Here is a 483156-nt window from a genome sequence, read left to right as displayed (position 1 = left end):
TGCATTAATGCTGAATTATGCCAGAGAGCCCTACTGACCACACACACCACACAGGCTTGTATTCAAAGTGATTTTTAAAGAGCAGTGTAGGCTATGAAGATGTTGCATCTCAACATGTGTTGATGCAGAGAGGACACACATTATTTATGGGAAAATGATCTGAAGGACAAGCTCACAATTTTTCTGTTTACACAAATGTTCACATGCTCATTTGACTTTGGGAGGGACATTGCAGTTTCACCATACTGGACAACTCCATCTTACTCTGTGTGACACATCTGAGGTTCAGCCAAAGCTAACATAGCCTGGGTTTCACAAAATCAGTAAGTGATATTAGTATTTTTTATGTTTTACAAGAAGAATTTTCCTATTTTGAGCCATGCAGCCTGTCTTTGTACCTATAGCATTGTTGGTCAGACAATAGCTGAAAAAGCTCAATAACCCGTTTGATTGATTGCCATGAAACTAGTGAGAGATGGCCTCCTCCTTAGAGGAGCGCCTTCAGTTCGTCTGTTTCTGGTGAGGCTCAGCTAAAGTGTAAATAAAAAGTTACCTCGCAGCTTCACTCTGGCTTACTCATGTCAGCAGCAAAAGTCTGAAAAAGTAACACATTTTCCATTAAGGAGTCATGAGTTCATCATGCATATATGAATAAAATGACTATAGAAATAAAATTAAAAGTAAAAATGCAAGTGACTGTTTGTTCAGCATATCAATACTTTTTGGTTATAACGACAAATTCATGCAGAAAATGGAAGCACTAATTGGCTGTCGAGAAACGCACCGCATCAAGCAGATTTAAAATCGAAAGTTATGATTAAGAAAAGATTGTTGCACTTGCATTAGTTATTTACTAGAGTGTAATAAATCGTAATCAGGTTACAGTTGATGGGAGGAGGGTCATTGCTGAATGCATTGGGCTCCAACTGCTCCGTTATCCCCTATGGTTATCCCTGCATACACCTGAAAAGCCAGCTGATGTGTGAATTGGTTAATACTTTCCTGACTACAAACATAAACAGGAACACTTAAGTCTTAAGCTCGAAGTAGCCTAGTTTTATTGTTTTGAAGAATAATGGCATGAAGAAATCATTATGCATTTCTCCACTGATAGTCACAAAGTTTAACGAACAGGACAAAAGTGCAAAACTGGAAATTATTTATTTTATAACAAAAAGATAAAAGGGCAGTGTTGGCAAAATAGACAAAATACGGCTTTTTTTCCTGAAAAAAATCCAACAAAAAAAATCACAAACAAAATCCACAGGGAGAGGCCACAAGGAGTAAATGAATACATGAACGCGGTAAGGTTTGCAGAAAGGAGGGAACACAGACTAGCAGAAAGTAATGAAACACTGGTTTGACAGACAAGACAAAGGTGATGAACTGATTGGGGCAATCATGACAGAGGGAAAACAGACAGACGGGAAGAAATAGACAAGAAACACTGGCGACAAGAACTACAAAATAAAACAGGAAACACTAAAGGTTAAACATGGAAGTAATACAATCAAATACACACAAGGGAAACGAGCAACACGCGAGAAGAACAAAATAAAACAGAAAATTATATGAAAACACTGAAATAAACAAAATAGTTTTGTAGTGTAGCTTTAAGTCTGCAAGATGTACTCTGGTATTTGGCTCCTTAATCATCCCTGTCTTCACCCTGGCATCTCTCAGGTTATCTTCATCCATCACTCTGTCTGATCCTGGCTCTGTTTGTGTCAGGTTGACTTCTTCATGTAATCATGCCTAAGTGGAAAAACAGCAGCTCAATGTTAATCACAACACAACAGCAGGGGCAGACACCTCCTGCCAGGCCACTGGTGTCCATTTACTCTGAAATGCTGATGTTACTGGTTGGAATATTATATCTGCCATGTTCAAAAAACACTCAGTGAGTCGAGGTGTATTTCAACAAAATATCTTTAATAGATATAAACTTTTTTTTTGTACACATCACAGCTCAATGGAAACAGATTCACATGCTGTCACACATGTTAAGAATGAAGGTGCAGGGGGTGATCTGCTGTGCTAGATGCCAGGGTCTCATTGGTCTGACTCTAGCTTGTGGTTTCTGTCCTGTCTTTTCCCCATGTTTCTCTCTCATATTGATCCTCTCCACTAGATCCGAGCCCGTTAGCAGAAATACATCAGAAGTTATCTTAAAAAATAAGAATGAAGGTGCAAATTCTGATGAATATCAAATTCTCCGTATATACAGTCGCACAGGCTCCAAGTACAAAAGGAAACGGTAATGAGGCTTAAATAAGGTTTTCATCTTGAAATATACACAGCAAATTTCCAGTTGGGCTTTATGAGCAGATTTACAGAAAAACTCTGTGGCTGGAATTTCCGGTTTCACACACTACCTTACTTTCATATAACAAACAGTACCGATATAATCTATGGAGAGAGTTTAGGATCAGATAAGGCCTCACAGCATGCCATGGGTGGAGAAGAGGGGGGAGGAGGGGGGGGGTCAGTTCCATGTAACATTTTACATGTTGTCAAAACTAGGTTGGGCTGTCAGTCAATCCTACACTGGAAACAGACTGTTAATTATTATTCTGGAACAAGAGCTAGCTTTCTGCTGTTGAAAGCTTTGTTTGCATTTAAAGGATAAACATATTCTCTCACACAAGGGGGTTGATCTTTATAAGTATATTTCTCAATGCATCTGCAGTCTTTTTTTTCTCTCCACCATTACCTTCATCATAAATACTCTTTATAATATACCAAGGGGCAAAAGTGAGAAAATAAATGCTAACATCAGATATTTACAATAATGCAGTGAATGCTCAGGCTCCATCCGTATGGCACCAATATTGTTCTATTTTTTTTTCACAATATATAATCTTTTCATCAGCTTGTAACCAGAAGTCCTTTTTTTAAGACTCACTTGCTTTTAACCCATAAGAAATTATACTTTGAAATCACGTGTACAATCTTATTACATAGGTTCTTCAGACAGACAACACAGTGTTTTATTTTAAGTTATGTGCTACACAAAGGGTCCATCTGTCTGCGTGTACCAACACAATCTGCTATGAGAAAAAAAGCACAGTGTCCTATGGAGGATGACATCATCTCAGGTAGCTTATTTTCATTTGATTAGAAAAAGAAGGAATATTTTTTTTCCTCTGCATTGGGATTATTGATGAATGTTTAAAGAAAAGTTAATAAACAACACAGTGTCACTCAGTTCTTAAAAAACTGTCTACCTCTTTAACAGGCATCACAGGACTGTTTTCACCATCTCTCGCATGGGACGAACACAATTCAATTTGTGTTGGAGGCTTTTAATTGTAAATCTGTTCTCTTGTAATAAGGTTAGCCGGGGAGATAAATGGGAACAATAACTTTGAATCCCTTTACGTTGGTTTCAACATCTTGCTCTCTCTGACATGCAGGGATCCCAACAACCCGCTGAATTAGACACTTTTTATTTTGTGAAATGTAAGGAAGGGAGTGCATGCTGATTTAAACACAGTCGCACCCTACTCTTTGTCTTTTATTACCCTTGTTGTGTTTTGTTTCATGGTGATCAAACCACAGGTCGACGAGGCTGAAGGAGGACGATGCTGTAAGTCCATGTTGGCACTGGTTTGTAGCTCCATAGGACAGTTAATGTTGTGTGAGTTTTCCTTAGTGATTCTGTTGACAGAGTTCCAGTTCAGTGTGAGTAGTGGTCAAACTCCCAATGCAGAGCAGTCTGCAGCCGCGTATGTCAGTTCATGTCAATGGTGTTAAAGACCCACTCTGTGAACTTCTTGAGCTTGGCCGAGGCGCTGTAGGACTCCTCCAGGAGGCGCTGGTTGTCCTCTCGTAAGCTCTGGATCTGAACCTGCAGCGACGCCTTTGCATCCTTCTCCTGGTAGTGACAAAGACATGAGTGAGCAATGTGATGCTTGATCTTGACATTAAAAAGAAATTGGAAAAGAAATTGGAGAATAAATCTGTTATATTACGTATTGTAGATCTAAATCTGTCTAAGTGGCATTTACGTTGCGTGTGATTCAATTTTTCCTCTTCCGATGCTCACTCTTATTGAAGCATAACTCACCTTCTTCAAGTCCTCCTGTAGTGTCATCACCATCGACTCGAGCTGGTTCACCTTCCCCATCAAGCAGGCTGGAATCTCTCTGAGAAAAAGGACATGTAGGACATTAGCTGGAACATAATTGATTCTTCAGAAAGAAGCTGTAGAGGTTTTTTATTACAGCCAAACTCTACAGATGCTGATTTGACTGGTAAGCATGCGGTCGACCACAGTGGAGGTTTAATTAGTGATATCAGCTGCAGTATTCCATAGTGCAGGACAGGACAACAGTGGATTAAAGCAAACACTGTCCACAGGCCATGACCTGATCGAGGCCTCTTACCCTGGGGACGGCAGTCTCAGCGGGGCTGCCTGAGGCTCAGCCTGCTGGGGGCTGGCAGCTGCAACACTCTCAGCCATGGAGCTCTCCTCCTGGGCGGCCAGGAAAACCAGCCTCTGCTCTGAATTTAAAAAACAAAACATTTAAAAAGACATTATTAAACCTAGAGAGAGAACATAATCAGACCAACAGTGCCATCTTCTGGTGAGTTTTTCCACACCTTCCACTGACAAGTAATCAACCTTCTGCTCCCCTGATTTGGAGGAGGAATTGAAAACAGCGTGTGCCTACCCTCAAACGCCTTAGCAGCATCTACCAGGTGGGCCCAGTCAAGAGGGGCATCTGCCCCTGAGTCAGGCAGGGGCATGAGGGCAGAGTCCTGAAGTTGCTGCCTCTTCCTCTCCTGCTCCAGCTCGGAGCTCTCTGGGGCCGACAAGTCTCCTGGGACAGAGAAACAGCAGAATAAATCACACTGGAGAGCTTTTGTATCCCTTTTCCCCTGACAGAAAAACAGATGACTACAGCTACACCGATCATGCTTCCTTTAAATTTATATTCAATGTCTTAGGTGATGATGTTACTGCTGTTTTTTTAGATTATCTTAAGACTTACTGTGTATCACATAATTCTGCTTCATTACAATTACAAAAACGAGTCAACAGGACAACATGCATCATAACCAATGAAAACCTTACACTCACCCAGGGATTTGTGTGATGCTCGGCGGCTTGCTCCATGGCGTGCAGTAGGTGAGCGTGGCATGGTGGAGCAGCTGAACAGAAGGTCAGTGGGCGTGTCTCGCTGTCCGCTGGAGGACGTCTCCCTCTGCCCGCTGTAAATACTCTCATCTGAGAGGGTCCTTTGCAGGGAGCGCCGTGTGGGCAGAGGTCCAGGAAACAATGGCTACAGATAGGGATCAAAACAAGACATAATTCAGGTGAGACAAGCAGATGATGTATTTATTATAGTTGAATTTATTATAGTTTAGATTTATTTAACAACTTGGAAGAGCAGAAGTGTGTTTCCACCACTGATCTGTTACTTACTTAACCATCAGATGATTAAATATTACTTTAGAGTAACTATTTTAAAAGTGTATCCCTTTGTCTGACTTACTCTTTTAACTGTTCAGCTATTAGTTTTAGATACAAGCATTTATTGGGGAACTTTATCAATCTACAAAACCCCTGGAAGTACCCCGCAGTTTGTTTTCATTGTGGGTTACTGCGTGCATGTGTTTGTATCAATGCAGGCAGCCAATAATGACACAGCATTTCTCAGTACCTTCTCTTCAATCGTAGTAGGTGGAGGGCTGTCAAGTGTGATGAGCTTTTTCAAGTCTTCCTCCAAGCTCGACTTGGCAGTGTGCCGCTGGGGGGACTGGGCGCCTCGGAGGTTGGCCCTGAGCTGTGGCTGACCACCCAGTAAACCATCACTCTGGTGCCGTCTGGAGATATAAGGGCTATAAGTTATAAGGTTATATGTTCAAATCTACCCTCCACCCTTTAGACCAAACAATGACACTATGCTGCTGGAAATAAATAATATGTTTAAACCACATGGTGGCAGTGTTGGACTGTTAAAAAAGCAGGACTACTAGGTGAGCTGTCCTCACTCAGTCATCTAAACATACAAATACTTCTAAACTGAACAATCATTTTCATAATATGCACTGCAGGAGACAGAGATTTAAACATCCACTGGTGTGAAGGAAGAACTATCCGGATCTTACTTGCGAGTGCTGCCAAAGTCCACAGAGTTGACGGTTCCCCCAGGCTTCCTCCAGCCAATCAGGTACTTAGAAGTGGCTCCTTGTCGAGGGTAGAAACTCTTGGTCCCAGGAGAGTCCTGGGATGTGGGCGAGGTGGCCCTTCCTGCTGCATCGTCTTGTGGGGACATCGGACTCCCTGATTGTCCGGAGCTGAGTGTGATGCAGAAAAGGGGAACGAGGTGAGAGAGATGTTTGTGACTTTTATATTCTTGATAAAATGTACACGTACTAAGAACAGATTCAAGGGCCGCAAAAGCAGCAGAAAAATAATCTGTATTTGTTGGTGGATTTATGGTTTCATTTGATATCAATCGCTGAATAATTAACATGTTTGATGAAGCATTACTATATTGAATTTGATGAAATGAATTCCACCAAATGGTTGCCTTTCTTCTAGTTCAAACTGAGTCACTCTCTAAAAACCATCAGTTAACCTGTTCTATCATGACTTCTCTTACTGTCCCTGCAGATGGGATCAATTGATATACATACAACATAGGACACTGTGTCCTTTCACTTGTTTGCCATTGTATTCAAATTCGACTTCTTCCAAACTTAACATAAGAGCTTAAAATTCAGAAAGTTTTGTGTCTGTGTTCGACCTCACCATGTGTGCACATACTTTAAAACAAAGTTGCCTATATACAGGTCTGGTGGAGCGGAGTTATTTTTGGCTGAGCGCAGAGGAGAGGGAGGAAAGCTTCAGTGGATTCAAAAGAAGTGGGATTTAGAAGAGGGGGGAAACAGTGCTGAGCTCACAGTCTGCATTACTCGAAACTTCAAGCTATGCCTCGCTTTCACGGGCACCCATGACGGGATCCATACAAATGCAAAACCACACACTCACACTCATGAGTTTTTTTTTGTTTTTTTTATCCTTCCTCTTTCCCTTTGTTGATGTCAAACCACAGACTTTTGGAGCCAGCCAAGTATATATCTGGTCTACAATGAATCACTGTCTGTTTAATGAAACATTGATGCAAGAGCAAACATTCCTGAGCTGCCTCCAGCTGACTGAAAAGAACATCAGCACACCTGCAGTGGGAGGCGGCGTCGCTCAGGCTGTAGGATCCACTATCAGGAACAAGAGCAGTCGGACTCTTTGCTGGGATCTCACTGCCGCCGATGGCGACCAGACTATCTGGTATTGGAGGTGGAGTGTCTATGGCCCTCTGACCGCCTGCGGGGTCGTCCTGCCAGGGAACTTTGTCTTTGGCCCTGAAGGCACCGGTGGAGGAAGCTGTGCTGCTTTGTGTGGCAGTGAAGGAGGTGGCATCAATGCCGCTGTCGGTGGAGGTGCCCTGAAGATAGCCGTTGAGATCGAGATCGCTGCGCACACCTGAACGTGAGCCAACTTCGTACCATTTTTCATCACTGTGGGCGGAGCTGGAGGCGTTGCTAGAGAGTGTGTTGCTGCTTGACTGGCTGGATGAATATGGACCATCCGACTATTGAGAAAGGAGAAATGTAATCATTATTTTAAAATTAGTTTTTATTTCTGTTTAAAGACTGAGAGATCCCTTGATTCGAACATCATCTTGCTATCATTACTTAAAGATATCCTATAGCTCTTAATTAAAAGCTGAGATCATTACCTGACATGACATAAGAGGAAGGACATCACATGCAGTGTTTTGCTTGATGACTTGGGCTAACCTTAGTGCCTTTGTTTGGAGATATGTGGCCGGTCTGCTCAGACAGCTGTAGACGAGGGATCACTGCCTTCGAAACGCCACCTTCTGTAAAAAAAAAGCAAAGACTTATGGGTAATGAGGTTTGCAGACATGTGATAGCAAAGCAATAGTCATAGCCCACAGGTTAAATAAAAGTGCTGAGCAGGTAAGATGTACTACCTATCCTCTACTGAATTCGATCAATAATTAATTAATTAATCAATAATAAAAGATATGAGTTCCTATTACCTTCATTTGTTTTGTCCCCGGATCTGCCTGCCGCTTCCCCCTCTCCAGTCCGGGACCATCCAACACCAGAGCATGCTTTAATCCCATTGGCCCCCTCGCCTGCCCCCTGCCTCACAGAGGACACAGGGGACTGGCAGTTGTTGTTATTGAACCTGGAGGGTAGATGAGGAAATTCATCTTTGTTGTCAGGTGGCGCAGCAGGTCAATTAAGCGCATGTTCACCCATAATGAGGTGCAGAAAAAAAAAACTTACCCATCAGGCATGGACTTCTGCCTCCAGTGGTTGGAGCTCATGGTGTCTGTGTAGGAGAGGGCGGCAGGGGAATTTGTGTTGTGCATTGTGCGTCCCATCACAATGGAGCAGGCCAGAGCATAGTTGTCATTCCCTGGGGAATATCTGTATCGATGCAAAAGTACATCATTAAAGACAAAGTGTACACAGCAGCCAAAACAGCTGTTAGTGCAGGGTGTCCACAAGGTAATAACAGCAGGATATTAACCTTTTGGGGTTGAGGGGTCGCCCGTCACTGGACACACTACGGGGCATAGCAGCAGAGTTGCGGTCGCTGAAGTCTGAAGGCGGGGCTTTAATAAGTGTCCCACCTGTGCCAGCAGCGCGGGTGTGAGGGCTGGATGAGGTGCGCGGCCACTTCGTGTTGTTGTTGGCAGGGCGGAAGGGGAACTTTAACTCGTAGGGCATACCTTCTTTGTGGTTCTTGTAATCCACCAGTGGCATGTGGTAGATTTCTGAGCAGCCTCTGTTGAGACACAACAGGGTAACAGACAGAATGCATTACAACATTTTCTTTTAAACGCTACAGAAGACTGCATTAAACAAACACACCATCGCATCTATTCATCATCACTCTACCTGCGAGGTGTGGAGTCTTCATGCGGTGGAATGATCACAACTTTCACAGTAACAGAGGTTCTGAGCAGGTCGATCATCTGCTCGTGAGACAGCGAGGCCACCGACACCTTGCAAATCTCAACCAATCGGCTGCCCTGCCTGAGCCCGGCCTGCCAAGCGTAACCGTACGGCTCCACCTCTGCAACAATGCCCTCAAAGTTGACATGGAAGCCCAGCTGGCCCAGGGCATTACGGCGCAGCGTCATCTCTGTGGTCTGACTTCCCTTGGTCAAAAGCTGAAGAACAAAAAGAAGAAAAAGAAACGCACTGAATATAAAACTTCAGTTGTCTGGTAAACTGCTTTCTATAGAGGCTGACACACTTATTTCAATCACAAAGTATAAAATGCTAAGCAATTTAATTTGAATTATTCTGCACACTCCCATGATAATTGGCAGCCATTAGGCAATCTCTCTAGCTCTTCCTCTCCCTTTGAGAAGTCAACAGTAAACAGTAGTTAGCACAGCCTGGGAGCAGAGTTCCAGGTAGCTACATTTTTGATGCTTCATTATGAAAACCACAATAGAACCACATTTGAACAGAAGAAAAAAACACATTTGAACAGAAGAGGAAGCAAGCAGTGGACAAAGTTGGTTATGTTTTCTACAGAACAATATGTCACAGGCTCCACTAAAAAGCCCAGCCTCACCTTCACCGCACTGCAAACACCAGTAATGATATCAAATCATCAAATGACTATGTACGCCAAGCATGATTTAGAATCATAGAGTGAAGAGAACAGCTGTGGCTTTTCGGTGACTGTATAATCAGTTGCTGGGCCCTTATGTTGTCTTTAATTACAGCAACATCACTTAGTTCTAATTTCTAAGTAACTTCTGTCAAGGAAGTGGACAGATGTTCACATTCATGGAGCTGGAAGTCACTGAAATAGGAGAAACTTTTGAAAGCACTTCTTTTTCAGATATTCTTCACTGGCCCTGATATTTTAAACTGTTAAAATGTTACTGGTTGTTTGATTTAGAAATATGTTTTCATTGTTTTCTGTATTAGTATTTGATTGCCAGATGTTAATCTAGAATGTAAATAATGAGAAAATAAATATGCATTAAGGTAGTCAGAGGCCCCACTGACCTCCAGTCTTTTGACCACCTCTCCAAAGTCTTCCGTGTTGTTATTGATGGAGCGCAGTGACACACTCTCACCACGCTCGTAGTAGATCTTCATGGAGGCGGGGCTCCCTGTCGACCATCCAATCACGTCTCGTGTGGCACAGTTGAAAACGACCGCTTTGGCCTCCTGATCTAACAGGATGATGAAATCGTTTGAAATGGCCAACAGGCATTCGCGTTCAGCACCGGCCACCTGATCTTCAGCGTGGACCTGCCAGGTCACCGCCCCGAGGCTCCGGAGCTCCGCCCCACTGTACGGACGCACCTTCTCCCGTCGCTTGTGAGCCAGAGAGATAAAGGGGAACTTTCCAGTGGGTTCTACAGGAGTGCTGGTCACATGACGTTCTGCCAAGTCCCTCAGATACTCCTGCCGTGTACGTGTCGCCATGGCACCGAACTTCTCTGACTTGTGTGCTGCGTTCTCGGCGTTGATGACTTTGCCCAGCAAGAAGTCCCTGAAGACAGTGGACTTCGGGAAGGTCACACCCTTGGGGATTGGCGGGCCGAAGGAGGGGACGTCCTGGGAACGTGTTACAGCCACACTGCAGGAGGAACAAATGAGGTTAATAGAGAACAAACATTACAGTCCATAGCGGTGAACACTTTTATTTTAGACCTTTGCAGAAAAACAATGAAGAAGTATTGTTCAGCTTGTACTTGACTCTGTGGCAATCAGATTGCTACTGTCTGGAATGTGCTTAATACATAAAATTAAAAGGCATCGCAAACCTGCTTAAAACTACAAACAAAATGTTGTGCGTCAATGCAGCCTGATAGAACATAAACAAAAAAAACAACAACATTTTGGCCTGGGATAAAAAAGGTTCATTCTAATGTCAATCAGCACATGAGTTTATAAAAAAGAATAGTAGAGACAGGTACTGTTGTCTGTTTCACTTGTGAGTATAAAAGAGGGCGTTAGAATTCCTGCAGGCGAGGCTCTCCTCTTGTTACCCTCTGCTGCTCTTATTCCCTCTGCACACAAAGGCCATCCTTGAGTTGGATTTCTATAAATTAGTGAACAGGTGCATGTGAGAGGTGAGAGGGTAATGCTGCCTCGTACCTTTTGTTTATAGGAGAAGGGACAGAAGTGTGCATTTAAACTGGATTAATTGGCCATTTCAGAAGATGCACTTGGATTGCAGAATCAGTTGGTAGCATGTCTATATCCTCAGTATGAAGATTATATAAAGGCTATAAGTTGATATACACACAGTCAGTAGCATATACATTAAAGCTGACAAGTTTGTGATAACTGAGACATGTCTTGTATAAGCTGAAGTGATAGTTTCGACAAGTCTCCATCCAGTCCATTTAACAGATAACACCACCATCGCCTGTAGCAGAAATGTTGCAAACCATGCCTGATTAAACACTGGCGTATAAATACTATACATCCAATCACAGCTGACAGGCCAGCTCCCAGTGCGGACACGCTGCCACTCTCTGCTACATCATGCTATGTGGAAGCAGCGCTGCAGCTAGAGCTAGCAACACAACAGCAACACAAACTGCCAGCGTTTCCGAAACAAAGGTTTAGTTATGCAATCTGCCTTGCTGGCCCCGTGTGACTTTGAGGCAGGGGTTGAAAGCAGCAGATTAGCACCCACTGGCCCCAGGCCACTCACTCCTCTAATGCTCTGGTCTGGCTCAATATGACCTGAGCATTATCCAAATCTCAGAAGCAGGCAAAATCAGGCTATTAATATCTTGATGACTCAACAAATCCTTACACACTTTTTATTAATAGAGATTAGGGAAGTACAGACAGTCCAGTATTGACATGGGTTTACACAAGATAAAAAAACACAGTTATATGACAGGGTGACAAATATCAAACAAATAGTAATCTCTCTGAGGAAATGTAAGTTTTAAGCCAATGTGTTTGCATGTAAGAATCTGTGCAAGTGCTTATGTCGAGTGTGTTTGCAAATACGTAATAAGTGATCCGCTGACTGAGTTGCAAAGTCAAATCCCTGAATTTAAACTCACCACAGCCTCCAAACACAATAACAAACACCCATTACTTACCTCCTAGTTTCACCAAAAAGTAACCATCCTCTTCAGAGTTGTGCTGCACAATATGCTGAATCTTTAATTCAATTAACAGCAATTAACAGTTTCCTAGATGAATGATGACTCGAGTCTGCTCTGTAGCTACAATCCGAGACTAAACTAAACACTCAGGATGGTGTTGCAAATCCTTGTATCCTTTCCTCTTGAAGTTTTTCCAAGCGACCAGTGAAAAGCATCCATGGAGAGATTTGTGACAAACAGTCAGGAGTTCAGTCTTGACATGTGGTGGCTTGAATACGAGAAGAAGCAAGACGTTGATAGTGTGTCTGTTTCTCTGGGTGGGGTTGCTGGATTGTCCTTAAGCATTCGGTGTCCCTCGCCTCTCCATTTCATCCATCAAGCAAACCAGGAGAACCAGCAAGTTTACCTCCATCTTTTCCAAGAGAGTAAACAAAAAGATGCCCCCTTTCAGCTACTTGAGAAATCTAAAGGAATGTGTCCACCAGTCGATGGGGGTGCAAGAGCTGGTCGAAAAAACGTGCAACAAAAAAAAAAAAAGGGGTCAAAATAAATTAGCCCAAAGTTGAGACGGGTGTGATATCGGAGACAGAAGCGTGGCCTGACCCGTCCGCTCCTGAGAGGGACTCTGTGAGCTCTGAGGGGACTCTGCTCTCAACAATCCTCCGCGCTCACATGCACGTCCGGGTGAAGAGAGCACTTCATGTGCATGCCGCTAACTCCTTCAGACCATTCCGGCTCACGCTGCCCAAAGGCAAAGTGGCAGGGAGGGGGGAGGAGAGGGGAGACGGGTGGGGGGGAGGCTTGTATTATAGCAGTGTGTGAAAGAGTGAGCCTTTGAGTGAGTTGGTGTGCACGAGAAAAGAGTGTGTGCATGTGTGTAACTGTGTGCAAGTGAGCATGAGAAAGAGGTAAAATGGAGACACGGGAGTATGAGGGTGAGAGGGAGCAACTATGCGTTTATAGTATCTGTGTATGCAGAGCGCACAAAGTGTGGATGTGTGTGGTGGGGCAGCCATGCAGAAGTGTGAACAACACAGAAATGCAGTCTGATCGTCACGAGGCCAAGAATAAGCCAGAGGAGGAGACGAGGAGGAGGTCGGCCATCATTATGACAGCTACTTCAGTGCTAAGCTAGTCTATTTGACTATAATCAAACAAATTCACACTTATGCAGATACACAAACACAAACATACAAAGTCTAGAAAGACAGGGCAGTCACACAAGAGGCTTTCATGTTTGACCCATGCCTTCCAGTCAATGCTTTTGTCTTAATGCTACTAAAGCTACCTGCATTAAATCCGTACCGCTAGTAGCACTAAAGACGTGGAGCTTTTAAGGGTCCTATAAAAAGAGTCCTGAAACGTGAATTGAAAATCTGATTTTTATTTTAAGTTGCTACAGGGTTTGGTTAGTCTGGCCCACTTAAAAATGTAATTAGTCTCCTAACTCTTAATATATAGTCGTATATAGCCATAGCTGGTGGGCTAACCTTAACCTCAGAGTCACTCACAGTTCCATATTCAGAAATCCTCTCGGGCGGTAAACTAGAAACCTCTCCGAGGCTTTTTGTGGGCTGTCAGATTTTTTCAAACCTGTATTTATCCAGGAAGAGGTTTTGTTCAGCACACATTTAGACACACTGAGTTTTTTCTTTGCTTCCTTTTTGATAACAAACACAAACCACAGAACAAGTATACATGTGTAATAACAAACAGGACCATGATTCCACCTGTACACATTTCAGTTTAGTGGGCTGTACTTATTGTTGGGCTTTTCTTTGATTCTGCTGCTCAAAGACTCACCTGTAGCATGTGTTGTCAGAGCAGGGATCGTGCACCCGTACGATGATGAAGACGTGCTGAAAGTGAGAGCGTATGGTCTTGGGAGTGAAGGGGTGAGCGCCCGGCTCTTGGAACACGATGGTCACTATGTCGTTTCCAATGTGGCGCTTCCTCAGCAGCTAATTGTTGGAAACAAGACAGTCATTATAAAAGGAGTATTGAGCTTGAATCTTAAGCTTTCATAAAATGATTTTCATGTAATGACAATAAATGCAAGAGGAAACAAGTTTCTGTAAAATGAAATCTGGATAGGATTCAAATCGGATACAACTTAAATCATGCAATCCTCCTCATGATACACCCTTCCTCCAAGGTTTTCTTTTCCAAACAAAGGGCTTTTCTACTAATGGTGTACAACAAAGGCTGTGCTCTCATTCCTTACCTGTTGTTTATTGTTGGGTGTGTAAGGCAGCAGAGTCGACACATGGAACATGATCTCATAGTCCTTGTACGTTGTGTACAGCGAGTGAGTACCTGTGGAATCCGCTGCAGGAGAAAAGCAAAACAATGTTGACACTCATTGTACAATAACTTGCCATCAATCTTTGTCACGTGTATTCTGTGGGCTCAAGGTTTTCTATTCAAGTGAGGATGCAGTTTCATTGTTGCCCAAACAACTCGACAGTTGAGGATCATCGTCAGATAGAATTTATTGACTGTAAACTGTCAGATTGTCAACCAATAGGTTGTCAGTTCGTTTGAGTTGAGTCCTTTCATTTCTTGTGACAATTTAATTCCCTTTTGGACAAAAAGAGCATAAACCCGACACCAGCAAAAAAGTATTCAGTATTTTAGCAAAGCCAATTTAAAAAAAATAATGTTTTGCACACAGTCTATTATTACTAAATGACTACTGTAGTTGAAACCCTAAAGAGAAAAAACCAGAGGGGGGAAAAAGAAAGAAAAAACTAAGTACAGCAGAAGTGTAACAAGGACAAGTATTGGAGAAAATGAGGTCCGGTTATAATGAATATTGATCAAAAGCAGGACAAATGTAGGAAAGAACATAGAGAAATGCTTACCATTATTTAATTGCTATAGCTTGTATAGCACTTTTCTAGTCTTCTTGCTACTCAAAAGGGCTTTACACCGCAGGTCACACCTACCCATTCACACACTGACGGCAGATGTTGCTATGTAAAGTGACTATCAGAAGTAACTAATCTCATTCATACACATTCATATGCTGACTAAGCAGCTGGTTAAGTGTCTTGCCGATTAAACCCTGACCTTCCGGTTAAGAGGTGACCAACAGGAATAAAGCCATCTAAAATAAATGTCTAATTGATAGGTGCTTCAACAGCTTGGAATATGACATTTAAAAGAACTCATTCTGTGCAACCTCGTAATCTTGCAATTTCCCCCAGCCTTTTCATTTTTGCTGCCTTTGTGAAGCACTTTGTAACTTTTTTGGTGCGGTATAAATAAATGTTTTTATCATGTTGTTGTGTGTTTTAGGAGTGTGTTTTAGGAGTGTGTTTTAGGAGTGGTTACTTTTGGTGTCCAGCTGGGCTCTGTACTTGGTGAAGCCCTTGAGGCGAATCTTCTCTCCCAACAGTTGGAGGAACTCTTCCAGGGCGGGACCAGCCATCTCATTGTTATACATCTCCTCCTCTGTGCTCTGACCTGCTCGGCAGTACATCACTCCCACCTTCACCTGAAAACTCAGCTGGGGAACAGGGTAGAGGAAAAACACAAAATATCTTCAACAGTTCATGTCAGGACAAATAACATCAATATTACTCTCAAGACAAAAGTTCTGACTGTAAATATGCAGGTAAAGAATTGAACATATCTGCAAAAAAGTGCTGATTCTGTAAAAAAAAAAGCTTTTTCTTTTTCCTACCCCCTGTTCATCCAGTTTCATGAGCTGCTCTGTGACTTTTGGTGTGTTGAGTGCCAGTCTGAGGCAGGACAGATCCAGCTCAGGGAGGAGGTACTCCAACACCTCCTTAATGGGCAGCCCTCGGGTGGTGCCATGCTTAGAGGTGGAAGGCACTGCGTCCTCGAGGATAGAGCCCCGCAGAGTTGTCAGCTGATTGTAAAGAAGATTACAGAGAGGAGTGTGAGAAGGCAAAGAATGTGTCTCAGGAATCCTTGCTGTGCTTCTAACATTTTCTTGTGAGATCGAACACACTGATTGCAAAATCCTGCCTGTCCAGACACAAGCCGCTGTGGTATTTAAAGTCACACCATCGTCTTACTTTACCCTTAAAAAAGCTAAAAGAAAAACAAAAAGAAAAGTCTCACTCAAGGCTTACAGTCTATGCTTTGAATACATAAAAAGTTGAACTGAGGAAGAAGAAGTGGGAGGGCTTGTCTTAGTATTCTGTGTACACAAAGTCTGTATTGTGCCTTGCTCTGGGAGTGAGTGACTATCATAAGCATCTGGAACAGGCTTAGACTCTCTCTCCTGCAAGTTTGAGGCTGTGCAGGGACTGTTTTCACAATGAGCCTGTGTTACCCATGTTTGGAAGACAGTAGAGGGAGCGAGGGTCCTTAAGCACTTTGGTCTTAAGTACGTGAGTTTAATCACATGCACCTGTCCTTCTCCAGTCCACAACAAACATCCCCACGCCGGTTACCCTCTGTCTGGGAATGTGCGTCAATGAAATAAAGCCCATAACCCAAAATTGAAAAACCCAAACCAAACACAGAGGACTGGGGGCCAACATTGCAACTAAATATGACAGTCTATTTTTACTGAGACACAGAGGCAAAGCGCTCCACACAGTGGTTTGAGGTTGCTGGGCACTGACAGGCCTTAGAGGCTGGAAGATGAGAGCACTTTCTGAAGTCTCTTCACACACTGCTAATATCTGCAGACAGCTGAATAGCCTCAGGGATTTATGCATAATAACAAATAAGGACCAAGAGTGGATCTACCTTGAGCTGCTCCTCATAGTATGTAGCAGGAAAAGTAGTAAATTAACTATAAAGTTTATCTTGGGACTTTGTGTGTGAGTAGCACGGCTCCCAATAACAGAGGATAAACCAGAATCTTCCCTCTGTGATTTATAAAGTATATAAAATAATAATAAAGACCTTCTATGCAGATAAAAAGGATTCAAGATCCAAACTAGCAGGTCTTACTGTTTGGTGATATTATTGGTGCATAACTTTGTGCAAACGAGGAAAAAGATCCAAAAACAGTTGAATAGATCCACAAATGTGTAAAAAGACTTGCAAATACTCACACAGATCAGTAAATATGTAGACCACTTTGTATATTATTGCAGATTTTTCTTAAGGCTGAAAAGTGTTTTTGCTTGAAGAGCTGAAATTACACTTAAGTAATCAGTTACGACTCAGCTGGGCCTCTTAAAGGGAGTGTTTGTTTATTATTTTAAGAACAGCTGTATGAGGTATCAATAATAAGTTAACTTCACACCAATGTCGGTGTAAATGCACGCTTCATTCAGAAAAAAATTCTAAATATAGTGTGATGCTTGTCATTAAGTATCCCATCATGCTTTGCACATTGAACCAGGATGGGAGCTTCACTTTTTTTTTTTACAGCTTTTCTCCCTTATTGTGCCATTATCTTGCATTTAGAGTAAACAGTGATAAACTATTTAGTCTAAAACTTTTTCGGGAGTGGTTTGACCGAAATTACTCAGGCTAACATGAGTTAGCCTGAGTTAGCCCCTGTAAGCCTGTGATCCTGAGCTCAGGGCAATCAAACCCTCGCGGCACACATTTGTGGATCTGAATGCAAATCTGTGTCACATATGTGGATTTATTTATGCATTTTTTGACCTATTAAAGATTCATGGATCTATTAATGCATTTAAAATTGATTGTGCAACAATAATATCTCCATTTAACTGTCTATAAAACAAAACCTCAACACATTCTCTCATAGTCAACCAGATTAACTTAGCTCTGTTACTTTCCCCAATTTATGAGTAAAACAGTAATGATGATGTTCATGTTAAAAGCTGTGGGCAGATTTCTTTCACAGTAGGAAGCATTAACGTGATGTGGTGCTGAGGGTTGAGGTTGGGGTGAATGAATGAAATCGTTTCTATGGGCTGACCTCGCTGGTTCTGAAGATGAGGCGGTAGTTATACTGCTGGCCATGCTCCTTCTCCTCCTCCAGCTTCTCCCTGCGCAAACTCACAGCCACCGGACCCAGCGCCTCATCTATCCCAAAGTAGTTCCAGTGTTCTAAGGAGGAGCAAAGAGACAGAGAAGGGGTCACAATAAAGTTTCTGCTTTAATAAATGTACATTATATTTGATAATGAGTTTAATAAATCTCACCCCTAAGATAGAAGAACTTCCTGTAGTAGTAGGCTCCCAGGTCCACATGCTCAACAATGTACTGTTTGCCCTTCTCACTCAGCGTGCTGGGCCCTTCCTTTGGCCCCTCCAACACTGCTACTCCAGCATTGGTGCAGTGTGTGCTCACAGATGTTTCGTACAAGTTACTTTCCCCACTCAGGGTCCCTGAGCAACCGTTACCTGCTCCGCCACCCAAAAGCCCATTATAACCTCCTCCACCTGCTCCCAACCTGAGCCTGCCAATCCCATCATCTCCAATCTCATTGCGGAAGCAGGGGCAGCTTAGCAGCATCTCATTGCTCTGTTCATCTCCTGCGTCCAAACCAGGACTGTCCCTGGAACTGAGCTCCTCCTGGCTGCCACTCGGGGAGCTGTAAGGCAGGCTATGCGTGGATGACAAGGTGGAGGTAGCCGAGGCTACCGCTGCGGCAGATGCCCCTGTGGTGATGTTTTTCCTCTTGCCGGCAGTCTGTCTCAGCTGAGTAACTTCATTGAGGTCAAACAGCATGCTTTGAGCATCGTAGTGGGCAAAGCCTTTCTGGCACACCCAGGGTTTAAGAGGGGGGCCCATGTCCTCTGTCCGGCTGTCCTCTATGTCAGACCCCGCCCTAGGGGAGTCTAACTCACCACGCACATTACGAAGTTTACGGAATATAGACTCACCCCCAGTCTCAGATTTGGTCCGTCTCTTTGGGGGTTTATCTCTGTCCTTAGCTTTGGGAGGCTGGCCATCCACAATGTCCTCCTGAAGATCAAGGACAGCCTGATTTGGCCCGATATTCAGCATGTCCTCCAGTTTGGCTGGAGCAGGGCTACGCTGGTCAACTTTGTCCCCTTGATAACCCTTAAGCATTTCAAAGAAGCTCTCTCCAGATGCTCCATGCTGATCAATTGAGGAGGTGCTACCGTACTCACGATGAAGAGGAGACCATTTGGCTCCTGTAGGTGAAGCCCAGTCTTCTCCACTGTCTCCACTGGCCTCCATTTCACTGATGGTCATGTCACTGTTGCTGCGCTGACGGATGCGTCTCTGTCGTGGGTTTCGATGTACTGGACCTCGGTAGTCTGGTGCTAGATAACGGGTGTCCAGGCTGTAGTTGTTAGCCTGGGTCTGGGTTCGATTCCTCAGAGTATTATGGATGTTACGCAGCATTGATGAGTCCTGAGGGCTCATCACAGAGCCTAACTTCATGTGACTTTTTCCAGCAGAGGGCACACCAGAGTTCTCAGCCTCCATAGCTGATTGCCACACAGCTCCTGAAAAGTCTTTCCTCGGGGGCCAGTCGGCCACCCGAGCACGTACACCCATTTTAGGCACTCCTGTAGTCACAGTGGAATGAATATTGTCTGTGCGTGTTGGCAAAACCCCTCCATTTGCCATACGGAGGTGGCGGGTGTAAAACTCATCGGTGGCGGGGATAGTTCCCCCAACAGGGCGTTCCATAGGTGGGTGCTTCAGGCTGGTCATGACACCAGTGCCAAAGGCGTAAGGTCACTTAGCAAGGAGACATGGCTGCCTCTGGGAGGAGAGGCTGCTCCCTGACTTCATGAGCAGGTGGATTGTTTGGATCAACAAGCAAAGACGCAAAAAAAGGAAAAGACAGCAGATGCCTTCAGCATGCAAGCTTCTTCCTCAACTGTGTCGACACTGGCACTTCGCTTTTTTCATACAATCCTGAAAAAGAAAAGGAAAAAAATGGTTAGTACATTTAAAGCCGATGATTACTAACAAATGTACACTAAAGACCTTATATCGGAAATAATTCAAACTGTGTTGAGTAGAAGATCTTAAATGAATAATTGGCAAAACAGATGGCTGTACACTCAATTGACTATGAACAGAGCCTTGTTACACTCTCCCTGTGAAGACAAAAAGACCAATAGTAATCACAATCTCACCTTTAAAAGCAACATCATGTGAGAATCTGTATTAGACTTGGCACACCTAAAGTTTTTAGACCACAACTCACTCTTATGCCAACAAGTACAACAAACCAACATGAGTAGAACCCATCGTGTTGCAATCTTGTCCCACCTCCTGCCCTGTCATCTTTCTCTCTTTATTGTCAACTAAGACTCCTTGCCTCTCCCATGTCTGGGCTGTGAATATACCTTATATAGGAGGTGATAGCCTTCAGGGCTTTCTGCCAGAGATCTATGTCATTCCGTTACACGGTGCAAGACCAGGCATTTGGGCATCGAGTGTAAATAAATGAGTAACAATTCTTTCTCATACAAATGATTTGATGCCGTCATTACAAGGTGAAAAGTTACATAAAGTTGCTCAAAGGTAAGAATGCATGTCATCTCTTTATGAATGCTATGAAAATAGTTCAGGACTTGAAAACCACAAACCTGCCTGCTTTATATCTACTGTTGGCCTTTTTTGAGGAAATGAAAAGTCCCTGACATTTCTGCAGTTTCAGATAAGGGGGCCTAGTTATGTTTTTTTTTTTACCTTTATTTTACTAAGAAGTCCCATTGAGATCTCTTTTCAAAGAGAGAGCACTGAGGAGGAAACATGAAAGCTCAGCCAAATGCAAATGAGTTCAACAATGTGTGTCGTTTATTTCCTTGGAACTCTGAACAAAATGATGCCTTTGCCATTAGTACCATCAGCATATGTACATTAAGGGTACAGACAGAGCTTTAAACTGGCAAATTAATCAAATCTATTTAGCACTGATGGCTACTGTTATGCTAAATTTACATATAAGGAAGAGAAAAATCATCTGGATTTACGAAAATGGGATCTCGGCTAACATTCCTCGATACCTCCCCATGTCACTGTTGGATTCTGACTTTTATAACGGTTCTTTGTGCGCGTCTTAGCGGCCTACATTAGTGAATTGTTATGCAGAGTTGCAGTTTTCTCAAACCAATATCCCAAGCTGCACATCAAAAAGCAAAGAGGCCCTTTGAAAGTCATCTGAGAAGTGAGTGATGATCCTCTGCCTGACAAATCGAGCCAATTTGGCAGTGAGACACTGGGGGAGATTAAGGCTCGGCTCTCCGTCAGCTCTGCCTGGCTGTGGCTGTGATCACATTAGCCACTAGCAATCAGAGCACTGTGACGGGCCTCCAGCACAACCACCTTCACACTGCATCCCAGCATCAGGACAAAGTCTGGGCTAACAATGACACATACATTTACTTAGAAAAAGAAGACAATCGCCTTTACTTTGACTAATAAGAATACAAGTGTGGATGATTATAAGTCAAGAAATGGCAAAGGATGCAGAATCATATGCGATCAAAAGCATTACCACAGAGCTAAATTCAAGTGAGAGTCGGGCTCCAATGTTCTCTATTCAATAATAATTTAATAATGCTCATAGTAGAAGAGTAAAAGAGTAAAATCTAAAGGCTCTACAGATGAATCAGTTCTCAGACTGCCAATGCCAAGGACCCATGGTCAGCCTTCAAAACATACGAGGTTTGATGTTTGTTTACAGCAAACCTCTAAAGCTTTGCTTATATACAGCATCTGCTAGACCAACATCAAACAAACAGATGCAGCTTCTAAAGTTAGACTGACAGGTACTGTTCAAGTTCAACAGTGCACCAGCACTCTGCGTTTTGTTGTATTTGTTTGATTAAGTTGTGCTTATATTTTTAAAGTTTGCAAACACAAAATATAGGAATAACTAGGGTTCTTAAACTAGAAATGCTTAATAGATGGTCAAACAGTAGATACAAAAGTAACTCTTCTCATGAATGGGCATTTGTGTAGAACAGATAAAAAAATCTCATCAATTAAAAAAAATCACTCATGTCCTACTAACACCCTTATTTCCCTGACATCAATAAGAGTGAAAATCGTCAGGGAATGTAAGTTAAACTGTGGGTCCAGTCCCAGAGGGTCGGGCCTCATTCCCTCATGCTGCTGAGTGTCCACAGGGACACACAAGAGAATAGAAGCAACACACACACACACACACAACACAAAAAACACACATTCATGTCCTAGAAACAGGGCCTTTAATCTCCTCGCTGATGGACACACAAAAAGTCAACTGGCTTTTAGCAGAGAGAGAGAGAGGGTCTGGGTTTGGGTTTGGGATTGAACTAAGGAGGAAACTAAGCAAAAATAAGAGTCATACAAAATTATTACGTTACCCCAGCCTTTATAGCGCTTCTCTTTTCATTGCCTGCAGAATTAAACTGAGAAATTCTTCACAAGTCTGTAGGTCATGTCCTTACAGCTTGAGCCTGTTTTCTAAATGAGGTCAACTTCTTGTAATTGAGACTCTGACCCCCACCAGATGCTCCGTCAGCCCCTAAAAGAGAGAAGCGAAGTGATTGTACTTATGTAACAAAGGACGACTGACATCACCTATGAGGTGCTACAAATAGTTGTTCATGTTGTAAAAACAAGTCTAGACACAGAAGACTTCTCTCCGATGTAGTAACATGCCTGTATGACGACTCAGCCTGCATGAACAATACACACACATAAAACCACATTACACGGAATACAAATTGGAAGCCAGACAGCAGCCAGTCAGCAGATGAGATGAATACTGTAGGGTGATGAATCAAAAACATGAAGCCAGAGTCTGAGACTTTTTAAATCTGACTCACAAATACCAGAGGAATCAGAAGAACAAGTCCTGAGTCATCATGAGACGTTCTCAAAGTCGGGCCTCGTGATGGGGACTCATTGGGGCTGTGCTTGCTCGACTTGCTGGTGTCCTGGAGATAAAGGACAACACACAAGTTGAAAGGCTCCTCGTCCTGAGACTCCAAACAGAGAGGTAATGAAGTTTCCCAATGAACTGGGCAAGTGTCTCCAAAGCGGAGACAAAAGAGCCCGAGGTTTGCCCTACAAGCTTGTAATTACTCCATGCTTCAATGGGGATAAGGAGCTGTTTGGCCAACACCATTGGCTTTCAAACAGGCACCCTACCATTTAGGCCACTGGCTCTCCCTGTCTCTTAATCTTTCCCTGCTCTAAAGGAGGCTGGGCTGTTGGGCAGCAGGCACAAAGGTCCCTCTGTCCTGGCTTGGGCAGCACTGGGGCCTCATTCCAACATAGTGAAGTCTTTGAAAATTTGCCTGGCACAGGAACCTCACAACAAGTGTGTATATGAGGCCTGCCAGAAAAACAAAATAAATTGGATGCAAGGGGAACCAAAGAGTTAAGAGATGAAGCAAACACTGAACCAGAATTTGGAAACAAGTGACACACAAACATGAAAGACGTAGAAGGATAAATCTGCAATGAGCGAAGGATTGCAGGAAATCAGCGGGAGATTTAGGAACAAAAACAAGATAGTTATCCGTGGTGAGCATGAGGGTACTTCATCTCTTTAAAACCCTCAGTAAATATAACCACAGGAGTGTAATTTTAAAAGTCTCCTATTATGGGTTAACCTGTCATACTGATGCTCATACATTGCTGCACCTGAAGATCAAAAGTTTAGATATTAGACAGAAAGAATTGCCAGTGACTTCTTGACTACTGACTTAAAGGGAGCGGCCTTCGGTTAAATTTGTTAAACTTAAACTTAAATGACATGGACTAACAGATTAAGAGAATGAAGGCTCTAATACTTTCTGTTGTCATAGAGTTCATCAGTAAGTCATAACCGAATAAACAATATAACCTGTAACTATTATTCTGAAACAGTCAAATATCCCTTTAGTTGAGAAAATAGCTTACAGTCTGAATCACTGCAAAGTCTGGTTTACTTGCAGATAACAGCTTCCCATTTAAGGTTGTGTCATGGGCATTTGAGATACTTGTTGTGGTATTGGACAACTAAAACCCACTCACTGGTGAAATAATTATTAACTGACTGACTGAGATGATTTTTAGAAAAAACATGAAGAACAAGTACACGTCTGTATAAATAACAATGAAAGCAACTATGTATCCAGACTTCATAACCTCAATCTCTTCCACAGAGAGAAAGCTTTCCCAAAAATGTATGAACCAGTCTGGTAGGAAAAAAAATCTGCAGTTACAATATTTCCTTTGACTCCTACACAACATCATCCTGAGGAGTGTGGGGTTAACTGAGGTCTCTACACATCCACAGAGGAACAGCCTTCCACAGCAGCCTGTAGGCACAACACATGCACAGGAAGTAAGAACGCATCTCGACCACTCCCCTGTCTCCATCTGTGCTGCTCTTTTTTATATTAACTCTCCTTCTGTGTGTTTGTCCTCTCGCGTGTGCATCTGGCAGAGAACCAGGCACTAACCTGCCTGTCTGATTGAGCAAACCTGAGAAGCTGACACTTCCGGAGGAAAACAGACAGGCCTGCTGGCAGACAAACGATACTCGCGTCACCCAACCGCGAGGCAAGATCCTGGAATTCCACCAATTTCAGCGCAGGATGTGGTGAGCGTGTGTGTGAGGTGGGGGGAGAGAAGTAAGGCATGTTCAGGCAAACTCTGCAAGTGTAGAGCAACACTGACTGTCCAAGTGATAGCCTGTTAAAACACTTTACAGCCTGCAAAGACTTAAAAACAACAGAACTGTCCTCTATAAAGCTTGAATCTATACAATAAAAGCCCTACTTGAAGATAGATAAAATCAAAACATGAACCGACAAATTGTTCAACTGTGCAGACATGCAAACATCTCATGTAGTTGGAGCACTTGAAAACCAGTGGCGGTGTATCGACACTCATCATCATCACCGTTGTTCTGTGATGTGGCGCTGCTCTGCACTAACGCTGGGCCCCACGCTATCACTGCAGCACAGTTCACTAAGTAAATGGGCAGAGCTAACTACTGGCAGAGTGAATTTCCCTCAAAGAAGACAGTTCTGGAGGAGCGCCAGGATATATTCTCTTCCATTATCTCCTGCAGGGTGTCCTCGATTCTTCCTCCTTTCTTATCCAGAAAATGCTCCAGCAGGGATTTACACTTTACATGGGAGAGACGGCGGGATAAATACACACTTGAAGCACTTGACATAGTTTAAAGTTAGCCATGCCTATTTCCAATGTCATTATCTGGGTTGGTGAGGGGTTTTCACAATGACAGCCTTTGTCAAACTCCTTGAGAGCAATTTACCTTTAAAAAAAAAAAACTAAAAAAAAAAAACTAATTACACTGCTTACAGCTTAGGAGGTCTGCTTTGTCCGGAGTAAAGAACGGTAACTACTCAGACTCTAATCTATTAGCTGCCCCTTCAAAATAAAAGATGGAGAAAGTCTACAGTCTTGTACCAGCCGTCTAGTCAACGTATGTAGCTCCATCAACAGAAGTCTGAACAGAACTTTTACTGCTCCATAAATGCATTAATCTACAGAGGCTGAGCAAGAGTTGGTTTCGTGTCCCATATTTGACGGGAGGCAATATAGATGACTTGTCTTTATTGAAAAAGCTTGGATTTAAGCTTGTCAGCTTTTAAAAGTGGTGCGTTATAAAGACCAATGGGGAGGAAGAGTGTGTTGCTGCCTGAAGAGGAATGTAAAAAATTATAATGAGGCGGCTGCCTGGCTCCTGAACTGCAGCCGTCGGGATCTGAGGCTTAAAAGTTGAAGTCTGCTTTGGGCTGCACTTTCCCTCTCCCTGCACCCTCTCCACCCGCTGCCTCCAACCCGAGGACTCCATTAGAGAGCGGTAGGCTCCTGATGTGTATGGACAGGTACACGCAGAGACAAAAGCTCTCATACACACACATGCATGACAAAGAACAGAACAGACGCCGTCAGTTGATTTAAGAATAAACTCTGGAAACTCATGGGACAAAATCTATTTTGGTAAAAGACGAACCAAACAACTTTTTGTTTCTGCAAACATCAACCACAGCACTTTTGTGTTCCCCATAAGACCAATGAAATACCATTTGTAAAAAACCTGTCCCAAACCAAAGTCACCTTCTTTTGGAAAACAAATTCAGGTTATCAGCGTTGTCCAGTAAAAAAGGGCCAGTGCCATTTGTCTCCTTAATCTATTCTTAATAAAAATGGAACATTACATGAAAAGTGGACTCAAACAAACATTGGAGTCTTGCTTATGTACAGTATTTTATAGCTAACATTCAATCACAACTACAGTATGTCAGATGCTCTGCAGCAGTCCTTCCTACTTGGTTGGGTGCCAAATTGCTAGGTGCTAAAGGGATTCTTTTGGCCTTAAAGTCAGTACTGGGATTTGTAACATTTTTAACCAATAAATGTTTTTCTTAATCTTTTTAAGGTGATGAAGGTGTATTCAGTAAATGTGTATGTTCAGTATATCTATCCTCTATTTCAGCAACAACTACTTTATTTCACATGTGATTGTTGGTGAAGGATCATTTCACTGCCAAAGCAGTCTCACATTCACAATCAAAGGCTAAATAGCCGATATATAGTTTTTGTAGAACCATAAAGCTGAGAGTAGTTAACTTTAGCACTAGTGCTGGTGCCAAGAGCTGGTGATACAGTGCAAAGTGCAAACTCTCAACTGTCACTCAGACTCTCACTGCATGTGCTTCATAAACACTCATATAAATCAACCGGCAATTATCTCTGGTAATGTATTATTCCAAACCTGGTTTGCTACTTCGTGACTGAAACAGAGAAGTCAGTGTCCTCAGCTGCCAAGAGTTTCAACACCAAAGAAATGTGCTTAAAAATGTGATACAAATATTCCACTTCAATCCTGACCCCACGTAGCAAACACAACATCATTTTCATTTCCACACAGGCACACTGCCAAACTACACACCTGCTTCACTATTTCCTCTAGATGACGATGTTTTGTGGAGCATTTCGTTTGCTGGGACTTCAGTTGGGAGAAAACCTTGGATTTTCAAATACTGAGCACAATCCTGAAGTCTCTTTCACCTCCTGTTTCTAATGACAACTCCTAAAGGCCTTAAGGAGTCGTCGTCGTCCCCCCCCCCTTGGGTGTTATGTATTTAGCATTACAATCTGAAGGTTTATTGCTTATAATTGTATTATTAAGTTGGAGGACTTCCACTTACATTCTAGTAAATGCAGGCATTATTTTGGTTTGACACATTTTGCCTTGCTGAACTCAGCAAGCAAGCTGCTAAGATTAACCCCACTGCAATGGGTGCATTTCCCAGCAGTGTGCCTTGTTCAATAGGGAAGTGTGGGCAGGGGCAGAGAGGCGTTTATTGGGGCATAGTATTCTTAACTCGCCGAAAAAAGGTAAATATGCTCATTTAAGTATCTGAAAAGCAGATGTGTTACAGGAGAAATATTCCCGGCCCAGCATGGGGTTGGCAAGCGCCAGTGTCTGGGTGTGCATGTTTGTGCTTTAGTTTGTTTGTGTATTTGCATGGAGCACTTTCCATCAGTTGAGGATTAAAATAGAAGGGATGTGAGAGTAGCAGCGGCATAATTAACAGTGTTGATGCAAGGGGGAGGGCTGAGTGAATAGTTTGTGTTTGCCATCTATAATTCAGCCTCTCCACGTGCCAGGAGCCGGGGGATGGGGCTGAGCCAAGGGGGGGGGGGATACTTCCAAACCTGCTATTACTTCATTCTGGGATCACAGACACCCACTAGCAAAACAAATCAGAGTTAGCCGACAGCGCTGCTCACGCATCTTATGTATGAAGCATGTTCAAATTTACTTTGACCGCTCCAATGGATTGGATGACACATCTCTGTAGCAGCAGAAGAGTTGTTGAGCTGTAGGAAAGTTTTTAAAACAGATCAACAGAGTGGTCATGCGACATCAATGAAAAAGTCAACTAGATCATCGTATTTGATTGTGCAAAAGGCTGGTGCTTTAGTGTGTAGCGTGCACCAGTGGCCGCTACAGGGTGGGGGCATCCAGTGGTCACACACTCAGCATGCCTGAGAGCCATGCTGTGTGCATGAGTGCTCCCATCACTGAGGATTGGTCACTTGCCCAGTGCAAGCCCAAGCTGGGCCCGGGCCAATACAGCCATTTATTCCTGTGGCCCGTGGCTACTTACAGTGGAAATAAAACGCTGACAGTCGATAATATTCCTGAAAATCCTCATGCTTATAGACAAAGCATGCATGACACATAAATACATCTTTACTGGAGTACTAATCCCGTGGACGCACTGTTCCTGCTGGGAACAAACATATTGATTGCTTAACATTAGTCCTATTATTGAGAGCTTAAGAGTTAGCAGACGATAAAGTTGGTCAAGGGGAAAAGGGCAATATAGCCTTTAGGGGCCACTAGTTGGAATTATGGTTTATCCTTGTCTATTTGATACCTTTAATAAAGATATGTTGTTTTTGGATAGGCCTGCATTATATGAGTTGAATGTTCAGAAACATTTCCATGTTAATTATTTTTAACATGACATGTAAACAATACAAAAGTATGCGTATTAGCTACAGTGCAATAGTTCCTTTGTACAGAATACTGAAACTGTGTTTGTAACACGCCTCTCCTGAATTCAATTAATTCATGCCAAGGTGCAACCTGGCCTCGCAGTACCCACCAAAGGTTTCAAAATAGTCTGAGAGTTACTGACGGCTAGCTGATGCTTCATCTGATTAGCCAAACAGAGTTAATGAAGCACATTTATCTAAAGCTCAACCTGATATGTCACATGTCCGCTTGCTAATCGGGAATGTACTTTGTGTCAGTAAAATGTGTTTCTATTAATTTCATACAACTGTGCAAGTTTGTTTAAGAACCATCTAAGACATGATGATTTATATTACTACCGTGTGTTTGGTGCGCAAGGCCCAAGGAAGAACCCAGTCCTGACTCCTGAACAAACACTGCCAGATTCAAGAGATTATTGCCAGACATATAGTGTCCTTCGCAGATCTGAATGTCACAGAAGATCGGACTGTCGGCCTGAGGTGTGCCTTCTTCTTTACCACACTTTTCATCCATAAAGTGTGAGCATGCTAATCCTGAAAGTTTCATTTAAAAATATTTATTGCTGCAAAATAAAACTACAAAATATGAATGATATTGGTTTTAAGGGCACGCTCAAATATTGTAGTGTGGGTATGGAGCAAGGCAGGGCAAGGGTGACAGCAGTTCGATCTTCGTGTACAACTGCGAGTGAGCAGCAAGGTCAGTCGACAGCAATCTGACAGATTCTCACAGCGGAGGTGTCGATGTGACAGATGTCTGTGATGTTTGGAAGTCATCCACCGCCCCCCCGTCCCTCACATCCTCTGACTCATTACACAGGTAGCACACAAGCCAAATCACGGCAGACGACCAAGGAAGAATCTTGAAAAGACCACTCTCGGCACATTCAAGTAAATCACATTTTTAGTAATCACAAACATTGAAATAATTCACAAACAGTGAAATAGTGTTCCCATGCAGAGACTTTTTGTGCCCATGAATCAACAACACTGTATCTGATTCTAATAAAAAGACAATAACTGAAAGCTCAGATCAGATAACACCTTAGCAGGAAAAAAAGAATGAAAACACTGGTAGCTACAAAGAAATAGAAAGATCTCAGTGCACATCATGAAACCCACAATAAGCACTCATATTGTGGCTGAATCATTTTAAAGAATGAAACACTTTGGGAATTACATGTTGGTCTGTTCATCATGGTGAGGGTGGATGTCTGGACACGTTGTGGAGAGGTTATGTTATGGAGGAGAAGCAGCTGATTGGGTTAGGACTCTGCTAAGCAGACATGAGAAACATGAGCTTCATTGCAGCAGCAGCAGCATCATTGACCACAGGGTGTTTAAACCACCCCAGAGGATACCAACAAATCTATCATTAGATGCTCTACATCTCCTTTTGAGTGCACTTTCATTAGTCAATTATCAATCGATCAGCTGCTTAGCTTACAAATAAGCAGCTGGAAAGCGAAACACATCTTTTGATTGCTCAGATGAATAGCCATAATGCGATGTGTTACAACTGTACAAGGATTCCCCACAGACAAACATCAGACAGAGGAGCACAGCAGCGCTGCTAGAAACAATTAAATCCTTAGCTGAGAGAGCAGCAGTCAAAGGTAAACACAGTGAGTCATCCTGAAAGGCTAAAGTCAAGGTGAAAGCTTGATTAATATCCCCTTACATTGGCCAAATAGCTGCTGTGCTGCCACCAGACATTAATCGTCTTTATGGTGCAGAGGACATTCTGTACAATTTAGTAATGAACCCTTTTTAGTTTGCAAGGATAGAGGAAGGAAAGCAATACTAGGATCTTGCCAGGTAAGCAAATTAAAAAGGTAACAGCATTTGCTGCAGTGCTGGGGACAAGGGGGAAAGCTTCAGTGAGAGTTGACATAAGGGCCAGTGCAGAGAAAAAAAGGGGGGGGGGGGGGCTACAAAGGCAGGTGCTTGTTATCCTTGCTGAAATCCTCAGGGGGATTCTCTGCCATGTCTCTGGAGAAGCCAGGCTGACTGTGCTGTCCCTTACAGCTCAGAGGACAGCCTAATTCCAAGTAAGGACTCAGTGGAAAGCTCTGGCGTGCCACAGTGATCAGAAATATTTGACAGACATGCCAAGTGGATTCTAAATGTACAGATCTGACTGCAGAGAGTACTGATGAGAACACAAAATCCACTACAACAGAGTGGCAAAATTATGCACTCAAACCGTTTCTCCATCATTGATTTTGGCACATGGCCAGTACATAGCACAGTGCACTTCCAGTCCAATTATAAACAGTCAGGCCGTAGAGTTAATCAATTCATACAGAGTCATTTGGACTGCGATAAGCCAGCTAGTATTGCATAACAGGGGTGCCTTGCTAAATCACAGTCTGTGCCAGAAAATCACAGGGCAAACCTGCACAGCGTGCTGCTGTTGCCCTGCACTGCACTGCAATCATTGGGACACTCCAGCCTGCTCTACAACTGATGTTTATGCTGCTGCAGAGCCAGATGCATGCAAGCCACTGAAGCCCAAGGTGCAGTGTTTTTTAAACCTTTTCTTTTTCAATTAAACACAGCTGATTCTAAAACATATGACGTAAACGGACAGCATATTAGGATGAGCTTCATTAATCAGACAACATCAGACAGCTGTCTGAGTTATTTATTTATTTATTTATTTATTTTTTCTGGCTTCATGGATACAGAGCAAAGCTGACAGAAATTACAGGAACAGCCCACTCCCCCCAACGTCACCCTTCCTCCCCTAATTATCAGGATGTAGCATCCCCACAAGTCACAGAGGAGGGAAAGTTTTGACTGTGAGCCGACCATCTACATTTTGTGTCCCTAACATGTGCTGCATATTTTAACACCTGATTTAGATTTCTAAGATCTGTTCAAATTGAGGCGTAGTAGAGTCTAGAGTGTGGACATGCAGGCCAGCGAACTGGCAAACTAGGATGCCTGCAGGTGCAGGTTTTTCTTTTTTTGGCATCAGCATTCAAGTCAAGTATGAGAACCATGTAAACACAGGCAGAGCAACAACAACCCTCTCAACACCTCCAAGGCACCAACAATAATGACAAACTAAACAGCTGAACGAAGCACTAGTTCGAAAGAGAGTGATAAGAAATATGATTAAATACTAGAAGATACAGTATTTGTTCAAAATCTCATATCAGTATTCCACTGCAGAGCTAGAGATTCTACCTTTGACCATGGCCAAATCTGACCCGTGCATTAAAAGTAAATCTGTGGCAACAACACATTAGCCACTGTCCTATTCTGCATGCCTTTATAAATATATATACACACACACACACACACACACACACACACACACACACACACACACACACACACACACACACACACACACACACACACACACACACACACACACACACACACACACACACACACACACACACACACACACATATTTTTAATCAATGAGCGTAATGTAATGGTTTAGGAATGCTCTGTTAATGTGCTTAACTGTAAAGTGAGCTTAAATTTTGAGCACCAAAAATGTACACATCAAAGTTAGGAGCTTGGTGGCCATTATTGCCAGTGCCTCAAAACATTGGTGTCCTATCCCTGGAAATGCATGTAGTCTATGTGTCCATCATGACATTAACATAACAGCTTAAAGTTTCAAATGTGTTTCTCCTGTAACAGTGCTGTAGGCCAAGTATACAGGAACACATCAATGAAATGTACAGGAAACAGGCAGTGAGAGAGGAAAGGCAGGGAATGCAGTCATGTTTGTTATTAGCTCAGCCCTATCTGCCCCTGGCACCTGGAGCAACATGGAAAAATACCATGTCTTAATTCATCAAACAAAGTACTGTTATTTATTGTATACCACCACGACTACACAATATGAAGTTATTTCTGAGACTGGGGTAATAACACAGAACTCCTGCATGAACAGTCACAGGGAGATGTTTCCTATACACTCTATCTCTGTCCACCAACAACTTCTATTTGTTAATAAGAAAACATCTGAATCTATCAAAAGAAACCTTGAGCTCACAGTGGACTCATTCTTCCCTCTCAGCTTTCAGGAAGAGGCAGGATGGATTCCCTGGTCCCTTAGCAAAGGATGTGGAATTTAGGAGCAATATAAGGAAGGAATTTTTTTTGACTTTCAGTACAGGAAACCAAGCGCAATGCAGACTACAGCAAGAATGCTTTCACTATTCTAAAGAATGTGCAGGAGAAAACCCCACACAGTGTTGTGTTTTGCCAACATTCACTTTTTCTCTACACATCATAGTAAGACAAAAAGCTCCTGAAAGTAACAAAAACAGTTGTAAGCATGAGCAGGAATGAGGACCAGCTGAACAGACCTGTCTATGCATCGATATCTGTTTAGAGCTCAGCCATGACCAAGCCCTCACACATTCCTGCCTGCCTCTCAGATTTCTGTCCACAGGAGGGACAACAGCATAAACCTCAGTGCTTTTTTTTTCTTCTTCTTGGATGTGGAATTAGTTTCCACCCCTGCCCACATAAGCTCGGCATGGGGCACGGGGGCCTGTAGCTCCACTTGGTGTTTTGATTCTTCCCCGAGCAGAGAGTTCTGTAATCCGCTCCAGGGAGAGAACGCAGGCCAAACAGAGAGACAGTGTAGCAACTGGCAGACATGTCGAGACAATACCGAGCACGTCATGAGTGTGTGGCAGTGGAGAGATAGCCTGCAGCAACACATCATCAGCACAATCCCAGATTTCATGGTGGAAATTTTTTTTTTTTTTTTTACTGAAGTGGTTGTTAGTCAAAGTGTTTTCACTTTTTCTTCATCATCGCAGAACCTCTGCGCTGTGTCCCTACTTTTGTATTGGCTTGTATGAGGTTGGGTCAGAGCAGAAAGGGGGAATTTCAGAGTGTCTGATCTCTACATGACTGTGGGTTTTGGTTAAGAGTTCAAAAGTTGGCTGCAGGATGACAGGACTCAATCATAGAGATGTTGTTTAAGTTCTTGAGCATGTGTGACCTCTGAAATGAGACCCAACTGTCAATCGGGCTATTCCAGATTAGAATAAACAGCCACACTTTTACCCTCCAACTTTAACTTCCTCAGTGTCTGTAAACTCCACAGAATCTCTCAGAAGATAATTACAGGGTCATAACTCCAAGGTCAAAATTCCCCAAACTTTGTGGCAGGTGGGGTGAAGCAGAGGGGGATTTTCCTTTTGTCTGCAGGCATTTACTCTGTGGCACTGCTCTGTAAAGGATTACATCACCGCCATTGTAGCTTCCGAGCCGTCTGCCTTCGTCCATAGCCTGGTATAAAGCGGCCCGTCCGATCCACACAAAGAAAGAGCATTCCAACAGTTTAGCAAGCAGGAAACGTAGAGCAGTATTCACACCTCATTACAGTCAAACTCATCGACCCCGTCAGTGAGCGGCGAAAAAGACAGTCGCATGGAAAAGACACTGGAGGGCAAATTATCATCAAGTCATTTGACTTCCGACTATGAGCTGACTAATACTGGACAGACACACACTCATTTTAAACCTGACGGAGCTTCCTGTTTTTATTGTGTCAAACCTCATAAACACATAACTCACTTTGCGTCTGTAGTACAACTAACGGGCATGGAGAAATTGGCCTTGTATCCAACATTGGGCATGTTGGTCGCTCCAGATCACCCAGGGACATATCTGAAGGTCTGTTTAGTTTGTCCTCTAGTCCGTCATCAGGGACAAGAAGTTGTGTGTGAAAGGGGTGTGTGCTTAACAGCCAGTAAGCCAGTATAGCTGTAAATGTCTAAAAAGAGCAATCAATAGCTAGGATGGAAGATCATGTCAAAATCATGAAACTTTGTCATGGTCAGAGCAGAGGCGCTGCTTGTCAACAAGCAAGGCAGGCAGCGGCTTGGGGCTCCAGGCCACTTGGGGGCACCTGAGGGCTGACAAACTTTAAACCACAGTTGTAGCTCAAAATGTGAAAATTTTGCAATGACAGTAAGAAACCTCCCTAATGGGGGCTCCATCTGACAGCACTCAATCTCACTGCCCTGCTTAACAACTCAAGCCAAAGTCAAAGTTTGTCAATGAAAATCACTGAAGGAATATGAAGAGGAATTGTCTGCCTGGGAATAAAGAAAGAAAGAGGAAGTGCGCCAGGACACTGGTAAATATTAAAGTGATTAGAGGGCCCCCCCCCCCAATTAATTTTTGCCTAGGGCCCCAACAGACTCTAGATTCGCCACTGGTCAAGGTAACAAAGAAGTAGCACTCGAAACTGTAAAGAGCCTGCCCATAGCCTTCTTTAGACACCAAGGCCATTAAAGAACCAACAACAATAAATATAAATCTCATTTGTCATTAAACATGTAAACAGTTAATTTAGGCATTCAGTGATGGCCACTTAGCATAATTACAGCCGACACATTCCAGAGCGGCAAATTATGAAGCAGTACAATGCTCCGCTTGTTGTCGTCTTTTATCTTTGCTCCAGCTATTCCCTGCGAGCCAGCCCACAAGAAACAATAGAAGCATATGCTCAACTTAGCAACAGGAAGCGTCTCTATGTCACTGTGTGGGCACCTTTAAAAGAGTCCACGACGAACGACAGTAAAAACAACTGGTATTGTTCAAAGAGATGATGCAAAGAGGTGGAAATGGAAACACTGTTCTTCAGTAATAAAGCATGGGGAGGACTGTTAATGGCGATGAGAAACGTGAGAAGCATTTCTTCTTTTGGAACGATCATGTTAAAGTTGCATGAAAATGCAGAATAAAAAAACGAATATTTGCACTTCATCTTGCAAACTTACAAGTGTCACAGAGTGGTTTTCCTTGACTATTTTTCTTTTCCTGTAACACTAGTTTTGCTGCAGCATACATCACAGACTTGTTGGCCCACTGTGGCGGATTATAACAGAATGGATGCTTTCCCAGATAGTGATATAAACCTGCTGATTTTGCATGAGATTAATCCAATCAAAGAAAGCAAGATGCATTCCAGTTTGAGTAATAGCAACGATTTAGAGACAAAGCTGAGATTAGACTCACTTGGTAAAAAATTTTTTTTTAAAGAAATGGCAGTGCGGCTCTATGATCAGTCATGCCAGGTCAGCTAAGCCTATCAAGAATGCTACAAATCCTTGATCTCTGTCCAAAGCCGAACTCAAAGCTTCCTATTAATTCACCTGACTCATGCCAAGTTATCCAATAAGCACTGCTACAGGAGCAGGTTGCTAGGAGCTAGGGGGGGGGGGGGGGGGGGGGGCCTGGTTTGATACATGATATTATGTAAATATGCCAGTCTAGCACACAATCCTGCATATGTTTGTACTTTGGACAGGTTGGCACAGTTTATGCTTGATCCTTGCTATCTAAACACATCTCTGTTTGCATATTGCCCGTGCTTTGCCAGATCATCTTTTATCAAAGTGCCATGATTGTTGTTATGAGTAGCCTATTCCTGTACCGGTCTGATTGAGGGTGAGGGTTTTAGCTGGCTGAATATTAGGGGTACAATGGATAGACATCTTGTTGCAGAACAATATTTTAAATTGCAATATTGATTAGGCTAAACATACAATAGGCTTGACTTGATCTGCTAAAAGGCAATGAACAACACCAGGCAATGGACAAACCATTATAGCTTTTCAGGGCTCAGGCAGATGTGGCACGAGGAAATCACCTGTCCGTGATCTCCCCTCGAGTAGCAGGCAACACCATAGCCTGGTGAAATAAGGGTTTTTTCCCTATGGCTTCACAAGGTGACATCTACACATTTGAAGTTACATGTCGTAGGGTTTAGTGCACGATACCACCTGTGAAACGTCTTCCTAAAGCAGTGCTGTGAACAATGCCCTTGACATATAGCTACAACGACGCAGCGTTTACATGCATTTTGACAGCCCCACTGAATGTCGAGTAGAGACATTTTTTCGTCTACCACCAACCCCATTAGTTTAAAAAAAACAAAAAAAACAGTGGCTCTCACTGCCTGCTGGCTCAACACTGCACCTTCACATGGCACAATGACATGCTTTGTCCACAGACAGCCGACAGATGTTGTGTAAAGACACCTTGTACCACGAACTATTCCCTGCACAGCGTTAACGACTCACCTTTTCTACTTTCTATCTCAAGCTTTTTAGGTGTCACACAATACGAAGCGGGTTTTCCTCCTTTTGTTTCAACTCAAGTCTTAATCGCTAACTCCGATACACAAACTGCGCAGCGCTTTTTGTTTTTATCCCTTACCTCCGCGGGGATACGAGTCCGCTCCGTTTCAAACCCGAAAATGCTCCGGGTGTCCTCCTCCGAAAGGCAACTTGGAAGTTTGATAGAAAGTTACGTGTTTGCCTCGCTGCGCTATGCAGCTGCAGGAGAGATGAGATCATTCAGGCAGTCTCCCCACTCTTTGCTCACTCTCTCTCTCTCTCTCTTTCACTCTGCCCCGGAGTCTCGCGAGAGAAGGGCAAACGTGGGGAAAGCAAACGTTTCCGTGGCAACAGTGCTCACCTGTAGTGTGTTTTACGGCTGTGAGGGCAGACGAAGAGCTCTCACTCTGTGTTGAAAACATGGGTTGTGAATTATGTACGCTAATAGACTTACTTTTTACTATGTTCAAGTCTGTTCAAATTTGACCACAACTTACTGATTTTCTTTTTTTAAAATGTTCTTATTTAGGCTATCTGTATTTTTTATTTATTTAGGACAAGCCTACTACACTGCCCTACAAAGGCAAAAGACCTTAACTCGCCAGAGTGTAGAACTAAGAAAAATTACTTTAAAGTCTTTTTGTTGTCCAGCCAAATGAGTTGCAGGCAGAATATTGGAAATGTGGCAATTCTTTGTCTTTTTTAATGAGGTTATTAATGTTCATAAAAATCTTTAGCTCAAACATGACCCTTGACCCTTATTTGGAAGTTAAGGTACTCTGCCTTTGCATTGCCTGTACAATAATAACGGGTCATGCCAAGGACAAAGGCATTAACTTCCATTTGATACTGTATTTCACTTGGTTGCATTGTTAAAATAACACAACCAAACACTATTTCTTTGCAACACTTTAGTCAAGCTACTGTGTGTGTCAGAAGTGCTTGATGACAGATATTAAAACAAAGGCAGAAGACCTTAACTCAGTTTGAGCATTCTGGAATGCTGCAATACAAAGGCAAAGACCCTTAAAAGTGAAGTTACAGGACTCTGCCTTGGTTTCTCGAGGGCTTTTGGAAGTTAAGGCAAATACAACCTACTATTTTCTCAAAAAAAACCAAAAACACAATTGACTCAAGATATCTGTCCACATAATAAAGTACATCTGTAATGTTCCAAAACTGACAAAAACTAATTTTTGAAAAAATTGAAGTTACTGCCTTTTGCCTTTGTAGGGCAGTACACATATAATTTGTTACAGCTAGATATCAAAGACAGATAGTGCAGGTACAAAGAAGTCATTAAGAAAGATTGCAGAAACAACATGGTGCTCAGAAAAACATTCAAATATTAACAAAATATAGCCTTTCGTTTAAGGAGGGGGGTAGTTCTTCGCTTCTGACTGCCGTGATGTTGTTTTGAAGGCAGAATACACATTTATAGACTTGCTGTATAATACTGAATTTTAATTAAGTTTTAGTAAACACTTAATGACAATTCTGTTTTGTGTTATACTGCATTATTGTATTAAAGTGTGGTTAGTTGAGTTTATTTTATCTTCAATTTGATCAACAGCCTGCATTATTATAAAGCATTTGATCGAGTAATTCATTACACCAACATAAGGATCTTTGGAGGTAATTTTTCCACAAACTGTGAGTAGAGGAGCAGTGGAGGGGTGGAGGAGAGGTCCCTGAAAGTCCTCCTCTTGTATTTGCTGCTTCTTATAAGCAATAATACTTACCTGACTGTCAACCACAGACCAGCAATCCTTTAAGATATATATTAATCAAGTGCCCTTGTGTCGTAACAACACATATCTGTAAATATGAAATGCAAAGTGTGACTCAGGGTTTCTACATGTAGACGTAAGAGAGTCTGGTGGCAGGTTGTTTCAATGTTGTCCCTGCAGCAACCTGCTAAACATACCAGGGCACTGCCTGTGGCTATGACATCATCAGCCGCTGATGTGAATAGGAGCGGATGTGCAGAAAATCCACTGCTTATCTGCAGACCTTGCAAGCAAGGCAAACTGTGCATAGGAAATTAAAGCTGGATGAGAGCTCATTAAAAGTTGCCAACATTCCTGCAATATTTGGCAACTTGTATCAGCAACTCTTACACAGAGATGCTGATAAAATAAACACTAACGGTGAATCAGCAGGCTGGGGGATGCATTATGCAGAGGGGTGCCTTATAAGTTATTGAAGTAAGAGTTTAAGTATGTAATGATACTATGCATCATAATTCCATACCTTTCAAATGTATTTCAAGCCACATTACTATGCTCACACAGACCTGTTCCAGACACAACATATATATATTAGTCAACCTTGTACAAGAGGCACAAGTCTTTATAGTAGCTCAATATACACGGTTCCATTAAATCACACAGTGCGAAAGAATTGTTGTTTTTAGGGTTTTATTCCAGTGCAAACATTGTGTGAGTCTCTCTGTGTGTGTGTGTGTGTCTGTGTGTGTGTGTGAGAGGAATGTTAATTTGTTAATGCATGATAGAAGGTACACATGTTTAATCAAGTCAGCAGCGCCATCTGCTGGTCACTGACAGGAACAAAAGGATATTCAAAAGGAAGTAACCTCCTAAAAGTGGTAATTTCTATTAAGTATACCCACGTTCAAACTTTCATATCACAATAAAATTCCGGTCACATATTTTGAATTCATTCCTCCACTACTCTTAAGCACTTATACAGCATCAGATAACATTCATAGCTTTTAGAATATCACCATCATTTAATAAGGCTTAAAAGTGTGGAGGACAGCATATCAGTTTTGAGCGTGATGGAAGAGAAGTCGTAAAGAGGTATAGGCTATTCTTAGGTCTTGGTTAATCTCAGCAGTCTTTGAATGTCAGGCTCTACGTCAATGGTGGGGAACTTTTTGCTGTATCTTTTAAAGGGCTCGCCTTCTGGCCCAATGAGGAACTTCTCAAAGTTCCAGGAGACATCCGTCCTGCTGATGGGACTCCAAACCAGAAACTTTGGGTCCTGCACGAGGGACTTTGGGTCGTCATCAGGATAGGGGAGCTTGTCTTTGAGATAGGCAAACACTGGGTGTGTGTTTGTGCCGTTGACGTCACACTTCTCAAAGATGGTGAAGTTGGGCTGATAGCCGCCGCCGGGACGCACATGCTGCAGGGAATTCAGAATCTCGCCATTGGAGCAGTTCTCCTGCAAAAACGCAAGAGTTCATACACATTTTTATTTCCAGCTCCACAGAAATATTGTCAATAAGGTTCATAGTCCGCTTCTCAATTTCAATATAACAGAAATGACAAAACAGAAACAATATCTGCCTCTATAAAGTGTCAGGCAGATCATTTAAATCCAAGTATAACAGCTCAAATAGCCTCTACAGCTTTGCATCAAGCTGCTCGGTGGCAAATACAAGAAGACTCATTCTTATCAATAAGCAAAGACTATAAAGGTCCAAGGCTCAACACCCTATTTTTAAAGTATAATATAATGGATATAATAAGCCAAGTCAAACCAGATATAACAAGCTCTTACCAGATTGTGTATATACTTTATGGTGTTTAACTAACCTGATATCCAAACTGGTTACAGGGAAAACCCAGAACCACCAGCCTATGAGGGTACTTGCTTTGCAGCAGGTTGAGCTCGCTGAAGTCCCGGGTGGTGGTGCCTCAGAGCGAGGCCACATTCTCAATCAGGACGACCCGGCCCCTGAACACGTTGAAATCCACGGAGTCTCCCTCCAGCGTGGTGGCCCTCAAGTCGTAAAAGGTCTTCGCGATGAACGTCATCTCGACTCCTTTGCTTGCGACACTTTGGAGGCAGACAGGATCTCAACGTGTGACTGTATCAAACAGCTTGGTCATGTGACCCGCTTCAGAAGAAGAAAGCTGCCTTTCAGGGGTGTCAAATGGCCCTGAAAGAAACTGATCTGCGCCTGAAATACAATACTCTTCGCACCTTTCAGAGAGCTTGGTAAAACCACAAGTAGGGCGAACATAACTTTTTTTCTATTGAATGGAGGTGTGTTGTCCTATACTTCTTAAACTTTGAGGTGTTTGAACTCTTTTTTACTGATCTGAATTTAAGTGGTTTATTGACGGAATTCTTCTCAAATAAAACTTTAATCCTGAGTATAAATCACATGTATTATAGCATGTATTTCACTTCACGGTATCTCTCTATCACATGTATCAGGTTTCTCTAATCAATGAAGATCTAACATAGGCTCACCTGTCTTTCACAGTGGGTGATAAAAAATTTACGAACCAACAGTTTGAACTCACTAAGGACTTCACTTCACTCTCCATTCAAATGTAGAGACTCTTCAAGGCTCGGACACCCAATACACGATTTGTAAACACCACAATTTATTAACTTATCCATGGCTTGATTTGAACATCCTTGAGTTGAAGTTAAAATTACACATTTAAGGCACTTTGGCAGAAACCTGGCACATTAATCTAAGCTGCAGTTAGACTGCTCGAATGCATAGGATACAAGAAGCAATGACAAGTCACAGTCATTAAGAGGAAAGCTGTACATATACATTCAGGATGAAAAATAAATATGCACTCCATTCAGAAAGGTCACTGAACAAGGCACTGTCTCGTTTGAGGAAATAAGTCTGTTGTGTAAATGAATCCACCCGTGCTCGGTTTGAGTTTCGAGGTGTAAATAATTCAACACCATCAACAGGCAACTGTGTTTTAGCATCCGTCTTTTTGCAGCTTCTGAGCTGTTGTTTCAATATAGATCTGTATGTTTTCAATGAACCTGTGTGTAAAGAATATGTTTTAGATTTTAAAATGTAACAGTTTACCATATATTGTGGAATATAGTAAAGTTATAGATTGAAGTGCATTCCAACAAGGAAAATGACGAAAATATTAAAACTTGTCAAAGTTATAAATGAGTGCAGGGATACTGTCTTGCTATGTTGATAAAATCTTCACTCTTCAAATGGTTAAGTGACCAAGTAACAGAAATGGCCCTCTGCTGGTTGTTGCTGCTAACTGCATCTACCAGTATGTTACTGTATCAACCGACAAAAGGGAACCAGTCGAGCACCTTCCCAGTCAGCAGGTCATGGTACGTTTGAGGAAGGAGATGGAGAGCTAAGTCTGTCTCTCTAAGTGGAAATTGTTTTTAGCATGAGCCATGGTGCTGTGGTGGCTCTTCTTCTTTTTTTTTTTTCAACAGGCGCAGCTCTTCCGAGTGTTTTCATTGGTGTCTTGATTGTCTTTCTCTGCATCCAGAGCAGCCTGATCCAGGTAATCATCCAGAGATCCCAGCAAGTCGTCCACATCTCGCATGTGAGCCTGCAGCACCAGTTCTGTCGCTCGTGTGAAGGCCTGAGGGAAGAGGAAAAACAAACAGATAATAAAATCAAATGCAGCAGGGAGTTCCCCAACATGTTTATTTTGAAATGCCTACCTCAATGATGTTAGTACTTGTGGAGGCACTGGTCTCAAAGAAGTCCATCCCATAATTTTCTGCTAGCTGCATGACCCAGGTAGATATGATAGAACATAGAACAGAGGCATTTTCAGGTTAGGTAAGTTTTTATTACAACTAAATGAACTGAGGGGTAAGAAGACCCCATGTTCAACTTAACGACAGAAAAACAGAGACCTTCCCCATACACACTTTGTCTCTACTTTAAATGGAAAAACAAGACGATTCAGACAAAAATACAAGTGAAGACAATATTAACTTGTTAAAATTATATTAAATTGTCCTTGTTGTCCCCATGAAGTGAAAAATACACGTTCCTGGTTTTAATCCAGAGTCCTGTGTTAAATGTTCAATTTCTGCCAAACATATTTCAATAAAGCATTCCCTGAGTGATTTTACATCCTGTACTTCCTGTAAAATGTTTCAATGTCTGGTGACTCATCCTGCACTCCTGAGCGTTTACTAATCTTTTGACCAATTAAAAACCAAGCAAACAATATGATCATCCCAAAGCTATGTCCCGCCTTATTTCTTGTGATTGGTTCTATCCTGTTTCAGTTGGAAATACTACACGACACAGCAGTTAGATACTCTCTTGGTTCTGTTTCATGGTGACTTGCATTATGCTGAGGGTTTTTGCTTCAACCAAAATGCTTCTATTGTTTACTTTGTATATTAAAGCAGAAATGTCAGTAGGGACATTTTTTTCAGAGCTGCTCTGTTCCGATCCGATTCTATTTTGATCATAATTGATTGTGTTATTGATGCTGTTGGTATTACGTGCAAGACTTTACAAAGCTGTACTAAATTGCCAGAATTGCATTGCATTGTGCTGGCTTCACATACAAACAGGAAGCAGCAACAACTGAAAGGTTTTCAAATGAAATATTTCAAAGTGACGTGTAAGGAATTGAGCCGTTCCATCTCTTCCTAACGTTGTCATGGAGACGATTTGTGCAGTTCAGTCTGAATGTCTTCAAAGCCAGACCGTGCGAGTTGAGAATGTTTAAAGTGCCCAAAGATCTTCCTTGAGCGGTGGTGTGGCTCGGCGCCGTCAGATGATGTCCGATATGTGGGGCACCGTACTGTATTGTATACTGTCTGTGATGTTTGTTGTGTGTTTGAATTGACCAGGTGGCAAATGAGTTTCCCCGCTGTGGATCAATAACATTTTCTAATCTAACCTAACCTAGGCTAGGGGTCAGTGTGCGTGCCCCATGTATGGAGGCTCCAAGCGAGGACCTGGGTTACTGACTCTATCCACTGTCCTATCTCCAAATAACGGCATAAAAAGCCCAAAAATCATTATCAGGATGTACCTCCACATGATTTGGGATGGTGTTAAAGTAAAGTTAAAGCCCAACATGTGTCTTTTTATGGACATTATTTAATAATTGCTTTAGAGGATATTAAACAAAACAAAAATATACCTAAATACAAAACTACATCTTTTTTCAAGAGAACATAAAATAGACTAAAGTAGACCAAAATAAAAAAAATTAACCGCTCAAACCAACCTTGCTTCCTTGGTCCTTTGACACCTGCCTACTGGGCTCATCATCTGCTTTGTTTCCAACCAATATCCTCTGCACCTTCACTGGAGCAAACTACAAACACAAAAAAAGAACAGAGGACATGACAGACAGCACCCAGATAAAAGGCCTCATCATGTCACTCATTCGAAAACCATAAAACTCAACAGTGATGAGAGGTTATACAAATACTGGATGACTTTGAAGAGTTACAAGTGCAAGAGGGCTTAACAAGGGTGCTTATTGTCTTACTTCATCCACATCGCTGGCCCACATGGCCAGGTGCTGAAAGGACAGCCTGTTTGTGATGTCGTAGACGAAGACGATGCCCTGGATGACGATTCAAAAAAAGAGCAACATTTAAAGAATGAATGTATCAGTGACTGAATGTAACATGACTCCTATATCATGACTCATTTAAAGGGATCACCTGTGCTCTCCTGTAGTACTGTTTGGTAATGGTTTTATAACGCTCCTGACCAGCTGTGTCCCTGCTCAGAAGAAGTGACAAAAATGCATCAGCAGAGGAGGATCATTCATTCATTTGTACATTAGCATACTGTTAATGTAATCAAATATACATAAATCACTTTACCTACCATATCTGAACTCGCACCTTGACTCCATCTATGTCTAGTGTTTTCATTTTAAAGTCAACTCCTACACAAAATAAAAGAAGAAAGGTCAACCACACTGAAAACGCCGTCATGGAAACCAAGTGTTTGTGGGGCCTTCAATGAGTGTTGTTCACAGACACTATGAGCCTTAATTAATCTCACTCACTGCATAGTGCTGACTCTAAAATGATAATGTATCCTTATGTTAACCAAAGTGATGTTTTTACCTGTTTGTTACCCGACAAGAGAGCTAACTTGACTGTCAACAACAGGAATTAATCACTTTCGATCCGTTCATCAGTTTCTATGTAAGAAAAGACAAGATACTGTGTACCATCGTCAATCAATTACCTACCATATTCTGTTTATCGTACATGTAAGATGTGTGAAAGGTCTACAGGGACGTTTCTCTCCTATGTTTAAAGTAATAAGTCCTAAACATATTGTACTATAGAATAAAGGGCAGAGCATTTACAAAGAGTAATCTCTACTGACCATGTCACAGAGATTTGACTTACAATAGTTCAACAAGAACATGCCGTGATAACATTAACAATGGCTCTGTTCCGTTCAAGGGTCCCATTTAGCTATGACAGTGTGACAGCAACATATTGGTTTATATTGTTAATGCTGAATACTGTAAATAAAAGATGCTTTAAATCTCTGTCCTGTTGTATTGTACTTTTTTTAAAAGACTTGTTTTTTTTTAATGCCTTTATTTAGAGATAGACAGTGGATAGAGTCGGAAATGAGAGACAAAGAGAGAGAGAGAGAGAATAGGGAATGTGGGAGAAGAGCCATAGGTCGGATTTGAACCCGGGCCGGCACTCGACCTCTGAACATGGGACGCATGCCCTCAACCACTCGGACACAAGCGCCCCCGTATTATTATTTTTTGAATGTTATTTACCCTACAAGCTATTTTAATGAACCATAAATTCTATATTATATGATAAAATGATGAATCCACTGATTTTATTTCAGCCGTAGTTGAAAAGCACGTGTGCTAATAACGACATCATCAATGGCTCTGTCCCATTAAAACACGACCATGTAACAGTGAGACATTCATTTATATTCTTCATGCTATTTGCTGCAAACAGATAACACATTTTTATAATGTATTATTCTTTACTTTAGTTGTTTATCCAAAACAGTTTATGACTATACACTACCTATTATGTTCCCAGGGATGTGAATTTGTCATATTAGAAGTGTGGACAACAGGAACGCAAGGAATACAAAGGAGAAATCCTGCCTGCATATTATCACATCTACTCTTTTGTAAAGCGCCTAGAGATAGCACTTGGCGTGATACAAATAATAATTGATTTATTGATAATAACATTAACAACAGCTCTGTTCTGTTAAACTGTCCCAATCAGACATGACCATGTGACAGTGTGACAAGTCATTTATATTCTTCATGCTGTGTATATTCTAAACAACACATGTTTAGACTGAAGTATCCTACTCTTTAAAGCTAGATATTCGTCATTATACTAAACAACACAAATAATATTTGCTATATTATTCCCAAGAGGTTTCACGATTTGAAGTCGTAGCATATAAGCGCATACTGTATAGGCTCGTAACTTTAACAACAGCTCTGCCATGACAGTGTAACAGTGAACTGAAAGAGGGCCTATAGTCAATAATAAATGCATCAACTGATCATTTACGCTCCACAACACAATGCTCTGCACCTACACTTGTACTTCCTTTTGAGCACAAAGCATGCAGTTGGTCAGGTGACACCATGAAAGGTGAATGACTCCATTAAAAACCTAAGTTTTAACAATTATCATTATTGATTTGGAAGTAGGGCTCCCAGTGAATCAGAAAAAGTTCCTCTTGTAATGATCTCACAGTATTTCTTATTCTAATGCTGCTGGTTTTCTCCATCGCTGCAGCCTGTGGGAGAAACACGGATGTGAAATAAGCATCCCTGTTGAGGGACTAATTGATGATGCAAGACTGGAGGAGCCAGTCTAATGTTCTCATACCACAACACAATGGATCTAGTAGAAAATCAGATGAATAAGCACATGGTCAAATAACTTTGATTAATTCCATAAAGCTTTCCCACAATCCAGCTTCACCTCAAACACCGTCTAACCTGAATAAAGCTCCCCTCTAAACTCCAGTCACAACAAACTGTATGCTGCCTAACATGGCGGCATGTGGTGATTGTTTTCTGTGTTGAAGAGGAAGAGAATTCTTCTTGTTTCATTTCAAGCAGCCTCACAATTCATTCCTCCAAGTCATCGGTCGACCACAAAGTCAGGAAAAGAGGCAGCACTGAGGTGAAGCACTGAGCGAACAGATGGATCCACAAAGTGTCACTACTGTGATAAACAAAGGGATAAAATAACAAACAATATGATGGCACAGAAATGAAAATGTCAGAATTGTTGTTTTTATGTGTCGTTTTTTTAACTATTAGACTTCCTTAACATTGTTTTTGTTGCACATCTATCAGACCTGCTGTCTCAGACCTCTCACACGTCATAAGTTTAGATATATATCTTTATTAAAATCGTAATTGTGTTAGCATGGTCTCTATTTGTATAGCTGACTTTCCACTGACAGGTTCTCCTGTTAGTTTCAGGGCTGTTATGGCCTGGGGCACTTTGCACTAATCCTACTTGCAAAATAGGCCTGCTTCAAAAACTTTCAACAAAAGGAAACTACAATAAAAAATGTCCCAGCTACGACGTTTATTCAGCCAAACTTGAGGCAGAGTAACGGATTAAAGGAGGGGACTAACACAGCCCTATAATGATTCTTCACAAACGTCAGTGAAAAGCAGGTGAAACCTTGTTGAATGACTTACCGATGGTGGAAATGTGTGTAGGGTTAAATTCACTATCCGTGAACCTGCGCAGCATACAGGTCTTCCCAACACCCGAATCTCCGAGCATGAGCAACCTGACCAACACGTCGTACTGTTTAGCCATGACCAAAAGTTAAAACCCTGAGAGAAGCATGACTCTCCCATGTAGCTGTGCTCGGTGATGTTCTCAGCTTCTCACGCGCACCGTTGCTGTATGCTGCTTTCAGAGTCCCACGGAAAATCCTGCTCCTGAAAAAAGAAACATTGTTAAAAGAAAAAAAAAAACTCTACTCTAACAACTCTAATGATTTTGCAAAAGCAGTTTAATAAAGGCAATATTCTAAGTAATAAATTTGTTATTTTTTGCGGCTCGCTGGCATATTTGAGCAAGCAAACAAACAGATAGCTTACTTATGTTAAATGTTCAAGGTATAATAGGCATCCCAATTATTGTTTTTGGTTTTTTTTCTCATGCCATCATCCTTTCTACTGTGCAGTTTATACACTGCATCAATAATGCCAACAGTAAATTAGGCTATATCAACAAGGCTGCATCATGTTGCAATGTGCAGTGAAATATCCCACGGCTCCAGAATGCAGCATCAAACCTGCATCCTTGAAGAGGCTGCTTCATGGAGTGGGAGTGACAGCTGGGACACATCAATGAGCTGATTCCAAATTCAATATTTGAACAATACGAGGCAGAGCAGTAACCAGGTTATGAAGACTGAGATAATAAGTCTAAATTAATCCCAAAAAGAACCCCACCCACTTTACAACTTTTCGATTAACCCCTAAAGGCTCAAATCCCTTGTACATTCAAATATGGATCATCTGTTCACATTTTGTGTTTTAACTGGTCCTAAACACCAGGGGTTCCCAAACATTTCAGCCCGGGACCCCCACTATGCCTATTTTAGTAATTTATTGTCAGAAAGGCTACTGCAGAACACAAGTAATCTCCATGTATAAACTGTAACACTGAGTATACATACACAATTGAATAAACAGACACACAGGTGATGTCTGTGTGTATTTTTTTCATAGACAGCAACAAACATTATTGCAGTTATGTGCAAACCTATAATCAGTATTTACAGGCTATGGTGCAAACTCACATTTAAAGGATTTTTTACATTTCACTTTAATTTCAGCCTAAATCTCACAAGCCCAACTTTGGGAACCACTGCTCTACAGTGCCAGCGGGTGTTTTTGGTTTAAATAATTGTTTTATACGTGTAGGCATAAAATGATCATAAAATATGTTAAACTATCCAAGTCATACATTAAAACCCTGTCCAATGTGTAATACCCCTCAAATGTAACTCTCCCACAGGCCAAAATGTCCTCTATGCATTGTGTCCTGGTGGTTACCTAAATGAAAAAACACGTCTCCACATACTTTTTAAGTACTTACTTTTATAACCGTAAAGCACATTAAGATTGTTTAACAAAACATAACTCAAATTAAGTGATGTAGATAGATTTGTAAACCATTATACTGAAACAAATCAGGTGCAACAAAATACTAAACTCTGCTACACGAGTACTGACAAAGACCAGAAGAAGAGTCCACATTACACCTGTTTTAAAATCTTGACACTGACCTGCCTGTTAATTTTCGTATTGATTTTATAATTATTTTATACGTTTATAAATGACTACATGGCCTTGCACCAGATAACCTCTCTTAAGGTGATTTTAGGTTATTAACACTTCCAGAGGATCTGAGAGGAGCCGAGAACATTGACATTTATGAGCTCAATTATTCAGTCTGGCTTTTTGGTAGTGCTTTATTATGCCTATTATTTATTTACTTCATATTTTTATATGAACATCTTACTGTTGAATTTGTTTTTAAATTATTTCTTTTTATTTATTATCAAAGTGATTATTTTATTTATCTTACTTAAACTGTAATTTTTAGAATCTTATTTTTAATGTGTATTTTTACTTTGTTATTGTCTTTTTATTTTACAATTTTAAATGTTTGTATGTAATACATTTTATTATCTTTTTTGTCTTGTCTTTTTATTAATTTTTTTATCTTTATTTTATTTTATTAAATTCTTATTGGTGTGCATTAGTCTAAATGATTTTTCAAACTACTTTTCGTCATTCACTTTAGTGAATGTTAATTTGTATTATAGGTGCTATATAAAGACATAATTTGTTTGATTAATTCAATAATATAACTTCAATGACTAAAGTTAGAAGCTGCTTTTTTTTTAACACATTGTATTGGGACTGAGTTCATTACATCACTCGTGTTTCCCTCTAAACAAATTCAAACATTTATGATGTGATTTTATTAAAAACAGGTTGAGTCAAAAATACATCCCAAAAGGATAAAATATTTTTATTTATAGTTTCATAATAAAGGTATGCCTCAACTTGCAAGACAACCGTTGGCAGTATGTACAACATACCTGTAATTTCCACGGAATGGAACAAACAAATATTGATTACATACACACTAACTTTACCTCTGAAAAAAGGAAAAAAAGAAAGATTAACATTCCCAGCACAGGCAAATATTTCAAGGGAAGGCTTTTCTTTGCAGAGCTGACACCATGTAAGAGTATACAGTGTTATATACAACACACTGAGAAGGACTTCCATTAACAAAAATAAAAGGTCACTATCCGTGAACTGCATTGCGTAACATTCAGCATCCATTAGGGGATTTTTTTATTTCATTTTTTTTTTACACCCACATTTAATCTGGTGATCATAAAAATAGAGGACAATAAACTGCTGGACCCGTGTTAAAGCCACTCAAACAGCAGGTCAACTTCTTCATCCTCCAGTGTCCTCTGGAGAATCTTAGGCCAAACAGAAGGAGATCAGACATCACGGTTAGAAACCAATTCTGGTGCATCACTATAAATAGAAGGGTTCATTTGATTACACAAACATTTTCAAGGACAAAAACTTGAGCCACCTACAACGAATGAGGAGGGGTGCATTTTGCATTACAGACATTTTTCAAAAACGCAACTTCACATTCTTTCCTGGAAAAGTACGAATATTATAAAGGTCAACTATCCCTAATTGAAGTTTTTGTCAAAGGTAGTAAAGTCTCACAACTGCAACAAAGAAAAGAAACTTTTCATTGTATGTAGCTTTACTAAAGCCTCATTACACGTCATCTCCTCATTTGATTATGAAAGGTTACCATGAGGTTTGAAAAGCGTAAAGTCCTTCAAAACTGCAGAGCTGCCTCACTGTGGGGGGGTCTTAGAGATGTTGCTGGGCCACACAAAGGAGTGGCAGGGATGCTTGCCAGGAGGAAAAGGGAAGGTAGAAGCGTTTATTTGTACATAAGAGCACCTCTCTCACACTGCCTCCACCTCACCTCCTGGATTGGCGTAAGATGGCAGAACTGAGTAGGTAGGAGGAGTCAGGGAGGCGGGGGGGTTGGGAAGAGCTGGTGGGGCCAAAAAAGAGTCTGTTTGGAGAACCAGACCGAGTCTAGCTGGGATCCACGCGCAGCTTCTTTCTGTTGGGCGGCTCGTCTGGCTCTGATTCGGAGCTGGAGTCAGACCCGCCGTCAAAGGCGGACACCGCGCTCCCTTTGCGGTTTGTGTACAAGCTGCTGTCAGAAGAGTAGTTTGTCTGGAGCTGAGTGTTCCCCTTGGCCTTCTCGAGTGCACGAACTACAAAAATACCATAAATAGAGTAGTAAACACTACCACAAAAAAAACTAAAAAGAAAAAAAAAAAAAGTTTGAAAAGTTCCTCTTACCCTGCTGCTCCAATAGTGCATTCTGCTTCTTAAGGTCGTCGATGTCTTTCTGGTGGGTGTGATTTTTTCGCCTCATGTACTGGATGTACTCGGTAGCTTTGTCTAGAATCTGTGCTCGGGAAGCCTGTTTGACAGAACTCTGTCAGCAGAAAGTTCAGAAAGCACAAGTTGGGAAAAAGCTGCAGTATCTTTCTGTCCAGTTGGAACAAGTCATTCAGTGATCACAGTGTTACAAGTCTATGGGCCCTATTTTGACGGCGTAAAGCACGAGGCGCACAGCGATTTGGGGCGTGTCCGACTATATTTTGGTTTTCAAGCGGTGCACAATCTGGACGCAGAGCGCAAAGAGGTTGGATTAAGTCCCTTGGTTAGACATACTGTAGGTGTGCTGTGGGTGTAACATGGTCCAAACGAATCAGTGTTCCCCCTCATCCCCTTTAAGAACCCGCAGGCTGGCGGGTTACAGTTACTCTTAATTAGACCGACCTCAGGCCGGCTCATTGAACTTCTCTCCTTTCATCGTGTCCCTGAACACACAGGACACTGTGTGAAATACATTGAAGGCAGATTGAAGTTATATTTCACTGAATTATTCCCACAATCAGAAACGATCAGAAAGACAAGGTGAATATTTCTGCATGAAGCACAAAACATATCCTCATTAATTGTTCAAACCTCCGCACACACCGACAAGATCGCAAAGGATTTTTGTGAACTAATGTTCTGTGTTTTAAATATCAAATAAAAGGTAGACTGTAAACATTTATTTCCGGATTTTTCTCTGTTCGAATACTCGTCTGTATTATCTAATGCGCGCATATTTGACACCAGACAGTCTGTATTCATATCTGTGGGCTCAATTATCAGTGGCGTTATCAGTATGCGAGTGTGTGTACTTCTGCATGTGTTGGTATTGGAGCGAGCGTGCACGGAGGAGTACTTGGAAACAAGTACCTCTTCAGCTTTAAACAAGGAGAGCACCGGGTGTTAAGATGACAACAGCGTCAGGCTGAGCTTTGCGCCGTGTACGATAGGGCCCCAATATGTTACCATTACATTCTTAATCAGGATTATAAGCAAAAAAAAAAAAACAATTCTTAAACACACATGCTTGAAATGACATATGAGTGAATAACTGCTGGTACATGCTTTACCTGTATCAAACCTTGAAATGATTCCGTTCTCTTTTTTTTTGCTTTCCAATGCTGTTCTGTTCTGTAACCTGAGTAAAGTCCGCCTCTTATCATAATTGCTGGCACTTTGCTGACCATGATCAACATTACACTCTGCTCAATTCTCGCACGGTGACTTGTTGATCATAATCGTCTCATGAACCCGTTTTTTATGGGCACGGTAATTAAGTGTAATAACTGATAGCAATAATAGTATCACTAAATGTAAGCCTCAGGTCACACATGTCACTGCCTGTAAAACGTTTTTATTAAATTTAAATGATTTACTGACTAATTACTGGCAGTTTCCACAGGACCTGTGTGCGTTGCGTTCCCTCTGCACAGCGGACTCCGGAGCTGATCGCTTCCTCTCTACTCGATGCTAGTGTTATCAATTCACAAGCCGCGGTCGGTCTCTGTCGCGTATCGGCGTCACTCCGCTATCTTCCACTGCAAACACACACAGAGTCAATTTTTCGGCCTGATCCCACACTGCAGGCACACGTCACGCTGAACTTAGCAGCTCGACCCGGACAGGAAGTCAGACAAGTGAACGCACAAAGAATCCCGTCAATGTTCAAACGCCTGAGCGATCGCATATCTCATCACTTTATCAACACTACGTTAAAACAGGCACCAAATTTACAGCAAATCAACTTGTCGAAAGACAAAGAAACCTGTTGTTTGCAGGTTGTCCCCGTGTGATCTTGTGAACCCGCGAGTCGAGCTGCTCCACTACACTTACGCTCCAGAAGTGAGCCAGTGGGGTAGGACATGTGGCACCGGACGCAGCAAAACCCCCATCAGAGACGATACACTGAGCACACAGATCCTGTGGAAACCGCCACTTAAAGATGAACTGTAGTTACAAACATTCGCTCTCTATTCAGCAGTGAGGTTGCTAAGCTGCTAAAAGGTGTTAAAGGTGTAGGAGCCATAATGTGTATTTTACCTCTGTTGATTATTTATTATTATTTCTCGCTCCTTAAATGCGTTTGATATCATTTCTGGTAATGTGCAGTGGCCGTGGTTTTACCTGTTCAGCTGTGTGGTGAGTGAGTTTGAATATTGTCTGTTGGCCGTCATCGTCATGGTAATCATTATTGTCATCAATCATTATCCTCTTTTGGACTTTTGTTTAGAATTATTTTTTCACTCTTTTGTTTAAGAAATCAACAAACTTAACAAAATATCTTTGAATTTGATTTTTTTTTTTTTTTTTTATAAGAAAGAGTGACAGTAACAGGCCCACTCAGTCTCTGTGCAGCATTCTTCAACCTCAGCCGCCACATCAATAGAGCTGCATTTCATTGACTTTGAAAGATATCCAGCCAGTGTAAGTTTCACTATGATGCATATGTAATTTTTTTTTTTTACTTTTATGATTCCTAGATATTATGGAGAAAATCAACATTTTAGATTCACACATGAACATTATGCAGCTGAATTATATTTGGAATATACTCATCAGGAGAAGAAATGCTAATGTTACTCCGACAATGTTCATGTGAGAAATTAGCTAAGTCATGACAACAGCGTTCACTTAAAAAAGACTGGTAGAGATATCACAAGTCAATCCTCACCTTCTCTCCTTGTAAAGCAGGCACAGAGTCTCGTAAACCATGGAAGCTGTCTTTGATGTGGTCCCTGCGTTTGCGCTCCAGCGCGTTGTGATGTGCTCGCTTGTCTGCCTGCAAAGGGACCAGCAATGATTAGAAGGAAAACACAGAACATGATGAAACCCACGTTTACTTGACTCAAAGATGAGTTCAGCAGGTGAAGGAGATCCGTCTTAAGCTGCAATCTGCAACCACTTTATATTGCAAGCATACATAATACGTAGTGGTATGAACATTGTTAACATCTTGATGTCATTTTGCCGATAGAATAAAAGAGAAATGGAACTATTGTAGAAACTGTTAGCGTTTACATGTGACTTGTTCAGCACATGCTGTGGCTTTGCAAAAGTCAAAATAGAAAAAAAAAACGAGCCACATCCATTTCGTAAGACAAGTGCGTAGGAGAGCAACGTGTCCATCAAAGACTTAAGAGGTAAACTTCTGCACACTGTCTCTAACGTGCAAACAAACATTTATTAGTCAGAGACAGCGTGCAGGAGTTTACCTCTAAACTTTTGCAGAAGTCACTCAGTTCAGCCTAAAGCTAGATGCTGTTTGAGGTGGGCACCTCATACAGACGAGGAGTAGGATCAGAAAAAAAACACAGTCCAAGTTAAAGACTGGAAGACAGGAAGAATTCCAGACTGGAGGGAAAATGTTCCAAACGCCATTGTTAAATTTCAAACTGGAGCAACAACAGTGTTCCGTCAAACTGAACACAACGTGGACAGAAGCTTCAGATACCAGATTTGTGTAATTTATGCCAAACATACAAAAAATATGCATTTGGGTGTTAGCAATTATGTTATGTCAAGCAATTGCTGCATGTCAAGAAAACTATATTTTATGTTCTTTTACTGTTTGTTTAACTATCCTGTTATATCAGTCCATAAATGTAGGGTAAACAGGCCTGACAGTACACAGTATGTTTCCAAAGCTCCAAAGCTGGAGATCTCAGCTTAATCAAATTGGGGGAGGGGAATCCATAGCTGACAAATATGTGACCAGCTCGAAGATCTGACACAATTTCATGTGAAAAGTGTTTTAACACACTGGTCTTTTAAATGCAGCTGAGTTGTAAACCACGGAGAATACTTATTACCACGGACAGACCATAAGGTTTCACTTTAAAAGATATGTATCACATGTTATGTGAGGTACTGCAGCACCGCTTGGTTCCCGTTGTAGGAGAACGTTTTTTCCAAAAGGACTCGCAAGGAAAGAGCAGACGAACATGGCAGGAACCTAATCGGGGAAAACATGAAATAAAAACCCTAACGCAGCCGTTTCTAGTGTTTCTATTTTGACTGTACGGCCAAGTGAGACGTCGATTTGGTTGCTGGCGCTTTTATTTGTGCAATTACGGCACTGGTACCCGGAGTGGCCAAAATGGACGTTTAAAGTCTCGGGCTTAATATTTGTGCCTGATTTACTGCGCACACATGACACACAAAAACACTAAGAACGTGTCTTGTTTAAAATATTGTCAGATAAAAAAAAAAATAATTTAAAAACGACTTATGTGTCATAATGGAAGCAGATTGCATTAAAACATTTTAAAATGTGCAGTAAAATGAGTGTATACTCCATTTCTAATTAAATTAATATCACCATTGCAGTATAATGAGATATTATATTATTGTAATATTTGAACCATCTGAAGAAAAAAAAACCCCCGATGTTTAAGAGTTCAAATATGAAGCAAGTATTTGTCGCAAGTTACATGTTGGATTCGTGCTCACTTTCTTTATACTTTCTTATTTTGATTGTACCACGAAATGACTCAAGAATCAATATAATTATTGTTTTAGAAAAAGAAAAGTGCAGGTAGTTTGACAAAAAAAAAAAAAAAGCAAGTAGGCAACTATTTTGCCTACGATTACGCTCGAGAGTAGTCAAAGCGGAAATTCACTAGGATTCGCAATAAACCCATTATGCAACCAGTTTTCTGATTGCTAAATAAAAATGGTGATTTCCTGTTTTCTATCTGCAAAGGTGAATCAATTTCATTCCGTGTTACATAACTGGACACATTAGGCAGTTCAAATTAGTATCTTTTAAGTAATAATTTGCTAGTAGATATGTCTTTTAGGTCTTTACGCGATTAATAATCCATCATTTTTTTTGGCTGCTGTCAGCTCCCGTAACGTAATTGCGCGAACAGCTGCGCAACACGAATCTAAACGGAGTCTTGCTCCAACATGTTTCCTGTAAACCACATCTTACAATTTTCTACGAAGTAAAACGACATGTCTCTTTCACCAGACTAATGTACTCAACTTCCATTATAAAAAGCCAGCGTGGAAACAGTCTTTAACAACACTTCTAACAGCTCACTTCCTTATGTGTCTGCTATGTTAGCCAAAAAAATAGGACCCTGCAAAGCTAACTAGCCCAATCTGATAGCGCAGGTTGGCATGAATGTTAAAGTTGCTGTTGGCTTAACATTTTGCCTAGCTAATTCTAGAGGAAACTAAACCACGTACATCGCTGTCGACTTCGATGTCATCGTTTTCACTCATTCTTCGGTAAAAAAAAAAAGCTCTGAGGGAGGGGGAAGAGGAAAAAAACAAGCAGCTGTCAAAACAAAGTGCAGCGACAACTGAGGGCAAATAAAATGTAGCACGGAGCTTCGCTACAGCAGAGACATGACGAGCGACGGCTTCTCCACACGTGATTCGCCTACACATGGACGGGAAAACATTAACAGCGCAGGCGTAACAGAATGAGTCCTTATGGGTAATGGAGTCACTTTCAAGATTCCAAACGCTTTCGACCCGGTGATGCGCCTTCTTTGTTTGAACTACATTTCCCACAAAGCATGCTGATTTTGGAAGCGCCCACCTATAGACACCGTTATCGCCTACAAGTTGCAAACACAGCATCCACAGCAACCTTCGGTGTTTTGAATGTGGAGTTGCGGAAATGTGTTGTGTTGTACACAGTAGTTCATTATGCGTGAAACAATCAGAAATAGATATTTTACATGCGTGTATTTGATGTGACATTCTCTGCAGATAATTCTTCCATGTAAATGTGATTCTGTTTGAGGTCCATGTTGCTCTGTGCTGGAAGCTTGTTGTTTGTGTGGTCTCTGGCATCCGGGTAGTGACCTTCAATAACCGAGTCTCTTCTTCTCTCAGCATATGATTATGAGGCCATATGGTGGCCTAGCTCACTTTGGCTGCCCTCCCCCACTCACCATCAATGGCTGTACACTTGCCTCCACAGGGCCTTTAAATAGCTTCTGCAGCAAGCTATCACTGCTTATAAACTGAGTACAGGTTGTGCTATAAAGATTCAAGGCTACTTTATGATCAGGAATTGCATTTGCCTTCAACTGTATGTTACACAAAACTGAGCATTGGCTATTTTACGTTCCAAAATACGTCCTATATGAGTGCACAATTTATCATCTCATATTTCATTTCATTTATATGCTTAACAAGAGGGTTTCAAGAGAAACACCATACCAGCACATACAATCTTCATTATCTCCAGTCCCACAAAAGAAGACGAAAAAAAAGCCACACAAAGAAAAATTCCAACAAGGGCAAAAATGTAAACACCAAACTTAGACCGAAAAAACTGCTCGGTGTGTGATACAAATCAAGATACTTTGTCTGTCTTGAAGAAGTAGTTCAGCCCTGGAGAAAAACATTTTTTAAGGGGTCATAGTGCTGACATCGCTATTTAAAAGCACACAGTGATACTGTAACTGGCACAATGCTTGACTTGTCCTCAGTCAGTTATTTTTTCTTTTTTCTTTTTGATTCTCCAGTCTTTTATTCTTCTCATACTTACAGTGTACAATCTTAGTTTTAGTGACAAATTGAAAAATATCATAAAATACATGAAATTATCTCCAAATTAAGGCGTCACATCATGGCATTCACTTTTCTCTGACTGGTTCATTTTAGTTTCTTCTACTTTCTTTCTTTCTTTTGTTTTACTTTGCTATTTGAAAAAGGTTTCTTATGCATTTGTATCCACTCCTGCATAACTGTATTAATAATGCTTTTATGTTACTTTTTACTGAGGCTTATGTAGAAGCAGCAGATTACAGAATGCTTTTTCCTGTTTAAGATTCCACTGAATGTCAGCATGTGACATGCATTTAAGTTATCCCATCCATGCTTTTAAAATAACAGCAACAACTTTCGAGCCTTGTCTAACATCTGATCTATTATGCGACTTGTAAATAAAACTACTCGCTTTACAAAGCAGCCTCACAGAAAAAAAAGGCCCCTTTCTGAAAGGACTGACAACTCTGCCTGGCAAACTGCACCCTCTGCCCGGTTGCATAATTTTAATTGAAGGCTCTGTTTACACATGCAAGTGAGCCCTAATGAATAAAGTGCCTCTTTAGGGGTACAGAGGCAGTTACATTCTTTCCACACTATACCAGCCCACCGATACCCAGCTTTCCCACGGTGCCCTGAAAAACAGAAACCATGCGAGCATCTCACAATGGATCGGGGTCGAGGATGACTTCCTGTAAAGCTGCAGGATTCCCAATAATACTGAGCCCCACATGGAGAAGAAGATATGTTGTGTAAGGAGTTCCAGAACATGGTTTCAGGGGTTTGTGTCAGGGGAAGAGTGCTGTGTTTACACCTTCAGTGTTGTCATGAGCCCATGTGACAAAGTGGGGAGGGCACAGTGGTCCACAGAGAAAAGGAGTGAGACACAAGAATGTGAGGAGAGAATGAAAGAAGTTTGTGAGTGAAAACAGTGAAGCTGCAGAAGTTGGTCTCAAATCAAGGTAAGAAACTTATTTTATGACTTTGTCTATCATTTCAATATGCATATTATTCATTCTTTTAATATCATCAGCAATTTCCAAAAAATGAACTTAAAAGAAACTCAGTATCATCTTTTATGTAGGCTTGGCTTGCTTATCCCCATCAAGTAGAACTTCCATGTACTCTAAAAACATAAAGAAACAGGCCATTTTTGTTTGATTAATTCATGCACAAGCGTGAACGTTTCCAATGACGTTGCCTTATTTGTCCTAAAATCTCTTCTAAAATGCAATCAAGTGTGTTCAAAGAAAAGTTCCAGTCACCTATTTTTAATCCATTAGGCATATGCAGATACTTAAAAGCCCTCAATTTAAGGCTGCAGCAAATACAATTATTTTAATAGTATAATAGAGAGTCAGATACTTAAGTACAAATGCAAACAGTTTATTCAAATATCAATGGTTGAGTAACGAGAATATGTCTTAATCTGCAGGTTTTAACCGCTGCTTCTGTGACTTTATTTGTCAATCAATGGTGTTAGAAAACTGATAGCTCTGTGACCACCAGCTAGTGCAGTATTTACCAATCAGTACTGATCAATGATATCATTCATTTTGCTAGAAATGTAGCAGGGAGTCAGGAACAGTTAAAAGGTGTATCTGTGGAAACAAACTGTAGTTTGAAGTACAGCTAGTTTTTTTTTTTTATCTGACTGTTAAACATTATACAGTTTTCCCTCACAGATATTGAAACTACAGAATTCTGACTTAAGTCACCATTGATTGACAAATAAAGTCACAGAAGCAGCGGTTAAAACCTACAGATTAAGACATATTCTTGTTACTCAACCATTGATATTTGAATAAACTGTTTGCATTTGTACTTAAGTATCTGACTCTCTATTATACTATGAAAATAATTGTATTTGCTGCAGCCTTAAATTGAGGGCTTTTAAGTATCTGCATATGCCTAATGGATTAAAAAAAAAGGTGACTGGAACTTTTCTTTGAACACACTTGAAGAGCTTTTTTTAGAAGAGATTTTAGGACAAATAAGGCAACGTCATTGGAAACGTTCACGCTTGCGCATGAATTAATCAAACAAAAATGGCCTGTTGACTTAAGTCAGAATTCTGAGAATAAAGTCAGAACTCTATTTTATATTTACGCGTGGCCCTAATCCTCTTCCATATGAAACAACCTGTTCAAGGTGAAATAATAAATTAAGCGAACATCGAGATCATTCAGTAACATATTATTTAAAAAAAAAACAGTGAAGGAAGAAGTATGACGTGGTCCTCACATTCTTTGAGGGAATAATGTGATAAGATAAGATAAGATAATCCTTTATCTATCCCACAATGAGGCAATTTTTTATTGTTACAGCAGCAAAGAGCAAAGACTGCAAACAAAAAGTGAACACAGTACAATTTCAATAAAAAAATAAATAAAATAAATGTTGAGCTGAAAAGATGAGCTGCATTTCATTTTTTTTCCTGTGTTGAACTAATCCATGCTGGCTTTAGCTACTGTGTAACTATAAAACAACACATCAGAGAAGACATGTAGATCAGTTATTGAACTTTGATGAAACATTTTCAGGAAAGGACTGACACACTGACGCTTTAGTTGGCAATAGCAATGCTTTTTATATGACCTCCAAACGCGAACAAGCCCATCAGTGCCAAGATAGGTCATTAATAGTCATCAACCTAATGACTAAATAAACACTATGCTGCATTTCAATAGACTGAAACTGGGGATTGAGACTAATAATTATTTAGAAAAAAACGTCTGCTTAGGATTGAACTGAAGAGTAGGATAATTACCTCATCTAGTTCTATACCATCTCATATCGTATTGCAACCACAGGAGACACCACCTGCTTGCCCTTAGAAAGAATCCAGGTTCTTCTGCACAAGCCTCAGTGTGGAAACCAGAGGCCATGTATGTACACTTTTTATACCGTCCAAGTGCCAACAACCATCATTGGATGTGTCATAATTGACGCTTTACTTTCAAAACACTGACATGAAACAAAAAAAAGCCAAAACTAATGTTTGAAAAGTGCTTAAATGACCTCAGAACACCTAAACTTTTGGATATGCATGTACTTATTTTGCTTTGTGTGACAGGTGAAAGCTGCCGCACAGTGAACACTGTGCTGAGATGAGTGCCATGATGAACATGACTTCGGTCTTTAATGGATCAGCCAATTTCTCTTACGAGGCAAATGTCACTGGCAATGTCAGATTTGCTTTCCTGTACAAACCCGGCTTGTTTAACAGCATCATCAATATCTTAACCGTGGCCGTCCTCTTCATCACCATGGTATCCCTCGGCTGTACGATGGAGATTTCCAAAATAAAAGCCCATTGCCTCAAGCCAAAAGGAGTAGTCATTGCAATGCTGGCACAGTTTGGCATCATGCCCCTAACTGCCTTCTGTTTAGCCAAAATGCTGCAGTTGGATTCTTCCAAGGCTGTGACTGTACTCATCTGTGGCTGCTGCCCGGGGGGGTCCTTATCAAACATTTTTACCCTGGCTGTAGAGGGAGACATGAACCTCAGGTGAACCATTATTGATGCATTATTGCCTGTCTCGTTGTGGAATTCCAAATGTCTACAACAGTTGGATTTCATACCGCTGATTTTTAACATGTTCCTATGAAACAAAGACTTTTTTTTTTTTTGCATGCAGCTTTTGAAAAAAAATCATTTTTGGTACATCAGTCTAATAATCTTTCTTATCACCCTGTTAGCATCACGATGACGACTTTCTCCAGTATTGCTGCCCTGGGTATGATGCCCCTGCTGCTCTTTATCTATAGTAAAGGCTTCCCCAGCCTGAAATCTACTGTACCCTACATCGGCATCATCACTGCTCTGGTGTTGACACTGGTGCCCTGTTCCATTGGCATCGCCATTAATCACTACAAACCAAAGTACACACCCATCGTCAAAAAAGTGAGACTCCTGAAATCTTACCTAGATCTTTTTCTTCCAGCAGAAATTGGCATGTTTAACTGTTACTTGGCTCAAATCTGTATATTTAAGTGTCCCAGTGATAATTATGTTATCAAGAAAGGCCAATTGGACATCCATTATCCTTGAATACATCCAGATGATGTCTGCTACATTTATAAGTAGAAAAGCAGTGTGAAGTGTCATATCTTGATACTGATATATATGTTACATTGGAGTAGATAAGTTGTTACATTTAAATTTGTTTCACTTCCTTGACAGGGTGGCTTGACCTTGCTGGTGATCTGTGGCATCATAATAATCCCAATGTCTGCTTTTACCGTCAAAGACATTCTGTGGATGATCGTCACACCTGATATTATGACTGTGGCTGTGGTGATGCCCATGACTGGCTTTATAATGGGATATGGCATGTCTGTCATATGTAGACAAAGTCCTCAGTAAGTGAACTAGATACACCTTATCTTTGAACTGACGAATAAAGCCAGTCCATTGCTGTGTCCCAGGAACTTCTTATAAAATGTAGAAGATGGTCTTCTCTGCTCTAGTTTACCCAGTTGTATGGTTTAGTAAAAGTAGTATGGTATGGTAACGAAAAGATAAAAGCGAAAGCTTTGTAGCTGCTTGGCAACCCTGTGCAACCCCAAAAGCCCAAACAATGATTGGCAATTTGCCTGGTCAAATGCGGGCTTTTGTGAAACAACTATTTTGGCTGTGTTGCAACATGGCTTCTATGGTAACTTTCTTTGCATTTAAAGTTAGCACATTTCCTTTTGTCGGTACTTTTAATTTTGACTTTGGAAATCTTTTTGAGTCCCCAAGGAATTATGTTCAGAAGATTCATATGTTGACACATAACTTCTGTATAAATCTTTAATGTACGTATGTAAAGTATATGTGATTGCTGAAGACAGAAAGGGTAAAGGCTTTACAAGTTTGTGTGCACACACTAACTTCAAGCCAGCCATGCACTTCGAAACACAACGGAGTGCCAAAATAGATAAAGCGGCTGTCTTTTTTTCTTTTTATTTAAGATTTATTTTTGGGCATTTTGTGCCTTTAATGAAGAGATAGGACAGTGGATAGAGCTGGAAATCAGGGAGAGAGAGTAGGGAATGACATGCGGGAAAGGAGCCACAGGCTGGACTTGAACCTGAGGACCACGGCCTCCATACATGGGGCGCGTGCACCAACCACTGCACCACCAGCGCCCCAAAGCTGCTGTCTTTTAAGAATGAGCTGCATCCTTTTACAAAAATAAGGCAATTTAATAAAACTCAGGTCTCTGATCAGGCAGATATCCAATCATAGTTAAGGGTAATGGTGTTGGGGCCCTGCCCATTCACTGGACAAGCCCCTATCATAGCACTATGAGTTGAGTACTTCAACTTTTTGTATTGTAAATATGTTTGGATGGGGTACCGGTGGCGTGGTGGTTGGTTGGCACGCCCCATGTGCGGAGATTATAGTCCTCCAAGCGGGCGGCCCCGGTTCGAATCCGACCTGTGGCTCTTTTCCTCCATGTCATTTCCAACACTCTCAATCCCTGATTTCAGACTCTATCCATTTTCCTATCTCTGTAATAGAGGCCCAAAAAGCCCATAAATACAGTTTAAAATAAATAAATATGTTTGGATAGAAATATAAAAATTTTTACATTGAATTTTCAAAAGAATGTGTTTTTATATTGATTAACTTGGTTACTGCATAACTAAGGGACGCTTATTCTTCCTCCACAAATGTCCCGTAATAATATCACAAAGCACATTTTTAAAGAATTCTTGTGGAATTTATGAAAGACTAAAACTAAAAGTTATTCCCCCCCCTTTTTAGATTATGCAGGACCATCGCCATGGAAACAGGATGTCAAAACATCCAGCTGTGCCTTGCCATCCTAAGGGTGACATTTTCCCCGCAGACCATTGGAGCCTTGTTTCTCTTCCCTCTGATATACTATATACTGCAGGTCACCGAGGGCATTCTGCTGATGCTGTGCTTCAGATGTTACCGAAGATTCAAGCCACCAGCGAAGGGTAAATGTCACAGCTGCATGTGTGTTTGTGTAGAGAGAGGCTGGGAGGGAGGGGTGAGACACACATGTGCACTCTCTCTACACATTTGTAGCTGTTGGTTTTAAATTTAGATCAAAGAGAGTCTAATGTTGACATTCTTCTTCCCACACAGAAACCCTCACATATGAAGACTCAAAGAATGAGTGTCATTTGCCGTTGAGAAGTCCCCATCTGAGCCCTAACGCACCTAATGATATCACAATGGGACAGCATTAAGCATTCACACACTTACCGGAACACCTCTCAAAATCTCTGAGTATGTGAGTGTCAAGTTTGGTGTTCAGCCTAAGTAGTAATGTCTGACCTAATATCTCATCATCTTCAGTTTTATCAGTCAAACTAATCTCTCAGTTCATTTTTGCCTTAAAAAATGTAAATAAAGATTGTTTCGTCAATCGCCACCTCTGACACACACTCTGTGGCAGTGATTTCAGGCATTAAAAACTACACTAAAGAAACTATAAATACTGTCGCTGATGTTCTTGTTTGCTTTTGTAGGACATCAGTACTCATTTCTGTCTGTTTCCTAACCAATCAAAAACACCTTACAGGAGCTTTAACACAGGGGAGACAATCAACCAAGAGAGCATCACAGAAGACGAACCAGTGCTGAAGATGAGACCAAGAAGAGCTGAATCCTACCTTTGAAGATGCAGCACCTCACTGTCTTTATGTCTTTATGTATAAATATCAACGTCACACCCTGATCACTCAGGCCTGGGGTACTGCAGGAAAGATTAATAGAGCATGATTAATAGAGCATGTGCAAACAGTAGTTCTAATTGACTTTATTAATCCTAGACAATGTAAAGTAGGGTATAATGAAGTAATAAGTTAATGATTTAAAGTAATAACGATGTGTATATTTTTTCTACTGAGTATATGTGATATAAGGCTATATTCATTAATTTTCAGAATAATGTTCTTTGATGTATAAATTAATAATTTAATTAAATAAATTCCATTGACATGTCATGTGCTCTTGAGACTGGAGAGTTGTTTTGTTGTTGACTAAATACATGAAAACGTATTTAAAGGCAGACATTTGCAACATTTGACACAATAATTCAGGAGAAATCAAGTACATCCTCTGTAAATATCTCTCTGAGTCAGGTCAGTCTACTATGAGAGAAAAGTGCGAGACTCGGACGTGACGGCATTGTGTATAAATCTGTTTTAGTCAAGGACTAGGTCATTCTGTGTCAATTTAAGTGCAATATGAAGCTATGAGTTAACTAACGTGTGCTAACATTAGCCTGCTAACACAACAATGCAGACCACAGGTAATTGCAGCTCGAGCAAAGGACAATTTTGTTCACTACTTGCGGTTAGTGCTTGATTATGGTGCGTTCTAATTACTAACTCCTTTATGCGGTCGCGAGTGGAGAGGGGTTGGAGGTGTGTCGCTGGAGGAGAGCGGAGGCTTCAGAATAGCCGAGGTGTCACCTAACAGCAGTTTGTTGTTTGTTTGGGTTTAATGTTGGTGCTCAGGGGCAACATCTCCTGGATCAAAAAGTCGCACATTCTTCAGATTCAAAGGCTATGAGGATCTAAAGAAAAAAGGCAATCTGAACACGTCAAATAATATTTAATCAAAATCACAGGATGGTATATACAGAGTAAACTTAAATTAGAACTTTGTACATACATTAAAATAACAGCTATTAAAATAAATCCCTTCCTCAGTCCAAAAGTGAATTCAATGGACAGTCAAACAAAGTGAACACCGACTTTACATTTATATCTACACTTACTCATTTTGTGTTGGCTCTTTCCATTCATGTTTACAGTGCCACATAGAACGTGTCTGCAGAATGATCAGAACTAAAGCGACAGAGAAAGAAGAAAGACCCCCCCCCCCGACCACCAAGAGCTGTGGAAGCATCAAAAGAAGTCATGGCTGATCAACAGCACTCCGGACACAAATAAATTAAACATACATTATCCAAGCAGCCTGCATAAATTAAGAGAATAATATTTCCCATTGTACAAGTGACGTGTCTGACAAAGCCACACATGGAATCACTAAGCAGTGGAGGCATTGAACTGACATTCATTTTGAAAACTTCTCATTTCACGTGTTATAGATCCTTGTGCATAGAAGTGGAAAGCTAAGGCCATAGGGAGCAGGTGTGTGTTTGAAGATAATACTTCTAGACTTTTTGAAAGGAGAAAATGTGTTGAATGCAGGTGTGAAACAATAAGTCTCCTAAAAAATAAAAGTTTGCCCACAATTACATAAAAAAAGGGTTAATGCTTGGATGGACAAACAGCTTTTAACTGTACAGTGGCATGTGACATGATGCGAGTCATGGTTGAAATCATCTTAAATATAATTTATAATCACAAAAATCTTTGAAAGTGTACATGACTTTATGCATCTTTGCAAATGTGTCTTAAATGGTGTGATATGTGGTTTATTAAAAGTTACAGTTATCAAGACACTGGTGAGATTATAAGCTCCCACAAATCAGTTTGCAGCTTCGCCCGCACCGTTTTTTTCATTCCAAACTCTTTCAGTGATGCTGATTCTTTTATGTTTATGTTCTACATTTCAAATCCAGCTCCAGACATTAGACATACATAGTGTAGGAAGTCCTGTAAAAAATGTAAGCATGTATGTACATGTGAATCTCTTCTCTTTTTTCCTTTGGGATGGGACTTGAAGCTTCACTCAGAGCCTCTTACTGTATGTCGGACTCTTCTGTGTCGACAGCTGTGTTGACAAGAATCTCACAAGGCCTCCCCCCTCAGGTTAGAAGCATTGCTGGTTGTCTCTGTGAAGTTCAAAGGCTGCAGCATTTTTCAGGCCTCCTTCAACAATGGCATCTCTGTAGACAGCAGACAACATTAGCATCAGTACTAAGTAGAAATTGTAAATACACTACAAATGAATCTGAAGAGGGTTTTACCATCAGAGTAGTCCATCTCAGAGTCCAGAGACAGGCTGTGTTGCTCGCTGCCTGCAGAGCGCCTTCTTTGTGATGAAGAAGGAGCAGCAGCACCTACTTGCTCCAGTACCCAGGTGGAGGATGAGGGGGAGGGTGATGGGGAAGAAGAGGAGGAGGAGGGTGGTATAGGATGGACAACAGCCATCTCTGACTGCTGCTGTTTCAGGGAAGAAGGCCGAGAGGGGCCAGCCTCTGGCGCGGTGGCATGCTGACCCTCGGACAACACGATCTGGACTCGAGACTCGGAGCTGAGAGTTGATGCTGAGGCTCCGCCGCCGCACACAGCCTCCTCGTATGAGGGCAGAGTCACCTGGACTCCTTCCACCATGATGGATATGGGTTGGCCCGTCACACCAGGATCACGTCTGGTTGCAGAGAATTAAAATCCCTTAACCTTTAGCATTCATGAATAGAGTGCTCAATGTAAAGAACCTATAATAGCTCTATGTTATATTTGTATATTGCCTTGTGTAAACAAAGAGTTGTTCAGGCCACAGCTTTGATGTTGATTATTTCCCCCCATCAGAAGAGGGCAAATGTGGCAGCGTGCTGAGAGGAAAACACAGAGCCCTTAGTTTGAAGGACTAATCTGCAGAAAATGCTGAAAGCTTCTAATTGAAACTCTCTGTATTTAAGAAAGGCCCTGAAGTTGTCACAGTTGCTCTTTTACACACATCCATTTACATAAAGTAAGACTAATCATTCCTTTTAACCGCTAAATGTAAGGGATGCTTTTTATGGCTGTGTCCATCTATCCTGAGGTGTACGATATGTCAGACAAAAATGATCGCAAGAGAGAAAAGAAACCATTCTTTAATAACAGGGCAATAATAATCCCTGTCTTTTGTTTTCGATCATACAAAACCAGTTGTCAATACGTAACTATCAAAGAAACAAAAACTCAAGTGATAAAACAAAATGCTTTTGTTATTCTCTCAAAGTGCAAGCTCCTTTTCCAAACACTTCCAGGAGTCCTTCTGGTGATTCTCTGACTGAAAAGAACCCTATGTGGACACAAGCCCGGGACTCAAAGTAAAAAGATTGATATGAGAGATTGATATGAGGCTAGACTCACCGATGGAGGGATTTGAGTTTTGGCTGCAGAAGTACAAAAAGCACAACCAGCAGCAGGATTAGAGCCACTGAGCTGGCTGTGGATGCAACTATGGACAAGGCGGGCATCCCCAGTGGTAGAGTAGGATCGCTGTCTGTGAGGAAATAAAGAAATAATTATAAAACTTGTAATTTCTCATCAAAAGTACCCTTGTTTTACCAATATATATATATATATATATATATATTTTTTTTTTTTTTTTTTTTTTTTACCTTGCTCCATGAGGCAACTGAGTTTCATTTGGCTGTCCCATTCCCCATACTGACAGGTCAGGTATTTATAGTCTCCTTTCAGAATGTAACCTTCATCACAGAAATATTCAACCACAGTGCCGTGAGAGAGTCTTCCACATGTGGAGGGGTGGCAAGAGTAGCCCCCGTTCTCTGGTTGATATGGAGGCTGGCACACTGTTCAACAAGGCACACAAAAAAACACATCAACTGCAATGCTAAGGAACAAACATTTTTCACCTACATAAAGCAAGACAGTCAACGTTTATCTATTTTACAGTACAGGTCGACAATAGGTGTAAAAGTGTTTATGATGCACACATGCAGAGTGCAAAATGCGAAGAGTAGTAGAAGGAGGTTTGTCTTTACCATCACTGCGTACACAGCGAGGAGGCTGAGAGGACCAGTGTCCCAGTGTGGTGCAGGTGAGGATGTTGGCTCCATCTGCCAGGTAACCCGGATCACAGCTGTACTCCAGGACTGTGCCCACAGGGAACGAGCTCTTGTTGGTTTCTGTCAGATTAGTAGAGCCATGCTGTACTGTAGACGGTCTGATACAACCTAAAAAAACAACAATCAAAATACAGTGAGTACCCATGCCGCTCTGCATGAAGTGCTTAGTCTTTTAAAATATACTGTATATAGACATTTGTTTAAACAGTAAAAAGTTACTGAAAATAGACTTGAAATGTCACTTCATGACTCAACTCCTTTCTAACAACAAATCAATTATTAAATTGAAATGCAAAGAAGCTGGAAAAGAAATACTGAACAAAAACAATATTAATTGAAGTGAAAATAAAGATCATGATGTAAAAAGGGTGAGGCTGTGATAGACTTCGATAATCATTTAAAACTTGTGTCCGCATATGTGCCTTGACCTCGTCATAACGTGCCTATATTTGTTAACACAGCTGCTGAGTGTCAACTAAAGAACCAAAATGTGTCTCTTAACTCTAGTGGAGCACGATTGTTTTGAAATGCTGCACTGTAATGTACTGTGCTATGTTGAACAGTATTGTATTTTGATGCTTTTGAATTGTTGCTAATCTGTCATGCACTTGACCGTCGCTCTATCTTGGTCTGACTCTACCCCTGACCATCTTTACATTTAGGGACATAGAAATCATCATTTGCACTGAATTGGACTCATACTTCTTTTCTTTACGAAAGGTGGTAGTTTGACTATTATGTTGTTGTTGTTGTGTTTATTTGTTTCTGGCCGTAGTCTTGTGATGTAAAAATCCAAAATGTTCATAAATTAAAATGATTAATACAGTGAGTGCTGTGCAGGGTTTTGTCTTTACCATCACTGTGTACACAGCGAGGAGGTTCAGAGGACCAGCGTCCCAGTGAAGTGCAGGTGAGGATGCTGGGTCCGTCGGGCAGGTAACCCGCATCACAGCTGTACTGCAGGACTGTGCCAACAGGGAACAAGTTCCTGTTGGTGTCTGTCAAATTAGTCGAGCCATGCTGCACTGTAGACGGTCTGATACAACCTGAAAAAGAGATTAAAATGAAATTTAAATAAATGTTAATTGCTTAACATTAACATTTTCATGAGGAAGCTGCGGATGTTGGTGCTAACTTGTTCACACAATTAATAGCTTGATAACTCACTCTTGGACTAATTTATCAAAAAAAGGCAAAACAGTTTGGCTTTATTAAGCTCACAGGCAGACATTACACATTTTAACATGAACCTATTCGATAGATCTTGGTTTGTGGCCTGACCAACCTTGGCTCACACAGCTGATTTGCATGGGGCCGTCCCACTGTCCATCCAGACATGTCAGGTAGTAGTAGTCCCCGGTGAGAATGAAGCCCTCATCACAAAAGAACTCAATCACAGTGCCATGGGAAAACATACGACAAGGGGTTGGGTGGCAGGTATAGCCCCCATTCTCAGGTTTGGAGAGGGGTAGACATGCTGATAGTGAAAAAAACAACACAAAACATTTACAGATAAGCAAAACAGGCACAAAAGCATCAGAGATCAAAGTGTAGAATGTTTAAAAATACAAATACGTTAACGTAAAGAGGCTTTAGTAATTTGTAAATAACACCAGATACCCACAGCACCGTCACTTCTCAGTACTTAAAGCAGCTAGTGGTGGACAGCATAACTTACCTCCACTGCGTATACAGTGAGGAGGGTCAGACGTCCAGAGTCCCAGTGTGGTGCAGGTGAGGATGCTGGGTCCGTCTGGCAGGTAACCAGGGTCACAGCTGTACTGCAGGACTGTGCCCACAGGGAACGAGCCCCTGTTGGTTTCTGTGAGGTTTACCCAGCTATTCTGGACCATGTATGGTCTCACACATCCTGGGAAGAAAAGACAGAAGAAGAGAACAATCTGTGAAACAGTTGAATTAAAACACAAATATTTGAGCCTGGTTTTGAACGGTATCCTGTGAAGCCACGAGTAGCAGGGACACAGGCTGACCTACGGTAACTTTTTGTACCAGAAAGACTTAGGGGGAGAACATAATAACAAGTAAATGTTGTACTTTAAATCAATAGCTCAAGAGCATCATCTTCCATTGCAATGCTAGTATTGTTTCTGTAAGAAGCAAAAGTGACTTTGCTTTTCTTTAGCAAAGTGTTTAAACAGTGAAAACGTCAATTTCACTGAACTGACGTATTTAATTAGGGCCGTAACCCTCAACTCTGAACTGCTGTAAAAAGGAAATTAAATAATATAGTATGCAAGTCAATAACACAAATCAAAACAAATGATTCTGCATGGAACATTTTACAGCATTAGTTTTTAGCCATCACATTGTTGGGAGTGAACTGGATTCAACTTTGGTTTCAATCTAAAACCATTGGATGTTTGATTGACTTAAATTGCTACATAGTCTCATTTAAGATTAATCATATGCCAGATGATTCAGTTCACTTGACTGTGATATTTTAACCAGTAAATCATCCTCTCAACAAATGTGTTCTTATGACAAATCTGATTCAACAATGTTTCTTTAGCAGTTAAAAGCAGGGTTAATACATCACAGACACCTTACATCTTTGCACTGTTTGACTTACCTGACCCTTGTCCAGTGGACACTGCAGTTAAAACCAACAACAACAAGGAGGACTGTACAGTGGCTGAGGTGGGGGCCAAAAAGGCTTTTGATGTTGACTCTATCATTCCATTGCACATCTTCCCCTGTAGAGTCAACTCAACCTGGCATGATCAGAAAAAAAAACATTTTTATTAGTGTACATATAAAATAAATCATGCTTAAAAGGCAATTCCCCGAAGCTTTGACCATTAGGGACACCTGTCTGATGAAGGTATTCCGCAGAGCCTGGACGGCTGCCAGAGAAATGGGCGTGATTGTGGGACATTGCTACAATGACAAGACTATGAGATAGAGATACAGGAAGCTAGCAGTTATAAAAAACCAGTAGAAATCCCCCCTTTAAACCTGTTTATAATCAATAATAGCGAATCAATTACGTTTTCTCATTACATCTCATCTCACAAATCAAACGTAACCCCTGTGAAATGTCCCACCTGAAGCTACTTATTATAACGTTACTCGCACAGTTAGATTCCTTATTAGCTCTTGTGGCTAACAAGAGAACAAGGCCAAAACAGAAGACAATGCGTTTACATGCTACGTATGTGATGTTGACGACAACCAGACAGTAATTATGCTACCACTTCACGTTAAGAAACCCGATATAGATCAGATAACTTCATATTTTATTGTTAGTTTCGCTGGGTTACCCAACCTATCCAAAATAGCTTTTTTAGGCTACTAGACGTTACGCTAACTACACATTAAAAGGGACATTTGGTAAATTACCTGCCACAAAAGCACGGCCTTTAACCCTCCACCTTTGCTTTGTCACACTGTAGACATTTATCAATTATATATTCGCTTTCCCGAGGACATTTGAATTCGCTATGGTATCAAATATCTGATTTAACGAGCCGAGGAGTCCTAGCTTGCTATCCGCTTGCTAGGCTAGCTAGGCGCATCGATTGCCTGTATCTGACATCAACTACGCCGCCTCGCTTTCGTCCAGTAGCCGTGGTAACAAATGAATATTTCCATAGTTACAACATCCGGGAGTGTTTGCGTCCATAGATACCAAAAAAGAATGGGCAGAAAAATGCTCGCAAGTTTCTTTGTTGACAAGAATTTGACAAGAAACAAAACAACAGCAATGTAAGTGCAAAAGTGTTGTTGTTTTTTTTTTTTTTATCGCTGTAATCCTTGAAGTCGCAGAATGGAAATAATCAGAGGAAGTTTAGAGGATATTTCCCGACCTGCTTCGAGTGAACAAACAGGTAGCCGTGTTTCCAGCGTGTCTTTACCTCATCATGACAGAATTTGTCCAACAACTCCGTTTTCCCTTGTTGTTTTGACCAACGATGCGTCTGATATTCAGGTAATTAAGTCAGATTATTGGCATAAAAAATAATAAGTCTGACAACACTGGATTTTTTTTTTCCTGTAACGTGTAATATACAGTATGTCCCTTTAAGATCCAAAGCAGCTCTGAAGAAACTGTTGTCAACTCTTCAGCCAAAGGCCCTGACAAAGGTAAGCCTGCGGTTTTTTGTTTTGTTTTTTTGTACAGTCTGTGGTTTGTACCATTACTATTATGCCTCAGTTTTTAGAGGTAAGCAGACATTGTAATATTTGTGCATCTTTTAGGTCATGCAAATTTCACTGATGAAGAGAAAGAAGATTACAAGCTACAGAGAGCCATTGAGGAAATGAGACTCCTTGATGAAATGTTGTCTGAAAAGATCTGCAGAGAAAAAGAAGTCAGGCGTCAAAGGAAGGATCTTCAGGCAAGACTCTGGCAAGAGCTCCTGGTAAACACACTCTTTGAATTCACTCTAACATTACCATTTGTATTTTTTTTTACTTAACCTGGGTGAAAGTGATACATAAACGGTATTGTTTTGCAGCAGAGTAAGCCTGAAGGTCATTCTGAATGTGTTCATGAGGCTCTGAACACAAGGTTGTTTCTGGCGCTTGAGGCACCCACTGGTAAGTGAAGGCAACAGTGTACAGATCAAAACAGTGTTTATTAGTCTAGTGTTTGAGTTCATTGTGAGCCATATTAAATGTGTTTTTTGTTTTTTTCTTAAAGGGACAGATGAGGAGGAAATCTTTATGTCTGTGTTTGAAACTCAAGTTCCTGACTGTGAGCACACCACAGACAGCAAATACATGGAACAAAGTGAGTTAGTGAAATGCAGCATTTCAAAACATACTCTTAAAACACATGCTCTCATTTGTACTGCCTAGATTGTGCACTTGATGGCGCCACAAGCTTACAACTACCAAAGCAACCACTGTGTTTTTCCCTGTCCCGGAAGGCTGGTGCAGACATCGTTACCAGTTACCCAGACATTTAAGCACTTTCAGAGAAGTGAATGCATCACAGTTCAGTCAATATGTAACCCATGAACAATTTTCTAATCAAGACCTTGTGGCTTTTTAAGAAGTCAATCTCCTTCAGAAAGAAATGTGGATTAGTTGACAGAATAAGAGCACACTGTTGACATCACCAGAAACTATTTAATTTGTTAGCACACTTGGCTTAGTGTTATCATTAGAGCATTGTCACACTTAAAAAAATGTTCTCTCTTGGAATCTTAATTGTGTTTTACCTGACAGGTGAAAAGATGCCAGACAGCATGACAGAATCATTTGAAGTAGGCCATGAGGAGAGTGGGGAATTTGAAAGCAGCCACTGTGGAGCTTCCAAAGGCGAGAAAAAACAGAAGGACTTTGTCAAGAGAAACATTGAGGTATGTCAAAGTTCACGTCAGGCCAAAATGCAGTGCTGAGGTATATCGCATGACTGGGAGCAAGTCTCTTGAATGTTTGTTTTTCCAGTGAGGAAATATTTGTCTCAAGCTCAAGAAAAATACATATTTTAAGCCCACTAGGCCACCACTGAAGATGAGTACAAATGTAAATAGTGATTTTCACCCCCCCCCCCCCCCCCCCCACCAAATGAATCAGCTAATAAGTGGTGAAGGGTCCGAGGTGGTTTTGACCCAGGCAGAGAGAGAGCGGCTGGCAGAGCTCCTGCAAGAAGTAGACGAAGCGGAAGAAGACAACGCCAGAGGGGCAGACAATGAGGTAGGCCGACATGAAGCTCTAACAGACAACATATGCTTATGATGTGTGTCTCTTTCAATTTCCTTGATACTTTCTCTTCTCCAGTGTTGTTATGGGGACATCATTTTAGCAGATGATCCTATTTACTGCTTCTTTTACTGACATTTTTCACCTGATATGAACTGCATTTAATCCATAGTATGTCAGGAAATTTATAGTGTGCAGATATTGTTTCCAGACAACTGTTAAACACAATTTGCTTTCCATACAATGCTGCCTCTTTTTGTATAACTTCTAATAATATGTGTCAATATGTCAAATTTAGTCTTTTATTGATTTATTAAATGCATTGTGTTACTTCAGGACAACCCGTAGAGTAACACTGGTCACATATCCATGTTTTGAGAATGCTTGGCAGCTGAGACGGCCTCTGGCCAGAAGTCTCCTCAAAGCAGTTCAGATTATGAACCAGATGTGTGTGGAACGCTGCATGTTTTATTCACTTTATTAGCACGTTTTCATAACGATTCCCTCTGAGGTGTTTCTGTGAAGCCGAAAAAATTCCCGGATCTTTCATATCGCCCTGCTATTATCGCCTGATGGCTCAGTGAGGCTGTGAGTGTGGAGCTTAAAGACACAATATTGAGGCGTCTTTTTGTTTTTCCTTTTTGCATGATGTGTTAAGAACCGCTTTCTCTGCTGTCAACCTACCTACAGCATCCTAGCTTAAGATGTTGTTACTGTCAGTTTTGATCCGCTTTTGTAGCCAGTTATGCAGTCGGGAAGCCAGTCTGAAGTCAGATTGGATGTTGTGAAGAAAGAGGGAACTCACTTTTCACATGCGATTGCGTTTAGCTTGACCCCGACAGCTCTGCATCAGTAGGATAAGCCGTTAGGTTGTTTTTTTTTTGTCTTGCTGCTCTATATATGATGTTTGCCTTGACTTTTTTGAACAATAGCTTCATAATTGTGGTGGCAGATACCAAACTCTGGGGAGTGCAGATCCTATAGGGTTTCTTTACTGGCTGGAGGAAGATTTCCTGTTATTGCGAAGCATGCTATTATGAATGGTCATAACATAGCACGCCCATTATTTATGTCACCAGAACTTTGGCAGTGATGAGTCTCTAAGTTTTGAAGACTTCACCTCGGTCTTGGCAGCATCCCCAAAGACACATCAATCACAAGTTGCTACTTATCTTTTTGCGTCACACTGGCTTTATTTTATTACGACCGCTTGTCCTAACAAGCTCCCTTTTCCCCTTCATGTAACCCAAACTCGTATATCATCAGCCCTAAGTAATCGTAGAAAATTTTTGATCCTGCAGTATCTCCTTTACTGACATTTACCTTTGATCTATGGCCAAAGATTCATACAAAATTCCTTGAACAGCAGTAGTAGTCATTATCAGGATCTAAGAACATCTGTATGATGATTCTTTCAATAATGTGTGCATAGTAATATTTCTATTTGCTTTCTGTCAAGTCTCTTGTCAGAGACTCTAAGATTATTAATACAACTTTTACAGATAAGTGATAGCCAACAATGTAACTGTTAGCCTAGCTTAGCATAAATACTTTTGAGTTGGATAAAAAGGTCGAAACAATTGTGGCATGTGAAATGTAAAGCTACAGTCAGAAAAGAATTAGCTTACAGTAGTAAGTAACTCTGAAACTCAACTATTTCCAAGTTCTATTTTGTTTATTTAGTTTGTACTAAAAACAAAGAGTGAAATATGTCATAGCTTGACTTACAGGGCCATGCAACTGCTTTTATATGCTAAGCTAAGCTAAGCTAAGCTTTAGCTTCATATTTACCTTCCAAAAGAGTTTTATAATTTGCAAATGTATGTTTTCTTCACCTAGTTGTCAGACCTCTTGTTATTGGTGATGTCTTTGCGCCTTTTTTATGCATTCTTTGCACTGTTGTGATCTTCTTTACTCTTCAAAATGTGAGCTCACCACCCTCCAGTTGTTTCCTGTGGGACACTTCGAAGAGTATACTATAACATAGACTATATAGTTTGCATGCAGCACAGGAGTAGTGATCGACACCTTGCTTGAAGTAAAGACTGAAGTCAGACTTGTAGCTCTCTCCTGTTTCAGGTCACAAATATGCTAAATAAGCAACAGATTAATAATCAGTATTAGATATCATAATTAGGTAGTAAATAATCATAATTAGATTACTGACATTAACCACGGTGGATATTATTTGATTTGTCGATGGCTCTCCTCCAGGAGGACATGTATGCTGTGTCAGTCGCCACAGGCCAGGGCTACACCCCGGAGCCCTCCGACCTCGAGCAGCTGAATACCATTGAGTCCAAAATTCGCCTTTACCTCCCTGCGGAAGAATCTCTCTCAGTGCAAAGCTCATACACAAACCTTGGAAGCATGTCCCAGGTATGTACCTTACTGTCTACACTCTACCAAGAAAAAGGTTTATATGGACCGCTGTTAATATCCTCCAGGCCTGCTCTGAGATGATCTGTTCTTGTATTACCTCATATTGCAAGATCAGCGCAGAAGGGTAAAGATGGTAGGATCTTGTAAAACCTTTTGTTATTGACCATCAGGGAGACACACTCCTTCTAGTAAGCAGGGGAAAATACTATTATGTATGCTGCTGTAATTTGGAACTGAAGTTTGCCTCACTTTCCATCCTTTTTTTTTTTCCATGTTTCCATATGAAGGCCTGATCTAAAGCTTCATGTGCCTGATTTGCAGCTAGTAAACTTTATGTAAGAAATTAGCTTCGACTATTGTTTCCGTATTAAAATTACTTTTCTCTTTCCAATTTTAATAATTGTTTATTGTATAATGCTGAGATTTTCGCTCAGGAAGCCCATATGTCTACTTCCCTCGGCATTGCAAAAGACATTTTTGAGTAAGATGTTTGTATTTTGTGATTCCTTAAAGACTGTCCATTCCTCGAGTGTTTAGCATAAACAAAAAAATATCTTTACTACATTTAGGACTTTCAGACCAAACATCAAAAATCACCCTTTAAACACTGTACACGACAAACTTTACAGACTGATCCGTCCATCATTATCACAGCAGATAGCACGCGACCAGTTTCACAAACATTTACTACATTGAGGTTTTTACACGCCTTACTTCCTGGCTTTGGGTTCTCTCCTAGACGTTAGCTCAGCGAGTTATCTCAGGAGCTTATCTCACTACATTTTAAAGGCCAGATGGCATGCTCATTATTTGCATAACCTGTCTTTGGAAAATTATGTTTTTTTTAAACTCGTAAAAAAAAAAACTTTACGCAACAGTTTTTTTTTCTCGAGTCGACGGTACCATTTTTTACTATCACTGGATGTAGACAAAGGAAAATCTGCAGTACCAGATCCCAGTGCTGGAATAGATCATGATCTATGTCATAATGTTTGGACTGAGAATTTCTCTTTCTGGTTTGATAATTTCCTATTGTAAATGTATTCAGTCATCCATCTAATTTTATAAGGAAATGTAAAAAAAAAAAAAAAAGAGATAGACATTTGAAGTCGAGGTTCCAAGGTCATTTATGTTTCATGTACTGGATTTAGCTGATAAGGAATCCCTAAACGACTAAACTGCTGTCTTGATCAGCTAATAGCTTGACAAATCAAATCATATAAATTAATTGGCAGATTTATCAACATAATTTATTTAGCTAATATGACAAGTTATACCAGCATCTCCAATCACCACACCAGGCCTGCAAGAGATGAGAAAAATGTATGATTGTACAATATCATGATAACGATATGAAGTGTAATATATACACGTGATTGTTGAAGAGTGCTTGTTAGCTTTAACTCAGTTTAGGTTAATATTTTACACAATACCAGTGTTTGCAACATGTTCCCCCTGTAATCCAAAACAGTTTTTTACGTCACCTCTGAATTAGTAAGGGCAGAGTTCAGCAGAGTCTAATGAGCAGTCCAGGTGGGTACATCAGTTTCACAAAGCAAACACATCCAAAAAAGGAATCAAGCAAAAGGCAACTGTCAAAAATCCAGTTTTGCAGTAATCTGCCATTGGAGCCAGATTGGAGCGCCAGGCCAACAGCCTGCAAGGAAAAGAGAAGGTGGCGCCGAGGTTACTTCACTGTCTCTCACCTATCCGTGTCTGACTGCAACAGATGCTCAAGGGGCAAGTTGTTGGTATCCGCAGATCTGTGAAAGAGAACGTTCTTGCTGTGGCAGTAAAAAGCGTACACAAGAAAAATCCACAAGAAGAAAGGACTGGCAACATGAGGGAACGACACACAGGGTTTAAATACACAGACAATCAGGGGATGACCAGATGCATGTTAATAAAATCAGAGCGTAAGGGGCTCAAGGATCTAGATCTAGAGACAAGGGTGATTACAAAATAAAACAGGAAATGACAATACTGAAACTATAAACAGAAACTTAAAACATGACCTGATTTAACATGACGGACCGTGTCAATGCTGGGTGAAAAAGAACTGTTGTTTACATATAGAATCATTTTATTATTTATTGTGATGAATCCATACTTGCTTATGTGTTGATTGTAAGTGCTCAATTAGTGATAACAATGAAATTGTGATAAATTGAGCAGCCCTGCACGACACTGAGCTTTAATAGTGCCCAATCAGATGTGTGCATGATCACTATAGGTGAGGACTGTTCAGATGTAAACATGACTAAGTAATACCTGAAACTCTCAAAATTAACCATCCAACTTTGACAATGATGTCAGGATTGTTCTATTGTGAGTGAACACAAAACTGTCATTCCTTAATAAATATGACTCACGTAATACTCTTTCAAAATAACGCAATCCTCTCTTATTGTCCTCCAGAGTGGATCTCTGGCCAAGAGTATAAAGCTGGGATACAACTGGGCAACTGAATGCGTGACTTTATATTGCCTATGTCATTTCTCTTCCCACCCTTTAATCATCTTGACTGGTCAAAGAGTTTTTTAGGAGAGAAAAAAAAATCCCCATCATCCATCATCTGCTCCCCATTAGTGCTGAAACGGCTAATGCATGCACTTCTTTTCAGATGATGGAAAATATGAATTAAACAGTGAAACAAAACCTCTTGTCTCTCAAGTATTAGTTGATGATTTACCCTCAGATTATTAAAAGTCTGTGTCTAAGTGTTTTCATTCAGTTAATAGAATACAGAGTGAAATAATGTAAATGCAGAATCTGTATGGTTAAAGGTAGCCATTTCTTCCCTAATCCCTTCTCACTGTTGTGACACGCATTAAAGGTAGCCTGCCCTGACAATAAATCTCTTTCAGAGCCAGTCATTCATTCCACATAAGGGCCCGTAAATCTTGAAGTTGGTCATAAAAGTAAATATGCTTTTGTTTTGCGGTTAGCTTTCTTCTCGGCGGTAGCTCGCACCAGTCTCTCCTAACTGAAACCATTTGTACGGCGGAGCAGGAACCTGCTTGTTTGCTCGCTTCTTCAAGTGCACACTCTAAAGTACACAAACGAGGTCATCATATCTCCGTTTCAACACCTCTTAAAACTGTTTTTATCCTCCTGATACTTGATCAAAGCCAACATTTCAGCATTTGCTTTTGTCTCGCGCTTTCTCTCGATGTCAGATTGATCATCTGTCAGGTTTTCACATGGAGAGGAGAGTTTTTTTCACCTCTACCCAGTGAGCACTTGCTCATAAAGCATCAGTCGGGGCTTGAATCTGTGACCTCAGAGCTTGGCGGCATCCTTTCCCAATAAGTCATGATTGATATTCTGAAGAGAAAGCAGATCTTTGCATTCCTTTTCAGACACCTGATGAGTAGCTTCATCTGGCTTAGTTGGTTCTTCTCTTGAGCCTGTGAGGGTGGATACAGTCTGTGAGGCCTGGCACCGACTGAGGTCACTGCCACAGAGGAGTGTCAACCCCCCCCCCCCACACATCAGAGCATAATTACAGAGCTGGTGGAGGTAGAGGAGTGCCAGCTCCAGAAAAGGAACAAGGCTCTCCCTTTCATTTGGAAATATTAACACATGCAAAGGCCGTACCACCACTGCAGTTATGACCAATGTGCACTGGGGAAAACCAAAAGTCCACCTATTGCAACCGTTTTCTCTCAGAAATATGTTTAAAAATGTAGAATGGGCGCTTTGTGCATTTTTGAGCAATTTAAAAAATCTTGGATAAAGGTGGTCATATGTGGACTCTTATTACTCTCTCTGCACTTTCACCTGTAGTTTGGGCTGCCCACTTTGATCAGATCACCAAAGATGCATGTTACTGCTCAGTGGAAAAGAGGCCTAATTGCTAAGCGATAATACCAGATCAATGTCCATGGACAGTCTTCTTGTCTGGAAAGTTTTTTTGTCTGCTCTCAGTGTAGTTGAGTAGCTAACTGACTAAATGTTAGGCAGCTGTGGCTCAGTAGTCGGTTGTCTCTCATCAGGAAGGTTGGGAGTTCGATCCTCAGCTCCTGCAGCCACTTGTCCGATGTGTCCTTGGACAAGACACTTAACTCTAATTTGCTCCTGCTGCTTCGTCTGCGGTGTATAAGGGTGTGTAAATGGGATTTGCTAATACTGATGGCCACTTTACTTAGCAATCTCTGCTAGGTGCTACCTGTGGTGTAAAAGCGGTTTGAGTAGTCAGAACACAAGACTAGAAAATAGCTCAAGTCCATTTCCCATTGAAATGCCTCTAAGCCCCATTAAGAGTTTTTGGTTGAATCATTATGACTAATAATGATTATGGTTGGGACCAGATATGATCAATATAAATGTTGGGAATCCCTAAAAAATCATATTGAAGGAGAGGAGGGGGTTGAGATGCTTGATTGTATGTAAGGCCTACGTAAGGGTTTTTGTTTCCAAGTTTTAATGAGGGTGTTTGGGTCCACTCACCTCAAGCTCAACTACCTAATTTTAAGGAAAATGGTCTGATTCATGGTTTGCTCCTAATGATGCAGAAAACACAGAGGCACAGATTGTTGCGTAATGACTTGCCAGAATACAGGAAATTAAGTGTTTGATGCTCCAACTTTTGGCCTTGGTCAAAAAAATGTGGCCGCCTGGTGAGTCATTGGGAAAGCACTGATAAAAAGCTCCTTTCTCTTTACCTCTGGCTGCCTCTTGGTCATTTTTTGATGTTAGGAAACAGGTCAGGCAGCTTCAAACCCTACTTTAATTATCTTGATTGAATGGAATCAAAACATCCCTTTGAACAGTGTTTCCCTTGGATGCTGCTGATATTAGTCTAATGACAGCATTGCTCCTTTTGCTTTCTTCCTTTTTTTCCCCTTTTCTCAGGCTTCATCTGGAGTGGCCTTTGTGTCTTTAGAAACACGTGTTGGTATATAGGATTAATGTACATCACACCCCTCCTCTTGTACCACTGTGTGGTATAACGCCTACACCACCCACAGCTTGAAGCCAGAGAAGGAGCGCTGTGTCATGAGAATAAAGCTGCTGTTGGGTGTTTGGTGACATGGGTGTGTAAGTGTTTGTGTGTAATCAGAATGACGTGTGCTTTTCTATCATATATGCGACTTTTAACATTGTGGTTATGATAAAAAAATAATGAGTGTTATCATTGTTTTCAGTTGCTGTCCCAGTGTTGGATTGCATCAAATCCCTCCTGTCATCATCAGGGCTTCAAATCCTTTTTTTGTTTGCTTAGTAACTCCAGCTGTGTTTTTGTTTGTATCAGTTGGCTGTATTTTGATGTAGGACGATGAGGTCACTTTAGTCTCATTGTGTGGTTGCTGATGAGCACCCATAATTTTAACTAGCTCGTGTTAAGTGAAAGAGCAGAGTTTTGGGGCGGACAACGCCCTTTTGACCGACATAAAGTGGTCAGCAGCTACTTTACAAAATGTATCTTTTTTGGTCTGTCACATAAAAAAAACAGCTTTGGAAAAGCTTTAGTCATTTAATATTCATCTAAACTATAGGTTAGTTCCTATTTATATCATCAAGTTTGAACACTTTAAGATAGAAAAATGACTGTAACCTTTTCATTAAACTCTCATGCTAACTATTCTATAGCTGAATGGTAAGTGCTATATGGTAAGAAGCTTTTCCTTCTAACCAGGTAAAGGGTTTCTTAATGCCAAATTCAACCTTTTGTTCATACAGGTGTGAGAGGTGCTGGTGTTTGTGTGTTTGTGTGTGTGTGTGTGTGTGTGTGTGTGTGTGCGTGCGTGCGTGTGTGTAGATAAAATAATGGAAGGGTAAGTAAAAGTAAAATAAAAAGAATATAAGATTCTTTGTTTCACACACTAAAATAAGTCAGGGTATAAAGAACACACTGCCGACTCCACTGCTCAGGTACAGCATCATTCTGTGTGAAAGACTGCTGCCGTTATTATAAAATAGAGAAATATGATTTCGATACTATCCATGTTGTCTGCTTGTGCCTTGATGTCAAATGACACCAGAACTAAGAGCTATGTGATTGCCAGTACAATTTCATGGAACTATCTATTTATAGCAATGACAGCAGGAATACATCTTTGTAAAGGAACAAACTGTCCCATCTGGTGTAATATAGCCTGTAACCTTCAAACTAATTTCGCAATGCCAATAAGTTTGGCATGTCATAGGTCTTCACTATTTTCAAGTGCTGTTATCAATCAGCTCAAAATCCAAAATGTGAAATTCAAAATCCAGTTCATGTGGCTTCTAGTTAACAATGATAGATGTTTGTCATTACCTGCTTAAGAAACCCACTCGTGGCCTTTGTGCATAATTTTCCGGTTTGTTTAATACTTACACGATAACAGACTCAAAGTGTTCCACATCAGTGGCAGCCATCTTGGCTTTAATGCCTCAATGACCCTTAAACCTGCCCCGTATTAGATAAACGTTTGTGATTGTCCTGACCTGAATCAGGCCAGATGGAAATCTGATAGATTGGGAGAGGGACCAGACACATGCATCTGCTAAAGCAAATGCAACACGAACTGGCAGATTTGTCTGGTTTCCAGGGTACAATGTTCTTTTCTCTTTTGAAGTATTGAAACTATGCTAATTCATAGCAGAAAAGGATGTGACTTAGTTTTGTCTCTTAGAGATTTGACTGAATCGAACACTCTGCCCCTATTCAGCAGTGAACGGCTGTTTCTCAAAAGGTGGAAATGTATCCACTTTATTTGTAATTCTATGCTGATATGAAAAATCTAATGTCATCTTTATTGCCTTTGTAGCTTAAAAAATCTGCATGATGAGAACTGAGATGTCAGGTTTCACATGTGGCATGCTCTGTGTTTTTCACATGGTTTACTTGGCGAAAAAGAATAGCCTCCCCACCCTTCCCCACCCTATAATTGCCATGGGACCCAGTTTATTGTCTTCCTATAAATGCCTCTCCCACTGGTGTTATCCACAGCAGCAGCACTTGTGTTAAGCGGTTCAGAGAGGCTTTTCCCTGCCTTGGTTGAGCTCTAACTTTTGACTTTTCCACTTATTATGACACCTCTCAGAGGATTCATCTGCTAGCAATAAAACAATCCTAAATATCCCCTGACTCATGTCTCCATGATCCTTATTAAGTAATATTAGAGTTTTACTGCAAAAAAACATCTTTAATTCTGTTTCTTAAAATTAAGAATCAAAATTCAACACCACTCTCATATTGGGTAGTTACTAGGTGTTTAGCTTAAGTTAGCATACCGCATTGACGGAAAAATGGACTAAACATCTATTTCTGCTCTGTCAAATTCTAAAGAAATCTGTCCTCCAATTGTGTGATGAAAATAAATGTAGCACTTGAAACAATGAAAAGAGCTAGCTAGCCATGAAGCTAGCTTATTGGAGATGAATTTTAGAGTAGCCAGGCAAAATGTACTTCTCGGTCAGTTTGAAAACACATTTTAGTTCATTAGGTAATGTTTAATTTGTTCAATTTGTACAAAACAGTGTAGCCTAAAGCAGGGTACACACTTCAGAATAATCTGGCAAATTTTGTGTTGATTACCCTTCCAACCAAAGTCAGCAAAGGCTAAATTATCTAAAGTTTATATCTTGCCAGATTGTTCTGTGGGAAGACAATCGAGGCTGTCCCGATTGAATTAATTCGTCCTTATGTCATTATTCTCAGAAACAGCCGTGCACACACTCTGTGTAATGTCACTTGGAACGGAACATAAGCTAATCAGGATGCAAGCTGACTGAAGCAGGAAGTACATCAAACACAGCCATGCCGAGGACAGCAAATCACGAGTCAGATTGATGACAGAAATGGAGGACCAACTTGTCTTTACAGTCTTCAAAAACCACCATCGTCAATTCTTCCTGCTCGTCATCCACGTGATTTCGGACACACCAGTTGCTAGCTGGTGAACGCTTCTTTGAAGTACCGCGCTGACAGTGTTGGGAGCCCTGTTTAATCTCTCACTGTTGAAAAAGTACCAGCTCATTGTAAACCTTTTAGCAGCTGAAATCTAGGTCAGATACTGAGCCTGACAATACACAGCAGCATGTGTCGGAGGGGACAAGACGTGCAAAAAGATGCTTGGATCTATTTTCCCTCCAGATGCTTTGGATAAATATCCTAATAGTCTGCTTTCAAGCTCTTTGTTTGGATTCATTCTGCGTGTGTCATTATTTGGCAAACACTAAAATGACTTGATATTAGCAGCTTTGCACATTGATGCACATTGGAGAGTCTTTTTAAACCACAGTCAAAGCCAGACTGTGTTTACAACGGTCTGGAGGTATCTCAAGACAAGATCGTCTTCCATAACAAGAACTGTTGAACCTTCAGATGAAATATTTTTCAACCACTGACGGCTTGTTGGATTATGCAGAGATGCTGAGAAGACACAGGTGGTGTGAATATTTTAACCCAGTATCACATTCAACATGCTTCTTTGATTGAACGAGGCAGCAGGAGGTTTTGATCTGTGCAATAGTTATTGCTCCAGACCACCCTCAGTTTGGAGGGGAAAAAAATGCATGTATAAAGTCCAGATGACCTAAAAGTAAATCTTCTAATTAATCAGGAATGTATGGCAATCATCAAGTCATTTACCCCAGATTCAAACTTGGATCAAAACAAATCTCATATCTGGGACATATCTTGAAGACCATGATACACAAATGCTGACGTACCCTCTTCTGCTGTCGTATTAGATTGATTTGTGTTCTACGTTCACAGAATAAGAAGGGGAAAGAAAAGCTGGTGTCAAGAGCTAGATTGTGCCTTTGAACATAGAGGAGTGCATGATCAAAAATGTTTGTAAGCATTACCTGGCTTAAGTCTCAGCATGCAGGCAGGTTTTTAACATGCATGCCACATCTGCATTATAGCACCTTTTCCTCATAACGTGGCACATAGCAAGGAAAATATCAGTCTGAGAGAAGGAGATTGAAGAAGCCGTTGCCTCCATACTGTTTGCTCCTGAGCTCTCACAGAGAGTGCTCGTGGCAAGGCATGTGGATGGATCCTGGCAGGTAGCCTGGGTCCACGTGGCACAGCCAGAGCTCGTACTATACTTCAGATTTGTTGAGAGAGAAGGGAAAGAAAACAAAAAGTGTGAGAGAGAGAGAGAGAGAGAGAGAGAGAGAGCGAGAGGAGAGACTCCTGTTCTGAACATCAGCTACCTCTCTCTGGGTGAGTCAGCATTGCTGGCTCTCTTTTACCAAACAACAATTTCCCTTGCCTGATATTCCTTGATAAACAGACTGTCACAGTGTATTATGAGGAATTACAAAGAGACACTTTCTCTGATGTAGAGTCTGTTGCATACTACCTCACCCTACACTTCAAAAGCACCAAAGTATGTGATAGGTTTGAATAACAATCTATTCTAATTTTCATAAAAGACATGAATTATTGCACGCCTGTTGTGGTAGACTGCATTGGTTTCCCAATAAAACTGGCAACGGGATAAGAAACAAGCTGTTTTTATTATGTTCGTAGCCTGTTTTCTAACAACAGAGTGACTCAATCTGGCCTGCATACATTTTTGATATTACAAAAGGCCCCTAGAGTTGAGGCCAATGAACTGTTTTGTGGCTAGTTCATGCTAAAACAAACTGTAAGGTTGGCCAGTGTCCACATCACATAAGGGTTGTTCAAGGAGAAACCCATTGAGGTGATTTTCCTATGTCTTTGCATCAAGATAAAAGATTTTTTCTGAAAAAAACTCAGAAGTCTATATGTTCCTCCTTGGACGTATAGCTTCTGGAGCCATTTTTGATTTCAGCTGGTTTGAATTCAGAACTTGATTGAATAGGTCACAAGTTGCACTCATTAGTTTGTTTGAAATTTGCAGTAGAAGTTTTAGTTTCACTTTCATTGACACGTCCTTGGATTAGCAAGCTGCCTCTTGTGCATGTTGTCCATAATGAGCTTGAGGATGTGAACAAGGTCATCAAGCTTCCTCCAGCGGCTCTTCATCCGGCTCCAGATAGTCCTAAACATGAAACGTAAGAAAAGTATAAGAAGAGAGAGAAAGCAAACAGTCATCTCTATAACCTCTTGCCCTCTGTTTTATAGCAGTGGCATACAGGAGAACTTTCATCTATATGGAGAAGAAGTCACCATTAGGTTTAAGGCAGGTTTGTCATGTGGCATGCTTGGTGTTTTTGTTTCGTCGTTGCTGTTTGGAGTTGTTTCTGCGAATGCATCTGCATGAGAGGATCCAGCTGTTAGATTTGGCAAATCTCATCCACAGATGTAATCCAGAAAAGAGGCTCCAGGCTAACAATCTCAATGGCTCACAAAACGTGTGATATGATTGAGGTCATATAATTACATGACTTTGAAATTGAACTTCATGATTGAGCATGCTCAGTACGGTTCAGATTTGGGCATTCCGTGATTTGTTTTTAATCACAAACATATTATAAGCTTTAAAATGTTTCCTATTTTGTCACTTTGGTTACAGGCGGAAACACTGCAGATGTTTTTCACTGAAACCCCATGACAACTTTAGGATGGAATGCATTGCTTTTATTTGGACTCATTAGCTGATTATCAATGACCGCCACATGAAGACATTGCTTCAAGACTTCTGAAAGTCATACAAATGAGCTACTAATGATGGTTTTGCTTCTAGGAATGGCAAACAACTCCTCACTTTGTGAGAAAACAAAACGGGAAGCACAGGGTAAGACAAGGACAGCTTCTCAGGAGATGTCATAACATGCACGGATGAGCTTTTCATTTTTTTAATAACTTTGATTCTGTATTCAGAAAGGGCACTTGGCAGTCAATGTCATACATACAATGCTGCACTTTATATTAACTCTTGACACTAATGCAGCATTGAATTCAAAGGCATTCATTTTATATGTCATCAATAGGCTGACATACTTTCCTCCTGAAAGATAATTATGTTTGACATGTTTTTCATTCTTAAAGAAAACAGAGTCTGACTCTTCGTGGCCTCCCAGCGCTCTTGTGACCCAAATAGTTGATGTGATTATTGGACATCTTCAACAATATGTCAATTGGCTACATCATGGAGAGCCAGTTACCAGCATTTTGCTGATGTTCAGATAAGCTGAACTCTGATCTCTCTTTCTCACCTGCTTTGTTTGAGAGTCACACAGCCTAACCGAACATAGAGGTAAAACTTGCACACATTCCTGAAGAAGCATAAATACCGTAATGTATGAGAACAATCGCTGGAGTCGATCAAGGTCAAGAAACACTATTCCCTTCTCCAAGAAGTGAATCATCTATACTTTGACACAGACAAGAGACTAATTTTCTGTTTAGTTCTCCCAATACATTGGAAAACGATCCAAACTGGTTGAATTCAGTTATTAGTACTGCTTAATCGATTGTTCCTGTAGAAACACTGGCTACCACATGCTGCAAATAATAGTCTGCAAATAATAGTCTTTTATGGAGCAGAAAACGAACCATGTCTGCTTAACACTTACATTCTCATAATCCTTTCAATTGTCTCTGCTAAAAGCCAATACATAATCATAAACAGTTTTTACAACATTATCAAAACCTGCTTGATCACAGGCATTTAATTTCATGCATTAGAATCAAATCAGAGCAGATTGACCTTTCATGACGGACACAGATAAAACTGGTGTTTTGATGTGATTTTTTGTGAGTCTGTGCTTGGTACAAACTGAAAGCTGTGATATTTTCTTCTCCAACATTCATGGTACACAAAACGGAATTCAATTCAAAATGTTCTGGGTCATCTAAGGTGTTTTGGTTGTCCCCTAGCTTTCCAATGAGGCCAAGAGCAGTTCAAGGTTGCTATCCTGTAAAGCATCTTTTTAATCTACTTGAAGGATTGGCACTACATTTTTGTTGAGAGATTTTCCTTATTTCTACAAGGTGAGGCCTACTGATATTGGCGAACCCTGCGTTTTGTCTGAAACCAATCTAAGGTTGTGTTTTTTTGTATAAGATATTTGAGTTGTTGAATGGATTGCCAAGAAATTTGGCACACACATCAATGTTTTGTGCAGGATTTACCACAGTTAATTGAGAAATCTTGCACTGTGTCATCTGTTGCCATCATCATATCAAAATGTTCTTTGGTGTAACACAAAACACCTGATAAAGTAATTCCAACCAGCCTCAAGTATGCTTTGTTTTCAGTGCTTATTAGCACATGTTAGGATGCTTACTTCATAAAGTGGGGTAAGGTGGTTTACAACTGCTAAACATTAGCATGTTAACATGGCCATTGTGAGCATTTATGAAAGAACACAATGAGTTTTTTAAGATGTATTATTGAGTTTTCTGTGCCTTTATTGGAGAGATAGGACAGTGGATAGAGTTGGAGATCAAGGGGAGAGAGAGAGTGGGGAATGACTTGCGGGAAAGGAGCCATAGGTCGGATTCAAACCTGGGCCACCCAGGACTAAAGCATTCGTACATGGGGCACACGCACTAACCACTGTGCACCAGTACCCCGACTTCCGAGTTTTTATATTAAATGTCCTTCATTGTACTAAAGCTTGTTCAATGTTATGTATTTAAATATCAGATTAAGTCACAGATACAGTTATAACAGACTTGTCTGGCAAACAAGTATAATTCTGAGACCATCTCTCTAAGCTGTAATAAGGTTAAAATCATTCATGTTTATATAGAGAGACTGTGGGCTTTCGCTTGATAACCGCCAGGATTCATTGGGTGCTAATTTAGCCACAAACAAATGGTTAACTATTAAATATGTGACACACATGCCAAATTCATTCAAACTTTGCTGAGTGATAGCTTTATCACCGCATAGCCTGGCAGCCAATTTCAGAGTTTTTGGTGTAAAGTTCTTGAAAAGTAGTGCAGCTGTTTTTTTTTTCAAATTAAATAAACTAGTTCTCCCCAAAGATTTGGGCTTTTTTGGAAACATGCATTTAGTGGTGTGAGGACGGTGGTAAAGCTAGACTCTGATTTTTATTTTCCCTGCTTAGGATGCTGCGTTTCTCACTCTGGTGCCTGACAGGAGTCTGATCCCATTCTGGTCCTGGCTTTTGTACTCTGGATGAGGTAGCCTTAACTCAAGGGCTCAAGTAACGGCCGCTTCAAAGAGGCTTCAGATAGAAGCTGTCATTATAATCCTATTGGGAGACAGGGGGCAATGCTAGGTGAAGCGGCCACACACTTGAGAGGAGGAAATTCTTCGAAGATTTAAACGTAAAGTCTAGTCACACTGCCATCTTTCAGTCTCCTTAAATCTGTGTATGTGTAATATGTGATATTAGTCAAGTGGGCAAAGCTTTAATTATTCTTTTAAACATACTGAACTCCCCTCTGTGTTTAACTGAGATCCCATCCTATCATAGATGTCATAATAGATTTAGTAACTCAGTGTTTAGCTTCATATTTCTGCTTGATCCCGCTGTCTCCAGTAACCTACCATTTCCCTGTGTGCACGTCTCTTTTGAGACGTCGACGTTTTATGAAGTATCCATCAATTTCAACATTATTAGATCATACATATGCCGGCCTGGCAACTAGACTAACCAGGAGAGATGGAGATTTCAACCACAAGGCGCTGGACTGACACTCTAAAACAGGCCTGCGGTTGGCAACATCCTCTCTCAGACCAAACCATTTTTCAACCTTGCTGCTGCTTTTTTTTAAAGTAGCTGTGTTGACTAGGCAGTCCAAATATGGCCCTACCACAGGTCATTCACTGGTCAGTCTCTACAGTACAATTCCATTTTCTATTTTTAAAAATCTTTAATTATCAGGAAAGTAATTTTAAGTGGGTGGGGATGGATACAGTTTGACCTACCCTTTCAGATTTGCCACAAATAGTAAAGCGAATGAGTTCCATTCATCTAGCCACATCTGCTGAAGCTTATCCTTCATTGTTGCTTAGCTTCTCAGCATCAGTGAGGTATGTGACAGACTTGTTTAACATTTGAATGACAGCAGACTAGATGTCTTGTTTTATTTAGTATCTCATACATTTTAAATCCCAGTGGCAGTCTTTTTGTAAGTATTCTTTATGACGTCTAAGAGCTTGTTGTTTCCTGGAAAACACTTTAAAAATCTGGCGGCTGTGTCTCAATGGTAGAGCTGGTTGTCTCAAAACTGGAAGGTCAAGGGTTTTGATCCCCAGCTCCTGCTGTCAGATGTCGAGGTCTACTGGAAGGCACTGAACTCCAAATGGCTTGTGCTGCTACGTCAATGACTTAGTTAGAGCTGATGGACTTTACATAGCCACCTCTGCCATCAGTGTGTGGGAATTTGGTGTGAATGGGTCCATTTACCATTTACAGTTTATTGTGCACTGAGGGGCATTTATACACGGTTCACTTAAGAAAGATTTTTGGAGTATATATGACACACAGTTTCTTTGAATTCTTCCAGGGATTCAGCAGTATTCAAGCTAGTAAGCCATTTAGCATATTCTTGCTAACCATTTTGATTTTTATACCACTTTATCTCACTGCATCTGGAGTTTATCTTCTAAAAATACAAGCCATAGTATTATAATGCTTGTGATGTTTTTTTTCCCTTCCCAAACAATATACTTTTTCCAGTTATTTGTCAGATGAGATGAGCGAGATCAGCTCTTGTTTGATTAAAAAAAAAGAGTAGCTCAGCAGAATCGCTTCACTACTATAATTCTCCATGATTCAACACACTTTCAGCATGACTGGCATGGTGTATGGTAGCGTTTTCACCTTCCATCTACAGTTACTGCTATTGGCTGCTGTAAACGCCAATCAATATCTATCAGTATCTCCCTAGCATTCTTATTTTTTTGTTTCTTGTTTTTTTCTTTACAGGTAACACACTAACATGTGGACTCCAATCGCACCCTGCTAGCCTTTTCATGATACTTTCTGTAATTTAATTTTATCTTATTTATGATTTCAGTAATTCTCAATCACTAAGACACGCCTCTTATCAGCAGTGTAGATGGTCCTCAAGGCATGACTTTCACACTTCCTCCTGACCACTTTTCAAAGTTTGCTTTTAAAGCAGACATTTGGTTCAGTGTGTCGCACCAGTGCACATTGATACATTGAATGTATTGACGACACTGTATGGACTGTGGTTAAGGACTAAGGCTTTCTATGGCCTCATAGTGTTTACATGGTTTATGTTGGCTGTCTGTAAAAGGAAGGAAGAACATGTGGTGTTGATTGCCACATCTTTAAGACATACTACAATGGTGACATTTTACTCAAAAGCAAACTGTAACTAAAAGTCATTGAAGAATGGAAACATTTCACATAAATGATGAACTGTTATATGGTTTTGATCCCTGTTTAAATGTTTCTGAGTGTCAGCCATAAGCTAGCAGAGCACCCAAGCTTGTCCACATGTGAGATGAGTCGTTTGCTCCCTATTAGAACCAGTTGTATCTGCTGTGTATCAGGGCAGCGGCTCACAGGTTGGCTGGACGTGCGATGGGGACCCACAACCAGGAGAAGAGGTCCTGCAGGATATAAAGGAGAGAAGAGGGCAGGACCGGCGGCTCCAAGAGATCCAACAGCAGCTGGAGCTCCTGGGTCAGAGCCAGGAGATTACTGTGAGTTCAAAGCTATGTTCATTCTCGTACGCACAGACATTACCGAGAACATGCTCAAACTTACACAAGACTCACACAAGATATCAACACAATCTGTGTTTTGCGTTATTATCCTCCTCTGCATTTTTTATCTGTAGACACGTGTGTGACAAATTATTACAAGCACAGAGCTCACCCTCAATCATTCTCAGAAGGGGACGATGAGATCAGATGTAATATTCGAGTCTCCGCAGGCCCATATTTCTTCGTCTTCTTACCAAGTTTACTTCACTCCCTTTGTGCAATCACACAGTCACTTTAAAGTTCGCAGTTTTGTGCAAATAGTACGTTTTGACTGATTTACTTTTGGTTACTATAAGGAGTCTTCTATGTCTGTACACAGGTTTGATTTTAGGGACAGGGCGGTCGTTTACTCCACTGATAGCCTTTTGTCCGCCACCATGTTTCATTGCTTTCTAGCATTCTTCGTTCAGACTCGATCTCCATGTCCACAGTGTTACCTAGAAACGGTCGTGCCATGTCTGCTTTTAGGAGCCCCAGTAGAGTTACAACCACATCAGTGTCACTCTTTGACCAAACCCTGTAGCCAAAGACCCAACGTAAGAATGTTCGGAGAACAAAGGTGGATAGCTTTGATTTCTGCTTATGTTTAATTGTGTAGCTTTTCCCAGTCTTGCGTAACAAACTGCCTCTTTGCTTCTTCACAGTAGTGCTGTCAATTGGAACTCAAAAAACTCTTTCCCAACTCTTGTGTTCTCACCCTGATGAACCACAACATAATGTATATATGCTTAATATAAACATAAAAGATGCCATTTTGCACACATAAAGTGAGCTCATAAAAGATGAAGTGGCAGCCACACCCTTACTTCAAGCAGGACACCATGCCGTGATACTCAAATCTATTCCTGGCCTAATTAAGAAGACACAATTGGAATTTTTTTTCCTAATGAAGCCTAACTCCGTTTGAGGAAACTGTTCTCTCATTATGATCAGAAAACATCAAAACCACCAGACTCTTAATTACTGGTGTGAGCTAGACACTCTTTGCATTTAGCAGTGTGTCACTACATTTTATATTCTGTGACTAAATGATTGAACCCTGTGAGCGCCTGCAATGTAAATAGCACACTCACTGTGTATAATCTTAGTGCCATCGGGCTTGTTTTGTGGCTTGAAAAGATTTATTTGTGTGGAATTTGTCTGGGAGGGCATTCTTAAACAGCTTCTCACAGCTCCAGTGTACTCATAAAGTTGATTTATATCACATCCGCAGCCCAGATCACTTCTCACAGTCACTCTGCACCTGAAGGGTGCACAGACTTTGCAGAAGTTTCTAGTGTATTTAAGATCAGTGATTATAATTAGATTTTTGGGTTCGTTGTTTAAACAAATTTGTGAAACGTCAGAGCAATACAATAGAAGTAAAAAAATATAAAAGTTGTACAAATCTTCATACCTTGAGGGCAAGATGAGAAGAAAAATAACACTCTGTCTCTGTGGTAAATATGAAATGAGAGTCAAAGGGTGATTAGCTTAGCTTAGTATTTAGAATGGAAGCAAAGGGTAAACAGCTGGCTTGAATTCCTCCAAAGCTTAGAATTATTACTACCATGGTTTTCCACCAAATGAAAACAAATACGTATTTGTTTATCAAACATAAATATAAAATTTAGATAATTTTGGTTTATTTTAATGAAGTGTAATGCTTAATCTTTGTAAAGTGGGGCCTGACGGATATGAGATTTTTGGGGCCGATACTGATATTGAGAAAATCCAATTCCGATCTATCGTCCAATATCTTTCTTAGATTTATCTTAGAGCTTTGGAGATAAGTAGATATATATAAACAAACAAATTTTTTTGCGTTAATCCCTCAAATGCTGTTATTAAACACTTACAGTTAAACAAAAGCCTTTATCGGCCAAAATAACAACGGTGCACTGGAACACAATTTTTTACTCATAAATGAACAATTATACAAATAAACTTTATAAAATTAACAAAAACTTAAGTAAGAGTAACATCGGCACATTTCGGAGATTAAATTAGCCGATACTGATAGTCGCGAGATAAGATAATATCGGCCGGTCGATTAATTGGTCGGCTCCAAGTTAAATAGAACAATGGTTAATTTGTCTGCCCAGTACCTCCATGCATCAGCTCAACTTAAACTTAGCATGGTAATATAAATTTGGGAAGTCAATGTGTTACAAAGTATTTCATAGCATGTGATGACCTGAAAACCATACAAATGAGTTTGTAAATGTCTTCTACATTGTGGCAGTGACTACAGAGTCTCTGTTCCTCTTCAGTGTAATTGACTCAAGTGTTTGATGTTAAGAATTGAAGTGTTCAGACGGATATCTACCTGATTTACCTCTCTGCCGTGATGAATTTTAACAAAAGCTTTGCCATGTTGGATTCAGATCTGACACTTGGGTTTGTGCGTCATCCCTGCTCTACTTTCTCTCAGTTCAAACAACACTTTTGCCAAAGATTCACTTCTCTCACCTTCGATTTCGCAAACGTTCTGGCTATTAAAAGGAGAGGTCAGTTTGCTCGCTGAAGGAAACATTTATTTTGAACTACAGTAAAAAACAACAACACAGTACCAGAGAGAAGAGATAACATAAAGTCCTGCAGGGTTATTTGTAACAGTTAAAGCTAAATCTGTGATACTCAACAGTTCATCCGCTAGTTTTCCTGATACCTCATGTGGCTTTATTCCAAGACCAACTGCAAAAGGAAGAACAACCTCTACTTCAACAGTGAGGCAGGATGGGAACTCTTGACATTGTTAATCATACAGCCTTTTTCTGTTTAGCTAGGATTCCCAAATGCAATTTTACACAAGAGATTCCTTCCACAGAGGGCCAGTTAGGTTCCAAGAAATGAGAAGCCATCACCCTCCTCTATTTCAATCCATCCATGGCTACTGGCTGTTAGCCTTTGGCTTGTCACGCTGTCTGCTCTTGTTTTCCCTCTTTATGATCTCATGAAATAGAGACGATTCAAGAAAAAGGGTTCCCCACAATCATCTCTACTGTTCCTCTGCCACTGCTTTTAATGAGTGGCAGACAATCTCATGGCATTTGTTTCAGGAGTGTAAAATTAGTTTGCCATAAGCTTTAGGTGGGAGATTTAGATTGGACCCAGAAAAAATCCATTTTGGACATATGTTTAGGTTTCATCACAGTAGCAATTGACTAGACTTATATTTAATCAAGAAATAACAAAACTAGCAGCGCTTTCAACTTCCCCGGTCTTCTTCTTCATAGCTTTCTTTAGCTGCCACCCCCCACCCCCCATTTCCATTGTCCTATCTCTCTGATTTCACTTGTAGTTGGAAGCTAGTAAGCTGGTCGATCAGATACATTTAACTGCAAACTAATCATTCTAGCTATCCCCAGCAAGCATTGCTTAAGCTAGCAAGTCAGGTTATACCATTAGCTCATTCTTTAGCGCTCAAGCTTCAAGTGTTAATACACCATGAAATGATCAGCTGTATTTCTCATTTAGGGGGATTTTAAGGATCAGTCACAACAACCAGAGCTAACTGAAGGTCATGCCTACAAGTATATGATTTTTTATGTATACGGTGCACGTGCAAGAAGCCATGCAAAAAGTGACGGGGTAAAATGAGGATACTGGGATTCAGCCAGGAGTCCCTGACATTAACAAGGTATGCCAAAGTCTCCCTGGAGCAAATAATCTAAATTATCTCAATGATCTGACATTCAACAAATTAACTTTTTCCTCTAACTTCAATGCTTCCAATTGATGTCATCTGTGTACTATAGCCAAAAATCAGCATAGTGATCAGCCTCGTCATTTGGATGGGAGCACATAGTGTGTAATGAATAGAATTCCTTCCTATATTAGAGGCAAACTGGCCCTCTGGGTCTGTGGATGATAAAGCTGAGGTATGTGTCTGAAGTCAGTGACCTTGAAAGCTGAGCAGCCCACGCTTGTGGTGAACCGGTCTTGCACCCTGTGTGTACAGGAGCCAACAACGAGCTGTGCAGAGGTGGTGGCCCATCGCAGGACAGATAGCTTGGGGCTAAAGAGTTCTGGCTTTGTCAGATTTATCTCCGATTTGGAAAATGATACAAAATACTGACAATGATCTTATATCAAAGGTTGGGGGTCCACCCACCTCACCACTGTTTGCAATTAAGGAATTTGAGTCCACTGTCTAGAGGGCATAAAACACTCTAAACCCACGGACACAATTGATGCTATTGAAATCCATAAGGAAGGGGAGTGAAGTGACGAATGACAGTGCAGGATTAGACTGTATAGAGCTGCTAAACAGAACAGTGTCAGTAGGTTTCCTTTACACTTTCCCTGCACAGTCCCTTTATGTAGCTACAGGCAAGACAGAGACAGATGCAATAAGCTTGCTGCTCTGGATCACAGGTGGGGAAGCAAATTAAACTGCCAATCTTACATTAACATACATAAAAGATGCAAACTTTGCATTTAAAAAAGACTCAAATGTGCCAAGAGCAAATGCTTTTTTAAATCAATTTAAGCACTCATTGATTCATGAGATAATCGATGATTTGTCGGATTTATGAGCAGCCGAATCAAAGCTATTTCCTTCATGATGTGCTAGGATACAGTCAAGGAAAAACTCGGATTTTCTAACAAAAAAATAATAAGTGAACAGAACACCATGTTTTCTAAGCCTCTGATCTAATAAATAGGAAGTCCTTTGTCTTTTTCTCCTCCAATATTTAAGTCAAAGTACTGTAAATAGGACAGAAGCGAGTGTCTTTCCATAAACCTGCCAAAGCCTCTAATTTCGTCGGCTGTAAGTGAGTCTATAGATTTTCCATCTACAGCTTGTATTTCACATGTTTATGCCACAGGATGTATGCCAAGGAAAATCTCCAAAACCAGCCTCACACAGCTGCATACATCCTTTGACTTGGCAATAGTCATCAAAAAATAAACACTAAATAATTTAAGTACTTCTTTTACAAAAGATGCCTGCACAAAAGATTCTCATGGCAGCTATAAAACAAAAGATTGTCCAGTTCTGACAAAAGGTTTTATCACCTTTCACTTGATCCGTCCGTTTCCTTTTAGATTCAGAATAATAAAAAACATTGTGTTTAAAAACTTTCAATCAGGCTCAGCACTGCTGTTCCTGTTTCGGTGATAACCCCAACGGAAGAAAGGAACTCCCTGGAAACATCTCAATCAAACATAATGTGTATTCTCTTTGACAGCTTTCCTAAATTCACAGCTCTTCTGTTTACAAGATGAATGTGATGTACGAAGGACTGGACTGTAAGAGCTGATGAAGCTGTAACACTTTAGTTTAACTGGCTCAGTCAGAGTGTCGGAGAGGAAAACACACATCAGTAGCCCACATACACCCTCGGCCTCCAGAGCATTAAGGTCACCTGAGGTCAACCAGCTTTAAAGGGTCGCAGCATTTTGCCACAGCAATAAAAAACACTCTTTATTCCATCTCTTTTCTTTTCTCTCTGTAGGAAAGGCTAACTTAAGTTTCAGTCCAGCTGGCTGGTGCTGGTTAAAGGCATTTCTGGCCATTAATGCTGCTGCCGGTGGGACACTTCTTCTTTATTACCCCAATCATGAACACGGCAACACTCACATGACTCTAATTGACCACTGCTTTTTTATGTCTTCGATTCTTTTCATGCACAATATTTCTCAAGGTGCTGTAATGGCTCATATTTGTGCACATTTATGGTAAAATTGCTGCTATACAAAGCAAATATATATATTTTTGCAGGTAGGATCTAAATGATAGTTTTTAAAACTTACTTTAGAATAATATGAAAGGGAAGATACCTATCCTTGTTTTTCCATATGGTTAGATGGATTTGCCAAAATGAAGTCAATCCACAAAAACAGGCCTGGTTCATCTTTCTTCACTATACAAAGGTGCTTGCTACATGCATGTCAAAGGACAAAAGCATGCAGCACTGCAGGGGGTTGCAGGCTGGAATGTGATAAATAGATAGATAGATAGAGAGATACTTAAGGTCATTGCATGTCAAATACACTGAAATTTAGTTTTCAGCAATCCAATCCATAGCATTATAACATTAGGTTAACACTATAAGATGTGCAGTTTCTGGATAATTGCAGGAGGTCAGAAATGAGTAACATGGGCCAACCTGCCATGACCTCAGGGTGGTCATTACATGCTGCATGACTTTGAACATGGACAGGATTGTCTGGTAGAGATCTATATCAGCAGCTTGGGCCCTGTCAACAGGCTGAGGAGTTTCAGAGGGGGGTCTGGTCAGCGGAGGAATATAAATGATCGATGAAGAGTATTAGCCTCAGCTAGTGGGGATAGATGAGACACTGGAATGTGATTTTGTCCTGAGTGAGTCAGCGGGAGGCAGAGAAGAGTTGAAAACAAACTGCAAGGGAAAAATATCATCTCGGTTTGAGAAAAAAAGTAACATGAGCCTAAATTGGTACAGGTTTTTAATATGTTTCCATGTGGCTGCTAAATGAATTTAATTTGATGTCAAACTGAACTTAGTATCTGGGAAAGACACTTAGGGAAAATATTCTTGTTAGCTTTCTTGCCAGGAATAAGATGTGTCAATTCCACTCACAGCAGCTAGCATGTAGTAGCTCTACGACTAGGACTGCAAGGCGATTGAAGAGCTAGCATGGTTGTGTCCAAATGTAAAAAATAATAATTGAAAAATCCTCCTGCCAGCACCTATTAGCTCAACATCTACCTCCTTAAACCTTGTCTATTTAGTGTGTACGAAATAAAAGTTTAAAACTGCCCATCTTCCCATCGTTATCAACTAGGCTTGACACAGCACACTTGATTTTTTGACCTTGTTCCCCAAATGGCAAAAAGAACAATGAACACTTTGAATACTGACCACACCTCTCATCAGGATAATGGACGGAATAAATGGGTCAGGACATCCCATCTCTAACATCATGGACAGTTCAGCGTAGATAACAGCTAGAAATCTGAGTTACACTCTGACTCACAGGAAGAATGAAGACAGTGATTACTTTACAACGCAGACATGTAAGGTCTAGTGTTCCTGCACACGTTTTTGGCTTTATGCTCGTGTTATGAAAGGTAATGAGTTGATATCACTGGAACAAACTGACTGTTCAGTTGCAGCTGTCTAAATAAAGTTCTATATTCTCACACGAAAGAGGCCATTGTGTATGAGCACTCTTGCAGAGAGTAAATTAGTCATGTCTCACCTTATTAATGGAACGATAAGGGAATTAAAGATTTAAGTGGCCAAAAAATTTGGTATTAGAAATTGCTCTTGCACTTGCCAGATATCCCATCACTCTCATGAATAGATATTGACATTTATTTAGATGTGTTTCCTCATAACCTAGTTTCAGAAGGTTGGCGTCTTCCATTGAACTCACATGCACTCCCAGAGCGGGTTAGACTCTACTTATCAGTACAAAAACAACAGCAACATCCAACTGGAAGGGTTTTTTTTTTTTTCCCGGACAGCTTCCAACTAGGCACAGGGAGTGAAGTATATTATTATGAACTGCCACTGTTATCACAGGTCGTGTGTTAATACAATATGTTGTCTGCAGTTGTCAAGAATAAGACCAGTTAAGGATGTTCATAATGGAAACAAATGTAGAGAAGGTGTCAGGGAAACATCAGACGTCAAGCTAAAAAATATTCTGTCTTCACTTTTGCAATTATACAAACATATCACCTCAACCAAGTTGTCAGATGTTTATTGTGCATGTTTGAAATGTTGTAAAAGAGTTGGTTGTTTGACTTAACTTAGTAAATGCATTCAACCCAACAGTGTAAAAACTAGCTTTAATCCTAGATCATACGTTTTTGTTTTCCTGCAGAGTGAGTCACCGGACCTCACAGAGGAGCAGTTACTTAGTCTGCTGGATGAATGTGAACTAACAAAGGCCTGGGCCCAAGATCTTCAGACACCGTGTCCCAGTTGAACCGCTGCTTTCAGAATGCGTACCAAAAGATGCTGTATCACTGTGATGTAGCCAGAGAACAATAACTGGATCTAAAGATGTTCAAATAAGAGACACAATCATTATCAGAAGAGATTTTCACCTACGATAATAATTGTTCTGTACAGCTTTTAATGGATGTAGATGTAACAACATTTTTCTCTATGTCTACAGTAATATAACTAATAATTAACATGTTTCACAATTGTAAGGATTGGATAAATTATAGCTCTAACCTTTGGTATATGGCTAAACCTTGGATAAAACTGTTATTTTGATCCTAATCTGTCTCCGTTTTTATTATACAGCTGGATTGCATCCTGTTGTTTTTATTTGTGTAAATGGCTCTGCATGAGGAAGCTAAGCAGCGGGGCCACCCTTTGTATTAACCTGAGTATCATAATATGAGAACAGAAAATTGCTGTCATTAAGTGTAATAACAGGGTACGGTGGCCACAGAATGTTCTACTGCACACAAATATGCTCAGCTGACAGCAGCGGGTCTGTTTAGAGAAGTCTGAAAATCCTTATTGTAATAACTTTCTCCTCTTCTTTGAATTGTGACATGTCTCAGTTAGTAATGGGAGTCTGCGCCACTGAGTGATAGATCCAGCTCAGCTCCAAGCATTCCTTTCATTCCTTCCTCTATAGGTGATCTGCTTCAGAGTGGGTCAGATTAGAAGGATCCACTGAAATCGGACCCTTCGTGACCACTCAAATTTTCATTTAATAAAACAAGAACCCACCGTCAAAAGACGACCCGCTTTGAGATTTATGCTTTTTAGTTTGTTTAGGAGAGTTGTGTAGCTGTCGACACGACTCCTCTTTGCTCCTGCTTGCACAGTGTGAGTAACTAGTCTGCACCTGGCTGACCCCGGCCCAGAGGTCCTACCTGTCCTTTCTCTCATGGCACTGCACACCTACAGGTCTGTTCGTCTCACTCTTCACCCCACCGCATGCTGCTGACCCTGTGTAAACGGCAGGAATTATCTCTCATTCCTCTGGACTGAAAACACGTTGGCCAGGTGAGCCTTTAAGGTCAAACCCCCCCAAACCAGAGCCCTGCTTTCAGGTAGCCGTGCTGCACTATCTGTCAGGGAATCTAAACAGACACCTCAGAGCAAGGCCAAGAGCACATGCAAACTGTTTCAAGACAGACTTTATTTTTTCACTCATAACAATCCCTTGATTTTTGTGCAGCATATGTAGCATACCCAAGTTACTAATCCCATCTGTGCAATTGACAGTGTAATTTCAGTATGGTAGATATACCACTCATATGGGGATAATGGAAACTTGGTGAGCTCAGTGTGGTAAGAATGAGGTCACTTCTAATGTAAGGAGACCTGTGGCATACTGAGACTGTCTGGCTTTTTCTGGCAGAATGCCTCATTGGTGCCTGAGATTTCAGCTCTTTCTGGTCCATGTGAAATATCTCAGTTAGCAGTCTGAATTCTGTTTACTGGTGATATACTGGGTAAGGTCTTTCTTTGTAGTCCGTCGATGATTCATCCACTTTGACAAGTTTTATTGAGACATTTTTATGAAAACTTTGGAATTTTAATTCACAGTCCTGCTGGTGAGAGTGGACTGCAGCTATAACTTACGTTCTCTCCCCCAGCCTGGTGCAAAAAAATCCTTCTGTCTGCCTCTCACGTGGAGGGCTGTCGTTTGAAGGTGTAAGGAGATGCCTGTGTAATATGTAATCAGATCTCGATGTGCTGTTTAAGTGGGTTATACTTCATGTTGAGTTTCCCTTCTATTGAGTCCCAAGGATACTCCCTTTCTCCAAGGCTTCAGTAGACTCAACTAATGGATTCCAGTTGCCTGACACAGCATGGCTCGGCTCCGTTGCTTTTCTAAAGAGAAGACCTCAATCCAAGAAGATGTCTAAAAAAACAATGGCTGAGAAGGAACTTTAGGTCTTGAGCTATTCAACTTTTAAACTCTTTGAAAAAAAAGTCACCAAAAACTGAGACGTATTTTATTTCCTGAAGTGTTTATTGTTCACTTGACATTACAACATATCAGGAAGGAGTATAAACAGCACTTTGGGTAGAAACTATAGTACAAAGTTTATAGAAAAGTTTCACCAATTATTAAAAAAAACACATACAAAAAACAAAATAAAGGCATCCTCATGTCAGTGTGCAAATAAGTTTATACAGACAAGAAACGCTTCCATATAAGGCTACGCTTCTAGATAAATTATTTAAATAGCATATATCTACACAAATGAAATAAACTCAACATGAAACAAACAATAATTTATCAAAAAAAAAGCACAGGAAATACATATAGCACAGCACAGTCAAGACATAATTTCTTTTAAATCCTTTACGTTCCTGTTCGGGCTTCTTTCACTACAAAAATATCTTATATACAGCATATAAATGATTACAAAGTCTTGCGTACAAAAAGAAGCCAACCAATTTATACTCTATTGCTAAGACAATTGATTCTTGTGTATTGCTGGCCTCAATACAAAAGAGAATCAATGAGGTAATATTTGTACATAAAGGGATTTCTTTTAATTTTCCCTCGTCAGAAAATGTACACACAAGCTCAGGCACACTAGTCATACACACTGCAGAAGCAGAATATTTAGAGTTACTGTAAGTAATGCCTATAGTTTCACTTTTTTTTACTGTTTCGGTAAAATATAATGCCATATCTTACCATAGGGGGATACATGTAATAGATTGCTAACAACATTTTAAGCTGGCAAGATACTGAGATGCACAACAATTAAAGTCTCTATGATGAGTACGTAAATACAGACAGCCATACTAACATAGGTTTACTCATGGCAGGAAATAGACTGGCCCATGCTCTTTACGTCCCTTGAAGCTGTCCCGTCATGATTGGAGATATGTACATAATATTTGCTAAGAATTACTATTTCAAAGCAGTATTCAGTGTTCACTGCTTTGGGCCCCTGTGCTGTCCTGAATTTGTGCTCTCCTTGTTTCCTTTAGTGCTCTTTTCCTGAGAAGACGAATGTTCTGGGCCAGCCCTAAGCCTTGGCTAAGTACAGGACCTTGTATTTCCAGGTCTGCACTGAAGTAGGGTGAGCAGTATTTTTAAAGAAACCAAATTAAAAAAAAAAAAAAAAATTGACATGGTTGGCTTCATAAAAATGCTTGTTGGGTGGCACACATGCGCATACACACAAACTCATTCACTCTCTTTGATAGTAACAGTCAGTCCATACATGGTCCCTCAACAGTTCCTTCAAAGGGTATAATTACCCTGCCTATAAAAGTTCTCCCATACCTTCTTCATACTGACACAAGTATCTTTGAGTCCACAGCAGATGTATATTAATGCTCAAAAATAGGAATAGAAAAAAAAAACATGGAACACTCTTTCCTTTTGTCCCTCATCCATAGAGGAATCCCAACAACAGTTCAGGTGTGCAAAGCAATACAATTTGGCCCCTTTTCAATGCATTTCAGAACGGCAACGTGAGAGGGCCACGTTCTTCTGAGCAGAGCTGCACTCACTATTTGAATTTGGTGCAGTGGTGCAGAATCATCATTTGGCTTTCAAAGTCCAGAGGTCAGCTCTCCTGCTCATCATTCCTCCAATGTGCATTTTTTCAACAGAAAAAGTTAAAGAGATATTGGTCCAGTTCCTTTTATTAAATACTCATACTGACAGGCAGATTCTGTCTGGAAGTCTCTGTGGTCCATTTATGTATCTGAAAGAATTCAAGAAAGAGGTTTTACAAATATAGTCTTGCATGGTAAAACCAACATTCTTTGAATTTTCAAACCAACACTATTGTGCTTACCTCTGCATTCATATTTGAGGTCTGAGAAGTAAACCATCTCCTGAGAGAAGACGTACAAGCCAAGTCGTCCACCTGCATATGTTTTGTCAAAGATGTTTCCAGAATCGGCCATGATTCTCTTGCCTTCATACATGACCACTCTATAAGAGAAAATTTAATCACATTAGCTCATTTCAACAATAGCTTAAAACTAGCAGATATGAAATTGAATGCAAGGTAATACTTGGTCGGTTTTAAGCTCACCTAATCAGTCCAGTTTTAGGTCTGTGGATTAGATGCCATCTGTAGGCAGTAAAGTCCTTCCAGCCAATCTTCTTAGGGTCATACCACAGAGTGCGTACCTGAAAAGGATGAAATGTGAAGGTTAGAATTTGTCAAACATTAAATTTAAGTATTACTTGAATCCTGAGTTACTGAATCTCCTCTCACCTGTCCTGCTGTGTCTCCGGTATGCCACAGGGCATTTCTCAGGTGCTCGCCAGGCCCAGTGGTGGAGTTGACCACTTTGATTGACAGGCCAGAGTAGCCCTGAGCTTTTGTGGGTGTGTGAGACCAGTAAGTTTGTGTGACTTGTTTCCACATGACTGTGTAGAAGCGTGAGCTGGACTGGTAGCCAAACACAAATCCGGCATAGTCGTCATCTCTGTCCGTGTTGATGAAGAATGTCCCACTGAAATCGACTGCGCTGAACTCGTCATAACCTGAATTAAGACAGAGGTGGTTTAGAATCGGTTTCCTGTCTACTTGCAGTGTACTTGCAGTGAGCGTCTGTCTATTGTAATACATACCAACAGCAATGCCAGGATCACAGTTGACAGTCTGTACCAACTCCTTGCCCTGATGCCTCACCACCCAGTTGGGGTCAATTTGGGAGGTGCCCTTGGGGTCCAGAGGAACCATTTGGAATCTGCGGAAGTCTGTTTCACTGATGGCAAAGTTCTCGGGACACACATCATAGATGTCAAGAACGTTGTCTTGGTCAAAATCGTCTTTGCACACATCACCACGGCCATCACCTGAGAGGACAATATAAATGTGGAAATTAAAAAGATGGAAACCATGGATGAGGACAAATCAAACCACTGAGGATATCCAAAAAACTCAGACTGTATATGTAAGTTAAATGACCACACATGACACAACATTAAAAGAATGACTTACCATCAGAGTCCACTTGATCTGGGTTAAAGGCCAGTCTACAGTTGTCTTTGTCGTCAGGAATGCCGTCGTTGTCATCATCATGGTCACAGGCGTCACCCTTGCCATCTTTGTCATGGTCAGCCTGGTTGGCGTTGGGGATGTAAGGGCAATTGTCCAAGTTGTTCTGGTGACCGTCCTCGTCAATGTCCTGGTTGTTGTCACACTTGTCTCCAATGAGATCTGAGTCTGAGTCAACCTGTAAAAAATTGTTGTATGATGAGACTTTCCAAAGACAGGCTCTTACACTGTTAGACTCCTGCTTACTTTAAATTACTCTCCTTGTTTTTCTCCAGCCTCAGTATGAAAGGTGCTACTCAGGATGAGATTGATATGTTGGGCCTATTTTTCAGGCATGCAAGTATTGTCCTATTAAACAAGGTATCTTTTACCATAGAAAAATTACCAATTCATTTATTTTTCAAAGGGGGAGTAAAGAGGGAAAATTACATTCTTTATTCTCAAATTCATGTCATATTCCATGTTTCATTAAAGCAGGTGCATTTTTTGGCACCGATGCTATGGGTTAGGGTTATTTATTTTGACAGGTGAAATGAGTTCTAATGTTACCTGATCAGGGTTGTGCTCCAGAGGGCAGTTGTCACAATGGTCGCCCACACCATCCCTGTCAGTGTCCCTCTGGTCCACATTGTAAACATATGGACAGTTGTCGTTTTCGTTCAGAATGCCTGTTGGGAAAAAAATATACTTTTCTTAGATATCAGGGCTTTGCAAGTGATTTTTAAGGATAAAGAAAGGCATTAAAGACAACCTGTAAAGAGTCATGAGAAAACACTCACCATCCCCATCAATGTCCACAGCACAGGCATCTCCCTCTCCATTGTTGTCAGTGTCAGTTTGGTCTGGGTTCACCTCATACACACAGTTATCACAGCGGTCGCCAACATCATCCCTGTCTGTGTCATACTGGGCAGGGTTGTACACTCTTGGGCAGTTGTCCTACGATTTGAGAATCATAAGCAGGGTTACATTTCTGAAATTGGCTATTACTCAAAGAAGTGATATTTTTAGGAACAAAGCTCTTCTGTTAAAGGCTTATTTTTCCTCGAGCTTTTGCTGGAATGTGATATTCCACTGGAAGCAAGCTGGTAATTTTTACCACAGCATTTTTCTTTCCCAACTTTCCAAATCCACACTAAGAATTATGGGCAACACGCCACCTTGTCTTCAATTCTGCCTTATTTTGGAATCAAACTAGAATATTCCTATGCTACTTGCTTTCCACTTTCACTCTATGGTGGAAGCACACAAACAGGGGGAATTGACATTCCTAGTGCCCAAAGGAAGGATGGCTGCTCCTGATTGCTATGTCTGGTCTTTGGAGAAGCACAGTTTGGGACTAAAATGAAGTGCTGTGATGACTCACCCTATCATCGGGGATCCCATCATTGTCATCATCACTGTCACATTCATCACCCAGGCCATCTTTGTCATGGTCTTCCTGGCCAGAGTTGGGAAGGTTGGGGCAGTTATCCTATGAGGGGACAAAAGAGTGGTTAAGCAGACAATCATCACAATAATATAGTCCAGATGGATAATAATGGCCTTTGGTAACTCTATCCATGTGGGGTCTGGCTACCTTTTTGCAGTGGTAGGTGGCGTTCTCCACACACACCAGGTTAGTGTTTGGCCATCCGTCAAGATCAGTGTCCTCTCCGCAAATACGGCCATTCCCAGCATAACCTGGCTTGCACTCACAGCGGAACATGGACTCAGAGTAGACGCCCAAGTAGATACAGTTTGCATTCTTATGGCAGTCGTGGCTACCATCCTGGCAAGGGTTACGGGGTTTACAAACCTAGAGAAAATGACAGAGAATTAAAAAGACTGCAAGCGGTAAGCCTACAAGCCTCAAGCACAGCATGTAAGAAAAGACTCAAACCTGTTTTTTAGCAGTTGCCTGTTCCACTCCTCTGCCAAAAGGCTGAGGGCCGGAGAAACGCGCAGGGCAGGGCAAACAGTTGTAACCGGGCTCTGTGTTCTCACAACGATGGACTCCATTGTGTGTATGGCAAGCATCAAGGACCTCTGTGCACTCATCAATGTCTTTGCAAGTGATGCCATTTCCAGTGTATCCAAGTGGACACTTGCCACACCTGAAAGAGCCATCTGGGAAGCTTGTGCATCTTGTGCCAAGGAAGCATGGGCTGGAGAGACAACCATCTATAGAGAAAATAAAATTGTACTTTTAAAAGGATATTCTGTTGTGGATCATAACTTATTTTTTAATATTTTGTTTACTTATTTACTTACCAATAGGGCAGTCCTGCTTGTTGCACACTTGAGACACATTTGCATCACCAACACAATCTTTTCCTCCATATTTGGGAACAGGGTCTGAACAGAGACGTGTGCGGGTCTGGATTCCACCACCACAGGTAACAGTGCAGCTGTCCCAGGGTGACCAGGGTCCCCAACCTCCATTGACTAAAAGGCATCAGAAAAACAACATTTAGTATGTTCCATTGATCTAATTAATGAAGTGTTCATTATATGTTGCTGAAATGAACTCACTAGGACAAGGCGACTTTTGGCAGATTTCAGTTTGACGTCCCTGTCCTTGGCAGTCCATACCACCCATTTGGGGTGTTGGAGAGTTGCAGAGGCGTATCCGGGTGATGACCCCCTCACCGCAGGTCACAGAGCATGATGACCATGGAGACCAGTGGCTCCAACCACCATCCTGTTTGACTGTGAGCAACACATTCACAATTAATTTCTGAATCTCACATTTTGAGAACACTTATCATCACAATGGTTGTATGAAAAATGCTGAGTGACTTACAGCGTTTGTCGCATTCCTGGGGGTAGCAGTCACGGGTCTGGACAGAGGTGCCCTCACAGTTGCTGTTGATGCGGTCACAAGAACGTCCACGCTGCTGGATGCCACGACCACATGTCACAGAACAAGGGGTCCATTCAGACCAAGGGGACCAGCCATCCTCTGCATAATCACTCGCTGTAGGGGGGGGGGGCGAAGAAACAGGGATCATTACCTTCTTAAAAGCTATTAAGAAAGAAATAAAGAAAATGGTGCAGGATGTTAAAAGAGAAGCTTACGTGTTCCACAGCGAGGGCAGCATTCTCCATCAGGCACGGTGGCATTAGCACACGGGATCAGAGGGCAGGAGATTTTGCGACACACAGTAGCAGAGTTCTGGAGAAAGGAACAGTCAAATTAGTACAAGAATAATGAGCAAGCTGACTGGTTGACTGGCTACTGGTAATGTTCCAAGCCTAATTGCTATATTTCCCAATTGAGAGAACTTTATCAGGGACATTACTCTCCTGCTGAAATGGAAAAATAAAACATCCTCCCAAACAGGTGGGACCACCTAACTAATTACACATCCTGTGAGCAACCTCCACTGGATGTTGCTTTTGGGAAAGGACCCCATGCTGGTTTGATAGTGGTTAAGAAGAAGTGTTGATGGCTTTCAGACAGGAGCTGAGTGCTTTTAAAGGGTGGTGCAAGCATCAACATTATTATCACTTTATTAAACAGGAATACAGGAAACACTTTGACATCTTCCCTGAGCTTATTTCTGCCTTAGGTTGAAGGTTGTATTCCAGAAGGTGTCATACTTACTTGGCAGGTGCACTCGGTGCAGCCGTCCACGGTCCACTCATCTTGGTCTTTGTGCACTATGCCGTTGTGAATGCAGATGCCATTGTAGACATTCATTTGATTTTTCAGCAGAGTACTGTCCTCAGACTGGGGGAGAGAGAGGGGGTGAGAGAGAGGGAAAAGGATGCTCAGAATGGAAAACTTTCTTTTTGCCAAAGTTCCAATACAAATGAATCACTGACTGACACCATGATTAAGATATTGCTTGACTCTAGCAAAGCAGTGCAAATGTGACCGACAGCCAAACATATTTGTGTATTCACATGGCACTCATTAAGGACTTGGCCAGGGGTTGCCATTACAGTGACTAGTGACAGCACTGAGAATGTGGATGCAGAGGGAAAGCTGGAGAGAACAGGAAAAAGAGCGGGTGAATGATGACATATAGCAGACCCTGGTGGCCCTTGGAGCTTACCACTTTGCGCAGCTCATTGGACAGCTTTTTAACAACCACACCGAGTCCCTTGAGCTCTTTAAACATGCCGGCGAGGTCCTCACAAGAGAAGCCGCAGACAGACTGCAGATCTGAATGGAGGAGAGAAGTGTCAAATGAATTAGTTAACATCCTAAAGTTTACAGCTGAGCAGTAGCAGGGAGTCGAGACCTGTGTCTTTAGGAAGGAGAGTCTCACCTTTGGTTTTGTGGCCGGTGTAATCAGTCCTAATGGCAGGACTGGAGCCATTGACTGGGTTGTCAAGGGTCATGACATCAGTTAAGGCAGCTGCATGGGGGGAGAAGACAGAAAACAAATGAATTTCTCTTCACAGATACTCAATTAAATATTTGCATCTTAATTAGCACTTCTGTATTTTGCAGCAGATTAAAATCCCCCTAGGGCAATCAATATATTTAATTTATTTATACAGCTAAACATGACGATATACTATATATTTCAGACATACCTCCACTCTGGCATCCCTTATTTCTCAGTATGGCGTCAAGGGTTGTCCCAAATACAAAGCGCACATTTTGAAGAACCCCCTACAGGACATAAAAAATAGATAGGCTTTATATTTTTCATAATAATACAGTGTTTTTACACATCTGAGTTAAATGTTTTTTAAAAACTTACCATGAATTTGTCCTTTGTTGCTCCTTTTCCAATCCTGAGCCTGGCAATGTCAGCCACCTCCTGAGACAGCACTCTTTGGATTGGCACATCAAGCTCAGACACATTGATCTCCTCACAGCCGACATAAAGTTGCACTCGGTCGTCCTGAACGAACAAAGTGATGTTCTTCCAGTGCCCTGAGGCCAAATCCGCATCCTCAATGGACACCAGCTGCTGCTGGTCAGAGGTGGAGAAGAAGACATCCAGAGTGTTCGCCTTCCCGTTGGAAATTATCTCGAAAATTGGTCCAGATCCGTCATTTTTCTCGATGGTCAAAAGACTGCCCCTGGTTTTCTTGAACTGCTTCAGGTTGACGAGGAGGAGAAAGCCCCTCTCAGTCTGGATAGAGTCAAGGAGGTCCCGGAGGGAGCTGTCGGGGACCGGGGGGATCAGGTCTGCGTTCAGGACTTTGTATGCAGGGCTGTAAGGATCTGCGCCTTTGACCAGACTCACTCCATGATGTCTCTTGTTTACCCGGGCCAGATCGAATAAGTCATAAACACTGTTATCATCCCGACTCTCTGCGGTCACAGGAAAGAAAAGAGTAACCATGTTAAGTCCTTTTTCTACCATAATGACAATGTGCGTAAAAACGCACAACAACGGGGAATCTCCAACGGTTGCACGCACATAGGATAGGACTATACAAGAGCGTGCAAATATTCAAGAGTAAGGCAATACCGTACAATAAATTAGTGTAGTTTTTTAAAGTCCAGCGTTAAAAGTTAGTAGCCTAAATACAAAAAAAAGACTATCACCAGACATTTTCCATTCTCACCTGCCAACCTCGCGCTCTCACAACTCCAAAGCATCAACAGCAAAACGATGCCACACAGCATCATCTTGAAATCTCAAGTGATCCCTATTAGAACCAAAGAATGTGAAAACACACCGTTAGGGACCACATTAAAGCGATATTTTGTCATCATTATTATTAATTTTTAAAAAAAATCTACAAACCTTTAAAAATGAAATTCTCTCTGTAAATATATTTTTTTTTTTTAAAAAGCAGAAAAAGTCACTTCTTCTCCCAGTATTTCTCCCGTTTCTTTTCCTCTTGTTTTTTTCAGTAGCTCGTGAGGTTTGGGGTATAAAGTTGCAAAATCACTTTAAGACCCTGTCCGGGATATATTCCGGTGATTTGAATTTTTCTTCTGACTTATCCTATCGATACTAGAGCTATTTAAACAGTTCGAAGACATTCCAGAGCTCTGGACCGGACCAATAGGATTGCAGCAGCAGAGAGGGACGGCCTTGTTGTCTTACCTCACAGCCAGTCAGAGGAATATCCGCGACGCACACACCGAGGAGGAAAATGCATTCCTGAGCTGAATTTCCATCACCAGACAAATATTTCATACACGCTCCTGTGCCAAGACGTGGTCGTTTCCGGTCTAATAAAAGTTTAATTGTTCGGCAAATAGTCTTAATTTTATAAAGCAGTCACCTCCCCAAAAAATATAGATTTATTTTTCATATGATCCGACATAATCAGGCCAATTAATTCAGTAGACTGGTAATATAAAACTAGTTATGAGAGGATATAAAAGTCATACAAAACATTAAGTTATATTCCATACTTCGCACTGGTATATTATTTTCAGTTCATATTTCTAACAAACAGCAGGTTATTGGATGGTTTCTGGAGTACTGCTCATTTTGCCTTTACTTGTCTGGCCACCAGGGGACTCATTGAGTAATAAATGGAAGTTTTATGTTCAGGCTGAATGAGAGGTGTGATTGAAGGATACTTTTAATTTGGATTTCTTTATAACGTATGAGTTGTTCTAGGATTGTATAAGGTCCACTTTAGGCATGGATTCAAGCTTGAGAGTTAAAACATAGATCTATTGTGAGGTAAAGGGAGCATGCTTAATTTTAAATCTTAACTCTGAATCCACAACCATGATAGATTAACAAAAGCCACAAATAAAGCATGAACAAAGTGCCTTTATGAAAAAATGATTTGCTTTAATTTAAATTGTGTGTGTAATAGTTTTCAAATGTTGCCATATTTATAGATAACTATATTAATTATGATAACATATTTAACACTAAAACCATGCATGTATGATGAAAGAACATATCGGATGAACTTAAATAAAATAACCTGTATACATGTAAAAATGCAGCACACATTAAAAGGAGGACTCTTGTATTAAAAGTAAAGAAGAACAAATTGATGTACTTTTTTCACAGTAATGCCTCACTAATGTATAGGCCTGAAATACACGCATAAACAGTATCCTGTAGACATGCATTAAAGGAGAGATGTCACAGTGAGGGGGCTGCACACAGAAAGCACCCTCAGCAGTTGGGGGCTCTGTGGCTTGCTAAAGGGCAGCTCTGGAGTGCTCAGGGAGGTAACTGGCATCTCTCCAGCAACCAGTCCTAATTGTCCAAAATTTGTCTATTAGACAAATAGTGACCCCCCTGTTCCTGAGCAAGGTCAGCCAAGTCAGACTGAGCTACTGCTGCCCCAAAAGTAAAAGTACATCATTATCTTTTGGTAAAATTCCCTAAAAAAATCAAAAGTAGCCTTAGAATAAAATGGCCCCTGCAACATTGTTGATTTATTGATGCATCAATGTTTAAGCTGTAACTGATAGGTTGAAGTGGAACAAAATTTGACTTCTTATTTTGTCCACTGCTCCCCAACCTAAAGGTCTGCCCTCTACAAAGGGTGACATGAAACATCTGAGGGGTTGCCATGGTGAATTGGGTTGTTGAAAATGAAAACTAAGTGCTGATGCAATATAAAACTCTAACCATGTTAAGACAGAATCCTCATGGCAGACTTGTTTCAGCACAGCCAAGAGAAATTAGTCTAGTTTCATTGCAGATCTCAGTTTCTTTAATTTTATTGATCATGCTGTGCAGACTTGTGATTATAGGAAACTTCAGGAAGAAGAGAGAGTGTGTGACAGAGATGAAAGAGTTCTGGAAATGCTGGGCCACAAAGTGACGCCTTTGTGATGCATGTAGAGTAGTGATGACTAAAACTCTAAACTAGAGAAGCAGTCCAAAAATAGATTAGATGTATGGTCTTCTGAGTTACAACATCTGGATACCTTTTTCTTCATTTGGTGTATACAGCATTCAAAGGGTCTTGTGACACATGGGATTTACAACCTGTAGTATTCATCTTGTTGAAACATCAGCCTGCAGCAAGGCAGTGACGAGCCTTCACATGTCCTGCGCAATCTTTCATTCAACTGGAAAATGGCAAGACTGTGAAATGGGACCGAAGTGGGATAAGAGTCTCTGGTTTCATGGGAAACATTTTGGAGATATCATAGGCAGGTGTGACTAGGCACATCGATGTGGGTGTGACCGTGAGCTCACAGCGTGGGAGGTGCGACTGACAGGACTGTGTTGGAGGTAGAGAGTAGCGCCAATCTCTGATGAATAGCCACTAAAGTAAGCCAAAACTACAACGGAAACAGCCTTTAGATAGTGAGTGTTTACTCCCAGTCAATCCCTAGAGATATCTTTCCAACGGGGGTGCACGCATACGCCCTTCAGAGGGTGGGAAAGTTAATTTGTTTTACCATTCAGAATTTCACTGCTCTTTGTCTGTTACATATAACACAAAAATAACCTCATAAAAATTAGCCTGATTATTTCCCTGTATGAAAATCCTATGTCCCAGAATATGTCTGCAATCATTTATGTGACAATTAAAAGATACGTTTCTCTTAAGCAGCTCTGTTTTGTAGCATTTTATGACATAAAAAACAAAGGGTAAAACCCATATCCAGTTCACAAAGTTATTTAATTTAAACTTTAAAACACCCAGTGTTATGAAAGTCTGCGTGTATGTTAAATTAATGGCAATTAGGCCTACCCTTAAAGCAAGTCACTGTTGTTTATTACATGCTATTGTAATCATGTAAGTCTGATAAAAATGTAAAACAAAGTTAGGCCTACATAGCTGTGCACCTGCTGAAAAAAGGCTCGTTCATAACTTTAAAGATCTAATAACATGTTGGGAAAGTTAGTTGAGAAGGGTGATACTACTTTTACTACTTTTTTATGTTCCAAAGATATAGCCAGTGGCTGGTTAGCTTAATTTAGCTCACCTCAAAGACAGGAAAAGACTTGTGAACTTTGGTTAGATCAAGGCTAGTTGTTTCACCCTGTTTCAGTCATTGTGCTATGCTATAGCTTAGCTTACTGGATAAATATGGGGCAACAGCCAGCAGTCGTTAGGTCGGCTTTTTTATTTTTTATTTTATTTTTATAAATTAGAGACCTTTGATCAAAGCAGGGCTAGCTCTTTCACCTTGCTGTAGTCGTTGTGTGCTTAGATAAGCTATGCTAACTTAATAAATACAATGCTATAGCCAGCACTCGTTATATTCAAGCTGCAAACTCCAGTGTTGTAGGGGAAAAAAAGTGCAGTTCAAGGTTGAAGGAGGCCTGTCATGTTGGCGTCATGGCGTTGAAAGTAAGCAATCATAAATGGGCCATTTCCATCCAAGGTCAAAGGTCAATGTGTCAAAAGTCAAGTTGATTCAAGTGAGCTTGCAGAAATTATCATTTGAGAGTGGTAATTTGTGCACGAGTGAAATAGTATAATACGCTTGCAATCATGACTTATCATGCTCATGAGATGTTACATAAATATAACACTATATTTCCTTTATGGCGTCGTTCATCTTTGGGCTCCATAACAGTTCTTCAGAAACCCATGGGTGATGTCACTGAGACTACAACCATGTTTTATACAGTCTGTGATTGGATTATCTTAGAACAAAATATCGTGTATTCATTAGTGAACTTCAGTCAGAGCTAGGCCTGCTGTTTTGACCTTTTCTAATATTTGTGTAAAGCTAATCTGATAGTTACAGCTATTAGCAAAACTTAGCAGACATATTATAAACACAGTTAAATGACTAGCATAGCTTTTCCTAAGGTGCTGTATCCGTACATTTAAAAAAAAAAAAAAAGATGAAATCATGCTTAAGCCCTGTCTCTCTGATGTCAATCAATATTGAATAGACTTATCTGTAGATAGCATTCAGCTAGCAACAGGTAGGCCTAAAGTCAAAACAAACACTGAAAAGAAATCCAGAGGAATGTTCCAGGCAGTCAAGATATCATTAAAGAACAAACTCTATGGCAACATAGACAATTTTAAAAACAACATTGAGAGCTACACTTTGTTGTTGGCGTGATGACTAATTGCATGCGTCTCAGCGGGCACGTGAAAGGATCAGATAATAACAATAAAAAGTATAACTGCCCTGTATTTAGTGAGGTTACGACAGCCTTGGGCTTAGGCTGGTTAAAGAGCTACATGAAAGACAGAGGTATTATCCATAAAAATATTATTTTGTGGCTCTAAGAAGACTGCTTAAAAGACTCGGGTATGCAGGTGAAAACTTGTCCATGCCATCTGTGCATGTGTCAGAGGTGAGCCATTGATTAAGGAGTGAAGAATTTACTAACACCACACTTTAATTACATTCTGTGGTTAGGGCTGTAGCTAATTTTGAATAAATACTGAGCATATTACAGTTGTGGTGTGCATTATCTTAGTGAGAAGAGCAAATCACATTTAAAAAGATATATTGCTGAACTGAGATTACATGGAGGATTTTGAAGAGTTTAAATAAATGTAGGCTATAAGATGCAAATTTGACTACATTCACTCTTAGTTCAGTATTTTAAGCTGCACAAGTTGAGTGTTTACAAAAGCATAGAAAGAGCACACTGGACTGACATTTGAGGTTGGGCAGTTGAGGATTGATTATAGGTACATATGACGCAGTGTCATTGTACAGACACGTTTAGGCTTTCTCCTTCACATCATTCTTATAATATAAGTCATCAAGCATTTCAAGTCCATACTACCTTTAACCTGGAGAGGTTCCATTGCATTGTCCCCTGCAGCTGTAGTTTTATACAGACGACTGAGAAGATGTCTTTTTTATAAGAAGGTGTGTAAGAAAAACTAGCGTGCATTAACAAATTTTATTTGGCAAGCCTGCCCTGCTTTAGCCCATCATTCTTATCCGACATAAAACATGCCCCCAAGGAGAAAGCTTACGTACGGACTGAGAAAAAAATGACAAGATGTTGAGAATAAAAAAGTGAGTAAGAGTTCTTACTAAACACAGAACGACATGAGTCACTGATAAAATATTAGAAAACATGGACACTAGCAAGGGCATTATTGGTCATTTATTTTTAAGTGTTACTTCAATTGTGGTTAAAGCACTCACAGTGGTCCTTAATTCTTCTCTTTTCAGGTTTTATTGAACTTTGCATGCATTATTTCAGCAGGCCGAACAGTAACTGGCCACTTACGATCACAAAGGCGCTAAAGGCTTTTCCAAGAAAGCTTTGGGTTCAAAAGATAACCTTTGGGAAAGGAGCTGAAGGCAGTGTGCTGCCAGACCAAACTTATTTTTTATCCTTTCAGCTGTTTGGCCTCTAGCAAATGGCAGAAACCTAAAATGGCTTGGACCCTTTGGCAGTTGTAAATCATTGATCATAATCTGAGCTTGGCCTCGGCGGGATACAAGTGGGAAATATGGATATTACTGGTGGCTTTGGAGCTGGTCTATCTTGGCAAAATACATGACCTGTGAAACAGCATGAAAAAAACCTGGTCAGTCTGTGGCAAAATAATATCTTTAAAAATATTCTGTGTAAATGGTCTTCCATTATTTTCCCCTTGTAAATGCAACATTGATTACAATGGTAAATGTCTCGACCAGTGGTTCTCAACTGGTGGTTTGGGACCCAAAAGTGGGTCTTGGAGCTGTTTTCATTGGGTCGTGAATGTGCCTGGAAAAAATTAATGATTCGCTTTTCAAACACGTTTGATTGTTCTATTTTTTGTTCTTCCACATGTTGTGTCCCATCTGAGGTCCAAACTGCACCATTTGTCGTTTAAATATTGGTGGTGGGTCCTCGGGCTAATTGTTGGAAATCAATGGTCTAGCAACCGTCTAGACGTAGCCTCATATTAGAAAATAGTGTGTTTTTTTGCTAAAAACTATCACTGCATAAAATGAGAGCTGTATTGGATCGCCTTGTGGTGGCATTCAGATTGTTTATCCCTGGATGTATGCATGGAAGAAAATGATTAATTGGTTGCAGCAAGTCTGCTCAATTCCGGCAAGTGATGTCAGAGAGTGATTATGTTGGACGACTCTCTGAAAGCTTGTCTTCTCTCTTACTGTTTACAGACAGACACCAAGTCATCCGTGATGATCCCCTCGCATGCCAGTTGAACAAGCTTTGGTTTGGGTAGTGATGGAGCTAAATGCTCGCTGCTGTTCTCTGACTTCTCTGCAGCTAAGTGCAAATCTTTGACTAATGAGCTGAGAGACCACATGTCACTCAGCTGTAAGAAGTAAACTGTACGCAGGAATGTTAAAGGTCTTTTGAAAGAAGCATGAGCAAGTGTTTGGTTTGTAGAAGAACTGAGGCTCATAATCACACAAAAGTTTCTGATGACCACACAAGTGGATAATGGATTTTAAAGACTAGATATAGTCTCAGATCACAAGAGTGATTCTCGGCTTTAAGATTTGTTGTGGCTTAAGTATCACTGAGCAAATAATTACTTCCAATCGAATCATCACACAAAGTGATTAATGCTGTATTTGGGGTGATGTTGCTGACCACCAGAGAAATAATTAGTATGCACTGCTTTTTAAGGTCCTTTTTATTTACTGTATAACTGCTAATGCTGGCTAGCTAGATAGCTATAAACTTCGAGGCTATTTGGAAACTTTGTGCTAGTGTAGCCTATGCTAGATTTGTCGTTTGTCATATCATGGACAAATAAGCATCAGTGTTCATGTTTCTGACCACCTGACAAATGCAGGATTGGTGTTCACTTTCCTTTAAACTGCCTTTCCAGTCACTCATCACTAACTTCCACTAGCTAGAAAACTATCAACTTCAACTGGCTAGTAGCTAACCTTGTGCCATATCATATGCTTATCAAAGTTTACAGTATCATGTCATGGACAAAATAACATAAGTCCTTATTTGGATGTTGCTGGTCACTGGACAAATGCATGGTATGTCTAGCTCCACTTTATCCATGGCTAAATGCTAACTTAAGCTAGCATAATATAGTTATCAACCTTCACTAGCTAGTAGCTTCAGTGTTTCATAGTGTTAGGGTAACAATAGTTGTTTTCCAAAGACCTCTTAACTGTCTGTTTTCCTTCTGTTTCAATACTGTGACAGTTGGCTTAAAGTCTGCCTTTATTGTGCAGAGCTCTGTGAAAGAAGCATTAATCTTGTTCCTGTACTTTCCCCTAAAACACATAAAGTGGTGGGTGTAAATGCCAAAAGGTTTATCTCAACTCTTATGTAAGACAACATTCAGAAAAAGGCATCATTATGTAACTTTTAATACATTGCAAAACAAAACTTTCTGATTTAAAAATGAAAATACTCCATTGCTATAGTCAGCAGGTTACCTTTTTAAACTTGGTGCATTGGCTGCTTTGACTCTTTCAGGTTGAATTATCTCGGGGACATTCAGATTCACAGAAAATGATGGTGTCTGTACAGTTGTAAATTGTTTTTAGCCTCTTATAACTGCACTCTACTACAGCAGGAAAAAAATGGTGTGGTTATGAAGAAATCCCAGACAAAGCCTTCCAACAGAGCACCATCAGAGCCTGTTGCTCCCACAATTCCTCAGTAGGAAATAGTTGCTTAAGGAGAGCAGCTGATAATATTGTGCATTCAGCTGTACAAAACAGACTTAAATTTAATGACACTATTTCATCCTCCCACATACACACAGTTCATTTTGCTATGTGACTTTGCTTGTCTTGGCCTTCTGTTAAAATTCTACACCGATTTTTTGGAATTGTACTCTTGCCATGTCGACTCTGAAGGATATTAAAGTCGTAGTGAAACACACTTCAGTGCTGGCAGTCAGGTGAAACCACACTTCTCTATGCTTCCTCTTCTTCAGGCACTCAACAGCCATGTAAATCCAAGCACCCCAAGTTCAGTGTGTCACTTGTATATTTCCCATGACACTATCAGCCTTGAAAGTAACTATATGGACTAATATGCACTGTTGATACAAGGCCATGGGGAGCCCTGCCGCTCCTCCAGTTCCTAAGCTCTTTACAAAAGCACAGAGTTTATACAAACTAAAATGAGTAACTCTTTACCCACCGCAAAAGTGTAGCTGATAAGTTGCTGCAAACACCCCAGTTGAATATTATCAATTTGATTTAAAATAGTTGTTTCCTGGTACACAACCAATAGACATGGAACTACATTATTTTTATTTGCAGTCAGCTCTGTTTTCGTTCTTCACCAACTCGAGTGAAATAAGTATCGGCTCAACTCCCTTCTTTCTTCACAAGCTATAGTTGCTAACCCTTGTTTTGGTACTGGGCAGATTAGTACACAGCAGATTCTGGAGCTTTTCACTCAAAACATTTGCTTGTCGATGCTGGAAATGGTTTGCAAAATGTCAGAAATGAATCGAGAAAAGAAGCCGCTAGTGAAACAAACTAAAATCTCCAAAAAATAAAAACAATGTAGGATTGAAGGAAAGTTCATTATCAGTGCATTCATTTATACAAGTGATCTTTTTTATAGAGTATCAGCATGTAGTATTTTTTTTTTGCATTGTTTACAAAAAATATTGATTAGTTTTAATGCAACACAGGTGAAGAAAATAGTTAAAGGGATTAAAATTGTTTTTTTTCAGGCTCTAACTTCTTCGGCAGGAACTAAGAACTTTAGAGCAAACAGTTGATCCTTCATGCAATAACTCTGTAAAGTTGCACGTTTAACATGTAACATTCCTGGGTACCTGTGGGTAGGAATCCGTTTTAATTTCAGGTTATTGGACTCACTTACAATGTGCTTGGAGATAACATGGTGTGAAAATCAAGTTGAGAACATGCTTGGAAAACATCATTACTCATGTAGGATGAACATTCTTGTCTATTTAGGTGAGAAGATCAGAGACAATCCCCCACTGGGGCACGTTTGGGACATGAATCTGCCTCGCCTCACCCCTCAATGCACTCTGGGACTTTTAGAAGTAAATGTGTCAATCAGGTTCTTTTTTTTTTTTCTTCTTAACAAACCATGGCACGTGACCGACCTCCAACAACAAAAAAGAAGTCAGTAGTGCTTTGAAGTTATGTGATGTAGGTGCAAGGAACAAAAACATTCAAAGAGGAGAAAAAAATCCAAGGCACTCTTCTAGCAATGACTGACCTACTTTGAAGCCCACTAAGAAGAATACAGCTTTGAAGGCTTCCATTTTCATATTTGACCTCAATTAATAAAACTATAAAAGTACAGTACTGTCATCCCCTTACATATATGGGGTTCTCTGCATCAACCACACTGCAGAAAAACACAGTTTGTGCATCCAAGCTATTGATTAAAACCTGGTTTACTATGCTAAAGCTCCCCTATCTTTAGAATTCCTTACATTCTTTCACATGTTTCTGCTGAGTAGAACCAGGTGGGAATTTAATATTTTCCAGTAGCTTTATTGCACACATTTGCCTTAAGCTATAGGTTAGACACCTCAGCACGAGCTGCCCTGGAATTCCCTGCTCAGACTGCACGTGAGCATGTTTGTCTTTCACTGCATGACCAGATTGGTAATGTGTACAACTTTCATCCCTATCTAAATACATTTTTTTTTATTACCATCAAACTGGCTATTTGCAAGTTAGACATTTGCATCTAAGGGATAATTGCATGCAAGTTTAGAATTCTCTGACAGTTATGCATTTATTTACTTTTTTGCATGACTTTTAAGGTCTTTAAATGAATCATTCAGTATTTATCCCTTATACAAAACAGTATTCTGTGCAAAGTAAGTGTCCACTGTGTTGTGGGGAATGCGCCATCTAAAGCAATTCCTCTGTGCCTCTGCTGGAAACTAATCAACAGAGTCTGTCAGGAGGCAATTAATGGCAGCAGTTTCTTTTATTATCGTCTTTGTGATTGAAAAAGACAAATTTTATTTACAGCTGTTAGTGCTGCTTCTTCCAGTCAGTGGCAAACATGTCAGCCAAGTCTCACAGGAAAACGATCGGGTCAACTTCAACTAAAAAAGGTTTCTTCTGGGGTGCAGATGGCCATAGCAGTTCAGAGGCTATAGTCCTCCAAGCGAACAGGCCAGGGTTTGTGTCTGGTCTTCCGCTCCTTTCCTGCATGTCATTCCCCACTCTTTCTCCCTGGTTTCCTATTCTATCCACTATCCTATCCAATAAAGGCAAAATGCCCAAAAATAAATCAGAAAAAAAAAAAAAAAACTAGGCTTCTTCTTACAAACACAACATACGTACGTACATAGATTATTTCCAGGACCCTGAGTGGATGTTTGCACAACATGATTACCTGATCAAAAAAGTCCCCTATTCCTTTCCATTTCCCCTTTCATTCTTTCCATCAGTCACCTATTTGGACAATCTTTTAATTGCGTTTTGGATAAACTTGGAAAAGCGAGCACAGTCTCCAAGCGTCACTGAAGCCACTGTTGGTGTCTGGGAATGCAGCCTAAGAATGTACCCAAACACAGATATTGTCTTGGCTTTCTTCCCTCAATTGAATCTGTTACTGTTCAGTCTGTGAATGCCTCTTACAGCTTGGAGAGCACTTAACTAGCGCTGACTACTGTTTGTAGTCCCTACATCTTGAAAATCTATCAGTGCATCTCCCTCCGTGTTCCTCCTTCAGCTGCAGCTGCAGAGGGTTTGTTGAGAGCGGAGGGTTCTCATCCACAGGCCAAACATATACATTAACATGACTTGTTACTTCTCTTGGAAAGGTATCATTTAAGTAATTGTAGTTTGGTGCACAAAGCCCAGTTTGGTTGAGCTTATTTCATGGTATAACACAGATGAGAGAGACACACTTTGCAGGCAATTCAACACGACTTAAACACCACATTGACCGCTTTTAAACATTACAACATTGTTATTAAAGCTCTAGTCAGTATGTGTGGGATTTATTGTAATGCCAGGCCCAACTGTTCACATACAATAACTCATCCAAACGTGAGTCCAGTTCAGCAGCACAGGCTGAGCCATGTGTCGTCTTGGTAACTCAGGGGGGCACTTAAACAGAGGCCGTCTGATTATTTTTCTTATAGTTCAACATCAGTGAACCAACACTTTGTGTTGAAAATACAGCAGGGCTATAAATACGAGCTGGGCATGGCTATTGGGCAATTCTTCTTGTGAAATACATTCGTACAAAGTTTCAGACATGCATGAGGACAGTAATATATTTGGATTTAAACTTAGAGAATACAAAAGATTGATTCACCAGAGTCAATATTTATTTAGATTCATAGAATATACAGCAGGTCTTAACTTGTAGCAAAACATTGTTTGACTTTTCATGTCGAAGAATCTCTTTGAATTGTTTTGCTCTGACTGATCTCGATCCCATGTCCATAAAAGTACATTAATTGTCGGTTGTAGTTTAACACACATGACTCAAGTATTGGCGGAAATCTGGGCAACTTGCATGTTATGCAAACAGATTCATTCCCAGGTCAACAAAGTTTGTGCAGGCCTCAGAGGGACTCTGCATCACTTCCAATCATTCGTAATACTGGACACGCCAGCACATGCAGATGTTCACTGGAAGGCTTTCAGCTGTGATTTATGTGCATCATGTAATAAATATCACAGACTAATGTTTCTTTAAAAAAAAAGAAAGAAAAAAGTGATATACTTTCTCATTTTTTGGCCAAACAGTTCAACATCTCCCTCTGAAAAAAACATCACAACAGTTTGTTTAATTCAATATTTCAAGCTTCCTTCTGATCATATGGCTTCAAAGAGTTTTCTTCTTTTTAAAGAATATTTTTGGGCTTTTTATAACCTTATTTTGGAGACGCTCACTTGCGTACTTGTGTAGAGGTGTATAATTCTCACTCCATGTGTTTGCCATATGTGTGATAAATTCCTCCATTAATCAGTCAATAAATGTTTTTACCAGCATTTCAATTAAAATAGTCAGGAGAGTGTTTGAACTCAAACATGACACCTCAGTGTGCTATAAAAAGAAAAGAGAACAGAAGAACATGCTGAACAGACAACCACGTTTACTAGAACAAGCAGGAATCTGAGGAATTTTTCCACACATTTTCTGGGGCTTTCTGACAAAGAAGGAAAAAAATGGAGATTTCTCCGAAAAGAGGATGGAATATCGGGTCATTACCCTTTAAAGAGTGCCGGGAACCCCTTTCCCCTCTTAACCCACGCTTCTTTCAGATCTTTCCATGCCCCCACAATTTGGAGGTTCCCCTCCGCGGGAGGAGTTATAACTTTTGCTGTCATGTCTGAGTATTTACGGTAAAGATGAAGCATGCTCGAGCTATGTCTCTAGGGACAAATGGGAGACTCCTTGTTCTTGTACAGCTGTATAAGGGGAGGTCTGTGCGGTAATCCATATGAATACCTCTGGACAAAAAGGCTTTTCCTGATGATTAAAGAAGGACAAGTGTTGTATCTGCAATGCCGAAGAAGCTGCAAGTCTATGCACCATAACAAGTACAACTAATAGAAAAGCTTTACCTTTACAAACTCTGTTGAGCAGGAAGTGGGAATGTACTCCTTATGACAATGTTTCTGCAGAGATCTGAACTTGGACCATGGGAGATTCTACAGGCAGATCTTCAGATCCCCTCTTAAAACCTGCCAAATGCTAAGAACCATATTTTACAACGTGACTTGTTCTGCTCATGCGGAGCGCTGAGACAAATCACCAGACAGCTGTATTCAACATTTTCCTATTGGTACAGGCTCTTAAACAGCAAAAGCATTTATGCACTTTAAAGTCCATGAACAGAATAAAGAGTTCCAGGTGAATTCCATTAAATAAGATGCAGGCTGGCATCACATGGCCATCAATGTAGAGCAGCAGGAATCACTTTAATTTCTTGTCTTCTTTTTGTGGAAAAACAAAAACACATGCTATGACACTTTCCAGCATTTGCACCCTAAATTTGAGCTGTTTTTAAAGGCTTATTCAATGTGATGATTTGGGCTCATTAGGCTAAAATATGCATTAGTATGCTTCCTGTACTGCATTACCTTGTTGGTTTATGGCCCATGTCAGATCATGTTTCTGTTTTAGTAAAGGCTCTTGTTTTAGTCCTAAAAGTTGCTGACTGAGGCTAAAGCAAGGTTTCTGAAGACGATGATCTGAAAGGCAGAAGAGAAGAGGAAACTCTATCTCTAGCGTTGAATATTAGTAAGGGGTGAGTTCCAAATCAACAGAAAGGTCAAGGGCTCTTTCATCAAACTCCTTCAACTGCTGATGAAGACAAACTGGTGAATCATTCAGAGACTGAACCTTGTTGCACCCCTGAACTGAAGCCCTTATGTTTCCCTGACAACTTTATTCAGGCAGCGCTGATTGGATGAGAAATGTGCCAGGAAACATCTTAAATTCCCATTTCACTTACTCAGGATATTTGCTCCGGAATGTCTGTCTAATTTTCATACTCTAATCAAATGGCTTGAGGTTTTCCACACGACGCACCAGAACCACCATGTCAGCTCTGGGATAACCCTGACGTGTCTAGTAGAGCCATGCGCAGGACATTTTCCTTAAACCTCCTGCCCTCTCTCGCTGTATTTATCAACATTACTGTCCGCTCCTGAAATGTGTGGTCATCCATTCCCGCTCGCTCGCACAAGGCCGCAACATGTCTGTCCATTCAAACCTCCAGTGGTGAAAATAAAGCCAATGTGGAAGTGCAAAATCCTACAGTTCGTCGAGTGTCCGCTTGGGGCTGGCTGCACTGGAATCACACACACACATTCAAATAAGCCTAACAGCAGAAATTAACATGTTTACAGCCTTGTTCAAAAACGAATTTTGTGTGATTAGCTCATGTCTGGATCAGATAAGTGTTATTCACAATAAGTTCCGTAGCTGACGAACCTCCTGCTTTTGCATTTCACCCACATACATGCACTACTATTATCTTTATTTGAATACAGAGCTGGGCCCTCTGATAATATTTTGTGAAGGAAATATGGCACATGCCAACAGAGACAGCTGATGGATAAGTCTTTTAAAATGACACGACACAGATGGAGCCTAACCTACCGACACATTAATTTCCAGCTACCATATCCCTACTCTCTGCATTGTTTGTAATACTACACTCGGGGGTCCCCCACAGTGGACTTGCGCCCTTGGCAATGTACTGTGTCAGGGAAAGTGGAGAAACAGAAGCTTAAGTGTTTTGCTTCCCTGTAGTTGCAGATGCCAAAGTCTTGTGACTGACACTTTCTGGTCCCCAGCAGGGGGTAAAATACAGGGGGGGGGGGGGCTGCCTGCTGGCCTGCAGCAATGAGAAGCAGCATCTACTGGGGCCCCTTGCAGGGATATATGTTTTCCAGACCCCATCAGGAGGCCGAATCTTAGCCAAGAAAAGCTGCTGTAAGAGCTCGGATGCCCTGCAGTGTTAGAAAAAGGCCCATGTTATCCACTGCCATCAATTAGTTTGTAATTCTACAGTATGTATGTATAAGAATAACATCATTAATATTGCTTGTTAAAGATTATTATAAAGTTTATGAGGGAATATCTTGGACTCTGATTTGAATTCAAATGTTTTATCATTGACATAATAATGTATCATATTCAGTGGAAATGGGCTAGAGGGTGCAATGCAAGCATTGCAAATTTAATGTACTCCATTACTGACTCCTGAAGAAAAATTCTAATTGTCACTGCAAATTCAGAAGGCCTCAGTTGTCACCTCTCTGTCCTAACTCATAAGCACACTGACCAAGTTGTGTTCCAAAAGTCAATGAATCAAGAAGAATTAGCCCATAATAACATTAATCCTGGTAATGACAACAAAGCCCAATTAGTTTCCATTAATCACTCTAATCTCATTACAACTTTTCACAATATTTTATCAAAGTTTTTCTTGGCTGGTTCATCCATGGAACCCTGTAATTAAAACGGACTATTTGAGTGCCACTGGGGAATGTGGAAGTGATCATTTAACGGGTGGCCACCGCTAGGACAAACCAGTCAACTGTGGCCTGAATACATGTGAACTAAAAAATGTCCATCGAAAGAACACTAAGCTCAGACTTCAGACAGGACCCTGTGGTTACTTTCTCACCACCTAAGCTCATTTAACTGACAACAGGATGTAAATAGATGACAATGACAAGAGGTATATATTCTCAGGAAATGGGACCAAACAGAAGAGAGGAAGAAGCCACCGTCTTCTAAAGATTAAGGGTTGCAATGCTGTAATTTGATCTCGCCACTTGAGAAGGTGGCATTGATATTTGAAGTGTTGGAAAACCCAAAACAGCTAAAGCTCCAAGTCTGTCTCTTGTGGACCTGTCTAATACGAAAATCAGGCCCTACTTGTTGGAAAACATCAGTAGGATTAACTTGCAGTTTTGTCAGCAGCCTCTTCTTGTTTCTCTTGAATGCTTCAATACTTGCTGGGAGGAAAAAGCTTAATGGTGTTTAAACATGTTCCACTCTGTGCTTTTTCCAAAAAACTGAGATCATATCACTCACAGCTCATTAATCTCACAACATGGACTGTTCTTTTTTTTTTTTTTTTTTTTAGCAAATCTGCAAAGAAACAGACATGAACCACTGGTCACAGCAGCATAAAAAGTTAATTTTCAGTAAATGTAATTCATTTGAATGGGATGGAATTTGAATTGAATTTATTTTAAACAATTTGGACGATCATTTTCTGCAGCTGGAATAACTATTTTTTGTGCCATTATTTCAGAGATAGTTAACCCATTTTTCTAGCTCTAACACAGTGGGGGACTACCTGGCTTCCTGGAAGTCAAAGGATGGATTTTAAAATCTTAGTCCTTGGGTATAAAACACGAAATAGTCTTTGGCAAAAATACCAATCAGATCTTGTATGGTGCATCCAGACCCAGCTCAGGGTCTCTGGGACAGGTTAACACACTGTTCCCAAAATCTGATCCAAGCAGGGGGAAGCAGCTTTCAGTTTCTTTGCTCCTCACTTTTTAAACAAACTACCAGAGAACCTGAGTCTTTCTCAAGCTGTAAACTCTTAATGGGACATTTCTATTTAATGTTGCTTTCCCAGCATTTTGTAAGACGTATAATGCTCTGAGCATTACAACACTTAAAGGTATGCAGAGCAGATAACATCATTACATTCCAAATTTAAAATATATATTTTTGCTTGCTTTCATATATATTTCATCTCTTTTGGATCTTTTTTTTTTTTTTTACATTTTTATATTTCATTTTCTCTGTGATTTTTAATGGTTTGTTTTAGGGATTATTAAAAGTCTCCTTTCAATGTTTCTTTTTCCCTTTGTCATGATGCCTCTGATGTCTTGTGTGAAGCACTTTGAATGACCTTGTTGCTGAGATTTTCTGTATAAATAAACTCGCCTTGCCTCGCCTGCCTTACCCAACCCAAATCAACTCATGAGCAATGCATTAAATTCCTACAGCAGTACCGCTAAAACGTTGAAATTGTGCATGTCCTTTCACAAAATGATCTAATTGAAGAGGGAAAAAACTAATAAACAACAATAGCCTTTTATCACATGACATTTAAAAACGATTCTCTTTGCCAAAATGGTGCATTTACAGTGCCTAAACAAATAACAACTTTAATTCCCCCTTGCACTTTTGCTCTTAGAAAAGCACCCGCAGTAAAGATGTTGACAATTAAATCACTCACAATGCTTAGTACGAAGACAAGCCATGACAGCTGAGTGTTTTTAATGGAGGGCAGTTTTTATAGGGCTTTCTCTTCCCAGTCTGAAGGTTTTATTAGAATCCCATTTTCCTCCTCATGTGTCCCAGACAACGGCACAACCTCTGTTGTCTGCACAGGACTGCTGCTCTCAGCGACAGTCTGTTTCAGCAACACAAACAACCACAACCTCAGTGAGTGTGTCTCATATAATGTGTATGATGAGTGTTTGCTTCCGAGTTTTCAGTTGCACGGCAAGAGTTAGGAAGTAGGTGAGGATATGCTCGTTATATGCTCGATACTTGTAAAAAGTTAAGCTGTTGTTTAAACTGTTAAGTTTAACAAGTCAATAAAGATTAACCTTTGAATTCAGGGTCTATCAGAAGAGTTATATTATCTCTACATCTTTTACACTTACTAATAACAAGAGTGATGAGAGTATTCACATTAAGAGTATATAAGAATATGTAAGTAAATATTTACTTTATATTAAACATTTTGTTATTTAGAATTACATAAAAGCTATTTGAATATATTTAGGGGACTATCGTAACATGCTGTTCAAACATTTACACACTGAAGATTAATTTTAGCAGCTGCGGTCTGAGTAACACACTGAGCATTCTGGCAGACTTGGTGTCAACACCTCCTTTGTTGCAAAAGTTCACTGAGTCACCTCTGCGTAATGCAGTATCACTGATTTTAAAAGGGAGTCTGTGTAAAGATATACTTGTGGGCTGTCTTAATCCTTTGTTGACTGCTTGAATAGCATGCAGTCTGTCTGAGTTAATGCTTTAGAAAATTAATGCTTGACAGAACTTCTAACTGACTGGATGTGTGATGGCAGTAGATAACATGTCGGCTCTCCCAGTGTGGCCCACCATGGAGGCTGAGTCGGTCAGATTCATCTCCAGCTGGTGAACACACATCCCTGACTTTGAGTGAATACAGCAGGGTTGTTATCTTGATCATTGGTACCTTGCCCTCCTACTTGGGTTTTGCTATTTAAACTTAAAAACATGTGTTTGTCTTATCTTGCCTGCTTGTATTCACTGTAAGAAAACACATTCATACAGTTGAAATAGTCAAAAAAAGCGCTCAAAATGTATGGTTTATCTCATCCTAATTGCTTCCTTTTTATTATTCTCACCATCATTAAGAATAGATTTTAAAATGTGTAATAACATTCAGTAAAAGTTTGAGGTTATGCAGATTTGATAATTATAATTTTCTGATAAAAACCACTGGAAAGAATTTCAACACATGGTAGCATGTTCAAACAGAACCATGCACATACAAGACTGAGTCATCTGCATAAAAAGAGATAGAAGTGGATGTCAGAGTTTTTTCAGCTGGTAGAACATTTTTTGAAGGATTGTATAGCCATGCTTATAAACTCCTGAATGTAATATAATTGGTTAATTGATATAATTTGCTATTTTTCACAACTGAAAACATATTCAAACCACATTCCAGTTTTTGCTAAAGTTTGACCGTTATTTGTTACAGTCAGTTACAACAGTGGTTTATCATCTCAGCAGTTAGACCATCAAGATATTTGCAAGTTTTCAAGACCCTGTAATTTGTCCGAAGTTTTTAGCTTGAGTATACAGTTGAGTCATTTCAAAATAAACAGTGTCAAGTATGTTTAAAAAGTGCCCGACAGTACTAGAACACGCTGGGACTATCTCAGGTTCTTTAACTTTAATCTGCAAACAAAATGATTCTGCAGAGTAACCGTGTGTGGGAGTTGTGTAAGCACACAGATCATGTCTGACTGATCCTGGATCCACGAGACAGTCAGGAATCTCAGCTATCCAGCAGGAAAGAGACCTGATGAAGGCATCACACTGCAGACAGTAACAAAGGACAAATAAATGTCCTTTTACATCCGTACACGAGCAAATAAATCACATAAACATCTGTTGGTGCGACCTTTCAGACAAGAAAGGTTATTTTACCTCTCCCTGCTTCCACTTTCTGACCAGCTTTCTTTCAACACCAAGCAACACATCCCACAGATGTGTTAGTTTTGAATATGCTTTTCCTGGGGTTGATGAGTTTGACAAGGTCTGCTTTAGCAAATAAACTGAGCTAGATTGATATCTGCCAAAATAAAACATAACCAAACAACTCCTATTAGAAAACAGTTAAAATTGCATTGATGTGTAAAGAGAACTTTAGCAGCTCTGTGATTTGATTTTGACAAAATAAATAGACCTTTAGTGAGTGTTAATGGAAAATATAATTTTAATATTCATTTATTCAAAGACGGGGCAATATATTGCTTAGTTCCCATCATAATATTGTTTTAAGCCCAGTTAGGGATTGTGGTCAAGAGTGAGTGATATTTTTATGCAATTGCAGAAATATGAGGATGTGATTTGATTTGGCTTTAGTCCTTCAGTTTTTCCAAAGTGGGAATTATCTGAGTAATGGACATTCCAGTGTTGATGACAGTAAATGAAAGCTGGACAGTAGACTTAAGTGCCACTCAGGATAGCAATCACAAAATTAGGAATAACAAATAGTTTTAATGAAAAATCCAAAAAGACACGCACATCCCTCAGTAGGTGCTGGATCAAAAACATGAAAAATAAAGAAAGGCAAATTCAAAGATCTTCACCCGTTTTAATGATTTTTTCCAAGCCTTTGTTGGCTTGAAACATCACATGAATAAATCCTTCCAATGGGAGCTTCTTGGTGTGTGGATCTTGTTTGCTTTTCTTTACAAATAATCTTAGAAATTCTATATTCTGCTGACAGAAAAGATGAGAAAGAAAACAGTACTTCTTTGTTTATTAACACTGACTTGATCCTACCAACACGCAGTGCCTGTTTAGCCAAAGCAATAGACTGAAAAAACATGGACATCTTGTTTCAGTGCCATCCCCCATTGGTTTCTGAAGAGGCATTATAAGGCCAAACAATGGGGGTCACCATATTGCAATTGCTATTTCAAACTTACTTTAAGTTCATCAATCAAGAAATAGGCAAATAGGTAGAGCTTAGCAGGCCTTAAACCTCCTGGAAAGACGCTACGTTTACCTATAAGGCATATCAGCCATGCCCCAGATTTTGAAAATTTAAGAATAACTTTTTTGCTTAACAAAATCAAAAGTGATTAGTTTAAAAAATCCAATAAAGTACCAATAAATAAATAATCAGTTGTTATAAAATGATTTTACTTTGAACCAGGCTGTAAACATGCTCGTTTCTACCCTAGAAATTGGCATTTTAATATGGGACCTAATGGGGACTCATTGGCTTTGGCAGCCAGCCTCAAGTGGACACTTAAGGAACTGCAGTTTATTTGCACATCTGCATTAGCTTTATTTTTAAACAATTGAGATTGCCACTGTTTTTTTTACTCCTCTCTGAAACACAGCTTCTCCATTGTAACTAAAATGTCATCTATAAGTCAAATTATTTGAGTGTTTCTTTAGTTCAATGAACACAGATTTAGTCAATCTTACTTACGAGTCCAGAAACAATAATTCCTGTGCTAAAACAGATCCCACTTAGACTTTTTCTGATGTTTGTGTCTCCTTGATTTACAAATACAGTATCCAGCTGTTACAAGAATAGCCCCTTTTTAGATCAAAAACAAAATCCAAAATATCCATGTAAATGCAACAGAAGAAAAATACATACAGAAGGATTTGGAGGAAAGGATTTTAGAAAAATAAATACACATGGGAACGTGTTAAATCACATGACAGGAGCCAGGATGGCATACTCGGGGCATGCATTAGGAGAATTCCTTCAAGGGGATAATTGAAGCATTTTGGTCATTGCATATGGAAGCATTAACCAAACACACACTCACTTTCCGATATTATTGCCAAACACCTCTCTGTAGCTTTAATTCATTCTGATCTACACATCTCACTGTGTTATGTAAACTCTGCCATGGTTTAAAGATATTTCAGTATTGAAGCAGCTTTTATCTTTTTCTTGCAGGAACTCACAGAGCAATGGGAAAACAGAGACCCTGTACATCTTTCTACATTTACAAGCAATTTGACAAGTCAAAAACAAGTTGTTTCCAAGCTGGAAATTCTCTCCCTTATGGGAATGCTTTTAATCTGGAATCCAGATCTAAAACTGTTGACACAGCACGAGTTTTACAGCTACACATAGTTGTGTTTTATTTTGAAAGACCTGTCCATTGGAAAATGTAAATCTATTGTCCACCTGATGGGATATGTTTTATCAATCATACAAGCTCAAGTTTGGACAAAGAAGGTATTGGAAAAACATGCTGAGAAGTGTAAGCAGAAGTTTTTTTTATCCATGTATTTTTCCATGTATTTTTCCATGTATTTTTTCAAACTGAATTTGGGTTCAAATTGGTGCATTTTCTGCAACAAATCCAGCCTCTCATGATCTACAAGAAATTCCATGGTGTGACTTCTGACCATCTGCTCTGACCAGTTGAAGCCACAGCATGCCTCTGGCCCGAGGGATCAGTGAGGAGATTGACCTCTTCGACTGAAGGGTATGCTTTAAACACACAAGAGAACTTGACCTGTGAGCATCAGCTGTCACTTAACAAATGCTGACACTGCTCCGGGGGGGAATTTATCTGCTGAGAAACAGCATTGCGATCTTCAGCTGTAAAAAAAGTTTAATACTGGGGAGGCCAAGCTGGAAACAGATGAAGGCATTATTAACTTTTGGATGTATACTTGCAGAGCTTGTCAACTACTGTAAATCAAAGCTGGGATCCCTGGACTGAGATTTGTTTGATTTAGTTTGACCTCCAGATGATTACATAAAATCAGCCATTCGTTCTGGATCACAAAAATGTGTCAGTTCCATCTTAAACTACTTAGTACAGCAAACATGGGGGAAAAGGAGGAATGGGTGACAAATTACATTAAGAAAAGACACAAACAGAAAAACAACACTGAAACAGCACTGGTACAATAATCTGCACAATAAAACAGATCATTCACAGTAAGGATAGTGTGAAGAGGATATATACGTTTTTAACTGTTTTATGAAAGATTCATTAGAGTCAATAGAACATAATGGACATGGTCGGAGAGTTCCAAAGGTTTGGTGCTATGGCCTCAGAAGTATGATCATTGGTGTCTTGAGTGTGAACTAGTGCAGTAAAGATGAAGGCACTTCTGGAGGGATGACCCAGGCCCACTGCCAAAGTTACATACTGCAGTAAACAACTAATCAAGTCGCACTGTGGACATGGGAGAGAAGCCATTCTCCCTGTTGAAAGTTACAGTGCTATTAAATCAACGGTGGAAAAGTAACATATTGTTGCTTTAAGTCCCTCTACAGCACCCCAGGAAAAGGGTCTCTCCAGTCTGACCAGCCCCCTCCAGTACAGCTTGACACAGTTCCAAACCCCAGATGAGAAAAAGGGTCAAACGAGTCCAGACTCTATCGCCACATGAACTCTCAAGTCTGTGATGGCGACTTGATGGCAAAGGGCTATTTTGGGTCGATGAGGGATGGAGGGAGGGAATAGTTGCCTGACAGCCAGAACAAAGATAAAGGTGGCAATGGACTGAGTAAAAGACACATTACAGCAAGTTTCACATCATCAGGCCAGGGAGAAAAACTGATTTTATTTTCTCAAAGTATTGTGTGCTACTAGTGAACTGAGAGGCATTTTATTGACTGGGGTGCTTGGAACATTTGCCAACAAAGTATTTATCTGCAGTAACAGCTGGAAATTTCTATGTTTTTAGGCTGCTGATAGGAGACTGAAACAAGACTCTGCTGCCCTGTTCTGACATGTAATAAAGCTTAGTTATTACAGTAATAGTTACAATTATCCCTTATGAACCTTTGATCGAAGTGACAGTGAAGTGCTGCACCAATGTAACTGTAGCAATGTCCTGTATGAAGGATGCAAAAACAGTAAGTGCTTTATGAACTACACAAAAAAACTTTTCTAAAAATCCACTTAACACCTTCTGCCCAGCATCAAAGAGCAGACAGAAAGTGACTAGCATTTTGTGCAGAACAGAGTAAATATAAGTCTTTGACTGAAAACATATCTCTAAATGAATGCTAAAGCTGCTCCATGTCTACTGAATGACTGTAGGTAATAAAGAGCCCATATTATGCCCTTTTTGGGGTTTGTATATTTAATCTATGTACCGTATTTTCCGCACTATAAGGCGCACCGGATTATAAGGCGCACCTTCAATGAACGGCCTATTTTAGAACTGTTTTCATATATAGGGCGCACCGGATTATAAGGCGCATAGAATAGAACGTGTTTACAACTGAACAAGGCTGGGAGATATTGTGAATATATAAATATAAATACGTATAAAACTACGTTTTATACGTATTTATTTTTAAAACTACGTTTTATACGTAGTGCATTCACAATAACTCAACGTTGTTCAAACGTTAATGTGCATATTCACAATATCTCCCAGCCTTGTTCAGTTGTAAACACGTAAAAGAAACACAGTCTGATACCGCTAATTCAAACGTTAGTGCATAACTCAACATTGTTCAGTTACGTATAACACGTAAAGCTCACTTTTTCAGTTCATTCCCCGTCCACGAATCCCTCGAATTCTTCTTCTTCAGTGTCCGAATTGAACAGTTGGGCGAGTACGACATCCAACATGCCCGGCTCCCTCTCATCATTATCCGAGTCAGTGTCGCTGAGCGCCGTGTACAACCAGTATGGATCAACCAATTAACCAATTGATCCATATATAAGGCGCTCCGGATTATAAGGTGCACTGTCGTTTTTTGAGAAAATTAAAGGCTTTTAAGTGCGCCTTATAGTGCGGAAAATACGGTACCTACTTTTATACGTCCACAATAGCTAAAGTCCGAAAAAAGTGTCTGTTTTCATGTACTTCTCCTCCTTACTCCCTCTACGCTCTGAGTCCGTCAGCTGCACTCTGTTGAGCCCACACTGTTAGACCCCACGTGGGCCAAGTCTGCTCTGATTGGTCTGCCGATCCGCTCTGTCGTTATTGGTCAGTTGCTCAGCACGGTTCTCGGAAATTTCAACATGAGCTGCAGGGCTTACCACAACGAGCCAATGGGCTTAGATCAGTGATCTCACACTGACAATGACGCCGCACTGACAAATTTTTATCGAGGGGGGCTAGAACCGAGCGTTACGTGCAGCTAATGCTACAGCTAACAGGAGGAGGTAGGAGAAGCCGTGTTTCCACGGACTTTGAATTTTTGCACATAGATGTGCCTAAACATGCACAGGAGACTTGGAAAACACACTAAAGGGCATATAAAACCAGAAAAAGCATAATATGGGCCCTTTAAGCTCACACGTCCCGCATATGAACTTTAACAGTGATCTTTAGTCTGTTTCTTATCGCTTGTCTTTGACAGGGATCTGCTTCAACAAATGGGAGGTTACAAAAATAATTCAAAAGAGTTTCAAATTTCAGGGGAACATACATTTTAAAAAGTCAAATTTGCTGTTGCTCTGCCTCATTGTGATTCTACAAGCCAAACTCGTGTTGCTTCGAGTTTACACCACAAAAGGTGTATCCCACACTTGGGAATAGAATTGGAAAGGGACTCAGAGGTCAGATTAACGCTCAATCAGAACATTATCTTTAGGTTTCATCAGTGAAAAAACACTCAAAAGAAAGACAACTTCTTGATTGTTTTGGTAAATATACATGTGGTGTAATTTGCATCCTCTGACAAAGACTTAATTTACTCTCCTGATCCCCTCTATGACACTACACAAACATATACTCGTTTAAACTGTCCTTGACAAATGTTTCACAGTCCTGTAAAAAATCATGCAACTTATTCATAAAATATATATATAACCTGTTATATGTATTACTTAGACAGTCTGCAATGTCAACAGAGATAATAGTCCAGATGATATGTGTTAATGCAATGAGCATATGCAGTTATAAGAAATAAAGGCTAATGTGAATAGAATTTAGCTGTGGTTGCTGTTGAGAGTCGGTGGTCTCTCAACAGGAAGGTCGGGGGTTTGATCCCCAGCTCTTGCAGTAACATATAGATATGTCTTGCTGCAATGTGTGTGAATGGTTAATAGTGATTGACATTTTACATAGAAACCTCTGCCATCAGAGTGTGAATGGATGTGAATGGGTAGGGGTGACCTGCAGTGTAGCTCAAATCCATTTACCATCAGCAGATCAATGTAAAATCATACATCCCATCAAACTGCAGTCAAACATCCAAGTGAAGCTCAAAAAAACAAAAACCCCATAAAATGTTCTTGAGTAGAGGGGGGCTATAAATAAACCTGCTGGGGGTCTTTAAAGATCTATGACCCCTTTTGCACACGTCTGCTGTTCAAACTGCCCTGTCTCCATCTTGTTTAATTCAGTTCAGACGCTGGGCAAGGGCCGCTCATATCTGATGCATGTTTGTTCAACTTCTCACAACTCAGCAGTTGCAGTTTACACGTGGAAACGTACAAGGGATGAAGGAAAGAACACATTGAGGGGATGTGATGCTCATCACACAGCGCCAGCAGACAAGCAAAGACATGGTTGTTTCTTTGATTTAAATTGTACATCAAAAGCAGATGTCTCGCTAAGATATACGCTCACTTCCTCCACAGAGAGCTGTAATTTCTCAAACGTCTACAAGTGACAATCCATCAAAAATCTACAAATGACAATCCTCTGGATGCCACTTCAATAATCAATGTTATGAAAGATGTCAACAACAGCCATTAAATTAATCCTTGATGATCTGCTGCCTTCAGTTTTATTTCTACCAAACAGCTTCAGATGTGTAAAGCTGTGAAATAATAAAAAAAACATCATTATTAAAATTAGACCAGACAGTCTACTGTCAGAGCTCCAACAATAATATTGTTAAATTATGACCATTCTTTTTAAACTTCATCTTTTAACAATAACACAAGACTGCATGGATTGAAATGATGTTGATGCCAGTCACATTTATAGCTCTTGTGGACTGACTGGGAAAAGACTGGTAGCTTATAGGTCTTAAACAGCTGGACATATGTCTGTATTGAAAGCAGATGTGGGCTGGAATCTCCACCACATGGAAAAGCTGATTGTGCCATATATATATACCGCCATAGTAATAACTGACCTCACAGCCTAAAGTCTACAACTGAGCTGAACAAAAAGAAAAAAACATCTGGAAAGTTGTGGGAATAGACACACCACGTCCAGCTCTATCCTGCGGTTGTTGGTCAACCTTCAGGGTCCTTCTAAGCATGATTTTGTAAATAGAAGGAAAGCGTTTCACATAAAGTCCAAACATGAAACAGCAAGAATTTACTGTCACGTTTGCTTCTGCGGTTGTGTCAGGATCATAGCCCCACAAATGCTATTCCACATGGTGTCTGTCTGCATGCGCTGCAAATTATCTACAGCAAAAAGAATTTCAGGAGTGCTATGAGCCGTATTTGCACCTCATTTCAGTCTTTATTCCGATGATATCATTTACCGTACGTCCGAGTTTATGACACAGTTCTTATATGGTGAGGAAAGTGTTCTGTATTTTAACATGAGAACATGGAGAAAGGAAGGGCAATAAACAGACGTATAAACTCAAGAAGAATTCACCTATTTCCTCACAGGAGTCCAAAAACAGTTCTTTTACATTCAAGGCTGCACTGTTGGTGAACTTTCCTGCAGACTGGATATAACATAAATATGCATTTGGAAGGTATGTGTGTCAAAGACGTGCAAAACACTTTTGTGTTGTTCTATGAGGCTAAAGGTCACGCAGAAAGGACATTGAAATGATGTTGTGGCATATCTCTCCTAAAGACGGTCTGACATTTGACCTGAGGATTTAAAATGTTCTGGAAATCACAAAACCAACTTCAGAGCCAGCTACAAAGCTCAAACACTGAAACATTTGTCAACTTGTTGAGTTCCAACTTGAAACATTTTTAAACAGAACAATATTCTTGAAAGAACTAACCTTGTGACTTTTTGGGAGACGCTAAGACATTAAACCTTTCACTGTTTAATAAAGTGGTAACCCTGAGTGTTGCAAAATGGAACCAATATGGAAAACTGAATTTCCTCGAGTTTCAAACAAACCCCATCGGGCCAAATATTAAAATGCCAAACTCTGCAGCAGAATAAACATGTCAGAGCCCGTTTCAAAAATATATATATTTTTTTTTTTTCAAGATTTATTTTTGGGCCTTTTTTGTTCCTTTATTGTAGCGATAGGACAGTGGATAGAGTCAGAAATCAGGGAGAGAGAGAGAGTGGGGAATGACATGTGGGAAAGGAGCCACGGGTCGGATTTGAACCCGGAGCGCCCGGCTGGAGGACCACAGCCTCCACACATGGGGCGCGCGCACTAACCCATGCGCCACCAGCGCCCCCAAAAAGATTTTTGTTTAAAGCTTATTTCTCTATTATGAAAACAAGGCGTAAGGGGAGTGCATTTCCCTGTAATTTACCATTTAAAATATTTTAAGCCTAAATCTGCATTATTAAGATACATGGTCACTTGATTTTTTGGGATTCATCATTGAAAAATTATCTGTCTTTCTGTGTGATTTATAGCTCTAACTGGGCATCCAATAAGTCTTTGGTTGAATATTATGGTATTGAGTTTTTTGCCTGGCTTGTTTGTTCAGCCTGTAGATTTGTTTATTCCTCAGACAGAGCGCTGGGGTCAGGAGTGTTGTTGGCTTTTCCCTAGAGGGATTACGTTCTCCCATCCGCGATCCACAAACCGAAAGGTGATGTCATGGTGGCTATGTCCATACTTTTGACATATTATGATTTCTCCTCACTGAAGGTGAGGTGAAAGTTGGTCTTAAATACACAATTTACAGGACAATGAGGTAATCTCCTGTTAAGACCTTAAATATATAATACATATGGATTCTCTGAGCTCTGCAGCCAGAGGACACACATCCCCTCTAGTGGTGTTAGCCGTGAGCACCACTGCAGGTATTTTACACTCCAACCACGTCGCCAGGGTCTCTAAATGGCAAATACATCTGGTAGGACCACTGAACATTTTACCTCAGCCTCAAAAGCTCAACAGAGAGGAATATTTATTGTGATTTGAACATGCAATCATGGAAAACTTGTGAGCATACCTCTGCACAAACCTCTCTGCAGACATTAGACAACCCATTTCCTTCTGCTAAATCATTTAGCGCTCCAATAGTTTCACTGCCTTTGTGTTGATCTCGCTCTTGAGACGCACAGAAAGAGATATCCATACCACAAGCGCTGGGTACCGGACTGTTAATGGTTCTGCCTCACCATATTTTTCCAACACAACTTCCTCTGCAGGCCAGAAAAACTCACAAAATGTGACCACTGCCTCGCTCTCTAATACTCAGAGTCTAGTACGATGATTAACATCTGTGACAATAGCATCTTAGATGACACTGCAAAGTGATCTGCAGGCTGAGCAGCAAACAGTAAAGCTGTAATCTGACAGGCTTTAGAAGTTTGTTGAATTAGATCACATCTTTCTGAGCATCCAACAACTTAACTGTGGTGAGTCTGAGGAGCTCATTAATAAACATTTGAAGCCCTGGTCGTCTTACACACGTCATGTCTGAGGTTCACAGATTACTTCACAGTGGCTGTTGGTGAGTTTTTCTTGAAGTCAACATTAATCACATCATATGAATCCATGCCTTCCTGCTATTTCTTCTTTTTTTTCATTTTGGAGTTCCTACAAAAGAGTCTCAATAAAAGACAACACACGTGAATGGAATCAGGCATGACCAGTTCTCCATCTGTATTCTCAATAAAATGCAGAGAGGCAAAAGGTAAAAGCATTTCAATACATGCACTGCTTCCAGATCACAGACTGATAGCTTGTCCTTATCAGTCATTCCATTCCTCATAAAAAAACAGAAGATTATAATTTCTATCTACACCTAAACAAGCATAAATGATTTGTATTAACCCTGCGATACACTTATTTTCTGTCTTAAAGCTACACTTTGTAAATATTTCTTTAAATAAAAAAAGGATGAAACAAACACATGTGGTTATTCATTTTGATTTCGGCGCTCCGTGCTGTGTTCTTTGGTAGAGTACTTTTAGGTAATATCAGGGGGAACACAAAAAAACGTACCTTTCACCTGTTATCCAGCGGTGGTTAGTACCTTTAAATGTTTATCAGATTGCACAGATGTCTATTTTGGCCCTGTGGTTAAAAAATGTTTGTCCTGTGTTGAACTTTGTTGAAATTTAAGTGGAATATTTCCACAAACTCAGCCGAGCACTACTGAGATGTATGTTCCAGACAGTAGAAAAGCAAAGCAATTAGATTATAAACATCGGTTTCATCGGGGCAATAAAAAAAAAAAAAAAACATTTGCGAGATCACCAAATTAGCTCAAGACAAAGTCCACTGCTTCATAATAGGTAAACAAAAATCCTGTTTATACTTTTCCCCTAAGACTGGAGGAAAGTACGTTACGCAACGGATTTACAGAGTAAGGTTCAGAGCGCTGAGGTAACAAATGGGACTAATGTGGAAGGCACCGCAAGGCGAACGATCACTGATATCATCAGATTTGATTGGCTCCCTGGAGCATTTAAGCCTCTTCCAGCTTGTTTTTTTGGTTTCTCAGCTTTCAACGCACTGATATAGTTCAGTCTCACTGATATTATTAAGACCGGTTTTTATCAGTAGTAGCCTTAAAACTCAGCAGATTATACTTATACGTGCAGCGTCATGTAGCTTTTAGCTGCTATGGTGCTATGGAGGAGTGACGGACAAAACAGAAAGAGTGTAAAAAAAATCCACTTTACTGACTGTGGGGACCAAAAGACAGACTCATTATTACGAGCAGTTACAAATACTTTACCATTGAGCTGTGAGACACTAGCAGTGAGCAAAAGAGCTAGAGCTTAAAAGAGACCCCCACACAAAAAAAAAAGCGATAACATCATGAATGTTTCAATCCAGAGAGACTTAATTAAGAATGAACAATTATTTATTTAACAATTACAAAATAAATGTGCACCGTCTTTGGGGATTAGACTCCATCATGGTGACTTCATGAGGGGTAATGAGGCAGACAGCAGGATAGGATACCCCCCCTGCTGGAGTCTAGACACTGGTTATGATGGTGGAGAAGAATGCAGGATGTGATGAGGAGTGGGTTTCAGAGCCTGGATCTGAACTCTGCTGAGCTGGAATGGAGGTGACCATGGGGCGGAGGAAGAGGGTCACAGCGGTTACACTGAAAAGACAGACTGACTGCAGAAAAGAGAGAGAACAGAGTTTGAAATGTGAAAGCAGCGGGATGATAAATTTAGAGAGGTTGTGTCAGAATCTGATTGTTTGATTACTTAAATAATAAACGCCCATGATCAGCTGATCACCAGAGCAGGGAGACGGAGGAAGTGATAGAAACACTTTGAAACAAGTGAATGTGTAAATAGTTGGGTATGCAACAGTTAGCAAATGAATCACTATTAGCAAATTCATTATGAGTATAGTAGGCTATAGCCTGATAAACTGTTATGTTAGCCTTATAATGCCCTCAAATAACAAACTCGTGAGCGACTGCTTTTTTATTCTCTCTGCTCAACCTTTATTGTGAAGCAAGTGTGTGATGTCTGTTCTTGAAAGGTGCTATATAAATAAACTTTAGATAGACATAAATAAAGATTAAATAGATGAATAAATTTACTTAATTACTTAAGTTTCTTCCCTGAGTGGCCAATTAAAGCTTCTTCAAAACTCTGTTTGAAAGTATTTCAGGTTCATGTCTCATAGTGTCAAGCTTTAAAACAAATGTGTAAAAAAAGGTGTTGTAAAATATTTCTCTGGACAGAACTTATTGTGTACATGCTCCTGGTAGAAATACATGAGATTACATGGGAAAGCATTTCTGAAGCTGTAACAGAAATATAAACTACTATACAATTGTTAATCATGTTATCCAGTCAGAAAAATTCTTTAGATTTGTGTTTTACATGTGGAAAGGTTTGAGTGTGTGCATGAACAGACATATAGTCTGGAATTTTGGCTCGGATGATGACTGCATTCATCACATTAACAATGAGAGGAAGAGAGGAGCACCATAAACACATCACAATGTGATCAAATGTTCCACTCATCAACACTCAAAGTATTCACTGTCTATTTAGAAGACCTCATTGTAAACAGACACAACAGGAGACGTCAATAAGAGACAACCACAGAAGCTCATTATCCTCCTTTACAGGCAGATTTTCCATGAAATTGAACTCAGTTTATCATGAAAAGGCCCCTGGTGCACATTTCGTCTATCAAGAGAGAAGACGTATACAGAGCAGCTTCTGAATTGGATCTAATTAGATGTCTGGAGCAGCATACATAAAAATTACAATAAAGTGGAGCGTTTAGGGTACAAGGAACTGGCAGAGAGTAACATGATGGATGGTTGATTGCCGCAGAAAAAGCTATTAAGGTAGTATTTAAACATGTCAGGAAATAATAAATACTTATTTTTAACCCCCTTTTAGTAAAACCTCAATTTGCTCATGTGATAAAATGTAGGTAAGGAGGATAAAACTCTCGTGTCCGACAACTAAATAAGCAGCCAAAAATAGAAACATTATACCTGTTTTTTAAATGCAAACAAAAACTAAAGAATGAGAATTCACCATTTTATAGGGGGTAACATGCCAGACCATTTATTCTTAAACAGCTGGTGGAAACTCCTAGAAATAACTTCTCCCAGCCAAGAAATAATCTAGAGCGTGTAACCCCTCTGTTCTTTCCACTTTGGATTTTGTCTGGATGAAATAAACAAGGAGGAACATAAGCTTCACCATAAGCTTCCACTAAAGTTTAGAGAAACTGTATATATTATTTATGGCTTTCAAACCCACTTTACTTACATAAAGCACCATGATAAATAAAACAAAAACATGATTATGTATCTTTTTCTATGTTGAGAGTGCAATTTCCTGCAAATGTTTTAGTATTCTGCAATGAGTTTTTCTTAACCATCTGAAACATCAAAAACACTGAATCAAAATCCTGATGAGCAACTGTTTTATTCTTTTTGGACTGAGTATGACAAGAACAGAGATATGAAAAAGACTATAACTGATTTAAATATCAACATTTCTGATCTACATTATAGCATTCATTGCACAATACATCTATGTATACTGAAGCAATATAGGAGCTTGTATTCTACTGTGAACCTGTCAATAAATATGTATGTCAACCAGTTTGTGTCCAGACAGATACATCCAAACAACTGTCAGAAAATATGAATGGTTGTCATAAGCAAGAGACAAATAATATTCTGGTCTTGTTTTTAGCGTTTTTAAGTGTTTTTACTCCACAGGTCACAACTACCCATTCACACACTGATGGCACAGGCTGCTATGTAAAATGTCCATCAGTTTTAAACTAATCCATTCACACTCTGACAATGCAGCAGGGTTAGGGTTAGGGCTGTTAGGGAAATTTGGGGTTCAATATGTTATGCTGAAGAGGCCTGACTGAGTCTTGGTTTCTCAAGTGACCTGAGGAACTTTTGCAGGACCCTGCTGGATCTGCTTTGATGTTCATCAGATTGAGCTGCCCTTCAAGCTGGACAGCTTGCATTGGTCATGAACAACAGCGGCCATCATAGAAGAGAGCAGGGACTGTCCTTCACAGGGATTGTAAGACCTCTACTGTGAGTGTCTAAATGTCATCGCCCCTTCTGAATTTTAGTTCAGAAGATGTAATAAGTGAACACATTTTTCTAGCTCTTCTCATAAACGGTCCTTGAGTCTCAGCTGGTTTCAGCCAATGTATTGTATTTCATCCAGCTCACAGCTCTTAAAAACAGATGTTAATCAGGTCTAAACGCTTTATCGAGTGTAGTATGATTAAAAAGAGGGGTTGTTTGTAAAACCAATGTTCGGATGATGAGTTAATGACCCATAAGGTCCGTCTTTCCTGAAGTCAGGTACGAGTTCACTGTGAGGATTGTCCCTTTGCACTCATAGTGTCTGTCCCTTGTGTAAAAAAAACTGTACTGACTGGTAAGCTCTTCTTTCCTAATTGAAGCCATGATGTGTGTGCCTCCATCCATTGTTGATGTAGTGAAAAAGTAAACAAGAACATTTTTTCTGGCAGGCTGGACATGTTAAATGACCACTAGTTCAGTTTCCCTTAGTTCACTCCTTGCATAAAAATGGAAAAGGAAAGAAGGAGGTTCTTTTTCAATATACATAAATAACTGTGAATATATTCTTATAACACATTGGCTTAGAGACAGCACATCCTCTTTGACATTTATTAGCTCGCCACACACCAGGAATTGAACCTGCGCCATCTTTAAAGTCAAGGCGTATCACACCGGCAGGATTTATTTTTCCTAAAATGTTCTCTTTATGGAGCATATTTATAGAATTCATATTTCAAAAATCCATCATAAAAAACCTACATTTCCATGTGGAAAAAGAAAGGTGTTGTGGACTGTAACTATTGCTCATAGTTAATCACATTAGTGAAATTTACAAGGACTCAATATTCTGACTCAATTTAAGAATAAACTGTTTTTCAACTCTGCAGGATTTCTTGGGTGGCTGAATGGTAGAGTCATCTGGATGAATGGAATCATTATTTTGGGTGTCTGTCTGCTCCTGCGGCCTGTGCATAGGAGCAGGTATGACTAAAATGGTATCTGTGTCAGGAATGCTGCGGCTAACCACAGCTATGGATGGAGAGAAGCTTCACACAAATACAGTCGCCTTGTTTGAATCCAGCCTTTACACAAGATGGCTTTAACATTGTATATATCATGTCAGGTTTCCCACTGGGCTTTGAGTCAACTGTCTGACTTTCTAAAGTTCACAGAAGGACCCACAGCTACACACAAAACAAAAAAACAACCTCTTCATTTGGCTTTTAATTGAATTTCGATTTTTTTTTTTACTCAATCATCTCGGGTTGTACCATACCTTAAGTACACTGTGTGAACACATCACCACAACGCATGGGGGTGAAAATAGTACCACCAATCTTGAAGGACCCACCAGAGTGAAGAAGTGAGTTACAGCGCTTCTCGCTTATTTATTACAGGTTGAGGTTTAAGCGTCAGCCGGAGAGACTGAAGCCAGGATTCTTCTCAAAAGAAACGCTCTGCCAACAAGAACAGCCACAGCTGGAGAGGAAACTAAAGCCTCTTTCTTCAACGAGAAATTTGCTGTCTTGACTTGTTGTAATTGACTTGGTGTGAGTTTTTGCTGCTTTTATCCGTAAAACATGGGCACCTAGCTCTCTGGAGTCCATGCACAATGTCACGTCCCGCACTGAAAGCTTCGATTTAACAGTATAAATGGCAAATAGACACTTAATTGAACTCCAGTGTAAACCTGCATAAAAGACTGTGTGTTACACCAAAACTCATATTTGTTACATGTGGCCATTATCGCTTATTCATACGTACATTATGGAACATTAAACTGAATTTGATACCAATAAACTGCTGTAATATGTGAGCAGCAGTCAATTATACACATTTTAAACGTCAAGTTATAAAAATAAAGTAATAAAGTATTAAAAAGTCAAGTAATAAAACAAAAAAAATAATTCTTGGAGTTGTTACTGTAAGGGGAAATAAGCTAAATAGGGCAAGTGAGCACATTTATGATCTGATGTTCAATTATTTGTTGTTGAATAGTCAATATTGAAGCAAAATATTTTGTACAAAAAGAATTAAAAATACATTATCAGGCAGATTTTGATGACTGAATCTTCCTCAAATTCTGAGTTGATATGGCAGAGTTTTCAACCAAGTTCCTGCACCAGACCCTCGAGGTATTTCAATCAGGACAGACTTAAGTAAGAGTATACTTTTATTTATTTGACCGTAATGGAAAAGATAAATATGTCTTTGGCGATTCGACTCCGTCATGATGACTTAATGCACTCAGAGGGGTAGCGAGGCCCACAGCAGGATGGGACAGCACTCCAATGGAGTCTAGACACTGGTGGTGATAGAAGAATGCAAGATGTGATGAGGAGTGGGTTTCTGAGGCTGTATCTGAACTCTGCTAAGCTGGAATAGAGGTGACTGGGGCGGAGGAGGAGGGTCGCAGCAATCCCACTGAAATGAAAAACCGACTGCGGAAGACAGAGAACAGGTTTAAAAATTGGACAGCAGGATGATTGGTTAAAAAAGGTTGTGTCAAAGGAAGAGAGAGAGAGTGGTTAAGTTGAATGAAGAAAATGGAATGAATGTGTGAGAGAATATATCCAGTCTTCCTGCTTGAACTTACGTTGAGCTCCATAATGGATGTTCATTACTTTTATGTTACTGAGGCAGAGGCAACTTTTGTCTTGGTGCTGGGCAGGTGAAAGGATGATTAAGCAGCTTTTTGCTGCTATATTGGAAACATGCATATAGGAGTGCATAAAGTCATGGATGAGAAAATCAAAACAATAAGCTAAAATAAACTAAAATACTCAATAGAGTTGAGGAAAACTGCAAAGCCTCAGCTGGTACAGTAAAGCTGCAGTAAAGCTGTACAAGTCAACATTTGGTCTTACTCTGGTTTTAGTATTTTTAAAGGAAAATCCTAAAATATGATTTACTGCTTGGAAGTGTTTGAATTTGAAATAGTTATCTTAGTATCTATATTGGATCATATAAGTTAATGAAGTATCATTTTTAGGATAATCATCATATTCAGAAAACAAGTTCAGTTTTTTCACCTATTCATTCCCATATGCATCAATGCGATGATACGTCTCCTGATGATGCTGATAATGAAAAAACAAAACTTTTACTGACCCCTCACACGCGCAGCAGTGTTTATCAAGTCACTGCACTTCCAGTAATCACTAAAATGATGACAAAAAGCCATGGCATGCTCTCTTTCATCAATCATCCGCACGTCTTTTGGCAAATTCCAATAACAGAGTGATGTCCAAAAGAAAGATGGAAACAAGTTTTTACCGAAACATGCCGCTGTGAAACATCGCATCCTGACCGGGAAAGTGCAATTACCATAACTTCTTTGAACCGCTGGCTTTGTATTGGTCATTGATTCTATTATATTCCATGTCCAGTCACTGTTGGACAGCCCACTTTGTCTTCCAGTTATACACAAGCAGAATTGGAGTGCAACATGCTTTTTGTTCTGCATCTTTTTTTTCTTTTTTAATGTCATCTATTTTTCTTTCATCTAATATTCTCTTTTTAAATTAGTTTTAAGTGAATTTAAAAGTAAGATTTTGTCTACATGTCTTGCTATTGGTTCATAATGCATTATATTAGTGGGTATTCTATAAATGCAGGTCATTGTAAAGAAGCTGAATCTGATGTATGTCTCCGTAAATACATAGATACCTGAATAGCTGGAACAGCAGCTGCTACGTTTTTTTAAAGAGTTTCTTCAGTTTCCCTCAGTTCATAGCAACCATGTTTACTCATGCCTATCAACACAGACTCCCAAAGGCCTTGTGTTACAAGGAATCTGTGTTACTCCTTTTGGCTGTGTTCTCATATTGCTAACATGTTGCAGATGTGTGATAAGAAATTTAATTGTGCAGTGAAAAAACATATCAGACATTCTTTTCTCAGTTACTAAGCAATAAAACTTTCTATAAAAGCACAGTAACAACGTCTTGAATCGTCATGTGTCATTTTTTGAAATCGTCACATTCAGTTTGACGTGATTTATCATAAATGACTGTCGACCTGTCACTCCAGATGTTCTTCCACACGGCGTTCGTCAATCAGGTGTAATGCACTGACGAGCACTCGACAAAATAACACATTATGAAAACCAGCCGTTTTCATTATTGAACAACGTCTGACTCATATCGCTTTCGGTAAAAGCAACATCAGATAATCTGCGTTCAAAAGGGCCTCTCGGACATTACAGACAGAGTGGAAAAGTTTGATTTCAACGTCGTCTGAGAAGAAGATGTGACGTCTTTGTTGACTGATTGTTGGTGTCAGTGTCTGAGCGCGCAGTTGGCATGTTTACTTAAAAAAAAAACTAATTTGTTTGATATGGTTATGTAGTTTTATTCACTCCATTTGGACCACAATAACAGCCTGTTTGTCCTGTGCTGGATTAACAAACAACAGACTGTTCTGATTTTGTACGCCGGAGGTATCACCAGCCATACCAGACATTCCAGCCACCTCCATTGACAAATCCTGCATGGCTCAAAGTCTAATCCCTAATCATACATGTGTTGTCCCTTGCCAGGTCTGTTATGTAATTGAACTCTGCTGTTTCTGAGACTTTGACAGTGGCTTTCAGTCTCAGCTGGACACAGTGGAAGGACATAAGCTTCCATATAAGGGCAAAGCTAGCGTGTCATTGCAGAGCTTCCCATCATCTCTGAAGAACCCACTTCCAGACATAAATGGTATGTACTTAGAGAAAATGATTTCCACCTTTCAGCTGTTTTTAACATCTGTGCTAGTGTGTGTGTCTATTTGTCCGTTTTGCATCTACTTTTTAAAAATAATTTGCATTGGTTTCCCTGAGGAACCGCTATAACTGTATGTTGTCATGTGAAGTTTCATGTTGAGTTCGTCCCTGAGACTTTGAGGATTTGGAGCCTGCAACTTGTTTATCTTCAGAGGTTCTTTCCAGTGCAGTCACAGCTGATGTCATGAGGTTTTTGCTTATAAAATGCTCTGATTGATTGTTGCTCAAATGGAGTCATATTCACTGCTGTAACTCCAGACATGCTACTGAGCCGCAGGAACATTTCTTTGTATTGTCTAATGATGAATAAGGCAGAGTGGTTCAGACGGATTTAAGCCCAAGAAGTGGGAAGAGTTCAGTCAAATGTGACGTGTATGTGTAATCAAACTGTCACGTTATTTATGGTGGGTAAAGATGCTTAGGGGCCAGGAAGTCAAGACTGTTATCAGTTGAATTCATCTTCAAAGATGACCACGCACACACTCCCTTGTTTGGTACTTCAAAAATGTGCTCTTTCCTCTAAGTTAAAACAAAGAGAAATCTGTGTTAAATTTGTGGTGTTGAACAGTGTGTTCATCAGAGGGATTTTTGAGTTTAGCCTTTTCCTAGATGTGCCAGAGTTCCAGCCGTTGATTGTGTTCAGCTGCTGTCAACAACGACACGCACTAAATTGAGAACTGAGTTGCCTTTGAGAAGCCAGAGGTAAATCTGTCATTATACAACACAAGCTCCAGCACCCTTGTTGCTGTAATCGAATAAAAGATCAACTAAATTACTTTAGTCCAAGACAAGAATAATGCAGTAGTAAAGAGTGTAGAGACCTTTGACTTTTCTAAGCCTGTAGTGCACAAATGTAATTAAAAACACTGATGGCTGCATTCCATTTCAAAGAGTCATTTCCTGGTATTGTCCAAGCTTTGTCACTGGAACGGCTTACTAGGACATTTTGTGGAAAAAAGCCATCATTATTGTTATAAGTAAATCCTCTTCTTTCCATTTTATGACGAGTCAAAAAAGTCTGCCTGCAGTGGTAAAGTTGTTTTTTTGGTTCCTTGCGGGAAGCATTACAAGCTCAATATTAAAACATCATAGCTGACAATTAACAAGCAGAACAGCCTTCACATTTAGCAGATACAGAGCAACTGAAACATTCATTTGGAGTTGTGTTTTAGATGATTTTTTCAAATTAAAAACCCACTCCTCTTTTCCCTCTTGCCAACAAACATCCGCATACCGGCTAACACTAGTTTTATAACCATGTCAGGCTTCCATTTGTGGAGGCATGAAAAGAATAATAAAGTGGGATTTGAGCTTTTCTATGAACAAATAAACACACACAATGACCACAACAAGGTTGAGGAGTGCATATCAGGTTCCATGGTGATATATCTAATACATAAAAATGTTCGTATAAACCTCTCTATTTCAGCCCTGCTCAGAACAGACTGTGTCTATGGCTTTAAATGCAAATGAGCTGTGTGACCACGCCCCTCCAGGAAGGGCTTGGGCTTTCTTGCTCCATGTCCTATTGTTTACAGCATGAGGGCAGACTCAGAGGGTAGAACAAACGCAAAGCTGTAGGAGTGTCACCCACCTGAGGGAGGGGTTACTGCCCTTTGTGATGTCACAGAGGGAAAATCTCCAAACAGCCAGTTTGAGGACGGAGGATGGACCTTTCTCATAATTGGGTGGTTTGTAGACAGACTAGGGAAACATACCTGTGTAAGAATTTTTTTTTAATGGTATTTTTAGCTTTATGTATTTCTTTTTTTGTGTAGGAAAGTACAAAAGTATACTCCTTTTTTTACATTAAGCAGCTTGTATACTTGTATACACTTGTATACACAGAAATATGACTATTTATTTTACCCAAAGCAGAGTTATTCTATGAACTTTATGAACAATATTTAAAAAATGAATGTCTCTCTATGATCTGAGTAATTTCACATCTGCTCTAATAGTTTGCAACTTCTTTTCTTTCTGGCCATGAATCTAAATCCTGACTGCCAGGACTGGGAACTACTGCTCCATATGCATCCGTCAGAAGAATATTAAATTATTGCTAATGCCAATATCTAGACACAACACAGGCCTGCACACAAAAATGTATGGAGGGAAACAGGGACAGCAAAGGGGGAACACATATTTAGGTTGCTGTCATTTAGTCACAAAAATAAAGGCTACACGAAAAACCCCTAACAAATTTCAGCTTCCAGTTATCCCACAGTAATTACTGAAATAACCAAAAGATGAATATTTTTCCGATGACATTTTCACCATATCTTGTTTATAAACCAAATGATTACATTGCAACACGATCCAAGTGCGGTGCCAAGTTAATATGAACGGTACAAACTGATTTAGCAGACTTTAGATTGTGTGGCCCATCTCTTTTTGGGAGCTGGCTGTGCCTGTTCTTTGTCTGGGTGAGAGCTGCTGCTCTGCCATTTCCTTCTCTCCTTCCCTTCTCCCTGCTGAGGTAAAAATGAGTCACTGAGTCAGCAGCTGGTCTCCGTCATCCCCAGTATCGCCCAGGAATCCACAGAAGACCAGCTGCTGAATCGTTACACTCTGACAAAATCACTTCCCCTTTGCCCTTGTATGGTTATGTTCACTGCCGACAAAAAGGCCTGATAAGATCTATGATGGTTAGATCTTTGATCATGCATGTCAATGGTAACATGTAAAAAAAAAAAAAAAAAAAAAAAAAAATTGTCCAGCCTTGGAAAGCACAATTGTCCAAACTTATTTTACTGCTGCTTTTTTAAGAGTTTGTTTCCCTATAGATATTGAAGCAGTTAAAGGTGACACTTTTCTTTCCAAGGCCACCTACATGAACAGGGAACAGGCCCCGACAGTAGAGCAGGAATTTAAAATAACACACACTCATTAGATGCATAAGCCTCCATGACCATTCCAGGGCCTTCATACATTATTGCATCTTTAAATGATTTTGATTTTGACATTATTTGACTTCAGTAACTGAAAGTCATTTTCAGAAATCCAATTTGGAAATTATCCCCCCAAAAGATCTTTTGTATTCACAATAAAAAACAGATGTTCTAAAGTTTCAATTTCATCATCACAAAATATTTTTTTTCAGTATTAAATCTTTCTCTAAGAAACACATTGCAGGCAAAATACCAGGGATGATGTTCAGCATCACCAACTTTGTTTTTGTTTGTTGCCATACTTACATTATACAAATTAGCACTAAGCTCAACATAAAGCTGAAAGCTATATATATATATATATATATATATATATATATATATATATATACAACATTCTCTGATAAGCATTCAAGTCTGCACAAATTTCCATGATAAGCAATAATACACTCCAGTCAGGGTCAAAGTCGTCGACCGTCAATACCATACCTTTGCAGCCATGATGCTTTAGGCATGTGCAAGCAGCTTTAGGCTATACTCTGTTTTCAGGAAGGACAACATGCATGTGGTCAACCTTATTTTGGCTCTTTTTACCCTTAGAGTTGGAACTCAAAGCAAATACTTGTCCTTTTTTATTTCAACAGCAGAGAACTGTAATGAATCATAAAAACAAAAGCGGAGGTCTCCATTTTTGTCAGTGCTGTTGACTACAGATGAGTGGAATCCATCATTGAATGTTTAAACCAGGGTGTTTAGTTTTCCCATTCCACTGGCTGACAGGACAGGCAGGTCTCTGTCTCGCTCCATCTCATCTTCCTTCCCGTTATACTGTGAAGGGAGGTGTCTTGCCGCGTGCTGCTTATTTAAGGAGTCTCTATGGAATCTCCTGTCCCTTCTGTTATGACCATGCAGAAGGCGGTGGAGAAGAGATCTGGATCTGTCACTGCCCACTGACAGCTCACTCTCAGACAGCCTATTCTGCTTCATGTTTATCCACGGGAGCTTGCTGGAAAATACAGCCTGAATTATTGGAGACATGTGGATCTCTCTCCATCCTCTCACCTGTTTTGCTTTCCAGGTGGAGTGGGCTACTTTTGGACCTAACGGGGGCCCTTTCTCCACTTCTTCATCGACAGTTTATCGCTCCACCTCATCTTTCCTCAGCTTTTGAAAAAAAAAGAGCAATGGAAACAACTGGGTGTGTTTCTTCTTCTTGAGAAAGGGAGATAAAATCACATCACACATTAATTGTTGCTTGGAGCCTCTTGTCCAACTTTGAAAGGAAATCTAGTTGAATTTGGCAAGCAGACAATGTTTTAGCATCTGAGCACAGTGCACCATTGTTTTTGGGCTCAATAGAGTTGCCTGAAGCTAAGATACTCAATGATTCAAAACATTAACTTTAAGGATGATTGGGCACGGTTTACTTGCAGAATTAACTGCCAGCAGGAAAAATAAATCTGTTACAGCAGAAGCATTCTCATCCAAAGAGAAAGCATTGGTCCTTAAAATAAAAGGAATAAAATTAAAGCATGAAAGTCTCATTACTTAAAACTTTCTCTCTTTCTTCATTCTTACACATGCAGTTGGTATTACTTTTGGATTCAACTTTGACTGAACTTAGGATGACACATGATTTTGTTTTCAGACTAAAAGCAGTACAGCAAGCTGTAAACAAAACATCAGCATTAAGCGCACCTTATATTAACATCTCCACAGCCGTTTGTCTTTAGCCTACTTGAAGAAGGAAATTGAACCGAATATAGGCAGATGCTAAACTAGTAGTGCAACACAAAAATTTCTAGAGGAGGAAAAGGCAAGGTACTTTTGGGAGTTGGAATGTGACCACTGGTGAGGAACATGAAGATAGACTGTGATGACAGATAACGAGCAAGCTAACAGCTAACATTTGTATGTTGGTGCATTGGCTCTTTAGCACTATGGCTCACATAGAGTAGTCACAAATGTTTTGCTAGGACATGGCTAACATCTGTGCAGTTGGTAAATTGACTCCTTAATGTAGTATCTCAAATTGTCTATGGCCACATTGTGCTTCGCTAGTAAGCCACCCAGCTACAGCTAAAAAGTGCTTTTTTTTTTTGCTAGCTAGCTAACATCTGGACGGCTGGCTCTTGCCTCCGCCAATGGTCTACCGACAGTTGCACTATTTACTTAAAGGCAGAATGTAACTTCTCTTTCTGTCTGAGAACTATCTGACATAAACAGTGTAAGGTAAAAGACTAACACTAAAACTTGTCAATCAGATAGCAATCTCTGTTTCCTGTGCCAGGACAACCTTGGCTGTATCTGCTCCTCCAAGCAAGGAAAGCTCCACCTTCAGTTTCAACTAATGATATCTTTTTATCAAATTGATTTCTGCAACAGGAGCCTACTTCTTGGGCACATTTCCAACATCACCTTAATCAAATAGCCCAAGGAGCAATTTAATCTGCACAAAACCAATACAATTAAAAGCATTTCAATGTTTGAGATAAAATCTTTTGGCTGTCATGTATAATTGAAGCAACAAGGTTAAATCTATCTGAGTTATATAACCAGAAATGTTGACCAGGTGTGGTCTGAGTAGCAGCTGGAGACTCAAAGGAAATTTTATTCCTGCAAAGGCAAACTGAGAACAAATATGAAAACACAGGTGCTGCTGAACTACTCACTGACATGCAAGACTGAGGTTAACCACACTGTATGGCACGTGCTCTCGCACAGCTTTGGTATTTACACACAGCCGGTTTGGTGTTTTTATGACCAAATGATAAAAGTAAAAAAAACCTCTGTGTTGAGGTAACAATTAGGCTAACATTAAAGAGATTTGCAGTGAAAATGTTGGCGTTATGAACATTTTGTGATCTGAGGTAAATAACCACAGTTTTAATTTAGAACAATAAGCCATGTGAGGCTGAACATGCAACATATTTGACGCTAAACAACCTCTAAAAATTGTAGTCTCATATTAAGATGCCATTAAGGAATAACATCTCAGCACACAGGATTTATTTTTGTGATTGTTGCAGTCTTTAAGATCAGATTATTTTTACAAGGCCCCTGTGCATTACCATCCAAATGCACAAAGAAGAATCAACACATTATTTGTTACTTTTACGCTGTTCTACTTTTTATTTTAAGGTGCAGCACTGGTATAAATTCACTGATGAGGGACAGGTGATAACGTTGTTCTTGAACAAACACTCTGGGATCATCGATGGCTCACAGAGCCTTTGGTTAGAAAAATGTTGATAGGTGAAAAAAAAAATTTTGGTGGTGATTTGAAAAGTCCTGGAAGCACTGTCAAGGATTCAAACTTTAAAGAAATATCTTACATAATTAGAAAGACAATGATTCTACTTCTGGCAAATATTTTAACAAGAAGATTATATAACCATCATTCTACATAATTTTGACAGTTACACTCATGGCAGAATCTCTTACACTCTTTACTTTAGTTCTTTAATTGGACCGAAAACAATCCAGGCCCAAACTAATCAACAGTATGTTGAGACTTACTCTAAAGGCAAAGTCAGTAGCTTTTTTAAAAGAAAAATATATATAGACTTATACTTAAGTAATGCAGCTCATTCATCACTTATGGGCCTCTATACATGTGTGGTGGTAACTGTCTTTAGATACACTACTCTGCCTGTATTTTAATGTTTTGTTTTACATTCTGTGTGGGGAGCTAGTGTGTTTCCCCCAGCCAATGACAGCACGCAGGTGAGTTTAGGAGTGGATACAATTCAGCGATTAGACGCGATTCAGTTGGCGAATGTGATGGACATGGATGTAGCGGCAAAGAAGAGAACATATAATGTGAAGAAACAGGACACGCAGTTAAAGTTTGTTCAAAAACAAGGGTTAACCCTGTAGTTGGCTTGTGTTTACAAGTTGCAACGGACATTTCTACTGACTCTACCTTTAACAATGACTACATCTCTCAATTTAAGTGATGTTAAACAACATTTAAACCTCCTCAGAGGACCTCAAAAAGACATTTGTGTCTATTACTGAATCAATTCAAAGCTTTGCCATGCTGTCAGTGATGCTGAATGTTCTCAAACATTATTGCTCCATTAACACAAATAGTCACTTATGTGTATTGTTTTTACTCCTGGTGGTTGATTGTGTCTAGACCTACATAAACAACACTTACTGATAGTTAATGTATTCTTGTTGGATGTTGACTACCAATACAGATTTTATTGTTATGTGGGCTATAACTAATTTTTTTAGGGGATTTTTAAGGTCTCGAGGGACACGGAGACTGGACACCCCTCCCTGTATGTGAGCTCCTCTGTAGTGTTTGGCTCTCCGGCCAACATGACACCATGCCTCTGTACACCAGCCAGAAAAACTTTCCCTCTGCTTTGACCTCAGAGACTGTTTTTTTACGATAGTCTTGGATTCTATTTTGCACAGTCCTGGTGAGAAAGTGAAGAAATTAGTTTGAGGAAGAGAGGAACAGGAAAGCCTTTTTTACAACATCCTCTAGATGGAAAGTGTCACACTGGAAACACTTGGAGCTAAATCTCAGCCTCTGGGTTCTGAGGTTATTCTGTTTTAACCTCATCTCACCCTGGTTCTGTTTTGTCAAGGGGATCACTTCACACTCCATTTCAAACAGCTGCAGTGGCAAGCCCACTGAGGTCAGTGGTCGAGCTGTGGAGTTGATCTTGCCTATTGCTTGATCTTAATCGATATGAACACAAATAAGATCTCAGGACAGTAGATCAAGTCTAAACAGCTGCAGCTCTGCTCCTCTCTTCCCATCCAGAAAATATGACTATGTGAAACCCCATGGCTGAAAACACCTTCACCTCATCATCTGGTCCTATTTAACACCCAGCAGTAGATCCTCTTGCATGGGCTCAGTCTTAGTATGATACTTCAGCTGGACGTGGTAACTTGTCGTTTTTTCTTCATTGTTGGACCAATTTAATGGATTTTTTTTTGCTGACTGCCACCTCATGAAAGAGTCAATTCTTCACTTTCCAAAGGCAACAATCTGCACATGTTGATTCTCACCAGAGCTGACAGTGTTGTGCCTGTATCAGATTGATTCAGGGCCTCTTTTGGTTCATTATTGATGAAGATGGAGGCAATATGTAGAAAAGGGAAATCAATCATTTCATTTGGAAAACATGCAAATCAGCCCACTTCTACAGCCATCTGTTTGCCATTTTTGCATGTGTATGCCTAAAAGTGTATGTCCACAAACTGTTGCTATGCAGAAATGCGGTATATGAGCCTACAGTGGGACATTAGGGGGCGTACATCTAATTCGGACGCAAGTTGAATCGCACGCTTGTGTCCAGGGAGGACAGTTGGAGTGAGAGGAGGACAAGAGGAGGCAGTGAAGAGGTCTTTTAGTCATGCAGCTCAAAGGAGTGAATCACGCCTCTCTACAGGCGCGGGGTGACTGACTGACTGGTGTTTGGATCCGTCACAGCTGTGGAAATGGGAGGAATCCGAGCCATGAGTGGAAAGACGCTCCACATGTGTATACTTGACAGGAGTGTGCCCTGATGAGCCCACACACTCGTAACATCAAAAATCGCAGATGCACCTACACACAAATGCACAAATAACAGATCAAAGGTTATTGACCATTACATGATCTTCTTGAAAAGAAAAGGTTGTGCAAGGGAATTATGAAAATGAAAGCTTTCTAAATTGAATCCTTATTGAAAAGAATTTTTGAGGACTACTTGCAATGACTATTTACTTTTTTACATGTTTTTGACCCTTTAAAACTAAAGCAAGTGTTTATAGAGGTACAGAACACTATGTTCTCTTATTCTATAGCTGTGTCCCATTCTGGGGTAGCGTCCTGTGAAGGATCCAGACTCTAAAGGACCTAGCCTTTCCTAGAATGCTCAGACTGAACTGAAATGAGACAGTCTGGTATATAGGTAAGATGTTTCTGAACCAGCTGCTCCCACCCTTTCATGAAGCGCCGCCCCTGTTGCATAGCCCCATCACCCGCTTACTTAAGTAACCTCACGTAAACTAACTTATTATTTTAATATGATTTGAAGTTTTGAGGGCCTGTTGTGTTCTTAATAGATTTGCTCCTGATGTGATTTAGTTGAAATCAGTTACTTACATTTAAAATGGTAAGACTCAGCCACTTGAGGGTCCGCCATCTTGCTTGAATGGGCGCACAATGTATATCGGGTTATATTTGGCCTTGAAGGATGCACCGGATGGATCCTTTGTTGCCAGAGGAAAGGAGAATGCATTTGTCGTTTACTACATCTAAAGGAGAATCCGAAATTGGACAGCATTCGCTCTGTCGCTGTGACGTAATCTGTCTTCAAATGCGCCCTGCCAAGGATGCAGCCCCTGAACTGCAGCTCATGATGGATTACATACCACAGAGGAAACAAATTATGTGGACACACAGAGCAAATACAGGAAGTTCTAAACTAAACACAAGGAGGACTATATCACCTTAATGTGAAACCTGTTGCTGACCTAAAGCCAGCTTCAGTTCAGAGCAACAGAAAGCTAAAATTAGAGATTGAGAGGATATGGACGGTCTGTGTGAGATAAATAAAAAATATCTACTGACTGTTTGTCTGGCCCTCTCACAGAAAATGTGTGTTTCGAGTTATGTTGTCTGAAGAAGGTGCTCTCTCCTCACTGCTCCTCCTCATGTCTGGTCTTCATGTGGATCCAATATGATGAGTCGTATCATTCAAGGCAGCAAAAGAAAAACCTGTTTCAGATGCCCACAACTCAAAACAGACATCATATTATTCAAACTTCTCATGGAAAGGTATTTTTTGACCAAAGCAGGGGTCGAACTGTTAGGAGACTGCTGAGTTTGGGAGCAACACAAAACAGATCTTTGCGATCAAAGTTTCATCACGTTTACCTTTACGGTTTTCTATTGGAGACGATAGCACTCACCACAGCAGGAAAGGACAACCGGTGTCTTACTCCAAAAGTATTTTTAATCTTGTTCTCCTGTAGGCTGGAATGTGGAGGATCGCCTTTTTTGTCACGACTGGGAAGTCTTAAATTACCAACAGAATCTTGTTGATATTTTGCAGACTCATGCTTTCTCCTTCATAGTCCCATCAGTGTTTTACTCAAGTCAAATCTGTGAGAAGTTCATTTCAGTTAATTGTATTTTGACTATTTTCACAATTGCAATACTCTGAACTGAACAGATACAGTTACAAGTGGATTGACCTGTCAACTAGTGATTATTATTTCTGTTGTGAATTATTGAAGACTAAATTTAAACTGGATTTTGGATGTTAGTGAGCAGGAGTCTTTTTTATCCTGCACTTACACAATTCATACAGTTCACCAAGGATACGTTTTGCAAATATAGTAAAAGTCTGACTGTCAGTATACTCTTAAGATTAAGATTTAGTTTATTGATCCCCGCAAGGGGAAATTTCTGTTTTTACACATGTACAAACAGGATCCTATGGACATGCACTAATGGAGAGATGTTAGAGTGAGGGAGCTGCCCATGACAGGCACTCCTGAGCTGATGATGGTGGTGGTGGGGGGGTCTTTGCCTTGCTCAAGGGCACCTAGGCAGTGCTCAGGAAGTGATCTGGCTCTGACCAGCCTCTCCAGCTACCAGACCAACTTCCAGACTTGGCCGCACCGGGACTTGGACCAGAGACCCTCCGGTTCACAGCCCAAGTCCCTACAGACTGAGCTACTGCCACCCCTACTACCTACACGTTACATCCTGAACATTATCTGCTTAATAGTACCATCCCACAGTAATAAACCATGACTGTGCTTATTAAGAACGAAGACATCTTCATTTTCCTTATCTTGTCAAGAATCTTTTGGACTGACAACACAATTGTAAAATACCTTCTCTTATTCAATTATTTGTTTTAGTAATAATACAGAGTCAGCCAGTACACATAGTACACAGTACGGCTTATTCTGATCCTCAGAGTGTTTGATATATGGAGCCTCTCCTTTGCTTTGGTCTGGGCCAAGTTAGAGGGATCAAAAAGTAGCAGCAGACCGAGTCTGTATCAGATAAAGAGGCTCAAAGTCCCGAGGAGATTCAACATGCATGTGGTATCCTCTGCAGGGCTAAAGCCAGGGAAAGGGTCAAAGAAAACAGTTACCCAGAATATCATGAGCCGAAATATATAAACAGTAAACAGTGTCTGCAAAAATCAATTTATTATGTTTTTTTGGGGAGGAATTTAAATATGTGGTATTACTCTAGATTGCAAAAGTTTGAACTTATTTTACTTTATGAAACCGATATTTCTTTTAGTTCCAGAAATTACTTGAACAAAATGTTCAGAAGTCGCTTCTGTGCATCTGAACCGCCTTTCCTGCTACTGTGTTCTCTACATGTGTGAGGCCTGTGCTGCTCTGCACGTGTTAAGCACGTGCAATTTGCACATGGGTTTCAGAGAATTAATTCCTTCAGTAACATTTTATCAAAAATATGTGTAATATTATTTAGGATGCAATCCAAAACTCACCACTACCTTACAAAAACACAAACCTACTTTTAAGTGAGAGCTGTTCTCTGTCCACATACTGAAGTTGAATTGAGATGACATTTGAGCAAACGACAGAACACGTATGAGGTGGCAATAAAAACACAGCAGGCCGCCATGGGACTGTATATCCTGTATTCTGTTGGTTTAGGTTTGGTGGGAGAACAAATATTGAAGTCAGATTTAAAAATGAATATCTTGCACCTCTTTTCTCTGGAGCTTACATAAAGAGACAGAGACCACAGCAACTCTCCTTTTCTCTCTGCAGCTGCAGGACTCGTGTGTTAGCCACAGCGCTCAGGCCTCCCTAGATATCTCGAATGACTGCTGTCAGCATGCTCATTACCTCTTTCAGTCTGCGCCTGTTCAAACAAACTCCTCTGGAGGCCACTGGCCACACAAAACCTTTTCCCAGCCTCATCATGACGTGCTTCTCTCTGCCCAAATTCATGCCTTGGTCCATTTAATGGGTGGTCAAACATACTTACTGTAAGGAAGAACAAACACTGGAAGTCATCTTTTTTTTTTCTTCACTTCTACGGCTGCTTGCAATGAAAGGGGTACAAAAACTACAACCACCTGTTTCTGTTATCACCTAAGAATAATGTAACATGCTGTCAATGTGTGGCGAACATTTGTTTCTGTGGATTCACTGAGAAATCCAAATCCTTAAATAATTTGTGATTCATGTCTCAGAGTTAACAGGTAAACTAGTTGGTTACATGCTGACATTCATAGTATGTAGATATTGCTAACAGGTAGAAAATGTAATGTCAGTGCTCAACATGTAAGTATAGCTAACATGCTTACACTTTCTGTTAGAATTAACTTCGTATTACAACTGATGGTGATAGGAGTACTTTAAGCTTTGCAGGTATTTGGTTGTCAACCAAAATAAAAGACAATTATAATCACTGATTGGTTGAAGTAAAAATTATTACCTGATAGTAACGCTGGAGGAGAGATCAGGAACTCACCAAGTCAGTCATCCCAATCTCCTCTCCTCAAGACAATGAAACTTTGTCCAAAAGTTTAATTCAACCAATATTTTTGAGATATTGTATAGTCATTGTGAGGAACTTTTAGTTTGTGTTATTTTTGGCTATTGCTAAATTGGTGGATTAATCGATGGACAAACACTGCCTTGCCTGTTGCTGTTGGCAGGGCAAAATGATATATTTGTTATCCAATCCAATCCAATTAAGCTGTAAGTACAAAAAAAGACTGCAGTTCTTTCAGTGTCACCTCGAGGCTAGTTGGAAAAACAGAGGAATCCCCATTAGAGCCCATACTAAAATTCCCATTTTACAGCAGAAATAAAAATGGTACAAAAAAACATTTTGTTTTCTAATCGCTAATTAGGGGCATGGCCTAGTTGTCTGACAGAATTGTGCGTTGTAGTTATTTGCCAACAGCTACAAGGCTGCCTCAACTCCACCTCTTCGCGTTTCTTATGTGGCGACCGCCATTGACTGGCTTCAGAGACCAACTGATGATGTCAAACTCTATGGTCTAAGCTGGGAACGAAGCTGTCCTTCTGAGTCAAACTGTACCATAACATTAGGCCAAGGACACAAATGACCTTTAATGGCAAAATCACCTGCTAGTACTGCATAGATTCTCTGAATATTTTCTTGTCTGGGATTTGAGACATCTGTGTTTTTGTACACTCTAACTAACACTAAAGAATGGTAAAGAGATATACATTATTTTTTTCATGGTGCACTGGAGATTAACCATTCATTGGGATCCCTCCATAAAAATGTAAACCCACTTAACTGTCCATATGACAGTCTCGTATGATCATAGTCTTTAAAAAAAACAATACTGGATACCGTCTCCCTGGGATGATGACCTTTTCTGACTGAAATGTGGATTTAAGGACATAGAAATCTTTAATGCTGCCGGTCATCGCTTTCTTTTTTAATCCCTGGTTCAGTTTAAAGCTCCCCTCCTGATAAACACAAATACATTTACCTTCTTGACCTCTCTTTAGCCGAGGCCAGGGCCAGCATAGAGCACTGCTCACTGCTGCTATGTGAACCCAGGAAGGTCTTTGTATACATAAACTTCAATGAATGGACACTTATAAATTCCAGACTTACGGAAGGTGCTTTGACATTGCTGTCTCTTTTCGCTGAGTGCTGAAAGATCCATTAGTTCTTGATGCCCTGCGAGTTCCTTAAAAAAGATCCAGCATGAGACCCCCCATGGGAGATTAGGTGTTGACATCTCATGTCGAGAGTCGGGGTATGCCCTTGTCATAACACTCTTATGGGGCTAAATCATTTCCTGTGGGCACTGCTGGGTTTGCTTTCTGCTGGGTGATTGTCGTGTCAGATAGAAGCAGGCAGTGCTTAACGTGCTCAAAAGGACTTGCGGTTTCCTTCCCTGCACTTGTTTTCCAATGTGAGGAGTGTGAAGTACAGCCTCTGCACGTGCATGGAAGGTTTAGAACACTCACCAAGTCTTCAAGCTCTCTTTGTGACATTTTTAAGGAGGCAGGAGTTTAGAGTTTTGTGTCATTTATCACCTCATTCCTATCTAAATGGTCTAAAAGAAAACACAGCGAGTTCTTCAGTTTCCATTCCAGTAAAACACTGGACAGGTACTGTAAACAAGTTGCAGACCATTCCTCTGCTAGAGCTCAGATCTCAAATGTTGATAGAGGGATGGCTTTGTACCCAGAAAGACAAAGGTGGGCTATTCACCTCAACACAGCATGTGCACAGTTATGCGGATCAGACAGCAAACAAGGGAACAACAAGAACATTATATTTTTGGGAAATTCCAACAATGCAGGCATCCTTGATATTTGGAGCCAAGTGTGAGAACGCAACAGTGACACAAGTTGAAGTACGCAGACAGACTGCCAGGCATGCGCAACATTTAGGACACAGGACAGCCAATAATGAGCCTGGCATTGTTCTCAAAAGCATGCTGCGTTCTGTGAGAGCATTTTGTCAGCAGTGCCACGCTGTGAGAGCAGACAGCTCTTCCGTGCAATTTGTCTCAACCAGGCGGGCATGACGGAGCCCTGAGAGAATTAGTGGTGGTTAAATTAGTTGGATCCTTGTGGCCTGGCTTAGAGAAAAGGTGTAAATGTCTTCAGGAGTGGTTCCAGTCCATAATAGGTAACATGTTTCTGCTAGTTGAAGAATACCACAAAGAAAAGACCTGATGAAAGCAACTGATTGTATAATATAATTAATGTATTCTGCATTATCTTGCTTATGTCAGTGTAGTAAGGTTTTCTTTACATTCATTCACCAGCAAGAAGGCTGACGTCATTCTGTGGACACTTCAGATTTAGCTAATTTAGCTTCCCACATTAGGAAGGCTGCTGGAGGAGGCTTTTTTTTTGGGACTCAACAGACCCAAGCATGGACTTTGTGAACCGAGTGACATACCCCAACTCTGCTTGCCAACAGCAGCCTGTGTGGTAGTACACCCCTGTTATCACACAGCTCTCAAGGCCCCTCAAGTGTTGAGGCTCAGAGTTAATGAGTTGAATCGCTGCACCAACCCTTTTAGCTCAGATAGCTGAGGGGTCTTTTTCTATTAAATCAATCTTTTACTTAAATTAGTTGAACTGCTCTCTCTCTTTCAGTTATTTTCAGCAGGGTGATCTGGTCTGCAGGTAATCCTGGTTGGGGATCATGACTTAAATTCAGCTGAGGTTAAAAGTTAGCATGGCAGGTTGACTACGTTCAGTGGACACTCCCACATGGTGACCTGAACCGTATTGGGGCCTTTTGGTTACAACTTACAGTACATGTGTTTATGGTAATTGATTGTAACTGTGCTGATTTTTAAAGTAGACACGTGTCTCCCTGTAATGTTGATGTGATTTACATCCCTATGGGCTTCGTGAAGACAGCGCACATGCTGCTCGACTCCCTATAGCGGTTCTTCCATGAGGATCTCTAGCTTTACTTTTAGTGTTATTTTGACCCAGGCAGTCCGCTTTCCATATCTCCAAAAATAATATTCTGCTTTCATCAAGCGCCCTGTCTGATCTGTCTCAGTTTATGTTGTTTCTAATGGAAAAAACGTGTTTTGCATTGCCCTCACACACTTTGTGCAAAAGTACAAAAACAAAACCCTGCATGTTTCAGTGGTGGCACTGTCGTGTTTACCTCAGATTTACTGTGGCAATATAGTGTATTCACAAGCACATACTGTGGTCCTCTAGATGCCATATTCTGAAGCCCTGTGGTGTTGACGTTGAGAGTGTAATTACTGCATAAAGTTTGCCGGGATGTGCTGGGGCAGGCTGTACTCTGCTTGTTTGTTTAGGTGGTGGTCTGAGGCCGCTTAATAGTGGCGCTTTGGGGTCTGGAAGAACACCGAGCTGCTGGATTGGTGAAAAATCCCAGAGATCTAGCATCTGAGGGCCTTGAATTCATTACACATGTTCCCAGTCTCCACAGTTTAGCCCTGTGATTAAGTGCCGCCCCTTGATCACCCGGGGAGAGAAAATACCACACAGAAGCTGCCTACTGTCTCCTCAGGGAGTTTGTTTTTTTGACTTCTTAGAACAACTAGGACCTTTAGAAAATAGATAAATAGCGTTGGTAGACCGCAGACTTTAACCAAAGGGGATTCTTAGAGTCTAATAAAGATGATTCTAAATAAAGATGCTTCATGGCTGTTTGCTGGAGATAAAGAGACATCTGCATCCTAATCTTGCCCCGTGGTCTTCCGAGAGTTCATAACTGTCAGGGTCAACTAAGCTGTAAGCTAGGGAAGGATAAATAGCTGTTGATTTGTCGTTAGAAATGAGCCTGCTACAAAGCGGTTAACCTAATGGGAAGGCTGTGTGGTCATGTTAAGGTCTTAGAAAGTTTAGTGGTCTCACCAAACAGTAAATGTTTTTTTATTAGTTCATCAACTGGGAAGGACATAGCAAGTTCCAACTGAGCTAACTGGTGAACACAACCAGGAAGAAACAGGTTATCTTACACAGTTATCAGTCTGCTTCCTGTCTCAAGTTGTGAATACAATTCTTCAAAGTACGCTTTGTCATAATAAGCTTATGAATCAGATTTCTGACCCGCCAAAGCCGCTTTTTCAGAAAAATAAATTGGCTAACATGTAGCTGTTAAGGAAGTGCTATAAAATCTGCTCCCCTATTAAAAGCAAGAATCCATTTCTGTCAACAAAGGCCTTCAACCACACGTCCAAAAACCCTGCAGTTCCTCTATCATAAGCAGTAATAAGCACATCATATTTCAGCAATAGGCATGCGATCTGATGTGACATGTTATTTTCTCTCTGCCCTTCTTTTTCCTGGATTGTGATCAATGTTTTTTCTTCTGGATTTAAAGAAAACTCACATGAACTAAACGATGAGGAACGTGCGCGCCACATGACATCCTCGTTTCTCAAGGCAAGAACTTTCCATCTATCGGTTTTTGCATCATACATTGTACATAGATGACTAACAGGAAAACAACCAACCTTTATAGGACTATAAATGTGGTTGCTAACAATTGTAAACAAATGCAATGATGCAATCTGCTCGACGGTCTGGCAGAACTCTTCTCTCCGGACCCCCCCCCCCCCCCCCCCCCGCAGTCTGCATCTCTTCACATCACCTCTTCTTCCTGTGTCTCACTCAGTTGGAGACAACACTGTACCAAGTGTAGCATGACTATGTCAAAGGTTAGGCACGCTGTGGTGCGAGGCCTTCTCTCTACAGAGATACTTTAACATTCATAAGGCTGTGTTTGAGTGACAGCTAGCAGTGGGTAAGCACACCAAGAGCATGTGAGTATGAGGTGTGATCGTTGTACGTTTGTGTCTCTTTTGTCTGCCAGACACCGCAGCGCAGCGGGGCGCCGACATCAGAGAGAAGTTCAACAAATCCTTGGATAGATTTACACACATGCTCCTGACGCCTGACTATTATGACATGTCTTGACCAAGTGAAAAGCTGCTTTAATATTTTGTCCTCTTAGCGTAAGTGATCCTTTATTCAGATGATAAATGGCACGTTTTTTTTTTTTTTTTTTGCACTGTTTCCATCAGTGATTACATATATTCTCTCACAGTTTACATGTGCTTCTGATAAAAATGTCTGCCAAGGAACGTGCTGTAGGTTAAAGCGCATGTGTGCAGTGTTAATGATTCATTGATTTGTATATGTAGTGGATTTTGTGTCAACATAATTATACAGATACATGATTAAACTCTGGCGCTAAATGAAAACTCAAAACACAGACGCATGCTAATACGTGTTGCTCGTCTGCCAGTAATCATCTGCGGCAGCATGCTGTTATTAGGAATTAACGCCAGCATAGTGGTGAGAGTCATGGCATAAACATCCTTCTGGGGAATCAGCCTCCTCTCACTCTGCATGTGCCCAAGCCACAAGCATCCCTGAGTTACATAACCGCCCTTTTATGCAGACGTCGAAATCCATGTGTCTTTTTGTTTTAAGGCCCTGAAGGCCACACAGATGGACAGTGAAATGAGGTTCCAATATCCTGATGCGATTAGCCAGGGGAGAATCTGTCATCTAGAAAGAGCGATAGAAAGGAGAATCTGATGTGTGCAAGTGCATTCTCCAGGTTTTTGAAATGAAAAATGTGCTTTGAGGGGAACGGGGCCTGGTGTCTGCCAGATTCTCACTATGAGAAGTGAAACTAAAAAAACAAATAGTTGGACTACAGTGATGAACAACGGGGATTTTTGGAGGAAGGACCAGCCAGAGATCCATAGAAAATCAGACTTTATTAAAACTATTCATTTCTGGTACTCTGTCTACAAAACATTGTTTAATAGAGCACCTGACAGCAAATTCATTTACAGTAGATCATCATAAAGCGGTCCTAATTTAATATGCTGAATTAGGAATTAATTGTGTAACTGTATTCATTAGAGCATACCTTGTTTGCTTGTTTTAGGTTTAAAGTGCATTTCCTTAGTAGATTAAAAAAAAAAAAAATGATAGCACTCTTCAGAACCAGGAAGAGTAACCGTGCTTTTCCTTCACCACCCAAATGCTGTCAATCACTTTCCCATACTGGAACACACAAAGAAGTCAATGTTAACTTTTTTGGGCCTTTAAATAAACCCTCTCCACTTGCTATAAATGTGTACATGTGTGCTCACCTGGTCATCAGAGACCTGCTCCAGGTACAGGTGAGTGCTGTTCACCACGTGCATGCGGGTGTAGCCGTAGTCTGTGCTGCGGAAGGCGCTCCACTCTTTGGGGTTTGGGTTGAACCTGTCAGTCTTCTCTCTGCAGCCCTGCAGAGGAATTAGCGGGGTTTAAAGTAGATCTGTTGTTGATGAGCTGCCCGCCCCCCACTCCAGCTCTATCCACAAAAACCCTGTGACATTTACAACTGTGGCTGCGCCTCGGCGTGAGTCTGGCTGCAGTTTGATATGCTGATGACTAATCCCTCTGCGGTTAGGTGACGAGGCAAGTCCTGCACTGCTCTCCACCACATCAAAAAAGACTTAACCATAGAAACAGCTGGCTCTGAACCATGTGGCATACCAACTGCTGCACAGAAGGGACTTCGAACAATGCAACTTTGTTTTTGTTGATGCTGCTGTCAATTTATGATTTGACATTGGTGGAAAAATTCTGATGCAGTGATGTAAAATTACTTACAGCAGAGCCTGTGATGATGTGAACGGGAGCTTTTGGGTTCACATAAGGCTGCTCTTTGCTCCCATTGAACACCTTCAAGAGAAAAAACACACAAGTCTCGCTCACTGATCCAAAACAAAGACTACAGAAATAAGAATACGGTGAGGAGCTGACCTTGTCACCGTAGACGGGCCACAGCCTCTCGTATGTGTGCTCATGCGCCCACAGCTCCACATCCACCCCTGTGAAAGAGATTTGATGATAATCGGCATCTTCAGTAGAAAAATAACCAGCTCAACGTCTCAATTTAAAACATTTAGCTGTGAAATCTCAAGTTTCTCAGATCCATTGCCCGTTTAATTCTGAGCTTTTCTCCGCAATGACCAAAATCTTCACATCAGAGCAACCAAAACCTCCTAAGTTCCACAACAAGTTCGGTAATTAAATGCAACAAACAGAAGTGTGAGACATGTAATACAAGGCAAACATTAACAAATGGGGCTCTTGGGACCAAAGGCTTGTTTTTTATAAAGGATGTTAGAATTGCTCTGCTCTCAGTAACTTTTAGGATATATGTTTGTCCTAACCGATTGAGTGTGTAAATACCATAGCGGTAGAATAGATCCTCTAGACCCGGAGCTGTTGGTTTGGTGTCATTCCTTCCCCGTCTGACCTGAGATATAACAGAGAGGAATAATAACAGCAAGAACTGGCACCAGTGTCTGAAACTTTACCTGCTACCTGAAATACAACCTGGTAAGGCTCCACTTCACCCATGCCAGCCTCAGTCCAAACTGTGCCAAGTGCTGAGACAAGAAAAGTCTAAGTGGAAACTATTTAATCCAAATTAAAGTGATTATGACAGCAGGCTGTGCTGAATGTGCTTACGGGCTATGATGAGGACTGGCCAGCTTGCAGTAAATGTGACACGTCTACTACCAGGTGTGATTGAAATTTCAGGCAACATAACAAATATGAATCCTACGAAAAACTTTATGTGATTACACAAAAAAACGCTGTACCATAGACATGTGATACTCTTTGCATAAAACCGATGAGATGAATAATAAACACTTTGGTGATCTTTTGCTAAATGTTTGTATGTTCATGGTCTGATGTATTTTGCTCAGCAGAATCAAATAAACCCATTTAATAGACACATATGCATACACAATGCATAACTTAGGACATCTGTGTAAAAAAGTGTATGACTTTACTGACAGGATTCAGTGGTTTACATACATAGGAGTCAAACGTGGTGCAGTCGTCCTGGTCGTCATCAGAGCAGTACATGGGTCTGTGTCCCATGGTGATGATCCAGGGACGTACTGCACGGTTCTCCGGCTTGTTGGCCTCCTGGGTTTAGACAATTTTATTTTGAAAAGAAAGAGAAATCATTGCATTCGAAGTAGAGCAAAAGGAAAATGGAACAAAATCAACATAGTGTTAGAGGCAGAGAGGCGAGTGTGGGAACAAAACCAGAGCACTTTGCCATCATCAACACATGTAAACGGTGCGGCCATTAACCTCCAGGTCTTTCCTCAACCACTCGTACTGCTTGAAGAGGAGCTCCAGGCCGAACTGGAGATAGAAATAAACCTCGGTGGAGAGGGAGATGATGTGCGCTGACCCCAGGTTCCAGCTGCGGACACAGATCGTTAAATTGATACACAGCCTGACCCAGTGGAGGAAGCATGCTGAAAATGAGCAGTTAAGCGAGAACAGACCTCGCTGTTCACTCAAGATAGTGTGAAAAGTACTCCAAAAGTCTGTCTCTGACATTTTGCTGTTGAATGCGATGCCAGATCCACTTTACAGACTCTTTCTTTGCTTTGTGTGCTTTCATGTTCTGATGCAGGCTTGATGGAAAAGCATATGTTCTCTACATGTGTAGCGCATGTTATAAACTGAAAAAGTTTCCAGAAGCAGTCCTGTGGTTTGATTGTTCCTCCAGTTTTCATAACCATGCACATGGAGCCATGGCTCTCAGCCAGCAGGCCTGGCTGCGTCTAGACCCTGGGACTGAGGAGTGGGCAGCTGGTCTATGATCTAGTCTGGTTTTATCTTTCTGTCTGAGGAGGTCTGCAGTGAGCTATGAGTCACCCAGTAGGATGTATAGTCCCATTGTGTAGTCCTCCCTGGTCCCTGAGATAGGAGAGGCAAACTAAACTAAGAGAAGGGCACTCTGCACTCCTCTGCTGCCAACTCCTCTGGGCGGCCTCTTGCAGCTCATTAATGCTGACTGAAATACAGTAGCAGGCTTGCTAAACCTAAATATGATACTTCACATGGGGCCTCTGTTGGAAAATAAATTATTTCTCTTGCTCTGCGTGATTCCAGCATCCTCTTCTTGATCTATCTGCTGTAGACACACGATTTAAGCAAGTCGACGACCACCTTAACTAATGCAAAAACTGGCTGTATTATTTCTCCCAGGATCTGCAAGTCCACCTTTTTTCCTTTTCCTCACCTGTACCACAGGCTCTCGGTCTTGCCTGGCATGCTGAACCGATTCCTGTAGTTGGAGAAGTTACTGCAAACAACAAAGATAAAAGCTGGTTCAATGGACTGATCATGCAATTCAAGTTATTTGAAGACCGCAGACTTTAAGATAGATAAACTTGATTTCGACACAACTTGTCACAAACACTAAACACATAGCTTACATTTAAAACACAAAGTGCAGCAACTGATAAAAACAGGTGTTGTGCAGTGTGCCGTTTAGAGTTCAGGGTTCAGGGTGTGCTCTTTCTTACTTTGTGGTGCCTATGCCAGAGCTGTCACAAAAACAAACAGGGAATCTGCACATCATTACTCTCAAGAGAATTCTCAGCTTTGCTTTGAAACCAGCATTTCTTTAAAATGACCGCCTCATTCTGCTGCAATCATTTTTTGTTTCGTGCCGCACTTAAATAAAACTCTCAAATATATATATTAGAGGTTGAGCATGACCATTAAACTGTTGTGCTGACATCTGTGTCAAACGTTAAATACATGTCTCTAATTTTAGAAATTCAAAGAAACCGTACACTTTGCTGTAGCTGGACTATCAGTGGCTAGCTCTTCAAAATTAAAGGCTTGAAAACGTGATCTCAGCCTCTGTGACATCCCTCTACTAGTTTATGATAGCATGTCATTGAGTTTAAGATCATGGTCTTTTCTTTTTTTTTTTTGGAGCCAGATGATCAAATTTAGGGCCCAGTGTGGAAGCTTGGGTGGAGCTGAGATGGAGAGAGCGAGCCGTGATGCATCCGTCAATCAGGGGGGAAAAAAGGCCGGTAAATATACCCCTCTGAAAACCATGACATCTTCCCTAAAGAGCCCCATAATTTGAAATGTAGCATCCATTATAGGAATTAAATCGTATGTGACTTCCACAATAATTTAACCGCTGAGTTGTGGTGCTTCATGCTTGATCCTGACTAAGTAGGATGCTTTAAATGCTCAATCCATGACTTAAACCTTTCCCTCACTGCTACCCGAGTCCATGCCACTAAAGACCAGCAAATGATTCACAAACAAGTTCTTTTAGACAAGAAATATTCAAAAACAAACATCCAAGAGTGCACCGTTATTTACATTCTCTCCACTACAATGTGTACTGAACTCCTTCATGGACTTCTCTCCCTGACGACAAATCGCCAGTCTCTTTTCACGGTTTTTAATTTCAGCCTGAGCTAGCGTACCTGAGCTAGATCCTAGCTCAGGTAAGGATCTGATCTTACCTGAGGATGGCTGGAGGAACCAAGAGACCTCCAGCCATGCTGAGTAAGTCTTCAATAATGAGAGCAGAAGTTTAAGTGGACACTAAGGTCAGTGTTAAATGGGCAAGGCTTCAGTGTGAGCTGTGATCCTTCAGTTTAAAGGAGAAAACCATCTGACTCAGCATCTCTTTTCATCCTTTTAGTGTCTATCCTAATACTATCCACCCAATTCAGAATCAGCCTTTTTGATAAGAAGCTCAGACTTCCTACAAGTCACAAAAAAGAAAGCTAAAATAGACAGAAGTGTCTGTAGAGGAACTGAAGCGGGAACAGTCCTTTACATGTGTTCATGCTGCCATCTTGTGGCCGGGGCCAGTATTTAGCAAAAATGCAGGGAGATCTGGGAAGGTCCCATGTAGTTAAGAGAAATAAACGATTATATTTTCAGTCAGTAAAATAATACACGTTCTCTCTAGTAATACAAACAGAGTGATGTAACTTGGCATGCCCTGAGGGAGAGGCTTATAGCTGCCGTAAAAAAAACAAAAAACTGCAGACTTAGTTTTAAGTCTTTTGTTTTCTGGTTCAGAGAGAGGGAAATCTGATTGGCTACAAATATGATAAGCCTATATTTGCCTTATTAATCTTCACTGTGGGAGACCTACTTAGAGTGTGAGTCACCCTCTGTAACCCAAAGCGTGTGTGTTTTGGTTTCTCGTTAAAATGTTATGGAGATAAAAATCTGGTCGCTGTCTAATTCAATGTGGACATCCTGGTTCTTAAACTGACCCAACAAGTCTCATCAAGCCTCCCCTTTCATCATCTGATGAGCTTAATCCCGGCCGTTAGAGGGATGAAAGGGAGCAGTTGTAGTCTTCAGGAGGCATATCACTGACGGCCATCACAGGACATTGTTTTAGGCAGCGACGGTTATATCTCGGTCCCTCGGAGGGCCTGATGAACCTTATTGTGCTTCTGGGAACAAAGACAGTCTTGATTGGGGCCTTAGCATCTTCTGTGGATCCTCTGTTCTCATCCCGCTGGAATGCTGACTGAAAACGTTTGTGGTCTGTCCTGTTTCAATTTTCTCTCTACCCATGAGCTCTTGAGGTCGGAAAGAGAGGAACAGAGGAGTATAGAGAGAGAGAGAGAGAGAGAGAGAGAGAGAGGGAGAAAAGCAGGAGCAAGCTGCTGGGAATATTTTGATTCTTCAAAACACCGCAGAGCAAAACACAAATTAAGGTATAGGAGCTGGATTTCTGGTTATGTAACACAGCGAGCAAGTTTGTTCTCGATATCAAGTTCTCATGTCGGGATGCGGCGCCAAGAAAAAGAGACTACTGTTAGCAGCTCCTTAATAAGAACCAGACAGACGTCACATCACACATGGCAGGGCCAGGCGAGAACCGTCTCCCTATCGGAGCAGCAAGTCAATATTATGTTGCAAGATCAGGCACCTAAAAAAGGTTTTAAAAAAGCACAAACAAACAACCGAACTCAGCAAATGTGCTTGGAATTAAAGGGGCGCATAAGTTGCTGATGTGTGGTATTAAAAGCATCTGAGGTCACTTAAGTTTTGCTGTCTCAACATTATAAGAGTCTTTAATCATCTTCAACTCAATTCCATTTCGCTGAACTTGAAAATGTACCCTAAAGGCCCTGACACACCAAGGAGATTGTTGGCCGTTGGAAAGGAGCCACAGGTCGGATCCGAGCCCTGAGCTTGTATAGCGCTTTTCTAGTCTTTTAACTACTCAAAGCGCTTTTACACCACAGGTCACACCCACCCATTCACACGCTGATGGCAGAGGTTGCTATGTAAAGTGTCTGTCAGTCCATCAAATCCAACCTTCACAACATGGCCCTAAGACTCTAACTAGACTTTTCTTCTTTGTCGCCCCCCAGTGGTGGAACGAACTTCCTAACTCCATCCGATCGGCACCGATTTGCACCTTTAAGAAAAAGCTAAAGACCCAGCCTGTGCATCCGATGGGGAGCGTGAAGCTGATCATTTGCACTTACTGACATTGTTTCCTCAGCTCTAGATCCTTGCTTGTGTTGTACTTTCTCTCTGATTTACGTCGCTTTGGATACATCTGATAAATAAATTGTAGAATTGTAGAATCAGTATTAACTAATCACATTCATACGCATTCATACGCCGCAGACGAGGCAGCAGGAGAACCTTGGGGTAGTGTCTTGTCTAATGACACATCGGACATGTGGCAGCAGGAACTGGGGATCGAACTGACTCCACCAACTGAGCCGCAGCAGCTCCAAGTGGCAAGGCTGCTTTGTTGTGTTTTTCTGCAGTTTTAAAAATTAACATAGTTTATATTTGAGCTGTTGCAAAATAGAGAACAATTGTCTGCCATAGATTCACAGTTGCATATTTTGTCTGAATAAGAATCCATAGCGAAAAGGTAATAAATTAACATTCCTGCAAGAAAAGATAAAAAATGTCCACATCCAAGAAGCTGTAACCAGGACATGTTGAGACATTTGGCTTGAATAACAACAATTATTCAATAGGTTGTTCAGTCCAGAACGTTTCTCTGACTCAATTGTGATCAACACATTCAGGGGAGATGAGTGAAAACTCAGACAGAGTTCCCTTCACCACTGGACCGTCTGACTCTCTGTGAGCTGAGAAACAGATAGTGAAATCTGATCATTCCCAGTCAGATAAATGTGTGTTTTGGAGAGCGCTGCCTTGTTTAGATGTTGGTGGTTTCTGACACCGCTCCAGCCTTTGGCGACCAAAATAGCTCCCATCTGTTCAAATGGTACAATGAGGAGTTTTTCTGCAGGCCACAGTTTGTTCTTTATGAGGGAAGAACGGCAGCAGACCAGAGAGAGGGGGAGTCGGTTATTCTCCTTCAAAAATCCTGCACGCAAACTTTGCATTTACAGTAGCCAGTTCTGAGAGTCATTTGTCATGTGGAGTCTTGCACGTCTCTCTCACCACTTTGTAATTCAGCTCGTATCAATGTTTTTACCCCAAACCACAACAGCTATGTGCCCCCCTGTTCTGAGCATGAACGCTTCCATGTGCACTCAAAGGTTACTTAGGATTGTCAGGATACCAGAAACTTAGAAAAAAAAAATCAAACATAAGCAATACCTCTTTCTATAGCAAGGAGACAAAACTAGAAGTCCTAATCACCCAATAGAGAATTGTCTTGTTTTTAAATGACCAAACATGGCAGGCAAACTCCTGCACTCTGTCTAAACTGAACAGAACATTGGCACTGATTCGGGACTGGAACGTTGCCAATGTGTTTAGACAGTTAAGACAGTGTCACCTCTTCTGCTTTCCGTCAGATTGTGAGAGACATGAATGTAACTTTAAAGCCAAAAGTTGTTGAAAACCTCAGAGAGAACTTCTATGTCTTGCGGCAGCTTTAGGTTAAAATAACACTGAAGATATGTGTTTTTTTTTTTTTAAGTTCAGTACTTTCAGATATTATCAAACTTTTAAAAAATAAGGACATCATATAATTTTAAAACACATGCTATCGAATAAATATCTACAATTTTGACAACCTCACTGGCTCTGTTTAAATTTCCCAGTCACAATAAAGAGATGTACTTTATATCATGTGTGTCTGAGCTTATTTTTAAAGACAATACACACTAAATGGATGGGCATATATTAAATGACACTTACTATGTTGCTTCGTGGTTGCCTGGACAGGTCATGTAGGGCACGTAGGCAGCTATGGACTCGACCTGCCTCATGAACTCGTCTCCAATCCTGGCATTGTCCTGTTAAAAAGGGACATTCAGCCATTACACGAGGCCAAAGATCAGAGAACAATATTACGCCATATTCATTTGAATGAGCATGTGAGTCTATTTCTCTCACAGCGTCAGGAAGGAAAAAGAAAGATGAGTCTTCAAAACAAAACGCTTTGTCCCTTAAAAATCTCACTTTGGTTCATACTGCACTGATGGATTCTACCTGCCACAGTCATTCATTCCCTTCCTCTGTCTGTTTTTGTAGTCAGTTTATCAGTGAAGCCACAGGATGTGCTCACACATTCCAGCTTGGCTGAATTATGGTTATTCTTTTTTTTTTTTAGTAGTCTGCTGATTGCATTTCGCATTTTTCCATATTTGAAAAAAACAAAACATGAAGTATTCATGAACTAGAAAGAATTATATTAACATCCAAGACAGGGTTACGTTTGCTTAATATGAGTGATGACAGTTGGGAGGTTTGTAAGGTGAGCAACATTGATGTCAGGACTTCATATTTGGGGTTATGAATGGTGCAATTTTTTTTCCAAGAAATCCTGTGGTGACATCACCGCATATCTTTAGCAGCAGGTTGAAGCATCCACAGAGTGAGTAAACACGAGATGTGTGTCTCAACCGCAGCTGAGGGACTTTGTATTCACGGATCATACACAGCGGTGAAATGGCTTTCTGACAAATAGGTTATTGATGAAGAACAATTGATGCCAATGATAGAAGTGAAACTGTGTGTGATCAGAGTTCACGATATTGAAGAGACAGAAGAGAAATGAATACCTCATGCATGTCGTAGGCAAAGTCCCCTAGGAAACAAACGTACAAAATTCACAAATTAGAACCGATCCTAAAGTTTTCAATACAATTTAATGAAATCATTCTGTCATCAAACACAGCTTTACCTACAGTACAGGGAGGATGCACTTAAGGAGATAGTTAAACATCAGATCACTTTTATTTGCAGAAAGATCAGAAGATTGATTCCATCCTCACGTTAAATGTTCAATGTGAAAGTAGAACCAGGGGGCTGATAATTAGCTTAACATAACATCTGCTGGGGCGCAATGGTTAGGGCGCGCGCCCCATGTATGGAGGCTGTCGTCTCAAGCGGGCGGCCCGGGCTCGCATCCCGCCTGTGGCCTCCCTCCCGCATGTCGTTCCCCACTCTCTCTCCCTGGTTTCCGATTCTATCCACTGTCCTATCTCTCCATTAAAAGGCACAAAAAGCCCAAAAATAAATCTTTAAAAAAAAAAAAAAAACATAACATCTGCTCCCTCTAAAAGTAAACTCCTCTGGATTACCCTCAACTATAAACCTCACTAAACAAGAATGTTGAATCTTGTTTTTTTAAATCAGCATAAAAAACAAAATGTCTACATGACTTTTGAAGGTTTTAATTTGCTGGCTGATTCCTTCTGCTTCTTGTATTTATGCTCAGCTAAATTAAGTTTAGCTAATCTGCTGCTTTACGGTATTAAACTTCTCATCCAACTGTGATTAGGAAAACAGTGAATCTTATTTCTAAATATTGTTATGTACAAACTATATCATATTGACCAGTGGACAATTGTTAGTCTCACTGAGAAGTCTGATCTGGATTCATGAGGAACACAGTTTTGTATTTCAGCTCTGAGATCTCGTTAATAGATTCACTTAGCGATTCATTTGACGAGCCAGGAAAAGAAGAAGAAAAACATGTCTGTTTCTTCAATCGCTGGCATGAAAGTGAGACAGAGGGTACAATAGACAGAGAAGCAGACTAATTTTCAGGGGAACACATTTCGGTTCAACACATAAACATTTTCCTTTAAATATCAACCTCTTAAATGTGCCAGCAAGTGACCATACAGTAATGCTCCAGAGCCAGAATCTCAACGGAGGCATGGGTACTGTTATATTGAATACAGTTACTACCTGATGTATGATACATTACTTCTTTATTAGACTTTTTTCTGTTGGACCCCATTTAAATGAATGCTTACATCATTTGTCCTAAGCTAAGTCCTGCTGAATGTTGACTTTGGCGTCAGACAACAGATAAAACTGAACACCTCGTCGCTGCTTTAACAGTTCAAATAATACTGATATTAATAATTCAAGTGTAGTGTGGAGGTTACCTATGTGCAGGATAGCATCGTACATGCTCAGCTGCGTCTCCTTCTGCAGTCGAGCCAGAGACTGAGGGTTCTCATTGCCAAGGTCACCGTACAGAGCAAACCTGGGGCTGAAACGTGTGCTGTCATTCAGAGCAGTGAAGAAGAACACGTCGCTCCAGCCGTCGTTGCTCCCACAGTGGTAGACTGTCGTTAAGGGAAGGAGAAAAAAAACTCTTGAAGATGTATGTGTGGGAAAACACTCTGACAAGGCAAAGGTCAAAGTCAGTGATGTAAAATCTCCACCCACCATATGTAGAGGCAGCTTTGAGGCCTGTGAGAGTGACTCTGTGGATGAACATCTTCCTCTTCTCCTCTCCAGAGTCGACAAACAAAGTAGCGTCACCTGTGGCCGTCATCTCAAAGAGCCGACCCCCCAGAAGGCCGTACTCCACCTTGCTCTCTGTTTTATTAAAGGTGGTCCAGGTCACCAGCATAGACCCCGGCTCTCCTGTGAATGAAGCCACTGTTCACTGGAGTTGAGGTGCAAATTGATCAGACAAAATTATAGGATTCATGTACTCATGCATTTATAGAAGCTGTGCAAATGAGGAGGCTGACTTTGATCTTGCAGATAGTCAGACGCACCAGAAAGCTGAGTGAAGTACTCATTTCATCAAGACGTCGACTCATTAAGTGACAACCTTCACCATAAAGTAAAAGAAAATGAATGCTGCAAAGCCTCTGAGGAACAAGAGTGATATTAGCTGTATTGAAACAAATTGAATGACTGGGTTTCTTTAAACAATACCACTCTAAATATAACATGTCAGCTGTTGCATGTAATAAACCTTAATAATTCATCAATGCCTTCAGTTATTTATTCAGCTTCATAAAATAAATCACACTGACTTTTTTGATTTCAACATATCTAGAGGTGAATCAGACTTCAGTCAGACCTTAAAAAACAAGCAGAGCTTTCCAATTATATATCAGGGTTTGTATCCATTATTGTATCTGTTTATTTTTTCCCAGTAAAAAACATCTGTACATTTGCAAACCATTCGGCTTAGAAACTAGTTTGTCGTGTGTAGTTCAGTGTTTTTGGAGAGTAAAACTGTATCCCTCAGCAAATGGAAACAGTTCAAACACCTACCTGGATAAGAGAGGTGGACCTGCTCTGGTTGGGTCCAAATTGGAGGAACACCAAGCACGAACAGGGGTGCAAGGCTGAGCAAAGCCCAGGCAGCACGAACAGGTCCCATTTTAAAACTGGACAGAAGGAGCAAACTGGCTGACAACAAAACCATAACTTTTATATCACTGTAATCACATGATGCTTACAGTTGTCATTCAAACATCACATGACACAGCGTCCTGATATAAAACCAAAGCAATCAATGTGTGTCTTTGGTACTATGGCACAATTCTGCTTTAAAATATCTTACCTGAACTTAGCGCCTGTTAACATAAGACCTCACTGGAAGCCTCACACACACACACACAGCCCATGTTTTGTCCTCTGGTGAGAACGTCTACATCAGTGAACCCGAATGATGAAACTGCAGAAGTAAAACATCAAGAGTCAGCTAGAACCGCACGGAAACAGATGATGTGTCAATAAAAGCAGCTGATGTTGTTTGCCTTTGTGCATTCAGTGGAGTTATTGCTGCCGATGTGAGCTCAAGTACAGCACAGGGGATTAGCCCACAAGCCACAGCTCTCCCCAGATCAATGAAGTGCTAACATAAACAGCTGATAGGCCTGCAATGATCAGGAGAAGGGTCACAGCTCATGCAGGCAAAAGCATCAAAGATTCATTTTAGCCTGCCCATAAAAACAGTACAAGCAGATTCATCATTCATCAGCTGTGATAACTGTCTTTCCTAGTTCAGACAGACAGGCCTGGTGTGATCAGCTGACTTAAAAACCACGAGTGTAAACAACTTCTTCAACCGAGGATTGGGTTTGAAATTTGCACCATTGATATTGAATTAGTCGCTAGAGGGTGCACATCACACAAACTGCGTTATAAAAAAGGAGGCTTTATTCTCTAATCATGGGCGGGACTCGCAGTTAAAATTGCATGGCAGTTTGTTAGTCGTCAAAGGAAACTCAAACTCTGTTAGGAAACGAAAACAAGGTGAGTATCCTACACCACATAACGAGTTTAAAGTCAGTGGTTTCACGCTCTTGTAAGGCATTTAAAGAGTTGCCATAAGGAACAATGTAGTCTATATTTTCATCACCACTGTCTGATCGCGACGTTGAACTGGGTTTGACCCGGGGATGTTTTCCTATTCTTTCACCAAAGGGCGAATTCGTACTTCTGTTATGAACAACTACAAAGCGTGGGGATATCGTTACGCCAAATCTAACTATTTCTTTATCTTAAACTAATAACACTTACAGTCTGAGTTATGAGCTGGCTGTCCAAAAGTAACACTATGAAAAAGATAGAAGAAGATAGCTTAATGTTAAATTAGCTCCTAAAAAGACTCAGTGTTCAGCTGTTCGGCTTGGAAACACTTCCTGGTTGCGTAAAAGAACAACAATGCCCACGTGGATTGTGGGAAATTGTGTTTTTGGTATGTTTTGCCTGGGATTTTTTTTTTTAGTTTTTTTTTTCTTGTTTGCTTGTTTGTTTTATTTTTGTATTTTGGCTGGCTGAGCATGTTTTGCCATCTCTAAGCCCATAACAAATTGCTGAATGAATTCTGTCAATAAATTAAGATACAACTTTTTTTTTTAAATTGCTGACCTGACTAGAATGGGGATGAGCTGTGTGTTTTATTGTATTTAATGATGTCTCACAATTATTTATAACTAAGTAAACAGGTTTGGTCTGTTTCCCTAGGTATAATGGACTCCAACAGTGAAGATGGAGAGTACCAAAACCTTGACCATGCCTTACAACGTGATGAAACCCCGTACAGAGTGACATATACTCATGGAAGAAACACTAAACATGTGAGCAGCATGACACACACATCATTTTAAACTGCTGTAATTCTGTATACTGGACCTTTTTTTCTATTTAGAGTTGTGAGATTTATCTCCATGCAAAATGTTATTTTTAAATGCAGGAGGACTACAATAAAAATGAAGAGCTCCCCAAAAAGAGGTAGGTCATGCGTGTTTTGTGGCTATATTTCAGCGTGTGAGTGTGTCGTGTGATTTAGTTTTCAGCAGAATGTTTTCTGCCTGCCCAGGAATCCAGTGAGTCGCTCTGGCAGTGGCAGATTGAAGCGGGTGGTGTCATGTAAGAGGAAATCTTATCATCTGTCGGTGGCTCGGAGGAAGCAGCTGGGGAGCGGAAGGACTTATGATGCTGCAAACAAGGAGAATGAGATGAACTGCATGCAGGACATGCATCAGGAGATATTTGACATGGACCCTTGGGAGTTTCCTCTAAGTGTCAACAATAACCACAAGACTGGTAGAACTGGTTCTGAACAAGCAGACTACAGTATGCTCACTGAGGTCAGACATACTGCACGGCTGTGACTTCACTTCTGTTTCTTGTGTTGTTGAGTTTTTTGAGCAATAACAGTGTAACTGATATGCAGATTATATCTGAACCTGACCATGTTTTTCAGCTTACAAAGGATCACAGCACAATGATTGATGTGCTTTTCGGGAGAAACCTGAGGCTTAAAGTATCTTTAACACTCTGGCAGAGAAATGTTGGAGAGCTGCTGACATACATTCTGAGGTAGGTACACACTGTATGTTGTTGCTCTTAAGAATGAGACATACAGCATGATTGCATGAATTCAAAAGTATTTTAAATGTACTTCCTTTGTACAGAATCCAAGACATCGGCGTGTTAGTTGATTTTCTCCCAATGATAAGCAAAAGGTGAGTGTCTAAAATGTTCCAAAGGTCTGAGTGATTACAGGTGGAGTAAACATGACTTAGAATCAAATTTTTGGTTGCAGCATTGACGAGGATTCTCCAAGGATCACTATAGGCTGTTGTGTTGACCTCTTTCCATTAGTAAAGAAAGTCCTCACCAATCCATATGAAGAGTGAGTATTCCTGCTGTCATGAACTTTAACTGACAGTTAAATGCAGGATAATTCATGTGCAGAAATGCAAACGTCTAACGGCTGTCTTGAATTCTCACAGGTATATTACGGTTGGTTTAAAGTGGATCAATTCAGTTTTGATAAACTGGTGGGAGGAACTTAGAGCAACTGGCTACAGTGGGTCGACTTCAGATAAGTGAGTGTTGTACTGTTTATCACAATGTACTTAGAGTAAGATTTCTATGCAGAACATTTGATTGAGCCATTTTGATTTGACACGCGTCATACTAGTTAAGTAGCAAAACACTCTGCGCACTAAAAACAAAATAATGCTATACTATCATCATTTTATCTTACTCTATTACAGAAATTTCCAGCTTTTTAATCAGCAATTATTGGAATTGTGGCATCAGCAACCTTCACTGAAATCTGTCCCAGGAACTGCTGGAGACATTGCAAAGGTCAGTGTCACATGTATAAATAAATCATTTCCACTGTTGGCTTTGAATTTTCATACAAAATGTCCTTATCTTGTGAATGTCATTCTTACCCCTTAGGTGATTGATTCCTTCCTGTCCCAGCTCACCTGATGACAGAAGAGGCTGATCAGTGTTTGTTCTCTGCTGGCACAGCACAGATTGAAGGAAATCCTTGAATATGCAGTTTTTTCCACACAAGAAATGCCTATAAAAAGTTCCTAACTGCCCTGATGTGATGACTGTAAAACTTCTTTATTGAAGTTATAAACTCTTTATTTCTTTTTGTATTTATTGTCTGTCAGAGCAACTTGAAAATAAGTTTAGAAAAAGTGCAATTGAAGTTCTAATGTGTTGTAAAGGCAATTTAATTTGACCAGAAGGATGTTGTAAATATGACCACATTGTGAGTTTCAGTGTCACACAGAAAGTAAGACTTGTTCTTTGACATGTTGTGTGTCTGTTCCAATGAATTCTCAAACTGGTAATTAATAAATGTATCATTTAAAATTGTATGTAGTAGGTTTTTTTGTGGTGTGTAACCACCTTCTCTAGTGTGAGATAATCTTACTCTAAGTACATTGTGATATTTTTGCAAAACACACACTGCAGTAGAACCGTATGTTCTGTACTCTAACACAACACTGTACTCAACCTATGTTGGATGAAATATCAGGAAGGAAAAAAAGCTACCAGATCACCACACACATTCTAGCACAATGCAATCTCACCTGGACTTCAGCCTCATTCAGTCCTGATGGGATTTAAGTCAAGCTGAGATATGGGTTTAAAATGCTCATATCTCTCCGTTTACATGTGGCTTTATCTTACTTGACACAGATAAGTGGAGGGCTGATGTCATTGTGATGTGAACCCAAGGCTGAAGTCCAGTTGTGACTGGGCAGGCTGGCAGGCGTTGTGCGAGGATTTCGGTAAACTCTTACTGTAAACTCTGCTGTCGAAAGCACTGTTTGCATTCAGTCAGTGAAGACTAATACAGCAAAGATTTTATGTACTGGTAAATGATCTGAAGGTAAGCACACTGATATTACATTTTACATTCCTTCCTCTTCTTAAGTGTTTTTCACTAAGTTCTTCTAATTCAGTAAGACATTTGCAGTACTGTATCAATAACGAGAAACTATTGATTTGAAAGCTGAGTGAAGAAAAGGATGAAGAGTTTGAGATACTGGCTGCCAGTGGGGGCCATGCTGCTTCTTAGTGTGGCTGGAGTCGACATGAAGCATCTCCAAGCTGAGAATCTAAATCTCATCCCCCCAGATCAGCATAACTTGGTCTTGAACCCCGGAATGAGAGGTAATGTAGACTTTCACTTTCAGTTTGACTTTTGTTTAACTAGGTTTACCTGTAAAACATTGATAAACAGTGCTGGTGAACAGTTGTCATCAATCTAATGACAAATTCATGGCATTAATGTTTAGCACAGAGTAGCTTTGTCACATAAATTACTAATGATGGGAATTATGCAGAGTGGTTCAAAAGAAATAGTTCAAGATTTTAGGATCATCCATTGTGTTTCTTGCCAAGAGTTAGATCAAAAGATTGATACCACATATGTACAGCAAATATGATGCTACAGGCCTGTTAGCTTAGCTTAGCACAAAGACTGAAGAGGGTTAAAAGCTGTCTTGGAGGAAGTAACTGCGCCGAGCCTGGTCATAGTGTAACATAACCCCCCTGTCATTATATCACATTTTCCTATGAGCAGGTGCTTTTAGCAGTTGAAATATTCCCACTATTTGCAGTGTTTGTGCTATCTCTTAATTCAATCAAAATTTTGTTGTATTTGTATAATGAAACATACATACATGTCAGAAGATATATATACAATCCCCATTGTAGTGCTTAAAAACTTAGAGTTTGAAAGTTTCCCTGTAACCCACTGCCATTCTTTGCTAGTTTTGGCGTCTGTCAGCTAATCTTTTAGCATCAAATAAATCTGATGTGTTAGCTTTTAATACATGCTTATGAGGGATATTTTTATTTGCCCAACAGTGCTGCCCAGAGACTGCTATGAAATGCTCATGACGTCTTCAGGTACGGCCAGAGATGGCGTGTACCTGATCCAACCAGGCGATTCCTCCATTGTGGCTTACTGTGCCATGCAGGAGGGGGGCTGGACTGTGGTGCAGCACATCACCGTCAACAGCAGTGTGAGTTTCGATCAAACCTGGGCTGAGTACAAGCAGGGTTTTGGGGATGTAACTGGCGATCACTGGCTTGGAAATGAATACCTCCATCAGCTCACCAATGGCCCCGGACGCTATAAACTGGGAGTAAAACTAGTCGACCGAGACGCCGTCACTAAGCTGGGGGAGTATGACCCGGTTCTGGTAGAGGATGAATCATCAGGGTACAGACTAAGGCTGGGGTTGTTTCAGGGCACAGCTGTAGATGCACTGACCCTGGACACAGAGAACTACCTGCATGACAACCAAAGATTTACCACTAAAGACAGAGACAATGACAACTATTTCCAAAATTGTGCAAAGCTGGAGTTTCAGGGGGTTCCAGGAGGAGGTTGGTGGTACGACGCCTGTGCTGGTGCCAACCTCAATCGCAGAAATGTCATCTACTGGCAAAAAGACTGCAACAAGGAGCGACTGTGCAAGTATGCTTGGATGATGGTGAGACCTTCAGACACAGTTAAACTAATTCACAGTGGAGACTGTAAGAAAGATGAACTGTGAGTAAGACACTCACAGGATATATGATGCTGCATCACACCGGGTATGAAGGCTATCGAGTGTGAATGTTTTTCGATATTTTTGAAAGGTTTTCTTCGCATACGAACATTCAATTCACCACATTTTATTCAGAAATGCATGGACATGATCACAAAGTACTGACACAAACAAAACATAAGTCACAAGCTCTGAACACAGTATAAAAATGCACAATGGTTTAGCTCAAGCTTCGTTTCCATCTTCACAATATATTAAGCAAAGCATCTTTTCATTACCCAAATCACAAGTGCAGAATTCTGGTTTATCACAGTTACAAAAATGTGCTTTATGACATTTTAGCTTATGACACATGTAAAACACCTTTTATATTTCAACTCTCATCATATGCTTACAGAACATTTCACAAACAGCATTTTTTTTGCCACAGTACACAACAATTTGTCCAGAAATGCCATCAAAATCAGATGATTTAGTTACAGTAAATGAGAGAAAAACAAATACTGTAACTCAAAGCTCGTAAAAAAAAAAAGAAAATATCCTGAGGATGAAGAATAATAAACAGATCATAATCAATAGTGTTTGCCATTCCCATTGTAAACACTGACATTTTTTTGCAAGTTTGTATTGTAGCTAATTTAAAAGGACTAAAAAGCCTTTGTAGGGTTGGACTGCACAGATTGGGATTGAATTAGTTTCAGTGTGGGGGTTATTTATTAATTTTTGTGAAATGATTTTACGTTATACCACTGAGATTTTGCAGGATATCAAATATTTGTGAGAACAATAAAGCTGAGTCTATATTCATTCCTCTGACACATGGCACTGGCAACATATGAGAAGGCTTTGATTATCATCAAGTTACAATCTTGACTTCGCAAGCAGATTCTGACATCAGGACGACACTCATTAGCCCTTCCAAAGAAAGTAGCAATTCAAAAAAGTGAATTTCCAATACAAACACAATACAGTACCTACAAAATGAAATTTTTTTTTGTTTTTGGATGTAAGAGCATTAACTTCAGGGACACTGGCATTTTGTCATGTTTTTAGAACTCAAATAAAGTTTAAATTATTATTTTGAAGCAATTTTTCATGTTCTTTTCATACCAGACTGTTTAAGTTGAATAAACTGTGCAATTAAATATGATCTGTGTGTCAATAATATCTTAGAGTTTATTATAAATATCACTGATTTCAGTAGATTGGGACGGTTTCATTATGTTCTTCCATTACCAAAGTTTGAGCTGTATTTAGCCAAAACTAGCAGACCTACTGATTAATGAGCAACACTTTAAACTGTACCAGCCCCATTAGTATGTTTTATCAAGTAATTAATACAAACAGCCACAGTCATACATCATCTCAACATAAATAGTTCATGTAAGTTTAGCGCCGACCACAGGGTTTTGTCCGTACCAGTACAGCTTCTCCTCGATCCTTTTCTTCTTCCACTGGCAGAGTAAGAGCATGCGGAAGGTCTTCTGGAAAGTCTTGTTACAGAGGGCATAGCACATGGGGTTGACGGTGCTGTTGACGTAGCACAACCAGTAGCCCAGGTGCCAGAGCGAGACTGGTATGCAGTCCGAGCAGAACGTGGAAATAAGCACCATGATGTTATACGGCGTCCATGTCAGGATGAAGGCCAGCAAGATGGCGCTTAGAGTCTGAGCCGCTTTCCTCTCCTTAATCAGCACCATCCTCTTCCTCTTGGTGATCTGGTTCTTCAAAGAGCCATCTATGGGCTTAGATGTGGATGAAGTGGATGGAGCGCTCATGGATTCAGCAGAGGAAAATGTCGAAGATGCAATTTTGGTGTCTCCGTTCTTACTATTGTTCTCCACATGAGCGTCTTTGGACACAGGCTTGAACTTGTATGACACACCCTTGCTGCTTTTCTGAGAGTTGCTTTTGGGCGGTGTTTGGAAGAAGCTATCCTCTTCATAGCTGCTGAGCTGCTCGCTCTCACAGCCCACCCCACCCTTGATGGTCTCACAGGCCTGGTTCCTGAAGGAGGTCTGGAATCCACCTGGAGAGACGGGCCTTTCATCATCCTCAGAGGAGGCATAACTGTTGAAGGTTGTCAGCTGACCAGCTTTGGACCACTCATCGTTAGTGGTGGCTACTGATTTTGCTGCATTGCTTCTGCTAGAAGATGACCAAGAGGCTTGAGTCCTGTCATTTGAAGCTGACCTTAATTTGCAGCTAAAACAGGATCTGATAACGGTCTTCTGAGGCTGGGTGACCCCTGGGTCAGTTGGAAAGGTAATCCCCTGCAGCTCTGCCAGATCTTTGGTCCTTTTCTCTGTCTCCTTGTAGATCCGACAGTAGAGGATTGTCATGACTGAGACAGGGATATAAAAGGCAGCAATGGCTGTCCCAAAAGTTATCACAGGCTCAGAGAAAAACTGGATCTGACATTGCCTCTCGGGAACGGTCCTTTTTCCTACAAAGTACTGCCAGCAGAGAATAGGTGGGGCCCACAGAACAAGAGATACCAGCCATGCCAAGCCGATCATGATCCCGGCCCGTTTGGGAGTCCGTTTGACCCTGTAGGTCAGAGGTCTAGTGATCGAGAAATATCTGTCAAAACTGATCACCAATAAGTTCATGACAGAGGCGTTACTGGCAACATAGTCCAGTGCCAACCACAGGTCACAGGCGAGGTTTCCTAAGGCCCAGTATCCCATCAGGATGTAAGAGGTGTACAGGTTCATGGAGAACACACCTATGATGAGGTCAGCAGCTGCCAGACTCAGCAGGTAGTAGTTATTAACAGTCTTAAGCTGACTGTTCACTTTAAAGGAGAGCATCACCAAAACATTCCCCACTATGGTTATGAGGCTGACAATAGCAGAAACAGTTGCTATGGTGATCACCTCCCAGAGACTGTGAGTGACCAGATGGATATCCATTGTACTTGTATTCACAGAGGAGTTCAGTATGCCCTCTGCATCCATGGTCTTCTTGTGTTTATAAGCATCCAACCACAATGAAAGTGTCAGGAATTGTCATTTTTTGGAAGACCTCCTGGAAGGCAAAAGAAAAAAAAATGTTATAATTGTATTGCTTCATAAGAATCCCATTTATTTCCACTAGATGGCATTAATATAGCATGTTGAGCATTAGACATTTACAGTATACTTGGCTTAAAACTACAGAGGAGGTGAAAAAAATCCTCTCACAAACAAAGAATTATTATGTTGACAATGATAATGATAATGATGATGATGATATTAGTAATTTAAGGTTATTAAAGGATCATATCTATAGTGTGTATGACTTCAGGAGTTTGTTCTTTTCAGTGAGTGAAAGTGTGATTAATTGAAGATACTATGTGAAGTTCCAGTGTAGCATTTTTGCAGAATAAATTCAATAGGTAGCAATCAGTGCATTGAGGGGTGCTAAACATACTTCCATGAACGGCCTCTGAAATTCCCCTGGCGATTAAAAATTCTGAGCTTCATTTTCTCTTTAACGTAAAATATTTTAGCACTGTTTTTATGGAGAATAAGTCAGTAATCGTATTTCTAAGATCTAATCAATACCATATGGAACTACATGCCCTTTACCAGCAGAGGGCAACACACACCCTCCTTCACACATGGTGCCCTCACTCTCAGGGTTAGAGCAGTGGTGTGCATGCACATTTTCATCTCTAAATGCTGCATCAATCAATAGCTTTCGCCAAACAAGCCTTCAGGAAATTACTGCTTTGCCTTTCATGACCTACAAATCCATGACAGTGCCATGTGGTCTTTTTCTTGCCTCGAAGGTTTTGATAGAAATTTATTGAAGCAGCCTTCAATTTCCCCCGAGGTATTGCTTAGTACCTGGATGGATAAATGAGTACACCGGGGAAACAAAGTATTATTTTGTATCTATTCTGACTATACTGCATCGACTATTAGGCTTGTCTCATAGACTGTTCCATACTTACAGTTAAGATAACAAGTGTCACTCTTTTCAGAGACTACACTCTTCTGTCAGGAATCAACCAAGCCAACTGGGCATGACGCCATTGGTATTTTCAGCCGTGCCACTCACTCAGTTTAACATTAGAGAATTTCAGTGCCAAGTCACAACTGATTTGTACCAACTCCCCTAGCTCCAAATGGTAACATTTTCCAGAATAATTCTTAAACGTAATGAATGACTTCAGAACTGATGTAAAAAAATCCATGATCAAGGAGAAAACTGTTAAACAATTATCTTTTGGGCGAATCACCTCCAAAGAGAAAATCCCTCATGTGGACTTGAAGCTTTTGAACGTTCAGGCTCTCAGCCACTGCTGGAAAATGGGTGTGGAGATGTTGGCACTCATGGGCAGAGAAACAGTTTTAGATGGCGGGATATCAAACAGAAAACTGCAGGTTACAAAATGCAATTCTGGCTCGGTTATAGCCTTATGATGTATTAATTCTGCATACTCTTTAGAGAATTAGACAGGAATAAAGTTGGCTTAAAAAGCTAAAACCAGATTTTTTGTGCTGCATTAATTGATACATATATCCCAAACTGCCTTATTTGTAGTGTATTGTATTCTGCTCCCTTCTCTAGTTTTACTTCTCCTCCTTATGTTTCAATGTAACTTCTGCCAACATTGAAATACTTTGGACAGAGTCTGCACTCCATTCTTGAGAAATGACTTCCCCTCTCATTGGCATTCCTTTGAGAGTGGAAGGTAAGCGGGAGTGCCAGCGGCAGCCTGAGGCCCACACAAATAACATTCTTGTCACTGAGGGGGTCCCCTGCATGACTTGGATTGCCCCTTATCTTGTTATATAGCGACATTTCATATCACATCACTCAAATCCTCACATCATTCCACCATTAAGCTTAAGAGATGCTAATCTGTCCTCAGAATGTTCTACAATTTTCAGGTGTCCACAAACCTTTTATATTATATTATTCTTAACCTGAGAATGAACCCTCATGATAAGTAACAATATCACTCTGCTTTTTATGCATATGTTTTTCTCCTTGTGCACCATTTGCTAGAGGTGTGGCTGTGGAAATGGTGTGGCTGGTATACTTAGTGTTTTTATATTTATTGGGAAACCCACTAAAAGTGACTTGAAATTACACTGACGATCCACTGACTTGTTTTATAACACCATCATTATCAAGAATATTGGTTTATAAGCAAACGTCTTTAAAACAATTTGCATCAGCTCCAGTATATTTTATGTGTTGTGGTTACTGGTAGGTCTTTTAGCTTGCTTACAAGATTAACTTCCATTTTTTAAATTATAGTCTGTATAAAAATTGGAAATTGGCTTCTGTGAAATCAACCATAGGTTTGTTGACTGCCTTTTTGTGAGGCCTGAAGTTCAGCATTTGGATGTTGCCATCTTGGTTTTGGCCAGAGGTTAAAATATTCAGCAAAGCTTCAATGGTTAACAGTCCACACCCTATTAATTCATTAGCTGGCAAATAATAAAACTTAGCAGATTGATTTTCTATTTGTGGTCGTTGTTGACTGGAGCTGTTTCTAAGTGGACATGAGAGGAACAGCAGTTTTATTTTTTCTACTTCTGCATTGGCTTCATTTCCCAGCCCTGGACATTGTCACTTGGTTTAAATCCTAAAAACATCATGTTAGCTGTGTAAACCCATTTTAACCAGAAAAAAATCTGTTTATTATTAATAATGAGTGTTAGCAAAGACTTTAGGCTAACAACATGCTAAACATTCTCCTGATAAAGCTTACCTCTTAGCATTATAACTGTTAGCATGTCAGAGTATTTATGTTAGCTTGTAGATTGAAGCACTTCTGTTGCTGAAGAACAGCCTGGCTACATGTAGTCTCATAATATTTTGGTGTTAGTATTTTGTCATGCTCTTTGATAGTAACTGTAGGCAGACTCTCTATAGAGCCAGTGAAATTGGAATTAACCAAAAACATCAGGCAAGGGGTGTCAGTTTAGTTAAGTGGTAAGAGCATGCGCCCCAAGTATAGAGGTTCCTCATCCCAGTGGTGAAGGTTTGGCTCTTTACTGTATATCTCCCCTCTCTCCACCGGACATTTTCTTGTCCCCTCTTCAGCTGTCCTATCTAATAAGGGAAAAAGTGGCAAAAAAAAAAAGAAAATCACTAAGAATCCCCGCCCCAGGCTCAATACATTTTTCAGTGTTGTTTTTTTATTTTCAGAACAAAAAGTGGATTGCTGAACTATCCATGATAATCTTAGATGACACCCCAACCCCCCCCACATTAAATAATGATGACGAAAACGATGTTTAAGAAATGAATTATTCCTGACTCACCAATGACTGTTGCGCTGCTGGACACACACAAATACACACACAGTATGGACTTGTTCTACCTCTGACCTCAACCGGTGGAGCAAGTCAAGCCTGCTAATAGCTTCTAAATCGAAGCAGGAAGTGTTTTACTGGTACACTCAGAACTTAGAGTGTGGGGTAAACACGAGCCTGCATCACTATAAATAGTGAATATGGTCCGCTGTGGCCTCTGTTTCTGGACTTGCAGTTTTGGTATAAAATGTGACGCATGGTGGGGAAGAGCTAGGCTACATGACGCTGTCGGGTCAGAAAGACAAGATAAAAATAGGAAGCTGCAGAATTTGTGGTCTGCCTGTATTTATAACCTGTTAAACAGTGTCAACTTATGGTGCTAAGAGATCTTGCTTTCTCCACAAAAACGAATAAAATCAATCACTACATAAACATCCTTAGAGTATCCAACTGCCTCCTGAATTATTGGGTTAGTTGTGCATGTGTAAGTAACGTTCGTAGATTCAGGGATTATAAACTGTGTGTGAGGAGAGACCAGGTAGCTCAAATCTGTCCTGAGTCGTCCGCACTGAGTGTAGAGGCGGACATGTTGCCAAGCGGCTTCCTGCAGGTCCTCTTGCCATCAGAGCTTCTGTGCAGCAGCTCCATACACTGATACCCCCCCCCCCCCCCCCCCCCAACAAGGCCTCCCAGTCATACGTAACCTTTTTCTGCACTCTCCTTTGGTTGCCGCACATCTGCTCTGCACAGCAGAAACGTGAAAGCGAATAGCGGCAGTGTGTGTGTGAGTGTGGCATTTGTGGGCGAAAGAAGAAGAGAAGATGAGAGAGACCAACAGAAGAAGAAGAAGAAGAAGCAGAGAGAGCATAAAAGAAACAGTCAAGTCAAAGGATGGAAAGGACACTGTGTGTGTGTGGGTGTGAGTGTGTGTGTGCGTGTGTGTAGGTGTAGGTGTGTGTGTATGCGTCTGTGTGTGTAGGTGTGTGTGTGTATGTGTCTGTGTGTGGGTGCTTGGTGAGTATGTATGATATGCAAATCAGCCCTGAGCTTTTTGGCACAATGGTTCGAGCGTCCTATCAGACCACTGACCCATGGGGATCTGATTCCTGCATATGTGATGATTTTAAGAAAGGCTTAAGAGACAATTGAATCATTCTGTGCATCGCGTATTTGACGTGAAAGACCTGAATCCAAAACATGCATGAAATATTTATGTGTCTCATCTGTTGGTGGCCAAATTTGGAATACAACCAAATCCATGTATGAGGTAATTTATATTTATACTCTAATTCTTTGTCTATTCTATCTGTTTCTGTTCTTTCTCTGTGAACTGATTTTAATCTCTTTTCAAATTGGTGAATATAATCATTACATTAATATTATGATCGGCTTATGAACACCCAAGTGGTTTGTGTAGCTGCTCAAGAGACCATAACAATCATTCTTGAGGTCTCCAGTAGTTTTTTTTTTTTTTTTACGAGAAACATTTCATTAAAAACTCATCATTTGGATAATGATACTGCTTCAAACTCATCTGTGTTCTTGCATGAAGAGTTTTCATAGTTTCGTGCTTGTAGGTTGTCTGATGTTTGTTCTAAACTCAGAACATCCCCATTTGACTCCATGCTGATGTTATGGATGTTTGCAGAAACACAGGTGGAGATTTCAACGGCCTCTATGCTGGTTAAATTTTATTTTCCTGTTAATGGGGAAAGCTAAATAAATATGCTCAAGTTTGCACAAAACACATGAAGCCTTGATATCAGTTTTTTAATATGTATAACATAAATCCTTTTTGGATATATGATAAGAGCAAAATGAGAGGTGAGTACATTACTGCTGGGCAACTCCCAAACCCCCACTATAGCAAAGTCACAAAATTGTCGCTTAACGTTAAAAATGCATGCATTAAAAACAGTCAAGTCTCCTCTACAGTGTGGTCAGGATTTTTCCTAACCCACCAGACCATTAATGTCTTATGGGAACTCTGTTTCCGGGGTTTATAAGCGCCAGCACCTTCACACAATTGTTGCAACACCTCACAAGATCTGTGGGGACTGGGTGGACTCGTTAAAATCACGGTTCACTGCTTGATCCTTCCTTGTTTTGTCATTTCTACTTAATCATAGAGAGGAGGGGAAAAGGAAGACTAAGAGCCCTTGTGCCTCAGCTTCTGAAAAAAACATATTGATTGGAGGAAATTTAGAGGGGGAAATTACTTCTACATTTTAGTAAGATGCAATTGACATCATGATACAACTTTCCTTTTTGAATAGTGTTATCAGATATTCCACAGACAAGACTTAAAGAGGAATGTGTGGATACTGGTGATAGAAAATTGGACCGAGGTATAGAATAAGGTCTGCTTCTGAAAAGACAAGAGTGTTCATTGAAATATTTGGAATATGGATGAAAGTTTAGCAGCAGACATTCATTCTAAAATGAAGACTCACAGAGACAGACAATAGAGAGCAATAAATCAATATGCCACTTTGTTAAGAAGCATGTTTAATATTTTCTCCTTATTCATTCCACAATAACAACTAGGCTTTAAATTCTACCACATGCGTGACTTAATAAATGCTTATCCAGTCTAATGTATGGCACTTTTCCATTCAGCTAGTCTTCTAGAACAGATGCACATACATCTCCGTGGGAGAAACCTCCTCCGTTGCATTCATTAAGGTAAAAGGCTACATTAAAAATACATGCAGGGACCTCTCAGACATGCACTTGTGCACACATGATGCTATTTCCCCTTGAATCCAGGTCACGCCTTTTAGCATCAATCAAAAAGTGCACATTTAATCACTTATAATTCTTCCAGGAATGCAAAACAATTTGTTGACGTAATAATGACAAATTACTCACAATTGACTTTTTTTCGGATCTCATTTTCTTCTGCGCAAAGACGAACTGCGTCTCCTGGTGGGAACAAAGTTCATCGTTAATCCCTTTGTTTTGCCTTCAGGTCAAGTGCGGTGCTGAGGAACAGGATTGCAGCCCAGTCAGAGGGAGGATTGAGGTGGATGAGAAATCCTGCTGACTTGACCCTCGCATGCCAGAGTAAAAACAGGATGGAGAGATGAAGAAGAAGAAGAAGGAGAAGAAGGAGAAGGCTTCGATCATCCCCAAAGGCAGCATCACGTACCCCTCATCCATTCAACGCAGCCTTCGTGTCTCCAGATGAAAAAAGTATCCTTAAGTTCCAAGAGCATCCTTTCCTCAGTCGTTCATAGATAAGTAGAATCAAAGGGAAAAGGAAGAGGAGAAGAGAGAACTTTTCCTCCCCGTGCGAGCTCGGGCTGAATGAACTGTGCTGCCTCTCAGTTAAGTTGAAGCGGAATGAGCCAAAGTGAAGTCACTGCCACCTCCACACTGCTGCTGCTGCATCCACTCTGGCTGGCAGACACAGATGTAGCTGACGCGAGCTTGCTGGGAGGAGAAATTCCCATAGGGCTGAATGGTTCATCATGTTTCGGGACAGTGAGCATGCAGTTCAGACCTCAGAGTGTGTGTGTGAGGGAGGGAGGAGCGAGGAGGAGGGGGGGGGGGGGGGGGGATTACGGAGAGGAGGTGGCCTCGATGGCTTCAAGGGATTCATTTTTGGAAGGTGGGGAGGCTGGAGGCAGTGTGTGTTGTAAATCCTTCTTTTTTTTATGAGTCAGATACACTATTAATTGTCTTCTATTGTGCCTCAAAAAGCAAGAAGAGGCATTGACAGCAGGGTTATCAGCTGTCCAGGCTCTCTCCGTGTTTGATCAGCGTTGCGGCTGAAGCTGTGTGGTTATCAGGAAACTCATCTGAAGAAACATAAAACACCACAGCTGCCTTTGTGCTCACATGGCAGAGCACTGACATGGCTGGAGCAGATAAGCAGACTACTGAAGTGACAGATGTTTTTCATTCAGACCTTTATGTGTGTGTGTGTGTGTGTGTGTGTGTGTGTGTGTGTGTGTGTGTATGTGTGTGTGTGTGTGTGTGTGTGTGTGTGTGTGTATGCATGTCATTGTGCTGATTGGGGAATTATTCCCTTGGCATTATGCGACTGTCCTGGATGCTCGTAAAGACCTTATATGCTTTAATCCAGATGATGGGCTTCTGATCTGTCCCATGAGTTCCCAACAAATCACCATAGAGAACCATTAATAAATCTAGACGCTGTCCAAACATAATACTCGTTACTGTAGAGTATAATGTGGCTATTTTTCCTCATTTAATGTATTGAACTGGCTCATATTCACAAGGTCACGAGACAAAAATGCCTGCAGACGTGGTTCTCATTCATTGCAGGGGATTATATCCCATCATCATGGCAAGGCAGTCTAACGTCTTAGTGGGATTATTTTGAAGGACCTCAGTCATCACCACATTCAGCTTCTGCCTTCAGGACATTTTTTTTAATAAAAATTATTTGTCCCAGTAGACGTCAAATATCTTAATCAATCTTATTTCAGCCTTGTTTTTGTATTCCAATTGAACACCCCTGTCAATATTCACTATACTAAGAACCTGATGCCCTCCTTTAATGTTCTTCTTCTTTGGTTTTATTATTGTTGTGTTTTAAGCGAGTGTGAAGGTTCTTTTCTTATAAAGTGGTTTTCAACCTCCTGGTCAAGAGCGCTAAACTTTAGGGACTTTTAGCCTCAGGAGCCACCTCAAACTTCTTAATAAGAAATTTCTAATATTTTTCAACCAGTCAGATTTGTTTAATAAAAATGCGTGCACTTTAGACCTCAGACATTAACAAATGTGACAGAACAGAGAAACAAACAAAAAAATATATGTTGAAAAAGGGCATACAACATTTTTTCCAGGCACACATTAGCGACCCACTGAAAGTGGCACCGTGACCCACTTTTGGGTCCCGACCCACCAGTTGAGAAACACTGCCCTAAAGGTACTGTAAGCCACTTTTGAAATCAGGAACAATCTAGGAAACAAGACCCCCCCCAAATAAGTTTGTTTCATAAATGATTTCTATTTCATGCATCTTTTATTATAATAATTTTTCCAGGCATGTTGAGATAATTGATGTGAAAAATGTAGATTTGTTGAAATGTTTGTGTAGAATTTACTACAGCGGTAATGAGTTATTATGAGGGGTTTTTCTCTCCAATATGTGGTGCCAAGCGGTTTTTATTAAAAAAGGGTTTTAAATTCTACTTTAGATTTGACTCTAGGCCACTTCAGAGAAATGACTATTAGAGAATTATCTATTCTTATTCTTCTCTGTGAACATACAGCAGCATTTTGGGCCAGCGGAAGTTAGTCATCTTGATAAAAAAAAACAACAGATGATATAATAATCTGGATTTGCAATGATAATAAGACGGGGTTGTTGACAGGACCTCTGTGTTGACACACGCAGAATAAAGAGCTGCACTCTTCCCCGTGCAGCAGATGACGCTTCTTAGTGACACACCCTCCTATACTTCACTCTGACATTTGTCATAATGCAGCTCTCACGCTGAAATAATTTCGCTACTAGGTCAGACCTGTATATGCCGATGACATGATTGATGTGTTTCATGAAAATCCTGCTACGTCTGTTCCACAGAGCGCTGTGTTTCCCCTCACAGCCTGACACTCTAATCTAATGCTGATTTCCGGGCAGAGGGCCAGAGGACAGACACCTGGCTCATCATTATGGCTGATTCGCTGACCGACACAAAGTTTAGAGCGTGGTCATATTTTTTCATGCAATACTGCACATTAACACGCACACTGCACGAGCAGGCGTGCAACACCAATGTGCTCTTGTCTTACAAGCTTGTTTCTATTGATTCTATTTGCAGGACATGTCTTATTGATTAAATTACAAAAGTCTTAATGACAAACATATGCATTATTAACCTTAGTAATTAAATTGGCAGTTGGAAACAGATAATAGATCAGTCACAGAAATTAAGCGTATGACCTTTTACCTCGAAGGACAAAAACTAATGTGTAACCAATAAACCTACTGAACCTAGAACCTTCAAATATCCTTTGGTTTTAACTCACCCTCTTTGAAAAAAAATACCCACAATGCTTCTAATAAAAGCAAATGAGAGCAGATGTCAGGAAAGCACCGAGGCAATCCTCGTCTCTACTCATCTGCATCCTAAAGACGTGACAGTTTTTTTCCACAGGTCACTGTCTGATCACTGCACGCCTGTGTGAGAGACAAGATGGGGTATAGGACATCAACACAGCCAGATATGGATTGCATCTGTCCACAGTTACCAGGGAGCTTGCTTATCTCCTGACCCAATTGTGCACCCATATGCTTAGGAGAAAAGAGCTGTTCTGATACACTTTCATTTGTGTTAATATAAAAGTGTTTTTGCTTGGGCTGTGTCTGTTAAATTAACTTAATTTAAACGGCTGATTCTTGATTTCTTAGTCGCTAAATTGTAGCTAAGCCCTGATCATTATTAACGATAAATGTCCTGCAGTATATCCTAGCTGACACGATCAATGGCTCACTTTAGAGCCCCTTTAATCTAGTTGATCCCTGGTGTGCGTGTCTCTCCACGCTGGCTGAAAGAATCGACTCCTCTTATGTCCTTTGATGTGCAACAAATGTTAGTCTGCTATTTTTTTTTTCTATCTCTCTCCGTCCAGACCTGAACAACAACTCCTGTTTGACTTAATGATTTTCCAATACCTTGAACTGCTAGGATTTACAAGTCCCCCCTCCTGCTGTGGAGCTCGCTTTTATCGCTGTGCAAAAACGAAGGCTGTTTGTTTGTTTTTCTTCTGAGCTCTTAGATGGCAGGAAACACAGCAACTTCATATTTTGAGAAAATTGATGCATGAAAATCTTGTTAAAAATGTCTTGGTGATTCTTTGGTATTTAAGAATTAAGAAGGTATCCAATATTTGATCTAAACATCTGAATGGGAGCTATTTGTAGAGTCATTAATACATAAGTGTTAACTGAAATTAGCTGCAGCATTCAGGTCAATGACAAAGAGTAAATGAGCCAACTCCCAGCTTCTTTATTTACCAATGAGCTGAGGCTGGATGGCACATGAGCTCTCCCTCTGTAAATGCAACTTTAATGTTGGCCTGACAGAGGAGATTAGGTGCCAGGGTGCTCTGATTGAGCTGTTATTGTGGACCTGTGGTTTGCACTCCTTTTCAGGACATCCAACACCGACTCGTCGCACACGCCTGCGTCAGCAACCATGACCTTGTCTGAACGTGAGCTGGGATGACCTGCACTATCACCTGTGTAAGCGTGTGTATAAAAGGGTTGAGTTATATTGGTGCATCTGCAGACAGCAGCCCATAAATGTAATGATTACATCACCGCAGGGGACAAATGCCAGCTTGGAAAAAGGCTGAATACTTACACTACCAGTTCTGGATAGCCAAATGTACCATGATTTGCTTCTATTTTCACATGATTTTAAATTGAAGTGCCGCTCTCATGCGCCTGTATTTATCAAAAACTCTGCTTTTACGGCCCTCTGAGGTCCATAATGACACTGCTATGCATTTCAAAGCTGTTAAACGCCTGCTCTGTAAAGTGCTCCAGTGAGGTACGTACTGTAGTGTTGCTTTTACACCATGAACAAAACAACCAAAAAATGCAGTTTTTCTAATTGAGTTAACCTGTAGCATTATGAACCCATCCCTTTGTTTTCATAGCAAAAGTGGTAAAAGTTTCTGGAAGCAAACTGTAGCTAAACCCAAACAAAGATATACACTGATGGAAGCAACCCAACATTGCTAGTCTGTAGATTTGTGTCGTCTTTATGAATACTATAGTATTCTGATTTTGTGGAGTGATGATACATTTGCACAAGAATATTGTTATTACTAATAATAAGCACCTTTCTTTTCTGGAAGCAAACAAGAATGAGTCATTATTAGAGTATTATCAACATGACGTTTTTTGATTCTCTACATACTGTAGGTATTTTTTCCAATGTTGTTTCTTTACTGGTTGTGTGTTTGACTTTAGAGGAAACACATTGATTAGTGAGCTTCAGAGCTTTTTATATGCTCATTCTGGATCTTTGAACAAAGCATTAAAAAACTCAATATAATAACACATTCCCATCTGACATAACACAAAAGAACAGAAGTGCGCACATTGCACGCTCAGTATACGTCTTCAAGCACAGTTAAGTCGAGCTGCTGTAAATGCTGGATAAGGTCATTTAATTGGACTACTGTTCTTGTCCCTCAAGCTCGAGGAAGAATCCATTTTTTGACAGAAGCATGTCCGACTCCACTACTGTAGGAAGCGATATGCTACTTTTCAGCTAGTAACTGTTGGACCTACTTCCAGTTGACCTAGCTAACAAGTTAGCAAATGGTTGTAAGCCTAAATGTGAAAACATGGACAACTTTTTTCTCAGTACATTTGCTGAATGTTCTATGCTTTACTTTTGGTACAAATGCGTCACACTATCCCTTTAGCTTATGGTAATATCTGAAGGCAGATGACAACGCGACTTTTGCTATGCTACGTATTTATGCTGATAGACACCCTGGTCAAAGCCTGGCACAAGAACTGTGGAGCTATTGCAGAAAACCTAGTCCAGTTAAGGTTCCATCAAGGCGTATACATGCAAGACGAAATCAATCCCCAACTGCATTATCTAGGTGTGTTCGTCTGATTTTTAAACTTCGACTTGTTACATTTTCAGTAGGACCAACATGTTTACATGCATTTGTAAAGTCCAGTTTCAACTACATGTAAACGTAGCCTACTGTACAAACTGCATCAATCCTGAAACTGCTGGACCAATTACATACTCATATCCAGATTTCAAGCCATTAGGGAATACCTGACCAAAAATCATACATCAGGGAAAGGCATTTTGGTGGCATCATGCCGATTGATGCATAGCAAATAAGTAAATAGAAGAGCAAAGATAAGGAAGTAATAAAAAATGAACATGCCGCACCCACAGAATCTCTTTTTATCCAAAGAGAAAATAATAAGTAAGAAGACGTCTTCCATGAATGGCGTCACTGTGTCTCCTTTTTTTCTTGCTTATGCAGGTGTGTGATATGGGAATGCAGTAGTGCACAATGATGCAGATCCTGCGTATTTCTGCAAGTAGTCCACCCCCTCTTCAGTTACCATCTTTCTGAGTTATCAGTTGACAAAAAGAGTATCAAGGCTTCAATGAGATCAGCCAGTGTCACTGAGAGGGACACAAATTAAACAGATTTCTAACAAAGCTTGCCCCAGTAAGACCCCAGACAAAAAGATAAATGATGAATTGCATTCAAAATCTGATCCCTTGCTCTCTGTGACTGATATTCTGTTCAGACACCAGCCTGCTCTTATTTCGGGCGACTCTGCGGGCCTCTCTGTGTCTTTTTAATTACAGTAATTCAGGCCCACCTGCTGGATGCCTCCATCTGCCTCTCTCTGAGGTGAAAGATTGGAAAGGCCACAGTGAGAAACAAAAGCCAGTGTTGTAATGTCCAACCTTCCAAACAGTGATGAAATTGTTCCATCATGTTAGCTCACATCTTCAATCAACAACAAGAAATATAAAATCTTCTGCACTGTCGCTCCATACAGTAGCAACTTAGAAACTGTCATAACTGGAATAAAGTCTGATTTACTTTAACAAAGGAAAATGTGTGGTGTGATTTAGGGAAAGGGAAACTGAGAATGATCATGTTAACAACACAAAATACTAACACATGGGAGTGGTATCAATCTTATTACAGCTATTATTACTCAAACATTGCTAGCTGTAACCTAAGCTAACAGCATTCTGGCTCCAGCACCATCTTGAAAAGGCACATGGGAGTGGTACCAGTCTATTTCAGCTAATTTTTTGCAGACTTTGATCTGTTGGTCAGAAATATCCCCACAATCTCTGACCTGGTTAATAAACTAACAACTTTTCCCTTGTGTTCTGGAGATTTTTACTTGTATCTGTGCTCCAGTCTTACAATTGAATCAAAAGCCTGCATGTGGACTTCAAAAAGTAGTTGCACTCAAAGCAATGACAAAATTGTCAAACAAATGTCCCTGGTTAAAATTATATAAATTATTGCTTGGAAGATAGAGCCCATCCTGGCTCTGAAGTACAGCACGCACAGAACATCAAAGCACCACATTTGCAACTTGTTGAAGTCAAAGACTTTTGTTCAACTAATGTTGAACAGAGAGAAGTTTGCACACAGCAGTCTCTGCTTTCTCAGAGATAAAATGCTTTCATTTGAACATTCACACTCCAAAATGTGTTCAGGGTCCAAATGACACTATTAGCTCCTCGACCAAAACAGCATGACCCAGTTAAAAAATGTGGGTTTGAACAACTGACAGAGTTTTCTGCCTCTAACAAGGCTGTTGACCCACAGGCCTATTTTCTATTTCGTACTGAAAAATAACTCTTTGCATTGTCAGTCATTCACAAGAAAACATCTGCAAGTATAGCCCTTGTTTTACAGAGTTGTAAGGTTTGTTTAACTTGTGTTACATTTGTAAGATAGTGAAGAGAAACAAATCAGAGGTGTTGCTCCATTCACCTGTAATTATTCTTGTTTTGACGCCACACTTGACTTGAAAGAAGGAGCATCAGAGGGACAGCTCTTACCTGTTCATACAATCTGACAGGGCAGACAGGAAGTGCATGACAAACAGATGTCTCACTGACCTGTATGAGACACAGTTTGAAAGTCAAAAGATACCTGGGCAGGAGGTTCCATAAATTACATTGTTAATAGACATTTTACAGTATAAGGAATTGTGAAATACCATAACCATTTATGTTTGTGCTGTAGTTTGTGTCTACAAACATTAATATTCTATTTTTTAGAGGCTTCCATTTGTCAGATAAACTACCAACTGCCTTTTCAGTATTTTTGAACCTTCATTAAAGCCTCACACTGTTCTCTCATTTGAATGAAGGCTTGTTTGTTCGGTATATTTAGTTGTCCCACTCATGAAAACACCCACCATCCTTTGTCTTTCATGCAAAAGCAAACCCTCAGACAGTGCTGCACATCACACAATTTGATTCACTTCAGAAGCCTTTATTGTCATGACATTTGACATGTGTTGCCAGAGCATGACAGAGTGAAGGCATGGTGACATATATAAAAATGAAGAAATATCATTTAAGTAAAAAACATAATGTAAACCACTGATTGCAGTTCAGAAAGACTAGAAAAAGTAAAATACCACCAATATTTGAACGTTCGATTGGCATGGTAGTTTATCCAGATATTAAAAATGGCATGGACTTCACTTCACTGTTGTAAAGCCATGTTGAATAAATGATTTTTTTAACTACAAAACAAGTTTCGAAGATTACAAATTTACAATTTCCAGTTAGTTTTTTAAATACTCGCTGATTACCCTGCAATAGTGAGAATAAAATGATGGTGAGACCAATTTCTTTGAGGACATAGCTTCTTCTGTTATACACAGTGCACGTATAATAAATTGCATTGTCAACCCCCTATAAGGGTTATATGAAGAACAAAACCCAATGGACATATATAATAGAGGTACGGCTTACATATAAATGAAATGATTAATGTCCTGACGAGGTATGGTAATAAAATGGAGGAGAAAAACCAGTCCCTGCAGAGTATAACACATAAAGCAACAAACAGCAGAAATAAAATGACCGGAGTGACAGACTAAGCTCTTCAGATTGCAAGGAACTATCTTATTATTAGGATTTAACGTGATTGGGAAGTGTTCAATGTGATAGGTAATCAAAGAGTCAGCTGATACTTAACTGCACTGCAAGATCTAATGGGATTCTCCATTCATCATTGTCATTTGTAATCAATGGGAATGAATATATGCAGACCTCAGGGTGCCAAGAGATCAACACATTTCTCCTTACCTTTATCCCTGGACATCACTCTTAAATAGAGTTTTTATTTAGGACACATTTATTTCCCATCCATTAGTGTTTTAGCTATCAGCAAACATCCCACAACAACAACAACAAGCATACAAACAGCCAAGAGCTTCGGGATGTTCGAAGCCATTTAAATGAAAAAATGCAATCTTATTCAAATTTTTATTTAAAGCCACTGCAGTGGAATTGATCCCGAGATTGCTTTTTGCAGCAGTTTCAATTAGTTGAAATTGACGGTCAGATCATTTTAATAAGAGGCTCTTTCACTGTAAAATATTCATCACTCTGAGTAAATGAGTACTGAACATCGTGGAAGATTGTTCATCTCCTTTGTTTACTGTGTTGTTGCCCTTTTGGGTACTTACTTGAAACATGGCTTGATTGATATTTTATGCTTCATCCATACAGTTACTTTAGAATAGGGCCTGTTGGCTCCAATTCTTCTTGTTATCCACCTTGTTCCTTTGTATTTCCTCTCATTACTTTCTCCCTGTTACATGATTCTTCTCATTCCATACCAGCTTTTGCTCCATACCCGTACACTTACTGCGTTTTAATGGAAATGTTCTACATATGTTGTGAAATATATATTAGAGAAAAATTCTATTTGCTTGGCCAAACTGAGGATTACATTTTAAAACAGCTCCTGGTTTTCAGGCCCATGCTGGGATGATAAATAATATATATTTTTTAAATCAGTGTCTATACTTTCATAAAGCAAGTCAGTTTAAGTTATCCAATGAGAAATTATTTTTTAAACGTAAACCTGATATAAAAAAACAGAAGAAAAAAAAAACCTGATGCCGATGCCAAGCTCTGACATTTAGGTGGATATTAAGCATCAGCAGCAGTCATGGGACAACTCTGAATGCCTGTGCTGAATGTCCAATTCACAGAAGGCTTATCATTGCACTGCTGTGCTAAATGGTCTCGTCACACTCTTTGGCTCCCCACACCTCACATTTTCACATCAAGATTAATCTTCATAAATTGAGTGACATCTCTCAAAAAAAAAAAAACAGCTTCAATGGACAAAATGCGAGCTGTATCAGGGCAAAAATCACATCACACAGTCTGCAAATAGAAAAACAAATTGTTAAACTACATTGTACATTAATGACTGTGACTCATGGCCACGAGAACAAAAGAATATGTTTGTGTCCTGCATGGTGACTCATTCACTTTTCCCGCCTCCTTTCCTTGGTTCTGTCGCTTTAGTTCTGCATCTCTCTGCCTCTCTTCATATCTCTGTCCACATTCCCTGGAAAGCATTTCATGCCTGAGCAAAGTGCATCTGCTTATCTGCACCAAGAGCCCATTTCCCTCCTGATGGCCTGAGGTCCACAAGCTTTGAATTTTCCGGTGATGGAACCACTAAGGCTTAACCTCTGTCCATGCTGAAGCATCTAGGGAGCAATGTGTTGATGGCTACATGCTTAAGAGTGCAGACAGTGCTGAAGTATGCAGTCAAATCTCTAACATGCACAACTCCCCAAGCCTTGATGAACCTGCTAGATGGTCCAACATATTCACATGTTAAACATGTAGAAATCTGTCACAACCATACACAGATATGAAAGATGACAGACACATATACACTCGAGCCCATAAACCACAGCCCAAACGACTGCCTCTCCCTCTTTTCTGTACATATGCTCTCTGGCTGCACATATTTGTTGTCCAGCAATGTTGGAGCAGAGCTGTCAGAGCACATCTCATCTCGCTACTGTCACACACACGCCATCAATCCCCTGTGACTCCATACAGCTCAGTGACAAAATGCCTGTGGAGGAGAGACAAGAGGACAAAATATTTAATCACTGAATGCCTACATCAATCTTTGCTTCAGGTCAATTTGTATAAATAATATAATTATCGTTAGATTTATTCTGATGTATTGTTGTTGTTCTTGCATATTCATGTCCATGCGTATGTGAAAAATACCTCTTCAACGTGACTTTGTCCAAGGCATTTCATGGAGCATAATTATAGATTATGATATTTAGAAATGCAACTGCATTGGAATCATTGGTAGCTCTAGTTAACAAAGGTGATTTTTCAATGGGGGGTTTAGTTCTGTCATCTGGCTTTGTAATGAGTTTTTTGACATGTGTTCCTTGACTGTTGTTAATGATTTATTATGATTTTAATGCAACAGATTATTTTTAGGCAAGAAATTAAAAATCATTGTAAATAAACTTCAGCGCTTGAGGCCTTGGGTTCATTCTATAGTATGTTATTTTTACGATGGGTTATAAATAAAGCTAAAATGCATTGCTCTACAATCAGAAGGTTATTGGTTTCAAGTGGTTCAATCCCTCTGGTCTACATCTGAAACCCTCAGTAGCCCCTGAAGGCATAGCCCTTGTTGTATTAATAATTAGTTGATCATTTACCAGCGTGAGGGAAGAAACGTGATTTTAAGATGCCATGACCCACAGCAGAAAGCGTAAACAAGACTGTTTAGTTCAGTCATGGAAGATGAGGTTGTTTTGTTTGAATTAGTGTTTTTCTGTCTTGAGTTTATGGCGCTGTGATTTACTTTTTTTTGTCTGTATATTCATTACTTATCTCCTGGACTGTTGTCATCTTGGTGTTGTTCATGTTCACTTGATGATGTGATTGGACTGTGCTGTTTTATTTTGGTTGACTTTCAGTAAAATTTAATAATTCATGTTACTGACTAGATAAAGAAATAAATACAAAAATAAAACAATTCCTTCATTCAGTGGTACACCCTATAGCTGAACAAGTATGGTCGTTCTTTGAGCTACATGTTAATGCTAATGACTGGAGCCTGATTTCCAAAAGCAGCACAAATCTTTACCAAATCTGTAATAGTCTGAATATGTGTTTCTAGTAAGGACATGGGTCATTGGGTTATACCTTTGCAGTGCAAAAAAGAGGGGTGCGTCAATGCAAAGCTTCAGTCTAAAACTGAAACAGCAGATAACATGAACATAGCATTTGTTCTTGGTTGATGTTTGTTACTCATGAGGTGCAGATTTCTTGGACCCAAAAGCAGAAAACAGAAGGTAACAGCTAAGATGGTGAGGTTGAAGGAAGAGTTAGGATATCTTAAAAAAAAAAAACAGTCGGAGCCTACAGGTAGGTGGGTGATGGGGTGAAGGTGGGGCTGAGCAAATGTGCAGGACAGGTGCAGGTCAGAGCTGGCAATGAAAGAACAGAGGGAGGGACCGGAAATCTTGCAGCTTAAATAGACCTGCAATTGTAAGGAGGTGTTAACAGGTGATTGAGGATAATGACGGGTGGCGAGTGTGAAATCAGTGCAGCTCAAGTTATCTGAACTAGCTTTCAGGCTTCGCCTCATTTTTGGCGGAGCTGTGCAGCAGCAGGAACCGAGAGCTCGGCTAAATGAAGCAAGCGGACTTAGCTCCTTGATGAATGATGAACCTGAGACACAGGCGCATCGAGAATTTGTCACAGACAAAAACATGAAATAAAACCCACAGCATGAGTAAATGTGGCTGCAGCACTGTACAACATGGGCAGACTTGTTTTAAGTGTAGCATCGCGGTTTACACCACAGGAGCTTATAAGTGGATTGTCCCAGGAGGGCAATCAGATTGGCAGCAGAAAACCACACACCGGATAACAATGCACACAAGGAGAAAACATCTAAAACACTAGCAATGAGGACACGTTTAGTCTTTGAGTTTAAACTTTTATGGACAACTTAGTCAACATCCTAATGTAGACCTTTGTTTATGTATTCATTCTGGTTTCATTCACTTTGATGCCTTTAAAATAGCAAAAGATGTATCACCTCAACCTTAAATCGTGACTTTTTGGGGTTTATATCAAGCATTATTGTTTTCTTTAATTGGAATGTTGCCATACTAAAGTTTTCTTTGTCATCTCTGCCATGTTGACTGTCTTAGTTAACCCCTGACCTGATGATTAAAATGGATGAAAAGTCTGGAGGTCACAAAACTCTCCTCAGATGTAAAATATGTGTGTGACAAATTTAATTGCAATTCCACCAATAGTTGCTGAATTTTTTTCAGTCTGGACCAAATTGGAAGACCAACTAATTGATATTGCCTTTTCTGAATCTACACACCTTTTTTTATAAACCACAGTCCTTTCAGTGGTCTCCGCCACCTTGACACATAAAACTAAAAGCCCATTTCTGTTCTTCTATTTGTCCTTTAAAATATATATATATGAAAGAAAGATTAATTATTTCCCAAAGCGGACATTCAGCTGCCTTGAGGTGCCAGACGACAGCAAGAAGGAGCAGAGGAGGAGGAGGGCTCTTTTGTGTGACTTTAATATTGTGGCATTAGTGCTGTGGTCCAAAGCATGTGTGCAGAGGCGAACTATAGGCCGCGTGGAGGCTTTTGATGTCAGGCTCTTTTGTGAGCCAGCCTCATGGCTTTTAATGAGGCAAACCTGCCTCATTATCAGAGCTGTGCGAGGCCCTGACACAGCCACATGGTGGGACTAACTGTACTCACTCTTCTGAAGCCACAAATTACAGCAGCTTAGCCCCTCACTGGGACTGGAGGCCAACCTAGTCGCTTCCTCTAATGGCACCCAAGGGACACAGAATTGTACGTACACATAAGTTTGGCCAATACCAGCTTTGTAGGCGCATTCTTTGTCGTCCCCTTTAGACTGAAAGTTTGAGATGAAAGCTGAGAATTTGGTTTGTTGTCCTCATTGAGTGAGTGGAAATGTTTGGTAAATTGTGGAACAAAAGGCAGCTGTTTTGGGACTTTCCGCACAGCCTGTGTTGTGACTTAAATCTCATTGTGTTTGGCAATATGTCGCCTTCACAGTAAGCTGGAAAGAAAGGTTCCTCCACATCATGCCAAGACTGTGGCCTCACTTGAAATTCACCTGGGGACAGTTTAAAAACAGCACAGCAAGAAGGGAGGGAAATATCATCAGCAGAATCAAATCCGTACGCTTCACAAGCTGTTTAATTCAGACTCACAGTATTTAATCACCTGTTCTGCATGTTTCCATGAATTGGCTGTTTTAATTGTGAATAAATTGTGAAATGTAAATATCAGTGTGTTTTGAGACAGATTTGTTCCCCCAAGCTCTTTATACAGACACCCTAATTAACAGCCCAATTATTTAATTAGCAAGAATTTATTCAGCTAGAAATAATGTTTCATTCAGAAGCTTATTATAAAAGAATTATGCATGTTTTTTCAATCCTGTGTTCCTCTTTTATGTTCCTCTTTTTTTTCTCTCCCTGCCTGTTTCTTATGAACGCACTGACTTTGTTTTATTTAATAAAATGAGAATTAAAGAGCAGCCTAATGAGTGCAGAAAAGGAAGAAATGATAAAGCGTGGGGATTTCAAGTCAGGGAAAAGAATAATAAACAAAACAGGCTGGATAGAGGTTGTATTGAGGCACATATGAGTTTGCACTGTGGGGCAACTTACTCCTTCCTTTTTCTTTCTTCTCCTGCCCTCGTCCCCTCAGATCATAAGAGTGGACCTGCTTTATCCATTTATAACAAATTGCATTTTGTACCTTACAGCGGAGCATTTCAAAAATACAAGTTGTATTGACTTGAATGTTTAGACAGATCGTTTGTCACAGAGATTCATACGCCAAATTCTTTTTCCATCTCGAGGTAATGCAGTGCAGCCAGGAACTAACTTACTTACAGATGCTTTTACAGACAATCCGTCATACAAGAGCACATCAGTCGAGGGTCAACGGTATAGAAAGATCAAGTGAGGTAATCTCACAAAGAGTGAGGACCCAGACTCAGAATGCGATTCAACAGAAAGGCGAAAAACAAAACGCCTTCCAATCAGAGTCCAAAGGTAACATGGTAGAAAATATCCAGAGGAAAAAAACAACAATGTCCAGCAAAAGGTGCAAAAACAAGTACAGCCACAAAGAAACAAAATGCAAGGAGCCGGGTTGAAAAACGGTGCCCAAAATAACACACTTTTACCTACTTCCTTCTCCTAACCACCTCATAGGGAGTTCTCTGTAGTGGGCTAAATATTGAACTCATTGTCCCAATAGAAAAAAACAATATTTCAGATGCTACTTGCTTTCTTGCCAGCCGTCAATAATCGTCTCACAGCTAAAACGCCAGCCTGGAATCAATAGTAGCAGTAAATAACAGCTTGGGGTTAAATGCTTTCATTTTAGAGATAGGACAGTGGATAGAATCAGAAATCGAGGGGAGAGAGAGAGAGTGGAGAATGAAATGTGGATGAGGAGCTACCAGCGCCCAGGTGACGCTCCTCATGTATCAGAGAAGACCAAAGCTTTGCACAACAATGCATGATGGTATATATGCTAATGCTTGGTTAGTGACCATCGACTGTACACTACTTTTCACATTCTTTATATATAGCTCTGTTTTGGTTTAAACCTTAACCAACACCAGATAGAGAAACAGGCTGCATTTTCACACATTCTTTGGAAGGCTGACAATGTGACAGAAGCCTGTCAGAATCTGCTTCAACCACATGCACTAAGATTGTCTTTAAAGCACCCTAAAAATATCATGACTGAGGCACTTTCAACTTGATACAAGAATACTGTCTTTTATTTACAGATTAAATGAATCACAGAATACACAGTCTGTGTTCTTAGGCATATTAAAAAGTTGCAGATTTTGTTGTGTCAACACAATAACCCAAAACTGAGCGTCTGTGTGAGTGTTTTTTTCTGTTGTTTTCGAGGCCACGTCTGGACTCGGGAACTTTGATCTATACTTAGCCTCACCCTGCTTGTTGTTGATGAAATTTGCACAACATGAAAAATAGCATTTGTTGCCCAAAGCTGTAGGCAAGGTGCCGAATGCTAATTTGGTGAGATGTCTGTCAGGAGTTCTTATAGCTGTGGGCTGATTACCCAGAAACACCCCCAACTCTCTGGTAAGGTGTTTGTTTTGGGCGAACAGCCACGGCTCATCATGAGGTCCCTCATCTTCCATGCAGGGAATTTATCAGGCAGGCAAATTACTTGAACCCACATACACACACACACAGCCACATGAATTTGGCATTAAAAAGCTCTGGTGAATTCCTCATTTGAGTAAAGCACGCTGTGTTTGGCTTGAAGGAAGACTTTTCATCGTTTTTTTTTAGCTTAACCATTTTGTATCATATGCTAATGAGTTCGGCATGTACGAGTCAGGAGCTCTATCGTGTATTAGCATGCTAGCATATATAAACCATTAAGTACAGTATAAAAGGTTACTTGTTGTTCATCAGTGAGATGGGCCCTTGAATAATTAATTGACACATATAAGATAAAGTGTATCCTCGAAGAGAGATGAGAGAATCAGTCTTAATGGAAAATAAACACAGATGGCCTCCCCGACTGCTGTGATCTCCTGACGGATCTGCTGTCTGAAGTGTGGCCTCATACAGAGGGGCCATAGAGGAAATATTAAAAGTGACATCTCTTCCAAAGTTTGAGGAGGATTCAAGGCTAATTCATGAAGTTCACTTTGATGGTTTTGAAGTGCTGCACTTGTCTTTTCAGGAGACTGACTCATCAATCTTTCATTTGCATCCTAAATAATGTGCCATGCTTTATTGATGAGCTTCACTTTCCTGTGGAGCTGCATGCTAATTGGTCCAAGTTGCACTAAGCTCTTAAGGGGAGTGACAAGAAATTAAAGACAAGGTAGCTACTTTAGATAACTTTCACAGTCTTGATCTTCTGAAGCTCTTGCATGGTGTTGCGTAATAACTTACAAGTGTAACAAGCTTGGTCAGACTTGTCAGAAGTAGTTTACATTAAGGTTTCACATCTACAGTTAATAAATGGTACTTTATGACTGGCTGTTTGTCCTACAGTATGCACAAGTTCTGCCTTTGTTTTTCATTGAGCTGTGTTATATTGTCAGCTTGGCATGGCTTTAAAATATCTAAGCCCAATAAATATTAAACACAAATTGATTGTTACACACAGTTTTACACACCACAACTTCATGAAATTCAATCACTGCATTAAACATATCCTAAGCATTAGAAGAAAAATGGCTCTTGGTAGACTTTTACAACACCAGAGGACCAGAGAAAATTACATTTTGGGTAAAAAAAAAAACCCAAAAAACTACCAAAAGCAAGAAGGAAATTAAACTTCTAAATGAAAAGGCCTAGCTGAGTCTCATATCTTCTTCCACAACACTTGGGACTTCTAAGGAGGAAGATGAACAATTTCAAAGGCAGTATTTATTTGCAGAGTTTGATAGAAATTAACTTCACAGGTCCAGTTACTTTCATTTAACCTTGCAGTACTTTGTTGTTTGCTGGTGACTTATGACTCATCTGGTGTAGTAAGAAGACTTTGGATTGATGCCACAATGCTGAGAAAACTGTATTCACCTGCTGAAGTCAGCCTGATGTTTCTGGCTTGGGTCCTATTCCTGATGTTGCTGATTCCAGTCCACTCAACCAATGTTTTTTTGTACCTGTTTACAGCTCAAATCTGTTGGCTTATCCTCAAAGAGCTTCCCTTCCTTTTCCATTAATGTTCCAAGAGTTTTAAATATATTGTTCACTCATTGAACATTGCTTCATTGAGTTCAGCTCTATTTAAACATTGTCAATAGATTGATTAAAATACAACTGATGAACACGATACGCACAATCTCAGAACCCATTGTCTGACAATGACAAAGCCTCTGGGAGTGACAGTGACATTTTCTGGCATTTCTGTGTAGTCAACAGTTGGCGATAAAAGACTTCCTTTTTGCACGTGTTCCGAAAAAAGCTAAGTGAAATTGGTCTCTCCAGGTATATGTCTGAAAAATAAACCCTGCAGTTTCTTTCGTTCATTACATCCCCCGGAGGAGCCTCCCTTCAACTCTTAGTGATATAGGTCTTATTTTAATTGGGAATGTAAATACTGATTGGCTTTTGCAATACAGCGTCGATCAAATTCGTCAATTTAATGGAGTGTTAGCTGCACTTGCATACAGTTGTCTGTGTATAGAGATAAATAAAACATCCTCAGGTTATTACCTAACCCTAACCCTACCCCTACCCTGCTTTGCTGTCTACATAGACTAATCTTTTCCTGCATACAACAAAGCCTGCTGAGACACAATTGGTCAATTTTACTCAGATGACAAATGTACTGCAAAAAACTATGCAAACTAAAATCGAAGCGTTTTTCTACATTTTAATGTATAATCTCTAATTAAGGAATACAATATATGTTACATGGGATTCAATAAGGTTTTGATATCTGTTAAATACAATCGGATTGTTTATATAACCTATGGAGATGAAAAGTTAATAAGTGAAACCCTTTAAAAAAGGATATTTCTAAAGCTCCTAATGAAACCCTCAGAATAAAAAGGAGTCCTTGGAGTCCTCTAGAATGGGTCTACTGTAGTTCTGAATAATAAGCCTGTTAGTATGATAAGCTAGGCTAGCTAAGCAAGAGCTGCAACCCTGAGATTGATTGAGACACGTACAAACAAATCAGTATTGATCCTTGACTCGTAGTGCATTAGTGATGTTTCTCTATGTAACAGCCTTGGCAACAACAATGATTGGTATATATATATAGACAAATCAGTGTTGCAAGCATGATGTATTATTTTGGTTGGTTCAGACCGGGACAGGGACTGTTCAAAATCCGAACATATTAGTGTTCTGTTGCTATTTGTGGGGACTCAAGACAAGGAGCTTGAGAACGACACGTTCAAGGTCAAATTAGGACGTATGGTCAACCTATGAAACATCAGTGAGTGCTATTTAGCTAAAATTAGCTAGTTAGTAACAGCATCACTGTTATTCGGCTCAAGCCAATAGGAGGGGGAGTGACGTTTGCACGGTGCATAGACTGTATACACGAGACCACTACGATCTCCGTGGACGTAATTAAACGGCTGCATTACGTTTTCTGTTCCCCAGTATGTTCTGTCATCTTTCATTTAAAAAATAAAAAAAATGAAATTGATATAACATATAGGTGGTAACTAAGAACTTCTTCATAGCTTAGAGCGGTAGGAAACCGTTCTTGCCTGTCAGGTCGATGGTTCCTGTAGTCCCACTGAAGTCTAATACATTCATTAAAAAAAATAGTTTGTTTTTGCCATTATTGAATAAAACCATTGCATTTAAATGTTGTATATTTATTAAATGTTATTTAAAAGACCCTATGATTGATAGATTGAAGCACTCATGATATTAAAAAGCCTTACCATTACACGTCTCTTGTGGAGCTGCTTGTACTGTTGGGAACACTGAACACTTCACTGAGCCTGAAGATACTGGGGTGAGAAACAAGGTGTGAACTATGTGTACCTAATGAGTGTGTTCTTTGGGTGAAAGTCTCAGGTGTAGTAGATATTTTTGTCTGTGATGAAACCCAGTTGATGCTAGTACATGTATATGCTGGTTCTTGGGGGTAATCATCAGAATAGAATGCTCAAACAGTGCAAGTTATATTTAGTTTGTGTACCAACAGTTCGACAAATGACAAAAAATAATAATTGAAATCGCCCTTCATGGGGTCACAAATGGCCAGCTGGTTGTTTTCAGCAATCTGGATGAAAGGGCACTCATTCGCACACTTCATGTCTCACTCCATGTACAGGTGGAGGAGACAGGATGTCAAAATCAGGAGCTGCAGCAGACCAAAAAAAGCCGTCATTATAAGCTGCAGTCTGCAGTCTTTCATCAACTGCAGCGATGTAGAGGCCCATCTCTAATAGCTATTGCAGCTTCCTGTTTGTCTTTTTATAACAATGCAGATCAGAAACCCAAATGAAACCATTTACAATGTAGATAAAAGTTATGAGGGTATCTTTAATCAAAAAAAACTTATCGTTCCACTTATCTCTTTCCAGAGTTAATCGTCGTAACATAAAAACCATTTCCGATAACAACAAACACTAAAAGATGGCTTTGGACTGGGCTGACAACTGCCTGCATTGTTTTTATTGCACAATAACCTAAAGCTGTCTAAGCTTACAGTCAAGTCCTGGGGCACAGAATTTAATAAAGCGGAGTGAAAAACAACAGTAAATTGCTTTTATAAGCTGGTGTCACATCGAAATTACCCAAGGAACGCACTGGAGGCTTCCACACAGGATCAAATGAAATCATTGTATCTGTTTTCCTTTTTCAGTGCTGTCTAGAGCAAAATTATACAATCACATGCATCTTTATTAACCTCAGGGCAATAAAGATATACAGGGCTACTTGTGTCAAGTGCTGTAGCTGTACCACTCCATGTTCATGGTGCCACATACAACAGTCTCTACTCAGGCATCACTCAATGAAAATGCCTCAGAGCTGCAACAACTCTCTGAAATATTTTTTACAGATTTTCATGTTGGTTAGTAAACATGCTTTCAGACAGTAAGCAGCACTAACCGTCCGGTAAAATCAGTGCATTTTGAATTTTTGGAGCAGGGCAAAACCTGGCTCCTGGCTACCGTAGATACCAGCCTGTGTATTAGAGCCCTTTGCAGAGGGCCATACACCTAGTCATGCCTCATGATGTAGCTTCAAAAGGTTTTCAGGTTTTAGCTTCTTATTGCTTATCTGACCAAATAGATTTAATCAAGTTTTGCTGACTCTCATAAACATTGTAGTTTACAGTGACAGTCTCACTAATTGTCATTGTTGCACTGTTAGCTCGTCGCCAGAAAAAAAAAGTAGCGGGGCTGTCAGTTCACAACTGTAATGCAAAGCAGGCTAAACACATCAACCATTAGTTAAACTGGGAAAGACTTTTGTAAAATCTTGCATTAAGCCAAAAGATGACCTAGGACTTTGGTGATCCCCTTACCCAACATTTAGCACCAGCACTTCAGTTTTAGTGACACATCTTTGCAGCTAGCTTATGGTGACAGGAGGATGATGGCAAAACTTTCATCTCTGACGGAGAATGTTCCCTACCCCCTGCATGGTACTGTAACAGCACTGAGCAGCTAACTTCAGCTACAGGCTTTGTCACCCACAGTGTGAAGGAGAGATACCACAAGTCCTTCATTCCTGCTGCTGTCATACTGTTCAACCAAGCCTGCTTCCAATAGATCACAAAACATGCACACAAGCTGAACACAGTTCACTCCAACCACTCCTGCAATATTTTAGTATCATAATATCTATCATATTGTAATATCCTCTTGTACTTATGTGCAATTAAATACAGAACTTACTTGGTGCAATAACTTGACATGATAGTGTTCTATTTCATTTCTTAACACTGGATTATATTTGTCTTGTGCACGCGCAGGTCAAGTATTTAATATCAACAAAGTCACATGTGACCTGGGATGACGCCTGACGTAGCTTAAAGAGCCCATATTATGCCCTTTTTGGGGTTCATATATTTAATCTATGTACCTACTAAAGTATGTTCACAATAGCAAAAGTTCGAAAAAAGTGTCTGTTTTCATGTACTGCCGCTCCATGCACCGGCTCACTTCTGACTCTCTCTCTAAGGCTCTGAAGTGCCCACGTTCAGAGTCCCCATGTCTGCCAAGTCTGATCCGATTGGTCGGCCTGTCAGCTCTGCCCTAATTGGTCAGTCGCTCAGCCACTCTGGCTCTGAGGACCGGGGAGCAAAAACATTAGCACCTTAGCACTACTGTGCTACCGCAGGCTACAGCATATCGTGGGCGTGCTAAAGAAGTTAACGGGCCTGCAACATGAGCTGCTGGGCTTGCCACAACGAGCCAATAGGCTTAGATCAGTGATCTCACACTGACAAGACTTCACGCTGACAAATCTTTATCGAGGGGGGCTAGAACCGAGCGTTACATGCAGCTAATGCTACAGCTAACAGGAGGACGTAGGAGAAGCCGCATTTCCGCAGACTTTGAATTTTTGCACATAGATGTGCCTAAACATGCACAGGACACTTGGAAAACACACTAAAGAGCATATAAAACCAGAAAAAGCAGAATATGGGCCCTTTAAATAGCCCGCGTCTTCACGTGAGACGCCCCTTGTATCTTCTTGCAGGTATCCGCGATGCAGGCTGTTTACAGAAGGAAGCCGAAAAACGTTTTGCTTGGAGCTCTGTAACCACGGTTGAAGCTACGGAATTTCGTCCTCCAAGGGCTGCGATTAGTCACAACGCCTACATTGTTTCACCGTACCGAGCTGTCTGACCGGTGTTTCCGCTGAGGCTCTCAGCGCATTACGGACTGGCTAATGATAGCTTGAAGTTGGACCGCTGAGGTAAGTTTTATCCCTTCATTAGCTGTACAGTGATTTTATTTTTAGAAGAGCCTGGCTTCGGGTTTTTTTGGTTGTTTTTTCCAAGGTGAGAAGTGTCTGCGCTTTCACCGCGAGGCTGATGGTATCACGGTGTTTCACAGCTGATTGTAGTTGACTGCTCTGCAAGTGGTTTCGCTCATCAAGGCGTGACATTTATTTTTTAAATTTGGCCCCCTGAACAATAGAGTTGAATATCCCTGGCTTATGCTAACCAAAATTGAACCCCTTTATCTGCTTTCAAATAAACTTTCATATTTTGTTTAGGTATATGCACCAAAAGTACACAGTTAAAGGTAAGATAGCATTTCAGTGTAATTGCCCCTGTAAACATTTGAGCGCTGTGATGTTAAAGATGTCTTCTTGTTTGGCCCTACCCTTGGACTGATTTAAATGTATATATGGAAAAGAAAAAGACAACTTGTTCTGCTCTCTCCATTACCTGTTCCACCATTATAAGAAGTAGTAGCCAGAGGGCAGACATTGTTTTATCCTTTGCTATGCACAGAGATACAGCCTGGGACAGAAGGTCCACAGAGACTGCTTCAGTCGTTCAAGACACTCACTGTTCAGATTCTCCAAATGACAGGCTGACTGTGGCTAACATCCAAGGAGGAGTAAATGGGCCATGAAGAGGAAACTCAAAACTATTCAGAAGAATGAAGGGAGTTCCTAGAAAAGCTTTTGAGAGGACCTACCTCTGTGTCCTTTTGTGACTTGCATTAGTCAGCATCAGTGTCAACACCATTATTACTCTTCAGTGATCACAGCATTTATTATTCAGTGATGGGAAGAGCAAGCCAGAATGTCTTTGTATTCCTTTGCGTATGCATATTAAGCATATTTTGTTTTTGTTTTTTTGTCACTAGTCTACGAGGTCTGCTAGATCTAAGTGTGATCAAATTGTGTGATCCTCCTTGGTTGTGTCCTGCTTTGAAAAACTATTCAGGAAGCTTACAACACTTTGAATGATCAGAAAAAAAGCCTAATTACTGTACAGTCACTGTATCAGTGACAATCTTGACTTGATAGCCTTGATTAAAGCCACCCATGTGTTTGTGTGCCACACAGAGGATGACTAGCATGTTTCCTTGTTCCTAATCAGAACAAAACATTTAACTTTTCAATTGTTTCCTGTGTTGCAGGAATCTTCACTATCTTCACTGAAAAAACACCAGACTGACTTGGTGTGAGGGGAAATTAGACAAAATCTGATGATATCCTTGTTATGTTTCCAACACTGACTTGTTTATTCTCTTCTTTGAGCTCAAATTAGAATGCTCGAGGGTTTAAGCTGCCATTTCTTTGCATCTTATCTGATCTTATCTTGTTTAGTATCAGGGTTATGGAAAAGATGTTTATTTTAGGTTGACATTTTGGGAAACATTGTTTTTACTTTCTCGCTGAGTGAAAATAATTCTGCTACCATCTGTACATTAAAAATGGAGATAACGCATGTCCATGCTGGATAAACTAGTCAGTTGGTGACAGTCCAGCATAGCCATGCAGGTTTAAATGTTACAGATGGTTTTTGGAGTCAACAATAACAGATGAGGCAACACTGATCAAGTGAAATATACAGTATGTTTATGTGTTGTTTTTGAGCAGCTTTATTTTGTAAATGTTGAGCTACAATATAAGGAAAACAATTAAATTATATTTTATTAACAAAATTCTCTATTAGAAAACGTACCATTACCATGTAATTCAGCTATGTTTCAGAATAAACTACAAAACTGTAAACTATAAATAAAGTTTTTTTCAATGCTTGTCATTGCCGTTAGCAAGCCACTTTGTTTGAGCACTTCTTTGGTGCACCACATTAATTTTCCCTGCAGCTCACTTGGTCTCTAGTGAACGTGTCAACTTGGTTTTTGCCAAACATACTGATAGTTAAATTGTGGATTCTAATATTACTGCATCCCAGTTCGAGGTCATTTTAAGCAACAGATGCTTCACGATTGTTATGCTGATACAGCACATTAATGGCTGAAGAGTTTATTCAGCTCAGTTTTCCTCCTCATTAGTATGTTGAAGAGGTGAAAACATCCAGCAGACCATGATCTTGAGTTTCCATTCAGCTTTCCTGGTTTTTCAGATTCAATTGTCAAAATATTGTTTTGCTGACGGTAAACTCAAGCGTTTGGTAAATTTCAATTTTTTCACTGTTATTTCTAGGTTGATTTTTTATTGATTTGCTAAATTACATGGTCCAACTGGTTTCTTAAATAAGGTGCTGAGCTGACTGACATCTTCTGTGGATAATGATCTTACCAACTGACAAGTTCCTCATAAAACCCAACTTCAAAGAATCCAAACTTTCCCATTTAAGAAACCCAACAGACAAAAAAAAAAAGTAATTTATCAAAATGAACACCTTTAGATCTAAGGCCCACGATACAGACTTTACAAATTCTGTCACAAAAGTCGTTCTAGTCCACTCCTTTTCTCCTCTGGCCTCTCCAGGTATGTTTGGCCCTGTGTCAGAACGGGAAATGCACTTGACTTGTCCCCTGCCGTATCAGCGCAATAGAACACCCGTGGACTAGGAAGCAGCCTGTCTCTTTAGCCCTCGCTCAGCACCGCTCACCTCACATCACTGTCTGTCTGCACTTCTGGCCCTGCAGCATTCAGTTACTCAACAACCTCAGGCTAAAATGGCTTAGTCTGACCTTGGACATGTAATAGATCCCCTGCACATGAACTTAAGACCTATAGTTCACTGCAGAAATCTAAGAAAAAGAGAGCCCATTACACCAAAGATAATGTTCAGGGATGCTGTTAATAGATTTTGGATTGTATGGATAAGGATTTCTGTATGACAAGAAAGTGTGTGGTGTCATTTCCTTGTAGAACATTGTTTTGGCAGTAACAACATTCCAAGGGATGTTCAAGCGTGTTAAAAAAAAGTTTGATCTTTTAGGGTCATCTGCATCTATCTGATGAAGATGAATTAAAAAGGATTTGACAGACTTTCCTCCTTGAGATAAAAATGAGTGAAGGGTTTCCCACTCGTGCTTTCACTAGCACAATAACAGCGCCCCAGTCCAGCATTGTGTCCTAGAAAAACAACAAAAGAAACTTCAACAACTGCCAGAGTTTGTTTTTTTTGTTTTTTTTTAATGCCTGGAGACTTTGTCAAATCACAAAACCTGAATCTATCAATTCTGTCATCTCATTGCTAGAGGAAGCTCTCAGACACTGAAGACACAAAACATTGTGATTGACATGTCATTCAAACTATACTATAAAGAGGACTGTAGTGTACACATAAGGAAGGACATACAATCTGACTGTAAAAAAGGTAAGCGACAAGAAACAACTCTCAATTTAACTGATATCTTATCCAATTTCTGTCATGACAACAAGAGGGAAGGAAGACTATGGGTGCGTTCGAATTGTCCCTCCTATCTCCTTTCACTATCCACTTTACCTTAACCCCGGAAGCATTTAAGTGCCAGCCATGATAAGAGCGGTTCGAATTCTCTAAAAGTTAAGGAAAGGTGGGTCAATGCTTCCTTTATAACCTCCTTTAGCATAGGATACACTGGACCATCCTTTACCAAAGGAGATGAGATATGACGCCCCACAATTCCTTGCGGCCGCAACATTTAATGCGACTCGCGCATCCGACCGTTCACGGACATTAACGATGACAGAAAAGGGACAGAGATCACAAGTTACAATTGCAATAATATGCCTTGAACAACTTTCAACAATCTTTAACCCGTAGGCGAACTATGAACGTTATGCTGATGTTGTAAAACGATCAAAGTGAGTTGAACTTTTATTGCAGCCTATGCTCAGTTTGCATTCGTTATTTATCCACTTTGAGTGTTTTGGCAGCCGTAAGCAATATCATAAATAACGTTAAACTTTCCTTCAGTCACAGATGCTGAAACCCTTGCCTTGATTAAGGTTCTTGAGATATTATGCAAAGCCATATAATCAGATTATAATCACCATAAAAAACATCACCCTGTCTTTCAGGTAAAAAGGGATCAGAGACATTTTTATCCAGATGATGTTTTATTCAACATATTTCATTCAATTCAGAATGTGTGCATTTCTTCAGTTGTACATTCTTGTCTTGCATACATGTAACAATTAATTTCATATTTATTTTGATTTCTGAGTGGACAGGAAGCTGATGGTTTCACTTTTGTTACTCGTAGTCTGGTAATCTATAGTGCTTTTATTTCAATCCCAACCTTGTGGTGATTAGGATTATTTCACCGGTAAGAAGGCGCAGGGGAAAGTTTTTTAGATGTGCTTTTTGTAGTCCATTATCTGAACATTGTAGTTTTAACACGGCAGACCCATGTCATTAACCTCCACCGGCCCGTCGCATTTTATGACGTCGCCTAGTGGAAATGTGGTCGGATTGTCAGAGCAACGAGATCGCCTTTCCCTAAGTCCTTTATGAATTCTCCTAACATCTATCCTTAACCTCGTAGTTTTCCCCAGGGTTAAGGTAAAGTGGATAGTGAAAGGAGATAGGAGGGACAATTCGAACGCACCCTGAGACTAAATAGACGCGAGGTAATCAGACACAGGTGAGACTAACGACACAGGTGAAGACAATCAGTGCAATCAACACTGGAGAGAAAGACACACAGGCAGGAATTAAAGACAAGAAACACTGAGGACAACTACAATATAAGAGAGGAAACCCTGAAGACACACAGAGAACTCAAGAATGTAACAAAACACACTAGAACATAGAGAGACACAAGGATACGAAGTCACAAAATAAAACAGGAAACACTTAAGACTAGGAAACACAAGGGAAACAAGCAACACGAGGATCGGCAATTACCAAGTAAGACAGAAAATGACAACTCAGCAACTCTAGGGAAGAATGAGAAATGAAAACAAGAAAATCGAAAAAGTCAAAATACCCGAAATAAAAAACTAAACCAGACCAAATCATGACAATTTCCCTTTAGGCAGCAATCTAGTTCAGTCAGGTGTTATGGGTTTACAAACAGATGACATAATTTAAAGGTTTAAAAAGAAAAGGGGGTCAGGGAACGCTAACTTAAAGGTTTTAATATTTTATCTCTGTCTGTCACAGCAGCTGCGGGCTTTCTAAAATCACACTAATAGTTTGCTTTTTGCCATAATTGTCAGTATTCTTGCTTTAACTCTCTCTCTCTTTCTCGCTCTCTCTCACACACACACACACACACGCACGCACGCAGACACACGCACACTTTTTAAACTGCACATAAACTCCATTGATGTACTGTAGAATGGGCTTCAGGGGGGAACACATCTGTCAGAGAATTCAATGCCAGCAGTGCAGTGTGTGAACTGAGGACAGAGGCTTTTATTTTACCGTAGTTCTTACTGAATATATACACACAGACACAAAACACACACTCGCCACCACACTCATAAAGCCACTAGTTTTACACACTGTAGGTAAAAGTACTCTCCCATTTTTTCAGAGTTAATCTCACCTCCATGTTTCCATCTGCTCATGGTTTTTCCAGCACAGATTAAGCCTCTTTTTACAGAAAGGACATGAACATCACAAAATTATTTTGTACAATGAAATTGAACAATATCGGTGTAGAAACTATAGTCACTTGTTAGATTAGCTCAACATGAATTAAACATTTTGAATAACTCCTGACGAGATGCTCAATAAGAGTCTTTCTGAATTGAAATATTCAATATTACCAACAGTTCCTCAGCGATGCCTACAGCTTGAAATGTTGAGCTGCAAATATTTATTATACATTTTAGTCTGTGTTCTACCCGTAGACTGTATAAAAAGATGGACTTAAATACAACTTCCTCAAAGTGAAGTCAAAAGGTTAGGAGCTCCTCCTACTGACTGGCTACGTTAGTCATAAACCCCGCCCCCCTTCAAGTCAACATATCTGACATGGGTGACATGTAACTAAAATACACCTCAAATATATTTTTCTCAAAACAGGAATCTCTCAGGATGTCAAGTTATTATTACGAAGATTTATGAAGAAAGTGTTGTTTGTCAGAACATTTGTTTTTTATTACCTATTTGATGCAAAAGTGAGTGGATGTGACGTACTAATAAATGCTGCCCCTGCAGTGTTCTTTACCGGATTAGCAGCAGTAGATAAGGCACATCAAGAGAAATTGCAAACAAACTAAACATGGTGGTCATTAGACTTCCGATAAGCTTGAGTGCCTACTTCAAATCAACAAAAAAAAAAAAGATTCCACAGCTTCACCAGTCAGATCTCTACTACTGCGTTGTGTTGGCTTTAACTGACGTCAATAGTGCTATACAGGTGTATCAGCACCTGTTGTAGGATTATTTCGGCTTCAGTTTTGGAAATGGAGACGTAGCATCCATTTTTAGATACAGTAAGTGGTACTGGTTCACCAACCCACCTGCTTGTTTCTCTTAAGAGGCTCCACATGCCTCCTCAAGACCAGTTGCACACTACTTATCTCTTGTCTTGCCATGCTTAACTTCTACAATGGCACAGGCTACAAAAACTGAGAAACCTTATCTACTGTGTTCTCCACGTACATAAATAGGTCCAATGCTCAGGAAAGAGCTGCCGTAAAGTGAATATAAATTGGGTTTGTTTTTTTCATCTTTCTTGCTATATTTGCTTCTTAACTTGTTAAATTTGACTTTTATTATGAGTCGATTATTAATCTGAACATCATCTTTTATGTGGATGACACAGTGTTGTTCTTTCATGCCACACAGAGACAGGTTATCAATTGAAAGTTCTGTACGTGGTTTAGCAGTAGAGGTGTTGTTTGTTGTGTGATGTTTTGTAATAGGCTCAAACCCTGACAGGATGCGTCAACAGAACCATATGCAGACTCTTGTCACCAGTTGGAGGTTTCTCTGCAGGTTGCCAGCTGCAGGTGACAGCACAAATTGTGACTCAAGCTGCTCTCTTTTTTTTTTTTCCTTCTCACCGTATCTGTCAGTCCACAGCACCATGCACCATACGGGGTCCAGGATGACAGGCGGCCAGATACTTCAGCTGCATTACATCAGCAACACTCTATTTGTGTGAATCAGAGAAAGAGGAGAACAGGTGTTAGGCAATTAACCAAGCCAATCTTTTAGAATTAGCAAGATTACACTGGCACCTAAATGCAACACAGATAGGGGGCTAATATCTCCAAATCAGCAACCCAAGTTGAATGTAATAGTCATTTTAAAGCACAGCTGTTTACTGAAACTAAACGAAACACTCTAATGTTGATGAAGTTTTAGAGTGATATACTCCTTTACAGACTGTCATCCACCTGAAGAGTGTTTGGGTGAAGTGTGAAACTTCCCCTTGTTTGTGTCATTCCACCTTATGCCTCCAGCTATGTGTGTTTTATCATTGTTGTGTTTTGGACATCAAGCCTCTGGAGACAAAGTGAGAATTAAGCTGCTCAGTAAATGCACCCCTCCACCGTCCTGTTACATCTGTTACACATACAGATATGGAACGGAGCCTTCTGTCCATACTCTGCGTTCATTTCGTCCGTATTTCTGCACTTTTTCCGGAAGCTTACAGGTATTATCCAAGCGACTGGAAATCACGGGTCAGTTTGTAGCACAACAATTAAAGCCATACCAGCAAAACACAGCAAAGAAGCTTATTTTGGAAAATGGTTGAACTTTTTGAGGAAAGATTGTGTGAGTTGGTTAATGTTGCCAGATGTACCATAACTATCATATTGGTACGATAATTTTGCCTTCTGTACGTTCAATAATTGCAGAGAAGGCAAAATGTATGTCCCCACAATATCCACAACCAAACATTGTTTGTGGTTTCAGAGCAACAAATCACATCAGCATGACTGAGGAGGCCATCACTTCAGCACCATTCAGCACCTGACCGATACACACCCTCAGCTCTGCTGCCAGGCTCTACCTGCCAATCAAATCGTGACCTCATGTCCTGCTCACACCCGCAGGACAACGCTCATCATCTTGAGATGCATCTAACTTACTGTAGCTGCCAAAATGTTTCAGTGGCAGGCGGCGGAGCAGTCTGCAAACTATTAACACTTGAATAGTTTGTGGCTTTGTTTGTTAATTTCTTAATTAAGTGAGGGATTTCATTCAGTTAATGTTCAGTGCAGCTAAGCATTAGTCAGAATTATGGAAGATCAGCCAGCCAAGAATGTAAAGAGCCTGGCAGCAAGGCCTCGTATACTTTCAGTACGGCAGCACTGGGAATTGTAAACATATTCATGACGTTATCGCACATGCACCGGGAAAGAAAACACAACAGCTGGGTGGAGATTGGATAAAAATGAAAGTCAGTTGGATGACAACGAAGGAGAAGTAGAGGTTCATGTGAGATCACAGCCTCTAAAACATTTGACAGGAGATGGGGCAGCTGTTTTCCACTTTATCAAGTCTCGAGCTTGATTAAGTTAGCTACATCCTAGCATTGGATTTAATGAGCACGGTTAATTATTTCATCCAACTCATGGCATTTCAAACGGCTTCAATGAAAGTAGATAGATGAGGATCTTAATTTTGTTATATATTTATGATACAACATGATGAAGCAGCTAAACACATTTCAGATTAGACAGTTCTGCCTTCACAACACAAAACAAGATTATGCATTCATTTTCTGTGCATTAAATTTACACTTTTCTTTTTTTTTTTTCGACCCAATTAAATTAAAAAAACATTACAATTGAAACCATGAAAAGGCCAGCTTTGATATTTGCTGTAACATTAGTAAGGATGTGCAAAAATGCCCACCACACAGGTAATTTAAGAAGAAAATAAAAGACTCATCCTTATTATGCCTCGGCCAAGCATAACGGGGGGAAATGGAAACAGGAATTTAATAGGTGTAATTTGTCTCCAGTTATTTAATGGCTTAGTTGTTGATATTTTATGTCGAGAACGGCTTCCCACAGCTTTCATTATATCAGATTATTGAGAATAATTGTATCAGTAATTTCACACCTGTTCTCTCATTGCAGTAATGGCCACATAATGTGCAAAACACACAGGACCCCCTCTGCTTGTGAGAGTATGGAATATAAAGTGTGAAACTTGAGATGAGTTTCTTCTGATATTCCTTTTGCTTCAGTGCACTCAAAACAAGATCTACTAAATATGTACTTTACTAAACTGTGACAGCATCAGCTTTATTAAACAACTAGGGGTGTATTCAACCTTTTAGTTGTGAAGTTAATACCCATTATTTGATGTCAACATGTCACTCTTTAATTAAAAAACTACAATTTCCTCGTTGTGTTGGTCGTATAAAATGACGGCATCGTGCTGGTGCTGTTTCAGGAGCGGGTTAAGGAGGCAGAGTGGCTTTCAGCAGCCGGCTGCAGCACTGCATGGTGCCTGATGTGTAGTGACATGATGTGAGCTGACAGGTGGCACCATGGGTAACAGGGCTAAAACTCCCCATCAGGCAGCCTGCTGAGGTCCGGTCTTACCTCTCTGACCAACTTTAAGTGCTCCTCTTCTCAGCCACCACCTCAAAGCTGCTGGATGGTCACAGTTATGATACTGCTTTGAGGTTTGGTTGAGCCAAATGGCCAAGGGCTGTTTGCGCACAGTAGGTATCTTATTTTGAAAGGATTAAGAGTAGCCAACAAGACAGGTGCTGCATCTTGCTGATTTTGGACATAAATTACAAAAAGTTTCTTAGCTTTTGTAGTAAAACTTTTGAAGTAAAATTAAAACATTTTTGGAGCTTCTTTCGAATATCGGACGTTACAAATCCGTCACAAAAACCAGGAATAATTCTTGCATTGTTTTCTTTATTTTTTCCCATCAAAAGAAATGCACGGATCAGCAAAGCTACTACATACAAATGGCCATACAATAGCAATTTAATTTGTCTTTTTGTTGGAAGGTTTTCAGTCAAGTCTGCGGTATCATTTTTACACTTGGTACCTTGAACAGTTGCAATTATGCTGCATTCAACTGAAATATCAATCAAATCAAACCAATGCTGTTCTTCCATATTCAAATAAAAAAGTTCTGCCACAAACTACGTATCTGGACAGCTACTTGTTACTGCTCCAGGAAATTGACTGTACTTACCTACAATAAAGAAAAAACTAAAGTTTTGCATAGCTCCATTGTAATGTAGATACAGTTCTGTAAGGCACTTCATGGACCAATTTAGGCATTATTTTTTTAAATCCTACATAATAAACCTTTCTGTCACTTCACTGTAAATCATCTTAGTATTTTTAGGTTACAACATCTGAAAAAACAACAACGTCTCATCATATTTTTGCGCACTATGTAAATCTGCTGTACTCCTCCTCGTTCTTTTGGCATTAAGTCTCGAGTTAAACATTCTCAAAATATTGAAGTTGGGTTCTTGTGCATAATATGACGGACACATTGTCCCATAACCCCACACAACCCAGTGTTTCAAAAAAGACCAAAAAAAAAAAGTTGTGCAATGATTTGGGGTTATGTGGAGTAGAAGGCAACGCGCTGTCAAAAAACGAGTCCCAAAACTTAAAAGAAACAAAATGTCCAGGTATTGGTCGTTTTTTTTCATAGACTGGCACTGTATCCACATAAAAAAAGAACTTTCTCTTTTTTTTTTCTTTTTTTTTTTCTTATAAAAAAGTAGTTTCGTCCTTCCTTAGGCCAGTCCAAAACAATTTGAACAGATGACTCTTTTGGTGTTGCAGTCCAGCAGCTTTGTGTAGGACTAAATGTAAATGTTGTCGTGTTCCATCCGTCTCCTCAGTATGGATAAAGGTGAAGCATCTGCTCTATCCAAGCTGGTCTTCATACTGTTTGCGGAAGCAGTCACCAGCTGGGAAGAAATCCCAACAGCGCTCCTGGTACATCTTCCACACATATGACTCCTGGAGATAGATACATGTCAGATCAGTCAGTTGCTCTACAGATGGTTCTGGTTCTGTGGTAATGCTGGTCGAGTCATATTCTTATTCTCAGTAAAATGACACACTTCCCTTTAAATTATTCTGTCCCAGCAGAGACGCACAATATCTCTGACAATGACAGGATTAGAATTGTTTTGGTTGTTTTTGATTCCTCAGAGAAAGGATACTAATGTAGAGTTATGTATGCTGTACCTGGCCGGTGTGCTCTGTCTCATCTTTGTTGATAAGGTACATCAGGAAAAACCTTTAGAAAAAAAAAGGCGAGTGAGTCAAAAACAAAAATGTCAGATGGAAAGCTATGACAAGCTTTTGCTTTGTCCTACCTGAAAATCTCACAACTCTCAACAGTGTTGACAGAAAAAAGGCTTGGCTGAGTCACATTCAACTTTTTCAACACTTTATAAACGGGAAATGTCACATTTCGGGGGTTGCTAGGAAACAGCTTCTGATGCAAACAAAGTAACACCACCCCATCTCTGTCACAAAATCACCTGATGTTCCCCAAATCAAGTTTAAATGGCAATGGGCCGCTGTATCTCTGTGGGCATCGCAGCATGCCAAATGGTGATGAATACTGTATGAGAGCACGCTATCAAAACCTATTTTCCAATAAAGTTCAAGGCATTAAATAGTAATGAAGCAACATAATGAGGTCGCTCTCATATCCTCCGGCCAGCTGACTGTGAGCGCAAATGGACTGAGACTTGCTATTGTCCCGGGCTCTGTGGAGAAACAGCGGACGAGCGGAGAGTGCAGGGAAACACAGAGACAGATGGGAAGAATACCTGAAGGGAGCTAGTGTTCTGGATCACTGCGGCAATTAGCGACTTTGGCCCTGATGCTGCAGTAATGTGCTACATCTATCAATCATGTGGTTAAATTACAGAGCAGAGGCAACACATGGGGGTGACAATAACAAGAAGACATTTGCATTTTAAGATGATTAAAAAAAAAAGAAAAACACTTGATACTTACAGGTAGTTTGCCAAATTGTGCTCTTGTAAGGTGTGAGTCTCAAAGCCGTGAGGTGTTGTGTCAAAGTAGTCATTGCCAATCCCACATATGAAACATTTGGTCTGCGGACAGAAAATGGAATCATAAGTAGACAACATGCTCTCTCTGTCTTCATCGTTCTTCATACTATCCTTGTATACATGTAAACGGTTTGATGTCGCCTGAGCTCTCTGACAAATGAAACCTCATGATATCTGGTTGAGTTTAAATCAGGACATAAGTAACTCCCCATATTTCTCCCAGCATTTTCTTCTCATTCTCTGGGAGTCCCAGTTTCCCAAATTCTGAAGTGTTTTTACCAAAGTTGGATTTATCATATTTTGAACTAAATGTTTCTATTACAAACTGACCTAGCGTGTGTGCACTAACCTTTTTTTTTTGGCCTGACTGATGCTTTCAAGACTGAACAGAGATGGAGCGCTCCAAAAAACAAAAGTAGGCCACATGCCTTCAGTCACTCAAGATGTCCTGAGGCAACCTTTTCTAACAGGAATATTCAAGCTGAGGAGTTCACTTTCTGTAAAATATTCAAGACTGCCTAGAATAATATGGAAATGCAAGACATATTTATGTATTTCTTTTCTCTGAGTGATGATTTGTTCCCACTCATGACCCTTCACTGCCCTACAGGTCTGACAGTATAAACTAGAATTGTATCCGCACTCACCTCCATGTCCTCTTTGACTTGTTCCTGCTGGTCTCTCAGCTCGCCAAAAGCATCGATGATCAAACCTGTAGCCACAAAGGAATTTCTCTGATCACTACATGTGTACTGTGCAGTCAAAAGACTCGTTAGAAACCTCTGTGTCTTTGAATCTGTGACGTGTGAGTTCATCTGGAGTTTTACCCTGGATGATGGCCAGGAGGATGACGATGACGAAGAAGAAGAAGGTGATGTCAAACAGGATGCGGTACAGCTCATAGGGGTCACCGGCTGGGTCCTCGATCTCATCCCCAATTCCCCCGCCTGCCCTCACCCCGACGTACATGTGGAAGAGGTAACACTGCGAAACACACAGTGGAGGGGGGGAGGGGAGGTGATTACATGAACATTAAAAGTCAGAGTACTGGTGTGTTTGGAAATACAGGCAAGTAACACTCACAGTCATCATGTCGTCACACTTCATATCGGGCTCGTCCTCGTCCCCGCTCTTGTTGTAGAACTTCCTGAAGAAGTTGAAGGCCACCACAGTGTAGAGGTAGACCACAACCGCCAGCAGGCCCACTGTCAACACCAGCTGCAGAGACACAGACAGCAGTCAGAAGGGTGTCTTTACATACTTCCCATCTGTTTACGCTTTTGGGGAATCAAACAGAAGACACAGCAAGGGCAAAGCTGCAAGTTGTGTTTGGTTTTGTACACACACAAAAAACTATCAAAGCACAATAAACATAAAGGAAGATAATAAATGGAGAGAATGTCAGCGTAGTTACCAGTTTACAGTTGATTAACTATGTGAACATGAACAGCGACATTGCATTTAGACCGCTGCGTGATTGATCCGCCTGCAGGCAGCCGAGTGTGGCAGGTGTCACCGATTCCTTGCGGCCATGCCATTTAGGTACACTTCCACCCATGGAGATCAATGTGACATTCAATTTTCATTTGTGCCTCTGGTCAGCTGCCATGAGAGATCTGACAGTCAGAGTTGGGATTTAAATGAGGCAGCTGAACCGTCTGACCTCAGTGGAAAAATGTCAAATGATACTGGGTGCATCTTAATTCCGATTCATGCATCCTCACTTCCTCCTTGTCAAACTTCTCTGTCTCTCTAGTTGTTACAGTTTCAGGGAGAGAGATGCAAATGTTGAGTTTTAAGCATACAGGGCTTGATCTAACGCGATGATCTTGCTTAACTAAGAATCATTTTAAAATTCACGATCAATGACAGCATGGTTTAAGCAATCAATCATTATTTGTAAAGTGCCAATTCATGACAAGTAATATCTCGAGACGCTTTACAAAAGAGCATATGGGATAATATGCAGGAAGGATTTCTCCTTTGTATTCGCGTTCCTGTTGTCCACACTTCCTTGCCGTTGAGGTGGAGGTCGGAGCAGGCCGTGCATGAATGAGGACGGCGGTGGCTGTGGGGACGACACAGTCCGATGGTGGTGGTAGAACTGTAAGAAAGAAGGCTGTACTGCTTTGTGGTCTCTCTGTAATATGCATAAAGCAGCCTTCAGCCTACATACTTCTGTTCAGTTTTTAGTTTCTGTCAACATGTAAATTATTTGTACAAACTTTTTGCCACCATTTTTGGCAGATTTCATGATAGGCTCCACACGAATAAAAACCCAGGATGCCATCAGTGGAACAGGAAAATGGAAAATGTGATAAAACTGGCTTGTGGTGTCACAACAGGGAGTAAACAGGATTTATGAATAACCCAACCCCTGACTCTGCAGTGACCCCTGCTGCCTGAAAGAGAGACTGCACCCTCATCAACTTCTCACCTGTTTGCCGTTATGTGTGACAGAGGAGAGGATGGTCCGGAGGGTCTTGAAGCCCATGGCGATATCCAGCAGATGAGCAGCGAAGAAGAAGTTGTTGTAGTGGCCCAGAATAGACATGGTGGTGTACCACACCAGGTACAGGAATGACTGTGAAGGGAACAAAGGAATGTGTCTGTCATAGTCACAATATCATCAATCAACCCCTTCACGCATCAATCCATACATCAGGTCATTCACTGAGCCGACAGCGCTATTAATCATCCTGACCTGTACTCAAACTCACATTGTCTGTAAACACCACTCCCAGTTTCCACACATGGTACTTTGTATCGATTGAGCTCAACCTGGAAAAAAAAAAGAGAGAGAGAAAAGTTGATTTTTTCTGTTTGACCTCTTTTTTTTTCCCTCTGTGAGGCGTTCAGCCTGCCCGCTCTCTCACCATGACACCAGTGAAGCCTCCTTGGCCACAGTTTCCTCTGTAGGGTTGAAATCCAGGGCACTTTTATCCAACCCAAGCAGCTCTGCTATCCTCTCTGCTCCATACAGGTCGCCATACTTTTTAATCACCTACAGATTACAGCAATGCAGAAACAGAGGAGACATATAGGTTACGGCGATAGATTGGGTTGTTTGAACAAACAGTAGTAGCGTAACAGATGAACACATGAATGAGCTAAGCCACTTACTTTGCGTTTTACAAATTTATCCCAGTAGTTGTTTGGGAAGGAACTGGGGGAAAAGGGAAAAAAAAGAATTAGAAATTAGCAATAAATCTTCATTTGTACAAGATTTTGGCTTTAAAAAACTGTAGTGTAGCTGACTCACGGAGTATTGATGACCAGTCTGTCCCACTGTCCTTTGATATCATCGTCCGACGGCTGCTCTGTGATGTAAAGGCCGGCAAACTCCAACTTCCTGGCTATCTCCTTCTCACGTTTGAACACCACCAGCGGCACCTTGGAGACAGAAGAGAATTCAGCTTGAGCGCTAACAAATAACACAGCGGTGACGTATACAGGAAGTGTATGACTGTGGCTGTATACAAAGTATTTTTTCTCATTTGTGGATGTTTGACATATGAATGAAGTTAATTTTGGCTATTACTATAACATTTTCAATTAAAGGCCAAAAGTGTGTCATTTTAAAGGCAGCGTATGTGATTCTTTGTTCCAGCAGATGTCGCCCTTGAGCACCAGCATGAAACCAAAACAACTCGCGCTGAATTGTTGTGTTAGCATGCTAATGCTAGCAAACTTTATTATGCTCGTATCTTCACACTGCATGTAAATTTACCCGAAATGACCGTGATCTAGAAACACAGTTAAGCAGTGAGTACAGTATGTTATTCTTCTTTTCTCTAGTCCCTCAATTAAGCAACTTTTATACGCCGGGGGATGAGCTGGCCGGCCATCCCGGCGATGTAAACAAAGTAAAGATAGGACTCGGAAAGCTCGGAAAGCATCACAGACAGTGGGACTCGGGTGTTACACCCATTGTAGACAGTCATGACTCACAGAGTTATTTTCAGAGGATATACTTGATTTCTGCTACATTTAAGTGTGAAAAATCGCATATTCTGCCTTTAAGAAAAATCATTGTGTTTTTTGTTAGTTGCTAAGATACCATATGATACACTTTATTGTCCCCTTGGGGACATTTGTCTTGGACTCAGTGCTGCCAAACATTCAGCCATTTCAAAACAAACAAAACAGGCAGAAAGCAGCAGCATGGGAGTCCTTTCCTTACCTTAAGGTAGTAGTATCCCACTACACACAGGAAAGATATGATTGTGTGCAGAATAGCCAGGCAGCGAAGTGTTGGGGCCATGTAGCCTGTGCTCTCCTGCAGCACAAAATACTCCAGTGCACCCTCATCTTCCTCTTCCCCAGTTTTACCACGACCGTTCCAAGGGTCTTCATCGTCGGAGTAATCTCCTGTCACCTGAAAGGCAATTGAATATTTAAGGGTAACTCACAATTACTGTATGTTCAATCTTCATATATTACAATGTTTTCACTTCAAGCTTACTTTGTAGAAGAGCAGAATGAAATTGATAGCAAAAGCAACAAAGAGAGCCAGGAAGCGGAGGTTGTAGAAGTTTCTGGCCAGGTAATTCTGTGGGGGGAAAAAATGTTTAAAGGTGAGTATACACAACCACCTGTTTTATACTCTCTAAACATGCTCAAGATGATGGTTTGAATTTCTAAGAAAGCTGTGAGGGAAATATCTGACCAGCATCTTAGTTTGATAGATCTCCAAGCCAGCTAAGAAGCTGGCCGTGAAGGCTTCTGGGGGTTCTTTCTTCATGCCCAGCCTCTTCTTCGGCGCCTTTTTCGCCTCCAACGAGGACTGGGAAGGGACTTCATCTTTGGCTTTATCGTGGTCCTTCTTCTCACCGTCCTCTGAACTGTAACAATCATTGGTAACAAAAAATATACTCACTGCTGCACAATTACATATTCAAATACAATATCTATTTGTCCAATGGAGTGAACAAAACCACAGAAAAAGATCAAATCTTTGCCTCACAAAATCTTTAACTGAGGACAATTTCACATGGTCGACAGTAGCTTAGGACAACTCTCCCTAAGAATGGTTTGCGGCTGTGAATAGCTCCAAAAATTGCTCCCACTATCTGCTCCATCTCAACTTCTAATTCACAATGCCTGTAGTACAAATGATATTCAAGAGTTTGAGCAGTTGCCTCTTGTTTAACGTCTGAATGTGGAGAAAAAGCTGCTCTGTGTGAGTCTGCACTCTCATGCTGACAGAGCATATTTTTGTGGGAACAGTAATAGAAGTTTTACTGTTTAAAACAAAGCTTCATCTCTGAATGGAACTAATAAGAGCAAACTCGAACACAACACGCACACAAAAAAACGTGCATCTTGACAAAGAACCTGACATCTCTCATACTGTGACCCAGTTATCACCTGGACCCAACATACAGTTTTTGCTCCACTCTAACTGTGTGTGGCTATTAGCACCAGTGTTTGTGAATTGGACGCTTTTTTTGCAATAAGAATCACCAGTTCAAGTCCCCGTACGGACCAAGTGTGTAATTTGGGACTGGTTGCTGGAGAGGTGCCAGTTTTCCTACTTAGTGCGGAGTAGGGCTGCGTGCTAATGGCAAAAATCATAATCACAATTATTTTAATGGATATTGAGATCATGATTATTAAACATGTGGAATAAGTGAAAATAATATAAATATTTTATAATATATCATGATAATCAATAAGTACAAATAAATGAACTATGTTTTTTATAGATAGTGTTAATGTACTTTTGTGGCCAAAATATAACAACAAACACTTTGAAACATTTACTAAGCACAACAAAACCTGTGGGCAAATTATCGTTTAATCTGTGGCTCAATGGTAGAGTCGGTCATCTCTTAACCAGAAGAGCTGTCTTGGACAGATCCCTCTTGTTAAAGAGATTTTTAATCTCAATGAGACTTTTCCTGGTTAAATAAAGGTTAGATAAAAAAATAAAAAAGAAGGTCGTAGGTTCGATCCCCCAGCTCCAGTAAGTGTCCATGGGCAAGACACTGAACCCGAAAATGCTTCCACTGCTGAGTCAGCGTAGTATGTGTATGTATGAATGGGATTAGTTAATACTGTTGAACACTTTACACAGCAGCCTCTACCATCAGTGTGTGAATGGGTAGGTGTGACCTGCGTTGTAAAAGTGCTTTGAGTAGTCAGAAGACTGGAAAAGGTCTGTACAAGCTCAAGTACATTTACAATTTAATCTCCATGATCTTGTTGTCATGATAGCGGGAAGCCAAAAGTGTAATTGAAATAGAACTTGTTTTATTGCCCAGCATGGTGACAGTCCCTGTGCTGCCCCCTCGCTCTGACATCTCTCTATTGTTGCATATCTTTAAGTCCTGTTTGTGTTAGAGTATATTTCAGGCCTGTGTGTGTGTGTGTGTGTGTGTGTGTGTGTGTGTGTGTGTGTGTGTGTGTGTGTGTGTGTGTGTGTGTGTGTGTGTGTGTGTGTGTGTATGCGTGTGCGTGTCTCACAACAACAAAGTAAAAAGTTCAATTTCAATCAGGATTTTAAAAAAGCTAAATAAAAAAATGTAAATAACAGTTACATTTGGAAGGACAATAATTTAATAGAAACACTCACTCTCCCTTCTCAGAGTCAGATTTGTAGTCTCCAGGTGATGCACTCTTTTTTGCAGCAATCTAAAATAAAAAATAAAATCTTTGATTAGTTATTTGAACACTTTCTGTCTTGTAATGTAAAAACATGTGTTTCAGTCATTGAGAATACTAATGTGTCCTCAATCTCTATTAGCTTAGACATGCTAGGAAATAGGAGTTGCTATAAACATTGACCTGTGCCTTCTTCTGTTTCACGGCACTTGCAATGGACGGAGCGTCCCCCACCACCACCTCAGACACATCCCCCAAACCTGGCTCCGCCCCATGCTTCCCCTCTTTCTTGGGCTGTATGTTCAGCAGCTCAGCCATCAGGTCCCCCTCTGCTGCATCCCCCTGAGCCATCTGACCCATCTCTGCCAAAGCTGACCCCTCGTTCGCCTCCATCTTCTCCATCTCTAACACATCCCCATGGATCCCAAATTGGGTGGGGTCTGGCATGTTCCCTAAAATGTCTGTCACCTTTATGTTTTTAGCCCCTTCAACAAGGCCGCCTCCGAACATGGTGGTCCACAAGATATGGAAGAAACCCCAAACAAGGCTATAGACAAAGTGGAAGAGGCCTGTGATGATCATCCAGAAGAAAGAGAAGAAGCCTCGCACCAGCTCCCGAACACTCATCTTTCTGAATTTCCTGTACTGCCGCCTCATGCTCTTCAGAGTCAGCATCTGGCGGAAGTGGCTGAGGCTTTTTCTCATTGAGATGCAGGCGATCGTAAAGGCCGAGGAGGACTCCAACATCACGATCTCCTCCTCTTCCTCTTCCTGGTTTAAAGCTACACTCTGGTTGTCGTCCTCATCTTCCTCCGGACGCTCCACTGGGTCCGGCTCTGAAATCTGCGAGGCGAGCTGCATCTCGAAGATGGTGTCCTCACAGAAGTTGACAAACAGTTCCATCTTCTCGCTCTCCCCGCCTTCATTGACCACGTCAAAGATGAACTGCCGCTTTGACTCCTTCACTTGAGGCTTCTCCCACTGGGTACGACTGGACTCGCTGATCTCGAAGTAGACTCTCTCTATGCGCTTGGCTCCGCCCATGATCTCGATGCGACCCAAAAAAGGCTCAAAGTAGCTGAGGACGCTCTCGGCCAGGTCGAGAAACGTTGAGAGGCGAGCATCATGAGGCATGTGCTCAGAGAGATTGGTCAGCAGCACAGCTACATTAAAGCCGATGTCTTTGGCGGGCTCGTGAAATCTCTCCACAAACTGCTCGTAGTTAAACATGTCGTTCTCATCGGCCTCCGCACAGGAAAGAAGAAACTCGATCTCAGACTGCGAGTACTGCTTCTGGTTCTCCATGGACTTTTGGAAATCTTTCTTAGAGATGACCCCTTTGCTCTCCGGGTCATATTCCCTAAAGCTGTCAGAGGTCGTCAGGTCCTTCAACTTGAGGAACATGTCGAAGAATTTCAGGATCATCTCCACGTTGCTGGAAGATTCCACTAGGGTGTCCACCATTTGTTTGCCAATGGTACCATTGACAACATTACCTGCAATGTCAAAAAGGTCAGGGTAAGGTTCATACTCACAATAAGAAACTCTTAACAACATTCAAGTCAGCAAATCTGTGTGAAAAAAAGTGTTTAATGAAAGAGCATTATGTAGATGTTCAAAAAGTAAACCTTCAAGTAGAGAGAGCATCATGACGATCATGTCCTTCTGCAGGTCCAGCAGCTCCTTCAATAACTCAATCTGACTGGAGTCCTGTTAGTGGGAAACAAAAAGGGGGAAACCTTGTGACTCACACTTCACTATATCACACAGACTGTTGTTAGCCTCCCTGTAAGGGTACAACAACCCTGTCTAATATCCTTGTGGGATCAAGGCTGCCTCACTTTGCTGGGACCCACAATGGTCCTGCTGAGGCCCAGAAGGGCCGTCTAGATAACATCCATCCATCAGCACCAGGGTTAATGCTATTCTTCTGTCTGGGAGCAGATGGCAGGGTCAGTCTGACTCATTTAAGGTCTCTATGGAATCTGTATTCGGCATGCAATAAATCTGAGGCCAACTTTGATGTGCTACATTCAAAGCCCTCCACCTGTGCTTTCTTCATCCCTCTACTGTCAGAGTCAGCTCTTTCTGATGACCTTGAGATAAGGTTAGGTGGTTGGATTTTATCCATATACTGGCATCTTGGGGAAAGAGAAAAATATCACAGATTGAGCCATGCATCATGTAGCTGGGTGGAATGGCAAATGTAATTGTACTGCAGCAGCCTGAGGATATCCTTGAGCCTGGAGAGACCTCTAGTGGCCAAACTTATATTAAAGGAGCAGCTGGCTGACAGAGACAGAGGACTAAGAAGAGTCACATGCAGTAAGTGATTTAAAAGCATCACTACTTTTAAAATGACGGCAGACACAATTCAAATTGGAGTATTGCATTTTTCCTATGTCACCTAATCTTCACGTAGTGCGGCCTTTGACATGTATTGTAATTTATTGGATAATGAAAGATGTTTTGATGTGTCAGCAACAGACATATGGGAGCTGCTACAGATGAAACACCTTGCTGTAAGGCATCACCAACAATACATTCCCCTGATTTAATCAAATTGGCATCTCTGCAGTTAAACCTCACTCTGTCCTTGTTGTATACCGCTCTCTAACTTTAATGTAAAACTGTCTGCACGAATGCCAGATGGTCATTTTTCAGAAATCATATTTTGTAGTTCATCTCAAAGGGGCAAATTTAAACAACTTACCTAAATATTTTATACTGTATAATACTGATAAGAAGATCATGTGTTTTATTTGTTAAGACTGCCAGCAGTCATGAAGCTCTCCTTCATAGTCAAAGTCATGCTAAGCCATTTATCACCATCCCCTCTGTGATGTAATTTAGTCATATACAAAGTGGAACGAAATGGATAAACCTTGAAAGCAAATACAAAACAATGACACTAGTTTACTGCAGACGAAAGTACAAACCTGGGACAACTTCATCTGCATGTTGGCAAAAACATGCAGAAAACCCACCACTGCGTCCCACAGCCTGCTGTGAGCCAGACTCTGCTGGTTCCCAATACATGGACCCTGCATCACACAGCGTGAAAGAGGCAGAGAGAGAGGAGAGGGATAATCACAGAAACATCAAAGTTAGACTTTTTAACTCAGGGTTTAATGTGTTCTTGTAGCGGCGCAGTGTGTTGTGATGGAGTTACCTGTATATACTCAGTTAAAGAGTTGAAGACCTGCTTGGCCACTGCGAGTGCTCTGGAGAAATTCCTCTGACCGGCTTCGTCTATTACATCCTTACCGGAGTAGTACCAGTAAAAGTCGCTGATGGATTCCTTATAGAAGTAAACAAAAAGACATGCTTCATTAAACAACATATACAGAACAAAGACAAGACATTATCCTAGATCTATCTGTAACAGTATCATACCTGAAGTCTTAGCAGGTAGTCTACAGTACTAATAATGATGTTGACTGTAGTTGTGTTTCCTGTTTGAGTCCTCAGAAAGTTCTGGAAATCTAAAACAGATGACAAAAAAGTAAATAACTGGAGGTAGTGGAATCTTTTCCCCTCACAGGGTCTATTTCAAAACATCATTTGGACACATGCAGCACAAGGTAGCATCTTCTTCAACTTTACATTTTGAGAAAATGTCCACCTACCATTGTTGTGGCCCTCACAGAGAAGCTGCAGAAACCTAAAGAGATCCTTAGTGAACTCATCATTCTGCAGCACTTTGGAACCTGGGGACAGAAAAGGAGATTAACCGTCCCATTCGGCCATAAGAAGGTCGGGAACTCATTATTTTTTACGTCAGTTCAGGCATCAGGGCTTGCATAGCTTTCACTTCCTCATAAAGCTGCTGCCTAGTTGTCAAATGCCATTAAATAATGTGCACTATACTCGGGGTTCAGAACACAAGGACAGGGAATATAGTGCATCATTTCATAGATTAAAAACAGGGTTTATAGTCGGAATAAAACGGAGCTTTGTTGTTTAACACCAGCAAAGCTTTGTTGTGTCTGACAATCAAAGCTTTAGGAGATTTATTTCTTATAAATTAAAGTTTGTTAGTATAATAAAAGTTAGTAAATGACAAGCAATGGCTTCTTATAAAAAAAAAGGAAGGAAAAAAGTGGAGAGATTTGAGTCAGTTTTCGGGCATCCAACCCTGGACTGAACAATCTATCCGGATGTCAGAGGAGCATGCATGCGTTCCTTCAGTCCAAGGTACAAAGAAGGTGGTTGTTTTGCATTCAGGGTGAGGGGAGGAGGAGGGGATCGGGGGAAGGAGGATTGGAAGGAAATAAGGAGAGGGAGGGAGGAGTTTAACGGAGAGCAATCAAGATGTCGGCATTGCATAGGATGAGTAGAATCTAAACCATGTATTTACCCTGCTCACTCACGTTGACTGCGACCGATGACATAAAAAAAATGATCAGAAGAAAACAAACAAACAAAACAAAAGCAGACATAAGCAAAGGAGAATACATTTATATTCAATCAGAAGAAGTAGGAACAGGAGAGAATGATAGCGCTATAGGAGTATCTTTACATACACTGATTTGCGACAGACATGCGGTACGTTTAACGAGGTTTGTAGGGACGGTCTGCTCTGTAGGCAGGTGTTTGAATCACTAAATATCAGTGTAACAGTTACCATCACTTATGCCTGAGCTTTATGAGGTGAAAATGAGCTGGAATATGTATGAGGAAATAATATTTGTATACTGTATGCTACCCATCGGGTCAAAATTAAAGCAGATTTTCATGTATGTAGATGTCGTTTTTAGTGGCAGACAAGGCCCAGACAGGACTTAGACATACAGTAGCACAGGTTCACCTGCCTGATGGTGACATACAACATGACACACGAGACACACATGGCATGGAGAATGGGTGTGTACGACAGCAAACTAAAGAGCAGAGATGTTTGGATTAAGCTACTCCTGTTTAATTTGTCTATCAGCTACTAAAGAGTCTGACTAAAGACACATAACGTCATGGGCCTGTATGAGACACACGGAGAGTTCAACACCAAGCCTCATTGATATTATTAAAAGGCTATGAGCCATATGTGTGGCACTTCAGCTCACAGTTAGGACGGTAGAACTCTGTTTACCATTTGTACATGTATCTTCTTCACTTACTTGATCCTTCTTCAGTTACCATCCCCAGACCTTCAGCTTTATTTTGCCTTTCAAAGGCATTCAAGTCCAGGACGCTGTAGGGGATAAAAGACAAAGTCTGACCTATGATTCAATGAATTTCTATATTCAGTATTTCTGTAATATGGATGTCAGAGGGCTACTCCATCATTTCAGTATTGTGTTTCCTTTAAGTTGGTGCACTGAACAGGATAGTATTAGGTTGAATAATGTAATGATATTCAGATTTGAGTCCCTTATATATAGGTCAAACTCCAAATACAAAACATCCAACCTTTCTTACAATGCAAACAATAGTATCATTTCACTGAGGCTTCCCTGACCGATGACATCTAGGTTGTTGACAAAATCTAAATGGAACCATAAGTCATTGTACAACTATTGTTGCAGGCTTGGTAAGTTCTTTCTGTGACTGGTGAACTGACAGTGCAGTGCACAATTTGCAGAGTTGGCCTATGTTAGAGCTATTAAAACATGAGAGTGTAGTAGATACATTATGTGTTCTTCAGCGTTTGATCCCCTCACACTAGTGCAGCATGCTTAATCGAAGGCAATTAAGATTGCAGTCAACCCTGGCTGCTGATTGGTTGAAGCTTACAGCATGCTCCCAGTGCTGGCTTGTTTGTTTGATTGGAGGCTGTGAATATATTTTTAAACAGAGGTTTTCCTCCTCCGTTTAAAAAAACTAATCCCATCCACACACGCTCAGTTTTTAAAAACATCCACATGAAAACGCACTGTTATGACTGTCATGAGCATGCCAAGTCAAAATCGATGTCATTGACACGCTTACATTTTCTCGCCATTCCTCTGCAACCAATGACCATTTTACAAAGTTGTCCATTCAGGCGCCTCTGCCCGACAACATAGTGGGAGCACTAGTTTGGTAACGTGTGCTGTCGCACTAATCTCATGTACACAAAAGTTCCAGCGTCGCATAATGACGTCAAAATGGAGGAGAAACCAGCGCACAGTGTGACATTACAAGCCCCAAACTCCGTTTTCCCCGTCAACACAGAAACACCTTAAACAGAGTTTCTGAAAATCTTCACCTTGGAAGGAGTTTTCCCAAAAGATGTGTTTTCAGTGACCTGGAGGAATGTTTGCGTGTGTACAAAAGGCCAAAAAGCACCAATTTTAAAAAATACGCCTACGTGTGGACTTAGCCTCAGTTTGTTTGTGGTTTTTTATATTTTTTTTTGTATCTGTAATGACAAGAAAAACTTTCAGTAAAGTATTGAAATGAAGAGCCTGGACTGGAGTTTTTTTATGAAGCATGCGTCAGATATGTTTCCAGCTCTGCAGTTTGTGTGTGTGCAAGACGGAGCCACACTAACACCCTATAAGTTGAAGTTGAGAAATAAAACACAAAGTATGCTTTCCATTTTGTGTGTAATAATTATTTGAAGATTTGTTACCTGCACGACATCATCAGTCCAGACAAACTTTTAAAAAAGCCAACATCTCTTTTTTCCTTCAGGTAGTCCAGCATTTTCTGTGTCAAGATAAAAGTACCATCAACAGAGGGCTGTGCCTTTGAATGACACATAGTCTACCTGCAATCTACTGTGTGCATACCTGCTGGACCAGTATGTTTCCCCCGTTGAGGATAGAGATTCCTAGTTTGAGGGTGAAAGTCACCATAGCAGCAAGTCGACCTGATGATCACAAATGATACATCATGTAGACACTAGATGGCAGCTATAAGACGGCAAGAGGGTGAACTTGTCTTTTCCCACCTTTGCTGGCACTGATCATCTGAAGCACCATCTCTGCTGCTCCTCGATCATGAAGCCTCGCCTGCTGGTACAGCATTTTTTGCTTCTCCATTTCCTTTTCCTGTACAAAATCAATAACACAGTAGCAATCACACATCAATATAAATCCAAAACAAACAGAAATAGAAAAAGATTATTCCTGAGAAATCAATAGTACACCTCAAATGTTTTCTCTTTTCCTTCTTCCTCTTCTTCTTCTTCACCTTCAGCACAGCTCTAAGAGAGAGAGGAGAGATTGTGAAACCTGCAAAGCTTTTGTTGAACTGTTTAAAACTGAGCAGAGAAGAGAATTAGGTACCTTTGCCATCATATCTGCATATGCAATATACAAGGGATCCTCTTCTAAAGAACTAACAAGAAAGGAAAATACATATCTGATGTTAAAACCTTACAGAATACACAATCACATCACATCATTCGCTTCTCTTTATTAGATAAAGAGCAGGCCAAAACTGTTCTATAGCACAGATGGAGCAACGTGTGTGTGTGCCAGGTGAACAGGTGTGTTTACCTGCACTCGGTCAGAGCGTTATGGCTGAAATGCAGAATGAGCTGGTGAAGAGGGTCTGGCTGCTTTCTGATCTCCTCCTCCTCCTCTTCCTCCACTTTCGGCTGCGTTTTCTGAATAAACCCACACAAAGTAAGTCTCAGGCTTGTACGTAGCCTATATGCCATAGAATATACGTGTCTACTTACCTAATCAGGTACAATAATAAAAAAGACCCACAGTAGTACGGTACACTGATGGCATGCAGACGATAAACAAGCACAGTCACAGACTTGATGGCAGGCACACACACCAAGGAAGATGATCAGCAGGGTTAAATTGATGAGATTGAAGTTAAGCGTGACTCTCCATTAGCCTCACTTTTACACTTTATCATAGACTTCCTATGATAAACCGTCCATGGTAACAGACACGTTTCTGAAGGGCGTGTCTCTTGGTTGGTTGGATCATAAAGTTCTTCATCGGTCACATTCTTTTGATTAGAAATACTTTAGAATGAGATGTGATTCCTAAAAATGTCTAAAAGAATATTAGATTACCATAACTGTTATTCATTCAATTTGAATGTTCATTATTGAATACAAAAACCAGCAGCAGTTGGCACAGTACGGCATATCCAGATCCAGCATGTCCCCATGTTACTATCCATTATCTCTATTAAATACTTGAGGCTTTTTTTCTATCCATTCCCTCTATGCAAATGGTGCTGTAATGAGGAACAAAGTGCTCGATATTATTTGCACTTCTGTGAAGTTGTGGAGAAAGAAATGTCTACTTCTTCCTCAAAAAGCGCAATGAAAGTGTTTGTTTTTTTTTTTAATTCCTGAAAGATACAGCATCTTTCAGCAATGTCTTTTCTAAGTCCAAGCATCACAGCTGATGATGTTTGTCTTAGAAGGGACGCAGTGGTTGAAAAAACCATGACATCACTGGTGATGTCATGCTTGCTATAAATGGGCGCCCGGTTTTGAGACAGCTTATGGATGACTAAGTGTGACAAAGTGGTACCTGGTGGACCGATTTCAAGCACTTTGAACACTGAGACATAAAAAGGAGAAGGACTACGAGGGGGAACGCGGTGGGGCGGCACAAGTACTTACTGCAAGGTCCTGCACTAGCTTCTCCTCAAAAGAGTATTCCTCTGTTTCTATCCATATTCTCTGATAGGCCAGGAGGAAGAGGTTAATAGAGCGATGCCTGAGGAAGGTTGAGAGGAGATTAGGCGGGGTTAGAGAGAAGCAGGGCAAAGGAAGGAGACGTCCCCTTTGGAGGAGGTTAGTACTGGTTAGCTTAGGGTGCTGGGCATGTCCAACTGGTCACCTTAGAGAAAACTGTCATGTTATTTATAAAAACAGGGGAGTAGATGTTCTTTGATGAACTGTTGATCTAGGAGAGATCAGCAGGCAGAAATAGCAGTTTTAAGCTAGATTATTGAGTTTTTTCATATATGTAAACATTAACAACAATGAAGGGGATTTTTTTTTTTTCATTTAAGTTAAAACAAAAAGAATCTTTCCAAGACAAAATATACATGAGAAGATGAAGACCACTCTAAAGTCTGTTTCCGTATTACAACTCCACAAACAATTAGCTTAGCTTTGCACAAATCTTTGGCTCTTTAAACTTTTGTTAAAAGCTTCTGTGAAAAGTTTTTAGTTGATCGTGAAACAGACTGAAATTATTATTGATGCCTCTATGTGACCAATGAAAGCAAATGAGACCAAAGTTATTTTCTGTTTAGTTGTGTTTTATCGTCTCTAAATGCAGCTGCCGGCGCGAGGTGTCAGAGGATGCCTTCAATAACAGGCATCAGAGCGGCCATTGTTTAACATTGACACATACAGTACCAAAGCTCCCCTTACAGAAGCTTTACACATATTCAAGGCTAGCTTTTACCACCTGCTTCCAGCATTTGTGCTAAGCAAGACTGTTTCTCTGCTTACTTCACATTTAGCTTACAGACACAACACTTAATGCATCTCTGCATCCTGCTCTTTACCAGTATGTAATGTAAAGCATTTCTTAAATCAGGACCAGTAAAAACAATAAACAGCATGCACATCAGAAGGGGAGTCAAACCTGCAGCACAAACTGTAGCAGTAGGAAAAGCTGTGGGTAGTTAAGTAAGGAATGTAATGCAAGGTCATACAGTAGCAGTATTGGATCAGCACTACATTACCGTCAGCATGGAGAGCAGACTGTCATAGCCTGTGTTCTCATGCATTATCTCCAGCCAAATATGTCGGTAGGCTTTCAGGAAGTAATTATTATTTTTGTGCCTGAGGGAATGAGGTACAATAGAGTGTGACACTGAGAGGAGAACAAAAGGCTGAACAGAGAGACAAAAGAGAAAAGACGACGTCTGAATGCGTACAACTCAGGGGGGGGGGGGAAGAGTCGACAATATCCAGAAGTTTGACATCCAACCAGTAAATCAGATCAATCACTGCAAACAAGAAGCATAAAAGTGTGTCTGCATTGTAAATACGGTCTAACAATTAGAAGCTATGTTCTGTCATATTTCACTGCCAACAACTCTGAATAAATGAGTCATGCTGTCAGGCGGGCGGGACTGAAGATGGCCACCCATAGGTTGGTCCTCATAATTGTTTTCTTCCCTACTGTAGCTCTCTGCCTGACTACTTGTGATTGAGTTACAGAGCAGCAGGGCATGAAATTGCCAGTGTCCCTTTTTCTACTCCTTGATAACAGCTGCAGGCCAGACATTTGTCCTTACAAACGCAGGGAGGGAGGCTGTGCATTAATGCAGGGTCAGAACCCACAGAGAAAGAAAAATGAGAGTCCCGAGTGAGAAAGAAATACGTGTGGTGGTATTTGTCCATTAGAGGTGACATCACAACATGCTGTACTGTTTGCCTTCCACTGGGACCAACCAATGCAACTGTCATCTTTGAATGATTAAAAGGAATTACTTGAGTCTAAAATCAGAGCAGGAAAGAAGCAGACGCTGTAGGTGTGAGGTCAATAGTCATACCTTGGTAGGTTATAAAGTGGAGCCATGCGGAAACAGGCGACAACCGCTCGCTTCCTCTGTTTGGACAGCAGCTTCTGCCATACACATTTCTTTGATCTCAGTGGCTGTTCAACCTAATGGGTGTCGAAGAAATAAGTGTAAAGAAAACATGATTAATCAGAACAGTCGACCAGCATTTTCTACAAGGTAACTAAAGGGAATAAACATCGACTAGCATCAGATTTTTCCTCAGCGCTGGAGTTTAGTATTTTGGTGATTCATCATCAACTTTACTGAGAGGAAAAGCAGTGGCTGAATCAGACAGATTACAAAAAAATGATAAGTAGAACGTGTGGATTTTTCTTGATTTTACAATATATGGTTAATCATTAAGTGCTACGATGAAGCCACATCCTAAACAGATGATCAGGACCTGTGGAAGCAAAAGTTCTCTAAGGACCCTAAAATAAATCAAACTATGTATAATTAGCAAACTAACCTTAAGTACCATTAGCTGTGTATTTGATGATGTCATTATTTACCCCCAATGGGGAATCAATAAAGTCGATCTTATCTTATCTTATTATAATATTATTATAGCACCATTTTCCCTAAGGAGCTTTTCATCAGAACACACAAACTCAATTAACCGAGTCATGTTCTCCATGCTTTACACAAGTGAGCCATTTTCACATCACGATATGTTTGGGTGAGTATGAATGCTCGAGCAGAGACCTGCTCCAGGTTGAAGACAGCAGCAGAGATCCTCTGGATCCGGTCCACAACCCTGTCAGGATCTGGAGGCCCCTCGATCCTCATCGCTATGTCCTTGTATAGGTTCAGCTGCCACCTCACAGCGGGGTCCTCTGACTGAAGAGTTACACAGGAGGATGTTAGAAAACAACAAACAGTACACAAAAGTGGGAGGGGACGGGTATAATAACTTCATATTGATTTGGACATATTCACCTTTACTCGAAGATGCATATTCTGTCGAATGTGGTCTTTGACCTCTTCATCTGTGTCTCTCTTTTGAACAAAGAAGGAATAGTAAAGATAATCTATTACAGGGAACTGTTACTGTTTTCATGTTGAAGGGAAAAGGATCATGTTTGATCTCATATGACCAATGTATAATGTGTCGCTGGTGCATGGTCATATAGAAGTTGTCTCACCAGAAGGTAGCGCATCTTGGCCAGGGAGATGAGCTCTTGGTCTCCTGGGGTACACATGTTGAGGCCGATAGGAAGCATCTTCTTCAGAGCGGCCACGATCAGCGAGGTCTGAATGGAGTAGAACTCACCACGTCTTTTTTTGTGTCTCCTTTCCTGGTCTTGTCCTCCAGACTAGAAGAATTACAGGGTTAATCTTAAATAACACAACGTGGTGAATAAAAAAGATCGGCCAGCGTAAAATGATTAATTAGCTTATTAGCTGGTCTTTTAGCGAAAAACATACAACCCCAATCACACGGTTGGGACATTGTGTAAAATGTAAATAAAAAGAGAAGCTGATCATTTGAATAAACATTGAAACGACATGCTTGTTTGAAAATATCACAAAGACAACATGTCTGAAATATTCTTTGATTTTGGAAAATTATATGCTCTCTTTAAATTTGAGGTCAACAACACGCTTCGACCCCACTGTGCATGGACTGAGGAACAATTAGAAAATCATCGTCTGCAATAACAGTTCATCGCTGCATTCACAAATACTAGCTGAAACTCTACCATGCAAAGAGGAAAACATTTTTAAATCAGATGCTGAAACGCTGCCTTCTCTGGGTCCAGGCCCAAGGTTATGTGGTTCACACGTCTCAAGAGTCAAAACTCTTTCTGTTTGGAAATTCTGTAATCCACGTTCTCTGGGCTGAAGAGGAGAGGGACCACCCGGATTATTGTAAGCGGACAGTTCAAAAGGCAGCACCTGTGATGGTATGGGATGCATGAGTGCACATGACATCGTTAATCTGCACAAGTGTAAATGCACCATTAATGCTGATCCACAGAAACAGGTTTTGGAGCAACATGTGCTGCCAATAAGACAACTTCTTATTTTCAGGAAAGTCCAGGCTAATTTCAGCAAGACAATGCCAAACTACATTCTGCATGTATTACAACAGCGTGGCTCTGTAGGGAAAGAGTCGGGGTGATAAACTGACCTTCCTGCAGTTCCAACCTGTCAGCCATTGAAAATGTTTGGAGCATTATGGATCAAAAATATGACAAATGAGAACTACATTTAAATACATACTTTTCTGAAACGTTTTACTGGCCTCAAATTCAAAATATGCATATCATTTTCAAAAATCAATTACATTTAAACATTTGATTTGTTGTCTTTGAGTTGCTTTTAATTGATTTTTTTTTTTTTTTAATGATTTGCAAATGATCACATTCTGTTTTTATTTACATTTTACCGAATGATCCAACTTTGTCGAAACTGGGGTTGTTCTATTTAAGGAATACCTTCACTTCAGTTTTATCTGGAGGTGACTGATTTACATATTCTTCAGCCCTGACAGAAACTGTCACCAGACTGACTCTGAAGCATGACAAAGCTTCACTCCTCAGCAAAAAAATCTAGCAGAACTGATGCTGATGGTAGCATAAAGAGAAGCCTGCACCTTTGAGTCAATTTGAAAACATAATTTCCATATTAATGCATACACACAGACACACATGTACACACACAGTTATCACACGTCAACCACGACATCACATGAAATAGCCTCGGGAAACTTTTGGTCAAACACACGAAGAAAAAACACACACAATTCATCAACTGCAAACACACCAGTCACATGATGCTCAACAGAAGGGGCGGGGCTTCATTACTCCAGATGAGCTCTGCCCATGAGGGAATGAGGGAATGATGAAAATAACCATGTCACACATGATGAATGGAGACCACAAATAATAAGGGACATGATTTATATATTGAACTACACTATAGACTCAGCACAGCAGCACAAGCTATTGGCTTTTCTGCACGGCGACTGCAGCATCTAAGCCAATAAGCTGGCAGGTCAACGGCTCATGCACTGCATCACTCTACCTTTTCCTTAAAGGACTGTTTGAGACAGAGAGAAGGACAGAAAGAGAAAAGGGAGATAGAGGAAAAAGATGAAGGCGTGGTTAATGGAGGCACGCAGTCCTCGCATGGACGTGAACGTCAATGAAAAGCATTTGTTTGCCTTCAAACAGCTCACCAGGCAGACAAGAAATAAATGTTCTGACCCCCTTAATGCATGTATGGAGGAATATTACTTTACTGAGGGATGAGTGTTAGTCTTTTGTAATGTACTGTTAAATCATGCATGCGTAAGTTCACACACACAATCATAAGTCAAGGTCAGACACGATCCTGCTTATTCTGGATCCTTTTCAGCTTTGTCATATAAACATTGGCACATGTTTTAAAGGTCGAATGCATCCTTAAAATGCCTGAAAGACTTTGAATCTGCTTTCCTAGCAAGAACTTGAAGCAGTTGAGAACACAAAACCTACCTTAGCCATCTTGGTTTTATTATCTCCGGTCAAGAAGGAGAGGTTGTTGATTTCATTCTGGACCACAAAGTTCTGCTCCTCTCTTTTGAAGTTCTGAAGAAAGACAAATGTCAATGGAAGATATTTATGTTTCATCAGTGTTGGATTACTTAAAGGGCTGCTGTTTTTTTTTGGCGCTGGATATGAGACAACTTACATGTGACTTGCACCAGAGTATGAAAATCTCAGCGACCATCCTGAAGAGCTCATTGGAGTCAGCATCTGGTTCTTTCAGCCACCTGGATCTGCAGAAGAAGAAGACATAGATTTATTCATCCACTCTATCTTATCTGCAAGCACTAACATCCACCTGAACTATTCCTAAATAACCCCTTTTAAAAAAAAAACAACTTCATCATGCAGCTGTCAGTGAGCTAACCTGTTGTTATCCACATAGCGGATGAGCATGGGGTAAAAGGCGTACAGGTCCCTGCAGAGTACAGCGAACTCGTCCAGGATGAGCAGCTCCGCCTCCTGCGTGTCTCCTTTACTGTCGGCTTTCAGCAGCTCTTCCTCAGACACCACCTTCACCGTCTTCTTCTTCAGCTTCTCCAGCGTAGGCAGGAAGTGGCTCTTCAGCAGGTCTGCACGGGCCTTGCTGATGATAGGTTGCACGTACACTTAAAACGGTGAAAGAGAGAGAAAATGTCACTCTGTAACAGACGATCACATGAACGTAAAGACAGTCATTTCAAAACCCTATAGAAACAATCAGTGTGCTCTCTTGTGGTTGTGTTTTCTTTAGTAGCTCATACGGAGGCATCAGTATCAATTTCAGTCTGTTTCATAATCAGCTTAAAACTCCTCACAGCAGGAGCTATAAAACGTATAGGGGAATAAAGATTACTTGAAATATATATATATTTTTTCTGTTCTAGTGTAAAGAGAATAAAATAAAAACAACAAGTGGTAGGCTTTAAAACATAAAAAGGAAAAAGGAAGGCAATCATGTGTGGCCTCATGATGTCAATCTCCATTGTATTTACGCACCTGCAATCCTCTTCATCCAGGAGGCTTCGTCGATGCCCAGGTTGTTGTTGAGGATCTTGAGGATGTTGCCCAGGATGAGGCTGAGGTGCTCCGAGGTGACAGTGGTGCAGCAGATGCTGCCCCCGCTGGCCGGCTGGTTCTCCGGTCCCCTCTCCCACCAGTAAGAAAGGTAGTTACACAGCATGGGCAGCACCACCTCGATAACGTGAGGCATCTCGGTGTACCTTGCTCCAGACTCAGCCATGTCGTTGATGTCCTTCATCAGACCGTCCAGCCGCGGCATGCCGGGACACATCTCTACCACTGAGTCTGGTATGCCTAGGACTGAGACACCACAGGGGATACACATTACAACATTATTTACATAATCAAATTAAAGTTTTATTCTAAAGAGGAGGGTCACTCAAATATACAAACATAATGTGCAAAAAGTACGAAAGGAACAAAATACACATCAGATTATTTGAGCTGTCAAACATAAAGAACATCTCAAAATAATGAGATGATTTTAAAAGTCAGACACTTGCTTTAACCATAAAAATAGCTTTTTGATTTGACACTCTGGTCCGCCCCTGGTAATGACCTCGTCTATTTTAGAATAATTACATATGACTCACTGGCTCGCTCTCTGGCACTCTTTGTGTTAAAGACAGAGAAGGGGTTGTACGTGTTTAACAGCGGCTCCAGGAAGGCCACAGGCATGGCTCCAGCCAGGGTGGCCAGACAATGGCCGAGAGCTGGGAGCTGTCTTGAGGGACGAGGAGAAGATGTGAGGTCGTAAAAAGATGCTTTTAATATCAATATTGAGTCGAAATCAACACAAAGCTGTAGTTGAGATACCTTTCCACATAGATGTTTTTCCCAGTGCCCAGTGCATATAGACTGGTGAGGATTCGATAGCAGGACACCTGGACATCATCCACTGGAGAAAAAGAAAGAAAATGATAACAAGACAAATTGTAGTATGATAATAAAAGCAGGTTATTGGTTCTGCACTTCTGAGCTAAATGTTAACACGCCTGCTACTACGCTTACAGATGTTGACGTTTGACTGATGTCATGTTTTTGTGCAACATGTTGTTCAGCATTATAGTTTAGCTTGTTAGCATGAAACCCTAAAAGCTGATTTTACTTAAAGCAGGTTTTGTAGCTATTTCTAAATGAAATCAAATTTTAAACATAGCTTACTTTAACATATTATTCTGTCTCCACTGAGATTAACTCTGCATTGTGAAGGCCTGTGTAAATGTCCCTTGTTAATTTGCTAACTCATATTTATATGGGGGAATTTTAATATACTTTTGTGAGGGTAAGCAATACAAATGTTCCAGGATATAAAGCATGTCATCGCTGCATTACATCAGACTTAACACCGACACTTGACTGCAGTTCTTAAGACTCCTCTTGCACAACATTTTGATCATTCCTGTGCTGTCAGGACTCACAAAGCAGGTCGACTCCAAAGTGGTGTTGAGTGATGTGCTCAAACAGAGCTGTTAAAATGGGGAGCAGTGCTACAGTGGTGTAGTTGATGTTCTGCGACACCCCTTTCATCTGCGAGCGAGAGTGAGTGAACTTCCCCAGCTTCAGGTTCTCAAACGTCTTCTCCAAGTCCTCAGCTGCGTTCTCAAAGAACGTCCTGAGCCCCACCCTCACGGGCTCGGAGCCAGACTTCATCACCGTCCTGGTGGAGGGAAAGAGAGCGTGATAAACGACTGGCAATGTGCGAGGGCAGGGCTAAAATAAAGCTCAGGATACCCCTTAGTACGCAAAGGACAACACTGTTTACTCAAGGCAGGACACACTCATATATGCAATTATCTAATTCTCACAGTCAGAGAAGGTTTTTAGTCATGAAATATGAGGCATGAGTGTCAACCTTGACCTCCCTTACACTGAAACATAGATGATTTGATTTAATGAATCAGGTGGATATTTAAATCTAAGGTGAGCTTGCCAATATTACTCTGAAACAGCACACTGCATTAATTTGATTAGTCTGTCTATTTTCAGCATTTCACAGTTCATAACATTGCTGAATAAATTAGTCTTTGTCGCTCCTTGATCTGTCCCACAGGAAGGAGAAATAAAAGACAGAGAGTATGTGGGCATCAGCTGCAGCTCTTCGACACAAGTGCAGATTGAGCCTCATTATGTGAGAGCTGCATTTACAAACAGAACATTTTCTCGTTAGAACACAATAAGCTTTAGGCAACATGTGGCACATGAAATTTAATTTGCTCATTTAAATGCCACAAGATTCTCTTCCTTAATGCCAGTGCCTCCAGAAAGACAGCCAAATACTTACTGTTAGAAATAAAATGCCCTTTATTTAGCAAATGCCCTCCTCTTGGGCGTCAGAGGTTAGATTATAACTCATGGTTTACGTGGGGACAACTTCATTGGTTTCTCAAACAGTTATTGTTTAGGCTCAATAATAACCTGTCACAGGGCTGTTGTCTACATTCAAACAACTTTAATGGTGATTTTTATTTCAATTTTGTTTTTCAAGGAGGAGACTCAAAAGTGCCAGTCTCCTTTTGAGTCTCCACTGTTGCCTAAAATGTCCTCACCTGGTGTCCAGGGTGTGAGCCAGAATATGCAGACAGCTGACGATAGTAGTGGAGTCACTCCCTATAAGAACACAATCATCAGCCATCAGTATGATGTAAACACACACACACACACACACAGTCTACCATGCTATGTCTGTTTATTTAGAATGCCACACAAACTCTAAACAAACAGGGTTTAATGGATTTCTGCTCTATTTGATAAGGTTAGAGGATCTTTATCTAGTTCACGGCCACACTGTGATGTATTATATGCACTGTGGTTATGACACAAGCGTTTAAATATTGAACTCGGTGGTTGAGTTGATTGAATAAAGCCTCAAATCGAAATAATCCATCATCTCTTCCGTGGGCATGGCTTGAGAACCTTTGTTTTTTAAAAGCTCATTATTGTGGTGAAAAGGAAGACTGTTCATTGCATGTTGCTGGGCATTACATGAGACGATTGACACCATCCTTATTTCTGACAAATGAATATAAAGCTACACCATGTGTGGGTGAATTTAGAAAAGCATTTAGAGCGGAAAGCCAGTCAAAAAATAAATCATAGCTCTCTACAAAGTAGGAAAAAAGAACAGCCTGCATACTGTTTAGCTCACTGGTTAATGTAATACATCTTGTTTGTTTAACACGTGACAGAAAAAGTGTTACAGATTAGTACTGCAGTATGAAAAATAGAGCTAAGAGCTAGAAACCAAGAGAATCCCTTTTAGACATGATAAAACCTCACTTACTTTTTTCACCACACGCTGTCATACATACACACACACACACACACACACACACACACACACACACACACACACACACACACACACACACACATTGCTGACCAGTCAAGGCAACCAGCTTACCAAAGAGAGAAATCCTATGTCTGACAAGAGCTGCCAGTTTACAAAAAAGGCTGGAGGTGTGAAGGACAGAAAAGGGAGTTCAAATTAGTTAAACTAAGTGGAGAGAAGATTAGTCATCAAGAGTTAAGATTTTAAATAAAGATGGTGAAGAATTGTGTTTCTCATGCTTCATTGTTGCAGCGTAAAGAATTGTTTCATTTTGTACCTGGTTACCATCTCCTTCTCCTTGTTGGAGGCGTAGCCGCTACTGCTCAGGTTTTTATTGGGGGAGGAGAGGAAGTAGAGGGAGTGGTTCTTAAAGTACTGATCAATGAGCGGAAGAAGAACCTGAGGGAAGATATCACAAAAGACAAGACCAGATCATATAAATAGACATTTAATATAAAAGACCTATCTGTGTGGACAATAGTTGTAATTACATAGACACTTACTTTGGCAAAAAACTTGATTTCTTGTTCATGAGGGGACCTGTCTGTTTTTCCACTAGCGGCCATGGCCTCTGGATGGATATGGAATGACACATTTAATAGAAAGAAACAATACTTCCTGAAGTTCTAGCAGTCAGGTTTTATGTAACATGAACTTACCCAGGTGAGCAATGAACTCCTGAGCTGAGTCAACATACTTGAGCAGCTTCTTGAGAAACTTATAAGCAAACCTCTTCTCCATGGATGAGGAATCCTGCTCCAAGTCCTTCAAACCTCTGCAAAAGAAAAAAAGAGTGTTAAGATATTTGCAATAAATCACGTTAGAAATCACAGGATTCTGAAGTAATCCATATGATAGCGTTTGAGGGGGATTCTAAAATGACTGACCTTGTGATGATATAGCCATTAATCTGCAGGAAGCGGAAAAGGTCCTGAGCCTTCTCTCGATCGCGGGCCTTTTCCTTGGCTGTCAGTGTTTCATAAGGCACCAACAGAGGGTGTGTCCCCCCACCTGAAACCAAACAAAGACCTGTTTTAGGGCAGATGGTTCACATTAAGTGGACATTCTGCTTAAATTAACAAATTCAGTCCAGATGAGCAAGGCAGAAACATGCACACGCTCTTAGACAAATACAGAAACAACCAAATGGCAATCTTCATCCACCTAAGCACACACACACACACACACACACACACACACACACACACACACACACTCAGGCACATGGTCTGATTCCTTTCTGTTTGGCAGGTATGTGTGTGCTGTAATATATGCTTCTATGATTGACTTTAAGATGAAATCACCTCTGCTTCCAAGGTCGCTCTTTTTCTTCTTGGCCCAGATGTTATGATAATTTTCAGATAACACCTCCACCATCCCCTTGGAACAAAATAAATAACAGTACATCTTAGTGTGGCGCATTTCCCACCCACGTTACTCACTCACATTCAGAAATAATTGCTTTTCATCTCATGTTCAGACTGATAGATTGTTTGATGTGTACAAAGCACAGCAAAACATAATATGTAAGGTCGCTCACCTGCAGCTCTCTGGATAGAATCACGTTGGTTGTGTCTATTGGGCTCGGATTGAAGCCGTTTGCCTAGAGTTTAAGAAGATGCAGATTTACAGTCAGGCATTGAATATAAACAGCTTTAAAAAACACTTTGATTAAACAAGATTTCAGCTTTAATAGCATTTGTTAAAGGATTAATCGATGTCTTGAGGCTTTGGGTCTATTGTGCTATGAGATTAGCAACTAAAATTAGCTTAGTGTCCACTGGAAAATACAACTAGATCTGAATATCTGAAGATGCATATAGCCTATTCACTTCTCACTCTCTTTATCAGTCTCCAGTTTTCCACCAGATCTCAAAGAATTACTAACACAATAATTCAATGTTATAATGAGCCAATGTAGATGATGAATCTTCTTCAGTCATACAGGACCGCTGGCTTTGTTTAAATTGTGTTTTTGAAGTTTCTTTGTTTGACCTGCCTTTGATACCTATCTTCCTGCCATGCCTGCCTTATCTTAAATAAATGTGCCTGTAAGTTTTCAGTTTGCATTTTATCTTACTGGCTGTGTTAAGAAATATTCCTCATTCACTCCAAACCATGAAAGTTTAAAGTCCCTGTTGGCCTAGATGATTAGCGTGTTCAAATCATATTTAAGGGGATTGCTAAAATAGACTAAAAAAAGAAACACCTTAATGATTATATTACTCATAAAGGAGTAGGATTACATTTTCAGGCATTCAAAATATAAGGTCATGCGTTAATTGTAATTCCAGAGACAAACAACATTGTTAGGATAATTGGCATATTTTTCCATTCTTCTCATAATATCCCCTTCCCTTTTTGGAGATCCTGCATAGTTTGTGTTTATTTGTCATATTCTCAGTACTTCACCTGCGAAGACTGAGAGATCTTCCTCATTTTCTCCGTCTCCCTCAGAGACATGCTTTCACAATCCTTGGTCCTGTCGATGCTCCAGCCCATTGCCAGCATACTCTTCAGGGACTCTCTAATAGGCCATCTGTAAATCTCTTTCTCCTGAAGCCCACAGACAGAAATTGGGGGGAAAGAAAGCCAACACTCTCAATATTCATGATATTTCATCAGTTTGAATCTTCTTAACAAATCTCATATTCAACATTTTGTACCTTCTCTGTGAGGGCTTTGTAGGTCCTGAGCTGAGGGTGAATCTTTGCCTTCTCATCCACACAATCTCCATATTTCCATCCCAGCAGCACCTGAGGAGCAAAGCACAGAGGGACGCCCATGGGTCAAAGGAATCTTCATTGCCGTCACAGTCCCCGGAGGATGTGATTTATTACTCGAAAGACTGGTTAAGAGATTAACTGTGCATCACACGTTAGGGAGCCACAGTACATTCAGTTCCTGCTGTCCTCAGCTTTTGTTAACTTTTTCTGACGAATGCAACAATTCAGACTAGGCAGTTGGCAAGAAAAAGAACACAGGGGCCTGCTACACAGAGACTGGCACAATTATTGTCAGCGTACCCAAAGTATCCCCTACAGAAATTGCTATTAGAAAACATAATCAAAGGAAAAAAATGAAATGAAACAAAATAGAGGCACTCATTTGAATTTGTTTTTCCACTTACATATGGCTGAAATACTTTCTCACTGATTTTGCATGCAGTAACTGTATTCTCCTCATTTTCTTACTGCACTCAAGACTTGTTCCTGGTCGAATACTGAACACTTCTCTGTCCATTTTTTCCAAAGGTTTTCTATTTGGCATTACCTTCTCTGCCGACCACTTCTCATGGGAATGCTCTGCGTATCTGTTGGCAAAGTACTCAAGCTTCTCTGGAAGAGCAATGCTGGAAGAGGACAAGAAAAAGGAGTCAGCTCGTGTATGCAAATGCATGTTAACTCTAAGTCTTGTAAAGTCACACACTGTGCATATAATCACAACGTATGATACAATCAGTCAGGCTGAAACCAAAAAGTCTTATCGATGTCTGTCTCCAACTTGGCTTACTTAGCAGTATTGATGGGTTTGGGGTCAAAGTTGCCCTGAGCGTCTACAGAAACAGGCTTCTCCAAAGCGGTACAGATAGAGGCGTCCACGTAGTCCGGGGGCAAAGCTCCAGCTATGGCACTAAGGCAAGGCATGGCCATCTTGAAAAGCTCTGCGTCGTATTTCTGCACGGCCAGAGGAAGAAATCAAGAGGTTAGAGCAAAGGCCGGCTCTTTATTTTATGTTACTTGTGAAACATTATTTAAAGAATACATGTAATGTGGTTAGCTCTTTTAAAGTGGTACTTAAATAGAGCTACACAGCTCCTTCAGCAGGGGGGAGGCAGAGCTAATGAAGAATTATTCTAAAAGCTAAGGAACCCAATTGCAAGAAGCTTCGGATCAATGATGGCTGTCAAGATATTGATGTTTTCGGGCCAGCCCTTTTGCACAGCCTCTTTTCATGAGTGTGCATTTAGCGAGATGTGCTGAGTGCAGCCATCTGCATCTGGAACACATCTCATGAAATTGCGGCCAATGAGTCCCTCACATGCAAACATGTTAATCTAGACTGTGATGAATGAGGTGACTTTATTCAACAGTTTATCACTCTAGAAAGGTGTTGTGCTAAAACAACAAATGGCTTTTTAAAGAAGAAGGAGATGTCAGTCTTGTTCACATTAATGAATGTTGCTTAGAAAAATGATGAAGTCTTGCAGAGAAGAAGGACCCTGATAAAAAAAATCTTTCCTCACCCTCTGGGACAGAGAATCAAACACTCCCCAGAAGATTTTCTTAGTGAGCTGCAGTTCATCTTCTGATGCTGTGCCGTAGCTGCCCCAGCCTGATGGGAGGCAGTAGTACTTCCAGTTCTGCTCATAGTGGTTGGTTAGCAGCTGGAGGACATGCACACACAGAGCAAAAAGTCAAGAAAGAAGATTGTGACACATAAAACAGAAATGAGAAAACAAGATAGTTGTCTATGTTTTTACGTGATCGGCTCTGGGACATGCAGGAATAACACCTCAAAGGAAATCATCTACCCACGCTCGGATCAAATGAAATTCAAATGTGCACATGAGAGTATAGAACAAGTGTCTGCAATTTCACAGACTGATCACAATCTATTACATCTGCAGTATTTTCTCTCTTGTGGCCAGATGGATGGAGTAGAGTAGTGGAGCCAACAAGCCTGTAATCACACACTCCAATACTTCACCCCCCTTGTTTTCCCTCCTGTAGCTGCCCACTACCTCCACACCCGATGATTAACACCCTGGGTGTATTAGAATGTGCACCTTGGAGAGGGTATGTGTGTAAGACTGAGAGTGAAAGGTGAACACCACTACTTTAAAGGCACAATAGAGTTGGTGGAAATAAGTTGGTGTTATCTTTCCACAGAGCTGACAGTCGACTGAATAAAGGTAAAGCAGGGCCACAAAGCAGGCAACACGAGGACACAACTTCAGTTTGCTTATGTTTCAAAGAGAAAAAGGAGGAAACAAGAAGGAGAGCAACAGTCACAATGGGCTTTAAAATAGTGAGAAAAGTAAAGAAATTGTCGCCCACCCTCAGAGGCATCTTGCAGTAATCAGAAAGCAAGGGCACATCAAAGACGAGGCGGCGCAAGAGCTGCTGCAGCATGGAGGGGCGAAGGTGCCTGCAGACAAAGGTTAGAGAGAGAGAAAGGGGGGGGATAGAGAGAGAGATAAGAGCTCTGCTGCCCTGGGCTGTCTAAAACCAGGACATCTTCAAAATCTGACACATTTTGTCTCAGTAATTTAGAAGGAATTCTTCAAGCCTTGCACTGTTTGAGTTTGATTTAAAGGCAGATAAAATGTGTGGTTGATCTTTTCTGTTCCTTCAAACTGAGAGTTAAACTGATTATTAATTGAAAAAAAAAAACTTTTGACTCTACAGATAGATCGTTTTAGATGTGTCTCACTTGCAAACAGCCAACAGGCACTCCTCTATAGCATCTCTCTGGGCCTTGGTGAGTGAGCGGCCCTTGGACAGGCGGTAGATGGTGTGCAGCGTTGAGTCGATGAGGGTGGCATAGTGCTCCGTGCCAGCAAAGAGAGGAGCACAGCGGGTGAGCAGGGGAAGTAAGGCTGAGCCGATGTAGCGGTTCATGGCAAGGGCCGTCTCTGTGGTGCACAGACCCTCCTGTAGGAAGAAAGTCAAGTTTCTTTATACAGAGACGTCTATATTTAGTACAATCAGAGTGCTTTACCTTAAGTTAAAACAAAACATTCAAAAGATTCGGAGTATAAAAGTAACAAGTCACAAAAATAGGACATTAAAATACTAGATATGTTAAAATGAAAAATCAGAAAAACAGAAAGAAAGACATCAGGCAATAATAAGACATTTAAAGGCATTCTCACTTTAGCACCAGTCTAAGACCAAAACTAAACTTTCACTTGGCCAAACCTCTTCTGTCCTTCAGCGCCCTGCCTCCCCGCCTCCCCTCCTATCCCTCTCTTGATGATTTGACCGAGTGCAGCTGTTTGTAGGACTGATATCCATTCTGATATGCAGCTCAAAGATGATTTTAGACCAAACAAAGTATTTTGTTTGGTCTCCTTCAGTTGTTCTCTTTACGATAGCGCCATAAAGCATCATAATGCCTCGACAAACAGCGCCCTGTCACTGAGTGGTAGTGGCTGCCTCTCTTTCCCAAAGTGGTTGTGCAGGAATAACTGTTAAAGAGGGAGTGGTTCGATTAAAAAAGCCTCTGAGTAACACATAATTAAGCTCATGGAGGTGTTGTTCCATCAGTGTGAACACGGGGCTGAGAAAAACAAAACCCAAAAGGACTTTGACTTCATTTTTTTTTTTTAAAGACATTACTCAACGATATATTTAGATAGGATATATTTGATATCTACTATATTAATGTTTAAAATAGCGCATTAATACATTAAAAAAGTTCAAAAGTAAAACAATATGTGACAGTGGTAAAATACATTTATTTTTATGGACTCTTACAAAAGAAAAGTTTGATGTTGCTAGTGGTTTTGCAATTTCTGCCTTATATGGTATAATATAGCTAGCGTATGATGGCTAATGCTAGCAAATGTTAGCTGTCGAATAAGTCCAATCCATCAATTTGTTCCCTTGTTGCTGTATTTCAAATTAACTTTTAATATAGTATGTGATGAGTAATACATTTCATGAACACATTCGTTTATATATAAACATATAAATGCCATATAGTGAAATGCATTATGTATACAGAATATTTCATAGATACTATTAGACCCAAGCTTTGACCCGATGTACTTTAAAGCATATAGTTGAGGGAGCCATGTTCATGTTGCTCCACTTGTCTTCATCCACTTATAACTCCAAAAACCTTTAATTGATAATTAAGAGTTAAAAGTATTACATCAATTATCCAAGGAGAAACTAACTAGACTTAATAAGAAGCACCTCTTTTAAACCTCATCAGTGTAAAAGGTTGCCCGATACTATTGATCCTGAAAAAACCCTGATGAAGTTAATGTTACAGAGGCTGTCCATTCATCACTTCTTGCTTGCATTGTTATCGGTGTTACCTACCGTGTCCAGGGATGTAGCTGCCCTCAGGTCAGGAAGGAAGCCCACCTCGAGCAGGTGAAGCAGAAAGCTCTGGTCCTCTATCCCATACACCCTGTCCAAGAAGAGCACCATGGGGGCCTTGTGATCCGGACAGAAGCCGGCCGACATGTCTGGCTCTGTAACTGACCCGTCTGAGACGGATTAGGAAAGGGAAGGCACAACACGACAGAGTAAACCACACAGATGTGGAGCGACAATATGCTCGGGGAACAGGCTACAGTAAATAATGAAAAGTCTTTTCTGATTAGGGGACTCGTGTGTATTCATTAGGCAGCGTACAGCAGCACGCAGATGCAAGTTTTCTGGTGCTGAAGCTCGTCGTCTTCACTCTTGGCCTCCTGACAGAGCCTGTGCAGCAGTGCTCAGGGCAGCAAATTTAAGAGGTGAGCCTTGCCATGCTTACGCCGATCAATCAATAGAGCATGATAGCTTGCTATAGAAATGATTTGGCTTACTCAGAGCTATGGGGGTGTGCAGTAAAGCGCTGTGCTGATTAAAAAGGCATGAGGGGTGAAATATAATCAATAACTTTCTGCCTTGAACTAATTGTACAGACTTTGGTAACCATTGTACTTTCACATGAGCCGCTCATCCTGTAGTAGGATGCAGATGAAAAGCACGGAAGTGTAAAGGGGATTTGTACAGAATGCTGATAATGTGTTTTTAACTCTGAGCGTCCTGACCTTTGTTGGTGACGGGCATTTTGAGAGGTATGCTGATAATTCCCACCAGGTCTTCTGTAGGCACCAGAGAGCGCAGAATGGCACGGATACGGAGGGCTTCACCTTTGCCCTTGTTGATGAGCTGAGGTGCAGTAAAACAGAGTGTAAATAAAGAAGACTTATCCCCAAAAATATTTTCAAAAAGTCACTGTTCCTTCACACTTACATGCATCTCTGGGGCACATCGTCCCAGCAGATCGATGAGCGCAGAGTAGAAGGACATGATTGCGTTTCCCATGTGCACCACCTCCTCCTCGTCGTCACCATCAGCAGACCTAACAGGCGCAAGAGTGAAGAGCAAACACTGAAGGCGAGGGGGGGATAGAAAGGGGTAAGTCCTCTGCATTGATTTGATAAGCTTTGCTTGATCTTAAAAGGCTTACACGTCCGAGCTGATTCCATGCACAGATCCCGGCAGGTCCAACGCCGGTGTCTCAGAGATCTTGATGGCTTCCTTCATGGCGGCCAGGAGACCGTTCCCTCCTTCTCCCCTCAGAGCGGGTCCAAAACACTCCGGACGTCTGATAAGCAGCTTGACTACAACGCTGGAGTTCTCCTCCACACTCTCACCTTCAACACAAATACAGAATCTAGTAAGTTTAGGCATAGAAGATAAAGCAGAACATACAACACACACACTCTGATTTAAAGTAAACACATCACTGTCCCTACAGCATCAGGCACAACTTAAACATTTCCTAAGCATCTGAATAAAGCCCTTTGAAACTCAATTGGAGATATATGGAAAGAAGTGGGGAGACAGAAAGAGAGGGTGAGCAGATGGTTATTGTGGTCGTACCATTGACAAAGACAGCGAACCGCAAGAAGGAAAGGTAACGCTCCCCTTCTATCGGGTTCCAGCCGATGTCTGGATAACCTTTAGCCAGGAGCATCGGACAACTCTGGAGACCGCAGCCAGCGAGGTAGGTGACCACCTACAGGGACGGCACAAAGACAACATCATATTCAGATGAATGAATTAAGTCTTTATTGCCTCTAGGGGAATTTGTCTGTCACCAAGAGCATGATAACATAAAAGAGTCAAAAGACATCAACAGCTGTGCCATTTAAATAATATTTACATAAAAACATGAACAAAAAGCCTCGCTTGATCACATGTAAGGGGTGTCAAGTAGCAGGTTCAGTAGAGTGTCACGTTCAGTATAATCAGAGTTTATTAAGCAGCTGAATGCTGCGCGGTAAAGAGGAAGTCTCTTTTAGTCCTCATCTTGGGCATTCTGTACCTGCGCCATGAGGTCAAGAGGTCATACTCAGACCAAAGAGGGTGCAGTCGGTCTGCTAGGATCATATTTGATAGATTCAGTGTATACGGTCTGTCAGGTAAGAAATGCTGCACATTTGATTCCCAGTTATCTTGCTGCTTAGTCTAAGCCCCAGCACTGAACACAGAAGGTTAATACACTTACAATGAAGCAATCTCAGCATGGTGCTGTCAACATCTAAGACTTTGCAGAGTTACTTTCTGCCATACTGCAGTAGTATGAAGTTTCACCTTGTCCAGATCAGGTTCTTCCAGAGCCAGAGCCAGGCCGTTGTTATCCATCACGGAGGACGCAGCCACATCCAATGGAGTCGAGCCTCTCATAGCTGGTGACGCTACAAAACAAAGCACAGATATAGAGACAAATGTTTAGCTCTATTTGATATAGCCTGCGTCTTCACATATCTATACAGTGATACATAGACAGCAGGGGGCGGTGTTTCCACTCCTCTAAAGTTATGAATATCAGCCGATCTGCCAATAGCAGCTCAACATCAGTGTAACATATCCCCCCAAACACTCTCACAGAGCCTTTTATTTATTTATTAATACAGGATATATTTATGTACTTTATTTATAGGACTTATATTAAGGGTTCACATAACTTGTTGTCACCTGTTTAATGAGCAGTCTGTGAGGTGTGTGTGTGTTTGTGTGTGTGTGTGCATGTATACGACTTGTGTGTATGCACCCTGTAGAGACACTCTCTCGCCCCAGCAGGGTGCTCTCTGAGACTGTGGCACTGCCGTCTTCTAACAGAATGAGAGATGAGTCGCTCTCGCAGATAGATTTTCAGCACTCAGACTAACAGTTACACACACACACACACACACACACACACACACACACACACACACACACACACACACACACACACACACACACACACACACACGTCTCCTATACGTGAGCTCAGAGGCTCAGACTAAGTCCTGTGATGGAAAAGTAGAAAGTGTGAGACATATGAACAAGAATACTGTCTAGTTTTATCAACTAGCCTTTCAGATTCTTTTACATGTATGCAAGATTCATGTCTGGTCTTCATAAATAACATCACACAGATTACAGTCTGGACCTGCTCTATTTAGAACGTTTCCTGAGACTTTTTGTTATGACTTCTCATGGTGGATTATGGGAAAGTTGGTATCTACACAAGAGAGACAAAGATGTGTACCCACCCAGGCCCACACTGCTGTTCTCCAGCAGGTAGCTGAGGTGGTCGAACATGGCCTTCTGGTTCTGGCGGCTGATCCGGCAGAAGTAACACAGGAAGCGACAGCAGCTGGCCACCATCTTGGGAAAGGCGATTTCCTGTGGAAGGGCATATACAGACCAAGTGGGGTCAAATATATTTTTCTCGTTGGATTTTAAAACAATACGATTTGAGCAAAAACACAGCTAAAACTGCTTCACATTTGAAAAGAGTTCACGAGGACACATACATCTATTTGACTTGTCTTTATGTGTGGACAAAATTGTCACTCTAAAACAAAACAAAAAGTATCAGTAAAAAAAAAAATGCATCTTCTGGGGTAACGTGCTTGTTGTAATGACTTCCTCCTGTCTTGTTTCTGTGAAGCTCCCGGTATGTTTGGTGTCTAATTAATGTCTAAAAGGCCCGGCACCTTCACACACTAGCAGCCAACCAGCCAACCACAGACTGCCCTTCCTGCCCTCCCTCCCAGACTCCACTGCTGTCAGCCTGACGAGAAAGCCCACCTACTGGGACCACGTCTTCATTAACGCATGCTCACCCTGCGCCCAGAATTCACACACAATTGATAACAAGCAAAACTGGACTGAAACACAAACTTTTTAAATGAGCAACATTACTTCTGTTGAGGTGGAGCACTAAACCTCGAGGGTGCCTCTTTAGAAGCCTTAATAAAAAATAGTACAAATACAGAGGTTAGAAGTTGTTAAACCTGGGATTTGTCTCCTCCGAGCACATTGACCATGACCTCCATGACGGTCTCATGCATGCCCAGTATTCTCATTAGGTTGGGGTGCTGGTAGAACACTTTGTTGTTCATGATGTCGCTGTAAAGGAGGGGAAAAAAAACATGCATGAAACCTGAAAAAATATATGATTTTTAAAATCTTGAAACATTTAGACGACAACTCAAACATTTCAAACACAACCTACCCAAGCCCATCAATCATGAGCTTCTCCTCCTCTTTCCCCATACGCACAGACAGCAGAGATCGGATCTGGCCGAGGGAGGCCAGGAGGTTGATGGTGTCTTGGACCGAGACAGCGCTGATGGTGTAAGTCTTCCTCATCGCGCGGAGCAGTTCCCCGATGCTGTCGTACTGCCGCCTCAGCAGGCTGAACATCTTCCGGACCAGCTCAGGGTCCTGGATGAGACACTCCTGGGCCCAGCTCACCATCGTCTGGGAGATCAGCTCCTTCAGGTTGGCTGTCAAGACAGGTTGTTAAAGATTGTAAGATAACTCAATGATGTCCTTTAATAAAATGTCTTTTTTACTTCCTAAATATTCTATTAAGCACTTTAAGTTTAACCCTTATACACTTTATAGTTTATATCACTCTTATATTTGATGATCTGTTGGTGCTCTTCATTTTTATTCTTATTTAAACAACCTGACTCTCAATTTTTTGGGAATTAGAAAAGTTATACCTGAGCTTGTCTTCAATTCTTTTTAACCAAAAAGTGACTGAAACTAAACACTAATTCAAAAATAAAACAAAGGAAAACTTCTCTAACTGCAAATTGTCACAAACTTTCTGTTTAATACAACATATGTGCTTTAACCCTGGAAATGAACACATCGGCTTATATGTTGTATTGATTTAAATGTTTGAACAGGGTACATTATTATGACAGATTTTAATATTAAATTAGGTCTCAATGTGAGATTTGACCTTTCTTCAATTACATATTTATTAGAATTCCTAACGTTGCTTGTAAAAGAGTTGAGCCAGCGTGCACGGTTCATCTGCACATGTACAAAGTAGGGAAGGTACCACAGAACCTTCCCTGTCACAGAAACGCAAATAATAAAGACGGGTTTTAGTGTAAAAATGTTGGGCTTTGGGGCGCCTGTAGCCTAGTGGTTAGTGTGCACCCCCCACGTACGGAGGCCAGCATCCTCAAAGCGAGCGGCCCGGGTTCGAATCTGACCTGTGGCTCCTTTCACCCATACCACTTCCCACTCTCTTTCCCCACCATATCTGATCCTCTCCATTGTTCAGAAATAAATCTTTTTCTTTTTTCTTATTTTCAACAACCAATTAGATTTTCCTTAAAAACAGTAAATGGTAGAAGTAGAAACACACAAACAAACATACATACACACCTCACTCGCACGCACGCACGCACGCACGCACGCACGCACGCACGCACGCACACACACAGACATGTCTATTAGATTGATGTTAAAATGGGACAACAGTTGACCGGGTGCTTCAATTTTTCTTCAGTTCAAAAGATGCATTTCTGAGTCTTTCTGAGCATTTCTGATTTGTAAGTGGCTCAGTGATGCAAATAAAACCTTGGGCACACAAAAAACACAGACAACGCCTTCAAACTCTTTCAGTTGGTTTAATGCTTTTATGCTTTCCACCACCTTAACACGCCCGAGCTACTAAAGAGGAGGTAAAAAGCTGTGATTCAACAAGGAGTTATTCTCTACGTAAGAGAAAACACAGCATGCAGGTTCATTCATAAAAGACACATATTTTCAGCAGATCAGAAAAGAAAGTCCTGTTATGAAACAAATTAGTGAAGGGGAGTGGACACAGTATTAACTGTTCTGTACAGTATTCTTCTTCTTCTGTGGTTTGATTTGAGACATTTGTTTGGACAGCTCGTGGGAAGGGTACCCTGAAGGCTTCATTAAATCTGGATCAATAGGATGTGAGTTATTTGTGAGTCTGTTCTTTGGGGTCTGAATGCACAAAGGAGAGAAAGACATCAATTAAACAACTCAGAAGCATAAAAGATGGAGCCATTTATGTGCAATTGATTTCCTTACAAGAATTGCAATTAGCTGATTGCATTTTTAAGACCCTTGTGTCTGTTTAGTGATTGGATCTGTTGGTTTTTCAAAGACTGTATGACACCAAGCTGTCAAGCGTTTTTTTTTTTTGTGTGTGTGTGAGAGGTGGAAGGGAGGCAGCAGAATGTCACAGTCAACCGTAACCAAGCTTTCCCTCGTGCAGAGTTGCGTGGGCGTCGGAGAAAGGGCACGAGTGTCAGCTTGTTCCAAAATGAGAAACAGCGCTTCTTCCTTTCAGCCAAGAGGCTTCACCTGACTCTCATTCTGTCACACTATCAAACACACTTGTTTGTTCCCTTTCTGTCGGTTCCACTCTTGAACACACCCTTCCAATGCTCTCCCCCTCGCTATCACACCCCCCCCCCCACCCCACCCCCCAAACCCATCAAATCTGACCGGTCCACAGCTTCATTGACTGGGAGCTGAATTATTCTAATATGACAGTTCCCACTTTGCTGTCTCACACATATTTCATCACCTCTGAGCATGAAATGCTGCTGGTGGATAAATGATTCATCACAGGAGAAGAGGATTCTTTCCTCCCTTCCTTTTCCTTCTTCCTGTGAAATAATAACTGAGACACAGGCCTTTTAGCATCTCCAGCGTTTCACTGAGAGAGGGATGATGGGGGAAGAAATTACAGCTGGAGTAATGGTGCAGGATACATCATGCCATTGACACTCAAGTGACTCTCCTGCATCCTTGAAAACCCTCCTCTTTTCAACTTTGCAACAGATACTGAGCCAAAACTAACACAAGCAAGTGAACTCACACATAATGGCTTTAATATAAGGATAGGAATGTCAGGCCACAACTTGGGTCCAAACTGAAGTTTCTCTTTTCAAGCTCTTTCACAACATTTTTCACACGATTTAATTTCTCCCTTACTATCAACAGTAAACTCTATATCGAGCTGATCCATCTGTTTTATCATTTCTATATGTCCAATACTTCTGGTAATGACCAGATATTTGCTTCTCAGCTGTACTTTGTGTTAAGTGCTAATTAGCATTGGTTAGCATGCTAGCATGTAAATCCTAAATGGTGAACGACTTCTAAGATAAAGTCAACACTGCGTGCTAAGGATAAACTGTTTAGCATTGGTAATCTGAGGGTACAAGGACACTAATGTTAGCATTAAGTTAGTGGCACCGCATCACAGAGCTGCTGCCCTGGCTGTGGGTTGCTTTCTTATTATACGTGTTTGTTGTTGTTGAATGTGAAACACTGAGGCTGAATTTTAAACTGCTATGCAAAAGTCATAGAAAGGAAAACACCCTTCTTCTGGAAAAAAGACAAACAACTATGGCTCCCAAAAGCACTAGCACCAAAGTCTTTATAGAAACAAAAATATTTTTAGCAGATAAAAGAATTTGGCGGTTTAGATTTTTCTATCGTTCAACTCGTTCCCCTTGCTTTCCAACACTTGCAGCTGTTTCAGAAGTCAATGTGATGCTCCCCTGAACTGCAGCTGCCACCACCAACCAGCCTTCTAATCAATCAGCATTCACACATCACCCTGCAGGGACCAGTGGCACCACCACCACCACCACCACCACCCAGAGCACTATATAATACATACTCCTCTATTTTCATCTGGCCTGACTCCTGTGGTGTCTTATATGCTCCACATCAGGGTCACAACGAATCCCAGCAGGCGGATTGCCTTTCTGCACCTGCATTCCCCGACAAATATTTCAGCCCAGTTCTGTCCATGGGCGATTAGACCACAGTTCTGCTGTCAGTATTGCTACTGAGATTGATCAAAAGGAATAAAATACCGATGAAGGAAGACATATGAGTATTGTGTTATTGCCAGAAGAGGAACATTTTCAATCATACCTAGAGTAAATGAAAAATTGCAGCCATATATGGAGACGTACGCTTAGAAAGAAAACTGAAAACATCAAACAGTGAGACGCAGATTCACATAACACATAACACACTAAACTGAAAGCAAACAGAATCAAGAAAATATATTTTAAACCAGTAAAGTAATAACTTCCAATCAGCATCTTGATTGGCGTTCTCTTACACAGAATGTTACAAGAAAATGATCATTTACACTACAGTTACACCCCAGTCAGTGATTGCTGTGAATGCAATGGTTTAAGCTTTGTTTGTGTGTGCTCATCATTTTGTGCTGTGCAGGTATGTGTCTATGAGTTTCATCAGTTGAAGGATTTGGTTTTATAACCATTTTTTTTCTTCTCTCGTCTCTTTTTTTCCTCATCTCCCAGAGCCGCTGACGGAAGACACTCTCCACTCTAGAGCCTCTCCGCCACCCGGCTCCATATATTACCATAATAGAATTGAAAAGAAATTGAAATGGAAATGACTGCCACCCGATGACACAGTCCACATGACATGAGCAGACAAATAGACGCGAGCCTGAGGATGCTGGAGGTGCAAAAGAGGGGGCGCCTGTTTTCTAATCATCTCTTTAAGAGACAAACACGAATACAGAGCTTGTACAAAACGAGGTGAAGAGACCGTAAACAAGCAGAATGTAGTCATACATAAAGAGATAACGTGCAAACGCAACATTTGCTACTTCATGCAAAGTATTAAATGTTGTACAAGGCGTATAGAAAGAAACTTAACGTATTGCTAAGGGGCGATTATTTTGGAAGTTTAGACATTTTGACCTCGAGGTAGAACCTTATCAAGAAAAAAAGAGTAGGGCCTACATCTTTGACAGAGTTTTAACTGCTCTTGTGTTGTCAGTATGTTGCTATGATAACAAGGGCATATTGGATAAACAGTTTTTCTTAAAATGAACCTACACTGTAATAAATTCCTGTAAATGTGCAGTTGATTCCCCTCAGTATCCTCCTGTTTGTGAAAATAACTGTTGAAAATTCAGCGTTGGGAGCGCCGATTAACCAAGCGGTTTATGTCGCGACCCCATTCACTAAGTCTAAAATCCTCGTCCAAGCGGCTGTGGGTTAAGATCCCAAGATGCTGCATGTCATCCCCACTCTCTCCTCCTAACATTTCCTGTCTCTCTTCAGCTGTCCTATCCAATAAAGGCCCAAAAATTAACGTTGGCATGTAGAACAAAATAAACATTAAATACTGTCAGTTAACAATTACACTAGATATCTTCATGTACTGTATAAGACATACTCCATTATGTCCATTACCATCTTTCCTTTGATGAAGGTTTATATCTATGGAATGATGATAGCTCAGTTTTCAGGAATGAAACTGCTCACAGTCGTCATTTCGAGTGACAGGACAGACTTTCCTGAACCTGGCTTTGGAGAGTTCAACAACATTTTACAGGTGTCTTACATTGTTGGTGTTTTTCTGCATAATTAAATGAAAACTTCCACATGATGATGATGATAAGACCTGGCTGCTTAAAGTGGCAAGGAAAGCCGTTGACCAAACACAGAAACAGATCAACAAGCCTTAGTTATGTGAGCTAACATCATAGAACAGCCACTTCTGCTAATTAAATAAGGGAACATTGAACTCAACTGAAGCTAGCAAAACTAACTAATGGCTAGATTTGAAATTAAACGTGATCACGTAAGCTTTAAAAAGCTTTCATCTACATCCTCGTGTCAATCAGAAAACAGCATCTAAATATGAGATGTCCCAAACCCAGGATTTATAAGCCTGTTCACTACTCATAGATATGATAAGAATAATAAGTTGAATTATAATAAACAGTGACTTTCTCACATGGTGCAGCTTGCTCCTTCTCTGTGGGCTCCTCTGCCTTGTGAGCCTGGCCTTTGATCTTGTTCACTAGCATTAAGAGGCGCCCTCTGATGGATGTAGCTTGCTCGTCCTCGTCTTCCTCCATAGGGATTCCTATACAGTACAAAAACAGATAAACATACTATATAAACATTGATATCAAAACTTATTAAAGCCATAACTCTGCCGAGCGTGGCTCCCTGTGGGGTTAGCAGTCACGTCATGTATATAAAGTGAGCAGTATGGAAGGGTACACTATCCTGCGTGTTATTGCGCTCTGTGTGGCGGGGGGCCATGACAGGTCGGGGCTTTGTGGCGCAGCTGAAACTGCCATTAGATCTGTTGTACCTCAGACAATTGGGTGATTCAATTATTTATCATAGCATCAACATGTCAGAGCAATCTGAGAGGCAGTGAACTGTAACTGCTATGCAGACACAGAGTGATGCAGAGGGGGAAAGAAAGACACCATTCAGAGCAATTACTGTTAGCAATGTTTACAGAACGGTTTGAAAAGACAAAATTAATAAATATTTCATTTTCTGTATATTTGCCATTTGATATCTGCCACAATATCCGTTACATACTGCACATTCAGCACGATAAGATAATTGGATCAAGTTTGATATGATTATGCATGTTCATTATTAAGATGTAGTTCCTTCATCTCACCACAGTGGAGCTGCAGCTGGGTGTGGAAGTCGTACAGTTCCTCCTGGATGTCTGTGGGACACGGACAGTCCTCGCCTGTACTAAATGTCAGCAGCATGTTGATCTAAAATGAAATAAAACATTTGAAATCAGACACTAAACCTGTTCCTGGTAATTACGTCCATCTTTAGTTTAATAGCAATCTCAGCTTGATGTGATCCAATTGCAGGATTATTGGAGTAAAAAAACAGCTTAATTCTGCCTCAGTGCTCACAGGCTGAAAGATGTTCTGACAAGTCATTAAAGTAGCAGTGAAGCGCTGAACTCCATCTCCTGCTGTGACCCTTAAGGGACACTGTATGTGTGTGTGGTTGAGCGTGCACTCTCACTGGAGCAATGACACCAAAGACAAGAAGGATGACTCGGCCTTGAAGCTTTGAACAACTCACATACAGACAGAACGAGTGCTTTCCGGGATAAGGACATGCTCTCGTTCACTCTGAAACCAAAACCAGGAAAATTCAGCAACACAGAAGCTTAAAAAAGGGAACCTGAGGTTGAGGAGAGAAACTGGCCATGTATGTGGGAAATTACTGAAGTTATATAACATCTCCCAATGAATGATCTAGTTACATGCATCATTTGAAGCATTGAGCCTGAAGGCTCTCTGTGTGGTCACATGTAATATATTTTGGGATTCATCACTGCTAATAGATTCGCTTCCTGGCATTTTCCACCATGGCTGATTTGCATTTTATTTTAAGTAACATGAGCATCAGCGAGGTCACATGCAAGACATATGAGAGATAGTCAGAGTTGCATGAACGGAGGTGTGAGATGTTGTGAAGCTGCCGGGTTAAGATGTCACAGCTGCGATGTAAGTGAGTGAAAAAAGGTACTTCCATGTGACCCACAACAATCTGTGTCAAATCAATATTAAACCTGTTGGGAGTTTTATTTTAACTGGTTTTCAAATGGTGCTTTGTCTGTAGCTAATCGTCAAAAACGTAAAATAATACCTATTCTCTGTCTTTACAAACATTAACACATTAATGTTTCTGTGCAGATTTTTATAGATTTTTTTCACATAATGATCCTAAAGTAAAGAATTAAATTTAAAGACCCTTTCAAACCATCACACAGGAGAATTGACTTGTGTTGAATAAGGTTCTTCTCAGGAGTGAGTGTGTTAGCTTCTTTGCAGCTGCCAGGTTCTTACAAATACCATTTCCATTTCTATCATTCCTCCTCACTCGTTCGTGTTTGAAGTCAAGCATCCCCCCTCCCCCCCCAAACTGAGTACTTGTAATCCTCCAAAACAAGGGAAATCACCTGTTTGAACGTGAAGGGCTTTCAAGTGTGAAAACAGTAATGAGTTTACAATTTTTTTTAACAAGAAAGCCAATCTCAGGATCCATTTGTGTATGTTACCTAAATTAAAATATGTTCAAAGCTTGATTTCCTCTTTTATTTACCGTATTGGCCTGAATAAAAGACAGGTTTTTTTTCCTTGAAATACACCTAAAAAGAAGTGAGATTGTATTATATTCAGGGTCTAGATGTTTTAATGTCACGACAATTTCACAACTGGACCACTTAACTGTAAAGTAAGTGTGTCTGTGTATACCGATCAAGAATGAGGCCAGCCGTCACTCACAGCTGCTTTACCAGGGAGAGACACGGGGATCCTTTGGAGCAAAGCATGCTATAGGTCAAGTTAACTGACAACTGAGGCGGAGTTATGATACCAATATGAAGATAATGATTATCAATGCAGCATCTGAGATCGATTAACTAGTGGACGATCAGCACTCGCTCTCTACCATGCAGACACATGCTGCGCTGGTCTAGGCAGTCAGAGAGAGAAAGACGCCCGCTGATAAGTCTCTCGTTAAAATGCAAGGAATATTGTGCAACAGAATCGTGAGTGAAACTGCCACGCTGCTGTGTTTATGTGTTTAGCCTATTAAAGAGAGGAGAGGTGCTTGTGTGTGAATATGAGAACTGCAGGGAAGGAAGGATAGCAAATTAAGGTAATTTGAGGGGCATTAAAATCAAGTTAGAGTTTAAAGCACAATTAACTTGATGTATAACCTTACCTTATCTAAAAAGCATCATGTCTTTATGTATTTCTTGACATATTTTCAATGGATGACCCCCTCCCCCATCAACGCTGTCCAGATTTACAGCCATTCTGTGCTAAATGCTCATATGTGACAACTGAATAAAAATGATTTTAAAAAATGTTATTTGTGTAAATCACCAACCTAGCTATTTTTTTCAGTATTTTTTTTTATTATCATTATTTGCAAATCAAGTTGTTTTCCTTACAAACACAACATTTGCACTTCTTAAAGTATTTTTCTAAACATGTATCTTGAAAAGGGGGGCTCTCTTGTCTTATGTTCGCACCAATACGGTATTTCCTAAACAAAATGAAAAAGTACTTTTAGATGACTCATACATTTGTTGCTTGATTTAAATGTTTACGTATGATGCAGTACAGAACAGTATTTCAATAAATGTAGTGACAGTAACTATAGCATTTTTTTAGGGTGTCGTAAAAAAGGTCAATATATTAATGTGCGCTGAAAAGTGTAAACAAGGTTTTGAGAAAATGATTATACCACGACTGGCTAAGGTGCTGGAAATAATAGGTACCCAATGGTAGATTTCAGTGGCTGGCACAACGATAAACGAGCTCATCAGGTTATACAATGTTTCTGACCTTTCTGATATCCTTCCCAGCAGCCCTGCAGTGACTGCAGCCTCGTCTCACCTGTTCTTGAGGGGGCGATCTGAACTCTTTGGTCTTCTTTGCGGTGACAGCAGCAGACATGTTGAGGGCCAGCATTAGCTCGTTGTAACGGAACTTCTGGTTGTACTGCAGCTTGGAGACGAAGTTGTCGGAGAAGGACACTATGGCCTCGATACGGTGCTTCAGCTCACAGTCACAGAAATAGTGAAGCAGCTCGCACATCTGGGGAGCAGACGAGGGAAAGAATCAAAAGACAGATACTTTAAAATCTCAGTGATGAGACTAGCAGCCGTATGGCTTCACGATGTCCGGCTCATTATAGAGACATTTTAAAAAGGCGATCATGTGTTTAATATGAGACGCAACCATTTTATATGTGACTGATTTCTGAATAGGTCTTTAGCATCAGATCAGTTGGGAAAATGTTCATTGATTCTACATTCACCTTCTGTGGTTTACACACAGATGAATCCAGTTGGTGCATACTGTAAGTGCTCATAGTTACCTGTCTTTTAACAGGCTCAGGTAACCTCTTCTCTAGCAGCCCCTTCATTGGTTGTTTTGCCTCTTTGGCTGCTTCCTCCTCTCCAGCCTCCACTGCCTTCTCCTCCGCCCCTGTGAGTCCTTCTTTGTCCGTGGCCCCTGTGGGCCCCACCTCACGTGTCTCTCTGAAAACATTTGGGTCAATGAGCAGCAAGATTTTATGGACGTCCTCACTACCCAACACGCCCATAGTCAGCAAAGTGCTGATGAGTTTCAGGATTGGCACAAACTGGTACTCCACACCTCCTCCTACAGGGTCTCGGATATGGTGCCCCCCACCCTGAACAGCCTCCGTCAACATTATGATCGCTTTCTCCTTCAGAGCGTCTAGTGGGATTTGCGGACTAAAGAGATGCTGTTCCTGTTTGGTGCTGATGAAACAGGGTGGGGCAAAGTTGAGGCGGGGTTTGAGGGAGGTGCTTAGCCCCACCCCTGGCGGGAGGTGCTTCTTGGAAGCGTCCGAAAAAAGCCGAATGGATCGTGTCTCAGGCGTGACAGGGATGATGAACTCATCTTTCATCATGAGCCGCGCCTCTTTGGCCGTCTCCAGGTGAGTGCTGATCAGGACGCTGTAGAAGCCCTCGCGTAACATCCCAGATAGGTACTGATTGTCGATGGTGTATAGCAGCTGCGATTGGTCGAGGTGGCTGCAGAGGGCATGGGCTACGCGGGTGTTTCCCAGAGCGCAGAGGGCGCAGTAGAGCTTCAGGGTGTGGTAGTGGAACTTCTTCATGTCCTCCTGCTCGGACAGCTCCATGATGTCGACACACCTAGGGAAGGAGACGCGAGAGAGGTTTAGCAAATTCCACTCTGGATGCTTAAAAACCACACAGGATGTATAAAGTGTAAAAAAGACAAGTTGTGCTTGTATTTGTTTTTTAGAGTGTAGGAATATGATTTTAGACATATGAAGAGGTAAAGAGAAGTGAAAGAAATTCATAGTTTTTTTTTTGCAAAACTAAGCAGTGTTAATGTGAAACAGTTGCAGGGAAAGAAGCCCATATGTTTTTGAATAAATATGCAAAACTGTTAGCTGAAATATCCTATATGTTTATAGAATTGAATAATTTGAATTGGCATTTCCTTAAAAAGTCTATAAGATGCAATGATTTGTAAGTGACTAGAGTATTTTAATGATGCATGAATGAAGTTTAAAGATTTTTCCATAACTGCTTGTTTCCCATGTGTGGGTAAAGACATCAAAGAAACAGTCAAAGTGCAACTACCTATTCAAGACTAGGGCTTGGGCCAACTGGGCCGAATTAGAATTGAGCCTTTATACTACACTGGGCGGCTGTAGCATAGTTGTAAAGCGTATCGTCTTCTAATTGAAAGGTTGCCGGTTCGATCCCAGCTTCTACACTCTACGGGTCAAAGTGTTCCAGCCAAGACACCTCTACTGAAGTCATATTGTGTGTGTGTAGTCTATGGTATGAATGAGGTTAGTTAGATCATAATGGGTGAATTGGCACTGTGCATAGCAGCCTCTGTCATCAGTATGTGTGTCAATGTTGGATGTGACATAAAGTATAATGAGCTTTGAGTGTTCTGAAGATTACAAACACAATGCAAGTGAAGTCCATTTTACTATTTCAATTAAGCTCATAACCTCCTGATGGTGTTTCTTGTGAGGCAAGAAAGCAATCTAAATAATTTTTCCTTAAAGTGTTGTGTTTAAAATCAGCTTAGAGCCACTGAATAGATGATAGATGGATCATATAAGCCCAGAAAGCCATGTAAAGCACCTGTTCTCCTCAGGTATATGCACAGCCAACATCTGCAGGGGCTCCACACACTGCACCATCCAGCCGTGCCTCTCGCTGACTCTGGCTGTTTCCACTTTGAGGAAGGTGTTCGGCATGCGGCTCCACAGCACGGCGTTGATGGTCTGGACATCTAGACGGGGCGGACACTGAGGCACGGGGTTCTTATGCTCACTCTTGAAGATGGCTGACGACAAAGGCATGGCGATCTGGAGAGGTCACACACAGATGGATATCACAATTTTGCCTCCACACTCTTACATTTTGTCACAGGGTCAAAGACGCATCTTTTCCTACTCTTAAAGAGACAGTCATTTTGAGTAGCATGAACAGATGATACTAGAATGCTTCAATATTAGCCTTGCAGATGTAGCTGGAGGGGTTTGCTACATAATCCTGTGTGAGGGCTGGATCATTGAACACAGTGTAAGTTTAAAATAAGCTACTGAGAAAAGATTCAAATGAAAAAGAGCATGCTGTGAGCGGCAGAAATTACATTTCCTCTTACCATTATTGTGTGCGTTTGCAGGATTTTATTGTTATTGCATTGCAGACATCATACTACGAACAGGGTTGCTGTAACCAGACAATAAGAGGACTCTACCTTTATTTTAGCCAACTCAAATTGGAAGAGGTTAGGGCTTGTTGGCTGCACAAACACGGCAGGGAATAGCTTGGTGTTTGGTTCCACCTGGAGCAGAAAAAAAAGAAGTACACATCAAAGCTTGAGGAGCAGTGAGAAAGCATGACTTGCGGAAAGCAGCTTAATGATGCATCATGAAACTCCACCACAGTGCTTATCGTGTGCCTATAGTGTGTGTGCATGATCATTGGAGGGTGTCAGCTGGCAGGATGACTAAGCACTGGGTGAAGCGTCACAGAGTTTCAAGTGAGGGAGAACATAAGAAGATTATAACCTTTCAAAGGTTCTGTCAGATTTAGCTCTCAGAGTAAATCTTTAAAGAGGAAAGTCTGACGTTCAACAATTCAGACGTCACAACTCCTGTTCAGGAAAATATGCAAAAGGGAAGATGGATTTTCTGTGTTAAATCCTTAAGTAATTCTGTACCTGATAGGACGTGGATATCTCCTTCCCGTTGACAGTGAACGTCAGCATGCCAGTGGCCAGGTCTATCAGACAGCCGATCTCCAGGTCCACGTTGGTGCGACTTGAGGCGTGAGCAGCATTTGTCACATCACCACCCCACACCATGTAGCAGTTACTCCTCCTCACACTGTCAGAGAGTGAAAAACAGTGATTCATCTTGTCTTAACATACATTTTGATTGAAATAAAGGCTGCATCTAGCTTTCAAAAGCATAACTTCCACATTAAATGAGAGGGTTTTAACACTCTATAAATGTAACAACCCTGTTGTAAGTTGTGCAAATAAGCCACTCAGGCAAACTATCATCCTTTCACTGCTTCTTAAAAAATTAGAAACTGAGAAGCAACTGGAGAATGATGAAAAAAAACAGCTAGCACTCAACCACCTTAAAACTAATGAGTTAACTAGAAATGTATTATTCCTATTAACACTGCAAATGTATGTCTCTCTTATTGTATTGTGTTACACAACCAAAGAGCAATGTTAGCTTCCAGCTAACTCCTAGCTAATGCTAATATTAGGCAATGCTAATGTTAGGAGATGCTTTGTTAGCTGTTTGACAGCAGCTAATCAGTTTTACAATCTCAAATGACATTTTTGACTTTTCCTTACTAATTCAGAAGCAGTAAGAGGACAAATGTTTTGTCAGATAATGTAAGTTTATAAAACCTACAACCATACACCTACATTAGTAGTATGACAGTCGGCTATAGCAGCATTTAAGTTTCCAACTTGTCACATTACATCAAAGGAAAATGGCCGCTGCATGAAAATGGTTAAATACTCACCTCTCATGGACTCGTCCTCGCTCGTCCCCCAGGGTTACAGTGACTGTTCGGTTTTTACTGAGGTTGAAGTTGTTGCTGAAGTAATGGTAGTCGGGGGTAACCCATCCTACCCACACGCCAGCAGGGTCTTGACCAGCAAAGACCCTTACCGAGTGGTAGTACTGTAATAACACATGCAAAAGTTAGCAAATACTGAAGGTGATGCACCCAAAGGCTACTTTAAAAAAAACTGTTATTCATTACCATAGTGATGCTGCCATAGTCCACTCGTCTGCTTTCCTCACTGTGCCTCACAGATCTCAAAGGATATCTATGAGGTAACACATGATAGGGTCAACAGGTGATCAAGTACATACAAAATGTTCATACATTTTTTCAGCTTGACTGGCTGAGTTTAGACCAAAGCCAAAATAAAGCATCTGAACAACCGAACATCTTGACCTGCATTATCATTATTAAAAATGTATTTGTTTTGCTAAATGAAACTGAAATTCAATGTCAATTATCCAATATGGGAACAGCTAATACACATGGTGGATATTATGATAAGGAAGCAGTTGCTTTCCATGTGGCTTTAATTTATAATTCTGAGGATATGAGTACCTGTGTTTGACTTTAAGTGTATCTTCCTCGTGGACTCCGTTCATGTCCACAACAGGATTTGTTTTGAAGACAGAGTGGAACTCTACAGGCATGCTTAGACGACAGAACACCATATCTGCGTTACTGTTCTGGGTGCCAAAAGACTTGTGGGTGACTTTTAGACATGGTGGGCTGTCGACAGTTCCATCAATCCTGGTCACCTGCAAATCAGAGGAAAATCTTTGCCTCAAAGCAATGTCCAACTTTGACAGTTTTTTTTTTAGAGCAACAAATCATTTCTCTGCTTTTGTTCTTACTGCTATGTGGTTGTGGTCCTTTGGCACGTTGACAAAAGTAGGCAGACGCTTGCTGAACCACATGGTGACCTCTCGGTTCATGTTGACAGCGAACGGTTCGAACCCTTCCTGGAGGCCGCACATTGTGTAGTACTTAAAGGTGCTGGCATCTTTCCCCAGATTCATACGCCCCACCTGAGCGAGCCCGAGGCTGCACACTGGAATGAAGCCTGAAGGACAGCCAGATGAAGAGAAGGAGTGAATAAGAAGGCTCTTAGAGTGCACACACACAGCAGGACTCGGGGGGAGAGGGGGGGGAAATCAATCCAGCTTTTTCAAAAAGCCAATCTACGAGTGTCACATTTAATAAGGGTGATTTTGTTACAGGGGGCCACTTATTTTTCGCTTATATCTCCAGTGTGGTCATTCTGGGTTACTGCTCCCTGCTCTGTCTGTGAAGACTTTATTAAAAGATGAGTGACCAACAACTCTTTCTACAATCACCTTATCAGTGTCACACTCCCTGACCCTAAGCATCTGGCTCTGTTAGCACAAAATGATGTATCTACATTTGCACACTGAACGCTTTCTCACCATCTTCGGTTTCAAAGTCTGTAAAGCAGAGTTCAGATCCCTTGGTGGTGATGAGGATCTCTCCGTTTAGGGTGAAGATCATAGACTTGTCCTCCATGTTGATCATACAGCCCACCACGTCGCCTGCATGCCAGCACCGCCCGAACAAACGGCTGCCCATGTTCAGACAGTGACCCTGTATTTAGAACATGTACAATGATGAAATAAAGAGCAGCTCATAAAATGCATTATTTGGAGAAAAAAAAATTCATGTTGCTCTCGTAATCTTTTGTCTTGATACGATACTTTTCCTGAAATCTTTCCAAAACACTTTTCATCTGTTTTAAGAACCTCATTCATACAGAAAGGTAAAGGGTAAACAGCACACTCACATTGAGTTGAGAAATAAATCTAGATTTAAGGTTAGGTAAACAGCTTACCCTGTATCCATCAAACACAAAAGCAAGCTCATCCGTGCCGAGCTCCACATCCGGCTTACATCCAGGCCTGGCCCAGCCCACTCTCATGTCCCCCCCAGTCACGGCCTCAAATTCAAAGTACCATTTCCCGGTCTTCACGGCATATGTCCTCTCCACTCTGAAAAAGCGGATCTTGTCAATGCTGAGCCGCTCGACCACTTGTCCTAATGGATGGAAGGGACAGCAAACACATCAGTATGTAGACTGTTGATCAAAACCATTAAAACCCCTCCAACAAGACAAAAAGTCACTGGGGCGAGGTTGAATACAATCACTTAATACCATCATTCCTCTGCACAGCAGCCTACAGGGAGGTGTAGTACAGAATCCCTTTTCTTCATTAAAATATGTCACACTTTTCAAGAAGTGTTTCCCCCATTGTTTTGTGACAAATATTCAATTATTATCTCTATAATTTTTTATGTCCGTGCGTTTCGTACTCACCACCTTCCTGGTCCGAGGGCTCAATGTTATATCCGTAGCCAATCAGAGTGCGAATAGCCTCCCGCAAGCTGTCCCTGTTTGACTTCTTGGTCCGCTCGTCAAGTAGCACGTAGGGAACCAGACGAGGGTTACGTTTACTTTTTAGATCCTGCAGGGAGGAGAGGCGGCCAGAGAACATTTCATGAAGCCCCTTTGCAGTAAACATGCTGAAACCATCTCCGGTTTTCTCTAAATTGTAAGCCGGCTTAATCGAGCCATTTCAATGCAGAACTGTTGTGTTTGTAATAACTGTGCTGTCGGTCTCTGTAATTGAGATGTTAATTGGCTATTTAAATTCTATTGGACTAAGGCTGACTATTACTTCCTCCATCGTCACTGTGTCATTTCCCGTAGCAGTATACTTATTAATACCACTTAAGCTCATTTGTGGAGCTTAATTTGAAATCGTGTGCTGGTTATGCGAGATCAAAGGCTGTTAATTTGGTTTGACATAACAGCTTCCCCTGACGTTTCTACGAGGCATAATTCACAACCATGTGGCATTGTCCCAAAATGCTGGTCGGTTACCTGTAGAGCTCATGTTATCAACTACACCTCATGCTCTGCAAGTGTGTACTTGTGCACACTGCGTCCAGGTGTAACTTTATATGCAATGTTTTAAACTGCAGTGCAAGGACAAATAGAAAAAAAGTTTACTTAATCAAAGAGGCAACCTCCCCTGTTGAAATATTAAGCCAAAGCTGAAGTGCAAAAGACAGCCGGTCCATGAGTGAAATAGCTAACCACAGTCCTTACTTTAGCCACCTGATGAGGAGGTGTTACAGCCGCACACTTTTGATAAAGCATTCACAGAGATATCGACTTCAATAACTGAAGCATAATTTATTATCAAATAAAACACAATCAAACATATCATTTTGTCTGATTGACCAGAGATGGGACAGCGGTGTTCAAATCCATGGACTGAATGAAATGAAAAGTGATTGTTACATATCACTCTGTGGTGAGAGCATTCCACAAGTCTGTAGTAACAGCCATTTTGTCAAAACGTTGCAAATCAGCCATAGATTTTGCAGCGCTTCCCTTGAATATCTTTTCCACTCTCATACATGTAGCTGTTGTTTGCAATGATGGTGACTGTTACTGAACTCAAACAGTTAGCTATGTTGGTGTTGTTTTTTTTAGCTAGCCAGACAAGCTAGATGGGTTTAAATCAGCAACAAAGATATTCATTCAGCCCTCCTCAACTCCACCTCCTTGACTGCTTCTCGATTGGTTGGAATCCACATCAATGGGCTTCATAACCCCTCTTTACAAACAAATGGGTGGCATCACAGAGACAACGTCCCTGTTTTATAGTCTATGTTCACAACTTTTACTTTTCCTTATCTCGACCCATACATATGTTCACAGATCAACGTTTATATAAAAATGTCCCCTACACAATTTAAGCAAAACTGGGCCAAATGAATAAGCCTTGGCTCACTTTATGGAGGAAGATTTGTTACAATTCGGGACAATTTTGCAGGATGCATCAAAGTTTTTCCATCAATGTCTCGAAAACAAAAACCATAAAAACATCCATCCTTTTATAAATCTATCCACCTCTCGACTATCTGTGACTTGTCCCGTCTTTACAGGATTAATCTCATAATGCACTGACATGGCATCAGTACCGATATATGCCAACGCCTGAGTAACACGAACAGTCAGAGTGCGCAGTTTTACAACTTGTTCTTTCATCTGATGTAAAGAGACATTGTGTATCCAGTGTGTTCCGTACAATATGTTCTTTGTCGTGTTGCCCTTTAGTGCAGAACGTCTTGCTGCATATTGACTGAAGGCAGACAGCTAAGAAATGTCAGGCCAAACAAACTGTCCCACATGTGCACAGGAAGAGTATAGACTGTATGAGGAGGTGCATTAATGAAGCATGAAGGAGAAAAAGAGCATATGAAAAATACAAGAGGAAAGTTGGAAACAAAGAAAGAACACATCGCTTCTTTTTCTCTGTATCGTACAAAAACTAAGTTTTTTTTTGAGAAGTTAAGTTAAGAATGCCAGGCACTTTTGGAGGTTTTTTTTGCAACAAATGAATTGTTTTACGCCCAGCATACCATACATGAACACATTCTGTCTACCTGCTGAATGCCATAGGTCCAGCCCTGTTTGATGCGGTCCTTGGCCCACACATTGTGTGCATTCTCTGCCAGTTTGTCCACCAGCAGCTCCTGACTGGGAGTCAGTTTGATATCAGACAGGTCCAGAGGACACGGCTTGTAACCATTGGACATCATGAAGCTTCAGATAAAGAAAAAAAAAGTTATTTCTGTTATGCAAGAAGTAAAGGGTTAATCTACCAGTAATGTAGATCTTAATATAACTCTTTACTGTACATCCTGTTTGTTAAGACTGGATTTCCAATAGACAGCTTTCCAACAAACAGTGTGAAATTAACTACTTTTAAACTAGTACGTTTGTTCTAATGAAACGTCTGCATGCACACTTACTTTTTGGGGAGCTTGATTTTTTTGAGGGAGCTCTCAGCATTTGGATTGACCTGAACTACCCGACATCCCAATGCCAGCAGGGTCCTGTACGAGGAAAACAACACACAATAAGTATAAAAATAGACAGCATGTCTTCCTCACAGTGACATTATAGTTGATTGGACAGTACATGTAACAGAGGGGTTTTTGTGTGTTCAAATGGAGCAGTGCTAGGTTAAATTGTGCATGTCCTGATCCATTAGGAGAAACCAGGCCAAGAATATCCAGAGGAAAGCGTCGGCTGTGAAGTGCCTTTGACACATTTTTTCCACACCTTCTGAGCAGACAAAGTGGCAGAAAAAAAACAAGCTTGATGTCACTCAGAGAGACATCAGCGTCACACAGATGTTTCTGTTACACCCTCACATCAAGATTAATCACAGCAGACCTCCACTCTGTCCTCTACCATTTAAGCAAAGCAGTGACGTAAAGCCTTTATAAAGACTTTCACTGGGACCTTGATAAACAAGAGAACATTGTGATGAGCTCTGACGAGAAGAAGAAATGAACTTGGTTGGAGCAGCATATGAAAAGGAAAAATTCTTAATCAAGAACTCAGGGGCATGTCTTTTCTTCACAAGTTTGTGCTCCTTTAAATAGACAGGAGCTTTTGGTGTGTCCTTTGTTGGATTAGAATTCAACAACATTTTCACTGATTCAAACTCAAAGGTGAGGAAGGGAACCTTTTTCACTGCTTGGCTTTGGCAACAGAAATGTACATCTTGTTTAAGGAGGTTAAAACTATCCAGTTAATTATTTTGTATTTTTATAATAAACGTTTTACTGATTACTTACGTACAACAACAACAACAACTAGTGTGCTCTGTTATTTGTCCTGCCGCTAATGCAGATAAAAAGAGATATGTGTAAGACCGACTGAACGGTTCTCATGTTCTCCTCCCCGTGCATGCATGGGTTCTCTTCGGGTACTCCGCCCTCCTCCCACAGACATGCTCCTTAAGGTTAATTGGTGACTCTAAATTCCAGTAGGTGTGAATATGAGTGTTGCTGGCTGTCTTTCTCTAGTCAGCCCTGTGATTGACTGGCGACCAGTCCAGGGTGTACCCCGCCCCTAGCCACATGACAGCTGGGATCGGCTCCCCCTCGCAACCCCAAACGGGAAAAGAGGTATAGATAATGGATTGATAGTGCATTCATATTTTAATTTTCCAGCTTTGGACCCATGCATTAGTAATTTTAACTGATGATTTTCACAACAAATGCACTGAACGGTACATAAATATTTGGTAATATAACCAAACTGTGGGTTCACATGTTAGTTCTTACTGTTCTTCTGTGTAAGTAAAACATATGGGCCTTGCTAATGCTCTTACAGGCTACAGCAAACACAACAAAACCAATCTTTTCTTGTCAATTTTCTTTGTACTGAATCCGTCTGTGTCTCCTCTGGGCTCAGTCACACGAGCTCCCTTTCTTCTTCTTTTCCAAAAACTACAGCATAGTGGAGAAAATAATCCCAAAGCACGGAAACCTACTTAAGAGTTTCTGTTGACATCTGCAGGTTGTAGTTCTTTTCAGTTTCTGGCAGCTTGGAGAAATCGACCAGGCAGGGGTGCTGCCGCTTATTATCATCCCTTATCTAGAAAGAAGAAAGAAGAGCCACAGGAACAATATTTCAACTTTCCTTTGTTGCCCGCAACTTTGCTCCACAACAGTGTTATACTGTATGCATGTGGGAAAGTTGACTAAATATAATGCAGAATGAAATACACAGCCTTGTAAATCAGTGTCATTGTGCCCCATCAAGGAGGGGGGGGGGGGGAATGTGCTGTAAATACAGGCTGCAGTGATAAGACAGTCTACTCTAGTGAACATGTTATGAAAGAGGAAAAAGGGAGCATGTTTTCTTGGGGGAGACGGAAAGGTGCACAACAGGAATACCAAGTGAGAGGTGTGACTCCTCTCTCAAGGCTGCACCTTAGGCCAAATAATCCCTTTGGCTATGCTGCTCAGGGGAGGGCGGCATGGCAATGGGGGATGTTTACCAAGAAAACATGCAGGGGCTGTGTACTGATATGCAGCTGTGTGTGTGTGTGTGTGTGCGTGTGTGTGTGTGTGTGTGTGTGTGTGTGTGTGTGTGTGTGTGTGTGTGTGTGTGTGTGTGTGTGTGTGCACGTGTGTGTGCACGTGTGTGTTGTGTGTGTTGTGTGTGTTGTGTGTGTAGGTTCAATGAACACAAGCCAGCTCTTTTGTGAATAGTACAAGAACTCTACAGGAAATCTATTTCTCTGGCAGTTCCTTGTCCAACGGATTTACATTTGTGGAACACACAGCAAATAAATAAAAAAGATATTTTTATGCATCGACTTATCCAGAACAAATATTGCTGTGCTTTTCCTGAATGACACCTACTTTGAATGCTGCTGTAATTGATAGCAATAAATGACAATAAAAACAGCACAGACCGAGCTGCTGTCTGAAAATGTACAGAGCGGCTAAATATGACACAGTGAAAGAGCCTTTGATTCCCTGAGTTAAATCAGGGAAAACTTTTAAACAATTAAAATTACGGCTCTGCATAAAGTTCAGCAGTTTGCGGTCATAAAATCTTAGATACAAATGTTTGTATTATAGACATAAGAGCTGCGTTCCAAAGTGTTTGCTATGTAATCTGTTCCTTTAAGGGCAAGACAGTCATGTTTGTGTCATCCTTTAGCTAATGCAGCGTGCAATAAACCAGATGTTTGCAAGGGGGAAAAAAAGGTCTAATGAGCAGTATTTCTTAACATATAACAGAAGGTGTAATCTGAATCAGATATACTTTATCTCCGGGGGAAATTCTATGTAAATAAAACATACAGATGAAAGATTTATATGCGTGAGTAAGCCTGGGGGATAAAACAATAACAATAATTATCACAATATAAATGATTATCGCAATATAATATGATATTTTCGACCTATTAAAAGAGCCAGGATAGCTATTTTTCACTGCTTCAAGTCTCTGTGGTAAACGAAGCTAAGCTAAGAGAGTGTTAATGATCTTCTCTTAGAACACTCTGAAAGAAAATCAACAAGCATTTTCCCCAAAATCTCAGGCTACTACTGGAGTTCTCTAAAAAGTGACTCAGTTAAATGTCCTTTAAAAGCAGAACAAACTAAACGCAGACTATTAAAACGCATGCTTTCCACCTGGTTTATTGCCACACTTTTATTGCTCAAACACGCTGCTCTGCCCTTTAACGAAACAATACTTTGTAATTCATGACATATATCAAAGACACAGACACAATGACTCCGCTACCTACAAACAGCCTAGAATGAAGCGTCTAATTGAATGGCATGAAAAGCTTCAAACATGGAGAAATGAGAGTGTTCTTTCCACTTACCCTCTTTTTGGTGTGAACCGCAAATTATAAAAGAGAAAGCAAGATGACGTACAGGCTTTGGATGGTTAAATTTGAATACTGCTAACAACTAACGCATTTCAAGCTGCTTTTAACTCAGATCTCTTCAGACAGTGTGTTAACTACGATGTTTATCTCTCTACAAAAATGGCAAAATGTATGGATTATGCTTTTTGATTCATTTTTTTTGTATCGTCTAATAAGGAAAGAGAAATTGAGCACATTTCTCACCTTGCCGTACGACCAGCCAAGCTCAATTTTATTCATGCCCCACAGTTCATGGATGTTTTCAGCCAGCTTGTCTCTGACTTTTTCTAAATGATGTGGCATAACAATCTGAGGAAGCAGGCATGAAAAAGTCAGTCAGAAGGTTATCAACAACCTACAGTAGTGTTAGGAGTCGGCTCTCTATTCTCCTCCTGTTTGTTTACCTGGCTGGTTTCAACAGGTGTTGGGATGAAGGACGCCTGCGATAAAAACTGTGCGGTACCCAGCAGATCTCTGACTCCATTCACATCCCTTTTGTACTCCTTCACTGGCTCCACCTTCATCTTCTCTTTGGGCAGCAGAGCTTCGTAACAAGGAGCGTAACTGGATGGAGGCAGGAACTTAAAGTCGCCATGCCGACCGCCCAACAGGAAACGCACTCTGAAGAGACAAAGTGTTGATTATGAGTTGGCTTATAATGTTATTCTAAGCACATAAGACCTTGGAGAAAAGGTTAATTAAGTGTGTGTAAATATAAACAGTTTATTTGATCATGAGTGATAATCAGACAGTTATTAATGAGTGAAGCAGACAGTCAATTTGAAAGCATCCATGCAGCCAAGAGTAACTTGCTTTTCCGCCTCCTCAATCAGTTCCAGCCTCTGCACTAACAGGGACAAGTTTAGTTCTGAGACTGAAATAAAAAATAAAAAAAACCCGTCTCAGGCCATCACTGTGAAGAGGCTCTCCTGAGGCAGCCCAAAATAGCTGCTCAAGTAGTAGTGATGACGCAACCCGGGCCTGTTCTGACTGCAGCCCTCAATTATTGAGAAGTCAAGATGTGTGTGGCTGTCATCTTCTGGCAAGTTTAAATCCACTGGGATGTTCACCCTGTTCAGTGGGTCAGATTCGAGAACAAGCTGCGAGGTGTCGAAACCCAAACGACAGTCTTCACACGGGGTCACTCTGTTTGATTGCATATTGTTAACTGCATGACATGATTAAACACACAGCACCCGTCTTGTAGCTTGGGTTTAGGTATTTTACATTTTCTGGACTACATACAACAAAGCTTATGATAAAATAATGAAATATATTTTTAATTTCAACTCTTGAATTTTAGAAAGAAGCATCTGGACTCCACATCTGTACCATAGGAGAATCACGGTTAACACATCCTCTGAGTGAAAGGCGGAATTTACAGGGACAGAGATGGCACTGCAGGGGAACTTTAAGAACAGAAGAAGTGTATGGAAAGCTTAAAGTGCAACTCTTCACCAACATTTCTCAGCCATTTACATGAAAGACTGTTTTAATTGGAAAAACGCCACACTTTTAGAGCTGACTGGTCACTCTTGTGGCTACTACGCTAACAGTACTCCACTTTAAAAAAAAAAACGAACTATCCCTTTAAGAAATAGGGACTTAACGCTAAGCAGTTTTATATACTCATTCCAACACCTTGGAAATCAAAGGTTTTTGGACTCTTTTAATAAGCCTGTATCATATGTTTTAGTTACAAAAGACTCTTATAACAGCCTGTCCTAACAGCATGGAGTGTCAGCGACAAATCAGCCTGATTCTATAGTTTCCTATTGGAGAATCCTAACTGCTAGCAAGTGAACTAGCTTGAAGCAGCTCTAAGCGGTGCTACCTTTTTCCCCCCTGACCCTGCCCTGCTTTGACTTGTGTCAGCAATAGCCTCTGAAAGTTGGGTTTTGAGTCAACAACTAAAATTCACAGAGATAAGAATTACATATTTAACGGATGTTACGTAGACAGCCAGCATACGATCATGCGCGACGCGACGCTATATATAAAGCTTGTGTGCTGTTAGGACACAGTGAAAAAGGAAAAAGTTTATTGGTCATGGTCTGATCGGTAGACTATACTAATAACTTGTTACTTTTCAACAACCTCCTGCAAATATAAATTTACTACACTAGCCTGAGAAACAATCAAACAATATACATGGTTAGCATCAGTCCATTAGCATTGTTATTGTGGGCACATTAGCATTTAGCTTGCCTCAGTTCTCACACCTACAGAAGAATAACTAATATATTTGATAGAAAATTACACGTTGCTGTCACACTTTTGAGTTCACCCTGACTCCTTTAAAAAATAACATTTCTTGAATCACTTATTGCTCCCAGCTCCCACTACAGTTCTCATAGCCCATCAGGTATGACAGTGCTTTTCGAGAATTCATTCTCATCAGGAAATGAAGGCTGAATACACTTTCAAAGAGCAAACATGACTGAATAAAATCAGGCTCCTGCGTCAAGTGTCTCTGGGCTTCAAAAAGTAAAAGCTGTTAATGCAAAACACAGCTTTGCTCTACAAAGTCGAGTCAATCATGAAATCATGGAAAAGCTGCTGGAGCTTGAAATTCCATTTTGAAGTCTTGTCAATCACACTATCTGCGGTCACCATGGCAACAGAGCAAAGTAAAAAGCCAGCCTATTTCACCTGTGTCCAATCCCAGGGCCTTGAGAATAAATGAATTTGGACCAGAATGAGGAGGCGGATTAGATTGATTTCATGCCGACCATGTTTGTGTAGGTGTTCAGCATATATGTGTGTTTATTAAATATGGCTGTCTCATTTTTCTGTGCTCGCTCATACATCACGAAGGAATTTTCTCTCAGACAACACCGAGTAGTAACAAATCAACACTCACTTGACCCCTGCGGAGAAGCTGACGACGGGGAAGAAGAGCCCGTCTGGGTTGAAGTTTTCAAACATGCCCTGGACCGGCTGTCCGTTAATCCTGAAAGAGATGCTTGGAGCTCCAAGGTCCAGACAACAGCTCACCACATCCTCGGAAGTCAGGACGTGCTGGTTCATGGATGCAACAGACCGTGGGACACGACCTAAGCCAGAAAAAACACACACATACAGCTCTGTGAAATATGAGCCTGTGAGTGAGGAGATAATTTCTCTAACACATAGGACTGAAAACACAAATTTGTACACACAAACACACACATTCTGGGCAAGGAGCTAGTGCCTGCTGGGTGCTGATTCTGTCTAGACACAACCTGGCTATAGCCCAGGGTTACCACTTATCTTTATTACATTAGTTTAATATGAAATGAGCCGGGTAACACACACAAACACTGATTTTTTTTTTTCTCCTCAAACTGACCTGACCAGAGGTGTAGCCCATCAAAACCAAACGAGTAGAGGTCATCTCCCACTCCGTTCCCCCCCCACCCTTCTCCTCCTCCGGGGTAGGGAGCATAGCCTTTAGTGTTGGCCCAGCCCACTCTCAGGTGCGTCGGCTCGCTGGTTACAAAGTGGTCCACCTGGTCGATCATAAGCTCAAAGTACCACTTCTTATACTGAGCCGAGCCCTCGCTCACCCCCAGGAAGATGTTGGGTCTCATACTAACAACGAAGTAGGACATGAAATCATTAGTTATCATTCATGTGAAGATGTCAGGTTGTGATTTGTTTATTCTCTGCCCTTAGGACATGCAGACCTATGTACCATGCACACTTTTCTACAGAGGAGCTGATGGCACTCTGAGGAACGTTACTGCTACAGTAGCTGCTTTTAAGTTACAACCAAGACTAGTTTTTAGAAAAGATTTACAAATAACTACATTAAATTATTATCAAAATCAATAATTACTTAGAATTTACTAATAAGCTAACAGCTAACTAGCTGACATAGCTAATGTTAGCTAGCATAGTACTTAAGCTCCTGTGAGGAACTTATGGGCTTGGTCAATTTTGACAACTGCTGTGGACAAAAGCAGGACGATGTTTCTCCTTGCCGAATTATTTATAATTTTCACAGAAAGAAATCATAGTTTTTTAAAAGACATCAGCATGAGTTATTTTGTCAGTAAACATGACTAACACATGTCCAGGATATGATCAGCAGAGGGATAAGCTTTACTGTTTTGTCCACAAGGATCGCTAAAATTTGACTCAACAAGTACGTTCCTCACAAGAGCATTACTGTGAAAAAAAACAAAAAAAACATAAAATGTCCTGAGAGTCTAATGATGAAACAAAGTGTGGCGCTCAGACGTCTTTCTGACCTCTGGACGTCGTTGACCAGCTGAGTTTGCAGCAGTAGGTCTCTCTTTGGTAGCAAGTGATCACAGATCAGGTTCTGGTTGGTTCTCACAGCTACACCGTTACACACACAGAGCGAGCAGAGCACATCCAGAATCTAAAGGAGAACGAGGAGGTGACAGCAGTGAAAATTTGAGACTACATGTAGAAAACGAGATGTGATGACAAGTCTACAACAACTGATTACACATCCACCTCATTGTCCCTATTAAACCCTGAATATGGATCCACATACCTTCCAGTAATGACTTATTATCTTTGTCTAGGTTGATGCTCGCGGGACAGACTCTTTCATGCAATCACTGCATACTTACACAAAGATGCTTATTGGGGGCAAAATATGTCCAATAAATACCCTTTGATGCTCCAAAAAGAAGTGGAATTAAATGGGCCAGGAAGCTTTGCCAAAGGTGACATTCCAGAGTAGCCGTGCTTTATGGTCGGCCCTTTTTTTCTCCTGCTTCCATAGCAAATGATACATTCAGGCTGATTTATGACCCGGTCCAGCTGACTGCCCGCTCCTAATCTGCTTTCACTGTTAAACTGATTGATTCGTGATGGGGACAACACTGCAGCCAAACCCGCAGGAACCCCCTTTTTTTTTTGTCAAAGAAGGAAGTTTGTATGCTGGTAGAAGGTAAACACGATGAATTAGGAGCTCAACAGAGGAAGTGTTGACAAAGAAGCCCAAAGGGAACTGTTATGGAAATGAATGTGCACCCAGTGAAGCATTTTGGTGAGCCTAATGAGAAGAGAGCTGGAGATGACTGCAACAGAACGAGACACTTTCAGTTGAGTTCCTTTCACTTCCAGGTTGCTGTGGGGGTGTTTCTGCTTGAATACATGTTTCTTTTGTTATTTTTTGTGCATCTCTAACACTTAGGCTATGTACGTTCATGTCTATAGTTAACTGAGAAAAGTGATACTCACATAGAGGTAGCCACTGTTTAGCTTGCGTTAGCTTAAATCAAAAAAATGCTCCCAAAATAATTTGAAAAAAATCAACCTACCAATATCGCTAAAGCTCACTAAACACCTTTTAATATCTGATTAGCTCAATCCTTGTAGAACCAAAGTGGATAAATGACAAATTGCCATTCAAACAGGAGCCACTTGGCCAGATGCTGTTGCCAGGCAACTAGTGGAGACTCCTGGAAGTTTTCACAAAAATTGCAGCGGGTACTTTTAGAAAGTTTTGTTACATACGGAGCCGGGCAAACAGTTTCCCTCTCTTACCATGATTTATGTCAAGCTAATTGGCTTCTGGCTCCAGCTATGGATGTAACTTATGAACATGTTAATGATATATACATTTTTATCTTCTACTCAGCAAGTCAGCAAATATGTATCAAATGTACCTTCAGAATGATGTATTTTTCAGATGAAGGAGATTCTGTATTGATCAACTGCATGAAGAAGGCTTGGGAAAGGGAAATCAATGCTGTGTTGCCTGATAGACGATGGAGGACTCCACTCTCTCATATACATGGTTGTTCAATAAATAGCAGACATCGGTTATTTCAGATGAAAGTGGTTAAACTTTTCATTATCCTTAAGTCTTTTACATTAATGTTACCCCTCTGTGTGTCTAATTTGTCATCATTGTAAATCAAATGATATTGACATTAGGTGCATGTATTTTGGGACTGTCAGTTCTGGTCAATCCTCTTTTTCTTTTGTTTCTGGGTCTTTTCAAAGAACTGTCTCTTCTGACAGACACATGGCTCTTTTTGGATCCTGAGAGGACTCTTCACTTCTCCCTTCACACATTCAAACCGCTCTGTTGTTGGGCATAATACTAGCTAAAACGTATTCTCGAAGTCTGAAAGACAAACTCCACTGTGCTTCAGAAACTGGCTGCATGAATTGTTTGTTTTTGTTTTTTTAACACAAGGAGAAATTGAACACTCATCATTAACATGTCAAGATTATTGGGGAGAATCTTGGGGCCCCTTTTATGTAACATTAGGATTAATTTTAACAGCATTTGTTTTAGGTATTAATATAGGATTGTTTTGTTTTTTCATGTCCCACCCATGTAAGTTACTAACCACATTTGTATGAATATCCAAGTGTATAAGTGTGTACCTTTATATGATGTCATCAAAAATGTGTGAAAAAAAATGTTTTTGTTTGGTTTATGACTGTTATAATTTTGAAGTCTACGCTCATTGCACTTAATGTTTACTGCACGGTTTCTTTTCACAGATATCGTGGACTGTCCGCCCTTTGACATGTCATTTTTTCCTTGCATGTGAATTTCTTTCAAACACAAAAAGGAGCCCATATGAGTCATTATCTTATATCAAAGTACAGATAGTGCCACTCATGAGCTCAGGTATCCTGGCTGCTCACCTTGTGGTTGCGTCCATGCTTGTAGAGCAGCGATATGATTGACTTGATGTGTCCTCTCTGGATGATGTTCAGGGCCTCGGGGCTCTCAATTAAAATGCAGTGCAGAACTTCCAGGATGCCTGCACAGATTCATAAATTAGTTAACACCCATCGAAGAAAAAAAATAAAAATAAAGATGCGCACACTGGGGACACTCGTCAAAGAGACATCCAGTCCTGTATAGATCAACAGAGAACACTGAGTGCTGCTGCTAGAATGGTTACCATACTGTACATTTGATACATACAATGTTAAAGCAAGCACAGTTGTCTTTTTGCATCTTTTACAGATCATAGACTGTTGAGGAAAGCCATTAAAGGACTTAGATGTCTCTTTGACGGAGAGATTGTTTTATTTGTGTATATGTGTGAGGATGATAATGAGCGCACCTGAAGAAGACTCCAGTCTCTCCAGCTTGCTAACCAGCCAGTCCAAGTTGTTAGAAAACTGGGTGCAGTTATTTCTGTTCCCTCTTATCAACGCAGCTACAGATCACAGAACAAAACAGTGTTAATGATAATAATCTTTTTTGTTCAGAATGGTGCGATGGATCCCGTCAGGTACAAAATGTCAAATACACCTTATGTGCACACATGTAGCAAAGTGAGGAAAGACGTTCTGCCTGGACACACTGATTCAGATTAATTCAAAAGATGCCTAAAGATTGAAGGAGGGGATGAGCAAAGACATGAACACACCCACATATGTCCTAGCGAAAAAAAAAAAAAAAAAAAAAAGACAGGGTCAAAAAACAGCGACAAGACGGGGATGAAAGGAGGGAGGAATCCTAAATCCACTTAGCGCTGCGCCGGAGCAGGAGCAGGTGGGTGGAGGCGGGAACGAGGGAGGAGAGAGAGACGTGTGTGGAACGCTAATATAAGCCAGGAGGTGAAATCAGTGTGAAGGAGAAACTTGGAGGGCAGAGGGGCTTCAATAGGAGGGGGGGGGGGGGGGGGGTAGAATGAGAGATAACCTTTACATATGGAGTATGACAGGAAGAAAATCGGACAATTTTCAGCTCCCGAATGCAATCTCTTACATCACAACAAACATTTTATTCAGCAGATACAGCAGAGAGAAGAGGGCAGCAGGATTGCAGACAGAGAGGGAAAGTAAAAAAAATAAATAAAATTTAAAAAAAAGTATACATTCTCCTTGACAGATCCTCTCAGTGAGATGTGTTCATATCTGACAGAGCATATGGTAACCGAGCGAAAGGTTAAAATGATATTGCAAACGGAGGACTGATGACACTGAGCTTTAGGAGCATGAAGAGCAATAAGCACAGCTCAAGTGAAAAAAACATGGAGTGATGAGAAGTGACAGTCATCTGCCTGGAAAAAAAAAGACATCTGCCCAATAGGAAACAGCCAAAAATGTGTGTGTTTGTGTGTGAAAGGCAGGGAGGGGCTCACGTGTGTGTATTAGTGGTTGTATTAATTGTGTTTTTGTGGTGTGTTTCTGTTTACATGTAAAGCTGTCTGAAATCTTTGAACTTTAGAATTCAGCTCTTAATGATGAGCTACTTCATGTCTCGTTAAATTTCAACCCCCATTTCATTTTCAAACAGAAAACATTCCTCTATGTTTTAGGATTACACTGTAAAAGTGGGTGTGTGTGTGTGTGTGTGTGTGTGTGTGTGTGTGTGTGTGTGTGTGTGTGTGTTCATCAACATGTGTGTCCGTGTGAGTGTGTGTTGAAACAGCGTCTTACCCAGCAGCTCGTACAGCAGGTTCAGGATGTCTTTCCAGGCCGCTCCTGCCTCTGATCCGGCACACTCGCCAAAGTGTGCAGCACTGTTGTAGACGTTCAGGCGGTCGATGCAGTTGGACACCAGAATCAGCATGCCCTAAGAAATACCCGATGATACAACTCAGCAACTCAATTTAACTTCATTCCGCTATATTAGCAAATTCACCTTCAAACACATCCATAACAAGCTCAAATTAGTTTGACAACTTAATCTGGTAAACTCTTTCCAAAGACTTCAGTAAGGAGACAGCCCTGAACACGGCCCTGTGGTGCTTGTGTCATGGTGATGTATTCTATGGAGGAATATCTATGGTGAACTGATATGCTAAATAGAGAGCGTTAAGAGACAAAACAGAAATTGCTGATGATTTATAATGCCGGGAAAACGCCTGAGTCAGCTGCCTGTAGTGACAAATTGACCTTCTGCATGAAATATATTAGAGGCGGGACAGATATGGGCTATTTGGGTATAATAACACAGAAATCCAGGTTAATAAAATGAAAGATGGAAAGATGAAGAATGCATATTTTCACCACCAGATACACACTTGTTTTTGCTTGAGTTCATTTACACTCATGTAGGTTGGCTTGTATGACCGTGCACATTGTTGCAGCCTGTTGCAGGAAAGAGGAATTCTAATAGTTGACATCAAAGGCTCACTCAGTGAGGCAAGTGACATTTTGTAATTGATGAAAGCAATTTTAGGTCCCAGAGGCTTCGCAGAAAGCTTCAGTGCACTGGTGCCAGCCTCGGGGAAACTTATAACACCAAAACTGCTGACGCCTCAAAAGGCAATGCCTCCAAACACAAGATGGCATTGAAACACACCACAAAGAATCAATTCCTTTAGCCTTTATACTTTGTCTTCTGCAATTTTTTTTTCCACAGCTCTCTGCTCTCTCATACGTGAAGTCACTTACTAAAATTGCCCCCAATCACAAGTCGAAACTTTACTCGGATTGAGTGTTGGGTTGGGGTGGTGTTATGCAGCGCTGGCAGAGCAGCTCTTATTAAAATGCTTAATTTGCCTCCGTCTTTGGTGAAACTCACTTCTTGTTTGAAAAGGTTCTGTCGATTCTTGAGGGAGCGCAGCTTGATCTGCCTCTCTTCGTGTTCCAGCTCAGCATCAGGGAGCTGGAAATACGCGATGAGGTCATTGAGGGTTTGGAGCACCTCCTCGACAGGCAGCGCAACCAGTGCTCTATTCTTAACTCCCAAACAATCCAGGTCTCTGTGGGGGTGGGGTGGGGGGGGGGGGGGGGGAGAGCACAGTTAATACCAAAAAAAAAAAGAAAATCCTCATTCAGAAAGAAAGCAGTCCTGGTTCATTTTGTGACGCTCTGGTTCATTTTAGTTTCAAATGACTCCCATTCATCACAAACGCAACAACCACCTGGTGAAGATTCTCTAATAGGGCAGCTGAGCAGCCTTAAGGAGAGGCTGTGATGACTAACATAATGTTTAGCCCACAGGTTCATCCATGCTGAAGTGCCGATTTCCGCTGGAGTGCTAAAAATAGCTCCTGTCGTAAGCATGGGAGGGATGCGGGGGGGAGATGTGGGTTGTCACAGCCGCAGGGGAGGCAGACAGACACTCACATGTTCCCAGTGTGGTTGGCCCAGAGCCCGACCCAGAGGGACAGCAAGCCGTTTGATAATAAATAAGGGTAGTGGATGCATCCACCTACGTTTTTTTTTTTTTTTTTTTTTTTTTTTAAAGCTGGCCTTGCGTAGCCATGAGAGCGCAATGTTTGCTGTTTTGGAAACGCATGAGTGGATCACTGAGTGAGCTGTCTGGGGCTTTGGCACCCCATTCAGTCAAAACTCACAGCCCGGAAGCTGAACTCTCTACTGAGTACGCTCTCAATCCGGAGGGACGTTACATCACGATTGTGTGAACCATGTGACAGTCCACAAGGCTTTAAAATGTTCAGCTTCATCTCTAATTTGTTGATATGGTGCATTTAGGGACTCTTTTGTTTTATCATTGCTATTAATTATGCTCTAAAAACATCATTGTAGCTCTTACATAACACTTGGATTGCCCTTTAAAAGTGCTCAAGACAAACACGGACGCTAATTCCGTTTAATTGGGCTATTTGAGCGATCATGTCATTTATTTTTGCCTCCTTATCGAGGAATGGCGGTATTAGTGCTGATATATTTTTTGCAAACCTGATGAAGCTGTTAAAGAGTAATGTGGTGTTGCGGATGATTCGTGCGGCGCGGGATTCCTCGTGTTGACAGCGCTGCAGGGTCAAGCCGTCATCCATGTGACCTTCAGAGTGCAGGCACGCCTTGAGAGGACAGGAAGGGAAAGACAGTGAGACATAAACTTTGGGTGTTCTTTTTAAAAGAGAGGAAAACGGAGAAGAAGAAAAAAAGAAAGAAGAAGCAACGTTTCATGGAGAGATCATAAGTGCAGTGGTCGACAGAGGGGCAAGAAGAGAAAGAGGCTACAAATTCAGATACCATGTAAATTTGGAAACACAGGCAAAAGTCTAAAAACAGATAAAATGATGGAAATACCATGTAAATGAATAAACGTGATGCAAAAGCCAAGACAACGCGCTGCAAATGCTACAAATGGCTGTGTGTGTTTTTAGACATGTAATTTTCTGCACGATTGCTGTTAATGCATTTGTTTCAGCTTTGCGTGACGTTCATTCATTCATAGTGTGTTTCTGTCATTGTATTAGTATTTGACTTTTTTTTTTTTTTTTTTTTTAAGATTAATTTTTGGCTTTTTCTGCCTTTAATTGAGAGATAGGACAGTGGATAGAGTGAGAAATCATGGAGAGAGAGAGAGTGGGGAATGACATGCGGGAAAGGAGGGGAAACTTGTTTTGCAGCCAGGTGAAAATAAGGAACAATGTCTGGAACACTGGTGCTCACTCTACAGGCTATCTGGCTGTGTTAACATGCAGGACACATCTCCACACTCACACACACACGTCTATCACGTCAGTAGCCCAGGGACTAGGTTTATATTTAGTGGAGAAAGAGATACAAACTAATAGACAATCATCTTAACGCAATCAACTCAGTACCCTCAAAGTAATTAACTGCTCCGAGGAATATCTGTCATTTATTACATTTACCTGTTTCTCTATATGGTGTCGTCTGAAGATAAAACTGTGTGTGTGTGTGTGTGCGCTTGTGTTTGTCTGCACTCACTCGTCTCTTGAGGGGACCCAGACGGGCAGATTTGACATCGGGTGCCTGGTAGGAGAGCCACAGCCCCGTGGCCACGTGCATGATAAAGCAGAGCGAGTCCCCGTATTTAATCTCGGCCACCCCCATGCCCTCGATGTCCCGCTTGGGGCTCTGCTCCAGCTTCTCCTGCACGGAGGAAGGAGAAAAAAATGAAGACGTCAAAGCTGTCAGCGTGACACACATCAGTATGCGCTATGAAAGCAATGTGCACATTAATGCAGACTTGTTCTTAATCAACCGCACAACCAAATGTCAGATGCTTTTCTATACATGGCTCCATCCATCACACTGAGATGATTGTATTTGTTTAGCTCTTAAAATCAGCCCTCTGCACTGATAAATGACCTCATTTATATTGAATAATAAATAGCTTTAAATCCACATTGGAAGGGTCACTAACTGGCTTACAATCACTAACCATATCTAGAAACTCTGTTATGTATAGTCAGAGTCTGAATGTTCAGCTAAATTAACCTCTATGGTGGTGTTGCTTTCACTGCGTCAATAATTCTTGTAATTTCCATTGTCCTTGAGCAAATGGTGATTTTCCAGTCCGAGGGGAGTGTGGGCGCTTCATTTGTAAAGGTTTAAAGGTGGTCCTATGTGAACGCCTTCCAGCAGTGCTTAATGACTGTGTGTGGTGTTATCCCATGTGACACAGGTCACCTTGAAGACCAGCAGGGAGCCGGGAGCGTCCATTTAGTCGCCGTCGTATCAGTGTTTGTAGCTAACCTTGGAGGCTCTGAAGCAGAAGGCTGTGGCAACGGTGTCCGACCGCTCCCTGTCCTGCAGCACCAACCCCCTGTCCTCCGTCAGGGCCAAGTAGTGACCTGTGGTCAGGTGCCGCAGCCTAAAGGGTTGCCCCCAGCGGATGTGGCTCCCGCTCCAGCTGTCAAGGTCAGATATCACACATTAGAATCGAGCAAACGTGGAGAAAAACGTTTCCTTCTATGAGGCCTGGAAGCCTTAATATCTGCTAATGACTTGATCTAAAAATTGCTGCCAGCTGTCATTTATCCTTGTGCCATGCCGTGGAATAATTAGCCGAGTACATCTCTCTAATTATGCACTTTGTTTCTGTTCAGAGGAGTCAAAAAAAAACAAACCAGGGTCAAACACGCAGAAGATGTGACAAAACATCACAATTGACACGAGTGAAATAGAAAACACTGAAAAGGCTGCGTCCCTGTGGGGCTGGGAAAAAGCCCCAAAGACAAAGAAGGAGGGAGGGAATGAGTAAAGAGACGGAGGGGCCATAGTGCATATGAAAGGAGAGGATGAATGAAGCAAAGAGGAGAAATAGAAAGCGGAAGAACAGAATACAAAGAAACAGGTGGATTGGAAATAATAAAAGGAAGTAAGGAACAGAAAAGACTGGAGTTGAGTGTCTGAAACACAACCCACCTGATTCGGAGTGGTTCCAGCCTCCACAAGGACCTGGCCTTGGCGCCGGCTTTACCTGTCTCATAGTTGACTATCCTGAAAAGAAAAAAAGAATGAGTGGGTGTTCTGACTGTGGGTGCTTTAAATGTCTAGCCGAGACAGATGCTGTCAAGGTCATTCATCCTGGCTGAGGAGAACAGCACCTCTTCACTCTCATCCTTCTGATATTCTCTGGGAGGGTGGTAGACTCAGACAACACACACACACACACACACACACACACACACTCACACACAAACTGAAGCTTGGGATTTGTATTTACTCTGCCGACTACAGCGCCGCATCGTTCAAACGGAGACATGTGCGCCCTGATAACCCACAGCTACACTGTCTATCAGAGATATGGGTGACTGGGTCCAATGATAAAAGAAATCGCTCATCTTCCCCCCTGCTGACAGCTTGGAGTGTGTTTGATCTGCCTCAGACAAATTATGGACCTCTAAAAAAAAAAAATCATCCTCCATCCGTTGAATTTCAAGGACAACAGTAGGAGGAAAAGCTGGAAATAAATCCCACCCCTATGTCTGCTGTGCTCTGTTCTAAAAATAGACACCATGTGTGTACGTGTGTTTGTGCCAAGGAGGAAGACACATCTCCTGGCACATGGCTGAGTGTGAATGGACCTTGCCCGCTGTATTGACCCACTTCACTCCTGTGTGTGCCATTTTTCCACGGCAGGTCTTAGCTGTGTTGGCCCCACGCTGCTACACTGGAGTTAAAAATAACACAGCAGCCATTTTGACTCCCTGGAGAGCCAAGGTGTCACATCGATCGGAGGAATTTTTTTTTATGACTTCAGGTGGGAGCTAACACACAGGTCAGTTAGTTTCTCATGTGCCACACAACACCGCCTTAAGGTATGTCCTGTGATGCTGCAGCGTAGTTTGTATTTTTTGTTCGACACTCGCTGTGTTTTCGCACCTCTGCTGCTCTGCACTCTGGTCGGATCCCGGGATAGCTACTACCTCATCATGCCCGTGGAACAACCGCATCACATGACCACCCAACAGGTAGCCTATAGGAAGAGAAGGGACAGAAGATTCAGATGTTATAACTTTTCATTTTTACTTTCAATTTTGTTGCTGCTTTTGCCTCAGCTGTGCGTGAACTTCTTTTCTTGAGTAATACAGGAAAACTACAACCTAAAACCAATTCTCATTCTTTGACCACCAACTCCTGCTCTTTTGTTAATGTGTTGTTTTCTTTCTTTCTAAAAAAAAATGCACCAAAGTTATGCATTCTGAGGTTTGGGGTTTTGAGCGTCTACCTTCTTCAATGTTGCTACCGGAGCAGATGGGATGGACATTCCACAGGGTTTGCATGAAGGAAGCATCCACCTGGATGTTGCCATTGGAGATCGATAAATGCTGCGGGAAAGAAGGAAAGAATGCACAGAGAATTCATTCGTTTTGTACACCCACACCAATCGCACTGTAAGGGCTGCGAGACCGCTGGTAGGAAAAGGTGATTTTGATTTTAGTCGTTAGAAGTAAGCAGCTTCACGAGCTAACTTTTTTCCTTCTACTCTACCAGAATAAATTGCAATGAACATGTCAGAGAAAGCTTTGGATAAATGTTTTCTATTTGTAAACACATTTCCAGAGGATAACCAGAGAGCTAAAACAAATGTGCGTTCAATTGGAAAATCAATGCTGAATTTCTGATTAATAACAACCAAACATTCATCATTTGACATAATGTGACTTTTCAGACGGTGCAGTCGAGGTTGGAGACTGTCACTGTGATACAGAAGAAGTCAGTTTTTCACTGAGTGTTGAAGGAATCATAAAACTGACAGCTGCCTATGGAGTCTGGGGGATTTATACCGTCTGGAGGGGCGCTGATGTGTGTATGTGTGTGGCTATGTTTCACACAGCTTCTGTGTGTCAGACTCTGAAAAACAGCCTTTAGGTGCTGTCCCCAGATACCACTGTGTTGGTGACTGTGGTGGTCACTGTGAGGGGACAGCGGTCATCTGGCTGTGGCCATTCATCCAGGGGTTGGGGGATTTGGGGGGTGGGGGGGTTAAAGACCACCTGGCTGCTGTCACATAACTTCATGGATCACTGCGGAGATGTTTCTCAGGGTTAACATGGCAAAATGCTATGAGGCTGTGACAGCAACAAAATGATTATCATTGTAAGGATGTGATTTCTTGAGCAGATCGAATTTTGCATAATGTAATTGTTCGTAGTGATGAAGTCATCCAAAAGGGAAGAGCATGTCACTTTTAACGCTAAGCCTCCTGCAGGAGAGAGGTCACGTAGAGAGCGCAGCATGTGGTAACCGGATTGGGATAATCTGAAATTTTGTCACATCAGGAGAAGCAGAGTTGATGCTCTCTTTACTAAGACCTCTGTATTTGCACACACACAAACACACACATTCACACACCAGCTTCAAGGATCAAATTCCAAACATTAAACTTACAAGGTATCGCTCAGAGGACAAGCTGACCAGGATGAGGTCATCACCAATCCGCACCTTCTCTCCTTCCGATCTCTGCTTCGAGGCCGGGTGGATGGTCCACCAACAGGCCTCACCTTCAAAGAACCCCAAACACACACATAAACATGCCAACTCCATGCCTTAATTCGAGCAAACTAGTGAAGTGTTCACAGCCTGACAGCGTGCGCTTACACTGCTGCGACCCACTATTTGTAGCGATAAAGAGGCAGAGGAGGCAGAAGTAAAAAACAAGTGTGGATGCACCATGGCAACAATCTTCTGCTGCATGATGGAAATTAAAGAAGCAAATAAGAAAAAGACCAAGGTTGCAGAATAACCAAACATAACTATTAAATATGCAGCACAGAGATGATCAGCGTTGATAAAAGAACCCACACTGAGTGTCTACATCACTCCACAGGGATTATTAAATGCAAAGCTGGGGGGAAAAAAAGCTGGAAATTTTGCTCATGAATAAATACAGCGGACGAAGAAAGAGATAAGAGAAGAAGTGTTTTGAGACAGCAGCGAGAGACAGAGGGAACAAAAACACAGACAGACAGGAAAAGACAGAGCCAAACGAGATGGATGAAAGCAAACTGTGTCAAAGGTTTTTTTCTGTACCTGTTGAATCCTCCTGCAGGCCGACATCAAAGGACAGCTTATCTGTCTGTGACCTCGACGTCTTCAAACAGGCCAGGTACTGTGGTCAACACACACACACACACAGATGCAGAGCTGTCACACACATAGACCTCATGGAGAAAGCTTCCATCACATGCTTTCAAATTGCTGACAGTGGATATTGTCTTTGTGGCGATTGTGTCTCTTACCATAGAGCTGAAGGAGTGCCGCAGGAGGATGGCATGTCCATACAGTAGAGTCTTGTGCCCGCCGCTCTGCGCTGCCTGCACAGAAGGTTCACACACAGAGAAAGCACAAAAACACAACAGTTACATGTCTGCCTGATCTCCTGACAGTCCCAGCGGCCTCTTTCCAATGACTTCAATCTACAGGCGACCTCTCGCAGTCAACGTTGACCTCAGCCGCGACCTCCTCGCCGCTGATGTAACCCCAAAGCCCGAGGGAACACATCTCCTGGGGAGGGCTTTTTTGTCACCCTGTTTCCTGGATGAAGACATGCAATCTGACTCGCTACAGGAGATGGTGATTCTGGCTTCTGTATCCATAAGCGACAAGGATACAAGCTCATCTTTCCAGCACTCCTACTGGAGGAATGTGGGAAGGATGCACAACTACTGTCAGTCTCCAATGCGAATGTTGGCACATTAGCGGGAAATGACTCCACTGCTTATGTGGCTTTAGGGGTTAAGATGCAGAAGGGGAACAGATCTCTACAGGTACTGTAGAGATGCAAGGGGTATAAAAGGTTTTTGTGGTTTTTTCTATGGCAAGCAACCCCAATGTTACTCACCTTTCTTATGAGCCTCTAGGAAGCATTAAGGTAAGAAAAAGGGTAATTATTCGGAAAGAATCATTGTTTTCCATAGCCTTTTCTGCTTTCCTTTGCCTTCTTTTAATGGATCTATATGATGTCCATCAAAAAAATAATTACTCAAACAACGCTAGCAAATACAAAAATGACCATTACACGGATACTTCAAACTGCAGGACATTAACGTTCTGTAGCTACATCTTTGTTGAGACTGGAGGTCTCTGCCTATAAGAGACATACATGAATCATGGCAGTGTTTCATGAAAACATCCTACCATGCAAAGCCCTCTCTTTCGTTCCTTTTTACTGGCTCCTCCTCCTCCTCCTCCTGGCTCCCCCCCCCCACCCCTCCATGAGCTACTGGGACGATTGCTGGCCTGTGATTTGATGCAGTTGTGTCGTGCAGACTGCAGCACTGGCTTCTGGGCTTCTTCTGTGCTCCTGGCTACTGCTATATGCTGGCTGAGGTACTGAGCTTAATGCAGCGAGGCACATCCAGCTGCAATCTCCACAAGCGATAAACCCAAGCCTTCCGCTCACTTCCTTATCCTGCGGCTGGGTGGTGAGTTATACAGATACAGCTGTGGTGCTAAATAGTGGCTTATATCAGCGAAAAAAAAAAAAATCTCTACTTGAAATACACCTTAAGCGATTGAAGAAAGTAAAACTGTATTACCCTCAGCTCATTGAAGCACAAAAAAAGAGACTACCGCATCAAGGAGGTATAAGAGTACTGAACTGTTTCTCCTGTCCAGCTGTTGACCACAAGTGTCAGATCATATTTAATGACATTTAGCTGGATGCAGCCGCCTGGTGTGTGTGTGCCCTGCAGCAGATTACATGTGTGAGCCACTGCAAGATAACACTAAGGACATATAAAAAGAGGCGGCGGAACGTATGAAAACAAACAAAAGCATGCCCGACGTCATCAGATCGGCTCGCTCTTTTTGACTGACTTATCTCATTACTTGCCGTTCTGACCGGTGACCCACACAGTCAAACAGGTCAGTGCCTTTAAGGTGTTATATCAGCCAATTCTCTAGAGTTACTGCGGGTGGATGCAGAGCTAATTGTGGCGTGGCATTTACAAGCTTTTCTTTGCAGCCTCGTCGGTCCCCTCAGTGTCTCCAAGCCTTCCGCCTAAAGCAGCCCGCATCACCAATTTGCTCCAGCCACTGTCTATTGATAAGCCCATCTGTTCAAAGAAGTATTGATTTCAGAGCCTCAGCCGAGACGAATTCAACCTCCATTTCCCCTTTAATGGCGCTTCCTTTAGTGACATTTCAGTGCAGGCGAGGGATGATGAATAGCTGGACAATATCGAAAACAGATAAATGAGAGTGCAGAGAAAATACAGTGGAAATAACCCTAACCCAATTCAAGAAGGCATTTTAAACCACCCTGGGGTATTTGATGCAATTGCATAAAGTATTAAAGGTTAAAAAAGACATTCCTGGAATGAGTAACTCAAACTGAAATCTGAAAACCACCTGACAAAATAAAAGTCAAGTAAAAATATTATGAATCATCACTTTGTGCTGGAAAATGCTTCTTCATGAATGTGAAGATATTTAATTGAATGTTTTCATCATTGTCACCATGTAACATTATGTTTAGGGGTGCTGGTGGGGCAGTGCTTAACACGCCCCCACGGAGGCTATAGTCCTCCAAGGGGGGCGGCCCAGGTTCAAATCCGATCCTATGTCTCCTTTTTCGCATGTCAGTGCCCACTCTCTCCGGCTCCACTGTCCTCAATACATCTCAATAAAGGCATAAAAAGCCCAAAAATAAATCTTAACATTAGGTCTTCTTTGTACACTGCCAGTTGCAATTTGCATTATTTTATTAACTTGCTCACTACTTTCACTTTTTCTATGCATTAAAGCCCTTAACATTTTATGTTCTATATTTCACTTCTATTTAATCATAGGTTGTGTAGTTGTGTATTTTGCCTCACTAACATTTTGGAGCAATTCTAGCCTTAAATATATGTTGGGATCATAAAGTTTTTATTTTATCTTTTTATCTTTTATATTATGAAAAGGGAGAAAAGGGTCTTCAGGGATCAGCTGTTGGAGGGGCGTGTCAATGCCTGCTTTTGATTGACAGCAGCCGGCAGGTTGAGCTCTGGCATTGGAATAAGAGACAAACTTGTGCTGAAGTGACATTTGAAAGTACGTTTTTTTAGTGTTCAGTGTGCGGGGGCTAACTAGCTAGCCTGAAAACTGTTGTTAGCAGTGCAGTCCATATTCGTACACTGTTCAACGACAGGTGATGTCCGGCAACAAAAAAAAAGACAGGGGTATCTTTTTATCTGTTTGTTTTAAAGATATGCATTATCACTGATTTAACTTCAGCGGGAATGTTAGTGTCATGCTAAGGTTTTTAAAAAGGTGCTGATGCAGGAAGAACAAGGATGTACTAGCAGTTAAAAACATCCATCTGAGCTTTAATTTAGCATTTAATGTTATGAGCACCCTCTTTCTCTGTTTCTCTGCTCAAAATTCCCTGACAGCCAGCCAGCTTTTTCCTCTCCCCACAGGCACAGTGGAACCAATGCTCTTAACTTCTGCTGCAAAAACAGTCCACTGTAGCCTCAAAACTCTCGCCCTGAAACATCATCTAATCTCTGGAGTCAAGTCAGGGAATATGAGCCTCAAGAACTCAAGATTTATGGACTTTTTTCACCGTCATTTGCCACATAACAAAAATCACTTAAGATCCTGTTTTGTCTCCCAGCAGAAATCTGGGCCTCAGCTGTTTATTAAATTCAGTTAAGGTTGGGTGAGTACAAGACGATACTGTGACAAATGAGAGCTCAACCCATGTGGGGAGTTGCTTGAAGAAAATGACACTGCAATGAACGTACATCTGAATGCCCCCAAGGACAGGGCTAATGCTAATCTGATGCTAATCCAGAATCGGTGCTGCTCTAGTTCTTTAGTAGAGGAATGTGTGAGAGCTGATGTTCACTGAGAACGTTATTGGGAAGTCTTTACAAAACCACATTTGTCTCCGCCAGCACAATAGGAGCTCAGACACAATCTTCTCACCCAGTGCACACACAAAAAAAAATCCATATGATCATCAGTTACTGTATTTCAATGGATGGATTCTGAATAAATGTAAAGACAAATGTTGAGAGATGAGTGACACCGAAGAGACGCTGAATCAACCAAATGGAGGGGAGAATAAGAGCACAAATTGTGTGTTGTGACTTATCTACTGAGTCATGCATTACGGAGGACAGAGGGGAATGATGTGAGTGGTAAACATACCAATCGATCCAGGCCGCGAGTCTATCATGCAGAAGATGGAGATTATACACAAAAAAATAGAAGATAAAGGTTGGGAGAAATTACACATCTGTATAGCAGCAATGAGAAAGAGAAGCAAACACACTTGCAAGAAGACAACAGAAACTGTAACAGAAAAAAAATGTCAGCCACATTGTATTGCTTAGACATGTGCAAATTCCCTCCAGTAGAGACTTGATTTTATTTCTACAACACTGGATATTCTTGAAAAAACAGAAATGTGCTTAGGTGATCCCTTTGCTTGAAGAGTGCAAAAATATGAGCTCACACTATATATATATGCAAAAATAAAATATGTAGCTAAAGGAAGCCATTTTCTTGTTTGGTGTTAATCAAATGGGCAAAAGTGCACGCAGCACTTGAGGAAAAGCTGCAGTAATGCCGGGCATCTTCATTAATATTCATGGAAGCCTGGACCTCTCTGCAGTCTGGGTCCCCAGGCCACTGTAATGGGCCTATTTGCCCATTAATCTCTTAATAGTGACTGAACAAGTTAAGAGTATTCAACTGAGCTGACTGCATTCATTATAATTAACTGTTTAACAGCCTCTTCTTCTGAACATCTACTGGAAAGAGACAAACAGTACACGACTCAGGGATGGCGTATGAGGAGTTGAAGTATGGATTGTCAGCGTGTGTGTGTGTGTGTGTGTGTGTGTGTGTGTGTGTGTGTTTGCTAATATCACTCACCCCTTCACTGTTCTGTCCACTCTTAGCCAGCATCTCCTGCAGGGCCCGCACTGACAGAGACTGCTCCAGTACAAAGGTGCAGATACACAGGTCTGGAGGAACAAACTGCAAACACATAGAAAGCGGTTGAAAAGTTATCACAGTTCACAATTCTCACAAAAGCAATTTCACTCACTTCACATACAGTAGATGTATTTCCTATTCATTCCTCTCACATGCCTTGTCATTTGAAAAAGTTTTCCAGTGGCTTAAAACGGATGTTTACGGCCTCTAAAAACCCAGATGTCCTCTTAAGCTAAATTACAAAGTGAAGAATACCTCAACGACAGCTCATTCCCACAGACACAGAAATACAAATCAGAAATCAGAAATACTTTATTAAGGGGGAAATTCTGTTGCTACAGTTGCTCTTAAACACAAAACAGAACAGGAGCAACTGTAAAATACTTCTGGTCATTAACAGCTGCACTCAGGTAGTTGAAAGCTTTGTTTGTCTACTATTCAGAGTTCGTATCATGGTTTTCTTAAAGCTGAAAACAGCTTCCTGTTGCCTGATGAAAGGTTGCTAATGAGAGTGGGGAGCCTCAACCAAAACTGTTCTTACTGATAGCATCAAGTAAAGAAAATGATTATGATTGGTGGAAAAGCACTGGTTGCAGTCAGACTCTGTGCCAGTCAATGCAAGCGGCCTGCCTGCTGCTACCTCCACAAACGGACCCTACAGTCATTTGTTAAGACATTTCCCCTCCGGTTGTCATTTGGTGATGGAATGAGTTACCAAACTCCATTTAATCTGCAGAGAACCTGTCCACCTTAAAAGACCCAGCTCTTTGTGAACACCTGCACACTTAATGATATAGATGAGACTGATGATGATGATGATGATGATGATGAAGATGATGATGATGATGATGCTGATGACAGTAGTGATGATGAAGCTCTTGATGTTATGCTGATGATGATTTTAAAAAAGCATCCTAATTCCTGAGTTAGACTTTATTGGAGGCTCGCAACGAAATGACCTGAACTACTAGTTACTTTTTTTTGGAACCAATTGGCAACCTCCGGTGTTGAAAAATGAAGCTGATGTGAAAGTGCAAAATCCTGGGGGTGGGGGGGGGTTAGGTTGAGAGAATTTCCAGCAGGCAATAGCCATCAGTGAGCTTCCAAAGCCCCTGAAGTAAAAGATGGGTAACGTCCCTCAGGCTTTGTCCATTCATATTTACAGTCCATGTTTGTAACACATACATATAACAGAAAATAAGTCATGTTCCCATTTTGTTCATCTGTTCTTAAAGTCTGTGGAATGATAGACTTGACCTGTCAGTGCTGATGTAAAATAACACAAGGTATCGTCGCCTACATCAACAGAACACTGTGTCCTGTATTGGTCCTCATATAGTGTGAGCTCAAAAGTTAAGACGGCTGTACTGTAAAAGCAGCAGCAGTACCCTTCTCCGTCCATAACAATTATTAAATTGTTATTATAGCCCCCTGTCCTGTCTCCCTTCAACACTGATTTTGATAAAGTACTTAAAGAACTTTTTTGCTCCATAAGCAAAACATCTACATACAGCCAAATGAAAACTGCATCCTGAATCTACAGGGATATTCTGATTAGATGCCCATAAAATCTGCTTACTGCAGCATTTCTGCCTCACATGCACTATGTTTGTCTTAATCAAGAAACCTGATATTCATTAAAAGGTACTTAAAAAAGGGATTAAGTGCTCTCGGGTCAGCTTATGCTCAGATAAGCCAGGTCTTGGACAGAACATGAGTTGGCAAACGAAGGAGAAGCCAAATCGCATCCTGAACCAGGGCAGCATCGAGGTGATTGGCCGACAGAATGAGGAAGTCAGGGACGGAGATATTGTGGAGTGCGGCAACAAGATTAATTATGCTATACTTTTACACTCTCCCTGGCCTCCTTGTTAAGTCTCAACTACTACTAAAGTGGTTCAGTCACATATATCTAACCTCATTTGCAAACTTTACACAACCCAGTTTCAGGGTAAAGTCACAACAAATTAAGACTAAAAATACAACTCCTGTGCACAGCCATAGCAATCTGATCATTAAAATCTAAGCCATGTTGAAGTACCCAGTTCCAAAGAGAAAACAAACAGAGATGATTGGATTTAAAGAGACACATGCCAGTGTATGGTCATCCAAAGCCAGAGTTTAAAGACTGTTTGAGCAGCAGAATGAAGACACTCTCCACAAAAGGGGAAATCATTTACAAAGAATCTTAAATGAGTTGTTTGATTCTGAGGGAAGGTTTTTATTTTTATTAGAATTGTTGCATTGATTTCACAACATTAAACATTCAACACTCCAATAAATGCACTAAAAGGATTAGTTTGGTAAATCTGTTCCCTGTGTAAAAAAATAGTTGGATGACATTTGGACAAGATGCAACTCTCATATCTGCCAGTTATCTAATATTCCAGAGGTGGAAAGTTACAAATTACATTTACTCACATTACTGTGATTGAGTAGCCTATTGTGTGCTTCTACTTTTTTAAATAGTTTTTTTTAATTTAGTGATTTTACTTTTACTTAAATGTTGAGTCAGTAGCATTGTTCGTTGCAGCTTGTAAACACAACTTGTTGAGACTTATTTAAACTTGTTGAAAAGGTTTATAATATGTGACTTTTAAGAAAATGAGTCAGTGTGTCTGAATACAATGTTGAAATCATTTGTTTCACTGTTAAAGTTTGAGACTTAAACAATGAAGTCGTCATGTTAGAAAATGCCAAAGTGATCACAGCCTTCTCATTGAATCGATGCATTATGAAACTGTCAGGACACAGTTCGAGATGTCTCTGCCCTAGTAATCCTTATCTCTGGGAATGTAAACTATAGCAAAATCATAATAAAGTAGTCTGCTGGGAGGCGATTCAGCCCCGCCCTCATCCCTCTGGGTGACTAACAGCTGACCTTTGCTCTCTCTCCAGGCATAGGTCCGCAGCATTGAGTGGAAAGTCGACGTCCATTAGAGGGAAAGACAGTGAAATGAAGGTCTAGAAGACCCGGAGGGGGTGATGAGTGTCCGGCCCTGTCAGGATGTCTTCTCACAAGGCGGAGCACGGAGACAGCTTTACGGTGGCTTGGACATGCCCTGACGTTTGCTTTATGACCAATAGGGTAATGAGGGGAAGAGCGTAGCTAGATGGTGGGAGAGGGTAGATCACATATTTGTTTCAGTCTGCAGGGAGTTGGGTTGAAAAGGGCTAAAGCTAATTCATCACAGCACGTGACCTCGTATTCTGCCATTTATTTCCAGGTTAATTGATGGGGCTGCTGTACCTGTTTACTGAATGGTTAAGGAAAGGAAGCATACAGGCTATTTTGAAAATAGCAATCGACCAGAGATGGTTTTGCAAAACAATAAATCTACATTACATCTACATTATTTTCTCCAGTGGTCTTAAAATTCAGTTGCTGACAAGCGAAATATGCCGGTTGCATTTCCCTGTCATCCGGCTTCTCATTGGCTGATTGATGCTGCCATTTAAACAGTGCACACTTTAAATCAACCTCAACCTGTCGTCTTGGATCGTTGCCCCTTCTCTAAACTAGCTCACCAAATGAAAGGAAGTATCCAGACCCAGTTCCAAGTTGCCACCTTTGGTTTTCTCACCTCCCTGTCATTGATCCCAAAGGTGGGGTGTTGCCTATTTTCTATTAAAAAAAAAAAAAAAAGGCAGGCAATTTGGACAAAGTGCCAGATAGGGTGAACATCCATCACACCTGTCAGCTGTAATTACCATCCAATATGGAGTGAAAGCTTCAACCCGCTGTGCACACAATAACCCCCCCGCAACACATTCACACTCTTTGTGAGGGCAGGAGGAGGCAGAAGAGGAGAGAGAAGTTACTACATTTCAAGGTGAAGGTTTGACATTTTTTTCTCTTCCTGCCATCTCGTATTGTCCCTTTAATCCGCTGAAAATCATCCTTATGCATCTTAAGTGCTCACGCTGTAAAAGCCTGGTGTCCTAAGCTTGTGAGAAATTAATCTCGGACGATACTAATGGATTATTATTAAGAGGCAATCAATGTGGAAAAAGCCAATTAGGCGTGCAGTTAACAGGCTGTCTGTGTTTGGAAACAGTAATGCAAGGTAAGCAGCTGTGCATCAGGGGCCAGTGTGAGGTGAGAATTAATCAGGATTCCTAGAATTATCTCAAACAGCCAATCATCATTGAGATATTTCTGCCTTGTAGCTTGATCCCTTGTTGAGCAACATGTTTTAAAAAAAAAAAGCCTGAGGATTTGCGTCGTAATTTACATTATTTGTTGAACAAAAACGTAATAAGGTGGCAGCCTGCTGATTACAAAGGCAAACAAATACATTAGACTCAACTCTTGTAATTAAAACTTTGCACTTAGTTGCACAAACCAGCAAATGTGTCAGCAAGTACAACAGTGCTGCTCAGCTGCTATAAAGCTGTAGGCAATTAAAGCCGACACTGGCGCAGTTTATGAAACAATCCATCAAACGGTCCAGGGGCATAATTTAAGGGAATTATCATCTGACTGCAGGCCCACATAGATGCGACGTGGTCCCCCGAGCTACAGAAAGGAAAGCTCATCAAGGAGAGTGCGTGGATATGAGATGCTGTTCCTGCTTTGATGGCGGGCTGAGCTGCATCTCTTTGCATCTCCGCTCGGCTTCTCTGAATTTGTTGGACCTAAACAAGGGTGAACTAAATGTGCGACTGGTTTCCATGGAGCTCTTGCCTTGGTGAACGCATCCTTTTATATGCTTCACTTTTCTGCATTGCATCTTCAAACATTTTATCATTAAGTTAAAGTCTGGATGTGCCTGTGTGTGTCTGAACAGAGTTAAACACACACTATATCAAATGAAGTAGATGATGATGAAGGAAACATCCAACACAAATTGAATGCATCCCAGTGGTAAACTGGAGGTTTTTTCAGATCGGAGAGCAGTCCAAAGAGGAAGTCCTTGTTCCTACCTTAGCCTCAGACGTGGGCTCCAGGTTACACAGGCGGTTTCCGAGCCCCTCGGCAGCCAGGCAGAACTTGCGGTTCTCCTTCTGGATGCAAGCCACGCACTGGAGCACCACTTCATCATCCTGTCAAGACAAAGCGGATTTTAGTTTGTGTGTCTATGCATGTGAATGTGGTTTTAAGGATCAGATTTTAAGGATCAGTTCCCGAGAGAGCACCAATTCAACCTCACACATGCCTTCTGTAGTACTCTGAGCTGGGGAGGCTCTGTGACACAAGAGGTCATTCTCTTACTGTGATAGAGGAACAGGACAAAGATGAGCATGCTTTAAGATGAACAACACAGCTAACTGTGCTAGAGCCAGTGTTTGTCACTGTAGTGGTCACTTCTACTATTTATTCGGGCAAAATTCAAAATACAAGAAGGGAACTGTAGAACAAGGCCTCTGCGATTAAACAATTACGATAAATATCAAATGCAATTTTTCTCAATACAAATACAACAAATGTTTGTTAAAATTTGACAGATTTAACCTGTAATTACATCACCCAAACACTAATGTGCCTTGAATGCTCGTTGCCACCCGACACTGAAGAGAAGAAGAAATGAAAGTCATTTAACTGTCTGACTTCCCCCTAGGCAAGACATAGTTGATCACATGAAATTTTAATCAGAGGCTCAAAAAGCTGTCTTTTGTGGGGCGCTGATGGCGCAGTGGTTAATGCGCGCACCCCATGTATGGAGGCTGTCGTCTCAAGCGGGCGGCCCGGGTTCGCTTCCCACCTGTGGCTTCTTTCCCGCATGTCATGTCATATTTCTGGACAAATGTATTCAAGACATGTTGTCTACGACTCCAAGAACTCAGATTCAGGTCTCTGACAAGTCCACTATGTGAAGACATATTAGCATTGCTTGCATCAGCATAAATGCCTACTGATGGTTATAATATTTCCTTAAAGACATAACAGCAATTTCCCCAATACGTGTTGTTCTGGGAGCGAACCGGCTGAAAACAAACATCTGATGCTGCTGTTGTGTAAATGGGATGATTGTGTTTATAGTGTTGGCCCTGTAAATGCTGAATTGGTCATAGTTACTCTCTGTGATAGCAGAGCATCGGAAATCTGCTGATATGGGCTGCTACGGAATGCAGGGGGCTCCTGCACAATGGCCAGCTGCATTATTTAATGTACGGGGGGGAATGTGCTGAGAGCAGAGTGCAGCAGTGTAGTAGTAGTAACAGTTAAGCACTCCATTACAGTGCAGCATCATGCACGAGAGAGAGAGAGAGAGAGAGAGAGAGAGAGCGAGAGAGAGAGAGAGAGAGAGGAATTAAGATGTGTAGTCTCTGTGTGTCTCTGAGTGCATATGCTGTAAGTATAAAGCTTTTAGTTACATTCCTGTGTTTAGAAGCACTGCGTGAAAGTCAATATGACAGGCCTCAGGGCGCACAAACACAGGCATGACACAGTTTCATTTTCCAGTTGTTGCTCACGTGTGCTTCAAATGTAGTCCAGGGCAAATTCAGATGCTGAGTACATTGTGATGTTGTGTTTGTGAAGATACAGGGCTGATATCACAAAAGATGTTTGTGTCATATGAAAATAATTACAATGTATAAGGAGTGTATTGACCTGAACATCATGACAGTGCCAATAAGACTTACTAAAAGATCAAATAGTTCAGGAACAGTTTCAAACCGGTAAGTTTCCCTTGGATTATTTATTCCTGTACAACTGTCAGGTAATGTTTAGGTAAGGACGTACATTGTGTTTTATTAATGCATTGCAGTGATGATTGTTTGAGGTTATATGTTGTACTCAGAATAAGGGGCAACTTGATTCAAATACAATTGTTCCCATCTTTTGTATAGCATTTTGGACAACTTCTGAGTTGTATTTAGTACTCTAGTAAAAAAGAAAAAACTCTGCCACAGTATTTGGAACTAAGCTTTAATTAAATGGATGTGCCGAAAAAATTATAATAAAACAAATATAAATGCGTCAGCGTTGGTCGATATGTTAACAGTAAATTGGAAGTGCATGATGATTAAATCCTGACAAGTCCAACCTGAAAATCTGACACACACACAATGGTCTTGATGACATGACACCCACAGGGTGTAATAATGAAAATCTCTTTGTCTCAGCCATTGTTTGAATTATGACGTCATGGGTACAGAATTCAGGATATTAATTCAGATTAAAAAGTAGACTGAATTTGATTATGTGGAAGCTGTTTGCTTTTCATAAACTGAAGTTATACTGGAGGGTGCTAGCCATCGACTGGACATACCACCTCAAATCTATGCATGCAGATTCCACCTAGAGTTCAGCAAACAAAGACCTAAAATAGAAAGATAAAAAGTACAAACCAACCAGCAAATAGCTAGCTCCAACCTTAAGCAAGTTCAGGGGAAAAATATTTTTTAAAGAAACGATAAGGCAGTTGCCTGTGAGAGAATCGTCGACAGATATGACACTTCAGCTAAGCTAGGCTAAGATTTAGCATAAGCAACTAGCTTGTTAGCTTTAAGCATGCACTTGTGCCCTTTTTCTTTAAGTTCTTTAAGGTTTGTTTGAATATCAGTAACATTCATCATAAAGTCCTGTTAAAAACATACTTGTATATTTGGGACTATAACAAAAACATGCTAAACCACATGGTTAAATGTTTAAGTCGCTAACCCCTTATGTGTATTATCAACAATAAATACGGTCCATCAACAATATATCATTAATTTGGACTGTTTGAAAAGTAGGAAGTTACTAATTGAGACAGTACTGACTGCTGGAATGAATTGTACCATTCATGGGACTGTTATAGGAAAGACTTTGGATAATGCTAACAGTCTTGGATCGATCTGAAAAGGTTATTCAACTCAGATGCAGATTGAAATGAATAGCTCTTGAATCAACACTTGGCCGTGCTGGAACATGAAATCAGTCTCCCTGTTTAGTGAGCGGGCAGAGGGTTGACTTTAGGCCATATAAGGACAGTATCGATCCATATACTGCATTCATGTCTGTCTGGGTGCCAAGATGCTCACATTGACACACAGGTGGGTTGCGCACATACACACACACACACACTCTCGCACGTGGTCGTGACTTTAATCAGAGAGGCTAACTCCCATGTCTCTGTCTCTGTCTACCTCTGTCTTACCTTGCCTTACCCCTGTGCTGAGGTAAGAATGTGACGTTGAATCTCGCTCTCTATTCCCCAGCTCTCTTACTCACTCATCCCCTATCGCATGTGACTGCTACAGAGGAGGAGGAGAAGGAGGAGGCACTCTCTGGTATCAATCATTCATAAAGCAAAGCACTAAGCCATGTCGGCCAGACTGGAGGGAAAGAGGAATGCTCTGCTCTATTTAGGGAGGCTCAGTTTACGAAACCTGAAGAAAACATCAGACTTTAGGGAATTCTGTGACTTTTGGCTGACTCTTTGCAAAGATGCCTAAGGCAAGATTTGAAAGGTCGAGAAAAATTTAAGTGCTGTGCAGAGAACTTTTTAGTCCTACAATTAAAAGTTTGAAAGTTAACACAGAGGAGAGCACTAATCGTTGTTTAATTTAGCAAATGTTGCTTTTAATACACGCCACCTTATCAAGACAATGCTAAAAACAGAAGTAATCTGTGCTGGCAGCGCAGTAAGGTTGCATTGGGCACGCTGTCCATGCGCTCATTCATAACATAAAAAGGTCTTGCTAACATGCTAATGTTTAATTTAATATTTAATCTTATTTTTCACATTTATCCATGTAAGTTTAGCTTGTAAGCATGATAAGAATGTTTCTCATAACCTTGTGCTTAAAACTGAGCAGCTGATGTTATTACATTTTTTCATCAAAATGGAAAATTAGATGGAACCCAAATGGCACCAGAGGAAAATTCAGGGGATCATATGTGATTGCAATTCATCCTCTGGGGAACCTGAACATGTGTTCCGCTTTTTTTTTTTTAATTGCCATCTTTACAACAATTAAGACATTCTAACCTTTAACAGAATTATAGCATCAGGTAAAAAAAAAACAGTAGATAATAAAACACTTTCTGTAGACATCCTCTGAGGAATCAGAAACCCTAAACCTAACCCATCAGCTAGCGCGACTATGACATCACTGCTTTAGTTCTCTATAGATTCAAAGACACCAATAATTCATTCAACTGTTCCTAAGTATTGCGGGAAGTGAGCTGAGTCTCCAAGGGCACCTTGGGATTGAATTCCACTTCATCATAATACTCCCTCTCTCATGCTCCCTCACTGCTTTGTTCTGTGTAAATCCATGCATTTGTCATCTCCACTGTGTATTTATGTGTGTGTATACGTGCCTCTGTGTGCACAACAATAGCATGAAACTCCTGCGAGACTTGTGGGAGTAACACTGAGGCATATCAATGAGCGGGCCATGCTGACGTCACAGCTTATTTTCTTGGGTCAGCCAATCAGGCTGCTCCTGATGCACAGGGGAATAATGACAGTGGTTGAAATTTTTTGCATAGTGACAGGTAGGCGTACCAAAAGGTCCTCTTCTGGCTGCAGGGAGCCAATCACTGCTATGGACTACATTATAGCTCATATGAATGACATGTTTAAACAGCCAGGACCTGCCAGCACTGACCTTCAGCTTTGACCTTGTAGTATCGCAGACATGTGCTGCACTTAACCACAGACAACAGTGATTCACAATGAATCATTATTGATGATAGTAAGGAGAGATTACACAATTAAGAGTCAGGTAATGGCTTGTAATGGCTTGTGAACAAATATAAAAAGCATAATGGCCCTTGTAGATTTGCAATTAAAAGAGCACCTGCTTTCCTCTCCTCTAGTGTGAGTACGTTTCTGCATATTATTTTTCATTCTATGCTCGCAGACAACAAAGATGAGAAGATTTAACAGAGTCTAACTTTATGATATTCTGCTGCAAGCTCACTCTTAAGTACTGGAATAAAATAGAAGCGACCTGATCCAAAAAGCTTTCAGGAGCCTGGAGTATCTAAGCCCGAGTTGAAAAGCTGTAAACAGATGTTTACAGCATTTCAGCAGGTAGTGAAGTGTAGTGCAGTGCAGTGGGTACCGTCCCCTCGTGGAAAAGAGACTCCTCCACCTTATCGCTCACTTTGCAGAGCTGCAGTGCTTTGGCAATGTGTTCATAAGTTCATCCTTGAGGCTCTACAATAACTACTGTAAAGCTTGAGTCACAAAATGTCTTACAGACACACAAAAAAAGAAGCAGGAGCAGAGAGAGTGAAGTACCTCTGTGCAGGAGAAACATAATGTTTGTGAGCCCTGCCAGTTGGGGTGGGCTGGCAAGTGAATTGCTTCAGTATTTCATGTGTTGCTCCTAAGCCTCCCAAAAGGCTTGAATTTCCACAGCTTGCACCATGTTGCACCGAGAAGTCTATGCCCGGGACTTAATCATGGCTCATCTTTCATGTGAGATATTTACCATACATTAAGATTAAGGCATCAATGCGACAGAGACAAGCACAAACAAATTGGGATTAGTAATAATGTGACAAATTGTTCCATCAATAATGGCAAATTAAGCGATGCATCCATGAAAAAATAAAACATATCATCTCTTTAGAATGTTGTAAAGCTTGCATCTAATTACAAAAAGAGCATTGACTCAAACTACCAATTGTCTGTGTATGTACAAAAGGGTGGGTCAAAACCTTAGGGAGCTCATAAGAGAAAAGGCAAATTACACCTCCCGTTAAGATGAAATTGCCATTGCTAAGTGTACCCAATCAGAGCAGAGACTTGTGGCGATAAAATCCAGACTGGGCTCCTGCAGCTGCTGCAGCTCTCTGTTCTCTGCATTGCTCTTTGAGGTCAGATTTGCTCGGTCTTCTTCAGCTTGATCCCGTGCCAAAAAAACAGGTGATTCAACAGCAAATTGATCCGAGGGTGGCACCGAAAGGCCCTCTGGGAGAAAGTTGAAGGGTATAGCAATACAGGCAGGAGAAGAGGGGAAGAGTTTCGAGGAGAGGAAAAAGGAAATGAAAGAAGTATGCAGAGTGTCAATGGAAAAGAGCCGCAAACAAAGCCGATTTCCCCCACAGAGTACTTGCCTCCACTTGCCTTTGTCCCTGTGTGACACCTTTCTACAGTGTTCTGTGTAATGAGTCTCCATCATCACCAGGAGCCTGCTGCTGCCAGTCAGCACTGTACACAGGCTGGCTCACACACACACACTTTGTTCTGAACAGATTGATACAGCTGGCCGAGCAACGCAGAACAAAATGCAGGGTTTGCACCCCCTAAAAGCTTTCTCCTTCTCACCGAAACTTTCTCCAGGACACACACTCACACAGCGCAGGTACAGGTACAAGACAAGGAGTTTCCCAGGACTATTAGAAAGCCCTTCAAGCAGTTATTTGAGAAGGACGGCAGTCTGATCCATCTGTATGAATGGGATTAGTTCCTTCTTGTGGCCACTTTACAAATCAACCTCTGCCATCAGTGTGTGAATGGGTGAGAATGGGTAGGTGTGACATGCAGTGTAAAAAGCACTTTGAGTAGTCAGAAGACTAGAAAAGCGCTATAAGCTCAAATCCATTTACAATGTCAGTAATAGCGGTAAGAGTATGTGTCATGTTAGCAGTAACAACTAAGTGATGATAGCCTGATCAGTCTAATATTAACATTAGCAACCGTAATGATGATGAAACAGGCAGGACTGATTATGTTTATTATAGAAGTAGAGAAGCTCTAAGAGTCACTTTAATATTCATAATAATGATAATGGAGGTAAAGCTGATATTAATAGTTTTAGCTCTAAGAGTCACTTTAATATTTATAAAAAAATAATAATAGATGTAAGGCTAACATTATTAATTGTTATAGCAGTTGGAGATAACTGTTTTATTGAAGGGCTGTTCAGATGTTTTTTTCACACTTTTAATATCTTTACCAGCAATGACAATTCTTAAATTGTAATGGTACTACCTTATCTTGAAAAAAAAACCACTTGTTTTTATATGATTGATAAATGGATTATCTGTTATACTGTGTCTGACAACAAGGCTCAAATCCAGTCACTTTATGGTTGGAATGAAACTATTTGCGTGGCAATAACTCTGTGACACGTGCGTCCATTTCCCATCTTTACTCTTTCCTCCAGTAGCAGAGAAATCATTGAAACATGAGAGATGTTTGCTTCAGAATATACTGGTGGAGATTACACTTTCGCTTTCTGCTAGCTTGCCGTTCCAGTGATTCAGAGACTTGCAGCTTTAGCCCTCTCTCACATTGTGCTGTGACACCAGCAAAGACGGAAGAGGAACAAGAAAAAAAAACAGTTGGATTAGAGGAGCCGGGCTTGTCTCTCATGACTCAGTGCTGCTGCGTAAATGGGAGTGCTAATGCGCGTCTCGAGGCACAGTGCTGAACGTGCTGCCCCCTCGGAGCACAGACAGAGTGATACAGACAGAGAGCGGGACAGAAAGAAAGGCAAATGGAGCTACAGAGAGTATGAAGACCTCTCTCTCACACACACACACACACACACACACACACACACACAAAAACACACACTAACTCACATCATTAAAATCCCTGGGTCAGAGTGACACCATAAATGATATTTGACATACGCTTAAATTTCAGCCTCTTTAAAGGCTTTCCCAAGGGTGCTGAGGATGACAGCTTTACAGCTTGTTATTGAACAGTGTCTGTGGCCAGCCCTGGCACATAATGAAAGCAGCACTGGCTACGATGCAGTATGTTGTTTGGAGCATCGTGGCACATATTTCAATTCATTTTAAACTTTGAATTTGCCATATCAGCTCCAGTCAGTGCAGTTAATATGAATAAATGTCTTCGCAGCGTCTCGTGAGATATTACAGGACTACATCAGCAAGAAGCTTCTGAACTGGTCCTTTTAAATTCACAAAGATCTACAGCAATTTTTAGTGTACAGATTTTTGCATCCAGAAATAAGACACACGGAAAAACACGTCAGCTTAACTTGTATTTTATCTTTTTATTTCAGCTTATGAAATTGGCTTCAAGCTCTGTTAATGCTCAGTGGTCTTTCTAAGAATAAACAAACAAAGAAAATACAACAACGGCATCTGAAGATAATCTAATCTGTGGTGGTTCAATAGTCCCCCCCATCCATTTTTGATCCTCTCAGGTTCTGTGTGTGTGTGTGTGTGTGTGTGTGTGTGTGTGTGTGTGTGTGTGTGTGTGTGTGTGTGTGTGTGTGTGTGTGTGTGTCTGTGTGTGTGTCTGTGTGTGTGTCTGTGTGTGTGTGTGTGTGTGGCACCCTCATCTGGCACATATTTCGCTTCAGACCTACACCGTCTAATCACTGCAGGCAATCTAATTACCCAATCACCATACAGTCTCCATATACAGCTGGAAACAGCAGCGGCCATATGGACCGAGGCAATCCATCTCAGAGATTGGACAGGTACGGCCATCACTGCGAAGCAAATAGCCTGTTGAGGGAAATTAATACACCTTAAACGGTTCGGAATGTTTGTTGCTGCTGTAAGTTTTGAAATGTAAGAGTATATCACAGCGCTGATATGAGGAAAAAGTCACAGTTATGGTCCACCAAAAATGAGGGCTGCCATGGGTTGTATCAGGGGAAAGTTCATAAACCAAGTGTTACTAAGTGACATCAAACCCCCTCCCATGTCTGGAGGTGTAACGTCTGTCTGCATGCTTCAGTACGGGAGGAGAGAGGCAGTAAAGTGTTTCATTGCACCTTGCAGCACTGCATCTTCTCCCAAGCGGTGGTTTTAGTGTGAGAGGCTAAGTAAGCATTTTCATCACTTCCTTGCTTTCTGTCAATGCTGTACTGAAAAAAAATAAAAAATAAATAAATAAGGAAAAAGCTGGCAATGAAACAGCTCGGTAATGTCTTGGGTGTTTTGTGATGATGCAATACAAAGAGTGTGGAAGAAATTGGAGTGCATTTTCCCCTGACTACATGACAGCATCGAAGATGCTTGGGGGCAAAATGTGACAGCACTATAGCCAGGGCAAGAACATTCACAGACTATAACACCTCTCATTCCCTCTGCTTCCTCTCCTCACGGAAGACTCCTCCGCTGAGGGAATTGAGACTTTTTTCATTTATTGCAGCATGTGTTGTATTTTTAGAGGAAGACAAGCTTTCCTGGAGATCCAAAAGGAGAGCAGCGCTAACAGGTGCATTTGTAACCAGCCTGCGTCCAGGAGGCCAGGCATGAATTCTGACTCACCGTTTTAATACTGTGGTGCTAGAAAAAGACGGAAGTGGTGAGGAAATGGAAATGCACTTTGCTTTCAGGTCAAGAAAGTGGAAGTACTGTGCATGTGACCTACTATATCAAGCGTATGAGTGTTTCTCAAGGGCCAGCATCATGTAATATGCTTCATATGAAAGTACAGTTTTTCTTTTGGGGAAAAAACACTTATTTGCATTCATGTTAAGAATTCGACGAGATGATTGATACCATTATTTTGTCTGTCAAGCACAAATTAGAAACAGAGGAACAGCTAGCCTTGCTTTAAAAATACTACAGACACTGGACGGTTCTTAGCCCTCCGAAGAGCTTAGCTATTTGTTTACCCACACAGGCACTGCCTCAGTACCTGATTTTTCACTCTCCACTCAATCAGGTGGTATTTACCATGCACCCGAGGTCCCTATAAAACCCCCATGCGAACATTTCTCGTCTCCTTTTTGGATTTCTGCAATGTGTCTGAAAGAGGAAGGCAGCTGTGCCTGCAGTCAGAGGGCTAAACACAGACCCACAGAAGTGAAGTTCGCCCAGTGTGTTACGCCCAGGCTTTTCTATAAGTTAACGTGAGAAGGGAAAGCCGTTAGGGATGAATGTACTCCCAGCTGGGCCCATGATTGGCTAGCTAAATTAATACACCCCTATGCCCCAAAACCTGGGTACTGACAACCAAGGTTTCCAGGCTCGGACCGTTTTGTTGGGCAAAAACAAACTTGTCCCTCAACGAACTCAGCTGGTTCATCAAGTACAGAGTCAGACACTGAACTAGTGGTCAGAAATGGATTACCAGGACTCCTTAAAAGAGCAAATGAAGCCTCAACCACCAGACCTTGGGTTGAAACGGTGGATACGATTGCAAGACAACTGGTACTGGGACAACCTACTATCAGCCCCGGGCTCCAACAATGTTTCTTGGTGGCTTGACAATGAACAGTGACTACAGCCTTCTTCTGTAGAACCAGGTCAGTGGAGAGGGAGCCGGGACCTCTGTGAACCAGTGTTGGTGTTGCGACACAGGCAGGGCAGGAGTCTTTGATGGCCTGGTGGTGTCAGCCGAGGCAACAGAAACACCAGTTGTGGGTGTCCAAGGACGCCAGCGGCAAGGCACAGGTCTTGCAGGTCTTGGAGATGTCATGGTCTACAACACCAGCAGGTGACTGAACTTGTAGAGTGAAACGATGTTGTCTTCAGGATGGCTGAGAGAAAAAGGGAGACTAGCAATGTGCACATTTATGAAGTGTCAGAAGGAAAGATGTTCATCAAAAACTCAGACAGTGTGAGGGAGTTTACCTTGTAAATCAAGTTTTTGATGGACATTTTACTTGCCTTTTCCATCTGTCCTATGAAACAGATGTTGTGAAGGATTTATTCTATTTAAAGAAGGGAAGATGTTACATTTTAAATAGTGAGCTTTAGAGCTTTTTGGAAGAGGCTCTTTTTACTGTTTTAAAGAGTAACTGTTTCCTGTTTAGAAGCTAATTCCTCATGCTAAGATACATGTGAAGCATTATTTTGCATTATGTTTTTATTGTGCAGACGTGAGAGCAGTTGTGACCTCCTTATCTTACTCTTGGCAGAATCATATAATGTCAAACTATTTTATCAGCCCGACTCAGAAGTGTTCATATTAAGGTATATCTTCCTTACGTGATCACAGTGTCAGCTTCTCAAAGATAAAAATATCCTTTGTCCTTCATGACCTGACCTAACTAAAATTCTGCGGAGTGCTCATCCACATGCTCATGAGTAAAGCTTCACTGGGCGACACCCTGCGGTAACAGAAGAAGTGGAAGATTGAACTGCAGCTGAGACACTCCCCCATGACAAACTCTATTTGCTCAGGGACTGGTGATGACGCCCAGTTGAGGGGTTTTGATGTCAATGCCAAAGCACAGCTGACACTCAGAAAGAAAGTCAGATGGAAGTAAAAAGGATGCTGCAATAATCTGTTTCAGTGAAAATTTCCAAATTTAGGGAAATACATGTCACTGCCAGCAACATGTCATGCGACACTGGATGAATACAGCTGTAGGGTGCTTAAAAACAGACACCTCAACTCCTCCAGGTTGTTAGTCATTAGACAGGCGCTAGTAGAGCAATTTTTTCCTGCTCCATATATCAACCTGCAGCTCCCTTATTTGTCATACATTACAGGAGGAGGCCATTAACAGCTTGGTGGGGGACTTCTGAAGTGTCAGCTTGTCAGCTATACTGCCAAAGAAACACTTCTCCGATAAAGTTAGGAGGTAATGTGCACGGGCCTGAGGAAAACTAAGTCAGCAATGCTGCAGAGGTAGTCGGCCTAGTAAGGGTATAAAAAAAAATGCCCCTCTGTATCTCAGCGTTCCCTCACCTGCAGCGCTATAGACCTACCTACAAACTCTGCCTCTCCTCAGAAACACTGCAGAATCCCAGATTAAAGAAGAAACAGTACAAAAGCTACAGAAGGAAATAAAAGTGCAAATATGTCGACCCCTTATGAGAGAAATGGGTTTGCTGTTACGAGGATCCTTACGGCCTCCATGGATCTCTAAACCTGCTTGCTGGCAAGGCAGGATAGTATACTTTTTTATATCACACATCGTTGACTCTGCAGCAACAAGGCTCAATAAAAAGGGGGATATCGCCTCGTCTGTGCTGGTGTGGTGCGACGCAGAGATTGTTAAAGGGGTATGAATCTTTTATGAGGTGGGAAACGCCACCGTATCGGAGGCCGAGACTTTGGCGTCAGCCTGGAGGGGGTAACATCGTAGATTCTTCCGAGCACAGCAATTGCTGTAGCATCCTGCAAATTACACCATTACACACCTTCAGTAAAGTCCATTTGATTCTTCACAAACGTGCACTGGTTGCACTGGGAGAACCCTTGGCTGCGGCATAATGATCCGGCATTGCAGTTTCAGATGACTGTCAAGGTTTTATTTTAAACTCTGTAAACTCGGAGGAGGGGCACTCAACTTTCTCCTATAAAGTGAAGCACAACAGCAGACGATTGCAGCAGTGAACACTCCTCTAAATGGCTTATTAGGTTCACAGTGGGGAGACAGAACATTGGACGTAATTACGGCAGATGCCAGAGCTGCTTCATGTAGGAGGAGAATGATTCACAAACAGTAAAGTAGTGAGGCTTTTAATGGTTTTTATCCATGGTAATATGCTGGAATCAATTGGTTTCTGTGGTAACAGATGCACAGGTATAGAGAAAATGGTTTCTGAAAGTTTTAGACATGAACTAGATATAATACCTATTCTTTGCCTAACAGCCACCCTTGTTGCTTACATGTGTAAATGTGTCAAATGATGTAACTTTTAGTTCCATTAAAAGAGAATCACTTACATCAAATACGTTATTTAAATTCATCTTCACTAAACCCTGCTCACTCTGAAGCCAAGGCTACAGATTCAGATTAGACTCAGAAAGTTAAAATGAGCCAAACGTCCCTCACTGGATGGATTTGGTGCCACCCAAGTGGCTAATTAGAAAAGAGACAGTGAATCTCTGGTTTGTTTTGGGTAATGTGCTAGCTAAGGGTGACATCAAGGAAAGCGAGATAATTAATCCAGTGCAGCCTGACTGACAGTTTCACAATTTATCTTCAAATAAGTGAAAAAAAAAGAAGATAAAACTGAGAAAGCCTGACAACAATGATGGTCTCACTAAGAAACAAGCCTGTGGTATTTAGTCTGAACAATTAAGACAACTCAAAAGTCTTTCAAGTAGCTTTGTTTTCTCTATTTTATCAACTTCCGCTGTTGGGCAACCACATTCCTGATTGTAGAAAAACTAGTATCTCTCAAACATTTAGGGAAATTCTAATTTTCATTCTTCAGGAGTTTATAACAAAACACATATTGTCTCTTTTCCTTTGTCTGCTGAGTAAGTAACTAGAGCTAGTAGGTGTTACTTAAGCTAGGCACTACAAAAAAACAAAAGTTACAGTTCTCAGCTCTCAGTCAAGAAAAAAACTAGACCCTTAAAACCTCACTTATTATTATATAACCTTATTTTCTAACATTTTAAGTTTTATGCTAAACTTAGCTGACTTTAAAGACATGAGATTGGTATCAATCAAAACCGCAACTCAGGCTTTTCCTACACCAGCTACTTGCCACTTTCTGGTCTATTAAAAGCATTAAAAAAAAAAGTGGGACTGCGTTATTTTGCAATTAAATAGGATCATTTTAGAGATAAAACTAAGTGAATAAAAAATAATGAAATGTAGGCTACTGCTTGTTCTACAACCTGCTGTGACTAATGAATAACCACAAAAAGAGTCAACAAATACAGTCTTGAGTTATTCAGTCGACATTTACAGCCAAGAAGCAATATGAAAGAGAGGCAGAGAGTTCTATCAAGGCTAACGGTGGCTGCTGGTGAGAAAAAAATCTATTTGGCAACTTAAAGTGTTCACTTACTGTTCAACCATCGACCCTGGTGAAATACATTTCTGGAATATTGGAGCCCTGCAGTGTCTTTGTTGCAAGTGTTCACTGAGCCATATGGTGTCTAAGTATTTTGTGGGTTTATAGTTAAACAAGATTGTTTGATTTAACCCACACAGACGCAGTGCCAATGTTCTGCAGGACACCTATGGCTAACAGGCGGAGACAAAAGTCAAGTGTAGGTTACTGTGCTAAATATTTGTTACAAGTATGAATTCAAGCTAACAACTTGCATATATCTGATAAAATGCCAACAGACTGAGAAAATAAGGGGTGCGTAGGAATCTCATGTTTGCATGTTTTCTGTTGGCTGTCAGTGGAGCTTGCAGGATTAATTGCCCTGCATTGTTGTAGGTCCAATGCAGCTAGCCATGGATATCAGGAGCTGGTCATAGCACAAAAGAAGCTACAGAAAGAAGTCAATAACATATGCACTCTTTGTTAATGTAAGAAAGAAAAATCATTTAGTTTCTGAGTAAAAGTGAAACGTACCAACAAAAGATTGTTCTGGCTACGTGGCTATGTGGTCCCTGCTGTGAATAACAACAGACTTAATACAAACAAAGATAACAATGAGGGGATCAAGGAGGCAGGTTTGATTTGATTTGAATAAAATAATAAATACAGGAAGCAGTTAAACAGATATGATAGTCAAGATTTAATGTTTTTGAGAAAATGCAAAAAATGGAATTCTTAAACGTTTGTGTTGGAAAGAAGTGTGAACGTTTGTTGAGAAGTGATGCAAAGGGTTTTGAGAAGTAGTGAAATCACTCATTTAATTTAGACATGAACAATTCATCAGTTCCCTGCAGTGAATTTTTCTTTTTTTGGTTTTGGTCGTTATTTATTAAACACAGGAAAAAAATTAAGTTAAACTCACTGATACTTTGAAACAGTAGATGTGTCAAACACAGTAAGACAGTGTACTCTGCATATACACTGATGATTTTATTCTCTTCAATAATACTGCCCTCTTAATAAAAGTGTCTTGAATTTTATCCAGCCTTTATATAGTTGCCCATATAGCCATAGTTGTTGAGTGGACATTTTTATTTTACCATATATAGAAAAGGTGAATAATTTGTTGTTTTGTGCGTTTGTCAAGGATTTTCTTATAGATTCATTGTCAACAAATTTACCCAGAGATAATTGAGATCAGCTTATCCTTGATGTCGCTCTCTCTCTCTCATTATTTTAAAGATTTATTTGTGGGCTTTTTATGTCTTTATTTTGAGTCAGTATAACTATAGAGTCTTAAAACTGGGAGAGACCATTGGGCAGTACCTGTGTTTTTGAATTGTAATCTGTCATCATTGCACCTTATCTGCAAACCAATTTGCACATTGTAATTGTTGTTTCCTCTTAACTTATTGTTTGTAAACTGTTTCCTAATCATATAATGTTTATTATAATGCGTGCTGCTGCCCTCTTGGCCAGGTGACACTTGTAAAACAGATCATGATCTCAATGGGTTAATTACCTGGTTAAATAAAGGTTAATTACCTGGTTAAATAAAGGTTAAAATAAATAACCTTAATTTATTAAAAAAAATAAAAAAATAAATAAGAGAGAGGGACAGAGAGTGGGGAGTGACATGACGGATGGAAAGGAGTCACGGATCCAATTTGAACCAGCGCCTCCACCAACGTCCATGGGACGCGGACTAACCACTAGGCCACAGTGCAATAACATTTTGGGATTTCTGAAATATTAAAGATATTTGTCAACAGAAAAAAAAAAACTTGTTGCAGCCGAAACGTACAATATTCACCAAAACTCTTGAGTACATCCTTCTTAGCATACTCTATGGCCGCTTCAAACTGTTAGTAAGCACAAGAGAAAAAAACGCCTCATTGGTCATTCCTTTCATATACTTGCTACCCGTTGTTTCTATAGTTTAAAACATAAAAGTCAAACATGTTGAAAACCAAAAAGAAAACAACAACATCGTCTTCTTTAGGTGGAAGCGTCCTACCCTGCCTGATTAAATATTCATGCTTTGAAACTACAGATCAATCAGACCCGCTTACTGCATGCCACTGACATTACTGAAGAAATTTCTTCATTTGGTGGCGCGATCAATAGCTCATTACAGCAGCTTTGCACTGGGTTGTCCGTGGGCCGGCCGGCCGGGCTTAATTCCCTGTAACTCACAGGCCTATCTCATCTGTCCATCTTCATCATGCTACACAGAGAAACAGCCTCCTGCTTAAGAACATCACTGCACATTGAAGCTCGTTCAGACTTACTTTTGTGCAAGTGCAATATTGGGAAGTATGAATGAGATTAAGCTAATAATAAAAGATATGAGGGAATCAATAGTGCAGCCGTTTATATCGTGGAAGTATATATGTGTGTGTGTGCGGTGTGGAGGTAGAGCCAAGATCAATACTGTGCTTTAGACATGATTTAACTTTGCAGTTTGGAGTTTGGAGTTTAAATACACCCCGTCCAGGAAAAGATTCCAAATCAAATCGTTTTCAAACTCAGCCAAGAAAGAAATTCTAAATTAAATAAATCAAACAGATATGAGGAAAGTCAAGCGACCACTCGCAGCTTTATTTTTCTAAATCAACAGCTGGTAAAAAAGGAATGCCAACAAACACTAGACGAAGCAATGTTCCAAGTAACAGTGTGAGGGAAAAGAAGAAGTTTCCCTGTTTAATGAAATTATTTGTCATTTCAGGGTGAATCTAAACCGTTATTCTCAATAAATGACATTTGGTTGCTTAAGAAACTGAGCCATTCCTTTTTGAATCCAACCATGAAATGACAGCAGAACCTCATCATAATGACATTAAAGCTCTCCTCCTTAGTGTCAAGAGGAATGTGATGAAGTGCTGGAGTGAACTCCCATCAGTGGGAATAATTTCATGGTAATCTCAGACAATTATACACAGGGCAAGTGACAGAGTTCTGAGGAGGGGGGGTATGAAGTGAGTTTGGCGTACTTGTAACGCTTACATAAAAATAAACAAGTTAGACATAAGGAAGAAAAAGAATAATTATTCTGTTGGAATGTGCATGGAAAGGTCAGCAGTAAACCTGGAAAACTCTCCTTCAAGATGCTTCCATAGAGTTTCATAGTCAGGACAATATATCCCAGACTGAACACTGGACACCTTTGGCTGACTCTGGGCGATTGTGGAGTAGCAGTTAGTTGCACCCTTCCACCCTCAAAGTTAGAGCCCGATCGATTAATCTTCCAGCCGATAATATCGTCCGATTAATCTTCCAGCCGATAATATCGTCCGATTAATCTTCCAGCCGAAAATATCGTCCGATTAATCGTCCAGCCGATAATATTGACCGATTAATCGTCCAGCCAATAATATCGGCCGATATCATCTTATCCAGTGCCTATCGGTAATGGCCAATTTTACTGCAGGTATGTACCAATATTTCTAGATTTATTTACCAGTCAAATAGCATTTCATTTGAGCATCATTGTTATACACTAGCAGTTCTCTGTCACCAGCAGAGTGTGCTACATGGATTTCATCAAGCATTGTCACTTTCCAGAGTATCAAGCGTTGATGCACGTACATGTGCAGTTACTCTCCAGTTCAGTGACCATCTTGTCTTAATCTTAAATCTTTTTTCACAGGTGTTTGATCCACATTTGAGCATTTAACGGAATACATGTCTATACATTGCTCTACAGATTGAAAACAGATCAAAGAAAGATATATCAGTATCAGATTTATTTTCCTTCACAATATCGGTATCGGCCCCAAAAATACAACATCGGTCGGGCCCTACTCACAGCCTCCAGAAAACATACAGTACAGCAAACATATACACATATTTGCACATTTGAATAACATGCATCTGAAGAAAGATAAAAGAGGGAGATAAAAGTGAAAATCCGGAAAAGGAGAGTTGATTGTGACAACAGAAGCCAGGAGAAACGCAGAGCAACAAAGGAACAACCCAGCAGCGTGTTCAAAGAGGACGAGTGGGTGAGGAGGCAGCGAGCTCTGGCACTGATGACACCAGCACACAGCACACTTCAGTGCTTTATGGTCGTCATTTTACTCCTTATGGTTATTTTTTTTCTTCATCAGCTGGTTCGGCTCTATGCATTTTCTTTTGTGTTGTTGAACCAGCACTTCTCGCCTGGATGTAAAGTGTGTCCGGCGCCTTTCACATAAACAAGCCGCCTGCCACTGTGCATTAATCAAAGACCCAGTCTGGCCTTTTCAAAGTCGCTACACCCACTCGAACTGATATTAGATCACCAGAATTTGATACGTGCCTGGCAGGGAACTTCGCAGCAGAGAAGCTGTGCACATGGATGCTCACATAACATGCTGCTCTGTAGCATGTTTCAACCAATAGGTGTTCCTCAAGTATAAAGTATAATAACAAACTGAACAGGGATAACAACAACTAAAGTGTATTATTCCTCTATCCTCGCTACATTCTCTCATTCTGCCCTGATGACACAAAGCACAGTTTGAAAGCAATTTATTTAGAAAATAAGTTTTACATGATGAGCAGCTTGAGCTAGGTCACCATAAGCTGATATTCTATTCAGTATACCTCTTATAATGAAGCGAGCGATGCTTGAGCTGAAGCGTCTAAGGACAGATCCGATTTCCAAACAGGCTGAATGAAGTTCCTGCAGAATATGCAGTCTTATTAAACTCTCTGCACTGACACCTTGCCCCCTCTGATATTAAACTGCAGTTTTAGGGAGGCTTTTCTTTGAGTCTCCCGATTCACCATCAGCACCGTTCCCCTCCCTGTAACATCAAATTACCCGCGGCTGAGCTATCCTCGCTCTCCTCCCTTCCTTTTTCCTCCCACTGAGTTGAGGTTTATAGGCAGCAGTCCGGCAGGGGTAATTTCTACTCTCACTCCAGGGAAATTACTTGGCATTGTTAGAGAAAAGGCAGTTTGTGAACTGCTTTATCAAGCTCCCTGGCTTTAATAACAGGCTACTTTTGGGCATCTGTAAGAAACATTGCCGCTACATATCCTACCAGACTGTTTTCCCAACTACTGCTCTTTCAGAAAGCAACTTTGATGTCGAGTCGTGCAGATTCTGGTACCGACATTGGAAATGTCACATCACCCAAAATGTACCATCAGAGTGTGCCACTGAGCGCATCCTTGAGATACTACACTTATTAGCTTGTTTAATTCTTTCTTATCCAGTAGACAAGCAAAAATAAGAGCTATATATACCACCAGGAAGTCAACAACTTCTGCTTTAGAGCAGCAACAAAGAAGAAATTATTTCAGCTAAATCATCACGTGACCACAGCAAACAAACACTACAATGCCTTTTAAGAGTGTAGCATTAATCTAAGCTAGCAGAATGTCAACTATCAGTTTTTTCTTATCCCAACGTCACAGGTTCGGAGCAGCCGTGTATGCATGAGTGTGTTCAAAGGAGCATATGTGTGTCCAACGGAGCTTTTGTTTCTGCAGGACTGACTTTAGTCGTGTAAGTAAATGTAGGCCTATATGTGTGTGCATGTTCATACTTGTGTGTATCTGTTCTGCTGCTCCTCTTCACTGAATGGTTCAGCTGTGCCTCGCTTGGCCTGATGAATAATTTCTGCACTGTGCTCTGCTGTGGCACGTCTGGTGCAGCCTGACTGCACCACACAGCTACAGCTCCGCATTTGCATTCAACACACACACACACACACACACACACACACACACACACACACACACACACACACACACACACACACACACACACACGCACACACACACTTTTACCCTCATAAACAGCCAGCTCGCTCACTGCGCCGCCATCCAAACACCATCCACCCTATCAGCTGCTTCCCTGTGTGAAGGGAAGCAACAAGCTGCTAAGCCCTCTTTAAAGCAACAGCAGTTTCCTATTCGTCAATGTCATTCATTTCTACTCACTGGGTTACATCTGGGTAGGAAAAAATCTGACCAACAAAAAGAGACCAGAACAGACAAGCAGGCAAATACAACAAAATCCACAACTCTTGTGAGCTTGTCTCTAAAGATCCTGATTGGGAATTGCTGGCATTTAAGTTCGAGCCCAGAAGAAAAAGAATAGAGAAGCCGTGCTGAAATGTCAGCTCTTTTCTGGAGTGGCGGGGATGCTGATGCCGTGACCTCTACTGGTTGTGCTGTGGTTAAAAGGTTGGCTGGAAATGGGGAGGAGACATTAGCTATTTCTGAGTGAGAGGAGGGGACATTGTGAAAAAGACTGGGGAAAGGTAAGCCTTTCTGTATTATGGAAAAAAAAAAAAAACAGGCTTAGTCGAGAACCCTTCACTTGCTGTGTGTTGTTCATGCCCCTCTGACAACTTAAGTTAGAGTAACAAAGCTGCATTTGAATGCTTGGATCACTATTGACATGTTAACACTGTTTCTATGAAAGATGTAAATGAATACTAGATCGCAAAGAGAAGTTCATTTGTGCATTATTTAGGTTTAAAAGTCCTCAACTAGCACCAACCAAATGATATAGACATTTAAGGGGAAAAATACCAAACTACTGTGGTTTACTAGAAAACATCCCTACTCCGTTTACCTCAAAGTAAACGCCAGGTTGTGCATCTGTGAGCAGCTTAATAAAGAGAAACCGCACGCAGCTGTGCCAGTGAAATGTGCAACCCAACACCTACTGCCTCGGGGTCTGTCTGAAGGACCTCCAACACTCCCATCCATCCTCGATGCAATGTGCCTTTTGAGACATGCCATGCCTCTCAATGCACTTATCCATATATGAACAGATCATGTCATCATGCGTCTTTGTCAAAAGTGGAAAGTGCTTCTCTCTGTGCAACAACTTTGAGACATTTCCAATCCCACACATTGTTTTTCAGCTTAAGAATTACAGTTTAATCATTTCCACTGTAGTGCAGTGCTGGAGCCAAGAATAGAAAAGATTGTACATCAAGTTTAATCCTAAATTACAGTCCCTTTAATACATTACAGTGTGTTTGCCGTATATTGGCTTTTGTTCAACAAGTACCACTTATTATTAATTCTGTTTGGTTGCAGCGATATTGTATTTACTACAAAATGTGGTTCTCAGTTCATTTGCATAGACCTTTGCTGCTGCACAGGCACCCTGGGGTGACTGTCTGGACTGGCAGCCTTCACTGCCAGGCTACCACGTTTGAATATATTAAACAATATGCTGCATAACGACTCACATCTCGTTCTTTCTCCTAAAAAGAGATTTGCTATGATGCCTGACTTTTTATCCTGTGACTTACTGAGCACGTTAAAATCACAGTGGTTTTGACTCTTAAGCTCTGTCGGAACTGAAACCGACAATTATGAATACAAAAGGTGCCCTAAGGGGCTTGTGTAAGTTTTTCATTGCGATGGATAAAGTGCTGTCAACTTCTGGAGACAAGAGACTGCAGGAGAGACAATAGCTGTCAGTGAGCCATGCGCAAAACAACAGAGCACTATCACCGCCTGAAAGAGCTGCAGGAATGCAGAGGGTTATCAAAGGCTACGGAATTAAAAAACCTGTTTGAATGAAACCAAGGCATAAGCGACCGTCGCAATCCCACATACAAAGGTACGCCGTGAAAAAGAAAGCTTCACATGTCTCCACAGCCACCAGGGCAGCGCTTCAACTACAAGCGGCAGGGAATGTACTCACAGTCCTGAGGAACTGGATTTCATCCTCTCCTTCTCCACCTTCAGCCATGGCTGCAAAGGAGCCTGTTCAGACTCGGCAAGCCTCCGCTGGCTCCTCTCTCCTATCGATATTAGCATATATGGCTAATCCACGGCCATTCAGCGGGGTAGACTACCGCAGCATGTGTCACTCAAGCCCCTGTGCTCATGCCCTGCTCGCCGCCCGGAGGAGGAGTGTGTGTCAGCATCGGTGTGTGCTGAAAGCGACTGGGGACGGTGAGGCGGTGGGGAAACGGGGAGAAGCCACGTCGTATAGCCGAGATACAGCAGCGGGATCTTTATCTTCGACGTCACAGGCAGACCTAATGAATACAACCGAGAAAGCGCGAATATTCAAACGCAAGTGTGATAAATGCAGATGGCAAAAAAAAAGAAAAGAAAAAAGAAAAGGCACTACAAAACGTGTGTGTCTCTCTGTTTTTTCTTTTCTTTTTGTTGTTGCTGCTGCATCCCTTCTCAATTCACTGATATCTACCACTGTTCAGTGAACATGCTAATTTGTGAAAGTAACTGTCAGAGTCAATCTGTAGCCAGGGCAGTAGCCTGTGTGTAGGATAGATAGCCTATTCACTGTTTCAGCAGCAATTCAGCACCATGGCCAGCACCCCACTATGTATGTATGTGTGTGCGTGCGTGTGTGTGTGTGTGTGTGTGTGTGTGTGTGTGTGATGACTTGAAATAGCCTGCTGCATATACTAATATTACTAATGACTTTACTAACATTTAAACAAATGAAGAGATAGCTTTATATTATTATCAATACGTTTATAGGCCTATAGTGAATTAGATAGGCTACTCACACTGTTGACGTACAGAGAGCGAAACCTCTAAAATAAGCCTACAGTAAGTCTAAAACTTCGTCTAAACACCGTCTTCACAAAGCATTTGTAGTGATTTAACTCAACGTTTATGTCATGCAAAATATCTCTGTGTTTGCTGAGTTAATTGAATCTCTATACGAAATCCTCATTCTGTATGAAACCGCCTGAAAAAAATGACATGTAGGCAAACCTGTGCAAGTTTTTCACTATTTCTAACATGATGATTAGATGAATGGTCATTCATTAATAATTTCATGTCATATGAAACTCTAAAAAAAAGTAGATGACTAATATCAAATCACTTCACTTTTTTTTTTCCTGAGGACTGATTATAGTGACAGTGATCAGTCTGGTCCCTGGTTATCCAACGTTGAATCACAGTTGACTCAGCCCTGGCATAATGAAGCCCACTCATCCCTGCGACTGAATTAAAATAAAGACATATGCTACATAATAATGATGCTATGGCGCCCTCTAGCGTCGACGATGTGAGCTGAGAAGCTGTCCTCTTCACAGGATACGTTTCCTTCTTTCAATTAGCCTTTTTATAACACGTCATCCTGCTCTTCTTTTTTCCTCCCGCCCACTTCTTTTCAATTTAGTCCCTTGGTCTTCTTTCATTAATGATGACAAATGACCCACCCCCCCTTCGTTCTTTATTGCCCTATTAGCAGCCTGTTGAAACAAGCAGCCTAATGATAACGTGCATATTTCAGTAGCCATTGATAAATTCAACTAAAATATTTATTTCAATTCATTAAAGGTAATTCCACAATCAGATGGGTTATATTTTTAAATAGTTATATCTGTGTGGTAATAGATGTAGGTGACGTCATGTGAAAGTAACTTGTTGTCCTGCTTGTGACTTATGTGCTTCTGGATGTACAATATATTTCAGTCTATATTTTTTTAATGTAGACTTTTGCTGTCCTTGCTTTAAAGTGTCCTATATGTGCCCTGCTAAGTGTACAGTATTGTGGCTCTGTTTTAATGTACCTTGTGTGTCTTGTTCTGTCACTCACCTGCCCAGGGGCTGCAGTTGAAAATAGTCATGATGGCTAAACTGGTACATTACAGAGATGTTGTGAATGTGCATTGTCCCTGTAACTTTAAACTGTAAAAAATAAAAATAAATAAATAAATAAACATTCATACAATGGCCCGTTTTGGTCAACAATAAAAGTTACATGTTGTGAAGTTAGATGATGGTTAGGCTGTATGGGTTGTTTTATGGGTACACAGGCAACGTCATCTTAGTACAAAAAAAACACTTATATTGTATCTGTACATTTTTATTCTTCTACGATTTCCCTTATTTTCTTATACATTTAATAAAATATCACAATATTTTTGTGATAATAAAATAAGATAAATATTCTGCAAGTCACTGAAAATATAACGCCCTTTGTTAGAGTATATAATCTCTTGAGAAGTTTTGTTTTTTTTCTAAATTAGTTGTAGTTTAATACAAGTGTAAGTGTGATGCAAATGTAAGCCACTAGGTGTCTCCGGTTCGTAAGATATGGCTCCTCCTCGGACTTCTAAGAGCAGGTGCTTTCAAATACAAAACATTTTTCTGCTTTTGACGGTATGCTTGTGTTAGCCTGTTTACTGCTGGTCACTGCTACAACATCAGATGACCTCCATTGAAGCCGCAGTGTGTTACTCTTCTTCAGCGAAGTCAGTCACACTGCCAAAGGATCACATGGTCTACCTGAAAGCTGCAGCTGCACTGACTCAAATTGTGGGATGTGGATGAACGATCAGGAGCCAATCAAAGCGCAGCGAGCCAGCGCTGAGCGTCTTTATTGGTCCAAATTCCCGTCATTCATGGCGGCAAAACCCCGACGAAGCCGCCGTGAACACTGGATGGTTGCAGAGGAGAGATGTGAAGAAATATTATCCATGCCACTAAATCGGGTAAGTGACTGTTTATCTTTCGGGAACTGCTGGTCTGCTTGCAGGTGGATTTGACTGAAACAAACTCAGCTTCGATTTACTGAATCTAATAGTGAGGCTACTGCGGAGTTTTGGAGTCACGTCATTTAAATGTCCCAGAAACCAAGCTAAATGTTTACTAATTTAAGTTGTAAGTGTGCTGCAGAAAGCACAGCATAGTGGGTTTTTTTGTTTGTTTGTTTTTATTCTGCCGTTCACACGCTGATAATTGCATTCGTGTCTCGATGCAAGGTGACACTAACCCATAGCAGGATTATGTTATGATGTAAACAGTTCAGAAATGTCAGGGGAAACCACTGAAAGACATGAAATATGTGCCCTGCTCTGCTTACATGTCTCAGATGGCATCGACTGCATTGGGCTCTGCATGTGTCGTCACCTTAATTGACACGCTCAGGTTTTATGCGGCAGCTTAGAAATGTCGGTGAATTACGTTTGTGTAATGTTTCATCTGGTTATACAGCAATGTCGAAGAGGAGGACGATTCAAATGTATGGTTTGGATGGTTAGAAAGTAGAAGTTGAATCCATGCAATGTTGAATTTATTGAGTTTTGTATTACTATAAGGTTTGGCTGTGAAATATGGAGTGGCCTTTTCTAGGGGAGGAGCAGTTAGAATTAAGCATCAGTACTAGCTTTGAAATTAGCCTGCAATGATTTGAGGGAATATCTTTTGTATGTTTAAAATTTTAAGATTATGATTAATCTGATGTGTTACTTGTACAACTGTAAACTGTCTTCAAAGTGCCAAAAAGTCACTAGTAGGGCTAGCATGTTCTGGACAATTCATCATATTTACAGTGTGTTCTACTTTCTCCCTGACAGCATCGGGAAAGGCCAGGTGATGAATAGCCAGAGATCCTCCTCTGCAGTCCAAGTTCAGTCACTCAATCTGGGGACCGTCCACTTTCTCAGAGTGCTTCAGTGATTAACATGGCACCAATCATGGAGGGCACACACACTGTGTTGCTCCTGTATGCACCCATCCGTGAGCTAAGCCACATCAGCCTGTATTTCCCCAAGAGGCGGTCTCCGGGCTTCAAGTACAAGAGCCGCGCCCCTCATTCAGAACGGTTCGCTAATGACCATGACTGGAGAAAGGAGGATCTTGCCGTGTCCGAACAAAGAGGCCAGTCTTCCGACTCCTCAGGCAAACTCCTCAACTCCCAGCAGGCAAGAAAGGAAGCAGTCGCAGAGCTCTGCTGGCTGGCGGCTGAGCACCGTCAGTTGCTTGCAGATTTCTTATCACTGTGCAGGGTTTGTGCCAATAAAGTCAGGATGGGTAACCAGGATGGGAAACTCCAGGACTACATGGAGGGTCAGGAGGTCCACCTTGGAGGTCAGGTCCTCAGCAGCGCCAGCTATCCTCGCGCTGGCCCTCCAGAGCAGAAGAAAGCTGCGCCTAAGAGCAAAAAGCTGAAGAAGTTGGGAGGTAAAAAGCATGACAGCGCTGAGGATTTTCTGCACAGCAAGATGAAGAAGAAAGTATCAAGTAAGACTTCATCAAATGAGATTCCAGCTCAAAATGGTGTGTCTAAATCTTCAGCGTCAGTAGTGAAGGAGACCCCTGCTGCCCCTTACTCAGTTCACGTCTCTGACAGCTCAGTCACCGGCTCTTATGTCAGCGCAGTCAGTAACCCCATCCTGCCCATGGAGGAACCCTTCCAGATCGGTCACGAGGGTTGGGACTTCATGGAGGATAACCGGGGTTTTGATCCTGACATGGATTTCTGCACTGACTTCTCAGAGTACGATGGCGAGCTGGGTTACGAGTGGTCCTTTTGCAACCTGACGGAGGGTCTGACCCGACGGGAAAGCGGCAGCAACCTTCGACCAATTAAGACTTTTGATTCTTTAGATGAAGCATTATGTGAGAATACACCATCTCTGAAGGCAATGAACAAGTGTAATGCAGGGCTCAGGGTGGTGGCCAAAGTGCAGGATGTAGATGGGAAAGTGCAACATGTTAGCCACAAAAGCCCTGACATAGTAGGGCCGTCCACGCTAAATCCAGGGCCTAGTAACTGCCAGCAGGAACATGCAAAGTGGAAAGGACAAAATAAGACAGGCCGAAAACTTTCTGAGGGGCTACAATTGCCCCTGTCCCACACAAACGAGCCATACCCCCAAGCCAAATCCCACCCCAAGAGCCTCACTTCACCATCTCTCGCCGGGGTCTTCAACACCTCTTTCCCTGCCTCCAACAGCCTCCACAGCATGTCCCCGGTCCTGTCCCCTCTGTCCTCCAAACAGGCAAGCCCACAGCTCAACCATCGCATCGTACTGCTCTCGGATGTGGACCAAGAACAAGACAGCTCAAGTAACACAGACGACCCTAAACTCTTCACGGAGGTCATCGACAAGAATGGCAACAAGCGCACCATCACCCGTCTGGATCTGAACCTCAGCAGGCGGCCCAGCATCTCCAAGTGGAACTCCTCCAGCAACTCCACAACAACAGGTGAGCTATTAGATCTTACCACGCTCCCCTTTGAACACTGGAGCTTTTATCATCTTAGCAGTGTGAAACGCTTGTCATAATGTGCGCTTCATCTGGCAGTGCTGATGCTCCAATACAGAACTAAAAAGGGTTGCCTGAGAGATTGTTTCTGTGTGTGACTTACTGCCTCGGGTTGCTTTTGAAATGTTCGAGCTATTTTCTGGCGGGCATGTAACTGTCAAACATTTTCCTCGAAGGGTTTTATAAACTAGTGGGGCCAATAAATAAAATGTCTCTCTATTAAGTCCTTTTCTTGGACTACTGAAACTGGTGAACACGTGCAACCTCAAATTAAAAACTACCCAACAGAGTTGCACAAGGGGGCAAGCCGGGTCCAGAGAATAGTTTCACTGATGATTTGTTTTAACTCTCTCGGTGCTGCTGGGAAAGCAGAGATTATCTGGAGTGTCCCAGATCAAAGGCTCAGAGCTGACACGGAGTTCGACCTGATCAGGGTTCTCGTGAGCACCCTGTTAACTGAAGCATTGCCAATTTGGACCTCAGGGATCTGCTGCCCCTCCCTTTAAAAACCCACATCCAGTCCAGTTCACAGGAAACCGACAAAAGGATCAGCGACCAAGCAGGGACAAGGGTTTGCAGAAAAAGGATTAGACTTTCTATTTTTTTTTTTTTTTTAATTTGCAGAAATCTTTTCCTCTCTTGTTTAATCTCTATCTCTTGCTGATGGTGATAGAATAAATGGTTTGACACACGTACAACGCAAGCTGTAGCCAAACGTGACCTTTTGCTCTTTAATCAGTAATAGAAGATTTACTCCTGGCTAGAAATGTTTACCCATTTACTAGAATCACTCAAAACTGCAGAATCCAAGTTTGTGGTAGTGGTTTAATTCATTTTAGGAGGCCTCAACATTATTGCATTAGCTTACTTTGTAAGGTTGTTCATCATCCCTGTCAGCAAATCTTTACTTCAATCTGTAACAGAAAACATTGATTTTCTCATACGCTAACCTCCTCTGGATAATCTTGGACCTTTTTTTTTTAATGTCAGTTTGCACAGTTTTACCCCGATGGTAAGAGCTAAAGTGCATTTTGTTGGTATGCTACAGAGTCTGTAATTTGTAACATCCCAGAGAACTACGAGCTCATCCAATGCAGTTGGCAATGCTGAGCTCAGCATCAGCTACAGAGAGAAGGACAGCTGAGCTGTGTGGAGCTAAGCTAACAGTGATCAGGGGGATGTATGGCTCGGCCTCACTCATGTTGAGAGACGATTTTGAACATTTCTCATTGAAATGAAACTGACATTGTCCTCACACACCAGGATGCAGTCAGTAACACTGACACACACAAGATTGCATCTCTTTTATTGAATAATACATTTATATGTATTTTTTTTCTTCAGTTTTCTAAGTATAGGCCTTAGGAAATATAACAAGCCCTTGATGGATGTAATAGTGTGATATTATGATCCATAATCCCCCTGGACAAAGCCCTGACCATAGAAGTAAGACTGACATTGTTGCTTACATCATTCAAACCAGATGTTTCATGCTGCGCAACCTTCACAGCGAAGGCTTAAACCTTTAATCTAAAAAAAAGCCTTTTATCGATTTGGCTGAATCTGATCTGCTTCTACATCGCCCTTGTGTTGCTTGATAATTGAGTACACTTCAGATGCTAACACAGATAAATGAACATCACAGGGTCCAGCCGAAAGGGCTAAGTGGGTCATTGTGAAGCTCTGTCCTTCATGCTTTGCGAATGCTGTAGTAATTGTGATTCATGTTTTGTTTTTTTTAATCTTGCTGAAGCTTAGTGTTTATTAATGAGCATGATTATTAGGCAGAAAGGGTTGGTCTTTTTAAAGTAACAAATTATCTTTTTTTGCTTCATGTGCTAATGCTCTTTCATCGCAGTCTGTGTAACCTCGCTGGAGTGTGTATGTGATGCTAATTACCTGCCGGTATCTCTTCATGTTAGCTTATAGCATCTATGTCTCATGCTGTCTTGATATCTATCAGCAAACCAAACACAATTTTGAAACTACACAGGAAACTTTAAACTTGTGTACTGTACATCATTTTTTGGCTAGCAAAAACCAGCTACAAAGACAATAACATATAAATATATATTCAAGCAGAAACAAGAAACGTGTTAGCTAACAGTTGCCTAATTACACATGTAGAAGGGACACAGAAACATTAGCATTTGTTCAGAGTCAACTCTTTACACCTGGTAAATGTACGTATATATTTAATATCCTTTTAGTTGTGTACCTGCTCTCGGAAATATTTGACTCTTAAGCTCTTTTGGCCCTTTTTGGTCATTTTTAAGAACAGTGAAATTGAAGCAAACATTTTTTGTAATTAAGAGCTAGAAAACCCCCAAAAAAATTAGCATCAAGAAGCTCCGTAGAGCTAAAGTGACCAGCAGTATTGGTTAATAACTATCAAAGGAATTTTTTTCCGTTTAATCTGCAGCAGTATAAAAATATAAAACCTTTAAAAAATCCTTGAGTGTCTTTCTCTCCATTTTATCCCTTTTCTCTCAGTTGCTTGCTTATTTTATTGACGGACATATGGCAGGCAGTACCATAATAAGATTACCCAATAGGTTTCACTGAGGTCATATGAAACTGATCAGTGCTGAGAAAGAGAGCTTCACCCAGCTCTCCCTACTAGCTGTCATTCAACACAAAGTGTCCTGCTATGCAACATTGTTGAGCAGGGTGAGGACAGGGGCCAGCTCTATTCAGATAATGAAGAGAAGTTTGCCAAAAGCAGACTAAGAGCGCTTCAGTCTGTCTCACTGTCTTGCTCTTAGCTTCACTCTGCATACAGAGAAACGGAGCACAAAGGTCCGTCTTGAATAACAAGTTACTTGTTTTCTTTAATAAATGACTGCAATGCTGACACTGTGGTGAATGTTAGCTATGTTCCAAGTAATTATATTTTTAGTATGAGCGGCTTCTAGTTAGAGGCGTCTTTTCAATGTTTAACCATTTAAAACATGCAAACGTGGACAAAACTTAAACAAATTTCCTCTCTGCCAGTCAATCATCTGCCATTCTCAAAGAAAGCCCTCTTCTCTTAGCTCCGTATAAACCCATCAGCCTCCAGAACCGCATTTCAAATGACTAATGATGAATCTGTGGGCTTCATGTCAAGCTACATTACAGCTGTGTCCCTCAAAGCACCGCAGCACTCTTCCCTGAGCTTTCACTTGTAGCTGCCTCTTACATGAGCTGTCCCACTGACAGCTAAACCAGTAGGTCTATCAGCCAGCCTGACAGCCATGCAGCCAACAAGCCAGGGTGGAGAAACAGCATTGACAAGGGCTTAAGTGACTGGGTAATTTGTTATTCCTGCTTTTTTTTTTTTTTTTTTTTTTTTAGATTTATGTAAAAGTCTATGATCCTCCATCCTGGCTAAAGTGATGGAGGGGGTTGGAGGATGCCAGAAATATTAAAAAACGCCACATGGCCCAGTTTTTATACTTTGAATGATGGGGTCATAGATTTGTAACGGCTAAAATATGGCATACTGTGCAAAGCTGTTTGAGGGACTGTGGGAATAAGGGGGAGGTTTTAGCATGGGAGGAGTTAGAAAAGAGATTATTTATAAAAGCTCTGTATTGCTAACTAATATGTCTGCACCGTCTGGCCTGCATTGATTCTTTTATTATATACAGGAAATGATCTGGTTTGGTAGCTTCTGCCTTTTTAAGTTCCCAATAAGCATCCAACAGAATCTAATTTCATTTGGCATATAATTAGTCTATGTGTTTCTTATAAAAGTTGGAAGTAGGAAAATTATCTTAGATATTGATTGGCGTTTTCAATGTCCAATAACGCTGAATTTGAAGAAACAGTAACCACAAAAGATTGTACTTCCTGTGTGTCATGGGGGGGGGGGGGGGAGGACCAACAGGGAGCATTTCATTGAACACAGAACTAGTACACACCCTTAAGTTATTTCAAGGTTTTCCAGAACATATTTAATTCTAAAATAGCTTTAATAATATCGACAAAATAGGGCTGCACAATTAATGACAATTTTGCATGTGAGCGTTTGCAACAAACACATTGCAAACAAATGTCTGAATTTGTTTCAGTCAAGAAGATAAAATACTTCATGTAAAGAAGAATAAACAAATGATAATAAATGGAAGAAATGCAAAACATACTTATAAGTCCACCTTAGTTTATATGGGTTTGGAGAATGACTTTCAGGGTTGTGTTTGCATTGCCTCCACAAAGCCTTCTCTGGCCACTGGATGATTGATGAGCAGCAGACAAAGTGACAGGTGGATTAATCCATCTCCAGTCGCAACCCCCACCTGCCAGGATAATAGGACATTAGTTGGTTCCTGAGCCGCCCACAACACAGATGCACCACTGTTGAAACGATAATGCTAACGTTAGCACAGAGAAACGTGTGCCGACTGACAGCTGCTCACTCGCACTCTGTGATTTTTCACTGTCAGATTACTGCATGTCACTCAACACCTGCTGGTTTGCTCTCTAAGGAAACACCTGTATGCACTGTTGATGTCTGCAGCCTCCATAACACAACAGTCCATACTATGAAAACACTGGAGAATAATATTTTTGTATGATGGACTGCTGTTGTCTTAGGTTGGAGTTATTCAATTAGCATTGCATTAAATACAATCCCATCAGCAGCTGGTGTCCCCTCCATTATGGAAGGTCACTGTGATTTAGTCGGGGCTTTTAGAGTAGCAGGGAAGAAGATTAAATGTATTAAACACAAAGTTCTCCCCAGGGCTAGAGACGTTAAGCTCACTGTGTGTGTCTAGTGCCATTTCATAATGCATTCAAAACTTGTTCCTCCATATGTGTTTACTGTTGTAACATTGCAGTGTTTCTGTAGCTTAACTTTGTCTTATTAAGAGTATACAGCAGAACAGAGAGATTCACTGGTGTGTGTAGACAGAGGTGCATTTTCCTGCCTTTCCAGGTGGGGGCAGTGTGGGTCAAATTGGGCATAATAAAGTCAATAGTTAACTGTCAGTCCTGTTAGCATTGGAAAAAGTGCACAAGCATGATTTCTTTCTCTCTTCCTGAACTTGGCTTTACTTTGCAATTGGAAGTTGCCCAGCTACCAGTCAGCAGTTCTCGCTGCAGAGCCATGCAGTGAAACATTATGATAATGAAAAGTTATTAATCTAATCTCTTATTTTTTTTCTGCTGTCCAAGCCAGAGATAACTGGAGTAACTGCAGGCATTACTGCTGTCTCCTAATGTCTGAATGTGACTGATGCTCTCCCAGTTAATTTGTGTGTGTGTGTGTGTGTTTTCACAACTGAATTTAAAGCATTTGGCTGAGGCTGTACAAGGGGACTTCCAATTCCTCAGAAGTGGCTGCTCGGAAGCATTACGGTTAAACTGCTCGCTCTCTGAAAATATATTGACAACAGGAAGGTTATGGGATACTTTAGCAGATTATTGAACATGATTTGTTTTCTTGTGTTACCAGCTAAAACAGGTCAAGGCCTTGTTGCTGGAGGAAAATGAGGTCACTAGCTTCAAGATTCAAACCCCCCCCCCCCAGTCCCACTATGTTGTCTCCTCTTTCTCTACTTCCTTTTCTCCCCCCCCTAGTCTTTCACCTCTCTCCCTTTTATCTCTTATGTAGGTTTTTCTCTCCCTTTCGTCATGGCTCGATCTCTTGATACAGCAAGATATATCATGTTTTTGTGCACGTGACAGGAATTTCAAATTCCCCTTTCTCTTTTGTTGGCAGCAGAACCTCTTTCCTTATTCGTGAAGTTAATACCATGTGATTTGTTCACCACCGCGCACATGAGGAAGGCTGTGTCTGCAGTGTGTCACTGAACAGTAAATATTAAAGGCCTGACGCTCTGAAAAGCACAGGATAAAACCTCCCTTGCTTAGTGCTTCAAGACCAGCACAGAGGGGGAGGTTTTCTTTGTAATACTTGTGTATTAGTGATATATTCTAAGCAGTTTTCATTCTTACAGCTAACTGAGCATGCTTTGTGTGAGTGCCTTGGGAAGAGATATATTAAAGGTAAAGTACTGTATTTTGATTGATGGCTAAATACACACCGGTCTGCAAACCTCCCTCAGTGTAGTATAGTGTTATTGTTGAGCAACACACCATAGTGCACATTTCTTTAATGCAAATCAATAATAGCTAGTGGTATTTGCTTTTTAGGCCAGTTCTCTGCAGTTGCTTTCTTCACTGGATCAGTGTGGCTCTCTGCTGGTGTTGATGATGGGAACTGGGATGGTTAAGTGCAGTTAAAAATAGCTGCGTCCTGAGGCCTGCAGCAAACAAGGGTCTCTCCCTTTCTGTCTGTTTGATGTTAAAAGATTCTGATGTCTGCTTTCTACCTCATCATTCTTTATTTAATTGTGCAGATAAAACAGAAAAAAACAATTAACCTCATTGTATCCAACTGATTTCTCCTTGTCACACCTTTTTATACTGTTATTTTTTCCATCAATGATTCCTCTGCTCAACATAGAGCTTTGAATAATTACCCTGTGGTTGTGTGTGTGTGTTTGTGTTTCTGTAGAAGATTCCCTCCTGCGTCCGGATGACATTTGGATGCTTGATGGCGATGATCCTCAGGAGCCCATCTCAAACATTCCTCGCCCAGATCACCTGGATTTCCTGCGCATCACACCACCTGAGGATGACATCATTGGGGACACACCCTACATACCAAAGCTGGAAGGCACGGTGAGGAGCCTTAACTATGAAAAGCACAAACACTTGAAGTTTCAAATGAGCTCTAAATCATGTTGTCACACTAAGAGCAGTCTATCTCTCCTTTTTTTTTTTTTTTTTCCCCTCTCACATTTTTCTTCACCATTAAACCACCTGATCATGCATTCTTAGAAAACAGATTAACAGGTCATGGATTATTATCTGCAGGGTGGGGTGTTAAGCCAAAACTGACTGAGATCATTCCACTCAACCCTCTTTCGTTCCGAGCAAACACAATGAAATTTCTCCCTCTCTTTTCTTTTTGTTGTACATCGAGAACATTTTTTAACCTTGTTGCAAATTTGTAGGCTATTATGAGTGATTAGCGATTTGCTTTGTTATTGTGATGATGTTGTTTTCCTGCAGCGCATGTGACCAATATAATCCCATTGTATGTTTTCCTTCCTCATAGTAACAAGCCAGCAGCAAAACAATGCAATGTTTGTTTCCAGTTGTCTATACGTTTTTTATTTAATGCTAAAAAAAGAGCACAACAGTTAAAGAACTGACATTGTGTATTTCTAAATCATCCAACAGAAAGCTGTTAAAAAAAACTGTTTCTAAATCAGTCAGGATTCCATCACGCTGTCTGACAGAGGCATTCATTCCTGTGTCAGATGAAGCAAATTACTTAGGTGTGGTTTTAGGCGGGTTGTTTATCAATGCAAGCAATGCATTGTTCTCTAAGACACAATAGCTGCCCTGACTTTAAGTATTATAAGCTAACATACCAGTACAAAGGCCATGCTAGACAGAATAAGACACTCTTGTTTGGTTGTAAACGTGACAGCCATCTCACATACTTGGGTGTAGCATGGCTCCATATTAATCATTATCCATTTTCTTAGAAAAAGAAAAAGTAAAAAATAGAAAGTAAAGATAGATAGTAAAATTAGAATAAGACACAGCTATAATGATCATAGTGTTCTCTAAGTTTGCTGTAACAGCTCAATATACCACGGTAGCTTTTGGATGATGACTAGAATAGAAATAAAATCACTTGTTTTTATGTTGTAGATTGTATAAACACTACAGAATTGTAATCTCATATTTGTCAGATTTACGCTCACGTCACTGTTTCTCCATCAGTGGTTCCCTCTTTCTAGTATAAACCCTGAGGGGGATTTACTGTCCCTACATGAAAAGCCACTCCTATTACATAACTTAATTCCTCATCCACACAAGCCCCTTTCCTATTTGTGGGAAAGGGCTAAAATAATCACCTATCCTGGGAAATACCTTCTTTTTTTTTTTTTTTTTTTAAATAGTTTTTTTTTTTTTTTTTGGTCTTCAATTGTACTTCAGGTAGCATCATGTGATTTTCTATTAAGACAAATTCCTTATGAAATATTTGTGTATTTATCACAGACAAAACAACATTTCCAACATACACTATACCTTAGATAAGACATGAAACGGGACTTAAAAACCTTATAAAAGCACCTTTAATTTAAGTAGGAGCGTGTCCTTTAGGAGCTCCAGTCAGGAATGTGTGCCCTGCGGTTGCTAAGGGCAACCACACTCTGAAGACTGCTGTGTTTTTTACAACTATTACTTTTAACAAAATCAAAGGTAAGAGCAGGTTAAATTAAGGATACTCTTTTTAAAAGAAAAGTTGTAACACCAAAGAAGTAATTCCCTTTTCCTTTTGTTTTTTTTTGTATTTTTGACAGATTAGTTCTTTATTTACATGGATTACATTTCTTGTGTGTGTTTGTTCGCTTGGAGCTGTTTTTAAAATGTTCATAAAAAATGGTAGTTGTAACTTCTAACAACAAAGAAGCTATCCCTTTTGTTTCTCTAATATCTTTCTCATGCTAACTCTTTCCACATTGTGTGAATTGTTTGTGTTAGCCTTTGACTGGTATACAGTCCCTGGTGTTAGCTTGTTAAGTTTAGCTTGGAAACATAAGAAAAACTTAAACTCTAAAAGAAAAGTGTCCTCAAAACCTCACCTCAATTTTTTTCATAAAAAAATGCCAGCACCTACCACATAAAGATACTACATAAGGTAAGAGTTTCAAAAGCTAAAATTGTTGTGTAACTGAAGCCCTGTTTTGTCTGAGTAATCATGAGCTACTAATCTATTGTTAGCATGTTAGCCAGAGTGACTATGTACAAGCGGACTAATCACCATGTCTTAAGCCCTGTACTTCTTTAGCTGGGCTAATGGGCCACTGCAGCTCCCCACCTGACCATAGACTGACTCTGTGTGTTTGCACTGTTACCTCAGCAGCTATTTTACAGAAGTGAGCAAAGGTAATCAGACACCTGCGGTGCCTTGCTCTGCAGGTCTCCTCCCAGGAAGGGAGGGACCTGAAGGGAGGCGTCCCCAGACCGGGTAGACCAGTGAGACACATTTATTTTCCAACCTGAGGGGTTTTTTTCCCGACACTACATGAGCCAAAGGAATTTTCTTTAACCTGAGATGAAAGAAGACAGACATAAACTAGAAGATCTGCTTACCTATGGACTCCACTCTGTGAAACCAGCACAGGATAACTTGAAACTTTTATCGCTGTAAATGCTCAACTTGTGGGAACTGTTGGAAATTCTTCTGTGAGGCAGGTGAACTCTGCTCTCCCAGGGAGATTACAGCGGGACATGCTTCCAGCCACTGAGCAGCTCACTCGCAGCGTCATGGGAATATTGCTCTCTTAGAAAGCAAGAGACTTAACTGCACTACTGACAACATACTGTACAGTCTGTAGTGTCTCTGTGTGACACTATGAAAGTCCTCCAAATCCAAACTTTGAGTGTGAGACTAAACAGGAATACAGGATAGTGTTGTTATATTTGGTGCCCTCCTGGAGAAGGTAAGAGGAGCTTGGGAGATTTTTCCTTACAAAAGGCCCTTTGTTCTCTGCCGGCAGTAGAGGTGGAATACAAGCAGCCTGGAGGTGAGGAGCAAATCGTCAACAGTTTTCTGGAGCTGCTACCTGTTTTAGTTTTCCTCATCTTCCTCTTAGTTGGTGTCACATTTGTAACAGCAAAATGGACTGCACAAGCAGTAACTCAGAGGGCCTGGTGAAGCAGCCAACTAGTCTTTTGAATGTCTTGGGCGGTTTCTTGGGTATCACTAAATCTGAAGACACAGACCCAGCTGTCCTGGTGGCATTTAAGGACCTACCAGATGAGGAGGACCCTCTTCCAGAAGATGATCAAACTCCTAAAAGTGAGCCTCAGGATAAAGCAGGTGCTTCCTGTGAGACAGGGGAGTGCGCAGATTCAACAGAAACCAGCAAGGAGTCTTGTGTCCGAGTTAAACCAGTAGCTGGAGCCTCGGCTGACCGAGATCTGGTCCAGGTCACAAGGGTGGAAACGTACAGTGACACAGAGGATGAGGAGTGGGCAGACAGCAGGACGAGTCTGTCAGAGGACAATGATACATCAGACCGTGGTGGAGAAAAAGATGAAGAGAGAGAAGAGTACAATATCCCCGTGTTTAGAACACACAAACTTAAGGAAAGATCACGCATTGAGGATATTTTATATGCAAACACGTTCTTCAATAAAAGTTACTCCAGGAAAGTGTCTTCAGATTCCAAACTGGAAAGTGAAGAGACAAAGGAGAGCACCACAAAAAACTCCAACCAGGATACTGAAGAGAAGAAGAGTACCAAAGACAACTCTAAACAAGAAACTGAGGAGAAGAAAGCGAGCACCACCCCTGTTGGTGTGGAAACATCTGCAGCTGGAGAGAATACTGGAGACAATAAAGGTACAGATAAGAGTGAGGAGCATGCTAGCATAGATTGTTCACTGCCTGTTCTTTCCATCGTTCCCACAAATAACGCAGCCCCAGCCTCATCTTCAAAAGAGAAGGGAGATGTAGATATTGAACAAAAGGAGAGGGAGCAAGAGAAAATGTGTGAGGCTAAGAAGGAAACTAAGGAATCTAACTCCAGCCAAGTGTCCTCCTCTGTTCCCTCAAGCCCTAAGACTCCTGAACTTTCAGTCAAATCTCCCCTCACCCCAAAGGAGCAGTCTGACTCGGCTAAAATTAAAAAACCCACAGAGAAACTCTCTTCTGCATCTGATGATTCTCCAGGTGATATCAAGAAAAGTGCCAGTCCTTCCTCTCCACGCAAAACGGGTCCGAAGACTCCAGAAACGCACAAGCCATCTCCATCTTCATCCGTGTCCCCTTCCTCCTCCTCCTCCTCCACCTCCTCCCCCTCCAGGGAAGCAGTTCTTTCTTCATCCCCTGCCTTCCAGATGCCAGCTCTCTTCAGTGGGTTACGGGTGCTGAAGAAAGGAGCTGTAGGAGAAGAAAGGGAGACAATGTCCGAGATCAAGCAGAGCGAGAAGGACGCCGATCTAGCCCTTCTTAGCCTGAAGAACACTGTAAATAAAACCAAGCTCTTCCCGGAGCAAAAAAGTGCCACCCTGGCCAAAAAACCCACTGACACAAAACCTGTTTTGAACACTAAAAGCACAGTGATGGCACAGCTCAGTCACCTGCGCTCAGGAAACAACCGCACTGACACTAAAAAGTCAAATAACAGGCAGGACGCTGATCCTGAACCCAGCAAAAAGGTGCCCGAGAAGGTAGAAGAGGCTGAGGGAGAGAAATGTCAGAGCCCACAAACTCCCACTTCGCCACCAGATGTAAAGAAAACCTCAGACCTGGCATATGAAACCTTCAGGAATATGTTTGGTCCCAAAGCTGTCAAGAAGGAGAAAGTAGAGGAGGTGGATCTTGAGGCAGTGAGAAAGAAAATCAAGAGTGATAAGGAAAATCTGAGGTCTATTTTTGAAAGAACCTCCAAATCTCCTTCCAAGGAAGTCAGAACTCCTACAGAAGCTGATGTATGAAACTTTACATGTTCACACCACACTTTAAGTCTGCCTTTTGACTTTATTATTATGATACTGTGTTCTGAAATAAACATTTTGTTGCATGTGTTTTCTCCCTTACAGACGGAGGTTGTGTCGCCTACAGACAGTGAGGACCGGACTCCTCGACGTCTGCAGGCTGTTTGGCCCCCACCCAAGGCCAAAGATGAGGAAGAGAAGGTGGGACTCAAATACACGGAGGCAGGTAAGAAATCTCAAGCATGTTGCTTTGGTCACTGTTGTCTGTATTAAGATCTAAGATGAAGTATGCTGAAAGAGAAAACACGAGTCAAACCTAAACGGACGCACCTCACTCTGATCTGTTTGTGGATAAAAGCTACTGTTGTCGTCTCATTGGATTGATATCATCGAATATATCTCATTTTTTGAAAACCAAAACCCAGAAATAATCTAGAGACTTCTAGACAGATCCTGCAGAGCTTGTTAAGTATCAGCAATAATGTGTAAGACATCCTTTAAATCCATTTGATCCTGTCACTGTGTTGTTTCCCCACAGGTTAGCATGTGTGGGTGTTAGCTCAGGAAAAAAAAAAACACTTTATGAAATCAAAACGCTGTGGGCAGCATGCCATGTTCGCCCACCTTGTATTCGAAAAGTTTAATGAGACAAAGAGAGGTCAAAAGCACACACAAGCGGTCACTTAAGTGTTACATTAGAAAGTAAAAAGCTTTCCTTTTATGTTCTCAGTGCAGGGAAGGGAAAGAGAAGTGAAACAGCTGTTAGAGAATAGATTAAAGCTACCATGTGCGGATTATCTCAGCGATTTGTGCTCTTGTCTAAGAAAGTAGTGCTTAGAATCAAAGAACCAGAGCAAAGGTCCAGACTGTGAGCCCCATAGATAAACCAACACATGTGTACATTCAGTCATGTATTCACACTACTATGGCCCAAGATTAGCCAGAAAAAATACAGACCTCTCAGTGCTCACTTTATTAGTTTCAATTACGGTGATTGATTTTTGAGATATCCATAAATCTAAGCTTTGACTGAGATATATTATTGCTTATGTAGAATACCTTTTATTGCAATGAATGAATGAATCAATGTTTATTTATGTAGTGCCAAATAATATCAAACATTATCTGAGGACATTTTACAAAAAGAGCAAGTAGGTAGTACTTTTTGTTTTATTATTTGAAAAGACCCAACATTAATCCACCATGAGCACTTGGCCACTTTAGGCAACAGTGGCAAGGAAAAAACTTCGAGCAGAGGCTGTGTTGAACCGCCATGTGCTGTGACTGTGTGAGCTGAGGAAGTAAGAACTAAGGGAGACATAGAAAGCCATTAATATTAGTCAAATCTAGCAATAATGTAATGTTGTCAATGACATGCATAGTAATGATGATTTAAATAGTGACTGATATAAACTAGGAAACTTTAAACTGGATTATTGATGGTAGTGCATCAGTCGAAACAGAATCATCTTCAGGGTCTTGATTTTAGTCTTAATTGTAGTTAGAAGTAAATGTTAAAATGAGCTCCACAGTCAAATCCTCAAATAAGTTAAAATGAAGGTTTGACAGCAGGTAAAAAACATTGTGCAACTCCAAATGGAAAAGATGTTACTCTGGATAGGAGAGATTAACATACTATAGTAAGAAAGAATCACTACTGGAAATGTAGTCGTGTAGCTTGTGTCAACAGTCTGCATGTTCTCACATAAATCACATGGTGGCCGTGTTTTAACTTCTCTGCCTTCATAGGATCAGTGAAAACTAAACGGCAATTTGATTTGTGTTTTGATTTGACAAAATGTTTTGGCTTTCATTTCAGTAGCCAGTATGATGTCAAACTGGTTGGCTGAGTTGTAAATATGTTCCCGTCAGAGTGAACGTGACCCACCCTTCTCTAAGAGTTTACCACAAACAGCCAGACATCTTGTTGGGATTTCTCTTCTCTTTCAAACTAGTTTAGTAGTGATTTAATGTGCTAACCTTATAGCCTATATCTCAAGAAAACATAACTCTTTCTCTTCATCAATCAATAATAGGACACAGCAATGAGCTGATTATTGTGTGTTCACTCCAGTGTTTGTTTAATAAATCACAATGTGTTTCCTTGTTCTGTCGTCTTTCAGAACACCAGGCTGCCCTCTTGCAGCTAAAGAGGGAGTGCAAGGAGGAGCTGGAGAGGATGCACGTAAGTCATCAAAAGCTGTAAACAGAGGTTATTATTAAACACACAAATAAATTAGATCAGGTAATTGAGGAATATCTTTTTGTGTCATGGCAGTTTACTCTCCTGAACACAAGATGGCACTAAGTCAGCATGAAATGTTCAAATGCAGCAAGACCTCAATGAGAAACAGTAACCCTTTATCAACATTTACTTGTTACATTTATCAAAGTTACCTGGTATTCTTAAAATGTGCAGTGTTTGTTTACCTGCCAATCAAGTTATTAATAAAATCATTTTCATATTTACTCCTTTACCTTCCACTTATTCATGTCTATTCTGAAACAGTGCATTTTTAATAAAGACATTTCTATAATGGAAAGAAAGCTTAAACCAAACCAAACTAGAAGTAAATCATCTGCTTAATAAACAGACGGACTACACTACTCAGATGAGGCACAGAATAAAAGAAAAATATTTCTCACACCTAGCTCTGCGCACTCAGGAAGTAAACAGAAATGGAAATTACTTGAATACTTTTATCTGACATCAATCACTACAGTACAAAATGGCTTTTCTATAAACATGATTATTTATAACAAAAACATAGAAAAACTCCTATTTTAGATTCAGGTGCCTGTTAAAACTTTACAAAGCTGAAGAAGTAGTTTTATATTCCAACTTGAACTATGGATTTTGCACAGTTTTATTACTCCCAAATGTATAGTTCTTGCCACAGGCATACAGTTTTGTGATGAATGTGTCTGTTATCTCCTACATGATGGCTTACCCAAAAATCTATTAAAGCTGTCAGCGTTTCATTCATCACAAGCAGAGACTTGGCTTTAACTTCTCTTTTTTTTTACCCATGATAACCAATGGAGCATTGCTCCGGTCATGTTTTATGATTTGCACCACAGATAAATTGCTTTATGGACTGTTTCCTTGAAGTCTGACCTCAGAATTGGTTTCTCAGCCAGTCTGCTTTAAGCCTTTAATTTGATGTTGCCCTTTAACGGACTGATGCTGACACGGAGAAACATGTACCGCAGTCAACCCACAAGAAAGGGTGGGAACGTGCCTTATTCTATTTGTGCACTGACACAAGCTAACCAGGAACATGTGTAAGACTGATTACAAAACATTGTTCTTTATGTCTCAAATCAATACTTCACTTTGTTTGGATCGTTTGAAATGTCAAAGGAATACTGGGCCTTGAATATTGTTACTGTGCTTGTCTGAAATGAACCTCAGATTCTGGAAAAATGTAAGGGTATGATGGAAACAAGATAATAATATGATGTGGGCATAATAATTACACACATTAATCCATCTTCATCCAAGGAAATACATTATCTGCCACCTTTTTCTTTCAGTCCGACTTTGAGCTCAAGGTCTTTGAGCTGCGTGGTGAGAATGCCATCTCAATGACCCAACTGGAGGGAATTATCGCCAAGATGCAGCAAGAAAGGTCATTAATGGCGAGCCAGGACCGAGGTGGAGTCTCTGATGCTGCTGTGTCCGCTGTAGACGAGCCCGTTCCAAAGACCTGCCGCACCGTGGGGATCCAGACGGACAGGGAGACCTTCATCAAGAGTCCTGAGGGAGACCCTGGTGGTCTGGCTCAAAGCCCCGGCCAGAACATCCCGAAAAAACTCAACCTGGATTCTATCGGACTAAATAAAAAATCTGAAACTGCCCCAGGGTCTGCCGCACCGCCACCACCACCACCACCTCCTCCTCTCCCACCTGGCTTCTCTGGACCTCCACCACCACCTCCTGCCCCTCCCCTGCCGGGCCTCTCAGGACCTCCACCACCACCACCTCCCCCTCCCCCTCTGCCAGGCAGCATGGGAGCACCACCCCCACCACCACCACCACCTCCACTGCCTGGAGGTGGTCCGCCACCCCCACCTCCTCCACCTCCCCCTCCTGGCCTACCTGGAGCAGGTCCCCCTCCTCCTCCTCCTCCTCCACCAGGCTTTGGAGCGCCACCTCCTCCCCCTATGGGGGGCTTCGGTTTCGGCCAGAAGGTTGAGGCGGCCCCGCGGAAAACTGCCATTGAGCCGGCGTGTCCCATGAAGCCTCTGTACTGGAACAGGATACAAATACAGGACAATAAGTATGTGCTCTAAATTACAACCTGGGTCTTATTTTCACCGTTTTGTTCATCGTTTCAGTCAGTCACAATAATTTTATAATCAGAGATCTGCAGTCTGAAGATTCATACAGACTCCAGACCAGACCAGTAACTGTCCAAGGCTGTTTTGCTTGTTCACATTGGACTTTACTTAATTTTGTGCACACATTTTTCCTTTGCATTGAGGGACAACATTTAGATATTCTGGTGAAACTGTTGACTTGTTCACAGCTTGTTCAACCACTTGACAAGACCATGGTCAAAACGACAAAAATAAGACCCAAGTTGAAATAAACGTGTATTTTCTTTTATGATACACTAATTATTAATGACACACACAAATCACAGTGGTTTCTCACATCTGTATTTCTTCACCCTGACCTAATTTCAACCAAGACTTCAGAAAGCTCATGATTAATGTACCCAGAGTCACCATTTGTATTTATTATTAAAGTGAACTACTTTAAGGACTATAGCTAGACTGAAACATTGGCCATTAAAATATATATATATATATATATATATATATATATATATATAAAAGCTTATTTAAAGATACATGTATATAGCTGTATTTGTCCACTAGAGGGCACTGACTAGTAGATTTTATTTGCTCAGTTTGCATTTGTGCAATAAAAAAAAAATCAAGGGATTTGTACCTAGATTTGTTTTCTAAATCAGTGTGTTAACTATCACTCAGGTTATTATCATTAAATTTTAAATAAGTACCAAGGACATATGTATGACTATGTCATTCAGCCTCAGACATCTTCTAAATTCTTCCCAATCGGAAGTTACAGCAGAATTACAAAAGATAATCGTCAAAGTGAGGTTACATTTGTATCATTGATGCAATATGAACATGTGCAATTAGAACATGGCAACAGACAAAAGAAAACACTCACCATGCATCCTCAAACGAGTCCTGGATACAGGGGCCATGCTTTCACACCACGGACCAATCCAGCTGTCAGGCATCCTCAGATTTATTTGTTACTTTTTGTCTAGCTGCAGCGAGGTTAGTTAGAAGGAAGGACAAGAGAGGTTTGTGAAGATCTTTTGGGAAAATGTATAGCACTTCAGCATTATTTTGGATACAGTCAAGATGATATCACAAACATATTTGCTGTTTAAAATATGCCCAACCAGTATTGCATCCTCTTTGCAATATTGATCAATTTCCTTGCACATCACAGATGTCACAGGGCAATACTCAAAGATTCAATATATAAAGCTGCAAGAGTGGAATCTGTTATCCCACTGCTGAAGAAGTTTAAAGCTTTATTGGCCTGTTCTAATGGGTTCTTAGTGTAGCTGGGAAAACTATGACATATAGATATTGCTGCTGAACCAGATCCTCTGTAATTGTAAGTGGATTATCCGGCCCATTTCCAGTGGCTGCGGTTGTTGCCTCTTAGTAGCAGGCTTCTAGTTTTATGGCCTTGTATTTCCATGGCTGGATTAGAGGGGGGAGCTGAAGTTGTAGTTTGCACTCGCTGGTCCTGGCCAGTGCTGCAGGACTGACGGCCCTTTTAAAGCAATTTATTAAGGGATAAATTAAACGGTAAAGGGCCAAGTTAAAGGGCATTAAATGGGTCAGATGTTTAACTGTGGCTGGATCATCTGTGTGATCGCTGAGGTTCGGAGTTATGAGGGGGGGAAACGGTGTAAGGTTTGAAATGATGCCAGGTGTCTCGACACAATCTAAAAGACCAAGCACAGTTGGCAGCATGTGCGACAATTTTTTTTCCTTAAAGAGGCAGGGAGCAGAGCTTTAAGGACGATTCTGATTCAATTATCGCCATGATCTGCTCAATTACAAAGTTGTCTTGCATGGAAATATGTCTTGGGGTTTGAGTGTAATTTTCTTTTCCAAGCTGAATTCCTGCACAGTTGTGTTTCGAGGAGTCAGAGGCTCATCATTGGACTTTTTCCCCTTAGTCTTCGGGGGATAAAAAAGTTCAAATGAAAGGCTTTTTTAGAGACGGTATCATTATGTCTTCAACAGAAAGTGTCTTTACTGCTCCAGAAAATCGTCTCACCACTGCAGAGGAGACAAATGTTACCGTACTTATTGACCCCAACTCAGCTTTTTATGAATGATTTTGTATGTGTTTGCTTCTATATGCCAGGGAGCTTTTGTCTTAGTGTTTTGCATCCAGTTTTTGGGGGCCCTTTGTAAGTTGGCCTTGATTTGTGATTGACCTGCCAGTTTCATGAGCTCAAAGATGAGGTGTCAAATCAGTAAACTCTGACCTGAGAAAACAGCCGAGATGTGTGAAAGATAGAGGAAGCCTGTAAGCAGACGCATGCAGTGTATTACAGATGTTATCTTTCTGTATAGTAAGTTATTTTTGCCAGTAAGCCTGTTGAATATGTTGTTAATGTCCATTTGATTAGCGGAATAAGGGAAGAAAAGCAGAGACAGATGTTTTAGTGAACAGGAAAGTGTTTGAGCTCCTGATCATCCTCTTGACTTCAGACACAGCTTGTTCTAAAAATCTGCCTCTGTTTGTATTTTTCCATGTTACTCAGCAACTTCTAAAACACAACATCGCCTCCCATATTCTGGTTCATATGTTGGAAATGTTTCTTTATTGGAGGAACAAGCTTGTCCTTAAGTTTTGTTATTTTTATCACTTGGCTCATAAACTTTTCAAAGTTGGGAATCCAGCCGTTCCTGCCAAGCTTTTGCAAGACAGTGATAAAAGTGGGTTGAATAGCGATCAAATCAGCTTCCACAAATAGACCCCATGATTACTTACTCTACTTTGTGCGCCATTGTTAATGATTCTTAGATCAAGTATTAAGCAGCATACAACCCCACATTTTAATTCACGTTATAACTGCATGAATCAATTAGCAAATAATATATTCTCTTCTTTTCTTTCCAGCAACAACACACTGTGGGGTTCTCTGGAGGAGCCAAACATTGTCAGCACTAATGAGTTTGAGGAACTTTTCTCCAAAGCAACACAACAGCCCAAGAAGAAGCCCCTTTCAGACACCTATGAGAAAAAGGCCAAAACCAAAAAGGTAAAGTCACCTTAGGTATTTTTTTCTCTCACTTTGTCATTAATTGGGTATCTGAGGCACCTCAGGGCCCTGTATTCAGATTTTTATTTTTTTTATCACACTCTTTAAAAAAGTATGCTTGTCTCCTGGGATCCTCAAGTGTGAATCAAAGGACAAAAGGTGAAATGTGAAGGTGTAAATTGCAAATCTCATTAGATCTTCTCTGCAGATAACAGTGGCTATGTCTTGCATTGTGGGCTAACAGGCTATAAGTTCATAAGTTCACTCCCTTTAATGCAAGCCAGCATTGTGATGAAGGTGTGGATTCTAAATAATGCTTTTTTAGAATCCAATTTTTTTTATTTTATTTGTGCAAGCCTCAAAGTTAAATTTTAAAGGAAAGATCAACAAAGATGGGCTTCTTTGCCAAATTGATCTACCCCCAAAGACACACTTGTTGGTGTCTTGGTGTCTTGTCAAGTGCTGCAATTCTGCACCTCTGCCTCAGCCTGCGTCAGCATCCTGGCTGCCTCGTGGTGCTCACTGTGGCGTCCAAGCAATTAAAAATCGGCCGCTGCCTGAGACTGTCCCTTCTAAATCCATACAGCTCCCCTATTCTGATCAATTGGTTAAGGCTCCACTCCACTCCAGAGGCACACAGTGTGTGTGTGTGTGTGTGTGTGTGTGTGTGTGCGCGCGCGCGCCTGTGTGAGAGAGAGAGAGCTCCATCCTTAGATCTCTCTATTCAGTCTGGTCACTTGAAAGCAGCAAAGCGTCCAATATTTGATCCAACTCAGACGGACACATCCAGACACTAATCCTTCCAACTGTCTCCTGTCTTTGCTTACGTCAGCATGGAAGATATACTGATGGAAAAAAAGCTGAAACAACTTCATACCAGAGGAGGGAAAAAAAGCTCTTGCGTCAATTTAGGTGTTTTTCAAGCATTGAAAACTATATAAAGACATGTATTCTCCAGCACTTTACTGTACTCATAACAATAAGAAAGTCTGTGTTTAGAGGCAGGAAGAGCATTCACAATCCATCCAAAAGTATGATTGTTTTCTGCTCCTTTGGAAGTCCCACTGCCTGGAAAGGTTGTCAAAATATAATAATTATGTTTACCTAATCCTTTTTTATTCCTGGAAGTTTATACTGTGAGTTAAAGAGGGGAGAAAACATTTAGGAGAGAAATCATCTGAATCACTAGATGATGATCGCTTCCAAGAAGTTCAGCTGGTGAAAAGGCTGGGAATAATAAAAGCAAAAAGACAAATACAAGAAACAGATTTCTTTGAGAGGTTTTGAGGAAGGGATCAGAGCTGGGAGGAAAACTAGACGAGACTTATTAGGTAGGAAGGGATCATGAAGATGTACTATCTATGGGGGGGGGGTGCAGGTGTGGAGTGGAGAGGCTGTGTAGGGGATCGGTGGGGCAGTGATTAGCACTTTTGCCTCACAGCTGGGAGGTTCTAGGTTCAGATCCCCGTCGGACAGGGCCTCTCTGTGTGGAGTTTGCATGTTCTGTGCATGCGTGGGTTCTCTCCAGGTTCTCGTTAGGTTAATTGGTGACTCTTTAATTGCCCGTAGGTGTAAATGTGAGTGTGCCCAGTCGTCTGTCTCTATCTGTCAGCCCTGTGATTGAGTGGCGAACAGTCCAGGGTTCAGTGCTTGCTCAAGGCCACTTTGGGAGCAAAACTGGCACCTCTCCAGCAACCAGTCCCAAATTCCAAGCGTGATCCGAACCGCGACTTGAATCGGCAACCTTCCAGTCCACAACCCATGAAAGTCCTTACAGACTTATCGTCAATTCACCGTTTTTAAGCAGTCCTTATGTTACTCTTAAGACGTTTGATCAATCTATTCCTGTGGCCTCTACATGGCCACTTAATCTGCAGAATCTGACCCCTCAGTGGTCCCTGTACCACCTTGTGACTCACAAGACAAGTGGACTCTCGTGCAGATTGCAGACAACCTGTCTCTTGTTTCTGACAGAGCAGGGTTCTGCAATAAAGATGCCATTCAATCTGTTTATGCGTCTGTGTGACAGAAGTGGGTTTCATTTGCCTGTTTACTTTGCCGCGTGTTTTGTGTATGTGCGTCTGTGTATCCTGAATGCATGTGTGTGTGATGACGGCATGTCCTCCTAAGTCATTATGCACTTGCTCAAAAAGTGTTGCCAGATCATGCTAACAACACAGCCCAGGGGAGCAAGGGGTGGTGGTGGCTTCTCTGTGTGGGGAAAGGAGATGAGTCTGAGGGAAAGGAATGTGTGTGTACATTATGCATATGAGCCACTTTCCAACTACTACACACGCCAATAGTTGAAACTCTGGGGATGCAACAATGCCTACATGAGTGGGCTAATCTCTATCATGTGTACCATAGAAAAATCAAAGCTCTTGTTTACTCTGGAGCCTTTTCTCTGTGTGGATTAGCATATCAAAGAAGAGAAGATGACATTGAAGAGAGCAGACCGGACTGGACTGTACCAGGGGGGTAATTGCAGGCATGTGGCTCCACTCCAGTCCGCTGGATGGAGGAAGCAATGATGACGGAGCACCCATAGGAGTGAGCAGGAGCGATTGGAGACAGTGTGCATGTCCGTGCATTCTTTATTGACAGATTAGAGGCGAGGAAGAGACGGCTGAGGATGAAGAAATCAATGCAGCCGAAAGTATAAATATGCACATCGGTAAACACAAAAATGGCAATTTCTTCTTTCCACATAAATCAAATGTGAATCAGGTTTACAGATTGCAGATCTCCTTAAACAAACAGCTGCTTTTATCGGTTTATGGGAATAACTCGTGAGCAATCACAAAGCGTTTATTAAAGACATATTTGGCGCTCTAGCTCTGACGTTGGAGAGTGGGTGTAAGAATAACACGGCTGGGTGAGACTGGGGTTGATGGGTGTTAAGTGGGTGATTAATGATGAAAAGTCTTGATTCAGTTGTTTTTTTTTTGTTTTTTTTTCAAATCTGGCTGGAGGATTCCAGGCAGATGGTAAGACAGACAGTGGCTGTAGAGCAGGCTGGCTGCCCTGCCGGTTGATGGTGTAAACTATCAAAACCTGAAGTTGCCTTGCCCTACTCGCCGAACATCAACCACCTGCTTCAGCTCACATTGTCTCCCTCCATCATTCTGTTTATTTTTCTTTGGCGGCTCACTTCACTCTTTTTCTCCTCCTCCCTCTTTTAAGCATTCCAAACGCCTTGCTGTACATTTAATTCCATTTTGTCCACTAGAGGGAGTTGTAGCTATTGATGCCCAACTGTCTCAGCATCAGCATCTAACCCAAGCTGTTTGCTACCCAGCCTCCAGCATCAGTTGTCTTCTCTCATTAATGTAACTATTTAAGCTAATTGTAAGCAGGGAAAGGGTTCCTGGGCTGCTTTTAGAGTGGCCCGTCCAAAATGGTTAATTAGAGGTGTTGGGGAACGCCTGCTACACAACTCCTTTAGAGAGGGAGATCCCCAGCGATCCAGGTAATAGAGCTGGAAGCAGCATGGCACCCACTAACGCCCTGTAATGCAATACCCACTTCTAAGGCTTCTGCTCTCCAGCTCCCACTGGACAGCCAAGTAGCCGACAACGCCATAATACCTAATGAAGAAGCCTGACACATTAACTTTTAGAGCGGGGCTTTACCTTGCCAAAACTCTCTCTGGCTTTATGGCTAATTCAGTCATAAGTAATTGTGACCATGTGTAGGTACAAATAAAAATCCTGTGAATTTATAGTTTGTTATAAAAAAAGCCCTGCTTCTCTTTGCCTTGCTCTTCTAGACTGTCCTTTTATGGTGCCACTTTTGCCTTTGTACTTTCACTACGACTTGATATTTTTGATTATATCACACACGTGTTCTTAGTAAACCAGAGGTGTACCCTCTCTAACTTGACTTTGCTCCCTTTATAGAAACAAATTAGACAAAGTGTGTTTCTCTATCTTTTTGGATTATGTTGAGGGGTTGTGACAACTTGTGTTGATGAACTGGGTCAATCCCTGCTACGTAGACTGCTACATAGAGTAACAGGGGCTCCAGGCGGTTCATCTCTTACACAGCAAGAAGTTTTACCTGGCCTCTCATCATCTCATCACAGAAATGTATTTTTTATTCACCATTTTCCTTAACTCGTTTAGTGTCATTGATTTAAAAAACAGAATTGATAATAACTCAAAATATGAAAAGTCAAGGTAAACTGTGGAGCATAATGAAAGCCTTTAACAGACATGAACCTGTACATTTTATGGTCTTTATTTTTCGGTGATAACATTTAAAACTGTTTTCTCAAGATCTCATTTATCTTGTTATTTAAAGATAACAATGCTGGTTTTCCCCTCATAATGAGTTGATTTCAGTTGTTTTCTCAAGATCTCAATTTATTTTTCTACTTATTCAGAGATAACAAATCTGGTCTTTCCTTTATAATGGATCAAAATATCTCATTATCGTTCTATAAAACAAAAACAGTTATCTGGACACTGTGATAGGCAAGAAACCGGACATGTCATGCTGCTGTTACACACACTAAAGATGTAAGTTAAGACTAATTCTGTTTGTTTTGTGCTTTTGCAACTCTGGTAATACAAGATCAGTAAGTCGAGACCTTGAAAAAAAACAACCAGAAATGATTTGTTGCTTGAGTAAATGAAATGTATGGATGTATGTACACGTAGGGTTTCTGTAGATCAAACGTACAGAACGTGTCTATGTTTGCGAAATGATTAAGAATAATTTAAGTCGACATTTGAACCAAAAATTCCCCAAATTAGGTCAATGTGTTGATGAAGTTCTAATAGTCTAATAAGGTGTCATACTCAGATTAACACAATGTATATTAGTATAAATTAATTTAAGATGGGGCAATAACTCTAATTAAATACATATTATGTAGCTCCCACTAATCCTACTAAATATTAATCTTCTGATATAAGAACGTATTTGTTTTCTGTGTTATTCAGTTAATCAAGCTGCTGGATGGGAAGCGTTCCCAAGCTGTCGGCATCCTGATATCCAGCCTGCATCTTGAGTTGAAGGACATTCAGCAAGGTAAAAAAAAAAAGTTTTTTCATTGACGATATGTTATCTTATGTTTTTGAAAGCTGTGATATTATTTAAATCTCTGTCAAGGAAGGAGCTCATATTCATATTACAGACCGAATGTACACTCCCATTTGGCAAGAATTTGTGAGTGACTTCTGACGAAATGCAGATGGAGTTCTTTTTAGAAGATGAGATGATGAGATAATGAGCCCTGCAGCTGAGAATAATGTCCTTACTCTTGACAGCTTATAATTTGTAACAAGACACACTATTTTTTTCATTTGTGTCTCAAGTGGAAAAGTGGATTATTTTCCATCACTGTGGTGGGAAAGAAAATATCTTGAATTGTCTGATAATGAGAGTTCAACACTGGGATGAAAGCAGCCTCTCAGTTTTTCTGTCACATGAAGAAAGAAGAAAATAAACTTTATTCATCCCTGGGCTGAAAATCAGTTTTTACCTTTGTTATTGAACAAGCTGCACACATATAGGTCAGGTATACACTAATGCACAAACATTATCCTATGGACATGAACTTATGAAGAGATGTCAGAGTGAGGGGGGTGCACACAAAAGAGGGCACCCCCGAGCAGTTGAGGGTTTGGTGCCTTGCTTAAGAGCACATTGGCAGTGCTCGGGAAGTGCACTAGAGCGATTTCCATACTTCCTTCCAAGTCCCAACAGACTGAGCTACTGCTGCCCTTGCCCAAAAATCCTTTTTGTGCCGCTAAAAATACAATAAATTGCAATCTCCTTTATTTGAAGAGCCACATAAATTGATTACATGCTTGCTTGTTCTGTGGAAAATCCAGCCACATTGTGTATGTAAACACGTAATGTGTGTGTTGGGGACAGAGTAGATAGGCCAGGAATTGGTCCTGTGCTGGGACTGTGGCGGAGAGTTCCTGCCGCCTGCTAGTCTGAGCATGCGGCCAGCAGATCTGTTTATTGTAGCCAGTGACGGTTTCCACAAGCCTAATGGGACTGACACCCCACTAATGATCTGAGCATGTACAAAACCACCTTCCACAGTTAGCAGACACTGCACTGCCACATAAAACCGCCTAATGCACAAGCCACAGCACAAAGCACCAGTTTTTATTTTTTTTCCTTTTAATTCATTTTCTCTCTGTTCCAGTGTGAGCTTGTAGAGCAGGTTTGGTTAAAAAGGCCAGCTTACTCTCAGTGTGAGGTTGCCTCCTCGTGCCTTAATGGGAAGTGAAATTGACAATTTGAATCTGACAATGAAGGACAGCACCTTAATAAGCACTTCTAAGGGCTCTGGTCCCTGGCCTCGCCTGCTTGCCTCCCCTTTGTTGCCAAATTAAAAGGACATGGGACATGTAATGTAATTAGAGCTACTAGGGAGGGAAGGAGGGGAGCAGAGAAGGTAGCACTCTAGTTAAGGCAGAGGGGGGGATAAAATGCACCCGAAGGAGTGACTGGGGGACCTCAAGGGCCACCATGGTTCAAGGGCAAAGGGAGGCTCTCCCCCACACACCAACTACAAACACACACACACATATGAGCTTGTTCACACACCACACATGCCCTTCCACACTAAAGCCGATGAGTGAAAAGTGTAAGGAGAGGGTGTGAGGCGGTTGGCAGGCCTGCTTTGATCTGTTGGTGTGGAGAGATATCCGGCTCCCCTCGGATCAGAGTGCTCTTGTGCACACTGGAGCAGGCCCCCCTTTGGTGTGTGATTGACGGCTGCATGGCTGAGGGACTGAATAATCCACTCTAATAAGATGTAGGAAATGGACCTCCAGCGATCTCTCTGATCCAGACATCAGGACCACATTGACAGCTTCTCTGCAACGGGAACAGCTGGGAAACAGAGTGCAAAGTATTAACTTGTTAGCTAGGAGCAGTTAGTGATTGAAGACTTGGGCTGTGTTTTTTAGACTGTTAATTTTACCTTTGCCAGCAATTCATGACACATGGTACTGGTACCACTATGCCACATTTCTCTAAACATTTTATTCTACCTGAAGCAATTCTAAAAATGAAAAAATAATGCCTCAGTGTTAAAAGCAGCCTAACATGCATGAATTGATCCAAATAAATGTTGTATAAAATAAATAAGTATGAATTGAATGAACAGATTATTATCTGTTATTATGTTATTATTATGACGATAGCTGTTCCTTAGCAAAACCTTATATCAAAATTCGGCACGTTTGGCAATGAAGTAATGTCATTTTATCTAAATTAAGCAACTTGAAATAGATTTAACAGTATGTTTAACATCATTGAAGTTGGTTTGTGACTTTTTTCTGCTTGTCTAACAGCTGAACTAAATGTTACTGATTGCATTTATCGCATAGTTGTCATTTATGGCCATCAGTCTGTCATTCAGCAAAAGTTGTGCTTTCATGTTTGTATGCTTGGTAGCTAATGTGTTAATGGCCAGACTTAGCAAACCTTGGCTAGAATTTGTAGTTTTTAAAACGCTATGGAAGGTGGTTTGAGACTTTTCTCGTTGGCTTCTGTTGTTGCTGTAACTGTCGAAGCTGTAGTGTGGCATGTTGCCAAATTCCCCTTTAAAATTCCTAACAAATTTTGGCTGTAAGAAACTGCTGTATAGAGAACGTTAACCAGTTTTAATTTAAATTGTTAGGAAGCTAATGCTTACTTAGACTGGATTTTTCAGTGCCTTTTACTTCTTCCTTTGTTACACTACAGTATAGCATTTATTGTAATCACATAAATATCACCTGGGGTCATATCTGGGACCTTTCAGTTTTGATTTAATGTTAACGTGTAAGGCGGCTAGGTAGCGCTATTGCAAGTTACAAGGTTTAGCGTTGTGTGTAATATTGCTTAAGTTACTTTTTCCCCCTTCTGCTACTGTAAAGCTACATTTTATCATTAACAGTCATCTTGAAATTGCAACTTGTGACTGAGGTGGCTGGCATTTGGAAAAAGTTACCCAACATAGCTTGAATACTTGAATTTCAGGAAGCGATTTCAGTGATGTAATGTTGCCAAATGAAAGCAACCCTCACGTTTTTTAAGGTGTGTAACATTCAAAAGGATGTCAGTTTGTGACTGTTTTAATTTTGTACTACATTTTTAATACACTACAGTGTTCAATATTGGGTGGTTTCATAATTTTCACTTGTGACCACATTGACTGTTTTTCAAAAGTTGTAGAGTTGGCCTTGAAGTATTTGCTGCCAATTGTTAGTTCTGGACAGTTTTTGGTACTTCAAGCTGAAATTGAAACAGAAAGTGTACTGCTTGGTATTGGTGACAATTTTTTAATTTTTATTTTCATCACATTGAGTCAATGATTGTAGAACAATAAATGATATGTGCATACTTTCTGTGGTTGTCTGCACCAACCAGACAACTGTCAGCTTATCGAGCATTCTGGAGCCTTCCCTCCCATCTTTTCCTCTTCCCCTCCTCCTACACAGAAGCCATAAACTTGTGACACCTCTCAGACACAGAACAGGAGTCACTTTCTTTCTGTGCCGTCCCCTACACTTCTGCCCTCCCTTTGCACTTTTAGATTTACTCTGTTAGTCTTGTTAAACTTGTAGACGAAAAAGTTCAAGAAAACCTTATTCCAATTTCCCCAACACTTTTATTCATCTACATCTTTATCTTGTGCATCATTCTAAAAATCATTATTATCAGCTGTAGTGATTCTAGTTGAGGGCCTAGGATTTTTGGACTCTCAGACTGCCCTGTATTAAAAACAGATCCGATTATGTGGCGGACATCACTGCATGGGATCAGAAACACTTCCAAAAAAAACATTGTCAGTGAACACAGTTCATTGCTGCATTCACAAATGCCTGTTGTAACTCTACCATGTATCGTAGAAACTGTAAACCAGATCCAGAAAGGCTGCTGCCTTCTCTGGGTCTATAATTGCCATATGTCCAAAAATGGGTATATTGAAGAAGCATAGAGACACAAGGAAACATTGCTCTTTTTTCCTGGTTTTGTCGTAGGTTTTAACAATAAATAATGTTCCATAATCTCGTTTGCCATATAACCCCATATGATACATCATATAACCCTATCCCTATGACATATGGTAGGTCCAATCTGTAAGATATCTACTACATTAAATCATAAATTTGACCTTACTATATCATCAGACATTAAAGAAACATTGAAGTGCAGCTCTCTCTAATGTTTTGAATTTGGACTGCAGTACCCATTCTAAACACTAGGTGACAGAGTTACATGGTGCTCCTTTACGTTGGACAAAATTAAAGGCAGAATGCTTTGGCCAAGATCTCGTGCATTTATTAAACTGAATACTTCTAATGAATTTCTTTACCATTGCAGCCGTTCTCACTTTGGACAACTCCGTGGTGGACTTGGAAACCATTGAGGCTTTGTATGAAAATGTAAGTTGAAGAAGCTCTCAAGGAGACAGAAATGATATAATGTTAATGTCTGAAAAATATGACTACAAATAACTTTAACTATTGTACGTTGGTACACATCATTTTTGTTATTGAGCAGCATCCTTCACTTGAACATATACCGTCTGATTATATTCAGTTGCATTAATGAACTTCTATCTTCTTTTTTTGTTTATGTTCTGTCTTTTCTAGAGGGCCACCAGTGATGAGTTGGCCAAGATAACAAAACATTATGAAAGCGCCAAAGAAGAAGACGTCAAACTGCTGGACAAACCTGAACAGTGAGTTTTATACGACAACATTTTCTCATACACATTAAAAAATCATGAAAAACGTATTACTGATATACTTAGTTTTACTCTGAACTTGGAAAAGCCGCTTTTAACTTTTTTGCTCCAAAAATGTGGAATATTTTACGACACTGTCAAGATTGACACTCTTGTTTCTCTTGGACATATTAAGACCATGATCACAAATCACTTTACCACAGTGGGTGATTGGTTCTACTGAGAATCATCCTGACCTGTCTTTTTTGTTTTATTTGTGCCCTTTTTGTTTGTTACCATTAATAAAGCTAAATTAAATTGGTTGACAGGGGTTTATGTGATGTCACAACCAGTCAGTAAATTTAAAACAACGTGAAATAAAACCAGATTAATTAATTTTTTGTTTACTTTGACTTAACTTGTGACCCATTTATGTTTTATTTATGACCTAAAAATGTTACTTTTTTTCTTATTATTATTATTGTCGATATTAATCACACCGTAAAACAAAAAATAGAAAATATGGCCAACATTTGCACATTACGGTGTCTCTCTGATCCCTCAAAGTCTTTATTTTTCATAAAGTAATCCACCAATCTCGGACATAAATTGCATTCATGGGCATTGTTTCAGTAGTTCCTGTCAGGGTTAAGTAGTCCAGGCCAGTTAACGAGGCCCGGACCCAGTGGTGCCGCTCAGCCTGGCCTTCCTGTTTCCATGTTTGACCAGAGCTGTCACTACGGCTGCCAGAGTTATCCCTACTCAGTGTCTCCTTCCATCAGAAGGGCCTAATCACACAGGATGTTACTGCTCTGCTCCCCTCTGACACAGCACTGTTTACATAAGTCTTCCCACATCAGGCCAGAGCTACCTTTGATCAATCTGTGTGCGCCGCTCGCTGCTCTCCCTCCACCTGACCCCATGGACCCTTCAAACCCAGCAGAGCAGCGCCGCTCATGACTATCAGCTGCCTGTGCGCTTGTGAACAGCGACACTGACTCAGCCTGCCTGCTTAGAGGACCAGAGCCTGCCAAGAACCCAGAATAGTACTTCCTGTAAGACATTTTGTATAATTCTGTCATAACATACCCCCCCCCCCACCTTTTTTTTTTTGTTTCCAGGTTTCTTTATGAGCTCTCCCAGATTCCCAACTTTGCAGGCCGAGCACGCTGCATCATATTTCAGTCAGTGTTCCTCGATATCATCGCCTCCATTGGCCGCAAAGTGGACGTCATCACGCATGTCTGCAAAGTAAGAGTACCATGTCAACCAGCACTGCTTCAGAAAAGTGTTGATAAGCCAAAATAAATCTTACTAATACAAGTGTGTATCTGTGTTTCAGGAGCTGTTGGAGTGTGATAGTTTGCGGGATGTGATGGGTCTTGTTCTGGCCTTTGGGAACTACATGAACGGAGGGAACAGGACAAGAGGTCAGGCCGATGGCTTTGGACTGGAAATTCTCCCAAAACTAAAGGATGTCAAAAGCAGGGTAACACATAACTTCAAATTTTACATAAAAATAGCAAAGTAACCCATACAGTCAAATCATATTGATATATCAGTAGGGAATGTTAAGCCTGATCTTTATAGTCATTTATTTCCTCCTCAGGACACTCATATGAATCTGGTGGATTACGTTGTTCTATACTACCTGCGTAATTTTGACAAGGTAAAATACCATCAATCAGATTATCCAAATGTAGCACTCACATTACTTACTCAACACTCATATACTTCTGTGTGTTCCAGGATGCTGGCACAGATAAGAGTGTGTTTCCTCTGCCGGAGCCTCAGGAATTCTTCCAGGCTGCACAGGTGAAGTTCGAAGACCTCGCCAAGGACATCAGGAAGCTGAAGAAAGATTTGACCAGTAAGACATTATCTTTTGTAGAATACTTATTTAGATATCGGTTATTAGGGTTTTCACTGCACACTGCAATGCATCTTCATCTCTGTTGCATTGCAAAGCAGTCACTGTTATGGTGTGCATGGCCATCTTTCACCAGGGCAGTAAAAAATGAGGCATCATTTCCCAGTTTCCAGACATTGCATCTTCACTTCCCTGTCATCTTAAACCCTAAAGCTTTCCTGTTTTAACACCAGTGACAGAACATCGAGCAAAAGAAGCATCTAAATTGCTCTAATGGACTCTACAGCAACTAGGGTAGCCTCCAAAAAGCCAACTCCAGCTCACTGAGGAAGCAACAGGGGGATAATTGGCGGAAGAAAACCTGATTTTGGTGTTATGTGCTCAAAGTGTTGTGGGCGCCGATCCACTCAGTAACCACGCCAGCCAGCCAGTCAGTCTTGGCCAGGGCCATGCAGAGGTTAAAGGCGATGCACCCTGTGCCCCCTTGTGTCTGTGGTTATTTAAATCAACCAATAATATGGCATATGAAAGCAATTAGATATGCTCTGCAAGTTTCCCCTACGTTTTTTAGATCGCTGTTAAAGCCCTCTACTCTCTGACCCGAGGGAAAAATACAAAGAGTCTACTAAAGTACCCAGACCCACCTCAAGCTGTCACTCATTTATTAGGAAAAATGGAAGACCTGAAGACAATAAATGCAACATAAGGGCCCTCGTATTTGATCTCCGTTGCAGCGCAGTCTGGCACAGAGGTCCTCGGGGGTAAAAGCATCACAGAGCCAGTGTTGGATTCTGGATGTTTGGCGAGCTCCACCTCTGACTCCCACCATTTTTATCCTCTGCAGATGCCAGGAATAAATATTTATACCTGGCTATTATAAACCTGCCTAAAGAAAGCAAGTGGTCTTAATTATAAAGCTAACACAGATCTCTTCCATCCACATTGTGAATTGTGTCACAGAGAGGCTCAGAATGACTCGCACTTTTCTCGCTCTGTTTGACTGGAACAAGAAGCCTGCTTGGCCCTCACCTGATCCTGAGGTGGCGGCTGCGTTGTCTTGCCCTCCAGGCTTAGGTCAAATGTCAGGAGGCTTTGTGCTAATAGTCAAAAACTCACCTCTCCTAGCTTAACCTTGTCCTGGGACAAAATCAGTATGTGTAAATCAACCTTTGACTTTCTCTTCATGAAAATTTTCATAAATCGTATTTAAATTGACACAGGATTGTGTTTGCACACATAATGTCATCCCTGACTCTGCTGCGAGGCTCAGGAGAGAGTCCCCGTCCTCTTGGCTGCCCTCTCCTTCACTGGCTTGTGCAGAAACATGATCCTCTTTTGATGGAGCTTCCTGTTTGGGGAGAAGGTGATGACCTCTCTCTGTGCTCCTCTCAGAGTGAGAGAGATGAGTGGAGAGGCCACGAGGAGTTAAACCCACTGTAGGGCTCATGTGAAGCACAGCATATTTTATTCTGTTAATAATCCTCGCTTTGAACTCCAGCATCCTAACCTAAAAGTATCTTAAAAAACCCTGCATAACTAGATCTTTGAGCTGCTTTTTCAAACTTAAGGTTGAGTCTCCAGATCAGACCGGTGTTAGTACCTACATTAAGATCATTTTAACTGTCCAAATATTGGACCTGACAGAGAGGCGCGGACGCTACCAAATGAAATAGGATCAAATAAAAAGAAATAGTCAGAGCTCATTTGCTGCTCAGAGGAATTTAGTGTTCCACTGAAGGCCTGGCCCAGGTTTGGCATTCATCACTGTGGCAAATCAGACAGTGTCTTGACTTTAAATGGCCTTTAATGTCACATTCAGGCAGGGCCTTTAGCCTGAGCCCTGCTTTACGACGGGGGTTACACTCGTAACGCCATGTGTGAAGTCAGAGTGCTGAAGTAGAACCAAGACGAAAGTAATCCCCCTGAATGTTTAACATGATGAAGAGTTACTTTTACAAAACAAGAGTCTTCACATATTTAGCTTCTATTCAACTACTTTAGCTGTTTCTTATTTTAGGATTAGCCCTCTCTCATGAAGCAGAACATGTGATTTTGATGCTCTGTACCCACATTTGAAGAAGGGTTAATACTCCAACTCGTATTATTGATGTTTTAACCTGAGAGCACAGTATTCTCTAGCAGATATTTAGAAGAAGGCTATAGTTTGATGGATTTGGGTTGATATATGAGGTGTGGAAATGGGAGAGAGCGTCTTTCCTTTCCATATTGAAGAAGTCTCCTGGCTGCCCTCACCAAAGGGGGGATAGAAGACTTCACTTCCCGGAGACCTGAGCTGGAAGTCTGACAGTCTGCTGGGTTTGGACCTAATTGGGGAGCAGAGAGAGAATTTACTTTTCCAGGTATAAATTATTAGAATGTGCCAGAACCATAGCACTGCACTGGTTTAACCTCTGATAAATGATGACTAAAGAAAACAGTAGTTCTTCCAGGAATGCCTGAACTACTTCTAGTTGGAATTTGTAGTTCTGCTGGCAACTGTGAAACAACAATGAAGTCACCGTCGTATCTTCATGTGGTTCTCTGTCTACTAGTTTGCTTCCTCAATCTTGCCTTTAATAATGATCCAGAGCTACAGAGACAGGAGGTGGCGAGGCGTGGAGACAGAAACATTCATCAAACAGCTACTTTCCTCATCTTGTGGTGCTGCTCAGGCTCTCCCATCTACTGCTTTAGCTTTCTTTTCTTTCTTTTTTTTTTTTTTTTTAAGCTAATCCTCAAAAGTTGCATATTGTCTTGGCGTGCTGTGATTTCCTGGTAGCTGCTGTGGGGGCTCTTGCTTACTGCGGTTAAAATCACAAGTACACACTAACATCAAAGTCTCCCATTTAGACAACCACACAGGGCAAACGCTGGAGAACAATTCTGTCTTTCTTGTTTGTTTTTCTTCTTCGTTTACTCCCCTCCGCCCGCAGCTCACTGTCATGTTACCTCATAATCCACAATAGATGGTCCACTGTGACACATTCAGATATGATGGATTGTAAAATGATTCCTCTGGAGAAATACAGTAAATGCATGTTTAGAAGTGTTGCTCCAGAACCCCAGAATATATGCTTGTATTTTGTTCTGTTTTCAGAAGCTCAAATCTTGCTCAGGAAAGCCTCAATTATCCCTGTTGGTTTGACACAGTCTTCATGAAAAAAGAAAAACATGTTCAGGTTTTTAGAGTTCCAAAGATACTAAATCAACTAGCTGTAGTTTCATCCAAAGTTACCTTGTAAAAAAAAAAAAAGGACTTAAAAGAACGGTGCTGTGGCTCCTATCATGAAGCTGTCAGTCTCTAGTGCAGCGGTTCTCAACTGGTTGGTACGGACCCGAAATTAGATCGCAAGGCCATTTTCAGGGGGTCGCAATTATGCGCTTTTGTTCTGTCAGTTTTCCTTCTGATGCTCACAAACAAAAAGTAGTCTATTGTCACATTTAACAAGTTAAGTGATACGGTAAATAATATGTATATATAAAATAGATACTTGTACTTGATTTCAGATGTAACAACCCATGAAAACTGATTCAATCAATATATTTCTATAACACTACAGCATCCTCTCTAGATCCTAGCTTGCTAGTTCATATATGTAAATCTTTGCTGTGTCATTTCACTTCTTAAATATTCAATTTTAATTTGATTGTTTTTGCTAAACTTTTAACTTTAACAACAAACACTATAAAACATTTTTTAAACATAAACTCTAGATCTGCATATTCGGTTCCTGTTGCCTAAAACATATATAAAGCATCTCTCAACATCATCTTTATAATCAGTACTGCCTCTTACTTTTTCAGTGTATTTTTCTATTGCAGATCATTTCACAAGTCATCACACCAGTTCAGCGTGTCACTATTTCTACTACCATTTACAAAACACAAACATGTAACTACTCTGCAATAATGAGTTCTGTCATTTATTTCTGCTTTTTCTACAATAGTAGCCTTTATGTTAATTCATTTTAATCTACATAAAAAAAATAAAAAAAAGGTTTTCGGGTTTTAATTTCTCATCATTTCAAAAATGTTCTGTCAAAGAGACATCACAAAAGAAAATACATGTGAGTTTTAAAGGTTTCTCTACTCACTAAAATCAATTTGACATGGAGTAATAATATCACTTGTGATATCTACAATCACAGTTTTGGCTTTCAGAGATACATCACGGGTGTATACATGCATCATTTTCACAAAATCTTTGCTAGGAATAACAGGTGATTCAATCAAAATAACATGCATCATCTAAATTAAAAAAAATACAAAAAAATATATTCTGTATCCAGAATAGGACACAATTAGTGTTTCTTTTATTAACTCTGTGTGTATGCAGCCCATCAAGGTAGAATCTTCAGCAAGGCTTTAAACACTACAATTTTAATTAAATACTTTATTTTGAAAACTCAAAATATCTGTTATTGAGAAAAGAAAATGTTCAAAAATAAAATCCATTAAAGCATTACTTCAGCTTCCTCTTTCCCTGCATTAACATACATTTTAACTTGATGTTAGACGTTGGTGATTCACTCAGAAAGTCATCCATCTAACCTGATACATGGTGTCTGTCTTTACTTGCAGGAGAATCCTCCCTTTAAAAAAAAAAAAAAACAGTATTATCACTCTAAGACAATGTCTCAAACTGGAGCTTTTGGTTTTTATTCTTTACAGCTGCTGTGTGTTGTGGGCTTCCTCCTTGTGGCCTTTGCTGTCTGGACCACATTTAGGAGAGAGCCGCCTCTAAATTGTAGACTCGCTGTTTTGAACACTGTTTTTTAATGGGTCGTTTTGAGTTGGGGGATTTCTGGCGAGGAAACGCGGTTTTGTCCAAACAGGATATTTTGGTCATCATGTTTGGTTGCTGATCTCTGTTTTTTATTTTGATAACTGCCGGCTCTCTCTACTCTCATTTTTAAAAGAGTGATGTTATCCAGACAGTGAGGCTGCACGTAGTTACACCTCAATTTGAATGCTCAGACGACGTGTTTCCTGTTGGATTTATTAACACAGCCAATAAATAAGCGATGTAATAGACTTGAGTTTACCGAGTTGCAGGTGCCGTTGCTCCGCATGCAAACATAGGAGAGTCAAACTCCGAACCAAAAGCAGCCTCGCAGTGAATGAGTCTGCGGCCAGACCTGTTAATGCTCTTGTCGTGTTGCAGAACTATTTAGCTATGCAGTCATAAGCAAGTCAAGGTATTTATTGCACCCATTAATGACTTACAGGTTGGAGCAATGTGCCAAAGTTCTTCTAGCAGGCGTCTGTGTGTATATTAACCCAGGTTACAGTTGAGAGGAAATGGGGAAGGTTCGGCTGGAACACGATCAATCACCATGGTTTCCTCTGAGCTCGTGTGAGTTGGGTCATTTAGCGCCGAGCAGAAAACAAATCCACAAACAGCAAAGACACATCTGCTGCGCTCACATGTGTATTATTAAGACTTCAGAAATAGTAACAACATGTAGGACAAAACAAATGTATTACTCATTTGTAAACTAAATGTTTTTTATCACAAATGGGATCAATACAAACAAGAAGTGTATGGGGAAAAAGATTTAATAACTCAATTCAACTATAGCTTTTTTAATCAAGTTTCAAGTTGAAAAAGTTTTCCTATTTAATCCTTGTTTGCAGTTTAGTTTTAACCAAACTGCTGTCTTTTTATTTGACAAAGGGAGTGTGTCTGAGGCCTGTTTTTTATGAGTGTAAATTAACACAGTGACGTAGAAAAAGTAGACTGTATGTTTTATATGGAAGCCTAATGCTTGCCATGCCAGAAACATTTCTTGTTATAACTTATATTCTTATAACATGAAACGTACCACTTTATAACGTAATCATTTATCTCATTATGACATAGAACTTTTCATGTTATAACATGAAACTTACATTGTTGAGATGCTGTAGCTTGTATGGAGTCATTCATGCCCGTCCAGGTGACCAATGAGAGACGAGAAGACGACCTCCAGAGCATCACGCTCATACTTCTTTCTGTACAGACTCAGAGCCATGCATTTTACAATCTTTCTGTATTTCCTCACACATCATTTTCATCAGCCAATAAAGAGATGCATGTTTAAACAATATCAGTCATTATGTTGCAACATGAAAAGTTTTATGTTATAACTATGTAAGTGATCACATTATTACGTTAAAACACCTTGTTATGAGAAAAATGTATAACCCTGTAATGTGACCCTTATCCTAATTTTTTATATTTAGGACTGACAGAAATACTCTTCTGTAGTATAATGCTAACAAAATAGTATTTGCTACAAAGTATTTATGCTTTCAGGGGAAATAAAATAAATGTTTGATATTTTAGGTATTTCTTAAAACATATCTCAGAAAAAGGAGGTAGTTATACGCACATCACATGGGTGCAGGGCGGTGCAAAAACAGCAACGGACTGTAATTTTGTGATTCCCATTGCCCCATTTTAACAAACATTTCTTCTCAGTTTTTAACTGTTACAGGCAATTAATTAGTTTTTCATTGTTTTATATTCTTATTTGACTTGAAAATGACATTCTCCTGATTTGTTTTTTAACCTAATTTCCCATTAAGAAGAGACAATCCTGCATTACGATTGATCATTCTCCTCTGTTCTCTGTTGTCTTGTACCAGCTTGTGAGAAAGACCTACAACAAGTGTGTTCAAACGCTTCAGAGGAACACTTGGAGCCATTCAAGATGAAGATGGAAAGATTTATCTCTGCTTGTGAGTTAAAATTCCACTTTTTATGTGCATAATGTTCAAAAACTGAAATGTGATTGAACATGCTGCAACATTTATGATTAAAAAATGCCTTTATTTGCCTGTTAATCCTGAAATATCTCCACGCGAGATAATTTGATTTATGGCAGTCAAGAGGAGCCATGAATTTATTTAATCTGAAACCACTGACCCACAAAATCATGGGTCCCACCAATGTTTGCCCTCCGTCCCACTCTCCAGCTGGTCTGTGCAGCATGTGAAGCACTAAAAGGACCCTCAAAAAAATTCTTGTCTTCAAAGATGAAACAGTATTTTGGACGGAGGATTTACAGCCAAAGAGATAGTCATGAAACCAGGTTTACAGAGCAAAGAAATGCCCCGTTTTCGCCCTTATGCCCAGCATGGACCTTTAAATATAAGAGGAAGGTATAATTATGTTTTTTGCCATGTCATACAGTCAGCTGGGTGGTGCAGAATCTGCCTCTCAGTGTGTGTGTGCATGTTTTTGTTCTTGCTGGGAGAGGGCGTCTTGGTACACCATAAGACAGCATGAGGACAGGAGTCTACAGGCCTGTAGAAAGGATCGCATTGCCTCTTACATGGTATCCATGTACTCTCACCTTCCATAAAGCTGGCGGGACATCTCTGGCTGCGGCCTTGTAAAGACTGGCCGGCCTCAGTGGATCAGGCCTGGGGACCACCGGGACTGGAGCAGAGTTTCTCTGACACACACTGATCATTTTCATCCCATCCTTTTCTCCGATCATTATAGACTTTATGCACCAGCTCCTTCCATATCTCGCTTCCTTCAAACCATCGATGCCTTTTTCTGCTGGGACTTCGATGAGGTTGCTTTGTTTGTACACATACACATGAAAGTTTTATCAACATTAAACCGAAGCCTTATCATACACAATGCTGTCGTTTCAATAGTGCAAGGACGAACCTTGAATGTGACACAGAAACCTGTCATCTGACTAGTTTAGAAAGTCCTGAAGGTTTTCACTGATTATTACCGAGCATTAGACCTCTTGTATTTTGTAAAGAAGCTGTTGGAAGGATTTGTTTGCCTGATATGATGAGAACAAAGGCATTTACCTGTCATGTGTCACCATCCTTTCACCTTTAAATTAAGTTGCAATTTTATACAATTACTTTTTTATTGCAGCTCGTTTTCTTTTGCTCTAAAAGAGGCCTCAATGAAAGTAGAGCACACACTGTTTTGTGCAAAGGTTAAGTTTGACACAAATCAAAAGCAGGCCTTCTTTCTAGAAACAAAGTCCACGCTACTTGAAAAAATCTACTGACTCTAAAAACTGATCAAAGTAAGTAGACTGACCAAATCTGTCTACTTACTTTAGTGTAAATTAGTTTGTGGTTAGTTTACTCATGAAACAGTTAAAACCAGGGATGATGGCATGAATATGGAGAGAGAGAGAGACAGAGAAGATATAACCTAAAACATAAAACAAGGAATTCACTGCCAGTTGTAATCAAAGCCGTGAGCACCACAGATTCTGTCCTCAAACCACAACACTGAAGAACAGCTCCGACCAAAGATTTGTCTCAAATTCAGGGGATACATTTGCATAAACTCTCTTTTCTTTTTTGTAGAACCAAGCATTTATGTCTTTAATATATCCAACCCTCTTTAAATTCAACACTAGTGATGCAGCGGTAACATGTTACGTACTGACAATATCCTCATTCATGTTTGAAGATGCTACAAAAATATGTAGCTACACAAATAAAGCATGAAAAAAGGGCAGTAAACTAATGAAACATGGTGTAGTCATATTGTTGTAATCTCAGGTTTATGTACTTTGTTGACTGGCACATTGCAAGAAGGTGCAAGTTTTAAAATTGTGGAAACTTTTAAACTTAACTGGAGACTAGGGCCCGACCGATGTGGGATTATTGGGGGCCGATATCGATATTAGGAAGCGAGAAAAAATCTGATAACGATCAATCTGCCAGTATCTTCTTTTGACTGATAGTTCAATAAAATGAAACTCAAATGGAATGCTTTTTGACTGGTGAATGAAGTAATATTGAAGCACATCTGCGATTAAAATTAGCCAATACCGATATTCACTTAATAAGCTAATATTGGCCGATATTATCGGCTTGCTGATTAATCGTATGGCTCATATAACTGAAACTATCTGCATGGCTTAATTCAACAAAGGCAAGTGACAAGTGTTGTGACACGACTTGTACCAAGTGTTAATCAGCATCAAGTCACATGTTTTTCCAAATCCAACATGTCCCTATCACACAACAACTAGACGTCATTAAAGTACTTCAGCCTGCATTTCTTGCAGAGAGCTTAAACAACAGACTCGCTCCATCATAAAAGAGTCACGTGAGGTATCTCACATGGAAATCGTAGCCATATGTTTGCGGTTCAGAGTGAACATTTGTGGGGATTCCATGTTTGCAGAACAATTCCTGAAAAGATGTTTATTATTGCATACCCAGTCTGTGTTGGTATTCTTAAACTGGAAACATTGCACAGTGTTTTTTTTGTTATTTTATCTAACTTATCTACCTCTGTGATGCTGAGCAAAGCCGAAGAAAGGCTTCTGCACTCAGAGTATTTGAAAGCAAAAAAGTCGCTGTAGCTGCCACTGGCTTCAAAATGGACTTGGGTTTCCGACGGCACATCTTGAACATAAATGTTCCAATGGAATACTTGTAAACCTTTCTTTAATAAACAGAATTCCTTGAGCTGTTGCCTGTGCGTCAGGGAGGAGCGGTGTGTAATCATCATTCGTGATGATTCCATGACTTCAGACGGCAAAACAAAGCAACAGATCTCTCTTCGCAGACAGCTGAGGCTTTTAAACTCTGACTCATCAGCAAATGCGTGAATTTCTCACCCAGGTAAATGTTCCGGAGGCTGACCACAGACTCATGTGTTCAACACATGATATTAGATATCCAAATTTAAGGGTTATTGAGAAATGCATCATCACATCCTCTTGCAAGAGGATCAAAGTATATCAGTGGTGTACACATTGTTCTGGGACTTTCTGTTTCTAAGTAGCACCGACCCGTAAGCAGGCCTACAGGGAGGCTCACAGCAGGGCCTGCAGGTGAACCCAAACGCCCCGCACTCTGCCTCTTAAACTTGCCTGTGTGATCTCTCCCTCGCTCTAACAGGGGATGCCTCCAAAAACCAAGATATCAGTTTTCTTGTAAGGCTGTTTCTGCGTTTATTACTGCTCCACAGTTTTTTTTTAAGCTGTTCATATTAAACATGCAGAAGTGATGTTTTACATAGCATTATCTGATCAAGCTCACTGAGTTTACTGCATATACATTTGTATATTTCTCTCTACATAAAGACCCTAGTATCTTAGGTGAAGCTAGAAAACAAAAACATCCCTTTGTCTCTGACTGTGTTGAGGACATTGAATCGACTTCCTTTTAGTTTCTCTTTTTAATTATCTCTTTGAAACCTCTGGGGATACCCTGACGGACAGATGTTCCCGTTGAATACGAGCCACATCTCATTAAAAACAACCCCCCCCCCCCTTATTTAATCATCTGGCTCTCTTAGTATATGCACATGTATCATCACATCCTCCCGCTCTTTGTTGTCAGTGAGTCACACCCCAATAACCAAACTTCCACTTGTCCAGCTGACCGTAAATTACGTAGATCGAGTAGAATCCGCAAATATCTCACCAAGGAACCTGTTTTTGATGAAAATTTGAGATGAGTTCAAATAAATTAGACATAGTGCTGCGAAACAGAGGGGGATGCTTTTTAGAGACTTAATGTCCTCAGCATCCTTCCTAGAGTGTGTTCAGTCTCATTGTTATCTAGCTGCTAGGTAAAGCGGCGTTTTGTAAAAGTGTGTCAGAGTTTTAAAGCCCTAATTTATTATCCCTCTCAGCATGCACATCTCATAACTTTCTAGTTAGCGACTACTGGTTTCATGTTTACACGGGGACTGAGGAAGAGAACTTCACACATCCTCCCTCTCTCTCTCTCTCTCTCTCTCCCTCGGCCTCTCGGCTCCAGTGCCACCTCTGCACAGTCGCACCAGAGGGGTACCTCAGGCGCCAGCCTGACCCCCACTGAGACTAACACCATTGGTCACGGCCCCTCTCCTCGTCCCCCCTCCTCCATATACCCCAGACATAGCCACAACCTCCCTTCATTAGGTTTACCTCCTTGCTCACATACATGTGAAAAAAAGGAGTAAAAGTAAGCAGGGTGGTTGTGTGGAGGCTTAAGCGCACCTCTATCCCAGAAGACCCCCAAACCTTTCTTTGAACAATTTTTTGGAGACTTCAGGCTCTTAAATCTTCAAGTAGGAAAGGTCCCCCATCATTGTAAAAAAAAAGGATGAATCTGGAAAAATGCAATAAATCTGAGATCACAGGCTCTCTCTGGCCCTAGATAAATTCTTGCACCTCGGTCTGGCCAGCCGCACACATCTGCCTTGCATTTAGACACTTTTACATGGCAGGAGTCCACAGGAGCCTCCAGTTCCCAAGCTTACATGCTCAACCCTGCACCCTGCTTCAGCTCTGCTTAGAACATGCACATGTATGTCTCTACACACACGCACACACACACCTCCACAAACAGACCACTGCTCCCCATCCTGAGTCTAGGCGTCACAGGCTCACACTCTCATGCGTCAACGCACAGAGGCATGTCAAACTTCACAATGTGCTTAACTGTCACTTGGATAACTCGCTATCATGACACCTCAACCCACGGCCCTTTCTTCTTCTCTTCTCTTTACCGACAACTCTGAGTGTGTGTAATGAGCAGAGCGCCCCCATCAGGACTCCACAGTTCACCTTGGACCAGTCCTCTCAATCTGAAAGCTGTTTTCTAAGTCACCAAAAGTCCAGAGATGATTCCTGTCAAGCTAATCCAACATTTTCTATTTTTTTCAGCTCAAGAGGATCATTCAGCTAAAGAGGACCGACTCAATGAGGCACAGAAACGGTAAGAGACTAACTTATCAATCCAAAGCCCAAGTGTATTAAATCATGAAAGAAAGGTATTTTTTGGAAAAGATATGCAATATCTCAAGTATCTATACAGATGCTTTAATTGTAGGACTTTCCATAATTTGTCTTCAACACAAATAAACAAGTCGCCAAAGCTCACCAGAAGGATTTCAAAACACACTCAACATCCAGCAGACTTTATTTTTAAGCCTGAACGCCCAGCACTTCCTCCCCTGCATTTCCTATCATTCTTATCTGCCATGTTTTGTGCAGAAGACTCCCAAGAGTTTTCTGAGAGGCATCTGATTTATAGGTGTGAGACACGCTGTCCGAGCGAAATGATATCTGGCACATTTCAGATTGGAAAAAGATGTTGCGGCAGAAAAACAAAGCAAATAGATGATTTTTTTTTGTTGCTTTGTTTGGATAGAGAGCGAGAACTGTTTGCGTTATATTCTAACTCTGGAACCATGAAAACACATAAAAGAGAAAGCGAAAGGGAAATGGAAAATATAAACAATTAACAAGTCGATCGCTTCGGACAGAACTATAAGTCAGCGAGTGCTTCCAAACTCTTGTGATTCATGGTGCTGTTTTTAAGCCAGAGGAAACTCAAAGGCACACTCGCAACTGTTCCGCTCAGTCCTGGCTCCTCACACCCTCCCTCACTACAGAGTGATATCTGTATGTGCTGACCTGGACCTGTGTGAAGTGTGAAGTGTGCGTGTGTGTGTATAAGCATGTGTGAGTGTGCCACCTCTTGTGCCTGAGTGACACAACTGTAATGAAGGCGTTGAACTTGAGGTGGAATATTGATCAAAAGGTCCCAGCAGCTGACAGCACCTTTGCCTTTAATGAAGTTTTCCTTTAATTTCATCTAAAGAGGGGGCTGGCCGACTGGCGCTAGGTAAAGCAGAAGTTAGGAGGGGAGGGGGGGGTCACTTTTTTCTCAGGTTCCCACAGAATCACCTCGTAAAAGTGACACGCTGTTGATGAATATGGGCGTCAGCGGGCTCACCGGGCCCTGGGTGGGCTGTCACATCTGTGCTGGATGAGGGATCCTCACAAACAGCAGCAGCAGAGGTGGCAACATTATGACTAGGTATTAATACAGGAAATAGACAACACATCCGACTGTAGTGTTACCTGACACATCGGTCACATGAGGAGTCAGTGGGTTTCAGCGCAGTCGAGTTGAAGTTGACAACCAGTTAGCAGCGGGTCTCATGAATCCCCATCAGGACATGGACTTGAGTCAGGGAGCTAGGGGCAATAACAACTTTAATGATTATTTTCATTATCTATTATTATAGCAAGTATTTCACATTGAATTTATTGACCTTCAAAATTTAAAATGAACCCTTATTTTATGGGACAAAAAGTCTCAAAAGAGGTCGAAGATGTGTGATGATTATAAACATAGTTGCTGTTTTATTGTTTTTTAACAGAACAATTTATGCTGTACACTAATTGTTTTAGCGCCGCATTTTAGTACAAGATTTTTTATTTATATACTCTGATCATCATTTTGGCATTAGCATCATATATATAGCAATTAGCCCTTAACATCAACAAATGAAAGGATTACCTTTGAATTTTTGTATGAATATTTAAGCTACCTTTAAGGTTAATTCTAATATCTTTGATGATCCCATGACCTATTATTTCGCCCCATCATAATATGGTCAATATCATCATTTTCTTTTCTGGAATTTAATGTGTGATCTGCAAAGGAATGACATTAGGTGTGATTATCTTCTACTAAGCTTCTGCTAGCATGCTGACATCATCATCGTCATCATCAACCTCTATTTAAGTTCTCGGAGAGATCATTGAGGGTGACCCTCATTTACAGTGATGCCGAGAAAACATACATAAATGATAAACAACGAGAAATGAGATAAAGCTACTACAGAAAATAAAATCAATAAAAGAGCAATAAGAACAATAAAATATATACACTAAAATAATTTAAAAGCTTGAAATTACTACAGTGATAAGTCGGCAATTAAAATCAAATAAAACAGTTACAGTCAGGTATTGGGCGGTTAAAAATAATATTTCTAACATGCAATCTCAGATGGTAAATATGTAATCTGCCAAGTAGTTTAGAATCATGGTTGTCTGCATGTTGTCATGCTAGTGTTAACATTAGCTCAGAATAGCTGTAGACCCTCAGCCTTGTTTCAGTATTGAAAAATATATTACCTATGCCGGCGAAATCACAAAGATTCAACAATCATTTGAAAATTTTTAAACACATTTGTTCAGGATAAGGGCGACTGTAGCTCAGTGGTAAAGTCGCTCTTTTCTTAACCGTAAGGTCGAGGATGCGATCCCCAGCTCCTGCTGTCACATGTTAAAGTGTCATTGGGCAAGACACTGAACCCCAAACCCCGCCTGCTGCTACGCCAACAGTGTGGGATTGTGTATGAATGGATTAGTTAATACTGATGAACAGTTAACATAGCAGCCTCTGACATCAGTGTGAGAATGTGGTGCGAATGGGTAAAAAGTGCTTTTGAGTATTCAGATTACTAGAAAAGGGCTTCACAACACGAGAGGACAGAATGTGATGCACAGTTTCATTAAACTCTCGCTCACTCTTAAAAGCACCTTGAGACATGCTGTATGAATTCATCTCCATCACCGTCATTTGTGGTTGTTTTGTACTTTTTGTGAAAGTGTCATTCTCACATTATGGCCCCCTGCTGATGCCTTTTCTTTCAACATGCAGTCCCAATTTGTCTGCATCATGTTCGGGTCCTAACGAGGTTTTCTGGTTCTGTCCTCTGTTCCGGCTCATTAAGTTTTCTTCTCCCACATAATGCTCAATTTCATTTGGCCTCCACAGTCACCATGCAATTTGGGTTTCAGAGATGCCAGTTGGTTTATTATTCTGCTTGTGTATTGTGTGACGACTTAGTGCCTCTTCTGAACAACAGCCAACAGCACAGCGTTCACAGCGAAACAAAAGAATGCAGAGTTGCCTGTCCAGATATTTCCCTGATTCTCACTGCTGCTCATGGTTTTGTAATGGTTCTTATTTTTATAGATGTCAGGGAGGAATTCCGGCTGTGGGTGCTGAGAGTAAACCCTCCCCAGCAATGGTATCGTACTGTGGATTACAGAAGTGTGTGTTTGTTTGCACGTGTGCACAAGCTGAATTCTTCTGCACTTGCGAATGAACAAAGGTCTGCCTTGATTGTGTTTATGTTTTGTAGAGGTACGCTCACATGTGGGAGTGTGTTTGCATCTGTTTTGAGTAAATCTTTGTGTATCTGCTTTGTTGCATATGCTCAGGAGGGTAAAAAAAAAAAGGAAAAGCACTGATGATTGATTTGTGTATTCTTTGACATGATGACCCAGGGTCAGGAGAGGAGCTGATAGAGAAGAGACCCTGTTCATCATGCCAGACCAGGCCAGCTGCAGCAAAGGTCTGCTTGGTCAGTCTAAACATCCAAGAGCCTCTGATTTCTTTTGTAGCGTACAGAATGATCTACAGCGAAATGACGCATCACTGGGAAATGTGAAGCAGGCTCACGTAGGAGCCCTCTTTGTTTTCAGCTTTCAGCGGGGCCGCCTGGGCAGCACATTGTTCCGATTCCTTACCCGCGAACATGTCTTAGATTAGCGTCGCCGAAAGCCACCTAGCATCTGGAGGTCAGAGCATATCTAGGTGTCAATGGGACAAGGAGCATCTCTTGAATCATAGAGCCCTTTTGTCAACCTCTTGACAGGCAGGGCTAGAAAATGTCTTTCATGTTTGCGTTAGAAAGGGAATCTGAAGGAGCAGTCTGCGTTTCATGCCTTGTGTGTGCTACGGAAAGTCATGCAATTGAACTAGACGGACAAGCTGGCCTACAACACAGTAAGTCCGACCATTAAAGGATAAAGGAAAATCCACTTCATTCACCTACGTATATAGGCAAGGCAAGTTTATTTATATGGTACATTTCAACAACAAGGCAATTCAAAGTGCTTCACACGAGACATCAAAAGCATCATGACAGAGGAAAGAAAAGAAACATTAAAATAGAACATTTAAAAATCACTGAAATTATTTAATCTGAACATATGTTCAAATAAAAATAATTCAAATGAAATTAATTGAAATGAATAAAATAAAAATATAAAAAGAGTTAAGGTTACAGTGCAGAGTTAAAATTTAAAATTGTTTAATGAAAGGCAGCTGTAAACAGGTGAGTCTTCAACCTGGATTTAAAAGAGCTGAGAGTTTCAGCAGACCTGCAGTTTTCTGGGAGTTTGTTCCAGATATAAGGAGCATAGAAACTGAACGCTGCTTCTCCGTGTTTGGTTCTGACTCTGGGGACAGAGAGCAGACCTGTCCCAGACGATCTGAGCGGTCTGGATGGTTCGTAATTATTCAGGAGGTCACTAATGTATTTTGGCCCTAAACCATTAAGTGCTTTATAAACCAGCAGCAGGATTTTAAAGTCTATTCTCTGACAGACTGGGAGCCAGTAAAGACCTCAGAACTGGACTGATGTGATCCATTTTCTTGGTTTTGGTGAGGACTCTAGCAGCAACGTATAACAGATTTTAATCTTTTTATTTTCCAGCACTCGGTCTGAGTTAGCTCACATGTGCATCATGTTCACATCTTTTTATTGTCTGCCGGTAAATATGTTCATGGAGATGTACGAGTTCAACAGTAGTGTGTGTGTCTGGAGCAGCAGCAGCCTGTTCTTGGCTGTCTCCATCTCCTCTGGCAGTCTTCCCCTGCAGCCTGTGGAGGTCAATGTGCTAATGGAGCCGCCGCTACTGGCTCTCCCCCGTGTCCCAGCAGGGTGGATACTCTCCCTCCAGCTCTGTTTCTCCCCCCTCTGTTTGACTCTACATCCATCATCTTCTCAGTGTTTTTTTTCAGCCCGTAGCGGACTGATTGCACCCTGTATCTGTCTGAATTATTTGCGTGCATACACACCTGAGCTCCCTCGTACCGTTTGACCTCTCTGTTTATAACTTTCACTTGTAACTCTACCACAGTTCCTTGAAGCACTCTAATTGTTTATGTCTGACATTTATAAGTGTTTATGTGTGATAAGACAACACTGTTTGTGCCACTGCTCTGTTTCCAACTACAGTTTCCAGGACACAGTGAGCTACTTTGGGGTTAAGCCAAAGTCTGGGGAGAAAGAAGTGGTCCCGAGTTACATCTTCATGCTGTGGTACGAGTTCTGCAACGACTTCAAGAACGCCTGGGTACGACAGAGCAAGAACATCTCCAAGGAGAGGTGGGTTAGAGTCCATTTGTTGGTTTCCATGTTAAAGAAAAGCAAAGATTAGTTGACACGTCGGGAGGACAACTACTGAACCCTCCATCGAGTTTAAATGTTGTCCTCTTAAAGTCAGAAAAATAAACCTTTTATGATGTCAACCCTGTGAAGTCAGACTTTTGAGCCTTCTTTAAAAAAGTAACATATTTGTGATGCTGAGTTGCATTGTGGGATGATCCAGTGCTTTCACAGCTTGACCTAAATAAAGGACTTTAGAGTCGAGATGTTTTTGCCTCCAATGCACAGAATTCAACCGTTTCTCTGGTTTGCCCTCCAACTTAAGATAGCACGATGTTAACTTGCTAGCGTGTCCCTTTAAGTAATGGCCATAAAAACATGACTGATGTAGAGATGTACCCACACTCTGCAACACAAAGGTCCAGCCATTTCACTATTTGGTTAGACCTATAATCTTTTTCACTTTTTAACAACCTCTGGACATTGTGTCAAATTAGCACTCATTTTGCAAGAGTCATATGCAGATGTTGTGTAGGAGCTAAGCAGAGAGGGAGGCCTTCGAAGAGGAGACAAAGGAGGAGTAGCTGAGGCCGAGGCCCTCCGTCTAAAGGTCTGGGGCCTGAATTTATGACGTTTCCTATGACCTGAGGCGTCATGTTGGGGAGGGGGCATTCCACTGAAGAAGCGTAGACCCTCTTGGCCGATGCCTGGCTTTACTAGCCAGCGGACCAGGGGCTTGTGGCCCGATAAAGGCAGTGCATTATGGGAGAACAGATAAAACACTGTAATGATGCTGGACATGCAGCCTAGAGGGCAGGAAGACAACACCCTATGAGAGAGAAGCCACAAGAGAAGCTGCTCATGACTGTCCAGTCAAAGATTTAAATATAGTGTGGTGCCTTCATCGTCCTTTACGCGCCGCAGAGGTTGTGTAACAAAGCCTCCTTCCTCCTCGGATCCATGTGCTCTTTCTTAATTGTTTACTAGGTAATCGTGCCTCACATTACTCCCAGCTGATTGTGCTTATGTACAATTAACTTTATTTTAAATAGTGTTTGCTCACTCATAAAAGCCAAGTGTTTTTTAAAGGCTGCCTCATTATCTCATCAACCCACTGTCATTCTCTACTGCCTCTCACTTACAGGGGTTTCACTGACCGCAAACTCCTCAGAGGATCCGTGTGTGTGTGTGTGCATGTGTGTATATATACGTATGTGTGTGTTTAAAACTCTACATGGCTCCATGACACAAGGTGCCCCAGGGAGATACTTAAATGTCATGCTCTTACAAACAACTTCAGAAGGTCACAGTGATGAGAGGCTTCTGACTTTACATTGTTTTTACAAGTTGCCCAAGTACTATTTTCATGATTTAGCTCCAGAGCTCTGTGTGCACTTTTAGTTTTAAAGGGCCTTTTTTTCTCTCTCTCTCTCTCCATAGGTTGAAGGAAGCTCAAGAAAACATCAAGAAGATAACGGCTGAGAAGACAGTCGAAACCAAGAAAATCAACGCCAACAGTCTGGTAAGAATTGAAGTACGCAGGGCAGAAAAATGCTCTTTTATTGTCTGCATTGAAAATCAATAAACGTTCTCTTGTTCTTCCTAACAGAAAGAGAGGCTGCGGCAGAAGGAGGCCGGTGTCTCCTCGAGCTGAACGAAATGACTCAGCAGAAGAAGAAATGAGTGGTGGTGGGAGAAATGTTGAAGAACAAGACCGGAAAGTGTTCAGGCCTGAGCTCTCCTGCATTTAACACCTGCCTCAACAACTTTGGGCCTTCCCTTTTTTTGGCCCTGTACAGACTCACTACAAAACCTCGACGCTTCCTACTCCCACTGCCATATCTCTGCCCTACTAACCTCCAACCGTCCCCACCCTACTCTCCCCACACTCGTCCAGCTTTTCCTGCCTGCTGCACAGACAGACGTCGGGCCTGCAGAGAGGATGCATGGCTGACACCGCCGCAGTGATGAGAGTCTGAGAGGCCAAAGGTCGATCTCATTCATCCAGCGCAGCGTGACCTCTGAGTGGCCCGGCTTGTGAAAGGTCTCAAAGGGTCAGTGGGATTCCCAGCCGTGCCAGCTTACACATCCACAAGGGTTTTTTTTTTTTTTTTTCTGGATCTGCAAGAGCAGATACACCTTTTTATCTGGACTGTTAAAGTAACATCAGATCAGAATGACAATGCTCTTACATATTCAATGTGTTGAGAAGTTAAGAAATCATATAAAACTTTTTCTGGAAGTGGTAAAAAAAGAAAGAAATCCGTTCCCAGTGTCCTTTGCTGTAGCAGGAAAGCTTTTCATTCACCATGGCTCATTAAAAGTCTTGTAAATATGTCATGTCGTAGTATCAGCAGGGACCACGCAGCGTATGATAAATGATCTGCTTCAGCACAGATGAAGACGTGTCTAAATGTGTGTGAAACAATCAGAATGTAGAGGGGGTTTTTGTACCGTTTTGTGTAGCAGTGCACCACACTGACCTCTCCTGTGTGTCGGCCAGAGAGGAGCAGGACCTGGCAGCGAGCCTCGGCCGTCACACTCACGAACATGTACTTGGGAAACATCAGAAGAACACAGCAAGACTTTGGCCCTGCACACACTCACCCTCAATATTAAATATGCATTATAGAAACGTGTTAATCCTTTAAAGAGTGCTGCACATCACACTGTGTCGTGCACACTTCTAAGCACTTTACTGCTTGCAGAAGCTGTTCGCCGTAGCTAGCTCGCTAGAAGCCACACTACCCTAGTATTGCTAACTGCGTTTTAATTTCATGTCTTGCACTTTTTTGCACCTCTCTTCCTATGCAAGGGTTTGGTTTCCTTGTAATGTTTAATGCATTGTTTTGCTTCATGTTTTGATTTTGTGTTTTATTTCTTAGAACATTTATTAAGCTCTGTAAATCTAATGCATATGAATGGTGTGGCCACACTCAAGAAAAGTCTATTTATGAAATGAGAGAAATATTTTAAGCCAAATACATCCACTTTGTTCCCTTTGAGGCTGTATTTTTATGTGTTTTGATTGACTGAGAAGCTGCCTGTTAGAGAAGTCAAATGAAAGATATATTTTCACAAAGATAAACAGAGTTATTTTCATTCATTTGCTGTTATTTTTGGAGAGATGAGGGTTGTATTTTGTGTATTGAGAACATTGAAGCATATCACCTGAAGCCATGTGAGCTGTTATACCTCAGAAAAACTTCCATTATCAGTTTCCACAAAACTGCACCTTGAATTCCTTTTTTTTTTAACCCTCAAAAGTCCTTCACGTGTGCCATTTATTTTGTATTAAAACAAATCTAAATATTTCATAACTTTAAACTGCTATGTTTTACTCCAGATGGTTTGAGAAATGTAAGAAAAAAAGCGGTGATAAGGACCTGCTGTAGCCTCTACTGTATGTGTGTCGGTTCATGTAACCTTCAGTAGCTCTCATGTAGGTGCTCTGTGATGTTATGGAATTGTTTTAAATTTCAACAATAAACTGGATGCTGAACAAACTGGGCCCTCGTCTCTGCAGTTTCATCTGTCAACACTTTTATTTGGCAGCTTTTATAAGCTCACGGCTGCAGCAAGCAGATGCGATATTTATGTGAAAAACCTTAAAGGAGGTGGTGAGTCATAATTCACAGAAGGTTTTCAATAAACTGAGTCAGGGTGAGAGTTCTTCAATCAAACCTCATTTGAAGATATTTAAAACTTGTTCCAGGAAGAAAGAAATGTATCCTTACAGGAAAAAATATGTTATTATAGAATATTATCTGAACTTGGATTCATAGGGCTGAGATTTGAGGAATGTCAAATTCAAAGGGAACTAGATTAAAGGGTTTAGTCTGTTGGTCTTTTAAAAAAATGTGTACTTCACAGTAGGAATGTTGCGTCATGATTTAATTGCATTAAATTGTGTTTTATGTTTACTACAGGAGTAATAACACATTATCAAGTGATTCTGATAAAAAAAAAACAAAAAAAAAACGTGAAAATACGTGTTGTTCTTACTGTTGGCTTGTGACACCTGTGTGGCTTCCAGTTCAGCCTATTTGTTCAACACCGGAAGAGTCATACAGATTGGGGTAGCCTGCATAGATAAAACGTGATGTCATCAAGATGAGAATTGGGTCTTTTCTAATAAAAAAAAAAATCTTTTTTGCGACGTTTTTATTAAAGTAAGTGTGTGCCGTTTAGGCAGAAAATGCCCCGACAAAAAGTGCGATCTTTTCTTCCAATATCGATTTAAATGGTATTACTGTGGTGTATAGTGCATGGATATACGGACTATACCCACTTATTTTTCAGTATAGGGTATACACTTCTTAATCTCCTCTGATTTACACCTGTCATTGATTGACAATATTTAGCAGCATGCTGTAATGTTTTCCCCTGATGCTGAAGGGATGACTCTCCCTACTCCGTCTCTAATTGGCTAGTAGGTTACACACAAATGACATTTGTAGGAGTTGTCTCACATGACACTGTTTATAACAGAGGCTGTTTGTCCTCTGAACGGGCCACTTAAAAAACATCTTGGTGAAAAATTAAGAGTATATTCCCATTTTTTAGGCACCACTACACTGGTTACTGGTATGCGGATCTTTACTCACAAAACTAACTCCACGTTTTTTCTCAAAGATCTAAGATGAGAGCAGCAGATGATGCTTGAACATGTTTCTACACTCCTTACTTTTTATCAGGCGAAAAGTAACACAAGATTGGTCCAATATTCCAACATCCGTTTATTTTATGTCTCTAAGGATAATTTAATGAAAGGGAAAATCAGACCGGTTACATCAACGTTGGCTGTACATTTTACATCTATTTAATGTCAACACTGTAAAAACCATCACTGTACATTCTTCATTCTAACTACAAACAAGAAGCCTCAAACAAATCTTACGAAAACACTTTTGAAATCAGAGGAAATGAATTAACCTCAAACGATTTCTGTAATATGGAAATAAAATCAAATTTACTATTTTCAAATAACGCCTGTCGTCTTAAAAATCCACACAGTGGAAACCTTCAGTTAGACTAAGAAATATACACACAAAAATACAACCAAGGACAGCAATGAGTTCCTGTTACATTAGGCGTTCTGAACAGTATTTATGAAATAACCCGGGACGGGTTATGCACTCCTCTTGGGGTGAGGAAGCCGTGCGTAAAACGTGCCCATTCCAAGTCAGCGTTCACGTGCAATGATGCTTGTTTTCAAACTTTGCAAAGTGGTGAGGAGAAAAATGTTCGTTGCAGTTCAACATCGATTCAGAAGTGTTATGTCCCTAGTTGTTTACACATTGTGCAAGAGGAGAATCCTTACAGCCTATAGATGCGCTAATAGATGCGTCCTCCTATGGAGACGGGCACGTGCTCTTGGCTGTATGACAGCCTTTCTTTTTTCTACCACGATCCGGTCCATGAAGTGCGCACGATTTGAAACACACGCATCACATTTCTGTGCGTCTCTAGTCAAGGTCTATGGATATACAGCGGCACTGTTTGACGCGCTGGATGCGTTTCTTCTTGGTGGGAGGCTGCTGGTCCGGACAGTTCAATGTAAAAGTCATGGTGGTGAAACGCTTTGGCTTACAGAACGAGCAAGACTGGAAGGCTCCCTCCTCCCTGCGGATGTGCCGGGGGATGTAGAACGAGTTGCACTGTCCGTAACAGAAGCGGTTGATGATGGTGCGGCTGACGCAGCCCTCCTCGTGGATGGTCTGCTTGAGGGGTTGCGTCTTGCACCAGTCCCGTTTCAAATACTGGCGCTCCGTCACATGCAAAGCTTCTTGGCTGGACTCCAACACCTCGTCGGCCGGTGAGGATGAGCCCTGCCTCTGCCGGGACCCGGAGCCTGCCTGTGGAGGCTGCGGTTGCTGCTCCGATTCGTTTGGGTTGTTTTTGTCAGGATGAGGGATGGCGCCTTGTGAACCTTGGTTTCTTTTGGAATCCACGGGAGAGGAAAGCAACCCGATGATGAAAACCATACCGCAGAGGATACGCGTCGAGATCGCCATCCTGAGAGAGAGGAAGAGAATAATTCATCATTTATACCGTTTCCACTGTGGACGGGTGACGCACAGCTGTCAAAGCTTTTACGCTGCGTAAAAACGCACAGATATATAAATAACTTTTGAGGACATGCGTGCAAAACAATCCTATAGAGCAAAAAAAAAAAACAAAAAAAAAAACACCTTCATCTAAATTAGATTTGTAATAAAAGTGACTTTCCCCCAAAACTTGAAGAGACTGTTTATTACGCCTAGGAACCCCAACATTTTAGCCAAAGCATGCATTTCCTTATCTTTATTTAACCATCTGCGTAGTCACATTCAAACCCGTAGATCAAAATTATCCATTTTTTTCCCATAGACAATTAAAAGTATAAATCTCACACATTTGCGCTCAAGACAATTGACTCACCTGCGAACCACCACTGCCTCAAGTGCGATGATCCGATCTGATCGTGTCAGTCCTCTTTGGCACCCTCCGAGGTGATCAGCACCTACTGCTGTCGACTGTACGCTGGCGGGACTGCTGATGGGTGGGAGAAAGAGCGCTCCATAGACAGGGGCCAGGGGGTTTAATACAAATTGCTCCAGCGCCGGACTGTCTCCCTTTTAAATGCCTGCCAGCTGAGATGTGCACAACAGTTCCCTCTACATTATTGGCTAAGCGAGATTTAGAGAAAATCAAAACTATCCGCCCCCCTCAACACTTCCCTGAACCCACTTCAAGAAAACAGACAACCGAGGAGCAGAGAGGAGGAGGAGGAGGAAGAGGAGGAGGAGAAGGTGGCGGATAGGCCTGAAGTTTTTGCGAACATGGAAAAAGTCAAACAGTTTTCATAAAAGAAGCAGGAAGATGACATTTTTGTTATAAATTATACCTAAGAATAGTGAAAAAGGCGGTCACAACCCTCACGCAAACAATGAACGCAAGTATAAGAGTGTTACACAGTACAGCCCACATGTTACCCCTTAACACATAAAGTAGACTGACACAATATTTCGTCCCTTCATGAAAACTGTATTGAGAATGTGAACGCAGTGATCTGTAGTTGTCCTTACTGCAGTTAATAACTTTAATTGAAAACCAGTGAAGGACTTGAAGTAAATGGTTGACAAACGTGTATTTAATCATGACAAATGAAGTCTTATTAGTCCTGTGGTTTAATAAAAGAAATACATGCTTCTATTTAACAAAAGCTTTTTATAGATGATAACTGATATTTAGAGCAACTCTTGCGTTGGACGGTTATCAAATAATCTGTTATGTGATTTGTTCATTAAAAATGAACTCTTTATGTTTTAAAATAAATAAATAAGTGAGCATCGCTTTTTGTTGATCGATTTAGGTCGAAATATAAAACATACAATGACACACTGGAATGTTCTTGCTGAATCAAACAATCTAAAAAGATCGTCTTAGGTTTGAGTGACCATCATCAACACCGTGCACGTCAAAATGTGTCTTCTTATTTGATTGATGACGCATTTTTTAAAACGTACCAAACTCCAGCGTTTGTTCAGTGTTGTTGTTGAAGGTCATTAGAGAGTAGTCTGGTCCTGGATTTTCAGTTAACTTTCTCATTCTAATGTTTATTAAGGAACAATCGTGGCCTACCGTCACACTGTGAACTCATCTGTTGAGCACATGGCCTCGGCTCACTCCTGCGTCATTACGCAGCGTCTGGTGGTGGAGAAACAAACCGATAGAAATACACACCGCGCTGCTGTCCCTGCAGTAAATTACAGTTAACAGATAAAGCGAAGGGGGAATTTTCACCTTTCATCCACGTCTAAAAAACATCCTCTATCACCATGAAATCCCGAGAGCCTCCCAATGCAATGGACTGAGGAGAATAAATCTCCAGGAAGGATTCTGACCTTCACCCCCTCCATGTCTACTCTGAAGATTTTTTTACAAGAAGGAATTTCACTTCGTTTTGTCATCCTCAATAATTTAAGGCTATCTGACTTAATGCACTGAAACTTTCTAGTACCAGTTCACTGCTCCCTGTTCAAATACACTGGGCAAAATAACGTCTATACATCTCTCCTCTATACATGTGAATTTTGTTCTTGAAATAATAACTGCTGCAAACAACCCGTTAACATGTGATGTGGGTATGATTGAAATCAGACTGAACAGTCATTCCAATTTCATTTTCTCTGACAGAACAAATACTTGAGCCCTTTCTCAGCAGGAGCATGTTTGAGGATTTCAGTCAGGTGTGGTCAAAGCAGTGAATGTAGGGCTCCCCCTTGTGGCTCCAACTAGAACTACTATATCCAGACGAGAGGAACCTGGCTGAAGACACAAACAGGTACATGCCATTTGATTTTATTTGTCTGAAGCAGCTGGCATAGCAAAGCACTTTCACTGGTTGTTGTCTTCAAATGAATTGATTACAATAGACACATTAGGTGACTAATACTGCTGGGCTTTCTTTCTTTCTTTTTCTTCCATAAAATCCAAATAAAGGTGCATTTTTTTTTCGTATTTTCTAATCATGGCAAGAAACAGTTTGAGAATATTCTGCAATAAAAAAAAAAAACTTAAGTAAACATTTTTCTTTTTAAAAAAACTAAGGATTAGATAGAAAAAAAGCATAAATAAAAGCCTAAGTCTTAATCTAAGTATTTCCAGTCACACTGTCATTCACAACAGATCATTTGGCCTGCACTCTACAGTCTAACATCATCTTATAGGCTGCAATGTTGATTTTTGTAAACTTGTTTTACTAAAGTAAAACAAATATAAGGCATATGAACATCTCCCATTATGTCCTAACTCAACACAAACAGCATCTAGCGTAGCTACAAATAAATTAAACCCCTGAACATGTGGATGATGTAGGAGGGAATGTTTAAAGTCATGTAGTCCGGGCAGACATGGACCTCCCAGTTGAAGAGAAATCAAAGATTGGGAGCTATAAATCTACAGGCTTGGTGGCAGGCAGCAGGCAGGCCTGGTTCAGAGGGTTTCTGGGTGATCCTCTGTAATGGTTCATGTCCTTCTCTGCTAGCTGCTGCACCACAGGCTTCTGAGCTGCTGGTGGACCGGGGACAGAAGAGTCCACTTTGGTCTTGGCTTGGACCTTGTTGGTCACATCGCCCAGAGCACAAGCCTTAGCTTTACGGGCCAGGGTGCTTGGCTTCTTGGGTGGGACTGGAGGTGGTTTCTTTTTGGGCAGTCCCACCTGCGCCTCTCCCTGTAGGAGCTTGAGCTGAGGGTGAGGGGAGAGGCCACTCTCCAGGCTCATTGCCTTCACCACCTGAGCGCCCTGGTTGATGGTGAGCTCTGTTTTTCTCGAGGGCCTCCTTCCCTCTCCCAGCAGAGAGTTCATCCTGCGGACAGTCTGACGCACTGGGGTGCGCGTGAACTTGAGCGGTGAACGGATGTGAATGCCCTTTGGTCCTCTGGGAGAATGGAGAGTGAGCTTGTTGAAGTGCTGGATGTGATCTGCCACACGACGCTTCTCACTCTCCAGGCTGCGAGGCGATAGGGCCTGCTGGTTTTGGAATTCTGCACCAATCTCATGGCAAGATTCGTTTTCTTCATGTACCGCACTGCAACTGACTGTAGTACCAAGTTTCGGTGTGCCAAACTCTTCTGGTAGGTCCAGATCCCGCTTGTATGGTGTGGACTGTAGCCCGGAGGAGACGCCCAGTTTAAAGAGAGCGGGGCTGTGGATGTCCAGAGCGTCGATCAACCTGCTGCAGTTCACCTGCTCCAACTCTCCATCACTTTCTCCCACCATAGAGTTGTTGTGGCTGCTGATTGGAGCAGCACAAGGAGACTCTTCAGCAGCATTAGCAGCTGGACTGAATGCACCAGACTCAAAAACTACACTGTCTATATGCAGAGGGGATAATGCCGCAATTTCAAAATGACCAAAGGTGATGTTCTGATCGATTCCCAGGTGGCTCTGCTGAGCTTGAAACAAATACCCTTTTGTGTCCATGCTGACTGAAGGACTCTCTGGTGGAGGGACTATGATGCAGTCTTGTGGTTGTATTGTGCAGGGCTCTTGTGCCACAGCCAGGAGGTCACTGCCAGACTTCTTTATTTTCAGCAGGGTGGGGTCGGTTTGAGTTGGCTCTTCAGTGATGGACCTCTCACTCTCCAGACTCTCAGCGCTGGAAGCGCAGCAAAGCTTCTTGGGAAGGCTGGCCACCACCGGCGGCTTTGATATAACAATAGCTGGCTCAGACTTGTAGGTGCTCTTAAGGCACATGTTCATGGGGGTGTCTGTGAAAGACCCTCCACCCACAGGAGTCTCTCCACTCCACGAGGTACCGAGGGCTCCTGAGTCACATTGAGGGGTCAGCAGGTTGTCTTCAGACTTGCTGATGAACTTTGAGCCTATAAAATAAGTCAGATATTGGTTTTACAACTCAGATTATTATGTTACATGACACTAAAAAATATTGTGTTTTATCCACTTACTTTTGGATTCAGCTTTCCTTGGCAGCACAGAGGGACTGAACTCTGTCTCTTTGGTGAAACAGAAACTGGCGGTGCTCTCCTGAGTGGCAAGTCGCCAGCCAATGGACTCAGACCCCTTTATCACCAGCATGGAATGAGAAATGAAAGATGGAAAAAGAAAAGGCTTAGAGGAGGATTAAGTGTTTGGATATTATTTTGTTAAAAAAAAAAAAAGGACCCCACAGATGTTACCCAGTATGTTTCATTAATGTGTTAATTTCATGATTGTTGTTGTTAGTTCTTCAGAGGACGATCAAAATCACTCAGAAGAAACAAATCGTTCCATTTTGTTTGTCAACAACTTTTTATTAAGTCAAGAATGTACATATAGAGCACCATAACCCTTTAGACGAGCTCATTCAGCGTACCCCAAACAGGTTACAAAGACACCTGAATTCTTCACAGTCATTCTTTTCTGATGCATGATCAGATTATATATGTTATGCACAGACACCTTGCACACCGCATCCGTTTATTTTTCTTGCGAGAAACTCACAATATGAGACTAAGTGTGTCGTACTCATCAAGCAGAGTGTTGAAGCAGTGAAGTTGATTTTGTGGTTGTTTAACTAAATGTTTTAAAACAGTGTCTGCCCACTCCTGAAAACAAGAGCAAGGGGAGTTTTTCCTGTTGATAAGGAGCCTCAGAATTATCCACGATAGCTCCCAGGTGTATTTAATGATGTCAGTGATCTAGTGTCATACACTGCTCTCTATACTGGAACCACACATCAAAAAGAAACACCACCAATTTCTGAGAAGAAATTGAACCTGAACAGCGGCTGACACCCAAACACACAGGGATGGATGTGAAAAAACGCAGAAAATCAAACTGGTTCCGCAAAAAATAACAACGCGAAGGTTTCTAAGTCAGCGTGAAAACATGACTTACATGATATAAAGACTGTATCTCTTTTAGAACGTGCATTGATTTAGCAAAAAAAACTGACTTAGTGTGCAACAGTCTTAAACCACTGAAACCCAAACACTAGAAAGTTCCTGTGACTTTGTATCAAACTTGAATAAACACATTATTTCATTGTAGCATTACAAATGTCATGGAGCTACGTAGACAATAAGACTCCTTTTGAAAGCTGTGCATGCGTTAGATTAAATGTGTTAGCTACTAAAAGCAAACATAGAAAAGTTACCCAATAAAAAAGTGCGAGTGTGCAACAACTACACAACCCATGTGCAAATATGTTACTAGAGTTTTAATACATTTAACTGCAATATATATATATACACACATATATATCTAAATATGCCCGGAGATTATAAACAACGTTGTTTATCTGTGAACCAGATACATGGACATTGAAGTCTTAACGGGCGACCACACTTACAGCCTCTTTGCTGCTCTTCCCCAGGCTGAAACGCAGACGCAGAGATTTGCGCGGTGCTTCTTTTTTGTCGACTTTAGGAGAAAAGCAACCAGTCTTCCCTGACTCCACTCTGAAAGGATATACATAAAAACATTCAGATATACTAATAGCAGCATGTAGCACTGAGGCCATTGTTTTACAGGTTTCTCATTATGCTGCACAATGTGTACAAACGATTACTAAAGTATAACTGCAGGACAAAGAGGGCATGTACCTGTGAACAGCATTTCTGTTGCTCAGCCGTCGACTCTTCCTCCTGACAGAAGTAGCCGACTGCCTTCTTGACCTCCCTGCTGGTGACAGAGCATTGTGGGAAGTGTCCAAGACCCCCGAGGCGCTGTAAGCTACAACACGCAAAAAGTGGGAAGAACAGAAGTTAGACACACAGCTTTGTATGTATGAAATGAATCGATGACCCACTGATCAAACAACCATCAATACCTGATCCAGGAGTAGAAGTCCCGCTGAACAAAGTATTGGGAAGTAAATCTATCCCAAGGTTCTTTTTGATTGATCTACGTTTCTTGTTTGAGAATCCAAAAGAGTGACCAGACTCCAAAGGAAGCTTTCGCTTTGAGGTTGGCGTTGCGATCACAGGAGTAGCAGAGGAAAAGACTGGCAAAAATCACAAAAGAATTCAGATCACCAAATAGGATTTGCATTTTTTTCTGTATTTAAAAACATTATGAAGATGATTGCAAGCCAAGGCACTGAGAATTAAGAGCAAGGCTGACGGAAATGTGTTGAAGAAAAACCCATGCAAATGAGACAGGCAAAGAAAAACAGCCAGAACAGGCATTTCAACCAGGCATGAATAGACTTCATTGAAATGACTAATTATTCATAATCAGGGCATGTATGAATGTATTCCATTTGAAACAAAGCAGAGGATAAATATGTCATAGAATAAAGTTTGATTTCTATATGAGGAGCAGGAAGCTTGTCATTTAAGCACAGCAGATGGATTACTACAGTATCCCCATGCTATAGGATGCTTGACTTCATCTCATCTGAGCCCAGTACCTACCAAGACTGTCTGACTGGGAGGCATGTGTGGGTGTTCTATTAGTTTTTATCTTATTCAGAGCCCCATTGACCATATCTGTAATATGACACAATATAATATAAGATGAACAAGATTTACGGACTAAAACTTTTTATACATCATGTGATTCATTTGGCTACATTGGATTTATAGGTCTAATGCTCATTTAACATTTTTTCTATTGTTGCACTATTTTTGTTTCGATAGAATCTGTTGAATTTAGGAAATTATATAAATCTTCTGGCAATGCAGCTATCCCTGCGTAATTAAATGTATGATATGAAGGTTTACCTCCGAAGCTGCGCCTGTGTCTCTTCTTTATCCCTGAGTTCAAGTCCAGCTCCTCAAGACCCTCATGGGTAGGGGACTGAACCCCTGACTCACAGCCCAGCATGGCTGGAATTTTCTCTTGGAGGAACTGTGGTAACACACCTGTGACAAACACAAAACATTTGCTCATTATTTAAAGGAAACAGTTTGTATGTAAATACAAATTACCAGCAGGCAGGAGTCCTGAAGGCCTACCAAAGCTGTGGGCGTTCTCAATGAAGCACTGCACGATGGCTGCCTGGAGCTTGAGTCGTTTCTCGGTGTTGGTGTTCATCTTCTCTGTACTTTCTCCGAAGTGAAGGAGGTTGGGAGCCAAGATTACAGACAGGTTACTGCTGTCCATCTTATTCTCCGCACACCTGCAAGCAAGCCCAGAAAATTAAAGAGGCAGGAATTCTTTAAGGGAAAAAACTATCTTGTAGTATAGACTTTTAAAAATCATCTATACTACTACTGGATGATGGTAAAGGATCAAGAGTAAAAACGGGGGTTAAATTTGAAACATGTATCTGTGTAATGTAAACTAAATGTGGGCACCTCTTGGACACATTGTTGAGGAAGTCAAAAAAGTGACGCAGCATGCTCAGGTTTTTATCAGGCAGTACACATGACAGCAGCATGGTGGCAGAGGTCCTCTCCTCCTCAGTGGGGAGCTGCTGGGCCTTGAGAAAGGCCTCCTGCAGCTCTGTGGGCAGCACCGGCTCTGGCAGCTCCCGAAAAAACTGCTTCACCAGCCCGGCCACGTCACAGGGAAGAGCAGAGGAAAGGTACTCCTCACCCATGTCCAGTTTAGCCTGGACAGAAAAACAAAACAAAAGCAATGCTCCATTGTGTTAAGACCTTTCTCTGGGTCAAGGTCACCCAATGAATACAAGGTCAACATCAACCATCGCTCACCCTGAGTGCTTTCAAACGAATGACAGAGCCCGACTTTCTGAACAGGCCCTCTGTGTCGACATGTGCCTGCAGCTTCATGCATGCATCGACCAGAAAGCTAAAGAAAGGAAGAAGGAAATGTTAGGAAATAATAAAAGATGGGAGGAAAGAAACACTTATAGCTTAAGTTGTATTACATAAATAAGCACGTCTACTTGCCTTGGTACGCGCCCGCATTCCATATTATAGTACGGTAAGCTCTCCAGGGACACACCAAAAACCTTTGTCTGGAGAAACAATCATCAGGACAAAAAAAAAAAAATAGAAATCAACTCAGCGACAAAAAAAAAAGGCTGAATAATATCAGCAATCCAGAATTTTTTTTTCACATTTTTCCAAATCTAAATAACTTTTATTCATCTAGTGTTTTTCAGTTTAGGAAAACCACTTCAATGTGTTCTCTTTTTAAACAGTCTGGGTTAAGTTTGTGGTACTTTGCTCAGCACGAATGCAGAAGTCAGTTTGAGTCAGAACTCAAGTTCAAAGCTCCATTGAGAAGTGAGAAGTCACAGGATCTCTTGCAACATACCTCTTTAGCATATGATAGAGATTAAGCTGCTGCACCGACAATGTTTTATAGCAACAAAAAAAAAATATTGCAGCAACAATGTGCCAAAAAGATTTATGAGAAAACATTGCGCTTTTGGGTCTTTTCAGACTTCTCTTTCTGTTGCTGGTAAAGACATTTATGGTGCGAATAATCCGCCGAGCAGCCAAACAAAGCATCAGCAGTGACTGACATTAAGTGAAAACAGCCTGCTAACAAATGGGTTTCATCAGTGGGGGCAAGCTTTCAGTAATATGCTAATTTCATTCAGGACATTTAACAATAGTATACTCAAGGGTGATACTGAAAATGTTGCATCGTTGTTTGCCATAACAGACAGTCAAATCCGGTGTTTCAGAGTCACTGCAAATGACAAACACGTTATTTTAAATGTAGGTTTTGTTTATGTGTTGACTTACCGAGGTGCTGGCTGTCGTCCTCCAGCTGGCTGCCTTGTTTTTGTTCCAGTTCTTTGTCTTTATCCCAAACGCTGAGCGGAGATGTTGCACAGCCACCAGACGCATCACATTCTTCTCCATGACTTTCATTTTTATACCGTTGTTTTCTTCAACTTTGATCAATCGGTCGTCCTATATCTACTGTCTGGAGCCTCAGCAGTAAGAGCTACAAGTTAACGACTCGCATCCATCATGGGATGCTATCGACTGGTTAGCTGTAGATTGCAATGCAGTTAGCTGAGTGGCGTGAGCGAGCCACGTTAGTTTATAAACGATACAAATGTGGAGAAAAAAATGCTTTACGCGGGGGAAAAAACTACTTTCATTTACCGTTAGCCTCGTCTAGAGCGGTGATTTTCATTCTCCTTTTCATTCGTCAGGTAGCTAACTGCATTGTACCGTGGTCAACTTGTCGATTCAGTTGAGTTGTGACTGTTTCCGCAGAGCATTCAAACAGCGGCGCTCCCGACGCTCTGCGCTCTGATTGGCTGGATACCATTCGAATAGGATTTTATAGGGTGTGTGTTTTGGTTCCCAGTGAAGCCTCGCTGGGCGGGGCGGTCTCTTCTCACAACAGTTTCTGTCAATCGGGTTTGCTCTAAACATAAACCAAACGCACCGTTAAAATGGAAAACGCACACAGAACTACAACTGTACTACAAACATAACAACAGCAAGCTGATAGTTTGAACCATAGACTGTTAAAAAAATAACGTTGTCGGGATTTTTTATTGCCCCATTTTGCCTCTTTGGGCTCATAAGAACTCTAGAAAAACAGGAAAAGAATAGTAGTCCTGTAGGCCTTAAAGGTTTTTTTTTTCTAAGTATGGGGCCAATGTTCATGGACTCTTAGACCAATAAATAAACAGTTGCAATGTGTTGCAATCATAGTCTTTACATTTTAAGGTGGAATAATTTACAAATGTGTTGTTACTCAGTTAATAAAAATAACACTGTTTATTGATCTTTTAATCATTTGTTATAAATATTTTTTGTTTGTTTTAAAATGCCATGAAGAGTGACCTCATCTGAACAACAATGTTTTGTTGCATGTAAGAGCTGCACTGTTTACAGGCATATCAGTTTTTTAGTTGATCCTTTTTATAAAAAGTTTATTGTTTTTCCTTCAAGACAAAGATATATCCTGAAGGGCTGAAACAATAAAACACAATAGTCTCATTTATTCCTTATAGGTTACTGTTTACTTCTCTGTTCAACCACTAAGTGGAGACATGTTTAATCTTCATTCATGGTTCAGCAAACTATTGTTCACAGAGGTGCTGAAATAAAAGTATGTGATGTTGACATTGACCCAGTAGTCAGTTTTACCCTCAGATTTATGTCCAAGACATATGGAGGAATGGTGGAAGATATTGTGCTGATTATTATTATTATGCCTTTGGTAAGATATAATAAACTATCAAAGTAAAAGCCCTAAAGCAGTAGAATCAAGCAGCTGTTAAATAACTTAACAGACCTAAAGGCCCCTTTACAGGTTTTTAATGGATTTCTACATCTGTTTTGGTGTAAAAAGCTTCTAGAGAAAAGTACATAATAATGTTTAAACTCTCTTTAGGGTCAGAAAACTCCTAACGTAATTAAAGTGTCACACAACAATTCAACACAACAACAACAATTTGTGATTTAGGATAATGTTTTTCCTCTATCACTTGTGACTCCTGATCTCCAACACTCCAACACTCATAACCACATCACACAGCTGGCTTTTTCACCAGAGAGCCAGTACAAGAGCAGACCTGCAGCCAACTGAATGGAAACAAAGTCAAAAGAATAGCTAATTAGAAAAACAATGAAAATCGTCTTCTCCATCACTACCATTTCCTATGTTTCTCTGAGTACACTCACACAACTCATGTCAACTCAACCATTACCTCAAAGAAGAAGGGATACACATATTACACAAAGCAACATGAAGTCAGTATTCACCATTTTATTTAGAGTTAATCCTATCTTTACTGTTATCAGCTCATCTGTTGCATGTCAGGGAAGATAAGCAATCTTTGGTTATTTGGAGAATTTTGGGTTCAACACAGAGCTAGGATATATTATAGAATATGATACAAGCAGTGAACAATGTACAGAGAAAAACGAGGCTTCATTGATTGTTTGTTCTAGAAACTAACCACGATAATTAGGAGCTTTCACATTTACCATTTGGTGCATTGGTTGGACTGAAAGCAACTTTGAGTTTGAAGTGAGAGCTATAAAATTCCCTGCTGTAGACTGAACAGGTTCAGTCATTTATCCTATAGTTTAGAACTTTTAAATAGTGGCAAATAAGACAGATAGGCTATAGAATATAATCTTTCTTTGTGTGTTTACACTGGTATTTTAAGAACCTGATGTTATTTATATGCTTCATTTATTTCTGGAAATGACTAAATATTGTTCATCGTTTTATGTTTTAAGTTAATGATGTTGATTGTTATCTTTTTTATGGCTGCAGCACAGGCCTAGAGCCCTTGAACAACTGCTCTAAAATACCAAAGTATAGGAGAAAAACCATGTTTATTCAGTGTAGAGTTCCAAATAAAATCTGAGACTAAATCTGAAGCTTTTCCTCATACGAAAAATGAACATTTACTCGTATTACGCAGAATCTTTATCGCATTGTATTCTATTTGTTTCACACACATACTGTAATATGACTGAGAATTGTATTTAGTTAAAGATTAGGCAATTTTGAAGAATATCTATTTAAGACCGACTGAGCTGCTCGTGCAGAGTTAAACTTCATGTAATCTGGTTAATTCTATCAGACAAAACATCCATACTCTATTGACACATCAATTTGGTTCAAATGATTTGAAGATTACACATTTCACTTATATGCCTACATTTGTTAACACCTTACAGTTGAAAGAAATACCAGTAATATTATTATTATTATTATTATTATTATTATTTATTTATTTATTTTCAATTCAGATTAAAATGGTTGGGGAACCAGAGCACCTGGAGAAAACCCAATGGGGATGATGGAAAGTCAAAACCGGAAATAAACCCTGACCTTTGCTGTGAAGCCACAGTGTCACCAGTGAGCAGCTGAGTTCAGTGGTAACGTTGTGGATCTTTCTCCTAGCCATCATTTTGAGTTGGTTTCGACTGCATTCAATTTACATGTGGCGTTTACCGCCACACCTAAATGGAAGGCATCGACTGTCAAAATAACGATGAGAAATTACACAGCAAGGAGGAAGGTTTGGATTCCTGATTTGGTGGTCAGGGGACTGTGGGGTTGAAAAAGGAGGATCATTTTAGTCCTCAGCACTCATGCACATGGTGAAAGGTTTCATGATAGCTGTTCCTATTGCTGCAAAAACCCTGTACACTGCATTCTGCTTTGGGGCAGCATTTAGGGCTTCCAGATGGATTTTCAGATATTTCAGGACAGCATCATCAAAAGCTGTTTCGTCTGATAATGATCCCTCCAGTGTCTCTTTTGGAGAGCCAAACTCTTTTTTTAGGTCTTTTAACACAGACTTGTTGAATTGCTTGTTATCCTTGATTTGGCTGATAGCGGAGAAGTCGATCTCACCACATATTTTGTCAGACAGACGCTTGATGACAGTATCGATATTATCCATCTGAAGGGACGTTCTGGATTTCTTTGGGGCTTTGGACTGGAGCTTCAGCATCAGAGCAGTGGTGAGGCTATTGGTCTTTCTTATGCATTCAGGAGATGTTGTGACGGATAGCACTGAAAGGACTGCATTTGTCGACTTTTCAGAGCTTGTCGTATACCTGTTGGACGATGATAGATGACCCAAAGAGTTCCGTGAAGACTCCAAGGATATCGTTGATTCTGAAGACACCCGTTTTTTGCTTTTGGTCAAACTGTAACAATCAATATGACGCTGGAAATGTGGAGAATTATGGCACGAGGATGAGTTCTCTGACACAATGTCTCCAGAGGACAGCTGACTTGGTACTTTGGTCTGCAAGTAGCTCTCTTCTTCCGGTTGGTTCAGCAGTACTGGGATCAGGTTTTCTATGTCTGTTAGGGCGCCGGACAATGTCTGGTTGTGTTTGGTATTAGCGGTTGGCTCCTTCTCCAACCAGATTAGGACCTTCTGCAAGAATTTTCTCACTGAATCCTCTGTCATGGCATACAGGACTTCAGGAGAAGTTTGGAAATGATCGCCATCCTTCCGTTTCTTGGAAATGACGGAGTCAGAGAGACATTTTCCCAATTGGGGCAGGGGAAGCAGATATGTGTGGCTGGAAATCATGTGAGCATACATCTTATCAGTCAGCTCCTTTGAAAATGTCTTGATCTCATTACTGGACATGATGTCTTCCAGTGTTTTTTTTGCCTGTGCTGCAGATATCCGTGGCGAGTTTATCTTTTCAAACAAGCTCTCAACCTCTTCTGTAACATCCACCTGATCTCGCGGAGAAGAACGATTCTTTCTCACAGGGAACATTGCTGTGTTCTGGGCCCGAACGCGGACTTTAAGCTCAGTAATGCATTCTGGAATAAATCCTGGTAACATGTCACTAGGTTTACAATTCCTCAGGCAATTGGCAGCCTTTTTGGCAGACTCTGCAATCTTTTTAAGACTAACCACAAATTTTCCTTCCTGTTTCTTACATGAGTTCTGAAGTTCTCCCATCATTTGTTCCACCAGGTTTGAGACAACTTTTTGGAATTTTACTTTGCTAACTTCTTCATTCTTATTACTGGTGTCTTCTGTGGGTGTGGCCGTTGGAGAAAAGAAGGTTCTCACTGTGTCGTGTATTGATCCCATATTCACACAACTGTGATCCTGCAAATCACACATTATTTGATCGACAATATCAGACGCTGCAAAATGAGCATCAAGTGAGGGGTCAGGAGGTGATTTAGCATTTTCAACCACTTCAGTGTCTGATGTCTGATCTGACCATTTTTGCAGGATCTCACCCACAGATTGGATCGCTGAGGCTACAGAGATCTTTGATTTTATGCTCTGAGATGATTTACATCTCTCATGTTCCTCGCTTGCCAAAGAATATACTTTTGATTCACAGCATCTGTTGATGAAAATCTCAGCGCTTTTTGATCCCATACGTGTTCCAAGGAGCTTTAGCCTACTTGTGAACTTCTTCAGACAGTCAGTTGCATGACTCAACATGCGTTTAAGAGATGACATGTTGGACATGGAGCAGTTGACATAAACGGCAGGATCATCTGGCCAAACTGGGCAGTTGGCAGCCACAGACAGAAAAGATTTGACCTTCTGTGAAACTTCACTCTCAACCAGTTCGGTCAGTTTTTCTGCACTCTCACATTTGTTGCGTGGGACCTTAAGAGCACCAGCGAAGCTGTCTGAGAGGGAGTCTCCTAAGCATGCTTTGACATTGAAGTCCTCAAGAGCTGACTTATCCCCATACTTGGGCTCGATGATCAGGCGATCCTGAAACTTTGGTATGACAAGCCGCAGGACATCGGCAGACAGTGTCTGTACAATTTCAATTAACATGTCAATCAGTGTATCTTCTGTGGATGAATCCCAAGTCCCTGCAGCTAACATGCTCCATTGTGCTGCTGTAATTTTCTTAAAATATTTGTCAACCAGGGGCTGAAGAGATTCTGATGTGATCAGGACGGTGTTTTCCATCTTGATAGTAGATTGGTTGATTTTGCACAAATTCTTCACAAGGATTCTTGGATATCAAACTTTCTGTTGCTTGCTGCTGTGTAGATCCTCACTGCTGCTTCAGACTGCTTTTGAATTCACCAGTCAATCTGAAAGGTAATTTCAATTTCTGTGACGTCATGTGGAATGTTAAAATCAAAGGAATTTAAACCTTTGAAAGTAAACATTCCATCACCCAATCGCAAGCACGCACGCACGCACGCACGTACGCACGCACGAACACAGATCACGTCGCTATAATAAACAACTCTAAATTCGCGCATGCGCACATGCACACGTTTTGTTATATACGAGGGAATCTGATTATTTATTTTGTTGTGTTATGTTTTTGTCCAGAGATTATGCCTGGCCAGAGAGAATGATCAAACCCCTCAAGACGTTTTGTTTGTTTGTTTTTTCGCTATAAAATTAGCTATCATCAGAATAATTGCAATGAATGTTTTTTTTATTCTAATTATTAGATTGAAGAGCTAGATAGCAATGCCCTCACGTAATGTAGTGCGCCGTTTACGATAACCCGCGGATGAAGGGAAGCAGGCGGTCGGAAGATACACTAGAAGAGTTGCAGACTTTTATAGGCCTACTGGTACTTCAGACCAGCGGAAAAAAACATATTTGTTTTATTTCTACGGTAGAAATATGACGGAAACGCTTTAAGTCTATTGTTCAACTATAGTACACATATTAGGCCTGTCCATGTCTTTGCAGAAAAGTTTAATGTTAGGAATAAGAAAACACGTCAGGATAGGCCTAAAATGTACTAATAATAGGCTATAGTTTACTTTTGTGCAAATAATCGAGACAGGGTCTGACGTAAATAAAAAAAGAATTTTAGAATTTTAATCTCTTTTTTAAACCATGTGCATTCCTTAATTATGAAGCTTTAAGCAACTATGTGCTTAAAGCTTCATATTCAGTCTTTACGGTCTTCTAACAGAAAATGTTTTGTCTATGTAGGTGTACCTGATAGCATTTTTTCAAGGAAATTATTTGCCTCAGTCATCCTTCATCCCAGATGATATCTGATTGGAGTATGAAGAGGAAATCTTTTCAATGACAGTGGAAAATATTGGACCCATTTGATACATGATATCTATAATTGTATACCTTGCAGTACTCTTATTGCGCATAAACAAAGGGGAAGATGGTCTCCACTCCACACAGTGCAGGGGTAGGTCTGGTGTCATTGCAATCATTCCTCTGTGCTCCACTTCACAGGTCAATTCTGCTGGGCTATAACTGACTTCAAAACCCTTTAACTCTAAACTCTGACAGTGCAAGCACTTCAAAAATGCCTAGCCTCTATATTATTCTCTTGCATTTGTATGCCTTTCTTCATGGCATCTGCAAACATTTGACAATGGCTTGCAAAACAGAATTCAGCTTGTTTAATAAGATCACTCTTAACCAGGATGATGGGCTGTTTGGGCCTGAAAGATAAAAAAAAAATGACAAGGGTCAATGTTCACAGAATCTTTGATCCATATTGCAATCGTGTTTAACTGAAATGCTGTGAAACAATAAATCAAAGCAAGACTGTTTGTTGACAATGAGTTACACAGAAAACAAACAGGTGACTGCCACTATAAGTGTCCCCTGTTTTGGCCTTTAAAAAGGAGGTGCATAGGCTGATCTCGTCTGCAAATTGACAAGACCTTATGAAGCCTGCCCACCGTTTAAGGCTTATCACTGTATATTTTCTACTTTACAAGGAAGACTACAAGCCCAGAGGCAGAAATATGCTAACTCAATGGCAGCACTTGTTCAGTTTCTCAAATTAAAATTGGATCTTCATTTTCTCTCTTCAACCACTAGGTGGAGACACTTACATGCATGATTCAACAAATGATGGATTACAAAGGTGGCAACATAAAGGTATGTAGGCTATTTGGTCGCCTATATGCTGTATCTGTCATGCACACATTTCACAGTATGTACTCACATTTTGTCCATTATTTTGCGTATTTGAATTTTAAATGAATGGTAGCATGTGTCAAGACTTCATAAAGATAGAAAGTAAGATAAGGCCCTTTTAATTTGAAAGTTTTCAATCTTTGAAACATGTAAATATGTTTAAGTGTATAAAGTTACAAATTATGTGACATTGCCCAAATATACATTCCTCCATTTGATGCAAGTGGTCATTGTTTATTGGATGCACAAAGAATTGCATTGTTAATGACAGGTGGAGGTAGCCTATGCTAACATGTTGATGTGATTGCTCTTTATGAGAATAAGGACTACTGATTGCACGTTGTGAACCGAGTAATCTGGGCAAGAAAAAGTATCTTTTTTCTCTCTCGCTCTCTTTTTCCTGGAAGTATTAATCTAAAAGGACTATTTGATCAGGTAACTTAGTTTTATTCTTATTTTACAGCCCCTATACTTCCTACTAATATTGCTAATTTTCTGTAAATCACAAAAACAATACAGAGGATAATCTCATAAGGGCTTATCTTTATTAAAACAGAACATACACATATATATACAGAAGACAACAACGTACAAATTTGTGGACAAAAAGAGGTTGGTTATGTGTTTAGAAACATTTCCTGTGGACAATGGAGGGGCCAGCCTCATCATACTCCTGCTTGCTGATCCACATCTGCTGGAAGGTGGACAGGGAGGCCAGGATGGAGCCACCAATCCAGACGGAGTACTTCCTCTCAGGGGGAGCAATGATCTAGAAAACAAATAAATATTGAAGTTATTACTGAATGCTAATTCACTGTCCTACCAGACTCTTAACATTTCCAGTTCTCTCACCTTAATCTTCATTGTGCTGGGGGCCAGAGCTGTGATCTCCTTCTGCATACGGTCAGCAATACCAGGGTACATGGTGGTACCACCAGACAGCACATTGTTGGCGTACAAGTCCTTGCGGATGTCAATGTCACACTTCATGATGCTGTTGTAGGCAGTCTCATGAATACCAGCAGACTCCATACCTATTAAGCAACAAGCAAAAACCCTTAGTTTTGTCTTGAATATTTCTTAGCTCTATCAAAAGATGTATTTAATCAACTATAACTCACCAATGAAGGAAGGCTGGAAGAGGGTCTCTGGGCAACGGAAACGCTCGTTACCAATTGTGATGACCTGTCCGTCGGGCAGCTCATAGCTCTTCTCCAGGGAGGAGGAGGAGGCAGCAGTGGCCATCTCATTCTCAAAGTCAAGAGCCACGTAGCACAGCTTCTCCTTGATGTCACGCACGATCTCACGCTCAGCTGCCGAGCACAAAAATCCACTTATTTAGAAAAATTGCACATTTTTTATTTAAACATTGAACATATAAAGCACAAGGGATTAGACCTACCTGTTGTGACAAAGGAGTATCCGCGCTCTGTAAGGATCTTCATCAGGTAGTCGGTCAGGTCACGACCAGCCAGATCCAGACGCATGATGGCGTGTGGCAGAGCATAACCCTCATAGATGGGGACGTTATGGGTCACACCATCACCAGAGTCCAGCACAATACCTTTAGGAAGCAAAAACCACCATAGTAAATCAGCCATGCATTGCTGTTAAGGCAACGATTGTCAGTATGTGAGTATGTCTCACATCATAAACTACACAATGCTGCTGACATTACTCGACACACACAGTCCTCCAGAGAGAGATTTACACCTTCCTGTGACAACGAGACAGGAATATACCCAGATACCAGACACCCTCAGAGAGTAAACGCTCAACACTTTCTCCCTTGCAGTGGAATTCCCTCTTATTTAAAGCACTGCATAATTAAGAACTGACTAAATTGGGTAGAAAGTTGCAGGGTACTGACCGGTGGTACGACCAGAGGCGTACAGGGACAGGACAGCCTGGATGGCCACATACATGGCGGGAACGTTGAAGGTTTCAAACATAATCTGGAAGAAAAAGTGAGACAAACTTTCTCACAACGAACATCCCAACAACGAATGTGTAAAAAAAAGAAAAGAAAAAAGAACAGAAAGCTCTGAAATGTAGCTGTGAAGTACCTGGGTCATCTTCTCCCTGTTGGCTTTGGGGTTCAGGGGGGCCTCAGTGAGCAGGGTGGGGTGCTCCTCGGGGGCCACACGCAGCTCATTGTAAAAGGTGTGGTGCCAGATCTGACAGAGGAGAAAGAACAGCTTTAGTCTGGACTGAGAAAACAACTCTTAGCTCAGGTATGCAAAGGGCCAAACCAAACACAATCAGCTTTTACATAATGATGGTGCCATGCTGTGAATTCTCAAGGATGTAGAACGTCAACTGCCGTGAATGTTGAAAATGAGGCCTACTGTCAACACGCACCTTCTCCATATCATCCCAGTTGGTGATGATGCCATGCTCGATGGGGTACTTCAGGGTCAGGATACCCCTCTTGCTTTGGGCCTCATCGCCTACGTAGCTGTCCTTCTGACCCATACCCACCATCACACCCTGAGAAAAGAAGCATGAGAGGAACATATGATAAAGGAAGAAGCTGAACTTAAATTTGTGGGTTGATTAAAAGGGGGCACATTTAAGCGTACCTGGTGGCGGGGCCTTCCAACGATAGAAGGAAAGACAGCACGGGGAGCGTCATCTCCAGCAAATCCAGCCTTGACCAAGCCAGAGCCGTTGTCGCACACAAGGGCGGTGGTCTCTTCGTCGTCACACATGATTCTGCTTTACTGGGGGATGGTCTAAAAGTTTGAGGAGTGAGGGCAGAAACACAAGTACAGAGAAGGTTTAGTCAGGAGTTAAAGGAGCAGCTGTCTAAATTGACTAATACATAGCAGGAAGGCCTATTATAATTTAAAAAATCCCAGACACTTTATCACTGATGTGAAGGATAATGTGATGACGTGAATAGACCTGCTATATCTGGAAAAAGTTACAGACACAATCAAGAGGACATTCATATGATTAATATTTGTATAAGCTGTGATCTAAAGGTCTTTGAAGACCTGCCAACAGTTTCTCAGGACTGCATTACAGGAATTATCACATTCTAACTCAAACACAACCCACTTCCATTGCCGCTATCTATAGAGAGCTAATTAGACATGCCTTTGGATGCTATTTCGATGCTAACCTTGCTGTACCACTACAGATAGCATATCTCCACAAGCATGATTGTTCACGGGGCTTCTCAGAGCTGCTGAGTTAGCACCAAAAAGGGGCATAACACAACAGAGACCTGGTATCTATTTCAGGCTCAGCACCCTTACTGTGCTTAACAAGTTTAAACAACATGCATGTCCTGCTATTTCAGGTACTTGTAGGGCCAACCCCATCTGTTGCCACACTGTGAGACTTAGTTTTTACTTGGTGGCTCCATGCCACAGCTGCCTCTGGACTTCATTCATTGGAGTATACATTTGAACACTTCCTGACCTGCCTTTTGAAGCACTCCAAAGAAAACTACTATAAAAAATGTTTGAGAAATGTATGTGTGGTGCTGGCTTTTCCACATAAATTGTCCATACCAGGAAGTGTCTTTCTTATAGAAAAACATAGAAGTCAATAATGCTTATTCCAACAACGCCCCATGTCAGTGAAAATAGGATAAGCAGCAACTCTGGTTCTAGCTCTCATCATTCATTCATCCCTGCATCATCAGCTACACCATTGGACTCCATTTATGTAATCACACAAACAGCAGAGATTCAGTGGTTCAGAGAAGCCAACAGTGAAGTGTACTCACCAAGGTGCACTGGTAGGCGGATGCTTCCACTGGGACGAAGCCTGAGGGGGAGAGGAGCCCTTTAAATAAGACCCTCACTGGGTCCAGGGACCAGGGGCGGGGCTGGGGGTTCACACAAGTCCAAATAAGAAGCTGCAAGCAAAAAAACTCAGTAAGCCACTTGAAAGTGTTTTTCACTTACATGGATGGAAGTCACTCAAATGACAGAGTGCGGATTGAATGCCGGTAGAGAAGTGTGAATTTGTGTAATAGATATATTATTTTGATAGTGAATGTAGAGTGAAGTTACAACTGTCTTCGTTCCCTTCATTATTTTTTTAACACTAAAGAAGAAAACTGACAATAGCATTTTAACTCTGTAAGGAATACAAGAAATACTCTGAATTTCTAGTTTGAAAGTTTATTCAATTTACTTCATTAAACATGTTAAGTCATGCCCTTGCATTTATGTTGCAGTATAGTTTCATTGATATCTTTGAAATCATTTTAATTAATTAAGTCAAAAGATAGTACGAGTATCATTCAATTAGACTTTAAATACTGTGATTTGTGAGACAACCCAGAAGGCCCTCTTTGATGACCAGTGAGGCCAGTGCCAGTGGTGTCTTGTTAAGGAAATGAAAACATTGCATATGTGTGAGAACCATGCTGCTGGTATGTTAGCTGAGCCTCCTCAATACGCAGAACAGCTGATGGTAATGCCAGCCGGACTCTGCGTCTCATCTGCCTGTCTGAGTGGCCTGTCTGTTTCAGTGCTGTCAGCTGATTGGCCCAGCTGTCTCCTTGTAGGGTTATGCTGAGCAGCAGAGTCATAAATGTACAGCCATACAGGTTCTTGAGCCGTGAGTTTGCACAGAGGAGCTCTATATTTGTGCCACCCACTATCCCATATACGTTTACCTTCATGTACTGTATATTGTACCTTATGAGGTCATTATTGTATCCAGCTTGCAGGAATGATACATCTGTAAGATGTGTGTCGATGCAACTTCATTCCTGAAGAAAAGAAAAATCACATGTGGTTGGTTTGCAGAGAAAATCATTCATTCAAGCATTTCTAGCCATAATGCCTTGGATGAATCCAGCAGTGTATGTGGGCTTATGTCATCATTACAGGTTGCATTCTTTTAGTGCAGGCTGTCCAACCTGACTCTAAAGCCCCCTACTTATAGCCATGTTTCCTCTTAATCTCCACAGATAAGAGCTGGATGCAGCTGAAGCATCTCACACGTGTTGGAATACCAAAGAGGACGTTCATTGAGTGAATGGATATTGGTTTGATTGCTCATAAAGGAGCTGTGACTCATGATCAGGATTTTTTTTTTTTTTTACAAGGCAACAAGGAAAGCCATTGTTCACTTCTATAATATAAAGCTCTACATATACAGTTTTTAAAGGAACAATATGTAACTCTGACATGTAGTGTTTTATAATTGGTACTGCAGTCCAAATTCAAAACACAGGAGAGAGTGTCTCCCCCCCGCCCCCCTCCTCTCTAGAGTCGATGCATACGCTGGTTGCCATGTCGCTGACACAGAAGCTTCAGTGTTTATCCAGCTCTGGATCAGTCTTGAAACCTTTCTGTGTTCTAACCTCTCTCCATTTTTCAATAGCCTGTCCAGTAATTATCCTAGTTTTTCCATGTTTCTGCTTGTAGGGCTTTTTAGAAAAAATGCTGAGGCTTTTTAAGTCTGGTATATAATCAGATATATCTGAACTAGATCACTTTCCTGCTTTCATTGCTACAACACCTGTTGGTTTGCTGTTCAAACCGAGGGGTGTCCAAAACAGCCGTGTGGGGGTGCCTTAAAACCGCCTCGCTTCTGTGATCAAAACAAATCCAGACCATTCTGGACTGGAATCCAAACTTAGGAGGATATTTCATTGTTGACAGACAAGCCAGCACTTCAACATAGCATGTTTCCTTCATGTCTGATGATATAGTAAGGTAATATCTTACATATTGCGTCTTTAAAGGGGAACTGGAAGTTTCTGGAGGCGCAGAGTTCAAAAGAATCTGTCACAGAGTCATCATGTAGGCCTAGTGTTTAAGTAGTAGGCTATTCCTCTTTAAAACAAACGCCTTGCAGCTATTACAGTTTTTATATGTAGGCCTACATGCTACATTACTGAAAAAGTTGTTCAAAAGTTGCACTTTTACACATTTACGCATCAGAAATAATGATGAAATAATCGAATAAAAGCGTATTATACAAAATACATTCACATTGACTTCCTCTCGTGTAAACTTATTTTTTTCTGTGCAATATTGACTGAAGTCTTCCACCACTGGCTGACTCTCAGTAGCATGACTGTCCCAGTATCAGTAAATGATCATTTCTGCCCTCTATAGGTCATTTTTGGAAATAGCAACGTGATGACGTCTCATTTGCGACACGCATGCAACGGCCATGCGCCAGTAACAGCGTTGTTATGGTCGGCTCCATTATAAGTTGAGTTTCACTCTCTAAATGCAGCGGTAAGGGTAGTTATGCGTCGCAAACTTTTGTGTTTTACAAAGTGAGAGAGGAGGAGAAGCTGCCGGCGGAGCGGCGTGCCGAGCGGATCCGCTTCCTGCTTCTGTTTGACGGCTGCGACTGTGACAGCAGTGAAGTGCTGCCATGTAGCTGAGGCAGAAGAATGAGCGATCAGCACACTCCGACAGATGGGACAGATGACCACACTGTCCAGCAGGAAAACGAACTAGAAGCCCTCGCGTCAATCTTCGGAGATGATTTCCAGGATCTGCGGAACAACGACCCATGGAAGGTATGTTAGCGGAACATGTTAGCAGAACTGTGAACTCGACACTGTCCTTAAGGCTACCTGTGATCATTCAAAGTGACCAAATCATCACCTTCGCAGGTTAAAAGACCTCCAGAGGTGTACCTCTGCTTGCGACCCAGTGGGCTGAACACCGGGGAGGAATGCTACGTGACCGTCGACCTGCAGGTCAAATGCTCTCCCACATATCCAGATGTGTAAGTACTGATGTTAGGGCCAGTTTTAAGTTGTTTTTTTTCCTGCTAATTCACAAGATAATATGCATTATTTCGGATGTATATGCACATACCTAACCCTGCTTTCAAAAATTCTGTAAACAAAAAAAAAAGCTGCAAAAAGAAACTGACATTTATTTTGTAGTGGGACTCTGTCACTGCTGTGTTTTGAATGAGATTTGATTTGATGCAAAGAATCTCCTGACATGTTTATTTCCACAACTTTTAAGTCTTTATTTTTTTCTTTATTTCTCCTCTGCATTCGCTTACAGTTAATAATAAAATAAAAAGAGCAGCTCCAAAACATTGAAATTATACACTTGGAAAAAGGCGTCTTTATTTTACTTCAATTAAACCCCGGTCTCACAGAAGTTACACCATCATGATTAAGCACAAGATGATGTGAAACGGCCTTTAAGTCTAATTTAATGCCCTGCAAGGGAAGTTGTCTTGTTTTGATTTAAGTAATCAAATTCTTGAAAACTAATTTAAATATTAAAACCAGCAAGGCCATGATAGCACACATTAAAGTCAATCAAAAAAAAGAAAATGACCAAAAGCTTACTATCTGGTCAAAATCATGATCTTGTTCACCGTCCTTCTTTGGTCAGATTTCAATCTAAAATGTTGTTGTGACTTTTGATAGTTTATTACATTTTTTGACCCTATGTCTGACCTAAAGACATAATAATAAGAAAAAAAAACACAATTATGCTCAAACTTGATTGTTCTATACACAAGCAGAATAAGACAAGGCCAAAAAGCACCTTCACAACAAAACCAATACTGGGATTTTTTTCACTAGTTGGTACCCAAGTCTGCTTGTAGCCTCAAAACCATTTGTGACCACATGAGCCCACATGATGGAGTTTTTAAAAAGATGCTTCCTATTTGCATTCGCTTGCCAAACTGTGACTTCTAAAATTCCAGGGTGACAGTCACATGCTCCTGATTGTAATCTAGGCACAGCCGTTACAAAGATGTCCTTTATGCTGTGTTGAGTTAGAGAGAGTGTGCTAACTTTGATCTTTGGGTGTCAACAGGCCTCCAGAGCTGGAGCTGAAAAATGCCAAAGGCTTGTCAAACGAAGCCCTCCAGAACCTGCAGACTGAACTCACCAAACTTGCAGCAGTACGATGTGGAGAGGTGAGAACACACACACACACACACACACACACACACACACACACACACACACACACACACACACACACACACACACACACACACACACACACACACACACACACACACACACACACACACACACACACACACACACACTTAACATAAACTGACTTGATTAAACATTCTTACCTGTCTCTCTAGGTGATGATTTATGAGCTGGCCGACCACATCCAGGGCTTCTTGAGTGAACACAACAAGCCTCCGCCGAGCTCCTTCCATGAGGAGATGCTGAAGAACCAGCGGAGGCAGCAGGAGAAACGAGACCAGGAGGAGCAGCAGAGGATGGACCAGAGGCGCAGGCAGGAGGAGGAGATGGTAAGGATGTGCGACAACTAGGCATTCCTGCTGGATATGTTTTATTACGAGCGTTGTGGATGACCAAAGATTTTTTTTTAATTAATTTGTAGGAAAAAGAGATCATAGCTGAAATCCAAAGAAGAGAGGAGGAGAAACGAGAGGAAAAGCGAAGAAAGGAGATAGCCAAACAGGTGTCTTTATTGCACAAATCCTACTGATCTCCAAAGAAAAGCACAGTTCATGTCTGTCATTTACCGTTTGTATTGCATTACATTGACAGGAGCGCCTTGAGAGTATGGAGCAGCCAGTCTCTGCTAACTCGTTAGGGAGGAGCCCGCCCAGCCCGAGTGGAGTTCCTCCTGAATTGACTGAAGCCAGGAAAATGGTTGCTAACCGGCGTCGGACTACCTCCAGCTCACGCCACAGGTACACAGCCGACCAACCACTTAATGCTTCTTTTGTTAAATACCCATTGAGGGTAAGACTCTTAGAGCTGTAATCATTTTTTTTTTTTTTAGACGTGATACGGTCAATGAAGAGAACCAGCGTGTGCAGGAGCTTCTTCACTTCAACAGCAGCACTTTTGGAGAACTTGTCGTGCACAGAGGGAAACTTTTAGGTGAGAGCAAATCAGTGAACATGCCGCCTCCAGTCCAGTGCAAGAGTCGATTCATCCGCCAGACTTATCTGTTTGAACGTGAGTGTCTGCGTTCCTGAATGTGACAGGTGAAAGCCAGAGGCTCCGCCGAAGCGTTTATAACGGATTTGAGGCGAACTCTGGAGACTTTGCCGTGATCTACGAGTGGTCGCTGCGCTGGAACAGGAAGATGGGCAAGTTCTTCACCAGCCAGGAGAAAGGAAGGATTGACACCTGCAAGAAGCAGGCAAGTAGTGAAGGAAGCAGTTATTCCAATTATCAATCTAGCCGTCATATTATTCATGTCTCTTTTTATTGTCCACCTGCACATGTTTCTCTGTTCAGATTCATGCAGCAGAAAATGAGTTCAACTCGCTGCTGCGGCTGGATCACCCAAACTTGGTTCATTACATGGCTCTGAGCTCCACAGAGAAGGAGGACTGCCTGGTGGTAAACATGTTGGTGAAGCACATGGCTGGCACCAACCTGAACCAAAACCTGATCTCTCAGAGTCCTGTTCCTCTGGATAAACTGGTCCAGTACACGGCCCAGCTTCTGGCCGCCCTCGACTACCTTCACTCTAACTCTGTGGTTCACAAACAGCTGGGCGCCTCCAGCGTGCTGCTGGACTCCGAGGGAAACGTTCGATTGACGGATTACAGTCTATCAAAGAGGTTCGCCGATATCTGCAAAGAAGACATTTTCGAGCAGGCTCACGTGCGATTCTCAGAGGACACAGCTATGCCGACCAAAACGGGAAAGAAAGGGGACGTGTGGAACTTGGGGCTGATGCTGCTGGCTCTGAGTCAGGGTAAGGAGGTGAAGGAGTATCCAGTGACGGTGCCCACCAGCCTGCCTGCAGACTTCCAGGACTTCCTCCACAAGTATGTTTGGATGTACACCTTACCTGCTTCCATTGAAGCATACCATTACGTCTTTTTTATTTTATCAGTGCTGAATATGTTTCTTTTAGATTGTTATGTGTGGGCTTTAATGCCTTTATTGTAGAGATATGACAGTGGATAGAGTCAGAAATCAGGGAGAGACAGAGTAGGGAACGACATGCGGGAAAGCAACCACGGGTTGGATTCGAGCCTGGGCCGCCCGCTTGGAGGACTATAGCCTCTGTACATGGGGAGCGTATCCTAAACACTACACTACTGGCGCCCCAGTGCTGAATATGTTTCAAATGACACAGCAGTATTTTACACGTCTGCTTAAATTTCTTCCTGCAAATTCTTATCACAAGTTTCACCACGCTGTGAAGATTTATGTCTTTATTTCTATCAGTCATACCATCATTGTTTCCAATGTTAGGTTCATCAAAGTAGGGCTGCAATTTAAAATGTAACATGTAACTTATTTGTCAAAGTAGATATTTATTTTTGATCTGTTAACATCAGAAACAGTAAAAATCCCAGTTGACATCATCAGATGTCTTCTTCTTTTTTTTTGCCATACCATCCAAAACTCTAAAATATTCAATACACTATGATTTGTTCTAGTGTTGTCTGTAGAGCACCATTCAATGCTGGATTAGCATAAAGAACTAGATTTTTTCCATCTCATCCCATGAGTTCACTGCACTATCAAACTGTCCTCTCTCTTTCTCACGTGTGTCTTTGTACAGGTGTGTGTGTCTGATTGACGCTGAACGCTGGACAACACAGCAGCTATTGGAACACTCCTTCCTCAAGCCCCCGTCACCTAAAAACCTGCCGCAGTACCAGGATAACAGCCCAGAAGGTGACAGACAAATCCTTCTGTAATGTGTTTAAATAAGGGGGGAATATATTAGTAACATCTTTTTAAAGTGAAGTACAACATCATTGTTGAATAAACCTGAACAGCAAGTCAACTGTTCATTTTAAGTGAGGCAGTCTTTGATTTAAAAAAAAAAAGAATGGGGAAATATAGAAATCATACATTTTCAAATTTCTTATTTCGGCCAAACATTGGGGGAAAAAAAAGTATCAACCAGATGTGAACGTTTACTGTTAAGAAGGTGAAGCATCATTACTTTCTTCCAGCACTTATTCCATAAGTATTTATTGGATTCCTGATTTCACAACTGGACAGCCAAATATCTTTCCATGTTTTCTGTCATTACAGATCTGGCTGAAGACTTTGCGTCTTCAGTCATCCCACAGAGTCACATCCTCAACGCTCCCTTCATCGCCGGGGTGCAGAGGCAGTTTTCCCGCTACTTCGATGAGTTTGAGGAGCTCCAGCTTCTTGGAAAAGGAGCTTTCGGTGCTGTGATTAAGGTAGGATTTGACCTCAGGCTAGCAGGAAAGCAGGAGCAGTTATTTCTTCATGTCTTACTTTGCTCTTTCATTTGAACTCTTCCCCAGGTCCAGAATAAACTCGATGGTTGTTACTATGCTGTGAAGCGCATCCAGGTCAACCCTGCCAGCAAACAGTTCAGACGGATCAAAGGCGAGGTGACGCTGCTCTCGCGCCTAAACCATGAGAATATCGTCCGCTACTACAATGCGTGGATCGAGCGGCACGAGACGCAGTCTGGGGGAGACTTGAGCAACACTACTGACAGCTCTGAGCAGTGGAGCCCCGCCCACAAACCTCCTCGGCATAAAGAGTGTCCGCGGCACATCAACGAGCTCGGCCTGCCTGATGACGTGGAGGACGTCGCCCCGCCTCCTGCCCTGTCCAGCTCGGTGGAATGGTCCACCTCCATAGAGAGGTCCTCCAGCGCCAAATGTAGCAGACACCAGTCTAGCGATGAAGAGGATGATGATGATGAGGAAGATGTGTTTGGGGCCTCATTTTTGTATGTGTTTAATATTTTTATGTGGTAGTTTGTCCAGCAAGACTTTCTCCTCCACAAACTCATACTTTCTTCTTGCTTCTAGGCCATCGGGAAGTGATTCAGGAAGTGACATCATCTTTGACAATGGCGATGAAAGCACAGATGATTTGTCAGAGGTTTGTATATTTATTCATCATATTTTATTCCCCTGTCGTTGTTTGTTCTGTCAAGGTCATGAACGTGGTGTGTCCTCTCACAGGTTGAGCCGAGCAAAAGACAGACGACTGAAACAGACACCACAGACTCGGATGGATCTCTGCTCATCGCACATCACCTGTACATACAAGTAAGCCTCCCTGTAATGCTCACTTTTAACCACTAGATGGCCCCAGCCTCACCTCGTAATGCCTGCGTTCTCTTCCTGACAGATGGAATACTGTGAAAAGAGCACTTTAAGAGACACCATTGATCAAGGTCTGCACCAGGATCAAAATCGGTTGTGGAGACTTTTCAGGGAGATACTGGACGGCATTGCTTACATTCACGAGCAGGTTTTTTATTTGTGTGTTTTAATTGTTTCAATTTCAACCCTACTTACCCCTATTTTCAAGTAAAACAGCCTCAAAACTGTCACATAATGACACAGATCAAACTAGACTTTCATTATTAACATTTGTTCTCGTACCAAGTTAAGCAATGGTTTCACAAGCAGATGTCTTCTATATTTTTCTCATTCAGGGAATGATCCACAGGGACCTGAAGCCTGTCAACATTTTCCTTGACTCACAGGACCATGTGAAGATCGGAGACTTTGGCCTTGCTACAGACCACCCTGCTAATGTGGTACACATTGCCCTAATGTGCAGTTAACAGCTTCAACCTGTTGAGTTTTTCCAGAGGTCTTAATTTGAAACTTTGAATCGCTGCAGCTGTGTCTTATTTCTGGGAAAACAACAGTCATTTACCACTTCATGAAATGTATAATTCATGCATGGTGTGTAGATGCTATGAACGTGTGAATAAACCGTTTCTGTCTCTCAGGCTGCAGGTAAATTTGAGGTGGAGGAGAGCGGCTCAGTAGTGATGCCCAAACCAGACCCTGCAGGTACAGAGGCTTGGACAACATTCACATGATTTGTGTGTTGTCTGATATTCTTTCTTTCCTCATGCTTTGTGTGGCATTTGCTTCAACAATCCACAGGTAACATGACGGGCATGGTTGGCACTGCCCTCTATGTAAGTCCGGAGGTTCAAGGAAACACCAAAGCTACCTACAACCAAGTAAGAGTTGAAATTATGAGAGTAAGAATGTTATTAGGCTGCTATACAAATGAAGTCCATGTTAGTCAACATCATGGCTGTGACCCAGTATTTAAGGGTCTTACCGCTGAGTTTTAAAGTGTGTGGTATTCATCCTTTCTTTCCCTCCTCAGAAAGTTGACCTTTTCAGCCTGGGGATCATCCTCTTTGAGATGTCCTACCACCCCATGACAACGGGGGCAGAGCGTATTTCTGTCCTGAGCCAGCTTCGTGTGGTGCGTTCAAGTTCAGCAGTGTTACTTGGGCACTGTAATTCTTTGTGGTACTAAGATGTCTCTTTTCCCGTTGCAGGAGCCGACCATATTCCCGGAGGACTATACCGCGTATGAGCAAGGAACACAGGTTGTTACACTGCTGCAGAGGATTTCTTTTTTTTCCCCCCCTCAGTGTTTCAACAATAGACAAATATCTGTGTTCTTTGTTTCTGTCAGAGAAAAGTGATCCAGTGGCTGTTGAACCACGACCCTGCACTGCGGCCCACTGCCCAGGAGCTGCTGAAGAGTGAACTGCTACCTCCCCCTCAGCTGGAGGATTCGGAGCTGCACGAGGTGCTGCACCACACGATGGCCAATATCAATGGCAAAGCGTACCGCACCATGGTGGGGCAGTTGTTTGCTCAGAACCCCTCTCCTGTCATGGACTACACCTACGACATTGACCTACACAAGGTATGGATACTGATTAAGCTGAACTTGTTTGTTTACTTACCTGGGGTCATGTTGTACCAGTGTTTTTTGCTGTCTGCACAGGACGGGAACAAGTGTTAACATATGTTTTAAGTAAAGTATTCAAATTTATTGAGAATGATCACATCTTGGTTGTTGGTACAGATCTGACTTTTTTGGCTAAGTGAAACATTAATAAATATGTTAGCCATATTTTCACAAAAAATAAAACGTGTCAATAAATATACAAGGATTTAAAGTATTTTTGGTGATTGACAAAAGGCGTTCCACAGGGGTTAGTTCTGGGCCCTATATTATTTACAATCTATATTAACAATGTTGTTTCGTCTATCACGGACTGTAACATTCATCTTTACGTGGACGATATTGTTTTATTTGTACCCTTTTTGTTTGTTTTGATTTGTATCTCGACATCATTGTAAATTAGGGAAACCTCAATGATTTTCTAAACTTAAATAAAGGTTTGAAATGATTGGTGTAATGTAAGCATAAAGCTGTGGTCAAAAAGTTGTTCCCCATTCTACCTTGTCACTGCAGACGTATGAATGCCTGTACTGACCCCTCTGTGCAGCTTCTCTCATCTGGTCTGTGTAAGGGTCCAGCAGGAGGCCTGTAAGTGCTTAATCTATGTCTCCTGATCCCTAACAGAGGCTGTTTGTTTGCTCTCCCTGCAGGGCAGCTTCAGCTTCAATGGTGCCAAATTGCAGCAGTATGTGCATGAAACAATCACCAGGATCTTCAAGAAGCACGGTGAGTACAATATGCTTGTCTGGTGCGTGTCAGCGTGAGCCTTTGTTGACCCTCCTGTTCCAACTGCTTGGACTCCTGACCTGCTGTAGGCTCTGTTTTTAAGGGACCCCAACATCTGCTCCAGTGAGTGGCAGCTAAACAATGAGCACACTGTTGGGCAGTGCAGATTCTGTGCAGGTGGTGGGTCTATTTTTGTGCACTTTTGCTGATGATGTCCAGCTGCTCTTATTTGTTTATGCTCAGTGTGTATCTGCTCACACACATTTGTTAATGGTGAGGGTTATGTTATCTTTACTGCAGATGTAGCAGTAACGCGTTATGTTTGTTTTCAGGTGCGGTGCGTCTCCAGACACCGCTGCTCCTCCCCAGGAACAGAAAGCTGTATGACAGCAGCGAGCCGGCGTGCTTCATGGACCACAGCGGAATGCTGGTTACTTTGCCCTATGACCTTCGTGTGAGCTTGACACACGTGCACACATAACACACACACACACACACACACACACACACACACACAGGTGTGCATGTCTGCACTCGCACACCAACTCTAATTACACAACTATTTGCATCAGCACATGCAAACACACACATCGTGTGAAGGTGCAATCAGCAGCCGCCTTCAGATCCTGCTACCTCAGGAAACCCTGAGGACTAAATGGTTGTTTCCACTGTGTGATTGATTATAGCCTGGTATGCTCGACTTCACTGTCATTATGCCAATGCACCTACTTTAACCCGACTGTCTTTTTACTTCAGATGGCGTTTGCAAGATTCATCGCTCGCAACAATATAACCAATCTGAAGAGGTAAAGTTCATTAATTGATTCAACCGATGGTGATGCCCTAAATTCTGTTACATCCCAAGAAACAACGATGGTCATTTGTTAGCTTAAATTTGCAGCAGTGCTTCAATTCAAACTCATCTTTGTGTTTCCTTTAACCTTTGAACATCAAGGATCTCTCATTTTTATGGTAACAATCAGGAAAGGTTTGTGATATTATTTGACAGGATCATTGAATGTTTCACATTACATATTTGAATCTCTAAGCCCAACAGCTTCAGCTACATCATTAGTAGGCCTGGTTTATATGAGTTGACTGAAAACAGACCATGCATGTTGAGAATAACCACCTGTGTTCCACCTCTGCTTTCTGTTGTCAAACCTTCTCTGTTTTTCTCTTGGTCTTCCTCCAGGTATAGCATTGAACGTGTATTCCGGCCCAGGAAGCTAGATCGAGCACACCCGCGGGAGCTTCTGGAGTGTGCCTTTGACATCATCACACCCGTCACTAACAGCCTCCTACCTGACGCCGAGACCATTTACACCATCTCTGAAATAGTCCAGGAATTCCCCGCACTCCAGGTTACACTCACGAACTGCCTGTGTTTTTCTATGATGGAGCGATCTGACATTTTTGCCCACATTCCTACAGAGTCGTTTGTTGATGCATGATTGTTCTTTTTCCTGCGGATGCCATCATCCCAACCTGTCCTGTTTTTGTTTTTTCCCTTTTTTTCCCTGTTCCTCTTGCATTCCTAACATACCAAAGTATGCGTAAGCCTGACAGATTTACACTGGATTTATTATTTATATAATAAGTCTGTTTTGTGCAGCTTGGTCCACTTCCTTCCCTGGCTCCAAGAACAGTACATTTCCTGTCCACATATCCCAGTGCTGCGTCAGTCTCCAGTCGCTGCTTTCCTGCATGTTACATGAGCTCGCTCAACCCGGGGTCTGTCCTCTTGTTCATCCTTTTTAAAGATTATGTTCCTGGTCCTCTCCCAGCTTTTCTTTTTGTGTGTGTGTGTGAAAGCTTTTAAGAAAATGTGAGTCAGACAGAATGAGAGGGCAGCTGAACACCTATGTCATTTTTCACTGAGAGGCTCATTGTACAGTAGTGCTCTTGCTTTTGTATATAATTGCTGTTGAAAGGGGTTAAAGGTGTGATTGCGTGTGTTTTTGTGGCCCCCAGGAAAGGAACTATAACATTTACCTGAATCACACCAGCTTGTTGAAGGCCATCCTGCTCCACAGTGGAGTCCCAGAGGATAAACTGAGCCAGGCCTCCAACATACTGTGTGACGCCATGGTCAGTGAAGGTCACACGTGCGCCACAGATGTTATCCACATCGCGTGTCTTTTTCTAACATCCTGGCATAAACATATAAAGCAGAAAATACTTCCCAAATATAGCAGGGGTAACCTTTGTATGACTTCCTCTTCTTTTTGCTCCAGAGTGAAAAACTGACCAAACGTGAGGTGGAGGCAAAGTTCTGCAACTTCTCACTGTCAACCAGCAGCGTAAGTGTCCAACCGGGACATGAACCCTCTGTAAAAAAAAAAAAAGAATCATTACTGCAGCAGCTCATTTCTCTCTCGCGTGTAAACACTGAGATCTCTCCTCCGTCCAGTTGCAGACACTGTACAAGTACATAGAACAGAAGGGGGACCTGCAGGGCTTGGCGCCACTGCTGACATCACTCACCAAACAGAAGACCGCTGTCACCCAGCTGGCAAAGCAGGGCCTCAAGGACCTAGAGGAGCTCACCGTGCTGCTGCGGAGACTGGGAGTGAAACTGCAGGTGATTTGGATTCTTTTGAATGGATCCTTAAAAATTAGAAGCTTTCCCCCATTTCTTACCCCAATCTTTTTTTTTTCTCCAGGTGGTGGTCAACTTAGGCTTAGTTTACAAGGTACAGCATCACTCCGGGGTCATCTTCCAATTTGTGGCTTTCATCAGAAAACGAAAGCGAATCGTACCTGATATAGTGGCCGCTGGAGGACGCTACGATCACTTGGTGAGTTTTACTGGCGCTCATTTTCGTGACAAAAAAAAAAAAAACTGCTTTTAGAAATGTGGCCAAAAAGCTTTCATTCCACATATGAATGTGAACCATTTTCCCCCCTTTCCATCTGACACATACTGCAGTTCCTCAATCTGCATTTCATTAATTTGACACAATGATTCACTCCACCTGCTGTTTTTATGTGTTTCCCTCTCTGTGCTGTTAGATCCTGGAGTTTCGAGGGCCAGCTTCCACGGTGCCTGTGCCCTCTGCGGTGGGAGCCAGCGTGGCCCTGGACAAAGTGTGTGCTGCTATTGCCAACATGGAGGAGCCAGTGAGAGACACACACACACACAAAAACACACACACACACACACACACACACACACACTGGGTTCTGACATTCTTAATTATTGTGATGAAGGAGCAGCAGACAGAGCTGCATATTTAATGATGCCTTATGCGGGAGTCGGCTGCCGCACAGCCACTTTTAGAAACATGTTAATAACTATTATGAGTATTGTGCTTGACGCTGCTGGGTTATTTTTGGAGGGGTATCATTTTCTGTATTTCATATTGAGAATATGAAACGATGTGCCAAGAAATCAGCATGCAGTGTGAGGGCCGAGAAGAGTAATAAAGAACTAATTTCTTACAAAGCAGTTATTTTTGTAACAGCTCACTGCCTCTTTGTGCTTTTGACAGGTTTTCAACTCAACTGCTTGTTCTTTTTTTCCTTTCCTTTTTTTTGTAGCCATCAGTGAGCTCCTGTGATGCGCTGGTGGTGCCCGTGGGGCATTCTTCGATGTCCAGAGCCATCAACGTGGTCCAGAAGTTGTGGAGCGCCGGCGTCCCTGCGGACATCAACTACGATGTCTCACAGGTGAGTGGCCTGCTGACTTTAAACGCACAGGATGTAAAATCTTTGTAAAATATGTTTACTGACGATGTATCCAAGTATAATTCACATGAAGTTTTTATCACAGCAACAGTACGGCAGCTTTCAGTAGCAGCTCCCGCTTCCTTAGGCAGCGGTCTTTGATGTAACATCTGGTGTTTCCTTGGCAACGATAAACATTTCGTGTCTGTCATGGCGGATCAACCGCGTGGACTTCAAACATAACACAGCAGCGCTTGGAGTGGTCCAATCTTTTAAGTCGGTTGCATTCAATGTCAGCATTTCAGTTTAAGCTGTCATTGAAAAAAGAACAAGTGTTTGAACTAAATACCAGACTATTAACGTATACCTACAGTATGCTGCTTTTTTTGTCTACAAATGTGAACTTCATCATGAAAAGAACATACGGTATGCCATGGAATGCTAGAATGCTTGTCAAACTTAAATTTAAATAAATGATTAGCAGGTTAATGCAAAAAACTTCAATCTTAGTGAAGTCAGATTCACATAGGCCCAGACCTAAATTAATCTCAGCTGAAGGAAGAAATCAGCAGAAGGAACGCATGTGGAGCAGTACAATACAAAAAGAGTGGTTTGTTTTCATACATTCATAATTAGGTAAGATAAAAAAACCCTTTATTTTGTTGTCTGACTTACATTTTACATTCCTGAATAGGTGATTTCCTTAAACCCCCTCTGTCGTTCTTCTCCTGTAGTTACGTCGTACCACCTACAGAGGGCAACACTAAACTTCCATTCTTGTAGAAAAAAACTCTAATCTGTCAGCAGCAGATTTATCAAGACAGCATCAGAAATAGTAAACATCACAGAGAATGTGCTGCACTCTGCGGTTTCATTTGAAACAGGCTTGTTTTGGGACAACATGCCACAGAGTCCTATCTTGCAAGTAATTGACTCTGTCCTCTGTTGAATGAGCTTCCAGTGAAGTGTTTTGATGTGTTTTGGTGATGGAAACTTGAACTGTGATTGGAGCAGTGATTCAAGCTGATGTCGCTCCCCCTTTCATGTGAAGTCATTATCTCCCTGTCCAGAACCCCTGATGCCATGCCTCTGTCACATTCTTCATGTTTATGTGACAAACTGATCTCAGCGCTCGTGTGTTGGTGTAAACGCTCTCACTGGCACATTAAGGTGCCCACATTTAAATAGTCCTCCTGTTTTTTCCCCTTTAGCTCTTGATAACCCATTGTTTGAACGTTTCACTTCTGCAGTGTATAAATGTTTGCTTTCATGGTCTTCATTGTCTTTTGTACTACTGGCACAGGACATAAGCGATTGGCCACCTTCATTTCCCCCCGGAGTTCTTAGAAGCAATTAGCAAAGGTTGGGTTTTGGCTGGAAAAAGCTGCGCTGCGTCCAAATTGCCGGCGGTATTTGTGTGTGGTTTTTGTTTATGTATGCAGGTGACGCCTTGACTGGTGGCGAGATGCTGAGAACACCTTGTTCAAACCTTCTCACCCATCTCTCTCTCTCCCCCTCGCTCGCCTTTAACTTTTTTTTTTAAAAACACTTCACATACTGGCTTCTTAACTTGCAGAATCTGGAGCTACAAGGAGACACTTACACTGCTTTAGCTTTTATAAGCCAAATATGGCAAAACCTTTCTTCTCTCATGCTGTCAGCGCCCATCAGCCTCAAGGGAACGGCTTACCTTTGACTTGATTTGTTCTGTCGTTGAGAAAGTTGCAAGAACAGAGGAAGTCTTAGTGCTTGTGTGATGATGGGGCAAAGACACGCACTCACACTTGTTCATGAAGGGTTTTTTCCTGTAGCGTCGTTAGCTCGTCTAGCTGTAGCAGCCAGAGAAGTATCTGGTTGGATTTTATTAGAATAAACTCGGCTTACCCAAACAAACACAAACATGCATGCACATACATGCTGTCAGCGTTGGATGCATCACCTGAAGGCAAATGGTTTGTGAGTTTTGGGTCCGTGCACGCTCCTCTCGTTCTAAGAAAAAACCCTACTGCTGCTGTAGAGGAATGTTTGAGGTTAAAGTTAAGTTTTCCAACCTTTGTGCTTTGGCCAAGCGATATCTCAACCATGCCCTTTCCCTTCTATTTCAGCAACCACATCAGCCTCAGTGCAAAAATGGGCAGCCACAGCATTAAGTCAAAAAAGAAAATTCCTGTGATGTCATCAAACGTGACCCATGATTCTTTTAGTGTTTCGCGGAAGAAAAACACTCAAAACATTTGTGATGGCTGCAGTCTTTCAGCGCTGCAATTTCCATAATTCCATTCAACACTTCCTTCTAAACTGAACCCATGCAAGCCCTCTGGTTGGCACCATGAGCTCTATTCAGACTGCAGATTCAAGGTGTAAATGAATATCGTGGCAGGGACAAGGGGGACAAAGTGATCCCTCCCCTCTATGCTGACTTAGAACAGAAGCGCTACAGGGGTGAGACTGGATCAGTGGAGCCAGTGGGGAAGAACAGTGCTGTGTGTGTGTGTGCACGTCTTTAGTGTGTGTGTTTATGTAGAAGTCCTGCTGTGGCTGTGCTCTCTTGTGCTTCCCCAACATGCTAATGCAATTTCAACAGATAACACAGATAAGGACACTAAAATGATGCCGATGCAAAATCAATATGAATGTCTTTAGGCGTAATGATGGCAGAGCTTGGTTATTGCACTGTTGCTGAATTGCACAATGAAAAGGGCTTTAGCGACAGACCATCAACAAGCCAGTACAAGCAGAAATCAAACAGTGTATGGTCCATGTGTGCAGTTGTAAAATCTCAGCTTTCTATTCTTTCTGTTTTAAGATATAGACAATGCTATTTGTATGCACTCTTAAATTCCACGCAGATTGTGTATGTGTGTCTTCAGCCTTGTTTCATTTTTGTGTGTGCAGTCTCAGGAGACACTGTTGGAACAGTGCAGGCTTGGCGGCATCAGCTTCATGGTTCTGGTCTCTGACAAGGAGGGAAACTACATGAAGGTAAAGAAACGTCTTGAACAGCGCCTGACTGAAATATCTGCCGGTGGATTTTATTTCCACTGTTTTGTCAATCGTAAATATGTATCATTATCGCAGTATTTGTTTTCCAATGTACATAAAGAGGAAGACTACTCATTACAGAACATATTACCGGTAATCCAAAAAACAATGCTTTGAGTTTATTTTGAGCAGTTTTCATCCCATAGTTTGTTTGATTTCGAGCACTCTAATTTTCAGCACTGCATGCAGCACATGCATAAGCAGGCGGTGGTCTTCATTTAATCAAAAATGTAACATATTGTGTCATATATTTTTATTATATTACATGTTCTTTTATACAGTTAATTTTTTTAATAAAGCATCAGAAATTGTCATCTTCGTTCAAGCACAAAGTTCTTTTTTTTTTCTGCTGCCTCATCATTCATCTGTAGAATTTGACGCTTACAATCAATATTGATCTCAAAACTCCCAAAGGGTTCAGCCTCTTGAAATGCAATCACATCTGCAAGTACAGTGAAAAATGCTACAAATTAGCGCTGCCGGATAGCCTAGCGATTTGGTCCCGCCCCTGTGGACAGAGGCTGTATTATTACCAAGGTTCAAGTCAGACCGGTGGCCTCTTTTTCACAAATCAATAAGGATTGATTATGTCAATCCCAACTCTCTCTCCTGATTTCACGCTCGATCCCCTGTCCTATCAAATCAATGCATAAAAGCCCAATAATAAACCTTTAAACAAATGCTCTAAATTAGGCATCAATACATTCTTTTTACATACTGTAAGAAGACATTTTTTTTCTGTGATTAGCATTGCTGATCATGATGCTCTTTGTAATAACAGAGAGATCAGGGAACGGTTGTATAGAGCCGCACATGTTTAACTCATTATCTGTCTCCAGGTCAAATCCTTTGAGAAGGACAGACAGTCTGAGAAAAGAATTCCCGAGTCGGACTTGGTGGACCAAATCATTCAGAAATGTCGGACCAAATTCTTTGAGGACAGAAACATCAGGTAAAGACGTTTGGGTTGAAAGTTCTGCTTTGATATGTGGATGATGTCAGAGGATTGTTCTTACATAATGTTGCTCTTCTGGCCCTTTCAGAGAAATGTCTGAAGGCATGTCTCTTCAGAACCCCAAAGGATCACTGCTCAACACCACAGGTACTGTCTCCAGGCTGGTCTGATTAAACAGCTTCAACTTCATATTTGTAACCTTTTAAATTCTCAGTGCAGCATGAAACAGACCCACCTCTGTTTTTATACAGTCGTCTTTTGAGTCCACCATAGTTCTGCATGCAATAAACAAGCAGAGTTATGAGACAGATGATTGGTATCTATGTTTGATCAGCAGTGTATGACTGACTCCAGTGTTACATTTTCACTTCTGGTATTTAACTCAGTTATTAACTCAGTGACGCAGCACTACACAAGTGGAAGTGTTGCATTTCACACCGTTTCTGGCACGCACACTGAGAGCAACCAGACAGTTTCAATTGAAGTGAATGAAAGTTTTAAACAAGCTGTTTTTTCACAGTCGCCTCATTGGAGAGTGTAAATGTAAGATCATGAGATTATATAGACTTTTAATTTAAGTAATTAAGTGCAGTTAGACCTTTTTGTTTCTGCTGCAAGGTTCCTCAGAACAGCACGGGAGCAGCAGCACGAACATGAACGTTAACGTCATCAGCCCGGAAAAAGTTTCCGCCAGTGCTAGACGACGCTACGAGATTCAGGTGTGACACACACACACACACACACACACACACACACACACACACACACACACACACACACACACAGAACAGAACTAATAAAAACAAACATTAGCAGCCTCTTCAGATTGGCTCTTTGGTAATACTGATAGGAGTGATTTGTTTCTTTCAGATATTCTGTTGTGGTTATTGAAATTAGTTACAAATGTTTTCCATTGAGACTAAAACTGGAGTTTGCATCTGGACCGGCTCATTAAAACCTTTCTTTTCAGCCCCACATGTGCACAGAAAACACCATGAAATACACCATTTGGCAGAGCAGTAGACATTGTGATTTAGTTTTATGAATTTGACTAGTAAAACAGTGCAGGTGTTGATTGCAAAGTACGCAGTTCTTCATTGTGGATACAAAGACAGGACGTGCTTGTCCTTGGCAGCCATACAGGGAGGACTGTGATGCTGGGTAAACAGTGTTTGTAAAATGCTGCATGTGGTGTGATCAGAAAAGTATAAATATTGCCAACAGGTTTGAATGGATGATTTTGCAGATAAACTCATGACTCATGTTGTCAACAGAAACAGGGTTTTTCCAAGTCTTGGCTCTTTTTTGAGCCGTTTTTTGATTTGTGTCTTGCGTATCTGCCTTTCACATTTACTGTAAGTGTGTTGATAAAGTGTAGGGAATAGCTGCTTAATAAATGATTCCATGTCAACTTGTTCTTTTCCTTGTTCATTTTTGCCATGGGAATAACCAATTTTTCCCCCACCCTTTTCCATCTCTTTCTTTTCTTTCTTGCTTAATTCGTTTCTCTTTAACTCTCTCTTTTTCAGATCCAAACCAGATTACAGTATCTTGGTAGCAATTTGCAGAACAAAAGCAATGACATCGAGGTCCTGGCAGTAAGTCATTTGTTTGTTTATCCCTCCCATTCCCAGCTTTCCCCTCTCTCTTTCAGATCTCCCACCTTATCTTTTGAATTCATGTGTAAAATGACAGAGTGAGGAAAGGACTTTTGATAGCTAAAACAGCAAACATCTCTACGGAGCAGGCCTTTTATAGCCATTTGCGTTGTGCTCAAATCCCCTGCTGAAGGTTAGCGTGGCTGTGAATCGGTTCTCGTCACTATAGAACAATGAACACTAAACAGAAGGCAGCGGGCGTGTCACTACATGGGACGTAAATGGCTGCCATATTGAGTTTATTTGTGGTGGTGTTGTAGATTTATGGCCACATATTCTCATAGTAAATCAACCCTGCTTGCCTTGTTTACCAAGTCGCTGCATATTCTAAATACATTTGTCATTGTTGTTGTGGTCTGGACTCCATCAGCAGAACAAGAGTAAATGCAGGTTATTGAAACACAACAGGCATAATCACCTTGAGTCTGGTAAGCAGTTGTACAGGCCTGTGAGTCCAACTTTGTGCCTGTCAGCTGCCTGCTTGTCCTGAAGTTGGACTGAAACACAACAGTACTCATTTTCCAATTTAAACATGATTTTAGCTACTTCTCGCAGTAAGTGCATAGAGTGCTTTGAGGCATGTGGAGAGCAATCTGAAAATATGATTATAAGTAAGATAAAATAACACTTCATTGTCCGTTTGCATGAAAATGTGTCTTGCATTACAAGCTCAGGAATCCTCACATCACAATCAAATCACATCACACGTAAAAGACAGGAAAAAAAAGAACAGCATTAAAGGAAGAATGTGCAACTTTTTGATCCAGTAGATGTCGCCCTTGAGCACCAGCAGGAAACCAAAACAAACTGCTGTTTGTCGACATCTTCACTCTTCTGAAGCCTCTGCTTTCCCCAAGCGACACACCTCCAACCAACAAAATTGTCCTGGGCTCGAGGTGCAAACCCGTGGTCTGCATCGTTGTGTTAGCAGGCTAATGTTAGCACGCTTTAGTTAGCCCGTAGTTTCACATTGCATGTAAATTGACAGAATGACACAGACAGCGGGACTCAAAAATCTTCTAGGGAAGATATATAATAGAAACATGCATTAATGGCAGCCTATAGCAACATAAGTAGGTAAGTAGGGCCTTGTCCAAGCATTAGCCAGCCCCAAGTATAAGCTTTATCAAAATGGTTGTTTTCAGCCTCCTCTTAAAGGTAAAGAGGGTGTCTGCCTCCCAGACCCAAACTGGTAGATGATTCCAAAGGAGAGGGGCATGATAATTGAAGGCTCTACTTCCCGGTACCACAAGCAGATATTATCCTGAGTCCAAAGAATTGTAAATCCTATTGGGCATCAGCTGTAACCAACTAACCATAGTCATTTCAACTCGTTTATGAAAGCTTTATTTGGAGGAATTTCTCTATTCCGTCGTGTTCTGTGTGTTTGTGATTTTGGCACCATTGTGTTTTTTTGTATAAACCCGACTTGTTTGTGTCCCACAGGTGGACCTGCAGAAGGAAACTCTGGTCAACTTCCTGTCCCTCGAGGTTGGTTTAATACCCGCTTCATATTTACAGTGAATTAACGGTCACCTCTATATAAAGACTGGGAGGGAAGAGGGAAGTGGAAAGAACAGGCTCTGGAGGTCAAGTTCCTAGACAGGAAGAGGGGATCCCGTCTGCTTCCTTACAGTCTGATGAGGAGTGCAGTGAGGGAACACCCTCGCCTCAGTCTAACTTCCACTCCCTTAACAAGGCTCGCATGTGGAACAGACACGTTGTACAGTTAACAAAACGCATATTATAAGGTGTTAATACTCACATTCCCGACTCCTGAGCAAAGCTGCACACATTTAAAGCCCGCTTCCAAAGAGCAGAAGTTTAAAAAAACACCTTAATTATATTATGCTAAGTAACATAAGGCTGCAAAAAGGACCTTAACACCACACTTATATAAGCAAAGGCCTCTTTTCCAGTACTGAATGGGCCACCTATATAGTCAGCCCCTCATAGCACATGTGTCGGAGAAAACAAAGAAAACATGTGTCAAAGAACAGCCAGGCATGCAGCAGCAAAGGCCTGTTTGAAATATGGCAAATTAGCCAGAGTCACACAAGGAGTCAGAGAAGTCGAAGTCGTAGATAAACGATGTGTACATTCTGCTCTGCCACAATCGACATGCAAAAATAAACTCCAAGGCTGCAGTTACAAAATATATTTATACCTTTAGAAATACTGTCTTCTGTAATATTCTCACATTGTGAGGTGTTATGTTGGACGGTCTGACATTTCTTGATGGTAATCATGACTTCTACCGGGCTTTGTTTCATGTCATTGAGCTACTTTTCTATCCTGCATGCATCAATTTGTCCCTCCTCCTGTTGCTGTAACCCTTGCGTCTTTGTTTTTACAGTTTGACACTGAAGAGCAGTTTAACAGCAGCGTGAAGACCCTGCTGTCTCGTCTCCCCAAGCAGCGCTACCTGAAGTCCATCTGCGACGAGATCCACCATTTTAAAATGGCAAAAAGGTGCGTTTTTGTGCCTTTGTATGTTTACACGTAATCCTTTACTACGCTGCTGTAATTACTCTTTGACTCCACTACATTTCATGGGTAAATATTGTTTTAAAATCCCCATTTTCCCATGCGTAGCCGTGTCTTGAGTGTCAAATTTTTTTTTGCGTTTCAGTTTTTCTTTCCCAAAAGTAAAGAAACAGGAGGAACTGATACTGTAGTGACACTTTCCAAACAAACACCCCCCCCTGTGTTAGACCCCCAAGATGTCTCTGTTAACTCGCATGTTTTTATAAACTTATGAATTTTCTGTTTTAAAGTAGGGAGCGCAACATAACAGCCAGGCCATCCGGTGCCCCAAATTAATTTTTTAATGAAAACTGATGCAAACGGTGGAAGGCATTAAATGTGATTTTTTTAAATGGCTTAAAAGACGGACTTCCTTTTAAGGGCAGCTGCCACACCAAGGCTCCGACCGAGCCCACGCGGCCCAGTTGTAACGGTGACAGTCAGTCCTTCAAAGGGAGCTGTTAGATAGATAACTACTGCCTTACAGAGCATCAAATCCTCAGCTGATCCCATTTCCTGAGGTGAAATCTGGGGGAGGATTAGCCTTGTTTGGTCCTCCGATGTCTGTCTCTTAACACCCAACTTGATTGAAACTGCGATTGAAGCAAAGGGGGTGGGAGCTTTATCCATCACTGTGGTTGTGAAAGGAGCAGTTAATATTCCCCAGAAGAATGTTCAAAGCTCAGGCTAATTCCTCAGTGTTTTAGCTTCTAGCGTTGTGACGCTCGTGAAAGCCCACAGAGAAACACCCTGTGAGGGATTCAACGGATTTTCTCTTTCATGAATGAGATGGTCACGAAACGAAATCAAAGCTTCTCTTTCTGGCTTCCCGTCTGCCTTGCCAGAGCAGTTGGTTTTAATTTCCTGTTTCTGCTGTGTGTTTGATTTGCCATTTAGAGAGGGGCGGGGGAGTCTCTGTTGATACATGAGCATCACTGAGGCAACAATGGACATATTCAGTGTGTGTTTTATTGTGTTTGTTTAGTTGTTTTCTCTGAGTGTGGAGGACAGGCAACAGAAGCCAGATGAGTTAAAGAGCTCATGAAGTCACCTGGCTGCTGGAGGACTATAAACTAAACACACCCTACATTAGGCATGTGTAAGAGAAAAACTTTGTTCATGACCTGTTTCTCTGAGCAATTTAAACTAGCAGCTCTATGATGCTGTTATAATGCTTTAAGCTTAGCACTCACTTCAACATGCTAATATGCTCACACTGACACAATGCTAATGCTATGTTGATGTTTAGCTAGTACTACGTTAATGTAGTTGAAATTTATTTTAGTCTGACACTCTAACCAGGCCAAAGTTTCAACTAGATTAACATAGTACTAGCTAAACATCAACATAGCATTAGCATTGTGAGCATGTTAGCATGTTTGTTTATTATTAATTTATGTTAATGAACAAACATGCTAATATCCTCACAATGACACAGTGCTAATGCTATGTTGATGTTTTGCTAGTAGGCTACTATGTTAATCTAGTTTAAACTTTGACCTGGTTATTGTGTTTGATAAAACAGCCCTGGGGATTATGTGACTTCATGATAGCACTCGATTTCTGAGACGTTCAATCAAAATGAATAAATAAAAGTAATTGAACCTCATTGTGGCGTTAAAGAAACTTTTAGGTGATTTAAAAAAAAAAAAAAAAAAGCGATTACGCTTCAAAACAATTTGATGTGAAGTGGTAAGAAATACATTTTATTGTGATTTAGTGCTATATAGATACAGCACTAAAGGAAGCTACTATGAAGTCATCCATTGGTTTATGGATCTTTTCATTATGGACATCACCATTCATTTATTCATTTTAGCCAGAAGTGACCATATGACACACAACCACATCCGAAGACAAACATAGCTTTAGCTCAGTTGAACTCTAAATGGGACAAATACTGTGTATAACAAACAAAAACCCATTATGCTATATTGATGAAGACCTGAAACTAGGGATTAACACCTCAACCTTATTGGTAAAATGTCCACTGGGACTTTAAATCAATTTAGAAGTAGGGTTGTTTTTTCAGCTTTTAACAGACAGTGTGTATATATTAGCAACTGGTAAAGCCCCCCCTGCTGGCCATTAGAATATGCAGATTTGAGGCTTTACTTTTGAAAACGAGGCTACATTTAGTTCTATGCTTCATCCTCCAGGGACTGGGAACTTCTACAAAAGGTATAGACAATGACTCCACTAATTGATAAGATATTTTATTCTGGCTGACCTTCATTGCTGTCTTTACAGCTACAGTACTTTATGGTTAAATTTTGGAGGGAATCTGGAGGGTAATATTATATATTAGAGTAATTTTATTGAGTTTGTTTTCACTTTTACTCTGAGTTGTGGATCTTTCTCAGCCACAACATGGAAGCTTTACAGCCCTACCAGCCTATTCAGCTAAAGAAATCTGAGATATGGAAACCCTCCCAGCTGAGTTTTCATTGCTTTTCAGATGTCCCCTTTTGGAAGTTTCCATACAGTTTTTTCTTTGTCTTTTTTTATTGTTCTTTTGAACCTTTCTAAGTGACAGATGTTGTCCCCTTGCAGGATGGCTGTGGTGGTCTTGTACAGCTACAAGGACGACTATTACAAGATCCTTATATGAAAACCAAATGGGGGTTCCAACCTACCGCCTGAGAGATGTGCCGCTTTTGCTTCTAAACTCAGGAGATTTCTCGAGACTTTTTTTTCATCCTTGGACCACAGGAATGTACTTGAACATTGACAGATTCATACCTTTTTGAATACGAAAAAGAAGAGCCGCCACTAAACTCTACAACTTTCCCCAAACTTTCCAGTTTTGTGTCTTTCTCAAACAAGGTGGGACAAAATATTCACGAGACTTGATTGCCTTAATACAATGGAAGAATTTAACGTGAAATGGCTTTTTAGTGAAGATTATGTGTCATAAATTCAACTATTTTATATTTCTACTCAGCAAAAATATGAATGGTAGAAATAAATTACGTTTTTTCCCACATGGAGCTGTGATTCTGTCTTTTTTTTAAAGTGTATATGTGAGAATAACAAGCAGAACTGTATTTTTACTCTCTGAATATTGAGTTCTGCCTGCTGATTATTCTCATCGTAAATCATATGTATTAATCCAGTTATTGCACAGTTGAGATGAAAGGCTTTGTGCTGCTGTATTCGATGTTTCAAGGCCTGGGAAACTCACCCTAATGTTTGCTTTATTGATCCTTCCGGAGAAGCTTCCTCACCTTGAAGTTTATGAGCGAGCTTCGACGAACAAGTCAAAACGACTGCCCAGTATGAAGCGAGGGATTATCCAGGTTTCCAGATCCGGCCTGCGTGTCTTTGTGTGTTTCTGTGTTTTATTAGCCCCGCTGGATAGATGAGGGGTTTCTACTTGCTCTTTGCTCATACTTAAATCTCAGAGGACCCCCCCCCCCCACCTTAGAAACAAAATGCCCCCACTAAACACATTTGAAAGTGCTACTGAAATAAGACAAAACCATGGTAAGCAGGGGAGAACGATCTGATTTAAAGCAACTAAGAAAACAAATTCCCATTTGGAGGCAAACTCGAGAACCAGATGTGCATGAGCCTGTAAATGTGCCAGTGAAGTAAAAACCACTAACAGATACCATCTTAGATGACATCACTGCACTACACTGAACTGTTTCTCCACACTTGTAAGCATCATCAGAGCTGACTGCTTTGATTCACACATTTATTCTCAAAAAGAAGTGTAAATGTTACATTTCATCATCTAGGAAACATATTTACAAGGTTTTGCAACGGTGAAATAAATAAGGTTGTAAAGAATATAGCAGATAGAAACGGTAAATAGTCTACAATGTACAGCAGCTTTGGCTACCAAAAGTTCATTTTCAAAAAAAACAAAAAAACAACTCAAACTATAGTATTAATAAATAAAGCTATGTGAAAAAATAAATAAGGTACTCTTTTGTCCTACTACTTTAAACTACGTTTTTTTTTGTTTTTTTTTTACACAGAACAAAGAATTGCGTAAGCTTTTACAGTCGCTTCTTCATTTTAAAGCACATGGTCATAGTTCAAACAGACACAGATCTACCGAGTATCTAAAACACTTCAATATTAATTGGTCTCTAACCAATTTTGGCATCAGAATTGTCTTTGTATCGAGAAGTTGGCAATGGATTGAGAACTGGGATCCTAAACTTTTTTTTTTTGTTGTTTCGATCAAACCCACATTTTGTTTCATAACACTTCTCAGATTCTGTCCGATCAGAATCGTTGTGGAGCCTCTCGCCGCAAACGCTGTGTTCACATGAGTGGTTTAACATCTCTGTGTGCTTAATATGCCAATCAAATCCCTGATTAGGGACTTTATCCGTCCAAGAATCCTGCAGAGTGCTTTCTAGACTTGCTCCAAAAGAAAAGTGCTACATCTCTTTTACATGCTCTGCTGTTGTAATGTGAACCATTTGTTTGTTCAGCTCCCATTACACTCTCCTGTTACACAATCTGTCCCTCCTAATAATGAGTGAATATGTTTCTCTGTTTAGATGCCCTGATTTGGGGTAACACGATTATTTTATGACAAGATATCAATGCATTAAGGCTTCAGAATTAAGGCTTTAGAATGAATCATTTCTGGCTTCTTACATTCAGTGTGAACAGATGCCACACACACACACACACACACACACATACATACACACACAGATGGGAATGAAGGTGTGAAATGAGGCATGGTAGCAGAGACATTCCTCTTAAGTCCAGATGAAGTGTCTGGCACCATTTTCTTTTGCTGCATTCAATAAAAGGACATTCCTTCAAGGATGAATATCACTCCTTGTGAACTTAATTCCTGTCATTTCTACGACGATGAAGCACGACTGATTGGCTGATTCCTTCTGGATGAGCTAAAGTGGTCATTAGCTACTGTGTTGCAGGGGTGGAGAGCAGATTCACGTTTCCATTCTTAGGATTGCGGTTTGTTGTCTGGAGTTTTCTGAATGGAATGACTCGGGTCATCTGAAGGTAGGCTATTATTCAGGAAGCTTGTCCTTCCTGAACTTATATCGAGAGGAATGTAACATCTTCAAAATATTTCAATCCGGCCCGTTGGAGAAAGCCTATAATAAAAAAACAAGTGAGGGCCAAGAACAACACTACAACAAGTACAAACACTGTAGAAATACACGAAAAGGAAGATGGAAAGCACACATTCTAAAGCAGGAGTTTTGGATCCTGGGGTCTATATAAAGCCTTGTTATGATTTGGCTTCTGAACCCAATTTTGATCCGTGAGTATTATCAGTTCTCTTGGGCTTCCTGCTGATGGAGATGATTACATCCAAGAAGCACAGTTGAGCTAAGAGGGGGCAGCGTCCTCTAAACCCCCTTTAAACTGCAGCCCCATAACCCCCCTCCTAAAGCTTTTTATGCTCCTCTTATTGCCTCAGAGTTCCAGTTTCAAAGGAGGCAGTAATGAGCAATAATTTTACAAAGTTCTCAGTCACAGTCTGATTCTGACAGAGGAGCCTCTGTGGCTGCCTCCTACTTTGTTTTTTTCAAGCAGAGCCCAGAGTGGCTGTGTCCACAAAAAAAAAGTCCACCCTTAAGTCCACCTTCCAGCGTCTCACTCCACCTGAAAGATCCCAAAAACAGACGGTAACGGACACAAAATAAAGGAAACCAGAGATCAGTTTCTTTGTCTCTTGGAGAACATCCTCAGTTTAACTGTCACACAGAGAGAAAGGGTGGGAGCAAGGTGGCATCCAAGGTGTTGTCAGTGACTAAAGGCAGTGAGAGAGAGTGGGAGGGGCCAGGCAGCTCTGATCTGCAGGGGTTTGAGCTTCGTGTCTTATTAGCGCGGCGTCCAGTCTTTCCCCATACTCAGCTTGGCTCTGGGGATGGTCATCTTGTCCACACAGGAGGAGCTCATTTCTGGAGAGAAGTGGATGATGCCACAGTCATTCTTCACGTTCTGAAACTTGTTCTCCTTGGAGGGCTCCATGTAGACGACTGCGTTCTTGTTCACATGCTTCTTTAGGATCACCGTCTGAGTAGAGAGAAGAAGAGAAGAATATGATCCCTTGTTGTTATTAAAAGACGTCATAACTCAGGTCCTGACAGCGTGTAGGTGATGAAAGCTCACTAAGTTTATGTTGCCTTGCTCTCGTTTTCTGACACAACAAACCAGTTTAATGGTAGATTTTATGTTGGACGTGACCTTTTACACTCCAAAGGGCAAAGGGAAACTACATAAAGCCTAAAGTCGTGACAGCTTTAGTGACCTATTTTATGTGATTTACAGAAAATGTCTCACCTTCTTTGGCGCACTGTAGCAGGACATCTGCACCCACTTCTTTTTCTTGTTGATTAGCAACGCCACGACGAGGAAGATGATGATGGCCAGGAGGAGACCTGCCAGGATCCAGGCTGCTGATTGGTAGATAAGGGCCATCTCTGTTTGGCTGGGGTAATTCTCGCCCAAAGCTGGCTCATCTGTGGTGCATGGAAAACATCAATAATAAATATCAATTCCACAGGAAAAACTGATCACTAATCCAACAAAATCCAAATTGGAAACAGAGTATTTCTGGGCTTTAGGTTGTGATTTGGGCTTAGTGTTAACACTGAAAAATAAATCAATGAAGAGCGATCATGTCTAGCCAGTGTCCATTTATCATTATTGTTTAGTTCAGCTTTCACTCATTCATCAAGGCCTTCCAAACATCTAAAATTAGCATAAACATTTACAGAGATTGGCAGAAGGGTAAGGTAGAACAATGAAGCCAACAGCTTAGATAATGTTACTCCTACAGTGTGTTGAAGGGATTGAGGAGAAATAGCTGTGTGTGTGTGTGTGTGTGTGTGTGTGTGTTGTTATTCAATGAGCATGTACCTGTTTCAGCGATGATTGGCGGTACCGTGACCGTGGTGATCCACGCTGCACTCTCCGCTGTAACGGTGACTGTCGTCTTGGGAGCATTGGTGGACACCATTACCGGCAACGTGGTTGTTATTTCTGTTTTCAAACAGAAAATAAGATCCAATATCACTGATGTCATCCAGAACATTCACGATATAAACATTTCCAACTGTGAGCTTGTGTATTAAACTCTCTTGCGTCTTGATTGACAAACTGTGTTTATAAGACCTGTTCTCTAAACTTTCCCCAGTGTGCCGCTTTTTTTAAAGGCAATACAGAAGAAAAAAAAAAGCTCTGTTTCCCGCTGGGCCAATAACACAAACAAAGGCCCGGTGGAACGTCTACATAACAGGCTGAACAATGGGAGCCTATGCGGAGGTTTTCTTCTATAGGAAAAGCTGACATTGAGCTTTGCCTTCCTGTGCCGCCACAGAGAGAGTGTTGCGGGGCCGATTCAGCCGGGGACAGGAAACACGTGTGAATGTGCGGATGCTCGAGGAATGTTTATGCTCTGACAGACGAGCGTGTGTATGTCGCATGGAATGTTTTTTTTCCGAACGTGTGCCCATGTAGCGCCAGAGTGGCTACATCTAATGCACAAACACAAATCCCACGCTTTCAGCCTGGAAACCGGCATTCACTCGTCCTGCCCTCTTTTTGACATGTCGCATTATGAATTATAACTTTCCAAACATCAGGCTGTGCCTCGTTTTAGTGGTGCCACTTACAGCTCCACTCACCAGTTTGTGTGAGTGTTTCAATACTGCGTTTGAGTGTGCAATATAACCACATAAAGAATGTTAAAAATTCACAGCTGACTATACTTTTAGCTCTACCGTAACACTCAAAAGCTTATCTTTGGCACAAAAATATATAAAAGCAGCTTTCTTTTTTTATTGAAAGGCACCAAAATACTCACCGAGACAGTGTGGGCAGCACTGGCCCTTGCGTAAGACGGGCACCCTGCAGTTGGCAGCAGGACAGCGCTGAGAGAAACACTGAATGGTGCCGTTGTTGCAGGTGCAGCTTGTGCAGGCGTTGGCCTTCCAGGAGTCTCCAGCCAGCAGCACGTCTCCGTCGCTGGTGATGCAGTACTCCTGCTGACTGTTGTTCACCGGCAGCAGGGGGGTCAGCTTCTCCTCTGGGGGTTGCACACAGGCATAAAAAAAAGGGTTAATAATGAAAAAAAACCTAAAAGGTTCAACGCTGTGTGTTAGGTCACGGTGCAGACTTGTTTCTCCAGCAATAAGACTTGGCATTGTAAAGGTAGATTCTAAGTTTAGCTTGAAGAAAAATCCAAAGGCTCAACCTCATTTTGTCTGAGTTTCCTGCTTCTACACAACTAGTACATTAACCCCTGCTGTAAAACATCTCAGTCTACAGGAGTTATGAGGCCTTTAGGGCAACCATAAAGATAAAGTTCTTTACTGTATGTTAAACACAAACACAAGTGAGTCCATTTTGCAGACCTTAGTTCTAAAGGCTTATCTCTGTGTCTCATCAGACTTCCGCAGGCCTAAGAGCTGTGGCCTTGTCATAACCAAAGACTTAGTTCGCATGTAGACACTGTGCTAAGCAGCAGCACACATACATCATAGGGCCTGTCAGTGTGATGTGTATTATTCCCACATTCCCTGGTGACCAGGCCCATACATATATCAAAGGCTGGCCTCTGACAATCTGCTTTTGTGAGGGGAGATGCAGCGATAAGGCGGGTCAGCATTCTCAAGGAGCCGCTTTCAGGCGCAGTCATGCTTTGCTGATTTGTGGGCCTCATTCTTGGGAGTGCTTTTGATATGTTGATTATGAGCGTAAAGACACATGCTTGGGTGTCAGGGTATGGTTGTAAATAAAACGTGTGCGGTTTGGTGTTCAGAATGATATTTGTGTGTCGGGGTTTCTTCCCATAACCGGAGGAATAGCACAGAGTGAAAATGTGTTGCTTTTTTGTCCTTCCAGCTATAAGCGAGTTAGATGAGGGAGGCTATTTGGTGCAGGTCGCTTGGATGAAAGCAGTCCACATGTGCTGCTGCTGCCTTCCTAGAGGATCACTATGTAAACCCAACCGGTCTTAGCTGGTTTCTTTATGACTCTGTGTGCCAGACATAAAACTGCCTGACAGAGTGCAACATTCAAGACCTTCCAAAACCACATGCTGATAATACATTCAAAACAGCTTTATTCTTCCCTGCCCACTACCCCAACTTCTTACACCCCCTGTGGTTTTTCTGAAACGACCCCTGTTTTCCTGTACCCTGGTCATTTTTGTTTCTTATTACCTGGGCATGCATGGCAGCAGGTGTCTTTGTTCCTGATTGGCGTCTGGCAGAGGGCTGGGGGGCACACTTCAGTGTCGCACAGGACACGTCCCTTCCTGCAGGTGCAGCGTGTGCACTCGTCCAGGTTCCAGGTCTCCCCTTCCACATAAAACTCTCCCCCGGGGGCTCTGCACACCACCATGTCCATCCCCTCTGGCTGACCACTGCCTGATTCTTCTAAAGGAAAATGATGAGAAATAAAGGAAATGATTATTCTTTTGTGCTTGGCTATTAAATTCTCATCATTTCGGCCAAAACAATAACAGTGCACTGTAAAAAACGATCTGAAGAGAGAAAACAGAGTCAAAGGTTACTAGAAAAAAGATGCATGGGAGACTACCATCCATTAAAAAAAGAACCCCTTGGGCAGAGTAGGGTGGTTTCCAAGTTGTGTTTTTACACTGGTTTAGTTCAAAACATCTTTCAGTCCAGCAGAGTAGCAGACATCTGCAAAGTGTTATCTTGTTGTCCCCTGACTGCAAAAAAGTGTGTAGCTTCTGAAAGTTGTAGACATTCTTTCACTCCTAAATACTTGAACAGCCAAATGAGTCATTCCGCCGTGCCTCCATGTGTGTGGATCAATGTGCCGTGTCTGTTTTAGAGAAACAGACACGGACTGTGTGTTTGGGAGTTCAAGTGGACAAAGAGTCTAAAACACTAGCTAATGACCCCGAGCACTCAGATGAATGAGCTGTGAGGGGACTGTATGATGTGTGTCGCCAGATGTGTGAGTGTGTGTGTGTGTTAGCTAGCTTGTAAATGGTAAATGGACTTGATCTTATGTAGCGCTTTCCTAGCCTTCCGACTACTCAAAGCGCTTTTACACTGCATGTCACACCTTTTCACACACTGATGGTAGTGATCGCTATGTAGTATCATCAATCAGAAGTAACTAATCCCATTCATACAGGGTTCAGGGTTAAGTGTCTTGTCCAAGGACACATCGGACATGTTGCCCAGTCCGAACCCTCAACCTTCCGGTTGAGAGGCGACGACTCTACCAACTGAGCCACAGCCACCTTTGAATTGTACTACTTTAAAACAAGTCACAGTGAGTTATTTCACTTCTATTAAAGCTGGCATAATGTATAAAACTACATGTGGAGTGGTGACCATTGAGTTAGTGCAACTTCAAATTTGTTTCAATTGATAAGAAAGATCCCAACTGTTCTTGCATTATTGGGAGTGTATGTCTTTTTACAGTGAGAATTATATTTCATATATTTATTCTGGGTGACTGATTCTTCAGGCGTCCTTTTGTAGATTTGCTCATTATGTTTATGCGTTATTGTAAATATTCTCATGTACTTTGGGCTCAACGGATGTAAATGCTGAGACCTGGAAACATTGCTGCAATGAAGTCATGAAATAAAAAGTTTTGTTTTGTAGGTCAAAGCTTGAACTAGGAAGTTGGTCAGTAATCAGTGATGGATGTTTCCAACAGACAGTAAACCAGGATTTCATCACTCCCCTTTACTATCACTATGAATAATTTTAAGCTAATGCAGAGGGTTCACTGAAAGCCACCCAACTGTGTGATTTGTTTTTATGCATATTGTCCTGCATTCCCAGATGTGAACAATTAACTTGCTAAGTAGAACAAAGTCATTATAACCAATGGAACTGAGGGGCAAAAGAACAAATTAAACAGACTAGTAACCAGGAACTATCCTGTAAAACCAGATTGAAATAGAGTCATGTTTCAAATGCAGACACATACCCTCACACGTAGGGCAACACTGCTCAGGCCTCACGACTGGATTAGAGCAGCTGGGCACAGGGCAGGATATGAGCACACACATCTCCCGTCCAGAGTGGCAGTAACAGTCGCGGCAGCCGTCGTGCCAGCCGTCACCTTCCTCGTATCGGTGCCCATTGGAGGTGAGACAATAATCGGGCATTGGTGCCAGGGCGGTGGTGTCCGGGTCGTGGCCACTTTCTAGAGACGCAAACATAAAAAGGCACAGACATTACTGAGGTGGTTAAGGGCTTGTGGAACTGCTGTGAAAAAAATCGACGGAGTCTCTGCAGACAAGGTTGTAAATTCACTGTGGAAATTTCATTAACATTTATGATTTACAGTTAAACGGGACAGTGTTATCATCTTGTGTCCAATTTCATTAGAGGCTGAAGTCAGAGCTTAGTGGTTATTTTTTCATATACTGGAACATTTAACCATCATGAATATCTGGTCCTTCTTTATGCATAATTAAGTTCTAATAGACCATTTTAATCCAGCAACAAACAAAGCTGAATACATTTCCCCACGATTTATGTCAACTAAAGTAGAAAACCTACATTTTGCAGCTGTGGGACACCGAGAGCTTATAAAAGGGAGAAAGTTGCCAGTAACTGGGTCCCAGCATGTGTTAAACTCAGCATGGCTGTTAAAAATACAGATCTACTTGGATCAGATAAAAGGGCGGACACAGTAAAACAGTACCAAGTTCATGCAGATGTTTGGATGTCTCTCTCTGTCATTAAAATCTTTAAAAACCATGCACAAAGTCCTTCCCAAAAAAAACTTTCTGTTCCCTAAATGTTCCTTAAGTCAACAAACTGACTGATAGAAGTGTTCAGGTCAGGTAAATAAGAGTGTATTTGCAGTAGGTACTGGTCTGTGCGTGACTGTACATGAAAACCAGAAGTGTATTTGAGTCTGATATATTTATAATTCAGCTAGCAGACAAAGTCAACATATCACATAGAATGTTGTGGAGAATAAATATGGCATCTGTACACTTGCTTTATTTGTAGAGGCTGAGGGAATCTAAATAAGGCTGAGCCCTGAATAACACCACACAACAAGAAAATATAAAACTACTTATAAATTCTAACGCTAGCTGTTCTAAGATGTCGTTCGTAACATGTTAATACGTTGTCTTAACTCTAAATTCGCCAATAACCGTCCAGATTGTCACTTGCAACAGTATTTAAAGTGGGTGATCAATCATGAGGGGCTTAATGTCACATTCTTAATTTGTGCTATTTGCAAACCTGGTACATAACATCCTGATTTTGAGGTCAAAGGACAATTGCATCCATACAAATATGGTAAACAAAAGTATTATTTAGTCAGACACACTGGTATCATTTTCATTTCAGAGTTGAGCTCCGTTACCTTTACACATGCAGATGGAGCAGCCTTTCTTGTTCTGTTGATAGCCGTCACTGCAGTGCTTGTCACAGGTGAAGGGAGGGCACTTGACACAGCGACACATTTCACAGCCATGCTTGTTCCTCCTGAAGGGTAAACAACACAAACATGATAAGCACCAACATATAAAGCACAGAGCACCAAAGAGAAGGAGACAAAGCATGCAGCAGACGCCTGTGCTAAATAAAAGTAGGGTTGTCGTCTTTGAACGTTTGATTCAAGATGGGATTAAGGAGAGAGTCTAAACCTAGTCTTGTATTCTTTATGTTTTAGCACTAATTAGCATACTGGTGTCTGCGCTCACCATGACTGGCTTGTAAACTTGTACAGTGTTTGTCACTGACTGTTCTATTTTTGTAGCCATTGCATTGTAGTCAGGATTGTTTGCTATTTACTGCAGAGAAGTCTGTGGGCAATAGTTCAGTGGTTAACCAGCCAGCGATTGAATTAGCCATGGGCTGAGACAGTTTAACTTTGATCAATTAGTGGTTGTCATCCTATCTAGCAGCGTCTTCCCTCAAATTATTGACACATATGGTAAGAGACAACCAATAGTGGCTAAGTCAATCATTTGTACAATGAATTCAAGTTATGGATAACTTTAAGACGAGCAGAGGTCCATGGAGCAAGCTGGTGTTTTGAAACCCATATGTTCAAGTGTAGTATAATCAACATCTGGACCTGCTTTCCTTCTCTCTGTACAAGCTTCCTTTCAAGAAGGGCCAAATAAAAGGCCAACACGTGAGATCCCCACGGTTTGCACATCATACCAACGCAAAGACTCTGGAAAGCACACTCTAAAGCCTATTCAGATGCTTCCAATTCACCCTGTTGCCATCCTTATTGCTCCAAATCCTTAAGAGGACATATAAGAGCACCAAAGTGTAGCAACAAGAGAGGCGCTATGGAGGCATGTTGATTTTAGAGTTTAGAAAATGAGAGTGAGGGAGGGGAGAACGGCAGCTGATGCACAGGTAGACTGATTTCTAAAATAATTGGCAATTCAGCTAAAATGAGCTGAAATAAAGCTTGAATCCAGTTTCCAGAACAAAGCATCTATAAATTGGTATTTTGACATACAAAGCTAGGCGAACAGTATAAATAGCTGAAGCTGCAAAGTCTGGACACAGCCCGGTTGGATGCATTTAACTCCCTAATAAAACATGGATGAGCTGCAGGTTGAGAAATCGCCAAACCCAGAAAGAAAGAGAGAAAAAAAGAATGACCTTTATCTTGTTCTAGCCTCTCTCTCCATCTCTCCCAGACAGTAAATGATGATACCTGTTTTATAATGCAGTTGCCTCATTAGGTTTGTGTAATTACTCTTATTAATCTTCATCTGCCATGGTAGCAGAAATTAAAAAAAAACAACAACTTCAAACCCACGGATGGGTGCTGTGTCCCATAAAGAGGACAGAGTATGTCAAGGCTCAGCAAACAGAGCACCCTATCTATGCTGAAGCAGCAATAACAGCGGGTGAAACAGCATAGCAAGGGCTTGGCCAGTGGCTCACTGTACAAATACAGAGACAGAGTGTGCTGTGACCTTAGAGCAAGGCTTTGTTTAAAGGTGGTGTGTGGAATGCCAAGCAGCGCTTTGGGCTCCAGGGGGATAGAGGGGCTTGGGGAGGCACTGGGGGCTGAGCCCTGGGACTGCTGGCTCTGCACAATTTCCAGTGCGCTGCAACTGTGATGGCCAGAGGGATGCCATTCATAATCTGTGAGGTCAAAATGATGATTTCAAGCTCTGAAGGATGGAAAACTTGACTTTTATAGTAAGAAATACCCCGAGCCTAACCTTCATCTGGACTGTTAACACAACAGAGAAATGTTCAACACAACGTTATGCATGTAGTTTAGGTTCACATTCACCCTGCTTTTGAGCCTGTCTTTCAGTTTTGGATATGCACATTACAGTAACACACAGGATGTCATCAATGCAACCAGTGTAAACACAGAGATCCTTTGTGCCTTTGTTTTGTTTTTTGTGGTGGCTGCATGCAGTGGCCTGATGTGAGAAGACAGATCTGCATTGTAAAACTGGCAAGCTCTCATTGGATTTGGAACATCTGAGGCTAGACCTTAACAGCTGCTTATGAGGGATAAAGACAGGACTTCCTGTTCCTCTCTTTTTTTCCACAGGGTCCCTATCATCCTCTATCCTCTACTCTTCTGTGCAGGCATATCAGGCCCATCTTGAGCTGTGGCTGCACAGGGCATGGTTAAGATACCAGAAGATCCCCCAGCTGTAAACGTTTTATGAAGGCCGCTTTTGTCCCGATGTGTTTTCTATCGTTGTTACGAGAAGGAATGATGATTTATGAAATGAGAGTTGTGCCTGGGGAGCAGGCGTCCCGGTAGAGAGCACTTCCAGATGTATGATTGGGTTAAATGGGATTGAGAGGAGAAGATTTGTGGTGGAAGTGAGAGGATAGTGAGGACTTCACAGTAAATTACCCACACACAAACATGCACACTTAAGATGTTTACAGACATGGGACTGACCAACAAGGATGGCCCTTTGATTTCAGGTGCTGAACCTCTGTTGCAATAACCTTTTCTGATTTCTCCTGAGCAAGACCAATCCATAGACTGAATATGATGGTCTCAGTAACAACCACTTGGGAGTGAAGCCTTCTGCTGACTGACTGTAATATATCAGAAACCCTGCCTCCACTATGTTAACAGATAGGACATGGGTCAAATTAGGAATTTCAATAATCTCGTCAAATAAATTTGTGTCAACCCCGGAGCCTGTCATGATAGTTATTCTCATGCTGATTTATATCCAAGTGTTCATTTTTCTCAGTATTTTTGTTTTAATTAGTTATTTCATTCAAAAAAATACAGAATGAAACATCACGATCAAGATCTCTATTGACAAAGCAACGTTCTCATCCAGATTATCAGGAATGATCATTATTTGCTTAGACTTCTTAATCGTAGGTGTATGTAAAAGCAAAATGTGTGGTTTCCTTACATGTACACGATTTGCACTCACAACCTCAAATGCCTTTAAACACAGTTGACAAATGAGCGCATGTAGACTGGAGGGAGGGGAAAAACAAGATTCTTCTAGGTTAACTTACACATATCCATAGGGGCAGGTCTTGGTGCAGGTCAAAGGTCGGCACTTGATCATGGGGATGCTGCACTCACAAACCTCACAGCCAAAATCGTCCCTCTCATATCCCATCGGACATTGCAGGGAACAGTATTTTCCAAGGTCAGGGCAGGAGTCATCTGAGGGAGTAGAGGAAGAGGTCAATTGACGGCAGGCACAACAATCAATCAAAGGTAAAGGGCAAAGAGTTGCTGTGGGCCTTACACAGGAACATTCTTGTGACAGAGAACCTCTCAAACTCTGTAGCCATGGACACAAAAAAGCTGCTGTGAATAGGTACATGTCTTTTCTTTTGCTGTTATAGTCTTAATGCTTAACTGTGAGAAGCAGCATATCAGAAAGAAAAGCATTCAATTCACAGTTATGTCAGCGGGTCCATGAAACTTTAACACTTCAGGTTCAGCATAAAGTGAGAAAGGTGGCCTTACTATTAAGACACTGGCAGAGCAGACATCCATTCTTGTCTTGATGGAAACCATAAGGGCAATCGGTGCCTGACAGGGAGCAGTTTTCCAGGGGAGGACATAGCATGGGGCTAACTGTTTCATAGGAAGGCTCTGAAAAAAAAAAAAAAAAGGAAAACAATTGGCATCAGTATTCAGCGTACACAACAAACAAAAACAAGGAGCTCTCTTGTGAATTTGTCGCCATTTTTTCATATATGGCTTAAAAGACCCCTCAGGTGTAATACCTCCACGTTTTTTTTTGTGCCCAGTGTAATAGCCACCTATTTACACTGTTCTTATTTTGGAGTAAACAGTGATTACAGATAAATATAGAGCAATTACACCAGGGTGGGTCGCACTGTAAGGGGGAGCAGGCCTCTCCGTCTTATTATGGGGAACTGTCTCCGTTAATAGGTTGAATGTGTGGAGCATGCTTTTAGCTCCATTATTGAAAATAATAGTGTCCCCTGGACTCAAGTGAGATGCCGACACTGTCCAGACCCTCTTGAATCAGGGCCAGCTTTATTGTTAGCCACATTAACACTTTTTGGGGAAAAACACAGTTATTATTCCCGTCAAACATCTCTTGCCACGTTCAGTGGGAGGAGCAGCCCAACGAGCTGTAACTAATTACACTCACACAAAAAAAGAGATCCACTTCAATTATGCAGCGTCTTGTGTAAAAAGTACGGCTTCACACGCACAGGTGGGTCTCATTTTGGAGGGCAGCAGTAATAAAGAAACACAAAGAACCCTGCCGCTTGAAGAATGCTCCGTGGCCTCCTCTTTAATGAGCCCATGCCGACATGGCCTCTGTAAGCAAGGCTGCGGGGCCACAGGAGCCTCCTACATGTGGTATTCAGGCTAAAGTGTACCTCATAATGTATAAATCTATATTTTAGATGTCTTTTTAATTCAGTGGCAAACTCCACATACCTTCACAGAAGGGACAGCACTCTCCTGGGATCTTGACCGGGTTTTGGCAGCTCTGTTTGCAGGCCATTGCCGTGCAGTGGGGGTCTCCATCCACACACTGGCAGAAGGTGCAGTCGTCCTCCTTCCACTGCTCCTCATGGGCTCGCAGCTTGTTATTCACCCAGCAACTAGCTTTAGTGCTGTCCATCGAGAGTAACTCAACATCTGTGAGGAAAGAAAGAGACGTGTTGAAGAATTAGGTGAGATGGAGGAGATCTGTTTGATCTGATTGGAAGCACATGTATAAGTCACATATATAGTTTGTATTGGCTACCATGGGTGGAATTTCAACCCAAGCAACCGAGCTGTGTGTCTTATACAACATCCTCTACTGTAATCGAATTAACAAGAGACAGAGTGAGAGCGGAGCTGAAGCAGGATACTCCATGAGGGAGATAACAAGATATGGAAACTGGCTCGTCACCGAGATCTATGGAGAAAATGATGTTGAATGTAGATGACCCACCTACATTTACAAAGGGGAGAGGTCCCTGGCTGTGTGACAATATCCACAGTATAGGGATTTACGTAGATATGAGACCTATGGGTTTGAGGGTATCATTGTTTCGTCCTGAGAGAGATGTGGTCATTGAAAACACAGCGGCGGTTATGACATTAAACTTGCCAGTCCCAACAGTGTCCACTTACCTTTTGGCTGAAAGCTCATCCATGTGAGTTTCAGCCATCCCCCCTGAGGTTAAAGGCTAGGTCAGTGTTTGATACCAATAAAGTGTTTGAAACCCTTTTAAACAATAAGATCTGTAGCTATTAGTCTGAAGTGGAACCATAAAGTTTGGGACGTTTTAAAAGTCAATCTAGAGTATTCTGCTCAGTATGGGGTAGTGTCTAGGGACTGAGGTAACTCAGAAAGCCCTTTTCATTTACAATAAACTATTTTAAGACATGTTTTTGTGGTATAAGCGGCATGTAAGAAGTTGGTTTCAGTGTTTTGTTCATTCTCTGTGTTGAAGTGTTTGGTGTGGCTTATCATATGTGTGTCAGTGGGTTAAGGGTGTTGTAGTTTTTGGAGAAGGTGTCCTATTTTCCCTATCTGATCAAAGCTGAGGGCTTGCTGCTGAGGTATCAATCGTCTGGCTGTGGTTAACCTGAATGCATCTTTCACTCTGTATTCTAGACTTGATAAGGTCTGTCCAAGATTTTAGCAACTCACTTCCGTGAAGCTGGAGAGAAAAAAAAAAAAAAGTGGTGGAAAGTTATGAAAAAAAAACCTGAGAACAAGCTCCCTTCCCAATACTGGTCAAGCTCCAAATACCCTAAGGACTACGTTTCTCAAAATGCAACATGAGACCTCCGTTTGTTTCCCACTGGTTTCAAGTGTTTGGTTTTCAAGGCCACCACAACATTGCACTTTAGACAATCTTTTATCAGGCTCAAATGATCTCAAATGAACAATGCTGTCAAGTTTTCACTTAAAAAAGGAAATCCAAACATGATGACTAACAGGTTACTTTCCATTATTTAGTCTGTTGCGTTTTGGCCTTTGAGACAAGATAAAGAAAGAGCATTGGTCTGTTATTAACTTGTACATTTGCAGCAAACATGGAGCAACATAAATATAATTTGGAATTTAGTTTTCTTGCTGCTTGTCATGCCTCATGTGTCTAATATTCACTTTCCTTTTAGGTCTGTTTTTGGTCTCAAGCAAGTCATGATCAAAACATATTTGGCTCTTTTGTTGTGTGTCTGATGTCTGGGGCTGAGTGGTTTGGCTATAGTATGTTGATCAAAGCCCTTTCACTTAAACCTGCTGCTGCTGTTGAGGGCATTGATGACATTGGTGAGAAAGAACAAAAGTAATGGACTGTAAAACCAAAACAATTAGCTGAAAGACACTAGAGCCCTCTGTGGAAGCGGGAGAAACCACAGAGTCTGGTAAGCATTACAAGCAATTCTTTTCTCATTAGAAGAGTGATTTGATCTAAAGGTAATAGAGAAATATTATAATCCAAACCAGGTAACCTTAAATGCATCTCTTAAACCAGATTAAGAGTGTTAAAGGAAATGTTCCCTTCAGTGAGCCATGCAGTAAGTAATAGCAGCTTTCCATAAGAAGAGGATGAAAGCATTCCATACCCTCTAAATGACTGCATATTCCAGGTGTACTTCCAGCATTAACCTAACATGATCCCTCTGCAGTCTTGTTCTTTTTCTTCTTCACTCCTTCTCTTGTGCCCAATCAACTCAAGCCAAGGAGGCAGAGGCCACCACTGGCTACCGTCTCCATCTACTGACTTTTGGCGGACTCCGATGTGGTTGCCATATGTGTTTGCAACCCCCCTTTTTTTTTTAACTATCCCAAGAGCACATATCAGAGATCCCTACCTGGCTTTGAGCACGTGTTTTTTTTTTTTTTTAGAGTGGGTCCCCCCCATTTAGCCGCAGCCAGATATAACAAAGCCAAGCTGAACACTTAAAAAGAGAGTTTTTATGTTCTTGAGTCTCCCCAGTGGAATCCATGGCTGGCTCTATAGTGTGCTTCTTGTATGCCAGGTATGTTAACAACAGTGGAAGCTGGTTTTATGAGGAAGCAATTAAATGAGGGTCACTGAAGGTAAGTGTCAAGCAAGGTGGATTTTGATACCAACTCTACCTCTCCTGCATTCACTTTCTAATCTGCCAGCTGGCCATACAGGCCCTCTCACCCAATGCCACATCACCACTCGCGCTCATCCCTTAAAAAAGTGTAGTTCTAAATCCTGATTTTGAATATTGTAATATTTTGCAAGAATTAACATTTATGTTGTCATTTTAACAAAATAGTAAGGATGCCTTGTGTACCTATGCAGACAGGGCAACACTCTCCCTCAGGAATGTAGAAGTTTTCACAGTCCAGCTCGGCGCACTCTGCCTTGGAGCAGAAAGAGATTCCTCCACGGCACTGACACAGCCAGCAGGGGTCCATGCGGTACACCTCTCCCTCGGAAAACTCCTTCCCATTGTGGACACACTTGGGGGAGACTATGGGGGAAAACAAGAAGATGAATCAGACGGTTGTATTAATCCTCGAACCAAACACCATGTGGGGACAATAATGCTTAACACACTCTCGTGGGACCTGTCAGATGTCCATCACATTTGGCAAAGTCTAACAGGGGATTTTCTCCTCATGACTGAATGCAGTTTTGATCTTAAATGTCAAGCTCGATCAATGTCAGTCCTTCGCAGCTGTATTCAATCCATTTTAGATTCATAAACTTTCATTCATTTTCATCTATTGATGGAAATGTTGATCAAAACCTAAAGATGAAGGATTTACGCCGATGGCCTATGAGGCTGAATGGCATTCAACAGACAATGGAGCCAAGTCCATGACGAGGAATTTCACAGAGATCTTTAAAGTCTTGAAAAGGTATTGGACTCTTGCACTGCTCCGTAAAAGAAAAAAAGTCGTGTTTCTGAAGCTTTGGCAGAACCTGGCCTCAGTGCTGGCTGCAGGTGGAGTGAATCAATGCCCTGGTCTGACTTCCCAAAACATCCAAGCACTTAGAACCTCTTTTAGCTCTGGTTCCTTTGTTGTGAAACTAAATGAGCTTAGTTACAACACTGTTGGAAACCCTTGGTGTGGTCTTTTTTTGTTTGGACAACAGGCCCAGTTAAGCCAGAATATGTACGGGAAAAACTTGACCAACTAATTGCATTGTGTACTGTGTACACTGTGTGTGTGTGTGTTTGTGTGTGTGATTCCAAAAGAGAAAACCAAAATAAAACAGATGTGATTGATCAATTGGTAAAGCAGAATGTTGTATTTGATGCAACACTAAAATGACGCATGATGCACAGATGTAAAGCTCAATTAGACGTTCACATGAACCACGGTGGTTTGGGTGACTCAACATTGTAAGATCTCAACCAACCACACTGTAACCTATCATTCATCACATCCCAACATGATGGAAGTGAGGCAATGTGGTTATGTAAGAAAGTCTCCAAAGCTCAGAGTAGCGAGTAGCGAAACCATTTAAACAGGTAGGTGTATTGCATGTAAGCAGATGTTGGACCAGTTGTTTCAGTAAATGAGAGCAGTGGTTCAGCTGCATCTGTATGCCATACCTTTGAGTGCAGACTCAAAGTGTCTGCACAGCTGACCCCATGCCTCCCGAAAATAAGCTCTGCACTCTAATACAAAGCAGGTGGGCCAACTGAGTTGAAAGTAGATGGGGATTTGTTGATTTTTTTATTCTCTCCCGTGCCATCTTTCTCCTCTATTCCTTTCTGACTCTACCTCTCCCTCACACATTATTCCTGCTGTTCTGCTTTGCGTGCAGCAAAACCAAGCAGAGAAAATGCAATAAGCACTTTAGCTGGCCGAAATCAAAAGGCCCGGCAACGTTTTTTTAATGCTCACAGAAGCAATAGGAAGTCACATGAGGGGATGCTCACATGTGATTTCCGCAGTGTTTGTTAATGGTAATCCCTGAAACAACTTCCAGTACAGAGTCTAAATTCCAGTCATGTTTCTGATGTTCAGTCTTCTCCAAATTGAATTGAGGACTGAATGTGGAGATGGATGGGCCATATAACAAGGAGTTTAAGCCTGTCTAAATCATCCATAATGGCTGTCTTCCTGCTGCTTCTTGTGGTTTAAAGGCTAATAAAGTAACAACCCACGAAGAAAAGCATGATTTGTCAAGAGTGCTGATGATTGATTCAAATCATAATTTCAATGATACTTTTGATCAATCTGGAATAACAAATTGCAAACAAATCATATGAGCTTGACTTTACTTCAACAAAACAACCACTGATCATCCGCCTCCAAGGCCATGGTTATTGTGTGTTTACAAAAACCTTAAACTGAGCTCCCTGAGAACCAAATAAAAAAAAAAAATCTAAAAAAAATCTGCATTCACAGTCGACGGATTGGATGTTTGTAAAATTTGCTTCAGCTAAAGTGTTGATAAAGAGCTGGCTACAGCTAAACAGAATCAAGTTAATCTGTTGTATCAGATGACATTAGGTTTGGTCAATGCTGCCAGGTTTGGCCTCAACTCAGATACAACCAAGAGTGGAAAAAGCTATAGTTAATGGAGGCCAAAACACACAGGTGGGATTCATTGTCATTGCACACACTGACCCTGACTTAATGTGAGCCATCAGCCAAGAGGGCAATGGAAACAAGTTAATCAGGCCAAGCCTGACACAGACACAAAAAGACAATGGGGGGCCATGCAAGGGTGTTCCATTATGGAATATGTATGCTATTTGGAAGTTACTTCAACTGTATATGTATAGGATACAGTATTTGTAGCCAAAGCTTTAGGGGCCTCTGCAGGACGGTGGAGGAAACGAGGGGCCTCTGCTGAAGGGGGGAGGTGATGAGGGTGTGAGTGTCCTTGTCCATGTCTCTGTACAGCTTTCTGACACGGTGCGCAGTCATGCAAGGCCTAACGGACGGTAGGGGCAGCACAAAAGGCATCAAGCCCTGGGCCCAAAGAGCAGCAGACACTTGTTATCAAAACACTGATCCCATGGCCCCCATGGCTGCCATTCAGCCCCCGCCGGCCTGCCGGACTTGATTACCCTCCCCACTGGCAGACAGGAGCACATAAAAAGCATTCCCATCAATGAACTGTTGAACCTTTTCCCTTCGGACGTGTGACCAGACAGGAACCCTTTGACACTGCACTTCTGTTGAGCAAATTCGTAGCCTAAGCACTTTTCTGGTCACTGGGCTCGTTAAGTCCATTAATTCCAGGACAGGGCACACATTTATGCATGTGGAGGGGCCAGAATGGGAATTTGTTCTGTTGGTAAAACAGCAAATATTTGATGGGAGCGCAGAGCAAACAGACCAATACCACAGGTCCCCTTGCTGCCTTCCTCACTCTCCTGGCTGCCTTTGGGCCATGTCAGAGAGCGCTGATGTCTTTTTATATGTATTTATATATAATGGGACATCTGCTCTGTTTCTCACTTTTACCCTGTTTTTCATCTGTCTCTTTCACAGCAAGTGAGAAAACCGTAATCGAGCAATCAACTTTAAGGACCAATAACAATTCATATCTCTTCAGGCAATATAATTATTTGTGGAAACACCCCTGAAAAAAATGTCTTTGAACCATGGTCTTAACCCTGGGAGGCATCAGCTTAGACCGATAAACAGTCCAACAGTAATTATCCAATCAGCAACTTTTCTTTTCATGTGTGGACATTTGGTCAGCAGGGAAGAAAGCCTCATTCTGAGGAAAATAATTGCTTCCTTAGAGGCGAAGAATCTCACACAAACTGTGCCATTGCTACCCCCAGCAGGGGGGCAATCGAAACGGATCGTGCAGTGCGGGGCTCAAAGAAATCACCTTTCTGGCACTCAAAGACATCACAGCAGTCCCCTGGCTGACCGCTGGCCTGGCTGATTGGCACAGTGCGCTGTCCGCTCGGGCACTGGGGCTTGTGGCAGGCATGCAGGTCACAAGTGCACTGGGGTGGTATGGAGGGGCAGCAACCAGTAGGGGTCGTGTAACTCTTGGTCAGGACAGAACCATTTGGGCAGGACGGCACCTGAAGGGTGGGACATGTCACTCCGGCACACCTCAGCTCCTCTGAAACATACAGACATGTACCAATGTCACTTTTTAATACAGGAGGGTGTAGCATAAAGAAGTATATGAAAACATGTGGCATTTTTAAATTTTAGTCTTCTTTTGAGTAAAATACTGCAAAATCACATTAAATGCTCTTGGCTCTGATAGTGTCCTCACTGTTCTGCTATAGACAGGAGGGATTTTTCTATGCACTTTGTTTTTGTGTTTGTGTCAGTAGCCTTTTCTGATTGCAATTTTGCAATAATGCCATAATAAAGCTCCGCCGTCATTACGCCTTTGTAGTTACACATTACATCTGAAATGGCATAATATTAGTGTCTAGCATTATAGTGTTGCAGAAGCCCTAGAGGCATGGCGTTTGTGTACATACAGTGTGAGCGTCACATACACACACACTCAGACATGCACACACACACACACACAAAGTGCATGATCTGCGTTACACTTTGACACTATCTTCCCCCATTCCGTCTCTGTTTCTACCTCTGAGGACTGATCAGGGGCAGAACAATGTAGCCCCACTATTTTGCCTCAATACATTACACATTGCAGATGAGGTGCAACAGGGGCGTACATAAGCCACCTTGAACTGGCAGTATGTAAGAGCCAAGTGTGTGTATGTGTTTGAGGGCAGCATCCCTGTCGTGTCAGTTGAGCCACTTAAGCGCAGCACTACTCATGTTACACTCTCAAAGCTGAGTTCACACAGTTACCCAACACAAACTCCATGCACAGTCATCAGATCCCTACTTCAGTCCATGACAGCTCACCGCGTCCTGTAAGAGGAACGCAACTAGCACTGTATACACAACAAGCCTCTCTGCATATTCTTTAGGTCTCTGATCCCACCCAACCTGGCTCGAGAAACTCACAATCCAAACGTCCCTCTTACTGTAAAACCAGTCATTAATGCCAGTCAAACATTCACAGAGCTGCAGAGCTTTCTTCTCAGTTCAGAGTCTTCCCCTCACTTTGCATACCAGGATGTATTTGTCTTTTCATTCGCGGGAGCCAACATAATAGCTCTGATACCCTTCGTTAGATTGGGAAGAGGTGCGGAGGTACTGGAAATCTGGGTAAGGGGCTCAGGGGTGTATTTTGGAGCACGTTCAGGAAAAGGAAAGTGGAGCGCCCCTCTGTACAGACATTGTATGAGAACAGTAGCTACCTTTCATAGATTGGATTACCAAACCAAAGAGATGTGTTTATTTTGGTTCTCAGAGTCACTGTAATCTATACAGTGCAGGCAGAACATTGGGATTGGGGTGGGCAGGCTCAAGTCCTGTCCTATAATTGTCAATCTCAAAGTCATTTTCAACATCCCCTACTGAAAGCACATACAATACACACTCTGTGACTCTTTGAGAGCTGAGAGGAAGAGTGGAAAGGCAGTAATAACCAGCATGGAGATTATGGATGAGAAAGAGGCAAAACTGGTAATTGTACATGTAGTTTAAATCATCATTGACATTAAAAGCCAAAATGTGCAAACAAACGACTTCCTCACAAGAGAGTGAAATTAAACGGACTGTGATTTAAAGGTCCGGGATTCTTGACAATCCTTGCATACATATGGTTTTTGAGGAGAGGGACGGATACAGACTGAGGTTGCGTAACATTGGTTGAGGTTTTAGTAGCGTATCCAGAAGCAGACTTTTGTTGATGGTCTTCCCAGACCAGTGCTGGCTCCAGTTGCTCAGAGGATATGCCTCATCCCTGATATTTGAAGACATGTAAGTAGATCCCTCAGGGCTTTGCCACAAGGTGTTGAAACTGAAATGGGGTCCAGTTCCTCATCAACACGTCTGATACCCTGATAATGGTTCTGCTCTGACCGTCCTGGACTCCAGAGCCACACTTCTGAACTGAACCGTGTAATCTTTACCATTCCAGCCGTACTCTCTGATCTGATGCTCTGCTGGCATTGCATTCAAGTAGCTGTGTGATGTCTATCTGACTTAGAATAAACATGGAGGACAGGGGCTGTAAGACTGTGACTGTTGTAGTTTGGTGGGTGGGGATAAGATTTCTGACAGATGAAATTGAGGATAAGGGAAACGTTACATTTTTCTGGCTCCAGATAAATAGTGCAGGAGTGGGAAGTATCTGTACTGTACTGTTTACTCTAGCAACCTGGGAACAGTGAGAACTGCACAAGGCTCTCATTGATAAACTTTGTAGCTGAATGGTGTCATAGAAAATGAGGGGAAAACCCCTGAATTAAGGGAGGCTACAACCCTTTTAACGGTTTTTGGCCTCATTACTTTGCTGCAGTTTCAGTTGGACGCTCTGATTGGCGTATGTGTAACTTCCATTAAAGTCTGACGCAGTCTGCTGCTGCTCATTTGAAGACTCGTTTTGCATATGAAAACCTAACACTGTTTAAAGCCATAGAAAATACCCTGGGACGACCTTGCACAACGTTCTGCACTGAAAAACCCTTTTTTTCTGTGTATTGTATGTTTCCCAGAGAAGGCTGATTACTCTTTCAATAGTGATAATGGCAAGGGTTTGAGTGGGCTGGGAAAGCAGCTGGCAGACATACCATTGTCATTCAAATGATTTGAATTGCATCCATTTGGTCCAACCCTTGCAACTCCAATTAATATAATTTTCCAGCCGACGCATTTATAAGCACAATAGGCACACCGAGTGGATGGAAAAAGTCAGCAACAAATAGATTTTATCCTGTTTGTGTCCTATCTCTGAGTATAAATGGCTATAATTAGTGAGTCAGCAACCACTGAACCAATCTTCACATTACAATGGTGGCCATATTCCAGCCTGCACAAAAGGCCTGATTTGGTATGCTTGATAAATTTTCTTTGCAGATTAGAAATCATGTGCTCCTGTGGAACTATAAGATAGCAAAGAATATAAAAACATTTGACCTTAATGTACAACCTGCAACAGTGTAAAGTCACAGACACACCACACACACACACACACACACACACACACACACCTGACGTTGGATTGAAAGAGGTGGGATACGGAAATTGCTTCATTACCACAGAATGGCCTCTTTTGCAAACAAAGCATTTTTCTGGCATCTCAGCAGCTCATTGAAGAAAGAAAAACACCTCCTATCGAAATGAGGTTTTTTTCATCTCTTTAGGTACAAGAAGCACAGTCTTTCCCGATCCAGAGCAGCTCGTCGAGGCAGAGGAGGCTGTGTTGACAGCCCGAGTTTACTCATGGAAAAAGCACACAATGTGAGTTCTGTTCACCGACTGACTTTGGAAGCAAGTCAGATGAGAACAAAGCTGTCTCAGTCCAGCTGCCCTCTGCGGGTTTCTGGTCCGTCCTCAGGTTTTATAAAGTTGCTCCGCAAAGGGACGCATCAGTGCCGTGTCTCACGTAAAGCTGTGGGGGCCTGGCCCATTGCCCACCAGCAGTTCCAGCTGAGAAAGTCAGCATTGTTCGCCAAGTGTTTCAGCATGTGCAAGACTGTGGAGCAGGTCTGGGAGGGGGTCCAGGCCAAAAGGCACAGACAGGGTCACTCATTGAGAAATTCACACTATGGTCAGAAGCTTGAGGTAGTTGGGCGTAGGCATGCAGTCGGCAGGCCTGCATCGGCTGCCTGCAGGCCTTGCTCTTTGGCTAAATATTTGTAGATGAAAAACGTGATTTTAGTGTCCTGAGTAACGCCGCTGCAGCTGTGAATGAGCATGTTTGGGTTAGGTCATGAGAGTGACCACATAAAGGTGTACATTTGTACAAAGAGTTTTCATGTTTGAGTGTGTACATAGCAAGTGTACAAAGCATCTAAGCATTCCACTGAAACACACCCTTTTCTTGCTGTCAGATGGCCAATAAGATAAGGCCTTTGACAGAGTGCATAAGGGACTTCTATCTGGCTTAAGGGCCCGTCCCTCAGCCAGAGATCAAACCATGCATGGGCTGTTGTTACATCTGGCACAAAATGCAAATAAAAGTGGTAACATGCCGGCTCTGGGGTACTGTGCAATGTGCATACAGCACTGGAAGAAAAACATTGAACTTTTGTTGCGTGCACTGTCACTCAGAGGACACTATAAATCAAACACAGCCCTTATGTAATACATGTAGAAACAAGTCTGTGGAAGACATTAGGTCTACATAACTGATGACGATACTGTGGAAGAGGCAGTTTAGTAACATATGGTTTTTGGCCATATAAATTTGTTCCCTTTCAACGAGAAGGTAATAGAATGGAAGATGGTAGGCAAAGTTAGACTGTTAACAAGAAGATTCAACTTAATCTGCATTCAGGCTGTCTTTGATTTGATAACAGTCATGACTACCGTAGGTGAAGAGCAGAGGTTTGTGTGTGCATGTGTGTGTGTTTGTGTGTGTCTAGGCTTTCCCTGCTGTCCGGTTTGGTCAGCGGCTGACCAGGAGTAGCGGTCTGAGGTTGAGAGCAATCCCAGCATGCCTGAAAGGGAAGTTCTTTGTCTCAATCACCACACAAGAGTTCTGTTTCCTCTTTCAAATCACAACCCACTCTTGTATAAAATACGCCCACACTGGGAAACGAGCAGCTTGCAGGGTACATCAGGGCAATAGAGCCACTGAGACGTCTCACGCCCCCGCCAGCGAGCAGCAGTCTGGCTCAGCCAGTAATAGCTCTGCAACAAAGAGGCTGCAGCCGAGCAGAACTAACAGTCCTTTCACAGGCGCAGATTGTAGCACGACAAGGGTGGCATAGGTGGGTAGATTTGTGGAAGCAAGGTCAGTTTGTGTCATGGCCTCATAGTGGGCACTGCTCCCCATAATGTGAATTTCCACATACCTTTGAGGGACAATTTTCACCATGTTCTATCCAAATAGTCAGCAGGAATTAGAGTTTATTCAATACTGATACTGGTACCAGTACAAATATTGCCTTAAATGCCATATCAACGAGTTCGCCAGTCAATGTACTGATCTGAAACCATAATCATCTCACCCAAAAAATCAACAGGTGTCAGGTAAATGATCCTGTGACAGTAACAAAACAAGCTACTACATGTCAATAATGATTTTTTTCCTACCAATATTATATGCTATACTTTTTGATCACACTGGTATCTGGTATCAGAGGGGTATAAGGTATAAGAATTGGTATTGGGAAAGAAAAGAATGTTTTGGAACATCTCTTTGAAGAAACAAAACGGTACACTGGCACCCACAAATAAGGTAGTCCTCTTTATAACTGAACTTAATTATTTATAACAAGGGCAACACTGATTTTTAAGTGGGGCACCCAATTTACCTTTAAGTTACAAGGCACTGCAAGCTACTATTTTTCACATTATCCCAAATAACGGTCCAAGAGTAAGAAGGAAACTTGACATATTTCATTTTCAAAGTTTCACATTCACTGAGCCGATGTTAGTATTAAGTGATGCCATGTGTATGAATCACCTAAACACTTTCAAAATCCAGAGTGCTGTTGCCTGTTCCTGTCAGTGAGCTACAGCAGGGGAATTCCTCCGAAATAGCAGTTAGGGGGACTTATCGTGAATTAAGTATTTAACCATCCTATTCTGTAAAATGGCCCAACACCAAACTACCACAACCGCAGAGCTGTACTTGACACAAATACCTCAACAAAATGATTGGTCTAAGTTGTGATTTGCTATCTTCCTGTGTCTGGCTTCCCCCCTCCCTCTCCTACACTTATCACATCCTCTTTTCCTGCATAACGGGAATGTGTCTGGAACATAATTTGCCTCTTGCTTGAACCTTTGCAGTGTCTCGTCAACCAGTAATTAATAATATCGCACTGAAACAACAAAATGAGGCAACATTAACACCAACTGTGACACAGCAAAAAAATATGTTGAGTTTTTTTGAAGACATCACAGTGAATCACAGCAGAGGGATAAACCAACACTGTCACTGAGTGAGTCAGAAAGAAAGTGAGAGGGCAAACCATTACCATGCGTGAGCTCACAGGTCGCAAGAAGAGGATCTATTTTCTGAGTGATGTCTTGAAAGGTTTTCACCAAGTGTCTGCTTTAATGCATGTGAAGACAAGTGTGATCATAAAGCTTTCATTCCTTTGGATGCAGGTTTACAGGATCCATTTGCCGTCACACACTAGCAGGGCATGCTAACACACATCTTAATAACTGTTTGTTTCTAAAGACAACAAGGGGTTGATGGAAGCCGTCACTATAAGATCCTAACCACAGAGTCCCAGTCTGCTTGCAGAGGAAGCTCTTGCTGGTGACAGACAAAGGAAATTCTCCGCCGAGACATCTACACAAACAAGATAATTATCACACACAGACGCACGCACAAAACAAGGATGTAGACATGCACACTCAGATTCCCATATATATACAGTATAGATAAGTTTATCACACACACGGGATTCAGTGCATAAACACAAGTAAACATAAGCATGTGTGCATCTTTCCACAGTCACATGCATTCTTACAAACACACACACACACACACACACACACACACACACACACACACACACACACACACATCCTGGGTTCTTACTTAATGAGGGGGCATCAGAGGGGTGGGTGTGTGTGTTGCAGTGAGAACTCATAAGCTGCTGAAAAATGTTGTTTACAGTTTTCGCTTGTGTTAGTTTAAACTGTCATCTGTTGGGCTCGGGCTTTGAGGTGAGGAAGTTACAAAACAGAGAAAAGACTAACAGTAGATCTTTCATTGTGGCACTAGTGACTTCAACAATGGAGCCTTAAAAAAAACATGTTTGATGACCAGTGAAGAAGAAGATCGGCACGCACACTTGATCAAATTTTGCACTGCCCCGCACCTACGTGATGTGCGTATAACTACCTCCTTTTTCTGTGATGAACAGTAAACACAATTTCTCTGAGATTCACTGAGGACTTGAGACAAGCTTTCATCCAGATTTATCTTCCATAACAACATCTGTGTTATTTGCAGTGAGAAATAATCTCAAACATGTATGGCTTGTTCCCAGCAATGTGGTGTTGTACATCTAAAAAGCCGTAAACATATTGCAAAGACAGGGAGAACTTTGAATGTCAAAGAAGGCAACATGTGGCTTGAGATGCGTGCAGTCACAGTCACATGCTTCTGATTTAATCAGTTCACTCCAGCTCTTAAGCACGATTCTTTAGGTTTTTCCGTCAGGTTTTTCTCATTGTATGGCTTTGAAAAGCTTGTCCAGTTAGATGACGTTTGCCAAGCATAGACAAAGTTCATTGAGTTCACTCCTGTCCTGTTTGGAAAATGTCACTCAGGAGGCAGCCACCACTTAGCGCTTGTCTATCCAAGAGACACCTCACAGTTCAAGTGAGGAACCAAAACTTCACTGTGCCAGTTGCAGTTTTCACTAAGATGTGTCAATCAGCGAGGCTGCTAAGAGTGGAAGTAAACACGCATTCTTGAATGGGCTCACATACTTCAAGGGATTCTATTTTTTTTATCCCCCACACAGGGGAAGCATTCATCTTACACTCTTTAAGGATTTTGTCCTGTGCCTGAGGATCTCCAACACTCCATATTTCAATCACCAGTCTCCTAGCAACTCAATCTCTTGTGATGGAGACTTTTCTTTTTTGCTTTCCGTCAGTCTGACTCACACCTTCTTTCTTTTAACATATTCTTGTTTTCTTTCCATCTGTTTCTTCCTCTCCTCCTCAAAGCCCTGCTCCTTTGCTATCCCCACTCACTGAATGTTATCAAAGTGTCATGTACTTAGCTATGCCTGTTAGGCTTTCACAGGTGGTATATGACTGTTTAATGACAAGTAACTCCACCTAAATAATTATCTAAATTGGTACAAAATACTTATTTTAACAACTCAGACACAATTATGAACTGCCAATCTATTTGCTTAAACAACTAGATTTGTTGGCTGTTTCAAAATCAATATCTGCTACACGTACCTCCCTAGCAGTCTGTTTTTACCGGGAACATTTGTACTAATTATGAGGGAAATCTATCTATTAAAAAATAGAATTGCTTGAACATTTAATGAGCTGACATAAGCATTCTGTGGCCGACTCAAGAGTTGATTTGCACAAGAGAACGTTGATAACTTAAGCTCTGGCACACTTAAATTCTCCATAGATCGTTATCAAAGGTATCTTTATAAAGCCTTTATCTGAACACTAAATGACTAGAACCGACTAAAGCCACAGCCGGCTGCCGTGTGGATTGTCTGTTCCATTTGCAGGTCATATGAAGGTTACCTGCAGCTTCCTGGCACTGGCTTCGGTTGATGTAGGCAAAGTGGTGGTGGCAGCTCTGAGACTCACACACACAGCCCTCGGCGGTCAGGTTACACCCGGAAAACATGCAGGCTGGGTTGGACGGTCCCACATACTTCTCTCTGTGTCTGTCCCGATGCTCATGCCTGCGACCCTCTGAAATCCAGCCATGGACACACACACACACACACACACACACACACAAACCACAGTCATCAATGAGTCACAGACAATGGCACCACTCAAGGGTGAGCTGGGACCAACTTGACAAAGGCCTCAGCATGTGTGTCATCACTATGATATGTAAGTAGCATTAGTCACCTCAGTGCCACATCTGTTATGGATTAGCTTCTCTCAATGGACAGCATTATTCCCTTTGAGTCGGATTCTGAGTATGCATCTGTGTTTCAACATAAGTGAAGTGTGTAATAGAAAGAGATGGTTTACCTGATTTGCTGGCCTTCATGCAGGTGTCTTGGTCTGGATAAGTGAAAGAGCCTAAGCAGGAGTGACGGGCATCGCACACACACGAACCTCCAGCTCGGTTGCAGCCTGTCATCAGGGGGCAGCGCGCGTCCTCCAGGCCGGCCTCTGGATGATCTGGGAGCACTATAGTGAAAAATTAGGACGGGATAAGAAAGTGAACTTTTAATGTGTCACCAATTTGAACCATTTGTACTGGGAATAAAAAGACATTTGCTGGAGTTACAGATACAGCGTGAGTGTAATCACAAGCCCAAATGTGCCAGTAACCTAGATTTGTTTCCCAAAAGTGTATTGAGGTTAGCCAGCCTAATGTGTTGCAACACATCGCCCTGGCACCCACATTACTGAAGTGTCCAGTATATTTCTGGGCTGCCGTCCCTCCTCCCTCCTTATCCTGCCACGCTACTTCAGCCATTGAGCCCATTTGTTTGCTTTTGTTCCACAGCATGGGGCCCTCCCAGGGCTTCAATCTCTGCTGGCTGCTGGAACGCCTCTTCTGTACCAAGGCCATTTGCATCATACCCACATATTGTTCCTTCTTCACCCATCAAGGCCTATACCCCCTCAGATGGCACCTTTGGGCCTATTTCAACTTGGATGAAACCTCACGATGGGAAGGAATGTGTCCAGTTAGTGCCATGTTGAATAAGCAGCAGAACGCTGGAATTAAAGGGCCCCAACATACACATGGCCCATAGTGTTCCTTTCACTTGCAAGTATGAATAAACACATGAATATACCCCCAAATTAGCCGTCTTCACAGTCGTCCAATTTGCTTAGAGTGGCGACAGAGTAAACAGGATGCGACACACAGAGTAACCTCTTCCTAATTATGTAGATCTGTGGTGTCAATCAACAATTTGGAAGAGTGATTGGAGCTCATCATAATACTCTATTTTTCTTCTCCATAAGCTACACAGCAAGATAATTATCAAACAGAAAGGTGAAAATGTTCAATATTTCACAGTACATTTCCCTGCCTACCGTCGAGATATAGTAGACAGGCCGACTCTTTAGTGATGGATGACTGTTAGAAACACTACAATGAACACCAGCCAATGGAAGAGGTGAAGGTCCTGTTAATAGCTCTCCCAGACGGCAGAGGCTGGCAAAGTACAAGACGCCTTTTCAATAAAGCAGACCGACATTTTCCCTGTGATTTCCTTTCACCTAAAAATGATCCTCAACTTCACATTTTTTCCGACCCGTGGCTTTCCTGCGCTTGGGAGGGTGTTTTCATTTGAGGTGGTGGTGGCAGGGGTGCCTGTCTGTGTGGGGGCGCTAAATCTGGCATTAAGGAAAAGGGTTAGAAGTCAAAACTATTAACAAAAGGGTCAACACTAAATATTTTCTTGTTAGTTTATTTTTGCTTGACCCCAGTCAGCTTGTTCCCCTACAAGCTGCTCTGCTCTGCAGACCCCTTTTAGCATGACCCTGGTCTGGTCCAGTCATACTATCTATTATCTTCCCTGGCATGACTCTAGCCAAAGTCTATGGATTCATCCCAGGGGATTCCTCTGTCAGCTACTGAGACTGCTTGTCTTGGCATCCAGAGCCAGGATGGGAAAGCTGACCTCTAGAGGCCCTCTGGCTGATAGCGAGCTAAAAAGGAAGTCTTTGAAACATTAGATAATACCAGAGGAAGGGAGAAGTAGAAGGCATGTGAAAGAGTGCAGTGGACATTACGTCCCTGTATGACTGACATTCTGTTACGTGGTATGTTAAGTGCCTCAAGAGCTTGGGGAAAGTTGAAGTGGGAGGACGGACGCAGGAAAACAATGGAAACAACAAGACAAGTCATTTAGCTGCAAGGACGGAATGATTTCATGTGACTGACAGATCACTGAGCAAATATGACAAAGTTTAAGGACACAGATGACTTTTCCCTAGAGCAGGTGCCTGTATACTTAAAAGACAAAAGGTAGACTTAAAAATGCAACATGAGGCTGTTACGTTTGATTCCCTTTTATAGATATATTTTAGCAAGCTTTAATGTCTTACAGCTGAATTCCTCCATTAGAATAACTCAATCTAATATCCCAGGAAGGGATACACTGATACCATCTTTCTAGATTCCAAGTACTGATCCCAATACTTTGACTTGAGTATTGGCACATACTGAATACCCCTCCAATACCAGTTTAAAAAAAACCTTAAAGGACTCTTGTAGTAACCAAACATGAGGTGGATTGAATGAACACCCGAGCAGGAGTTTATCAGGAGACTGTTGGAATTAGACAACAACGGACTATTATTTTTTAAGTCTCAGGGTGCCGGATCTGCCTACCAAATTTCATTTATCTAGTCATAACTTGGTTGGGGGGCGGAATTTCTTAAAATATTGTAGGGAGCACTATTTCAACAAACATGTCAAAATGAATAATAAGGATAATCCTTGGTGCCCGGCCCTCATTATTGGTGGCAAATCAGTGCTTGCTAGAATGGACTAACATTACACTTTTCTCTATTACTTGACTTTTATTGTTTGTAATTGTCACATGAGCTTCTTTCAGAAACCAGTCATGTCTTTGGAGGAACAATCAATTATGGTATCCAGTACGTGCATTTATTGGTAAATTCACAGGTACCTATAATACTACATTATTTTGAACTGTACTGGAGGCCAATAATGATACAATGGTATTGTTATCAGAACAACTCTAAACCCAGATGTTGTGTTTAAAAAGCTAGAACCAGTGCTTGGGTTCATACAATTAGTTTGGTCATTACAGCTCTACAGTGAGATGTCATAGCAACAAAGCCTGGATTTAAACAATTACCCTGTTATGTAACATTTCCAGGTCAAAAGTTGGTGTAATGACAGCCATTCCAGCTTTTTCAATCCTTTCAACACCAACAGACTGTACTGGGTAATGACACATTACCTCTCATATAAAATGCAATATGTCAACCAAGGTTGTTGCTTCTCTCTCCACATTAACAAATTATGACCACCCAGAAAAACCAAACTATGAAGAGAGAAGCAGGGGGATCAGAAAGCGGAAACATTTACCCCCTACTCCTGATTGCAAGTCTAATCACTTTAAGACCCTTGCAGCTTGGGGAGGGAAATCTGGGATCAGCCTCCAGCAGCCTGACTACTGTGGCCCCTGAAAACACACTGGGAGGTGTTGATTTACCCCCACCTAGGCCCTCTGGGATATTGAGCTTTGTGTGTGTACGAGTGTCTGATTTAGGGGTCAGCGGCGTACTCTGAGGTCTCTGGAGCCACAGAAGTGGAGGCACGACTCAATCAGAGGAGCCATTAGGTCTCCTGCTTGTTCCAAAGCTGTTAATTTGCAGAGATGTCCTCCAGACGCCAGTTAAACTCGTACCTGAGGCACAATCAGTCGTAGCAGAAGCGTCTCCTGGGATGGCCTGGAGGCCTGAGACCCCTGGAAAACCCTCATGCAGCCCTGACTTGGACCACCCCACAGAAGGACAGAGCAGGGTCAGGGGATCCAGACACCCACTGAGAGCTGCTTATGCTTTGCTACAGTCATGTCAGTCCCTTTCAATCATCCAGAAACAGCCTGGAGACAGTGCAGGTGGAAAGGCTGGGAGGTCCTCAAGGCGGTTATTTGTTCCTCAGGGGACACCGTTGCTTCTTACTTCATTCACTGTGAGGAACCTGACACCCTTAACATTTCTTTGAGGTTCTAAAAGTTGCTCAAATTGTGCGTAAAATGAGCAAAATGCTGGCACAACAGCCCAGCTCTGCTTTGGCAGTAACAGAACAGTGCAGCACTGTGCAGCAAATTCAAAACTGAAAATCTGCAGGGGACTTTTGCAATCGTGCTGTCAAACTATTACGTATGAGTTACACACTTGAAGCACAGGGTGTAAACAACACTGACAAGTAAGGAAAGCATATTTATTATATTAAAGCGTGGTCCAAGTTCAAAACACCAATCACCACTGTTGTCACGCCATGGTTGGTGCACAACTTTGCCCTCCTACAGATTCAAATTGTCATTTTTTTTGTCATCTCCTCCCATGTCTCTTTCAGATAAATGTGCCTTTAAGATTGTAAAGCAAACAGCACAGAGCCATCTAAAATCTGAAGAGTACTCTGGTGCCACATCACTGCTGCCAAACGCATTGTCATGCCTCCCAGCTCAGAGTGAATGAAGCTTTGAGGAAAAGAAAGAGCATCTGAACATGACTCCTCTCCTGGCAGTCAAGAGCCCCTCAGACCTGGGGTTGCTGCAGCAGGCAGCCAGAGACAAGGTAAACACTGACACAGTCACTTCTTCACTCAGAACTTAACTGACGTTTCAATAGCCATACCCTCAGGCCACTTCAAGAAAGTGGAGGGGGTGAAAAGACCTGACACCTCTGCAGTTCTTTTATTAGACTGTTAAACAACTCAAGAGCAGCATATTTTATATCTAAGTGACTGTACTCTGATTTCATTTCAGTAGGGTACCCACCTTTACACACTCCAATTTCAGGGATTGTAGCTGCTCCAGTCTTGTTGACAGACGCGCAGGTCAGCCCCAGAGCGCAGTAGCCGTGCGCCCAGTCCTGTCCGCCGCAGGTCTCCCACTCCAGACGAGTACACTGGTCACAGCACCCGCACGGATCCCTAGCCAAGGTCCGGCCACTCTCGCAGGCGTGCGGGGCTTTGACGGGACATGCCCGGAGGTTACACGGCGTGCACTCGTGCGCCGAGAGTGCCCGTACCAGAAACAGGACATTCAATAACACAACGGAGCACTTGCTGAACATGTTTCTGGACAGGTCTGTAATTTTTTTTTTTTTTTTTTTACAGATTAAAAGTCAGCTTTTGTCAAATAAATAAATATAACATGAACTATCCGCGTTGTAGCCAACACTGTAAATGATGTTACTCCAAAAGTTCCAGAAGTCTTCTTTAAAGTTTTTGGAAAAGTCTCCCCTCAGGCGCGCAGTTCATTACACAGCAGCCCACTTCAGAAGTCGAAAAATACGCACGAGACTGAAGTGTGCGAATGCGTTTCAAGTGGCAGCAATATCCAAAGGCGAAAAAGGGTTGAATGTGAGCAGGTAGCCAGGCACGTCTCAAGCGTCTCATGTGGTTCAGTAGAAATCCCGGAGCTATGCGCTGGACGTCCACTGAGGCTCGCTGCTGCTGACAGCCACGCACGAGAACGCAATCTGACTCTTAAATTGACAAGCAGGCATATAGAAATTAGCGGTGCACCCCTCCCCCTGACTGACAGAGGCAGGGACCAGTCACAAGGAGCGAAAGGAGGGAGGATTTGAACTGATTTATCCCCGCTCGGAAACTCGTCTCTGTGTTGCGCAATGATGCAACTTTGAATGCCTTATGAGCAAGTTGTGATTTCTGTTTCGTTTGTTGGAAATCAGTGCAATTGTTCTCTAAACAGTCTTCGTCCAGTTTTAAACCGGATTACAGCATTTGGTCGGCTATGGTGAAATAAGTCCTTTTTTGGCCAACATTTAAAACTACTGCAAATTTCCTGTATAAACACTCAGCCTTTAACCCTAGTTTTAGATAGATAGATATTTTCTTCATTTTCATTGTATAAAAGAATGAAACGAAACTTTGTAGGGCAAGTTTTAGGCAACTAGAATGACTTTGAACAATACACTTTGATTTCAATTATGTCTTTTAAGCTATCTTTCAGTTCAAAACCTGACAGAGCACATTCTTAGAATGTCTAAATTTGATGCTGCCACTGCTTTACTGAGAGAAAAGCATAATTAGTTCATTTTGCATCCCTTGCTTTTTTTACTATTACTATACATTTTGATTCTAAAACATTTCTATACACCAATTTAGGTTGTTACACTAATGTATAGGAATGAATGAACCAAGCCCAAACACCTCATTAAAGGGATAGTTCAACTTTTTTGCAGTGGGGTTGTATGAGGCACAATGATTATAGTAAGTAGTAGTAAGTGTTGGCCTATTACCCACAGAAGATGCTGGTCAGCTTGGCCCCTTTTATTGAGAAACCAGACCTGGTGCTCAAAGCTAGGCTACAGGCCTAAAACACTGCTGCAGACGGGGCTATTTGTACCACGTAATTTGGCTAATTAAAAAAAAAAAAAAACCTAAACCTTCACTCTTTACTTTACCATCAGCAAGCCACTTTGTTTGAGCACGTATAGTCTTCAGTCTGCAGTGCACTGAGCAGCTGTTTCACAGAGAAAACAAGAAACAACAAAACTGAAAAATGACTCAATGAGCAATTTTATTGTGAAATGCTGTTTACTGTGGAAAATGGTCCTTTAATGAACCAGAGTTCACAGAGGAAAAGCTTCTGTAGAAAGGGAATCAACAGGTCCAAAGAGAGGGGGGAACTTCTGTGGAAACTGGAGAATGGAGAGATACTAAGTTAGCTGGTGATGCGGGTATAAAACTGTGAGTTTATATCCATAAACCCAGAGAACTTGGACTTGGTTAGTACAGTACTTCAGGACCGTCCTGAATAAGAAGGTACCAGCGTCCCTGCCGTACTGAATGCCGATGTTCTGGTGGAGGATCAGGTGTGGTGTGCTGAAGAAGTGCTCAGACAAAGAGGCATACTGGTGGCAAAGTAAAGGGGTGAACATTTTTAAATGTAATGTACACTTTCATGGTAATTTCCGGTCAACTTTTCTGATAATTCACTCAATAACGTGTTACAAACGGACTGTCTGCTGTGATGTTTAGCCTAGCTTTAGTGCTATACTCCTACTGGTTTCTCCATAGCATCTGCATAGGTAATACACTTACCACTGACACGTACCTCATACAACCCAACTTCATAAATTCAAACTGTCTTCCTTCAAGACAAATAGATGTTATGCCATAAAGTGTATTTAATTGGTCTGTTAGCTGAAGAGGTGCCAGTTCACTTCCTGAGCACTGCCGATGTACACTTGAGCAAGGCACTGCACCTGCCCGCCAGCTCAGGAGCGCTCGCTGTGGGCAGCCCCCTCACTCTGACATCTCTCCATTAGTGCATGTCCATGTAGCATGTTCAACAATAGAGTGTAAAAATGTAATTTCCCCTCGCAGGATTAATAAAGTACATCTTCCTTCTCCCTATTTATAGTATTGCTCTTGTCATCGGCATCTCAACTGTTCTCTCTCTGTAAAACAATACAGCTCTAAAGTCATGTGATCAAACATATCAGGGACCATATTTCAGTCCACAGCTTCACCTTTTTGTGCGTGGATGAGTGTGTGCTTACATTTGTTTGTATGTGTCAGATTGTGTGTATGCAGGTGGCTTTTGGAGTGGTAGAGGTCATCTGATGTTTGTCGAGGCAGTGTTTGTTTGGTTACCTTGGCAGATGGATGGTTTGTGTGGGGGTGAGTGTGTGTGTGGGGGGTTTGCAGGCACAGCTGGAGGCTGTTTGTGTCTCTGCCACAGACACTAAGGAAAAACAAAATAACATTTAAAACAGTACTATTGCCATTATTCCCATTGCACAATTGTGCAATAGAAATAAAACATTTTTTTTTCCCCATAGCAATAAATCATGTTGCCTTAAGAGTGATGGTAACACTTAACACGCTGCCAGCCAGCTCTGAGAAAATAATATGAGTAGCTGGAAAGTAAATGATACAATAATAGATATTATGTATCAAAACTGTGTTGGGGTTCCAATATTTTTTCACTGTCATTGGAAACATTTCCTTTTCAAAACCCAATCAGATGTCATCCGGGATGATTTTCCTCACAATGTCAACACACAACAGCACCTCCTTCATTTGCAACATCTGCCTGGAGCCGCCCGCTCCAACACAAACACAACATCCAGGAAACCAACCCCACAGCATGCATAATCAGCCCTTGCAACACAACGTGCCTCTTGTCCTCAGGCTCTCCCTCCGCGCTCCCTCCGCTTCGTCTCCTCCTTAAAGCTCTTGTAAAAGGGGCCCAACCCACTGACCGCTGGACGGACACCCACTGCTGGTTGACGACAGATCACACTAAAGGACCTTGGAGAGCCTCGGTTTCCATTCACTGACAGAGATTGTGCCCAAGCAGCACTGACCTATTTGCCTGGGCGATTGGGCTTCGGACAGGGCCAACTGACAGCTTTTAGAGGCCCCTCATCCTGATATCAAAATCCAGATGTTTGTTTCTGTCCAACTGAAATGTCATCAAAGCACCTTCTCCCCTTTCTGTCCATACTGATTTGAAGTTTAAACTCTCCTAGGGATCACAAGTTTGTTTATCTTTAAAGAGGCAGTGGATTTCCATGGGTTTCAAACAGAAGATGACTGAGATTTTTATTATTTTTATCCCGTTTGTGGCACTACATATCACTAACACGGAGATACTATACACTATCGTGAACTCTACACAAAGTGTAGACCAGACAATCATGAAATATGAATGCTGTTTGTCTTATTGGTTTATTTTCTCTGACCAATGTTACATGCTATGAAAAAAGACAAATTCAAATGCAGAATGTCACAATTTGGCAGACTTGGCATTAAGAGGTACAACTATTTCAGTGTTGTCATGGTACCCTTCTTTTTTCAGAAGGCAAAACAATTTTATGGGCAGGTACCAAATACGCTGACAGAGTTTTACGGGATGGACAGATGGCCTTGGAGGAGTTTGTTTAACTATGGGCCCTGTAATGTTATGTTTCATTTGCCTTCAAAGTGTCTTACATTTGAGCTCCCTTGCAGGTTCTTGTAGATACGACCATGCACCTGCTTTAATCCAACTCCTACAATTACAATTATCTGTCATACAAATTTTATAATCACTACAGGTGGTACTGCTCATTTAAATCATATGCTTTAGGCAGATGGTTGTTCAATAATGAGTCTGGTTATGCTCCAGTCCTGTCTGCCTATTAAAAGGAAGATTTCCTTGACAGCGTTGCAAAGTGCTTGCTCATTTGTGGACTTTAGTCAGGTTATAAATCAAAGGGTCAGTCTGAACATGTTTTTTGTGCTATTATCGCGCAGTATAACTTTATCATTTAAGTATCATATGACCATCATATACATTTTCTGTGGTGCAATGTAGAGGCATTTTGAGTAATCCATGCCAAGACCAGGGCACCATTTGAGCTCGGGCCATCAATAAACCCTCATTAGATTCAGAAAAAAACATCAACATATGACCTGTGTCGATGCTGCATGAACTTGGCATTTGGGAAACTTAATTTACATCAAGTATGGTATTGAACCCCGCAGTGTCCTATTCATCATGTATGCCAAGTTTTTCAATTTGTTTAGTGCCAAGTTCGTTAAAACAGAAGCCAGTCCACTACACTACTATATGTGCCTGAGTGTGAGTCTCCTGACAGAGCAGACAGGGGAAAAGGTGGGTCAGGGAAGGGTGTTTTGCATGACCTGAGTAACAGTAGTGTGTGTGTGTTAATGATGTTCTGAGTCATACATCCCTGGCAAAATACAGCAGCATGGGTTGTACGCTTCCCTGTCTCATACACTGAAGCTTCTGGCTATGATTTTAATCCTGGTTTTTGAACCAGAGATTGGATGACCTCTCTCTGTCATTTAAACCTGTTGCTTCTTGTCTCTCCTCTGCTCAGGCAGCGGATTTACACCTGACTGCTGTGGGGGCGTCATGCTTGTACTGAGGAGGTGTTTTTTGGAATGTAGACTGGTGTGATTGATGGTTTGGAGGTGACCTAACTGGCAGCAGAAGTACAATGTAGAGTGTTATATGGTTGTGTCGAGTGCGTGTTGAGAGGACGGCGTGTGACACACCTGATTACAACCCCCTAAGATGTGCTCCGAGGTTTTTACCCTGAGGATCAGCGTACAGAGCTAGTTATCACCCTAGCTTAGCTTATCTGTGGGCGCATGGTGCCGGACTGAGCCATACTTTGCAGATCCAGGCCAGTGGGTGGGAGTAAAGGGTGTGTGGGGGGGTATTATGCCGATTTATACTGACAGTTGAAAGAGTTTCAAAACCCTTTAACACATTAACTAAAGAGCGGAATGCATTTAGTGCAGAAGCTATAGGCACAGACTGATGAATGGCTTGTTTAAAGGTTGGAGCAGATGAGATCATCTGTTTTTTTTTGTTTTTTTTAAAAAAAGAAGTCAAAAGGAAAAAAAAGTAAGGGTGACATAAAAAAAGATTTTAAAACAAGAGAAAAGGATTAAAAGGGATGATGACTTATTTAACATACAGTACATATTGAGGTAATAATCAAGAGACATGAATACTTCTCTTTTCCTTTTATGCCAATGCTTTTGATTCTCACCTCACACTCCTAGTCTGCTCGGAAACAATCAGAGGAGTCCAAAAGAAAAAGTAACAGAGCTGATTCTAGTTAACAAAAACAGTACACATCACCTCACCATGGCCTGTATTTTCGTCTATCATTGTCTCTTTCTCCTCTGCGTCTGTGTTTTCTCCTCTCTCTCTCTGTGAGGGTGGTCCAGTTGCTGGGGACTATAATAATGTGTTTTGACACCATCAGGTCTCCTGCAGTCTTCTTCTCTGTGTCTTGCAGACCCCCTGAGTCATGCCAGTGGCAGAATACCAACACAATGATAACCCCCATCACTTCTTGTTTCTGCCCATACCAATGTAGTCCTGCTTGAACATTTTGGGTTCAATGAGTTTAACCAGAGCTCAGAGTTAGGAGCACCAATCCAGATTTTAAGACTGTGAATTAACGATTTTCTTGAGGGCACTTTTGTGTTTAGTTAAGTGAATGTTTTCTGAATTGTTGTTTGATGTTGTAAATCTTGGAGAAGCCCTTAAGAGAATGAAATCCTTGGGTTTTGATCAACTTAATAAGACTCAAGGAAAATGGCAATCGAATGGTTGGTTTGCCAGAATTTGTTACTGACTTATATATCTTTACAATTATTTGATGGAAAGCCATGAAATTCAGAAGAGGTATTCATGTCCATGGCGCTCAGAGTTTAATGACTTAATCTCAGACTTATTCTGTAATAGCAGGTCAAAGTTTTTCCTTGTCCTGTTAAATAATTAAAACATCTACTAAATAAAATGGCACAACATTTTTCACAGACATTAATGATTCCCAGTAGATGACTTCAAGACGAATCTAAATGAGGTAGATGATTGGGGGAGTGTCTAAGGGGGTGGCACCTCTACACCCCACACGCCCCCTGAAATATTTTGGTCTAACTCATCAGCCATCCCAACATGGGGTAGGTGCAAAAGGATGCTAGTAGCTTTTGTAACATTTGAATATATCAAAATGTATTTTGTTGGCACTTGAAGTTGTAACTTTGGACATACATCTTCTTTTAAGTCCTTCAAAGGATGAAGCTGAAAAGATTTTAATGTTGCCCCTTTGTTGTGTTTTTTAAATTAGCAAAACCTTTACACAAGAATATGACAACTGTGTGATACCTTCATATAAGCAGTCAAATAAGATATGCTTATTGGAGACAGAAATTGTATATAAATGCTATTCTGACATGGTGGTTGGACTAAAGATTGCATAAAATTAGGCCTTAGGGTGCGTTCAAATTGTCCCTCCTATCTCCTTTCACTATCCACTTTACCTTAACCCCGGAAGCATTTAAGTGGCGGCCATGATAAGAAACCGTTCGAATTCTCTAAAAGTTAAGGAAAGGTGGGTCAATGCTTCCTTTATAACCTCCTTTAGCATAGGATACACTGGACCATCCTTTACGAAAGGAGACGAGATATGCCGCCCCACAATTCCTTGCGGCCGCAACATTTAAAGCGAGTCGCGCATCCGACCGTTCACGGAAATGAACGATGATCGTAAAGTGACACTGATCAAGTAAGGGATAAAAGATAAGAGACATTTTTTTCCAGATGATGTTTTATTCAACATATTTCATTCACTTAAGAATGCTGTGCAGTTGTACATTTGTATGCTTAAAACATTATGTGTAGGCTATATCTTGCATTAATGTAACAATTAATTTCATATTTATGTTGATTTATGAGTGGACAGGAATGTGATGGTTTCACTTTTGTTACTCGTAGCCTGGTAATCTATATTGCTTTTATTTCAATCCCAACCTTGTGGTGATGAGGATTATTTCACCGGTAAGAAGGCGCAGGGGAAAGTTTTTTAGATGCGCTTTTAGTCGTCCATTTTCTGAACATTGTAGTTTCAACACGGCGGACCCACGTCATTAACCTCCACCGGCCCGTCGCATTTAATTACGTCGCCTAGTGGAAATGTGGTTGGATTGTCAGAGCAACGAGATCTACTTTCCCTAAATCCTTAATGAATTCTCCTAACATCTTTCCTTAACCTCTTAAAGTTTTCCCCGGGGTTAAGGTAAAGTGGATAGTGAAAGGAGATAGGAGGGACAATTCGAACGCACCCTTAGTCTCTGTGATGTCACCCATTAGTTTCTCAAGAGGTGTTTTTGAAGCCAAACGATGGCTTCACCATATTGGAAATGCTGTCTCATAGTGAATGTCAGTCAACCTAGCAAAAGGCAAAGAGGCACCTGTTAGATCAGCCTTACATAACTCTAAGCCTTAATAAACTAAACAGATTAGCAATAAAAAGTCCCCACTCCACCCCCTCCCTATTGTGTGTATCAACAAAGACATGAGCTATTCAGACAAAGCTTGACACGCCTCTCAATGATCCCCTCACATTTCCTTCAATCAGTCTGGAGGTATGGAGATTGTATGGTATCATTTACATATTCAAGTCCCCTCTGGCTAAAGTGTAACTTATTTTTTTAAATCCAACGTCAGGCCATTGTTTAAAACTGTCCAATACTCTGGTTGATTGCTATATGCATGCAAAACTAGCTGCTAACCACCTAAATTGATCATTATAAATCAACATGTCTCCAGGTCATTCAGTTAATGTTAGTATTCTGACTTTTACATTTAGCTCTAAGTGTTTCCAAGTAGACCTTCAGAGAAGTGCTTGTATGACTATAAGAAGTGTGTGTGAGGTCTTAGGATCACATATTAGTAAAGTAACAAATTACAAGTTAGCTTTTCAGTATTTATATCATAACTTCAAACCACACAGTGATGGCATACAGTACCATACTTTCTGTTACCAACTCCATCCAGACTGTCCAAAAGCTCTGTAATGACACATAAGGTCTTTGGGTTCGATTGGCACCAAGCATCACAATGACTCACACAGGACCCTTCTTACAGTCATGGCTCAAATCCTCTGGCTGCAGATTATGCCCGGCTCTGGGCCTCTCACTCCCTCCATCCCTTTCTAACGTAAGATCCTGTGACCTTGCGGAGCGAATGGCCACCAGCTTGTTTGACAATTATAAGTGGCATACTTGCTCACCCCTGTCATTCTCTGGCGGAACGTTAAGTGGACTTCTCAGAAGTTTTAATCTGCAAATCTATGTGATGATGGGGAATTCCTCAGTGGATTGGAAGCTAAAAGACTCCTTGTGTCCCGTTCCCACAACACCTGCCGGGTGTAATCTTCCCTCTCATACATGGGATCATTGAGACTATTGAACAAGCGGGCCTCAGAGGGTCTATATGGTTACAGAAAATGAAAAGAGGGGCGAGGCTGTAACCCAGATTTTCTACCTGCTCTTAAAGTACTTAAAGTGGGTGTGGCTGCCTCTAAGTATTATTCATAGATGAACTAATCTACTGACCTATTCTGCTCTATTATGTTAATCTAATTGAATTATCAACTTTTGTCTTGAAACAACAATAAGTAGAACTGTGGGACTCAGTAAATTGAGTGATGGGATAAAGAACCAAAACAATGACCTCAAAGTAGCTAAAAGAGTATGCGGGGTTAAAGGGAACTGCAGAGTCAGGTGCTAGTACTCTTTGGGTTTGTAAACAAGAAACTCCTTTCATATTAGATGTGATACTCTACTTATTGTTCAAGATAGTAATTTACATCAGGGCAGCTTTAAAAACCATTTTATAATTGAGATTTTGAATGTTGTTTTTATTCTGAGAGGAACCCTTCTCTAGGCTAAAAAATAGCATATTGGTAGCAACCTGTGTGTCATCATGATGCCCTGATGTCTTTAAACTACAGTATTTCAACCTTTTGGAGCCTTATTTCTGCACAGTGAGGTTTCTTTTTCTGTTTTAAAGATGTTGAAAAGACAGTCAAAACTTGATCAAACTGTTTCCATCAACATCAATAAAGTGTCTAATATGTTCAGACCAAGTTCCACACATTTACGCAGCTATTTTAAAGATGCATCTCAGATTAGTAGAAGCTATAATGACTGTAAATGCTATCAGTGCATCACAGTAAAGAACAGAAAAATGATGTAACAGTAAGATTCAAACTCACAACTGGCTGCGTGCAAAGTCCAATCCTCTCCACCGTCAGCCAACATCTAAGCTTATCCTCTTTCCCTATCGTTATCAATGAGCTAAGTACGTCAGCACCCAGGGGTCTTGGTAGTCAGAGATGTACAGCCTGAGTGCCTGAACATGTGCAGTTGTCTTTTAACTTTATCTCTGGTGGATGTTTTAAACTGCTTCCTTTACTATATACCCGAACCTTCAATCCAAATCTGTAAAGCGCCTCATTTATGACAGTTGTGTTGCTACATTTCACCGTTGAAATCCTTGTTAGTGCTCACTGGGTGTCTTTAGGTTAACTCAGGACATACCTTATGAACTATTACAAAGAAGAAGGACCAGCTTAAAAGAGTTTTGACACCAGTCTTGCAAAGAACATGATGGATTCAAGCCCACTATGTCTGCATCTGAAATATCAAACCACAAGTAACATTACAATGGGCTTACCAATGATTCAAATCCACAGCAATCAAAAAATGTTCTAAGACCTTGTTTTCTGAACAGAATTTCAAATGACCTTTTTGAGCAATGAGAAGGAAATGATAAGTAATCGGATCTCTACACTGCCATTCATCAAATATTAACTGATTATGTTAAATGAAGTGTAGGGTTCATTTGATGAAAATTAATCAAGCTAATGAGGGCGTATCTATAAATACTGCAGATCATCCTCTTTATTAATTCATACAACATCTTTCTCTCACTCTGCACCACACACATACACCTGTGTTTTTACATGCTGGTTCTAGTGGTTTCTGTGGGCTTTGAGGGGAGGATCCTCCGGTAAAGGTGCCAGATTTACAGGCAGACCTCCAGCTGGCAAAGGAATGTCACAACCTGTGTTTCAGCTGTAAATTCTGACATAATTACAGTGCCACTAACTCAAACATTGAGGTGAAACAACCACCTTGCGAGGAGAAAATGATCACGTCTTAATGTTATGTCTGGGACACAGATTTACTCCCGTCTTTGTGGGGGGAAGGACAGGCAGCGGGAGCAAGAATGTGAAAAATGTGTGAGTTCTCTGACCTTTATGAAGGTGAAGCAACGAGTTGACATCATCACCATATAGCTGGCATGTGTGTGCTTGCAGTCACATGGGGCAAAAGAAAGTAGATACAGGTCAAATGAGGGGGAGAGTCTTTGTTTAAGCTGAATAAATGCTTCAGTGGATCCATAAACCTTATATGAACAAAGGCAACCCCCAGAGATGCACATTTTTGTGAACGTCACATCCTGTTGACAGAGTGCAAGAGTGGGACGAGTGATTACTAGAGATAGACTATTGAAGGAGTATGCATAGCATTTTTGCTTTGGACAGATTTAAGCTAGCTAGCTGTTGGCCCCTGATTCCAGTTTTATGCTAATCTAAACTAACTGGCTGTAAAATGATGTCAACATGGAAGTGGCAAAAACTGCAGTTCCTTTAATGACTACTTAAAGCTGGCTCCAAAACCGAGTCAATCCCCCAACATGTTTGATAGCCCATTGCAGGTCGACAAAAGCCCAAATTAGCATTCAACCCTGTAACCCTAGCTTACAGTAGCCAACATTTAACAACTAAAATTACTGTTACCTTGAACATTATACCTCATCTCTTGTAACACAGTAAACAGCAATGTTAGGAAGGTTAAATAAGCTGTTGTCCAAAGGCAACAAACCAGTTTTGATATAGGCCTACAGTATGTTGTGTTACCGTGAAATATGACCGGACGTCCCACTGAACTTTCAATATCCATTGTGGTTTTGGTTGCCAATCAATCTGAAAGCACACAAATGATAATGATTTAAAATATTCCATACTTTTTGTGATAAGAAACTTTGAATAAAGCAGTATATGTCCCAACTTCTTACTTGATGTATTACCTCATAGAATATTTACATAAGGATATGTTTTGAGTCTTTAACAATGCACCATGATGTTCACTTAATCAATTGTTGCCCAAATAAGGTAACTTTTCTTCTTTAAATATTGTAACAGCTCCTTGTCAGCACCAAACAGTAATTATTAAGTATTCACATGATTGTCTTGCAATACCTGACCTGTTAGCACAATTGTTAGCAACCTTATAAGCTAGTTTCTGAATAAGCCCTGGGCAAAATTTTTAGACTTTTTTAATTCAACATTTGCTTTTCTCTCTTTGTTTTCAAGCTCCAGCAAACAGTTTTAATGATAACACTCACATTAGAAACACATTTGTGTTGAGTGAGAGAAAACTTTTTTCATTACATAGTGCTGCCACTGTGTGGTGGAATGCAGACATTGCAGGAGTAATATACAGACACAACTCATCTCACATTGTTCAAGCTTCTTTTTTTTCATCAAATAACATAAAACTGTCGATAATTATGCCTATCTGCCTGTCAGCTCACGTGTGAAGGGAAAAATCTAAAGGCGGGAAGCCTTTATTATTCCCTGGCTGACGTTTTTTTCTGGCTTACTCACAGACTCTTCCTGTTTTTCTTCCACCAGTAACCACCAACAAACAATACTAGGAAGGGGTCTGCTCTTTGTCTAGACAGCAGCTAGTCAGCTGTGATCTGATTCAGTGTGCAGCTCAAAAACAGCCATGACAACTGATCTGGATGTCTGAGGTCAATGAGAGGGAGACTAATAATGCAAGCTCAGGTAAAGTCTGGTGCACATCAGGGGATTGCATTTTCCAGAAAGGATCCAACCTGTTGAGAATCAGTAAGATCTATGCACTTCCTTCAAGAGATAAGCAATCATCGAACTAGTTTAAGAATTAAAGGTGATACTGCAGTAGACGTCCTGAATAAAACACATTACTGAGAACATAATACAAGATAAGAAAAGCTTTCTAATAAATTCACCCTGCAATTGCAGGATTTCATCAATAGAGGGCACAGTGACACAACTATCCAACACAGAGTTTCTTTAAGGTCACTTTCAACTTCAAAGAAGTAACAATTACTGATCCATGAGTTAGATCAAGGAAGAAAAAAGTCTAATTTGACCAAAAAAGTGTTATAACTTAAGTCATCATAACCTTCATCATAACTTTCATCACTATCCTGCAATTATCATCACTATCCTGGTAGAAAGCAACAAAGTGCATTAAAAAAAACTGTAACTCACAGTTTATCAGAAGAATCTATGTGTTAATCAATGAATCGCTTTACAAACTTTCTTTCTCTTGCATCAACTACCGTCATGATTCCACAGGAGTTGCTGAGAAAAGGAGAAAAGATCTTGTGATGCTTTTTGCTAAAGCCCTAAGAGAACATGCACCCTTACATTCTTCCAGTGATAACAAGTACATTTCAGTTTTTGACAGAATTTGACTTATTTATCTTGGGATAACAACATGGTTTTCCTGTGAAAATGAGTTAGTTTCCACTTTTTTTCTCAAGAAATGAACTTCTCATCACAGGAAAACCAGCGTCATTATCTCCAGTTAAGGACATGCATACTTTGAGATCTTGAGAAAAACAACCAAAAA

The 483156-nt window shown here is 41.2% G+C and overlaps 19 protein-coding genes and 1 long non-coding RNA gene across 30 annotated transcripts; 6 read left to right on the top strand and 14 right to left on the bottom strand.

Annotated features, from left to right (window-relative positions):
* Positions 1-1911: 1911 nt before the first annotated feature.
* On the bottom strand, positions 1912-36955 carry LOC109981291 (signal-induced proliferation-associated 1-like protein 1). 2 transcript variants are annotated; one of them, XM_020630005.2, is made up of 21 exons: positions 36795-36955; positions 18263-19958; positions 18037-18167; positions 15844-16032; positions 15492-15666; positions 14380-14483; positions 13959-14116; positions 10081-10660; positions 8950-9224; positions 8579-8836; positions 8332-8475; positions 8079-8230; positions 7813-7895; positions 7192-7604; positions 6118-6306; positions 5670-5847; positions 5087-5288; positions 4677-4826; positions 4389-4506; positions 4070-4148; positions 1912-3877 (listed from the first exon to the last, which is right to left on the bottom strand). In XM_020630005.2, exons 2-21 carry the CDS (start codon positions 19749-19751, stop codon positions 3734-3736), a joined length of 5211 nt encoding a protein of 1736 aa, XP_020485661.1. In that variant the 5' UTR covers positions 19752-19958; positions 36795-36955; the 3' UTR covers positions 1912-3733. The 2 variants fall into 2 exon arrangements, with proteins under 2 accessions (XP_020485661.1, XP_020485663.1); XM_020630007.2 differs by having other exon boundaries at positions 5670-5832; positions 36795-36954.
* A 2163-nt stretch (positions 36956-39118) lies between these two features.
* Positions 39119-40909, bottom strand: gpx2 (glutathione peroxidase 2). Its single transcript, XM_020630103.3, has 2 exons — positions 40258-40909; positions 39119-39883 (listed from the first exon to the last, which is right to left on the bottom strand). The coding sequence occupies exons 1-2, from the start codon at positions 40477-40479 to the stop codon at positions 39530-39532; spliced, it is 576 nt and encodes a 191-aa protein (XP_020485759.2). The 5' UTR covers positions 40480-40909; the 3' UTR covers positions 39119-39529.
* Positions 40910-41036: 127 nt separating this feature from the next.
* LOC109981272 (ras-related protein Rab-15) lies at positions 41037-47953 on the bottom strand. Its single transcript, XM_020629982.3, has 8 exons — positions 47542-47953; positions 47131-47379; positions 44277-44337; positions 44108-44168; positions 43930-44007; positions 43663-43752; positions 42125-42190; positions 41037-42042 (listed from the first exon to the last, which is right to left on the bottom strand). The coding sequence occupies exons 2-8, from the start codon at positions 47252-47254 to the stop codon at positions 41884-41886; spliced, it is 639 nt and encodes a 212-aa protein (XP_020485638.1). The 5' UTR covers positions 47255-47379; positions 47542-47953; the 3' UTR covers positions 41037-41883.
* Positions 47954-49464: 1511 nt separating this feature from the next.
* Positions 49465-56330, bottom strand: LOC109981303 (protein max). Of its 2 annotated transcripts, none has more exons than XM_065966290.1 (4): positions 56155-56330; positions 53633-53740; positions 50878-51016; positions 49465-49955 (listed from the first exon to the last, which is right to left on the bottom strand). In XM_065966290.1, exons 1-4 carry the CDS (start codon positions 56188-56190, stop codon positions 49930-49932), a joined length of 309 nt encoding a protein of 102 aa, XP_065822362.1. In that variant the 5' UTR covers positions 56191-56330; the 3' UTR covers positions 49465-49929. The 2 variants fall into 2 exon arrangements, with proteins under 2 accessions (XP_065822362.1, XP_020485687.1); XM_020630031.3 differs by having other exon boundaries at positions 49465-50789; positions 56155-56323.
* Positions 56331-58134: 1804 nt separating this feature from the next.
* Positions 58135-64301, top strand: LOC109981371 (hepatic sodium/bile acid cotransporter-like). Of its 3 annotated transcripts, XM_065966457.1 has the most exons (8): positions 58135-58433; positions 60285-60359; positions 60548-60982; positions 61174-61378; positions 61658-61836; positions 63230-63429; positions 63581-63728; positions 64020-64301. In XM_065966457.1, exons 3-7 carry the CDS (start codon positions 60582-60584, stop codon positions 63682-63684), a joined length of 1089 nt encoding a protein of 362 aa, XP_065822529.1. In that variant the 5' UTR covers positions 58135-58433; positions 60285-60359; positions 60548-60581; the 3' UTR covers positions 63685-63728; positions 64020-64301. The 3 variants fall into 3 exon arrangements, with proteins under 3 accessions (XP_065822529.1, XP_020485778.1, XP_020485777.1); XM_020630122.2 differs by lacking the exon at positions 60285-60359 and having other exon boundaries at positions 63581-63724; XM_020630121.2 differs by lacking the exon at positions 60285-60359 and having other exon boundaries at positions 58136-58433.
* Positions 64302-65037: 736 nt separating this feature from the next.
* Positions 65038-71717, bottom strand: LOC109981381 (sushi domain-containing protein 4). Its single transcript, XM_020630135.3, has 10 exons — positions 71577-71717; positions 70807-70948; positions 69895-70086; positions 69502-69693; positions 69071-69262; positions 68133-68324; positions 67746-67940; positions 67495-67627; positions 66381-66784; positions 65038-66299 (listed from the first exon to the last, which is right to left on the bottom strand). Exons 2-10 carry the CDS (start codon positions 70922-70924, stop codon positions 66274-66276), a joined length of 1644 nt encoding a protein of 547 aa, XP_020485791.1. The 5' UTR covers positions 70925-70948; positions 71577-71717; the 3' UTR covers positions 65038-66273.
* A 213-nt stretch (positions 71718-71930) lies between these two features.
* On the top strand, positions 71931-100068 carry fsip1 (fibrous sheath interacting protein 1). Of its 2 annotated transcripts, XM_020630152.3 has the most exons (10): positions 71931-72165; positions 72263-72320; positions 72435-72598; positions 72695-72776; positions 72880-72969; positions 73410-73543; positions 73761-73880; positions 76101-76265; positions 91643-91795; positions 99662-100068. In XM_020630152.3, exons 1-10 carry the CDS (start codon positions 72004-72006, stop codon positions 99764-99766), a joined length of 1233 nt encoding a protein of 410 aa, XP_020485808.2. In that variant the 5' UTR covers positions 71931-72003; the 3' UTR covers positions 99767-100068. The 2 variants fall into 2 exon arrangements, with proteins under 2 accessions (XP_020485808.2, XP_020485810.2); XM_020630154.3 differs by lacking the exon at positions 91643-91795.
* Positions 100069-101764: 1696 nt separating this feature from the next.
* Positions 101765-110697, bottom strand: LOC109981388 (thrombospondin-1). The gene is made up of 22 exons (XM_020630142.3): positions 110498-110697; positions 110316-110399; positions 109499-110058; positions 109329-109407; positions 109058-109147; positions 108842-108951; positions 108388-108513; positions 107859-107955; positions 107584-107757; positions 107313-107489; positions 107052-107225; positions 106681-106961; positions 106378-106596; positions 106165-106272; positions 105578-105737; positions 105348-105466; positions 104742-104976; positions 104369-104596; positions 104010-104281; positions 103824-103921; positions 103581-103720; positions 101765-103487 (listed from the first exon to the last, which is right to left on the bottom strand). The coding sequence occupies exons 2-22, from the start codon at positions 110377-110379 to the stop codon at positions 103480-103482; spliced, it is 3519 nt and encodes a 1172-aa protein (XP_020485798.1). The 5' UTR covers positions 110380-110399; positions 110498-110697; the 3' UTR covers positions 101765-103479.
* Positions 110698-165775: 55078 nt separating this feature from the next.
* acp7 (acid phosphatase 7, tartrate resistant (putative)) lies at positions 165776-178779 on the bottom strand. Its single transcript, XM_020630086.3, has 15 exons — positions 178627-178779; positions 177665-177778; positions 177373-177488; positions 176527-176727; positions 176241-176423; positions 174903-174928; positions 174037-174134; positions 169133-169195; positions 168190-168304; positions 167905-168018; positions 167269-167335; positions 166837-166904; positions 166684-166755; positions 166176-166313; positions 165776-166086 (listed from the first exon to the last, which is right to left on the bottom strand). Exons 2-15 carry the CDS (start codon positions 177685-177687, stop codon positions 166021-166023), a joined length of 1350 nt encoding a protein of 449 aa, XP_020485742.1. The 5' UTR covers positions 177688-177778; positions 178627-178779; the 3' UTR covers positions 165776-166020.
* Positions 178148-181236, top strand: LOC109981345 (KATNB1-like protein 1). Its single transcript, XM_020630087.3, has 10 exons — positions 178148-178359; positions 179074-179186; positions 179303-179340; positions 179429-179699; positions 179816-179931; positions 180027-180077; positions 180158-180247; positions 180348-180443; positions 180615-180708; positions 180805-181236. The coding sequence occupies exons 2-10, from the start codon at positions 179079-179081 to the stop codon at positions 180835-180837; spliced, it is 897 nt and encodes a 298-aa protein (XP_020485743.1). The 5' UTR covers positions 178148-178359; positions 179074-179078; the 3' UTR covers positions 180838-181236.
* Positions 181237-181597: 361 nt separating this feature from the next.
* zgc:194887 (uncharacterized protein LOC571819 homolog) lies at positions 181598-184578 on the top strand. Its single transcript, XM_020630170.3, has 3 exons — positions 181598-181756; positions 181880-182040; positions 182740-184578. Exons 2-3 carry the CDS (start codon positions 181896-181898, stop codon positions 183432-183434), a joined length of 840 nt encoding a protein of 279 aa, XP_020485826.2. The 5' UTR covers positions 181598-181756; positions 181880-181895; the 3' UTR covers positions 183435-184578.
* Positions 184579-184807: 229 nt separating this feature from the next.
* Positions 184808-193200, bottom strand: chrm5a (cholinergic receptor, muscarinic 5a). Its single transcript, XM_065966238.1, has 2 exons — positions 192560-193200; positions 184808-186458 (listed from the first exon to the last, which is right to left on the bottom strand). The coding sequence occupies exon 2, from the start codon at positions 186386-186388 to the stop codon at positions 184808-184810; it is 1581 nt and encodes a 526-aa protein (XP_065822310.1). The 5' UTR covers positions 186389-186458; positions 192560-193200.
* A 31283-nt stretch (positions 193201-224483) lies between these two features.
* Positions 224484-333495, bottom strand: LOC109981315 (ryanodine receptor 3-like). The gene is made up of 107 exons (XM_065966428.1): positions 331594-333495; positions 310286-310405; positions 305297-305401; positions 304568-304588; positions 301269-301283; positions 300667-300741; positions 300458-300536; positions 299816-299928; positions 298653-298752; positions 298307-298400; positions 297347-297421; positions 296675-296831; positions 295904-296068; positions 294902-295023; positions 293778-293958; positions 292688-292823; positions 291364-291459; positions 290936-291054; positions 288544-288677; positions 287640-287881; positions 287172-287364; positions 284713-284929; positions 284513-284617; positions 284264-284266; positions 282410-282513; positions 280875-280958; positions 280506-280665; positions 278365-278512; positions 277882-278084; positions 277463-277637; positions 276890-277098; positions 276594-276793; positions 276234-276300; positions 275991-276151; positions 275164-275329; positions 274699-274785; positions 274077-274303; positions 272294-273101; positions 271810-272010; positions 269052-269154; positions 268362-268493; positions 262792-263065; positions 262571-262685; positions 261824-261956; positions 260877-260980; positions 260163-260298; positions 259747-259933; positions 259530-259638; positions 259325-259445; positions 258603-258772; positions 256984-257204; positions 256608-256698; positions 255794-255934; positions 255061-255224; positions 254821-254899; positions 254214-254303; positions 253960-254103; positions 253088-253150; positions 252852-252927; positions 252435-252558; positions 252207-252322; positions 252051-252118; positions 251825-251946; positions 251620-251669; positions 250766-250826; positions 249638-249876; positions 249033-249114; positions 248810-248940; positions 248193-248516; positions 247582-247822; positions 247360-247447; positions 247164-247256; positions 246712-246726; positions 244827-244997; positions 244621-244680; positions 244387-244521; positions 243673-243785; positions 241778-241874; positions 240681-240790; positions 240468-240519; positions 240329-240385; positions 240131-240230; positions 239970-240049; positions 239810-239886; positions 238374-238447; positions 237617-237634; positions 236886-236966; positions 236653-236741; positions 236429-236557; positions 236196-236300; positions 234885-234966; positions 233440-234752; positions 233228-233286; positions 231320-231494; positions 231116-231202; positions 230834-231028; positions 229913-230043; positions 229774-229816; positions 229527-229654; positions 229371-229431; positions 229088-229234; positions 227734-227868; positions 227478-227634; positions 227298-227362; positions 226592-226692; positions 225809-225860; positions 224484-225577 (listed from the first exon to the last, which is right to left on the bottom strand). Exons 1-107 carry the CDS (start codon positions 331639-331641, stop codon positions 225482-225484), a joined length of 14697 nt encoding a protein of 4898 aa, XP_065822500.1. The 5' UTR covers positions 331642-333495; the 3' UTR covers positions 224484-225481.
* Positions 333496-334063: 568 nt separating this feature from the next.
* Positions 334064-387808, top strand: LOC109981309 (formin). Of its 2 annotated transcripts, XM_065966136.1 has the most exons (19): positions 334064-334372; positions 335237-336872; positions 343438-343604; positions 348555-348675; positions 350573-350634; positions 351987-352732; positions 355645-355786; positions 360733-360820; positions 365126-365187; positions 365398-365486; positions 366593-366722; positions 366814-366960; positions 367081-367140; positions 367221-367341; positions 373972-374064; positions 378984-379035; positions 384149-384298; positions 385739-385820; positions 385908-387808. In XM_065966136.1, the coding sequence occupies exons 2-19, from the start codon at positions 335345-335347 to the stop codon at positions 385950-385952; spliced, it is 3885 nt and encodes a 1294-aa protein (XP_065822208.1). In that variant the 5' UTR covers positions 334064-334372; positions 335237-335344; the 3' UTR covers positions 385953-387808. The 2 variants fall into 2 exon arrangements, with proteins under 2 accessions (XP_065822208.1, XP_020485693.2); XM_020630037.3 differs by lacking the exons at positions 334064-334372; positions 335237-336872; positions 343438-343604 and adding an exon at positions 345931-348443.
* LOC114920146 (uncharacterized) lies at positions 360830-373939 on the bottom strand. Of its 2 annotated transcripts, XR_003808455.2 has the most exons (6): positions 372387-373939; positions 371893-371933; positions 369595-369665; positions 367182-367322; positions 366573-366715; positions 360830-362644 (listed from the first exon to the last, which is right to left on the bottom strand). It is a non-coding gene; the product is annotated as an uncharacterized lncRNA (long non-coding RNA). The 2 variants fall into 2 exon arrangements; XR_003808454.2 differs by lacking the exon at positions 371893-371933 and having other exon boundaries at positions 372387-373936.
* Positions 387809-389017: 1209 nt separating the features above from the next.
* grem1b (gremlin 1b) lies at positions 389018-390982 on the bottom strand. The gene is made up of 2 exons (XM_029276634.2): positions 390722-390982; positions 389018-390316 (listed from the first exon to the last, which is right to left on the bottom strand). The coding sequence occupies exon 2, from the start codon at positions 390313-390315 to the stop codon at positions 389767-389769; it is 549 nt and encodes a 182-aa protein (XP_029132467.2). The 5' UTR covers position 390316; positions 390722-390982; the 3' UTR covers positions 389018-389766.
* A 1646-nt stretch (positions 390983-392628) lies between these two features.
* On the bottom strand, positions 392629-399939 carry arhgap11a (Rho GTPase activating protein 11A). 3 transcript variants are annotated; one of them, XM_020629968.3, is made up of 12 exons: positions 399455-399939; positions 398648-398715; positions 398450-398546; positions 398090-398346; positions 397748-397911; positions 397514-397654; positions 397205-397279; positions 396619-396792; positions 396392-396521; positions 396139-396247; positions 394754-394868; positions 392629-394669 (listed from the first exon to the last, which is right to left on the bottom strand). In XM_020629968.3, exons 1-12 carry the CDS (start codon positions 399581-399583, stop codon positions 393234-393236), a joined length of 2895 nt encoding a protein of 964 aa, XP_020485624.2. In that variant the 5' UTR covers positions 399584-399939; the 3' UTR covers positions 392629-393233. The 3 variants fall into 3 exon arrangements, with proteins under 3 accessions (XP_020485624.2, XP_065822210.1, XP_065822209.1); XM_065966138.1 differs by lacking the exon at positions 396619-396792; XM_065966137.1 differs by lacking the exon at positions 397205-397279 and having other exon boundaries at positions 399455-399938.
* Positions 399940-407593: 7654 nt separating this feature from the next.
* Positions 407594-410941, bottom strand: LOC109981289 (actin, alpha cardiac muscle). The gene is made up of 9 exons (XM_020629999.3): positions 410810-410941; positions 409653-409805; positions 409432-409560; positions 409137-409247; positions 408941-409025; positions 408473-408634; positions 408192-408383; positions 407923-408104; positions 407594-407839 (listed from the first exon to the last, which is right to left on the bottom strand). The coding sequence occupies exons 2-9, from the start codon at positions 409779-409781 to the stop codon at positions 407696-407698; spliced, it is 1134 nt and encodes a 377-aa protein (XP_020485655.1). The 5' UTR covers positions 409782-409805; positions 410810-410941; the 3' UTR covers positions 407594-407695.
* Positions 410942-413207: 2266 nt separating this feature from the next.
* Positions 413208-436296, top strand: eif2ak4 (eukaryotic translation initiation factor 2 alpha kinase 4). The gene is made up of 39 exons (XM_020629998.3): positions 413208-413578; positions 413675-413790; positions 414852-414954; positions 415138-415311; positions 415404-415484; positions 415574-415719; positions 415812-415912; positions 416020-416177; positions 416276-416814; positions 417561-417676; positions 418043-418197; positions 418285-418721; positions 418804-418876; positions 418960-419046; positions 419129-419251; positions 419439-419543; positions 419742-419805; positions 419902-419981; positions 420134-420235; positions 420312-420362; positions 420452-420688; positions 421381-421456; positions 421789-421910; positions 422213-422262; positions 422652-422820; positions 423431-423547; positions 423694-423759; positions 423870-424040; positions 424123-424257; positions 424472-424579; positions 425000-425128; positions 428021-428107; positions 429007-429119; positions 429211-429269; positions 429741-429841; positions 430652-430720; positions 432227-432271; positions 433137-433252; positions 435860-436296. The coding sequence occupies exons 1-39, from the start codon at positions 413450-413452 to the stop codon at positions 435915-435917; spliced, it is 4968 nt and encodes a 1655-aa protein (XP_020485654.2). The 5' UTR covers positions 413208-413449; the 3' UTR covers positions 435918-436296.
* Positions 436297-436992: 696 nt separating this feature from the next.
* On the bottom strand, positions 436993-470607 carry crim1 (cysteine rich transmembrane BMP regulator 1 (chordin-like)). Of its 2 annotated transcripts, XM_020629966.3 has the most exons (15): positions 469892-470607; positions 465420-465581; positions 464955-465128; positions 456538-456780; positions 453020-453199; positions 450182-450385; positions 449228-449356; positions 448765-448918; positions 445640-445761; positions 444239-444457; positions 442480-442695; positions 441120-441341; positions 440174-440296; positions 439595-439773; positions 436993-439327 (listed from the first exon to the last, which is right to left on the bottom strand). In XM_020629966.3, exons 1-15 carry the CDS (start codon positions 470187-470189, stop codon positions 439133-439135), a joined length of 2820 nt encoding a protein of 939 aa, XP_020485622.2. In that variant the 5' UTR covers positions 470190-470607; the 3' UTR covers positions 436993-439132. The 2 variants fall into 2 exon arrangements, with proteins under 2 accessions (XP_020485622.2, XP_065822660.1); XM_065966588.1 differs by lacking the exon at positions 456538-456780.
* Between the last annotated feature and the right edge of the window lie 12549 nt (positions 470608-483156).

The sequence above is a fragment of the Labrus bergylta genome, chromosome 18 (genome assembly GCF_963930695.1).
Source record: "Labrus bergylta chromosome 18, fLabBer1.1, whole genome shotgun sequence".
NCBI lineage: Eukaryota > Metazoa > Chordata > Actinopteri > Labriformes > Labridae > Labrus > Labrus bergylta.
The sequence above is the reverse complement of the archived record's forward strand: the minus strand, read 5'-3'. Positions and strand labels throughout refer to the sequence as shown.

Bases quoted from the DNA above. Each gene is read 5' to 3' on its own strand.
- zgc:194887 (XM_020630170.3), top strand. From the start codon at position 181,896: ATGAAGAGTTTGAGATACTGGCTGCCAGTGGGGGCCATGCTGCTTCTT. The intron at 182,041-182,739 runs GTAATGTAGACT...TTTGCCCAACAG, and splicing joins CTTGAACCCCGGAATGAGAG to TGCTGCCCAGAGACTGCTAT.
- LOC109981371 (XM_020630122.2), top strand. From the start codon at position 60,582: ATGAGTGCCATGATGAACATGACTTCGGTCTTTAATGGATCAGCCAAT. The intron at 60,983-61,173 runs GTGAACCATTAT...TCACCCTGTTAG, and splicing joins GAGGGAGACATGAACCTCAG to CATCACGATGACGACTTTCT. The intron at 63,430-63,580 runs GTAAATGTCACA...CTTCCCACACAG, and splicing joins ATTCAAGCCACCAGCGAAGG to AAACCCTCACATATGAAGAC.
- grem1b (XM_029276634.2), bottom strand. From the start codon at position 390,315: ATGGCGATCTCGACGCGTATCCTCTGCGGTATGGTTTTCATCATCGGG.
- LOC109981289 (XM_020629999.3), bottom strand. From the start codon at position 409,781: ATGTGTGACGACGAAGAGACCACCGCCCTTGTGTGCGACAACGGCTCT. The intron at 409,248-409,431 runs GTGCGTGTTGAC...CTCCTCTGTCAG, and splicing joins ACTGGGATGATATGGAGAAG to ATCTGGCACCACACCTTTTA. The intron at 408,105-408,191 runs GTGAGTTATAGT...GTTGCTTAATAG, and splicing joins CTTCCAGCCTTCCTTCATTG to GTATGGAGTCTGCTGGTATT.
- crim1 (XM_020629966.3), bottom strand. From the start codon at position 470,189: ATGTTCAGCAAGTGCTCCGTTGTGTTATTGAATGTCCTGTTTCTGGTA. The intron at 456,781-464,954 runs GTAACCTTCATA...TGTATGTTTCAG, and splicing joins CCAGTGCCAGGAAGCTGCAG to AGGAGCTGAGGTGTGCCGGA. The intron at 439,774-440,173 runs GTACATGCTCAT...CATGCACCACAG, and splicing joins GCCAATCATCGCTGAAACAG to ATGAGCCAGCTTTGGGCGAG.
- LOC109981303 (XM_020630031.3), bottom strand. From the start codon at position 56,190: ATGAGTGAAAACGATGACATCGAAGTCGACAGCGAT. The intron at 53,741-56,154 runs GTACGTGGTTTA...GTCCCTTTGCAG, and splicing joins ACATCGAAGTCGACAGCGAT to GCAGACAAGCGAGCACATCA. The intron at 51,017-53,632 runs GTGAGGATTGAC...TTCTGCTGACAG, and splicing joins CTGCTTTACAAGGAGAGAAG to AGTTCTGTCAAACAGGCTTC.
- LOC109981345 (XM_020630087.3), top strand. From the start codon at position 179,079: ATGGACTCCAACAGTGAAGATGGAGAGTACCAAAACCTTGACCATGCC. The intron at 179,341-179,428 runs GTAGGTCATGCG...CTGCCTGCCCAG, and splicing joins GAAGAGCTCCCCAAAAAGAG to GAATCCAGTGAGTCGCTCTG. The intron at 180,709-180,804 runs GTCAGTGTCACA...CTTACCCCTTAG, and splicing joins CTGCTGGAGACATTGCAAAG to GTGATTGATTCCTTCCTGTC.
- acp7 (XM_020630086.3), bottom strand. From the start codon at position 177,687: ATGTTAACAGGCGCTAAGTTCAG. The intron at 176,424-176,526 runs GTGGGTGGAGAT...CCTTAACGACAG, and splicing joins CAAAGCTGCCTCTACATATG to TCTACCACTGTGGGAGCAAC. The intron at 166,905-167,268 runs GTATTTACACAC...TCTCTTTCACAG, and splicing joins GGATCTATTCTACCGCTATG to GGGTGGATGTGGAGCTGTGG.
- LOC109981309 (XM_020630037.3), top strand. From the start codon at position 346,626: ATGGACTGCACAAGCAGTAACTCAGAGGGCCTGGTGAAGCAGCCAACT. The intron at 355,787-360,732 runs GTAAAGTCACCT...TGTGTTATTCAG, and splicing joins AAAAGGCCAAAACCAAAAAG to TTAATCAAGCTGCTGGATGG. The intron at 367,141-367,220 runs GTAAAATACCAT...TGTGTGTTCCAG, and splicing joins ACCTGCGTAATTTTGACAAG to GATGCTGGCACAGATAAGAG.
- LOC109981315 (XM_065966428.1), bottom strand. From the start codon at position 331,641: ATGGCTGAAGGTGGAGAAGGAGAGGATGAAATCCAGTTCCTCAGGACT. The intron at 259,934-260,162 runs GTACGACCACAA...TTTGTGTTGAAG, and splicing joins GTTCGCTGTCTTTGTCAATG to GTGAGAGTGTGGAGGAGAAC. The intron at 254,304-254,820 runs GTAATGCCAAAT...TTTGCTCCTCAG, and splicing joins AGAAGTGGTCGGCAGAGAAG to GTGCTGCTGGGATGGAAATA.
- LOC109981388 (XM_020630142.3), bottom strand. From the start codon at position 110,379: ATGATGCTGTGTGGCATCGTTTTGCTGTTGATGCTTTGGAGTTGTGAG. The intron at 103,922-104,009 runs GTGAGAGGAGAT...CATCCTTTTCAG, and splicing joins CCGGAGACACAGCAGGACAG to GTACGCACTCTGTGGTATGA. The intron at 103,721-103,823 runs GTGAGCTTAAAA...TTTCTCTTATAG, and splicing joins CCTAAAACTGGACTGATTAG to AGTGGTCATGTATGAAGGCA.
- LOC109981381 (XM_020630135.3), bottom strand. From the start codon at position 70,924: ATGTGCAATGGAATGATAGAGTCAACATCAAAAGCCTTTTTGGCCCCC. The intron at 68,325-69,070 runs GTAAAGACAAAA...TTGTTTTTTTAG, and splicing joins TCGCTGTGTACACAGTGATG to GTTGTATCAGACCGTCTACA. The intron at 67,941-68,132 runs GTAAAGACAAAC...CTTGTTGAACAG, and splicing joins TCGCTGTGTACGCAGTGATG to TGTGCCAGCCTCCATATCAA.
- fsip1 (XM_020630152.3), top strand. From the start codon at position 72,004: ATGGAAATAATCAGAGGAAGTTTAGAGGATATTTCCCGACCTGCTTCG. The intron at 72,970-73,409 runs GTGAGTTAGTGA...TTTACCTGACAG, and splicing joins CAGCAAATACATGGAACAAA to GTGAAAAGATGCCAGACAGC. The intron at 91,796-99,661 runs GTGAGTTCAAAG...GTTTTCCTGCAG, and splicing joins GTCAGAGCCAGGAGATTACT to AGTGAGTCACCGGACCTCAC.
- eif2ak4 (XM_020629998.3), top strand. From the start codon at position 413,450: ATGAGCGATCAGCACACTCCGACAGATGGGACAGATGACCACACTGTC. The intron at 415,913-416,019 runs GTGAGAGCAAAT...TGAATGTGACAG, and splicing joins GCACAGAGGGAAACTTTTAG to GTGAAAGCCAGAGGCTCCGC. The intron at 422,263-422,651 runs GTAAAGTTCATT...GTCTTCCTCCAG, and splicing joins AATATAACCAATCTGAAGAG to GTATAGCATTGAACGTGTAT.
- chrm5a (XM_065966238.1), bottom strand. From the start codon at position 186,388: ATGGATGCAGAGGGCATACTGAACTCCTCTGTGAATACAAGTACAATG.
- LOC109981291 (XM_020630005.2), bottom strand. From the start codon at position 19,751: ATGACCAGCCTGAAGCACCCACCTATGGAACGCCCTGTTGGGGGAACT. The intron at 9,225-10,080 runs GTCAGTGGGGCC...TTTGTTCTTCAG, and splicing joins AGGTGGTCAAAAGACTGGAG to CTTTTGACCAAGGGAAGTCA. The intron at 5,848-6,117 runs GTAAGATCCGGA...TATAACTTATAG, and splicing joins GACTTTGGCAGCACTCGCAA to CCCTTATATCTCCAGACGGC.
- LOC109981272 (XM_020629982.3), bottom strand. From the start codon at position 47,254: ATGGCTAAACAGTACGACGTGTTGGTCAGGTTGCTCATGCTCGGAGAT. The intron at 44,008-44,107 runs GTGATCCCTTTA...ATCGTCATCCAG, and splicing joins AGTACTACAGGAGAGCACAG to GGCATCGTCTTCGTCTACGA. The intron at 43,753-43,929 runs GTAAGACAATAA...TTGTGTTTGTAG, and splicing joins GGGCCAGCGATGTGGATGAA to TTTGCTCCAGTGAAGGTGCA.
- arhgap11a (XM_020629968.3), bottom strand. From the start codon at position 399,583: ATGAAAGTCATGGAGAAGAATGTGATGCGTCTGGTGGCTGTGCAACAT. The intron at 396,793-397,204 runs GTAGGTACTGGG...GATTTTTGCCAG, and splicing joins CTCCCAGTCAGACAGTCTTG to TCTTTTCCTCTGCTACTCCT. The intron at 396,522-396,618 runs GTATTGATGGTT...TGCGTGTTGTAG, and splicing joins GACTTCTACTCCTGGATCAG to CTTACAGCGCCTCGGGGGTC.